At 40.1% G+C, this 576,716-nt stretch overlaps 20 protein-coding genes and 1 non-coding gene across 29 annotated transcripts in view; 4 read left to right on the top strand and 17 right to left on the bottom strand.

Annotated features, from left to right (window-relative positions):
• Positions 1-1,706: 1,706 nt before the first annotated feature.
• Positions 1,707-5,458, bottom strand: cbln4 (cerebellin 4 precursor). Its single transcript, XM_034131850.1, has 3 exons — positions 4,841-5,458; positions 3,124-3,240; positions 1,707-2,394 (listed from the first exon to the last, which is right to left on the bottom strand). The coding sequence occupies exons 1-3, from the start codon at positions 5,147-5,149 to the stop codon at positions 2,197-2,199; spliced, it is 624 nt and encodes a 207-aa protein (XP_033987741.1). The 5' UTR covers positions 5,150-5,458; the 3' UTR covers positions 1,707-2,196.
• A 5,909-nt stretch (positions 5,459-11,367) lies between these two features.
• LOC117483401 (protein diaphanous homolog 3-like) lies at positions 11,368-38,221 on the bottom strand. The gene is made up of 11 exons (XM_034131733.1): positions 37,991-38,221; positions 37,491-37,653; positions 31,361-31,472; positions 29,876-29,966; positions 27,916-28,002; positions 23,687-23,839; positions 21,545-21,674; positions 21,384-21,416; positions 20,679-20,776; positions 19,904-19,987; positions 11,368-11,768 (listed from the first exon to the last, which is right to left on the bottom strand). The coding sequence occupies exons 1-11, from the start codon at positions 38,048-38,050 to the stop codon at positions 11,667-11,669; spliced, it is 1,113 nt and encodes a 370-aa protein (XP_033987624.1). The 5' UTR covers positions 38,051-38,221; the 3' UTR covers positions 11,368-11,666.
• On the bottom strand, positions 38,120-44,388 carry LOC117483400. Its single transcript, XM_034131732.1, has 7 exons — positions 44,161-44,388; positions 43,420-43,527; positions 42,380-42,454; positions 40,870-41,043; positions 40,577-40,734; positions 39,643-39,831; positions 38,120-38,737 (listed from the first exon to the last, which is right to left on the bottom strand). The coding sequence occupies exons 1-7, from the start codon at positions 44,251-44,253 to the stop codon at positions 38,224-38,226; spliced, it is 1,311 nt and encodes a 436-aa protein (XP_033987623.1). The 5' UTR covers positions 44,254-44,388; the 3' UTR covers positions 38,120-38,223.
• A 6,408-nt stretch (positions 44,389-50,796) lies between these two features.
• On the top strand, positions 50,797-58,657 carry cd40 (CD40 molecule, TNF receptor superfamily member 5). Of its 2 annotated transcripts, none has more exons than XM_034131735.1 (9): positions 50,797-50,941; positions 51,695-51,779; positions 53,035-53,157; positions 53,260-53,406; positions 53,483-53,576; positions 54,470-54,528; positions 55,025-55,114; positions 56,194-56,219; positions 57,629-58,657. In XM_034131735.1, exons 1-9 carry the CDS (start codon positions 50,888-50,890, stop codon positions 57,923-57,925), a joined length of 975 nt encoding a protein of 324 aa, XP_033987626.1. In that variant the 5' UTR covers positions 50,797-50,887; the 3' UTR covers positions 57,926-58,657. The 2 variants fall into 2 exon arrangements, with proteins under 2 accessions (XP_033987626.1, XP_033987625.1); XM_034131734.1 differs by having other exon boundaries at positions 50,802-50,941; positions 56,194-56,225.
• A 1,739-nt stretch (positions 58,658-60,396) lies between these two features.
• On the bottom strand, positions 60,397-61,896 carry irx7 (iroquois homeobox 7). The gene is made up of 2 exons (XM_034131904.1): positions 61,697-61,896; positions 60,397-61,396 (listed from the first exon to the last, which is right to left on the bottom strand). Exons 1-2 carry the CDS (start codon positions 61,841-61,843, stop codon positions 60,653-60,655), a joined length of 891 nt encoding a protein of 296 aa, XP_033987795.1. The 5' UTR covers positions 61,844-61,896; the 3' UTR covers positions 60,397-60,652.
• A 7,299-nt stretch (positions 61,897-69,195) lies between these two features.
• Positions 69,196-94,904, bottom strand: LOC117483560 (ankyrin repeat domain-containing protein SOWAHA). 2 transcript variants are annotated; one of them, XM_034131932.1, is made up of 14 exons: positions 94,585-94,904; positions 90,251-90,312; positions 89,372-89,593; positions 88,499-88,606; positions 82,600-82,656; positions 81,538-81,639; positions 79,767-79,778; positions 79,583-79,585; positions 74,626-74,712; positions 73,425-73,427; positions 73,028-73,030; positions 72,748-72,820; positions 71,785-71,880; positions 69,196-71,318 (listed from the first exon to the last, which is right to left on the bottom strand). In XM_034131932.1, the coding sequence occupies exons 1-14, from the start codon at positions 94,715-94,717 to the stop codon at positions 71,146-71,148; spliced, it is 1,134 nt and encodes a 377-aa protein (XP_033987823.1). In that variant the 5' UTR covers positions 94,718-94,904; the 3' UTR covers positions 69,196-71,145. The 2 variants fall into 2 exon arrangements, with proteins under 2 accessions (XP_033987823.1, XP_033987824.1); XM_034131933.1 differs by having other exon boundaries at positions 88,499-88,603.
• A 9,259-nt stretch (positions 94,905-104,163) lies between these two features.
• Positions 104,164-184,313, bottom strand: plekhg5b (pleckstrin homology domain containing, family G (with RhoGef domain) member 5b). The gene is given in 21 exon segments (XM_034131896.1): positions 104,164-105,119; positions 105,664-105,799; positions 105,916-106,031; positions 106,473-106,605; positions 106,737-106,768; positions 106,771-106,855; positions 106,971-107,108; positions 107,769-107,918; positions 108,486-108,596; positions 109,636-109,836; positions 110,931-111,026; positions 112,953-113,129; positions 114,705-114,893; positions 130,976-131,142; positions 133,411-133,547; positions 133,642-133,733; positions 134,093-134,150; positions 134,360-134,459; positions 136,207-136,348; positions 163,114-163,190; positions 183,675-184,313. Coding segments are annotated over 21 exon segments (3,375 nt in total). The 5' UTR covers positions 183,757-184,313.
• Positions 184,314-186,367: 2,054 nt separating this feature from the next.
• On the bottom strand, positions 186,368-196,299 carry nol9 (nucleolar protein 9). Its single transcript, XM_034131874.1, has 13 exons — positions 196,115-196,299; positions 194,088-194,615; positions 193,795-194,005; positions 193,497-193,627; positions 193,179-193,314; positions 192,530-192,626; positions 192,297-192,394; positions 191,128-191,295; positions 190,786-191,038; positions 190,449-190,563; positions 188,626-188,800; positions 187,463-187,596; positions 186,368-187,102 (listed from the first exon to the last, which is right to left on the bottom strand). The coding sequence occupies exons 2-13, from the start codon at positions 194,556-194,558 to the stop codon at positions 186,986-186,988; spliced, it is 2,106 nt and encodes a 701-aa protein (XP_033987765.1). The 5' UTR covers positions 194,559-194,615; positions 196,115-196,299; the 3' UTR covers positions 186,368-186,985.
• Positions 196,300-196,541: 242 nt separating this feature from the next.
• On the top strand, positions 196,542-204,342 carry zbtb48 (zinc finger and BTB domain containing 48). Its single transcript, XM_034131873.1, has 12 exons — positions 196,542-196,689; positions 197,871-198,317; positions 199,647-199,945; positions 200,040-200,347; positions 200,415-200,520; positions 200,609-200,701; positions 200,790-200,876; positions 201,055-201,209; positions 201,292-201,428; positions 202,421-202,585; positions 202,681-202,769; positions 203,826-204,342. Exons 2-12 carry the CDS (start codon positions 197,900-197,902, stop codon positions 204,189-204,191), a joined length of 2,223 nt encoding a protein of 740 aa, XP_033987764.1. The 5' UTR covers positions 196,542-196,689; positions 197,871-197,899; the 3' UTR covers positions 204,192-204,342.
• Positions 202,889-202,961, bottom strand: trnar-ccu. The gene has a single exon. It is a non-coding gene; the product is annotated as a tRNA-Arg (tRNA).
• A 246-nt stretch (positions 204,343-204,588) lies between the features above and the next one.
• klhl21 (kelch-like family member 21) lies at positions 204,589-224,198 on the bottom strand. Of its 4 annotated transcripts, XM_034131878.1 has the most exons (6): positions 224,057-224,198; positions 219,163-219,281; positions 214,164-215,247; positions 208,532-208,937; positions 207,653-207,725; positions 204,589-205,862 (listed from the first exon to the last, which is right to left on the bottom strand). In XM_034131878.1, the coding sequence occupies exons 3-6, from the start codon at positions 215,188-215,190 to the stop codon at positions 205,527-205,529; spliced, it is 1,842 nt and encodes a 613-aa protein (XP_033987769.1). In that variant the 5' UTR covers positions 215,191-215,247; positions 219,163-219,281; positions 224,057-224,198; the 3' UTR covers positions 204,589-205,526. The 4 variants fall into 4 exon arrangements, with proteins under 4 accessions (XP_033987769.1, XP_033987767.1, XP_033987770.1 ...); XM_034131876.1 differs by lacking the exon at positions 219,163-219,281; XM_034131879.1 differs by lacking the exons at positions 219,163-219,281; positions 224,057-224,198 and adding an exon at positions 217,467-217,498.
• A 30,255-nt stretch (positions 224,199-254,453) lies between these two features.
• Positions 254,454-338,397, top strand: syt6a (synaptotagmin VIa). The gene is made up of 7 exons (XM_034131881.1): positions 254,454-254,610; positions 320,704-321,094; positions 322,778-323,339; positions 330,870-330,990; positions 333,944-334,115; positions 335,780-335,930; positions 338,204-338,397. Exons 1-7 carry the CDS (start codon positions 254,454-254,456, stop codon positions 338,273-338,275), a joined length of 1,626 nt encoding a protein of 541 aa, XP_033987772.1. The 3' UTR covers positions 338,276-338,397.
• Positions 338,398-341,163: 2,766 nt separating this feature from the next.
• On the bottom strand, positions 341,164-365,080 carry olfml3a (olfactomedin-like 3a). The gene is made up of 3 exons (XM_034131888.1): positions 365,065-365,080; positions 346,765-347,071; positions 341,164-343,510 (listed from the first exon to the last, which is right to left on the bottom strand). Exons 2-3 carry the CDS (start codon positions 347,063-347,065, stop codon positions 342,726-342,728), a joined length of 1,086 nt encoding a protein of 361 aa, XP_033987779.1. The 5' UTR covers positions 347,066-347,071; positions 365,065-365,080; the 3' UTR covers positions 341,164-342,725.
• Positions 365,081-376,609: 11,529 nt separating this feature from the next.
• On the bottom strand, positions 376,610-404,572 carry c1qtnf12 (C1q and TNF related 12). The gene is made up of 8 exons (XM_034131890.1): positions 403,550-404,572; positions 388,967-389,071; positions 388,690-388,801; positions 385,523-385,710; positions 382,905-383,013; positions 382,022-382,115; positions 378,662-378,740; positions 376,610-378,570 (listed from the first exon to the last, which is right to left on the bottom strand). Exons 1-8 carry the CDS (start codon positions 403,727-403,729, stop codon positions 378,472-378,474), a joined length of 966 nt encoding a protein of 321 aa, XP_033987781.1. The 5' UTR covers positions 403,730-404,572; the 3' UTR covers positions 376,610-378,471.
• A 1,598-nt stretch (positions 404,573-406,170) lies between these two features.
• On the top strand, positions 406,171-415,919 carry sdf4 (stromal cell derived factor 4). Its single transcript, XM_034131889.1, has 7 exons — positions 406,171-406,464; positions 408,735-409,051; positions 409,860-409,996; positions 410,119-410,232; positions 410,345-410,503; positions 413,037-413,212; positions 414,031-415,919. Exons 2-7 carry the CDS (start codon positions 408,741-408,743, stop codon positions 414,205-414,207), a joined length of 1,074 nt encoding a protein of 357 aa, XP_033987780.1. The 5' UTR covers positions 406,171-406,464; positions 408,735-408,740; the 3' UTR covers positions 414,208-415,919.
• A 4,236-nt stretch (positions 415,920-420,155) lies between these two features.
• Positions 420,156-439,316, bottom strand: LOC117483510 (homeodomain-interacting protein kinase 1-like). Its single transcript, XM_034131869.1, is given in 17 exon segments — positions 420,156-421,850; positions 422,216-422,346; positions 423,853-424,064; positions 424,352-424,504; positions 425,219-425,353; positions 425,506-425,651; positions 427,019-427,137; positions 428,295-428,368; positions 428,370-428,467; positions 429,336-429,486; positions 431,450-431,631; positions 431,720-431,806; positions 432,707-432,826; positions 433,722-433,845; positions 435,235-435,608; positions 437,060-437,814; positions 438,972-439,316. Coding segments are annotated over 16 exon segments (3,237 nt in total). The 5' UTR covers positions 437,813-437,814; positions 438,972-439,316; the 3' UTR covers positions 420,156-421,472.
• A 1,065-nt stretch (positions 439,317-440,381) lies between these two features.
• Positions 440,382-530,863, bottom strand: LOC117483512 (arf-GAP with coiled-coil, ANK repeat and PH domain-containing protein 3-like). 2 transcript variants are annotated; one of them, XM_034131871.1, is made up of 25 exons: positions 530,690-530,863; positions 494,091-494,148; positions 489,506-489,625; positions 488,490-488,543; positions 475,314-475,372; positions 474,813-474,996; positions 471,992-472,036; positions 471,780-471,875; positions 470,629-470,703; positions 468,012-468,023; positions 461,696-461,808; positions 461,103-461,154; positions 460,545-460,645; positions 459,561-459,672; positions 458,755-458,963; positions 456,549-456,618; positions 455,589-455,683; positions 455,281-455,498; positions 454,246-454,335; positions 452,618-452,716; positions 451,630-451,844; positions 450,560-450,669; positions 449,194-449,304; positions 448,531-448,592; positions 440,382-441,328 (listed from the first exon to the last, which is right to left on the bottom strand). In XM_034131871.1, the coding sequence occupies exons 1-25, from the start codon at positions 530,734-530,736 to the stop codon at positions 441,222-441,224; spliced, it is 2,514 nt and encodes an 837-aa protein (XP_033987762.1). In that variant the 5' UTR covers positions 530,737-530,863; the 3' UTR covers positions 440,382-441,221. The 2 variants fall into 2 exon arrangements, with proteins under 2 accessions (XP_033987762.1, XP_033987763.1); XM_034131872.1 differs by having other exon boundaries at positions 452,618-452,707.
• Positions 530,864-539,379: 8,516 nt separating this feature from the next.
• LOC117483528 (PHD and RING finger domain-containing protein 1-like) lies at positions 539,380-542,629 on the bottom strand. 2 transcript variants are annotated; one of them, XM_034131893.1, is made up of 7 exons: positions 542,168-542,629; positions 541,557-541,640; positions 541,333-541,472; positions 540,727-540,818; positions 540,242-540,435; positions 539,770-539,863; positions 539,380-539,676 (listed from the first exon to the last, which is right to left on the bottom strand). In XM_034131893.1, the coding sequence occupies exons 1-7, from the start codon at positions 542,309-542,311 to the stop codon at positions 539,639-539,641; spliced, it is 786 nt and encodes a 261-aa protein (XP_033987784.1). In that variant the 5' UTR covers positions 542,312-542,629; the 3' UTR covers positions 539,380-539,638. The 2 variants fall into 2 exon arrangements, with proteins under 2 accessions (XP_033987784.1, XP_033987785.1); XM_034131894.1 differs by having other exon boundaries at positions 539,774-539,863.
• Positions 542,630-543,141: 512 nt separating this feature from the next.
• On the bottom strand, positions 543,142-552,818 carry wasb (WASP actin nucleation promoting factor b). The gene is made up of 11 exons (XM_034131882.1): positions 552,558-552,818; positions 551,690-551,830; positions 550,245-550,331; positions 550,033-550,129; positions 549,568-549,597; positions 549,441-549,476; positions 547,942-548,128; positions 547,149-547,324; positions 545,715-546,253; positions 544,595-544,697; positions 543,142-544,504 (listed from the first exon to the last, which is right to left on the bottom strand). Exons 1-11 carry the CDS (start codon positions 552,657-552,659, stop codon positions 544,446-544,448), a joined length of 1,557 nt encoding a protein of 518 aa, XP_033987773.1. The 5' UTR covers positions 552,660-552,818; the 3' UTR covers positions 543,142-544,445.
• Positions 552,819-553,554: 736 nt separating this feature from the next.
• LOC117483520 (sodium-coupled neutral amino acid transporter 3-like) lies at positions 553,555-573,473 on the bottom strand. 2 transcript variants are annotated; one of them, XM_034131884.1, is made up of 16 exons: positions 573,335-573,473; positions 566,878-566,991; positions 565,891-565,975; positions 565,662-565,777; positions 562,748-562,821; positions 562,559-562,651; positions 562,378-562,459; positions 562,191-562,273; positions 561,975-562,033; positions 561,043-561,174; positions 560,729-560,808; positions 560,476-560,576; positions 559,417-559,541; positions 555,904-556,048; positions 555,671-555,774; positions 553,555-555,010 (listed from the first exon to the last, which is right to left on the bottom strand). In XM_034131884.1, the coding sequence occupies exons 2-16, from the start codon at positions 566,916-566,918 to the stop codon at positions 554,906-554,908; spliced, it is 1,425 nt and encodes a 474-aa protein (XP_033987775.1). In that variant the 5' UTR covers positions 566,919-566,991; positions 573,335-573,473; the 3' UTR covers positions 553,555-554,905. The 2 variants fall into 2 exon arrangements, with proteins under 2 accessions (XP_033987775.1, XP_033987774.1); XM_034131883.1 differs by lacking the exon at positions 573,335-573,473 and adding an exon at positions 570,084-570,231.
• A 971-nt stretch (positions 573,474-574,444) lies between these two features.
• Positions 574,445-576,716, bottom strand: part of apex2 (APEX nuclease (apurinic/apyrimidinic endonuclease) 2) — a 5,156-nt gene continuing 2,884 nt past the window's right edge. The window contains 4 exon segments of the mRNA XM_034131880.1: positions 574,445-575,513; positions 575,515-575,886; positions 576,255-576,324; positions 576,646-576,716. The exon segment at positions 576,646-576,716 is cut by the window's right edge and continues 73 nt beyond it. Of these exon segments, the coding sequence (XP_033987771.1) occupies positions 574,758-575,513; positions 575,515-575,886; positions 576,255-576,324; positions 576,646-576,716 (1,269 nt within the window). The 3' untranslated portion in view covers positions 574,445-574,757.

The raw sequence follows: 576,716 nt of genomic DNA, 5'->3' as shown, positions 1-576,716 counted from the left end.
TGCAGAAAGGCAGACAGTAACTCCTCTGTAGACATGAAGGGAAGTGCCGTGTAAGCACAGGTTGAGCTCCAGAGCAGCTATTAAGGAGTTTATTAATTCATCATTTATTCAGGCGGCCCAGTGGGAAGCTGTTTATGCTCACCAGCAGTGACAGGAACCTGTTTATTATCTACATGTCAACTAATTAACGTCCTTAGAGGTCCATTAAACTTTATTAACATCCATAAACCACAACTTGACTTGTGGTCTATTGTGAATACACAAGTTACACTTACTAGTTTTCAACAGCAGATACATTTTGGGGAAATGTATGATGTATTATTTTATCAATATATTGACAACATATTTGAATGAACGTATCAACGACAACATCTTCAATGGCATCCTTTTTATTTGCTTTCCCAACAATATGCGCTTTGACTGTAAAAACTAAAGCAGGATAACACTTTCTATGGTTACCATTAGGCACTCACGTTTGGTTAAGTTCAGGGAAAGATGGCGGCATTGGTTAAACAAAAAATAAAAAAGCTGTAGTACTCTGCCGAATCCTCAACCTGCAATGACCTGTTTTGGTCACACGGGGGCAGCAGAAACAAGCTCACACTGACATATTGTTGGCTTATTTGGCTAGTTTTGATAGCACACATTTGTTAGTTTGCACATCCGGCAGATACGAAGCAGTATGAAAATACGTTTGGAGTCGTGTTTGTGTCCCTCTGTTGAATTGAAGTCAAATATTTCAGTTTTGGCTTCCGCTATTGGAACATATCCCGGTCTTTTGCTGCAGAATGCCCAAGTATTTCCACCAGCTAGTTGCTAACTTTGTCTTTGTGCTTTGAGGCAGCTCCATAATCAGCGTTAAGTGAGATTATCTAATAAAGAATAAGAGCTGCCTGATGAAAATAGTGCTCATTAGAGCAGAGAGAGTGAACAAAAATTGTGAGCTGTAAAACCAAAATAATTGGCTGAAGAAATGAAGCTTTCCAAATATCTAAAGGGAACTAAAGAGTTGGTGATTATTCTCTGTGAGATCACCATGGAGCAACACATTTCACATCCATTGATCAGTTGTTCTGATGGAAATATTGATTACAGCAGCTTTTGTAGACTAAACCCTATACGTGGGATCAGGATGCTAACTCTCCAGATTTACAATCCATTACAAAAACACCAATTGAAGAAAACATTGCCACTGATAATAATCCCTCCAAAGCATCTTTGCAAAATGAAATTGATGGAATATAAATGTGATTTCTGGGCGACTGGGTTGACCAGTAAACTGAAATAAACAAACAACCTTCATTCATTATTCACCAAAAGCAAAATATCAGTATCAGCAGTGATTCTTAATAATCAGAAAAATATGAAATGTGGACTCTGATAATGGGACGGATAAGCACATTATGGGTTCCTGTGCACAGACTTTTGAATGAGCGACAACCATACTGAAATAGCAGACCAGAGGAATGAAAGAGTCATAGTCGTTTTGCCTCAAATTGTGGTGGTTTTGAGTCTCTTTGTGGTATTGTTGAGCGTCTATGTGTAATTTTGTCTTGTGTTTGTGTGATTTTAAGGTTGTTTTATGTCTCTTTGAGTGTCTTTGAAGCCTTTTTTGTGGCGCCTCGTGGTTTTGTAGTCTCTGGAGTTGTGCTTTTGACCCAGTAGGCCTTTTAAGTAATCAATGAATTCCTCTGATCACTAAACGCGCATTACAATAAGCATTGAACTCTTTTTTTAAAGCAAATAAATGTTTTCCATCAAAGTGGCACCACCATCATCTCTTGACCAGATACCCCCCAAAAATACTTACAATGTCATTATTTGATGATTCGTTACACAAGTAACACAAGCATATACAGTTTACACCCAAAAGGCAGATGTACTTGAATGCAACAGTTGCCACGTTGAACTGGGAAAAGTATTTTTTAGATTTGGAGTCTTCCTCTCTCAGGTTGCTTGATTGGCAGAAACATCTAATAGCTCACCGAGTCTCTTTCATCTGGACGTGAACTCACATCCAGAGAACTTGAATGATTTCCAAACTCTTATGTCTTCTCTCTGTTTGGATCCTTTCCCATCTACATGTATCACCTTTCAACATTTTGGCAAGATGGAGCAGCAATGTTTTGATTATACAGTGACAACACTTTATGAAGAAGTCAGGATGCTTACAATCTTCTTTCCTTTCATTTTTTCTCACAGCGGGAACACAAGAAAGCCAGAAAATGTTGAGTACTGCCATCCGCCAACTAGGTTTCCCTTCTCCAGCTTTAAGTAGACTTTGTCCTCCTTTTCTAGATAAAGCAGAACACCATTGGTGGCCGCTTCACGAGTTACATCTTTGTCACCCGCAAAGGCAGAGATGACTGGTTTCCCATTCAACATCAAGTTCACCTGGATAACAGAAATAACAGTTAGAAACCTTAAAATACTGAATAGTTTAAACTGTGTTGGCACAGTTTACATCTTATTTGTAACATCTTAACCTCTTGTGCAAAACTCACCTACACAGTCACAGCTACTCATTATAACAAATAGTATGCTTTTGTTTTTGTTTCCTTTCCTGTAGTGTGTTATATCGTTGTTTGTGTATGTACATGGTCTGCATTGGACTCCTTTGTTTACTTCAGTAACATAGTGACATCACTATGGAACACTCGCCCTAATATTGGCTAACGCTCCAACACATTGTGCGTGATAGGCTAAGGGGCGGGACAACTCTAAGCGGTGGACCGATCACAACAGAGGCAGCCAGATAACCAGTCAGAGCAGACTGGGCTCTGGTTTCAGACAGAGGGTGAAAAGAGGTGCTGCAGCACAGGCAGTATGAGAAGAGAATAAAGAGCTTTTTGAACATTAAAACATGGAGACATGTCCCAGTAGAGACACTAAATACAAATATTAACCTGAAAATGAGCAAAATATGTCCTCTTTAACGTATATCAGATTAAAAATGAGGTGTGTAGGGGTCTTTACTTTTTTTTTTAAATTGAACGTAATGTTAAACCCACACCAAAATGTCCAAACAGTACCTAAAAAATACATGTTATCCCTCTCTAATACTAAAACAGGTTAACAATGTAAACAATAACACATCTTTGTGACAAAATAATGTTTTCTTACCTGTATAGTTTGGCTCTGGTACACTTTAATAACATGGAAGTTAAAACTGTAGATTCCTGTTCTAGGGGACAGAAATACTGACTCAAATGTGAAGTAGTTTCCTATATTCACCAGAACCTATGAGAAAGAGAGAGGATGTAAAAAAACATTATCACAAAGGTGTTTATATAGCCAGCACTTCAGCAAAGGATTTTATTCAAGGAGGCTTTAGGATTATATGTGTTCATGAACACAGGTTTCACAAGGCTGCACACACACACCCTGAATGCAACACACTTCAAATTCTATTAAATTTTTCCTCTCAATGGATCAAAACCCCGCTTTCAACTTTCCTACATACTCACACAAAAAAATTCTAAATTATGCTCAATGACATTATTTAATAAAAATGTTCCAGTTTGGTGCAAGGAGAGGATTTTTCTTCTAAATCTTTTCAGTGTTGACACTGATGAGACAGAGCCTGACAATATTTAGAAGCTATTTGATTACTGCTTTTTCATCTAACCGAATGAATAGAGTGTTATAATATAATAAATAAATACATGTTTCTTACTGTTGCTTGCAAACCCACTCTGAGTATGTCACTCAGCATTAAATGCTGTCTGAGTGTCACTAAAAGGTTTTAAGCACCTATTAGATGACATAAAGGATTTAAATTAACTCCTTTGGGTCCTGATTGGTGGAGGCAGGAACTCCTCTACCTGCACATCTGAAGCACACCTGATAAAGTCACCACTGCAGCCTCCAGCTTTGACAGGTGCTGCTTTCATAGCAACAGCGTGATGTGCACCAATCAGATGACATGCACTGTGTCGACAGCACAATATATTATGAGTCTACAAATGAGAGGGCAGGGGATCAGGCAGTGATATTGTTACTAACACCTAACTCTGCCCACCGCTGTGTGACTAATCACATTCTTGTTGGTTGTGTTGATTTGATCTTTTTGGGGTGAGGGAGGGAGGAGGGAGTGTTGAAAGTGATGCTCTGTGTGTGTGTGTGTGTGTGTGTGTGTGTGTGTGTGTGTGTGTGTGTGTGTGTGTGTGTGTGTGGTGTGTGTGTGTGTGTGTGTGTGTGTGTGTGTGTGTGTGTGTGTGTGTGTGTGTGTGCGTGCGTGCGTGCGTGCGTGCGTGGTAGCGGTGCTTGAGGCAAACTAATGTGTGCAGGCTCTGCAGGATGCCAGCTCTCCAACATAATCCAGACACTTTCCAACATGCAATACAAGTATACAGCCTAAAACTAAACTCTGAGGTGCAGATATTCCACTCAAATCAGCACGAATCAAAACGGTTCTCCAGGATGAAGGTTTAGGACAAAAAACACAAGACAAGAAAAAAGGTTTTGACAGATGGTAATTTATAGGGGAGTTGGGTTTTGTTTGTTTTGCAAGTATGTGTGGGGATGTAATTTTATTTGATGACAACCATTTTCATCAAACGTGTTGTTCTTTCATTAATGGGTTTATAGTGGGGGGTTTTCTGCACATTTTGTTTGATTGCTTTGTTATTATTTATTTAGTATTCATCTTTATTTATTTGTATTATTGCATGTTTTTGTTGTTGGAGAAAGTGACATTTGGTGTCATGTTGAAATGTTTAATGCAGAGTATTCATATCCCCACTCATTCAGTAAAGAAAGGGGGGGGGGGGGGGGGGTATTAGGTGCTAAAAGCCAATTGAACCACTTTCTGACATTATAATGATAAAATCGTCCTAACCTGGTCGAAGTAGATTATTCTCGTTTTGTTGCTCATCTCCGACGGCTCGTGGTTGTTGCTCCGGACTGCAGAGAAAGCCACCTTGGAGTTGGCCGCGCGCACAGAGATGCCGAGCGGAGAGGACGAAGCCTTCCAGTCCGCGGTGGGGTTAGAGTCGCACACCACCAGACATTTCCCCTCCAGGACAATAGGCTCCGTGTCATTCTGAGCTGTGGCCACCTCAGAGAGCACAGTCCAGCTGAGCACCAGTATGAAATAGTTCACCATGGCTCCCTCTGCGCCTGATTCCGAAAAGAGAGAGCGTCTCATGTGCCACGCAAAGTTCCGAGTCCCTCCGGCTGGTTTCCCCCGCAGCAGACGCGTCTGACGCTGTGAAATGCTCTTACTGGATCCAAATGTGTGCCATATCCAAATGAGACAAAAAAATAATAACTCTAAGCCTTCTTTTGCAGAAAAAAGGGAATCAGAAATCACCGATTGTTGTCTATGCGTTTCATTTTTTAGGTATACTTTATTTTAAGCTAGTGACAAAAGTAGATAAATGTTTTGGAGAAGACTGCTCCAGTGTGAGAGGCGAATCTGTCGATAAATCGTCCATAGCCCTCAGTCCCTCTCCGAATAACGCGTCTGACAGCAGCTGTTCCCCGCAGTGATGTGATGCGTGTGTGCGCGCACAGCCATCCACTTTACGCACGCACATGTAGAAGTTGCCATTAACTGGCTATGCGTAATTCCCTAAAAGCCTATATTTATCCTAAAAAACTTCAATTTTGGTATAGACTCATTAATTGTCGGTGTTCAGACTGGATATGATACAGGGTTCAGTTCTAACTGTCTTTTTTCTCGGATGCAGCAAATCCACTAAATAATGATCTCCAGATATATTTGTCATGGTTTTCCAGACTGTAATGTAGAAGTATAGAACTGAAAATGCCCTCGAGCAAGAGTTTGAGTGTTTTCTACCACAGTTTCCTGTCCACTGTGGCTGCAGGTAGTGACTCATCATAATCTCATTGCACAGGTGGGCAGAAAATGTTTCAGATTTAATTTACAGCTGCACATTCCTGTGGTGCTCAACAGAAGTCAGTGAGGGGAAACCGTTTTCAGCCAGTACAACTGCTTTATCTTCAAATTCATTAATTTCATAATTTATTGGAGTATGATACATTTGATGTAGATTGTAATGTCATTGATTTTGGGATCTTTTAGTGGATTTATTTCACAGCATTAACCACTGTAAGCATTTGTTTCCTTATACTGAATTTACTCAAAGTGTCGTCTTTTACTTTTTATCCTTTTTTGAAGTAATTCATACCTAACTTTTCTTGTATCATCTATGTTTAAATGTTTTATGTATCTGTTAATTTATCTTGTGTTTAATGTCTGAGTAAAGCACTTTGTATTTAGTCTACTGCTGACAAATTCTGTATATGTTATATATATATATGTGTGTATGTGTGTATTTGTGTATGTTCTCTATTACGTAAATACATTTGTGAATCCTATGTGAAGTTAGATTTGTAACATTGAATAAACACACCATAACTTCCTTGTTTCTGCTTAGTGTTGTGAGCTATTCATTCAATTCAAAGGTTTATTTGTCACATAAACAAGGACCATAAGTAGTGAAATCCTATCGTGTCATGCTCTTGAGGTACTATAGCTTTGAAATAAATATAAAGAGTACAAAATGAAAGATATACAGACTTCAGAAGTTGTAATTAGGGGTATTGTGTAGTCTGCTTTGTGCTATTAAACTGAAATAAGCCTGAATCCTGAAAAGCGCATTTGGTGTTAGGGATTAATTCGCTTTCTCATTAAATCCATGTTTATGATTGCAGCTTTTTGATCTTTGTGGCTGAACAACAACAAGTCATTATAGGTTACTCCGTTGAAAGTGATAATATTGTAGAATTTTAAACAGCCACCAAAAGGGATCTGAACCCATGTCAGCTGATGATGTGAGGAAAAGTGTTTTTAAATGTTATAAACAAGTTGAGAGCATGGTGTTAACAACAGCTTGTCATTAAAACATTTCTAGGTGGTTTGCATGAATATTGGATATCAGTAAAACATCATAAGTTTGTAGGTTTTATGAAAACCATGTATTGGCTCTAAACCAGCCCTGTTTTCAGCTTTGTGACAATGTCTTTTCCAGCCAATCCAACAGGGTTTCCACATATTTTATTTAGAAGAAAGATACTTTTCTCAACCCTTTAAGGAACCCTTCATCCTTCCGTTTATCACAAACAAACAAAATCACTACATTTGGAAATGAAAGTAACTAGTAGGCTAACTGAAGCTGTGAGATAAAGTTAGTAAGGAGTACAAAAAAAAGCCCTCCAAGAACATTCCACCACTTCTGATTGGTTAGAAGGCGGAGTGAAAGTTACCTGTTGGTGGAATTACGTTAAGTCCCGCCCCCTTGTAGGGAGCATATTTGACACTGCAGGAAAAGGTACAAAGTAAACAAGAAAAGACGAGATGGATTTTAACGTGAAACCCGGCCGTGTGGAGGACAACAGACAAGAACATTGACCGAGGGGATCCAGGAAGCCTTTTACAACGTCCCGGTGAGTAAAATATGTTATCTAAACTAAGCTAGCATAACGCAGCTAACTACCGTAGCTGAAGTGTTGTTGCTAGGATACGTTAGCTGCACCTGTTCAGAAGTCGAAAGTAACTGAGTACATTTACTCAAATATTGTTTTGAGATAGGCCTACTTGTACTTGACTTGAGTATTTTCCATTGTATGCTACTTTGTACTTCTACTTCACTACATTTGTTTAACACCTTTAGTTACTTTACATATTTGGATTAATGATGTGAAATATAATCAGCACTTAAATCAGACTTTAGTTCCAACTCGAGTAAATTCACAGGCTGCAGTATACAAAGTGATTAAAACTAGCTGCACCTTTACCAGCTTTGATAGCACTTTAATGCATCACTAATTTTTTTAATTTGCTGTCTGTAATTATTTTACGTTGGAAATGATGATCAAAAGCTCTACTTGTATAGGTAATACCATAGCTGTCTTGTGTTGTCTGTAGTCAGTGTCCTTGGTGTGAAAACAAGCTGAACAAAATCTACTGGATGTTGTAAAATGTTGTTGGACATGACCTCATTGTGTTCATTGTTGGTGACGGATGTGATCTTTGGGCTCCTTGTGTTTAAATGACTTCACTTTGGTTCACAAAAAACAATTATCTCAAGCACTCGTGTGTCACGCTGAGTTAAAGTTCAATGACTAGAAAATCAGTAAAAGCCTTTCATCCATTTATGTGTGTGCTGCTATCTTTGAGGCTGCCAGGTGAGACGGCATCTCGAAAAATGCTTCAACTCGTCATCAGATAGTGAACAAATCAAATGAGTTTTTCCCTTCTTCCTCCAGCAATTATGTCCTTTGAAACTAATGGAGACTTTAGGGGGGCACAGAGCGTTTTATCACCTGAAAGGGACAAAGAAAAGAGAAAGAAACTCAGACCTCCACTGGGTGTTGATAGAAAGAACATGTCTCTAAGGATTTTAATTAGTGGTCAAAAGGAGTTGTATGTTTTCTGCATTTAACACGCTGAGCACAACAAGCCTTGTAGCATATAATGAGGGGCTTTGGTAATCTTCAAAAAGACTCATTTTTTACAAAGTCATTGTACTTTTACACTTATTAAATAGAAAAGTTGTGCATTTTCCACTTTTCAAAGCAATACAATCTGCTATGTGCTTGAGGCAATCTGAGATGTGTGTTCACTACCTGGCAGAGGAAGCTGTTTTCCTCCACAGTGATATTTGTGATTTTTATTTGGGGAGATTTACTTAGAATCAACCCTTCAGGAGTCAAATTGTCTTAATTTCTTGTCCTCCTCAGGGCATCACAATAAGCTGTAAACATTGACCTATTATCCTCACTTGAAACCGCTTGCCTATTTAAATAAGCAGCAGACATGTAGCAACATTAGCATTCATTCGGAGTCCTGTTCGTGGCGATCTGATAAATGTAAGTCCAATATTCACCGTCCTTCCTTCTCTATTAAGTCTCCACTAAATCCTGAGGAAAATATTAAAATATTAGCTGCTTAAACCACATCTATTTCCACGGGCTGGTTGCTGACTTTCTTTGGAGCAGAGCTAGTCATGAAGGGGAGTTCATCACAACTGCCTGCTCCTGCTTGTATCTGTGTTGATGGGAGAACAAAAATAGTGAATTGTAAACAAACAAAAAAGCCTTAAGATGCTAAGAACTCTAAAGCTGAGGTGAACTGCAGATAATGATAGACATTACGACAGTTACAGGATCGAGCCATTGTTCAGAAAAACATTTTGATCACAGCAGCATAACAGCATTAGGCAGGTACATTGGAGCTGTTGCTATGTGTTTATGTGAACTTGTTTTCTTCCCTCAGCTGCCAATTAGGCAAGCAGTACACTCAGAACAAACTCCAACATGAAACCAAATAATACATCTGCAGTAACTTTATGTGCCGTCCTTTAAAAGTGAAGTCTCTGGGCATTCTCAGGATTTAAAGAGGTGACCCTGTGACTACATTTTTTGGCAACAACATGAAACCAGGAGGCTAGCAATTAAGAAGAAGCTTTCCTAAATAGAAAATAGTTAATGAACTCCACCAGTTCATTCTACCAAGGAAGTATTTGAGTCCTTTACATCTTTGGTTAGCCTTGAAGCTAGCAGCCACAACAGCACATGGTTAAAAGGGAACGCATTCGGTTCATTTTCAGGTTCATATTTGTATTTAGTGTCTCTACTGTGACATGTCTCCATGCTTTAATGTTCAAAAAGCTCTTTATTTTTCTCATACTGCCTGTGCTGCAGCACCTCTTTTCACCCTCTGTCTGAGGTGCTGTTTACACGGGAACGAAACGGGTTGTCCCCGCTACTTTTCTCTTTCGTATAGCCCGTTCGTTCACACAAGGCCGTAACGGAACCGCGGAAAAGGACCCCTAAAACGATAACGGGTCCCAAGGTGGATAGATCTGCGGACGGAACGCTATGGGGGGCCAAACGGCTCAGTGTGTACGCCCTATACGATCATTTCCTGATAACGATGAAGCCATAGCCCCGCCTCTCCCCACCTCTGCTGCTCACTGCTATAGCATGGTCAGTAGCTAGCTACTGACCATGCTACAGATGTTAGTGCAAAATCTACAGCTCCTCTATCACAACCATCAGCAACAAGTGGACATGGAGAACTACATGAACTACATATTGCTAAATCCACCGCGGAGAATAAACAGAAGGGCAACCAGGCAACCATGCTTGGGGGTCTTCTTCGCTGCTTTTGGTGTATTTTGTGGCGGAAGTACAGCGCCACTTACAGGCCCGGCATATGTACTACAGCGTCTCCAGCGGGTCGAGAGGTCTCGTGTGAAGGGACACGTTTATTGAGCCGTATCCGTGTGAACGGAATACTTTTTTGATATCGAATTTGGTTCGTTTGCGTTTCGTTTGCGTTCCCGTGTAAATGGAGCCTGAAACCAGAGCGCAGTCTGCTCTGGTCAGCTGATTGGTCAGCTTCCAATTTTTTATTTTAGCCATTGCAGACCATTTACATGCAGACAAACCTAAATAAGACACTACAGGAATAGAAAGGGAAAACCCCAAAAACCGTAACAGTGCTATTTAAATACCTTATTACAGGTAAATGAATACAAACAGTATCTGGTATACTCGTGACCTGCTCTCTCCCCCAAAGATCCAACGTGTCTACCCTGTCAAACCCAACCCCACAAAAAAGGAGACAAAATGGTCTATTTGGGTCTGAAATAGTGATTGGTTTTTACATAAAGTGATTACCTAAAAACTCAAAATGAATATTAAGCAGCAAATCTTCACATGTGTGAAGCTGGAACCAGGAAATCAGGCCACTAATCTCTTTTTTATTTCGGCTACAATTTTGATATATTGGAGAGAAAAAAAATGTAATGGCAATATGTTTCATTGTAATGAATTACCACTGAAGACGCTATGTTCAATTTATGAGGAGTTTCTCCCTTTTACAAGAAAATATGCAGCTTTTTCTGCTCAGTAAGGGGTCTAGTTCATTGTATCACTACAGTTCGAAGTAAGGATCAGCGTTTTTGTTGTTAAAACAGATTAAAAAGTCACACACACACATACCTGTCCAGCACATAAATCAGTTCCAACCCGTGCTTAGAGTATCTTTCTACCTTTTTGAAGGTGAATTTAGTCTTTCTCATCATGCCACAGTGCAGATGTGTTTTTTCTAAATCAGAGGCGGCCTTGGAGCTCCTCCTGGATCGCTGGGAAAGGAAACGTCCCCGATCACTGAGCGGTTGCATGTTCAGAATAATGTCACAGCCAGAGTACACCAGCCTCAGCTGCCGTCTGAAGGGAAGTGTGTTTTGTTCTCCTGCCAGCAGACAGCTGTGGGTATTAGCAGCACGACACAGCATACACAGCGCTGGATTATCAAAATGCATTCCTGATTTGTCTGAAAGCAACTGTCGGTAAACATCCTATCAACCCAAATCAAACCAACTTCTAGCATAAATGTGATATGGATCAGTTTTATTGTTCACAGCGTTATCATCCTTTCATCCAGGTGCATTATACACATACATCTTTAAAATACATCACATCCAATGGCCTTTATAATACATCTGTACAACAACAAATAAAAATAAAAATAGCTTGAACAAATATACATAGATGCAACAGTCTACTTATATCAAACACTGCATTCAAAGTGTTTATTATTTTATCTCGCTGAAGTGTGACTAAGACCAACAGATCTCTCTTTGGTTTGTTTAATAAGTATCACTGAAGTCTCAGCGGCTACTCTAAACTCATATCATTTCAGCGTGGGCCCCCCTGAAGTCGTGGACAAACTGACAGATCAGCCCAAAGAGCTCCTGAGAGTCTTGGTCCGCTGGCTCACCGAATTTCACCTTGACAGGAGAAAAAACAGGATTAGTTGAATAGAAATTAAAAACCTTTGGTCTGACATCAAGTGGAGTTTACAATTAGCAACTGCCTTTACTTTCCTAAGTGAAATGATGCCTGAGTCAAGCTAATTCTTCTTACACATAATTACTTCACATACTGCCTCAGCATGCAGTTAATTCCTTGAGTGCTCTCATACAATGAGGCGGATATGCAGGGTTACGGTTAGGGTTGTTGAATTAATACTTTCACCTGGGTGATTAAGGTCGCAGAATTAAAAAGGAAGTCAAACTTTATCAGAAAGGGTCACAGAGGCTAAGTGTACTAATTGGCGTATTGCATGCTGTTAAATGTGCAGGTTAAAGGTCAGACTCAAGATATGCTGCTGTCACTCCTTCAAATTCTTTAATCATGTTAAACAGATTAAAAGAAAAACACAAGGCGCTATAGTTCCTTATTCTGTTTGTATGATTACTGACCAATCGCTTTCACGTCTCTTCCAATGCAACGTCTTATGTGTCATATATTTTGTATTGTAGATCCAACTTAGATTTCATGGTCATGTTTTATTTATTAAGGGGAATTTGTTCTCATGGCCGTATCCTTCTTCCTGCTTGCATTTATTTATTGAAGAACTCTCTCAAAAGCAGACACTCTTCCACCAAATCTAACTTGGTAACAACAATTGGATATAAAAGTCAAATTCCTTGGCATGCAACTAAGAATAACTTTATTAAAAGATAGAAAAATGAACCAACATCATGAATTGCAACCCAATTCCTGCAAACTAAATCCCTTAAAGGGGACCTATCATGCAAAATGCACTTTTGTACGTCTTTTATACATGAATATGTGTCCCCGGTGTTCCAGGGAACTCGCCAAGTGTCAGAAAACACAACCCTCTCTATTTTCCTCCATACCCAAATCTCTAAAAAAGGGGCTGCAACGGATCTGATAAAAACTGATCCAGATTTGAACACTGTCCTGACGTCAGGACGGTGGCGCTACGGCTATTGGGCCAACTCCACCAATCAGGAGGAGACAGCCACGGCCATTGCCGTTCGAAAGCGCTGGAGACGCTGTAGTACATATGCCAGGCCAGTAGATGGTGCTGTTGCTCACAGAATCAGCCCTTGCTAAAACAGGGATAAAAAAGTGCAAATTGAGCTAAATGAGGCATGGCTAAAATGCATGATCTGTTTGGTATTTTGAAAAAAAAAAAGTATAAATGTGCCTTATATAGGTATGGTCCTACACTATATTATTCAAATATAGCATGATAGGTCCACTTTAACTTAAGGATAGACTTCTGACATTTGTATTAATGTATTGAAAGTCAAAACACCATCATTAGAAATATATAGCGAATTATTCATAACAATACTGGGCGACTGTGGCTGCGAGGGAGTGCGGTCGTGTTTCAACCAGGAGGTTGTGGGTTCGATCCCAGCCCATGCAGTCAACATGTCGATGTATCCTTGGGCAAGATACTTAACCCAGAGTTGCTCCCGATGGCATGGCCAACGGTGTGTGAATGTGTGTGAATGGTAGGTCCTAGAGTAAGGTACACTGCTCTGAATGAATGGGTGTGAATGGGTGAATGACATGTAGTATGTAAAGCGCTTTGAGGGGTCTTAAAGACTGAATAAAGCGCTATACATGTATAAGTACAGTCCATTTACCATTTACAATAAATGACTGATTAAGTCTTTAAATAATAACCCTGGCAGAAAACACTAATATTGTCTAAAACATCCTTAAGCTCTTCCAACATCTCAAAACGTGACCTCTGACAGTGACTCTGTTTACATGCACACTAATATCCAGCTTTTTTTCAAAATGTAATAATATATGACAAATTAGTGTGATTATGCTGAAAAGTCCTTATAAGGCCAAATGTTACATTTTTCCATCAAGGGATACAATGATACTCAGCACATAGGAGCATACTTTGGACATGTATACCCTGAATTTTGAATAGGTGTCTCAATTTTACTGCAATTTTCAACACACTGCCTTTTGTCTGTGTGTGTTGTACACAGTCCAACCAATTAACAGTTTGCAAGGCTTGTGTTGAGATGTAACAAAAGTTAAGACAAAGAAAGATAGAAAAGGAGGTACATGTAAGTTATTTAAAGGGTATAGCCGTAGCAGGACGTACATCTAATCTGATCAGCTGCAGTTAAATGGAAATATAATTGTCATTAATAGCTGTGAATACAACTTAGCAGGAATTTTTAGAAGCTGAATATTGTTGCATGAAAAAAACATAGTCAGTCACTGAGTGAGCCATCTGATATTTACGCAGGTGTGAGACGACTGCTTTCAAAAAACTCTCCAATAGAGAGAGGCAGATGTCAGTCAATTAGCAACACCTGCTCTCTCTATAATGCACTCTCGCATCAGATATGCAAATTCATCTAATTGCATACTTTTATCACAATATTTTTTACTCAGTTTAGGTAAGTAATCCTCTCTTAAAAGTTGATCAGCCTCAATCATTTTTACAGACGTGCTGTGCTCAATAAAACCAACAACTCTACAGCTACACTTTAAACTTGCTTTCGGAGAATAAAGGGAGCTGTTAAATGATGATGTGATTGACTGATGGCTGCATTGATTATGTTGTGCAACCAGGTCTCAACTATTCATTAAAATCTTGTCAAAATTGCAACAATATTCCAATTGCAGGAAGCATAATGTATTTTAAAGGTTAAATAAAGAAATGTTTAAATACCATTTTGAATGATGTATTGTGGAGATGCAGAGATATCGCAGCCTGCAAATCATATTCTACAGATTCCTTTTTCATAATTGTTGTATTCTATATTGATCAATGTTAGCCCCAATCATGCAGCCATCATATTGAACTGTGGTAAATAATGTTAAACATCAAATACAAAATAATAATTTTGGAGCTCCTTCAAATGAATCATTGGTTTACTGAAACCAACAATGTCAGTAGTAGACTTTTATTTGAGTTGGCATTCATAATCATCAGTAGTTGCTAAGGCGGACTAGTCTCTCTCAATTGATAATAAAGTATAGAGGCTATGTGATGGTAAAGCATGTTACAGAAAATGTCTTCTACTTTTAAAGTCATGACTCCAGAATAACAACTGCGAAAAAACAACCCCTCCAAATTCAAACCCTCAATCATTTCCATGAGCTTCTTCTGTGATTAATACATTTGCATGTTGGTTTTTCAAGGGCATCATTATGAATTCTCCCAGTGACAAGATCTGACTAAATATGACGCCTTTCTCCAAACATGCTGCCCCTGCACACAGTACCACCCCCCCCTCCCCATCCGTCTCAATCATTTCCTCCAATGGTGCACATACAGGAGGGACCACAATAATAAAACAGAGGGTGTTTCTCAATGTCGAGGACGCTTCCTTGGTAGGACATGTCTTCCGAGTCAGGTCCTTCAGAAGCGAGGCAAGAATCCTTGCTAGCCTCGGAAAACAAAGAATGGTGGAACAGGCTAACAGGTGTGCAGGTGTGCGTCAGGCCCCGCCTTAAATGGAGCGCGATTTCCGCCAAAGATTTTGGAAATTGGTCCGTGCGCAAAGCATTGTGGGGATTTTAAGACCGCGGAAGATACACATGTGCAGCCTCGAAATTTCCCGCAACGAAGGACGCTGGCCTCGGTAGAATTCCAAGGATCCTGGACATTGGAACAGTCCTTTGGCGGGACTCGATGACGTAGCATTAGGGCTGTGCAATTAATCGTATATTAATCTCGATTACGATTTTGGCTTGCAACGATTACGAAAACAACGTAATCGAAATAAAACGATTATTATTTTTATTTAAAAAAAAAAAAAATGTAATTATTATTTTTTTTAATTATTTTTTTTATTGTTTTTTTTAGTTGAATTATACTTAAAGTTCAGGGTAATCAAATGTTCAAAACATTTTTTTCAATAAATGGATGTTTTCAAAGTAAATGGATAATCGTTTGTAATAATCGTGATATCAATTATTGACCAAAATAATCGTGATTATGATTTTTGCCATAATCGCACAGCCCTACGTAGCATCCTTGAAATAGTGGCTCTGGAGGAGCCTTCCTCGACATTGAGAAACACTCAGGGTCCCCACAGTGAAACTAGAGGCCATACTGCATACTGGGCTCAAAGTTTCGGAGCCCATGACCCTTTTTTGGCCAACCTCCCATTTTTGAACATAGCCTTTATTTTGAACTTAACTAAGCATATGTGATAATGCATTCACACACGACGCAAGGCAATTATTAGCCTCGCGTTAGTTTGACCGCAGCATCATTTGCATTTACTAGCGTCATTCAGACAAGACGTGCCATGTAGTTACCGACAACATTTGATAAGCCATGACCGAAATCAACACTTTTGCTGCCTTGATCATAGTGTAGAAGTCACAGATACGCCTGGATGCCAAAACACCATTATAAATGCATGCAGAGACGCACACAGTTCAGAGAGAGATGCATTCACCGTCTCTAGTAACAAGTCACAAAGTCAGCTGAATTAATCCTGTTAACAGACGTATGAATATATGAATAAACTGCGACGCTTATTTGCCATGCCATAGACAGTGTTTATGAATGTATGTGGTTTGTACACATTTCCTGTCATAGTTCCCGCTTCTCTTCACATTATGACAGTGACACGCACACAGACTCACAAGGTCGTGACTAATAAATATATCCTCTGGTGCAAATTTCATTTAAACATGCAGGAATAATGGTGTTTTTTGGCTCCGCAGCCAGATGATTAAAAACAACTCCTGGCCAGAAGGCAAGGGGACAGTTAAAGGTCAAATTGTTGAATTTTAAAAGGCCAATACCATTACACCACCAGACCATTTTCAATTATACATAGAGGAGTGATTTATGTTGAATAATAGGGAATAATAATGAAATATTTAGGATTTTACTGTAAGAATGCTTCACTTTCAAGAATGAGTTTGACACTTTATCCCCAAACCCACGATATGTTGTTTTCGATGGGATTTTTTAAAACATTTGTATGATTATCAGTTCAGTTGACAAAACTAACGGATACAGTAGATCCACACTAGAAACTTTTTTTCCCCTATCTCAACCTTAACACAAAGAAAAACGATTTTAAAATGTAGGTAAAACATGGACATTATCTTTACTGGCATTTGTTTGGCTCACTCTACGTGTTGCAGTACATTACTGAAAATGTTGTTGGACATCTTCTCTCGTCTTACCCCAAATTTGCTTCCTTGCCAAGAATTACATGAGAGAATCAATGTACTTATGACTAAAACAATTAGGAAACAGCCCTGCAGTGTCCAAGGCATTTCTAAAGCTCATTAAGTAGCACATTATATCTTGTTTGTCCTGTACAAACATCAACGTTTTAAAATGACGAATAAGGGTGTTGATTTGACACTCCAGGAAGTCACTTAGGTGCTGTTTACACGGGAACGAAACGGGTTGTATCTGCTACTTTTCTCTTTCGTATAGCCCGTTCGTTCACACAAGGCCGTAACAGAACCGTGGAAACGGACCCCTAAAACGATAACGGGTCCCAAGGTAGATAGATCTGCGGACGGAACGCTCTGGGGGGCCAAACGGCTCCGTGTGTACGCCCTATACGATCATTTTCCTGATAACGATGAAGCCATAGCCCCGCCTCTCCCCACCTCTGCTGCTCACTGCTGTAGCATGGTCAGTAGCTACTGCTACTGACCATGCTACAGATGTTAGTGCAAAATCTACAGCTCCTCTATCACAACCATCAGCAACAAGTGGACATGGAGAACTACATGAACTACATGTTGCTAAATCCACCGCGGAGAATAAACAGAAGGGCAACCAGGCAACCATGGCAACCATACTCGGGGGTCTTCGCTGCTTTTAGTGTATTTTGTGGCGGAAGTACAGCGCCACTTACAGGCCCGGCATATGTACTACAGCGTCTCCAGCGGGTCGAGCGGTCTCGTGCGAAGGGACACGTTTATTGAGCCGTATCCGTGTGAACGGAAGACTTTTTTTATATCGAATTCGGTTCATTTGCATTTTGTTTGCGTTCCCGTGTAAATGGGGCCTTAGGCTAGCTGTTTCACTCTTGTCACAGTCTTCATGTCAGCTATAAGCTATAAGCCAAGACATAACATGTAAAAACCATTGCATAAACCCCTTGTCATTTTTCTCGTATTAAACAGGAAGAGGTGTTGTACGTAGAGCTGCACAGTTAATAAAAAATGTTAGTGGAATCGCAATTCAAAAATCAGCAATATCGCAAAACATATCGCAATTGCTAAATCAGTTAACTATCAACATGAGTCCTTTTTTTAATAAATCGAGCTCCCTAGCTGAGTAAGATATTCTTTAGTTTTGGTTGTGAAAACGCACCCGCAAATGGGCTATCAGAGAGATATCCCTATTATTTTGTGCTCTGCTATATAGCAATAGCATCGACTGTTTTCAGTTGTCTTCCCCTTTGCTTCCTCGTGTATGCGTTATGAAAAAAGTTTGCAGTGCACATGAATCTAATTGTGGTCCTAATCTAACACAATTCTCTACCGGTCCTAAAGCCCAGAGCTCTCGTAATATCTGAGTTCTCAAACACAGAGGGAAGGGTAAGTGGACTCTGTACGATGATGGATTGTCCTCAGAGATATGGGAAAGCTGAGAAAATAGGCATTACTTTTGTATTGATTGTTTTTGGTGGGGACTCTATAAAAAGAAGACATAGCACCTGTTAAAATGTCAATGGTAGGCTGGAGCTCCATAAACCTAATCTAACCACGTTAGTGAGCAAAGAAGATGTCCTCCTTTATAGACTGTGAAAAACAATGTACCTCCATTCAATCTGATGATATGTGTGACAGAGACATTTACTTCATGACAGATCTGATGTCCACACACACGCTTAAAGGCACCTAAAGTTCTCAGACAAACTGAATAAGGAACACAATAATGGGTACCACTTTACAATAAGACTACCCTTATAAAGGTTTTACGAATAGTTTGTCATTAATTTATTAATTAGGTTGTGAACAATTTATAAATCCTTAATAAGCTTTTATAAGACATGAGATAAACAGGGCAACTGTGAGCGGTTGCTTGCCAAATAGTGAGCCCACATTTATCTGTACTGCTAAGCCTTATATTGGCTACTTAGCTTACTTCGTCTTCTTCATCAGCCAGCATCCTTGGTATCTGTTGCTCACTGACTTGATTCTCGCTAAGTAGCCAATATAAGGCTTAGTCATCTTGCCAAATAGTGAGCCTGTGTTGATGTATGAAAACGGTTAGAACTGGTTTATAAATGGTTCTTAATGATTCATAAAGTGTTTACAACCCAATTCATAACCTAATTATAAACCCTTTATGAATCCTTTATAAGGGTAGTCTTATTGTAAAGTGGTACCCAATAATGTTTTGTCTCAGAGTCCAGTCAAAATCAGAGATCATAAATAGTGCAAGTATGAATTATTGCATTGTGACATGTTACCAATATCTTATTTTATACTAAAGTGCTGCACAATATATGGCTTCAGAATGCACAAGAGTGATGCATTTGACTTTTGTAGCCTCAAAAATGTAGGGTCTGATATTTCCAATATCTTGCAGCCAAGTATACTCCAAAAAAGAACAAATTCACAAAAAGCAATACAACAAATAACTTTGTGGAATGTGTCCTTGAAGGCTTATACATTGCATTAAAAAAACAACACAAAAAAACATCAGAAACCCACCAGGAATGCTCTCTCAGCTTTTTCTTGTTTTGGACCATTCATCGCTGTGACATCGCACATTAACTCTGGTTACAACAGACAGCGGCAATTCTTCATTAATCCTGAAGAAAATATGCAAATGACTAAGTGTGGCATCTTTCAAGGCTGAAAAATCAGCGGTGCTTTCTGTTAAATGATGTGGAGGCCTCAGCTAACCCCTACATCAGAAGCATTATATCCTGCCGTGAGCCCTGAGAGACACCTAGTGAAAAATAAGAAGCCTTGGGGACGTTTTCCTTGTGATATGTGTTTTGTCCCAGTGTGTTGGGCGGGCAGGAGGTGCTGTTAGATGACAAATAATTGAGTTCGGCCATGATAACAGAGCGCTATCCGTCTGTGAGGCTGAACCAGATAGATATTGAAATAATAACTCATGGATTACCAGTATGACAGAGTAGAGTTTCTTCATTTCATCACGCGTCTTCGTCAGTGCTGAGAGACCGGTCTTGTATTTTTCAATCGCCATCTAGGGAATAGAGAAAAAGGAGAAGAAAATCCCTGTGTCAGTTAGTTCACTATTTAGCGAATTGTTAGAAAAACCTTTTCTCTTAGGGTTGAACTCTGAATAGCCCACATTTAGAGCTTGAATGAAAACCAAAATCTAAAGTCTTGGTTTTTGAAGAATGGGTGTGTGTTTAGAGAATTAATTTGCATAATATGAATACTGACAAGTAATGTAAAACATATGCATGGTTTCAGCTCGAATAGTACCAACAAAACAAGTTCATATTCATTTTTAAACACCATTATACTAATGTTTTAACTTAAGGAGAGCTGCAGCACAACATGAACATTTTATGTAGCATGAAGGATGTCATTAAGAGAAAAATATTTGGTGAGAAAAATAGATGTTTGGATGAAGGTACAAAAATGTTTTAATATTGGTCAAGTAATGATATTTGCCTTATAGTGCCTTATAACGTATTTCTATTCGTTTAAATCCCTAGTAGGGAAATGGTGCCTAACAAGCAGCAATGTGCCAAAGAAGGAGAGAGGAAGAACACTACTTTTAGATAGAAACAATGCCGATAGCAAACAATTGATTAGTACAAGAAACAATGAATATAATCAATCCCATTTTTGTTGACAAGGAGACAAAAATGACCTTTTTAAATGAATACGTAAATAAATAATAAACACAGGATTTACTGCCTCACCTTCAAGTCTTTGTAGAATTGTGGGTGTTGACCTCCAGCATTTCTCTTCTTGAACGTTTTTTCATACTGAATGACTTTCTGCATTTCATTCTTCAGCACTGTGTACACACACACACACACACACACACACACACACACACACACACACACACACACACACACCACACACACACACACACACACACACACACACACACACACACACACACACACACACACACACACACACACACACACACACACACACACACACACACACACACACACACACACACACACACACACACACACACACACACACACACACACACACACACACACACACACACACACACACACACACACACACACACACACACACACACACACACACACACACACTTTGGTTACCATCCATCATATTTCACCACTGAAGCAAATAGCTGCTTTAAATCAGATGCTGGATCCTGTCAAGTGATGTATCTGTGCTTGTGGCAAATGTTAGTCATCATAAAGGCGATATATTGCTTTCAGCACAGTGAGATTATAGTGTTTCCACAATATATACTGAAACTACAATAACAGGAAGATATAGTAAATGTTACTATCACACTTCCTTGCAAATAACTTGCGTCGGCACAAAAAAGTAGGGTCAGTATTACAGTAATCTCAGCACATTTGAGAACAACGGTCTTTGGACGCGGTACTAAAATGTGATCTACCCACCGTCAACTTCTGCGGTCAAGCCTTTAATGGAAGCTATCCAACAGAGAGACAAAAAAAAAGCAGTGACACACAGTAAATACGCATTTCACTTAACAGACCTCAATTGGAAATGTAAGACACAGAATTTGTTCAGCTTTGAGGAAATCTTGATTGGCGAATACCTCCCGGGACAGTTTCAAATTCTGCCAAGTCCTCTGTAAAAGCGGCCAGGGAAGGTTCAAGCAACATGATCTGCTCCACAAGGGCATGCAGCAAGGTGAACTTCCTGTCGTTCCCCCGGAGCTGAGAGAGCTGTGGAGGGAGGTTAGAAGAGGTCAAGGCGTGTAGTGTACAAACGTTAAGTTCCCTGCCACACAGAACAAGGACATATTGAAGAAAACGGTACATGTATGAAATATAGCATCTTCTGTGTGTTTGTTGCTACAACATTGTTACCTGAAGGTTAGAGAAAGAATAGGATGGCAGAGCATGGATTCTCTCTGTGCTACATTCACCTCCACACTAGTCTATTATGTCTTGTATTTGTATACAGCAAAGGTGTATAATGACCTTGCTAACACCTGGCTGTTGCTTCCAGATTATGCATTTAGTGCAGGAGTAGTGTTTTTTTATTTTTTTTATTATTAGTCATAGTTAGCAGGGTAGGAAGAATTACTCAGATCTTTGACTTAAGTAAAAGTAACAATACCAAATTGTAAAAATACTCTGTTACAAGTTGTGCACTTAAATCTTACTTAAGTATAAGTACAAATGTATTGACATTCAACTATACTTAAAGTACCAACGTTAAAGTAATGATCTATTTCAGAATACTATATATTTAATTACTGTTTTATGATAACATGTCGCATTAACGTGTCGATCACAGCTAGTAAAGAGCAAATATTGGCTTGTTAAATGTAATGGTTAAGAAATATAAAGGAGTTATGAATATAAATACCCAACTAAGATGATAGTACCTCAAAATTATACTTACATACAATACTTGAGTATAGCTAAACGTACTTTACAACAATCCACCACTGATAGTAGCAGCATTAGTGTTTTTTTTTTATATTAGTATGAAATGTTATTGACTAGAATTTAAGACATAATGCACCTCATGGTGAAATAAGTGAAATGCAAGATGTTCCTTTCTAACCTTGTGTAGTCTTTTTCTAGGTTATTTATTAGCAGTTTAAGGCCATGGCAAGTTTCTAAGGACAACATAAACAATAAAGAAACCATGTATTGATGCTCACAAGTTATAAGGACAAAAATGCGATCTTAGATAACCTTGATGCGTTTTTCTTGGAAACAGTTGGCTATTAATTTGTTGAGAGTCTGTCTCAAGCAGCCACAGTTTACTATTCTCAATTAGACCCGGAAACACCTCTGAGGGAACTCGAGGCCTCGGCTTCATTAAAAGGAGCGGAGGACTTTTTACTTCTGTGTCAAGAGCCCTGCCCTTAAACCTTCCCAGTTGTGAGACATGCACACAAAACAGATGCTCAAACTAAACTTTCCTTTTAAAACCGTACATCCAACAACTACTGAACCTTCATAGGAAAAGTTCAACACTTTGATAATATGCTTTTTTTGCTATTTTAAATCGCTTGATAAAAAGATTGAGACTACTCTTGTATTTGTATGGTACATTTGAAGCTACATGATCCAGCACATGGTTAGCTTAGCATATTAGCATATTAAGCTAGCATGGCTCTGTCTGAAAGTATGAAACCCCAGCGACCAGCACCTCTAAAGCTCACTAATTCATTTATTATTTATTTTTCGTTTTATTCCTAAACACGTTGGGGTTTTATTAAGATTATGTGCTGGACTTTTTTCTTGGTTGGACATTTTGATTAATGATTCTAAGGTTGCCACACTTCAGGAAGTCCCTGCTCCATGACTAAGAATAGGTGTTTTTTTTTTTACACTTTGGTTTCTGTGTGAGTGAAAAGAAACTTGGGATATAAAAACATTTTAATTGGATTACTTTAGAAACTCTGGTATGAGGATTGTGTTATCCTTTGTGTGGAAATGGGCTCAGAAATGTTGTGCTAATGAAAAGATCCACTGACTAGCTACAGTTAATGATGGTTCACTTCGAAGAGATTCAGCCCAAGTGGCCCCACTTTGTTCATAGTTTAATTTCTCCTGTGATGCCATGTAGTGACACTGTCGGAGTCCTGAGTGAACCTGAGCAAAAGAGGAAGATGATGGAAGATGTAGAGTCGCCCTGCTGTGTATATCAATGAGTAGTCTTATTAGCCTTGTGCTGCAGCTCCATCAAAGGTCAGGCAACAGCAGTAGAGTCATACTTTAGTTAAGGAGGAGAGGCGAAATCCCTTGGCCTTTTCCTTCCTTGCGTTCTCGTTGAGGTAATTGCCAACGGTGAGGAGGTACTCCAGCACGGAAACAAATGACCTGCAGTTGTTCAGCTGCGTGCACATTCTGATCTTCTGGTTAATCAGCTGAAAGACAAACGCAGACAGTTCTGTATTCTAGCCACATTCCTTTTCTTCACACAACATCTTTGTGAAATTTTAAGTGGTGTAAGCCCGGAGCTTGTTTCCGGGCTCCTTGTGCTGACTGTGTCAACAAAAATAACTTGAGGCTTTAGTATTATACATTACAAGGATAAACATCAATCTCACAACACATCATTCGACCTCATACAATGAATAATCAGAGCCTTGTTGTTTGGCGGGATCATTATTTGGTATGCAATTGTGTCAAGTACAAATATCCCTCTAGAATATCACACAATTTCCCTGCTTAACCAGCGCTGAACAGATCCTGCTGAATATGGATAGAAATTATTCTAAAAAACTGAAAAGAAATGCAGCTGGTATTTTAGGTTTTGCCAATGCTGTGTATGAAGAAAAAAAAAGCAGTCGGTGCTATGGGAATCGTAGTTGTTGACAATGAGTCCAAATAAAGTCCATGCCAGACAGCAGCTCCCACCATATGCTCCTGTTTTAAGAATAACTCCCCAGAACTATAGTGGGACACAAAGAATAACACAGGAGAGAAAATGAGTATCCAGCTTCTTCTTATCTACTGGCTTTGCGGAAAACCATCTGTACAATCGTAGCAAACTAGTTTGTTTAAAACATAAATAAGCCCATGTTATGTAGCCTGTTTTTCGAGTACAATACATCTAGTTTTAAGGTTAAATGTTTACAAAAATAAGTAAAGAAGTAAATAGTGCAATAGGGATGCTCCGATCGCCAATTTTGGGGCCGATCGCCGGAATCAGTATCGGCCGATACCGATCGCCGATCCAATCGAGTGGGTGGGGCCTATGGGGATCTTCCATTTAAAACTCAGTTAATGGGGCTCATTCACTGGCACTTCCACAAACAACAACCAACATAATTATTACATTCAAATGAAGTACATTATTCAAGTTTACATTAACTTTGGATAATAACACGGGAGCCCCTCTCTCTCCCCCTCTCTCTCTCTCCTGACAGCCTGTCAGTATCGTCTCATGCAGCTCACTGATCCAGTAATGAGTGACCCGACAGTGAAGAATAAATATATTTATAACTAGTTTAGCTTGTTCCAGAGGTAGATAAAATAGCTAAGTGTGTTAGGTCTAACTCTTAGTGTGTGTTTCGCTCCGCTCACCGGTCCGTCACAGCGGGCGGAGCTGCAGGATTTCTGCTTCACACACGTTGCATACCGCTATTTTATTGTCATTTTCGGACACCTTAAAATACTGCCAGACTGGTGAAGCCATTTTGGCGAGCTTGTTTTGCCGCGCACAGAGAAAAGTGTCATGTATTTTACGTCATGTGATCAGCTCTCACGATCGGCCTTTATAAAGAGCACCGATCGATCGGCAGAGAGTGAATATCGGCCGATAACGATCGGCGGCCGATCGATCGGAGCATCCCTAATTATTATAGAACAAATTGCCATTGTTATATTCTATGCAGGTCTTTACTTTAAAGACACAATACATAATTATTCTATACTACTGATTCCCTGCGTTTGGTTATCTCTTGTTATTTGACAAACATGTACAACTTTTACTTGAGTTCTTTATATCTATGTGCTAATGAAGTTATATTTGGTTCTACCAATCATACCTCCCTGTCCAGAGATCTCCTTGTCTAAGAATCACTCGCTTTGATTTTGTGTCTTTGCGTCTCTGAATAATATTTGGAAATACTTGCACACCAAGCACAGTTTAAAGAAGAAGCCAGATCCACAATGCAGAAGAAAACATGACATCCTGACAGTGAGGCGAAGCACCAACGAGTACATCATAGGTAAGAAATATCCCCCAGGTGGGGACTTCTCCATTTTGTCTCCTAAAGCCCTCATGTCTGTCTGCTGGCGAGTAAATCCCCCTTAATGTTAGGGCCTTAAGAAGTCTGCTGTCAGAGAATTGACGGATTTAGAAACTTCTGCAACAAAGCACCTTCACTTTTTCATGCCTGAACATTGTATTGTGATGCGGATCGTATGTCAGAAAGAAACTTTGTTCCTGCACACAATAACTATGGTTTAATTAAAAGAACAATCTTATTAAATATATATCCAAGTCACAACACAGCAGAAAGAGCAACAACATCCGAAAGAAAAAGCCATGCGTAAATTGAAACTTAATGAAAAAGCTAATCTTTCCTGTCAAGTCATCTTGCCTGCTCACAGTATGTTGTGTTTAAGACAAAGAGAAATGACTGTCACCTTCAACGGATTACAGTGCCATCATTCTCATCCTTTGTTTCTCTTATTCTCAAACTGTCAGCAGACAAGAGATTAGGACTGAAGCACTGATGCAGAAAGGAACAGAGGCTTGAGAGAATAAAAAATAAACGGCTGAGGAGGTGGGAGGTACTCTCTCTGGTCTGACTGCAATATCTTCACAGCCTGCAGTCCTCAACACCAATAAACAACAATCCTCTGTACGAGCGTTAATGATTAGTCTGACTAATGTTGAACTGGAGATGTCTGGATACACTGTGAAAGCCTTAAAGGGGCCCTATTAGGGTTTTTTGGGTTGTTCTATAGGTTTGTGTGCATGTAAATGGTCTGCAAAGGCTAAAATCCCAAAGTTCACACCATTAACCCCTGCCTAAACGCCTCCATTGGACTTCTTTGTTTACTTCACTAACAAAATGACATCACTACATAACAATTGCGCTTCTATTGGCTAGCGCTCCAACACATTGTACGTGATAGGCTAAGGGGTGGGACATCTCTAAGCGGTTGATCAATCACAACAGAGCCGGCCAGCTAACCAATCAGAGCAGACTGGGCTCTGGTTTCAGACAGAGGGTGAAAAGAAGTGCTGCAGCACAGGCAGTATGAGAAAAATAAAGAGCTTTTTGAACATTAAAGTGGACCTATCATGCTATATTTGAATAATATAGTGTGGGACCATACCTATATAAGGCATATTTATACTTTTTTTTTTCTTCAAAATACCAAACAGATCATGCATTTTAGCCATGCCTCATTTTGCTCAATTTGACACTTTCTAGCTCTGTTTTTGCAAGGGCTGATTCTGTGAGAACAGCACCATCTACTGGCCTGGCATATGTACTACAGTGTCTCCAGCGCTTTCGAACGGCAATGGCCGTGGCTGTCTCCTCCTGATTGGTGGAGTTGGCCCAATAGCCGTAGCGCCACTGTCCTGACGTCAGGACAGTGTTCAAATCTGGATCAGTTTTGATCAGATCCGTTGCAGCCCCTTTTTTAGAGATTTGGGTATGGAGGAAAATAGAGAGGGTTGTGTTTTCTGACACTTGGTGAGTTCCCTGGAACACCGGGGACACATATTCATGTATAAAAGACGTACAAAAGTGCATTTTGCATGATAGGTCCCCTTTAAAGCATGGAGACATGTCACAGTAGAGGAACAAGATACAAATATGAAACAAAAGATAAGTAGAATAGGGCCCTTTTTTAACATTGTTTCAAGTTTAAGAAATCTATTTAAATAGTAACTTGGTGTGTATTTGTTTTATCTGTACTCATGCTTGAGTGATTGTCTTTGAAGAGAGTCCAGAGGTTTGTTGAATAAAGTTAAATTAAGAAATATTTCCACAGCTCTCCCTTGGGAAAACTCCAAAGTGGATTTTTATTGTTTTTTCTGATAACGATAAAAAAAACTATGTATGATTTTACACCACCTACAGAAAAATGAAACTTGATTTGATTAAGATCCATCTGTTCTTCTCAGTCAAACGAGGAGAAGTGTCTTAAAGTGCCTGTCCTGCCTTTCTGTTTTCAAGACACTTTACCATCCAGCAAATACAGAAACCACTTCATCCACCACTTCAAACATAAATCTCAAACAGGAGGGAGAAAAGCTTTCATGTATTAATGACACTTTCCGCCCAGTTGTTTCTTTCATTTATGTCTAAAGCCACGATGTATCTGAACATTAGAATACATTAGTACTTGTTCTCCTCCAGTGCCGTGCGCTTTCACCCTATTTCAGCTTGTAGGAAACAAAGCCGACTTTAAAACAGCTCAACCTCTGATTCAACCTTTTGATTTCTCTCCGTAGGTGATGGAGTAAACTCACTGGCTGCAGGTCTTTCATGCCGATCGGAAGCTCTCTCAGAGTCAGCAGCAGGTCGAGCTGTGTGCTCAGACACGGGATGTTGCACATCTGCAGCGGGGGGGAAGAAGTGAGTGTAATGAGCTGTGTGCATACAGAACAGAGTGCAATTATCACATCATAACACAACCTATTTCCATGTGATTATTATCTAAAAAGCAGGGAGATACTGAGGGGAGATGAAGTCGCTGCAGCTTTTTCTCACAGACTCTTTGGTGAGATTACCTCGGGCTAAAGTGGAGAGCTGCAGGCCTGTCGAAAGGCTGATTTAACAGAGAAAGTGAAGGCCTGACACCTCGAAGCGATTGGCTGAGCTGCCTAGTCGACCTTTGAGTCAGCGCTAACCTCTAATAAATCATTACGCCTTGTCAGAGCATCTCGCTCAAGCTCAGGGAGCGTCTCCTAAAAGCCAAAGGGCACTTTTGATTGACATATTCTCAGGAGAGATATTAGGATGAGTGTGAGGAATCAAGTTCATGTAATCATTTGGCTATTTCCACAAAATAAAATGAAATCCCAGAATGTCATCCTGCTCAAAGCTCTTTGTCTTTAACATGTCTAATTCAGCATTAACTGTTCACATTGACTCCATGCTAAGGCAAACATGTTTCAAGTGTTCACTCATAAATCGAGTAGTTTGCATAATTTAACCTGGATCAGAGACTCCTGTTCACTAGATTTCAGATTTGAAAAGGAATACTCTTTTGTGTGATTTCTGCACATGATTGAAGTTTCCAGAGAAAGCATGACAGGCAGGATTAAAGAACAAACAAAGACCTAATATACAGTGTAGTGCAATATTCTCAGAGAAGCCTGCAAAGCATTATTAGGATTAGATTTATCTCAGGGAAAAGGTCAGTGCTTCTTTAATGTTACGCCATTTGTTCTGAGATGTTACAGTTGTGTCCTTTCTGTGAAAGTGATTACTTAGAATTAAAAAATATGTTTATTCAACTCTCTACAGCCATGCTAGCAGTGAGGATTCTTTCTTTGGCTTAACCCTGAGGTAAGCATTGTGCTTATATCCCAAAACATCCTAACATGCTTATGTTTAGCAGGTATTCTTTTTACCAGGTTCACCTTCACAATTTAGCGTGTTAGGGTTCTAACATTTGCTAAAGACTGGGCGCTATAGATAGAATACTAGACATAGGATCACCTATCAGCCTGATTCATTATCCGGGGATAATGATTTTCTGTAGAAAATGGGGATTATGATGATAAAAAATGCATGTTGGTTATATGACGCACTATCCTATGCAGTGAGAAGCTGAGAGCAGATGGACTCACTTATTCCAAGTGATAAAGATGCTAACACATGTCAATCTTTGATGATTCATACAAAAAAAATCATCTTTTTTCATTATTCATAGAGTTTTTGGGAGAAAATGTGTGGAGTAACTGACAATTACATATAATGTGGAAAGAAAACCCCCTAAAGGAGTAAGTAATCACCTAAGTTTCAAATGGTAACCATTTTTCTTGCTTTTTAGTGCAACACTTGAATACCTAAGATTATTGATTATTTTGTCTATTTGGTGTAATTCAGGTTGACTGCAGTCTAGCACCAAATCCTTTTGCCTCCGGCCTTACATGAGGTTTCTATAGGCAATGCCTTATGACAAGTGTCAAATATTCCTGAGGCACTGTGGGCTGATCCTGCTGCTCATCGACCTCCCTCCTGCAGCCTGGATCCGACCACACGGTCAGAAGGCTGCATGCTGGCAGGTGATAACACATGAACGGTAAGAGCTTGTCACGACACCCACAGAAAAAGAAGAGGCAGGTGCATTGTCGACTCAACCACTCTTTTTTTATAAGAAAGTGCTTTAGAGTCAGCCTGTTCATATCAAATCCTGATAATCCTACATTGTTAATTATGGTAATCTTGAGCCTTGTTACTATTAGGAGCTATTAACTGTACCTCCATCATGTACTGGTCCACAATATGCAGCTCTGTCACAGGTCCTTTGTGGGATTTGTACATTTCCACATCATCCAACGTGGGGACGTACCTTGAAACAAAACATTACAATTTTACTATTCTTGTTAGATTCCATACTACTCTAAATGTTTTCTCCCATCCACTTCTTACTACGAGTGTCGGCAAATATTTAATTGCTCCATTTTGTTTACCAACTAGTCTCTTGTTGTCTGTTTATCATAACTTTTAGGGAGTTGGATTTCTACAGCTTGAAAACATTTAATAGGTTGTAAATATAATAGAATATTCGTTTTTTAATAAGTACTACAACCCGTGTAAAAAATACAGGAAACCTCTCCCTAATTATTTGCTTTGCCCCCCTGATAACCTCCGGATAAAAAGTTTAGCTGTTTTAAAAATGTAGCTAATTTTATATTTATATATGAAGTTTAGTTATTTATCTGCTTGCTATTTTAGGCTGATTTTAACAGCCATTTAACCTATGTGGTTCTGAGTCCATGTGCAAGATATCGCTCCTTGTATATCCAACAGTTAAAATAAAAACCTATAGGTACATTTTAAAAATGCATGTGACAGTTGGGGAGGTTTTTATTTGTATATCACATACCTTCCCCTTTTCACCTTTTGCATCTTTCTGTCATCACATGTTCTTTACCTCCCTTCCTTAAACTGATGCCATTACATTTATTTCCAGTGGCCCAGATAGTGGGGCGTGATTAAAAGCCAAGTAGTTCTATAAAACAACAAGACGCTGGGAACGGCCATTTACTCACTCGCACTGCCTTTGAACCCCTCTTAAATTGGACTTCATCCTTACGTCATTTCTGTGCGTTCTGACCTCAAAGCAAAGGCATTCACTTTTTCATGAGCAACTGGAGTAGCAACGGCCATTAATATTGCAGCACCTGTTGGGAGTGGTTCTTTCAAAATTGTATTCCTCAGGCCTACGCCGAAGCGCATTAAAATATATATTATGTTTTTATAGAATAAATAAAGCCCCCCCACATAGTGCATTAGATCACTCTCGTCTTCCAGGAGGTCAGCACCCAGAGACGCTGCGGAAACCACAGGTTACAGTCAGGAAGCATTTACCCACTTCCAGTGATATATTCCCGCGGGCATGTCAATAGTCTCCATCTCCGCAAATAACCGGAGATAAAAAATGTATTAGTAAGATGCTTTGGTAAAAGGTTCTGGCATCTGCTCTTTAGTATTAGCACATTGTGGAGACTGCTGTGCAAACCATGAGCCTCCTCCTCACATGACCTGCAGTGGTTTCTCACTTTGTCCTGGCTGCACTCACATCCCTTGTTGAGTTGCTAAGCGGCTAGTTTTTGAAAGCTGTTGTCTCTCACACATCAACCGCCCATTAACCGTGCGGCGAAATGTCATTCACCTCTCGGCTCCAGTTGTGACAATATCAGGGATGAATACCAATCAGCGCTTTTTGGCACAAAGTCATACCTCCTCAGAGACGTGATGTGCCCATCAGACAGGCCTCCATCTTCCTCGTTAATGACGAACAGTTTGTCCTTCAGCTCTCCCGGAAGCACGGGAAAACTTTTGAGGAAAATGTCTAGAAGAACAATAGATATGGAAAAAAAAGTCAACACACTCAATAGTACATGAAAGCTTTCCTCTTGACAGATAGTCTTCTTATCCTGCGATCAAATGACTCAAAAAGCATTCTGAAGACAAAGGGGTCCTTTGCTTAATTACTTTCCCCAAAATGCCTTAGGGGAAATGCAGAAATTTGCATTCTATCAAGTCAAACCTCATTTTTGTATATTACTGAAAATGCCTCTGCATATTTCAGGAGCTGTGAGAATCGTTCATTAGGAGCCGGCTGCAGGAATTTTAGACATATATGTAAAACACATTGGTGAGTTTCACACAGCAGAGATGCTTGAGCCAGATTCAGACACTAGTCCAATTTTCTTTTAATAAGTTGTGAGCTTTGTAACTAACTAACTTTGGGTCAAAACTCTTCCTGAAGTAGAGCTTTGTATAGCTGGACTACACAAATTTGCCCCATATTTGATAAGCTTCAAATACTTTGTAAGACATATAAAAAGAATACTTAAACGATTCGTGAATATAAGAGAGTTGATGAGAAGATCAATACTGCTGTCTATGAAGCTAGCCAGTTAGCTTATGGCGCGTTTCCACTACAGCGCGGAGCACGGTTTAAGAGGGCTGTGACGTCAGCGGCCCGTCTTTGGTTGCGTTTCCACTTGGCCTAGTACCGGCCGGCGGGTCCTAATTCACAGTTTTTCTGGCCTCATAAAATCGTGAGTCTAGGGCCAGAGACAACGAGGCTGAGTCGGGCTGAGTATGCTAAACTAGAGAGAGCATCGCTGGCAAGGGGGCTACAACTACAACAAGATGGACATATTTGACCGTGATTTAATTGTAATACACGTTTCAAAATGATGCCGAAGTAACAACATACTGATACCGGTTAGTAAAAACCATGAATTAATGCTTTGTCAAGTCTGCAGACAGACGGCAGGCGAAAAACCTTTTAAAATGCTTGTTTTCTAAATGGAGATTGGCTAAGCTAACGCAGTATATGCTCCGACCGTCCACACTCACAACAACGGCCTATACAGACATAAATAAAGCAGCGACTGTATTCACCATGACACAGGCAGTCTGTGGTTTGTACTTGTTTAACTTTTGTCTAGTTTCTGAACATATATGAGGAGCTGTGAGCTCTGAGTGCTAACAGCTAACGGCTGTGTTGTTTTTCTGGGGTTCTCATTGAAGATGACGTCACGGCTCCGCCTACACTGCGTTACTATAGATACTACCCCAGTTCCTAAACTGTAATGGAAATGCGCCATAAAGTGAGCCAGTCCTAACGAGGCCTAGCCATACCGAGCGAGGCCGAGCGAGGCCGTGTAGTGGAAACGCGCCATTAGATGACTGAAAATGCTTACAGCTAGCCTGGCTCTGTCATAAATGTAACACCATTATTTTACCACCCTTTTTAAATTCAGTAATTAACATGTTACATCATGTTTTATTAATCCGCTCAAAAAACAAAATCTAAAAACAACAGTTGGTGGGTAAGCTAAGAAATCCATGTATTTCTAGATCGTAGCTCGTGTAGAACTGCAACTAGTTTGTTTCTTGTTAAGATCAAGGCAAACAAGATAGGCTATAGCCTAACACATGAGTGAGCTTCTGAGGATGCTTTTACGTAGATTTTATTACCTTCCGACACAGCTATGCTAACTGTTAACCCCTTTTTCTACTCTTCGTTAAGCTAAGCTATGCTAAGCTAAGCATAGGCTGTAACTTCAATGAACATGGTTTCCTTCTTCTTCTCTAACTTTTAACATAAAAAAGGATCGGCATATTTCCCAAACTTATACTTTTTAGGATCAGTAGTTGATGGATACATAAAACCAATCAAATAATCATATTAAGCATTTTGGATGCAGCAATCATCACGTCTCTAAATCCTTGACATTAAAGTCTGGAGACGCTAATTCCCTCACCAGGACCAACAGCAGGCTTATGTACCTTTTTTAAATGAGGTTACATTTTTAAATATCGAAAACATGCAATTTTGAGCACTACCTGTGGCCGGCCCCAAAAGCAATGGCTAGGCTTCTGTCCTCAAATAACATGTGCAAATCAAGCCCTTTGTTGATTGGCACTCAGACAAGCTGGCCATTGCTCTGGCAAATTAGAGTATGGAGATGGAGAGTGTTCCCCACCGGGCGCAGGAAGCCACAGGTGTACTTTTAATTAGGAGTGCGACATTTCCAGTCATTAAATAGGCCGTGTGCATGGGGACTCTCAGGGTAAATAACCACATTAGCTGGACATGAATTTGAAATAGGATTGCGCCACAATGGATCTCATCCAGAGGTAGAAAGATTCACTGAACTCTTTTGAACTCTTTTTCCTTTTTTACGCTGTTCTATACTTTTACTGCACAACTTTTGAGAGGAAAATATTGTTCGTTTTAATCCACTGCAATTAATTAATACATGTATATTAGTTACTTTTTAGATAAAGGGCCGCTGGATAGCTTATTGGTTCAAATTAGCTCTACGTTAACCAGCTATAACTATAAATGCCGCTGTTCACCGATGCATCGATATAAAAAATATAACAATGTAAATTAATCACCCTCTATGATACTTTAAAGTGGACCTATCATGCTATATTTGAATAATATAGTGTAGGACCATACCTATATAAGGCATATTTATACTTTTTTTTTTTCAAAATACCAAACAGATCATGCATTTTAGCCATGCCTCATTTTGCTCAATTTGACCATTTCTAGCTCTGGGCAGATTCAGTGAGAACAGCACCACCTACAGGCCTGGCATATGTACTACAGCGTCTCCAGCGCTTTCGAACGGCAATGGCCGTGGCTGTCTCCTCCTGATTGGTGGAGTTGGCCCAATAGCCGTAGCGCCACTGTCCTGACGTCAGGACAGTGTTCAAATCTGGATCAGTTTTTATCAGATCCGTTGCAGCCCCTTTTTTAGAGATTTGGGTATGGAGGAAAATAGAGAGGGTTGTGTTTTCTGACACTTGGTGAGTTCCCTGGAACACCGGGGACACATATTCATGTATAAAAGACGTACAAAAGTGCATTTTGCATGATAGGTCCCCTTTAAGTATCTTGCTTATATGTAAATGTTTTAATGCAGGATTTTTTTTTTACCTGTAATGGAGTATTTATTACATAGTATTGTTTTTTTTCTAAAATAACAGACCTAGTACTTTACTAGTCTCTGATCTCTCCAAAGAGGACCAGTGTGATTTCATCAGAATTTCATCATGACTAGAACTGAGTTGAACGTTGTGAAGAGACCGTCACGGACATTATTGTTACAGAATCCCATCTCATACTCATTCACAGGCAAACTGTATAGTACCTTCTCTCTTCTGCTCTGTAGGTATTTTTCTAAAGAAGGCATAAAAACAATCAATACAAGCAACGATCTTGTTGTCAGAAGTCCTTTGGATTCCTGTCGAGCACTTAAAATACTAAAAATAAGTTCATGAATCCTTAGAGCCATTTTCGTATGGATGCTTAACGCGATGTTGTTCTTTCTTGCCCACAAGGATCAACATGAGTACCAGAAGAAAACACTCAGTAACTCAAACACCTGCTCAAACACCTGCTCAAACTGTCACATCCAATCTACCTCAGTGTTTAATTGCAACAAACATATTGTTGTTAAAGTCGCTATGTACACAGTAAGAGGTACGGCTTTATGTCTGACGCTAATTAACAGTTCTGACTTATTTGTTTAATTATTGATCATCTGATGGAGGTGCAGCATGACTATCTGCTGAGATGTTGCTATATTTGCAACAACAACGCAGAAATGTCACATGCATACTGGCTCCCAGTGAAATGGGATCAGATGAATAAATAGTGTGGCAAAAAAATGAGATATGAGCTGAATAAACAGCACAAGTTTAGGCAGGTTTGTGGTGATAAACATGCAAACAAATGCAGGGAGGGGGGAGGGGGTGAGGGGGGATGCCAGGAGATAGAGAGAGTAGAGAAGACATATTATTTTATTTGTTGTATAAATATATGGCTTCATTTCAGATCTGAATTCTGAGGAAGTTCATCTGTTTTTATAATGGATTAAATCAGTTTACAGGGATTTCTGCCCTACTCTGGTATTACCATGTTGTGCTATGTCAAACTTTGATTTGACTGCCAGTCAGATGAAAATGTAGCTTCACCATTACCTCGTATTACTATTAGTGCATCAGTTATTCAATAATACATTGTAAAATGTATATTTATTTTATATTTCTCGGTATTATTAAAACTGTATGATAGTTTCAATTTTGCTAATAGTAATCAGGTTTGGGGGATTACATGTAACCAGATTGCGTAATCAGGATACCAAAAAAAGGTCATAGTATTCCCCATTGAGTTACATAAAAAAACATGTAATCTGATAACTGTCACATTACTAAAGAAGTGGGATTACTATCAGGATTATAATGTTACAATGAAAAAAAAAAGTATGTGTTTTTTTTAATGTTCATTAAATAGTGTGTGATATTTTAGCTCTATGCAATTAAACAGAACATTTTCTCTCAGATTGTATTCTTATTTATTTTTCTTGTATACTATAGTATGTGCTCATGTGCACTTTCATTATTCTATTGGCTACTTCCTGAATATGCCGAATAAAATCCAAGTTTACATTGCTCAGTTGCATTTGACAGGTAATCCAAAAGTAGCAGAAATAAATCAGATTACTTTTATATTGTGATGCTTAGGTTTGGCTACTTATAAAAGTGTTTACAGGTAACTATTAATTGTAATGGATTACAATTTTGAAGCAACTTTCCTGATAGTAATTAGACACTGTTATAATGCAGGACTTACTTACTTTATATTGAGTTGTCTTAACATTATACTTTTGCTCATTTCCTTTTAAAAGTGTCCATACTTCTTCCACCACTGCTGAATAGTCACTTTTTCAATCAGTTTTAATAAGACCAAAGAAGAGACAGACAGATCACCTTGTTCTTCTAAAGTCTACCTTTTTCTAAAGCTCCAGCAGAATGTGCATGGCCTCAGGTTGCCTGCAGGCTGTCATCTCTCAGCACCGGCTCCTGACACAACCAACGTTTCCAGGTCAGGCAGGAGCACACACTCTGAAAGCCTGTATTCTGAGCCAGGACAGGAAATCCCTGCCATTGTCGCTCAGATGCCCTTTCCATATTTTATGAACATGTGATTTCTAATTATATTTCCAGCCTGTACACTCGCACCGATTCCATTAAGAAGCCCACCTCCACCACCACATCTGTATCGCCACACAGAGTCTGTGAGAGGAAGCTTCTGAGATGTTCTCCCCTAACCCCCTGGCTAGGGTCTTGAAATATACAAGCCACGTACACTGAGTTAATCAAAAGTGAGATGAGATACAGAATATGTTCTACTTTACAAAAGCTCTGCAGATTGCATAGATAGTTGTGTCACTGCAGGATTGATGACACACTGCCCCCTGCAGACACAGAGGAGGAACATCCATCTATCTGCCTTACACACTGTCATTATAGTTTCATTCATCCTTTTAAAAGAGCAGATTGGCATCATTTAACGGCCCTCCCCTAATAGATCCAGGTCAGATTCCTCCTAATGGGACGTTTTAGTCTCATTTATGAAAATGAATACTGACATTAACACTGATTCTGCAGAGGTCCTGGTTACTCTTTCTATGTGGTGCTTCCCTCTGCTGGATTCAGTTCACACAACATCTTTTGATTTACTGAAAGTAAAAGGCCCTTTATGCTTATGTGGTGTCTCTTGTGTAATGTGTTGTATAGGTTTGTGCATGTAAATGGTCTGCAAAGGCTAAAATCCCAAAGTTCCCACCAGAGGGAGTTTCTCTGAACCTGAAAATTAGCATAAAAGGGCCCCTTTAAAGCTTACTGATCTGACTAGTTCCAGAAGGATTCCCTTTCATTTCAACATGAACATTGTAATTCATATAAAACACTGCAAATCAATGATTATAACAGACATTATTCACAACAAGCAACTTCACATAAACACTCAGACATTCATTATCAAGCTACTCACTGAAGTTGTGTGCAATCTTCTGGTTGAGCATTATATGCTGCGTGGTGCTCGGCTCAGACGCACAAAACGTCCCCATGTCTTTAACGGCAAATTGCTCGAATAAGCGCGATGTGTCGATTTCAATCCTCCCGGTGCTTTCTTGTTTCCAAAATGATTTTGCAATCTGCCAAGAAACAAATTGTGTGTGAGTGAGACAACTCCATTATAGGAGGAAATCAATGTTAACATTACAAAAGAGCAACGCTGGGGAAGCAATAAACGACTGATAATACAGACTATAATTCTCAACAATGATGCAATATGAGGTTCTAATGATGTGAAACCAAGCTGAAACTGACCTTTCAGTGCCACGATAATAAAAACACTTAACAATACATACAATACACATTTAAATATGAATAATTCACACTGATGAGTCACTTTGTAAGCTTTATACTTCAAATATGGTAATATATAGTCTTCTGATGGATGGAGTTTTAACTGACAAGTGACAGTGTTACCTTATCTGTGCCAACTACGTCCCAGTGGAAGGCTTTGGTGCGTGGCTTTTTGAAATTCATGAACTTGAAGGGTAAAGGTGGAGGCGGCGGGATGCTCAGGGGGGGAGGCGGCGGGATGCTCAAGGGGGGAGGCAGCGGGATGCTCAGGGGTGGAGGCGGCGGGATGCTCAGGGGTGGAGGCGGCGGGATGCTCAGGGGTGGAGGCGGCGGGGTGCTCAGGGGGGGAGGCCTTTTCACAACAGGCTCTGGGTTAGGAGACTCTGGGGCTGTGGAGGATGATGTGAGGGCAGGGGTGAGGGGTGAGGGGTGAGGGGGGGGGTCGGGGGAGATGAGGCAGAGACACCGGGGGATGTGGGTGATGATACGGGAGGCAACATATCAGGCTCTATAACAGCAAGGTTTTGACTGATGCGAGGTTTAGGAACAGGCTTTGTCCCATCAGCTGTGGGATCATCTTTACTCATGTCTTCAGCTGATAAATGATCTTCACCACAAGGAGGGGGATTTGCATTTTTATAATCAACTGGAGGATAAGTGATTATTCCACCAATCGACTGGAGATCTGTGTCCTCTGGCTCCTCTGCTATGCTGAGATGTCGTAGAGCCGGTATTCCCACAAACATGTTTTCGCACATTGACTTCCTCTTCCACCCTGAGCACAGTTTGTCGATGGCGTGAACCCAGGCGTCTCGCTCAACCTGAACACCAGCCGGGGCGGGTGTGTAATCTGGCACAGGCACCCGAAACCTGCAAAAGATCAACACAACTTCCCTTTTTATTTGACCTTTGTCTGGTAGTTAAAAGTTGAGGCCTATATTTATGACATTATAACTCAAACAAGGCTGCATCCTAATACATACTTTTTATGTTTTACATAAAACAATCCAATGTTTTTTAAATGCATGGCAGAAGAGATTAAAATATTGAGGGGCTGAAGGGAGACAGACAAATATGAGATAGCAAGTGCTATGCTAAATGAATGTCAATAAAACAGTGGCTTATCATGCATAATACATCTAAAAGTATTTATATATACTGCGTCACTTTATAATTGTAATCTCTTTCCTTCTGTAATGGCTTGTTTTACTTTAGGTGAGCAATTCCTTTAGACACTTGCAGTAAAGTCAGCAGTTGGCTGCAAACTATTCTACATCTCTTGTTGATGTTGGTTTTACCTCTCCTTTGTAAAATGTCCATGAGGGGAGACATATGAAACTTAATCCAATGGTCTTTATTTGTTTTGTTCGCTGGTTGTGAAATTATTACAGCCAGCTAAACAACAGTGCCTACCGACCATGTTTGTAAAGTTTAATTGAAAGTGTTACTTCTAATGAGCTCGCTGTGAGGTTAGTCAACAAGTTGCTGACGCTGTTATCCTTCAAAGATGGCCGACTTGCTGTTGATAGCATCTCGTTCTTATTAGGATTAAAGTAAAAGTATTGGTTTGCTCCCTCTGACTGATTTCTTAGTATATACAGTATGACATCATGAGATCAGATTTTTTTCTTTCTCTAATGTTTGATATTTAGTGAGATATATGATCATTATTGACATGTTATCATGCGAAAACTTTAGAGGGAAAAATCAATAATTAGTGGAGGTCGTAGTAAAAAAGGTTGGAATGTTTCCACATCTCAATAGTCCTTACTCACTGGTACTCATTCTTGTGTGTGATCAGGGTGAACGTGTCGGAGCCGTGAGGTTTTGGTACGCTGGTGTCTCCGTCCGACAGGTGAACCACGATGGGGACGGTCGGTGAGGACGACCCCTCACCGTCAGCGGGGCCCCGGCGCTTAAAGGGGACCATTGTAAGCTCGCCTGGGCGCAGCTGTACCATATATCTGGAACAAGGGAGAAGGTAAGAAATAGAGGAACTATACGTATACTATATAACAACTGTATTCAGTATGTATTATATACTGAACTTCACAAACTGTTTTGCAGGAAGTATACTTGCTGTCCTCTACTATTGAAGAAATAATGAAAGGGGAAATTACATTTTTACTCAATAGGTCGATATGTAAACACAGTAGGCCTACATATGAACAGGCCCTGTAAACATTAGGTTTGAAACAAACACATGCATTAACCCATTCACCTATAGGCTAGGCCTACTGGTTTCTGATGTTGGTATTTTGGATACAAAAAATAACTCTTCAAGATTCAGATTCAAATTCAGAAATTCTTGTTTCTAAATCACCAAATACCGTTTATGGCATTTGTATAGTTTTTTATTAATATATTGGTTATATATATATATATATATATATATATATATATATATATATATATATATATATATATATATATATATATATATATATATATATTGGTTATATATATATATATATATATATGTTATCTTTGGGCAGAGTCAGATTAGCTTCCCGTTTTCTGTATGCTAAACTAAACTGACCACATGGTGGGTCCACACAATGTGTAGGTTTTTTCAGGTGCGGTTTGTCAACACACGTCCTCCCGGTCTCAACTTGGGTTAGGGTGCTTCTGACATTTCTCATCACTATCATAAATGGTGTTTATCTGTTTTACTAAAGTAGCGTTACAATAACAAAGACACATCCGTACTTCACCCATCTGAATGATGCCAAGCCGCCTCTGTGCAGCAACAAGACGCCTTCACGAAGACCCTGTGAGGCTTCAGGCTGCTGAGGGGTTTCTGCATTACACTCTTCAGGGTCACTGTATATGTTCGCATAAATGATCCGATTCACAAGCTGCATTATCTGAGAAGCACCCGCCGGAAAATAGTAAAAAAACAGGAAAAGGAATTTTTAAAAATAACATGTTTCGTTCTCTCTGCATGTACACTTTTCAACACAAATGACAGGTTTTTAGAGTTCCCACAAATATACATTTACCTTGTTTTTTTCTTCACCTGAAGTGGCCTCCAATTCATAATCATGATATCCTTTAAAGGAAATGGAGAACCTGGAACCCACTCCTTCATCACAACTCTTGACAATCGAAAAGAGAAGTTGCCGCTTGATGATGCCTTTCTCGATGCTGCACAGCATTTTGGTTTTAAAATCAATCTGGGTTGGTCACAATGAAGGGGTTTGAATTCATATATTATTTTCAGTAACACAGTAAAAATGTTATCTTCTGACAGTGTTTTTAACAATGCTAGCGGGCTGATACACACTGAATGATCTCACAAACTAAGGCAGGGGTTGGCAACCCGCGGCTCTTTAAGCCCTCTGCTCTGGCTCCCTTGAGCTTAGACAAAAATAAGAAGGAAATAAAATAAAAGTATTTGTAGGACTATTTATATTTTGTTGCACGGTTGAAAATGTTTCGTATCTTGTATTTTGAGGTGATACTGTGACACATAAATAAAAAACAAAACGGTTTTAATTAGGTCAACTAAAATATGCGTCATATCCTACGACGGTCCCGCGCCAGCAGGTGAATAACCTGACCCCCGGCTCGATGAGCGAACTATGGATAAATCAAAGAAAAGAAAAGTATCGGAGGAACACAGAGGGTTTAATTCTGCGTGGACAGAGTTATCTGGCTTCACAGCAAACGATGCTGGCTTACCGGTATGTTTGATATGTGGAGAGAAGTTGTCAAAGGTGCTGCAGCCTTTACGTATTGGAGGAAAAACACGGAAGAGGAAGACAGCTGACGATCTTCAGTCATAATTCAATCAGTAAACTCTTTTTATGGTGCAGGGTGCAGCTATTTTATTTATTTATTTCAAAGTGGGTCAATTTTAATTGTATTTTTGTTCCTTCAAATGTGCAGAGGACTACCCAAGTGCTGTGTTAATTTATTTTAAAGTATGCCTGTGTATTTTTTTTTTATTCTCCTTATAAGAGTTCTTTGTTTCTTATTAGAGGTAACAGTTTTCTATAATGTAATAAATAATAAATGCAAAAAAACTGTAGTTTTTGTCTATGATATAACAATAAATACAACTTTATAAGCTATCAAGCTATCAAATATGTTTTGCGGCTCCAGACAAAACAAATTGTTGGAAAAGGGGGCAAAATGTCTCTTTTGGTCAAAAAGGTTGCAGACCCCTGAACTAAGGGATGGATTGCCAAGGAAGCTTTTTAATTCATTCATGTTCCCCTGTGGGTGATTCATACTAACTTTGTTGACTTGCTGTAAATCTTTGGTTTAGGACCAAATACCTGCAAAAGCAATGACTCCCCCGTTAGCATCAGATAGACTTTGTGTAAATTAGCAAATGCTAGCATGCTAACTTGCTAAACTAAGATGGTAAGCATGGTACACATTATACCAGCTGAACAGCATGTGGGCATTGTTAGCAGCCTTAGTGTGAGTTGCTTTGGCAAAAAGACTCACAGACTTCCCTGATAGCATACCTTTATAATCTTTGTTTTGTTAATTTTAACTCACTTGAAGAACCCGCTTCTGCCACCTGTACCGGTTGTGCTTGTGAACACTGAAGTTGTACTGTGAGGGTTGCTGTTCCTGCAACAAAAGCACAACAACTAAACATTAGAAACACGTAGACCTTAAGGAAATAACACATTTGAATGAAAAACAGAAAGTATCAAGATAACTATCTCTATTAAAAAAGGTATGATATCATCGGCTCTAAACTGTTTCCTGGTAGGTGTAGAACAAACGCTTCCACATTCCTTCACACAATACCTTTGGGCCTATCAAACTGGACATACAATGGTGTTTTGAAAAGCTAACCAGCAGGCTAAGCGGCTTATTAGCATGACCATATCTAGAGAGTAGATGATGACATGTGGGGCACCAGTCTTCCATTTTACAAGACAGTTTTAGATGAGAAGATTTAAACACATGTATGTGTTGGGGAGATGGAAAACGTTGTAAGCAAAACCTCCATGTCTCTCGTTTTTTATAGCCTGCAGCTAACTGACTTAGTTGAGTCTCTTTATAATGTGTTTTTCAGCAGCTCTTTCCATCATTATCTTCCCATGTAATGTGTTTATCATATCTTATATATTTTAAACCAACGTTTAGCCTGATGTATTAAAGGTGTTGGGAACATTTAGTAGTTTGGGAAGGATTTGTTTTAGGGTATAGGGTCTATTAGGTCTTACTATTGTTTTTATAAACTTTGAACTATTGAACTTTAAATCACAGCCAATCTAATGAGCTTGGTTTAAAGGGGCCCTATTACAGTAATTTTCATGTTCATATTTGTATTGTGTGCCACTGTGACATGTTTACATGCTTTAATGTTCAAGAAGGTCGTTATTTTTATCATACTGCCTTTGGTGCAGCACCTATTCCCCGCCCTGTCCTCTGGGGAAACATTTAGTAGTTAGATGACTTAGATTATTACTATTTATAAACTTTTCAGGGAAAACTGTACCATATACTAATTCTCAGGTCAATGTAAAAACTTCTGAAGGACAACCAATGTAATGTTGAGGAAGCTTTGTTTTAAATGCTGGTACCTCTTCAGTCGAGCTGTTCTGTTGTCTGGCTTCCTTCAGAGCATCTTCGATGGACCACTCTCCGTTCCTCACCTTGTTCATGATGCTCAGCTGATCCTCATTGCTCAACTGAAAATACAACAAGCCAGTAAAAAGTATTGTGAGGTTAATTACCCTGTGTGTATAGAAGTTATCCCTGTTGTAAACTTGTAATGTTGGTTCATATGTCCCACAATATTCATGATTGTGATTCTAAATCTAGCGTTACATTTGGTAAACTAACACATGCATCATAGTGTAGCAGCCATTTTCTCCCTCCTTTATTACTTTCATGCCCTTCTATTTACCAATCAGTATTTTAATTTGGCAATATTTGACCATAGCACTGCTGTTCAAGTTCTTATAGATAATAATAGTTGATAAGAGAGTCAGTGTCAGCTCACTGAAACTGTAAAGAGGAAGCACTGCGTGGCAAAGTTCAATCAGTATCTGCATCTGTTCATCATGAGATTTACAGGAACAAAATGATCTGTCACATTTCTGAGTAACTTGGTGTTCTTTTGTCTGAGCAGCAGGGAAGTCGGATTAAATTGAGGAAGTAAGAAATGCTCCAGGGACTTCAATAAACCAAAAAGGTTTCTCCTACTGCCCTGAAGTGACGGTAATGAAAGCAAGAGGGGGTGAGCTTCACAAGTATTGACTTTACATGTACATCATAGCACATTTGCGGTTAATAACATAGTATATTAGCTGAAATCGTACCTGTGGCAGATCCTCAGTGTGTCTGTCCATTCTGGATGGGTTGTCTTTCTTCCTTGATCCTAAATTTGGCATTACAACTTTTGTAGATGACATACAAATCCATGCAAATGCTCAGTCCATTTACTGCTAATCTCTCATAGCAACGATACGAAAGCTGTTGTTTTTTTTGTCACGCAAGTCCCAAATAGTGATCTGCTCCTTTAAACATGGGAAAGGAAAAGGCTGTGATTTGTATGACTATTTTTCTACCACCGCCCTCTTTCAGATCATATTACTGTTCTCTGTAAGGCAGGTACTTGCTGTTTGGCCACACCTACAGTAGCACACATGCTTTCTCTGCAGAACAACAGAAAATTCAAGTCGGTTTACATGTCTCCACTCGCAGCACAATGTGCATTGCTTGCTGCTCACCCTGTTTCACCTAGAAAGAGCACTAAGATACCGGCAGCTCTTTTCCCAGACCCATAGAAGTACAATTTAATACAAAAATACAACATGTATTATGGATTACTATACTATGTACTATGGATTACTACTGAGGATTTATTCTTCTATACTCATATGAAATATCACTTTTACTATATTGTTTGTATGAAAATCCAGGTTAAGTCACCTGTGAACTGAAACGCAAATGTAAATGTTTCATATGTATAATATGTATATTATTAATTCAAGAAAATGTAAAGTGAGTAGTTGAAAGTCATTTCAAAAATCTATATTTTACCCTTTCACCTACCATTTTTTCAACCCTTCCTCCAGTCAACATTAAACAGTGTGCATAGCTTTTCTGAACAGGACAAATTAACGAGGGCCTATACAAGAAAAGGCACACAATTGCCAGTACAAAAGAAGCAGAATAACACTAAATTTAGAGGTAAAATTGTGTAAATATTCCCATAAAATGCTTTCATTTTCATGAAAAGGATTATAATTATATATCCATTGGAATTTCCAGCTAGGGAAAGTTTGAGAAAATGCAGTGTGCAAGTTTTTCCGGTGCTCCCGGTCAAAGTGCAGTAATTACACGAATACACATGCAGGCAACGACATCTGAACACAGCTGGTTTACTGGCTGTTGCCTAGCAACATATGCATGAGGTGAGGGCCATAGACTGATAGGGGCAGAGATAACGTGGTGGTGTTAGACACTGTTACGCCCAGGTTTAGGGGAACCTAGGCGCATAAACAAATAACCCTGGGCATACATAAAAATTGCCTAACAAAAATAAGTAAAATAAAATACAGGCTTCTTACCTAACCTAACAAAAAAACAGGAGAAACAGGATTTGAACAAAAGAAAAGGGTGTCACACTCCTGGGCAAAGCAAAGCGTGTCTTTCAAGACAGATTCAATTAGCTCAGCATTTCTCAAAGTGTGGGGCACGCAGAGATGTGATAGGTGGGTCGCGAATGGACGCGATGAACCGGAGATTATTATTTTTTTTTTTTTTAATACATTTTTTGGACCTCAGACCGGAATCGAACCTGGGTCCTCGCGGGCGGTAGTGGACTATTACAGCCGGAGACTCGCAACGGCGGTGGACTTTCACAGCGCCGCTGCGCAGGACCCGCCAGAGCCGCCCAACGGCGGTTGTTTGCGGTGGCGGATGCGGTGGCGGATGGGGTGGCGGATGCGGTACCGGCGCAGCGGCGCTGTGAAAGTCCACGGCCCACCTATGCCAGAGCCAGCGGTCCACCGAAGGCAGCAGCCCACCAACGGCAGCGGCCCACCGGGAAAAGTCCAGAATCTCCCGATGGCCAATCCGAGACAGTGGCACCTGACCACCTCATAAGGAGTTTAACCTTGACACTTTTCAAAATCCCGTTTGTGTCCCCCCACTTTACAAATAGGCCTATGTTTATTATTATTTTTTAACGCAAGACGTCATCGCCACGGAGGAGCACACAGCCTCTGTGAGCGAGCGAGAGAGAGCGAGAGAGCTAGAGAGAGCACACCTTTATCTATTTAATATAGATCAAATAAGAAATCTACGGTGGCCCGGAAGTGCAAGACACCACAGCATTTCACAAAACACAACAGCATTTCAGAAAACACAACAGCATTTCAGAAAACACCACAGCATTTCAGAAAACACAACAGCATTTCAGAAAACACCACAGCATTTCACATTGGACGGAAAGGGTATTCCTTTAGGGAGAACACTTCTTGTTTGTGATTGGACACAGCCAGCCAGAGAAGCACTGCTGTGATTGGTTGTTTTTGCTGCCAGTCAAGAAATGACGCTTCGTGATTGGTCAGCACCCGAGCGCAACATGTCCCAACACATCAACCGTTAGCTGTTAGCACACACTCAGAGCTCACAGCTCCTCATATCTGTTCAGAAACTGGACAAAAGTTAAACAAGTACAAACCACAGACTGTCTATGTCATGGCGAATACAGTCGCTGCTTTATTTATGTCTGTATGACGCTGTTGTGAGTGTGGACGGAGCAGCTACAGGTTAGTTTAGCCTGATCGATCCGCCCCCTCTCCAGCACGTCTTGTTTGAATGACAGGAGTAAACACTGACAGCTGCGGTGAAACTCGACAACAAAATGAACATATTAACCATGATTTAATTGTAATACACGTTTCAAAGTGATGCCGAAGTAACTACATACTGATACCGGTTAGTAAAAACCATGAATTAATGCTTTGACAAGTCTGCAGACAAGACGGCAGGCGAAAAGCTTTTAAAATGCGTGTTTTCTGAATGGAATCGGATCCATCAGGCTAAACTAACCTGTAGCTGCTCCGTCCACACTCACAACAGCGTCATACAGACATAAATAAAGCAGCGACTGTATTCGCCATGACATAGACAGTCTGTGGTTTGTACTTGTTTAACTTTTGTCCAGTTTCTGAACAGATATGAGGAGCTGTGAGCTCTGAGTGTGTGCTAACAGCTAACGGTTGATGTGTTGGGACATGTTGCGCTAGGGTGCTGACCAATCACGAAGCGTCATTTCTTGACTGGCAGCAAAAACAACCAATCACAGCAGTGCTTCTCTGGCTGGCTCTGTCCAATCACAAACAAGAAGTGTTCTCCCTAAAGGAATACCCTTTCCGTCCAATGTGAAATGCTGTGGTGTTTTCTGAAATGCTGTTGTGTTTTCTGAAATGCTGTTGTGTTTTCTGAAATGCTGTTGTGTTTTGTGAAATGCTGTTGTGTTTTGTGAAATGCTGCGGCGTTTTCTGAAATGCTGTTGTGTTTTGTGAAATGCTGTGGCGTTTTGTGAAATGCTGCGGCGTTTTCTGAAATGCTGCGGCGTTTTGTGAAATGCTGTTGTGTTTTCTGAAATGCTGTGGCGTTTTCTGAAATGCTGCGGCGTTTTGTGAAATGCTGTTGTGTTTTCTGAAATGCTGTGGCGTTTTCTGAAATGCTGTGGCGTTTTCTGAAATGCTGCGGCGTTTTGTGAAATGCTGCGGCGTTTTGTGAAATGCTGTTGTGTTTTCTGAAATGCTGTAGTGTTTTCTGAAATGCTGTAGTGTTTTGTGAAATGCTGTTGTGTTTTGTGAAATGCTGTGGTGTTTTCTGAAATGCTGTTGTGTTTTGTGAAATGCTGTGGTGTTTATTGAAATGCTGTAGTGTTTTCTGAAATGCTGTAGTGTTTTCTGAAATGCTGTAGTGTTTTCTGAAATGCTGTGGTGTCTTGCACTTCCGGGCCACCGTAGAAATCATTCCAATGTGTACTATAGGACAGTAAAAAAAAAAACACAGTTTAAAAGGGGAGTGATTAGTAAAATATGCATAAATAAAAAGAAAGAATGCTAACTAGGTAACATAAGATAAGAATAAACAAGTTTAAATGATTTGTTATTGGTTGTGATCATATTCTAAAGATGTTTGGATTATTGAAAAGTATACAGCTCCCTTCCATCTGAGTGTTGAGAGCTGTTTCCATCAATTCATGCACCAGATTGATGCATTTAACTTCAACATTTAAAAAAAAAACATCTTCCCGGGGGAGCATGCCCTCGGACCCCCCTATAGGATGTGAGGTCCACCCCCAAATAAAGCAGGTTAAAATAATTAAATTGAATACATTTTCTTTTAGTAAACACTGAAAACGGGTCCCACAGACCCAAACAGCACACAAAGGTTAAAGGTCAGCATATAATAATGTTAAAATGTGCTAAATATATACACTGCAAAAAAACAAAAAAAGAGGAGTAGAAGTAGATCACGACTTGTTTTATTTTTTTTTAAAGTAGCTCTCATCCTAAAAAAGGTTGGAGACCCCTGAGCGATGAGGAACAGGTGGGGCTTGAAAAGGCCCACCTTTTCAAAGTGGGGAATGACAGGAAAAGTTTGAGAACCACTGAATTAGCTTATCTTTACAAAGATACCAAAAAGTACAAAAGGACCGGTAATCGTTAGATTTAAAGGTGGGGTAGGTAAGTTGGAGAAACCAGCTCGAGTGCGCTAGAATTTGAAAATACACAACCGGAAAAAATCTGCCACTTCTTTACAGAGCCCCTCCTCCAACACACACGAACGCGCTCATGACCAATGAGGATACGAGATAAGTTTGTGCACAGATGGAAGGCTGACAGGCAGGTAGGCCATCCAGTTATTTTAGCCGGGCTGGCTAAAATGATTGGTCGTGCTTTTTACAGTATTACGGCTTCCACAGATGACATTTTTTTATGGATTTTTTGTCAAAGCACTTAAGATATTCATTGCTATCGGGATGTTAAGAGCATTCCATGGAATATAACAAAAAGTGTATCTCGAGCCGGTTTCTCAAACTTACCTACCCCACCTTTAACCACACAGAACAATAGATCAGGTTTTCTACAACAGTCACGGAGTTGGGAGTAGGAGAGAGAGGGCAGAGGAACTGCGTGGCTGCAGCTTAAATGCTCCTGTCTCTTCAGGTGGACCAATCAGCCCACCACCTGCTCACTCACACACACGGTGGGTGTTTCTCAATGTCGAGGAGGCTTGCTTGGTAGCACATGTCTTCCGAGTCACTTCCTTCAGAACCGAGGCAAGAATCCTTCCTAGCCTCGGAAAACGAAGAATGGTGGAACCAACACATCCTCACTCCCAGGTCGGCGTATGTTGACGTTATGTCAAGGTCCCCTGTGGTCTTCACAACGGCCGGACAAAATACTTTGAGCCGCCCTATAGCCAAAGCCCGAGACACTGTTTAAAGCATAATAAAGACAATATATAGAGAGCATAATGTTTTTAATGCAATGCAGTCTCGCAACGTATGCTTCAGCAGAGAATGGCCCGCGGCGGGAAGCATTCGCTCGTGATCTCAAGTTGTCTACAACATACGTTTAGGGAGCTATATAGAAGCCTATGGACATCCCGGAAAGTTGAAAATGTACGCTAAGGGCCGCCCCCCTTGCTTTGGAAAAAGACCACAGGGGACCTTGACATAACGTCAACATACGCCGACCTGGGAGTGAGTATGTGTTGGTGGAACAGGCTAGCAGGTGTGCGTCATATGCGAGGCCCCGCCTTAAATGGAGCGCGATTTCACCCAAAGATTTAGAAATTGGTCCGTGCGCAAAGCATTGTGGGGATTTTATGACCGCGGAGGATACACATGTGCAGCCTCGACATTTCTCGCTACGAAGGACGCCGGCCTCGGTAGAATTCCAAGGAGCCTGGACATTGGAACAGTCCTTCGGTGGGACTCGATGACGTAGCATCCTTGAAATAGTGGCTCTGGAGAAGCCTTCCTTGACATTGAGAAACACCCAGGAGGAGGGAAAAATATCCGCACACAAATGACATAATGACCCAGGGTCATAACAACACACTGAGTATTCAGTCAGTGTGCATGTCTGAAAAGGAGAGAAGAGCACATTCACTCCAGTCAACCAGTTGTGGGAATCCCCCCTTCAGAGGGGAGTCTGGGGAATCCCTCAGTGTGCTGCAGTGTTCAGGCTCTACTGAGGAGCAGGTGTTGCCGAGAACTGTGAAAACAACACAACCCGTTCTCTGTCATAAAATTCTTAAGAGGCGATGTAAATTGGGAAGAGAAACTTGTGTTGCTGTGATAGAGGCCCAGTACAAGCGTATTGTCCTTTTCAAGACGTCATGGTTACAGCTGCTATAATGTGATTTAGTAAACTGACCTCAGGACTATTCATTTATTGTACTTTACTTTAGTATACCCATTTTTTTCGGATTTCTCTAGTTACTTGTACTGTACATAGTGTTTTATTTCTGCATTACACTTATTTGCAGCTATACAGTTACTGATTTCTTTGTATTTGAATATTATTTTACTAACAAAACATACATTTAGTTTTTTTTAAACAACATCAGTGAAATAATCCAATAATATAATACATAGTATATCTTACTTCTTCGCATAAGTAGCCGTTACTTTAACTTATAATAAACAACTTCAAATACAGTTTCCTTATATTTCACCAATTCTAAAATACACAAATATAATTTAAGTTGACTATTTGCCCACTCCGGTGTTTTACTTTAGTATGCAAATCAGAAATACTGTATGTGAGTACTTTTTCCAACACTGATATTTTTTTATTAAAGTTTAAAATACTTCTCTGGAAAATCACTACTCTGGATTCGCTGTGGATGCCTCTGCATTTACAGGAAATGGTCATCTAGGATAAAAAAAGAAATTCACGGAGGAAATCCCCTCTCTCAGCTCCACCCTCACAAACGGTCTAACCGTTTATAGTTAGGAGGGGAGGACAGAGCAGACACACTGTGACCGTGGAGAGAGACAACATGCTGGGAACTAAGATGCATCTACTGCTGCCGATACTGCTTCTGGGTTTCATTGTGAGTAAGATTAATGATATAGTTTATTATAAATATGAAAGATTTTGACGAGAGCTAACTGAATGTAGCTGCGGTTACACTGTATCGCCCAGTCATGTGATTGAAAGCTGTACTGTAGGCGAAATGTAGTTAGTCATAAGACTCGTCATAACTATCGTTTACTCAGAAGCACACTATAATATGATATTATGCCCTAATTGTTCATATTATTTCAATGTTTCACCATTTAGATACTGTTTAGACAGAATGGCGCACATCTTGTAAAATGTACTTTCACTTTCGTTTTCGTCGCTGCATTGGGCAGACGAGGTTTTGTTTGAGAAACACGTCTTTTTCTGAATCTTAATATGCAATTTTCTTTAATATTGATAGCAAAAACATGTTCATACATGAACAAAAGGGCATATGGCTGTCAGTGTCGGGGATACCAGCTTCTTGAATGCTTGGGACTTTCCACCCTTAACAGTATGGAGGAAGTTAACGTACAGTCAATGAAACCACACACTACAGAGGATACAAAGCATTAATAAACCTCTGAGTTATTGTATTTTACTTAATTCTATTTGTATTTGAGTTTCACATTACCATAATTCCTATGGATTGTTTATGTTGTTATGTTTTTACCCTGTTATTCGTGTTTGTTGATCTGTACAAACTGTAAAGCCCCCTGACAAACATGTGTTTTTTGTAATATTGGGCTTTATAAATAAATGTGATTTTATTTGTTTGAATCCCACCCATTTTGTTTTGCAGGTTATGAACTCTGCTCAGCAACAATGTGACCCACTGACCCAGTATGCGAATGAGATTGGTGATTGCTGCAAAATGTGTGGTCCAGGTATTGAAATCTTTATTATTCTTAATACTGTATTCATCCTCTACAGGGCAGTTAAAGCAAAGCAGGCGTACACAAACACGACATGTACATAACAAATGTCTACAAATTCAAATACGATAAAGTGTTGAAACAACATAGACAAACAAGTTTCCGCTGCTGACTTCCTCACGTGTTAATAAATAATCTAGGACGTGTTATTTCTATATTTGCAGTCACGTAGACACTCACTCACTCACGCAAAATTAACAATTGTGAGTCACTTGTATCTCAGTGTAAATGTTAAAAAACGTCCTCCAATGACTAAATGGGTTAAATGGACATTACATGTAACTAGGCTAGAAAAAAAGAAGTGAAAAAGTAGCACATGGTACGATAAAGGAGGCTGAGGTTATTTCTGCCATAAAGTTCACTGAAGCTTTTGGCACTTCCGCATTAGATTCACTTCTCTGCCCCAGAGATAGCAGCTTGTTCAAAACTGATACAAAAATAACGTTTATTTTTGCTTTCACTTAGCTTCCTTCTTATCCTCCTTGGGTGCTTTTTCTTTCACTATCCCCTCAGAAATGTTAAAGGAGAAGTTCAACTCTCTTCTTCAGTCTTCTCTACCCCTCTCTCTTTCTTTTTCTCTCTCATCTCAACCATTGTTCCCAAGTGGTTGCTGGGTTGGCTCAAGAGATCATTTCTGTATTTATTTAGTGCTATATAAATAACATTGTATGTCATTGCAAAGACTTGAGGAGAAGGTCGATACAATACTCATATCAGTAAAACTGAGAGCTGAGACAATAAGTTGACTATATTATTATTTTATTTTTTAAATGCAGGAATGGTAAAAACAAAAAAATACATTATCTGGCTCCAGCATCTCAAATGAGATGATGTGCTTATTTTCACGTGTTTAAATCATTGGGGAAATTGTGTATATATCTGGGTTTCAAACTTTTGATAAAACAATAACTTTAAGATTGGTCTTTAGGAAGTTGTAAAGGGGATTTTGTCATTAGGTTTTATCAGTTCCTTGACAAAATTGTCATGGGTTGCATTTAATAGACAGTAATAGGGGTGGATTCGCACTTTCATCTTATTCTCAGCAAACAAGCTGTAACACCTGTTACAGTATAACTAGAGCTTATTTCCTCCCACATAACTTTTCCTTTGAGCCACAGTTCCACATTAACCACATGCACTTGAGACACGTACTATAATACTGCATAGTTCTGCATGTTTCACTAAGAAGCGCCAATCTGTGTTTCAGGGTACAGAATGTCTTCCCCCAGCCCATGTCAGGATCCTCGATGTGAAGAATGTCGGGAAAATGAATATCAGGATAAATACACAAAGAATACCGCTTGTCGCCGTCAGCCCTATTGTGACCCAAGTAAGACCCTGTCAGAAATATTCAAAAAACAGTGACTATACATACTGATATACTTTAGTTTGATGGAGCACAATTTATAACGTGTCTTCATTTCTCTTTCAGATATAAACTTCCAGGTTATTGACCATGAGAGCAAGAAGGAGCGCACCACCTGCCTGTGTCAGGAGGGGTTTCACTGCTCCAGTGCTGAGTGCATCACCTGTGTGCCTCACACCACCTGTACACCTGGAGATGGGGCTCTATCCAGAGGTATGATGCACCATATTCATTTATATTGAATATATATATATCGTTTTGTACTAAATCCGTCACTTTCTGCTTTCAGGCGACCATACGCAGGACACAGTTTGTCAGAAATGCCCAGAAGGCACATTTTCCAATGACAGCTCTTGGGATGGTCCCTGTAAGCAATGGACAGAGTAAGTAAATTAACTCCAATTCCACTTTAAAAAATCTCCCAGCTTACACCTCCACTTGCTCATTCATATTTGGCTTTGTGTGTTAAGACATGCCTTTTGTTTCTTCAAGCTGATTCAGAGATAAGCATTAACAAGGAAGTTATTTTTCCTCTCTGCAGTTTTGTCTGGTTATTGGCTTCTTCAAATTAATATTTAATCTGAATATAGTTAGTTCACTATTATAGGAAATATTGGAAAGTACACTTGTTAATGAAACAAGTTATATCTCTCTAAATATGTCTGTTAAATGTGAATCTACAGAAAGTAGCAGGCCATAAAATAGACCAGGATGTAAATCTGTGTCATTATTGTTTCAACAAATGACATATAATAATATAGTAAGTAGTTTGTTTAAAAAAGGGGGATAAGTGGATTTTATTACTTTCAGAGAGAAACAGGATAGCTGTTTCCCCATATTTCCATCAGTTTTAATGCTAAGCTAACCAGCAGCTAGCCATACATTTACAGGCCATAATATGAGAGTGGCTTTTCTCTCTGTAACTCTTTGTAAGAACACACATTTCTCAAAATATCCTGCAAGTAGACACTCAATTTTGTTTACATACTACATTTGAACATTTCTGAGAAGATATCGTGGTTTTGTGGGGGATTTCCGTGATGAAGAATATTAAACACATTTGTAAACTGGGGTCATTATGTATTGAAATTTGCTGAAGATGCTGCTAGCACCTTTTATAAGTTGCTCTCACGATAGGAGTTCCCAATTCACTAAAGCTTTCAGTATGCTTGTGAAATATAGAAGTGAAAAAAGGGTACATTTGGACTAAATATCACACTTTCAGTCACAATGAGAAACCAGGAATGATCCTTTAACATTGTGACCTTCTTCACAGATGTGAGAGTGAAGACCATATTCAACAAAGCGGAACAGGCGTAACTGACAACATCTGTGGTGAGTTTTTGAGTAGGCTGATTAATTGTTAGGTTTCTCACCTTGAGCTCTCTTACCATCTGCAGCTGTGTGGTTAGCGGTGACTCGCTCAAAACGGCGCTATGTAGGCGACGAGATGTTAGATCTCATAAACCTGTGTTTGTCTGTGGTTTTATGTGTGGGATTTCACCTACACCATGGTTACACTACTTTGGTGTGAAGACGCCACTGTCATTTCATTGTTATAGAATTTAAAAAGTATGTATTGACTTCCTGAACATCTTCACAACTGCATGTGGGCTTCTTCTGATGAAATGCAAATATGTGATATACATGAAGGTAACCCATTTCCTGTTGTGGAGGAGATGTATTGACTGTATAAAAGACTATTTGTCTTCATAAATGCCCATATTTTTCTCAAATATCGAATTATCCAGTATTATATGCAATGATAAATTGTGAATTGTGTGTGAAAGGCCTGATATCTGGTTAATGGTTCTCTTGTTTTGTATTGCAGAGGCAAATCGGAAGCATCCCATTGTGATCGGTGTTGTTGTTGCTTTCGTGCTTCTTGCTGCACTTGGAGTTGCACTTTATATTTATAAAGGTACGTAAGGCACTTAGGCCTAGGCTCCACGGGAACGAAAACGGGTTGAATCCACATATTTCTCATGCGTATAGCCCTTTAAGCTAGACGACGCTGTAACGGAAACTTAGAAACAGACCCTGCAAACAACAACGGGTCCAAAGGTGGATAGATCTGGGAACGGAGCGCTCTGGGGGGTCCAACGGGGCCGTGTGGTCGCCTATACGGTCATCCGTTTCTGATAATGACGACGCAATAGCCCCGCCTCTCCCCGCCTCTGCTGCTCACCCCCGCAAAAGTACACTGCACACTGAATTCAGATTATTTATCTTTATCTCGATATGGACATAAACGCGAGTGAAGTCTAATCTGACAGGACGGAGACACGCAGCTCCTGCCGCTGTGATGCAGCGGGAGCAAAACACACACTTCAAGTCAGATCATCACCCTTAGCTATTTTAATTACCTCTCAAACTACCTAAACTAGTTATAAATATGTTTATTTTTACTGTCGGGTCACTCATTACAGGATCAGCTGCTGCATGAGACAGACACTGACGCTGTCAGAAGAGAGGAAAAAGAGAGGCTCCGTATATTTTATTATTATATATAGTTGTTATTCATTTGTTTTAAAGCTCAATAAATAACAAAGAAGACCTTTGACCGGCACTTTTATAATTTTGTCCGGAAGATTTAAACTTAAACACACGTTGACCGGCGAAAGACTCTGCCCGGATCCCTCGGCCCCCACCGCGGAGAATAAACAGAAGGGCAGCCATGACAACCATTCTTCTTCGCTGCTTTTGTGGAGGAAGTCGCTGCTTTTGTGGAGGAAGTTACAGCGCCACGTACAGGTTCGGCATATGTACTGCAGATTTTCCAGCGGTTGGATGTAAACGGAGCCGTCTCGTGGAGCTTGACACAATCCGGTGTATATTGCGTGTGGGCGGAAGGTTTTATGCGTTTGCGTTTGCGTTACTCCGATGCGTTTTGCCGTATGCGTTCCCGTGGAGCCGGGGCCTGAATGTTCTGTTGTTTAAGGAGTTCTCTGTAAGGCACTGAAGGTGCTCAAATCTCTCGTTTTGTCTCCCTTCTGTTAGGTCAACGAGGTGATGCAAGAGGAAAGGTAAAGGTAAATGTGAATTCTATCTTGCTAGTTACCGAAGAAACCAGAAATATTCTTATTGCACTCTCAAAAAGACAATTGACTGTTCAGTGTTGTCATTGTTCCCCAACATGTGTCTTGTTTTTGTATATCATGTCACTTCCACACTTTATTGTCTTTTGATTAGCTCCATTTAGGAGAAAGTTTGGCATCTTACAGTTTGCCTTCTTGAAGATGGTTGAATTGGAAGCTTAATACCACTTTAATATCTGTATGCTAAATATGAAGCTCCTCGTTGTGTTAGCTTAACAATAGTTTAGTTTAGCTTTGTTATGGTTATTATAACATCTTGGACAACAGTTGAAAATTAGCCTGCTGGCTAACACTGGCACATTTACAGCAATGTTGATCAATGTGCACTGTCCTTTAAATAAATAAACAAACAAACAAAAATACATAAAACACGGTGAACATGAACCTCACTTATTAACAATTTGTTTAATCTGAAAAAAGAAAATGCAAGTTGGGCTCTTTTTAACTTTAGACAGAGCCAGGCTATCTGTTTTACATCTTTATATTGAGCTAAGATGATTTACTACAGGGTGTCCGCGGGGTCTTAAAAAGTATTAAAAGTTGATAAATCAATTTAGCGAAAATGAAGGCTATTAAAAAGTATTAAACTGCATTTTCCAAGGTATTACATTTTGTAGCTTGTTTTCAATAAGTATATCAATTGTCCAAAGAGGTTGTATTCTACAGTCTGCCTGAATGTAATCATTGCGTAGGTGTGTAGTGTGATTCTGTGTAGTTTATTTATGGCATCCCGTTGGATTTGACGTCATCTGAACAGGACATCGCACGCTCACTGCTTGATAGCGCGCGAAGGTCCGTTTACGCCGGTTGTTAAACAACATCGTTATGGGGAAATGCAAGTTTGCGTCCAAATGGTTGGAAGATAAGGAGGAAGGACAATCAATACTGTATATAGTAAATGTGAGGTAAAGTGGGTCGCCAATGTAACCGGTTAGAACTCAAAGTAGCTATGAGGTCTTAAAATGTATGGAAAGGGTCTTAAAAGGTATTACATTTGACTTCAGGATTCCTGCATATACCCTGTACCAGCTTCATATTTTGCATACAGACATGAGTGGTATTATTCTTCTAATACAGCTCTCAAAAAGAAAGCTAATCAGTCCAAAGTAGTCAAACTATTATTTTAATTTAGGGTACACCGGGTACTGCAGAACAGATCTAGCTGGAAATGTACAGCTATTTTTTAATCAATTAACCTGAAAAAGTAAAACAGGTTTTCTATTCTTTTGAAATTGGAGTAATCTGATTATTAGGGATGATGTATACACACTGAGATATACAAACTGTTGATTGTTGATGTGTAATATCCTTAATTAAACAACATTTTACTCTTGTAGGGCTGTTTTCAATCGTGTTGGGGAGAAAAGAGGGAGCTGCTGAGCGAGACCAAAGTTGACATGACACAGCCGACTGCAGACGAAGAGCTGCTGTCCCACCCGGAGGAGGAGGGCGCTGGAGTACCCGAGGAAAACGAGGATCAACCGAGCGACGAGAATTTATCAGATGTCCTTTTCTCTGATAATGGAAACTTTGTGACTCAAGACATTGGGGTCTCGTCCAAACTCTCCCGACAGGAATCACAACCACACACATTGACAGGCGATCCGCCGCTCCTGAACTCAGATAATAGTTGATTATTTGAAGTTAGGATTGTTGAGCATTGTTGCCCCATTTGTACATAATTGAGGTGGGGGGCGTGTGGCGCAGTGGATAGAGCCTTGGTATGGGGATCAAATGGTCACAGGCTCAAACCCCACTGCAGTCAGCATGTCGTTGTGTCCCTGGGCAAGACACTTCACCCCAAATTGAGTATGTAAGTCGCTTTGGATAAAAGCGTCTAACATGTAATAATAATTCTATCCTCTTCTTAATATGTATATAGTTGCCTTTAGTGTTAGAAATAACTTGTAATGTGTTGAAATGATTACATTTTAGTGTCTAAATACTGTGTGGCACACTACAGTATTTTAATTAACAAAGTAGCCATTTTTTTAAGTTTTGTAGTCATTTCTCTGTGTTTATATTGTGATGTCATCCGCTTATTTGTAAATTCACAATTTTACATCTTTGTTTTGCTCAACTCATTATGGTAATAATTGTGCATTGAATCGGCAGCTTCATTTAAGCTTTTTACTTGCATTAAAAATGTGTAAAATGTTTGACACAATCAGAGTTTTACTTTTTGTACAGGTAAGTGTGTCTGGTCTGTCTTATGAATGGGGTCTTAAAAAAAATCCCACAATGCCTTGTGGTGATATAGCCTGTAGCCTATTCTATGTGCGACACCTTGAGCCCAATCCTTTTTGCCTAAATGTGTGTGAAGTTCGAAATAATGCTACATTAAAAGTACGCCGAATCATTTGCAAGCTGTTGTTGTAAGCACCGAATTCATTTATTTACGGTCAACTATTACCGGATTCCTTTGATACAGTATTCAACTTTAAAATGTACAGATTTTCGAGCAGGTTTTTTAGTTGTTTTCAGCGTCCATTATTTCTAACCGGATTTTGTGATGTTTATTCGTGATGGACTTGGGGAAAATGACATCCTCGGAAACTGTAAGTCACGCTGAAACTTAACATTTGTTTGTCCTCGTTTGACTTAATTATAACACTTTGGAAATATAGTTTACAAAGGCCTAGTGCGGTTGAATAAATGCTGCTGTAGTTACATCTGATGTCCTCAGGGTGGTGCTACAGCTTCACTTGATTAAAGTTGATCTCAAAGTGTGTTATTACCTTTATGACTTACCCCACTGCTCAACAGAGGTGGGAGAAGTACTCAGATCTGGTACGTAAGTAAAAGTAGGAGTGTAGGAATATTAAAGGTCTGCAGTAAAAAGGTTACTCAAGTAAAGTAGGAATGTATTGGCATCAAAATAAACCTAAAGTACTCAAAGTTAAAGTACTGATTATGCAAGTGGCCCATTTCCCAATAATATATTATATGTTTTGATAATAATTATTGATCATTAAAGTGTTATCAAAGCTGGTAAAGGTGCAGCTAGTTTTAAGGACTTTGTATACTGCAGGGTAGTTTGTGAATTTACTCCAGGTGGAACTAAAGTCTGATTATATTTCACATCATTAATCCAAATCTGCAAAGTAATTTAAGGTATTACATAAATGTAGTGGAGGAAAAGTACACGATGTTACCTCTGAATTGTAGTGGAGTAGAAGTACACAGTAGCATAACATGGACATACTCAAGTACTGTACAAGTACCTCAAAATGTTACTTAAGTACAGTACTATGTAAATGTACTTAGTTACTTTAAACCACTGCTCCTCAATGATATTTTAACTGAAGATGTAAATATAACGAGTAGAAAAGGGGTCATTAAACAGGCTAAAACTGTTAATATCACATATAAAGGGAAACGTTTCATCATTAGGCCTAACTCTTAACATGTTGAGCTTTCATTACATGATATTATATTATTCATCTGTTTCCTGGGAGAGAAGAGGCTCAAATGAGAGCTAATCTGTCCTCTGTGTGTTCCTGTTTGTAGGGATTTGCATGGAGAGGTGCAGCAGCGCTCCCAGGGGCTTTCTCATTATCCCCGGATTATTGGAGGTACAGCCCTTTGAATTTACATGAAACCCTGTGCGATTGATAGTGAAGAAGAATGCCTCTGCCAAAACTTTACAAAGACTTTAAAAGACCTGTGAACCTGCTGCTGCTGCTGCCTAATCTAAAATCAATTGTAGAATAACTGTGAATAAAATGGCTGAAATAAATACATCAAGTAGGGTAACACGATAATTTAAATAAAATGTGAGGTCTGAAAATGTGAGGTTCAAAGTGTAATGGCAGGGACTTAACCCTATTTGAGAAGATTAAAATACTTTGGTTTGATGTGCATATTAAGGCAAAAACTATTTCCGATTTACATAAATAATCCCAATCATTGTTATTTTAATTTTACATGCGAATTTAAATTGATCTTAAAGAAAATGCTACCTTCTGTGCGAAACCATTAACACAAATTACATGTAAAAAAATGTAGTTTCATATTTGATCATCACTGTTTATGTAAAAGAAGGAATGAAAGCTGCAAGGGAATTTTTCAATCATTGCAAAATCACCGGAAACACACGTCAGAATTTCACTAGAAGCTGAATTTTATTTAAGCAAAAATATTTCTTCATGAATAGACAAAGGACATTTAATTTACATGTTTGTTGTGGAAAAATACATCTACATTTATTTACAATAACATGTGTAATCTTTGGTCTCAGAGCAGATTTATTTCATTTCACTGCAAACTTCAGGAATAAGCGACCAAATCCCTGAGGTTTGAAAGTTTAAAGTGCAAAAGGAGGTGGAAAAATGTCTCTTAATGTGTGTCTAAATACTTTCTTAGACAACTTCATGAGTGTTGTAGCATGACGGAACAAACAGCCCGTTTCTTGAAGCCCACTCTGCCCACAGTTTTCCTGCCGGGTTGTAAAAACTGTCCAGGGGTTTCTTCACAGTCTCCGAGGTGGCGGTCTCAGCTAAAGACCAGATTTTGGGTTTCTGGCTGATTTCTTTACTCTCCAAAGCGGATATCGTGTGATCAGAGTCACTTTTCTCAACTTTCTTGACAAGTGCAAGTTCTCTCCTGTCTTCCTGCTCGCTGCTTGGCTCCAGACGCGCGTCCACAGAGGCCGGGCTCTCCAACTGCTTCTCCTCGGTGTCTGCAGGGTCGATCTGAGCCTCTTCCTCCTCCAGGTTCTGCATTGAACTATCCGCATCGTCGCTCTCTCCCTCCAGCTCATCATCCTCCTCCTCCTCGTCTGATTTCCCCTTATTACACGCCCAGCTCACCCGGTTCTCCTTCTTCAGGCGTCGCCGTGCGTTAGCGAACCAGGTGGAGACCTGCGTGAGGCTCATCTTGGTGATGATGGCGAGCATGATCTTCTCGCCTTTAGTGGGGTACGGGTTTTTCAAGTGCTCGTTCAGCCAGGCCTTCAGCGCCCCGGTGCTCTCTCTTGTTGCCACTTTGGCGACTCGACCGGGATCCTCGGCTGCTCCGGGGCGGTACGGAGAGTAGAAAGCCCCCCCACGAGCCAGGAGAGCGGGGTGGTATGGAGAAGCGGCCTTCAAGTCGAACCCGTTGTTCTGGAAAACAGAGAGAATGAACGTAAGGACGAGGAAAGGAGTCTTGATGCGTAATTACGCACGGATGTGGCGTCTATTGACTTTAATGAGTGACGTTTGACACCATAATATAGGGAATGCATGATCATGCGTTGAGAAAAAAAGTGTTTAAGTTCTAAAATTTCACAACAATAGAATCTTGAAGAAGCTTTTTCGGAAAAATGCTGGTTCAGCTTCTCCACATCAGATTTTACGCACGTTTTTGTTAAAACTAAGTTGTTATGACTACTTTATATATTTTTGAATGCTTTCTCAACTCACCATGTGTGTGATGTGCCTGTGGTGCGGGTAGGGGATGAAGTTGTATCCCGGTAGTCCTGAGTAAGTTAGAGGAATCCCAGCTGCCATGGCGGCCAGGTGCTGAGCCTGCTGCTGCTGCAGACCCAGGATCTGATATCCAGTCGGCATGCTGATGTTCCTCTCCAAGAAAAAGCTGCCAATTCCACTTTGCGATGCGGGCATCTTTCCTGCGTCCCTGCTATTTGAGTTTGAGTGGCAACTAGCCTCCTGGATCTATTTATATCAAGCCAGCTGCCAGCGTGTGTTTGCAGGGGGGAGGACGGGGGGAGGGAAGGGGGGAGGTCCCACTGGTAGTGACTGACAGCTCCGTTCAAAAGACCCACAGCTTTCACTGGCAACAAATCCCATCAAAGAAGCCCTCCGCTGTTCCTTTTAGCGTTTTCGCGGAGAGGCTAAACATGTGCTACTTATCGCACCACAGAGACTTTTTTAGAAGAAGTTTCAATTCAAATGCAAGCTTTACTAAGGAATAAAGAAGGGAAATTAACAACTAACTTCACGTAAAAACATCTTAAACATCTTATAGTTTTTTTTATAGAAAAGGTTTCACAGCCCACCGATAGTTAAAAGTTTAAATACTAAGCCAATCTTATGGGGACATGATGTTTTCCTATATTAAAATCCTTTTTATTCTGTTAATTACATTTGTATTTAGTTGTCGCAACACACCACTCACACCAGTTTGATGTCGTTTAAATGACAAATGTAACACTTTGGCATGTCTAGCACCAATTTGCAGAGCTAAGAAAATCACCTGAACTCAGTTAACAACATCCCGCCAGTCTGCTGCCTCTCACACTTCATCACCTACAGATCTGTAGTTATTGTGAATCAAATTAACCATCGCAATAACTATGAAGTATACGCGAATAAACACAAAAAAACAACCTTTTACGCACATTTGCGTAAAAGTGTCGCCAAACAAGTTTGTGGCAGTCTCCACAACTTCTCGAAGTTATTCCACTGAATAGTTAACACGATTAATGTAACCGTAACATCTACCATCAAGCCTGCAGCTATACCTTTTTATTTGTAAATGTCATTGAGTGAACCATAACAAGCTGCCCTTTACATGTCGGATGGTTTTGTTTTGAGTGCAGCGCAACGTTTCAATGGTCCTAATTAAAGCAGGTTAAGTGAAACAGGTGTTGACTAATGTATATGATAATTGTGAGATAACAGATGCTGATAGTGTGTGTGTGTGTGTGTGTGTGTGTGTGTGTGTGTGTGTGTGTGTGTGTGTGTGTGTGTGTGTGTGTGTGTGTGTGTGTGTGTGTGTGTGTGTGTGTGTGTGTGTGTGTGTGTGTGTGTCAGAGAGATAAGAGGAGAAGATTACACTTCTTATTCCCCCCCCTCCCCTTCAAAGAGCCTATAAGCTCAGTGTTTGGGTTCAAGGGACTCACCTCTCTTATCTTGCATAATTGTGATTATTATATTAACAGTTTCAGGAGGTGTAGAGCTGGGGGGGCTTTTAAGTGACAACAGAGAAGCATCTAAACATGCAGTAGTGATACCTAAACATACTTTACACATATTCCATTTGAAATCTTTGTGTTTTAAATACTTATGTTGCAGTTTAGCTTGTACCTTCTATGGAAGTCCCCAATCATATTCTTTAAATGCAGTGGGCTGTAACTCTCCATATGGCTGTTCTTATTTACTATAACTACTTTCGATTAGCCTCAATAAGTTGCTTTATTTCTATTATATTTGATCATTTTGAAAGCTAAACAGAATCATTACACATGCTTTTCATAACTCGTCTCGCATAACTTGCTACTCATTTTAAGAAATGTATCGGCCCTCAGTGTCAACCGTAACACATGCTTTGAGCACCAGGAAAGCGCTATATAAATGACATGTATTATTATTTGTATTATTATGTATAAGTAAATTGCATTCTTACAAACTCAAAACTATTTATATTTTTAATATTTAGGCCTCACATTAGCCTTATATACACACAACACGTATCAATTATAAATCTGAGCATGTGCATGAGTCTGACTTTATATGTGTTACACCAGCATTTTTCACAATTACTTTAAATTGTAATGAAAAAATAAGCTTGCAGATATTTAAACAGGAGAACAGTCTCGATATCTGATGTATATTGGGGCTTTTTGCAGCAGGTATTATCTCTTTGAAGTGATTTGTTTATTTGAAATCTTAGCGGCCATCAATTAGAGCCATGTAACGTCACACAATGTGATTTCTACCGGTGTGAATTCTGTCATGTACTTAAATGCAACATCAGAGACATTCAGGTGACTCTGGAGGAGTCTGCAGACTAGCAATGATTAGGCGATCATTTCATTAGGCGATCAGCAGAAATACAATATGCAACTTTTAAAATGAAATCACAACATATATTTTTTTAAGTTGATAGTAAAACACATATAAACATTATAAGGTTCAAGCTTCTACAATGGCCAGATTTTTGAAATGCATTAAATTATGATAATAATAATAATAATAATAATAATAATAATAATAATAATAATAATAATAGTAGTAGTAGTAATATAAGAATAAATAATAGTTCAATTAATTAAATAATAATAATACAATAATAATATAAATCAAGTCAAATAAATATATGTATACAAATATCTGTAGACCAAACATTTAATCATAACAAATAAAAATAGGGACAGGATAATTAAAAATGAGAATAATAGCACCATCGGAGCAGTGCAGTTTTAAGTGAGAAGAGTATGTGAGTATTAATAATAAGTAAAAACAAATGACATAATTGTATATTAGTATAAAAACATATGGCAGTATTTGTTTTTTAAATTGAACATATACAAATATTGAAGTAGCTGGTAATGTTGGAACTGGAGCATCCTCAGATAAAAAAGTGGTGGAGGGAGAGGAGGAATTTATTTGGGTGGGGTCCAAAGAACCTAAAGCAAATTTGAACAAGAGCAACAATGGAGTGCAAAGAGAAGAAGGCTTATGGCATCAGGAGTAACATCTCACAACACAAACAGCTCAGGGCAGCGGCCTTTGTCCTTCTCGCAGGACTCCTTTTCAATCTCTTCCTCTTCGGGCCGCTCGGCCACAATGCAGGTGTTGGTCCTGCTCTGACAGGTCCAGTTTGGGCTGTTTGCCGTTAGGATGTCGCTCGTTTACAGGAGAAGGGACCAAATGGAAGACGATTGTCCTCGGTGCTCACAGAGATACGAGATAGCAGAGAGGATGAAGGTATCTCTCTCTGTGATAACGCCCGGGCCATTCCTCTGTATTGAAATAGTCCTGTGAACATTCCTTTATCTACAGATCCTCTGCATATTCCACATTTGAACTCACAACACAGACAGCTTAGGGAAGCAAGACCCTAGTTTTGAAAAATACAGAACGACGAAGCAACGGGCTAATGAACAGGTCGGGACAAAAGGCTTAGGTGTGACCTCAATTACAGGCTATCCCCTACCTGCAGGCGGACAAAGGGACTGAGCATGCTGCGAGGAGGCGAGGAGGCGAGGAGGAAGGTGTGAACGGGACAACAAAAGCCTGGAGGGAATCCACAGTCTTCGACACCTATCGCTTGTTAGTTGTTGTTTTTTTTACTGCAGCAGATACTGAAGGAGGAGAAAGTTGACAGGCTCATTGAAACTGAGCCAGAGGAGGGGGGAAGAGTTAAAGTTCATAATGAAATGAGCTGAGACGTATAAAGAGTACATGAGGGGTTCATGTAAAGGGCTTTATTGTCATGTTCACAATAGCTGGAGTGTAATTGTGGCCGTTCCAGGCTTCTCAAACAATGCAGCTTACACTGAATGTAAGACGTTAAATAAATAAAAATGGTGCAAGAAGTAAAAAAAGTGCAATAGTACACATATCATATGTCTGCACGATGCATGGAAATATATTTAAGAGATCATTCATGCCAGATTTGAGCTTTAAGCGTATTTCTATTTGCAGTCATTGGGAAGGTTAATGCATATCAATCAACAGACACAAATTAAACAATAAATAGTCCACTAACAATTATAAAAGGGATCATAGTACAGATATATCAAATATAAATACCAGCACAACTATTACAATTCATTACATTTTGGAATGGTGCAAGTCAAATGCAGAGTTAAGCATTCAAAATACAGTACAATTAATAAAAGCTAAATGTAAAATGAAGTACTCTACAGTGGAATACAAATAGAAATACTAATAAAATAGTGCCACAAATCAAAATCCCACAAAGATCATTTTAAGCTAACGTTGAAGCGGTGCATTAGCATAGTGAGGAGATGACCAGTAAATCCCAGCAGAAGTCCCTAATGAGATTTCCTGGGGCACAAATGGAGAGATGTATCAGAGTGTGAATGTTATCAAGCTCTCCCACCTCCTCACTATCTGACCCCCTCTCTCCCAGACCCCCTTCCCCTCTTGGCCCTTTGTCATTACTCTTATCAGGACCACTCTATCATTCTCTCAAAACGGTAGTGGCGCTCAAACCGCTTGCAAATGTAAGTATGTCTTTGTTTAGGGCCGGAGCGGGTCCCGCCCCCCCCAGCTCCCTCCTGGGCGCAGCTTGATTGACGGCCCTCCGCTGGGTGATTGACAGGTGGCGTTGGTGAGGGCCCTGATGGCCTGTGTGACAGCTGCTGGGTGTCTCCTTGTGTTGGGCCCCGCTGGGTGGGTGCGAGGCCCCCAGGATCCCTCAGTTCAGTTAGCTGGGGCCCGGTCTGACCCCCCCCCCCCTGGTGGGCTCGTTGTTGCAGATCAGCTTGTTAGCTCGCTGCACCCTGTCCTACACATCTGCTGTGTCACACATAGAGGGCGTCACACTGAGATACTCACTCGCTTTTTAAATCACTAACATCGTTATTTGCTCCTACTCATCTGCCTTCGGCCCCTCGTGTATTTGTTGTTTTGTTTGTCTGACTGTTGTTTTGTTTTTCTGTAAAGCGACCTTGGGCCCCCTGAAAGGCGCTATATCAATTGAAGTTATTAGTATTATTGCTGTGAGGGTCCCTGCACATAGAGGGCGTCACACTGAGATACTTACTCGCTTTCTAAATCACTAACATCGTTATCGTGCCACTTCCCTTCCTACACATCTGCCTTCGGCCCCTAGTTTATTTGTTGTTTTGTCTGACTGTTTGTCTGACTGTTTGTCTGACTGTTTGTCTGACTGTTTTTCTGTAAAGCGACCTTGGGCCCCCTGAAAGGCGCTATATAAATGTAAGTTGAACTCACTCCCACAGCCCATCAGAGACTGACCTCACCACCTTCAAACAGCGTACACAAACTCACCTCTTCAAACGGGCTCTTAATGTGTGAGTGTTGTTTTATTGCTCGATTTCAATGTGACTTTTACTATATTTAATTGTTGTCCTTTTTTTACCACCTCTGTAAAGCGGCTTTGAGCACCTGTAAAAGCGCTTACAAAATACATTTATTATTATTATTATTATTGCTGTGAGGGTCCCTGCACACAGAGGGCGTCACACTGAGACACTCGCTCTCTTTCTAAATCACTAACATCGTTATCGTGCCACTTCCCCTTTCTCCTCTGAGATCGCAGGCTGTTTAAAAAAAGGCAGGTATGACATGTTTCCCCGTGTTACAAAGTGAGATGAAAAGTTCTTATAGTACTCATAGGTAATAGTTTAGTTTGGCAATAATCATCTCCTCTTTTTAAGATGAATGTTTTTTCCGCATGGGCCTTGTTTGTTCAAGACATATGAACTAACTTCTCCACCATTAGCACTTTGTTATGAGTCTGCAGTTGTAGTATTGAGACAATTAATGTATATTTCATAGCACACTATAGCATGTAGTTTTATGAAGCTCAGAAAAACAATTATAACAAACATATTTTTGTATTACTTTCAAATGTATTTAGCTTATACCCAAAGTGCAATAAACTGTAACGCTACAAAGAACAACAAGAAACATGCAGGTACCATTTAAGTGCATTAGTTTCAATGAGCGAGAGCCCTTCAAGAACGATTATTTATTTATTTTCTTTTACATTCATTTATTTAACGGCCAAGGTGCAAGTGAAACAGGAGGGTTTAGTCTGTGACGGAGGGTGTGAAGACTTTTACATTATTACAACTTAGTTTAGTTATATTGTCATTTCTATCTGTTTTAACACCTTGAGCTTTTGGATGCGCACAGGACGAGTTGTCGTTGTCGTCAAATGCATTATAAACACTTTTATCAGAACACAACTTAATTTTAGTTTGTTTTTATAAGTGTATATGCTGGTTAGGAAGTCAGAAATGGGAGAACTTAAAGTAATGTGTTGCCTTTTTATCCGATTTCTTATAGTTTGAAGCTCAGTTGAGAGTTTCCCTTGCCTTTACAGTACATCAACTCTCTAGAACCGTTAGCCTATGAACACGGTTTAATTTCCATCAAATGGATTTATGAGTCGTATCGTTATTTGAATTTGACGCAGAATCTGCATACAGTTGAACAAACTGAAGTTCATGCATCCATTATTTGGCCTCTAAAGCCTCACAGAGAGCAGCTAATGAGGTTATTGGGCATCTGTGACGTGACATCTACATTTTGGCCTATTTGTGAAACAATGGTAACAAGGAAGCCCGGGACATTGGGCTCTGTGTTTTCCAACTCAAAATAACAAAGGCGAGCAGCCGCTGGTGGGAGGCTGTGCTCTCATGGAAATGAGCAACTGAACCAACAATGTAGCGCCTAATCTCTTCAGAGAGAGGAATCAGTTACACAGCAGTATGCACCCCTCAATGCTTTTCATTAGAGTCAGCGTGCTATTGAAGCAGTCACTCCACCCCCCTGACTCGCACACACACACACACACACACACACACACACACACACACACACACAGCCCTCGTGTGTAGCCACAGGCCCTACTCATACATGCACCAGATACAAGGTAGCCCCCCAACAACAGAAGGGTTGGAATAAGTGGGGCAGAGGGTGGTATGGGGGTGCGAGGCCTCAAAGCATGGGATTAGAGTTAATGTGCCCTCCCTGGGTTATAATCTCTTCAGAGGGGGACTTTGTTTGAGGGGCTTGAGGGCAGTAAGATAAGTATCTATTACAGAAACTCCCCTCTTATCCCCCAAACATCCTCGCTTCAAAAATGAAGCACAAAAACACTTGCCTCTGTTCCCCTCTGTGTCGTCTGATATCCAAGACCCAGAAGCAAGTGCTGCCCTTTTCAGCTAATCAGGAATTAAGGTCTAAAGCCGTATGGAGAGTTAGAGGCAGCCATATTTACTCCATCTGTAGCCCGCAAAGTCAGGTAGGTAAAGTAAGATCAAAGGCAGCTTAAGAAGCCGGGGTTATTGTGTCGAGAGAAAGAAGAAAAAAGCTTTATCACAAGTTGTTCTTCTTCTCTGCTTCGTATAAGGAGAGAAGAAGAAGCCCAGTCACTCAGTATTATGGAGAGAATTCAAGTTAATCATTGAAGTTAATGCATACAAATAAAAAGGCACTGAAATAAAAATCCCCGATATAAAATACTGTTTATTTCAAAATAACTTCATCATATAAATATTGTGCAAAAGATGTAATGGAGGCAGTTTAGATTTTACAATTATGGCACCAAATTATAAACAAATACCTGTTTTTTTACAACCGATGAAAACGTGTGGAAATGCAAAAGCCCTTTAAAACCAATGAGCAGAAGAATTCAGAACACACTGATTTCCGTAGCAAAAGTTAATGCAGCACTTTAAATGCAGGAGGAGGAGGAGGGGGGGGGGGACATCAATAAAGAACAGTCCTGTGACAATCACCTCTCTGACAAAAGAGTTTATCAGATTATCAATCAGATTATCTGCTCAAACTGCAACAGGCAAAACACTCTTATCAGGGGAAAACCTCTTGAACGACGACAACAAATGGCAAGCGGCGACATGCTTCCTGCTTCACGACAAACACACAGCTTCACACTGAAGAACAGACAGAAGGTAGCTGACAACAAATCACAACTGCAGTCTGTGTTAGCGTTAGCCATAGTGATGGAAAATAGACAAACATGTCCTCTTCCTGGTAATCTGGGAGGTCTCTGATTTAAAGAAACACACTGATGGTTCTGTATGTTTAAGCCCACTAACTACTCCACATTTACTCCACATTTAAACACTAGTGCCAAACATTCTGCAAAGCAAACTGTAACCTTTGAGACTCGTGCTTCCTTCCAAGAAGCGTCTGGCTTCAGTACAGATGTTGTATTGACATTAGGGAGTGTGCTGAAATGATTAGGGAGGACTACAGGTGAAAAAACGGAGTATGTACTTTATTTTTCTTACTGTTGGCATTGACTTTCCTTTAAAGAGTAAGGCAGGATTTTACCTTACAAAAGATTCATATTTTATTAGAACCTTTCCTTGCAAATTAATTGTAGGAAAAAGTAGTTCAATAAATATAAATGGCTTATAGTGTTTCAGCCAGTTGATTTGAATACCATACTGCTGTGAGTCTAAATCAATAACTGTAAATCACTCTGGCACCTTGTAGATAGTTCTGGATGTTCAGCATAGGGTCGAGAACATAACAACGTAGTAAGCCAAACAGACAAACCACCAGTGTGCTCCTATTCAAAGGTTTATTTGAATATAGGACACCTGTCCCTTTAATTCCTCTCAGAGTGAAAGTGAGTCAGGGGCCGTTTCTCAATGTGGAGTATACCTGCTGTACCCACTATTTCAAGTATACTACGTCATCGAGTGGCGCCGAATGCTGGGCATTTAAACAGTCCTTCAGCGCCACTCGATGACGTAGTATACTTGAAATAGTGGCTCTGCAGCAGGTATACTCGACATTGAGAAACAGCCAGTATCTTTGGCTCTACTTGTTGTCTACTTGTCAAGCGACGAGCGAAAGCGATGAACATGGCCTGAGCTCATTTGAAATGTTAAGGCATAAGTAACATTAAGCAACATTCCCTCAAATGTAAAGGCTTCAAGAAATACTTTTAAGGTAGGCATAAATATTTCAAATACACATATAAGCAAAGCATCCCCTGGAACATCTCCTCTTCAATGATAAGAGTCTGTAACTTTATGAACTGTTTGTCGGTGCGTGTGTACATAACAAAAGACACATATTCACACGAGTATATACAAGTAGGTTTACAATATGTGTGTAACTGTGGAATAAGAACATTTGTAAGTTCTCTTGTGAACATTTTCTGAGAATAACTGTGTATTCTGTGCCATCAAAATGGATCTGATCTGTTGCTACGAGTTGGATTTGTAACTGCTGCCCCGGAAAAAGAAGTAACTTTGAATGGCACTTAAAAGGGGGATGTTTTGGCATCTCCAGACTTTGTGGAATATTATATATACAGAATTAAACAACGGAAAAATAAGTTTGCGATATCTCATATATGCATGTAGGTATCAGGTGACTGTGAGCGTAGGAGAGCGAGCAGAAATGGTCCCTGGGTTATCTTCCTCTCAGCGTGAGAACTTCCGGGGTCTGAAGGCAGGCAGGACGAGCTGGTGAGACGCCGTCCTCTCCTCCTCGATCGGAGCCAGCTCCTCCGCTGAGCCCCACCTCTTCTTGGACTGAAATAACGACGCCAACTTCCTGTTCCTGTTCCGTTCCCTGGCCTGAGTGACTTGAAACTCTGAGATCACAAGAAAGATAATTTCAAAGGTTAGGGAGAAGTGGCAAGCTCCAGGTGTGAAAAGTTGGAGAACGCAGAAGTGCTTCAACGTGCGTCCTCTTTTAGAGACAGCAGTGAGGTTTATAGAAGTCTATGAGAAAATGAAACTTCAAACTTGATTTATTCCCACAGTAAAGATTATCCTAACAAGTTTATGGTCTCAATCATTTCAACCCAATCAAGTTATTCAAGGAAATGAACGCTTAAACAGTGTGTTTTCGGTTCATGAAAAGTCAATTGTTTTATATTTAGATACCCAAAAATGTCTCTTCAAACCAAATTACAAGATGCTCTAGGGAAGGCCAAACAGAAATACGACAACATATTAAAAGAAATTGATAAATGCAGCTGTTCTTGTAAACCATTAGTAATATTAAAAGCTATTTTCGATCATGTAATTGTAGTAGCAAAATGACGGGGCACTCACGCAGCTCGCACTCTTCCTCCGGACCCTCGGGTTCTTTGATGTTCAGATAATGGCCGGCAAGATGGCCGCTGTAGTCCCTTAAGTTTTCTTTGGCCCCTGATCAGAGCGAACAAATAAAAAGATCTCTGCTAACCAAAGGGAATCATGGAGGCTAATTTACTGACACTTTAAGCTTTAAGAAACAACCCATGATCCACAGGTACGCACTCCCTACTGTCACTCTTAAACTGAGGAACGGCACTGATATTGTATCATGGAGTTTACTTTAAATTAGAGTTGAATAAAGATGCGTATATTTTTAAATCAGGTTCATTTAAAATATGCGACATAAGGATTGTTCATATACAAAGTAATTCAAATTATTTAAAGGGGACCTATCATGCAAAATCCACTTTTGTACGTCTTTTATACATGAATATGTGTCCCCGGTGTTCCAGGGAACTCACCAAGTGTCAGAAAACACAACCCTCTCTATTTTCCTCCATACTCAAATCTCTAAAAACGGGGCTGCAACAGAGCTGATATAGATTTGAAATTGTTCTGAAGTCAGAAACGGGGAGCTCCGCCTATATGGGCAACTCTCCACCTATCAGGGGAATGGGGGGGTTGGGCCACGGCCATTGCCGCTCGAAAGCGCTGGAGACGCTGTAGTACATATGCCAAGCCTGTAAGTGGCGCTGTAGTCTGCCAAAAAAGCAGCGAAGAAGACGTCTCACAGAATCAGCCCTTGCAAAAACAGGGCTGGAAAAGAGCAAATAGAGCGAAATGAGGCATGGCTAAAATGCATGATCTGTTTGGTATTTTGAAAAAAAAACTTCACAGACATGTTTTATATAGGTATGGCCCTACAATATATTATTCAAATATAGCATGATAGGTCCCCTTTAATTCATCTCAATTGAAGCACTGTGCAAGACTGATATTAATGGCTGTGCTAAATGAGTCAAAACGTGTTTTCTTTACCGTACGTCACGATGAGAAGGTCTAGGATGTGCCGATGACCGTGTAACGCTGCAATGTGTAAAGGTGTGTATCCCTGCAGAACAAAAACAAGAGTAAGACAATGGAAAAGCTTGCAAAATATGTATTGTAGAGTTACTCTCTTTTCTTTAAGGTAATGGTGATGAAATGATGCAAAACAAACATTGTCATTTTCACATGAAAGGGGTTTTCAAATTGACATTTTATTTGTGAGTTCAGGGGTCGTTACTGTGGCAAAGTGCTGGAAGAGTTTAGTACCTACCCCCTAGAGGTTCCCAGGCCCGAAGGCAGCCCATGAAAACAGCGTGGAAAAAAATATACAAATTAGCAAAGGTTATGGAAACATAAGATAATGATAAAAACATAATTGCTTGGTAATTCGCTGAAAATTGCAGAGTTGTGCATGCTGGCACATAGACGCACTGTTTTGGGAAACAATTAACATGACATGACATGATTTATTAGCGGAGTACTCCCCACAACACGAGCTGTGATACATTTACACAGCTGGAGCTTTTAGCATTACATCACTGAGGAGGAGGAGGAGGAGGAGGAGGAGGGACAGACAGACCAGCGGCCATGATGCTGTTGTTTTCTATTAAAACCAAACAACTTACTGTACACACCACCACCTCCTGATTCAAACCCCGGATACTCACATGCTGCAAGACAGAAGAAAGAAGGAATTCATCAGTGATAGATAGTGCACAGTGACAACATTTTACCTTTCAATTAAAGGGGCCTCTCCACTGATTTCAGTTCAGTTAAACGTAGGGTAGGTAAGTTTGAGAAACCGGCTCGAGATACACTTTTTGTTATATTCCATGGAATGCTCTTAACATCCCGATAGCAATGAATATCTTAAGTGCTTTGACAAAGAATCCATAAAAAAATGTCATCTGTGGAAGCCGTAGTACTGTAAAAAGCACGACCAATCATCTGAGCCGGCCCGGCTAAAATAACTGGATGGCCTACCTGCCTGTCAGCCTTCCATCTGTGCACAAACTTATCTCGTGCCCTCATTGGTCATGTGCGCGTTCGTGTGTGTTGGAGGAGGGGCTCTGTAAGGAAGTGGCAGATTTTTTCCGGCTGTGTATTTTCAAATTCTAGCGCACTCGAGCTGGTTTCTCCAAACTTACTTACCCCACCTTTAACTTATCACAGAGAGTGCTAAAGTTCTGAAATGTGAGATGTATAAGTAAGTGCAAAAAACGTTCGGCATAAAGTGTGAAAAATAAGCAAATCCAAAATATATTTTAATTATACAAATAATACAACGTTCTAGTTTTAGAGCTTGAAATATGTCAAGCAAGTAAAACCTTACTATTTCAGTTTTTTGCAGCATTTAATGAACTCTATTTCCCATAAGCCCTAGATGAATGTATGTTACTTGTCAATAAAATAGACACGTATATTGGCTATATGAGGAGACTGAACGCTGTAAGAGTTAAGAATTGGCAAAACAAATTAATTCAAAAGTAAATTGTTAACAGTATCTGTGCTGGTAAATCTTCATGGGATTTGTAGTTTTCTGCACGCTTACACGTTGTAGTTGATAAAATAAATGCTTAATGAGAGATTGCAGAAGCCAGTGGAACAGAGGCAGGTATGTGACCGAATGGCTCTATTTGAAAAATATCAAGTTGCATTGTGGGAAATGTAGGATATAGGTTTTTCGGAGCTTGTGACTAAATGTCTTGATATCTTGGCTTGAATTTCATCTCTCCCTAAAAAAACCTAATGTATTAAATGGCAGTAAGGTAACTCCAGTCATTGCAATTAAAATTTAAATGTATCCTTCAATGTCCAATACTACATTTCAGGAGTGCCCCTTTAAAATAAATCTCAAATTAGACTCACTGATTTGGTGTTGACGTCAGCGCCTGCGTTAGCCACCAGAGCGGCCATGTCCTGGTTGCCATGTTTGGCGGCCCAATGCAGAGCCGTCTGTGTGCAGACAGAAAAAATAATCATTTCAAAAATACACTTCTCCTACAATATTCTGCAGTATTGTCAGGCATGGTAATTGCTGTATCATCATTACAAGTTGTCTAAGCAGCGCAGCCTCCTATTGGCCGTGTGAGTGCAGAGGGCCAGCTGTGCACGGAGGGGAGTGGACGGATGGAGGGATGGGGAGAAGGAGGGATGGAGAGATGGTTTCCTGCCATCTAACAGAGCCTAATTACAAAACAACACAGCCCTGTGCCCACGGTTGGGGGGCCTGTCAGCGGGGGGAAGATTGATGATGTTAGTGTGACCTGCAGAGCGGAGACCCACCCAGACATCAGCACTACTGTCAGCACACGTCAGGAAACACGGGCCCCAACACTCAGAGATACACCCGCACGCTAAGATGTGTGTGGAAATAATAGACAGATGTATGTTAGGAACACACACTGAAAACACACGCGCAAACCACATCCACCTGTTGGAGTGGAGCTGTGATCTCCGCAGCCTCTCCGACACCCTTTGAGCTGTGTAATTATGGGCTATCAACAGGTGAAAGCCCAGCGTCGATGCAGATGTTTGAGTTACTGCCTCCAGTGTTTCTGAGTCTGACCCTTAACACAGGGAATCACACAGTAACCGTTTAGTTACACACTAACCGGGTCGATGCAAACCTTATAACCACATTTTTTGACGTCTTTAATTTTCTGATTGGAGGAGAACATGTGTTAAGATAGGGGTTTCCATCTAAATGTTATTATGAATCAAATGTATACAATTAAATAAATGTATTTATATATAAGGAACAATTCAAAAATGTATTTTTACCCATTACATTTTTTGACTTTATATCCTTACGAAAAATCTTTCTGTCTGGGTCTTTAAGTCAGAAATGTGTTAAAAACAGTCCAGGCTTTTATAGCATAGCTAGCATAGTTTGATTTAGAGAGTGCTTGCTGACACAGAATTGATGGATAGCCTTAGTTTTTGCCTGTGTTAGCATTACATCTAATTCACTCAAAACATCTGCACTGGCGATCTTTGAAACACGCAGAAAGTCATTGAACAAACTCCTACAAGTGTATCCAAAATCCTCAAAGGCTCTTCAAACTATATGTGTAGGACGATATGTTAACTTGTGCAACTTTCCCCTAACATTCAAACTAAAACGCACTTTGAAATGACCCAATAATTAATTTAGTATTAACCAGAAGTATTTTGGGGGTTTCTCTTCGGGACAGAAGGAATACTTTTTTCAACCCGAAGTTAAAAACGTCTTTAAGGAGTCTGCAAGTGCCCTCACCCCGGCTGTAAGTGTTGTTAAACGACATCAGCGTTCGTTTATTTAGCACAGAAACAGATGTTAGGCTCTGTGACTCGAATGCAACGATGCTCAAACACGAGAGGCACAACACCAGCACACAGGTCCTTTTGTGTTTAGAGGCTACGACGCTAATTGTGCTAATCGTTGCACAACAAGCCTGTCCAACAGCTGGCCAGAGGAACATGTCTGCTTGTGTCCCCTGAAGGGAGCGATGGGTAGCTCCAGCTCTGCGTGTCAGGCGTCTTGAGAGACAGATTGTGATGGATGCTGTCTGGCTGGAGTATCTCCATCTCTTTTGTCTGTCCCCCTGTCACACGTTAAGACAGATTGACCTAAGGGACGTTTGACAGGCGGCTCGGCGGGTCTCCCGGTGGGCGGGGGTGATGGACGAGGACGGACAGGATGCAGCGTCTTCCCTTCCTGCGCTGCTCGTTCCTCTTCCTGCCCGCGGGGGTGCCTCCACCTGTCCAATCACTCAGGACGTCCCACCAGTCCCCGCTGAGGGAAGTGGTGGCCAGAGAGACGCTCACTTCAACAATGGCCTGTGACACTTGATGTGGAGGAAGGCAGAGAGGAGTGATGGGAGAATGATGTACTTACAAACTGTGTGGCAGAGGAAGGGGGTCCCAGCGGGAAACGGAGGGCCACGTCACGAGGAGAAAAGGAAATAGAGAGAAAGAGTGAGAAAAGAGATAGTTGTGTTTTGTTGTTGATACGGTCATGCCAATAAAGCTCCTTTGAATTGAATTGGAGTAAGAGGTTTTTAACTTAGGTGAGATGTGGGTGTTCTAATAATAATACATCATATTTATTGAGCGCTTTTCCCACAGCTTGAAGACTCTTTACAAGAAAATACAAGAACAAATCAAGCAGTCCTGAGCTAAGTCAAAAAGGGGGGTGGGCTAGAGGACCTTAGGTTGAAAGCACGAGTGAACAGGTGAGTTTTAAGGGCTTTTTTGAAGCTTGTGAGAGTGTCTGAGGAGGCGTGTGGTGCAGTGGATTGTGCGTTGGTGTTGGGATCAGGGGGTCACAGGTTCAAACCCCACTGCAGTCAGCATGTCGTTGTGTCCCTGAGACACTTCACCCCAAATTGCTCCTGTGGGGATTGCCCACAGTATTGAGTATGTAAGTCGCTTTGGATAAAAGCGTCTAACAAGTAACATGTAATGTAATGTCTATGTTGTTAATGTATTATCTTTTTAATTTAGACACGACACCTATTACACGTCTGTCTGTCCTCTGTTGCTCTCCCAGAGGTTTCTTCCATTTTTTCCCATTTACTGAGGGGTTCCTTTGGAGGTTTTTCCTTGTCCGATGTGAGGGTCTAAAGACAGAGGGTGTCCTATTCTGTACAAACTCTAAAGCCCCCTGAGACAAATGTCAAATGTGTGATATTGGGCTGTATAAATGAACTTTGATTGATTGATGGAAACTTTGTTGGCACTTTGAATGTGATGGACTTGTTGAAGGCTTTGTAGGTGGTGAGTAATAGAGAGGTGAAGTCCCTCCCCTTCCGGTGGGACTCATGGGACCTAATTTCGGAAAAATTATGTATTGAAGTCAATGGGGAGAGAAAGCGTATCTTTTGATCCAGTTTGAATTGTGCCACGAATTACACATATGATGTTTGTCAATCTTAACAAATCATTTCCATGTCAAAAAAGTCACAGTTTGTCGTAAAACTGTTGAAATATAAGACTATGAAAAATACGCAACTAGAAAGACTACAAATCCCAGAATCCCGGTCCTCCATGCTGGCTCTTACGAACCGACTAACTCCCCTTGTGTGTATGTACAGCTCTCAACATGACCAGACTTGTAGTGATTTTCACCTCTTTTAATACTTTTCGCCTCATTCTGAAAGAAAGAAGTGAAATGTGCCAACGTGACGGCCGTCTTGATGTGGTGCGAGACGGGAGATGTAGCTCATTGAGCGGTTTCACACAAAAAAAAGTGTTACTTCACAGTTTTACGACACATTTTTATTTTTTTGACTTGTAAAATGATCTTTTAAATTGACAAACATCATATGTGTAATTCGTGGCACAATTCAAACGGGATCGAAAGATAATCTCTCTCTCTCCATTGACTTCAATACATACTTTTTCCGAAATAAGGTTCCATGGAGGTCCCCCGGAAGGGGAGGGACTTTGGCTCTCTATATCTTAAAGTCAATCTGGTGTTTGATTGGCTAGGGGGGATGTGGTCAGGTCGGGTGGAAGTGAGCGTGCAGACAGAGTTAAGGACGTATTGTAGTTTTTGGAGGATGCTTGCAGGTGAACCATAAAGAATGCTACTCCAGCAACTAAGTCTGGATGTAATGAAGGCATGGATGAGAGTTTCAGGGGGCGGTGAAGGAGAGGGAGGGCGATGTTCTTTAGGTGAAAAGGGCAGTGTTGTGATTATGGTTCTGTACTGTGTTCACTTTGAAGCAACCTTTCTAAACGGCTGTTTGAACCACCTGATCCCAACAAACATTTGGTCAGAACAGGAAACACTTAAGTCCTCCCGGGATGAAGAGTAATCCCTTCAGTCCTGGTCAAACATGTGATTTTTAGAGGCTGGTGTTTGGTACACTTAACTTCTCAAGATTCAAAGGCTTTTTTTTGTCATATGCACAGTAGCTACAGTGAATTATGGCAGTGCACATCTGAAGTCCCAGGCTCCTCTAACAACGCAACATAATATATAAGACATTAAACAATAAAACACGTTTAAAAATATAAACAAACACTGAAATAAAACCGTATAAATGCAAAGTTGGAGCGGAGCTTGGAGACACGGCAGCCATCCACGCTGCCGCACTAAGGACATGCAGTTAACAAAGTAAGGTTTTGAAGCCTTGGTTCTCATGAGTGTAGGTACGCTATCTCTGGATCTACCTCTGCAGAACAGGGAAAGGCTGAGGGCTAAAGGGAACATCAAAGACGCCTGAGGGGGACTTAGCACCTTCACAGGGACACAACCAGCATTGTTCTACAATTAATCCCAGCCTGCTCTATTACTTTCAGATTATCTTTAAGTGGGTGAAGTCTTTGTGGGGCATTAAGACTCTCCTTAATCTGCCTACACTTCAATGGCGGCCATGCTATCTTGTCCGGGTGGGGATGGCAGAGGCTTAGGGCCGCTCTTAGAAGGTGGTCTGCCTCGGCCGCAGGACAGTGTGAGAACTGTGACACAAGGGGAGGGACAACAAACATGAGCTCAAATCTCTTAAGCGCACAGGGAGACAAATAAAAGGATTTGGGTTGTCAGGGGGGCACAGGAGCTAAAAAGCTATCTTTCATAATCCTTTTGATAGTGGACCTTTGAAATGCATGATCTGGATGTTTTAACACAGGGTTCTCCAAAGCACTATGAAGGGGAAAGGTCCCGGCAGAATGAGCTTGTGAAAGTTATACAAGAAAAACACAGCGAGTATCGCATTCTGGACTACACAATCACAGATGGAGAGTTAGGAGGATAATCAGATTTAATGCAAGTTAAATTAGCTTTCCAGCTGGTTACCGTAGGTGTTTGGAGTTATTGCACATTATTGAAACTTACCCCCTGAGAAGGATGGTCATGGTAACGGAGTCGGGAGCCAGAGCGAGTCAAAGGGAGAAAATAAGAAGCTTTAAGTCAGAAAAAAGTAATGTAACACAAAGCGAATTGTGTATATATAATAACAACATCTAAACCGCTACATGCTACATGCTACATGCAGTCTTTAGCCATATTGAGTACTCACAGAGGTGAAGTCCTGGTTCAACAACCCAAAAAAAGACAAAAAAACAAACGTTAGTGACACCATTTATCCAACCACATGAAACACCTTGAGTTTTTTTTTTTTTTTTAAATAGTAATCAAATCAAATCAAATCAAAGTTTATTTATAAAGCACATTTAAAAGCGATTTTTGGTCGGGCCAAAGTGCAAGTACCTTTTATTCGTTTGTTTCCGTTTGGGTAATATTGAAGAACAATAACGGTTTATTACAACTCAGATCTTACGTGCATGGTTTTGGTTATTGTTATGACCAGTTCTGATCCAACAAAGAGATGGTTGGGATCTGTTAACACGGTGACATCACCATAAGACACTCTGGGACACAGGGCTGATTGAAAATCTGCAGAGCATCCCTTTAAAAGCCTGTTTACATAAAGATTAGGCAAATTAGAGCAATGACAAACTTTAAAAAAAAAAAAAAAAAAAAAAACGACTGTGGACAAATGTAATTTTCACACACGACTCAGCGGCGTGTTGTTCTCTATGTGCTGTTGCATGACGCTGCTGTTTGAATGGACGTAATGAAAGGATGAAAGGAGACTGAAAGCTCCTCCAACACAGTAGCAACGACCCGGTGAGGGTTTGACGTTGTTTGACTCGGTGTACCGACGCAAAATGATAAGCTTGACGTTTTTTTTTTTCCACCAGCTTGTCTTGCACTAGCCTTATCTTATCCACTGTCTAGCTTTCTCTGTCACATTCTCTATCTGGCGAGTAGTTGGGACGGCAATCCTTAACCGCGTTTTATGCCAATAAACCTCACAAAGAAGGTGATCCTGACTTTAGAGACACCCAATACTTTCATATATACGATGGATAAAGCTGTACTGTAGTTGTTTTTGACAAATCAGCGTTCAGCACTGGGAATGAAACCATGATGGTTCTTGAAGTATTTGAAAGTATAATCAATGGCACTTGAGGCAGACGTAGAAGTCAAATTATCTTTTGGTTCTTCTCTAGAATATGGCCTTAACTTGGAAAATATAGAAAAAGTGTCAGCTGGATATCTAAAACGGTTTATTCGGAGGTTCAATTTAAAGTTAACACACCTGACATGTCGGTACAAATGTCTCTTGTTGTTTAGGAGTGAACCTGTAAGTATTGGAGGGATAATCGGTAAAGGTTGAGCCATGAATTATGTTTGTGAACTGTGACGATGTTCAGGACTGTAGGGTCCAATCATGGACAGGCTGTAGATGTGGGTTTACATTGTTGTAAGTATTTTAATGGGTATATTTGAGTAGAAAAGGACTTATACAAGTTGTTTCCCCTGTTTGAAAAGGGTGCAATTCCCTTGATTACATCTAAATATTCAAAATTGTTGGAGAAGATGGAGCAAAGAAATGCACCAGGTTGATTAAAATTATTCAACAAGCAACATGTTTTTGTCTTTGCAGCAGAGTTTTACACATGTTGTCGATGACAGTCTGATGTTTTTTCCACTGCCTACCTTCTTACAATTCAATATGGCAAGCTGTCATGGTCGCTGAGAATTAGCCTCATGTCTCTGAACCTCACCATGTGGGTCACAGCGCTCCCTCGAGAGACACGGGACCATTTATTTGTGATCATTTCGTAATTGTTTTCTCCCAATAAGATGGCTAAGTCTTGGTGTTTGTTTAAAACGTTCTGATCATTTGACTGCTCCTGTTTCCTGCCCTGGCAGACTTTGTGGTATGGATGTGGATTATTATTGACAGCTGAACCATAAGATCCAATCCAGCGCGGCGTTACCTTCTTGTTTGCCAGCGAGGGGTCCTGTCTGAGCAGCTGAGAGAGGTCAGGCACTCGAGCACCTGCAGCCGAGTAGATCCACTCCTTCTCTATGGGATCCAGCTATCATAGAGAGAGTGGAGCGTGAGGTCAGACACACACACACACACACACACACACACACACACACACACACACACACACACACACACACACACACACACACACACACACACACACACACACACACACACACACACACACACACACATCCTGTTGTGTGCTCTATAGATCGTGCTGAAGCCTATAATCCATTTCCTACAAATGAGTGAGTCACAGCCAACTGACACAGAGAGGGAGACTCCCATGATGCACTGCACAGAGTCCAGCAGTTCATACTCTTACTTCTGCTGTTGGTTTAAAGCAGAGCTGGGACCACGTCATTGTTTTGCAAATCATTTGTCACTCTCAAGTCTTAGCACTCAAAACCCAAGTCAAGAGAGACAAGTCTCAAGTCGTATACTTTGAGTTTTAAATCCCAAACAAGTCATATACGTCTGTTTTTTTAAAATCGTTTTTGTACACAAACAAATGTATCTTTGGCATATATTTTTTTAACAAGCAGGCAGTAACTTAACGTTAGTTCTTATTGGTTCTCTCTGCTACTTGATAGGTTAGGATGATGATTGGATTGGTCTAAACAACGTGGATTTGAGGAGATGTGGACTCCCTGCTGGGGATGAATAGCGCTGACGTTGGTTCAAGACGTTTAAAGGTATCAAATATTTTCAAGTTGAAAGGATCAACTCCAAGTTAGGTCCCAAGTTATTAATATTATATTCCACGTCAGGTTACAAGCCTTTTTTCATTCAAATTGTTTACAATCATCCGACTTTTGACTGGAGTTTGAGTCAAATCCACAGCTCTGGTTAGAAAGGAAGGAGTAGGGACACCCCGGGAATTGTTGATTACCAGGACTAAACTTCAATGATCATCTTTAAAGTGTTTTCTTTTAACTTCTCTAACCATTTGTAATAATAAACCCATTAAAAAACCCTTAAAAGTGGAAGGAAAAGGACTCACAGCGACAGCAGCCGATCCCATACTGCCCGTACTCTCCTCGTCCTGCTCTGACTCGGACTGAAAGACAGAAAACACAGGACTGTTACTCAGGGGTGACGGGAAGTAAACTGTAACATATCAGTCATAATGCACTATATCAGACATATTGGTCACACAGCATCGTCATAGGACACAAATACACACACTCTCCATCCACTCCCAGACTGCTGTGACGTTCCTCAGCTGACGAGACGCGACCAAAGGGTGTCAGACAGATCGAGGGGTAATGAGGCAGCGAGACAAAGGTGCCGCTTTCACACATAAGGGGTAATGAATAACAATCCAATTAACAATTAACCAAAAAAACAACACGCCAACAGCCAGGCCGCGTCACCATTTAAGTATCAAGGGGCCAAGTGAAAGAGAAATATAGAAACAGCAGTGTAGTGTAGCGGTGTATAAAAGTGTCACTGGCTGATTTATGAGAGAGAGGGGGGATTTTCTTTTCCTTCTACTTGGCGTGAAATTGTTCTCAGATCTTACGGAGACACGATGTTAAAACACTCGGGCCTTTCAAGTCTCTTGCACAAACTGTCACACGTCAGCGTGCTGAACATGGAAAGTGGACGATTGTATTTATCCAGCCGACTCCACTCGGGCGCAAGAACATTTTTTGGGTTGAGAGAGACAGAAACAAAACACTGTTCAGCATGGAAAAGCACTTTGAATTTTTTTCATTAATGATATTTTAGCGCTGCAACTATTATTTTCATTGTTGATTCATCATTCCTTATTTTTAGACTATTCCTCTGGTCTTTGAATTGTCAGAAAACACTGACAAATTGCCCAATGTTCCATCGTTCAAGGTGACGCCTATATGTTCTATCAATATTGATTTTAAAAAGAGAAACCAATAAATGCAGAATTTTTGCAATAAAAATAAAACCATGAATCAATATCGATCAACTTATTGATTCATGTTGAGCCTTTGTTGTTTGTCTTGTAGTTGACATTGTGGAGCCTGAGGAGAAGTGAAGTGAAACTGTATGTATGTTTTATAGCCTAAACTAATTTGAAGAAAGTTTGTAATATATAGCCTGCCATCAGCTGACCACCAGTAGAAAGTGGTCTCTAATGACATTTCACACGGAGGATTCTTAATGGTTTTTAAACACAGTAAGATATATAACTACAGTTATAATGTTGGATATTTAAACAACAGTCTGCAGCATCTCTCGCAACTTTGTGAGGCTGGAATGAGCTGAATGCTAACATCAGCACACTAACAATGCTATGCTATGCTTTTCATCCTCCTGAGACCCAGAAAGAAAAAAGTTTCAAATTTCCTTTTTTTTTTATCACACAAGTCTTTAGGGTGGTATAAACATAATGACTAACAAAAACTAAAAAAATTAATTTGTATTTTTGTTTTATTGTGTGTTTTTTGTAGAGGACATCGGGTGTTAGTTATGCGAAGCATAGTATACAAACAACATTAACATGCAAGTACATTTAGACAACATTAGAGCACAACAACTCAATGCAACAAATATTGAGCCCTCATTTGTAGTACTCCATCCTTTTTTGAAATGCAGAGATACATCTGACACTTGAGGCACTTGATGTATGTTTTCCCACTGCATCGGTCTGCCATGAACCCTACAGAAACCTAAGGGTTAGTTTTGGCCCATAGTGGACTCCATTTGTGTTGTGTAAAATGGGGGAAATAAAAAGTTAGCAAATCCCCATGTGCTCCTCAGAGGACATTCATAAAAACATTTAGTTTTAGGTCACATAAGTATTACACTGCTCTGAAAACTCACTACACTAACTCCTAAGATGTTCCCTTACTATAATTAATTAAAATATTGAACTCACAACACTGGTAATTACAAAATTACAAACTTACCATTTCTCTTTCTACAAATAGTGCTTGTGTTGATGGACGCCATTTTGAAATACAATGAAATTATCTTTTTCAAAGCCACACCCCCACATATGTAATGTTTGAAAAGCCCAGGATGTCCTCTGTGGAGTACAATTGGACTTATAATACTGTGGCATGTATAACCTCAAAGTAATGGACCAAAACCCAATGTGCTCCACAGAGGACAAAAAATGAATGGGTGGGTCTCTGGAGGATATTGTTGTAAATCTTGCATCGTCACGCTATCGTTTTTCCTAAAGACACCAAAACATTTCTGATAAGGGAAAGTTATATATGAGCATGACACATTTTTTACTACAGAAATAGACTCTTTCTTTCTGGAGTAAAAACTATACAATGGAAAACTATTTCAAAACGTACTTTAAAATGTATTTTAAAGTACTGCAATTTATTTGTACTTAACTTACCGATATATTTACACTCTCATTTTCTCTATTCTATTTCTTGAGGGTATCTGTCCCAGAGAGTAGTCCTGCATTTTGGAGCCTGATATCATAAATCACTTTCATTAAGATTAAGAATAGTTTATAAAAACCTGCCCGGTAGCTTGTGTAACATGAAGCACCTCTCCACACTGGGTGTCCCAAATATAAACTTCAATGGTGTGACTAATACCTTAAGCAAACACACTTAATCTGAATACTGCTGCTGTATTAACACACTCCAACATATTCCGTCTGTCATCAAGGAGCGCCACATACCTTCCTCTGGGATGCATCTCAATGTCTTTAATGGGCACAAATGATTATTATCTTTATAATGAGTTCCAACATGTTGCTGGTTAACATAACAGAGAGATTCATTTAGATGCTGATTCTCCCCCAATGGGTCCTCCTCCCACTCAGCTCAACATACTGCAGGGTGCACATCTGGGTGCTTTACTTAGCTCCCCCTGGTGGCTGAAGGAGGGAAGCAAAAGAGTGAATTGATGAGATAATGTTCTGTTTTTAATGTTATATCAGTCCAGGTGGTTCTCTTCCTCTGAGCTTAATAAAACACATTTTAATGATATTTTTCGGAATTTAAATGAATTTAATGATGATAATGTTTAATTTCATTAGGTGCTAACCACTAAGATAATATAAGATGTACTTTATTGATCCTAAATTGGGAAATGTTTGCGTTGCAGCAGCATAAAAAACCAGGCATTGCACACAAGTAGAAAATAAAAGTGTAGAAATGAACAATGCTAAAATCGAAACATCTCAAAATAGAAATTTTTAAGTAGGAAATATGCAAGTTGACTGTGAAGATAAAAAAGGTATACACCTCTGACAAATACAACGCTATTGAAGGGTCAATTTTCAGTTAACACAATATAAAGCAGGATATTATTTACTTTAAGTGTGTAAGGAATGGAATATTAAATTAAATATAAATGTACAGTGTGAGTTAAAGTCCACTTAGCTTACAGTTATAGTGCTAGTTCATCTCTTTCGACACAAAAAGGTTTAAATCAAAATAAGAAATTAAAACAGTGTTAATGGTTTAGTGCACATGTGTCAAACTCAAGGCCCGGGGGCCAAATCAGGCCCTTGTTTGGTTTAATTTCGGCCCGCAGGATAATTTGTAATTACTATTAGATCTGGCCCTCTGGTATATTGCACGCACACCTTCACTCAATCCTGAGGGTTTCCTCCGCTCAGAGCCTGACCCCAAACTTTGATGAACTTGCACCCAAGATGAGATGCCAAGTATCTGGCTTGAACTAGCATCACAGAGCAGCACACTGAGTTTACATGGATGTTTCCTTTTGCACTTGTTTTCTTGAGACAACAGAGCATGTTTGGTTTGTTCTTTGAGGGGAAGTTTTTTTGAAGCTGTTGTTGGCCTGTGGAAAAATGTAATCATAAGAATTGAAGCAGCAGATAGAGCCATAAGAAATGAATGCAACTGATTATTTAATGTTTAATGTTGTTTTTATAGGCAATAATTTAAGCTTTGCTAGTTCCAGGTTTAATATGTGCAATAAGTTCATTTCAATAAGTTTTGCAATAAACATTGAACCAGTCCGGCCCTCGACTAGTACCCATTTTTTAATTTTGGCCCACTGTGTATTTGAGTTTGACACCCCTGTGTCTCCATAAACAGTTCAAACAGAGCTGTATAAAGTTATTTCCACCACAAGATTTGAGGCCTATATTTTGAAATATAAAGAGTATTATAATATATTGCATCAGGTGACTTCAACAGCTTTTCTATGTTTTAACTGAGAATGACCAGACACTAAAACAGTGTGTTATTTGTTTTGTCATTGTTCCCTAAAATGATATCTTGTTGTGTAAATGTTCCTTTTGATATGAATGTAAAGTCCAACAGCTATTTTATCTGACAGTCTATAAACTATTTCACAGATCCGCCCTGAATGAAACTGTAACTAGTTGTGAAATATGATGATTATACAAGTAGGTCAGTTTATTAACGTCCCTGTCAGATAACCTCAAATACTCCAAAAACAACTCGTCCGAATATGTTCTTTTGAATGGAATTTGAAGTGGATGTTACTCAACACTATTATATGAAACTAAAAGTTGTTAAAAAAATTATTTAACACATCAGATTAGATAATTGGGCAACTTTAAGTATTTTTTTCCCCTTCTTTTAAACTGGTTCGGTCAATTCTCTATTCGTACTGTATCGTTATGACTTTGAGTGGCAGAAGATGGACATTTAAAACATATATTTATTACTTTTATCCTTATTTTTGACTATTCTCTTGACTTGTTAACTAGTTTACGACCCCCTCCACTCCACTAGGGGTCTCTACCTTTGTGTTCTGCTTGCTGGCTCTTGTCTGTGTTTCAGGTGATCAACCTGATGAGCCACACCTGGGCCGTCGGCCAACACCACTGCCCTCTCACTCTTCTGTTGGACCGCGTGTTTGTTTCTGCACATTTTCACACACCCATACACGCAATCATTACTGATAACTGACTTCCACATTTATTAGGTTTCTTTGAAGACCTTTGGTTTTTGTGGGATTGTAAATAAATATGCTTTTGTTACACTTAACTTGTCTGGTCTCCCATCTTTGTTGCAGCCTATGAGCCGGGCCGTAACAAATGGGGGCTCGTCCAGCAGTTGTTGTTCAGGGAGGTGTATCTGTGCAGTAGGCTTTTCACAGCTCATAGTTTACTGGTTATTGTGACATTAAATATACTTAAGATCAGCCACACAGTTATTTGTAATCATATGTGTGTATAATTAGGGATATTTCTCTTTTACTAAATCATATTTGTTTGTGATTTTAAATTAACTGAGCTTCCTGTCAGTGTTTTAATAGTTTGAAGTATGGCATAAAAATGTGCAAAACTGATTCTAAAAAAGACGTCTTGAACACAGCATGCATGCAATGTAGGGCTGTGCGATTATGGCAAAAATCCTAATCACGATTATTTTGGTCAATAATTGATATCACGATTATTAAAAACGATTATCCATTTACTTTGAAAACATCCATTTATTGAAACAAAAATGTGAACAGTATGTTTTTAACAGTTGATTACCCTGAACTTTAAGTATAATTCAACTGAAAAACCAATTAAAAAAAAAATTACTTTTTTTTTTTTTTAATAAAAATAATAATCGTTTTATTTCGTTTACGTTGTTTTCGTAATCGTTGCAAGCCAAAATCGTAATCGAGATTAAAATACGATTAATTGCACAGCCCTAATGCAATGTGTATAAGGCAACTAAAACAATTAGGAAAACTCCTACCTGTTGTCTTTAAACCTGTAAATCACAATGATAGCTTTGGTGACTATTGTAGATGTGAGCGCAAAATGATGATCATTAACTTTTTGTGGATGAACAATTTGACTCATCTCTACAGCTCAGCGTCATATTTCTGCCTTTGTCCAGCTGCTTAAGTATTTCAGAGCTTCAGACTCGAACAAAATACAACATCCACTCCTACAATCATCGGTAATGTAAGCACGGATCAGCTCAATTCCAACATTGCCAAATCGTCACCTTTGACCCCGAATCTTTGTCCAGCTCATCGTCCTCGTTGGAGGGTTCCTGGATTTGGATAACAGGAAGTTGCAGAACAGCGTGCTGCATGGAGGCTGTTCCTGTCTGCTGTTCCAACACAAGAACAGACTTTATGTGCTATTAACTCTCTCAGATCCAAATGTGTGATCTGAGGACATTTAGCTGTGCAAACAGACACTTTGCCAGCACCATCTGGGTGTGGATACATGTTGATTTAATGCCTGTTTGAGCAAATAATGTGCCAGTACATTAAAACAGCTGCACAAAATACATTTAATCTTTCAAATCTATGATTAAATACTCAAGTTTACAGCAGGAACAATATGTAGAAGTACTACCAGAGGATTATGGTGCATTAAACTGCCTTTTATAGTGTTTTGTCTCACAAGTGCTTCTGTGCATTAGTTTTAAACAGCTCTGCCCTTTATGTAAAGACATAAGCCCTTTGACCTTCCCGTGCTTTCATAGTGGCTAACTTAGATATGTACCAGTGTTCCTCTGTGGACCAGACACAAGGCAGTGTAGAGGGAAGGCAGAGGACACTAACAACGATGGCCTTGTTTAGCAATAAATGCGTCTTTCACAAGAAGAGTAAACACAGTGTGCTGGGCTGATAGCAGATTTAGCTATTAGCATTTTAGCCCCAATTGGTGTTTGTGATTCAAGGTTCAAGGCTTTTATTGTCATTTGTGCATAGCTACAGCGTAGTTATGACATATATATTGATATATATAAGTTGCAAACAGATGAATGTTATGGATGTTTAACGGTCTTATGGTCGGTGGGTAAGCTGTCCCTTATCATCTCGTGTATTTAGAGATATAGAAGAATAGAAGCTGGTTTTAAAGTCACCTCTGCAGCCTCGTCCTGCTCTCCACACAGCATGGGCTCGTCCTGCTGGTCCTTCTGTTGATGAGAAGAAGTGGAGGGGTCCGAGGCGTCCCACTGAGCAGCAGCCGGAGCGCGGGCCGGACTCGAACCTCTCTGATCGTCTCTGTCCGTCCCGTGAAGTCTGGCGTCTCGATCCTGCAGCATCTGCCTGTACTTCTTCTTTAGGACAAGATACTTCTCACCCTGAGACAAACAGAGTCAATTAGGACAATTATGTATTTGAAAAGATACAAAAAGTGCAATGAAGAAACATTCATGTTGGTTTAACTGGCTTACTCAATCATATTTTGTTGTTTAGGTGTTAGTTAAACTTCAGTAATCGAACAATATCCACATATGCATATATTATGTTTAGTCGTCAATGATAGGAAAGACGTATTTTAAAGAATTTCTAAGGAGGTGATAGAACTTTCTTGGAGGAAAAACGTCATACTTTTTAAAATATAAAGAAACTGCCGTACGACACATCTGTACAGCTCTTTAAATAAAAATGTTGAGGGACCACATCCACGTCAGGGTATTTGAACTGCACATAAATTGTGGCAAGACCAGTTTCAGGGTTCAATGGAATAAACGTTTCATTGATTTGGTTAATACGTCATAAAAATAGTTTCAAGGAAACTGAAAACTGCAGCTGCACTCCCTCTGGGGAAACCAGTGGGTACAAAACTTTTTTTAAAAACAAAGATTGGACAACTCCTTGTTAAGTCATGATGGTTTAACTGGAGGCTCTTAACAGCAGCAAACATGTTTATGCCACGGTGTTGACATAGTAATACAGAATACATGGGAGCAGAGCTCTTTCCACAAAAGTTAATAGTATTGAAATAGTTCACTCACATTCTCTGACTTCACCGCAGCGATTCGGTCGATGATGAGCTTGAATTCTTCTCTGTATTTCGCTGCAGGGAAACATGTCTGAGGTTAAAACTACATTGTAAATATAGCTTTTTATTTCTCACATTCAGTCAAACACAAGTGGTTCCCACAACAAACAATGTCAAATAAGAGGGGAAATATTGCACAAACTTAGCTCAGTACTTTCTACTTCTTACATTTTGAACACAAATACCTGTACTTTCTACTTCTTACATTTTGAACACAAACACCTGTACTTTCTACTTCTTACATTTTGAACACAAATACCTGTACTTTCTACTTCTTACATTTTGAACACAAATACCTGTACTTTCTACTTCTTACATTTGAACACAAATACCTGTACTTTCTACTTCTTACATGTTGAACACAAATACCTGTACTTTCTACTTCTTACATTTTGAACACAAATACCTGTACTTTCTACTTCTTACATTTTGAACACAAATACCTGTACTTTCTACTTCTTACATTTTGAACACTAATACCTGTACTTTCTACTTCTTACATTTTGAACACAAATACCTGTACTTTCTACTTCTTACATGTTGAACACAAATACCTGTACTTTCTACTTCTTACATTTTGAACACAAATACCTGTACTTTCTACTTCTTACATGTTGAACACAAATACCTGTACTTTCTACTTCTTACATTTTGAACACAAATACCTGTACTTTCTACTTCTTACATGTTGAACACAAATACCTGTACTTTCTACTTCTTACATTTTCCAAACAGGCTGGTTCTTTTAGTTTGAATGTGTGTTTGGTGGCGTGATCATTATTATTTAGAGTCATTGCGTGCCTATTGATTTAAACACGATCCGTGTATCCATCATTTCCTGGTCTTCTCTAAAGAAGAGGGAATGGTGTCTGTTTACGATCGATCTGTGTGTGGGGAGCTACTGTCTGCAGGATGAGTTGCTGAGTTGTGTTTCTGAGAGGAAGCAGGTCAATAAACATCCAGCTGACCAAGCCAAAAGCAGCTCACATTGCAGAGAGATGTTTGTCGCAGTCAGAGCACTGCAAGGAGAACAAACATTTCCCTCCCAAAGATCCAAACAGATCACAGTGCATCCCTAAAGACTAGAACCTGAGTCCCTTAAACATACAGTAAATCTCTCCTGTGGGAACCAAACAAACTACAGCTGACAGATCCCCACAGATAACGCTATCTGCCTTTGTTTACAGCAGTAAGCAGATATGTGCACAGTGTGTGTGAAGCAGCCAGGTCGGCAACACAAGGAATGTCTCCAGGCCAAGGTATGCCATTCATGCAGAGGTGAACATGGGCATGCAGCTCGTGGACAATTGAAGTGTTTCCTTTTCCTGATGTGGACGGAAAGAACATTTGTAGTGAGACAGTTGACTCGCTTCAACAACAGGAAATCCAAAAGGAAGCGACCACTTACATCTGTCTCAACAAAATAATTCCTAGCTAACCAAAGTGAGAAACACGCTAGTTACTTATTAGCCAAAGGTCTCCACAAACAAGCACAGTTACCCCCTCCTCCACCCCCTCCTGTGCAGCTACACTGCCCCAGTTGTCCGATCTGATGAAAAAGCAACCCCATTAGAGCTCTACATCCACTCATGCATGTGGACTTAATTATGATTAAAACACTATCATCACAATTACCACATGTAAATCTGCAACCACATGCTACGACAGACTTCAAATGTCTGGGAAGCACTTTTGTAATTGGACCGAGCCGTCAGATGGCCGCTCTCTAAACCTCTGTCAACAACTGCAGTGCTGACATGGCATCTGGACAGAACATGCTGCTGCAGAAACACAAGGTCACTTTGGATAATCATTTAGGGAGGTTGGAAAACCGTCTGTATGTGCCAAAGGTAAAAGGTACAGCTAAATGGATAATGATTCAGTACATGATGGTATTTGTCTTGTTGGCTAAATATATTTTTGCCATTAAACAGCAGTCATTAATAGGTTGTGTGTGCTTTCTCTTTTAGGGGTTCATACCACTAGCTAAAACGTATGCAAGCTGATAGAACAGCACTGCAATAAATCATGTCCATCTCACAGGACTATGTCACATTTGAAGGAATAATTGACAAGATCTACCTCAAACAAAAACAAAATGTTTCATTTATAAGCGGTGAAAAAGCAATATTGCTCATGCAGCCTTACTTGTAGGGCTGTTCAATTAATCGTATTTTAATCGCAAATTACGATTTTAGCTTGCAACGATTATGAAAACAATATAATCGAAATAAAACGATTATTTATTTGATTTTATTAATTTAATTTTTTTTATTTTTTATTAAAAAAAGATTATTGTTTTTTCAGTTGAATTATATTTAAAGTTCAGGGTAATCAACTGTTTTTTTTTTTCAATAAATGGATGTTTTCAAACTAAATGGATAATCGTTTTTAATAATCGTGATATCAATTATTGACCGAAATAATCGAGGTTATGATTTTTGCCATAATCGAGCAGCCCTACTTACTTGGTCTGGTGTGACCAATAGCTTGTGGTGGCTAACATTAGCAAACGTTAGCTACTACAGTGTGTTTATGTTTTGATTTACTTTTGTGATAAAATCATTATCTGTGACATGTTTAAATATAGAGTGAGTTGGCCAGCTACTTGTATTATAGATTAATCTGATGCTTGTTCTATTAATTGATTTATTGAGATTGTAATAAAACATAAGAAAACCGTAAAATAATGTTCATCCCCTTAAAAAGTCTGGTTTTGTTTTCACCCAAATCCAAAACCAAAACGGTATTATAATGTGATAACAAGAAAATCATCAAATTCTCACATTTGAGAACATGTATCCATCAAAGTTATGTCTTTCTTGCTTTAAAAATGTCTGAATCATTGAATCAATTATCACAATAGCTGCCAATTGATTTTCTGTCCATCCATTAATTGATTAATTGACTATCCTTTGCGGCTTTTGCTTACCACCACAAGTGATACAAGTTAACTCTTACACATAGACAAACAGCTACAAAACAATGACAACAAAGACTATGTGAGTCAGTAACACAAACTCTCTCTGGTGTATTAGCTGAGCAATACTGCGTTTTATTGCTTTTTAATTCAACTTTCCATTTGTACCAGGCACATTCTGTTATTTCTTCTTTTAATAGATGGTGGGATGGACCTGATGTTCTTCCAGGGCTATTAAACTGCATTAGCTGGCTGTGTACACACAACATTTTTTGTAAGAAACCAAAAAAAAGGAAATGGTGCTGTAGGCCAAAGCAGTGATTCATAACAGTTGCATAAGCATGTGTAGACCCACACAAAGTGGTGGTGGAGAGCAGCAGAGAGCCGCTCAGTAAATATAACTGAGATCATCTCTACAATTGTGGAGAAACGTGAATTTATCATTATTAATCATTTAGCTGAGCGACAACAGCTGGGCCTTCACATGTTAAAGTGTCACATGGTGTCATAATATAGGTGATGGGTGCAGAGGTGGGAGAAGTACTCAGTCAGATCGTGTACTTAAGTAAAAGTAGAAGTATCAGAGTGTAGGAATACTCTGTTACAAGTAAAAGTCCTGCAATCAAAATGTTACTCAAGTAGAAAAGTATTAGCATCTATACTCAAAGTACCACAAGTAAAAGTAGTCATTGTGCAGATTGGTCCATTTCAGAATAATATATATGATATGTTTTATAATGATTGATCATCAAAGTGTTATCAAAGCTGGTAAAGGTGCAGCTAGTTTTAATGACTTTGTATACTGCAGGGTAGCTTGTGAATTTACTCCAGGTGGAACTAAAGTCTGATTTAACACTTGATTATATTTCAAATAATTTATCAAAATCTGCAAAGTAACTAAAGGTATTAAATACATGTAGTGGAGTAAAAGTATTTACCTCTGAATTGAAGTGGGAGAGAAGTACAAAGTGGCAACACATTGAAATACTCAAGTAAAGTACCAGTCTCTCAGTATTGAACAGTACTTGAGTAAATGTACTTAGTTACTTTCCTCCTCTGGATGGTTTTGTGTTCAGGCAGCTCAGCCCGAGGGAGGAAATGACACAATCCTGCTGAAGCTGTTAGAGGGGCTTTTAATGCAAACCAGATGTGTGCTTTACAACAGAGGAACAATGAAAAGACATACAACCAACATGTTTAAGCAGACTAATGGATGCTGCGTTTAAATAAAGGACTCATCAATGAATTAAAGTGTCATCTCTCACAGTACCGATAACACTGACACCGCGCTGCAGCACCACGTTTCCCTCTTTTTCCGGTTATTATCTAATCTTTCTGAATCCATGAGACAATAACTCGCTACTTACCTCGCAGCTGCACGTCACTGTGGCCAATAAAGGGCTTAAATGTCTTCAGAATATCTGCATTTTTCACCCTGCCTGAGATGCCTCCGGTGGAGTAGAAATAATCCAGCAGCGACTCTTCACTCACTCCACTCATCTTTACTTATCTCTGTAGCGGATGAGTTTCTGTTTTAAATGGAGTGGTTTCCTCTTTATTCTTGGGGTTTTTTCACTCCATAATGCTGAGTCCTGTTGGCTAATTTATTGTAGTACATATCTAAAGTTCACTCCACCCAAACGAGCTGACCGCTGCCTCGCCTCCTCCTGTTAACCCTTTAAAGACTCCACTTTATTCTCACACTTCACCCTCAGCGTTGGTTAAGTCTTTGTTTGTTTCCCGCTCTCAGTTTAGCTGTGCACGTTATAAGCCTACTCCTTTTTGCAGGTGATCGTGAACGTCTCATAATCATACACTATTAAAAAAAACATTATTTTGTGGTAGGCTAGTTGAGTCATTCCTAGCATTCGGTGCCATTTAGGTCCCCAACACATTATATCATACATTTTGTATTTAAAAGGTCTAATGCTTATTTTTTAAAAGCTTGGTTTTAAATGTGTATCCCCCTCTACCATAAAACAACAATGTTATTTACCCAGGATATTCAACATTTTTAGATTTTGGGCCAAATTGCTGTGTATTTTTGTAACATATATAAAAAAAGAAATCAAACAATCCAAAACAAATTCTACATTTTTGTCACTGTTGTATAACCCTTTTGCTAATATTCCTCACCAAATTTAATTTGTTTGTATTAATTCATTTTTATTGTTTAAAGTTTTTTTTAAAGTGTGTGTCCCCCTGTTTGAATGTCCCCCCTGTTACTCTGATTTGAATCCCTCCGGACACGCCCCTTTACTATTCTACTATTTGTATAACCCAGAAGAAGGAGGATACATTTTGAGTGGGAAAATCATCTTCAAGAAGCAGAGTGTATGCATTCTTCAGGGTTCTTACGGTCATTAAAAACCTGGAAAAGTCATGGAAATTCAAAATGCTAATTCCAGGCCCTGGAAAAGTTATGGAAAACAATATTTTTCCTAAAGTTTTGGAAAAGTCATGGAAATGTTGCATCAAATATAATTTATATTTTATCTAATCGCCAAAATAGTAATACTATAATGATAATAAATACTGTATCGTATAGTAATGAAACATAAAATGGAACCGCTGAGAAAGAGTAATCTTTTTGGTCATGGAAAATTAGGTAAAGGTCATGGAAAAGTCATTGAAAATCATTGGTGAGAAAGTGTATGAACCCTGATTCTTCCTTCAATGTTTTTTTTAACGTTTTTAAAGAACTTAACTGTTGCGGTAAAGCATAAATGTTCACCCTGTTATGCTCATTTTTAGTGGAAACTGATCATTTGTTTTACATTTAGATAATATGGTAAATATATCTATCAAATATGTGTTTCTGTTGTCACCAAGTGCTAGCTTGATTATCATCACACATTTAGCAATAGCCAAGTTTAGCATACAATGTCCACCCTGTTACCGTCCACCCTGTTACTATTTTTCACATTAACAGGGTGGACTCACAGTAACTGGGGATGTTAAAAAAGATTTTTTTTAAACATAATATCCTGAGCTTGACCAAAAGATTTTTCTTATACTTTAACAAGCCATCATTCAGATTAAATTAAAAAAAACATGGAAAATTATGTTTTTTATTTTTGATTAACCTAGCTGAAATGGCACCGAATGCTAGGAATGACTCAGTTAGCTACTGTACACGTATTTATACAGTTAACTTCTCAAAATGTAAGCTTAACACTAACACTAGACATATAGAAATGGTCTGATACAAGTGAAAGGACAGCTGCATACAAATAAATATAAAAGTATTTGCATTAAACTATTTAAAGCACCAATGATGGGTTTTTATTAAATATACATTTTATTGGTGATACAGGTGATAGTGAACGTCTCATAATGATACACCATTCAAAAATAGCTATTTTGTGGTAGGCTAGTTAGCGATAGTATAATACAGTTATCTTCTCAAAATGTAGGCTATGCAATGGTTGAACAATTAAGGACTACTCACATTTTATTAAGAACAACTAACACTACAGTATAGAAATGGTCTGTTACAAGTAAAAAGACAGTTGCATTCAAAAAATATATAAAAGTATTTGCTATTTAAAGTACCATTGATGGGTTTTTATTAACTATACAGTTAATGAATCTGAATGTCTAATAGTCATAGTACTTAAAGCTGTCAAATACAGTCAAATGTACAATATCTGCCTCAAAATTGTACTTAGTATAACACATTTTTCTTCTACCTATTTGTTCGTGTGTTTATTTTTCCCTTCAATGCTGATATGTTGTGGATCGATGTCACATACGATGGAAGTAATTGTTAATTGTTAAGATGTTCAGGTATTCAGGTCAGTTATATGGGAGAAACCTGTTTATAATTTGCCAGGTGTGGTCTGAAGATATTGTCCACTGTGTCAGAACATTTGACCTGACAGAGCAGGGGGACTCCTAGAAAATGTTAACATGGCTTTACAGAAGGCCAACGCTATAGGTGAAATGCATCTACAATAATATCTATTTTTCCATCACAATTCAATTAAAAAAAGGCTAAAAAACTTCATTTTCAAGATAACCGACTTCAATAACTTCATATAAATGGCAACAACAAGCATAATTGTGATTTCCCCCTGAAAACAGTTTCCTTTGCATTGTGAGCGTCAGGCATCTCTTTTCTAATAGCTGTGCATTTATCTTCAAGATGATGCTTTTGTGTACAAAAAATTGTGATGTTATTTCTGAATTTCCTTGTATTGTGTCTCTTTTGCATGCGTTTATCTCATTTGTAGTTTGTCGTACTCAGGGCCGTCGGAGATTTGAATCACAAGTCGTAAACACAGCCCCCCCCACAGAGCCCCAATTCTTGTTTCTCCCCCCCCCCTCTGTGCACACCAGGGGGTTTGAAGGCCAGTCATATCAGGTATTAAACACAAAACATATTGTCAGATTATGGATTTAAAGATCATTTATTGTCATTGTGCACGAAAGGGTTGCACAATGAAATGCATGTGTGGCTCAGTCCTCTATGCTACACACAAAAGCATTGACAACACAGAAAAAAAACAGTTGTAATGAATAACTGAAGTAACGTTTTGAATTTGCGACAACAGAAATGGAAACAAACCAAAACAAGTATGTAATATGACAGGCAACTTTAAAGTTAAACACATTTGACAACAGGGAAACATTGCCCATCATATTTATTTAATCATTTATTACTACAATAAACAGTATTTTATTTGTATTCCACTGTACAATATTGAATTTTGCATTCTGTTCTATATCTTATTTACATATAAACTCATGCATTACTTGGTCACTTACAACATTATCTGCACCATTTATCTTATTGTATCTTTTCTGACATGTATATAGTTTACTTAAAGTGGACCTGTCATGCTATATTTGAATAATATAGTGTAGGACCATACCTATATAAGGCATATTTATACTTTTTTTTTTTTAATCAGATCATGCATTTTAGCCATGCCTCATTTCACTCAATTTGAAATTTCTAGCTCTGTTTTTGCAAGGGCTGATTCTGTGAGAACAGCACCATCTACTGGCCTGGCATATGTACTACAGCGTCTCCAGCGCTTTCGAACGGCAATGGCCGTGGCTGTCTCCTCCTGATTGGTGGAGTTGGCCCAATAGCCGTAGCGCCACCGTCCTGACGTCAGGACAGTGTTCAAATCTGGATCAGTTTTTATCAGATCCGTTGCAGCCCCTTTTTTAGAGATTTGGGTATGGAGGAAAATAGAGAGGGTTGTGTTTTCTGACACTTGGTGAGTTCCCTGGAACACCGGGGACACATATTCATGTATAAAAGACGTACAAAAGTGCATTTTGCATGATAGGTCCCCTTTAATCTGCATTACTTGCACATTGGTCTGCAACATAATCTGCACTGTTTTATTCTACTTGTACTATTTTAGTTTTTAAATTAGTTTTATTGTTTTATATCTTATATATATTTATGTTGCATTGCTGGAGGAGCCTGTGACTGAAGATCTTCATTGCCTTATATACTGTAAATATGACAATAATGCCGTCAAATTTGAATCTGAATTTTACATTTTAGCATCAAAAATCATTGAAGATCGCAACCCGCCACCCCTCCCCATTAATTGGGTTTGTGCTGTAAATATTAAATGTGCCAGACTTACACGTTAATCCCTCTGTCCTCCTCTCGCTCCTCTTTGAACGAGTTTTCATTTAATTTAGAAATGGGCGATTTGTATTTCATGTTTTAGGTTACTGCTCTAAGACGACAATATTGTAATTACAGTAAGCTTCTTATAAGCTGATACAATTATTGAGGTGAGGACTTTACATTGTCCATTGAAAGTGGGACCTTATGCTCTTTCAATTTAGAAAACAACACAACTTTTACCAGGATCAAGACATTTGATCCCGGAGCATATGCCAGGTCTTTGTGGAATGAATTCATGCCAGAGAGCAGCTGGCAATACATTATCACCTTGATATTACTGTCAGGGAAAACAAACCAAACAGAGGGGGCATTAATCTGTCAGGGCGCCCAAACAGACCTGTGGTGGGAGAGGAGAACTCGGATATTTGAAATATTACTTATATTTCACGAAAACGCTCTGTTATTTAGAAAATCCTTTCCTTTCTGTACAACTACTTTTTGTAGCTACATTTGAGTATTTAAAGGGAACGTAGTCATTCTGCAGCACATTGTTGATTGTGACCGATATATTAGATTGTAAATACTCATGCATATATAGTTGACAATTGCTGATCAAAGTAGAGCTAGTTTTTGAAGTAGTTTAGTTAATGGTTTCTTAACCTAGGAAATCGGCAACATTCAAAGGGTCACAAGATAAATCTGTGGGTTGTAATATGATCAAGATGGCAGGAAAGAAGAAGAAGATATCAATATTGTTGTAATGTAATTTTAATGTGTTTATTCAAAAATTAAAATGACTATCCAAGGGTAGATACCATTACACTTCATATTTACCTTATTTTGGTCATTTCATGTTGATTTTTTTTCTTTCTATAATAATTGAATGAATACATAGTGTTTTCGTATTGGGCCATTTATATGACCCATTCCTCATCAGATTATTTAGACGTATAAAGTCAAAATGGACCAAACATCCGGCCTGTTAACCCACCATAATTTTATAATAATCATTAGAATAGCTTTATTTTTAAAGAACCTTTCCAAAATTACTTCTAAGTGCAAAAACAAATGATGAAAGTACATAAAATCCTAAAACATTAATCACCAACTACAAAAGATACGAACAAAAAAGGCCATATAAAAGTGAGTTATAAGATTTAAAATAAGAATGTGATAACATCAGGAGAATGGTGTTTAGTTTAAGTGAAAAAAAAGTTACTATTCAGGAACCTGGAGTTGACCATTAACTCAATCTTTTTGATCTGGTGATAAAACTGAGCTGTCCACCATCCCTGTGTTGCAAAGCGAGGTCTAAACATCTCATATGGATTTCTCTGTGTGTTTAATACTATTTCCAGGGTTCCATGAGAGCAGAAAGAGGGACCAGATGTTCTTGTGAAGGTCAAAGCCTCCGGTCTAATGGCGGTACACGGCTCTGATGGAGGGCAGATGTTTGCAGGGTTATCCACTCCATATGGCCGCCACTCGTCCACGGGCCTTTTCACAGCACAGCTCTTGTAAACACGCTTTAGTTCGCTGTTCTCTTTTTTCTGCCCCTGTAAAACATGTCCTAAATCCAATCACCTAGTCCCTCTAAAGGGGATGATGTTGATGAATGGGAATGTGTAGTGGTTGTAGTGACCTATAAGCCCTGCTGAGATTACAGGCAGCCAGGCCGGGGCTCCAGGAAACAGCCAGAGCTTAGAGAGGGATTGTTTGGATAGACAATGGTGTCTACCTGGTTTTAATCCCCGCTCAAAAAGAGTACAGGGGATTGTCAGAGTTTAATAAATGAAAGTGCTCGTATAATCAGGATTTGTCAAAGTGCCCCTTTGTGTTAATCGGACATTTTTTACAGCATGGTTTTTGACATCTGCCACAGCAGGTGGTGTTAACCTCATCTCTGCCCCATCTGTATGCAGTGTACATTTACACCAGACATGCAGAGAAGTGCACACAACACAAACAAACAGGGACGGTATGCATCGTCTAAATATTTAGCATTTTTTTAGAGGATGCTGACAAGTCTAAGTTTCTCCAATGTAAAGCCAAAAGAATAGTTTTGAAATCCAGAATTGCCAACTTAAAAAAAACAAACTTTAAATTCACAACATAGATAGCATTAAACCACATACCCCTGAAAGTAATATATGGGATGCAGCCATAATGCGGCCACAGCTGACTTTGGCACAACCCTATGATTTACTTACTAAAAGGCTAATAGAGCACGGATGTGTAATTACTTCAATGCTAAAACAGAAAGCTGCATTTTTATAATTAAAGTCCAGCGTATCAGCGATAAAGCATAATAAAATTGTTTTAAAATCGAGGATTACAACAGTAAATCCCGTCGGGGCCAGATGTGAGGGTGGGAGGGGCTGTTGCATTCTGGGACCAGATTAAACTGAAAATCCCACAGGACCGCGCTGTCTTTCCTCCGCAGTTTAGAGGCTTGTGTGGACTCAACATGCTGTAATCCACCGATTAGCTGATATAATCACCTGTAAATACACCTTGGCCATGATGTTGCCATCAGCCCTGCATTACGTCCCTCATGTGTGTTGGACACTTTGTTTTGGAGACGGGTCAGTTTTTAACTTTCTGGGAAGCAGAGGCAGACGCTCGGACCAGACAGACAGCTGGGCGAGAAATGTGATCTGAATGAGTTCCCAGAATCTAAACTGTACAGATGATTAATGTTCAATCTTAACTCCTACCAGCTGCAAGAGTCAATTATTATATTTCAGCAATAGCCTGTACCTTAATGTGAAATGGGCCATTCTGCTTTTCTCGACATACATTAATATGACTTTTTTCAACTTACTCTAGTGTCACTTTCTTTTAGACATACCATACATTGAAACAATTACTTTTTTGGACATATTATTTCATGACTTTTTTTGAAATATTATACCATTACCCATTTGAGACATACTGTACATTACTAGTTACTTTTTCTTTGACATTCGATACTACTTGAATATAGGAATATACTATTTTATTACCTTGTTTTACATATTTGACATGACTTTTATTCTCACTTTATTCTACATATTTATGACCTTTTTCGACACACCATACTATGATTTTTTTCCACTTTTTTCGACATACTATGACTTAGTTTTTTTTAACATTTTACATATTTTAAATGACAAGACCTGTCAACGTGTTGTAAATCCACTTCATTCTGAACACATTTGTTTGCAAACTGCTTTTAAAACATGACAGACAAGAGCAGTAGGACCAGTTCATGTTTTTTTTAATGCTTAATACAATTCAGTATGCAATTATTCCCCTAAAGTCACTCCATCACAATGGATTAAACAAAGAGGGATCAAGTATTTTAGCATTTTTATTCTGTAAGACACTTAAACACGTCATTCCTGAAAGAGAAAACGCATGATTTTGGTTCATAGCACATTCATGCCTGGCAAGAAAAAAAATATTAAGACTACATCAACACATTTCTTTTTTTTACAAATCATGGAAGCAAAACAATATAAACAATATCTTATATATAAAACATAGCAGGCATAATAAATATTACACATAAACAAAAAAAAGTCAAAGTAAACAGTTAACCTATTTGGTTTGGGCCATGTTTGGAATAAGGTTTTAAATCACTGAACTGAAAAGCTGAACGTCAGTTAAGTAAATCTCCTGGGAAAAGTTCAACTGATCACTCATTACAGAATATCCAACCCAAACTGTTTTTGTTCAATCTCATCGAATAACATACACAGGTACAGTTTTTAGTTTTTCCTATGACCACGTTGTTTCTTGTGCCCTTGTGTGTGTGGTTTTAATACCTCAAGAGTTTAATGAACACTCAATCTGATGTATTTAGTGCAGGACATTCCTCAAAACAGTTTTAGTCATCTCATATTCAGTCATTGTTTTTAGGGAAATCAACTCTCATTAGTTCAACATACCAAATGGCATTAGTATAACCAAAATTAACAATAAAGAAGGAAGCCCGCCTGCGTGTTGAAACATAATGTTTTGTACCTTTTGGGTACACTTTTCATTCATTTTTTTAGGGGCGTGTTAGCGTAATCACAGGAGATGGGAATCAGTTTTTTTTCAGTCAGGAATCAAGGACCATGTAATCATTCAAACACACTCACACACACACACACACACTCACACACTTGTACACAAACAGCTAACAATACATTCTAATCCATTGTGTGACTGTAAATTCACTCCTTAGTGATTCTTCTACTTAACATAGATAACTGTGCAATTTCTTTATTTTTTTTATTTTTTTTAAAGCAAACCAGGAGTAGTATAAATATTAGGAGGACGTCCTAGGTGCTGTTTTTTTTATTTAATTTAGCCACGTGTAGAGAGCATTTTCAAGACGTATTGTTCCTCTCTTTCACTCTGGTGACGGAGAAGATGCAGGACTCGCCCCCCCCCCTCACAGTCAGCCTTAAGGTCCCAGCCCCTATAATGCTACTTCTGTTGCAAAGTGCAAGCAGTTAATGTCTCTCCGCCTCTCCCTTCCCTTCCACTCGAGAAATTCGGGAACCAATGCAACAGCAAAGAAAGGAAAATGTTCAAATGCAACAATGGTACGGTCAGTGTCCAAAAGAAAGCAACCAGAAGGGAGAGGGCAGCAAGAGAGAGTGCATTTGTGTCTCAAGAAATTCAGTCCATCGAAGCAAGAAAAAGTGTTCCTTATCACGTCCACGTGCCACTGATCAGCTGATTGGAAGAGTGGTTATACCTCCCTAGAAAGAAAAGAAAAGAACATTAATACACATATCCACTAACGAGAATAAACTTCACTTTCTTTCAAACTAAAAAAAGAGAAGAATGATATTGATTGTTAGTGCTAGTATTTAGTTTTTATAAGAAAGGCCACCTAATCGTGACGTCTGTAGTCAAAGTACCACCAAAGTATAAAAGACTACAATTCCCACGGCGCCTCCTCTAAAGTGACAGTGATGGGCAACCTGCTGGAAAGATGCGGTCGAGGAACAGTTTTTAACCGTTCAAGTTATCAAGTTATATAAACCTTAACAAGACAGAAAGCAAGAAAGAATACCTAAATTGTTTGTTATTTTATTTGAGTTTTGCCTACTTGTTTTGACTATTGCAAAGGCCTCTTTTCTTTGTTGCTTGTGTACAAGTGTGTTATTTTATTTTGAGCAAACCCATCGCATAATATCATCCAAACCATCGGAGGCCAAGCAACTCATCAACACAAACAGATACCTTCGAATTAAAAATGTCTGTTCAAGGCGTCTAGTGGCTCGAAGGAAGCCACGACATTGATCTTATATTGAACCATTCCTTTTAATGTGGTAAATCTGTACATTGATATTGCAGAGGTAATGACTTACGATGCAGTGAGTGTGGAGTTGAGGACCAGAGTGGTGCGTATCCTATACAGCTGAGCGAGCGTCAGCTTCTTGTGCTGCTGGACCGGAGATTTCCTCTTTTTAGGCGACATCTCCCCCGAATCACTGGGGGCTGTCGTGTCCTTTATCCTTTCTACGCAGGCAGGTGGCGCCGTTTCCCCGTCTGAGCTGTTGTTTTGGGGCTCCTCACACTCACCAGGGGGCGTGGCGGGGGCCTGCCTCACCTCCGCTCTCCTCAGGGTGGCAGAGAGTTTATTTGAGGTGGCGCTCAAGCAGTCTTCAGACCGGTCGATGTCGCTGGAAAACATCTCCAGGCAGTTTTGTCCGAGCTCCGTCAGACTTCTGCTGTGAGCCAGCGGCGATGCGACCCTGCGTTCTGATTGGTCCGGCCCCTGAGAGCTGTGTGTGTCCGTTGTTTGGGTTTTACCGTAGAGGCGTTGCAGCAGATTGTCCTCGGAGCGGGAGAGAGTCAGGGTGGAGAGCCTCTGGAGGCAGTGGAGTCGGGGCTGAACGTGAGGCCGCCGGCGGGGTCTGGAGGACTGGATCACTGAAATCTGAGACCCTAAAGAGGCCGCATCCTCCTCATCCTCCTCTTCTATCTCATCTATTTCTGCCTCCTCCACCTCCTCCTCTCCTTCAGTCTGGCCGGGCTGAGGCTCTCCCAGGAGGGATTCGGGGGAGAGGGTACCGTAGGCGCTGTCCATGGAGAGGGAGCGGTTCTGGGGGTCCGTCTCCTCATCACAGTAAACACTGGAGTGAACTCTGAGAGTGGACTGCTCGACCTCAGACCTTTCAGAGAGGGGATCCACGTCCGAGTCTTTCTCACCGGACTCCTCCAGGTTCATGTTGGGGGCTGGGGGCTGTTCGCTCGGTTCATCGATGTCCATCACTGACAGGGTCTCAGTGGAGCCATCTGATTGGCTGAGAGGAGAGACTTGGTTAGTTAACTGGATCGCTACTAATGAAACTCAGAAATGTTTAATGTCACTAATACACACACACGCTCAACACGTCGTTCTCCATCCAACACACTATAAACAATACACCATTAAAAGAAGTCTCTAAAACTAAAAGGTAAAAAGAGACACATCAGAGGTCAGTATTCACGGATAATAAATATATATACACACAAACAAAAAATCAACAATCACACAATTATATGTGATCTTTGATTACTTTGATGTATGCCTATTTGTGAGTTTTAATGGGGGTTGACTTGTTCCTTGACTTGTACCTTTAGAATAATATTTAGGCCAGTAGAAAAAAAATAAGTTTGAAGTGAGTAGTATAGTTTTGTGAATACATCAAGTTATATGTATAAAGTTTTGTTTTCATTAAAAAAAAATGATAATATCTTTGGAAGATTGTAGTTATTAAATGAGTGTAATTTTTTTTCAAATGATGCAATCACATTCACATTAGCATCCATTAATTATTTAATACAGTTGATTAGTAATATGCAGTACCTTGAGCTCTGCTGGTTTTGTGCATCAGGCAGGGGGAGCTTGAGTTGCTGCTCTCATCTTCCTCCTCCTCCTCTTCCTCGCCCGTACACCTCTTCTTGCTACTCTGCTGCCGGAGTACCTCCTCCGTGCGCAGCCTCTGGAGCTGGTTCTGCGGGGGGGGAATAAAACCACATTGAGTTTGGAAACAACATCATAATGTCTCTGAATCTGATTTGCAAGCTCTGTGTCTACAACATTTAATAAGATATGGTGTGTCTCTCTCACCTGGACGTTGCAGATTGCATCGATCCAGCTTCGCCCCTGGGTGGCGCTGTTGGCTTGTAAAGTGTAAGCTGCCACTGCACTCTTAAACTCATTGAGGTAGATGAGGATGAATGAGCCTGCAGGGGCAAAAGCACAACAACACAGGATTAGATCTCCAAGGGTGTACATTGAGACACAAAGGTACACACTTGAAGTAAAAAGTCAGTCAGTGATCTCCAGAGATGGAAATGTAACTCAATTCGACTATATGTCACTTATACTTGTAATCCATTATATCTGCCTGACCGTTTTTGATTCCTAACTGAATTTCTTACATACTATGACCAATACCAACAAGATTTAAAACAGTTAGAACTAGCAAAACCCTTCACATCTACAGCAGTAAAAGTCAACATGCACAGTGATATTTATCCCCAAACATCACATATAATAGTAAAAGCACTGACAAAGAAAAATAAATATTCAAAAAATCCAACTAAAGTCATTTGAAGATTCTTATATATGTCAAAAGTGTCTGAATTAGGAAGATGATCATCGGTCTTTGTCTGAGCACTCACCAGGGTCTTTGAGCTCCTTACAGACGACGTTTTGAATGAGCAGAGGCTGACGGATGATCTTCACTTTCTCCACTCTTTTCACCGACTTGGTGATCAGCAGCAGGTCAGTGAACAGGACACAGTGGACGTCCATCTGCAGGGAGATACACTCAGGTCAGGTCGGACAGAAAGGTCATCCTTTTAATGTGAAATGTGAGGCGAGAAGCCAGATGTTGAGGATAAGCGGAGCTCGTGGTGTGTTTACAAGCTGAGAGTCAGACTTACTCGGCTGTCTTTGCCCTCTTTCATCTTCAGCGTCCCTCCAGATGCAGCTGTCGGGTCTCCTCCGGGGAAACTCCTCTCATGGGAGCCATGAGGTCGAAGCGGTTGAACTCCTTGAGGATCTGACAGGAGAAAAAAAGACAAAAAAGCATGAGGTCAATCCTTACAGAACGTCTCATATCTGACTGAGCTTTCCTGAAGAAGACGTGAGAAAGCCAGGAGGAACTAGTTTCCTACCTTCTCCACCTCCTCACTGCTGCCCTCCACAGCCTCGTAGGAGTCTATTCGGGCAGAAATGGTGGCCAGATTCTGTTGTTCCTGGCGCTGTCTCATCTTCGACTCCACGCTGTTGATGAAGCCTTCCACTGCCGCCACCTAGAGGAGGGGAAATCACAAATACTTTCAGATGTTTTTCAGTAGTTCACATTCTGTCATGTGGATGTTTGGGAAAATTGTAAGTCTTAAATATTGTTGGGTAGTTTAATCTGCAGCGATGCATCAAAAATAATCATGTTTGTAGTGTCCTTGTCCTGAGAGAACAACATTTCTCTGAAAATATCTGTTTTTAGATGTTGTGGTGCTGCATTTTCAGCCGGTCCCAGAGGGGTTTTAAATAGTTTATTTAGCTTAAGGAGTAGGACAATTTCTTCAACCCACACTTCATCCTTGCAGTTTATTACAAACATTTGAACTCTGAATCAACACATTTGAAGGTGCATGATTGTCCCTAGATAGAAAGGCTATATGAACAAATGTAATCAGTTTAGTAACTAAAACTGTCTGGCAAATGCAGAATTATAAAGTGACATAACATAGAATTAATGGAAGTATTCAGATCCTATACTTTAGTAAAAGCATCATATAATACTGTACAAATACTTAATACCAACAAGTGACCAATCCTGTATCGAAAGTGTATTTAGCTAAAAGTATGTAAGTGTAATTAGGATAACGTATCAAGTATTTAAACGTAAAAGTACTTGATGCCAATGGGTTAGTTAGTTCAACTTAGTTACATGTTAATAATGTTCTTACCATGCTGTTGACTTTGTCCCGTGTCGACGGGTCGTCCGTCTTCTTCAGGACCCTCGTCAGCAGGAGGGGGTATTTGGTCAGTCTCTGGTGAGGCTTGGCCAACATGTCGATCAGCTTCAGGCGGTTGCACTGCTTATGAGTCTCTGCCCACTGAAGAGACAACAAAGACAGGAAATCAGACATTTAATGAGGCATAAATATGTAAACAACACACCGTGTGTGTTTACCGTGAGTATCTGGGATTATTTTAAAGGTCTCCTATTATGCTATTTTTAGGCATATTCTATGGGTCTCAGATATATAAATGCTACCGTGATTAAATGCTCCAAACCACATCAAGGATTATTTCTGAAACAGTATGGAGCTCAAATGCTTTTTCTCTCTCAGGTTTACCACAAGGTGAGTTATTATTTTACACATACTCTCTCCAGTACAGGTTAGCTCTGAGTGTTAGCGACGCTCGCTAATGTAAACACCGACCATATTACTTCCAAAACAGTCGGGCATTGTTTCTGAAAGCAACGTTTCTGATAGTGGCGTGGGTCTACATTTCCGATATTACGTCATATCGGACGCAAATCTGGATCAGCTCCGTTGTACCCCCGTTTTTAGAGATTTGGGTACGGAGGAAAAGAGAGAGGGTTTTATTTTCTGACGCTGCGTGATTTCCCTGACACACCGGGGACACATGTTTATGTAGAAAAGTGGAGGACTGACCGTGACGTAGGTCCTGAACAGATCGTTGTCCCGCAGCAGCGTGCGCATGTTCTCCATGATGCCCTCCTCCTCCATGCAGTACCGGATGTACGGCTGGAACCTGGAGCCAAACTGAAACACACAAACAAAAACATGCATGAGAAATATTACTCACATCCTCCTGAGGGAAACATATTCACTTATGCATCAGTCTAACGTCAACATTGCATTATATTTTTTTAAGTAAAACTTTTATAAAACAATCCAGAAATGATCTTTAGTGTTCAAATATAATGGGTATTGGAGGTGCTGGCATATTAAAGTACTTCCTTCTTCATATCTTATTTACTCAAGTAAAAAAAATGGCTGCAATAAAAAGTGTGATAAACATCAGCTTGAATAAGCAAAAGGGAATGTGAAAAGAGATTTTCAGAAAAGTACTTCACTTTTCCCGTAACCTTCAATCAGTCGATTAAGAAAAGGGGGGATTTCCTCGGACTTGAGCAAACACTTAACTTTTCCTGAGGAATAACTATTTACTTTCACATCAAAAAGAACACAATGTCATGGATAATACATATAAAGTCCAGATATTCGTACAGTAAAAGGTCTAAAAGAATAGATACAAATCTAAATTAGCTACTAAGAGATTGATACAAAAATAACTACAATTCAATTTATCAACTGACCTGTTTCGTACCAAAATGATTGAAGGTATATGGAAACTATTAGGTTTCAATAGCACATTTTATTGATGAATTAAGTCATATTGTTGACTTGTCAGATAACCTATTTTTTGCCTTTTATTGGTTTTAAGTTATTGAGAGTTTTATCCATAATATCCAAGACACAGATCAAAACATTCTGTATATTTGATCGAGGTTCCCGGGTTTTACTAAGACCGTTAGTACAGAAATGAATCAGCTTGTTAAATGGCCCATTAACCTAATTAGCCTGAACTAATCAGTGCTGTGTGGTAAAGTCCACAGGTTCACGCTGTCCTGATAACCCTTTGTTTATGTAGATATCGGAATATATTGTTACTATATAAAGATTAAGATTCCTTTTATTGTCACTACACAGAGTACCGCGAAATTCCAAGCATTCCTGATGGTGCAATCCCACATAACAGACAGTATAAGTATAATATCACAGTGTGGTGTGTACTGACCGTCTGGAAGCCCTGGTGCAGGTCTGAGGGGTCCAGCAGCGCGCGGTTCTGCCGGGCTTTCTGCAGGACGGGCAGCATGACGGAGTTCCACAGGGCGGTGTGCAGAACCACGAGCTCCTGGATGTTGCTGAACAGCTTGGTGGGCTCCACCTCCGTCAGCAGCCCGCTGTCCTGCAGGTTCAGCAGCCCACACAGAAACAGCTGGGGAGGGCACACAGAAGATTGAGTTTTAATATAATGTTTATTGGCTTTTCCTTTTTTCTTTCATTGTTGCTGTGTCAATGCTTATGGCACATTTTTGTAGTTGTTTCTGAATCTTGGAATTTCAACCTCAGCTTCTATAGTACTGTCTATTTTTTTTAACTTTTTAATGCTATTTTATTTCAGAAATATTTTGGACTGTTTATTTCTGGTATCTTGATTTCTCTTATGTACATTGCCTTGTTTTTTATGCTGCTGCAACACAAAACATTTCCCTCTATCTATCTACCTATCTTCCTACCTACCTACCTACCTACCTACCTACCTATCTATCTATCTATCTATCTACCTATCCATCCATCTATCTATCTACCTACCTACCTATCCATCCATCCATCCATCTATCTATCTATCTATCTATCTACCTACCTACCTATCCATCCATCCATCCATCCATCCATCCATCCATCCATCTATCTATCTATCCATCCATCCATCCATCCATCCATCCATCTACATTTTGTAGGGAAATAATTAATAAAATAAAAGGAGAAATCCTCCATTACCCTAAGAAATACTCTCAGACCTTTGATGACAAATTACAGAACTGAATACTTTTAAATTGACTATTAAAAGTAAAACCAAAGTGTATGATGTTACGGCCATTGCTGAATGAATTCATGCACTTCATTCTGGTCGGCCTTTTGTTCTAGAGGATTTCAATTTGTATTTTTTATAGCTTTTCACCAGATAGCACATTTTCTTTCCATTTGGGATTTTGTCCGGGACTGAAGTTGATTAAAAATGTGACTGATGAAAGTGCCAAATAATATCATCATAAAAAACATTTTTAAAGCAGACATTTTTGTCCTATACTATAGCATAAAGCATAAAGGTTAAGCCGACAAAGTCTTCAAAGCAGAAGGTTATCACTCAACACATCACAGGATTAAGGTCTTTTTCTAAGGCTTACTGAGTGGTGATAAAGTCCGTGTTCCTAACAAGAGAATCACTGTGTGTGTTATCTCTGTGGGTACAGGAGCCCGTTGCAACACATCCATAGAGTATCAGTGGTCTGTACAGTAGTTCCTTACATCAGTGATGACTCGGAGTTTCTTTATGTAGGTGGCCTCGGTCTGCAGCAGCTCCCAGATCGCCTCCTGCTGGTGGAACTGCCGCCGGGTCAACGTCTGAAAACACAAACATCTTATTAAATATAACGGAAACATTGACAGATTCTTCATCTTATTGCATTACATTGTTATTACTAGTGATGTGCTCGTGTGCCTAGGCTTTAAATACAGGATGGTCAACGTCTATAAAAACAAACGCACATCAGATTGTTATAAATAAAATAAACATTGACATATTCTTCTTCAACTTGTCTCGTTTGCCGAGGCTTTTAAATACAGGATGTTATAAAGAGCACCCGGTGGAACAACGTCTCTTAATATTTACAACTTAATCACTCTCTCTGTGTTTGAGTAGGCAACCATTACACAACAAACCCAGTTCCTGTTACCCTTAACCTACTATACGACTATAATGATGTGTTCAAATGTGTTTAACACGTATACTTTGGCTGAAGATATGATTAAAATATGATTTTTTTATTTAGATATGATTCGATTTGAGAGGCCTAATTATGCTTTTTGGGGGTTTTCTCTGTCTTGTAGTGTATTATATAGGTTTCTGTGCATGTAAATGGTCTGCAAAGGCTAAAATCCCAAAGTTCAAAGTAGAAAGTAGAAAATTAAAGAGCTTTATCAACATTAAAGCAGGGAGATACGTCTCAGTAGAGGCACGAAATACACTTATGAACCTGAAAATTAGTATTTTAGGGCCCCTTTAATCTTTGTGCTTTCTGACGTATTACCACCTCTATGAGAAAGTAGAGTAGCCTGATCAAAAAGACAATGTTTAAACTGACAGTGAGTCATACATGATGTTTTTCGTGTGAATATATCGTGTTTGTATCGATGTATTTCATTTCCATTGTTTGTATGCAAGCTTTTCATATTTGTATGATGTCAATGAATTGTGCTGTTTAGACGCTGTTGTTGTTGAGTCATCCCCTGAAGGATTAGTCACATACATACAAGGATTCAGTCCTTCCTTCACGCTCTCAGACACCAGAGTAACTGGTTCTGATGTTTTCCAGTAAGTCATTATCTTGTCAGTGTTGTGGCTTGTGTAACTTTGGGGTGAATGTACATTATGGGAGCGAGCAGCAGCAGCAGCTGAGCGTCTTTCTGATTAAACATTAACAGGTGGACAGCGTGCGATTATATAATTGACTTTGGCATGCAGGGTTTACTGACAGCAGTGAAACCGTAAATCGCTTTGTGAGCATCATTCCGGGAAAACAGGCATCAGGTGTGAGTGAGACACACGATGAGGAAGTGAGAGTCAGGAGCATACCGGGAAACAGGAAGTCAGCATACCTGTACTGCAGGTGAGCAGCTGGCTGAATCATCATAAAGTGGTATTAAATGGCAATTACGAGGTTTTCTTTTTTTGTTAAAGTTTTCCTATGACATTTACTATAAAAAGGATCAAATGCAAAGGAGATTTAAACATTAAGGTTTAAGTATAATATTTTATTTTGAAAGCTATGCCTCTTCTTTCCACCAGATTTAGACCTTTTTCATGTTTGACCTATGGCATGCTGTTTTACTGATAGCCTGCTCAAAAGTTAAATACATTAAATTAATATCAATTAAATACATGAGAATAAAAGTGGTCCTTATCATTGAAACTCAACCAGACGAGGAAAAAAGTCCTCTAAGTATTGAAAATAATATTGTTTTGGTGTTTTGCATAACGCTTCAAAAACAGTTTTTTCTTATGAACCAGAACAGTAGCATTTGTTCAGTTCAAGGATCAAAGGATCAAATGAAAAGGAAATAGTATTGTAGCATCTTTAAGCTAAAAGCTATTTGTCCTAATTCACAATTGATGTATTGAAAAAAGGCACAAAACCTCTCAAGTTTTAAGGAATTAAAGAACATAATATTTTTTTATCTCATTTGGTTTCTAGCTCAATTCCTTTTTCATTTGACATTATATTCCAGTGTCTTTACACAAACCCCCAAACAGCCTGTGTGCGTTTTTACCTCAGAGTCGTCCAGCAGCATCTGCCAGCTGTCCTCCAGCACCAGGTTGGTCTCCTGCTCCTCCTCCTCCTCCTCCCAGGAGTCCTGGTTGAAGGAGAGCTGCTGCGGCACCTTGGGGAGCCCGAACGTCATGTAGGAGTGCAGTTTGCTCTGGAGCTGCTCCAGACGGTCCGCCTCCTGCAACCACACACAAAAAACAAGCCTAATTACATTTCAACAAGGTTAACGGCGAGACGGCGAGAATTACTGTCCACTTCTGTCCTTTGTGTCTCGATTTATTGTTACACTCAAACTGTAAGTAAAGATGAGTCCGCGCATTAGCATTCAAATCCTGTCCTTTACTGGCGCCGTAATTCTTAAATCCAACAGTGGCTGCTATTCAGCCCTTTGTTCAGCCTGGCAGGCTTTACGTAGTTATGAAAATGAGCTCTGTGCATTGAGACCACTTTAACAATGGGAGACTGAGGGGAGGGGGCAAAAGCTACAGCATGTGTGGGGGGGGGGGGGGTGGGGGTCCAGAGGTTTATAGGTCATGAAACCCTTGGAAGAAGTACTATTAATAGAGAGAAATTGTACAACAGTGATCAGTGATTAGCACTTCTTTTCAACGTTTTTTAGTGAAAGGCCGTGCTGACAGTGGTTCATCTCTACAATATGGATGGAGTGAGAGGTCCAGGTCCTGGGGAAGGGTCTCTGGTCCTGGAGGGGTGAAGGGGGGACGGGGGTGAATAGAGATGAGGCAGGCAGTGACAGGTGAGTGACAGATACTGTCTCTGCCTGACATCTGTTACTGTGCAGGACGTGACCTCAGGGCGGGGAGACAATCGGAGTGTGTGTGTGTGTGTGTGTGTGTGTGTGTGTGTGTGTGTGTGTGTGGTGTGTGTGGTGTGTGTGTGTGTGTGTGTGTGTGTGTGTGTGTGTGTGTGTGTGTGTGTGTGTGTGTGTGTGTGTGTGTGTGTGTTTTATCAGAAGGAAGGTGATGATTATTGTTTTAAACATATGATACAGAAATGTAAGGAAAGGTTTGACATTTCCACGTAGCTGTTTAAATGCTGCTACACATTTGTTAGCCATGGATGATGACTTATTTGTCCTTATTTTTATCGTGTCATTACTTATGTGTGCTTTTTTCTATATTTAACATGTTAGCTACGTCCTATTTAAAACAAATGCTGGATAGAGACAGGCTCGCTGTTTCCTCCAGTATCCAGTCTTTAAGTAAAATTCAGCTAGCTCACATTGGAAGAGAAGTATCTCGTCATCTAACTTCCTACCAAATATTCCCAAAACGTCAAACTATTGTATTTTCAAAATCGAACCATGGATGAATTGAGCGAGGCTTTTCCTCCTCCTCCTCCTCACTTCCAGAGGAAAGTGTGAGAGCCAACAACACGAGACCTCCAAGGGAAATTACCTCATCAGAAACTCAAGGGAAACGGCCTCCGACCCCCTCCCACTGCAGCTCGCTACCGTTTAATGCTTTTTCAATTTTATTCTGAGATTTGTCTGGGAAGCAATCGCGCCTCATATTAACTTATACAACAATTTCTCTTTAAAAAGGCAGAAGAAAATGCTATATTTCCCTGTGATCCTACGCTAGTATACAATAAATGTATGTAGAAATAAACCACAGCAGCCATTAAAACCGATTTATATTTCGACCGTTAGAATAACATTGTATCAGTTTGCATGAAGTGCTCTGAACTCAGGAAAGGTCAATATGATTAGTCATCTTCTCCGTCTGATCGTTACCTTTCCGAAGGCCCCCGTCCCAGCGCTGGAGCTGAAGAAGCCACTGAAGCGGCTGGCGGCTCGGTTCTTCCAGCTGTCAGGCCCGGCCCCGATGCCGGGCAGGGAGCCCAACCCCCCCAGAGCCTCGGGGATGGGAATATTCGCTTCTCCCAGGAACTCGGTCATGTTCTTTCTCCGTCGAGCCTGACCCTGCAAGAGCACAGACAGAGAGACATTTAAAACAAACAGAAAATGAAAGACTTGGCACGAGGGAACTTGTCAACGTTAAGGGGAAGGACGAACGTTTCCAGTCAGTCGGAGGGAAAGAGACAATGAAGGAAAGAGAGAAATACACAAGGACAGGATCAACAGGAAATCAGAGGGGAATTCTGTGCAAGGGATGACATCAGCGGACCGTTAGAGCTATCCTGATGATCCGACACAAACAGGAGAGGGAAGGACGGCCACTTCCTCGCCGTGAACGCTCATTACATCACAAGGAGGTTGTTCCATAAGAACAGACCGCTGAGTCTGGCCATTGTCCCCCTCCATTGTTACCCTGTCAGCGGGCCCTGCCTCGCTCAGACAATCTCTGTCCACTTTACGAGCTGCAGCAAAGCAAACAAACAGGGGCCACCGCAGTATCTGAGGAAGCAGTTGTTTTTGCCGTTAGAGAGGAATCTGCTGGTGGGGAGTCCGGCCGCTGACCCCCCCTTCAAACAGCGACAAGGAACTCGCATTCCAGGACACTGACACTGAAACTGGAGGCCATTCCTACTAAATTCTTTCACTGATCATCCCCCCCCCCTCGACGCACGCACATACAAACACAATGCAGGAAAAACACTTATGTCCAAAGTTGGTATGTCCCCAACAAAACAAGACATTCCTGCAGCAAAAACACATGACACTATTGGCTTTCCATTGCATTCAGCTGACACTGTTATCTCAGCAGAATAAATGCAATCAACCATGAGGATACCAATTCAGAACAGCACACATGTTAAACTAATAAGCTTCAATTAATTAATAACCAAACATTTTAAAGTACTACAACTTTTGTCAGGTTTGAATTGCTACAGAGCTGCGGAAACAGGTGGGTTTCCAGCGTACGGCAGAATATGTCGAGCCTTTCTTTTCAAATGAATAGTTATCGAATAAAGTATTTTGAAATGATTTCTACATGATGTATTATTAAAAGTCTAACCACATAGAATCCTGATTAAGCGTTGCACTTCTATAACATTGTAGGGGTCAAGATGGCGAGTCTTTTTTTAAATCAAGAAATCAATGAAGCTGAATTACACAGAAAACCTTTGCGAAAAACCCGGCCCCTACGTTACCTACAACAAAACTCAACTGCGGAAAGTTTGATCTGAGATCCAGGGGTGTTATGCTAATAGCAGCTATTGTAACCTTGAGCCTGAATATTGACGGTAAACAAAATGTTCCATCCCTGGAGCTCTCGGTCTACAGGTGCCATCTCCACCAATCAGAGGGCAGCCCAGTAGACTCTACAGAGCCTGGGAGGTAAAACCCAGGGCAAAATAAAGTCCGCCATCACTCGCTGCTGCTGGTAAAACGTAATGAAAATGAGTGCTGTAAGCATTTGGTTTTATGACACATTTTTATCAACTTTTCCACTGAAAAGATCTGAGTTTTGGTGGTTGGAAAGTCTCTGTTTATAGGGGGAAATCAAACTAACACTGTAACTTTAACAAAAACAAGAACGCTGACTGTCAAACTTTGACTAAATGGGTACAAACTGCATCTACAAACCGACTGGATAAAGATCTTCCGAGGTTGAGCATCCCAGTTACTCAAAGTAAACACCTTCCATTACACTTCAGATAAATAATTATCCAAGTATAAAATGTGCGGCATGTATATTCAACAAACAAAAATGTAAATATTATGAACAGCTCGAGTCAATTAATTCCATTTTAGGAAGAGCATGTCGAGCCCTTTGTTAAACCACTTAACTAGAGTAAAGGCATACAAGTGGGCCATTCAGTTGCATAACAAGATAATAAATCTGAGTGGGGGGTCTTAAAGGTTTTCAGCTTTTAGTCCTTTTATCTTTTTTTAAATGATGATGTCCAAAGAGGAGAGTGACTTAACTGCAAATAGAAATGTTGGCTTTAAAACAAAAGGTGAAAGGGGAAATGGGGCAAGTTTTAAAGTAGTTATAGCGAAAGGGAAACAAGTGATTTAAGTGAGTTTTTTTAGAGGGGAATTCTGGGCCAACTGGGCAAGGACACAGGTGTCAGGAAGTGTTCAGTCTCCATGGACAAACAGTGGGAAGAAATCTGGACCCTGTGCTCTTGACAGCGAACCAACGGACAAACTGAAACCCGGGTTTGTTTGAGTTTCGTGACGGCTCTCAGCAAAGAGCCTGCTTTCACCTCTTTAGATTTCAAAACAGAGGTGTTCAGCATATACCACGAATACAAATCTGACAAACATAGATTAAATAATTAAGTATGCAAAAAGAAAAAGCAAATATCTAGACACTAGATTCTCAAAAGGCAAGGCCAGGAAGTTGTAATTAACACAGGGATAGTTTCCCACCACATTAACAGTGCTCACCATTGAAGCCAGAGGCATGTCAAAAGTAACAAAAACCATCCTAATCCTTCAATTGGATTCATGGATCGCAGCCCATTCTGGAAGCAGCTGCTGCGCTCTCTCAACTTCTAGCCTCCTCTCTCTCCCCAAATCCACTCGAAAAGCACCCACATCCACGCCGTCCGGACCTTTGTCGCAGAAACAGTCCCAAAAGCTGAGTGACAAACGCTGGGTTAGAATTCCAGGATGAAGATAACTGTTTTGAACTTCATACGGTTTTCAAAGCGTTCCAGCTGACCGGGTCCTGGTCTGCGTCCTGCCGAGCTTCTCTTTGAACCGGGATGTGTCTCTGTCTCTGTCCTGATGTCCAAACAGTCAGCGGTTGCATTTCATACAGACTCTGGAGTGAAGTCATAGCAACAAGGAGGATCCTGCCTCATTGTGTTGGGCAGGAAAGAGTGGGAAGGGCCGGGGCAAAAAAAATACAAAAAAAAGAGCGGCTGATTTAAATATTTGGAGGTGGAGTCAGGGTGACAGCTTGTGAGGGAGTTCCCTGACACACACACACACACACACACACACACACACACACACACACACACACACACACACACACACACACACACACACACACACACACACACACACACACACACACACACACACACACACACACACACACACACACACACACACACACACACACACACACACACACACACACACATCACACACACACACACACACACACACACACACACACACACACACACACACACACACACACACACACCACACACACACACACACCACACACACACACACACACACACACACACACACACACACACACACACACACACACACACACACACACACACACACACACACACACACACACACACACACACACACACACACACACACACACACACACACACACACACACACACACACACACACACACACACACACACACACACACACACACACACACACACACACACACACACACACACACTCAAACACACGGGTCCCCTTTAGGTCAGGCTCTACAGGCACATGAAGAAATAATCCAATTTATCCAAGATTAGTGCCATACCAAGCAATTACCTTGAATAAAACCCATGCAAATTACAGGGTGACTGTAAACACTTCGTTCTTTTCTCTCATTTGAAGTTGGTCCACTATTCTTTGTGCCATCTAAAATCTGTGTTTAGCCCGGAGACCTTTGAACAATGCCAAGCTGGCTGGCCAAAACAAGGAACAAGAAATGCCCCGATAATGGCCCAACGGGAAATCCCCTTTGTTTACTTGCATGTTTGAGCACATTAAATAAGCTGCTTATCCCCAGTAGATAAGCACAAGCACACCAAATCCTTTGGGAGGTCTGAAAACTTTATAGAGGTGACACTATCGCAGCTATTCTGATAACAAAACAATGGTTTGAATTCTCTAATCTCCGTTTACAGTCTTTAAAATAAGCAGATCTGCAGTTTTTAATCTGTTAATATCTTGTTGCAGGGATCTCAATAGGATAAGTATGTGTAATAATTAATCTTGATTAGGGATTGTGGTGCTGCATAGATGTAAAGACCAACTAATTGTATTCACAAAATATATATTTGAGGTACTTATATTCTTAAAAATGATCACATTAAGAATATCTTTCAACTACTATTATGAAAGATCCTCAACCCTCACTACCGTAAATCCTATGTAAATGATTGCAGTCAGAATAATTTACATTTGTTTATTTTTTTCAAATCTTGAAGCCCTAGTGTGTTAGATAAAACAAGCAATTTGAAGAGGGCCCCTTCTTATGGGGATTTCTCACAACAATGAATCTAAAAACTAAGAGAAATGTGTTGTTGAAGCTCTAAAACACTGTAGTCATGTTACTCAGACTAGATGATATTTCTGCAGGTAATAATACTACACAACATTGACTTTAGTTAGAGCAAACACACGATCCTAGTAAACACAAAGCCGCTCATAGTAGAGTCTGGTTAACTAATTATGTTGACAAGGTTCCCCCTGAGCCTCCTGTGTAAACCTGTCAGTCAGCACCCAGGGCAGCCAGATCCAGAGCTCTCTTTGTTGAAAAGCCTCGGGCTGTGGGGACTGCACCATGTGCCGCCGTCACGTTAACGATATCAAGCTCCCCTCAGCCTTATCTTATCACCGCCGGTTTGTGGCATTAACCTTGGCCTGGAAAGGAGAAAATCTTTAAATGGGAAGGGACTGTATTAAAATCGGTGATGACAAAGAAAAAGCAAAGAGACACTTTTTTCTGCTACTGCCTTTCAACTGATAACAGCTCCCCTTGATCAGGTGGGTTGATTAACGATGGGAAAACCGCGTGACACTGACCTTCCTTGACACACACTAACACAAGGCACACACTAACACAAGGACCACACTAACACAACCAGGAAATAGAAACGTACAAAGAAAACCCCCTGTAGTTGGTGGTCAACACTTGTTTCGTGGTTCAAGGCCAGTTCAGCCCCAATAAGGAAAACCACAGACACCAACAGAAGCTCTGAGCCCCAGGGGAGAAGAGAGTTCTTCCGGACCTCCCCCATCATTTCTGCAGCAAGGGTCCCGGAAACCTTTGCACTTTGCCCAATACACAACTCCCCCTCACTACCCACGCACACACACATTTAAACTGATGTTTCAGCAGAGCAGAGGACATTGATCCAAAGGAAAAGAAAAGGGAGGATGATTAAATGTTGTTGTATTTAACATGGGTTTTCAGGTGTTAAATCCTGACCAATCTTAAAGGGCCCATGTCATGCTTTTCTGGTTGTTACCCGTCCCCTTGTGTGTTATGTAGGTTTTTATGCATGTAAAAGTCACAAACCCTCAAAGTACACCCTGTAGCGAGTAAAACTCTAACACAGAAAAGACCTGTCTATGCTGCCCCAGAACGCCTCCTTGGAGATGTATCTTTTTCCATTGTTTTCTTCCGGGAACCAAGTGACGTAACGACGACCCAATGGACCTTCCGTGGAGCTCCTCACACACACACACACTCTCTCAGCGGCAAAACTGTGACGCGCTGGGGGGGAGGGGGGGTGCTAGTGGAGCCTCGCAGCGGCGAAACTGTGGCGCGCTTACACTGTAGGTGCGCCGCGTTTGGGGGTGCGGGTGCTAGTGGAGCCTTGCAGATGGGGGTGCTGCAGCCCCCTCAGCACCCCCCCCTTCCCGCGTTCATGGTGCCCAGGCTGAGTTTCGCGATGTCTCGCTGTCTCGCAGACCCCACGCAGCAACCAGGAAACGACACCAGTAACCCAGCTCACACTGTCCCCTCCTCGCAGCAGCGAGCCGCGCAACGTCCCACCAACACGGCACCCAGACCCCACGCAGCATTCTCATCTGTTTGTCATTACTGGTGTCATTTTCTGGTTGCTAACAAACGCCACTGTAACACATAATCACTGATGTTCCGCTGTAACGGTGGTGGACCAATCAGAGCACAGTGGGCTCATAGGGAGGGGGGGGCAGGAGCTCCAACAAGCCGTTTAGGACAGAGAGTGAATACACATACTATACAGAGATGCTGTATGAGAAACCAATGTCATTTTGGAACATTGAACAATGTAAATCTATTCTAGTAGACCTCAACAATGGAATTATGATCAGTAGAAATGTCATGGGACCTTTCATCTTAAATTCAGGTCTATTTTTATTAATAATTTCTTCATTTTTTTTTTAATGCACCAACACTGCCAATCCCAAAAATGTTAGTTTACTATCATGTATGACAAACAAAGCCTCATATTCAGGATGCTAGCAACCATACAAAAACAAACACTGTATACATGTTGAGCTTTTTGTATACAACATTAAGTCAAAGGTGTTTCAATCTTAAACCACTTGGCGCGACAGAAAGCAGATATTTCATTATAGATGGAACGCTTTATTTAGTTGTCAATAGAGGAAATGTCTTCTATGATTTCCAACAACCCAACATGAGGTCTTTAAATGTATTTTTCCACTACGAACACTCAAAAAACCAAAGATATTCAGGTGATTATCTTGTATGACAAAGAATATCCTTGTATTTTCGCATTCTTGTTAGATTTAAAGAAAGACCCATCAAATTCATTCCCTTTTTCCAATGACTTATCCCTGCAGCTCTGAAAGGATTTCCACCCAACAGCAGCAGCAGGAAATGCCCCTTTATTGCATCAGTGCTAGCAGAGCAGACGTGTAAACAAGAGTCTCACCTCACAGTAAGTTAGCTTTGGTTTAACGTCATCCTCAGGGATATCAGAGTCCCCGTGCAGAAGGTCCCAGCTGTGCCAGGATGACAGACGGGCAAAACGAACCATTTCTCCACAAATGAAAAAACGAAATATCCCCTGATAATAAAGCAGTCTGAGTAAACAAAAGAAAAAGCAAAAAAAAAAGGTAATTTCCAAACTCAGGAAGAATCCATTTCCAGGAAATCACAATTCAGAAAGTGCATCGCTGCTTCTTCACTGTCACACACTGAACTCTGCGGGCCAACGGTCACACGAATAACAATCATAAAAGGTGTGTGTTCACCCTGCAGCAATCTCCACCTTCAGGCATCAGGGGAAGTTCTTTGTCTTCACACACACGCACACACACACACCTTTCCAGCCACACACAGCTCCTCAGCAGGTAGCTCCTCCCACACCATATGGGGAATACATTATAGACTCCAAGCCCCTCATATAATTGGTTTAATTAAAGAGTGGGCTAAAAAATAATGAGTCATCCTAATTCGTCACACACACACCGAGAGAGAGAGAGAGACCGGACAAACTGGTTTCAGAAATAAGTAAAAACGGTTCTATTATTAGATCTTCACAGTGAGCACGAGTGAGTTTCATTCAAAAAGAATCATAAACGTATGTGTAAAATGTACCACTGTGGCTGCAAGGGAGTGCGGTCGTCTTTCAACCAGAAGGTTGTGGGTTCGATCCCAGCCCATGCAGTCAACATGTCGATGTATCCTTGGGCAAGATACTTAACCCCGAGTTGCTCCCGATGGCCAATGGTGTGTGAATGTAAGGTACACTGCTCTGTATGAATGGGTGTGAATGGGTGAATGACATGTAGTATGTAAAGCGCTTTGAGGGGTCTTAAAGACTGGATAAAGCGCTATACAAGTACAGTCCATTTACCATTTACCAAAAAACATCTAGTTTAACTATATTGAGCGATCAAGAGATATATGGTGGAGATTTATCAGTTTATCTGTAATCTTATTTATTCTCATCAGCAAATAGTATAAATAAACAGTTTCCCAGGGTTCAAATTAAATGTCTTCCAACCTTCTCATCTGTCCATCAATCCCAAAAATAAGATATTCAGATAAAAATGAAATAGAAACATTTAGAAATGCACAAAGACCTCAGATATGAGAAGCTGAAATTGATCAATATTTTTGTGAGACAAATGACCATATATTGAACAAAAATAGTTGCAGCTCCCAACATTTCTTCTAATTCTATTACCAATATCTAAATATTTAAAAAAAAATGAAAGTATGTTGCTTTAAAACGTTTTTTTTTTGCATTATAATGATACTATATTGTCATTATTTCAGTGGCATAACATGCTCTTAAAATGACACAAATACATGCTCTAACAAAAGTAGTTATTGTGACAGGCCAGCATACTAAAATGAATCAAATGTTTTAAGCATATACATAGGATATATTGTATTATCTCAAATGCAAACCTCTTTTATTTAGATTGTCTGTCAGTTCTTACTTTACAAACTACCACTGATGTTTAGGATTCATTTAAACTGCTTGCACACTTGAAAGGAAGCTCTCCAGTCTAGTATTTATGCCAAAGACCTTATCAACCAAACGAGCGACACTTCTCACTCTATTAACAAACTATACTGTCTGTTGTACGGGACGCCTCATGTTTCAACTCAAAGAAGCCCTGTGTGACCGCCGCCGATTCAGCCATTGTTATTCAAAGTGGCTCTATGGTAATCGGCAATTGTCCGCCTATTGTGAGCCATCAGAGAGAGAGAGAGAGAGAGAGAGAGAGAGAGAGAGAGAGAGAGAGAGAGAGAGAGAGAGAGAGAGAGAGAGAGAGAGAGAGAGAGAGAGAGAGAGAGAGAAGAGGCTGCTGGGCGAGAGAGTCTGCCTGAGGAACACATTACCATCCACAGTTGTGTAATGCAGATGGGGAACATGCATTCTGTATGAGAAAGAGGAAATAAATAATGACAATTGTTCCTGCAAACGTTTTCTGTCTTCCTAAACAAACCACACTGAGGGCACTGTATGAGCTGCATGAATACAATATCACTCAAAACACACTTTAATCCCTCATCGGGGAGGACATGCATGTGTCACTGTGTTTCGTCTCAGTACACAGTGAGAGGAGTGGCACATAGTCTAGTCTTCTGTTAGTCTCAGCAGGAGTGGGTTTACTCCGTCATCACTGTGTCTTCTGCACTGAAGGCGATGGTATTTCCCAGAGTCGTGTATATTATGAAATAACACTATCTACGTCTCCTGTCTGTTACACAACAAACTCTTAGAGCCAGAGGAAAGAGAGCAGTCTACTTTTTGTCAAATACAGCAGGATTGAGGCGAATGCTGGTCTTTATTAATTATTTATATGCAGATTATGGGCGGATCAATTCATCTTTTGATATATAGCTGTGCGAAATAGGCGGGGAAACATCCTGCGTCATTGCAAATCCCTTAAACAAAAGGTCTTAAAATATCTTGCTTTGTTTCAAACCCAAAAGCATTCGTTTCACTTTCACTTAAGACAAAGAAAAGCAGCAAATCAACACATTTGAGAAACTGGAAATACAGTGGTGGGCAATAAGGATGATTATTGGCCAATCAAAATGGCAGCACATACATTTTTCAGTTGATGGACTATGAATTAATAATTTTAACAATAATTAAGCACTAAAGACAATAGTTAGTAAATAATAATTGAACATTAGTGAAGATATGACATCCGAGTTTCAGTAACATAATATACTGCTTTGTTTTTATGCCTTTCTTTCAATAAAAAACCCCCAGTGTTTTCCAGGAATTATTTTTTTAATATTTGTATTTTTTTGAAGAAGGTTCTTTTATCAAATGCAATCATTCTGCCAAAAATAAAATGTTGAACTATCTGGATAGGGAGGTAAAAAGGGATCAAAATAGGTAAACTATATAACAAATTTGATCAGACATTAACAAGGACACAAAATAATTAGGTCTCTGTAAATATTCCTGACTAAAATAATCAAACCAGCAGGCTCTCATGCAAAAACTATGTAAATCCTGACTGTGAACCCTTCTTCTCCTTGTTTTAAGTACATGCATTTGCATTTTCTCTATTAGGTTTCTTTCCCCTTGTATTATCCGAGCCACTTGATTGAAATGCAATAGCCCCCTAATCCCTGAACCTCATGTTAAATTGACCCCAACATTTAGGTCTGCTCTCTAGAACTGAGTGAGGTTCCCCCTGCTGTGATGAAGCAGTGCATTATGGGACGCCAGAGCCCTGACACACACATGGAGGATCCATTACCTGACATTAACACCCTCAAACTGTAATGTGATCCTGGTCGGTCTCTGCATCAAACCACCCTGCTGTAGTTTAAACACTGTACCCTGTGGCATTGCTTTTATGTTTTTCCTTTCATTCAGAGACAGCTCAGTGAAGTTTGCCCGCCACTTTAGTGTTTTATCAGCGTGTTATGGCAACGGAAGGTCTTGTTATATAAAAAGCTGACTGGATCAATGTACTGTACAAATCATAAGGTCGCAGACGGTTGAGTTATCTTTATGACGACTGTAAAACCTTTAGTTTCAGTTCTCAGGAAAAGGAAAGCCAATCAAGCCTGTGTGTGTGTGTGTGTGTGTGTGTGTGTGTCTGTGTCTGTGTCTGTGTGTGTCTGTGTGTGTCTGTGTGTGTCTGTGTGTGTCTGTGTGTGTCTGTGTGTCTGTGTGTGTCTGTGTGTCTGTGTGTCTGTGTGTGTGTGTGTGTGTGTGTGTGTGTGTGTGTGTGTGTTCCCAAAAACTGCAGTACTACTGTAATAGTAATGCAGTCCCCTGTGTATAAAGCTTTGTTTTTGCTCTGAGATGACGTCACATTTCTCTGCATAAGAACCAAAAACATCCTGAGCCCTGACTCTGTGGAAGAATGACTCCAACTTACCAAACAGGTCCAAAGAGTCTCAGCTACTTCAGTGTATGCAGGGGGATGCACACTTTAAAGGGGCCTTATTACGCTCACTTTCAGGTTTCTATTTGTATTCTCTGCCTCTACTGTGACATGTCTCCATGCTTTAATGTTCATAAAGCTCTTTCTTTTGCTGCAGCAAGAAATAATTAGCTGACAGATGTAAAAATGTAAAATACAGGATGTTAAATAGTTTTTGTTGTCTCAAACTGAGCCATGCAGGTTAAAAGTCAACTTGTTTTAGATCAGTTGAAAAACAGCTGATATTGAAAAGGCTTTACAGTGGCAACATCGGAATTTGCCTTCAACCAATCAGAGAGCTTGGCCGATGGCTCCCTGTTGTAAAATAATCAATCTGGATCATCAAAGCTCTCGGCAGCCTATCACACTGCTGCCAGAAGCTATAAAATGTAACGTGCACGCAATAATACACTTGAAATACCTCCATTTAAAAGGAAAGAGTAACTCTGTACAGAGAGACGGACAGGACTTGGCTGTGTTTCCTCTAAAGCGCTGGCACAAGCCACGCCATGATTCCGGTCACTAGGCAAATATCTTTGGGCAAAGTCCTCGTTTCCATAAAAAGCAGGAACGCATGAGTTTAATGGTGAGTGCCGAAGCTGCTGCCATAGAAACTCAGAGACCCGATCGCTGCCCGCATGTCCAAGTAAAGCTTTTGTCCTCCAAATAGCTTTCATAAAATATGGGCTGGCACCCAACATGGATCACAGGCTTTCTGCTGTTAAGTCTGGTCAAGACACAAGTATCCAATAGACTTCAACGAGCTTTGTTTCGTTGGCAGGAGACACTCGTCTGGGTCCAGGAGTCAAATAATTTACGAGTCATATTTACCAAATAGTTTTACAAAGACAGAGAAATGTGAAATAAGAAATATGGGGGCTTCAAATCCACTACGTTCTTTTCAGTTTTAGATTATTTACTTGATAATGAATCAAGTATTTAGTCTACAAAATATCTCACAATTTCCAAGAGGACATATTTGTATTGCTTGTTTTGCCTAACCACTTGTCAAAAACCAAAACATATTTATAGTTTAGTAGCATAAAAGAAAGACTACAAATATGTCGTGCCTATTGATCCCATCCAGCCATGTTTTAAGTTAATAACCAACTTTCTGCTTCAAATAAAAATGGTTGTCTGATAGGATTTTCGACCAAAAACATAGAAAATCTTAACTGGATTGAATATTTTTCCTTTTCCCTCATCCAGAATCTGTTAGAAAGCAAAAGTGAGCATGTCTCTAACATTACGTACCATGTTTACTCTGAAATACACTTGCCTAAGTTGCATATTGGTACATGATTAATTGTATAAAGTGAATGGCCTAGACCTGCTTTAGTGCCCTACATTTATTTCTGTTATGATTTGGAGCCCTATAAATAAATAAAATAGTATAGAATTGGTTTGCTTTCAAAGTACTGTTAATGTCACAAAATTAAATTGAATGTAAGTTCATCGAAACGTTCCCACTCTAGCAGATATGTGTGAAAACAGACTCCTAGCTTAAAACTATGTACAGTAAAACGTAGACATCCAATGAAGGTCATACTAACCAAAATATAGTTATTGTGGTTTCAAAGTCTAACAAACTATGAATGCAGATGAATCTTCTGTGGACTACAATGGACTGTCTTATCCCTACAGACAAGTCATGAGTAACTCCATACAGCCACACTGCAGGATGCTAGGTACAGACTACAGTCAAGAAGAGCTCAATGTACGTTACCAGATCTCCAACACATGAATCAGCTTTCATCAGAAGGAGCACATCACTGCCCCCCTGAGGCCTGAACTCATCACTGACATCTCTCTCTCTCCTCTTCAACATTCAAAACATTAAGTGTGGGTATATTGGGTACATGTATGCTAGACGCACTGGTAAAAACAAATCTATTCACCTTAAAACATGGTCACATTTCTGTCTTTTACATGATAGTACATTAGCGGAAATGAACAATAAAAGGTATTGATATCAGTGGTACGGGCTTTGCTTTGGATTTGTTTGATATCATGGATCTATTTTGTCAGTTTTCTCCCTATTCATGCTTGTATTGCCACCCAAAAATACTTTTAATTTGTAAGTGTTGACACTACTTCTGTGTTTTCCCAAACAGTACATTTCCACACTCTTGCTACTAGAGGGCACATGGGTGACGGCATTATGATGATTCAAATGTGAGTGATTGTTTAACATCTGGCGATAATAAACACCGGTGACAATACAGCAATAATAAAACAAGCTCATCTAAATATTTATGTGCCAAAACACAAATCACTGCTTCCACCAGAGCCAGTGTTGCTAAGCAGCCGTGTTGTTCATCTCCTCTTCAGTGACAATGCTGTCAAGCAGAGGAAGTCATTTCCATTGTAGATTTCAGTAATGTTTTCATTAAATATTCAACCGGTTGAATTATGTTACCTTTGAAGAGCCGGCCAAAACAGTGAGCCCATCAACATGAAGCTCTACGAAATATATCTGTAACAATTCCAATATATTTTAAGCCTTTAACAAAGCAACATTATAAAACATGAGTGGGTTACTCCTTCTCAAATGAGAGGATTTCTTCTCAAATGAGAGGATTTCCTACTTTTCAAATGTTTGCACTGTTGAAAATGCTCTCTGCCAAACATCGATTGTCAAATCCTATCATCACACCTATCATTAGTCTGCTTTTGTTGAAAAAAGGCCCCAATTATGACTAACAGATTAACTACACAGTATTTTTCCACTTTGTGTGAGCCAGTCCTACACGTCAGAGTTTTTGGTAAAATCATTGGTTGTGTACAGCTCTTTATTTGATGTGGGTAACTTTACACATCGGAAATTCCCCTTAACGTTAGCCATGTTTGCTATTAGCGGTGTTTGATAAAACATATTGGTGTCATTCTTTTAGCCAAATATCATGTATATAGCCATTGTGAATTGCAAGTGAATATATAACAATACTTTTTATAGACTTCGTGTTAAAGGTGGGGTAGGTAATTTTGGAGAAACCAGCTCGAGTGCGCTAGAATTTGAAAATACACAACCGGAAAAAATCTGCCACTTCCTTATAGAGCCCCTCCTCCAACACACACGAACGCGCACATGACCAATGAGGGCACGAGATAAGTTTGTGCACAGATGGAAGGCTGACAGGCAGGTAGGCCATCCAGTTATTTTAGCCGGGCCGGCTAAAATGATTGGTCGTACTTTTTACAGTACTACGGCTTCCACAGATGAAATTTTTTTAATGGATTTTTTGTCAAAGCACTTAAGATATTCATTGCTATCGGGATGTTAAGAGCATTCCATGGAATATAACAAAAAGTGTATCTCGAGCCGGTTTCTCAAACTTACCTACCCCACCTTTAAACTGAGAAAGTTTGAAGCATAAAAAAAGGATAGTGTTTTTAAACCGTGTCATGACGCTAACGTTAGCTTAATTAGCTATTAAGCTACAGCTAATAAAAAAGCAACAACAGTCAATATTTCAGCTAGCAAAATGTACAGCTGCCAACTAGAAATGAAAAACCTACTTTTGTATGAGATGTAATTGGTCAAAAATGTTTTAAAAGTTTGGATGGTAAATCAGTAAAGATAATATGCATTACACAGGAATGGAAAGCTTGACACACTTAGCAACTAAGCGGCCTGGGGTAAAGTCAATTTGTTAACTTAGCGGAAGAAAAGCCAATGTGTCTTAGTACTAAAACTAATCTAAAGTGGCACGCTGAAAGACAGCTTCATCCTCTTTAGGAGCTAAAACTGCTTCCCATGTCCCACAGACGTTATGTGCCACAACATGAACCTGGTGACCGTCTGCTCTGTTTCCATGCTCCACGTCTGGCAGCATGGCAGATCTGGACCGTGCAGGACACAGTGTGCCTCCCCGCGTCTCTCATCGGTAACAAAACGCCCACTTCCTGTAGCAGCAGGAAGTGGTACAGATTGTTCCCGAGTGAACTCGTTGTCATATCAGACTCGAGGGGTTTTCTCTGCAGCATGGACACACACACACGAGTGTTCAAACAAAAGACACACACACAGCCGATAGAGTGAGGAGGAAATCCAAAAATACATTCCCAGGGTTTTGCCACGCAGATAAAGGTAATGTAAACACGATGAGGTCATGGTGGGATTACAATGAGATACTACACTGGCACATGGGAGGGAAAGAAGAGGAGGTGAAGTTATGGAAAACCGTAAAGGGTGTGGCAAAACAGTGTGAGTCACTGGGTGTGTGTGGTTTTAAAGGAGTGGTTTATTTTGGTTTGATGAGTCTGAGAGACAGTTATTAGCTGGAGCGCCACATTAAAGGTCCCCTATTATACTGTTTTTCATCAATATATTATAGGTCTCAGATATATACAAAACATGTCTCTGAAGTGTTTGGCTCGAAACACCAAACAGATCATTGCAGCATCCCACAATCCCCTCTGAGAGATATTTGGTTAAAAAGAACACAATAGCCGCTTTCACACCGGAGTACTTTTCGGTACTTAGTTCCCGGTACTTAGTTCCCGGTACTTAGTTCCCGGTACTTAGTCTCCCCGAACTCTTTAGTCCCTGAACCTGTCCTAGTAGATCGCGTTCACACCGAAATAAGTCCCTGAGGGAAGATTACGCAAATTTGGCTGCTGACGTCGTCACTTCTTCTTTTGCTTTGGGTTTACTGGCAGGCCGCAAAGAACTTCACGGCGTATACTGCCACCCGAAGTCCCGGAGTCCCCCGGAGTTGGGGACTGACTTCAGTAGAAGCTGCCGGGTCGCGTCTTCCGAGTAAATTGCCAGAAGCGCCGACACTTCCTCATCACTCCACCGCTCCCATGTTTTCTTTTGTGTTGCCATAAGTTAGTCTCTCTCTCCGTTGGTGCGCTGGGCTAATGCTAATAATGCTAATGCGAGCAAATAAAATGGCGGCTTCACAAAACTTTTCTGAGTTTTACGGGGCGTGGTTTGCAATTCGCCCAGCCAATCAGAAATTGTTAGTGTGGCCGACACAACCACGAACCATTTCCTCCCCAGGAAAGTACCTACTCTCTAGCAGGGACTATCTGGGGGTGAAAAGGTTTGCGTGGACTAGGGACTAGTTCCAGATCTTTTTGGTGTGAAAGCAAAATCCCAAGAACTATCGGCCTAGTTCTTGGGAAAAGTACTCCGGTGTGAAAGCGCCTAATGGTGCTCTAGAAGGAGATTCAGGTGATAAGGTGGGGGTGGGGGGGGGGGGGGGGGTTTCCTTGGTTGGTGATTGGCTAATGGTTACACAATCCAAAAAATTGTTATGACATCATAAAGTGGCCAAAATCTGATCAGCTCATTTTCAGACAGGTTTTTATATAAATGGATCAGGACAAAAAGAGAGCGAATCTTTGTTCCTGAAACTTTCAGAATCTCTTTACACAGAGGGAACACATGTTGATGTAGAAGAGACATGAACAAGTGGATTTTGCATAATAGGTGACCTTTAAATATCATCAGCGTTAAGTGATACTACTTTCGTGTTCGGGAAGATGAAACTCACCAACAGATCCACGTTTTCTTTGCGTCCCAGGGAGCCGTGCTCCACCCTCTCGCTGCCCGGGGCGAGGATGTACGGGCTCTGACCTTCAGAGGGCTTCATGTTGGGCAGGCTGAGCGACCGCAAGTCCTTCACCCCCTGCTCCACCTTCAGCTCATCCCCTACACGTGCTGAAGGAAAAACAAGGAGGTTTAACGGTCTGGGGAAGAGACTCTTGTAAAATATACACAGCCCTCAGATCATTATTTTTCTCTGTTTTGTTTTGAGTCATTTTTAATTGACTCCAAAAGTATTGGACGTTAAATCCATTTATAAGCTCTTTTACATATTGTAGAATAAATAGAATGATTGTGGCCTTACATTGAACCAGTAATCAAATACATTTTGGCCACTTGAGGGTAGCAGAAACGAGGAATTGACACAAAATCGACTGATATGCCAAACTTATTATGTAACTGTTAATTCATACATCCAGCAGATACAGAGAAACCTTATATCTGGCAAAGTGAAGTTCAGTGTTCATTTGTCTGTGTAGCTGTCAATTGCTTCCCTATGTTCACCAGCTAGATGCTAACTTTGTCTGTCTGCTGTTTGCTGCTGGCCATGTACAAGGCATACTTTTTAAAGCTTTTCCCCTGAAAACAACGCTATAGGAGCAGTGACAGTGAACCAAAACATAAATGTTGCGGGGCTGAAATCAATGAAGTGAAAAATAATAAACAGCTCCATGTAGCGAAGGGAAACTGCAGATAAAAGTAACACCTTTCTGTGGCTTTACAAGTGACACATTTTCACAAAAAACTTGTTAAGTTATCCTTTGACAATACGGTACATGGCCAAATTCATATTTGTTAAAGCTTAGGGAAAATAAATAGATCGGATTGAGTGTTAACAACATAGAAAGAGCAGAACAATACAATTTCTCCGTCATAGTCTACTGAAAACCTGACCACGTGTCTAAACAGCTGTGGACAGTTTGACCTCTGTCTTTCCGACTGCATGTAACTCCAGACCGCATGTGGGAGGGTGACAATTTCAAAAGAAAACAATTAGTCATGGCATGGGATCTCTTTTATGGGCGGCTTAAATGGGCTTTTGATCCCGAAACTGCAGCAAGTGCAACTGCAGCGGTCTCAGAGCAGAGGCAGCGTTCCCACTTTCCACTGCGGCATCATGGGAAAGAAAAGCTGGCAGAGTCATCATCATGCTGCGACTGCATTATTAAGATTCATAGGGAGTCAATGACACTTCTGGAGAGGATTGAGTGGTAGTGGACGTTTTTTTTCTTCTTCTTGTAGTTCTGATATCCTTCATAGCATACAGTTCACTCCTTTTTTCTCCGAGTCAGAAATTTGGGTGTGAGAGGAAACCGTTCTCCGCCATCTGTCCTGCTCCGTCAAGGCCACAGATAAGAATGGTGCGTCTAAAATACACAGACTGAAAGGCTCCCTACTTTCTATGAACAAACGCTTTTTATAGCGGCTGTTTTGATTTATTCCACCGGGTTGAAGTGTATCTGTTTGTTGTCTGTCGTTTTACAAAAATCCAACACCTCAATGATCATCTTTAACTAATTAGAAATAAGTTAGACATGCAACAATGACTCATTTGCTTACGGCAATGTTGTTAGTCATTTACAAGAAAGAAGATCTGATTGATAGCGTGAGAACGTCACAATGAGCAACATTAAAAAAAATACTATCGAAAAGTGTTAATCCTTTGTGTGTGGCCATAAACCCCGTGTGAAAATGTCATCAACCCACTTTTATTGAAACCATTTTGTTAACTAATAGAATCATGAAATTAAAAAAAGGTTACAACCGTACAAAGGAAAAAGACATTAGGGGGCATTAAGTAAAAATATCAGTGATTGGATAGTTCAAAGTCAAACATGGGGAATCTTTTAAACTCCTTTGACTAAATGATTGTTTGACAATATAACAAATTATAATATATTATTAAATTGTTATATATTATAACAAGCCTACTTAAAGTATATAATGGCTTCTTTAAACATGGACCCACTGCGAGTCATTTAAAGTCAGAAAAACTGAGAAAATAAATCACATTGTCTTTGAATGGAGAGCTTCTGTACAGTAAGTTAATATTGCATTTTCTAATTTGCTTCAATATCCTTTACTACTGTCGCTGAAGTCTCACTGCTATGATCTGGCTCGTCTCTCTCCCTCAATGAGAGTCTAATAAAACACTGCCTTTTCTCAGAAGTTAGATTTCAGACACAGTCGTCAATCTGCAGTTATAAATCAGGCTTAGCGGCTGCATGTAAGAAACGCCTCAAAATAGATGTTGGATGAGCCCAAATACACCATTTTTAGAGCAGACAAAGGGTAAATAAGGACACATTTTATGCTTAAAGGATAGCCATAAAATATAGGGTATTATATAGGATGAAATATGATTATTGGTGAGGTTGTTACCTTTCACTTTGAGGTAATGTCCTCCGAAACGGTACGCCTCAAAGTTGAGTGACAGCGGCGTGTTGGACTGATCCAGGAACAGGTCGACCCGGCACAGCTCAATGCCGTTCCTCTCAAAAACTGGACCCAGAACCTCTCTGGTAACACAAAAAGAAAAATCAAACTGTTAATTATAGCTCATATCAAACTCACGCAATATCCTTTATGCGTCTGATCATCTTTCTCTCTTACCTCAGGGTTTTCTTTTTCATTGCCGGTACAATTTCCGTGTTTATGTCCACGTTGAGATCAAACTTGAGGCTGAAGCACTCCTTACTGGGGTCCTGCAGGGGGAACAGACTGTTAGTTTACACAGGTCGGGGGGGATGCATGTGTTCACTCAGCGAGTCCACAGGGGGGCTCCTTTTCACTACCCTACCCAAAACAGCCTGCAAATACCATTATGCTATATCAGAATAAAGGTGGCTGCGTTCTTATTGCTCACCTCTGCCTGTATTGTGCACCGTTTATGAGAAACTGTGTTAATTCTGAGTCACAAAACAAGTGACAGATACAGTTAATCCCCGATAAAGATAGTCTTTGCGGAGAATAACTGTAGACTCATTCCAGGAACAGACTGTGGTTTCATGGGGGGGGGGGGTGTTTTCATGCTGCACCCTGCTTCCTGTGTATGATTACTTACATCAGTGTGTCGTCTCCGTGGTTTCTTTTTCAACTTCATTCCCCCCGTTTTACGCTCCCTGCAAAACAGTTACACACATGTTATCATACCGTTTATACTCCCAACATCTGAGGAACTGCTTAATGTGACTTAAAAAGAAGCGATCAAACTGTCAGGAGACACACATTTCATGGCTGTGATTTATTCTCCGCTCTGAACAGACATAGCTCTACTGACAGGCAAGGCTGACATAAACACTAGCAGAACGTAACAGAGGGGGTTACCGACCCGCGGTCATTGCTCCCATCTTCCTCTTCCTCGAGGTCGGAGGGGGGGCTGGTGCGGGGGGGACAGGAGCGCGTCGACACGTTCCGAGCCAGGATGGAGGCTAAAAGTCAAGAAAACACAGCGGTCAGTCCCCTCTGTTGGAACAAAACTATGACAACATTTAAAAATCAAGCTTTAAAAGGATCAGTCCCCAGAAAAAATATACATTAACAGGTTTCCTCCAATGACTCTTGTGCTATCTAGCAAAGCAAATAGTTGTGTTTGATTTCTGCCAGACTTTGATCGGTTTGTTTCCATGGAGGATATTTGCATTTTGATTGTGGGTGTTTACATTACATTTAAAAAGTGTACTTGTTGTTCTTGTATCATGATCATTGGCTGTCCACTTAGGGTGACCAAGTGTCCCGTTTTGTCTCACAAATGTAGCCGTCGCCCACATTGACCGTTGCCTGATTAAAACTTGGCTTTTATCCAATGGCTGAAAACAATAGAGCGCTATCATCATTAGCCGTATCAGATGTCGTGTAGGGTCATTCCCTGTGTTTGTTACTTTTGAGTTCAGGCATTGAGGTGAATACGTTTTGAAGCTCACAAGAAACACTTGTTGCAGTAACATGTCTCACACAAAAATAGTCTTTGTCCCACATGTGGCTTGTTGGTACCCTAGGTCCACTGATAGTGTCCATCACAAATAAACATCCTAACATCTACTTGGAAATCTCCAAAATAACTCCAGAACTTTCCTGAGAATCACCATGTTTTTATGTTTTCTTCAGTATCAAAGTATTCCAGTGACAGATGTGCTGCACACGCATGGGTACGATACAAACGAGAACTGTTTAAACATTTAGTTGTGCCAGTTTGCCTAATGCAGATAGAAATACAAGCTTAGCACAGCGTTCAAGTTGTACACAAACTGTTCTTCTCTGAATAGTTTTCTCATGGACTTTTTCCTGGTAGAACATTTTACCAATAAAAAAACGTTCACAGTACGGTCTGTACGTTATCCGGAGTAACCAGATTACTTTTGATGTGGTGAGCACAGCTAATTAAATTAAATCAACCCTCATTATGCTGCGGTGGATGCTGAAATCTCAGGGACAAACTGTGCAAGGTCACTTAAAACTAGCCTGGTTCCAGATTTCTGATTATCTGTCCACATCTAGGATTTGAACAGCAATTCAAATGTGTCTGGGATTGAGCAAACTGAGGGCCATTTCTGTCAATTGTGGAAAAAAACAAACAGTTGACCAGCCAGAGCTTTGCAGGAAGGATTAAGAATGATGTTGTCATCTTTCTGATACATCCATGAAAAGAGTAGTTTTTTTAAGAGTTGAGTATTATCTACTAAACAGTAACACACATTCTCCTTCTCCTGGGAAATCTAAAGTAAATTGCGCACAGCGAACCCTAACTCATATTCTATTTCCACTGAAAATGACATCAACTGGATGGATATGTGAGCCACTTCTGACACAATAAATTGGCAAACATGAACACACTGTGAAAAAGTGAAACCAAATGGGACCACAGTCTCATGTTTAGGCTAAGTTAGGACCAAAGGTAAGTGAGAAAACCACGTTTCAAATAAAGCAACCCTTAAATAACAGTAAAAATACAAGTTTAACCTTAAATATTTCAGACATATATTGAATTATTACCCAAATCATACATTTACAACTCAGGTGTTTTATATATGCGGAGAACTTGATTGGTCGTTTTTGCCTTTTTTAGAAAACAATCAAATCTCAGTGTGACATTTACACAATGAGCTCCTGTGATGAGGCAATGGGCATGACATCATTGTGAGAGAGGGATTACCAAAGAAAGAAACAGTGCACGTCTACCTTGAGGTTGTAAGTCAAAGCGGGGGTGCCGGTCAAAGTGCATGTTGTCTGTGTTCTCCGAGTGGCTGCGTGAGTCACATGACTCGCACAGGTGAAGGGGGCTTTTGTTATTCAGGTCTTGGCAGTCTGGGTGGTGGCAAACCTAAAGGGAGAAAGAGAGGGGGGGGGGGGGGGGAAGAGAGGACAAGAGAAAGTCAGATCACATAACTGCCAAGCACACAAGGTCCCCGCTGTACAAACATTTTAAAAGACTGGGCCAAAGTGAAAATGGCAAAACACTCGCACACGTTCAAAATAAACATCCCCTGCCTGACTATTGTTTCTGCCACAGTTTAGATGACCGCAAAGGCTGCCACTGGCATTCCTGAGGTTTGGTGACTCCCAGCTTTACACCGTCTGCCCCCTCTGTGGGATGACGGCTAATGTAATTAAAGTTAGATTTCCACCTCGTGTGCAGATCTGGGACCAGCTTACCCCTTATGTAATCTAAAACCCTATCCCGAGCTGTGGGACAATAAAACCGACCACAGGTCAGCTTCCAGTCGGCGACGCGCAGCAGAAGGCAGCAGGATTAAGGATCACTCTGTCTAGGACCAGACAGATCAAACACCCCCCACACCCCCCCCGATGCTCTTCCCTTCACCTCAGGAGTACCACAGTACCCCCACAACTCCTCACTCCACCCCGTGTCGACATCACCCACAACGCGGCTCGGGAAGCGAGGATGTATGAGGAGATACAATGGAGGTCCAACTAATGTACTTCCTGTCATTGTCTCCATGTACGCTGGAGGAGCAGTGTGTCTGTGCATGTGTGTTTTAATGTGTGCACAACAGGGGTTCAAAGGAGTTAGGGAGTCTAGCTTTCAAGTAAACACAACAACTATAGAAATACAGGAGGTAGAGGTCATCTCCTGAGAGGACACTGTCATATTGGCTTGTCTGAGGTATAAGATTTAAGCAATTAACTAATGTTATTGCTGGCTGGTACTTTTTTTGCGCTACTTAATACTGTAAAAACACTGTTGTAAAAATACCACCATGTAATATATATACTTCTCACTATATACCACTGACTTACTGACTACATTATGACTTTATTTACATGTTTGCAGCTTTTCTATCTTGGATGTGTACTTGCTTCTTTATTTAATATGTTAATGTTTCATATTTTCTTCTATTTGAGTTAGTCTCATCTGCCCTGTCCCCTTCTCTGTAAAACTGTAAATGTCCTCACTGTGGGACAATTCAAGGATTTCTAATTCTGATTCTGCTCTAACATATGCTCTGCACTGCAACATGCTAATACCAGTGGGTAAGTGCTATCAGGTAACTCAGATTTCAATACAAAATGACCCTCTCCATCCCCGCTCCTGGTACTCTACCGTAACATTCTGCAGATCGGAGCCGGAGTCTCCCCCACTCCTGCAATTCGGCTCCATATCCATGCCAGGAGGCACCCAGCCAAGACCCCAATAAACATCCAACTCGCTGCCTCGTTGGCCGGCTAATTCCCTGTGCAGCGTGCCCCCCGTCAGACACACCGCCTTATTAATCCACTCCTCTCAATGTCTAGCCAGGTATAATCACAGATTTCAAGGAGCGGGTCGCAAGGCTTGGGGAGGACAGAAGGAGGGAGGAGGGGTAAGGTTATGGGAGGGTGAGGAGTCCCAGTGAAGATATAAACCCAAGACAGGAAGGAAGGGGGTAAAAAAAAAAAAAAAAAAGGTCCATCCAGAAGCTTTTCAGGAGTACAAAGCCCCCTAATCTTGCAGCCTGTGCTCTGTCAAAGCCATCTGACTGTCCTGCAGAGATTAAACAGCCTCACCACGAGCTCCACAGACCAGGGTCTTCTACTCTTTTCCTCTCTCTGCCTTTCTTGTCTGTCCTCTGCCACTTCTAGCCCAGACTCCTCCCTTCCTCTCAAGCACAGAGGGTCAATATACCCAGGCAGAGCCCCCAAAGAGAGAGAGGTTTTAAATAGAAAGAGCCAGAGAGGCTCAGTTTACTGTGAACATGACAGGCTCTCCTCCAATAGGCACCACTGCATTAAAGGATTATTCCAGTTTATTACAACTACAGTAATTGCTTATCTTTGGACACATTAGAACTTAGAATAGGGGGGCACCACTATCACAAAGTGGCAGACAGCAAGAAATAGAGCATTTAGACCATTCACATTGTATTATTACTGATAGGAATAACTGCCTAATCCATGCATCTAGAAACCAAGTTGTAATAAACTAGAATTACCATTAACTCCCGAGGTTAATCTACAGCTATGCTGGCGCTGTTGCTATAGACTGTACACAGACTGTACCTGGGCACATCTGGGCTATAAGCTAAATGCTAGCGTCACATGCTAACACGCTTGACATGCTGGTGTTTATCAGATATAATGTTTACAATATTCCCAATCTGAGAATAGTGTGTGTGGCATGCCAACTAGGCTTGGTTGGTATTATTATGGGAAGCATTAAATCAATACCGTCTGCTTTCTATGAAGCTGTAGTGTCCACTGAGTTAAAAAAAATGTTGAATACGAGGGTTAGGGTTCATAATAACGGTTACCTGTGAAGAACCGCATGCTACAGCGCTAAAACTCAAATGCTCGCTGCCCTTTCTTGCTTTCCCAGACCGGATTAAAGTTATTATGGATCGACCTTTAAATGGGACCAACTATTCTAATTTAATTTTAACCTACGACCCTAGTGAGATGTCAGTAAGGTATAAGGTATTGAAAAGTAGACACTCCCCAAGTCTCATGCTAACATCTGGTCATAAGAACACACCACAGAGTGCAGCTGAGACTGATGGGAATACTCTGCAGAGATTAAGTCGTAACATATTGGACACATAATGATATTGGCAAAGCATCACCATAGTCAGTCCAATTCATCCTAGACAGACCATGACTGTTTTCTAAACAATTAGAGTTCCTGTTGAGTCTTGTGCTCTCGGCATAGTTAACATGGCAGAGGAGGATAATGAGAACAAGTGTGACATTTCAGGTCATTTCTCAATCGTTGCAGATGATGACGTTGCAGCTACAGTAGAGAGTCTCACCTCTTACTGAGTCACTGACCTCGACAAACCACACTGCCAACGAGACAGCTACTTGGCAGACGCAAACAAGTCACAGGAATCTGTTACAACATCACCTCCTCAGGGCCCTCGGAAGCAAACATCAATGCATGAACGCACATTTTCGTGCAGAAGGGTCAAATGTCCCGTCGCACCGAAGTGGTATTTTTTTTCCACGAGATGTGGAGACAGACGGCCGGGCCAGAGAAATACGAGCGAATCAGATGCCATATTTAGACAATAGCCCAGATAGGTAGGCCTTCCTCGCTCTCAAGTTGGGGCGTTCACATTCCTGCTGAAAATATCTGATGCTTTAGCCAAGACAAACGAGTGCATCACAGGATGAAGAAAAGGCACCGAATGGAATAAAGACTCAAACAAACCAAGAACAGCTTGTAATCATGACAGATAAATGAAGATATAATCCTAAAATAACTTCACCCAGGACAACAAGGATTTTTGCAATACTCAACATTCCTATCAATGAGGGGGATGATTGATACTTTCATTATCCGGCTGTCTCTGGATCTGGAGTCCTGACAAAACAACTGTAAGAGAATGTGTCCGTGGAGAACAGCTGACAGGATACATGCCTCTTTTGTCATGTGAGTGTGTCGCGCGTGTGTGTGTGTCCTGTCCGCATGCCTGCTCTCAGATCTGGCTGGATTAGAGGGGAGGTTTCGGGGGGGGCAGCATGAGTAACTGTAGATGAAACACTGCAAGCCCCACCTTCGTCCCATTCCCCAACAGCTGAGATCACACAGCGACCCCTCGCCTTGGCTTAGCACGTCCAACGCCACGTGGCACCTGCTTCTGCACCCTCGTTTCCACACATCCTGCAAACACGCCAACGCACAACTTGCAAACACCGGCATGCCCGCTCGAGGAGTGTGTCATCCATGAACAGCACACCAGACGCTCAGTTGTAATAAATATCTTCTTGTTTGGAGGAAGATGGCTGCAGCCTTCAGAGGTGAATCAAGATTATTAACCAATTATTCTTGCAACACTTGCACGCAACACATGAAGGCAAGCAACACGTATTATCAGCTGTTGTAAGAGCGAAATTGTCTCCAGTTACGCTTATTTTCAGGTTTCATATTTGTATGTTGTGCTTCTACTGTCTCCATGCTTTAATGTTCAAAAAGGTCTTTATTTTCCTCATACTGCCTGGGCTGCAGATGATGCCATTTAACAAGGGAACAGGTATATTAACTTCAGGTTCAAATGTCTTAAAGATGATTGATAAGGATGGAACATTAGGGTTTAGAGCAAAAGCCTGGCAGTTCAATTTGGCTGCAACATCTTCATCAGCGCCGTCACCATTCTGTCTCCTGAGGACGATTTGTTCTAATATGTTTTGACGGCTTGCCGCATCCTCGCTGGAAAATGGAAAATGGAGGGTAATCAGTCTTGGTGTAAGGAATTAAATGACGCAAAGAAGGAAAGGATGCAGATCAATTCAAACCAAGACTTTACGTCTGGCTCAATGAGATTCTACAACACATGGTTGCTATGAGGAAAGACAAAGACCCAGTAATGATCTCTAAAACTATACTTCCTGTGGGTGTCACTGTGTTCCCCCTCACAGCCGGCCCCCCTCAGGAACACCTTGTCCTGTCAGAGCACACCTAGCGTTATGCAACAGCATGCATCACTGCGTGCATGTACGCATTTCAATAGGAAGAAATGGATACATGAGGCGTTCAAGGGATAATAGGATTGTTTGTTTTTTTGTGTAAAGCATGATAGATATGGAATTGCATTTAATCAAATCTGGGTTTTTTATCAAATCTTATTGGGTTTAATTTTCAACATCTGTAAGGAACTAAAGCTCAAAGATTTAATTTAGATCTTTATCACCGTTTCTTGGCTGCAAACCTATAAAGCCTTGGATTTTAGCACAAAAGGATGAGCAGCAAAACGTTTTGGATACTGGTTAAATGTATTGGGACACAGTGAAATAACAGCTGTATCCTAGGGACTTCTACACTTCGCACTGCGAGGGGGACACAAGTTCCCATCAGCAAAAACACGTGGGTTTGCTATCCTGGCTCCAAAATGGTGGAATGAGCTCCCCATTGACATCAGGACAGCAGAAAGCTTACACATCTTCCGGCGCAGACTGAAAACTCATCTCTTTCGACTCCACTTCGAGCGATAAAATTACTAACAAAGCACTTATATACTAACAAAGGACTGGCTTATCTAAAGCTAGTTGAGTAGCACTTGAAATGTTTTGGCTCTATGAAACCTGATGTAATTATATGATTCTGTTTTCTTCAAGTTTGTATCTTCTTGGTCGAATGCACTTATTGTAAGTCGCTTTGGATAAAAGCGTCAGCTAAATGTAATGTAATATTATTCTCGCTTAAAGGGGACCTATCATGCAAAATGCACTTTTGTACGTCTTTTATACATGAATATGTGTCCCCGGTGTTCCAGGGAACTCACCAAGTGTCAGAAAACACAACCCTCTCTATTTTCCTCCATACCCAAATCTCTAAAAAAGGGGCTGCAACGGATCTGATAAAAACTGATCCAGATTTGAACACTGTCCTGACGTCAGGACGGTGGCGCTACGGCTATTGGGCCAACTCCACCAATCAGGAGGAGACAGCCACGGCCATTGCCGTTCGAAAGCGCTGGAGTACATATGCCAGGCCTGTAGGTGGTGCTGTTCTCACAGAATCAGCCCTTGCAAAAACAGGGGTAAAAAATGTCAAATTGAGCAAAATGAGGCATGGCTAAAATGCATGATCTGTTTGGTATTTTGAAAAAAAAAAAGTATAAATATGCCTTATATAGGTATGGTCCTACACTATATTATTCAAATATAGCATGATAGGTCCACTTTAAGTTGCTCCGAATACCGGGGATGCCGATGCAAAACTGTTGAGTTGATGATCCTCAAAAACTGATATGATATAATTTCCGGATATTTACAAGATGCAGCCAATTAGATTATTTTTCAAGGGAAGAAGAACCCTTCTGTTTGTTTTTTTTAACTAAGAAAAACATACAGTTTATAATACCGGTTCATTTTCACTCACAAATGTTGGCTTATTGTAGCCCCATTCAGGCATCTGAAAGAGTCTGAATGGTTCTCATCGAAAATCTCAAAAAAGGTGACATTTAAGCTTTATTGGAGGTGATTTCGAATAATGTTTTATTCTTTTACAAGAGAAAATACTTTGAGTATGAGGAATAAATGGTCAGTTTGGCAAATGCACCTCTGGTTAACTACCCGATCTCCATTAAAGAGCAGCACAGTCGCTTTTCTGAGCTTTTCAATGGGAACCATCGGTCAAATTAGACCTCGTACAGACACTGTTTTTACATTCGGTATTTCTTATAAAACATTTTTAGGGAGTGGTGTAGTTAAGAGCATTCTGGTGTCTGAATTCAATGAGTCTGGGTAATAATTAAGCACTTTTTATTGGAGATTAAATGGATAAAGTAATGTTAGGGTTAGGACAACACAAGACAACCACTACCCAACGAGATGTCAATACTGATAGGTGGGAATTAACTGAGAGGAAATACTCTCTAGCTCAAGCTTATAATAAAAGTATGAGTGTGTGGAAGGATGGGGATGGGTTCAGTAGTGAGGAGTTAATGTACAACATGCACATTTACTGCATAAATTATTAAAGAAACGTATCTTTTATTGACCTATTGTGAAACAAGGAGTTCCCACATACGTATTACTCTATACCACAAATACATAATCACACACGCACACATAGCTGTTTGTTACTGTGGTGCCCACACCCATAGAGCAAACTCAATTCCCTGTAATTGTTCCAAGCAGCCATAATCCCCCCCCACACACACACACACACACACACTATAGAAAACACGAAATCAAAGCAAACCTGAACCAACACAATTCACAACAGTGAGATTAATGCTTCATATTGGGGACAATGGAGGATTTCTGTTTGGTTTAGTGGAGCTCAAAGCGTATTGTTTGGGCCAGCCGTCAGTCCAACGCAGCACTTCAGCCTTTGTTGAGACTGCGGGTGCCGTCCAGGTACATTGTGTTTAATTACACGGGCCAACTTTAATGCTTACTATCACTCCACTCCCACAGAAAACTGAGCTTTAAAAGGTCTTGTCTTAACACGAAAGTCATCACTGATTTGGCAACTGGTGGATAATCTCCTCAGCAGAAAGTTATGTTAGCGCTAACGTCGCTCCTCATCCGTCATGAGGGGCTGGAGACGAGGGCTGGTGATAGTCAAAGTCAAAACCAAAGTCAACTTTATTGTCAGTCTTTCAGTTTGTGTGTACAGACAGAGAGATCGAAATACCGTTTCCCACAATCCCGAATACAAGAGCGAGCAGCCATCTATCTATAGCTTAAGTCAACATCTTTCACTCCGAAAACACACCCTGGCCTCTTCATTTCGCTCCGTCCTTACAGAAAAACACATCCCAATAAACATACCAACGCACCCAAATGATGGGTTAACACCTGACGAGGCAGAGTCGTGCACGGTCATGTTCAGAAAGTCAGACTGCAGTGAAGTCAGTCAAACATCCAGACAGACTTTGGTCAGAACAGCTCACACGCAGTCTGTTACACCAAACTAATCTAAGACAACCCAAAAGTCAGACACACATGTACACATCATCAGTTCATAGTCTGCTAATTAAATAAAGACAATAGCGGTCTGATTTTCTCAGACAAATACACTCATGTGCCTGCCACACACACACACACACACACACACACACACACACACACACACACACACACACACACACACACACACACACACACACACACACACACACACACACACACACACACACACACACACACACACACACACACACACACACACACACACACACACACACACACACACACACACACACACACACACACACACACACACACACACACACACACACACACACACACACACACACACACACACACACACACACACACACACACACACACACACACACACACACACACACACACACACACACACACACACACACACACACACACACACACACACACACACACACACACACACACACACACACACACACACACACACACACACACACACACACACACACACACACACACACACACACACACACACACACACACACACACACACACGGTAGGTAGTACAATGAGTGTCATAATCCTTTGTAAAAATAGATTAAAACCAACAAAAACAGAATGGATTGATGTAATTCGTTTTAACCTCTAGATTGCAAAAATGTTTCTTAATAATATTGACAAATCTTAGAAACACTGACAAATAAATCCCTCCCTGATCCCTCATTATCTATAATAATATACAATTTTGAGGATAACTACAGGGTGTTTCCAGATATTTGCATACAAGACCTTTTTCTGAGAAATACTCATTATAGGGCGGTTAAAATGATGAGTGGTTAATCTAGGAGCTGATATTCAATAGGAAAATTCATCATGTATTTCTTTTTTTAAAGGAGCAATTATCACTGCAAACATAAAAAACCCAATGTATCATCTTTAAATTGGTTATTTAAGTATTCTATGAAATTCATTTTGTCACGATTTAAGACAAATATTTGTAAAAGTTACAAATCCTGACATTGGAGGAGCCATACAATTGTTTGGTGTTTTTTTGCAGCTGCTGGAAAACTGAAAATGTCATTTAAAGTTTAGAAATGATATATTTTTTTAGCAGCTTTTAAGATGAAGAAAGGCCAACAGCTTTCCTAAATGTAATCAGCAATGAATTGAAATATGCAACATGTTAGTATTCTCAAAACACCTCTCTCTAACCTCTCACCTTCATGCATGAATCTACTCTATCAAAGAATTGATAACTTTTTAACTGCATTAAACACTCCAATATCTGCTGCAGCAATAAGCATGAGTGATTGTCAAATAAGAAGTTAAGAGAGCAAAGTGCCTGCAGAGCGAGGTTTCTCTCTCTGCTACATGTGACTTTATTTGCTACTTTTCTCCAATTGTTATCGTCCTTTTGGGAGCAGAGCGCTCGACCTCTCTCCTCAACACTACACAGAGTTGCCATTAGCTGTGACCCAGTAGGCGGGATTGAAAACAGCACCCAGAAGATCAAAGGGGGGATTCTGGGCAGGCCTGGCCCCGGAGTCTGATTTATTTTTCAATAAATAAGCGATGCATCTGTTGAGGAGTGGCACGGCGGAGAGCTGCTGCTTTCTTCTGCTGCCATCTGTCCTCTGGCCGGGCGAGGAGTTGGGAGAGGAGAGCCAGGGCCGACTTTTTAACAGCGGCCATTATGCAACAACACTGCCTGCCTGTTCCCTATTATCCTCTCCCCTTCATTCTGGTACCGCACCGCCTTCGCACACATATGGATTTACTCAAACGGAGGCACTTGTTGCGTTTCATCCTCCCAGGAGAGAGCCAAATGTGCGTGTGTGTGTGTGTGTGTGTGGCTGTTACCTAGACACATGTTAAGTATGTTCATCAAAAGGACCCGCAGTGGTTAAATGGCGGCGACTGTTCATTCACTAACCGACATCAAATGTTGGATGAGGAGGGTTGTTAAACACGGGATGATGTCATTCAAAGCTGCTCAAAGTGAAAATAAAATAAAAAAACAGCAGGTGTATATAATGATCCCCATAAGGAATACTGTACGTTTAACCACATGTAACTGATTCTTTAAAGATCATGTCTGCTTTTAAAAAATACAGGGTTCAACAGGGCAAGAAAAGAGTCAGAAAGATTACCATTCTTTAAGCCCCGCCCCCTGGTTACCGTTGCTATGCCTGAGAAGCTCTCTCCGGTATGTCGTTTACAATGATGACTGACACATTGTCAACTCAAAATAAGTAGACATTTAAGACAGTCATCAAAAGCAGGGTTTCATTAGCTTAAACAGCGCCTTCATTAACATATGTTATTAGCTGTAATTAATAAGCTATAGTCTACACTTAAAGGAAACATACATGCGTTTCTAAAAAGCGTTATTGCCTTTCCCTGGGAATCTAAATCTGCATCTTGAATTGTTGATGATACATTTACAAGATATCAATCAATCAACAACTTTATTAATCCCGCAAGGGGCAATTGGTTATGAGCAGCAGCTTATGTCATGTACACCCGGGAGCACAGATGTGGATCATTCCAATTTACACGATAAATAGTTCATAGCATCACAATAATAAATAAATAAATAAATAATCAAGTTAAAAGCCTTTCAAGAATTTAAAAGTTTGAGTGCAGAAGGGATGAGTGATTTTGAAAAGCGATTAGTCTTCAGAGCAGGTAGAGCATATCTTCGCCCTGATGGCAACAGACGAAATTCATGTGCAAGAACATGACCTGGAGCGTTCAGAATGCTCTCTGCTTTCCGCAGAATCTGTTGGTTCCAAAAGGAGTTTAAGTCTCTCTGTTTCACGCCGATGATCTTAGAGCAGGTTTTAACAGGCTGTTCCTGTCTTTCAGTGTAAGGCTATGGAACCAGCAGATAAAAGAAAAAACAAATAAGGCTCTCAATGAATGCTTGGTAAAAACGACAAAGAATGAAAGGCCTGACAGAGAAAGAGTTCAGATATAATATAAAGCAGCATTGTGTTTGTGTTGTAGAGATAACACTGCATGTGTGGAAAAGGTTTTTAATTAGGTTCTAATAATATCAGGGTTTTGTCCAAATCTTACTTTCGGCGAGCACCCTCATATTTTTCTAGAAAAACTGTGTAATATAACCTTGTTGGGATGTTTTGGCTGTGGTAGTAATAGTAATGCTATTTACTGTAAGCCATTTAGGGGGAAATGTATGGCTTTCATTAGAGTAGACGAACACAGTTAAATTAACTTTTTGGCACTTTTTATGAAGTGATTTTTGTAGTTAGAGGGATTTCAAAACATGGAGAGAAATCCAAGTGAGGCATATTTACCTAACTGTGACAAAACTATTTGGGGATACATCTGAAAGTGAGTAGAACTGTAAGTCACAAAAAGACTGAGCGAACACTACAACAAGTACTGGAAATGAAGTCATGAATTTGTTTCTGTAAACTGTTTGGGTAACAATTGGCCTTTGTTTTATGTTGCTATGATCTCATGTGTTGCCCTTTCAGGTTTTTTTTACGTCAGTTACTTTGCAAAATTGAAACAATTGTAATATATATCAGAATTAGAATCAGAATCAGAAACGGGTTTATTGCCAGGTAGGTTCGCACATACTAGGAATTTGACTTGATGTCATGGTGCATACATAAAATATAAAAAACAAGAAATCTAATATAAAACACAAAATCTTTTTTACACCGTAATAAAATAAAATACAGTTAAATAGCAATAAAAATTAAATAAAGCAGTAATTTACATGGAAATAGAATGCTATGAATGAATTTTAGAATATAAACTATGAAATGTGAAATAAGAATATGTGCATCTAGGAGTATGAACATTGTGTGTATTAATGTAATGCATATAGTCATGATGTGGCAGAGGTAAAGTGATTATGAATTACCTATTGCTAAAAACATATCCTATCAGTCTCCAAATCAGTGTATGAATAATTTGCTTGTTTGATAGTAATCTGAACACCAGGTAGATTACATTCTGTGTAATAGTACATATCATTTCTTAATGTTATCCTCCTCTGCACAGTGACACATGATGGAAGAGCGGCGGCTTTTCCCAGATTTCATATTATAGACATTTATAAGAAATGGGTCCATCTTGTGTTATTTTCACACTGATATCATTATCTTTTTAACACCGCAGGAGTGAATTACTCCCCCGACGTCCATTAGGGAATACAATCTTTAGCATTTCCCGTTATACCAAAGAAGCAATGAACAAATATTTGTCAACTCTCCAGTGAATTACTGTCTTTAAGATACAACAATACAACCTCTGTTGTCTTTACCACGCAAACATTTTGAGGGTGAAATCAGGTCCGCCTGACAGCACTCCAGGTTTGAGCATCTGCCACAGAAAACAACAAACTCAAGAGCAAACACGCTCACAGGAAACACTGAGACTCCTTTTTGTGAAGTACACTAAGCATTCCTGTGAAAGGTATGTTTCAACATGCAGCCAGTGTTTGCCCACAAAGAATATTACCCATGATATCCCACAACTTTGCATTCTTTCAACCAAAATTAGGAAAAAATGTAAACTGCAACAACAACTGACGGGATATTGTTTTGGCATCTCTTTAAAGATTGTATTTAGAAGAATTTAAAAAGCAAATATGACATTTTCTGGAGTTGTTTGTAAATCAGCTGAAAAGACATCTGACCCCAACCCCCGCAGCAGAGTCAAATATTTACATGACACCCTAATGACACATGCCACTGTCACAATGTCGTCACTGAGAACAACAACCCACTCAAGCTGCCTGTAAATAAGATAGGAACACCCCGAAATCCTCTTAGCGCTGAAGAACTAAACACCAGGCTCAACTTAAATGTTCAGCTTAAGGTGATCAATACGACTTGTGGAGGAAAAGACACCACTCACCAGCAGCTGGTCTCTTTCTGCTCTAACAAAGTCAAGTGTACCGACTGCTGTCTGCCGGCTGGACTGTGACGCAACCTGCCTTCCTTTCCATAGCTTCAAGGCAGGAGGAGAAACAAGGAGAGATAGACAGGAGGGCGGTGAACAAGACCAAAAAAGGAGGAAGTGAGCAGGAGGGGAAAAAACTGGGTATTCCAAGATGTATGAGAATTTTGGAAACCACTTCAAATTTGGTGTATATGGAAAAGGAGGGAGCTCTGGTGGGTGCCAGGGGGTAAAACTGGTCAGTTGATATAAGAAGCAGATGTGAAATATACAGACAAAGGAGGAAAAACAGACTTACATTTGACTCAAATGCAAGGATTTGCTGCTGTTCCTTGTCTTGGAATAACAAAGAAATCACAATGTTTGGGTCCTGTCAGCTGAACAAACACAGACATTGATGAAGTCACTCTAAGATCTAGAAAAGCCACATTTTTCTGATCGTTGTTACTTACAAATCATAACTTTTTTGAGAAGATACATCAATGACCAAAACAAGTCCTACTTAAGTTCTGCTAACCTTTTCTTTTACAGAGAATGAATGAAAACTCCGACAGCACATGCTAATGCAGCAACACACTCCCAGCACTTCATATATTCTTCCATTAAAGTGCTCTCAAACTAAAAATCCATAAGAAAAGCTTGTTCTTTACATTACCCACCATAGAAAGCTCCAGTGTCTGAGGAAAGGCAGCCCCTTTGAGTTTCAGTGGAAGAATCAATCAATATCTCCGGTACACAGCAGGTGGTGAAAGTTTAAGTCCCAACCAGGATCGAAGTCGTGAGCGACAGTGAGTTTCAAGTTCTTAAAATAACCGAGTTAATCTGACAGACGTGGAGGATTGAAAGAGCGTGTTGACGGGGCTGAGAGGCTCACTCTGTTTACTACAGCGGTCTACTGGGAAGACACACACATATACACAGGGTTAAAACCATCAACCCCGCCTATCTGCTCAATCACACACCCCCACAAACACACACACTTCCTGGCAGAGTCATGTAAACTCCCACCGAATCTGAGCTCTTTTTCTCCTGAGAAACGTTTAAGTGTTTCTTTTGACGTCTGGTTCTGTGGTAATGCAGATGTAAATTAAAGTCAGTGAGCAGAAGAACATTTGTGTCTATTAATACTTGTTCTAGACCCCCCTGCTGGATTTGAACTCTGACCCTGAGGGGACAGAAGGTTAAAGGAGGGAGTTCAGCTCTTCAAAAGTGCTGACTGGAGGCAGATAGGGAAGTGAATGTGTTTAAACAACCAACACCCATACATCGGTTCAATCTGGATCCGTTTTGAAATAACTAAATCATAACAAGCAGGTTTTTTCTTTTCTGATTTCATTCTACAATCAAATGAGGATTAGTGAAATAGTACCTTGAATACTAATCTGAAATAAATGCCTGTGGTGGGGTGTGCAGTGGTAAAAGATTTAATCAATTGTAGTCGTTCGAAAATCCAAAATATTGAAGTCGATAGTTAACGTCCACCTCATTCTATGAACAGAGTTGTGTAATGTCTCCTGAGGCTATGTCATACCTGAGAGAAAATAACCCTGATTACGCCACAGTGCTGTCTTACTTTCAGATAATCCTGAAAGCATTCAGAGCTACAACGGGGATTGTGTCAGTTATGTCTTTCAAGAAACAAGGAAGTATAATTGTTCTAGCCTCGGAAACATGAGGATTTTTAGTGGGTTTCAAAATGATATAATAATAGCTAGTTTTATATTTTTAGGTTTCAGAAAGTTGCTTGGATAAACATGCCATTTATGGACATCAGTTGTCTATGTGCAATAGTCATTTCTGTTTACCACACAGGGGGGGGGGGGGGGTTCTAATGAAAAGGAGATCACGTTGAATTGTGGGAAAAAGTAGTATACAGTGTTTCTAAAGCTTGGGAACTAAAAAAAGGATATATTTTGATATGATCTTTTTGTCCTGATTCCACCAATGTAGTTTGCAAACAACATCTAAAATTCCCCCTTATATTAAACAAAAACATTCTTTGATTCTAATACGTGAGAATTTCCCGTTTTTCTGTAATCGCCATATAAATCAAAAATGAAAATAATCATCAGTTTCTCCCCTTGTGTGGTATGATATGTGTGTGTGTGTGGGGGAGTGTTTAGTGGGAGTGTGAGTGAGTTTGAGTTAGGGCCTGATGTTTCATTCTGCTGCGCTGACCGCAAACACTCAGCCCAATACTCTGTTCTTTTGTCATTCAGGTAAATCCGAGATGAACCGTGTTTAAATCCCCCGCAATTAGCTAGCTAACAAAAACAATTTGAGCCCCCCGAGGCTGGGGGCCGTGTGTTTGTAGTAAGAGAAGAGAGGGGGGGTGAAGTAAGTAATGCCCAAAGCCCACCTCTTTTTGTCTTCAAAACAAGGCAACCTGTTGAATCCATGTCTTCCCCGCCACCCCCCACTGTCAGCATTAATTAGGGGGAGGCAGCAGCAATGCAATTATCCTCGAGGATTAGACCCCACTGCCACTGCCATTGTTGGGGGCTCGAACACGAGTGGCCTTCCCTTGATGCCCGACCTTGGCATTAACCCTTAGATAACCATAATCCAAATTCTTCAAGGGAGAGGTTAAATAAAGGGGGAAAAACAAAGGGAAATGTGAGCAAGGATGAGCAAGGTGGTGTGAGAGAAGAAGAGTAGAAAAAGAGAAAGGATAGAAGCCAGATATTTCACCCGTGACGATGCCGCTGGAAGTTCCACGGTTTCGTGGCTAGCTCCAGTTAGGAGTGATTTAGAGAGCACGCTTCCACAGCCATAATAACACGTTGTGAATTGGAGATTTTTCAAAGCTTATTATCGCCTCTCTAACTAAGCAGTGCAGGCTGCTGTTCTCACAGCATTTCATTAAGCAGGGGGTTGCTTACGCTCTCAGAACACACGGGAGCAAACCAACAATTAGTGGGGTTTGCTTCGCATGCGAGGGATTTAGCGGGGTTGTTTTCTCAAATCCATCTCCTCACTGGGGGACTTCTCTTAAGTCTTTGAACCCCGGCTATATTGGTCGGTCCATACAGGGACGTTTCCATCGGAGCCTCAGTCAGGTACCCTCTTCCTGTTATTCCCCTGTCTGCCGCGACGCTGCTTCCTGACTGGGATGCTCCTGGGGGTTGAACTGGCGTCTCTGGTACAACACCCATCATAGCTTTTGTACTTCCCTCACCACACATTGTATGTATGGACAGCACATAATTCAGTGTCCTCCAGCTTGTTTGTTATTGCTGGATGCCCGTCAAAACTGGTTTTCTTTCCACTAAGGACTGATGAACAGATATGATCTTTCTTTCAACACTTCAGTGGTGAAGCAACATTATCTTTAATCATTTTGATCTTTAACCAGGTGTTCATTACTTGGTTTGTATACATAACTACCGAAAAGACAAACACTTCATGAATTGCTTTTAAAACGCTTTGAACTGTTTTGTTGCCAATTAGTTCAAGAAAATTGTATTTCTAACGGGAGGATTTGTGTAATGTTGTTGAATGTACGCAGTCTCGCTTTAAGATGTGATGCAAACGGATTTCACCAGAATCAACAAGTGTGTGATGCTCCAGATAAAAGAGAAAAATAAACCTGTAACGACGTACTCTACATGTTGTGTTTTGAATTTCCCCTGGAATCTGACATTTTGGTGTGACGGTAGCCTGATATAAAATGAGTCACTTTTTTCTTCTGGACTATCACGTCCCATAAGCATGGAAAAGTACAGCCTCCTTGATTGGTACAAGAGGGAGCTGCCAGTGTAGTGTTACATACACTTATTAAAAAAAGTTATTATCGACTGACGTGTGAAGTGCGAGGCCAGCTGGCACTCGACAGAAAAACATATCATCACGCAAAAAGACATCCAGTCTTTCCATGAAGACGTCAACCTTCCTTTTGTCTCACACTGGTTGCGGTCACAAAGATGATTACTGCATTAAAGTGTGACATGAACAAAAAAACTCTAACAATGATCTCAAACTAATCCCTTATAAAAAAAACTGGACCCTTTACAGAACGGTGATAAATGGTCAATCAGGAACAAGGTGTTAAAGTGCAAGAGAGGGCCAGACAGTCTGATCTTTTCTCCAGCAAATGAAACACTCCGAAGCAGCTGCCTAGGATCACCTTATCTGGTTGCACAGAACAAGTTTGTAATTTGAATTCATTTGAGATTGATTCGATATTTTACAGGTCCAATAAAGTCTGGTACATTGTACAACCCCCTAGCCAACTGAGCTACAACTCGTGGACTGAATCTGGCGTCTGCAACCAAATCCTTTTTTAGGCATGGATCTATGGGTGTTTGGAGATCAGTTGGTCTGGCTGTGCTTCACGTTGGTCCAGACTGAAAGATCTCATTAACTCTTATTGACACACAACTTCTGTAAAAGCATTCACGGCCACCAGGTGATGAAACTTACTGACTTTTGTGAACTCGATCCTTTTTTCCTGTGGAGATCTGTGATGTGGGCGGTTTTTTCTTAAAGCATATTCAAGTAACAAGCATCATTTACCTACATTTGATTGATTTTGCTAACTTCTAACTTAGGCAATAAACCTCACCTCTAGTGAGTGACCCAGCCCTTCGTATATTTTTCTGTATGTGGCCCTCGGTGAAAAAGGTTTGGACACCCCTGGTCTAGACTGAAATATCTCATGAACTCTTAGATTGATTGACACACAACTTCTGTAAAAGCATTCGGGTGATGAATCCTACTGACTTTTGTGAACTCAATCCTTTTTTCCTGTCCAGCACCATGAGGTCGACCATTGTGTTTCAACAACTATGGAATGGATCCCAATAATATTTGGTACAGATATCTATGTCATTCAAAGGATGATCTGTGATACCTTTGTTGATTCAGTAAATGTTTAATTTAGAGCCATAATTAGGTTAAAAAAAATGTGTCTAATACATTGGTACTAAAATAGTAAACATCAGAGTGTTAGCATTAGCATTTAGCTTCAAGAACTGCTGGGCCAAAGTACATCATCCACTAAGCCATCATTAAGCTGATAATGAAATCAAGGGAGTTTTTTACTTTACTTAATGGGATAACCATTATAATTATACTTGTGTTATATGTGTCGAGTTTGTTAACCTAGCATAAATCTGCCAATATGTAAAGATGTTGAAATGATAAGAAATGAATAGAAGACTATTTTAGTCACGGACGTCTGGATCTTAACTGGTTGACTCATCATACCTTAAGTCATGATCTAACATGTCATGATAATGCATGTTGCTTACCCTCAAATAAGGGGGTTCATCTGTGAATGAAGAAGAGAAGAACCTTTTTGTATCCAAAATAGTTCCAGATGGCAGATGTTGCTTTTCTTTTTGGAAGTAAATCTTCATTCTCGAAGGCATTGTCCTCCTGTGCCTCGCTAATTTTTTACCGGTGTTTTGATGGTCTGCAAACTAGTGGGGCGGGGCCTGCTGTGATCGGATCAAGAATGATTGTGATTGGTGGTTTGCTGTGCATGCAGAGCCTGCATGTCACTCAAGTACCCCTGACATGAGAAGTTTTCCTTTTGTAGCAAGCAGCAAAATAATTGTAACATGTCGTGTTTGAGTTAATTTACCTACTTAATATCGCACGTCCTAAAAAAGAAAAAAATGAAGAAAAAAAAGAAAATGAAAGAAAAAAGAAATATTAGTAAAAAAAAAAAAAAAAATCGCACGTCCCTGCGATGTGAATATCGCGCATGCGCATATCGCGGTTATCGCCATGACACGATATATCGTTCAGCCCTAATTTTAGTGCAGCTAAACAAATAACTAATACTGACATGCACTTCAAGTCTAACCAACCAAACTGCAGGAGTGACTTTTACCAAAAGTGGCAGGCAGCCAATAATAATATCAACTGACTGACTGGTACACAAACAAATCTCAGCATAAGGATACATTTGACACACAGTACTTGAGTGACTTTTATAACTCAAGACTGTAATGCATCCATACTTTGATTTTACAGCTGCTTCCTCTACAGAATAACCCTGCTTTCGGACATGTTAATAACGACAGAATTCAAATTTCTAGTGAGTCTTGCAGCAGAAAATCTGTGTCTCTTCTGTGTGTGAACACGTGTCTGCATTTGAGAAGGGATTGCTATGAGCATGCACGCCCCCCCCCCCCCTTAATAAACAAATTAACACCAGTATCTCAACAGCAGGCATCATGCTGAACAGTGATTATGTAACGTTTCCTCAGAGCCCCTGAAGTCTAAATGACTCCAGAGTAATCAGAGCATTGCAGACCACCGTTTCCATTAGTAGGCTTGCATTACTTCATAAAGTCAACTTTCCAAGGACTTTATAGTTATAGCTTAGGTCACTTCCTGTTAGGCTTCATTTTCCCCCAGAAAACCAATTTCAAGACTCTGTAGTCTGCAGTTACTAAAGTACAACACAAGCTGTGAGACATGCAAGTGCTTAGCAATCAAGGACATGAACATGTTGTCCTTTGCTGAATACTCTGCTACAGCTTTTGCACCAAGAGTAAAAGAAAAACAAGGAAAGGAAAATGCAAAACATGCTCTTCAAAAGCACCCCAGGAAGGATGAGGAAACTAAGAGGAAGCATGAAGCGGTTTTAAACGGTCAATACCATGCTGAGTGACTGACTGCTCTCACCTTGCAGGAGACAGGAATCCCTGCAGGCTGAAGGATGGATTACAATCAGATGAGTGGGAGGGTGTGAGTGTAACTGCAATACACCCACACTTGAATCCATGTCTTCCAGGAAATACCACCTAATACCTTGCACCCTTCAGCTCCTTGACACATCCAGAAAGTGGGCATTGAGCCCAATGTGAGTGTTTACTTAGCAGCCTTAGCAGCTCCCTGTCAGTGTCAGTTAGGTGAGAGTTTCAGCCAAGCAGGTCAGTGGGAAAGGAAAGCAAGGTCAAGTGAGAAAAGTTGGTGTCTGCATTTGTAGGAGAAGACATTTAAAAAAAAAAACATTTCATTCCACAGCTGGTAAACAAGTGCAGAGCTAAAGGTTAAATGATTCAACCGCGAGTAATAAGGTGATTCTGTGGGATGTGTATCACTTCATCTCATTCGTGCTTGTATGACTAATATATGACTTCCTTGTAAGCTTAACCAAAGGATTACTCATAATCAGAGCCTGAATGAGACAATAGAGGTGAAGAAAAAGGGAGAGAAGGAAGCCAACAGAAACACAATGGTGGAGAGAGTCGGGAGCATGTGACAGCATGAGACACACAAGCCAGGTTTCCATCAGAGTGCAGTGCAAACTTGAACAGATTTTCAGAGACGACGAGATGACGTAATTGAAAGACTGCTGATTGAATATCGACGGGAAAAAAAGAAGGACTGAAAAAGACAACTTTTGTGTGTTTCATGTATTATTTTGAGGATGTTTACAGCGGTACTGCAGTGGCTTTCTTGCACCATTGTGATGAAGAGAAAGCCAAGCCATGATGCAAAGCTCTCAGTCTACCAGTCCATCTTTGTTCCCACCCTCACCATTGGTCGTGAAGCATTGGGTCATGACTGTAAGAACCAGATTGGGAATACAAGCGGCCAAAATTGGTTTTCTCTGGAGGTAGGCTGGCATCTCCCTTTGGGATAAGGTGAGAAAGGTGTCAGTTGAGATGGTCCGGGCACCTGGTAAGGATGCCACCTGGCCGACTCCCTGTAGAGATGTTCCAGTCGCGTCAAGCTGTGAGGAGACTGAGGGCAAACCCAGGACCAGGTGGAGGGATTTAATTTCCAAGCTAGCCTGGGAGCGCCTTGGTAGCCAATTAGAGGTGGTTGATGTGGCCAGGGAAAGGGACGTTGGGGGCCCTATGTTTGAACTGCTTCCCTCCACGACCAATCTCCAGATAAGCAGTGGAAAAGGGATGGGTGGAAACAGTCCTAAAGATCAGTCAAAGGTTTAGTGTTTTTGTCTGTCGTTCTTCTGTGTCTTTTAACAGAGCAAAAGCTTGAGTGGCAATTGACAATAAGTCCTATGCTTCATTCAACTTTTCCACCTCGTAAAAGCATAAAAACATTTTTCCCATGCAGTGATTTTTCTATATCTTAAAACTGCTGCCATTTCTATTCCAGTTTTTTGATTGAAAATGTGTAGAAAGCAGAGAGAAAGTGGGGGCAGAACTGAAACTTCTCATCCTTTTGTTTTTCTGCCAAACCACAACTCTCTTCACATCATCGCTGCACCTCCAGCTGTTTGGGCAGGGAGGGGCGCGTTGTCAAAGCGACCCACTCCTTTCTGTTTGTCTTGTCTGGTCCTGTCTTTTCAAAGCCGAGCGAGGGAGGGAGGGAGGGAGGGTGAAGCAAAGAGGGAGAGAAGAGGGGGGGGGTGAAGCGATCAGGGATAATAAGCTCTTCTCTGGAGTCTAGATCCAGGGAGCAAGCTCAGACTAGCACTGAGCGCTAACCAGCGTAATCTGAAATGAATCCCACCAGCTCGGCCAAGTCCTGATTGATTGAACCTCATCTTCCAGTTGGACACCTGCAGGTTGATTTGAAATCCTAGTGACTTTTAAAAACCCACAGCAAAAGCATCCAGTAAGCCCTGTTGGAAACACATGTGTCGGGCCATCCAAAGGCCTTTCAGTAACCTTTGGAGAGCTCTTGTGTGATGTGGTGACGGCATTGAGCTCCAGCACAGATATGACACCTGGTGTGATTTCAGTGACTTATGGTGCAGGTGAACTCATGGAGTTTAAGCCAGTCATGCTTTGAGTCAAAGAGACGCAGCCCTGCCAGAAGCTGGGAATAAAACGGTTTAAATACAATGAAGTCTGAGATCCTTACGCTGTCTTTCTGTCATTGTCTGCTGCCAAGCCGCCAGCATATCAAAGAGACTATTCGTAGTATTTTATAACGATATAAACTCTTGAAGAGATATATAAAATCGTCATGATTTCTCTTTTTCTGAGTAAAAATGCCTTTTTAAATCAAATTAAGTGGGTGGCGTAGGCAAAAGTTATATTTATGTTCCAGTTTTTCCTAGAAATGTGCCTCACTACTTGTGCAGCAAATGCAAAGAGAGTGAGCTCTGCAAGGAAGAGAAACAGGAAGATCAAATCAATGCCATGACATCGCCCCCTGCTGTTTCAGGCGTGTTACAGGCAATGCTTGTATAAGTGTTGGGCAACAGCAGCCATAAGATTGAGTTATTCGAAAAATATGGTGTCAGAAACACACCGCACAATAAATTTGATTTTATTGTGCGGAAACTAACATGACTCACCTTCCAACTGCTCTTACTTCACACCTCGAAGTACTAAAAAATCACCAGAACATTTTGAATTGTGACATTATGGGATATCCCACCTTCACTAGGAGAGATACGATCATTGCGGGGTCATGCTATAACGAGTAAGTGTTGAAAATTGAAATAATGATGCAATAATTGGAGCTCTGACAGCCGACTGATTCATCTAAACACAGAATATTTTCCACGACTTTCATGATTTCCTCCAGCCAAATAAATCATGACCAAGGTATGACTGTCTGAATTCATCAGATTTTGTTTCCTAAGTTCAGCTTTTTGTTTTCATCTGAGTGTTGTTTTAATGTTTGGATTTACTGTTATCAGTGTTTTTCCGCTGAGGCAGGCCAGAGAAACCTGCTCAGCATCAACCCGCAGAAATATATACCAGCTGGTGAACACAGTGGAGCACTCAGCTACAACAACAGGGAATACTGGACAAAAGTGTATTTTTTATTATATTATAACTTTTTTTCTCTCTTTAACCCTCCTGTTGTCTTCGGGTCAAATCTGACCGATTTACTACTTTCATCAATCATAACTTTTTTGTTTTACATTCGATTGCATTAAGGCTTTATGATATCCTTCACAGTAGACATTTGAACATATACAATTGCTGATCACCACTTTCATTGGATTTTGGATGATTTAGTCAACTTTGTAACACCCATGGTGTTCCCGGTCAAACAAGACCGCCATAAAGAAAAAGACACACACACACACACACACACACACACACACACACACACACACACACACACACACACACACACACACACACACACACACACACACACACACACACACACACACACACACACACACACACACACACACACACACACACACACACACACACACACACACACACACACACACACACACACACACACAGTTTTTTTTCCCCCCCCTTATGTGCCCATCCCCCCACATGGATCACACCTGGCTCACTCAATACATGTTCAGTGTCTATTCTTTGTATATATACTGCAGTTCTTCATGTATACCAGTAGTCTGATACAATATTTACAGTTTGAAAGGGTGTTAAATGAAATGTGGTGATGATTAATGGTTTTTGTGTTAATGTAATAGCAGTTAAAACAGGACCGGTCAAATCTGACCGCGAACACCAAAGTAAGGGGGGGGGGGAAACGAAGACAATAGGAGGGTTAATGCTTTTTTATGCATGCTTCTACGTAACATTAAGTTGTCTTTGGCTCTTTTTCTGTTGTAACAACTTACATTTCCCCTCTGTGGTACTAATAAAGGTCAATCTGATTCTGATAAGGCAAGGCAAGGCAAGGCAAGGCAAGTTTATTTATATAGCACCTTTCAACACAAGGTAATTCAAAGTGCTTTACAAAAATGGAAGACATTTTAAAAATGGCATTTAAAATCAGTCATTAAAAAGGAAAGATAATAAAATAAACATTAAAAGAAAAAATACATGGATAAAAGTTAAAAGTTACAGTGCAGTTTAAGATGTGAATAGTTCAATTAAAAGCAGCGGCAAAAAGAAAAGTCTTCAGCCTGGATTTAAAAGTAGTAAGAGTTGCAGCGGACCTGCAGGTTTCTGGGAGTTTGTTCCAGATATTCGGAGCATAATAACTGAATGCTGCTTCTCCATGTTTAGTTCTGACTCTGGGGACAGAAAGCTGACCAGTCACTGAAGACCTGAGAGTTCTGGATGGTTCATAATTTAGCAGGAGGTCAGACATGTATTTTGGGCCTAAACCATTCAAAGCTTTATAAACCAGCAACAATATTTTGAAATCTATTCTTTGACACACAGGAAGCCAGTGTAAGGACTTCAGAACAGGAGTGATGTGATCCACTTTCTTAGTGTTAGTGAGGACTCGAGCAGCGGCGTTCTGAATTAGCTGCAGCTTTCTAATAGATTTTTTAGTGAGGCCTGTAAAGACACCATTACAGTAGTCCAGTCTACTGAAGATAAAAGCATGGACAAGTTTTTCCAAATCCTGCTGTGACATTAGTCTTTTAATCCTAGATATGTTCTTTAGGTGATAGTAGGCTGATTTAGTAACTGTTTTAATGTGACTGTTGAAACTCAGGTCAGAGTCCATGACTACACCTAGATTTCTGGCTTTATCTGTTGTTTTGAACATTGCAGACTGATAAGGTGGCCATAAACAAAATCCAAATGAATGATCTTTTCTTAATCTTCATCTGTTGGGTGTTTAAATAGACAAATATGAGCTGATACCAACTTTAGAGCTTGTTTTGTTGCCCTCTGACTTACATAAACAAAAATACAATGAACTCAGGTTAAATTACCTTAGTTGAAAGTGTTATTTTGTTAATAGTTCAAAAATACTTTTATCCCACCCTGTGTCTGTTAACCTATCCCCCTCCTTTTCTGTCTGTCTTTCCCTAATCTCCTTACATAATACCTCCGACCCTGACCCTGACCCAGGAGACAGGTGGCGTCAGACATGCTTTGTCCCGCACTGATTCCCCCCTGTGCCACAGCAGGCTGTATACAACACAAAAGAATACACATACTTTAATAATACAGCATGTGAACTAAGCTTCTGCCTCATTAAAAACTCTGCCACTACAAAAACTCGAAATCTTGCCAAGTATATTTGTCTAACATCTAGTCAGAAGAATATGTCTTTACACCGGATATAAGACATAATAACTTCAGAAGTAACACGGCAGTGAGATATTGGGTCTTGTTTTTAGACAATGCATCATCTTGTTAAGTCAAAAAATCTTATTTTGATTTGTATCTCAGATGAAACACACATTTCTTTACATATTTATTAGAAAATCACCAACTAACATCAGAAATTAGAAAACTTTTGAGCGTTTGTGGCTTATATTGTCACACAACATTTCCTGATTCTGGTCAAATATAGTTCAAAATTAGTTCTCCCAGCTAATTACAAGATCTGATTTATCTAAATATCCCCTCTTATTTCAAGGAATCTTACCAAGCTAATTTTCCCTTGGTCTATTGGCAGTACTTGTTTCAAGTGAAAACGGCTTGTTTTCATTATTGTTTAACTTGTTTTTGGAGCAGCATTTTTTCCAGTGTGTAAACAAATCTTTTTTTAAAGTATGGAGCTTGTCACGCTTTCATGAAAAAGTTGGGTTGGGAGACTCAATAATGTGCGGAGTAAGGAAAGGGTAGTTCAGGTTAAGCTCTTCGGCTCTCTCTTCCTCCGTACTTTATTATTCTCAGTTACCATGGAGGAGAACTATATATACCAGTCTCCTCTCTCCGCGTGCTGTCTGGATGCACTTTCCCTCTGTCATTTTCCCTTCCCATTGTTTCCACTAAGAGGACAGGAGGGGACATCATGCCCGACTAATGCCCAGCTCGACTGGCAGGTAGGCGACAAACCAAAACAGCCCAGAGGTCGTCAGAGGGACCAGACACTCTGTCGGGGTTTTCTTCTGGCCAGACACCCATTTTCAGAAACCAATGGCTTCAAAGGAATAATTAATTTCACAGTCTAGTGGGCAGACACAGAGCCCTGACACTCACGCCCATTTGAACACCTAAAAGACGAAAAAAGTAGCTTCGCCGCTGTGCTCCAACTTGCAACACAACCCAAGAGAGATGCAATAACTTCTGGGTAAATCCGAGAAGGGGTCAAGAGATTAGGAGGCCCTGGAAGACTTATGGGGACCAGGTCAGGGTGTGCGTCATTCATTTTAAAGCCGTTTCATTTTTAGTTTCTGTTCAAAAGACAATAAAAAAAACACCTTGAGTTGATCTGTTGGCTTACAGGTTTGAGGATGGCCAACATCAAGTCCTGTAAATCACTACGATGATTGTAATTGTCTTCTGACGTCTTTATTGGTAGAACCACATCATTTGTCAGAACTTCCCGAAACCATAACAAATCCATGTCTTTAAAAAAAAAATAAGCATTTTCAGGTTAAAGCTTGGTCACTTTTAAGCACAAAAACGACTTGGACAGGGTAAGGATAGATCATGGTTTGGGTTCAAATGACTACTTGGTAAAAGGTAAGAGGATGTTTGTCATCATGGTTACAGTAAGGACTGCTTGGTTCAGATTAGGGAATGATTATGGTCATGGTTACAAGGAACTAACATTGCCAGTTGGTGGGAAACAGGAACCACACGGCAGTGTTCGTGGCAAAGGCGTTGTTTTGTTAACTGATTTAAGCACCAGACATCCTCTCGGACCTTAGAGCTTCACTATTTCCTCTCTCACCCCCCGACTATAGATAATTCCTATTGACACTACATGTTGTTGCCACTTGTTTGATTCAAGAACTTTTATTGAAACAAGGGAAAACAGTCTCTAATCACAATGTGCAACGATCGTTCCAGTCCAGCCAAAGACCCTTGTCATTACCCATCATTATTTCTGTACCCTCGTTTTATACTGTCCACTCTCTAAAACAAAAAGAGGCATAAAATGGCTAACATAAACCAAGCCATCACAATTGTCATAGTTCAATAGTTTGTGTATATGTGAGTTTGTTTATTTGGCACAAAAAAAAGCTAGTAGTTTGCAAGTTAAATGACAAAATCGTTCAACTTGTATCTGTCTGTCCAATAAAAGGCTACATCAAGCTGTGGATTAGCTTAGTTTAGCATAAACAGTGGGGGAAATGTGGAAAAGGCCACATATAGCGAAGGCTTTAGATTAAGTTTTTGTAAGAATTAAACAAACAAGATATAACGTGTTAATAGTGGGTTTTTAGGGCTGATAATTGATTCCTTTGGACAGACGCAGACTGGCTGTTTTTACCTGCTTACAGTCGATGCCAAGCTAAACTAAGCTAATATGCTGCTAGCTTAATAATGAACATTCAGTCACGAGAGCAGTCTTCTCATCTATTTCTCTGCAAGTAAATGTATTTTTCCCACGAATGCGAAGCTATTCCTCTTACTGAGACTTTAAGTGAGCTGAATATGATTACACTTTCATCTCCAGACATTACGGCACTCTGAAGATCAACCTGCTGACTGCTGCTCTGACATCACGGTCCTTTTTTTAGTTGACCTGGTGGGGTTTAGGGTTTAAAGGTCTTACCTTGGAGGCCCTCCGGCGCTCGTGACACTCGGGGTGCTGGCACACCACCCAGTCCTCCTCCTGGACGGGCTTGTCATCTGAAACAGAACACACAGGTCAGTCTTTATTTATCACTTAGACACCAAACCAGCCCCCCCAGCCAGCTCCACGTCCATTAACACACCTTTCTTGGTAAAGCTGTAAAAACACATTGTAGACACGAAGACTGAAGTCACTGCCAGTGTTTATATAAGCACGGAGTGAGAGTGTGACTATGAGACACTCAAAACACTCTCACACAGTAATGGAGACCACAGTCCAAATAAGCTCTTCATTAAAAGCTCTTTCAAGGGCATTCTGATATTAAAAGGGGTCCTTTTATGCTTTGGGGTTTTCCCTTTCCTGCAGTGTGTTATATAGGTTTGAGTGCATGTAAATGGTCTGCAAAGGCTAAAATCCCTAAGTCCCCCCCCCCCCCTCCTTTGTTTACTTCCTGTAACACGATGACATTATTATGTAACACTGGCGCTTATATTGGCTAGCGCTAGGGCTGTGCGATTATGGCAAAAATCATAATTACGATTATTTTGGTCAATAATTGATATCACGATTATTACAAACGATTATCCATTTACTTTGAAAACATCCATTTATTGAAAAAAATGTTTTGAACAGTTGATTACCCTGAACTTTAAGTATAATTCAACTGAAAAACCAATAAAAAAATAAAAATAAATAAATTACATTTTATTTTATTTTTTTAAATAAAAATAATAATCGTTTTATTTCGATTACGTTGTTTTCGTAATCGTTGCAAGCCAAAATCGTAATCGAGATTAATATACGATTAATTGCACAGCCCTAGCTAGCGCTCCAACACATTGTAAGTGATAGGCTAAGGGGCGGGACATCTCTAAGTGGTTGACCAATCACAACAGAGCTGGCCAGCTAACCAATCAGAGCAGACTGGGCTCTGGTTTCAGACAGAGGGTGAAAATAGAGCACAGGCAGTATGAGAAAAGTAAAGAGCTTTTTGAACTTTAAAGCATGGACACATTTCACAATACAGAAACAACATATATATATGAAAGTTAGCATAATAGGGCCTATTTATATTATAAATTGTATCCTCCTTTTAAGACACTAGAACGACGAGATATGTTGTTGTGCAGAATTAGTGCCATTGGTTATGATACAGTAGTGGTTTTCTAGATTTTTTTTTTTTAATGGCAGGCTCAAAAACCACTACAGTAGTCTTTTTGTTTTTGTTTATCAATGTTCCTTTGTCTTTTGCCAGTATTACATAATGTATCTGATGTGCTCAATTTAAGATTTAGCATACAAAACCCTGGGAGGAATAAGCATATTTCTCAAAATGTTGTCCTGTTTCATTTGTATTTCAAGGTGTCATTTCAGCACAAACATTACAGCTAGCTATTTGTCTCAATCACATCAAGATATCAACATTATTTCTACAATGATGATTGAGGGAAGAGGGTGGGGTGTGTTGTTGTGCAGAGATCAGAGGAAGGAAGGTTTCAGGGAAGGCTTCTGGACAAAAGTGCACTCATTGCGGGGAAGCTCGCTGCTTTCCACAAAACAAATCAAGATTGTCAAATAAACTCCTAAAATCGACTTGAGTAGTTGGCCAACGCTGCATTGAGGAGATGATAAAAGGCAGTGTTTACGTCTACATGTACACACACGATAAAGACAGCATAACAGAGCAGCGATATTTATCTGTCTGGCTAATGAGAAAAACAGAGAAGACACATGTAGGAGGGAGAAAGTAAGAGCGAGGGGGGGGGGTTGGGATATGCGGTAAAACTTCTTGTTGAGAAAAGTCTCTTGTTGCTGGGAATGACAGGAAAACCCTTCACAGCCATCTCAGATAACCTGCTCATTGTAGTGTCACATCTCCCTATATGGACAAGCCAGAGGTGATATATCATTACTAAATCCTCCGTAATAGAGACGGGCTGCTGCTGCTGCTCGAAAATGAAGTCATTTAGTGGCTGGACTTTAAGGCCAACTTCAAACAATAATTTGTCATCGTGACAGAAATGGTAAAACAGCCGAGGGCTTTCTCTGGGCTGGGGCACGGAAACAAGTCACCTTGAGTCATCCACTTGGCTACAGATACACACACAGGTCAAGGGTGTGTGTGTGTGGAAGAGGGAAAAACACTGTAATTGGTGCATACCACAGAGCGCATGGATTCCCCACTGGGAACTCAATGAGAGTAAAACAAGACTCTACAGTCAGTCACTGTAGAGGTACAGCGCTGCTTTGAGCTAACAGGCTAACATGCTCACAGTGACAATGTTAAAATGCTGATGTTAAGCAGGTGTTTACCACATTACTTTAGCGTGTAAACGGGGTGAAATGTCACTACTTTTGTCAAATTCACACCGGATTTTAACAAATTCGATCATAGCTTACTTATTCCTGAACAATTGTATTTCTCACACTATTTTTATTGCAATGTCACTTCCTGTTTCTCTTAAGTATATATTTTGCATTGCACTGTGGACAGGGCCAAGGAATTAAGATTTGCATATCCAACAACTACACCGTTTCGTTTGTGCTTATTACAAAAAAACCTTTGAATCCACTATATGAAAAAAAAAAAAAAGCATTTTACTTTGCGGCCGACTTTGTAACCCTCGTCATGTCGTGCCTCTTGCATGACATACCCAGACATGATCCCTCGCCTAAACCAACATGTTCTTCTCCTGATACCCCTTCTGATGATCCATTCATTTTCACAGAATAAGTGAAAGCTAGGCCTTGCCTATAGCGCTATAAGAAATGTCAGGAGTTCACCTAAGTCTGTTTGGTTCATCCTCTGTGGAACATGAACGTCTGTACCAAACTTCACGCCAACCAACCCAACAGTCGTTGAGCTGTTAGAGTCTAGTAGATCCCCACACACACACACACACACACACACACACACACACCACAACACAGACTATAACACCCCTTGTTGTTAAATACCAACCAACTATGTGCAATATATATATATATATAACTTTAATACTTTTGTATGCATGCTTCTTAGGTAACATTAAGCTGTCTTTGGCTCTTTTCTGCTGTAACAACGTACATTCCCCTCTGTGGGACTAATAAAGGTATTCTGATTCTGATTCTCAAAGTGGAGGTCCAACCGGCCGACACTAAAGAGCCTTTTTGAACACCTTTTAAAAATTCCATGGAGGCAGAGTGTGTTTTGTCAAACTTCCACCAGTTTCAGGGAAAAGAGAAAAGAAACTCTGCGCTGTGCTGGGAGCTCGCCGAGATGCGCTCTCCGCTCGGACTGTGGCCCGCGGGCCTCCAGCTAACGGCTAACGGCTCCCTCAGGGGTTCAAACAGCCGGCTGCAGAGGAGCCTCCAGCTTTATGGAGTGTTTCCCAAAGAGGAAAAACGTCTTCTGCACCACAGCGTGACTTCACACACGACTTGCATTCACAGAGCGGACAGAAACAAATGGATGCTAATGTGCATCTGCTGGTTGTGTAAATAAGTGGAGGTTTGCTCATAAGTTAGGTAAAGGTATCTAAAGCTTGTTTAGTGGTGGAAAGTACATTTACTCAAGTTCTGTACTTGAGTGTGAGGTACTATACTGTACTTTATACTTCTACCACACTATCATTTGGAAGACAATATTGTGGTTTTTTACTGACTATTTATTTTACTGGTTAATTTCCATGGTTCATACTATTAATAAAAAGTCCACTAGCATTGATTAGGATAATGTAGCTGATCACAATTATGATCTACTGATATAATAAATATTATAAATTGTTAAAACGTAGAGACTGACATCTTGAAAACTAACTCAATCAGATCCATCCGCTATTTAACAAAAAAATAAAGTAATGTATAAATACTAAAATCTGTGTATTTTGCCAATGGATACAAAACTACTCGATGGCAATTATGGCTGTCACATTTATTTTAAAATCAAAGTATTGTCAAATGTCATTGTTAAAAAGAAACAACTTCAAACTGCAGAGTATAAGCACATCATGCCGTGCCTTGTGTTCCAGTTCGTTGATATTTGTCAAATCCACTGTCACCATCCTTGGCAGGCACATTGTACACAAGCCTTTTGGATTTGTCAAAAATAAATGCAAGAATTGTGAATTTGAGAAATGCATCTCTCTGACAGTAACAACAACATGACAACAAATCTGAAGAGTCATCTATAAGCCAGCAGTGACAACAGAAATGAACGTGATTACATTACATTTAACTTTCCTTCATTTGAACTTGATTTAAAACCTATATTAAAGCCATGACCTCAAATCTACTCCATGTTCTCTGTCCTTAACTCAAGCCTCTCATCAGCCCCTTAAATCTTAACAGTTTCTTCACTACCGGACCCTCCCCTTGTGTTGCTGAAATCCTTTTACTCTCTGCTGAAGATCCATCTGCTATCCTACTTGCTCAGATCTTGCTGACTCTTTCTGATGAACTGAAAGTCTCCACGCAACTTTGAAATGTTGAACACTTGAACATTTATTGCAGCTTCGAATCCCTACTTCCCGGTTTTGTAACCATAATGCAGCTGAATGAATGTGGTTTTGAATTGGAAATTAATCAGGGTTTTGCATTTTGTTTTAAAGGGGACCTATCATGCAAAATGCACTTTTTGATGACTTTTATACATAAATGTGTGTCCCCGGTGTGTCGGGGAACTCACGCAGCGCCCCTCTCTCTTTTCCTCCGTACCCAAATCTCTAAAAACGGGGCTACAACGGAGCTGATCCAGATTTGCGTCCGATATGACGTAATATCGGAAATGTAGGCTGGCTTTACACCCACGGGCCTATCAGAAAGTTGCTATCAGAAACAATGCCCGACTGTTTTGGACGTAATATGGTCGGTGTTTACATTAGCATCGCTAACACTCAGAGCTAACCTGTACTGGAGAGCATGTGTGTGAAGAAGCAGGAAATAAAAAGGAACTCACCTTGTGGTATAACCGGCAAGAGAGAAAGCCTTTGAGCTCCATACTGTTTCAGAAACAATCCTTGATAATCCTTGAAATGGCGTTTCATCACCGCAGTATTTAGTTTAGACAGTAGCTGCCGGGTCCCGCATGAGTTCAGTTTTTTTAAAGCTTTATTCCCAAAATCAGCACTTTTGAAACAGGAAGTGAAATAGAGGTATATGAGGCATGGCTAGAATGGGTGATCTATTTGGTATTTTGAGCAAAACACTCAATAGACATGTTTTTTATATATTTGTATATATCTGAGACCTATGCTATTGCCTAAAAATAGCATGATAGGTCCACTTTAAGGGAAGATCCTTGTTTACTGTAACATTGGTGCTAGATAAGGGGGGAAATGTAAAGGTAATTTCTATGATCTATTTCTCTGTGTGCGTGTGTGTGTGTGTGTGTGTGTGTGGTACAAACAGGGAGACTGAAATGGCATTTCTCACTGTCCCAAGAATAATAACATATATGTATAAATACAAACACTAAGTAAAACACAAAAGCATGCCAGGGATGAGACTATAGCTCACATGGTCTCCTCAAATGTGATGTGTTTTGTCCAAGTTGTATTATTTATTACAAATATTTATATTTGATTACCTTGCAGTTTGTCTGTGTCATGCAGCGTTAGCCTCAGTCTATTTACATTTCTACAGAGAAGTTACTTTTATAGCTTTAGTGGATTTGATATCATGGATAGTCATTAAAGACCCTTTTGCAAGGATCTGATTTAGCTGGAAAAGTGAAACAAGTCAGCCATGGAGAAAAGAGTTTTCAACCCACACATGGAGCTTAATTAGCGAGCTACAGTTGATTAAACCTGCCAACAAGAGTTGTGATTTCAGCCAACTGCTGACCGTCGCCAACTAGAACATGAGAGGCCTGCTGTCGTCTGAAGACAAGGAAGCATTGTTTCAATTATTGAATATATCCAGAAACTTAGTGAGCAGTGGATGCACCTGTGCATTTGTATCTGTACACACAAGATGCAGTCTGATAAAGTTCCCCAACAGGTCAACCACGTCTTTTATCACCACATCCTTCCCATCATACTTTTGTCATGCCTCCAGCACCGTTAGATCCTCTCCAGAAGGCCATATTTAGACGAGGAGAGGCCGATCCCAGCACACCTTTTTATGAGGAATGTTAAGAATGCTTCGCTCTGCCTTCTATTTGGTGAGATCTCATCATGGCACATGACGTGAGGGGGTGAGCTTGTTTCTTTTGTTTGCTAAGGCTTCAACTCCTCTCCTTATTTTCACAACATGTTTTTAAGAGCACCTGCACCCCTCCAGTCTGTATGTAATGCAACATGCACCTCTCTGCCAGGAGATCAGACTGAAAACAGACTCCTGAGAGACGAGCAGATGGCAGGCCGGCTGGAGGAAACTTGGCAAACTGATCTCATCACATGAGGAGGTGGCAGACAGACGGGAACAATACATAAATATAGTATGAGAAGACAAGAAAGTAAGGAAGCCCTGCAGGGGAGTAAGGCAGCTTGGGCTGGACAGTCTAGTTAATCAAATCAACAGAAAAAAATAGTGCCTTTCTTATGCACAAGCTACTGTAGAAAACATTCTAATAAAGTACATCTTAATTTAAGATTAATAATAATAAATTAATCCTACCACATATGTCCAAAATGTGTTTTACTAAGAAAATGCAACTAGATCAGAACAATTATGAATACATATCATTATTATTGTTATATGGCAGTACATCAGGCACATTTGAAGATCACTTACAGCATGTTTGGCAGAGTATAAATAGTTTTAATTAGATGTGAAACAACTAATAAATAACTTATTGGCTGCATCTTTTTTTTTTTAAATCACACTTTTATAGAATTATGTCGTCACTGTGCCTTTGTGCCAAAAGTTTGACACAAAAGTTTGCAGTTACATATTTCTAGCTTTTTGGTACCTAATGTGAGACACACCACTTATTTACTGTATATCTGCCGTTATATATTTCATACATAAATCATACTGGGTGGATATTAATACCTAAAAAGGCTGTGTTCAGTGTCTCTCTACTTTAACGAATATAGCCCACAGTATTCCTGTACAGGTGGATGATTCTCCGAGCCAGTGAGCAGACGTTTACACTGGAGCAGGTCGCAGCTGTTTTTAATGCCGAGGGTTCAGTGGCAGTGGGGGCAGGAACCATCCCTCCTGCTCCGTGTTGTTTTACCCCCACAGTGGTTAAATCACACACATGTGCATCACACACTCTCCCACCCCCTCCCTGCACCTCCTCTCCCTCCTCCACCACATCTGAGAAACCATAGGCCCCCATATATGAAACTGAAAAGCCACAGAACAACAAGTGTAAACTGTTCCAGAGAGGGTGGAGGAGCAGTCAACCATCTTGTAATTGACAAAGTAAACAATATCTGATGCTCACTTATTTAGAAATTATTAAAGGACACCTATTATACAAAATCCACTTATTCATGTCTCTTCTACATCTCTGTGTAGAGAGACTCTGAAAGTTTCAGGAACAAAGATTCTCTCTCTTTTTGTCCTGATCCATTTATATAAAAACCTGTCTGAAAATGGGCTGATCAGATTTTAGCCACTTTATGATGTCATAACGATTTGTTGGTTTGTGTAACCATTAGCCAATCACCAACCAAGGTAACCCCCCCACCTTATCACCTGAATCTCCTCCTAGAGCACCATTGTGTTCTTTTTAACCAAATATCTCTCAGAGGGGCGTGGGGAGGGGCTCCTTATTTTCATCTAAAGTAACAGACAGAGAATCAGCACTTTTGAAACAGGGCTGAAACAGAGGGGATTATGGGATGCTGCAATGATCCGTTTGGTGTTTGGAGCCAAACACTTAAGAGACATGTTTTGTATATATCCGAGACCTATAATATATTGATGAATAACAGCATAATAAGGACCTTTAAGTCTTGATTGAGAGAATACAGCTTCTGAAACCCTAACCCTGCGTATATACAGTTTACACGACTGTTACATAAAGGTAGAACTTAAGACCCTGTCCCCATATTTAAGAGGGGTCATGAGGGGATTACTGCATATCTTGAATTGTTAAGGGCATTAAAACTAGAAAATACAGTAATTGGTCAAGTACAAGCATATTATTATATAATAGTGTGGCCCTTTTGTGTCAGACTATTCTTTTTATGGGCTTTATTGGTGCTAAATTCTGAGAAAAAATAGTTACAGGAACCGTGGCTGAGTATGACCTGAGGAATGTCAGTGTTAGCTTTTACACTGGAGATATTTTAGACCGGCCAAATTAGGTCTCAGCAAACAACCTTATTTTGTTCAAGACTGACAATTCAACTTTTTTGATTTTTTTCACCTAAAAAAAGTTGTTAGTTGTAGTAGAGGCACAAAATATAAATATGAACCTGTAAATGAGCATAATATGGCCCCTTTAAGAAATCATTTTCCCATCATCAGCGTTTAAACAGTATGTCAAATGATCAAGGCATTGATGTTTGGGACGTTACCCTACCTATATGAAAAACTTCTTCTCATATTCATACTTCAAATATAAAAACGTAACATCTATTGCCAGTGGAGTAACTTATAGGGCAGATCTATAAATCATACATCCACTTAACTCCTAGCCCCAAGACACCTTGTGTGAGTTATGGGCTGTGTCAATTAAGTTGTGACAGACTGTCTTCCCAAATGATGCATTTCCCCAAAAAGCTGAGAAAAGTGAAGACACCTGAAGCAAAAAGATAACTGCCGTTCATGTTGAGCCCATAATTCACCAAATGTATCATTATTTTGTCTGAACTACAGTACAAAACCCATAAGATATTCAGTAAACTATCATATCTGAGACAAAAGCAGGAACAAACTTCTCATTTGAGAACCTGGTACTAGAAAATGCATATTGTAAAAGATATTTGATTGTCTATACGGATGACTTGCTGCAAAATTAAGAACGTTTCAAAAAGTGGTAACAGATTGACTTCTTGATGCACAAACAAGAGAAAGTAGAAAGAGAACCACAAACTTTTATATAAAATGTGGCCTTGTTTTTCATGTTTCACCAGAAAACAGTGACACATTTCATCTTACAGCTCTGTGGAGTTTTATGGTGTCACAAGACCGGGAAAGCAATTGTGACTCTTATAATAGGACAGAAGATTTGGTTATGGGACTGTTTCTGAGGACTGACTGTTGTGTTTTGGAGAAATGATCTTCCAGCTGAGAAGCTCCAAGGTCCAACAGAGCAAGGAAGTGTTTTCAGTAAAGAATATTAGCTTAGGGCTTAATAACAGAGATGGTGAAAAGGTAAGGATCAAAGCCTCGCTGTTCCTCTCTGTGGCATTCCTCTTCTCGGTCTCTGCCAAACGGTCTGCCTCAGCAGGCACCGGCTCTAAGCTGACCAGAGAGTCACCGGATTTCCAAGAGAGGCTGGCTGGCAGAGAGGAGAGGATGAAGAACATTCCTCCCCAGCCCTGTGTTATCACTTCCTCTTCACTAATGGCATAAATCGGGCGGCACAGCGGAAAGCAAGTGCCCCTGTGCCACGTCAAAAAAAAAGCACTGAGAAGAGACAGGGAAGCATTTCAGTTCAGCTATGCACTCCTTCGGTGGTAAATATTTCATCCGTGCAGCGGGTCTCATCCGCTCTTTCCCTCTCATGTGAGGCTGTCTTCATGCCAGGTCACTGAGTGCTCTCAACGGAAGAACAGAGCAATGGAAACTAAAAAAACCTTTCCATGATGGTGCTTGAATCCTTAGCTGCAAAGTGCAAGTGAACCACATCGTCTGTTTGTAGGAAAGTTGCATAACAACGTGAAGTAATGTCTGATCCATGGCAGATATGTGTTACATGTACATGTTAGGAATATAAGGATGAGACTGAGAGCAGCAGGCCTGAACTATAGGCAAGGTCACTATTCATTTTTACAGTATGCTGAATAATGGAAAAATAATGTTATGAATGATATCAGAAGTATAACTGAACAATTTTGTATAGCTTGTTACTCTTTTATAGCCATGTTAGCAGCTATCACTGTATTTAGGCACAGCACAGTGTTAGCATGCTAACATTTAGCAATATGCACAAGGGACTGCAGGAAACAAAGTACTGGACGAAGACGAAAAATCAACGGATCACTAAAATGATTAATACATTGAAGGAAACATGAATATATCTACCAAATTTCATGGCAATCTATACAGTTTAGAAGTCAAGACAATTGACTAAAAGCCAAAACAGTCAGGTGATCACACAAGTTGGTAGGATTCATCCTCTAGTCTAGGGACCATGAATGTATTTATGGAATGTCATGGCAGTACACCCAATAGTTGCTGAGAAATTAGGGCTGTGCAATTAATCGTATTTTAATCTCGATTACGATTTTGGCTTGCAACGATTACGAAAACAATGTAATCGAAATAAAACGATTATTATTTTTATTAAAAAAAAAAAAAAAAAATGTAATTTCTTTTTATTGGTTTTTCTGTTGAATTATACTTAAAGTTCAGGGTAATCAACTGTTAAGAACATACTGTTCACTTTTTTTTCAATATATGGATGTTTACAAAGTAAATGGATAATCGTTTTTAATAATCGTGATATCAATTATTGACCAAAATAATCGTGATTATGATTTTTGCCATAATCCCACAGCCCTATGAGAAATTTCAATTTGGATCAAATTGGTGGTTAAGTCAACTTACACTTAATGTACAATTCCATGCTATACTGTACACCCAATCACTTATTAGTCATGTTATCCCATCAAGGCCCCTAATGGTTCTTTAAAATTATACTACATCCTTTGCTGAGGCTAAGCAACCCATTTTAATCATAGTCCAAATATTTAAGGAAATTGGAAAAATAAATTCCAGCCTGACATCCATTGATTGTCTATAGGCAGATCTAAAGGGAGAGGTTGACAGCAGATATGTGTACCAAATTCAAAAATGTATAATTTTAAAACACCATATGCACCATTTGATTTAGTTGGTACTTAATCTGTTGATCACTTCCACAAACAGCTTTTAAATGTCAAATAATTGGGATCTCAAGCTTTGCAAATAATCAGAAAACTAAGATTGACAAAAGCAAACCAATCCACTGCCCAGCCTTCTGTATATCATTGTTAGAAAAAACACACACACAAACACAAATCCACCACTCAGTCAGGTGATCCTCACAGCTTACCACACAGATCATGGATGACGTCCAGCGATGAGGACCAGGAGTAGCGCTCTATCCCCCCCTGAGTGAGGGAGGGGGGCAGAGTCTCCAGCTCATACGCTCCACGCTTCTTCCAGTACATGAACATTATGAGCTCTTTAACTAGCTATATGATCATTAATATGTAATCTGTTTAAACCCTAACCCTAAATCTGACCTCATCGCATAGCCTTTGACCTCGCCAAATATAACATCTGAACTTCTGCCAACAATCAATACATCATCTAATCAACCATCTTTATATTGTTAAACTTGCCAAACCAACTTAGCGTCAAACTCTGCCAACATGTTTCTGTTCATTCCCACCTGCACCATGACCTCATCCGGCTATGAGCCACGAAACACTTTGCTTTGAACTTTCTCTCTGATTCAAGGCCGTCCAAGTGAGCAGACAAACTCGCCTCAAGTACAATCCATTACATCTCCAGGTGACCATGTTATCGATTCCAAACCTGGAATAACCTTTAGCGCTGCCATCCAGGAGTTACCAGTCACGTTTTAAGTGGATAGCAGGTGACCGGCTGGCCACACTTCTGTCTCTTCCAGTTAATTCTGTAGATTTTAAAATCTAATCATCCAATGAAAGCCACACACCAAATGCTGCCAAGCACCAAATGTTCTTCTAATCCATTTAAGAGAGCTATCCCTGCCTAAATTACAGACGTCCAACTGCTACAGGGTGTCTCCAAGTATCCACTGCTGTTGCCTTCTCTGAAGCCTCCACGTTATCCATGGCAAAGTTTCTCAAACCGTACAAAACTTGTGTGACGCGAGCTGCTCATGTTAAAGTCCTGTGTAGGATCTCCTGGCGATAGGGGGGCTTTCTGCCCACACCATCAGACAAGTGTTGTATTCATGCAGAGGTGAGTTGCATGCTGGGACGGGCAATCTGGTCCAATGGCTTTTGGACTGGGTGACACAAAGATCTCTTTTAAACCTCCTCCTACACCCAGAGCGGACTTTCTTTATGTTTTGCGCGAACTGTAAAAGTCTGACATTTTTCTGCATTCATTAGCTCCTGCCCGCGCGGCCTTAATGTCTCCCGATAGATTTATTCCTTTTTATGAATGCACCAGCTCTGTGAACACAGAGCTCAGTTATTTCTGTGGAGGTACAATGAACACATTGGCCTCTTGGAGATGAGAAACACAACATGACCATTACAAGGAGTCTAGCAATAAGATTCTTATCTGAGACGAAGTGTTTCCACTACTCTAATATCGGCAAAAAGGGGGTTAAAGCAACACGCAGTTATATCTCATGCATAATATTTTCCCCAGCCCTGCTATTATGCGTCTAAAATGGGAGAAGATATACTGTGAGAATGTGCTGCACCGGCCGGGGGAAGGGAGGGACGTTGTCACACACACACACAACGACCCACATGTCCAATTTTGGGATAAGAAATTAGAGGGTAGGATGGGAGCCGGTTTGCTGCTCAGCTCTGGGCTTTGCAGACATATGGTAATAATCTGAAGCAGCTTTGAGCACGCGGCTTCCCTTTTAATGAAGAGAGCAGTCGTGCAGCATGAGAACTGGCCTGCAAACACAAGGGCCAATTTCCACCTACTGTAGAAACAAAGGGGGAAGCAGAGGAGGTATTACACAGCCTCACTTTCATCATCTTCCATCAGATCACCTTTTAATGAAAAGAGGGGCAAGGAAAGTACCTGCCTTTATTATGGCATTGATGTATTTCGATCTGATCTCACACAAAAGATATGAACTCTAATATCTGGCAGCTGTGTTGCTAGCCCAAGGATGAATTGTATCACATGGTGAAGGTCTAGTCATCTTAGTTTAATAATCACAACCAGAATGGAGGTGAATATACTTTTCCAATACATGCTTTATATTCCAGATGTTTGATTGTTTTCTCCTCTTTGAGAGTGTGAATCCAGAAAGGTAGTATTGTCCTTTAAAGTTATGGACCTTATAAGAGGGTCAAAAGTAAATGCAGGAGAGGCAGAGATACTCTTAGACTTTCTCTCTCGTACGGTTCAAGCTCCACAAACCCTGGATCCTGTACTTCCCATAATGCAACTCAATCTTTTAATTAGACGGTTCCCTGCCTCGTAAAATAACGCCCTCATCTTTCAAAACTGTTCATTATGCAGGCCTCGTGAAATGACATCACCTGGGTAATTCTGTCATACTTTTGAAGGCACCTCCACAGCCATAAAGTACATGCATACAATATAATTACCAATGCAAATTAAACTGAAATCCACTTGGTGTAACATGGCACATTCTTATACCCATCAAGACTAGAGAAAAAACTTTAAATGGCTTAAGATTTAGCTTAATGCACCGCTGCTTTTGCCTTTGATAACACCCAGCAGCTTGGAGAAAACATCATCAAATCATGCACCCTTCAACGGCACAATCCTAAAAACAACATTTTATCTGACATTGGCTCACTAAGAAAATACATTCACTATGTTGTCAGTATCTTCCAGTGTTATTAAGATTAAAAGGAGAGCAACCCAGTGTTGTGTTATTATTATTCCCAGCAAACAAAAAAGCTCAAGGACATAAAAGGAAACATTTTGGAAATTACACATATTCCCTTATAATGAATGCTGAGAGTTTGACGAGTCTCATTTCTCGTAAATGGTCATCTACAGCCAGGAGGGTCAAATGCAGGGAGACATCCAGCATGGCTAGACACTAGTATCTAACTTGTCATTCAACTCTTGGCAAAAAAGGTAAATTAACTTATTTTCCAGAATATCAGAGACTTTTTTAAGTTGGCCAGTAAACACATGTAAAATAAAAAATGGTTTTCCTTTACTGGGCATCATTATAACAAAAACTAAAAAGTCACCTATAATTGAGTCTAAGTGTGAGACAGGAATAGCATGCCGCGCCTGAATGAACTTGCCGCGCCTGAATGAACTTGCCTCTCCGGAGAATCACACTAAAGTATTAATGGTGTGTTGAGAAATGAGCATGAGAGCGAGTGCAGTACAACAAGACTGTAAATGAGCCTGTTGGAGGGAGTGCGCTGTGGGGAGAAAAGTGTGTGAGGCAGAGTGTTGACAGAGGGAGTGCAGCTGAAGGCTTGTGCATGCCCATGTGGAGGAGGTTTTGGGTTATATTTAGCAAGGTAGGCCCATCAAACAGGCCGAGGTTAACCCTTCACCGGCAGCTAAAACACTAGGGGAAGATTTCTCTGTGTGAAAGACAAAATGCAAATGGTTCATTTCAGTTTAATGGAAGAGACACTGTAAAAACTCCTTCCAGCCAGACTGTCTGCAGCTCTATCTTTCAGATGTAATAAGTACAGCCTGTGCCCGGTCATTAATTCATCTGAATAACTACCATCTTGCTGCTGAAAAAACTCAGTCTAGCCATGCTAGCAGTTCTGTGATGGCTACTTTGCTCTGAGCTAAATGCTAATGTCTACATGCTAACATGCTCACATTAGTTGATCAAGATTAGATTAATCTGTATTCATTATGATAATATTTTATACATTTAAGACTATTTTTGAAGGAAAATGGCAAACATTAGTTTGCTCAAGCTGCTCAGAAGTGACAATCTGCTAGCTACTTTAAAGTTTAGCACCGTTAGTTCAACATAACAAGGAATTTGAAGATGCTGCCTTGAGCTTAAGGGTAAGGTAAGGGTCACTGTTAAACATTATCTATACATCTATAAGAACAATTGCTAGTTGCAGCAAAGGTATAATAATTAACACAATGTTTATATCTATAGCAAGTTTCTTCGTTTTTTGTGAAATGTCTGTATGTGTATTAGCATGCGGTGATTAGCACAAAACACAAAGTTAAAGGGGACCTATCATGCAAAATGCACTTTTGTACGTCTTTTCTACATGAATATGTGTCCCCGGTGTTCCAGGGAACTCACCAAGTGTCAGAAAACACAACCCTCTCTATTTTCCTCCATACCCAAATCTCTAAAAAAGGGGCTGCAACGGATCTGATAAAAACTGATCCAGATTTGAACACTGTCCTGACGTCAGGACAGTGGCGCTACGGCTATTGGGCCAACTCCACCAATCAGGAGGAGACAGCCACGGCCATTGCCGTTCGAAAGCGCTGGAGACGATGTAGTACATATGCCAGGCCTGTAGGTGGTGCTGTTCTCACAGAATCAGCCCTTGCAAAAACAGAGCTAAGAAATGTCAAATTGAGCGAAATGAGGCATGGCTAAAATGCATGATCTGTTGGTATTTTGAAAAAAAAAAAAGTATAAATATGCCTTATATAGGTATGGTCCTACACTATATTATTCAAATATAGCATGATAGGTCCACTTTAAGCTAAACATGATTAGCATTAGATTCGAGTGTAACTGGTATTCGATTAAAGTATTGGACAAGTTAAAATAATGACCAGAACATGGAAGGGTTACTATAGTTCATCCCGAGGGGGATATTAACGTCTGCTCCACATTTCATAAAAATTCCTCCACAAGTTGAGATATTTCAGTTTGACTGACAATGAACCAGCAACACCGTTTAATACAGTGCTACAACTACCAAACTTTGACACATCAACCATCAAATAAGTGCTGCATGAAGAAGCCAGTCTGCAGGAGCATCCCCATCCAAGTGAATTACTGTGAAGCATCGTGTAATTTAAATATCCATCCTTAAACCAGATCAACAACCACTCTTCAACTTGTTGATATGAATAATCCCATAAGTGAAACAATCTGGTTAAAATTGCAGTGGGGGCTGACATTGAGAAGCCAATAACAGAGTCAACAGGAATCAAAAACACTTATTCCCTAAAAGTACAGTTATTGTCATGTGGAGGGCTGCAATACATATAAACAGCCATTTAGCCAGGGTGGAGGTTAGGAGTGTGGAAGGACACATTTAGATATAAACATCTGCGTTTTTTAAGAAGGTGTGTGTGACCTTAGCATAGCCCCTCTAATTATGAGCTGCACAGTATAGAAGCAGCTCACTGTTCATCCATTTAAACACAAGTCTGACAGCCAATGCGATTATATGTGTTAGATTTGAGTCCAAATGTAAAGATTAACTCTGCACAATGACAAGATAAACAAGCACTGTATTAGGTTGAAGTATTTCTGTACGCAAATGAAAAGAAAATGCAAAGCACAGCCCAACAGTTTCCTCCTTGTTTGTTGATGCAAAACAGCAAAGTAGGACGAGGAGAGAGAATAATATCCCTCGGGGAAAACAGCACACAATCAGACATTTGAACCCAAGAAAAATGTATTGTTAAGCAATGTCCCTCAAAACTGAGGAGACAAGCTATAGAAACTGCTGCAAATGAGGGTAATACGAGCCCCAAAGTTAAGAGTAGAAGAATAGTCTCGTCTCCTGTTCACTAAAAGGCCATTTCTAAGTATTCTAGGAGTCCTTTGTAAGGCAAGGCAAGGCAAGGCAAGGCAAGGCAAGGCAAGGCAAGGCAAGGCAAGGCAAGGCAAGGCAAGGCAAGGCAAGTTTATTTATATAGCACTTTTCAACACAAGGCAATTCAAAGTGCTTTACAAAAAATGAAAGACATTAAGAAAATGGCATTTAAAATCAGTCATTAAAAAGACTTGTAAGAGAGAAAGGGATGACCGGAAAAGTTACTGCGAGGGAGAAGAGAGGGGAAATCGGACTCCAGCTGTGACCAAAAACTGCAAAACATACTGAAGTGACGCCTAGAAGACCACTAACCTGTGTGTTGTAATTGTCACCTGTGCTTAGTTAGCCAAACTCCTCTCAAAGGAAGAGTTTGAAATAATAGGAAATATGTTTACTTGCTTTATGGTTCAGTAGTTGCTGCTCTAGACGATATTCTGACACATCTTTGCACTGATAAATTAGGTAAAACTCTAAATATTTGCAAGTGTTTGTGAATTAAACACTTGTAAAAACAAAGATGGACTGTATTTGAGCCTAAGATCTTGTTTCTTAACAAAAAGATTGAGATTTTGTCTCAAAATGGACTCTTCAATTAAACAATAATAAATAAATTGTTGCAGAATAACTGATTTATTAGATTTAGCCCCAATTTACAATTCAGTATACCTAGATGCTCATTGATCAAAATACTCATAGCTCAGAATTGTGACATCTAGAGAGAAAAAGTAATGAAAAAAACGATCATAGAATATATTAACATATAAAAGGAACAAGAACAATGGTGTTTAGATAACAAGGGTTCAATGCTTGCTTATTTTTTTTTATCCAAATGCACTTTATATGTTGCGTCTACTTGTGCATGAAATGAAAACAGGATTTTTTGTTATGTCACATGACCTTTTGTACTTCTTGCTGGAGTGAAATCCAAATAGAGGAAGTACATTACATAGATGAAGAGATTCAAGGACGGAAATTATCTTTCAGACCCAAGGACGAGGATCAGAGAGTCCCTGCATCAGTGCTTCATTTGTTTTCCTATTACAGTCTGTAACACATTCAACCAGAGAAAGAACGAGCTGTATTGCAATGTACACCAGTATGGACAAATCTCTGTTTTGAAGACTAAGAGTACAGTTAAATAACCACTAGAGCCAGGAAAAAGTGAAACAGCGACATCAAATGCTGTGCAGGGCCTTTATAAACCAACTGATGGTTGTCATGCAATTTTAAATAAGTTGCAACATTGCACATGAAGCTGGGATAGTCAGTCCTGAGCAGTTGTAGCGAAAGAGAGAAAAAACAAAAAGCAGAACAAAAACTGTGACCCAGGGCGCCACCAGGAAAAGGCAGAAATGCAAAGAGTGGAAAAGAGAAAAGGAAATTACTGTCGGGGAAACAAAAGTGGAACAATGGAGAGACAGTCAGAAGAAGGAAGTTTGAACTGTAACAAGCCACGAGCCAAGGGAAAATCACACACACACACACACAGCATGGCCTATGAACTCAAATGTTGTCTAGTCAGGCTCCAATTTGGAAGGAGAAAGACTAAACACTGCAAATGTTACCTCCGAGCGCTGCAGCTTTTACAGATAAAACCTGCACAAATCTACAAACTATTTGTCATGACTTTCATTATCAGATGGGAGTTTTTCCATGAAATTATAGACTCCATGAGGTTCAATGTGATGTTCTATAAAAACCCCAGAGCAGTTACTCAATGGACCCAATGGTGAGACTTTACCAACATTCATTTCATCTACAAAGGCAACATGGTTTTCGAAGTTGTTGAGGTGCAAAGACAGAGGCAGATCATGTGATATATTGAAAGCAGTCACTAAAGGGACCGTGATGTTTGACCGTTTCCTCAAATTCTGTTCAATAATGACCTCTGAACTGCTTCTTAGGAGCCAACGTGTTTGGGAAGCACAAAGGAAATGGACATTTAACACAATCGCTCCACAACAGCAAAATGAAGAGACATTGGGTGTCGAGGAAAGCTGCTCCAGAGCCACTATTTCAAGGATACTACGTCATCGAGTGCCACCGAAGGACTGTTCCCATGTCCAGCATACTTGGAATTCTACCGAGGCCGGCGTACTTCGTTGCGGGAAATTTCGAGGCTGCACATGTGTAGACTCCGCGGTCTTAAAATCCCCACAATGCTTTGCGCACGGACCAATTTTCAAATCTTTGGCGGAAATCGCGCTCCATTTAAGGCGGGGCCTCGCATATGATGCACACCTGCAAACCCGTTAGCCTGTTCCACCATTCTTCGTTTTCCAAGGCTGGGAAGGATTCTTGCATCGCTTCTGAAGCATCTGACTCGGAGGTACATGTGCTACCAAGCAAGTCTCCTCGACATTGAGAAACACCCATTGAGAAACACCCATTGTCTGTTCAAGAATCAACATGGAAGTGTGCACAAAATGGAAATCTAGATATCTGGTCCAAGCAAACTTCCTCTGCTCGTGAAGATCCCGAGATAAGATGGAAAAGACCAGAAAAGCGGACTTTGTGATTAAAATAGTTTGACAAATTAAGTAGGAATGGAAGATTTGGATTTTAAATTCATTTTTCTGATAAAAATTGGACCAATTTCTTGGCAAAAAACCTGTAGATTTTTCAGAACAGCTGACAAAATTGGCCTTGCTCAGAGACCTTTTTGTCTTACCTACGGTTTCCAAGGTCAAGAACAAATATTGAACCTTAGTTTTAAAGCAAACATGGGAAAGACAAGTGCTGGGAAACATCTAAAAATCCCATGCATGGCAAACTCCATCTGCTGATGAAGCTCATGGGATATTATAGAAAGCTCCAGAACAGCTACTAGGCTAAACTATTGGATACATAGACAATTTGACAGCAGTATTAACCTCCACCAATAGATTATAGCAAAAAGAACTCAATAAAAACATCTCTGAGCATCCAATTATGAAAATAAAGGCTCAGATACTAAACTAACCAAACCACATTCATGAAATCACTAATTTAAGCCAGAGCTTCGTGTAGACTTTCTAACAGATGTCCTCTTTTATGATGGCCGACACTATAACATCCTAATAGTAAATCAAAAGAGAAACAGCCGAGGTTTCTAGACTGTTTTTGTTTTTTCGGAGGGTGGACAGAGACCAGACAAGACATCTGGTCCCAGATTAGACCAGTGTGTTTAAGACAGGCTTAAGACTCCGGTGGCCTGGAACATTGAAGGTTTCCAGACCCAACCAATTAAGGCTGCTAAACTTTAACTCCATGCTTACTTCACTTACTGTATGTATCCGTGCCAGCAATGCATGCATCACACATGTAAACGCCTGAAAGAGAGGGCTACACATGTGAGGGTGCTGCGAGTAAAGCTGAAAGAGATTAGTAGACTAAGAGAATACTAATTTGCAATTATTTGGATCAGTCTATAAATCTTTCAGGACACTTTTTAAAGCACAAAAATGCCAGAAAGGTCACTGGGTCGAACTTTCTTAAGTGTTCATTTAGGTCTTTCTCTAGGTTTTTGGAAATAAAAAACATTTTAAGCGCTACTTGGGAAAATAGTTGTTAGTTGCAGCCCTAAGAAAGCCTAAAATACCAAATTGTTCACTTTGATGTGAGTTATGAGCTGGGAAAGCGAGAAGAGAGCACAGACGGCAAGCCTGGGGAGGAAAAATACAATAAATAGTGGAGATTTACAAGATGTAATATCTATCATCTGAGCTGTACCTAGACCCTTCATCATGAGGGGAAGTTCAGATCAGAGTGCACTGTCCTCCTCTGACTAACATATCTCCAGCTGGGATAATTGCTCAGGTCACTTGCCAAATCCAGTCTGTAACTATGATGAAGGGGGGGAGGGGGGGGGGGGTATTAAACAAAGATCTGGGATCAAAGTAATTCCCCTTCCTATCCATGAGCAACTCAGAGTGCCCTACAGAAGGTGCTTCTAAGAACAAAGCACTCAGGTGACTCATTGAGGCTGAGTTATCCAAAAGCTTGACATTAATAATGATGTTTACTTACTGATTCGTAGTCTGAGTCCAAGCCAGCTCCTTGGTGGTGATTTGTGCAGAACTGAATTCATGGTCCACTTGTTTGGCACCATCTATGCATGCAGGAAGAAAAAAAAAATCCCCTGCACCAACAGCAGCTGTGTTGCAGATCTGTGTGTCTGTGTGTGGCAGGATCAATGCTAATCACCCCAGCGATGTTTAATTAGCTCTATTAGCTTATCTATGGCATCCTCCTTTCTGTGGTCGCCCTCCTTTTAAAGCCTGCTGCTCAGCCTTGTTAGGATCTGTGGTCGGCACACATCGCTTTGAATGCACGGAAAAGAGTGAAACAACAGCATCCACGAAAAGTTAACACTGATCTAACAACCACTGGGTTAAAGCTGCACGTTGGAGTGTGTGCTAAACTGTAAATAACCTGTTGCTGCTGCACACATGAGGAAAAAAAAAATCTCCTCGACGTCCGACGTGTGTTGCTGAAGCCCCCTCGGTGTAGAAATGGAAATACGAGGAGAAAAACACCTTGTTCAGGGTGTTTAAATCAGCACATCCATGGATAGGCTTCCGTATATGAACTTTACACACTGTGCCGGGGAAGTTGAACACATTTTGTCCGCTGCTTCGTCTCGTCGTCCTCTCTGATCAACCATCGGCTCTCCATTCATTCACACAACCTGGATCCACAAAGACCCGATGCAGTTCCCCTTTTTGTGCGCCGGGTGGCCTCTAGGGGCGCCATAGAGACATAGACAACACACACACACACACACACACACACACACACACACACACACACACACACACACACACACACACACACACACACACACACACACACACACACACACACACACACACACACACACACACACACACACACACACACACACACACACACACACACACACACACACACACACACACACTAGGGTCCATTCATTTTTTCTGAGGGATTTTATCCAAAGAATATCCAGATGTCTGGCAACCAAGTTATCTTAAAAAGGTCAAAAACATAAACATACATTATTAATTATTATTGAGTGATTGAAAGCAAAGTGTTGGAAGTATCTCAAATCCTTTACTTATATAAAAGTACAAATACTATAGTCTTAAAATACTCCACAAGTAAAAGTCCTGAGTTCAAAATGGTATTTAACTGAAAGTACATAGGCTATTAGCATTAGCATCAAAATGTACTTAAAGTATAAAAAGTAAAAGTACTTGTTATTGAGTTGATCTTTTCACACTAGTAAATTATTATGGTCATTATATACATGTATATGGTTATGTATATACTGTATAAGTTGTATTTACAGTTCGTTTTATTTTTACAAGATGTAAGGAGTTAGATAAGTAATAACCAATACATTTGACACATGCTAAGCTAACTATGGCCTTCATGTGGCTTCTACTTTGTTGCCTGATGTAACTGAGGATCTTTATTAAAGTAAATAAACTGAATACACATAAAGTGGTGGAAATGGGGGTTAAATGGTTAACAGCAGATTATTTGGAGACTAATGGCATTGCACTATTGTTGTGTGGTTTCAGAGAATCAAAGCAATTCATGAAACAGTGGGCTGAATCCGGGGAGTTTCTCTCCTCACATGTTCTTTTGAACTGAACAGAGGGATTTGAGTTATAATGGCACGCTGCCTCTGCATTGTTACTTTACTCAGCACAATTGTGTTTGCAGGCAACATACGCACTGTTTGTTTGGGAGGGGGGACGTTGCATAAGTGAGGCACAGAGCAGTTGATACACAAGGTTTATTGTTCAAAACAGAGCTGCACAACAGATGCCTGCATGACTGAGTGTGTTTATACTTTTTAGGGCTTTAAAAAGATAACTGATTCTGCCACCAATCCTGTTTTGGGAACAATTCCACTATTTAGATCTTGGAAACATTTGGTTTCTTTGCTTAAAATAGAAATTGAATAGTTTTTATTTGCATACATGCTTTCTCATTCAAGCTTTACCCCCAGATAAGCAGTTAAGTAACTACTAAATTAAGAAAAGTGTGAAGTAACAACATATTTCACTCAAAACAGTATTAGGTTTATACTAGCCTTTCATAACATTCATAATTTGAATTTGTATTCAAAGCCTTTTCACAGATGTGTGTTGTTATTTCTGCTTATTCATGTTCGTGCCGGCCGTCTCGTGTCACCCCCACAGAGGGATTTCTCTTTGGTTTGCATGAGGTCTGCATGGGAAAACATCTGACCTGACAAAGCCAAAACAATGACGCTGCCAAATTGTAGCTGTGTTGTGTTTGTGTGCTCCCCAGCCTCCATAAAGAGGCGGGGAACAGCAGACAAAGAAGAGCGAGGGGGCAGACAGAGAGGGGATGTTAAAACAGCCCACTTAACAAATTAGCAATTCTTCACTGTGTGAGTGGATGTTTACGACCCAGTACTCCTTCTAATTTTCAAGTAAGATAATTTGAGGCCAGTTTAGGTAGTTACAAGACATGGGGTTTGTTATTTCTTTAATTAGAATTTCTTCAATTTGAATATGAAAGAAGTTATTCTGTTTTACAGGCTAATATGTTTTAATTACTGCCCTAAAACGTATTGTACGTGAACATCTGCTGTTGTTCAAAATCTCAAAATACATTTGCTGCCCCCTTGAGGTACAACATGTAGAACCATTAGTCTTTGATGAATCTTTTACATCCCACATAGGCTTACAAATGTAAACAAGTTGCATTCACAAAACACTTTTAATGACCCACCAGTGCAAGAACACGTTATCGTTAAGACAAGACCAAATGTACAGCAGTTAAAGCAGTAAGGCAAAAAAAAAAAGAGCGATATCTGTAAAACAATTCACTGGTATTTAAGCACAATACTGACAAAATAGGCTTCAGATTCACAGTAATTATCCTAATCCATTAAATGGTTGAAGTCTACATGGATCTATGACTATATGACACTTGAAATCAATAAAACCACAAAGTCTGAGCAGAAGGTGTTTTTTGTTTAATATCCGGCAGGCATTTGTATTGATTTGCCACTCTGGAATGCCAACTACACAATAAAGAGCTTTAAATACAAAGTGTGATATTATTGTCCAGAAAACAAACTCCTTCACCGTTCCTTCAGATGTTCGTACAGTAAGAGGTTGTACGTCCACCAACAGGAAGGCAGCCATCTCTTCCTGCAGAGTCTGTGACGCTGGCTGCTCTGTCTCTCTGAATCTTGAAGTAAAAAACTGTCCATCTCAACCTCAGGTCTGTTCAGAGAAAGGCCCATCCTTACTGGTTTGGGTGGGAAACAGCAGGTAAGAAGGGTACAGAGAAATTATGTATAAGAAATGTCACTAATTCCCCATTTGACTGGGTCTGGTCAGTCCCTTGAAGACTCGCAGCTTTCCTGCACCGGTGAGATCAAAACTGTAGTCTTTAGTGATGTAGGGCATCTCTCCATCAAAGCCAGGCTGGAACAAGGACAAAAGGTACCATACGTCATGAGAAAAGTTTCACATTGTCATGTGTGTACATAGCTACAGTGTAGTTATGACAATGAAAATCTTAGGTCACAGGCTCCTCCAACAGTGCAACACAATAAAACAGATACAATAGTACAAGTCAATCAAATTAAATTGATATAATAGAAACAGAATATGATAGAAACTGTGCAGAATAGTCTATATATAGTAATTGGAATATTGATATATAGGCTATGATATATGTGAGTTGCAAACAGATGAATGTTATGTATGTTAAGCACATATTTAATGATATTTGACATGCCAAAGATAGGAAATGAAAGAGATGGACCAGAGAAGTGTTCTGACCTGTGTTGTGAGGATACAGGAAGGCAGGGATATCGCTCCCAGGAGGAGACAGTTGACGTTACGAAGGATGGAGGGATCTACAGGCGTCAGTAAAAAGTACAGACCTCGCGCCATGTCGATACCTCGAAGCACACCTGGAACACATTAGCATGTAAATATATACTGAATTTAACAATTTGATCACTAATGGGGCATTTCCACTACAGCGCGGAGCTCGCTTTAAGCGTGCCGAGCCGTGCGGGGCCCGTTTTTGGTTGCGTTTCCACTTGGCGTAGTTCCGGCTAGCGGGTACTATTTCACAGTTTTTCTGGCCCCATGAAATCGAGGTTCTTTCCGGGCCAACAACCAGGCTGAGTCGAGCTGAGTATGCTAAACTAGTGAGAGAATCTCTGGCAAAGGGGCTACAACTACAACAAGATGGACATATTTGACCGTGATTTAATTGTAATACACGTTTCAAAATGATGCCGAAGTAACAACATACTGATACCGGTTAGTGAAAACCATGAATTAATGCTTTGTCAAGTCTGCAGACAGACGGCAGGCAAAAAACCTTTTAAAATGTGTGTTGTCTAAATGGAGATCGGCTAAGCTAACGCAGTATATGCTCCGACCGTCCACACTCACAACAACGGCCTATACAGACATAAATAAAGCAGCGACTGTATTCGCCATGACACAGACAGTCTGTGGTGTGTACTTGTTTAACTTTTGTCTAGTTTCTGAACATATATGAGGAGCTGTGAGCTCTGAGTGCTAACAGCTAACGGCTGATGTTGGTTTTCTGGGGCTCTCATTGAAGATGACGTCACGGCTCCGCCTACACTGCGTTACTATAGATACTACCCCAGTTCCTAAACTGTAATGTAAATGCGCCATAAAGTGAGCCAGTCCTAACAAGGCCTAACAAGGCCTAACCATACCGAGCGAGGCCGTGTAGTGGAAATGCGCCACTAGAGGCTAATTTGAATTTAAAGGTCTCCTATTATACTATTTTTAGGCATATATTATAGGTCTCAGATATATAAAAAACATGTATATCTAGTGTTTTGCTAACTAAATGTGACTATTGAATGTGAGGTTTGACTGAAGATAGATTATTCCTTCCTGATCATGAGACATTGTTTGCCCCTCTGAGCTCACAGAGTTGAAGGGTCACCTACCGAAGCCCACGCAGGGGCAGATGGGAGCCTGACTCAGCAGCACGGGGCCTCCCTTGCTGCTCACTTTCTCTCCCAGGCAGCAGAGGGCCACCAGACTGGCGTTAGCAGCGTAAAACATGTGAGAGGGCACCACCTCGCAGTGGATCACACCCAGAGCCACCGCTGATTGGGGTACCTGCGGGCAGGAGGGAGAATGGTTAGGCACTTATTCATGTTGATGGTTAATTTGTACACACACTGAAATATGAAAATTAGAGTCATAAATAAATGGGAGAAGACCAAATACACCTGCATCAAATCCTACAGTCCCAGAGGTTGTATAACCTGATCATGTAAGATTAAACCCATTGTTAAACTGTTACATGTGTACTATGAAGCTCAGCATTTAAACTTGTTACAATAGCATGCCAACCATGGAAAATCCAACCTACATTTTCTACAAAGTACTACAGACTTAAAGCCACCTTCAGCGTGTAAAGTTGATTGTGTATTCAATTAAAAACAAAGATGAATGAAGGCAAATATTTGTGTGTAAGGTTTGAACGAGAAACATTGGACCATGCATAAAAAAGCATAGATAGGGGTGATTTATGCCAAATGAAGCCATTATCTTATTTCCATCAACAGTCCCTGCTGGGCATTTACACTCATACCAATTAAATAACACTTTCAATATTTGATAGTCTAGATGAGTACCACTCTTGTGTGTAGAGTTGAGAGCGTATTCAAGTAAAAAAATATATAAATTAATACAAATATTTGTGTGCAAGGTTTGAACGAGAATTATTGTCAACAAATATACTGTATTTTAGTTCAGTGGTTCTCAACTGGTCAGGCCTCGGGACCCACTTTTTTCCTTTGTCAATAAATCGCGACCCAAAATCGTGCTGTAATATATAAACGCTTTTCAGCATACAATATTAATTAAAGTGAAGTACAGTGCTTATATCCCTTCACAGAACTAAAGTATGCTTTTAAATAAGGTTTAATGAGATGATGGAATCAAAGCTGAACTACATAAAAAGGCACACATGCTGAAAACCCAACTGCAGAAGGGGGTCTGGGGGGATTCTCCCCCAAGAGATTTTTAGAAATACTAACATATAAACTACGCATTCTGGTACACTCCGAGAAGAAAATAAATAAATCTATTACTACCCGACATATTAATAATATTTGATGCCATTGTTTGTTTTTCACTTTGTTCTGACAGCTGAACTTGCTGCTCCTCACAGAGAGAAGAGCAAAGAGGAGATAGTTTGTGTGAATTACTTTAAATTGTGGGTAGGGTAGATAGACCCCATTATTCTGTGACCTGTCAATAATCAAACCGGGGGTCATATTTCATTATGTGTTCATTTGTATCTGAAGTCGTACCCATGGATGTATAAAGAATAGTTCTACCGCAAAGTTATTCTCCGTGGGGACTTCCGGCAACAATCTTGATTCTGATTGGCCAGAAGACTCGAAAAAACATCAGCAAAGATGTTTTATTGAGAAGATGATCACTACGTGACAGAAGTTTTCAAAACCGTTCATGGTCTCCGGTACTTCCAGTCCAACGCCTACTGCATGCACAGCGTTAGAAAATCGGGCCTTCAAAATAAAAGTTTGACTTTTTTTCTTCACTCACACATCTGCGACCCACTCGAAACGGGTCCGCAACCCACTTTTGAGAACCACTGTTTTAGTTTATTCGTCCCCGGTGTGAGAGGCCGTAAACCTTTCAAACATTTTGGATACTTATGCCACGATGCAAAACTCAGACAAGGTAAAATTCTAACAAAAGAATATCTGTGTGTACAATCATGGCTCTCACATACCTGGTAGGGGGTTAGGGTGTGCAGAGGTCTGATTGGTCCGGGGTCAGGTGACTGCAGCTGACTCAGGTAGGCCAACAGAGAAAGCTCTCTCAGCTCATTGGTGCGCTGGTGCTTCCTGTCAAATACAAAGGACACGCATATATAATAAATAACATTTTCAAGGTTAATGAATTGTCATCTTAAGAGGATGAGGGTTGCACAGCAAGGTTCAAGGCTTTATTGTCATGTGCACATTAGCTACAGCATAGATATGGCAATGAAAAACTTGCTTAAAATGCAAGTTGTTTTTATTCACTTTTACCTTTATATGTCAATGTGCTGACTGAGGTGTACTTACGCTGTTCCTTGCCGCCCGGCTCCCTGGAACTCTGATTGTACGACAACGTGAGTGTAACTTTTGGGGGGGCTGTGGCTCTCGGAGAACTCGTCCAGAGCGGTCACAGCAGGGGGGTGCGTCTGATGGCCGTGCGCCGTCCTCAGAAACTCTGGAGTCATGGAGGGACACTGAGTGACCCCGCTGTGACTGAGCTGGACCACATGTGAGACGGGGAAGAAGCGGATCATGTCCACCAGCAACTGAAACCCAAATCCTGTGGACAGTCCCCAAACAAGCACATGTTCAGACACTGTGTACAGAGAGAATACTTATATTTAGTCCCAGAGAGGAGCCTGAGCTGACCTTTGACCCAGCCCATGGTGTTGATGACGACGGTGGTCTCTCTGCTCGGGGAGCGTCTGCGCCACAGGGTCTTCAGAGACTCCAGGTACCGCTCCAAGTCCGTCTCACATGACGTGTGACCGAAGTGGACCATGTGCTCTGGGTGGGTCTGATGTGTGAAAGGAGGACCTGGAAGATAATTCAATATAAATCCACTAATCACGTTTTAAACAAATAGTGGAGGAAAAACAGAAGTGGGGGGACTTTTCAGATAAAACATTAAAAGGAATAGTTTGACATTTTGTGGAAAAGATTTGAAAGATTATTATTATTATGTCTTTATTAGGAGAAGAGGTGATTTATGGCAAATTAAGCCATTATCTTATTTCCATCAACAGTCCCTGGGCAGGTACACACGTCACAATTAAATAACACAATATTTCACAGTCTAGATGAGTATCACTCTTATGTCTGTACGATTAATATGAAGTTGCAGCACAAAAAACAGTCTAGTACATAACCCCTTACATATTATATTTTCCATTTGACCTAGTATCATTTGTACACACACATAAAACCAACATACAACTTATTGAGCTTTATTGGTGCTGGTCGACAGAAAAATAAATATTTCCTCTTGTTTCTTTGCAAGAGAGCAAATCAAAGATTTTACCAGGAAATGTGACAACTATTCCCTTAAAGGTGGGGTAGGTAAGTTTGAGAAACCGGCTCGAGATACACTTTTTGTTATATTCCATGGAATGCTCTTAACATCCCGATAGCAATGAATATCTTAAGTGCTTTGACAATAAATCCATAAAATAAATTCATCTGTGGAAGCCGTAATACTGTAAAAAGCACGACCAATCATCTGAGCCGGCCCGGCTAAAATAACTGGATGGCCTACCTGCCTGTCAGCCTTCCATCGGGGCACAAACTTATCTCGTGCCCTCATTGGTCATGTGCGCGTTCGTGTGTGTTGGAGGAGGGGCTCTGTAAGGAAGTGGCAGATTTTTTCCGGCTGTGTATTTTCAAATTCTAGCGCACTCGAGCTGGTTTCTCCAAAATGACCTACCCCACCTTTAACACTTACAAACCATATTATTTCTTACTATAAAAGGAAGATGTCAACTATGCATGTTTTATACAGCATTGTAAAGGCTTCAGAGTGGGAGGATGATCAAACTTACCCAGAAGTGGTTCTGTGACATTCGCCAAACAAAGGCATCCAGCCGGAGTGAACTCTGTCTGACCGAGGTCACCTTCCAGGTAATCTACACTACCAGTGCTGCAAACACACACACACACACACACACACACACACACACACACACACACAACAAAATGATATCTTTATTAAGTTTCATTTCGAAGCACTTCAATGTTTAAAAAATATGAGCAAATGTATTAGAATGGAACTTACTGGTTCAGTAAGGTGTTGATGAGGGTGCGGATGAACGTTGACTTGCCAACATTTTTGGATCCACATACGAGGATGACTGCACAACCATCCAGGTCCCCTGTGAAAGACAGACATGTGTTCAGATATGCTTACATCAGGGGTGTCCAAACTGTTTTCACTGAGGGCCACATACAGAACAATATACGAAGGGCTGTGCCGCTCACTAGAGGTATATTGCCATATCAGTTCAGTTATAAGTTGGCGAAATCAATCAAATAAATTATGCTTGATACTTGAAAATGCTTTAAGAAACACAACGGCCTACATCACAGCTTACCACAGGGTTTCATTTATTTGGTTGGCAGCTCATTTTTTTAACTTCAATTGACATATTAACACATGAATACTGTGTAATATATTGTTGTGTTACATATATATTTAAGAAGTACTATATATTACAAGCACAAGTTTCATTTGTGGGCCATATTTCATTATACTTTTTGAATTAGCTGACGGCCGTTTCAAAATGTGCCGCATTTGGCCCCTGGGCCGTAGTTTGGACACCCCTGGCTTCCATGCTTTTACAGTGATCTTGAACATGAATCAAACATGAGACCAAGACAACCTCAGTGTTCAATAACCTTTAGTGGCATATCTAAGAGGAGCTTACCTCTGCAGGCACCGACCACCATGTTGAGAGCCTCTCTGTAGGTCTTTGACATTTTCAGGCCCTCGATGGCTCCCACTAAGGGAATCATCCCCAGACCATTGAGTGGCGTGTCAAGAACAGCGGATATGAGTTCACTCTGCAAACAAACAGGGGAGAAAAGATTCTGTTTAACACGTGCAAGAATTTAGAAAAATACCTAAAACATTAACCTATTCATGAATTCTGCTAATATTCTCATCGTCTCCCAGTTCCAGCTCTATTCCACATTCAGTTTTGATTAATTTCCTGTGATCAGGTGAACACTGTCAGTAAACTCACCACTGGGGGGCTGAACAGTTCACTGAGATCTGTGAAGCTCGACAGGAACCGCGTCAGAGGCGTCTCCATGGGCTCCAGGAGGATGATGGAGGAGTTTGATGTAACATTTTTTAGCAATTTCTTCCGTGATGCTGCAACATTTAAATTCAAACAGTAAGTACGGATAGAAAACAATGTGTTTCTAAAACACAGCTTTGAACGTGTCACCAACTGAGAAATCCTAATCTGAAATAGGCAAAATTAATAGAATATGCATTAAATTGACCCCTCCCTTATAACATGGTTCGAGCTGATTTACCTGATTTCAGGTACTTTTTGAGGATGGATGAAGCCTCTGTTTTGTCATCTCTGGTCTGATCAGAGCTTTCCAGTGCTCTAATGGTCAGAGGACAATGTGATGCTGGGGAGAAGAGAGGATATGACTGCTGGCCTTCTTCAATGGTGAACCCCATCACCTCCACCCGGCCGTACAGACAGGTCAGGTGGCACTTCCCACGGAAACACAGGGTCTGAGGGAGAGGAAATGTAATGCTTAGTAAAAAAAAAAAAAATCTTAGTTGTCAGATCTTTACTTAATTTTCCAAAGCATACCTGATTCTTCTGCATGACGAGCACTGCGTGGTTTCGTCGATCATCTCTCTCTGCACAGTTATGGAGAGACCCTCCCTCCAGTCTAACTGGGATTATATTTTCCATTTCACCTGAGGTCTTAACACCATTCCCATGAATAGACTGGGAATACTTCTTCCATTCCATGGAGTCATTTGAATCATTGTCCATTTTAAACACTGAGCTTCCATTAGCCTGTGTGGGAGGTTTCTGAACTACAGACTGAGGGGTGTTTGTCTTGGCGTCAGAGACAGGCTTTGCTTTATTCTTTAATCTCTTGACGGAGGGCTTTTTCTTCTGAGACACTTTGTGCACCACCGCTATTCTGGCCACGACAGGACTGGAGTTGAGCTCAGAGGAAGTGATGGGAGGCCGGCTCCGTTTGCCCCTCACATCCTTCCACTTCTGAGATTTAGCATGGCCCTTCACCTGTGCGGGTTTATGTGCCTTCATGATTCTGTGATCAACAACTACTCTTGTGGGTGCTGATTAAAACAAAAAGGGGGCAGGCTGCAAAAAGAGAGAGAGATAGAGAGAGAGAGAGAGAGAGAGAGAGAGAGAGAGAGGAGAGAGAGAGAGAGAGAGAGAGAGAGAGAGAGAGAGAGAGAGAGAGAGAGAGAGAGAGGAGAGAGAGAGAGATGGAGAATGAGAAAGAACGAGAGTAGAAAGAGAGAGAGCAAAATGAGAGGTAAATAATCTCGAATTAGAGATGCATGTAGAGACCATTAGCATCTGAAAGGACAGGTGTCACCACTATATTGACTAGGGTCAAAATGAATAGCTGAAAATTAGCCTTCACAAACTCAGCAATAACCAATTGTGGAAGATGTTAGATCTTACACTTAAATAAAGGTAGTACTATTAAAGTGTAGAAATAATGTAAAGTACTGCAAAAAAATAAAAAAAATATCAAAGAAACATTTTACAGAATGGTCCGTTTCACAATAAATGTTATGTTATCTGATCAAAATTGTTGACGCAATAACGTGTATGTCACATTATTATATATACTGCAGGGTAGAGTGTGAATATACTGCGATGATCATTAATCAGAGGTGGAAGAAGTACTCAGATCGTGTACTTAAGTAAAAGTAAAAGTAGAAGTACCAGAGTGAAGGAATACTCGGCCACGAGTAAAAGTCCTGCAATCAAAATGTTACTCAAGTAAAAGTAATAGCATCGAAATATACTTGGAGTACCAAAAGTAAAAGTACTCATTATGCAGATTGGCCATGTTCACAATCATTAATATTATATGTTTTGATTATAATGACTGATTAATGTGTTTATCAAGGTGGAAAAGGTGGAACTAGCTTCGATTACTTGATTTACTGCTCGGTAGAATGTGAATTTAGCACAGGTAAATCTAAAGTCTTTTTAAAGTGTTTGTTTATCTATATAATCTACATCAATGTAACTAAAAAAGTACTACATAAATGTAGTGGAGTAAAAACACACTATTAACATCTGAATTGTAAAGAAGTAGAAGTACACAGTAACAACAAATGTAAATACTCAAGTAAAGTACAAGTACCTCAAAATTGTGCTTAACTACAGTACTTAGTTACTTACACCACTGTCATTAATGTCTTATCTCATCCCACAATAAAATAGCATACTTTATTTGTTATTTAAAATTAAAAAGTGGCTAGTAACCATTTTCCTTTCAAATGTAGTAGAGTATAAAGTAAAAGAAAAATATTTAAAAACCTTAATTCAACACATATTAGTTTGATTTTGCAGCAGTTCGATAGCAATTGAATGCTAAGCTAACCACAGTAAGACGTAAAACGAGGTAGCAACATACGTATTATAATGTACTTTAGTATATCAACATGTGGAGCAATATTAAAAAAAACACACATACAACATACGACAGTATAACTCGCTGTTATACAATATATTTTACAAACATTTATATATTTCGTCTACCCATCACAGAACTGAAACAACTGACAGTTATGCTAACTGCTATCTGATCTTAATGCATTCAGGAGGAGAAAACTTACCCCCCAATTGTGTAAAGACAACGTAGAAATATGAAGCCGTAGTGATTTTTACTAAATAGATACCGTTCTTATTTAGGAAAAGTGAAGCCAAGGAAATGGCCAACTGTGCTGCAGCAGTGCTAACAAGCTAACTAACATGTGTGAGCCACAAACAGACGCCGCTTCCAAATGGTCGACTAAAGGCTAGCCCGGAGTTTCATTATTTACATTTAACTACGCAGAACTATTACATTTGATCTGAAATATGAATAAACTCAACAAAAAGAACGAAATGAATGTAGGCACAGATAATAATTATATGTGAGGCTAGTACATTGTTACTTATGTGCTTGTAGATGTTTAATCATGGACAACAAGCATTTTTCCCGGAGTTCGGTCGCATAAAAAGCGTCACATCCTCTTCCTTCTGCAGCTTTTTAGGGGCCTACAAGAAACGAAAACAAGGTGCATGAAGCGGCTTTGCTACGTTTTGCAAACTATTTGCTGGGCAACACGAATCGGCTGCAACTTCTCAGCAATATAGGAAATAAATCACAATTTTTTCATCCATACTGCAGAGGTGATGCAGCTGTCGGGTGCGTACCATGCTAAGGGAGCGTCTTTAAAAATGTGCTCGGAAATAAACGTCGAGCTGCGTAGGTAGCTAGGGGCTTGCAATCATTTTATGTTAGGCAGCCTCTAAAGCAGGCATAGGATTATTCAAGGAAAGTATACGTGAGCAGTTTAAATTATATTTAAAAAATGTATATGCTATGTAGCTATCACTGAAATAAATGTAATTCAGTTCGCTTCATTTGTTAAAGTAGATAATTTAACATGATGCATGCAAGTGATTTCAATCTGTCTTAAATATGTAACACTTAAATGATGTTCTTTGTTTATGTAGATGCAATTGTAAGTATTTGCAACATCATGGCTGTTAATTTATCCGAATCAGTATTGTCAACCTAATGGTGTTTTTTATTTGCATTCTGTGTATTTTGGATTTGCACCTTTGATATTTTTTAGTACTTTTTACTTCAACATTGTATAATGATTTCCACCAATATAAATAATGTTATACCTTATTTTATAGTATTAAAGATCTGGAGGATCTACAGTTATATCAACACATCTAGTTTTATCTGACAGTTTAGTCCAAGAACACCCAAAGCCATTCAGTTTGTCTCACATAAGGCAAATAAAAGTAGCAAATCCTCACATTTGGAAACTGCATTTCATGCCTTGTTGGTTTAAAAAAAATATATATATATTGGTTCAGTTGATTGACTGAATGATAAATCAAGTCATTTTCAAAGATAAAACACATGCATTTACAACACAACAATCATCAAATAGAGATAGGTAGAAATACAGCTTATATTTACAGTCAAGTAGACGAGAAATATATATATTTACACATGTACAACAACATACAACTTCTATATTAGATTTCAAATAATTAGTAATTTAAAAGAAACTTAATATGCAACTAAGTCAATGTTACCAAATGTCTTTTAATCCAAAACACACATTTAAAAACGGCTTTGATTTGAAATATGTGCCAGCAAAGTGAATATCTTTGGGTTTTAAATTGGTAGCAAGATAAAATAAGGGATTTAAAGGCCATTGGTTTGACTCACTATTTTCCCCTTAAGCACAGATTAATAAACTAACGAGATGAATAACCCTGTTTAACTGAAATGTATGTTCAATGCTACACATACTACAATGCTAAGTTACTAATAACATGCAGTATGATGTCCCTGTCTCTCAGTCAGCGGTATCCCACAGTGAAACAGAGGGATGCCTCCAGCAGAGAGCAGCCATGCCCAGCGCGTCCTCTCCTCCCTGAACCAGCAGAGAGCGGTGGGCAGGTTCTGTGATGCAGTGTTGAATGTGGGAGGGGGGGTGGTCTACCTAGCCCACCGCAGCATCCTGGCCTGCTTCAGTGACCTCTTCCAGCAGTCCAACATGGCCTCTGCACCCTGCATGGAGTTCTGCCTGCAGGAGTGCCCCAAAGACGGCCTGGAGCTGCTGCTGAACTTCCTCTACACCGGGGAGCTGAAGCTGGAGGCTGACAACCTGGAGAAGGTTCAGCATGCAGCCGCCAGCCTGGGCGTTCCTGAAGCTCTCTCCCTGTGTCAGCAGTTCAAGGAGAACCCTGCTGATTCCCAGCCTTTCAAACGTAAAAGAGGCCGACCCAGGAAGTCCACATCCGGAGGTGGGAAGGAACTAAGTACATTTACTCAATCAGAATCAAAGCTTTTATTGTCATATGTACATAGCTACAGTGTAGTTATGACAATGAAAATCTTAAGTCGCAGGCTCCTCCAACAGTTCAACACAATAAAACAGATAATAGTGCAAGTACATAAAATAAAATAGAATATCATAGAAATTGTGCAGAATAGTCTATGTACAAGTAATTGGAATATTGATATATATCAGAAACAGAAACAGGTTTATTGCCTAGTAGGTTTACGCATACGAGGATGTTTCCTTGGTGTATATGGTGCATACAGGAACACAGTTAAAGAAGATACAAAGTAAGAAAGAAAAAACGTAAAAAAAAAATGACATTAAAGCCTTTGAATCTTGAATCTTTAAATCTTGCATCTTTAGTATTTACATTTTCAGAATCCGAATCAGTATTCATCTTCTGTTCCCGCAGCAGGGAACTTTAAAGTGTTACAGCAAAAGTGGCATAGCAGGTAAAAAAAGGCATGCAATTATAAAGAGTAAGCCAACTTATTAAATATACAGTACAATTGCAAAGAAAAACGTCTGTATTGTATGCTTCTTTATACTTCTACTCCACTACATTTAAAAGGGAAATCATGTCATTTCACTCCACTACATTTATTCAAAAGCTTTAGATACTTTTAACCGATTGTATCTCTAAAAATTTAAATAGTGGAGTAACAACTTAAAGGTGGGGTAGGTAATTCACTTCAGAAACACTTTTTGTTATATTCCATGGAATGCTCTTAACATCCCGATAGCAATGAATATCTTAAGTGCTTTGACAATAAATACATAAAAAATGTCATCTGTGGAAGCCGTGGCGCTGTAAAAAGCACGACCAATCATCTGAGCCGGCCCGGCTAAAATAACTGGATGGCCTACCTGCCTGTCAGCCTTCCATCTGTGCACAAACTTATCTCGTGCCCTCATTGGTCATGTGCGCGTTCGTGTGTGTTGGAGGAGGAGCTCTGTAAGGAAGTCTGAAGGAAGGGGCAGATTTTTTTTCGGCTGCGTAGTTTCAAATTCTAGCGCACTCGAGCTGGTTTCTCCATTCTTACCTACCCTACCTTTAAAAGAGTCAAATTATTTAAATATTTAACACAAAGTCAATCAGAACTGTGAAGCCTACACCAGTAAAATGCTACTTGATGCACCAATATTATCTAGAAATGTCACATGTATAAATATAATTATACACACATAAAAGGCAATTTTTCCGCAGAATGATTACTTTCACTTTTTATACTTTAAGTACATTTTGCTGAAGATTCTTGTGTACTTCTTCTTCTACCTCTGTCCACATCAGATACGACCCCCAATGTTCCAGTCAAAGAAGAGAACCTGCTCACAATCACAAAAGTTGAGTCCAGCTTTGATGCTACCACGGCTGATTTAAGCATGACCTCTGGAGCTGCTACCACCACCACTCGCTCTGGTCGTGTGGTGAAGGGCCCCCGGCGACTTGTGACCGATGACAGCCAAACCACTGATTTCACAGACCAGGAAAAAGGCGATAAAATGGCTCCACTTGGCCCCAACGAGGCAGAAAGTGGTGTCGATGCCGTGGAGAGCCAAAACCCAGATCAGCTGACTGGTGAAACTGAGGTAGAAGACATAAGTGTTGGGAATAAGTGCAAATAATGATGATTTTTAAGCAAATACGGTGGGTATTATCTCCTTCGTCTTGTGCTATTTGCAGGTATCTGACTTGCAGATTGACTTAAATGACAACATTGTTAACCAGGGGATGGAGGAAGTAGAAGAAGAAGATGATGTGGGGGATTTTGAGGCGATCACTGAAGACACAGATGAAGAGTATGTTCCCGTCGAAGAGCCCGGTTCCTTATCCCCGTCCACTTCAACGGCACAGAAGCGCAAGGCTCAGAGTAAAACGGACAAAAGTGAGAATGGAGAGGCCGTGGAGGAAGACTCCAAAAAGGACTGTGTGCTGTGTCCCATCTGTAACAAATCCTTCAGGAGCAAATACTACCTTAAAGTCCACAACAGGTACACACCTTCAGTTTTACTTCGAAATATCGTTATAGATTAGCGACTAATGGGTCTTTTTCTGTAGGCGACACACAGGCGAGCGACCCTTTGGTTGCGCTAAATGTGGAAAGAGATACTTCAGGAAGGAGAATCTGTCGCTTCATGAGATGAAAGACTGTGCTAAAGTGCAGGTGAGTGTCTCTACATCTGGCCTAAATATAAAATAAGAATATAAAGAGTGTAACAGTAATCAGTGTTTGTGCTGTGTTTACATTACAGACGTACACGTGCGTGACATGCTCCTCCACGTTCAACGGGAAAGTAGAGCTGCGTTTGCACGTTGTGTCCCACACGGGGAATATGCCCCACAAGGTACAGCCTGACACAACAAAAATAGCATTTAAATAAAAATATATCACATTTGAAATGAGCTTCAGTGATATGGTGTCATTTCTTCCAGTGTTCATCGTGTCCTGAACAGTTTATGCACAAGAAAAACTTGACGATTCACATGATGAAGGTCCATGGTCATCCCAAACCACATGCAGTGAGTCCTCTAATGTTTATTTGACTAACTGGTGATGTATCTACAGTAATAGTGTTTTTTTTAGCTAAACAAAGGTTGCACACAGTTTGCCATATATTGTCAATGCAAAAAAACACTTATGATCTCAAGGTTTAAGGTTGTAGTTTCATTCTGTTTTAACAATATTTTTACTCTTCAGTGTTCCCAGTGCCCCAAAACCTTCCTAACTCGGACGGAGCTGCGTGTGCACGAAGCAGCCAAACATCGAGGGGAGAAGCCGTTTGTGTGTGAGGAGTGTGGCCATCGAGCGTCCAGTCGAAACGGCCTGCAGATGCATATCAAAGCCATTCACAGGTCGCTATTTCCTGATTTGATAATACTAAAATGTGGTTGCATTTGTGCAGATTGTCTGATTCTTTTTTGTCTTGCTCTACAGGAATGAGCGGCCTTTTGTATGTACCCTGTGTGGCCATGCATTCTCCCAGAAGAACAATCTGAACATGCATCTGCGTATACACAGCGGTGAGAGGCCTTACCAGTGTCATCTCTGTGGGAAAACCTTCAGGACTCAAGGTAAAGACCATCCTCCTCCTCTGTCTGCTGCCGTCTCCACTGTGAACACAACCAGACCGAATAAATAGGTTCTCAAACCAACAGACAACAAATGGAGGGAAATCACGGTATTTGAACCATAATGCTGCAACTTGAGTCACAATTGAAATACATATATTTTTGGATTCATTGTGACTAACACTTAAGCAGACTATTATATCTCTGATGTGTTTTTTGAATAAACATCCACAAATCTGCTTAAGTCATAGTAAAAAGACACTCTGTATAACCCCAGAACTTGCCTGAGATTCATCACGTTTTTAGGTTGTTTTCAGTTTTAAAGTAATCCAATGATAGTTCTCTGTACATCCATGAGCACACTGCAAACAACAATATGTAATAGCTAATTCAGCATACTTTCAATTATGCTATTTAAATAGGCCATCTGAATTTACTCTGACTGAGAACAATCTATATTGATTCTGACACTTCTACATCCAACTCACAGATGTAGCCTTGCTTTGATAAAAGAAATTATTCATATAACCCTTTTAGAAGTGAAGTTGTAGTCATTTGTTTTGGGCATGTCATTTTCGAGCCTGAAACCTGAAAAACAGGCTCGGGGCTTAACAGGTTAAGTACAAGGCCCCAGTGTAACTCACTGAAACCCCTGCATCATCATACTTCCTGTTTACCTCCCCTTAGCCAAAGAACGATGAGACTTGTAGTTCAAACATTGTGAGCATGATTGTCCTTTTAAAAACTATTATGTGTGTCATAGGTTTGACAAAATCTGTTCACATTAAAAAAAAAATTATGTTGCAATCATTGTTATTTCTTCAGATTACGGAGATTTAGAGAAATTAAAGATTGGGAGTAATGCATTTAAAAACCACTGAATTAGATTAAAATAGAGATATTAATAATTAGAAAGCAGTCTTCTTGAACACACTACAATCATTTATTTAAATAGATTTTTTGTTTCATGTTTGAATCTGTCTTTCTAATCCCAGCCAGTCTAGATAAACACCAGCGGACACACACTGGTGAGCGTCCGTTCAGCTGTGATGTGTGTGAGCAGCGATTCACAGAGAAAGGCGCGCTCGTCCGTCACAAGGCCAGCAAACACGAGGAGGGTCGACCCCACTGCTGTCAAATCTGTGGCAAGACCTTCAAAGGTGCCATAAAAAAAACCTATAAATCAATAAACCCTGTACCCTGAGGAGAAAAGCCTTGAAATGTCACTTAATGTTATTTATGGCCTTTTACACAGCGAGGGAGCAGCTGCGTGTTCACCTGCGTCGCCACAAGGGCATGAGGAAATTTGAGTGCATTGACTGCGGCTACAAGTTCACTCGACAGGTGAGCTGACGTCCTGATTATTGATTTAGTTTCACCATAAATGATTAGCAGAGGATGGTTTCGATCCATCGACCTCTGGGTTATGGGCCCAGCACGCTTCCGCTGCGCCACTCTGCTGCCACCTCAGATGGGACTCGAACCCACAATCCCTGGCTTAGGAGGCCAGTGCCTTATCCATTGGGCCACTGAGGCTTATGCTGCTGTCATGGAGCCAGTGTGGATAGATTGTCCCCGGTGGTATTCACATGGTAATCTTTTCTGAAAGACTCTTCTATAGAAAGGGACGGTTGCCTTTGTGTTAAATTAGGGAGTGTTCCTGAATGTGTTAAAAGGAAGTGTGGTGTTGTTCATTGTGCAGGATAAGTGTTTGGTCTTTAAAGTAAAAAAAAACAAATACTCTAATCTATATTGCTCTAATTTTGCTTTAAGAATTTTTAGTTAATGGAATGACAGTTGTGAAAAAAGTATGATGTTTGTCTGAATCAAAGAAAATCCCTTGATTTATTAACAATTGGTAAACAAATACAGCATCTCTGCCGTGGAGAGAAATTAAATATTATTTTAGAACAGACGACCTGTCAACAATTTCTAATGAACTCAAATCTATCCATTCAACTTAGTTTTATGTCATATTTTTCCGTTTTTGCAATTTTTATTAATTAATTCAGATATTTTTCTAACAAAAACATGCTATCTGGATGTCTGGTAAAAGCAGTTTGAAACTGTTTTAATGTACAATGCTATTATAATTTGATATATGTATTTATTAATTAAAAAAAGTGAACATTTTTGTTAGTTTACTTTCTAAGAAAAACAAAAACTTTAATACAAATAATGTTTAAATGGCTTATTTTGTACATCTAACAGTCTAATACCCCCTGTTTATAAAATGTTCTGTTTACAAAGGACAGGGAAGTAGCAAATTGTTTAATAAAAAATAAGCCAAAAGAAAAATTCAAAATAAAGTATTAAAAAAGAAAAGAAAAAACTAGGGGGTCTTTGGTGATCTTATTGAATTGTTGACACATTTTGACCTTTACACGTTTGCCCTTCCAGGCACACTTGCGACGGCACACTCAAATCCACAAACGCACTGAGAACTACAACCCCCGGCAGAGGAAGCTGAGGAACCTGGTGGTGCAGGACGTGGAGGGAAGTCCTGATGAGGACTCTCTGATGGCCGGGAAGACCAATTACATCCCAGAGGCAACCGCTGACGTCCAGGAACCCACAAACCCAGAGCCAGGAGCTCTCGTAGTGGGGGTGGTGATGGAGTCGAGCGTCCCTGTGATGGAGGAGGCGTCCAATCAGAACCTGGGACATGTCGGGGTGGCGGAGAGCTTCTCTGTGCCAGAAGTGTTGCAGCAAACACAGCTGGACACAGAGGCGTTCGAGTCCACGATAAATACAGAGAACGTTTGAGAACATACCCCTCAGAGTTTGTTTGTTTGTAGCCTTTATTTAACCAGGTTAAAAAATCCCATTGAGATCAACGATCTCTTTTTCAAGGGAGACCTGCAGAGTTGAAGTCACTGTGAAGACCATTTCCTAATGAGAAGCACTTACTGTACATTAAATGTGATTTAAGGACATTTACCGATCCAAAGATGGAACTGGAACATGGTCAGCTACTTCTGAGCTCTTCTGAAGAGCATTACTAATTATCATGATTTTATTTTTGCTTAAAGGCTGCTTGAATGTGAAATGATATTGCTTCCTTCCATCTATGTGCCTACTGCAGCTAAAATCAGTAATAAATGCTCTTCAGTGGCGCTCTGTTTCGATATCAACATTATTTGGAATTAAGACACTACACAGGTTATTGTTTTATGTTAAAATACACAGCTTTATAAGTGAATGCATTTTATAAAAATATTGTCCCACTCAGCTGCAACTACTATCCACTGTTTATAAGAAATATATTAGCAACATGCTAACAGCTAATCGAATGTGACTGGGCTAATGAACTCTCCTGTCTGCAGTTCAATTTATGCTAACCACATTGTAAACATTTTACAAACACAGTACGCTAGGTTAGGAATATACTGTATTTACAAAAGTGATTCACAAACTTGTGTGAAAACAAAACCATAAAAACATGAAACTAAACTGCATGAGAACAAATTGAGATTCTTTTGCACTTCCAGTTACCGACCACCCATCACTAACGCGTTACTTTTCTTGTTGCAACTGATAGGCGGGGACATCTAAGCAACCACAGCACAAATATATCCATGAATACAAAACCACAAAAAAATACAAATCTTAAATAAAATTCTTCATGCACATTCTACTTCTGGTTATAAAGCTTAGTTCAAGGGTCAGGAGGAGATGTCTAAATATCACTCAATGGTATATCAACCCGATACAATTCATTCAAACAATGCAGCCGTCCTGAAATCCTACAATAGTGACAAAAGATGTCTGAGTACAATATATCTCAACCCTTCATTTGAAGCCATAAGGCTGTTTAGTAATACGTATCAATTGTGATTGTCGTTTTTGGAATGTAAACTGATCGTTGCTGTTTCTGAACAAATATTTGGCTCTTGCTCCGGGCCAATTGTAAAAGGAGAACATTGGTTTAGCATTGAAGATTTCCTTCTACCCTCAAATGTGTTGCCTACATTCCCCACAATGCAACTGCCAACAGTACTTTTGTATCAACGTAGTGAGACAAAACAAGTCTAAGAAACCCCACAGCGCTGCTACATGAGGGGGGATCAGTCTTTAAATGTAACAGGGGTCTGGGTCCGATCAGTGCGCTGGGTTCACGTCCTGGATCTGGTTCTGGTTGAGATTGTTGTTGAGGTTTTGGAGCGCTAGGTGCCGGTGGTGCCGGTGCAGGTGGATGGCGTTCGACTCGGGGATTTCGGCGGGTGCGAACGCGCTGCTGACCTGCGGCATGAACTGTCGGAAGATGCTGACGCTGCCGTGCCAGAAGGTGGGCTGCGGCAGGCGCCCGGCCGGGGTCCAGCAGCGCGTCGTCGGGTCGAACGTCTCCACCACGTCCGACAGCTCGAACGTGTTGTCGTAACCCCCGGAGACGTACAGTTTACCGCCCAGCGCCGACACACTGCCTCCTACATGGACCTGGATGAAAGACACAAGATTGAGAAAAATAAAATGGGCCTCATGTTGAATTAAACGGAGCCCCAACAAATATGCTAGATTTAGTCATTTAATTCATAAATATATAATACATGTATTTCTTTATATATGGAGCCCCAAAATGAAGCTTTATCATTTTCCATTAAAACACACACAAGCTGTCTAATAATCACTGTACAGGACATGAATAGACACATCTCATTATCATATGGAAATGTTATAATACATGTATAATTCAAATACAATCTAAAACTAAAAAGTTGAAATGTAAAAAAGAAAAAAGTCTAAATAAATTAAGATTTTAACAAATGATTTGTGGTAGGAAAATATTTCTTTCAATATCTTTAAAAAAATTCATTATTATTTTCTCCATTTTAATAATTCAACTACAAGTATCATTTGTCTATTTATTGAGCATATGTGACCTGCTCCATCGAAATCAGTCGCATTGACCCGAAGACACATTTTGAGTTGTATACATTGTTGGAAAGAGGAGATTCCTAGCTTTCTAATGATATCAGGATTGTTGTTGTACTTCAAATATTAAGCAAAATATGTCACATTATATAATGACTGTCACCGAGTCATCATTTTGAGAAAAAGGCCTTCAAAGTTTCCTCTTCTCTGGAATCCATCGATCTGATTGATTATTAGCGGAGCAAATGATCAAAATACTACGGAGGGAAGATATTTTCGTTTGGATTACTGGTCTGGGGGAAGCTCGCGAGTGTGTGTGTGTGTGTATATGTGTGTGTGTGTGTGTGTGTAATTTTGCATTTGTGTGTATTGTGTTTGTTTCCCGGGGAAAACACTCACGAGAAACACCGGCTGTTGTTACGCCTGCTGTGACGTTAAGTTACTCCGTTCTCCGCTTGTAATTATGCCGTTACAAGCTTCAAAGTTGTATTTATCATCTGAATTTGCCGAAACAAGTTTCATATTCTGAAAGCCAAGACTTTGTTTAATTGAAATCAGATGAAAACAAACTGTAACGGACCCTGCCGTGTTATCTAGGATTACTATACGCCTTACATTCATAATTTCAGCCGGAGGGAGGGGGGGCTGCGCTGAGGAACAGCAGATTGCGAGCGAGAGGTGCCTGTCATCTTCCCTTCACAAGCTTCAAAAATGTATTTATCGTGTGATTTTGGAAATAAAAGTTTCATATTCTGAAAGCCAAGACTTTGTTTATTTAAAATCAAACAAAACACCCGAACCCCGAAAAACTAGTTTTGTACGCAAATCCACGTTTATTTTGAATCCGACTGATTTCAATAGAGCGGGTCACATATTCAGAATCAGAATCAGAAACAGGTTTATTACCAGGTAGGTTTACACGTACGAGGAATTTGACTTGGTGTCATGGTGCATACATAAAAAATAACATTGAAGAATATAAAGAATATAGTAAAATATAGCAGTATCTACATAGAAATAGAATGGAATAAAATTGAATAAAATTCCATTGAATCATATGATCACATTTGACTGCCTTGTGTCAACTTTGGGGCTAATAGGTTCATGTTATATTGTAAGGGGCAGTTATAAGTCATATTTTACATTAACAAAGCTTCGAAGTAATAATAGAGATTCAGAAGGCCGTACTGTATTTAGAAAGCTAAATAAAACCGTGACAAACTGCAGTCGTTCATGTATTTATGATCATATTTGAATTGACTGCAGTGTTGTTGACCCCTGATTATGGGTCAGAGCTATTAGAGAGCTAACTGGTTAGTTTTAAAGCATGCTAGGGTCGAATGTGAAATACAAACCTGGGTCATCGGACTAATTTTGTCCCACTCGTTCTTTTGAGGATTATAAACATCCACCTCGGCCGAGTCATCCCTGCAAATAGAAACACACCATGGTCAGAGCAGTCATTACTCAGATGTAGACACACGCTAACTTCACTGAGGATCGCAACAACTATTTATTATGAGCCAATGTTTCTTTCTGGACTTTTACATTATGTCCCCTATTCTCAAAATAGTATACTTCATGTTAGTGAGATGGAGTAATAATTTAACAGTTTTTTTACTCAGAGCCTTTGAATTGTCACTTCTATAACATGAGTAGGATATTTTGTACGGTCATTTTGTATTTAACAAATCACCACATCTTCTATTTTAATAAGCTTTTTTTTTGTCATTTCTCACAGCGCGAAACTGGGCAGTTAGCGCACCCATGTGGTAGAACACCAGAATGAGTGTTTAATAGTTAATATAGTCCACATGCCTTTATTATAAAGCATTTACGAGAAGTGAAAGTACTCAGAGCCTTAACGTAACTAAAGTGCGAATATAATAATGTTAAAAGGAAACAATTTAAATCAACAAACAACTATTTTCATCTTTAGCAGTTTCACACTTAGCTGATTTATTAGTTTATGGATGTTGTTTTTGTTTAATCTTCTTGGTAATAAAGTGACTGGTAACAAAAGTAATCAAATTGATCGGTGAAGAAGAAGCAGCACAAATGTATTTAGATCTGTCCTGGAATAAATAAACTTCGATCATTCGTGATTATCAATATCTGGTCTACAGTTTTAAAGAGGAGACAACGCATGTATCCTCCCATGAACACTTCAAATAACAATAGGTTACTCTGAACCTACTGAGTTTAAACGTGTAACTGAACACTTCTCTCCTCACCTGATGAAGTAGATGAGGCTTTTGAGCGTCACAGTTTTGGGAGTGAAGGACCAGGGGGGCATCTGTCCGCAGCTGACCAGATTCCATCGGTTGGACTCAGCGTCGTAGCTCTGGATGGCCATGGACTCGTCCCCGGTGAGCGAGCCGATGGCGTACAGCCGCCCGCTGCAGGTGGTGGTGGAGCAGTTGTCCATGGGGTGCAGCATGGGGGGCAGGGCCTCCCAGCAGTCCAGAGCGTGGTCGTAGCGCTCCGTGCTGTCGGACGCCACCACGTACAGCTGGCCCTTCACCACCACCGAGCTGTGGTACTCCCTCGGCTTCAGCATGGGCGCCGCCTCCGTCCACTCGTTCACGCTCGACTTGTAGCGCCACACGCCGTCGTAGAGGCGCGAGCCATCAGAGCCGCCTGGAGGACACGGACATGGTTAATATGCGCCGGGGATTCCTCATTTTCTGCTGCGTCATGGTGCATAAAAGATTCTAATAATAATAATACATTGGATTTTTATAGCGCTTTTCCTAATGCTCAAAGATGCTTTACATCAAATCAGAAACAGTACAAAGAAAACATAAACAGTAGTCCTAATCCAAGTGCGAGTAAAGTGTGGGGTGGGGGGGGGTTGTTGATCAGAGTCTGACAGCTAGAGTAGTATAATATTATACGGCAAAGGAAAGAAGCAGATTATTCCAAATCCTACAATTTATATTTCAAAGGTTCATTATTACAGTTTTATTTTATATGTTATGTGAAGCACAACGTACCATGCTGTTATAATAACGCTCTTTATCAGTCTTTGAAACTGAAACCATTTTGGGAGAAAAAAAAAAAAATATGTATAATCATAATGTATCATAAACGTGCGACGATTAGTCGACTAATCGCCTTATTTGACGACTAGAAAAATCTTTAGACGAGGGTAGCCCTAAAGTTCTCAAATATAACGAACATTACACATACATAAAACGGTCGGTCGAGGTGGCAGATACAGTGTACAATCAAATGAATAGGCATGTAAATAAACACAGGTCATCATACAGATGATACAGGGATAACAAAGTACAGAAATAATCAAGAAATATGAAAGAATATGACGTGGGCTACCCCCCCCCCCCCGGTCTTTGGTTTTATTGATCATTACCAACTGTTTCAAAAACTGCATGAAAACTGCCAGCTTTCCTTTAGTAATGTATTCTAGGTTTTCTAAAGCAACACATGCTAACGGATCCTTAATGTGGGGGACACTTCTGAAGCAATTGGAGTCAGGACTCAACGAGAGACACGATGGAGAGCTGGAGCTTTGATGGCAAACATTTATTTGGAGCTTCGGCCGGAGAATTCACAAGACATGTCACGGGCCACGAGTTGACCACACGGTTGAGATGCCACAATCAATTCTGAAGAACCCTCCTGTTGCTCCAGGTTTGAACTAGTTCAGAGTGTAATAAATCAACATTCTTCATCAGCGAGACCCTGAATCTAACTAGAGCTCTCGTCCATAGAAAAGAATGTGCGCCAGCGAACCTACGTTCCAGATAAAAGAAGGGCCTCTAGATGTCCCTGAACAATAAACTATCTCATGTCAGCTTGTGCTCGGTCATAAGCTGGCAACAACAATGCGCCCAAGCCTTAAGAGAGATAGCAGCAATACCCAAGGCCGTACCCCTATGCCAAGAGAAAGGAGAAAATGATGAACTGTGTCAAAGGTTGAATACCTAAGCAAATTATTCCCCAACACTTAATATATTTATTCATATTTGGTTTGTTCACATTTTACGGACATGGTTAATATGCACCAGGGGATTTATCACTTGTGTCACTTTTCATGGTGCATCAAAGATGCAAATGATATAATACGGCAAAGGGAAAAGCAGATTATTCCCATTCCCCCAGGTAATAGGATGCAAGGCTGTGTCTGCTTTCCTCTGGGCATTTGAATACAAATTAAATCCCCTCAACAGGAAATGTAAGACCCTTCTACTCCTTCTGAATAAACATTAGGGTTGGGCGACATGTTTGAAATCACAATATTATTATGGATATTTTTTACAATATTTGTATAAATCTCCATATTATACATATAATAGCAAATGTAAAATCCCCAGAAATGATCGAAATGTTAAGTCCAATAAGCGGTGTCCCACTATTTGCCTGCATGCATTAAATGAAACCAAAAAAACCTGTTTAATACAAACTTAAATGAAATAAACTCCTCAAAAAAAGTTTGGAAACGTTATTTCGGTCGATTATTCCTCCCGTTTAATAATACCAATTGGTATTGTATTGTATATCGTTGCAAAGCCTGATAAGTCACCTTTACAACGAGGTACAACTTGTAAGGATCGTGCATTCGTGGAATGCTATATTGCAATATTCTTCTGTTGGTATTCACTCTCGTTTTGAGCTTCAAGTGCTGGCAGGTGTATGCCAGTCACAGGTGTGTGACTGACACCTGATTACAGGCAAGATTTGCACAACGGTACCACAGACAGATCTCTGATCAGACGGTGAGGAACAGACTGCACATGGCCGGTCTTCGTGCTTATAAGGCTACCAGGAAGCCTGCAATGACTGCCCTTCACCATCAGGCCCGTTTGCGCTGGTGTCGACAGCACCGACAGTGGAACCTAAGAATGTGGGGGAACGTCATCTCACATCTCTCTCACAGGCAAAACAGAACGTGTCATCATTGAAGGCAATCTCAATGCAGTGAGATATCGGAATGACATTCTGGAGCCAGTGGCGATCCCATATCTCCAGAATCTGGGACCTAACTCCATCCTCCAGGATGACAACGCTCGCCCCCACAGAGCCAGGATCATCACAGAGTACCTCCAGAATTTGGGAGTGGAGAGGACGGAATGGCCTGCCGTGATTCCAGACCTCAACCCAATTGAACACTTGTGGGATCAGCTTGGGCGTGCTGTACGTGCCAGAGTGACCAACGCAACCATGTTGGCTGACTTGCGACAAATCCTGGTTGAGGAATGGGATGCCAGTGTGTGACCAGCATGAGGAGGAGGTGCCAAGCTGTTGTGGCTGCGTATGGATCTTCTACACCAGGCATGGGCAAACAAAGGCCCGCGGGCCATATACGGCCCGTTGGGCTTTTGAATCCGGCCCGCCGAATATTGGTACAAAATTGTGCAAATTATAGTAAAGACCGCATTCATTTTGCCTTTTTCCTGCAATACCCGGCATTTCAGTTGATCCCACTAGATGGCGCACTCTAGACACAATTTACCTTTGCTGGAGTCTGGTCTATTCTCTCAGCTGGCCCCACTCGGCAACCGGGCAAGATCCAAGAACCAAATACGTCACGCTTACATTGGAGGGGGTCGAGATTAACCTGAGCAATAACAGTTCATGGCGAGTACGGCGAATACACGTTGTAACAAGCAGTAGCGCTGAGCAAAGTGACTAGAACGCGACCACACACTTATAAAAACACTTATATAAAGTCAGGCAACACTAACCAGGCTTAGTGTGATTCTGTTTATTTTACCTTACTTTAATAACCATCCGTTCACTGTTATTGACCATTGTGAAGAGGCAGACGTTTTCCTGTTGTTTTGTATTATTGCAGCTATCGGATGGAATCAATACATGGGCTACATGTGGCCATCACAAGTAAAATCATAACGAAAACTACGCCGGTAAAATATGCGTGTAGAAAACGGCTTATGCCACAATATGACAGCAACAAGTAGTCAAGACTCAAGATAGTCTGATTAGCTACCATCACCTGTAGAATGCCAGAGAAACGTTCATAACAGCGTTGTGATGCCAAACAGCGTTCAGACTAAAACACATTCACTGATGGGGATGGGGGATATTTATCAGCTGCTTGTGTGACAGTCAGACAATGAAAACTTTACAGCGGCCGCTGCCGCGAGTTAACGGGAGAATAAACTCCGGTAGACGAGCAGCACTGCAGCGGGCAGTAATGCAGCTGAACCACATTAATAAACAATGCACCACGGCACTCTGGAGAAAGGTACAAGGTTGGAGAAGTAGTTCTTTAATTTAATCTGGCTTCGTATAATTAAAAACTACCCGACGCAGTCCTCTATTGATGTTGTTGTGAGCGGTGTTGCGAGAAAATCAGCGACGTAAAACGCCGTGTGGGTCATAAGAAGGCACGTAAACGGTTACGCAATGACACAAACAATGACGCAATGACGCAATAATTCACCTTTGAACCTGCATCTGTAACAATGAGTGGACCAAAGAAAAGAAAAGTCAACATTGAGTGCCGAGTGTATAATGAGGAGTGGACAGCTAAATATTTTTTTACCGATCTGCTACTGGCCCGGCCCGTCTATCAAATTTTAAAACTCATAGTGGCCCCCGAGCCAAAAAGTTTGCCCACCCCTGTTCTACACGCTACTGAGGTCCCTGACAGTGTAAAATGAATCAAGTGTAAAAATGGCCAATATGTGTTGTTTTGTCCTTATTACTGTGGGAGAGTGCAATCATCCAATCCAACAAGCATCTCAAAACCAGAGTGAATACCAACAGAAGAATATTGCAGGGGATTTTGGCAAATTATATTTGGGCCGCTACCCACACGGTTAGATGTGTTGCTCATTCCACGAATGCACGATCCTTACAAGTTGTACCTCGTTGTAAAGGTGACTAATCAGGCTTTCCAACGATATAAAATACAATACCAATTGGTATTATTAAAGGGGAGGAATAATCGACCGAAATAACGTTTCCAAACTTTTTTTTGAGGAGTTCCTTAATTTATCAAATGTTAAAGTAATATGCAATTCAACGACTCAAAGTCAAGTTCAATGACTGAAAACAGAAATATCCAAGTACAGTAAATGGGCATCTACTCTAGGTATCATCTCAAAACTTGAAACCTAAAAAAAAAGCCTGATGTACCTTCATATTTGACATATAAACCTATTATATATAATACAATAGAATAGAATAATGCTATGCAACCATGTGTGGTGTTATCAAAGAACTGAGCTTACAGTGTTATCTTAGTTTTAAACAGGAGACATATCCCTGATTGAAAGTCTAGGGTTATCCCTCAACGATGAAGATGATGAAGATATTAACCGTACTGCTGTCCTGGCAGCTCACCGTGTCCTGCTGCCTTACCTTTACTTTGTTCACACAGACGCAGAGACCCACTAGCCAAAGAGCCTGCAGTTTATTTATAAGCCCAACGGCCATTTCATGAGATGAAGGAGCGGAGATGGAAATCTACAGCGTTCACGCTACAGCGACTCTGACACACACACTCTGTTTCCACTGCAGGCTGTCTGTGGACTGTTCTTTTGGAATTGGGACACCAGATAAAGAAATCTAAGTAAAAGATGGAGTACATTATCATCTGTGCTACTGTACATATACAGTCTGTAGATTCTCTGTAATCTATATGGATTTCCTCAATAAGGATATGTACCAAACAAATGTGTTTTCTTAAGTCTGTAGAAAATGAAAGACTTGTCGGGCGGCATATCTCTGCAGCTCCATTCAAAATTGTATTTTTACACACATTTAACCTTTAACATATATATTGTGCTCCCTCGGATTTGAGTATTGCACTTGTTCATAATGGGATTACGATAATGGTGAATGCAGTCCTAAAAGAAAGGTGTTTGGATGACTCACCTGTGACATACATATCGTTTCCGAGGGCTGCTATGCTGTAGCCTCCTCCCAGGTGGTCGGGGAACTCCGCCAGGTACCTCCACTGTCCGGTCTGAGGGTTGTAGCAGTCCACCGTGACCAGCTCGTCACAGTCCTGGTCGCACCCCCCCACCACCACCAGGATCTCTGCGAGCCCCGTGGACGCCCGCGGTCGCATCCTGTGGCAGGGCCGGTCGTGGCGGTCGTACTCGCAGGACTGGAAGCTGCGAGCCTCGTTCACCATGCGCAGGCAGGTGGGCGACAGGTAGACCAGCGGGTCGCTCTCCACGTGGGCCAGCAGGAAGAACCTCCGGACGAAGGGCAGGCGGATCTGCTGGAGCAGCTCGGGCCAGTAGTGCAGCCTCCGCTTCATGTCGGCCTTCACCCAGTGCACCGCGATCTGATACACCGCCTCCTCCTTGTTCACGCAAAGCTCATCATCCGACATAAACTCCAGGAGGCGCTTCCAAGGCAACCGCTCAAAGTCCAGCCCTTTGGCCAGCTCCATTATGTTTTTGAGGCCAAAGCGGCGAGCGCTGGTGGCCAACTCTCTGCAGGCGAACGCCTCGGCAAAGTCCTGGATGTCTAAGCAGTTGGTGACGTCCAGCCGCTGCTCCAGGAACGCACAGCAGGCGTCTTTGACCGAGGGGAACTGAAACAGGTCGGCCGTCTTCAGCAGGACGTCCACGTTATCCTGAGTGACGGTGACCCTCCCCGTGTAGCAGAAGTCCACCAGAAGACCTAAGAGCTCCGCTGACACCTCGTGAAGAACGACTCGGTCCATAGCGCTCTCCTTCAGAGTTCCTGCGAACATCGCTCTGAAGTAAGTGCTGGCGGCGGCCAACACTGTGCGGTGGCAGTGGAACTCGCGGCCCTCAGCACACAAAGTCACATCGAAAAACTTTCGCTCTGCACGGAGTTCATGGATCCCCCGCAGCAGGTTGAAGGCGTGGGACGTGTCGAAAAAAGGAAGGGTGGACGGTTGGGTCTGCAACGCTGGCTTCTCCATCGCTCCTCTCTCTGGTGTCTCAGTCTCTGGTGGTTGTGGTCAGAATGATGATTTAATCTAAAAACAGATAAACACCAGATACAGTACATCAAATTGCAGCCCAACAAATGACATACCACTCTATGTTACACACCATGTAGGACAATACTTTCTGTATCGATAAATATGCTGATGATTCGTCTACGTAATATCAAAACATTTGGGAAAAAAACGCATCATTTTCGAAAAGGACGAGTTCTCAAATTACTTGTTATTACAAGAAAACGTCAAAAACCCAAACTTAAGACCAAGAAAAACAGCAAATCCTCACAATTGAGGAACTGGAAGTCTGGATTTTTGTCATTGTTACTTAAAAATAATGTACAAAGGATTTAAGGATTATCAAAGCAGTTGACGATTACTTTTCCGACCCTTGACGATTGACTTAACTGTCAGATAGTGGCAGCACTTACACCATGTAAGCTATACAAGTCAAACACAAATGTATACACAGTGGTCTTTAATGGTAAGGGAATAGAGAAATAGTTATTATAATGTTCAACAACTAATCATTAAGTATCAGTATAAAAAACAAAGATCAAAAACAGAGAATTTACATTTCTACAACCTCATTTCCTTCAGTGGTTACTTTAAGAATGTATACAACCAAACATGTGGTAGGCAACGTAACAGCCTACTGACTGAAACACATTAAGAACTTCTGAATAAATAAACCCTAAATCGGGTTATTTCCCCTACCTGATGAGCCCCTCCAGGCACGTTTGGTACACCAGTCTAGAAACTACGACAGCGAAGCTCAGCGCGACTCTGGATCTGAATCTCACCGTGTTTTAGATACAGAGCTCGCTTGTGCTCAGGGGCTATAAATACACCGGCAGTGTCCATTTCTAGGCAGGAGTGGGAGGTGATTTGGGGAGAACACCTAACATGCTGGAGGCTGTGAGTGTAACCCCCCCCCCCCCCCCCCACTGGTATGTCTCTGTGGTCACTTAAGTAAGTGAGAGGAGCCAGCTGAGCAACGCAACAAAACAAAAAGCTTCGTGTCACAATATTCCGTCAGGTTACCCAAGAACACTCAGTGGAGAGGAGCTGCTCCGACCACAGCTGACAAACACGGTTACAACTGGACTCTGATTCGGCCCCTAGTTTATTTGTTGTTTTGTTTGTCTGACTGTTTTTTGTTTACTGCTGTTTTTCTGTAAAGCGAACTTGTGTCCCCTGAAAGCCACTATATAAATCTAAGTTATTATTATTAAGATAAGGTGTTTAGAAACTATTCAAATTAAGTCATATATTTACATTAAAGGGGACCTATCATGCAAAATGCACTTTTGTACGTCTTTTATACATGAATATGTGTCCCCGGTGTTCCAGGGAACTCACCAAGTGTCAGAAAACACAACCCTCTCTATTTTCCTCCATACCCAAATCTCTAAAAAAGGGTCTGCAACGGATCTGATAAAAACTGATCCAGATTTGAACACTGTCCTGACGTCAGGACGGTGGCGCTACGGCTATTGGGCCAACTCCACCAATCAGGAGGAGACAGCCACGGCCATTGCCGTTCGAAAGCGCTGGAGACGCTGTAGTACATATGCCAGGCCTGTAGATGGTGCTGTTCTCACAGAATCAGCCCTTGCAAAAACAGAGCTAAACATTTTCAAATTGAGCAAAATGAGGCATGGCTAAAATGCATGATCTGTTTGGTATTTTGAAAAAAAAAAAGTATAAATATGCCTTATATAGGTATGGTCCTACACTATATTATTCAAATATAGGTCCACTTTAAGTTGGCTACATGCTTCTGGGTTGAATTCACAAAAGGATGGCTTTTGTGGAAGCTAAACTTTAAACAATAAGACAAAAACTAACTACGTAATTAGAGTTGGGTAATATGGAGAAAATCGAATATAAAAATCACTTTTATCAAATAAGTCAATATTGATATTGTGACGATGTTGTAGGGTTAACCATTGATGCTTTCACATATATCACTACAATTTTTGAAAATGTTAAGAAATAATCATAGCTAATATGGATATAATGACTACAACAGTTCAGAAAATGACATTACTTAAAGGTGGGGTATGTAATTTATTTCAGAAACACTTTTTGTTATATTCCATGGAATGCTCTTAACATCCCGATAGCAATGAATAAATTAAATGCTTTGACAATAAATACATTAAAAAAAAATCATCTGTGGAAGCCGTAGCGCTGTAAAAAGCACGACCAATCATTTTAGCCGGCCCGGCTAAAATAACTGGATGGCCTACCTGCCTGTCAGCCTTCCATCTGTGCACAAACTTATCTCGTGCCCTCATTGGTCATGTGCGCGTTCGTGTGTGTTGGAGGAGGGGCTCTGTAAGGAAGAGGCAGATTTGTTCTGGTTGTGTACTTTCAAATTCTAGCGCACTCAAGCTGGTTTCTCCCAAATGACATACATTACATACATACACACATTAACTGTTATATCGTCTTAAAAACCAGGGAAAGACAACAATCATGCCATATTATGATATCTAGCCTCAGATCACAATATTGATTTAATATCAATTTACTGCTCATCCCTCCAAGTAATTGTCAAAGCACCGAGCAAGATTGAAATGAAACACTTACGGCCCGTCCACACAGCAGCGTTAAAAAAATCTTGGAGGTGGGCGTATCTGAAGCTTGGGGATTTTTTGCGAGCAAGGCACCAACAACCAATCACATGAATCTCCCGCCCCCGACATACGAAGCAAAAAAGCCCGAAGTAAACTGGATATAAACTCCCCAAACAGGCGAAAACCTACCACTGTCTCTGCCACCTCCCTCCATGCCTGGCTCCTCCGGTTTGTATCCCGGTAGGTAAATAGGGACTGGTCATAAAGCACCGGGTGATTCCCTACCGCTAATTTCTCCTCCATTTTTTGGAATATGAGGAAATGACCTGCGGTATGTCTCTCCCAGCATACACGCGGTTTGATTGGCTAGCGCTTGAACTGTCAGATTTGCATACACGGGATTTGATTGGCTGACGCTTCCACCTCAGCTTCAAAAGTTGAACATTGCTCAACTTTGAATCCTGAAAATCCTGAAAATCTCCGCTCTGCTTCCCACAATGCAGTTCGGCGAAAAGTGAGGCAAAGTGACGTCACCCCATTCAAAGTGAATGGGCAGAAGCGTTGGAAGATTTTTTAACGCTGCTGTGTGGACGGGCCGTAACTGCGCAGCCAAGCAAATAGTGGTTCCTGCCATATTTGCACATATTTAAATCCAGTAAGATATGTATATTTAAGGCAAAAGACTTGCAAATGAGCCTAAATGCAAGTAAATACAGTATACACACCATAATGACAAACACACTGACTCACAAGCTGAAAAGAATAGCAGACACACGCTGTCGCAGATGGTAAATATAACATACAGTAGAAGAATCAACAAAAACACTTGAACAAACAAGACACAAGTTCCCACTGCCTTAGTATCAACCTGCATCAAAGGCTCATCTTGGATTATTATTGGAGATGATCATTCTTTTCCTAAAATACACAGGTATCTCCTTACAGAGATTAGTTTAAAGGTTGTAATAAAGCTCCTGTCCTCTGCCCAAAGAACTCAGCACACATTGCTCACATGGGTTCAACAATGCAGCAGTGTACAGTGCAGATACCGCAGCTCTGTGAGGGATATTTCTGCTCTCCTGAAGGGCAGACAGGCCTCACAACCCTGGGAAAACAACTAACTTCTGTGTAAGTGATTGCTTTAAACGTACGTGGGAGGGGGTAATGACATTTCCCTACATAGTACCCTTTCATTCAGTCATGTATTCAATGTCTTACTCCCACTGGCCTCTGTAACAAAGACTGAACGAGTGGAGCAATAATTATAACATCTGGTCTCCATCTTCATGTTTAAGCAGTTATCTTTTCCAGCACATTATCACCCAGATGTAAACGCTCCAACAGTCGCAAGTATTGAGCAACTTACAATCGATGTGTTGACCAGCCAGACACAAGAATAGCGTGCAGAGATTTATGCTCTTGGATGAAGAAGAGAGGGGAGATGAGAGGGAGGGAAATAGTCGAGGTGTGGAAACAATCTCCCTGCTATGAGAGACGAGGACAGAGAGATCAGTGTGACAGACAGCATATGACATACACAGCTATAAGGGGAAAAGGGACCCTTTGGCCCGTTTCATCTTGACTATATCAGTATAAACTGGGATAAACTCATGACCAGCAGGTATATGTTCAGGACAAAAAGACTCAGGGGAATAAAATGCTGTTAGTCAGAGGACTTTAGTAACATCCTGAAGGGAGGGAGGGAGGTGATGTTATTTTATATTCCCTGAAATGGTCTATTCCTGTATTTAGGAGCCATGTTACTATTTATTGGTAGACAAGCAAATTATGAGAAGTGCTGTTACAGGGTATATTCAGGAATCCTGAAGTCAAATGTAATACCTTTAAAGACCTTTTTAAGACCCTTTCCATACATTTTAAGACCTCATCGCCACTTGGAGTTTTAACCGGTTACATTGGCGACACACTTGACCTCACATTGACTATATACAGTATTGATTGTCCTTCCTCCTTATCTTCCAACCATTTGGACGCAGACTTGCATTTCCCCATAACGATGTTGTTTAACAACCGGCGTAAACGGACCTTCGCGCGCTATCAAGCAGTGAGCGTGCGATGTCCTGTTCAGGTGACGTCAAATCCAACGGGATGCCATAAATAAACTACACAGAATCACACTACACACCTACGCAATGATTACATTCAGGCAGACTGTAGAATACAACCTCTTTGGACAATTTATATACTTATTGAAAACAAGCTACCAAATGTAATACCTTGGAAAATGCCGTTTAATACTTTTTAATAGCCTTCATTTTCGCTAAATTGATTGATCAACTTGTAATACTTTTTAAGACCCCGCGGACACCCTGTGTTAATAGAAACTGTGACTAATTTCACCTACTAAAGCAGAGTTAAAACATCCAGGAGATAAGTGAAATGCTAGCGTCTTGGTTAAGTAAGCATGCTAGCATTTGCATTCAGAACCAAACACAAATTACAGCTGAGACTGATGCGAATGTCATTTACCTTATTTTAGTCATCAGGTGAACTATTTGGGTTTAAACCAAAGTGTTGGTCAAAAATATTGAACTGAGTATTTCCCTAGATTAAAATGTATGGGGGTCTGCAAAATATTTTTAAATCCTTTGGGGGAAATGAATGTAAAAACCAAAATGTATGGCAATCCATCTGATGGATATTTCACACAAAAAACATTAACCTCATGGTGGCACTTGATCAGGGGATCTCTTAAAGGTCACCTATTACGCAAAATCCACTTCTTCATGTCTTTTATACATCAACATGTGTCCCCTCTGTGTAAAGAGATTCTGAAAGTTTCAGGAAAAAAGATTCTCTCACTTTTTGTCCTGATCCATTTATATAAAAAAACCTGTCTGAAAATGAGCTGATCAGATTTTGGCCACTTTATGATGTCATAACGATGTTTTGGCTTGTGTAACCATTAGCCAATCAGCAACCAAGGTAACACCCCCCCACCTTATCACCTGAATCTCCTCCGAGAGCACCATAGTGTTCTTTTTAACCAAATATCTCTCAGAGGGGCGTGGGGAGGGGCTCCTTATTTTCATCTAAAGTAACAGACAGAGAATCAGCACTTTTGAAACAGGGCTGAAACAGAGGGGATTATGGGACGCTGCAATGATCCGTTTGGTGTTTGGAGCCAAACACTTCAGAGACATGTTTTGTATATATCTGAGACCTATAATATATTGATGAAAAACAGTACAATAGGGGACCTTTAATACAAAAGGGTTCATCCTCTGGGGGCCTCATAATAAACCATTGGGTATTTGCTGATATATTTGAGTCTAGACCCACGAAGATTTCCAAAGATAATGTAGAAATCCAAGCATCATCTACTAAAATACATCTTGATTTATTCTCTGCAATGAGCCACAGCTCCATAAAACCATGTAGCTTCCAGAAGAGTCTGAGTATTCAGGGAGTAAAACATGTTTGTTCAGGAGCTGCTCTGAGCATGTGAGGAGGGTAAATCAAAAACAAGCTCAGTTTACAGGAAGCTGTTTACAGTGAGTTCTCCATCTCCTGGTTATATACTAGCATTGCCACATACTGGTGTGACAGTGCTACTACCACCAAAGACAATTTGCATACAGGCTCCAATTCTGTTTTGCATTTTGTCAAGTCAATATCAGTCATCATAAGAGTTGAATAGCTCTACTGTGTACAGCATTACCATGACTTTTCATATTGAATATCTTAGTTTGCAAATGTTAGGATAAAGCCACCTATACATGACAGAAAATATCAAAAGAAGCACATCTGTATAAAGTATTATGTACATCCACCTGTTCAGAGTTAAACTCGTGTTATTTTTGTTATTTCTATTCATACTGTTACTCCATGTTTATTTTTCTTTTTGAAATCTTATTAACCTTGTGTGTATTGTATTCTCATTTTGACTATCTCTCTTATTCTGTTGCTGCTATAACATCTGCATTTCCCTAGCATTGCAAGAAAATTTGCATACAGGCTCCAATTCTGTTTTGCATTTTTGTCAAGTCAATATCAGTCATCATAAGAGTTGAATAGCTCCACTGTGTAAAGAAATACCCTGGCTTCTCATATTGAATATCTTAGTTTGCAAATGTTAGGCCACCTATACATGACAGAAAATATGAAAAGTAGCACATAATCTAGATGATGTTTTCTTCAACAGTGCTCAGATTATTGCGTTGTAGGGGCAGAACGTGGTGGGCTATCCCCCTCAGATCCCCCTCAGTGGGGCAGCTGCTCTGCCTGCTGTCGCTCCGGGCCGCTGGGTTGGAGCAGCCATCGGAGGGACATGAAGTTTCTGGTTCTCCACAGCCTGGCCATAAAAATGCAAACACCCCACATCACACTCATCTCACCCCCCACACCACACTCATCTCACCCCAGGGGCCAGCATGAGGCTACCAGCAGCAACAATACTCAGATAAGAGGACAGTATGAGAATTGTCTCAGAATTGAACAGTGTCTCACTCTATATAGTGCATTTTGTATCTGGAACTTATGGAAAGACACTACACAAGAGGCGCTATCGCATAAAAGTTGGTATACCTGTCGTTCAAAACCTACAACCCATATTCAAGCAGAGCTCCTTCTAATTACATTTACTCAAGTTAAGTTCAATTGTGAGGTACTGGTGTTATCTATGCATTTGAATTTGATGATAACCTGCTATATTTGAGAGAGAAATGTTGTGCTGACTCCACTTGTACTGTAGTGACTCCAATACATTTTAGGTCAACTTGTAACACAAATGATTTCCTAAGAAGATATAATGCACTGGTAAAGATGTAACTATCGAACACTTGTATGAAGTTGTCTAAGCTCCCATTTGACATGATTAAACTCTGCTTACATGAAAATGCATCAGTATAATCAACTTGTGTAGAATAGTAACTGTTCAATAATATAATGTAAATAAAATGAACTGAGAGGAGCATTTAGCATGAGTACTTATTTTTGCAGCTACTAGTAGTTTCACTTGAATACATACAAATGTATACGGTCTTATAGTTGCAATAGAGTATGTGAATACTGATGTTTAGCTATTTATACTATAGCCAAATATGTATTTTCTACTTCTTCCACTACTGTGCCCTGCTCAATCTCCATGAAGTCAGTGAACCCCCCGTCAGGTCATGTATATCTTTTTGAGACGGAGCTACAGTCTGTCCCGCTGCCATGGGAATGAAGCAGCACGTTACTTTTTAATCTGGCATTGGGAATGCAGTCAAGAGAACATTTTAGTGCCACACTGAAGGCTTGTTTCAAGTCATAAAACCACCAGGGATAATTTCAAATACCAAGATATGTGCTCCTTCATCTGACCCTTCATCTGACCCTGCATTCTTCTCATTCCTGTACCAAGACTTACAGATTTAAGTTATAATCAGTGGTTAGAAAATGACTCAAACCTTATTTTTTTCAAATAAAATTAGTTATGTTACAAGTATAAGACTAGCATCCACACTTTTACTTAAGCAACAACACTAGTGGACGAGAAGCAGAGGTGGGAGAAGTACTCAGATTGTGTACTTGAGTAAAAGTAGAAGTACTCAGATCGTGTACTTGAGTAAAAGTAGAAGTACCAGAGTGTAGGAATACTCTGTTACAAGTAAAAGTCCTGCATTCAAAATTGTACTCAAGTAAAAGTACAAAAGTACGAGCATCAAAATAAACTTAAAGTACCAAAAATAAAAGTAGTCATTGTGCAGATTGGTCCATTTCAGAATAATATATATGATATGTTTTGATTGTAATTATTGATGCATTAAATTATGGAGTAGAAGTACAATTTTACAGTACTTGAGTACATGTACTGAGTTGTAAAAACATGGAAAAACTGATGTAAAAGTGCCTCAAAAGTGTGCTTGTTTACAGTATTTGAGTAAAGGTACTGACTGAGTAACATTCCACCTCTCGTAATAATAAACATATGCATCCTCAGTATGCTCCATACAAGTCCATATACTGACACTGAGGCTCCAGAGAGGAGACATGTGTCTCTTCAATGCCATGTTTGGCCTGTGATAATATAGATGCTAATGCTAAAGCTTAGCACAGATACAAAGCCACAGATGAAGCGTCACTAAACGCTAATAACAACAAGAACAACAATAACAACAACACAGCTCAAGAACGGAAAGTGCTGCAACTTCTGTGCACGTTATTTTGCGGTCGGACATGATGTAACGCGCTACTGTCTGTCTTTCCTCCACTTGGACGAGAATAACCTTAAAAATAAGCAGATTAAGTAAACTCACCAGTGTTTGCCTCCAAAGATGTTGATTATTTTAGAGAGAATAGCGGGTTAATACCGTACAAGTCGAGGTGTAATTAAAGTTTGAATGCGGGGATGTCTCATGATATCTTCGGCCTCTGCTGCGCCATGATACCGTCACTGTACAATATGGTGCTTTCACGGGCTGTCGGAAATATGAAAGTTAACACGCAGACCATTCTTGGTCGGCAGGGGAAGTGGCTAAATCATGCAAGACTGATTTAAAAGAGAGGTTAGGCTGTTAAGTTGAACTGCGAACTGTATGCAATACATTAATCCTGGTGTATGAGGTTCATTTCAAAATTTGTTTTGTTGGTGTTTGGCATAGAGTGACTCAAAAGCCTATAATTATCCTAAAAATGTTCAACCTTTTTATACAACATTGCTGTTTAATGGTAAATTCAAGCACAGCTAGTCTACAAACCACAACCATGACTACTATTTCAATACCACTAGCACCATAACTACTACTATTAATATACAAATGATAATGAAAACGAGTTGATAATAACAATAACAGTGATAATGGTAGCTAGCTACTAATGGTAAACAAAAAGAAAAAAGGAAAAATAGAGCAGCAGGTAAAAAAGTTGGGGACATATAACGTGAAAAAATAGTATTTATGTTTTAGGACATTGACACTAAATAAACGTCATTAGTTGGAAGCAGAAGCTGAGAGTACTTGAACGCAGCATTTCAAACTCAGTTTAAACAGTTAATATACATGCAAGAATGAATTTAACATGGTTCTTAAAAATGTTAGTATTAGTATTTTCAATTTGGTTCGCAAAAATACACTCCGACTTGCACAAACAAACCCTTATTTAGAGCACAACAATCATCAAGGGGGTTTTGTTGTGTAGTTAGAAATGTCTATAATGAAAAAACCAATGAAATGAAAACCAAGCACAAAATCATTTTCAAGACAAGTTATATTGGTATCAATACGCAGTTGTTCATTAGGCTGACGCATTGCTTTGTTCAATTATTTATTAATTTTGGTGTAACAAGGTGGAATTTTCCTTCAGGCTTTTAAAAAAGAATGGATATCTTTTATTTCTTAAGAGAATACAAAAAGTACATGAATACGTTTAATTTAAAAGTTCAACATTTGACTGAAGGCTTGTGAGTAAAGTTTCTCCTCTGTGAAACTTCAAAAGGGAAGACCTTGACTGAACTTGACCAAGTTTCAGCGGGAGGCTAATTAAAGCTGAATATGGAGGAACTGATTTTACAAGGACGGCCAAATATTTTCACGCCAAGGTTCTCCACATCAGGGATCTCATTGGCCATCCAGTGTTTTATTATTTAAAGTGTTATGTCGAAGTTGTATACTTAGAATAAAAAACATCAAAATATCTGTTTGGTTCTTTTTTAATCTGCTGACTGTTTTCTCAATTACATTTATTCAACTCTTGTTCTACAAAATCAAAAAAAATCGGTAGAAATATCCATCCCAGTTTCTCAAAGTCCAATGATTGTCTTGTTTTGTTAGTTGTAAATCAAAAGATATTCAGTTGAATATGATGTAAAACTCAGAAAACCAGTAAATCCCAATATTTTTGGTTCTGAAAACAGCATTTCCTGCCATTTTTGCATTAAAAATAACTTGGAAAATTAATTGATTATCAAAATATATGTATTTTGATCAATACTAAACAATTAGTTGACCTGCAGCTTCAGTTCTGGTGTAAATAAATTAGTGACATGTGATGTTGTGCATCAAATAATTTTTTTTCAATGTTTTTGGGGATTGTTTTTCAATTCATAACAGTCAGGAGTGATCATTACATCCCATTTAATCCAATGAGATCAGATCAGGAAGTTGCAGATGAGAAGAAGCTGCAGTGGCAACGATACACTCTTATTTGCTGACTCTGCGAAAGCTCTTATGTTTCCTTAATGGCAGGTTAATTATCACCACTGAGCTTTTATTTAATTTCTTTTTCTTAGACTTGCATAAACATCTAATGCATTTGGGCGTTAAGATTGAATTGAAGTCATCTTTTTGACAACGCTGTGTTTGCAAAATGTGCAAATTCATCATTTAAAGCTTGAAATGATGAAACCCCAGCAGTCTCTCTCATCTTCTAATTAAAAGTGTCATTCATGTTTCCTTTTGTCTACTCCCCACATTAAGAAAATAAATCTAAGCTTGAAGGATAAATTAATTAATAATCCATCAGGTGTTCTAAGCCTCTTTTAACCAAAACCCCCTAAGGCTAACGTGATTGTTTTATTCAATAAAAATGCTTAACATTCAGTCCATGGAGGACACATGTGCTTCCATCTACCTTTGAGCTCTCGTCCCTCAGAGGGGGATAATGAGAAGGCAAGGAAGAGATGAAGGTCTGGAATATAAAATGTAAAATAAAGAGGGATATAGTCTTTGCAGTGCAAATTGTGAACTGCTGTTGAACTTTCTCCGGCCTCATCGTGTCCCTCGGGCAGGAGTGGATGTGTGAACCGCTGACAGACATCTTCCACAGGGGTCGATCTGACATTGCACAAAATTGCTGCCAATTGAGGTTCTCAGAGAGACAGAGGGTCCTCTTTTATTTAGTAATTCAATCTTGACTATGACACTAGGTTAGCTTCTCTACAGGGGACAGGGATTTATAAGAGCCTGAAGCCCAGCCACCCACATATAGTCTTAAAGTCATAGGGTGAGCTTTTCTGGGAATAACCTTTTTTATGACAGTAAGATGACAAGATACCCTCTTTATATCTGTAGGGTGATTATTCAAATGAAAGGGCAAGCAGAGGTTCTTCTTAGCTGAGCATAAAAGGCTGAAAACAGAGGGTCTGTCCAACAGTAACACAACTCACATACCACCACCTTTAATGTTAATTAACAATTCATATTTTTGTTTGTTAACAAAATGTGCAGGGAAAACCATAAGACGTGAGTCGAGGCGTGTGGGAGAGAAACTCCTTCTGGGGACCATTAACATGCACAAAAACCTATATAACACACTACAGGAAAGGGAAACCCCCCCAAAAGCATAATGGGCCACTCTAAAAATGCTGTAAACACAACACTGACATATCATTCATCTTATTAAGTTTACATAGGAAACTTGTTAGAGGCAATTTACATTAATTCTAACTCATGTTTCAGGGCCATCTGGTGATAGTTAGTCCAATCTTCATTCTAATTTTAGCTCCGATTTTGGTCGAATCCTGGGGGAAATATCTGGCTCATCAGCTGCTAAATGCTCCATGTTCACCAGCTAGCTGCTAACTTTGAGAGCTTTGTGTGAAGTCTCGCTGAGCAGGTATTTGTGCAGGGAGATTTGCAAAAACAGCTGTCTGACGGGAACCAAACAGAAAAGTTAACTTTCGTACAGATGTAGTTAACTGAAGAGTCGAGTGGATAATTATTTGTGGGTTCACAACTACACGTGACACATCACTTATACACATAGTCATTTACTGTAAGCATCATTAAATATTGATTATACCAGCTTAAAACCTTTAATTGTACATTTTTTACAGCAGATAAAATGTCAGTATATGTGTGATCCTTTAGTCAGTAAAAATACCTTCTCTGTACCGTGAATCAAAAAAACATTGGAAAAATAATCTACCATTAGCCGAAGAGTTAATTGTTTATTTTACTGATCCATTTTCCTCCAAGAGCATCCAAGTGTAAGATAACATAATGAATGTAAGGCAGTAAAAACAGTGTTAACACCAGTTCAGTCACTAGATGGAGACATTACATCATATAGTGTTTATGTTATCCCCACACTTACATTTATTGACCCAATATCTCCCAGGACAAAAATAATACCTGCCTCATTAATGATTAAACATAAAGAAGATCTTGGCGCTATAATGCTTCTGTGTATCCCAGACTTAATTGTGTAGGTGTAAACACAATTAGAGGGGATATTCTTTAGTAGTTCCAAGGCTGTCTGTTTACATGACTGTAGACTCTTTTAATTTAAAATATCCATGCTGTGCTGCAGGATTGTGGTGCACCAGTTACTCGTAAATCCATTATTTAACAATATGCTCAAGTACTTTATACACACACTTTAATAATGTAAGATATACAATAATTTCCAACTGTTCTTGGCTGTTCATTAATACATGTGGATGTAGATACATGGAGAAATAAGTATGTTCCACATGTACTCATGCAGGTTAAAGAGGCAAACATGTGATCGTGCTAACATATTGATATTAAGTCTCAAGGGAAGCGTTTTTTCTCAGGTTCCTGTAATGCCTAGCTCCATATCCGGTAAAGGTCCCATGTCATGCTTTTCCGGTTATTACCCGTCCCCTTGTGTGTTATGAAGGTTTTTATGCATGTAAACGGTCTGCAAAGTCACAAACCCTCAAAGTACACCCTGTAGCGAGTAAAACTCTAACACAGAAAAGACCTGTCTATGCTGCCCCAAAACGCCTCGGTGGAGATTTCTCTTTTTCCATTTGTTTCAACCAAAATGGACCAATCCGCGGAGCTCCTCACACACCAGGACCTTTAGCGTACATTTTCAACTAACAGGGAGTCCCATTGACTTGCATAGAGCTCCCTGGTTGGTAATAGACGAGTTGGGATCGCGGAGAAATGCTCTCTGCAGACCCATTCTCACAGCGTTTATAAACCTTTTTCTTACTCAATATCAAGCCACACTTATTGTTTTTACTTCGGCTGTGAGTGTTTGTGTGTGCTCAGGATGGAGGGGCAGGAGCTCCAACCAGCCGTTTAGGACAGAGAGTGAATACCGGTGAATACACATACTTTACAGAGATGCTGTATGAGAAACCAATGTGAGTTTGGAAAATTGCACAATATAAATCTATTTTAGTAGACCTCAACAATGGAATTATGATCAGTAGAAATGGCCATGACATGGGACCTTTAATATGACCCATTTTACACAGTCTATGAATATGACTCATCAAGGAGACCTTTAAGGTGATGTTCTCAGCAAGTCTTATTTCTTGAGGTCAAATGTTTAATGTATGATTCACAGGGTCAATAGTTGAAACCACCTACAGCGTATAGCCTTCTGATGTTATACTCATTGAAACCTATGCCCTTAAATGTGTGGATGGACATGTACAATATTGAATTTAGACGTTTATATCTCCACATTGGCAGAATGGAGCTGTTACCAATCCCAAGGATCATGTGAAGTTAAAAAAGAAAGTAGAAAGAAAGTGAGGTCATAGAAAACAATTTATGCTAAAAAGTAATCAATGATAGAGTCAGACCTAAACATTTCAGATGTGTGTATCTCACGCTGCACTGTAACTTTAATTCATGTACCTTTTGATATTCATGTTTTATTATCTTTGCTTTTAAAGTGTTTAGGGTGCATTCACACCAGCCTTTTATAGTCCGGTTGAATCGAACCCTGGTGCGTTTAGCTGCTTGGTGCGGTTCATTTGGGTCGCTGTGAACACAGTCCGAAACCTCTTAAGTGAACTAAACAACCGGACTCTGGTCCGCTAAAACAGGTGGTCTCGGAACGCTTGCTTGCGAACTCTGGAGCGGTTCATTGCTGGTGTGAACGCAGTCCGCACCAAAACATAGGAAGCGTAGTATTTACGTGTCACAAAGAACGCGGATGTCTTCAAAAATCTTTAGCGAAAGAGTCTTTCAAGACATCCGCGGTTGTTTAGTTAAAGGGGACCTATCATGCAAAATGCACTTTTGTACGTCTTTTATACATGAATATGTGTCCCCGGTGTTCCAGGGAACTCACCAAGTGTCAGAAAACACAACCCTCTCTATTTTCCTCCATACCCAAATCTCTAAAAACGGGGCTGCAACGAATCTGATAAAAACTGATCCAGATTTGAACACTGTTACTGACGTCAGGACGGATGGCGCTACGGCTATTGGGCCAACTCTCCACCTATCAGGGGAATGTGGGGTTGGGCCACGGCCGGCCATTGCCGCTCGAAAGCGCTGGAGACGCTGTAGTACATATGCCAGGCCTGTAAGTGGCGCTGTAGTCTGCCACAAAGCAGCGAAGAAGAACTTCCCGCGCATGGTTGCCATGGTTACCCTTCTGTTTATTCTCCGCTGTGGCTCTTTTTCTCCCTCCACGAGGCAAGCGTTTGCTCCTGCTGCTGTAATTCAATGCAATCCCTCCCCGTCGAGGCAAGCACTGTAATTCTCTCCGGTTAGTCCACCAGCAGATGACAAACACCCACCTCTCCGCCTCTTCCAAGGAACGAGGGGACCGTGCGGCAGAGTTTCAGTTAGGTTTTTTTTCGCCGGTCAAGATGTCCGTTAAAGTTTCAATCTTCTGGACAAAATTAGAAAAGTGCCGGTCAAAGGTCTTCTTTGTTATTTATTGAGCTTTAAAACAAATGAATAACGACTCTATATAATAATATAATAAAACACGGAGGACGGAGATCCCCCCCTCTTCTGACAGCCCAGCAGCTGATCAGAGCACACTCCCCTCTCCTGCAGGGGGGCGTGGTCCGCTGCAGCTCACAGAATCAGCCCCCTGCAAAAACAGGGCTGGAAAGAGCAAAACGGAGCGAAATGAGGCATGGCTAAAATGCAGGATCTGTTTGGTATTTTGAAAAAAAAAACTATATTTATATACTTTATATAGGTATGGCCCTACAATATATTGTTCAAATATAGCATGATAGGTGTCCTTTAAAGAGTGAAGCAGAATTAAGTGTTGAACAGTGTCGTGTAAAGTAAAAATGCTCCGTCAACTACATAAAATGAAGAACACCTGTCGTCTGTGAAACGCCCCTCCTTACTGCAGAACGTCTCATTATGTGTTATAATGTTTTTTAACGGACGTTGTCTGATTATATAATCATATGCGCGGGCCGCTAGAGTCTGTTGATATGCTCTCCAGATTAACAACAGCATGAGAATAACCTGCCGAAAGTGCCGATGCTTCATGGCGGAGGCTCCGGTAGAAATTGCCGGGATTTACCCCCTTAAAGGTGGGGTAGGTAAGTTTGAGAAACCGGCTCGAGATACACTTTTTGTTATATTCCATGGAATGCTCTTAACATCCCGATAGCAATGAATATCTTAAGTGCTTTGACAAAAAAATCCATAAAAAAATGTCTTCTGTGGAAGCTGTAGTACTGTAAAAAGCACGACCAATCATTTTAGCCGGCCCGGCTAAAATAACTGGATGGCCTACCTGCCTGTCAGCCTTCCATCTGTGCACAAACTTATCTCGTGCCCTCATTGGTCATGTGCGCGTTCGTGTGTGTTGGAGGAGGGGCTCTGTAAGGAAGTGGCAGATTTTTTCCGGATGTGTATTTTCAAATTTTAGCGCACTCAAGCTGGTTTCTCCAAAATGACCTACCCCACCTTTAATGTCTGACCAATGGTTTAACAGCATTTCTGTGCATGACTTGTGTTTAAAGTGTATAGTCCGTTTGAGTTTTGCCCGTGCGAACCTTCTGGAAAATGAAACAATGTAACAAACTGTGGTCTGGTGCGCATCAGAGAAGCGGACTATTAGATGTGAATGCACTTAATGTTTTTCATTTTTGTAAAGCACTTTGAATTGCCTTGTGTTGAAAGGTGCTATATAAATAAACTTGCCTTGCCTGTGAGATTACTGAAATATTGTTTTGTGATTTGAAGTGTGTTTATTTTGTAAAACATAATTAAAATAGGGAATGTCTCGGACTTAACAAAAACAATGTAAGTTAGCGTCATAAGTTAGCGTCATAAATTAGCATCATAAGTTAGCATTTGTACCGTTAGCTATGCAACACCTGGCCATTAATAATGGGGGAAAAAAAGTCTAATCCTATTTCATATTTCCTTTCTTTCACTTTTCAGTCTTTGTCTTAATGTTAGCAATGTGCGTTAGCTTAATCAGTTAGCGTTAGCACGGTAAGCTATGCAACACCTTGCCATTAATGGGGCGAAGCCTGCGAGCTAGTTCAGGCAGTCAACTCGAGCACTTATGCTGCATTCATGCATAACGCCCTTGCCACTCTCCAACCAACCAAACAGAGTCTCCTTAATATGCCGCTCTATTTAACCTGCCAGATATCTCTCTATGCTTTGCCTGCTGCTGCTATTGCTGCAGCTACTTCCACGTCGCTGCTGCTTGCCTGCCCCACCACCACCCCAGCTTCCACCTGTAGGCTCGGGGGGTTAGTTATTTAATCATCACTCATCGTGCTATGTATATCTGTGGAGTGATGATGCCCGAGCCTAGACGCCAAACTCAACTATATGCTGCTTATAATAAATATGTTAAAGAAACACGTGAGTTGTCTGACTGAAATAAATATATTGAGTAACACCTAATAACTTTACAGGAAATTGTATAACGTGATTTGAGGCATATTCTGTTTTATAGTAGAAAATAATGGAAATAGGGAAAATAACAACTTATATCTGTAAAATAATTGGACTATGTGGCTTCTGTTTTGATTTATGAATGTGTAAATTAGCCACTGAGTTTGATTTTGGAACAGCTGGTACAACATTCTATCTATATAAATAAGATATCGCTGGGTTTGTAAATGTAAAGTGCTTTTTATGTGTATTTATTATTAATGCACTGCTGTATCTGTACACCAGCATAAGTGATAAGATGCACTCCCATGCAAAAATATTTGCAACAGCAGTAATACTCTAAACAGTGTCTGGTTTTAAATATCACAATTAATCAAGCTGTTTGACCTCATGGCGAGCAAAGAGACGTTTGGAATATGAAAGATTTATGAATTAGCATGTGGTTTGATGTCAATAATTGAAAAGGAGATTACACAGGGAGACCACTGCTTCTCCCAGCTCAATATTTGAGGTGCTGGAATAATCAATGAGTATAAGAGATAAGCTGCGATGAAGGTCTCTTACACTGAAAACTAAAAAGTAAAGTCTGCATAGATCAAAGGTTGTGGATATCTTTTTATCAATAATTCAAATGGAACATAGTCACCTACTCAAGTCAAGGTACTGTATGAAGTTGATTTAAAAAGAGTAATTCATCAAGACTTCACTCACTCGGTCAATCCACTAATCAGTTTTTTGCTATAGGCGTTAAGTCATACAAACATTCACATTATAAAACCCTGTCATTGTGCAGCAGTAAATCCACTGGACAGTATACAGGTACATCTATAATATTGATACACAATACATACGCGATGCTCTGTTGCATATTTCAGGGCAACAGCAGAGTGGCAGTGTAAATTATTGATGTGACAAACTGCAGCTTTGAATGTCAATACATGTCCATGGAGAAGCAAAGTGAAAGAAACACTCGATCGAGACGTTTTATCGATAGTGACGGGGGGGCAAAGTCTGAGAGAAATGAAGCAGTAACACAGCAGACCAGTCATAAACACGGTGGAGCTGATGAAAACACTGGCCAGCACAAAGTACTTTTGCGTGTAGGACACAGAGGTGGGAAAAGTGCTAAGATGTATTACTTCATTAAAAGTAACAATACAGTGTATACAACACTCGGTTAAAGTCCTGCATTCAAGATTGTAGTCAACTAAAAGAACATATAATAAGCATCAAAATATTCTTGAAGTACGAAAAGTACTCATTATGCAGTATGACCCACTTCACAATCATATATATATAAGTGTATTATAAATATTGCTGCTTTAAAGACTTCTTCACTGTAATGTTGCAGCTGGGAAAGTGGGCGATTCTTTTAATACCTTTTGACACTGTTTAGCTGAAAAGAATAAGTCATAATCTATTATTTAATTTATAATTTGTATTAAAGAGGCCGTAGTACACTCTCAACCCCTGCCTGAAACGCCTCCACTGGACTCCTTGCTTTCTTACTTACTATACTGTAACATGTTGACATCACTATGTAACAATCACACTTCTATTGGCTAGCGCTCAAACACATTGTGCACAGGCAGTATGAGAAAAATAAAGAGCTTTTTGAACATTAAAGCATGGAGACATGTCCCAGCAGAGGAACACAACACTAATATGAACCAGGGTTTCCGCTAGGATTTTTTCTTGCCGGTCAAATAATTTATTTTACCGGACAAATTTGAAACTTACCGGTCATGTTTCAAGGTTCAAGGTTCAAGGTTCAAGGTTCAAGGTTCTTTATTGTCAAACTGACATAGCTACAGAGTAATTATGTTGTTGAAAATCTTATGTCACAGGCTTCTCCAACAATGCAACATAATAACAATACAGATAGCAAGAGCAATACAAAAAGAAAAATAGTTATAAAATAAAGTGAGCATGTGGAATAGTGCAGTACGAGTCTATATACAAGTTATTGGAATGATATATATTAGATATTAGATACATATTACTGAGTAGCAGATTAATGTTTTTGAAGTTGTTTCAGCAGTTCAATTGTTTAACAGTCTCACTGCCCGATTTCAATAATAATAATAAGAATTGTGTAGCAGAGTAGCGGACTATGACCGGATATGCTGATGTTTAAAACTCAGTTAATGGGGCTCATTTTTATATTGCTTCAGTTTATAATCGTAACAGATTGAAAGTTCAGATTCATTTTTCAATAAATGATTCCACAAACAACATAATTATTACATTCAAACAAACTACTACATAAAGTACATTATTCAAAAGTTTACATTAACTTTGGATAATAACACAGGAAATGAAAATGAGCAGAATAGGGGCCTTAAATAATCTTTATCTGTAAAGTAGCTCCTAAAGCTGTAACATAACTACTTGAGTAAATGTACATTGTCTCTTTCCACCCCTGGACACAGTTATACAACGCATGACAATAACCATCTTCTTATGTTTTGCTATCAAAGGTCAAGATTTGCTTAATTGAATTCCAGATTTCTTGTTGCACAGCGGTGCCTCTCCATGTGGTGACAGCTTTGAAGAGCTCGATAATAACCCCCCTCCTCTTCCTCGGCCTTGTTGAATAAGCATGTGTATTATTTGAGGAGCTTGGTGTCGGGTAAAAGCAAAACACTCGCTAGCGGCGGCGGCTGCATAAAATATAAACAAAATCATCTTTATTGTGCTTTAACACACTGTGAGGCTTGGTCAGCAAACCTTTCCCTGGATACAATTTATTTTTATATGCATTATTATCTTTATTTGCATGGTTTATTTATGAGCGCTTGCAAAATACACCTGGGCGGATTTATTCCAGCTCAGATGGTGAATATTTGTGCTCAGCATTCAGCGGTAGCTTACGAGGTTATTTTACTTATTCAGTTATAATTAGATTGATTCATTTTGAGGTGTATCCTAGAATTACATGATGTTTCTAAGGCAACATCCAAATATCAAAAGGGGAGCTATTTAGGCTTTTTGGGGTGTTCTCTTTCCTGTACTGTTACATAGGTTTATGTGCATGTCAATGGTCTGCAAAGTAGTGATGTGTCGGTCGCGAACGAGCCGATTCTTTTGAACGGCTCTTTGGTACGAACGAGGGGAACCGAGTCCTACTTGGTGAGAGCCGTTCTTGTTATCGTTCAATCGTTGGTCCGCACTCACTGCCTGCCAAAATCCACTCGCCTTTTAAAAAGCTTGATTTTGTTCCCCAAACGTATTCTGGGAAGACCCGTCCCTACTCTGATTGGTAGGTTTCAGCACGAGGAGTGAGATGGGGTTAGTCTTAACGGAATACGCGAGAGAGAGAAGTCATAACAAGTGGTACGGGACAGGTAGACCACGTGTTTTTCGGATGGAAAATGAGCCAAACGCGAAAACGCAGCAGCATTTGGATGCACTTCAACCAAAACCCAGGCAGTGATAAAACGCACCATTTGTAAAGGCAAAATATCCTTTAAAGCAGGGTCAACAAATAATCTCCATCGCCACTTAAAAACACAGTATCTAATATTAAGAGTTGCATGAATTTCATTCAAGGCAAGGCAACTTTATTTACTTAACACATACAGAGGGTAAATTCAAAGTACATTCACTGACATGATGACATGGATATGGCGCCACCTTGTGTCATGTTTACAATGCCGATTATTGACATTAGGTCTGGCAATACAGTCAATCATTATCCTGGTGATTATTTTGCAGATAAACCTAGTAACCTTAAAAAAACGGCTCTTTTGAACGGCTCTTTGAAAGGAACGGAGCCATAAGATCCGGCTCCCTTCAAAGAGCCATAATTCCCATCACTACTGCAAAGCCTAAAATCACAAAGTTCCTCCAGAGGGAGTTTCTCTCCCACACACTCCCCCCCCCTGCTTGAAACGCCTCCATTGGACTCATTGTTATAATTCTGTATCATAGTGATATGTCTATGTAACATTCACGCTACTAATGGCTAGCGCTCCAACACATTGTAAGTGGTAGGCTAAGGGGTGGGACATCTCTACGTGGTTGACCAATCACAACAGAGCCAGCCAGCTAACCAATCAGAGCAGACTGGGCTCTGGTTTCAAACAGAGAGTGAAAAATAAAGAGCTTTTTGAACATTAAAGCATGAAAACATGTCACAGTATGAACCTGAAAATGAGCATTATAAGTCTTATTTAACTTTTTGGTTTGACTGTTGCTTCATGCCTCTCGCTGCACTGTTTATTTAGCAAATGTCTCCAACTACACAGATTAGGCGTCTTGCAGCTGCCATAATGTTTATCATGCAGTGAAGGACATCAGTGTAATGGGCTCTCCCTGCGCTCCAAGGTGATCCACATCGTATTTGTTGTTCCATGTCGGCTACAACTCCTCATGTGCTGACAGCCATGTGATAAAGAGCATCTCTCACTCAGGCATCGCCCTGTGTGTGCGATCTATAATCCCCGCACAAATCTCCTGTCAAGCGTTTGTCGTCCACTATTATTACCATGACTCACATTTAAAACACGCTTAATGCCCAATTACACACAGAGGCCGTGTTCTTAAAGCACTCTCTTCTTTAAACCCAGCCTGTGCTGACGTGCCCTCGGTGAGATTAACAACAAAATTGGAAAATTACACCATCACATTCGCGGTCACTCGTCTGTGAGTCTTCATCATTATCGAATGTCATCTTTTGTGGTTGCCGAGCAAATTCTGCCCAGTGAATTGCGGAACAAAAACAAAATTGCAAGGCGTAACCATAAAACCTGTCAGCATGTCAGGGATAAGATTGAAACGCAGATGATTGAAATGTCTTTTTATTGTTGTGTAGTAAAAGAAATCCTCACATGTTCTGCACTCAGTCATCAGTCTTGGCTGCTCGCAGTTGCATAATAAAGTTTATCTTATATGTAAGGCAGTTTTTTTCTGATGCTGATGCATTCACAGTAGGGGAAAAAACACTTTAGCGTTGGTTTATTGTGATTAATAATTTCTGAAGGCACGGTTATCTGCTTGCCTGGCACTCACAGCCTACGTGATAATCCGCAGTCGTATCCAATCATATGCTTCTGAAGAGCGGCACACTGTGGTTATTACCTCTGTTGGCATTTGCTGAGTGCACACTAAGAGACATATATTTGGACTTTGCAAAAATATTACGTTTTTCCTTTGCATTTGCGGTTCAATTCCCCACATGCTCTCCTCAGTCTTTCAAACACCATCTGACAGTGATAGTTTATGCTGCTATTACCGAGGGGCTAAATAGAAGATTAGACTGCATTTATCCTTCTGGAAAATATATTGTTTAGAGATTCGTAGACAGCAGTTTTTTTTAAGACATCAGCAAAATGTTTTCTGTAGTTTCATTTATCATTATACCAGTGTGCGCTTTCCCACAAGGAATACACAGTTACTAGCCTACTCCCAAAACTGCCAAGGACTCCTCCGATATCCATCTGCTGGTTTATTTAGCCTCCAAACACGAAACCATGCATCACGCTGTCACACAATCCCTCGATGCATGAGTGCTACATGGCCCATGGGTTACAAGAGTGACAACACAGAGGATGTTAAATACTCACTTATGTGCAAAATAACAGATTTTTGTAATCACTGTTGCCAAGTACGAGAGTGTTAAAGTAGGCGTTAGTCATCTGGCCTTACATAATTACTTTGTACACTCAACGTCCACTTCAATAAGTCACTCAGCTGTCCTCAAAGATGGCATGCCCTTTCTGTCGGCCAAGTTAAAATAAATTGAAAGGAAGTAAAAATTCAGACATGAATCACCCACCCTAGCTGTGCTCATTACATGCAGTTAATCAGGTCTACAGTGTCACGATCTGTCTATGTTTTATTTTGTCCTTTCTTTGTTTTCATGTTTTAGTTTGAACCCCCGCCCCCATCTTGTCTGTTGCTTCCTTTCTCTGGCCGTTTCTCAATCGCGAGTACGCTTGCTTGGTAGCACATGTCTGCCGAGCGTCTTGCTTCAGAAGCGAGTCAAGAATACTTCCTGGCATTCGGAAAACGAAGAGTGGAACAGGCTAGCAAGTGTGCAGGTGTGCGTCATATGAGAGGCCCCGCCTTACATCTTCCGCCACAGATTTGGGGAAATTGGTCCGTGCGCAAAGCATTGTGGGGATTTTAAGGCCGCGAAGTCTACTCATGTGCAGACTCGATATTTCTCCAAACGGAGTACGCCGGGCTCGGTAGATTTCCAAGTATACTGGAGATTGGAACAGTACTTCGGCGGCACTCGATGACGTAGTATGCTTGAAATAGTGGCTCGGAAGCAGCTTTACTCGAGATTGAGAAACACCCCCTGTGTTCCCTCCTGCCTGATTACCCGATTGTTGTACCCTGATTGTGTTCACCTTGTGCCCCTGTGTTTTCTCCTCCATCCTCACCTGTGTCATGTTTGTTTGATTAGTCCTGCATGCATTTAGGTTCTGCCTTTTCTGTAAGTCTTTGTGAGATTCTTGATGTTGCTGGAAGGATTTTGTTCTGAGGGATTTGCCTTGCCTTATTTTACTTTGTTGCCTGGCCTAGTTCCGCAATAAAAGTATTTTGGATTTCAACCAATCTTCTGCATGAAAGGATGAGACAAGCAGTGGCCGGAAGTTTTGCCGGATATAAATAGGCGTGGCCATGCTCCTGAACCTATGTTAACAATTTAACCTCATGTATAGTTCAAATAAACCAAGCGTCTTATGCTTACTCTGTTAGATCAAAACAGAAATAACTTACTGTAAATATAGTTATAATGACAGGAACATAAAGGGGCTGAGACAACCACTGAAATAAATATTCAGATTTAATTTATAGCTATATTTAATTCTCCATAAGTACGTGACTGATTTCTCTCTATCACCCTCACAAATGATCTTTTGATATAAGCAAAACAAATGAATATAAATAATGATAATAATAATAATCAATTAAATATAAAATAAAATACATATTTAAAAGGTAATAATAATAAAATAATATAAATAAAAAAATAATATAACAATATTTTTTATAATTTATAAAAATAATAAGTAAAAATGTAAATACAAATAATTAAAACAAATTACAATAACATAATAATAATGAATAATAAAAGTGATTTGTTAAAGAATAAAATGATAAAGCAACTTTCTCCAATTTCCCCCATTTCTCAGCGTGCTAGCCGCCTTAATGTGTAAACAGGAAGTGACACAAACACACTCAGCGTCCTTGATGAAAAACGGTTCATTTTGGGACTGAGAGTGGGAAATAATAAGACATTAAACCCTAGGAGGGCCTTCTGCTGCTCGCAGCCTATCTTCAGAGCAGCTTTGCCTCCTCCTCACTAGGCGCTTAGATTCGGGGGATCCTGCCTCCTGCCACAGTTCTGCTGCAGCTGTGTTATTATGGATGAGATTACTGAGAGTTGGTGGGAAGGAGACGACCTCAACTGATAATTAGGGAAACAAAGAGCCCTGCCTGATGAGGGCGGCCTCCTGCATGCAGCTTGATCACATTAATCCTGCAGTCTTAAACGTTCAAGCAGAAGTCTCAGGGTTCAATCAAAGAAACACAAAAGGGATTAGAATCGTACAGAAAAAGTTATATTTCATGTTTAAGCGGGATTTTGACTTGCCTGCTTCAAAGTAGGAGCTGTGGTTTATTCCAGAAGTCATACAACCTCATTTAAATGCCCTCTGTCATTTGTAATTATACAAATCCAGCCTACAGATAACCTAAAGCTTTTCAAGAGTACTGTGTGTGGGAAACGGCTTATATAAATGTAATTATGGTTACTTATTGAACACGAATAACCGATGACTGTAGGCCTCCATCAACCACTGAAAATGGCAAACTATTAAAAATACATATACACAAGTACAATAAGAATAGGAAAATGTACTCTGAGAATGAAATATGTGCAGTGTATCAGAATTTAAAGTGGCAGAGCTGTGCAATGATTTAAGAGGTAGACTCATATCATATCTACTGTATTTGGTAAAGGCCTTGAAGGGAATGTGTTTTGTCAATAAGTGTATGCATTATTGAGTTATGGCCAAGATTGTAAAGTCCCATTGACCTTTAATCTTTGACCACCAAATTCAAATCAATTCATCTTTGATTCCAAGTGGACGTTTGTGCCAAATTAGAAGGACATTTTCTTGATCAAAGATCGATATAATGATGTTACTTAATCAATATATTAGGTTGGTCAACAATACATTTTAGCCATATGGGTTATTTCTCATTAAACTAATGTACAAGTGATGCTTAAAGTTTTTAAAGGGGACATATTATGCTTTTTGGGGTTTCCCCTTTTCCCCACCCCGCCTCCATTGGACTCCTTTGTTTACTTCCTGAACAAAGTGACATCACTATGTAACACTTGAGGTAGATAGTACCTAATAGAGTTGCTACAGCAAAGGCAGTGTGAGAAAACTAAAGAGCTTTTTGAACATCAAAGCATGGAGACATGACACAGTAGAGACAAAAAATACAAATATGAACCTGAAAATAAGTAGAATATGTCCCCTTTAAAGGGGACCTATCGTGCAAAATGCACTTTTGTACGTCTTGTATACATGAATATGTGTCCCCGGTGTTCCAGGGAACTCACCAAGTGTCAGAAAACACAACCCTCTCTATTTTCCTCCATACCCAAATCTCTAAAAAAGGGGCTGCAACGGATCTGATAAAAACTGATCCAGATTTGAACACTGTCCTGACGTCAGGACAGTGGCGCTACGGCTATTGGGCCAACTCCACCAATCAGGAGGAGACAGCCACGGCCATTGCCGTTCGAAAGCGCTGGAGACGCTGTAGTACATATGCCAGGCCTGTAGATGGTGCTGTTCTCACTGAATCAGCCCTTACAAAAACAGAGCTAACATTTTTCAAATTGAGCAAAATGAGGCATGGCTAAAATGCATGATCTGTTTGGTATTTTGAAAAAAAAAAAAGTATAAATATGCCTTATATAGGTATGGTCCTACACTATATTATTAAAATATAGCATGATAGGTCCACTTTAAGTAATTTGTTTTGGCAATGCTGGTTAAAAACAAACAAGTTGTGAAGTTGAAGTCTAATTCTTACATCTACAAAGACATAGCTTCATAGCAAGACGTTGACAACAGCTGTTGCTCAATCTCTATATATAGTTTGAGCCTTTACGACTTTGCGTTGTTTTGGTGTTTCTTTCTTTATTTCCTCCCCTTTAGTGATTTTGACAGTAATCTTTTAAAACAGTATACTTTGTTTGTGATGGCAGAGCTTTAGCAAAACAAAAATATTATCTAATTTCTTGAGGAGTGACACCGATTAGGTGGATAGCTGAACTTATTTTGTTCTTTGTGCGATTATTTTCTGCCTTGTACACTTTGAAAATTGAAATAGAAAAGTGTTCTCAATTGCTGAGACAACAGTCAGCGCTGTGTTTATCTGTACAGAAACAAATCTCTCTCTCCACCGCTCGCAGCCAAACATCCTATCATTCTGCCCGGATGATTTCATGCTTGAGGAAGCTGAGGTTAGGGAGAATATATCAGGTACGAAGCACGGGAGTGAGACCTCTGTGGAGTGGAGGCATCTTCTAAATATAGACAAACAGAATTGCCTTTTGCCACATTTAGCAAAGGCATATTGTCCCTTTATTGCTAAGAGGGCTGCTAAAAAAACTCAGAATTGTTCTTAGGGCACTTCAATATGCTTGAAAGGATACACAAGCTGTTAGATTCACTCACTTACACACACATTTAATGGACAAAAATACATGTGGATGGATCACATATTTGGCAGAATTTAATTTTTTTACACTGCAGTGAGAATTCTCTGTTCATATTTTTCATTTAAACAATGCATTGTAAAAGATGCTTGAAGTATGTCAGGGTTTCTGACAAAATGCTAATCAAAACATTGAACCCCTTGACTTTATTTTGTGAAACCTGGGTGTGCATCCCTGGGTTCAGTTGCCATGGTGACTAGATCACATATCCTGCTGTATAATGAAAACAGGCTAATTGACTTTATCATGTCCGGGCTCCATGTTCCTGCACCTGCTCAATACCAGGCAATAAATGTCTTAAAGGGGCAGGTCGCTCTGCTGTGAGGTGGTACTTGTCTTTTACTTTCAAAAACGCATTACTGTTTTAGATTTAGATATCATGAACGCAGTAGAAGAGGTGAATTAGCACCATCTATAGTCAATTAGTAATCAATAAGGGAATGGTGTAAGGTTAAGCAACACCTGTGACTATATAAAGAGATTGGATTGGATGGTATTCTTGCAATTAAACACCTGAAATCGTAACATCCTGCGTCCAGTATTTTTCTTGAGATATCTAGAAAATATACAATTACTAGCTTTACCATGTCTTTTACTACATTTCCGAAAAAGTGATCCTCACGGAGGCACTGGAGGAAGGTCGAGTGATACCCAAAGTCAGTTAACTTTTTACTCTGGGTAACACAAATCATATAAAATGTCATCCAATAGTTGAGGTATTTCAGTCTGGATTTGATTGGGTAACCAAACGGACGGCCAACAGACCAACATTGCCAACCCTCGAGCAATGCCAATAGAGAAATCAAACAACTACATCCATCATCAATCCATCCACATATCCATTCATCCACTCAGCCATTAATGCATCCATTTGAGTTGAAATAAAGCCAGCAATTCTCCACAAGGCATTTTTCTACACAATGTGTCTGGCAGCCGCCCCATGTGATGAAAACTCACCACCCGCTGGGAAACAGTCCATCAGAAAATCACCTGCCGGCAGCAGACAATGACGATTCAGTCATTTCTCCCATACTAAGTAGTTTTCTGGATGACTCGGGGTGTTTTGCAAACATACATTTGGCAAAGCAGAACATCTCTCAAGCCTCAGATCCAAAGGGTAAACCTGAACAAGCATGATTATGTCCAATTGAAATATGTTTCCAAACTCACAGACATATTGTTTGTTTGAGTTATCCTATAGTCAATCCAAGCCCACTGCAAAGTATTGAAATGAAATAACATGGCCTTCATATCACAACAGTGGAAACAGCAGAGGTAATAGAAAATGTGAAATATCGATGTTGAGCAGCTTGTATGTTTTATCATGTTTGCTCTCGTCTTAGTTCAGCCTGTTAGCGTTTTGTAATTGGCAAGGACACAAAGTAAAGCTGAGGTTGATAGGACATATTTGACAGGTTTTTGGCCATAAACCGCTGTAATAAAGATGTTAAATGTTGACCTAATGATGGTGCAAGAAAAAGAAGTATGGATCTATGATAAGTCATTCTAAGAGGGACATCATTTTATGTTTTTCCTGAAAATCCACTCAATAGTTGCAGGGAATCAGAGGGGAAATGACTTAATGTCGTGCCATCCATCTAGTAAAGGGGAAGTATTTGACTAGATAAGTTCAAACTTTAATCAGCATGCGTATAGATACATCAGGGGAATCCACAAAAATCTGTGGATTCATCTACTGGGCAAATTAATAATCTGTACAAACTTCAATGGCAATCCATCCAATACGTGTCAAGACATTAACCTCAAAGCGTACAATGTCAATCTGATGTTTTAAACAATATCTTGCTTTTCATTATAATACTGTCAGTACTGCACATCCCTCTGAAATATACCATTTTATTCCAATTTTATTTCTACAGGTATATTCCAACCATATTCGCTGTAAATATTGCTATATTTTTAATGTTATTATACTTTTCTTTAAATCGTTTTTTATCACGGTTCCAATTTTTGTTTTATTTGTATGTAAGTATATATATGCACCATAACACCTGATTCGGATTCTTTCTGATTTCTGATTCAAGCACTTGTAGAAAAGTAACATTGCTGGGATTGTGAATGTCTTTGCAAAGTTTCTTGGCAATCCATCCAATATTTGCAGAGTTATTTCAGTATGGACCAAAGTGGTGAACCTCTAGAGTCAGGCTGCATGGGTAAAAAATATATAAAATATACATGAAACTGCTCTCCTATGAACTGCATGGCATTATTATATAGGTATATATCCCAGTGTTTCTTTGGCAAACCATTGCACTGTAGGTCCAGTTCACTTTATTAACTCAACATTACATTGCATTTAGCTGACGCTTTTATCCAAAGCGACTTACAATAGGTGCATTCGACCAAGAAGATACAAACTAGAAGAAAACAGAATCATATAAGTACATCAGGTTTCATAGAGCCAAAACATTTCAAGTGCTACTCAACTGGCTTTAGATAAGCCAGTCCTTTGTTAGTATATAAGTGCTTTGTTAGTCATTTTATTGCTCGAAGTGGAGTTGAAAGAGATGAGTTTTCAGTCTGCGCCGGAAGATGTGTAGGCTTTCTGCTGTCCTGATGTCAATGGGGAGCTCATTCCACCATTTTGGAGCCAGGATAGCAAACCGACGTGTTTTTGCTGATGGGAACTTGGGTCCCCCTCGCAGTGCGGGTGCAGCGAGCCGTTTGGCCGATGCAGAGCGGAGTGCACGTGCTGGGGTGTATGGTTTAACCATGTCCTGGATGTAGGAAGGGCCAGATCCATTCACAGCATGGTACGCTAGTACCAGTGTCTTGAAGTGGGTTCTAGCAGTTACTGGAAGCCAGTGAAGGGAGCGGAGGAGCGGCGTGGTGTGGGAAAATGTTGGAAGGTTGAAGACCAGACGAGCCGCTGCATTCTGGATGAGCTGCAGAGGTCGGATGGCACATGCAGGTAGACCAGCCAGGAGGGAGTTGCAGTAGTCTAGGCGTCAGATGACGAGAGCCTGGGCCAGAAGCTGCGTCGCTTTCTGGGTCAGGAGGGGACGTATCCTCCTGATGTTGTAAAACATAAGTTTGGCATATTGTCTGTTGCCATCTGGGTTTTTGGCCGTTGCTAATAATGTTATTATAAGAACGAAAATCAAGTTCATGAGGATGCATATGAGCAGTTCATGAAATCTGGAGAGGTTTCAAATATAAAAGAAGACTCCAGACAGTTTTACATAATGCATTACAATCATCAAAAAGGAAGGTGACATGAAACATCAAAATGCTTCTTAGACACTGAAAGGTCTGTTAGGACCAACTCTCAAAGCAGATCCTTTCTTGTGTTTCTCTCGCTCTCTAAAACCCAGAGAATAGATCATAGACATCATTGATCCTCTCCGCCTTCATTTGCCATCAGATCTGAAGGGAAGCTCTCCTCCATTATGCGCTGCTGCTGCTCTTACTGGGATCAATCTCCTCAGGGTTTGTTTGTTTTGCTTTTAATAAAGGTCTACACTGACTGATGGCCACCTTACCAACAGGTTTGTTATGATGTTGGATAGGCTAATGATTTAACTTAACTTGTTGTCTTTGTAGAACTTCATCAAATAAGGAAAAACCCTAATGTCCAAAGTTACACTGATGAACATTTCCATTACCCTTCAGGGCTGGCAGGTTAAATGCAACCATGGCTGACTTTGTTTATAGAGAAAAATGACAATAATGCTGACTTTTCACTTTACGTTCCTGTCTATGAGGAAAAACATATGTAGTTTTAGTAAAATTACAGACGTTAAAATGTATTTATTTTGTTTTTTAAGCCTGGCAAGTTTGGACCTTGTCCTTTAAATAATCTCATTATCAACGTCTCATTAACAACTTTTCTTGTTTTGTTTATTACATACATACGGCACTTTGTACTGAAAACATAACTTTTGCAGAACTGTATAATATGTATTTACCAGATTACGCTAGCTAATCTCAGTCCCTGGGCAGGTAGACAATTTAAATGAGATTCAGTTCTGCCTGTAGACAGTGAAGTTACTTATAAACTCATTTTGTATAGGATTTCGACCAGTCAGGAGACTCTATAAACCAATTATCATTTAAAATTGGTTAATAAATGTATCTTTTTTCTGCTGCTGCCATCCAGGATAATTGTTTAATATTATAAGAAATCTTATTAACCACACCACCTCAACCGGTTTTTAATCAGACATTCATGCACACTGGTATAATTGCAAGAGAGGTACTAAATGGGTTTCTTTGTGGTGTTAAAAAGGTCTTTAAAAGTCTTGAATTGAAATTTAGTAGACCCGGCAGAAAGACCCCACCAATCTGAGCCATTTGCCAGTCTTCTCATCTCAAATTGAGTAAGTGAGTAATTGGGTGCAGCCCTCTCTAACTCTCTTATTTTTGAGGTTTGCATTGTGCTGACATGCAAAGGAAATATGAAGAATAGTGAGCAGGAAAAAGTTGATCACATTGACATGCCTTGGGATTGATTTGCATGATAGAGAGAATCAACTCTTTTGGACTCCATCGCTCTTCTACTGCGTGCTGACAGGAGCTCAATTAAACACCTCATCTCAATGACATCCAGGATATGTTGGGATGAGAAACCGCTGTGCAAACATTTCACCTGGACAGAGAGCAATTATGCAGATCTTATATCCATACCACAGGTAATGCACTCTGTTGTGTGCACAGCCTCATTGAAAAACATTGTCGAAAGTATTTCAATCCCCCCTTTGAAGGCCTCACTGAAATAGCATATGTGGTTCATTGTAAATCCTACATAAGGCTCTTGTGTAATATTCATTGGCAGATCTATTTGTTCGCAGATCTTCGCTTCATCTGTTGTATCGTAGCTTCGGAGCACATCCGTCAAATCCCGCGTATACACAATTTAAGACTGTTACTAATGAGCTTATGAGTGAAAATAGACAATTCCTCACGTTGCCTCACAGCTGAAATCTTTTGATTAACACATCGTGACAATGACACACACACACTCACACACACTGGGCTATATACTGTAGTAATCCCGCCTCTCTGGCCCTCAGGAGGAGTTTGCTGGAGTGCTGATGTTCATTAGCATAGCTTTGAGTGAGCCGACCCTTTGTCATGCATTTGCCACGATGAATCAAGTTCAACATCTGCAGCCACCGGCTTGTCACCACTGAAAGATTTGCCACGGATGATTTGCATATCAAACCGAGGGTCCGCATGATTCTCCACCCCCTTATTTGATGTGAACAAATATGCCCGCACCTGCTTCAAACCCATCAATAAGACCATCAGAACCATCCTCGTTTATTGATACCTTATAGGCTGAATCTCTAATGGCAGCAGACTGTTGTATTATCATCACCGTCTGGAACGAGCCCTGTCAGCAGTCGTCTTCATTATCGCATTGATTCAACATTAGCGTTAAACAAAAAGGGGCTTTATTTGTTTTTCTTTAAATCACTTTTGTGGCTGCGGAGGTTTAAATTATTAAAAGATGAAAACACATTCATACGAGAGACAGCGTAGGGTTCTTTCTTACTGTGCATCTCATGAAATATGAACACAGAAAGCATTATGTACTTTGCAGTTAAAACTGATTCATTTTGTTTAACTTATAAGAGAATAAATGCAAGTGTGGATGATATTTCTTTTGAATTGACTGCTACTTTTATTTGTTCAACCTCTACCTCAATGTCCACTATGTCACCTTAAGGCCCGGACACACCAAGCTGACACCAAAGAACTGACACAGACGGACCCCCGACTGTTGCGTCGCCTCACGTCTCCTGCGTCTTGGCCATGTGTCGCACTGGAACACACCGCAAAGACTTCAGCCGACGGCCAAGAAGCACGTACTCACATGAGGCAATAACTCTCCTTACCAGCAGGCGGTGGTAGTGTGTATTCGTCATTCAAAAGAGGCAACAACCGGAAGACAGACTGCGTGATAACCGAGAGAAGAAGAACAGACTGCGTGATATAAACAAACAACAAATAGCGTGTGCGTTCCATTTTCACTCTACAGCGAGAAGCTCATGGGGCTTTCCCGAACCTGTGTCGAGAGCTGGAGTTAAAGGAAATCTCAGATTTGCCTTCTTAATAGTTTGTTTGGGTCCCTCACTTCCGTTTTGCTTCTCATGCACTGATTCGCTAGCTGAACAGCCAATCAGAGTGATTTCTTTTGCCGAGTGCCTTTGGCCGACTGCCAACATGTCGAATCGGTGGGTTTTCGGCCGAAAAGGTGTCGGCACGGCTGAAAAGACACGACGGTGCGGGACACACCAATCTGAGTAGGGCGTGTCGACGCTCATCGTCGGCCTGACGCCCACCGACGGCCAAAATCGGCTTGGTGTGTCCGGGCCTTTAAATGTCTGACTGACATATTGTATTTCTAGATAAGTTTTGTTTGCATTGCTCTACTGAAGAGGGAAGAATTCTGTCCACGCCTGAAATCAGACATTTTAATAATCCCGGTAAAGCTAGGTTGGGTTATCAATTCTAACAAGCAAATGCAGACACATATCAATAGGAAAACAACACTGTCTTTAATACAACACCGCCCAAAAAAGATACTACTTGTAAGTATATAGTGAGAGATTGCATTAGCATTGTGAAAGTTTAGAAAGTAAAAATTTTTGAGTGTGCAGTTTTTGGAATATAAACTTCCTTAATGTATCTACCAAAAAAATCTGACTAGATATCATTGTATGCGCTAGTGGAAGATTTTAGATCATGTACTTGAGGAAAAGTACCAATCCATTAACGTTAAAGTACTCAATTACAACTAAAAAACCTACATTCAAATGTCCACTTAAAGGTGGGGTAGGTCATTTTGGAGAAACCAGCTCGAGTGCGCTAGAATTTGAAAATACACAACTGGAAAAAATCTGCCACTTCCTTACAGAGGCCCTCCTCCAACACACACGAACGTGACCAATGAGGGCACGAGATAAGTTTGTGCACAGATGGAAGGCTGACAGGCAGGTAGGCCATCCAGTTATTTTAGCCGGGCCGGCTACAATGATTGGTCGTGCTTTTTACAGTACTACGGCTTCCACAGAAGACATTATTTTAATGTATTTATTGTCAAAGCATTTAATATATTCATTGCTATCGGGATGTTAAGAGCATTCCATGGAATATAACAAAAAGTGTTTCTGAAATAAATTACCTACCCCACCTTTAAGTAAAGGAACCGAAGTATAATCAGCAAGATGTATGTAAAGTCTCAAAAGTAATAGTACTCATTCTGCAAAAACCGTACCTTCATATGTGGATTTATTATTATATATGTGACATTATTAGATTGTTGATATTGTGTTGTGTCTCGTCAAGTGTGACGTGTTAGTTTTGTTTATGTATTATGTCTGTCATTCCAAGTCTAGTCAGGTTTTCATGTTATTTCACGTCATGTCATGTCTGTTATTTATGTCATTTATCTCTGGTCAAATCCCCGTGTTTCTTGTCATGTCTCGTTTTCCATTTCCTGTTTTATTTTGTACTTACCTCTTGTCTCATTTCAGGCCCTGTTACTTCCTCCCTTTGTGTGTTTTCCCGCCATCGTCAGCGTCTGCCCCGCCCCTGATTGTTTCCACCTGTTCCCACTCACCTCTTGTTTAAATAGTCCTGTCTTCCCCTGTCTTGTGTCAGTTCGTCTTGTTTGTTTCCATGGATGGTCGTGCCAAGCTTCTACTAAGAGAGGATCTTTTCCAGTTTAGTCAGGTTTTGTTATTTTGTTATTCTTTTTACAAATTTAAGTTAATCTTAAGTTCTCCTTTTGTTACGCTTGTTTTTTCCTCCTTGAGAGCGCTTTATGTTAAATCCAGTACCTACTCTGTTAAGAGGGATTTTCTGTTTTATTGGAAATTAAAAATACATTTTTGCAACATTCAAGACTGTCTCTGGGTCGTGCATTTGGGTTCTCCAGTTTGTGTTAAGGTCGTGACATATTGTTGCATCATGCAGCACGCTACTGTTGAAGACAGACACAATTCTGTTCACAAATGTACGGCTTTCTTTTCTTAATTTATATGATATATTGGATCATTTAAACCTTTTTTCTTTACCTAAAACTGTTATTCCACTGGTTTAATCTTTTGAGATGAATTATGTTAAAAGTTTGTTGCACATTTTTTAATGCAAAACCTTGTAAAATACACGATTTCCCCTTTAAAATGTAGTGGAGTAGAAGTATAACGTAGCAAAATGAAAATACTGCAAGTATCTTAAAAGTGAAAGTAAAAACCTTTCATGTTTTACATCCACTAACGCTGTATTAGCCACTGCCAGTGACAAGCTCTGAAGCAAAGAATAACAAATAAGAGATTCTAACTGCACCTACCGTTATAATACATCTACTTCTCACTTCTCCTGTGAGAACTGCATATCTCAAATATTCCACTTTTTATGAGCTCAGAAAAACAATTCAATCAACAGCTTTGTGATGATGCATTTTCCAGCTGATCCAAACGAGGATTTTAAATGGTTTATTGAGCGAGAATTTGCAAAAGGAACAATTTATCCTTCAGTTTATCACAAACAAAATCTGAATCACCAAATCTAGAGCAATGATCTTTTCACTGTGCATGAAGGGTAAGTCAAAACTCATCTGAAAAGTAAATATACAGTAGACAAATGTAGGGAAGTACAATGTGTGTCTCTGAGATGTAGTGGCGTAGTATGAAGTGGCATAAAAGGGAAATTTGTAAATAAATGCACTTTCATTCTACCACTGGCTTCTGTTGATACCATTCAGTGTGTTTTATCTTTCTGCTTCCTTATATGGGAAGTTTCCCTCGAACTGTAAAGTGCAGATAGCATTATTATTAATGTGGAAAAGAGGGAGGCTTTTCATGGTAATGGTGCATTATCTTTTCATGGCAGGTTATTTTCTCAGCTGCCTCAAAATGATGGAATATGCATAAACAAGAAAACCAGAAGCATTATCTCTCCTGACATACCGGACACTCTCCTGGGACCTATGAAAAATGTAGGAGGAAGAACTGCATCCTGGGTCTATTTTCTTACACAAACTGGAAGTGTTTGGAAGGAAATCATTGAGTGGTTTAAGTAATGTTTTGACATCCAAGCAAGCCTTTTGAAAGTGAATACAGGTAGGCAGTGAACCTGTATTCGTTAACATGACCGCGGGGCAAATGAAGGGGGCGAGTCAGTATCAGCTGCAGCAGATGCACGGAGGAAATTGACTCGTTTGAAAACCCGCAGCCAGAAACAATTTCTTATTTCCCTGTTAATCAGGATTGGCGCTAGAAGAGCAGATCCAATCTTCAGTAACAGGAAGCGCGGTAGACCCCCCAGACCCAACCTTTGAAGGGAAACATGGGGCGGGGGCTTCAATAATCTCCCAATTATCTGATCTATCTCCGAACAATATCCCAGCAATGTAGACAGTGCAGTATTTAGACCCCGCTTTAACGAAATTAAGGCAGGGAGTCAACGGAAATCTGGTTAAGCTCAATATCACTTTGTAATTAGAAAGGCATGAAATCTCTTTTTCTGATGCCTTATCCGTCGCAGGGATGATTGGATTAATTTATGGTTAAGAACATAATTAAAGGATGAGGTCAAGCGAGTTCACGTACAGTAAAGTTCATTATAATAAAGCAGGACAAGTCAAGTCAATCAGGCTTTATTCCCCTCATTTTACTTAAAAAGCTTAAGTAGGAAATAAACACATTTGAGCGTTCATTTATTCTAATTATCAGATATGAGAAATTAATTTGAATTGAATCCTCAGAGATTCATGGCGGAGATGTGTTTGCTTTTATTGAGCTTCATTAGCTTCCGTGTCCCAACAGATACATTAAGCAATTCTCACATCCCAATTCACACACATGGTTAAATCTACAAAAGCAGTTGCTGCAGGGTTATAAATGGTGTTTAACATAAACACATAACCAGAGGTAAAATGAAATATTCATAATTTATGTTGAAATAATCTATTACATGTAAAAGTCCTACATTCAAATTTTTATATGACTATTATCAACAAAATGTTCTGAAGGGGCCCGTGGCTTATCTTCAGGTTCATATCAGTATGTAGTGTCTCTCCTGTGACGTGTCTCCATGCTTTGATGTTCAAAAAGCTCTATATTTTCCTCATACTGCCTGTGCTGCAGCACCTCTTTTCACCCTCTGTCTGAAACCAGAGCCCAGTCTGCTCAGCTGGCCGGCTCTGTTGTGATTGGTCAACAGCTTAGAGATGTCCCGCCCCTTAGTCTATCATGTACAATGTGTTGGAGAGAAACTCCCTATGGAGGGAACACAGGGGGTGTTTCTCAATCGCGAGTACGCTTGCTTGGTAGCACATGTCTGCCGAGCATCTTGCTTCAGAAGCGAGTCAAGAATACTTCCTGGCATTCGGAAAACGAAGAGTGGAACAGGCTAGCAAGTGTGCAGGTGTGCGTCATATGAGAGGCCCCGCCTTGCATCTTCCGCCACAGATTTTGGGAAATTGGTCTGTGCGCAAAGCATTGTGGGGATTTTAAGACCGCGGAGTCTACTCATGTGCAGCCTCAAAATTTCTCCAAATGGAGTACGCCGGGCTCCGTAGAATTCCAAGTATACTGGAGATTGGAACAGTACTTCGGCGGCACTCGATGACGTAGTATGATTGAAATCGTGGCTCTGAAGCAGCTTTACTCGCGATTGAGAAACACCCCGGGATTTTAGTCTTTTTTTTTTTATAGAATTGGGAGAGATGAACCCCTCTTTAATGGTCACACATGCAGAGCACACAGCACACAGTGACATGTGTTCTCTGCTTTTAACCCATCCTAGTACCAGGAGTCTAGTACTAGGAGCAGTGGGCAGCTATTGTACAGCGCCCGGGGAGCAATGGGAGTGAGGGGGGGAAGGTGGGTGTCCGGTGCCTTGCTCAAGGGCACCACGGCAGGGCAGGAGGTGAACTGGGACCTCTCCAAGTAGCAGTCCACACTCCACATTTAGGTCTGGTCAGGGACTTGAACCGGCGACCCTACAGCTCACAGTCCAAGCCCCTACTGACTGAGCCACTGCCGGACAGACCATTTACATGCATACAAACCTATGTAACAAGAAGGAAAGAATAAGCCCCCCAAAAGCATAATAAGGCACCTTTAATGCTTGTAATGTTTTTATTGCATTTTTTCATTCATTTGTTGTAAAGCACGTCGAATTGCCTCGTCTTGCCTTGCCTGTAGAGCATATTCATGAAAAGTATTGCAAATGTTATTTCTCCTGGGAAAATGTTATATAACCACCTAGAAAACAAGTCGTGCCAACTCATTTGCACTTTGAATTTACATTAGGTGAGGGTATCTAACTGGTTTTTATTTGAATAATGTGTTTTTGCCTCTTTAGTTAATGTTCTTCTACTGTTTTTATTTTTCCCCTTCATCTGCACTGTACATTTGTTGTTATGACGGTGTAAATGTCCCCGCTGTAGGACGAATAAAGGGTTTCTGATTCTGAAAAAACACTTATATATATACGTAAGTAGTACTTTCACTTGTCATAGAGTGTATTTACAGTGTGGTATTAGTAGTAAGGCAAGGCAAGTTTATTTATATAGCACCTTTCAACACAAGGCAGTTGTAGTAGTAGTAAAAGATATGAATACTTCTTCCACCACTGCACATACTGTATACCAAGTTTGTTTTCACCTACAGCCTCACAACTGTCTCCCCCCTCTCTCTGTGGTTGTTTCTCTCGTTCACACACACGGTTAAACCCCCATCATTACAGGGTGTAAACACTCGGAGCGATGAGGGATCGTCGGTGGGAGTGGCAAAGACCTGGCAAGTCACAGGTGGTTCAGCTCGGGGGAAGACTTGATCACAGGAGACATGTTGACCTGCAGGGACCAGCTGAGTCAGTCAAACTATGAGAAAAACAAGCCCAGTGGTTGTTGGGTTTTTTTCTGTTTGTTTGTGCACACTCAGAGAAGATGTGGGGGAGGTATTATAGTCAGGAGGGGGGGGTTGTTTTGGGAGGTGAAGGAGGGGCTTGTTAGACTCTGGTTAGCAATTACATGTGACTTAGTTTTCGAGCATATGTGATGCAATGATCACCTGAGGGACTGAATGTGATTCATTAAGTCCTGGCACATAATACAACATGTTCATGCACTCCAACAATGTTGGCCCTGCTTACACACAAACAGCAACACTCACTCACACACACACACACACACACACATAGATAGTAGTCTGTAAAACACACATGAGAGACAGAGGAGGATAGAATCAGCCTCGGACGGAGACCATCATCTTCTGCATACTCGGCTGCTGCTGCTGCCGCCGCTGCTGATGTGTGTGTGTGTGGGTGTGTTAGTTCCCTTGGATGAGCACACACACGGCTGAGGATGCAGCTGGGAGCATGAGTTCTGACCGAGAGGAGTATGACATGGTCTGTCAGAAAGCTGTGACCCTAATTGTTGACCTTTGCCTGCACAACAGCTCGCTGCTGGACCCGGACACCTGTCAGGATTACCTCTTCCTGCTGTCCAGCCACAGCTCTGACCGCAAACAACTGGGTAAGGACTATAATTAACTCCTGATCTATATCGGGTGAGGGGCGGCTGCTCCCCTGTTGTGCTTTGTTCATCTCTGTTCTTTAGGTTTTCCTTAAAAAAAAAAGCTAATTTCCGAAGGGTTGCTTTACTTAAACAGGACTGCTAAGGCATCATCCCTGTGTGGTCAAAGAAGACGTTGCTCAGACGGAGCTTCCACTGAACCATTAACACATCTGTAATGAGTTTTCGTGACCCCGGGGCACCAGGGAGCAATAGGTGTATAATACAAACTCACATTGACTCCCCCAGTTTGCTCCAGAGAGCTTCTACCGTGAATAGATAAGCCTTCGGGCTGACTAATGCCAGCTGATGCTGTCCCGACCACTCAGCCTTACAAAGAGAATAAGAGACAAACCTTTGCAGAAGATGTACGCTGTTGCTTCAGAGTGAACAACACAGAGCGGTAATGAGAGTTTAATCTGCTCTGCAAAGTTTCAACATCCTGAATTGAATTATATATTTATTCATGAAGTGTGATTTACACATCTGTTGCAGACTCTTGCATCTGTTGCTCTGGCACTTGAAATGGGCTTCACCCTCTTTAAAGGAATAATCCCTCTCTTGTTAATGGAGCAGCTCCTGCAGGCGCATGTGCTTTCATTCGTCACTGTGTGTATTGTAGTTGGGGGAAGATGTGCCGTTAAATCTGGCAAATATTGTTTCGAAGCGGAGTACTCTGGAGAATTTAGTGTTATTGCAAAAAACATTTAGCAAGATATAACCGAAGGGGATGTGGATTTTAGAGAGAAGACTTTTAGATAACTGAGCTCATTCAATTTGGATTTAAAAACTGGATTTAGAATACATATGATTTCACACTAATAACCTGATCTTATGCATATTAGATATCCTTCACTTTTAGCGTTTCCTCATCCAGCACATTTTGTATTTCTCCCCCTAACATACGAGTTTGACTGAGAAATTGTTTTTTTTAGCTTTGAGAGCAGGTGCACAAGAAATAATAGATAATATTTGTGGCTGCTTTTTCATGGATGGGTCCCTGTTCAGAGTGCATGTCACACCAATCCCCACCAAATCCACTGTCAGCTCACATCACTCTCAGCGGAGGAATTGAACGTACTTCACAGAGCCACTGGCATCCACCACAGAGCTGTGGGGACATTAAATGCCATTGCATGTTATGCATCTGTTGAAGTTAATTAATTCTGTCACATGGAAGCTAAAGACAAGCTGCTTCTTATAATGTTGGAGGATGTGTAGGTTGGGGTGGGGTGGGGAGGGGGGGATGTATGAAATGTTGTTGTTCCCTGTATATGCTTTTCTTTTCTATAATTCATGGTTCCACAGAGAGCAATGTGTGGTTATAAAGAGTGCTTTTCAGACTAAAAAGGTTTTGGCTGAGGTAAGAATGTATATTTATCTTTACTAAGATGTCTTCAAAACACTCACACTAACCAAAAGTTATAATATCCCGACTACTGTAAAGCACAAATGCCTGTTGTGATGATACATTGTTGACGTTGGTGGAGTCTGCCAGAAGATTTATGTTTTCATCTGAATCTTTGGTGATAGTGTCCGTACTGGTAATTGGATTGGATAAAGATCTATGAGTGCAGGCACACACATTGTTCATAGTATCGCTTCAATATAGAGAAAAAAGTTGTTCTTTACCATTAATCTAAGATCAATTAAAAATAATACTTTTTTGAAAATGTTTCAAATTTGAGCGAAACATTTGCACCTATTCCTGTGGTTTATGTATCTTCATGAAGATAGACAAGAGGAGAAAGGACTGAAGGGAATTACATCTTTACAAGCATATACTTTTAATTTGCTTTAATGCACAACATTTTGTTTATGCAGATGTAGCTGTTGTTTTCATGAGAGAGCAATTCCCTCAAAAATGCCCCAGAGTGCTGCGCTCGAAGTTCAAATTATTTCTACTTTGACCTCAATTGCCACTGACCTTTCAAACCGCAACACTAAGAGAACAACTGTATGAAGCAGCAAAGGCAAGAAGTGGAGGTAAACTAACTTACCTTAGCAAAGAGCAAATCTCTTATCAAGTGAAGGCAGCTGCAGAGTGTTAGCTTAGCGTACTAGCCTTCAATATCCGAGTGCAATACAAGATGAGTAGCAGGATCTTTTGTATTTATGTATTAATTTGATTGTTTATGCTTGTTCTAGGTTTGTAAATGTGATGGAGCATGGGGTGCTTTTTTAATGATGTGCTTTTTGTCTGAGTCATCTTATAACGTGCGTCACCAATGGATAAAATGGTATTTCAACTGTCAAACAAATCTACGTGTACTAAAAAATAACATGAACCTGGAGCAGACGGCTAAAATCGTAAACAGTCGATAGCCAAAAAGACAAAGAATTCAAATATTATTAGATATCATTTTCATAAATTTGAACTTTCAAAATTGCATGATTTCAAAATCTCATCACTCCACTTTTCACAATTGACGTGTTTGCGACAAACCCACTCTCCATTCCCATTACGTTACTATTTGTTTTGCTTCATTTGGTCAGTGAAGTGCTTTTTAATGGCTAAGTATAAGTGAACTTGTTGCTCTTAAATATAGAGCATGCACAGTCTTCAATCAAATTGTCATTTTCTCGCTACCTCATTAGCGCTGATAGCTTTGCCACATTTGATCCCCCTGTGACAGCTTTAAAGAGCACATTAGGTTTGCAAACATACAGCTGTTTGAATATATCTGCAGCTATCAGACACACAGAAGCAGAGTCATGTTTCTGTCTGTACTCCCCAGTGTTGTTTGAGCGTCCCCTTGCTGGCTTCAAATCGATTACGATAAAATAGGATTGACTAATTAGAGAGTCTTCTGTCCTGATGCGGCCGGGAGATGATAATCTATTCTCTTTATTGAGCAATTTGTTGAAGTTGGCTGATTGTATTCCAATCAAAGCGGCGCCGGACACACCTGCTGTGCGTGTGAACGGCAACACTTTTTCAGAGAGCTAAATAAGAGCTTGGATCAGCATCTCACACTCTGCTGAGCGAACATTTCTCACTGATCAACTGCCTGCCTCGGGTATTGATATTCACTCCCGGTGTATCACCTGAAAAGGCTGCATGCACTTATAACCCGTGCACCTACCACCCTCTCTTGCAAACAAACACAGCACTCATTACAAATTCCTCTTTCATTATCAGCGGCAGCTTCAGGTGTGTGGGCTTTGAATTTGCGCACGCCCATCTCATCTTGAGGTTTATTAAGCAAGACCTTGGCTCGCAGAGGACATTAGCATCAGCAGATCATTCATTTTAGTTCCCACTGGTATCCAATACGTGTCCGTGGTATTTGCAGAAACGGGATGGTGCATTGCAGGTTGCATCCAAAACATAAAAACAAGAACATTAAATTAACTGCACTGTGGAGATTAGAAAACCTAGGCCGAAAAACCACTGTGCCTTTCAATAATTAATACCGTCTACCGTCTTCTGTGTTTTATTGATACAACATTTCACTGTAGACCACAAAGGAACAGTGTCCGTTGCTGTTGTGGAAGATAACACTCTGTCTGTCATGAAAATACCAAATGCCAATTCTCAAAGGACTATTATTGTATTCATTAGATTAAAAAAGACACAGCATGGGTATTTTTCTTATGGCACCCACTCAAGCAAGGAAACAGAATTAGGTGGGTTTCTGTATTCATCTAGCCTTAATCCTTTCTTTACACCCTTGCACAGGAGTGAAGGTAAACCGTTTTCTTATGTAAGAGTGCTTTCATGACACTGTGGGCCCAAATCAAACAGCGGGTCAGCGAGTCAGCGAGTCAGCGAGTCGTTTCAGATGGGAAGAGGATAGGCAAAGTGGAACACATTTTTCATTAAAGTTAATGCGCTAACGACAAAAGTCAAACAGTGGCTTGAATACCAATCAGCTGAAAGCAGTTTTATAAAGAGAAACGCCTTCATCTCTCTGTCTAAGGACCCTCTGGTGGGCAACCTCCCCCCCCCCCCACCTACATCTTCAATTTTGAAGCTCAATAGCAACTGGGATGTCCCCGAAGGTGCCAATTTCCAGCGATATAATCTGCTCCCCAGTCGAACAGCTGTGGAACTATTGTAAATGTGAACCCATGAATAAATAATAACAATCCTTCTTCCTGTACTCAATAGTGCAGACAACATCACACTGTGTTGTAAGCTCGGTGTTGGTTATTCACAGGAAAAGTGCGCTCCCTGCATCTGTCTCTCCTCCAAAATGCACCAGTGTCATAAATGACAAAAGTGTAAGGAAGGATGGGTAATGCAGAAACCTGCTGTGTGTTATAAGGGCCAGCGCACAGGGCAGGGCCTCTGCTGAGCTATTGAGCAGAAACAACGGATTATTGATTAAAGAATCAGGCCCCAAGCGAGCAGAGCGCTGAGAGCCTCTCACGGCAACGAGAGAGAAAAAACAGAGCATGAGAATTCTTTCTTTACCTTCTGCCCCACTGGAGCGCAAGAATATTCAACAATTTGATGCTATACTGTAACACAAGAATCAACAACTTGATACACACCATACTGCTTGTTTAGTTTCGCTATGAGTGTCGAGCTACAAGTACAACACATATGCCAACCCAGTCTCACGGCATTTCGTGTTATAGTCACAACATTTAATCTATTGATTCGTGTTCACCAACACGATTTTCTCCTTTTTTTCGTGTCACACAGGACGATTTTAAAAGCAATGTATTTCTATTGGTAGTATGTTTCGTGCCTGCAACACGTCTTTTTGTCCGGTCGGGTCTTGGAAGACCGGAAGCTGTGTGGTTCATAAAAACATGTTCTTATTCAATATCAAGCCACGATTATTGTTTTTATTTTAAATCGTATAATGTCAGACTTTTTTTGCCGTCCGTGATGAAAAGAAATGGGGCTCAGAGCCTCAGAATACTGAAATCTGTATTTTTTTTAATCTTTTTTTCCTTCTAATTTGTTATTCTTTTCTAAATAACACACTGTTATTTACTCGACAATAACACACAATTATCCTTGCTTTTATTTATTTGTTTATTTCTATAATCTCTGGCTTTTTTGGCGTCCGTCAGGAACTGAATTTCAAAATAAAATAACCGGAAACAGACGTAGGCCTATATGCATGGGCGTAATTTCCACTGGGGACAGGGGGGACATGTCCCCCCCACTTTTCAAAATCCCATTTGTGTCCCCCCCACTTTTACATTTTTTATTTTTTTATTTTTTTTAATTTCTTTTTTTACGCAAGCGGTCATCGTCACGGAGGAGCGTCTGTGTGTGTGTGGCACGAGCGCATCTTGTGAGAGAGAGATAGAAAGAGAGAGAGACAGAGAGAGAGACATAGGCCCTTTCTCATGTCATCAAATGTCCCATCCTCGACTCCTCGACTCCTCGACTCCTCGGTCCTCCGGTAGTGACCCGGAAATGAATTTTAGCGCGCCATGTTGAAGGACATCTCATTTCTCGAAATGCACATCGAGGACCGAGCATCGAGCGTCGAGGAGGCTCTCTGGAGGAGCTATAACCGAGGATACACTGATGGGTCCTCCACGGTCCTCCACGGCTCCTTCGTGGATGCATTTCCGGCAACAGTGATGTTTCAAAGAGTCGAGACGCACGGCCGGACTTATCTCAGCCAATGACAGCTCTGCATGCATCCCCTGGATATTATTTTATTAACTGCTTTCATCGCGACGCGATGTTTACAGTGAGAACAGCTGTGAGGTCCGTGCAGAAAGCAGAGCAGTGTGTATAATATATATCATATCACTCAGTATAACAGGCCTACTCTCTTTATTTGCTTTAGTTTAGTAGATATCTACAAACAAAGTCGATATTTTTCTAAAACCATTTAGTGCTTCACATAATAAAATACACAACGGCTGTAGCCTGATTATGCTTTAGGAGCTGTAGGTGTGTGTAGTGTAGGTGTGTGTGGTACAGTGTGTGCGTAGATGCAGCGGACAGACAGGTCTCAGTTGGTTTGGTGTCTTCTGCTTACTTGTAATACTTGTAAATAAAACTTTTGGCCCGTCATTTATTTCCCTCATTGTAGCGACCAGAGAGGGGGGGGGGGGGGGGGGGGGGATATATCCAGTCTCTGATAGTGTTACGTTATTATGAGAGTGCTCTGTTTGATTCTGAAATTGTATATATTTATTAGGGCTGTCAAGTTAACGCGTTAATAACGCGTTAACGCAAAAAAACTAATTATTTTAACGCGATTAACGCATGTGTATTTTTTGTCCTCGGCCGCCGTAGTTTCAGAGCGCATCGAGTGTAAAATACCATCGACAAGCTGATGCTGACAGCCCCGCTCCTGCCGCCCGCTTGTGGCAGACCACACTTCCACGCTCACTGGCAGGCCCGGACTGGCCATCGGGAGGACCGGGAGGGTATGTGTGGCGCGACTCGCGCGGGCGAGGCACACCTTACGTGTTGTTGTTGTTAGCATCTGGTGCTAGCTAGCTGCGCTAACGGATATAAGGAGCTGTTTCAATGACATTTCGCCGACAACTGCGCCGAGCACTTGACTTTATGCAGGTAGCCAGACAGTGTGACATTGTACGAAAAGTCAGCACACTCAGCACGGATAGTACGCGCAACATGATTGCAGCGTCCAGGCAGCTCCCATTCGAGCATATATGCCTTGAGCTGCACATAGCTCAACGATCCATCTCCGTGTCCACACACACACACACACACACACACACACACACACACACACACACACACACACACACACACACACACACACACACACACACACACACACACACACACACACACACACACACACACACACACACACACACACACACACACACACACACACACACCACACACACACACACACACACACACACACACACACACACACACACACACACACACACACACAGTATTATTGTATGAGAGAGGTTCCAGGTTGAATTGAGGCGAATATTTGTAATGTTCAGAGGTTGTTGTGTTTAATATTCATGAGAATATTTGTCATTGTTCAAATGATAATAAACAAACATATAAAGCATATTTGTCCACTCATATGTTGATAAGAGTATTAAAAACTTGAAAGATATCGCTCTAAGGTACATTTAGAACAGATAAAAAATGTGCGATTAATTTGCGATTAATCGCGATTAACTATGGACAATCATGCGATTAATCGCGATTAAATATTTTAATCGACTGACAGCCCTAATATTTATATAAATATATACATATATGTGTGTGTGTGTGTGTGTGTCTGTGTGTATGTCCGCATCTGTAGCCTGTTATTGTCTCATTATACCGCACTGTGAATGAATTAAAAGTAAATATATAAGTCGTCATGAACACATCTGTCCATCAGACAGAGTGCTGCTGTGCCTCCTGTCATCATTAATGGACGTCTCTTTAAAATGACCGCTCAGAGGAGAGGAGTTCTCATTTCTCTAACCGCCTGCTGCTTCCCCTCTTCTCTCCTCGGTTCCCCTCCTCGGCTCCTCCGCTCGCATCTCCTGTGGGCGGGACTAAGTCTCGAGGATAGGAGTCGAGGAGGGGAGTCGAGGAGGAACATTTGAAGACATGAGAAAGGGCCATAGAGAGTTACGGGGGTTGTTGTTAGCATTTGGTGCTAGCTCGGAGCTAATGGAGATTAGTAGCTGTTTCAACAATAAGGAGGGGGAGAGCTCTTTCCTGTCGGACTTTGAGAGACTGAGAGAGAGAGAAATAGAGAGAGAGAGACAGAGAGAGAGACAGAGAGAGAGAGAGACTGAGAGAGTTACGTGGGTTGTTGTTAGCATCTGGTGCTAGCTCGGAGCTAACGGAGATTAGAAGCTGTTTCAACAATAAGGAGAGGGAGAGTCCTCTCCTGTCGGACTGAGAGAGATAACGTCAGCTCAGGGAGGTAAAGGACTCTCTGAGTGATTAGGTTGTAAACTTTAGTCTAGTTATCTCAGTGGGTCTCAAACGGTTTGGTCATCTATGTAAACAAATATTTCCATCTATGTAATATATAGTTGTATATAAAATAAGTTAAGAAATCCTTCCAATGTGTACTATAGGTCAGTACAAAAATAAAAAACACAGTTTGAAAGGGGAGTGATTAGTCAAATATGCATAAATAAAAAGAAAAAATGCAGACTAGGTAAGATAAAGATAGGAGAGAGGAGTTTATCAATGATTTGTTATTGGTTGTGAGCATATTCTAATGGCTTTTTGATTATTGAAATATATACAGTTCTGTTTCATATGAGTGTCGAGAACTGTATCCATACATCTCTTAATGTTGCCCTCAAAGTGCACCAGATTGATGCATTCAACTTCAATTTAAAGAAACAAATCTTCCCGGGGTGCATGCCCCCGGACCCCCCTAGAGGATGTCAGGTAATCACCAATAAAACAGGTTCACATGGATAGGATACTAGATAAGTGTGCACACTCATTATATACACTACACATTTTTCTTGGATTTTTTAACACTATAGTCCCTAATATATTTGTAGAAAGACAGGAAATGGAATTAAATTGAGAAAATATTTCATTGCGGAGGACCCCCTGTTTTGTGTCCCCCCCACTTCTCAAACCAAAGTTACACCCTTGCCTATATGGGACATTTCGAGCATCATTGCGATACACACCCACTGAACTGATTACCCAAGATCCTCAGCTATGGTTTAAGCTCAGTGATTGGATGTTTTAGCCGCAATGCACGTTGGGATATGGTGTTATTGCGATATGAAATCTGAAAAGCTTTTCGGAGTTTAGGATGGCCGAAGACACTACACTACCCATAATCCTCAGCTATCGTTTGGGACTACAGTCCCCGTGATTAATCTTCAAGCTCTGGGATTGGATGTTGGAGTGGCAGTGCACCAAGGTTACGCCGAGCGTCAAACAGCACTTTGAAATGGAACGAAACCACGGCAGACTATCCAAAACTGGACTCAAGATTTCAAGATTTTCAAAGGTTTATTGACACATCATATACACAACTACGGTGTAGTTATGCAATGAATGAAAAATGTGGGTCGCAGGTTCCTCAACAGTGCATTACAAGACATCTATCAATATGTGTGTATACCTCCACCATTAAACTGTCATATTCTGCACATTTCTAGATATACTATCTACATACGAGTATAATTCATATGTATAATATCAGTTAAAATAAGTGCTTCAACATAGTTAACATAGCAGGAAAACAATATATTAGACGTTAAGTACTTTGTCAGGCTTAATATTTATCTGTAGATACCCCCAAAGCTTTTTTCTTATTTAAAATAAGACCTTAATCTAAAGTATTCTTTAATGTTTAAAGGTCCCATGTCATGGCCATTTCTACTGATCATAATTCCATTGTTGAGGTCTACTAAAATAGATTTATATTGTGCAATTTTCCAAAATCACATTGGTTTCTCATACAGCATCTCTGTATAGTATGTGTATTCACTCTCTGTCCTAAACGGCTTGTTGGAGCTCCTGCCCCCCACTCCCTGTGAGCCCAGTGGCCGTCTGCGAGACAGCGAGACACAGCGAAACCCAGCCCCACACCGCCACACACGGTTGCCAAGCAGTGCTTATTGTTGTTTAGGCTGGCCACTCATGTGTCGCGAGTGTTGACAGGGAGCGGGGGAGCACGCTCATGAACTGTTAGCGCCGGAACCTCCCAACGGCTGCGGAGCGCATTTGCGCCGCATTTGGGCATAAGATGAGGTTTGAGTCTGCGTGATTTGCGTGTAGGCAGGGGCAGCAGCCATATCATTAGCTAGATCTGATGGATTTGGACATAAACGCGAGTGAATTACCGGACGCGAGAGAGAGAGATCAGCACCTGCAGCTCTGCCCGCTGTGAGGGACCGGTGAGCAGAGCAAAACACACCTTTAGACGTCACCTAACACATTTAGCTATGGCACTGTCGTATACATTGAATTATTCAATTTGATAATATGTAATCAATTTAGGCATCCCTCCCAAAAAAGAAAAAAAAAAAAAAATTAATAAAAATATTCACAACTCATATTCGAATACCTGAATAATTATTCGAATACCTGAATAATTTCGAATATTCGAATATTCGATTAATCGTTCCCATCCCTAGTATGGGCACGTCACTGTACCCAGGAAGAAAAAGAGAAATCTCCAACGAGGCGTTCTGGGGCAGCATCGACAGGTATTTTCTGTGTTAGAGTTTTACTCGCTACAGGGTGTACTTTGAGGGTTTGTGACTTTGCAGACCTTTTATATGCAGAAAAACCTTCATAACACACAAGGGGACGGGTAATAACCAGAAAAGCATGACATGGGACCTTTAAATAAAGGTTAATTTGTTTTTCTGTTTTGCACATCCTCCTATTAATATCTTTGTACATCCAGCACTAAACTGTTTTATTGTAGAGATCACTTACAGTATCTTCTTGATTTTTTATATTCTATATATTTCTATGTACTCTTAATATTTTTTTCATCAAATATAACATATTAAAAAAGGTATTCAATAACGTGCTTTAACCACTAGGCGGTGCACACAAGGTACACACAGCATACTAATAATAACTTTGTATTATTAGTGTAGGACACTTATGTATGTATAACATCTGAAGATGTGTAGTTTTATTCATGTTTTCACATAATTGTACATGATATTGCTATACTATTTCTCATGTTTTACTTCTACACATTAATATCTGATTTGTAAAACATCACAGACAGAAAGGTATATCCGTAATTTAATGGTAAGCTATTGAAATTCTGATTCCATAGATGTGTCTCCCATCACCCAAAACCCCTGACTATTCTCTCAACTCAGTATTTACATTCTTATATTCAAAGAAAATCAGTAATATCTTTAAAAACTACAAGTCCTTTTCTATCAGCTGTGCGCCGTTATGGTGTAAATATAACCTATCTACCAATTGGATCAAATATAAAAGTCAGCCGAATTAGTATTGATACTGCAAGGAGACGTATTGTGTGAAGAGAAATTGAAGATGTTGTTTAACAGCTGATATATTTATGATCCACATCACGTATTCAGTTTCGGTAGCAGTTCTTCCAGTTTGTCCAAAGGTCTTCTAATCAGGGCTCTATAAATAAAGAACTACGGCAGATGTGTAATATTTAATGCAGCCGAACCGTGTATTACAATGCCGTTATGTGATGACTTCCAAAGAGAAAAGCAAGCACACTCGGAATAAAGTATTATTTTCTTTTTCTTTTAATGTTTTTCGGATTTCATATAGTATAAACACCATATCCCAACGTGCATTGCGGCTAAACAATCCAATCACTGAGCTTCAACCATAGCTGAGGATCTTGGGTAATCAGTTCAGTGGGTGTGTATCTGTTTCCGGTTATTTTATTTTGAAATTCAGTTCCTGACGGACGGCAAAAAAGCCAGAGATTATAGAATTAACAAATAAATAAAAACAAGGATAATTGTGTGTTATTGTTGAGTAAATAACAGTGTGTTATTTAGAAAAGAATAACAAATTAGAAGGAAAAAAAGATAAAAAAAAATACAGATTTCAGTATTCTGAAGCTCTGAGCCCCATTTATTTTCCTCACGGACGGCAAAAAAAGTCCGACATTATACGATTTAAAATTAAAAACAATAATCGTGGCTTGATATTGAGTAAGAACATGTTTTTATGAACCACACAGCTTCCAGTCTTCCAAGACCCGACCGGACAAAAATACGTGTTGCAGGCACGAAACATACTACCAATATAAATACATTGCTTTTAAAATCGTTCTGTGTGACACGAAAAAAAGGGGAAAATCGTGTTGGTGAACACGAATCAATAGATTAAATGTCGTGACTATAACACGAAATGCCGTGAGACTGGGCAGTTTACAAGAAAACAAGGCCATATGAAACACTTAAAATTACAATTTAAAGAAGATCCTTGATTTCAGATAAAAGCAGTCTTCTCTTTTCTAGACAGCGACTGGCTTACATGAAAAGTGTCACTAGCAGGTTTTGACTTCTGTCGCTAGCTTATTAGGCTAACATTAGCTCCATGATTTTGGTGTAAACTAAGCTCAACTGGATGACTTTAAATGTATCAAAGTTACCAAAAAAAAGGTACAAGTACCCTCTGCCCTATTAAAACATTTACAGTCAAGCAGTGAACATATTCACCAGTTTATCCATGTTAAGGAACAGCAAGTAAACGTAAAAAAGAGCGGGAAAGAGCCGCTTACGTTAGCTTAAAACTATCACATAGTAGTACCAAGGATGAGCTTTTACACGCTGTAAAAACTCTTCACTGTAGATGTGCTAGTCCATAGAGCGCTTGTTAACACAACAAAACAAAAAAAACGTATTAATACAGTTTTAGTTTTTAATGTTTTTAATTTAGCTTTAAAGGTAATGCTAGGTAGGCTAGAACTGTAAGCTAGTTAGCCGGACATGCTAACATTTTCATCTTATTTTAGAACACTTAGACACACTGTTTTATCCTGGTTTGCACTTTGACTCAAGTTGTTGGCTTTCAAATGGCTTTATATTCCAAGTATCACTCTCGTTCCCTCTACAGCGCCCTACATGGTGTAATATTTGGGTAGAATTGAAGGAGAGAATAAAATCTAACTAAAAAGTCTTTAGTTTTGCCTCATTTGACTTGCTCATGTCACCGATGTCAACTGTCAAGCTACTCTAATTTCTCTAACGAAGCCTCGTGTACTTCTTCCGTTTCAGAGTTTCACTTGCTGGTTTCGGTTCATGTACTGTAGCTGTTTTGTCATAATGGCTGTTGAGCTGTCTGTCACGGTGAGAGCTTTCGGGCGTCTGGGGGCCGACGCTCCTGTCTCGCTCACAGGGTTGATGGTGCAGTGTCAGACTTGGGGCCTGCTATACTTCATCATACAAATTAATGCCAGTCTATTGCTAAATGGAGGAACACTAAAAATACACTGGATTTTTCATGCTAAGATCAAAATCAGAGCTGAAGACATAACTAGCATCGGCCTGGACCTGCAAACCAATGGAGGCATTTAAGGCAGGGGGGGAGTGTGTGTGAGAGAAACTCCTTTTGGTGTGAACTTTGGGATTTGAGCCTTTGCAGACCATTTACATGCACACAAATCTATACTACACTACAGCAAAGGGAACAATCTATTAGCATAATAAGGCCTCATTAACATATCTACAAAAAAATCTAAATAGCTATTATTGTATGCAGTAGTGGAATATTTCAGAGCCTCTACTTGAGGAAAAGTACTGATACATTAATGCCAAAAAAGGCATAATAGGGCGTCTTTAAGACTAACTGCTACTACATCATCATGCAGTACTCTTGTTGTAAACAATAGGAGAGTGCAATGTAGTTTGAAAAAAACTTTCTTTATTTTTATTGGGAAAACAAAAAGACAATGGGTAACAAGGGAGTAGCAGTTGATTAACAACACTGTTATAATGTGAAACCTATATTAACATATTTCTAGGATATGCAAACAACTGCAGGGATTAAGTTAGGTAACAAAAGGGGTTTATGGAAAGTCTCTGAAAGGTTATGTGTTATTAAAGAATGCAATAATGTTGGGTTCAGGGGAACTTTGTGGTAGTTTTGGGTTTGGAAGCTAACTTGTCAGTCATTTATGGAGGATGGTAACGCATTATATACAATATATACAATACAATGGGGGACTATAGGATAAACACTAGCATACTGCATAGACAGTTTAGCCAACCGTGTTATGGTCCTTAGATTGACTGCAGTGCAGTAAAAACAAATGCTTTTGCTCAATAGCAAATGAAGTGACTATCAAGCGTTATGGTTCTCATAAAGACATGTGTGAGGAATAACACACATGGGGTCCAGCCAACAGAAGGGTGTGAGGTGCCTTATCTGTTGCCTCTGGGTGAAGGATGTGAGATATTTTCTTACAACTATAACTGTATCTACCCGAAGGATATGACAAGATAATGAGGAGGAGGTCTACTAAATTAAAACTGTATGCACTAATTAAATAGAGACGTTGCACGCATGAAAGGCTAAATTAAATACAAATACCAACGCTTAAGGGGCAAACCAAGGGTGTAATATGTATGCAGCGTGGCATAGTTTTATACTATGATGCCAAGAGGGTGCTGGATTCTGCTGCCATGTGTCATGACAGTGATTGAAGATGTTTTTGTTCTTTAAAAATATAGGGAGTTGAGCCAAAGGGGAAGAGCAACACATATAAAACAATCCCTTATATATTGTGTAGGATGCCTTTTTCTTGGGTTTAAGAGAGTATGCTTTGTATCGGCCTATAAAACCTGTGTTCATACGCTGCCAGAAACTGTTTTAGTCACAGTGCACCTAGAACATATGGTGCCTCGGGCCTTCGTTCCGTTAAGACTATAACATTCCCATTTCCTGGAATCTCTGCTGCTTCCTATATTTTGTGTTTTCACTTATACTGCCATTAACAATCCCCTGAGGAAACATGACCCGCCACAAGAAGTACAATCAGGGTAGATGGGAGATGGGGCAAGGACAAACTGAATAACAGCCTCATGAAAAAACACTAGGAGGCAAAGGGAAGTGTGTCCAGCATGTCAATGTGTGTAAAGGTGTGATTTCCGTATGCGGTTGGCAGAACAAAAGGCTTTTGAACACTGTGGTGCTCATGTAGCTTTACAACTAAATGCAGAGTTGAATTTTTTTCCCCCTTTTTCTTTTAACACAACAGAGAAATAGAGGCTTGCAGTTTGAGGTTTGTTGTGACATTTTATCCTCTGATTATATTAGCGCCCTCTGCAAAGCAGCTGCAGCCTGCACTGTCTGAAATTATGTTACCTAAGCTGACAGGAATTGATGGACTGACCTTACAGCTTGTCCACCGGCGGAAAATTGCTCAGAGGTTTCTCCGCGAAACGAAAACAGTCGTGTATCTGTGTTGCATTTGTCTAATATCACATCAGTGGGGCATTAGACTGTGGAGATAAGAGGAGTAAAGAGTTATTGGTAGGTGCAACTTAAAGAAGCTTAAGATTTGAAAAAGTAAACATACAAAAAAGTATCTCATATACAATAAAATATACACTTTATTTTTAAATCCACCCAGAAAAAAAGTAGTTATAATCACCGCATACCCACACCCACTCTGGGAGCCATGTTCCATTATTCATCAACAGATTTGTCTGTGACATTTGCATATTTAAATTATGTGTTAGATGCAGTAAATACATATCCAGATATAGATTCATTTCTAACGTAATTACTTGGAATTCATTAATTCTGAGGCAGCGGCTATGGGAGATTTTCCAAGAAAACAATTGCAAAATATATAGAAGTATAACCTTTTTTGAAACATATGAATTATTCTAACAGATTCGAAAACAGGTGGATTACAACTTTTGAGATACATTTTTTTCTTGAAATTGCTGCTAGATGCAAAGAAAGTTAACTGGATTAAATATATTAAAGAAAGTTGTAGAAAAGTGGTCAAAAGAGGACATCAAATGCACATTTTCAAGCTCATATTTGTATGTAGTGTCTCTACTGTGACATGTCTCCATGCTTTAATGTTCAAAAAGCTCTTTTATTTTTCTCATACTGCCTGTGCTGCAGCACCTCTTTTCACCCTCTGTCTGAAACCAGAGCCCAGTCTGCTCTGATTGGTTAGCTGGCCGGCTCTGTTGTGATTGGTCAACAGTTAGAGATGTCCCGCCCCTTAGCCTATCATGTACAATGTGTTGGAGCGCTAGCAAATAGAAATGCGAGTGTTACATAATGATGTCACTATGTTACAGAAGGAAAAAAGGAGTCCAATGGAGGTGTTTCAGGTGTGTGGGGGAGAATAGTGAGGGACACATTTTCTCTCTTGCTAATGTAAAGAAACGGAGAAATTCAATACAGGTGCATAGTGGCGTCCCAGGGGCCTCATTTATAAAAGGGATATACGCTCAAAAAATGGCGTACGCCAGTTTCTACGCAATGTTTGCGATTTATAAAATACTAACTTGACGGGAAAATGTGCGGTCCTCCACGCAAACTCTAACCCATGCGTACGCACTAAGCACAACAACGGGAGAGACGAGAAACTGCGACACCGTTGGCAGAAGGAAGAATGGAGAGAAATATGTGGAAATAATACCATAAATAAAATGTTACCTCTCATTTATCAAATATGAAGAATTCATTTTCAAACATTGATTAAAGCCAATCTTAAAATGATTAAACAAACGCCTGTTTGAGACTCCTCAGTGCACACAAAAACATAACTTGGAGAAATAAATAAATACGGATGTTATTTAAAACCACCTCGAATATGTTGTGTTAATGTTATGAAATGTTTTCTCATAAATGATGCGGTAAGCAGGAGGACAGAATTACGTCTAAACTGACGCCGTTTTGCATTTCTATAGGTTGTAGATACGAGCGTGGTTTTATATACTATCACGTTTAATCGTGTTTTATGCCGTTTGCCAAGACTTGATAAGTCGCTCGTAAAACACAGGAGGTATGGAAACTAAGAACACCATATGTGGTAAATTGTACAGCTAATATAACACAACACATTAGTTGTATTTCCTTTAACTGGTGGATTATGGATATATAGTTGCTGATCGACAGCTGGAACACAAACCACCAAATACAACAAAATAATTCAGATCCAGTCGTCATGACTCCACTCCGGAGGGATTCCCCGATCATTTCTTACAGTTTCTCATCAAGGGGGTGTCTCCTGTCCCCGGGACAAACACACTGCCTGAGGAAGGTTAGGTTATGTGTATTCTTTTTGTCATTAACTTTTTTCGGACCACTTATTTCTTTATTTTGGTGACGATCCGACCTCCATGCTGCTACTCTGGTTCAAACTGCATCCACCAAACAATATGATTTATCTCGACCTCCCCAAAATAACCAAAATCTGACACGGTGTGAGATGTCTTTTTTAGCTGTTCGGTCATAATTTCCTGCGATCTTCTTCATGCAGTCAGTCAAAATGAATGAATGAATGGGCGTTTCTTTGACTATTTATAGGCAAATATGGGCGTTACGTGAAGCCCGCAAAAGCTGCGCCGCATTTCGAGTCGATTGTGATTTATCAAGGGAAACAGGCGTAGGAAGTGCCGGTACGCACTTCCCTCGCCGGTACGCAATGTTTTGTGAATCGGAAAATGTCGGAAAATGTCTGTACCTATTTTTGTGCTTTGTACTACGTAAGCAACCTTCTCACGTGAATCCTACGCAAGGCGTTATAAATGAGGCCCCTGTTCTTGGAAGTAAAAGGTCAATTTTTCCTATAGAAAACCTTAAGTGTTTCACAGTTGGAGTAATCCTATAGCTTGGATTGACACAAACACTCTCCTTGTTAAATCATTAGTACAAAAATATAAATGAAAACATTAAGATCTTTGTTAAAAAGCTAAAAGTGCAAGCCTGTGTTCATCAATATTTCCAGGGAGAAGTCAACCACAACTTTAAAAGTCACCAGCAATAATAAAGCATTATCACTCCAACTATTTTCTCAAATCTAAGGTCCAAATTACAACGTTATTTCCTAGAAAACTTTCAAAAACAAACAATTAACAAACTTGTAAAATAAGATTGTTACTGATCAGCATTATACTGCAGACTTTTAATTGTTTTCACATCTAGAAAACTAGCTGATCAGCACATGTTCCAGGCGGTAGATTAGGATTTTAATATTAATCATTTCCACTTACACGACAATCTGTTTGGTTATCAGTGTTGTAAATGTCTCCGTGTGCCATTAATAATACAACAGGTGAAATGTGTTGGGAATGAGTCACCCTAATTTACAAGTAATAACCTGGGGGTCACTTATGGAAACCTCTCCATATGAATACGTTTTTACAGATGCTAATTTCTCCGCTGGTAGATCATACCTTCCCCCCCCCCCCCCCCCCCATCTTTTTTTTGACAAGCTAATCCCCAGCCATGCGTGTAATTAAGAACACAGTCGTGAAAACTGTGGGCCGCGATGCATGCGAGTGACATGACAGAGAAGCGGAGCACTCAGTGTGGACACTAATCACCTGTCAGCTGCTACTGACCAAACACAGGCACTAATGCATCCCATGAGGCACCTCTGCATGAAGACAGAGAAGACGAGCACGACTGAGTAATGAGCGGAGCATCATTATCAAATGATGGAAATGTTCACTGCGACAAAACGTGGATGTGTGTTTTAAAACGTTGCATCAAAGTCGTGGGGAATAGGTTTGTAGCCTTAGGCGTCGCTTTACAGTGGTGCATAGGTGTCATATCACTGCATTACCATAATAATATAATAATCACTTCATTGCAGTGGAAATGGTGCAGGTACCTGAGGGTTTGTTACTGAGAGTATATCTGCAGAAGTACTGTGGTTGATAGATGAAACCACAGCCGTGAATAAATAAGGTTGAATAAATACATTTTTACTTACTTTATTACATTTGTTTAGGTGAATCATACATAAATAAATATGTTCTGTATGTCATGTGTGTGTTTCTGGTCTTGGGTGCATCGGATTGTTGACCTAGTTATTTGAAAAGTAGAAAGGATCCTGTTAACCCTTTTGTATTCTGTGTGTGAGCTGGTATTGTCATCTCATCATGTACAGTATGTGCTTTATCTCTTGCCTGCTAAAATATAAAATAACAAAAGCACAACATATTGTCTATAAAGTGGCTACAATTTATATATATAAAACACCAAATCACAATTTTAAATTAAGAAAGAGATTGCATTTGTTGCTGAATTTATAGAGAATTAGGAGCCAAATCTTCCACTACTCTTGGTAAGTTCTTATTTGACTGTCTTGATTCACTTTGAACGCTCCAATACGTCCTGTATCTGGTTTAGTTTTAGAGTTTCTTAAGGATAAAAAGCAGCTTTCTCCTGCTAGAAAAAGACGTTAACGAGAGTGGAGCAAGTTAAAGGACAAAGCAAAAAAAGCGGACTTTACATCCAAAACAATGGGCTGAAAGGTACTACAAGCTTTAATAAAACAAGCATTAATTTGACTGAATGGTTTCAAGTCAAACCTTTTGTTGTTTTTTGGTTAAGAGTATAGGATTTAGATTCACATGTATTCTCATCAATATCTACCCAAGATCTTCCTCCACGTTAGCGTTTCATTTGACTAATGAAATCTTAAAGGGGACCTATCATGCAAAATGCACTTTGGTACGTCTTTTATACATGAATATGTGTCCCCGGTGTTCCAGGGAACTCACCAAGTGTCAGAAAACACAACCCTCTGTATTTTCCTCCATACCCAAATCTCTAAAAAAGGGGCTGCAACGGATCTGATAAAAACTGATCCAGATTTGAACACTGTCCTGACGTCAGGATGGTGGCGCTACGGCTATTGGGCCAACTCCACCAATCAGGAGGAGACAGCCACGGCCATTGCCGTTCGAAAGCGCTGGAGACGCTGTAGTACATATGCCAGGCCTGTAAGTGGCGCTGTAGTCTGCCACAAAAACAGCGAAGAAGACTTCCCGCCCATAGTTACCATGGTTACCCTTCTGTTTATTCTCCGCTGTGGCTTTTTTTCTCCCTCCCCGAGGCAAGCGTTTGCTCCCGCTGCTTTAATTCAATGCAATCCCTCCCCGTCGAGGCAAGCACTGTAATTCTCTCCGGTTAGTCCACCAGCAGATGACAAACACCCACCTCTCCGCCTCTTCCAAGGAACGAGGGGACCGTGCGGCAGAGTTTCAGTTTCAGTTTGTTTCGCCGGTCAAGATGTCCGTTAAAGTTTAAATCTTCCGGACAAAATTAGAAAAGTGCCGGTCAAAGGTCTTCTTTGTTATTTATTGAGCTTTAAAACAAATGAATAACGACTCTATATAATAAAACACGGAGATCTCTTTTTCTCCCCCTCTTCTGACAGCCCAGCAGCTGATCAGAGCACGTCTCCCCTCTCCTGCAGGGGGGCGTGGTCAGCAGAATCAGACCCGTAGACAGCAAACAGCACATAGGGCGAAATGAGGCATGGCTAAAATGCATGATCTGTTTGGTATTTTGAAAACAGAAACGTATAAATATACCTTATATAGGTATGGCCCTACAATATATCATTTAAATATAGCATGATAGGTCCACTTTAAGTAAAGGCGGTAAAACATAAGGTGTAGTGTTTCCATCTTTTTCAACCTGTTGCCATGTGCAAGTCCCTTCATCATTTCAAGTGTTAATTGCACTCAAAAATATATACGTGTAGCTTTAAATAGCTACGCTTCAGTGCTCTGCAGCCTATATGAGCCACGTGGACTGTCCTTGGCTGGTTTTTCACAAGTGTTTTTCTTCTGGTTATTATAGAGCTGACAATGATTGAATCCCCTTTTGAGGATACCCTTCACGTAGTTTCGCTGTGGACCCACTCCCACATGGTGAGTGGCCTCTGCATACCAACAGGATCCAGACCTAATGACTCTTTACAATGCAAAGATAACACTTTAAGGGAGGCGCTCTTAAAGCCACAGCCCGGTGGCATGTGATCACGAGTGAAGTGAGACTGTGTCAGAGAGCCGCCCTGAATACAGAGTGCAGGATCTGAGAGGAAACACTCGAAGGAGGTCCCGTAATATCTGAACTCTGACTGACCTGATCTGATATATCTCTACTGAGAGCTTCTGGGATTCAGCTTTATCAGGATTACTGCTGAAAAATACACATCAATAGCCAGGTTTACCAACCCAGTCTCACATCTAAACGTGTAATAACTACGTTGGTCCACAACTTGGGACGTAGTATTTCTACAAAAACGCCTCTGAAATTGTAGGATCCCTACGTTTTTTTTCACCATTCATTTCCAATGGCTATGTCACGTGTTCTTCATCTTTCTCTCCGCAGAAATAAAAAAACATGGCCGACCTTCGTTTTATTCTCGGTAGAAAATGCCTATTTTAAGGTTAGTTTGGCCATTAAAATGCGTTTTGATGTCATTTGATGCGAGAAATATGAGTTGTTATTTCAGATTATGTGTGCAGTGGATGTACATGATCTTTAGTTTGCTAGTTATTACGAAGAATACTTGAATACAGGAAATTGTGTAAATACAACGTTTTCATTGTTACCAAGGTGGTTGCTAGGGACGCTGCTATCGATATTATGTCTGTTATGTTGTGTAACTGTTTAATGGTGTTATCTTTATTGCTACCCCCTTCCCCGTCAATTTATAGTGTTGGTCCACAGCGCAAACGTATTAGTTTAACAAAATCCGCATCTAAAATTGTGGCATAGATACGTTATTTTCCCCTGTGCAATTCTTCAACCCAGTCTCACATCTCACATCTCACATCGTCATAAACACCGGAAACAGACGTATGCAAGATCCTCAGCTCGGTGATTGGACGGTTTAGCCGCAATGCACGTTGGGAAATGGTGTTTATTATCTGAAAACAGGAAGAACTGCCGCCAAAACTGAAAACGTGGCGTGGATCATAAATATATCAGCTGTTAAACAACATCTTACATTTCTTTTCACACAATACGTCTCCTTGCAGTATCAACACTAATTCGGCTGACTTTTATATTTGATCCAATTGGTAGATAGGCTGTATTTACGCCATAACGGTGCACAGCTGATAGAAAGGGACACCTACTGGTTAAAGCACGTTATTGAATTTGATTATTTTATTATTAGATATTAATAGGATCCCTATAAAGTATATTCTTTACTCGTCGTTATTCTCTACTAATAGTTAATTAAAGACTGTATATATGACTATTTTGCACATCCCTTTCAAGATTTCAAGATTTTCTAAGGTTTATTGACATATCATATTATACACAACTACGGTGTAGTTATGCAATGAATGAAAAACTTGGGTCGCAGGTTCCTCAACAGTGCATTACAAGACATCTATCAATACGCCAGCCATTGGAAATGAATGGTGAAAAAAAACGTAGGGATCCAACAATTTCAGAGGCGTTTTTGTAGAAATACTACGTCCCAAGTTGTGGACCAACGTAGTTATTACACGTTTAGATGTGAGACTGGGTTGGGTTTACAGCCAAATGTAACGCATGTCTTAAAGGAGCCCTATTGGGGTTTCCTGGAGTTTTCCTTTTTGTGTCTTCCTCCAGAGGGATTTTCATAAAATACTTCATTACAAGTAAAAGTCTGGAATTGAAAAGGTTGCTTGTATTGAAGTACAGAAATATTATCAGGGAGATGTCCTGAAAGTAAGAAAATAATAATAAATTAAAAGTTATTACAGTCAAATAATTTACATTATTATAATGTCGAAAGTTCTGCAAATTGAGAACTGCACTTCCTATACTCATATGTGTACTTTTTCTTGAGTACATTTTTAATGAAGGTCTTTTACATGTCAAAAGTGTTTCAACTGGTATTGCTTCTTGTTCCTCTCATGAACATTTAAGACTGTGTTCGAACAGTTTGTCTGTGTCGATGCACATGGCATAGATTTAAGCAGTGGTTCAAGTTTTTGTTTTTAGTTTCTAAAGTTCAACCTCAGCCACAATCACAAGTCTATTATAAACTGTGTTGCCAAAAATACTCAGACCCTTAAGGAGAAAACTGTCAACTCAAACCAAAATGAATGATCCCACAGCTGTACCAGCCTGAAGTCGTTCATTTCTGTTTGAACAGACCCTCAATCTAGAGCACTGCATTTCAAATGTGCAGTTTTTTTACTATTTTCCACCAGATTGAGACATTTTCTCATGTTTGCACCAGGGAGCTCTGCAGGCCAATGTAACAGATGTAGGTTGTGTGTGTGTGTGTGTGTGTGTGTGTGTGTGTGTGTGTGTGTGTGTGTGTGTGTGTGTGTGTGGCTAGAGAGACATAAACTATATTGTGATTCAGGTCATAATACCCTTATCACTGACACACACACACACTTAAATGCATGCGTCGCTGTGGGGATGTCCTTCTGTGATTACATGTGATTGCATTACCTTGAGAGTCGATATTGAGTGTTTCTCATCACGTTGTTGCTCATCTCTCTGATGGATAAGTCTTTGACACAGAGCTTGACTTTCTCCATCTCTGATTATTTATTATGTTAAATTTCCTTTATTTGTAAAAAAAGAATCTTGTTAAAAACAGTTTTTAAATATTTTTTCTAGAGAACAATCAAGTATTAGAAGGAATAAACAGCAGACTATAATTTCAGCAGTTGAGATTGTTTAGTCTAATACTGCAAAGAATAATGCATCAAAATTAATGTTGTTAAATTGCTAATCAAATAACTTTCTTTGGGAAAGTGCAAAAATAGAGCGACCTCCCAAGTATACAGAAATAAATATGCAATGATTATTAACTGTGGCATCGTGTTATAAAATTGGAATACAGAGGTTACAGGGTACTGAAAAAGGATGATCCGAACTGAAGTTGGTTAAAATATTCATCTTTGTGAGAGTGGAACGTAATATTTATATATTGAATATTTATGGCATATTTCTCTTTAAGTACAAGGAAACTTTTTAAAGTGAGGCCCTTGGTGAAGTGAAGTACCCTTTCCATCACTTTTCATTTGCCTTTAAATGTTTGTTACAACTCCTCTACTGTATCATCACAGAAAACCATTCAGAGAGATGTTGTATACGAGTCATCTATATTCTTTTCAAATTATTAGTTTAATAATTATGTAGGCTTTTTTGTGTGTATGTGGGTTGTAGGTGTATGTATAATTATATATGTGCTTTTACTTAATTTAAATTTTTCACATATATTTTATGAGTTTTTTTCTTCTTTCTTTCACGTATAAAAAAAAAAGCCAGACATGTATCTTTGTTTGGTTTAAAGTGGACCTATCATGCTATATTTAAATGATATATTGTAGGGCCATACCTATATAAGGTATATTTATACGTTTCAAAATACCAAACAGATCATGCATTTTAGCCATGCCTCATTTCGCTCTATGTGCCGTTTGCTGTCTACGGGGCTGATTCTGCTGACCACGCCCCCCTGCAGGAGAGGGGAGACGTGCTCTGATCAGCTGCTGGGCTGTCAGAAGAGGGGGAGAAAAAGAGATCTCCGTCCTCCGTGTTTTATTATCTTATTATATAGAGTCGTTATTCATTTGTTTTAAAGCTCAATAAATAACAAAGAAGACCTTTGACCGACACTTTTTTAATTTTGTCCGGAAGATTTAAACTTTAACGGACATCTTGACCGGCGAAAGAAACTGAAACTGAAACTGAAACTCTGCCGCACGGTCCCCTCGTTCCTTGGAAGAGGCGGAGAGGTGGGTGTTTGTCATCTGCTGGTGGACTAACCGGAGAGAATCACAGTGCTTGCCTCGACGGGGAGGGATTGCATTGAATTAAAGCAGCGGGAGCAAACGCTTGCCTCGGGGAGGGAGAAAGAAACCCACAGCGGAGAATAAACAGAAGGGTAACCATGGTAACTATGGGCGGGAAGTCTTCTTCGCTGCTTTTGTGGCAGACTACAGCGCCACTTACAGGCCTGGCATATGTACTACAGCGTCTCCAGCGCTTTCGAGCGGCAATGGCCGGCCGTGGCCCAACCCCACATTCCCCTGATAGGTGGAGAGTTGGCCCAATAGCCGTAGCGCCACTTCTGTGACGACATAGAAGTGTTCAAATCTGGATCAGTCTGTATCAGATCCGTTGCAGCCCCTTTTTTAGAGATTTGGGTATGGAGGAAAATAGAGGGTTGTGTTTTCTGACACTTGGTGAGTTCCCTGGAACACCGGGGACACATATTCATGTATAAAAGACGTACAAAAGTGCATTTTGCATGATAGGTCCCCTTTAACTTGAACTGGCTTTAAATAAATTAGTTCTGTATTGTGAGCAAGAACAGGTATGGATAAATCGAGTCAGTAAATAAAAAGTAGAAAAATACATTAAAATAATAAATAAATGCTGCTTTACCACCATGTATGAAACTGGAGTAATTAAAAAAAAAAATAGAGCCTGTAGCCACTTCTGATCCTTCCATAAAGCAGCAGAAGACTTCCTGATGCTCTCCCCCACCAGCCCTCCCCCCCCTGAGTCCAGCTTTACTAAAGTCTCTCCTTTAACCTCCTTCCCAAGTTTCCACACAGTTCCAGTTCAGCCCTGCTGCTGCTTGGGAGGATTTCAGAGGGTTGTATTAAATCTCCTCCGGCGAATACCTGAGCGGATTCTGATTTTAGATTTTTATTCTCCCAGCATCCGTTGCTGTGGAGCACATTCCTCCAGCCTGAGCTCAGTTCCCTTTGAACTCTACTTACATTATCTCGGTGGGTCACCCGCCATAAGCAGATCCAATGTGTTGTCGAGGCCTTGGAGGACAGCAGGCTCCTGATGGATGCTTCATTAGAAAGATGAATTGTGCTGAATGCAGCCCGGTGAGGATTGACCCTGAGGAGGTGTGTTTGTATTCAGACCGCTGAGCCTTCACTGGCTGCAAGACAACATGTCAGGCAGCCTGGGAGAATACAATGTTTACCCAGATATGTCATGAACCAAGTCTCTGAGACTCAAAGGATGCGAGATTTAGTAAAAACAACAAAAGCGACTACTGCAAATAATCATGGTGTTAAGAGGATCTCTATCAAACAAATGTGTTTTGGTAAATGAGAAGAATAGGATTTGTAGGTTGGGATATCTCTGCAGCTCTACAATACTTCATTTCAAATGGTATTTCACACATACTGTATTAAGCCCTTAAGAAATATTGTGCTTCCTGCAATTTGAATATTGCACCAGTCAATATCACGATTTCGACAACATTTAAATGAATTGTTTACCGTGGTCAACAGGGACAAGCACGTAACAACGGCCAAACACAGAAGAGAAACGCGCTGCACTTTCAAAAACTATGCAAATGAAAATACGCAAATGTTCCAAAACATATGCAAATAAAGAAACATCTTCACCGACTTGACAACCCATGCACAACATTTACTAAAAATGCTGCAAGAAGCTCAACGGGGACACTAAAATTGATTCACAGCTGGGAGCGGAGCACTTGTTGACGTTCGGAGGTTATACATTTGGCCAACTGTCACTGGAAACCTTCCTCAAAAGGAAGATTTATTGGCTTACTTTAACAATTTCATCCTTTAAGAGATTATTGCAGATCTGCTGTAAGCCTTCAGGTTTTGTCAAAATCTCACAACAGGTGCTAAATGAATGTTCAAATCAAGCCAATCTAGGTTTATCTGTACAACACTTAACGAGGGATCTGCATACAAGGAGTGTGTTTATGAACAAGGATTAAAGGCTCTAATTTCAATTCCACATGGCACCAAACACAGAAAAGGCTGCGCAGATTTATACAATCATTTTGGGAGAAAAGCTGAAACTCAGTTGAAATAGGGATATATTTTAGGGTATGTGAGGTAAGCCCAATCAGAGCTATTATTTTTCCTTCCAAAGCACAGTCTGACATGACACACATGACATTATCACCATGAAAAGAGGGATAAGGAGCGGCGGAGCAACAAAAGCTCTCTCCCAAGAGTATATTTAGGCTCCTAAGTGTCTCCTTGTGTGAGAGGTAAGGAACTGCAGTGAGGTAATCTGAAATGAAACCCAGCATGGAAGAAGAAAATAATGCTTCTGTTTCAGACGAAAATGTTGCCGGTGCAAGAAATGTAAATTGTTTTGATGGTTAAAAAATGAGATAAGAAATATAGAAAAGATTAAAGCCTCTGTGTAGGAAGGAACACAAATGCAGTTTAACTGAAGCCTACAGCGAGCAGCAGGAGATCGCTGAATATTTAGTAGAGGTGAATTCAGAAGAATAAATTGTTCCGGAAAGATGTTGTTAGTGGCTACAACTGTGTTAAACATTTTGGAGGTAGGAAGAAAGTTTAGATGGATTGTTTTTTGGATCCCTGGAGTATAAATGAATCTGTAAATATGGTAAATGTTTGGTTCCCTAGAGGTGGACAACATTCTTTGCAAGTAGGGCGTGTAGGTTTTAGTTTCCTGTAGTGTGTTATATAGATTTGTGTGCATGTAAATGGTCTGCAAATGCTAAAATCCCAGTGTTCCCTGAAGAGGGAGTTTCTCTCCCACACTCCTTTGTTTACTTCTGTAACAAAGTGACATCACTATTTAAAACTCGCGCTTCTATTTGCTAGCGCTTCAACACATTGTACGTGATAGGCTAAGATAGACATCTCTAAGCGGTTGAGCAATCACAACAGAGCCGGCCAGCTGACCAATCAGAGCAGACTGGGCTCTGGTTTCAGACAGAGGGTGAAAAGAGGTGCTGCAGCACAGGCAGTATGAGAACAATAAAGAGCTTTTTGAACATTAAAGCATGGAGACACGTCACAGTAGACACTACATACTGATATGAACATGAAAATGATAATAATATGGCCCCTTTAAAGGTAGGGTATGTAAGTTTGAGAAACCGGCTCGAGATCGCTAGAATTTGAAAATACACAGCCGGAAAAAATCTGCCACTTCCTTACAGAGCCCCTCCTCCAACACACACGAACGCGCACATGACCAATGAGGGCACGAGATAAGTTTGTGCACAGATGGAAGGCTGACAGGCAGGTAGGCCATCCAGTTATTTTAGCTGGGCCGGCTAAAATGATTGGTCGTACTTTTTACAGTATTACAGCTTCCACAGATGACATCTTTTTATGGATTTTTTGTCAAAGCATTTAAGATATTCATTGCTATCAGGATGTTAAGAGCATTCCATGGAATATAACAAAAAGTGTATCTCGAGCCGGTTTCTCAAACTTACCTACCCCACCTTTAAGAGTTACATCCTGACCTAGGAAGAGTGTCATGGGAAGCAAACATCATGGGAGTAAATATGGGTAAACTACAGATTGAATGACAGTAGAGCCAGCAGAGATTTAGCTACCCAGAAAGAGACAAAACTCCCCCAAAAGAAAGACAATTTCGAGGGCATTTGTAATGTTTAACTCAGACAGAATATGTGTAGCCAGTTCTCCCTGTAATGAAAACAATTGTTGCAAAACTTTCTGAGAATAGAAAAGTTTCTAACTTTCTTGAAACACGTTGAATAAACCATTGGTAGTGAAGCGATGCACCCCCTTCTCTTGCCCGATAGCTTGAGGCAGCATTTAATATTAGATAAGGTCCACTTACACATGCAAAGGTCAAGTTTTTTTTCCCAGCAGTCTCCAACAGACTGACATGACCCGGGCGGGTATCTCTTCATCTTTTAATCTGTATGTTCTCATAGCTAGTTTCATACAATATCAAACGAGTAAATTCACAACTTTTCGTAACAAATCTGGACAGAGGTGGAAGAAGGAATCCTTGATGGAATAAAAGTTCAAATGCAGATTGTCAAAGTGAATGTGCGTTGATGCTTGGTGGGTTTAAGCAGCATTTCACTGTTTTAGCTATTCGAGGTGGAGTTAGTGGTAACCAATTTAAGAATTGTGCCCTTTAATGGAGAAACAAGACACATCTGAGAGGTTTTGAGATGCTTAATACTCAAACAAGGACAACAAAATACAAATTAAAACGATAATACTTAAAGGGCCCATGTCATGGCCATGTCCACTGATCATAATTCCATTGTTGAGGTCTACTAGAATAGATTTATATTGTGCACTTTTCCAAACTCACATTGGTTTCTCATACAGCATCTCTGTAAACTACGTGTATTCACTGAATTTCACTCTCTGCCTTTAACGGCTCGTTGTAGCTCCAATAGCTCCAGCCCCCACCCTCCCTGTGAGCACAGTGTGCTCTGATTGGTCGGGACGTTGTGAATCGCGCTGAGCTCCGTGGAGGTGTTGTTTCCTTGTTTAGGATACATAGCGAAACACAGCCAAACTCATTCTGAGCACACACAAACTCACATCCGAAGTAAAAACAATAAGTGTGGCTTGATATTGAGTAAGAAAAAGGTTGATAAACGCTGTGAGAATGGGTCTGCAGAGAGAATGGGTCTGCAGAGAGAATGGGTCTGCAGAGAGAATTTCGCCGCGATCCCAACTGTCTGTTATCAGCCTGCAGCCAGGGAGGAGAAATTAGCAGAGCTGCCTGCTCCCTGCACACAGATGTGTGTGTGAGGAAGTCCGTGGATTGGTCAATTTGGACCAATCAGTGGGGGCTTAACGTAACGGCTCCACGGATTGGTCCATTTCGTTCCGGGTACGGCTTGACATCATGCCGTACCCGGAACGAAATGGAAGAATCAAATGGACAATGACGTATCTCCAACGAGGCGTTTTGGGGAGGTATTTTCTGTGTTAGAGTTTTACTCGCTACAGGGTGTACTTTGAGGGTTTGTGACTCTGCACACCGTTTACATGCATTAAAACCTTCATAACACACAAAGGGACAGGTATTAACCGGAAAAGCATGACATGGGACCTTTAAGTAAACTAAAGTAACTCAGACTACAATTAGTCCTTTGTGGCAGTGGGGGGCAAAGTATGGAGGTATTTTACTTAATTGACGCAATAACCTCAATCCTTCATTCACACTATACTAAAATAAACAAATGTATGAGCATTAAAATATATTAAAAGTATCAAGAGTAAAAGTATTCATTATGCAGAGTGCTCCATTTTAGAATCAAACATGTTACATTATGGATGTTGAGATATGTTCATCTGTTTATTATTGCAGCTAACTTTATTGGTTACCTGAACTATCGAGACAATATTGGAATTGGTGATTAATAAAAGTGTTTAAACTTTATTCATAAACTTTTATATGAATGGTTGATGAGAAATAATACTCGACAGGTTTGGGTTCAGTCCAATCATAATGTAGAGAAGTACAAGTATAAAGTAGCATAAAAGGGACACAAGTACATAGAAACTGTACTTGTACTTGAGTAAAAGTACTTCTCACGTCTGCTTTGTGAGCGGTACTTCAGCACTGCAGTGACAGCCCTGTTTTCTCCTTGCTTCATTGAAAACTGCTACAGCTACTTCTCTGTTTGGCCCCCTGGGTAGACATTTAGCCTGAGTGCCCCCCTAATCAGTCTTAATCCACTTATGTTAGTCAGCTACAGATGCTCGGGTTACTGCTCCGGAGGGATTACTTTTATCCACCTATCCAGAGGTGACTCACCAGATTGCGTGATCTGCGACACAGACATCAGCTTTCATCGAGTGCTTTTTGTTGGTTGCCCAGTTTCCTCAGGCATTCGAACCACCTGGGCTGACTTTCAATTGTGTTTGCTGCTGTTTCTCAGCTATTATACCTTTTTTAGTTGCTACGCTGTGCTCCATTCTGCAGCAACAAGCATGTCAAATGGCACCATGGTGACCATATTCTCTTCAAAAGAAGCCATAGTCAAAGAACAACCGCTCACTGTGGCCCCTTGATGCCACCTTCAACATCGTCATCGTCAAACAAGAAGACAATTTGCTGCCTGCGGGTTGCAATCAATTAACTGAGGAATAGAGAAAGAAAAGGAGAAAGCACAACCTCCCCTTTATTCTTCTATTGTTCTCCTCACATGCTGAGTGCAGGTTTAGCCGTAAACAAAACGCCCGCTGAATGTGTAACTCCGCTATATGACTTCATTGGAGATTTGCACAAGTACTGGTGGAATATGTGGTGGAAATTCCACACGTAATCACCTTCTGGTAAGAAAAGAACAAATATACAAGCTTAAACCAAAGTTGTGTTATTTAATAAAGAGTAATAGCATTTAACAGAATCCTTATCTTATTTCCAGCTGGAAGGCCAGATAACCTGCACCAATGTGTGCTAAAGAAATCTCAAGTCAAAGTCAACTTTATTGTCAATCTGAAAATATGTTTGTACACACAGAAAGATCGAAATACTGTTTCCCACATTACATTACATTGCATTTAGCTGACCAAGAAGATACAAACTTGAAGAAAACAGAATCATATAAGTACATCAGGTTTCATAGAGCCAAAACATTTCAAGTGCTACTCAACTGGCTTTAGATAAGCCAGACCTTTGTTAGTATATAAGTGCTTTGTGAGTCATTTTATTGCTCGAAGTGGAGTCGAAAGAGATGAGTTTTCAGTCTGCGCCGGAAGATGTGGAAGCTTTCTGCTGTCCTGATGTCAATGGGGAGCTCATTCCACCATTTTGGAGCCAGGATAGCAAACCCACGTGTTTTTGCTGATGGGAACTTGGGTCCCCCTCGCAGTGCGGGTGCAGCGAGCCGTTTGGCCGATGCAGAGCGGAGTGCACGTGCTGGGGTGTACAGTTTAACCATGTCCTGGATGTAGGAAGGGCCAGATCCATTCACAGCATGGTACGCTAGTACCAGTGTCTTGAAGTGGGTTCTAGCAGTTACTGGAAGCCAGTGAAGGGAGCGGAGGAGCGGTGTGGTGTGGGAGAATGTAGGAAGGTTGAAGACCAGACGAGCCGCTGCAAAGTCCCGAGGTATAAAAAAACTCACACATTAAAATGCAAGAACACTCAATAATTTAAAAAAAGAAAACACAAAATAACCGTTTACTTCAAGTAAGCAGGATATATATAAAAAAGATGATGTACATAGTGCAAATGGGAGTAGATCTGATCCTCGATCAAACAAATGACAAGATTCTTTAAGGGAAGAGAACAACAGATGGGAAGGGGAACAGCCAATGAAATTCTACATTACAGGGTAATGAAGATTGGTGGCGAGACAGGGGTTAGGCATGTTAAGTATAATCGATGCTAATTCGTCTGTTGAATGCTGGAGAACAAAAGGAAGCCAGTCTATGTATTGAAGGTGTGAAGAAGACAGGGGATGACAGCCGTAGTTTACATTAGAACTGAAGTTACAGTGACATATAATTAAATGAGACTTTTCTACGATAGAATACAACTAGAATGATGAAACACTATCTGGCCCTACAACATGCTCAGAGCCTTTGGGTGCTTTGCTTCCAGCCGCAGAGAAGTCATCATGACCCTCATTACTCCGTCTCTTATCTCATGTTTGCCTCAATAACGGTAGAGTACCCAAGAGCTTTACTCAGTTTCTTTTGAGTGTTTTCTGAACATATGTGTGCTCAATACAACTGGCTCTCAACGGTGTAAGACGATAACAAGGAAACACTTTACATTAAGGAAAGAGATCGTTCAAATCACGCTTAGTTGTTCACCATTATCCTGAAGTTTTAAGTTAAAGGAGTAGTAAAGTGTACTTTCAGGGAGTTTGTTCCAGATAGTCGGGGCATAATAGCTAAACGCTGCTTCTCCATGTTTAGTTCTTACTCTTGGAACAGAGCTTTATGCTCCCAGAAATCGTTGTCTATTGAACGACGTTTCGGGGAACACTGTGCCTGAAAGAAATGAAGGCATATCAGTCATTATTGGGGAGAAAATGTAAAATCAGACATTCAGCTCCCCCATAACCCCTGAATGGAATGATCCATTGTTTCATAACTGCTTTTTATGACAGTATCAGTCAATGATGTATCGATTTTTCCAGACACATTTTGAGTCGGATTTGGAGTTTCGTATCAATATAGCTGTATCTAAGACGCTTATATTTATTTCCCACAACATATCTGTTAATATTTAACCTCCTACCAGATGTGTGTACCCTCAGGAGTTTGTGAAGGCCATGAAGGAGATCAAAGAGATTGAATATTGGAATTACATTTGTCATGTGTCCAGAAACACGGCTCCAGATGAATGCTAATGTTGTTGTGTATTTTCCAGACGTGTCAAAAGGCCAATTGTTTGCCAACATACGTTTTCTGCTTCTCTCTATGTGGCCATGAAAATCTATTAATCACGCTTTACGAAGGCTAAAATGGAGATGTTGACCTTTGATTACCCCGCTGTAATTAAGTCAGATTAATGTAATTTGCAAGGATACAGTAACTTGGCATGTAAAGCACGTTTTGTGTGCATCAGCTGCATTTAAACAGCTATTTGTGTTTTAATTACTATGCTCCAAACTCACATTCAAAGTGTTCACGGTTTAGCAAAATGATGTCTACATGTAAGGGTTGGAGCTATGTATCGCTTTATATTATTTAATAGTTAAACATTTATTTTCTTGCTGTTTTTGTTTACAGTAAATGCATTCTTAGTTAGTGTCGTTATTCAAGTGAGTTAAAGTCATTTTTATGCTTTTGTTTTGAAGGCATGTTTGGGCACTGGGTGATTACACTTGTGATGTTTTGGTGTTTCTTTGTTTTGTTTCTTTCCGTTAAAGGTGGGGTAGGTACGTTTGAGAAACCGGCTCGAGATACACTTTTTGTTATATTCCATGGAATGCTCTTAACAACCCGATAGCAATGAATATCTGAAGTGCTTTGACAAAAAATCCATAAAAAAATGTCATCTGTGGAAGCTGTAGTACTGTAAAAAGCACAACCAATCATTTTATCCGGCCCGGCTAAAATAACTGGATGGCCTACCTGCCTGTCAGCCTTCCATCTGTGCACAAACTTATCTCGTGCCCTCATTGGTCATGTGCGCGTTCGTGTGTGTTGGAGGAGGGGCTCTATAAGGAAGTGGCAAATTTTCTCCGGTTGTGTATTTTCAAATTCTAGCGATCTCGAGCCGGTTTCTCAAACTTACCTACCCTACCTTTAAGTTGTGCATACCATGAACGGAACAAATACAAATTAAATTAAATTAGAGCACCTGGTGTAATTGTATATATTGGAGACAGGTGGTGGAGGAAGTAGAGCACTAGTAGGCACATGTTTTTTTTTTACCAGGGAGTTTCAAGCCACAAGAAGGGAAGCCATAGGAAAGGCTAAAGGAAAGAAATATAGGAAATCTGTTCTTTGTAAATGACATTTGATCATGGAATAAAATGCACAAACGGAGATTCTTGTCTGGACTTGGATCTGCGTAAGATTCGCTAACTGGTGCCTCAGCGGCAGTGTTATTTTAAAGGGGACCTATCATGCAAAATGCACTTTTTGATAAATATGTGTCCCTGGTGTGTCGGGGAACTCACGCAGCGTCAGAAAATAAAACCCTCTCTCTTTTCCTCCGTACCCAAATCTCTAAAAACGGGGGTACAACGGAGCTGATCCAGATTTGCATCCGATATGACGTAATATCGGAAATGTGGACCCACGGCCCTATCAGAAAGTTGCTATCAGAAACACTGCCCGACTGTTGTGGACGTAATATGGTCGGTGTTTACATTAGCATCGCTAACACTCAGAGCTAACCTGTAATGCACAGAGCATGTGTGTGAAGAAGCAGGAAATAAAAAGGAACTCACCTTGTGGTATAACCGGCAAGAGAGAAAGCCTTTGAGCTCCATACTGTTTCAGAAACAATCCTTGATAATCCATGATATGGCGTTTCATCACGGCAGAATCTGCCGGTAGAATCTCCCACATGAGCTCAGCCCCCTCCTTTTTTTAAAGCTTTTTACCCAAAATCAGCACTTTTGAAACAGGAAATGAAATAGAGGGATATGAGGCATGGCTAGAATGGGTGATCTGTTTGGTATTTTGAGCAAAACACTTCATAGACATGTTTTTTATATTGCTATTGCCTAAAAATAGCATGGTAGGTGACCTTTAAAGTGGACCTATCATACTATATTATAATAAGGCATATTTATACTTTTTTTTCTTCAAAATACCAAACAGATCATGCATTTTAGCCATGCCTCATTTCGCTCAATTTGCACTTTCTTAGCCCTGTTTTTGCAAGGGCAGATTCAGTGAGAACAGCACCACCTACAGGCCTGGCATATGTACTACAGCGTCTCCAGCGCTTTCGAACGGCAATGGCCGTGGCTGTCTCCTCCTGATTGGTGGAGTTGGCCCAATAGCCGTAGCGCCACCGTCCTGACGTCAGGACAGTGTTCAAATCTGGATCAGTTTTTATCAGATCCGTTGCAGCCCCTTTTTTAGAGATTTGGGTATGGAGGAAAATAGAGAGGGTTGTGTTTTCTGACACTTGGTGAGTTCCCTGGAACACCGGGGACACATATTCATGTATAAAAGACGTACAAAAGTGCATTTTGCATGATAGGTCCCCTTTAAGTTAATTATCTGTTTTATTTCTATATTTCATTGAATTTCTATTTGTTCCGTTCATGGTAAACACAACTTAATGTATAACAATTGTTTACAAAACATGTCTCATTAAACACACCATTGACCGAAAAGGAGCAGGGAGAAGAAAATAATCTTATATGACCTGCCCCTTTCTAAAGAAAACAAAATAAATAGAAATAGATGGTCTGTCCTTCATATTTTCTTATTCACAGCCACACATAACAGTATCGTAGGATAATAAGAGAAACACAAAAACTGACTACAAAATTACGTAGTTCCCGCTTGACAGTTAACGGAAAGAAACAAAACAAAAAAACATCACAAGTACAAGGAAGAGTGCAACGCCCTCATCTGAGTCCTACTGGAGTAGAAGGGGGAAAAGCTATATACACGATTTTGTCCGCTACACTAAGATTTCATGTCCAAGCTGACCATGCATACCATCCAGTTCTTTACATCTCTCAATACAAGTTGAATCACATGTAGGACAGCAGTTTTTTTTTTCTTCCGGCTCATGGGTATTGTGTCGGCTACATACTGGCATTTGTTTGGCTAACACTCATCAGCAGTCTACCTTTCGCTGAGGCATCACGATCCCTCCGCTCACACCCATCAATGACCCATCAAGAGGCTGTCCGGCCGCTGTCAGCCCGTTGTCATGCTGCTCGCTTCTTATAACCCAATCTGTCATGCATTGTTAATGTCGGAGGAATATTGTTGTGTTTGCTGTTTGCAGCAGCTACATCATAAGAAGCTGAGGAATGTGACTCCACTGCAGGATTATGGGTGCATCTGTTTTCTTTTGGTTTTGGAGTTTTTGGAAGAGGGGGGATGGTTAGCTTACACATGGTTGATTCGATTTGATATTTTTTAAAGAATGAAAGAGCGGCGCTGTAAGTCAAAATCACATTAAGCTTCTTAGCGGGAGGTGCAGTGTGCTGAAGCTGCTGGTGATGAAATCCCTAACTTGATCCAGTGTTGGTATCACACTGACGAAACTGTCTACTGATGCAGGTTTTACTGGAGATTTGAACCTATACTACAGCACATGGATGCATGTACACATTCACTTCAAATAATACATGAAACCTCCAACAAGTACTCCATATTCGACAAGCAAATACATTATTTATTAAAGGTGTTTTCTGATTTATCATTTATACGCGACTCCAAAACCACCAATCCGTTTTATCATCGACTTGGTTAGGTTGATGGAAAGTTCATGGTTTGAACTTAGATCGTATAATAGAAGTGGACTTATTGTGTTTTAGGTAGTGGCGAACCGTGTCTATCACAACTGGACCTTCTGTAGACACACACACATCCCCCGCCGCCGCGATATACGATTTTTTGTTTGTTTTATCGGAGTGTTTCAGGGTATTCTCTGAATACCTTGAAGGCCCTGACGGTTCACCACTGATGTAGATAAGTCATGTGTTCATATGTTAATGTCTCTATTGTGTACTATGTAGTATGTATGATTTTTATCTTGGAACTGCAGGAAGGAGTCTAGAAGAAATTGCCTTACGGGGAAAATAAAGTATATTGAATCGCATGGTAATTAGTTACTGTGACGTCAACACGATTTTGAAGCATCAAGTTTGGCACTTGGCCATCGCCATCTTTTTTTTAGAACCAGAACGGTTGGAGCTATGCACAAATGACAACATTTAGGTGGCCTTAATGCAACTATTAACTATCTTGAACTAAAACCACATTGTGAAAGGGTTAAAGATGGAAAAGAAAAACACAGAAAACACTCAAATGGCGCATTTCCATTGCAGGGCATCGCTCGGCGTACGGTATAGTTAGGCCTAGTTAGGCCTTGTTAGGACTGGCTCACTTTATGCTGCATTTCCATTACAGTTTAGTAGCTGGGGCAGTAACTATAGTAACGCAGTGTAGGCGGAGCCGTGACGTCATCTTCAATGAGAACCACAGAAAACCAACATCAGCCGTTAGCCGTTAGCCCTCAGAGCTCACAGCTCCTCATATATGTTCAGAAACTAGACAAAAGTTAAACAAGTACAAACCACAGACTGCCTGTGTCATGGTGAATACAGTCGCTGCTTTATTTATGTCTGTAGGCCGTTGTTGTGAGTGTGGACGGTCGGAGCATATACTGCGTTAGCTTAGTTTCAGACATTCAGACAACACGCATTTTAAAAGGTTTTTCGCCTGCCGTCTGTCTGCAGACTTGTCAAAGCATTAATTCATGGTTTTTACTAACCGGTATCAGTATGTTGTTACTTCGGCATCATTTTGAAACGTGTATTACAATTAAATCACGGTCAAATATGTTCATCTTGTTGTAGTTGTAGCCCCCTTGCCAGCGATTCTCTCTCTAGTTTAGCATATTCAGCTCGACTCAGCCTGGTGGTTGGCCCGGAAAGAACCTCGATTTTATGGGGCCAGAAAAACTGTGAAATAGTACCCGCTAGCCGGAACTACGCCAAGTGGAAACGCAACCAAAAACGGGACGCTTAAACCGCGCTGTAGTGGAAATGCGCCAAAAGTGAACATCACAGTGGTAGCGACTTGTCAATCACAAACCATGAACTGAAGCATACCGTGCTTTATTGTCTGTTTCACTCAAAAATGGGAACATCATTTACTAAATCAACATCATGCTGTATTGAAGAAGACTTCAAACTAACAATTAAGACCATAAACTTGTAAACAAAAAGATAAGCTCAAGTAATACATCAAGGGAGAACTAGAGTGATTTTCTCATAGACTTCTATACAATAACTTTGCAACAAGTGAAGTCGCCCTCTGCTGGCTTTTTGAGAGAATACAGGTCAAGGCACTTCTGCGTTGGTTTGACCTTTTAAAGCCAGAAGTTGACGCTTGGGTTTGAAATTAGAAAAAGGACTAAGTTAGAGAAACATTGTGGTTTGGGTTAAAAAGACTACTTTGTTGTAAACAGGAGACGAAATCTTGTGCAAAAGACTGATATCTTAAAGACTCAATACACCTCGACCTGCTTCAACTTTGTCGCTTTAAGAGAACCTGACTTCATCCTTCCCTGTCATCATAGTCATAAATCACACAGCACTATAGGGCTTTGTTGTTGAGGGTAAACATAAGTCGTTTCTGTGCACTTGCTCAACACACTGCAGCTGGTATTCTTCTTGGGGAAAGACTCTTGCAACCTCAACATACTCCTCCTGATTACTTGCAATATAAAATATGAATCAAGGGCAAGCCAACATATTGCACTAGTTTTTAAAACATTCTGCCGGAGTATTTCGGAGCGATACATTATGCATCAGCGGCTGTAAGAACAGAGTAACCCTCTCAGCTGATAGAGCCTTGCTGTTTCGAATTATCCAGAACACACTTTCTAAGATCTCAATTTTGAACGCTTGCTAACTGCACCATTTCAAACATGTGTGCAGCTCTCCAGATGTAATTATTTTCTATCCATTTTGTCAGGGTTGCTCGTACAAATTGATTTCAAGGCGCTCCTGCAGTGGGAGCCTCTGGTCAGAGAAGCATCCTCTGCGGACCACAGGCTGTTTGGAAACTGATGCTAATGTAGATAAAGGGGAAGACTTGGGGCTGCACTTTCTTTCCCCTCCCCTCCTTCTCCCTCTCTGGTGAAGATAGCACTGATTGTGCTGCAATATGTCGCATGAATCTGGTCAGGACTGCAGACTGAGGCGCAGTCTCCAAAGCTTATGAAATCAATGGTGTGTGAGCAGTGTGAGGATGTACATGTGTTCATCACAGCAGCTTACCGCAAGCCGTCTTGACACAGAACTAAACAAAGGCTTGCATGTGTTGCACATAGAAAAAAAAAAGACTCCCTTTTGATCCTTCATGACGCATTTGCCTAATGTCATTCTGTGTAGAAATAAAACAACTCTTTGAATGTGTAATCTGGACATCTATTCAAAGAAAAGCTTTGATATTTATGAGGACATCCTTATACATATTCATGCTGCTGAACCTATACATGTCTCTCTTTTGCTGCATTGCCTGTGTTTTTAGGAAAGCAAATAAACATTTCCCCAGTTTTCTCTCCTTCCCTACATGTGAAGCCTCCTGGAACAGAAGTTGGAGTTGCTTAAGGGTGTTTTACCCCCAACATGATTGAAGTGAGAAGCTATTGAGCTTGTTTGACTGTGTGCGCTGGGCTGAGAGAGGGATCTGCCCCTAGACATTTGCACTACAGTATCCTGCTGACTTGCTTGCTTGCTCACACTGCCATAGAAACTGGTTCCTGAGTGCAGTGGAGGCTCATTCTGCTCAGGAGCAAGCAAGGGAGAGCATCGGGAGTGAAGGGGAGAGAGAAAGGACAAGATACACAGAGAGAAAAAGAGGAATAGAGGGAGGGAGAAGTAAGAGAGTGAGAGGGAAAAGTGAGAGACACGCTGCTACTGGTGAGTACAGAGCTGTCATAGCAGATTTAATCAGAGTGTAAAAATCGGGTGCTTTGAGCGTCTTTTTTTGCTTCTTTGTTCTCTCTTTGTACGATTGATTTCCCTGGCTTGGTTTCACGGCTGTGCTGAGGTGTTGCGAGCGGGTTGCAGGTTGTCAGTGTGTTGGGGGATGTGTGAGGGGGAGACGCACGGCCACTCGCTCTCAGATGCAGAGCAGTAGCGCAGCGAAGGCTTTTCATTTGTTACTCACTCATTAGAATACAATGGGAAATACTTTGTTGTCTACTTTGTCTGCAAAAGGGAGCAATTTGTCTTTTTTTGCATGGGAAAAACCTGCTTTTAAGTGACTATTAATACAGTTATAATGCCGCAATTGGTCATTTTTGACCAATATGAGAGATAAATCCACTTCTCTTCTTTTGGCAGCCTTCCCAACTATATCATACTCTTCTGTATCATTCATGAAGCACCGCGTTAATATTTGATAAGTCTGCAGCCGCACTTTCCATCTCTATTTAACACACCTCAACCCATTATTCTGCTGTCTGAACCAGGGTTACATTTGGCACTGACTTATCCTTTCCACAGCTTTTTATTAATTATTGAGCAACTGATCTGAAACTACACCTGTAGGGCGGAGGTGAGGAGACTTACTCAGCTGTGAAGTTGGCTCACTGCTTTGTGCATGTTTTCTATCTGTCTGTTTCTGTTCGCACATCTCACTTTGTGTCTCCTCCTCCTATCCCTTGCTGGTTTTGATCAGCGTGCCTCATGACACTTTGATGGGGAGCTGTGGGACTAATAGAGGGGGTTGAGATACAGCAGGATTCCCTATGCCTCGTGTCAGCGGGGGGAAAATGTGTTATTCTGATCATCGTGTCACTGAGAACTCAGATGAATCAGAATACATCCCACAGAGGGGAAATGTACATTGTTACAAGTGAAGAGACAAACATAGCAATTTTATTCAAGAATATTAATGAGATGTTTGTATGCATAAAATATTAAAGATAAAAATAGCACACATTACCATTCACAAAAAGTACAGTATCTAAAAAAAAGTGTAGCATGTTAGTAGTTTGATAGCAGCAGTAGTAAAAGTGTAAAAGTATATATTGCACACTGAATTGTCTAACTACGAGATAGCAGCCAGTAAAACGGTTAATTATAAAGCAGTTTATAAAGATATACATGATGGATACATGTATCGTTAACGTGTTAAGTGTTTTATACATTTTTTATTATGTTGTTGGAACACCTTGAACAACATGCTTCGGCAATACTATGTTTTTGATATGCCAATAAAGCTCCTTTGGGTTTGAATTTGATATATATTGCACATAAGTGAAATTGCACAACAGATCTTTGTTGTTGAAGGCAATGATCCGTGCTTTAAATGATGGCATAAATTACAAAGTGTAGTGTGGAGTAAACCCTGTCGGTGTTTATGTTTATCTCTGCGGTGCACTGGATCCCTGCCTCCCTTCACCTGTTCCTACAGAGGAGCAGGTTTATTCCTGTTCCTCTCCCTCCAGCACGCAGCAGCTCTGGGAGAAGGCTGAATTAAATAAATCCAGTCCGCCTTATCAGTTTTCTGCTGCCTCCTGCCATGACTGGACCCCGGTGGCCCTTCCCAGCAAGGCTGTGTGTGTGTGGGGTGTGTGTGGGGTGCGTGTGCGTGTGTGTGTGTGTGTAGATGGATGTGTAACAGTGCGCATGTGACCGAGTGCATGCATGCGTGTGAGTGTGTGAGCAGCATTGACATGATTGTGTGTGATCAGATAGCCGCTGGGCTCATTTTCCTTTTCTTTGTGAGGGATTCTGGCATTTGTAGTCTTCCCCTCTCCCCAGTGACATGCTTTATGACTTCTCGTTGAAATGTCACTCAGTAAGGCTGGACTTTAAAGTGTCCCTGTGCGGAGGCTTATAGCGTGTGAACAATGGTGCACAGTGGTGTTATAAAACCCGTAAAGCACACAGCTGGGAATGCATGGATGCAGGCTGGGATGAGATAATGCTGAGCTCCCTGACAGCCCCCTCAAGGCACAATTTGTTTCAATACAATATCAAATTGGGCTGGATTTTGACAGCCGCGTGGCCTGGATCAATACCCTGGTTGTCCATGAGAGGAAACAAAATTGCTCTTGTAAACAAGGGGATATACTGACAATGAGTGCCTTGTTTAGTGGCAGTGTGAGAAGCTAATGTAAGATAAATCACCTGTGATGAGGATCCTGTTTATGAGAAGCTAAATGTTGCATCTCTGGATTGTTAGTGAGAGAAAAGGCTCTGCAGGGCAGCTGCTGCTGAGATGCAGATGGCTGTGTGGCAAGTAGGGCTGGCCGCCTGCCTTCACTTAATTCCAAAGTCTAGATACGCTTCAGCAAAGGACACTAACAACAAACTGGGGATCAACAAGTCCCTTTAATACAAAAAATGCATCTACTGTCCATCATGTTGAAGAAAGAAGTTGTGGAATATTCTGCAACCAATCAGATTCTGTGACCGGTAGCAGTGCAACAACAAAACTGCCATCATCCCTCGAGGGTGCGAGGATGGACAGTTGGGTCAAAGCAAACTGAAATTGCAAGAACTACTATATATATATTTCTCCTTTGAAAGGAAAGGGAGCCTAAATGTGTCTCAAAATGCAATTCTTTTGGCAAAACATTCACATTGGGAAACATTTTCAGAAAATACGTATTTCTTTGGTTTACATCTGGAGGAAAGCGCTAAAAAAGTAGCTAAACCTAGCAAGAAATGTACGGAGTTTGCGCCTCTGACAGCCTCTCCCTTCAAGCCGCTATCCAAAGCCACAACCCCAAAATGATTGTTATGAGACAAAAGATATCATGATGAGCGTGAACATCAAACACGGCTGTTGTTAGTAAGGAAGAATCCAACGACGCACAGTTAACAAAATGATTGGAACGGCTTATTACATTAATATATTTTAGTCAGAGTATTGGTTTCATTGATTGCCCTCGGTGTGTAAAGACCATTTCAACAAATATAACAAAAACAGTTTCTTAAATACACCACCCACCCTGGATTCGGTGGATTTATCTTTAAGCTTTTAAGATGTCTTCATTTCCCATCAAGTGACCAACCTGAAAAATATTGATAAGGGATTCACATTCTGTAACGTATTCTCATTATCCCTATTAGTACTGTAGGTAACATTTTGACATCTCAACAAATCCTTGATGAAAATCCACGTTCTATTTAAACGTGCATGAAAAAGAATACATGAATACACTGGCTATGAAATCCAGGACAGTCGTGAGTGGCATTTTATTAAGCTCCAGGCATTGCTTCTTACTGTAAGTCACGTTGCAGCTTCAACGCCTTTCTTTCATCATACCCGGATGTTGTTGAACGCTGTGATCTCTTCCCAAAAACACCGCCAACAAATATAAAACCACAACAGCCTGAAGGCAAGCTTTCACTCTGTTTTTGTCCGGTGTATAGAAGAGTATACATTTAGGTTTCCTCAGCACAATAAGTCAATAAGGACAGTTTCAGCGTTGGATGATGTATCCCATAATGCTTTACAGGAGAGGGAAACAAAGGGATTCAATGGGTTTTTTGTTAGATCTGAACATATAAAAGAGGGCTCAAAGATACAAAATGGGGATCAAGATGAATCAATGTTTAATTAATTGCTTCTCTGTAATTGAAGAATAGCACATTTGGTTCAGTATTAAACAATAACACTTACCAGATACAATGTAGAGAGCTTCTCAGTCGAATCTCTACGATCAATAACAATGTATCAAGATGTGATGGATAAAATCAGCGTCGCTACATAGAGGAGACACGAGTGGATTTAGCTGCCAAAGCCCCTGCAGGTTGTCCACAGTGCTGCGGTTGGTTTGATAACACGCTCCTCATGATAAAACGCTCACTGCTTGCCATTTTTCATGTTATCAGCTGAGCTATAATGTCTCATGAGGCGACGGGCTTCCAAACACGTGGGTCCCAAATGTCAGGCCTCGGTTAATTCGACAGAGTTGGAGTGATGGATGCATCATTGCCTCGGACTGACTTGTTGTTTGCGGCCATCGTTCGAGGCCCAAAGGCTGAAGGTCAGGTCGAGCCAGTTCCCGCATACACATGGAATATGATGGGGCGGTTTTTCCCACCCCACAGTATGAGGAGTTCACAGAGCATGCTTCAAAGTGTTGTTGAGAATTAAGCTATTTGAGTCAATCAAATATGTAGACGAGTAGCAAAGAAGATATGGTTTTACGGTATAAGTAGGCGTGTACATTTATTTAAATATAAAAAAAAAAACTTTTATTGTCATTACATATAATAGTACAAGTAGTAACGAAACGGTTTCTCTGCGTTTGACCCATCCTAGTGTTAGGAGCAGTGGGCTGCCATTATTATGTACGCCCAGGGAGCAGTGAATTGTGGTGCCTTGCTCAGGGACACCTCAGTAGCACTTGGTCTTGCCGGGACTTGAACTGGTGACCTTCCAGTTGCCAAGCCAAGTCCCTATGGACTTCGCCACCACCGCCCGTCTAATTGGGTTAATCACAAATAATACTCTTTAGAATACAATAATACATTTAAATAATCTTTACTTGTATTTTGTGGTAGATAAACAAACATTAGGGTTTGTACTGTAGTAAAGTAATGACAAACTGCTGAGAGAAATCAGTCGATTTTTACTTTTTTAAAACAGGAATTGTGAATAAGCGGCATGAAGTCTGACAATTTACGACAAGAAGCTTAAGGACCGTCAAACCCGAATGTGTAAGGTTTCCAGATTTTTTTGCAAACGTTAGCGCGTTAATGTTGACAGCCTTAGATATGAGCTTTTTTGCTTTCTAGCCAAGATTTAGCTGAGAGAAGAGTTTACAAAGCATGCTTCAAAGTGTTGTTGAGAATTAAGCTTGGGATAGATGAGGACATTAAATATGTAGTCGAGTATCAAAGAATATATGGTTTTAAGATATGTACAGTAGGAGTGTAAATTGATTTAAAAATGTAATTAGGTTAATCACAAATAATTGTATTCCAATTGTCCTTAGACTTTAGAATACAATTATACAGTTAAATACTATTTACTTGTATTTTGTGGTAGATAAACAAACATTAGGGTTTGTAGTAAAGTCATGACAAACTGCTGAGAGAAATCAGTCGATTTTTACTTTTTTAAAACAGGAATTGCGAATAAGCGGCAAGAAGTCTGACAATTTACGACAATAAGCTTAAGGACCGTCAAACTGTTTGTTGACAGCCTTAAGAATTAAGCTTGGGATAGATGAGGACATTAAATATGTAGTCGAGTATCAAAGACGATATGGTTTTAAGATACGAGTGTAAATTGATTTAAAAATGTAATTAGGTTAATCACAAATAATTGTATTCCAATTGTCCTTAGACTTTAGAATACAATTATACAGTTAAATACTATTTACTTGTATTTTGTGGTAGATAAACAAACATTAGGATTTGTAGTAAAGTAATGACAAACTGCTGAGAGAAATCAGTCGATTTTTACTTTTTTAAAACAGGAATTGTGAATAGGCGGCAAGGACTGACAATTTACGACAATAAGCTTAAGGACCCTGAATTTGTATGGTAATAATACAAATAATACATTTTATTTAAGGTGCCTTTCATGACACCCAAGGACACCGTACAATGTGTTAAATATTCTAAGAGGTCAAGGCAACAGAACATGATACAAACACAAACATACCATCATGGAGAAGACAATTGGTTTCCGTTTTCTTTGCAAACGTTAGCGCGTTAACGTTGACAGTTTAGATATGAGCTTTTTTGCTTTCTAGCAAATACCTAGCTACGAGGATATCACTTGGGTCTGTATGGTAAATATGAAACTACAGCTGGCAGCAGATAAGCGCAGCTTAGCATTAAGAGCCTGGCCCTGTCAAAAAATAAAAAGATCAGCATTTCTCTAAAAAAAAAAAAGACGGCAATTTTCTGTTTTATCTGGACGATTATGGTCCAGGATCTGTTGTGAAGTAACCGGAAAAAACAGCAAGAATTGATTCCAAGAAATAGTCCATATAACCTCCCGGAAAACCAAAAACAGTTGTTATTTGACCTCTTTGCTTCATCTACATATATATCGTCTATTTATCTAACTCTCAGCTCAAATGCAAAGAAGTGTTTTCCCGTTGATGTTGAGTTTTCTCTTTACAGTAAATAAGAAGCTACGGTTTATTAGCTTAGCTTATCATAAAGACCACCTTTGCATAAATCATTGAAGAGAGCCAGCCAACATGCGTTTCACTTCTACTAGCTAAACACCAACACAAATTATTACTATTATGTTATGTTTACTTATTTATTGCCTAATTCTGGCTTCTAAACAAACTCTATTAAATATCCATTTCCTTGACAGCCTCTGGTAAACAATCTCACATTTTAATAGGCTCTTAGGAATGTGCCAACACTTATTACCATTTCAATTATGTTTCTCCCACATATTTTTCCAAAACATAATCAGAGACATTAAAAAGCTATAGCGTCTTCCCCCCCCCCCCAAACATCACTCACACCCTCGCTAAGCACATGACAGGGTGGTCGTGTTTATTCCTCATGATTAACAATGCAATATTTCAGCGCACAGAAGCAGTTTAAGTGGAGCAAAAGCTTTCATCGAGCATTACTGGGCGGTTATGACTTCTGTCTGTAATGGATGTTGCACAGCCATTTAAAATCCCCGGTGATGAAAGTTACTCAGACTGAAAATGAGCTTAAGCTATTTTTACAAGGGGCCAGATTTCTGCCCGTTAGTTTTATTGGCATGCCTCTGTGAATTAAAACATCCATATAGTGGCACGCCGGAAGCATGGGCTCGATCCATAAAAGGTTCTCCACCCTTTTAAAGCCGTACATTCCCAGCTTTTATTATTTGAAAGCATCATGCAGTCCCATGAGTTCTTGTTATAGAGATTCAAACGCCAGCTGCTTTGTGATATTTCTTTCTTCCAAATCTCATATTAGGCAAATAAAACAAAGTCAAATTGGCTTATAGTTGTATGGCTTTCTGTACGGGGGAAACGTTGTTAGTTACAGAATGATGGGGTGACTCAGATGATGGATCAGGCAGGAAGCAGACGCACCATATGTCAGCTGGCTGGGGGACGACAGAGTTCGCTAGCGGACTGCTGAGTCGGGCGTGGACAATGAGTGTCTCAATGTCAGCGACTCAAAACAACTGAGCTACACAGAGGGACGTCCACTCTGTGTTTGGATAGAGCAGTGACTGGTAGATGTAATGCTTGTGGGTAAGGCTGGGCGGTATTACCTGTAAATATTATCACCATATTTTGAGGTTGTATCGCAATACATTATACATCTTCTTGATATTTCTTGATTCTAGTAGTCCCTGCAACGGCATTAAAACATCACTGTTTGTATTCATTACTGGATTGTAGTGGATTTTTTTTTTAATTGCATGCAAACAATGTTCTATTTTTCAATCAAGGGCTTTTCATGTTGCCCAAGCCTTACAACACCACTCCTGTGTCACATATGAGAATTAGAGAATATATTTACTTCTCTAGATTTGATCCACATCTTACAACATTTTTCTAAATATCCAAACCTTTCCATGACTTTTAATGGCTTGTTTAATCACCATCTGAAGAAAAATGAAAAACAAAGCAAACTCCAAAGCAAGTTTCGTTCTGGAAGATTAAAAACGTTACAAGAGAATTTCTACTTTGCGATGTAGTCATTTGTTACATCCTACGCAGAACCAGCCTTGCCCTACTTGTGGGAACCATGACGCTCAACAGGTGTGTTTGTCTCAGACCAGAATACCTTAGGATTTAATGTCCATATGTCAATTGCTCTTTTTACTGCACTGTTAGTGTACAGTTTTACTATATGCTGCTGTGTTTATTGTATTTTTGTAACTCTGGCACAACCATTTCCTTCGGGATGAATAAAGTCTTATCTTTAATTCTGCATCTCATTATATAAAGTGTAAGAGTTTGGAGGATTGGATTATGGATCAACGAGTAGTACACAAGTTTGGATAACCAACCGCACAAAGCAACTAACAATGTTCGACTGAAGCCCCCTCTGTACTGTAGTGTTTCTGTCCTGGAGATTTGGACGACTCGTGTGCATAAATGTTTTCTAACCAAAGATGAGCTTAATAAAGTAACCACCATAGGAGCCAACATCTAATTATCACCCCGAGGCTCCCGAACACCCAGGTGCATTAAAGAAGATACGATTCGGACCGTTTGCAGAGCACTGACTGCAGAGTGAATCTTTTACTGTCTACACCTGCAGAGTGAATCTTTTCTACACCTGCAGAGTGAATCTTTTCTACACCTGCAGAGTGAATCTTTTCTACACCTGCAGAGTGAATCTTTTCTACACCTGCAGAGTGAATCTTTTCTGCAGGTGTAGAAAACCTTTTCTACACCTGCAGAGCAGAGATGGTGTCGGCTGGTGAGTCACAGACAAACTGAGCATGGACTTCATTTTGGGTTTGTGTGTGACTGTTTCTTTGGTTTTTGGACCGTAATAGAACGTGAAACTTCAACGTGTTCACCAAGTTGGAGTAATATTGGAAAGTTCATATCTACAACAGGGATTTAAAGGAGAGGTGTCATGGCCATTTCCACTGATCATAATTCCATTGTTGAGGTCTACTAAAATAGATTTATACTGTGCATTTTTCCAAACTCACATTGGTTTCTCATACAGCATCTCTGTAAACTACGTGTATTCACTGAATTTCACTCTCTGCCTTTAACGGCTCGTTGTAGCTCCCAAAGCTCCAGCCCCCACCCTCCCTGTGAGCACAGTGTGCTCTGATTGGTCGGGACGTTGTGAATCGCGCTGAGCTCCGTGGAGGTGTTGTTTCCTTGTTTAGGATACATAGCGAAACACAGCCAAACTCATTCTGAGCACACACAAACTCACATCCGAAGTAAAAACAATAAGTGTGGCTTGATATTGAGTAAGAAAAAGGTTGATAAACGCTGTGAGAATGGGTCTGCAGAGAGAATTTCGCCGCGATCCCAACTGTCTGTTATCAGCCTGCAGCTAGGGAGGAGAAATCAGCTGAGCTGCCTGCTCCCTGCACACAGATGTGTGTGTGAGGAAGTCCGTGGATTGGTCAATTTGGACCAATCAGCGGGGGCTTAACGTAACGGCTCCGCGGACGTAACGTAACGGCTCCACGGATTGGTCCATTTTGTTCCGGGTACGGCTTGACATCATGCCGTACCCGGAACGAAATGGAAGAATCAAATGGACAATGACGTATCTCCAACGAGGCGTTTTGGGGAGGTATTTTCTGTGTTAGAGTTTTACTCGCTACAGGGTGTACTTTGAGGGTTTTGACTCTGCACACCGTTTACATGCATAAAAACCTTCATAACACACAAGGGGACGGGTAATAACCGGAAAAGCATGACACCTCTCCTTTAAAGAGGTTTCTTTAAAGTAATCATACACATTAAGGCTATTCTATGTGACTTTTTTTCAATAAGTAATGTAATATCTCTTTCAATTAATTCACTGAACTCCTTGAAACTTCTGCCTATTATTGCACACGGCTCTTTCTGTAAATGTCAGGTAATGTCTGCACATAAAGTGATCAGGAACATTGCACCTACAGAATGTTAAAAGGCGTGAAAAAGCAATTACTTAAGAAGCCGATGCAAAGTGCTCATCAATGTCAAAGACAATGGAATAACAGAGGGGGAAAATCTGACTGCTTCCATATATTTGTTCTTCTTATATATACACATACTTATGTTTCATATATGGTGGCTTGTGCTATATTTGAAAAGATAAGGATCAGTCCATATTGTTATTAAAAAAAAAAATCTCATGACTTGATCCGACTGAAGATCTTTAAAAACAGCTAGTTTCATTTAGTTTTACTTCAAAAACATAAAGTAACATTTTTAGTTTGACAGTTTTTTTTATGGCTAACATTACTAATGTATTATTCTAGTGGACTATTGTAATTTGCTGATTTCATACAGTATGTGGGATAGAGCAACATTGTCCTATGAGCTCATTGTAATGCAGGTCACCTTGTGCAACAGCGTGCCGTATTGATTTGTTAATAATAGTCACACAAGACTAAGATTAATCAGGCTCTAGCTTCAAAGACAATACTTGTTAATAGAACCAATCATTACTGGTTTTAGTCTTTTCATGGTATATGGCGACAGTAAGAGAAATGTAGAATATACCCAGACGTATCCTGGAGAGATGTTTTCTCACTGCCGCTGGGGAGGTGATTTCTTTTTTATTTATACATCCAGAGCATGAAGGATAAGATTTCCCAACAGTCACATAGCAGCTTTTTGATTTGGGTAAACAAGACATTTCTACAGTCTCATGGGCGATGGCGTGTTTTAGTACTAACATCTGACTCGGTAGCACAGCTGGAAAAACACATTGATCCTTAATATAAATTGCATTCGTGCTTTCAAATTAAAATGTACTTCTTTGTCTGTCTGAATAAAATCATACTTCTTACGCATTTTCCAATTTTCGCTACATATATTACTGATCCAAAGGAATAACTTGTTTTTTGAAATGTTAGTTTTAGTTTGTGTTCGGCCTAGTGTGCTGCATTTACTTATTTATTTATTTTCTCTTTTCTTTTGTGCTTGACATGTTAGTGAACATGTAATAACATTTGGTGGAGTCCAATATTCTAAGGATTTGTAATGACTAAACTATATTATAGAATAGGAGGGATGAACCCCTCTTTAATGGTCACACATGCAGAGCACACAGTGACATTTGTTCTCTGCTTTTAACCCATCCTAGTACCAGGAGCAGTGGGCAGCTATTGTACAGCGCCCGGGGAGCAATGGGAGTGGGGGTTGTCCGGTGCCTTGCTCAAGGGCACCACGGCAGGGTAGGAGGTGAACTGGGACCTCTCCAAATAGCAGTCCACACTCCATATTTAGGTCTGTTCGGGGACTTGAACCGGCGACCCTACGGCTCACAGTCCAAGCCCCTACTGACTGAGCCACTGCCGGACATATTTGCAAGTGTGTGAGTTTGGAAGTATGAAATACATTCACCATTAAAAGGTAATACATATATTTATTCATTTATTAATCAAAACGTTCCTCAATCAGAAGGTGCTGCAAATGATTTATTTGTAGGTGCTGTTACGGTTATCAGTGCATCTTAAAACTAATAGAATAAAACATTAAGTTGAAGGTTTAATTTATCACCGTAATGTATTGAATGTTCAATTTCAGGATTGCTTCAGAAAAATCATCGTGTATTTTAGGGCTAATGAGTAATGGATAGATTTAGCAGCATCTCTCTCATTAGAGATGGAAACTGCAACTGAAAAGCAAAAGCGTGAACGTCTACGGCTATAAACCTTTCTATTTTTAATGTTTATTTTCTCTTGAACGGACCTCTGAAGCTCTGCAATCTATTTCAACATTTGCTCTCTGCAAACAGACCCCATGAGTAACGGCAGGCTGGCAGGCTGAGAGCTGTGCGACAGAGATAGGGGCGCCTGGTCAACAAGCAGGTTAATTGTGTGATAGCACCAGATGCTAATTCTGGCCTGAACTCAACGCTCACAGCTCAGCGGGACGCTCCCTCGTGGCTTCTGATTGGCTGCAGAACACAGAAATTTAATCATATTCGACACTATGGGAAATCTGCTCCGGCCAGAATGTGTTGAATTCTCAAATGAATTCAATATTCTAGGTTTTTCTGGAAAGATTGCATTGTATTTTGATTTAGCTTACGTTTTACATTTTCTACAAAGGAACTTGCAATAAGTGCATTCAAATCACGAAGAAAACAAACTCAATAAATCAAGAATCCTGAACAAACATTAGCTTTTAATCAGCCGAACCATGAAGATGGAGGAACAAACCCCCCCAAAAGTATTTTTTTTCATTATACCCCTACCTGAGTAAGAACAAAGCACAACTGTGTTTTTTCACTACTTGAATATGTCTAGCTTTTTAAATGCATGGTTGTGTACAAATATTTTACTGCAAAATACGTTTTTTGGGGCAATGGTTGGATCCTTCTCCAACATGTATCTTTGATGTCACCATCTTTGGACTAGATGTTCACAGAGTCAGAGCATACAATAAAGCAAATATTTCATCAATACCTGGGTCCATCTTTGTAATATATATATAGACTTTAAACACAGGAATTAAAGGCGTTAATAAAATAGGAAATCAAAAATCCAAAAAGGTACGTTTATACTTTTCTGTCATTACCCAAGTAAGGAGGCTCGTTACCATAATGTATACATATAAGTGTAATTTAAAGACTTATCTTCTCTTAAAAGCAAGTTATTTCACTTCCCAGTTCTTACGTTCTTTGTATATATATTTATTTTAATCGCCACGGTGCAGTAGAAACAGGTGGGTTTTCAGTCTGCGATGGAAGATGTGTTATGATATCAATGGGGAGTTCAATCCACCATTTCCGAGCCAGAATAGCAAACAGGCAGTGTGTTTTTGTTGAGGGTTTACCTGGAGAAAACCACAATGTTTGAACCTTTGGAAGGATTATATCACACGCAGGGGAAGAGACGCTGCACTTTGATTAACTTCACACTTGTGGGGGAGAACAGCTTTGAGAGAGTCTCTCTTGGGTGGATTATTGAGTGTAAGAGCTGTTACATTGTTTGAACCCTCTGAAGTCCATTAGCAAACTCAAGTGATTGTGTAGTAGGAGAGTGGGAACAAGAAGCACAGTGTGAACCTTTTGGGTGACAGAGAAATATTTCAAACGAGTCGATTTCTAACAAATGAAGACGCTATTGTAGGCCAGCCAGACAATTATTAGATTATATTCTGGTTAGTTCATAACTGTAAGGACTGATGGTGAAGTTAATGACGTCCTTTATTAGGAATATTAACTTTTACGCAGTTGTGAGAGAACTACTCAGATCACTTTATTTAAAAAGATTACAGTCCAAAAGTACTTCACTAAAGGACTTCATTTCAGAATGTAAAGAGGTTACAACCTTGGGTAAAATGTTGAAATACAGACGCTAACCCTAACCCTAATGAACACCTATACAATGATAATACTTTACAAGACCATAGCCCAGTGAAAGATGGGGGATAAAGTAAGAGAACATTAATTTCTCTGGATTAGCCAAATGCTAAAATACAAATACTGTATATGTCTTAAGATTTGGTTTAAAGGGGTGTTTACAGGTTGTGATGCCGTCAGCTCTTCTTGCTTCTGGCTATTCCAGAGAGGACAATTGACACTAAACGCTGCCTCTCCGCATGTCTCTGTTCTCGCCCTGGGAATAATTAAAAGGCCTGAGTCAGAGGACCTGAGGGATGTTGGGGGAGATTACATCAAGAACATGTGTGACAGGTATATGGGCACTGGTCTATTGAATGTTATGAACACTTGATAAAGGACCTTAAAATCTGTTTTTCTGCAATTGGCAAGCAACTAAAGCGGTGACTAGGAAAGGATAGTTGTGAGGTTTCTTTCTGGTTTTGTTCAGTACAAAGCTGCTGCATTTTGCACAATCTGTAGCTAGTTAAAAGCTTTTATTATTAATTCAGAAAGTAGAGCATAGAAGTAATCACGCCTGCTGGTAATGCAAATCATCACACATTTACACACTGAAAATTAGACTCTGTATAGAATGCATTCTAGTATAAGATAAGAGTGCAGCTACTATATCGTAAAATGTGGACTGCATTCAACCCATCTTGGTATAAGAGCAGTGGACATCTGCTTTACAGCGCCTGGGGAGCAGTATGGGGGTCAGGTGCCTTGCTCAAGGGCCCCTCGACAACACCCAAGAGGCAAACTGGCACCTCTCCAGATACCAGTCCAAACACAGTAATTGGTCCATTCTGGGACTTGAAAAAAAGTCCCCTACTGTATATTCCCAAGACTGAGCCCTCCAACCCCTAAGGTGGTAATAAAGCCATGCTTAAGTCTCACAATCTGCCTCGGAGAGAAACGGTTGCACTTTAGCAACATTTCTAAAAGGTGGTACAAAAAAACACAACATTATGTTACATTACTCACTAGAGATTCAAAATATCAGTTTCCAGGAGCATGACAATATTTTTTGCTAGGAGCTGAGCATTTGGTATTTTAAGTTAGTACACAAAATCTCTCTCTGGACCTTTTCTGTCACAATGAGAACCTCGGGTCTTGTTTTTGTTAATTTGCAAGAAATTATGTGAAATCCACAAGTTGACATGATCAATGCATTGAACCGGTTTATCTTTAGGGCTGATAGCAGTTGTGTATCATCAGCATAAATAGGAAATGTATTCCTATCTTCTGTGCTGATATTTCCAAGTTGTAACATATTGAAACTGAACAACACAGGTCCCAGAATGCAGCCTTGAGGAATCCCATAATTAATGCTAGTGTTAGCAAAGGAGAAGTAACCAAGGAAAACAGTCTCTGTGCAGACGCATTATCCTCGAAATGTACAAAAATACCTGGAGAAGTTGCATAAAAAGAAAATAATCAAGAACAAGTATGCCAAAATTGTTTTTAGGTACAGCATTTGAGTGAATGTACAAAGTTACGTCCCGCAATTGATTTAAGACTGAAAAAGTATTCTGTAAAGAAATAGAACATGAGAACTCAATACTTTGGATATTCTACATTTCTCGGCCGTTTAAATGTCTTTGTCAACAGTCAGAAATTGGGATTCAAGTTGGCAATATTTCACAGACTTGTATTTATAGATTAGAGTGCAGCGACGTGCAGTCAGGGGAGGCAGAGCCTCACCTGTCATACTCCAATGTAACGGAAAAACAACTAAAGAAAAACTAAATAGTAATAATAATAAAATGTCTCCACTGATCTGTGTTGTAAGTATGATTTATGTATAATTCCAATCGCTTTTTATAGTTAAAATCAGCAAATTTGCCGAGCTCCCAGCTCCGCTACGGGAGCGATGAGAAGTGAGGCAGGGACGAGCTCTGCCTCACGTAAGCCCACAGTAACTTGCTGGAGCACGGGCACTAATTTAGCGCGGGCACTTATTTTGTGAGCGCGCTCAAGCCATTTACTGTGGGGTAAGGTGAGGCACAGATGAGCTCTGCCTCACCTCAGAATGCGTCACCCCACAGAAACTGGCTGGAAAGCGGGCCCTAAGCGCATGCCTGTTACCATCTCACTGTAGGTCACCAATGTAATGTTTGTAGATCCCTTTATTACATTTATCCTCGCCATCCATAGTCTCTAAATAACTTATTTCACGTATATATGATATTTAGGCTCGCTGGTCTCATCATACAACGGCAATGAAAAAAGCACCAGGGGAGGCAGCCATAACCTCTGCCGCACTGAAGGGGGCGCACGTGAGCCCACAGGTTCTTGTTGCTACTGTTATTCTACCGCAAACAACAAACTAGACTTTTGAAACTACAGGAAGATAAGGAGGACTTTTACAAAAAAGTAATAGAGATTGTTGTCCAGAAGGATAGCATGGACTTCATCTTCAAGTCAAGGTAAGACCACATTTGTAATGAAAATGGGATCTTACTAAGAAAGAACAATCCAATATTTAGATTTTGGGTATCCTTTTGTTGAACGGTCTGTTTAAAATGAATCGAAGCATCAGACTAAAAAAGCTTTTGAAAATAACCGAATATTTCGATTAAGGTCAAAATATAATATTTGTAAATCTGACTCAGTGAGTCAGTGCCTCACCAGCCATGAACCTCACCGCACGTCACTGTTAGAGTGGTATCTATCTTCTCTATCCATCTCTCCACCTGAAAGCTATTCTAAAATGTCAAACTTCTTCTTCAAAGGGAACAAACAGTGACATATTTCTCGTCTACAACAAACAAGTTGCTACCAAGCCAATTTGGAATTTGACAACGCTTTGAACTCCAGATCAAAGGGGATAAGTATAGTTGAATAATGTTATTTTGCAATTCTGCGTCAAACTCCGTCTTTCTGAGTGTCTCTTTTTCTTCAGCTGTCACTGAGTTTGACCATTTTAACCGTGACAGTTCTCTGGACCAAACTTCTCTGTTGCACATTTTGGCAAAACGGAAACAGAAAAAAAACCAAGCCTGCTCTAAAAAGACAGCCATAAGTTATTTAAACATTTTTCCACTTGACGGTATATCTTGGCCTTGCAGGGTGGAGCTGTCAAGCAGACTGAGTGATGGAGCTGATAAACAAGAGTAAGAGAAAGTGCATCCTCCAAATCCTTTGCCTGCATCGTTGCGTTTGACGTAGTACCCAATACTCCGTTTTTTAGCTTAAGGCAGCTGAGTTCACATAATGGAAAAAGGTTATCTATTGTGTCTTTAAAAGGTCCAGTCTCTTTCATCTTTATTGCAAACAAGCCAGGAGTGAAATACATTTTTTAGTAAGCTGGATGAAACATCCTTTATCTTCCTTGCTACTTTAAGTGTTTACTCGCCATCTCAATCATTAAAACTTGTTAGAAAACCCCATTTCTACACAGGGATTTACTCAAAACTAAGCAATCAGTAAGCATAACCACTCAAACATGCTTGTTCTAAGAGCCTAATTTAAAATAAATCATCTGTTTTCCCACTTTGGCATGGTGTGTATTTTTCTTCCACGGCCCCAAATTCCTCTCCACACCTCCGGCCGATGTGCTGCCGTCTCAACTCCTCTTCACATTAGTGGGGCTTTAGGATTTGGGGGATCTGGGGGATTATGGGATTTCCTGATTGCTCTGAAAAAGACACCGTGAGATAGAGAAATACAAACTGAGGTACCCACATCAAGATTAAAGCGCATTATATCCCTCCTTAGGGAAAGAAAACAGGAAAACCACGACTGATAGCTTTGACACAAGTTTGTTTGGGAAACATTTACAATTTAAGGAGATTGTAGTCAGCACAAAGCCTTATTTGTGCTGAAAGCAGTTGAGAAAAGTAGAGGCACTTTTCCAATTTCACGATATGTCATTGCTCGTCTTTTAAAGTGTGCTTTTCCTTAACCACTTTAATTTTCTCTGGGAATTGCAACCATTAATAACGAGTCAACTGCACATGATCCGCTTATACTTAAATGTTAGAGCTGAAATTACTTTTACACTTGCGGCAATTTATACATTATGGGTTGTAGGGAAAAAAATAGGTATTTGTGGTTGCTGGAGGGGGATAAACGGTCTTTGGGAAGAACGATTTAATCCGTGCAAAAATTAAAATCATAAGATATGCAGTTATTTTTTCCCCCGATGGAAATATCAGATATCATTTGTGACAGGAATAGAGAGAGCATGAGTAATTGTGAGCTATAGGGCACAGAAAGCACCAGCACACACAACGATCCTTAGACAATGGCCTTTAGGGGAATGTGTATGCCACAGCAGTCATTTTAATCCTATAAATGGTAGGTAGTAAGGGATTACATGGAAATGATTGTGGGGCTGAATTTGATCACTCTTTTAAAGGGGCCCTATTCTGCTCATTCTCAGGTTCATATTTGTATTTAGTCCCTCTACTGGGACATGTCTCCATGCTCTAATGTTCAAAAGGGTCTTTATTTGTCTCATACTGCCTGTGCTGCAGCACCTCTTTTCACCCTCTGTCTGAAACCAGAGCCCAGTCTGCTCTGATTGGTTAGCTGGCCGGCTCTGTTGTGATTGGTCAACCGCTTAGAGATGTCTCGCTTCTTAGCCTATCACGAACAATGTGTTGGAGCGCTAGCCAATAGAAGCGCAAGTGTTGCATAGTGATGACACTATGTTCGGAAAGTAAACAAAGGAGTCCAATGGAGGCGTTTCAGGCGGGGGGGGGGGGGAGTGTGTGAGAGAAACTGGAGGGAACTTTGGGATTTAAGCATTTGCAGACCATTTATATACTCAAAAACTTATATAAAATACTCAAGGAAAGGGAAAACCCTAAAAAGCATAATAGGTCTCTTTAAAAGTAATTTGTTTTTCTTTGTATCAGAACAAAAAAACTGTAAAATGTAACAAAATATAACATTATTGATTTGATTCAAGTCATCATCACAATAGTTGGTGATTTCTAAAGATGGAGGTTGGGGGTTAACAGAGGGACAGGACTCAGAGGAGAAAGACGCAATTACTACTCCATCTGCTCCTTCAGCACCACGGACAGCGCTATGGATTTATCAATACAGCACAGTTAGGTGTCTGTTATTCCAGAGCCATGTTCGGAGCCATCGATCCTTCCATGCACAAACGATAGTCATTTGAAGGATCAATAATCAGGCAGACTAGACTAACATATTATAGTAAAGTAAGTAAACAACTCCTCTCCCTCTGCACTCTCTCTGCTACAGAGGATGGCAGGTAATAAAGGGCATGTATCTGCTAACAAGGGGGCGTCGCATCCTCTTTCTGCTCGCCTAATAATTATAAATAAAAGCACAACGTTTTTCAAGCAGCAATCAACATACCTTTAGCCATCAGATAGTGTTGCTATGTCAAGTGATTTGAACATTGAAGCATTGTAACATGTTCTAGAAGAAACCCAGAAATATGAGTATGCACCTGAAAGTGAGCATACTTTTCCCCCTTAAATAATGAAAATGTGAGTGCTTCACATTTCTCAGCTCACTCTGGACAATAATGAGTTTTGCACCAACAACATCCACAAACACTGACAACAAAGAGTCTCTGCCATCCACAAACCAAAAGCACTTTGTGTTGCCCCCCCCACCTTCAGCTGCTGCTCTACAAAAGTACATTCGACCCGTTACCTCTATTGTATCCTGTTTCTTTACCATAACTGTCTCCATTGGGAAGCAACTCAAACACATCGCACACAACCGCTCCAAATGATTGGCCTTTCCACCCACAATCTCTCAGACCTCAACAGCAAAGCCATTATGGTTAGGAACATGACCCCAAACACCCCCTCCCACATTTCTTCACAATGCTTCCATCGCCTGGCCTGGAGACAAAACAGATTTTGTCAGCTGATAAAACAACTGTCTGTAACTGTCTGAGGCTAGTGTGCAAAAAGGTATGGTAACAATGAAAGTTTGCTGATTCATTGTAGCATTGTAAAACGGTCTGACATATACGCATGATAGCTATATTTAAGATATTGTGTGAAAAAGATTGAGGCTTAAAGGGGACCTATCATGCAAAATGCACTTTTGTACATCTTTTATACATGAATATGTGTCCCCGGTGTTCCAGGGAACTCACCAAGTGTCAGAAAACACAACCCTCTCTATTTTCCTCCATACCCAAATCTCTAAAAAAGGGGCTGCAACGGATCTGATACAGACTGATCCAGATTTGAACACTTCTATGTCGTCACAGAAGTGGCGCTACGGCTATTGGGCAAAGTCTCCACCTATCAGGGGAATGTGGGGTTGGGCCACGGCTGGCCATTGCCGCTCGAAAGCGCTGGAGACGCTGTAGTACATATGCCAGGCCTGTAAGTGGCGCTGTAGTCTGCGAAAAGCAGCGAAGAAGACTTCCCGCCCATAGTTACCATGGTTACCCTTCTGTTTATTCTCCGCTGTGGCTTTTTTTCTCCCTCCCCAAGGCAAGCGTTTGCTCCCGCTACTTTAATTCAATGCAATCCCTCCCCGTCGAGGCAAGCACTGTAATTCTCTCCGGTTAGTCCACCAGCAGATGACAAACACCCACCTCTCCGCCTCTTCCAAGGAACGAGGGGACCGTTCCGGTAGAAAAGTGCCGGTCAAAGGTCTTCTTTGTTATTTATTGAGCTTTAAAACAAATGAATAACGACTCTATATAATAAAACACGGAGGACGGAGATCTCTTTTTCTCCCCCTCTTCTGACAGCCCAGCAGCTGATCAGAGCACGTCTCCCCTCTCCTGCAGGGGGGCGTGGTCAGCAGAATCAGACCCGTAGACAGCAAACAGCACATAGAGCGAAATGAGGCATGGCTAAAATGCATGATCTGTTTGGTATTTTGAAAACAGAAACGTATAAATATACCTTATATAGGTATGGCCCTACAATATATCATTTAAATATAGCATGATAGGTCCACTTTAAGTGACCCAGGCAAAAATAATGTAAATAAAGCAGTGTTATTTTACACAAAAATGTTAGCTCATACCTAGCCCAGTACCGTAAGAAAAAATGCATAGATACGTAAAATGCTATAAGGCATGCTAATGTTTGTAGCTTACGTTAAAACAGATAAACACTTTTTAATTGATTATGCACATTTTTGCTCTTGTGTTTTTGTATTGGAAAGGTCCTAAAAGAATATCACTACTGTAGGAGTTTAGCAGACATAACATGTATGTAAATGATATATCACATGATGAATATTCTAGTCTTTCATCTGCACCTTGGCCAATAAAACACAAAACAAAAACAATAAAAGTGTACGCAGCACAAGGTTTGGCTTTAAGGGAAGCTAATGCAGCAGCAATTCATCTTATAGATAGGAAATGTATCTCCAGGAGTCTTGATTTTAAGTTTGTTTCTTCGTTGTTGAATGTACTTATTGTAACTCACATTGGATAAAAGCGCCAGCTAAATGAAATGTCATGTAAATGAAATGTAGGAACAACAAGTAATTAGTCAAATCCATAAAAAATGAATGTATTCAGGTTTTGTCAAAACTTACAAATCGGCTATTTGATTCTTGATTTGTGAATCACACAACATATCCTATAAGGAAAATGACAACTCCCATAACCCTCCCCTCTAATCATTGTAATAGAGTCCCTTTAAGACAATAACAGCCCTGCCTTCACCGTAGCAAACACACTGTCTCCATCACACCTCAGACTGCAGTAAAGCACCATACAATCCGCATTTCTATGCCTCTATGACCTGTGTGTGCCATCTTCAGTGGCCGAAGATGAGTAAATTCAGACTTGCAAACGGACGGTGAGCATATTCTCTATAATGACTAGGGTTACTATGGAAACCAGGTTAGAAAAACCCCCGGGCTTCACTTTGCTCTTCGACTTCCAAAAACAGAAACCTTGATTAGATTTGTGCACAGAAACAGATCATGTTTATCCCGGCTCTGTTAGGGTGGGACTATAGCATCCACCTCATGACCAAATTAGACGGTTATTTTAATAAAAACATGTAACATGCAGCGGGGAAGAGTAAAGCCACCGCTTGCTTGCTGCAGAACTCCATGCTTTTCAGCCTGTGGGAAAGGGTAAGCATGCCACAACATTTTTAAAACACTGGAGCTGTCACCCTATCCACGCAAGTCCCCCACCTATAAGGTTAATACCTGAACGTTTTTATTAAGAAAGATTTCCCATATTGCACACAGCGGTGACTTACTCTCTTCTAACACCTGGCCCTTAAACCCCACCTGGAGGGGCTTTACGTTGAGATTGAGTCTGAAGTATTGATTGCAAAAAGGATTTGAAAAAATAAAATAAAAGAAAATACCCTTGTGATTGACCGCAGGATAGTGATAGTCCACTCCTTCGTGGCAAGGTGTGGGTGGGATCATTAATAGTGTGCTAAACCCTGAGGTCAGTCAAGTCCCACGCTGTCAGGTCCAGAGGAAGTAATAGTTCACACGGCTCTGCTCCATTACCCATCCGTCTAGAGGGGAAGAACAATGGCTTTTAAATCACACTGCGCCTCTCTCTTCCCGTCTCACTGTATCTGCATCATTAGCTCTCTGCGTACAGTACGTCTCGCCTACTCAATACTAGAGGAAATAGGAGAGGAAATCAACACGTCTATTTCTGCAGTCATTACGGGAGAAATTACTCATATTACTGCAGCTGTCGCAGAGCTGTGGTTCTCTCATTAACCTTATCAAACTCTACTGGATGCATGACAGCTGTCGTTATCATTATAGGGTAGAAATACTTGAAAAGACATCAAGGTTTGTACGTCATTATACGGCCCCCGTCAGACAAAGTGCAAAAGTTATGAAAAGTAATCCTGCAGCTGTAATGTGACTCATTTATGCGAGTCTACTCTCACACGTCATCTCAATTTGACGTACTTTGTGCAGATCTTTTCACACTGTGAGGTTTTCATGCAGAGATACTAAAGACACTAAAGGTGAAAAAGACACAGTTGAAGACCAATGTTTTAAAGATTCAAGGAATATGGCAACTGAAGTTTGGCATTTAAAGCTGCAGCAGAAGCTGTGAGACACAGAGCATGGAGGCTATCGATTTAGGCTGCTTTAAAATCATTAGAGCCAGTTTGCAACACACTACAAAAGTCGCATTCCTCCTCAGAATCATAACTCAGTCAACTCTGAACACACAGACATGATACATATATTTAGAGTCAATGTAACATTGTTCTTTTGTAGGATACTAGCATTTATTTATGTTGATTGCAAAATAGATCTGCTAATTCGGCATTGGCATTCGGCAAAATACAAGCCAATATAAACCAAACCAAAGTGTCTCAAAGCTTAAGTCTCCGCATTTGTATACTTTCGGTTTCAAACACCCAAATCAATCGGGTTCCAAAGGTTATAGCTTAATAATCAAATGATTAAAGAGGCCTTATTATGCTATTTATGCATGTACGGTGATCAGATTGTGAAACTTGTGCCTCCATAGAGTGCCACAGTGACGCGTCCTAAAACCCGGAAGTAAACTTCTTCCGGTTCCTTCGACAAAAACGCAATGACATTTCTCCATAGGATTTTGGAAAATAGCTGGAAATAAGGTACTGATGGTTGACACACATTTAAGAGACGGATCACGTTTTGTTCAGCCGGATAATCTCCACATGTCTACCCTACTTTTATAATTTTCTAATCATAAATCTAGTCGCCAGAAGCAAAATGCTAACGTTATGCTATAAACTAACTACAGCAGGGTCGCTGCTTCAACATCACGCCAGCTTAAGATCCATATTCAAAAATACAGATTCTAAATGGTGCGAGTTGAAGCGTTTGTTTGAACAGTTTGCAGGAGGCAGGTACTTGCTTTCAAGCAGAACACGGGGAAAAACAAACTTAGAGGGAGTGTTTACGTGTTCGGCGTAATGACGTACAACGTCCTCAACTTCTGTAGTCCTATTCAGCCACTTGGTAACAACCATCGTTTTTCAGACACGTAAACTCTTCAGAAATCACCAGCGGGGTCACTGCTGATGTATTTAATGTCGTAGAACAAAACGGGATCCGTCTCTTAAATGCGTCTCAAACACAGACCTTATTTACAGATATTTTCCAAAATCCTATGGAGAAATCCCATTGCTTTTTGTCGAAGGAACCAGAAGTGGTAAAATGCTAACTTACTTCCGGGTTTTAGGACGCGTCACTGTGGCGCTCTATTGGCTAGCGCTCCAACACATTGTACGTGATGGGCTAAGGGGCGGGACATCTCTAAGCTGTTGACGAATCACAACAGAGCCGGCCAGCTAACCAATCAGAGCAGACTGGGCTCTGGTTTCAGACATAGGGTGAAAAGAAGTGCTGCAGCACAGGCAGTATGAGAAAAATAAAGACCTTTCTGAACATTAAAGCATGGAGACATGTCACAGTCGAGGCACTACATATATGCGCAGAATATGTCTTCTTTAGGTAAGACAATGACGGTTTTGTCTTTGTCTTTTGTTTATCTATATTGTCAAACACATTTGTTGTGAATACTGGATTTTGAAGGGTTCTGCTGCAGTGAAAAAAACTAAAACAATCCAGATTCACATTCTCAAATACACATCTCTGACCTGTCAAAGCATGTTGTAGCGAGAGGTTGTCCCCGCGGGTGTTCGTATTTCAGTACCACACCGCAAGATCTCCTTTAATTTGCCGTGACGGCGGATGAAGACTCTGCGAGCGACAGTCCAGTTGAGAGGAAGCTTTGTGGGGAGCTGTGTGAAATCTCAGAGACATGAAGAGGCCAGAGCTGTGGACAGCTGAGAAATCCTTCCAGAGGCGTAAATCCCCCAGATTTTAATCCTGTCCACCGCTTGGCAAGCTATAAATTCTTTTTAGCGGGCACTTCATTTAGTGAGAGTTCTTTGGAAGGAATGCTGGTAAATGTTTTGATGAAGATGTGGTCAACTACAGATAAGTAGGATGTTAAGTTAACTACAAGACTTGAGAAAATGTACTTGGCTACATCATACTTTGATGCAGAACTTTGCTATTTTATACTTTTTAATAAGGTAAGATTGCAAATGCTTTTATTTGAGTATTATACCAATGCTTTTGCTTCAGTAAAGGATACTTTTTCCACAACTGTTCTCATCTCATTTTCCATATAAATAATAAATCACATCTATTCTCTTCAAACTTAACCCCAAAGGCAGATTTCCGAACTTGTCAATGCTCACATTTTGCTGAAGTGTGGAAAGGTGGAGTCTAAATATTAAAAAATAGCTAATTTAATGTAATTCCTTGAAGCTCGCCCTGCTCTCTCTGAAATGTTATGTGGGGACACGAGTTCAGGGACCCTCTAAGACAGGGGTGTCAAACTCAATTTCATCACGGGCCACATTAGCATTATGGTTGCACTCAAAGGGCCGGTTTTAACTTCAAGACTATAAAAATACATATATAAATATTTAATATATATAAAATAATGTATTATATATTACATTATTGCCTCTTCATTGGATTATTATCGGATAGGGTAATAACTTTATAATTAACTACGTCTGAAAGCAGAAGTCTAGGGCAAATAATTGCAAGTCTCTTCAGTGAGAAGTAACATTTTGAAAAAAAAGTAACATTTTGAAAGAAAGTCAAATTCTGAGAAAAAAAAGTCATATTTTGAAAAAAAAGTCACATTTGAGATGCATTGTGGGACATGTAGTTTATGGGCAACGTGCTTCTGTAAATCGGCATGTACTGTAACCGTATAAACAACATATTATATTCTTTCAGAGCTCTTGTGGGCCACATAAAATGAAGTCACAGGCCACGGGTCTTGAGTTTGACACCTCTGCTCTAAGAGGACGCAGACATGCTCCTCAGCGTGAGTTATTGTAGCTAAATCAAACCAATCAGGGCACATGGAAAAGACACACTCCAGCAAAAATGTAGAGAATTGAATTTGATACCAAACACAAAGCGTGGAAAACATTCCCAGCATCAGAAGGAGAAATGTAATTACTTTAGAACGAGAAAACAGAGCGACTCTGGCACTTGTCCCCAAAGACAAAATCCAGAGATACAGTCCTGTACGTTTTCAGCTTCAGTTCTTTTCCCCTTCGGTCGCTGTGAATCCCTGCACAGCTTGTCAGCATTCTCGATATGTCCCCAGGTCTTTGCATGCAGCTTGTTCCCCAGGAATAATTCAAAAAGCTGGAAAATAAATTAGTTTGACTATGCCCTGCTTCTTTTATCTGTTTCATGGTTTCGAAAAATCCACCAGGCAGGCGTCTGAGACCTATGGTTCTATTCCCATATGTATTTTCTCAGTCAAATAGATAATCATTTTTTTTAAATCATTTGTCAAACATAATTGCTTCTACTACCTCTCATATGACAGAAAACCATTAGTAGAGGAACAAATACCCAAAATACCCCTTCCCGAGGTACATTTCTTATTACTTCAATATGTCTCGATTTTGACAAGGATGGCGGTATAAAAATATTTCACTGCAAAATTACTTTTTTATGGTGACGTTGGATCCTCCCAAATACATCGCTGTATATGAGAGATGCATAGTCATATTTGATTTTGTTTACATTAATATCCTTTCCTTTTTCCCCTCAGCTGAGCTCAGAGGTTTCTTTAATATGTATGAATGTCCCTCATGGTTCGCTGTCCTTATACTGAAAACACTAATATAGCACCAGATTCGTGTCTTAATACAGTCATTTTCAAACACGTAAGAGATCGCCAGGGGTGCCGTGGGGAAAGTGTCCAATTTCACATAATCGGTCCAAAAAAACATGAATTAGTTGATGCAAATTAAATCAAACAGTGCCATGTTCCCAAGCAAGCTCAAATGTCCTCTCCAAATGAAACAGCGTCACTTCAAAACAAGAACATGGAGTTTTTTCGTTCGCCTGCGTAAACAAAACTGAGAAACGGGCAGAGATGGCAAAAGTACACACATCCTTTACTCAAGTAGAAGTACAGATACTCGTGTTTAAAAATACTCTGTACTGACTAAACTTCTTCACTCAAGTAAAAGTAAAGAAGTATGGGCTTTGAGATGTACTTAAGTAAAAAGTACCCATAACTAGCAGCTGTTTTAAAGAGTACCTGACCTCCCTTTATATTAATAGAACAATAATGTCATTGTTAGCTAATGAATGTTTCCAAGCTGAACAACGGCAACATGACAACGTTTTCATTGGTCCCTCTTCTTTAGAGAAGACCAGGAAATGATGGATACACGGATCGTGTTCAAATCAATAGGCACGCAATGACTCTAAATAATAATGATCACGCCACCAAACACACATTCAAACTAAAGGAACCAGCCTGTTTGGGAAATGTAAGAAGTAGAAAGTACAGGTATTTGTGTTCAAAATGTAAGAAGTAGAAAGTACAGGTATTAGTGTTCAACATGTAAGAAGTAGAAAGTACAGGTATTTGTGTTCAAAATGTAAGAAGTCAAAGTAAAAAGTCGTCAGAAAAATAAGTCGTGGAGTAAAGTACTGATACCAGAGAAATGTACTTAAGTGCAGTAACGAAGTATTTGCACTCCACTACTTCCCACCTCTGGAAACGGGTAACTTTTATGAGAAAAACCACAAAGAGAAAGCTTTCAAAGTTACGAACTGAACTTACGAGCCAAACTGCGAGACTTATGATAGAATGATCATTATACTGTACGCATATATGCTGGATTAATATACAATGTGTCAACTTTATTGGTTGTGTAAAAAATGTACCGTGGCTCAAAAAAGGTTGAAAACACTGTCCTAACAGACTGTCTTTTTCTCTCTTTCTCTCCTCTCCTCCCTTGCGATCACCATCTGTCCCTCCATATTGTGTGCTGCTCCACCTCCCCCCCCCCACCAGGCTCTTCATTCGGCCTCCTGCTCGGCGTCTTTCTGTTCTGCGGCCTGGCTCTTCTGGGCCTTCTTACATTCGTCTCCTGGAAGCTGTGTCGTGTGCCTCTGCGGACGAAGGCCCATCTCTCCAGCCCCACCCTCACGCTGACCTGCGACCCCGAGATCTGCCCGCTTCAGCCGACCATCCTGCTGCCCAGCCCCCTGCAGTCACCGGTCACCATGGCGACAGAGAAGGTGAAGGACCCCATGGGCTCGATGGGTTTCCTGGAGGCGGCGGTGAAGATCAGCCACACGTCGCCCGACATCCCCGCCGAGGTGCAGCTCTCCATGAGGGAGCACTTCCTGCGCCGCACCACGCGCATGCAGAGGCAGGCCACCGAGCCCGCCTCCTCCACTCGGTCAGTCACAAACACGCACCTCATTTGACGGACTGTCCTTTATTTTATTTATTTTTTATTCAATATGCTCCTTAGATAACTTTTAATTGTATTTGTTTTATTAATTTCTCCTTATAGCATTGTGAAGCACCTTGAGATGACGTTGTTTTTAAAGTGTGCTATAAAAATGAAATGTATTATTAATGTTATTGTTAGGAAAAATATCACTCGTCACCGGCTTGATCTTCAATATCAGGATACATGTATTTATTATCCTCTCAAGAATGGAAGTAGTCATCACATACAGAGCATCAACTAGTTCCTGAACAGTGTCCTTCACATGCTGATATACAAGAGTATCACAGTCACAAGATACATGTATACTGGTTCAAAGCAGTATTCAATGTTTAGTTCAGATTAGCTCCACGTCAGAAATGATCATGCTTGTCATATGTCTATCTCCATAGAGGCTGAATCATCATGTTAATCACATAGCTATCATATGCCTAAAACAGTCCTGATGCTCTTCGAGGTAATCATACATCCCGTTACGTACACAGCTACGTAGGGCCTTTGTTATCATGTGCTACTCTGATATTGGAAGAGTACATTCAGTATTTTCCCAACAATCATTATTATGTGTGAACATACTTCGGGATACATACGAGCACGCATGCCTGCACGCACGGACAGCGTTTAAGAGATACAGTAGAATCGTGTGGCAAAAAAAGGTTCATTAACCTAACAAGAATAAAAATGTAAATCTGAAAATTCAAAGTGACTTGGCACTACTTCAGTTAATGAAGCGCTAATGAGGGAAGAAATGTCCATCCAAGCAATTTAGTTTGCACTATTTTATGTAGATTCAACAGTAACTTATTAGAGATAATGTAGATTGTGTTGCCTTAGAGGCATTTCTGAGAGCAGTAATGGAAAGTATGGTTCGTTAAAATGATTGCAATAAGAAGGGAAAACATTTTGCTGAAGTACGAACAGCAGAACTCAAACATTTTTTACCATTTTATTAAGTGCACATCAGTCCTTTCTGCTTATTATGCAACTAACGCATTAAAAAAAGCACATCTATTTTTAAATAGGCTTAAGCAGCAAACATGTCCTTTTAGGGTCCTGACAAAGCAAACCGTCGTTCACCCCCCCCCCCCCCTCCAGGACCTCATTTGGTGCACTTTGGGCTGTCATAGGCTTTTTAGTTGTTGTTGCTGTTATTATTTTATACATTTAGGGCATCATTTTGAATTTACTTTGAACTTTTTATATAACACAAACACAATTCAAGTATTTTGCATTCCTACCACAACACAGCAGACAATTCCTCACAAAACTAAACGGGGTATCAATGCAAAGCAGACTGACTCTTAATCGGTATTGCAAGCAGATAAGACTGATAGTGGATTGAGAACAGCAGGCAATCTTCCTCGAATAATTGTTTTCATGCATTTGTAAAAACAATAAAAATGCAAGCGATTATCCTTTAACTCAGGAAACAACTTACTTAGCTTATTGGGTTTTGAATACCAGAAGTAAGGTGATATAAGGAGACACTGTAGGTAGTCAGCTTGGTACATTTAAAAGCTTCCTCTCCTGAATTCAACCTCCCCTTTTTGATATTCCCTGCTCGTCTTCACTGCTCTTCAAAAGCCATTGAACACATTGTCATTCACTCTCTTTCCTTCTCCCCTGCAGGCACAATTCATTCAAAAGACACCTTCCCAGGCAGATGCAGGTAGGCAGTCTAGACCTGGGGTACGACTACACGCCGGACAATGACGATAGGCCCACAAGCATCGGTCGCATCCAGCCAGAACTCTACCAACAGAAGACCCCGGAGTCGGAGGATTCGTCCAAGAACGGCAGCAGCAAAAACTGTGGCAGGATTAACTTCTCTCTCAAGTACGACTACGAAAACGAGGCGCTCATAGTCAACATCATCAAGGCGTCAGACCTCCCTGCCAAGGACTTATGTGGGACGTCTGACCCTTATGTGAAGGTGTACCTGCTGCCCGACCGCAAGAAGTTCCAGACTCGCGTCCACCGGAAGATGCTCAACCCCATATTCAACGAGAGCTTCCAGTTTCCTGTGCCTTACGACGAGCTGGCGATCAGGAAGCTCCACATGAGCGTCTTTGACTTTGACCGCTTTTCACGGCACGATATGATCGGCGAGGTGGAGCTGGACAACTTGTTTGAGACATCAGACCTCTCCAGGGAAACGAACATATGGAGGGACATCCAATACGCCAGCACGGTAAGAATCTATTGGCTTTCTTTTCTTATAGATTCAGTATCGAATGACTGACTGGTGATTCCACATATGAATTACAATCAATGTTAGTTATTTGTTTTAACCATGGGGTCAATAGCTTACTGGAAATGTACTGGAGGGACAGTAAAGCCAAGCCTTTGGACTGGTGTTTTTGGCTGAATGTCGGCCTGTTGGACAAGCAGATGGATATATCTGGCATGTCAGAAGTTTTGGTCGTCCGTCTTACAGCAGTTCCTTGGCCTGATTTCCCACATGGCTGCTGTCAAAAGTTAATGATATACTGTAGTGAGCTAGATTTATTATTAGTGGAGTAGCATTTTACATGTTGTGGCAAAAGAAAAAGCAGACGCAGTGAAGTTGATGTGCTAATTCTCTGACTTTTAGACTAAACGGTTTATTTGGTGTCACACAATGACCAGTTCAAGCAGCGCTAGTTTTGCGCCAGGTAGTTATTTTTTCTTATTGAAATTCTCTATGTGGTACTTTGGTTACGGTTGAAGGTTTAAAGTACATTAAGTGCAGCAGAGAAAAGACATCTCAGATAGTGGTCTGTTTCTGGCACAAAGTCGTTTGGTTGTGTATAGAGACTGGTAATTGTTTCTGTAATTATGTTTAGGTTCTGTTCGCTTTCTAACATTAAGGAAAGAAATGGCTGGCTTAGAGTGGATTGTTTTTGGGCTTACCTTGAGTTGGCATTAGTGGCTAACACAAGCAGTGTTCGTCAGTCGGCTTGACAGTTCTCAGCAAAGAGGAGCAGGCTCTTAATCCAACAGCAGATCAACACAACTCCCAGAAGGCCTAAAGAACAAAGTGACAATCTTAGCCTAATGTCATTTGTTGAGCTGCTTTTTCTGTTTTTTGTCCAGAGTAAAGCGGCCATAGATGTGACTGGCTGAGAGATTTTTAACCACCACATCCTTAGATCTTCATTCAACTACAACTAGCCTTTTGTACCTTGCGCACATTCATGAACAAATTTAGAGTTACACTTTGAGAGGCTTAAATGCTGAGTGTTATTAAAATAGCGTCACCTTTTCACCACTTGTAGGCCAAACATAACAGTATATAAAGCATTCAGGGTTCCTCCACCATCATTTTCTTCGCGTCAGTAAGCAGCATTTTATGTATGCAATTGAAATATCAGGAAAATACAATAGTAAACTGATTAAAAAACAATTAATTAAAAAAGTAAGATTTAGAGACCTTCCTCGTGTGTCTAATTAACATTTTCTTATGGGGGAAAGGGGTACGTTTAGAGGATTAAAACGCTGCCCTATAATGTGAATCCAATTACTACATTTGAATTATCATTAAAAGCATTATCAATAATCAGACACAGTTCTTTTTTTTCCTCATCGAAAAACGAAATTGTCACTCATTAAAATCATTCAAATGACTGGCTGGAGACGCAAAGGTGTTCTCAAACATAAAAGCCTTTTTCTGACTCACAGCTCTCTAACACAATTATTCTCCTGCTGGCTTTGTGACTCGTTGACGATGTCCAGAGACTGTTTTCTGGAACAAATTGTTCTTCGTCCAGGCACCATGTTAGCACCTTAGAGCCCTGATCACTCCTCATCCCTTTCATCCCTGAATTTCCTCACCTCCAGTTGTTAAACTTGAACTTCCTCAAGGGTTGCTCAATAATCTCCACGTTATTGCTCAGGAGGCAGAAAAGCAGAAGGCCCTCTCCTTGGCACACAAACTTTATTGAACCACCCTAACGATTTTTACGACAACATTCCTTGCTCACATTAGATTTAGGATAGGCAAAGATGGTGGGGTTCAGCAGAAACGAAAAACAAACAAGAAGTGGAGTGTAATGACTCGGGTAAGATAAAGACGCCGATTTATAAACACTGTTAACTCTTAATGAGTGGAAACCTATAGTGAGCAGACGAACGAGGAGAGAAAGAAAAGAGCCAGCTGCCTCCCTCAGTTCATAGATCAAGGAGCGATAATCATCAATAACACCAACTTATAGATAAAGAATCTGGAGGAGTGTAGAAAAACCCACTTATTGACTTCAGATCCCTCATGTGTTCAAACTCTTTTGGGAAGGTTTGCATGCTAATAAGGGGAATGAATGGAGGAGACAATTTATCAAGAGCAGGAAAACCAAGACACAATCATTCTTTGTAAAAAAGGCCTCCATAGAGTATAATAAATAAGGCAATGAATGAAATGTACAGTTAATGACTTACTAAGCGGATCTTTTTACCTAGAGTGTAGAGCCAACTAGACACTAACTGTTTTAATCAACAAGATAACATGTTCCATCTTAGCTGCTAATATTTGCAAGCTAGCGCTAAACACGGAGTCCAGTTTCAGAAGTTAATAAAAGATACTAGAAGTTAGGGCTGTGCAATTAATCGTTTTTTTAATCGCAATTACGATTTTGGCCTGCCACAATTACAAAAACAACATAAAAAAAAACGATTATTTTGCTTTGCTAGGTTGTGACAGTGCACTGCAACATATTTCATCTCATTTATATATGTTTAGTAGCTTGTTGAAGTGCGCTCCAAAATATTTGTTGATCTTTTTTATTGGTATTTATTATTTTGATATTATTTATTTAACTGTAAATATAAATGTATCATTTATTTAATTTATTGGTTTTTCAGTTGAATTATACGTTCAGGGTAATCAACAGTTAAACAGATACTGTTCAAATTATTATTTTAATTTGAAAACGTCCATTTATTGAACTTTAAAACAAAGTCAATGAATAATCGTATTTAATAATCGTGATATCAATCATTGACCAAAATAATCGTGATTATGATTTTTGCCATAATCGCACAGCTCTACTAGAAGTTATGAAAGATTATCCTGATGGGGAACGATAATATCTGTACAAAATGTTGTGACAATCCATATAGCCTACTGCCTTCACATTTCCGTTAACACTTAAATTGAGCAATGTCTTAGTTTAGCGTTTTAGCATGCTAACATTGGCTAATTAGCACATAGCAAAAACTATAGCTGAAGCTGATGCGAGGTCCTTTTCGATCAATTCATAAATAAAAACATTTTTTCAAGTATATCTCCAAGTAATTCATCAAGTATATGTCCTTAGGGTCTGATTGAGGCCATTTTGTATGTGTGTGCTAAAATGAGAATCTTGTATTTACACAGTATTTTATATTGTTAGCTTTTTGGCTCTTGCGATTGCATTTATGCTTCCTTATTCCTAAAAGTAGAGTTCATGATTTTTTTGCTGATCAAAACTTGACAGTACGATAACATTTTAGTTTGCCACAGAACTTATTTTCTCCAATAATCCAAAATCCAATGAAATATTGCCTTAGCTTTTTGTCGAGGGGAAAGAGTGAGACTGATAGCTGTCATACAAAAACATGTCATCCCTGCATCACTACATTTCACTGGACATGTGAGGTGCTAGAGTAATATTAAAGGGGTCAAAATCAGCTTGTTCATCCTGTACAAAATGTCATTTTATGATATATAATTACAGATATGGATGTTTCAATCTGGTCCAAAGTGTCTGACTGAGCGGACAGCCGATGGACAGACTGACTTTGTATGATTAATGCCGTGCAGATTACACTGACTGGCACCAAAACAGCTTGTGTTTCTACAAGGACAATCAAAGTGTCACTTCATGCTTTTACAACACTTGACATTTCTGCTGTGCTCACACATTATGGCTGAACCTTCACACCCTTCAAACTAAATCCCTCACTTCCTCGGCAGAGAAAGTCAAATCGCATGTGGTGTGTGTGAAAGGACGTTAACACTGCAGCGCTCGGACAGACGTGTTGGAGGAGGCCAACAGTGGGTTTAAGTGATTATGTGATCTTAAAATGGTTTATAGAGAGAGAAAAAGGGCTCTCAATAGCTCAGTAGGGACCACAACAGGAGTGTAAAAGCTTATAGTTAATTAGGCAGGTTGTACTTTTCCTCAAAATGGATTTAAAGTATAGAAAACCTTCCAACACACGAGATCTCGGGAGTAGAATTGTCTTAGAAAATATTTTTTCCAAGACTCATTCAGTAATTGATAAAGTCAGATATTTGGTTGTGGTGAAGAACTGAATTAGATATCCTCTCTGAAATGTTATTTAATTTGCTCTCCTGATGATGATTAACCGGAAACATTATCAGAATATATGATTTGTTTTTTTACTCTAAAACTGCAATGGAAATAATGAAAGTTGGCAAAAGACTTGATCGGGAGGTCGGCCATGACTTCCAAACTAACCTAAATTGTCTCAAGGAGATACTGACAGCCAAATAACTGCAAGGACTTGAAGTGGAGCCCAGTTTTCCGACTTAATTAGCTTTAATGTATGTGGGGACACATGTGGCACCTTCAACTGTTCTGGCATGACTCCTTCCAAAACTTAAGTGCAACAGAAGTCAAATAGTCTAAGTCATGTTCTGTTCTGTCATTGAAGAAAAAAGGGTAATAAATTCCTCGATTTGTCTGCCCGAATTGTGGATTTGGTGTCATTTAACCCCTTAATATCAATACAGACAGTCAAATGTTTAATAAAGCAGTAAAATCAGCGTTCTTTAATACGCAAAAAATACTTTTCACACTTACCATGCAGCATCCGCTCAACACAAACGCCACACACTTTGATCAACAACCCACTTTTCTGCTAAAAAAAAGTACCTTACTTACCAACATGAAGACTCGTCCATGATTGTTGAACGAGCGACCAAACAAACATTCACCGGAGAAAAGTGCAGCGCTAACACCAGTGTGCAAGCTTGACAGCTAATTAGCCGCTCTGCTGCATCTCACAATAACCAGCATGTAAACACACCTGCAAATGTCAATCCGGCCCATTTAAATGCTGGTTCGGCCCTTACTCTTAAATACCACTAACGACATGCTGTCTCACCGTGACACGTCCCCTGTGGTGTTAGACTGTCTCTCTGATAGCTGTGGTCAATCAAATGCTCGCACGCCCCATTACACCGGCTGAGGAGAGAAAACTTTTCTGACATATTCCCTCAACTCCTTTTGTCTTTGAATAACATAACTACGGGTTTATTACCAGGTAGGTTGACACGTACGAGGAATTTGACTTGGTGTCGTGGTGCATACATACAAGTAAAACAAAATTCTGGAAACACAGATAGAGAACTATTTTAAGAACATAACAATAGTAAAATATATAGTAAAATAAAAAATAAAATAAAGCAGTATTTACATTGAAATAGAATGGAATAACATAAAATATGTGCAGTAAAAAAAACAAAACAGATATTGACATGAATCCAAGAAAAAAAAGCTGACGTTACTTTTGACTCCAAAAAGGATTAACAAAATGTGATGTCAGCACTGCTAAAAGTCACTGTTTATCAAATTAAATCTCGTCTGTTTAATCTGTACTCAAACAGAAACTTAAAAGTGTGTTCCACCATCTGCTTTAATTAAAACCTCCTCTGTTGAAATAAGAATAACTGCACAAAGGAGGAATTGTTATCAGAGAGTTATGAGACATGCTTTTTGTTACAAATATGGTACTTCTTGTGAATGAACTGAGTGACCTTATTAGCTCATTACCCTCTGAGCTAATGACAGAAAGCTTGTTAGCTCAGACAGCATTTCCCCTCTTCAATAAAACCCTTTAATCAAATCAAATGATGCAGAATCCCCTGCTGCTGTGGCCTTTAGATGTGCTGGTGTATTGCACTTTAAACCGAACCAAGCCAGTCATTTCACACCATGCTTTTACTCTTTATGCTAAGCTAAGCTAAGCTCGACATTTCCATAGGTAAAGAAACAATTAATGCAATTTTAAGGGTATATCAAAGCTTCCACATTTTCCCCAACAAGGTTAACGGTGCAAGTCAAAAGGGGGTAGGCCAACCTTAGATTCAATTCTTTTTAGAAATCAGCTTTACCTGCTCAGCTTCTTACCTCGCTATATTTGTGTTTTCACAAAGGCTGACACCACAAAATGTCCCCAAAAAAGCGAAATGATAAAAGGGAGGGAAGGAGTCTCTGCAGATGTCAACACACCACACATTTCTTGTGGCTCATGGATTGACGATTTAAAAAGGGATACTTTTTTTTTAGCTTATAAGCTGTTTTTCATTGTCTTACTAATTGTGCCTTTAAAAATAGGCCCTATTATGCCTTTTGGGGTTTTCCCTTTCCTGTAGTGTGTTATATACAGTAGGTTTGTGTGCATGTAAATGGTCTGCAAAGGATACAATCGCAAAGTTTCTCTCTCACACACTTACCCCTGCCTGAAATGCCTCGATTGGACTCCTTTGTTTACTTCCATAACATAGTGACATCAATATGGCTTCTATTGGCTAGCACTCAAACACATTGTACGGAAATTAGGGCAGTTGACCAATCACAACAGAGCTGGTCAGATAACCAATCAGAGCAGACTGGGCTCTGGTTCCAGACAGAGAATTGGCATAATAGGGCCCCTTTAAACAACGTTTTTCATGTCAAACTATTCCTTTAAAAAGTTATTTGTATTGTCCTGTGTTACAAACTGACAACAAACAACATGTTTCCTCAGCTGCATTGTGCTCTACAACACATGTTATCCATTTATCTTTCAACAACACTCACAATACACCCGCAGCCCTCCTGAGGCTGAGCTGTAGAAACCAAACAACAGAATCACAATGCGGCTCTTTTTCAAGCCAAAAATGCAAAATAGCAAAGTTGAATTAGTTTGCATCATATTACCCTTTGTATACACTTCTGGGTGTAGTCTTTGCCCTAATTAGCTGGTTTACTGTGAGGAACATTTTACATTTTATTTCCTCTGGCAACAAGAGGCCATCATAAAGCTGAATGTTTTTGCAATTTAATGATAGAGGAATAACAGGAGAATATCACATTTAGTTATTTTTGTGTTAGTCTTCCCTGACTGAAAAACAAAAAGCAGACTATAAACAAATATAGTATTGATCCTTTCGTAAAGTAAATAAGTTCTACATTAATCACGTGCATCATTTTGAGGTACCTGTACTTTATTAAGATCATAAATCCCAAATTGAAGCTAGTAAATTATGATACACACTATGGCTCTTCAAACTAGCAAGTGGTGTATACAGTAATTAAAATAAGCTCCACTTTCTCCAGCTGCAACATGAAAGTGATTAACACATTAATGCAACACTCATTATAATCCAGTCATATAATATATACGATTTTAAAATGGGTGTTTGCATACCGATTAGTTTTACTTTTGGCGCTTAAAGTACTGTTTATGTTACTTCTAATATCTGACCATTTTTACTTAAGTAGACTTTTTGAATGCAGGTATTTCTACAAGGTCGTCTTACTACTTTTACTAAAGATCTGAGAGCTCTTTCAATCACTGGTATTCACTTTCTGCTTCACTGACCTTTGACTATATCAGACAAAATGAAGTGTAATCATCCCAGAATCAGACCTTGAGGGAAAGAAGACACCTGTTCATGACTCTGGTTTAAAGTGTTGAATATAAATGTGGAACTAAAAGAGATTTCTTTTTTGCTTGTGTGCACTTTTCTCCACAGGAAAGTGTTGACCTTGGGGAGGTCATGTTCTCCCTCTGCTACCTTCCCACTGCAGGCAGACTCACCCTCACTGTCATCAAGTGCAGGAACCTGAAGGCCATGGACATCACCGGATACTCAGGTGTGTGTGTGTGTGTGTGTGTGTGTGTGTGTGTGTGTGTGTGTGTGTGTGTGTGTGGGTGTGTTCTTTTGCTGTAGCGGCTCCCACACTGTGGAATGATCTGCAAAACAGACAGGTCTCCACACTGTCTGTTTTTAAATAAATCTTAAAAGCCACGCTCTCCTTAGCGTATTGACATCTTTTAGATTGTTGCTTTTAAATTGTCTATTGTTTTTACTTGTACTTGTTTTATGGTGTGTGATTTGTTGTATGTTTATTATTTGACTGTACAGTACCTGGGTCTGGCGGCTTTGAAGTGCTAAAGCTGTATTGTTGTGTGTGTGTGTGTGTGTGTGTGTGTGTGTGTGTGTGTGTGTGTGTGTGTGTCTTTGAATATCCAATTGCAAACATGTCATGTTAAGTAAACAGCGGGGAGTTGCCTCTCCGGCTGCGTTCTGTTCATTCAGCACTTATTAATATTCAACAACTGCAAAATTAAGACATTGTCAGCAAATAGTTGCAGGCAATCAGTTAATTGTGTTAGACCGCTTTTCTCTGTTCCACTTTTCCCTCCATTACTGACATCACTTCTAATATGTGCTGTTTACTTTACATCAAATGCCAGGGTAAAGAAAGTTCGTTTTTTTCAATTTCTGTCTTTTTTTCTGAACTACAATAATCCAAAATCCATGGAAAATTAGATTTGGCTTTTAGACGATGGAGCTAATATTGCTCACTTCAGGAGTGGAATCAAAAACGATACATCCCTGCCCTCTATTTTAGGACATCGGAGTCATCTCTGCAGCGGCTTCCTGTTTATTTCAGTAGTTATACATTTTCAACACTTGTGAAAAACACATAGTCAGCAAGAAGATGCTGGCGGTCTCTTTATTGTAGTAGACTATCGTTCCTCCATTCTTATTTTCCCTTTGATACTGATAAATATGTGACATTTACTTGACATTAAATGCCAGGGTTCAGGTGAATTTGCCCTTTTTGTCCTTCAATTTCCTTCAATAATCCAATATCAAATGGCAAATTGAATCAGGTTTTATCGAGGGAACCACCGCAATGCTAACTTCTGGTTTAGCAAAAAGGTCATCGCTGCAGCACTGCTTTTTACTTGTTAGGCACTAGAACATGTCATATTAAGTGAACAAACAGCGTTGTCTCTGCAGCTGTTTGTTTCAGCAGATATTAATATTCAACACTTCGTGATATCAACATATTGTCAGCAAATAGTTATGGGCATGCTAGATTGTTTCTCCATTCCACTTTTTACCTCCAATACTGATTAACATTGCAATAAGTGATATTTACTTCGCATGAAATGCCAGGGTTCAGGGGATTTGCCCTTTTTTCCTGCAATGTTCTTTGCAATAACAAAAATCCAATTGCATTTGGCTTTTTGTCGAGGTTTGGCCTACAGAAATATGCCATCGCTGCAGAAATCTATTTCACTGGACATGTGATGTGCCAGAAGATGTCATATTCAGTGAACAAACAGTGGAGAGTTGTCTCTGCAGCTGCCTTCTGTTTGTTTCAGCAGATATTAATATTCAACACTTGTGATATTAAGACATTGTCAGCAAATAGTCGCAGGCGGTGTGCTTGTTTTTGCTTTCCCATTCCACTTTTCCATCTAATACAGATATCATTTGTTGACATTTTGTTTGCATTAAATGCCAAGGTTTAGGTGAATATAGCATTATTACCTCCCTATATGATGACGTTGTAATGAGAGTCCCATTTTAATTCCCCTGAGTTTTAAGGGGTTTAGCTGCCTGCCATTGTTTCAATATGTGCATCGTAAAACAATAGCTATCAAAATGTGCCTTTGAGCACATTACTCGGCAAAGCAAGCGCTCTTGTTTGTTGTTTATAGATTGAGGGCAGCTTACATCTGACTGAAACACAGCATAATGGATCATACGCTGCGATCTGCTCCTGACGGCTGAAGATTGAACACAGCATTCATCAGGAAGCTTTCTCAGTCATGCTGTTTAAGCTATCTATGTCCTATCATCCTCTGTGGTTACACAAGCTGTTGACTCATGCACTTTCATGCACATTTCCGACAGCCAGGTCCTCCAGGGTTGCTTTTAAAAAAACAAACAAACACTCTGGGCGAGGAAATGTGATCTGTATCCGATTTCCTTTTAAAAAAAAGAGGCCCTATTATGCTGTTTGGGTTTTCTCTTTTCTGTAGCGTGTTATATAAGTTTTAGTGCATGTAAATGGTCTGAAAAGGCTCAAATCCCTGTGTTGCCTCCAGGGGGAATTTCTTTTTGAACATCAAAGCATGAAAACATGTCACAGTAGAGGCACAGAATACCTGAAAATGGGCATTATAGTGCCCTTTTAATACAAAGAGCCATGGCGAGGCGTCTTTTTATTATTATTATGGACCACGACAGCCTGCCCCCAGATGCAAGTGTAACATAAATATGTAAAGACACAAAGCTTTGACACACTGAATAGCTACTCCGGAGATTTCTTAAATGTTTTCCCTATTAATTGAGTGTCTTGGGGATTTCCCTTGTTCACTGAAAGGGTCTAAGGACAGAGGGAGTTGTATGCTGAGACAAATGTGTTATTTGTGATATTGGGCTGTATAAATACAATATCATCGATTGATAAAACCTGAGGGGAGAAGAAAGCGTTCACTAAAGACCCACCCTGTTCATTTGGCTTTCAATTGAACTGTATTTATTCTTGTTTTATTCAGTCGTGTGTTCTGTCTGATATTTGTGTTAGCTTTTGTGTATGACAAGTGCTATATAAATAAAGTTTGATCAATGGATCCCATACCCCCAAACTCCAATAAGCCTGACTTTCATTCTAATTATCGCAGTTTAAAAAAATAAATAAGAAATGGATAACTTGGAAATGATATGTATCTTTTAGCAGTTCCTGTTTATATGAAGTCACTTATGTTCTGTCCTCCTTCCTCTCTTTCACACCTTGCCTTTAGATCCCTACGTCAAAGTGTCGCTCATATGTGACGGGAGGCGTTTGAAAAAGAAGAAGACGAGCATAAAGAAGAACACTCTGAATCCCACCTACAACGAGGCCATCATCTTTGACATCCCGCCGGACAGCATGGACCACGTCAGCCTGCACATCTCCGTCATGGACTACGACTTGTACGTACCACAAACAACAACAGGACAGGACAATAAATAACAAGTTAAAGAATGAACCCCCCTCCATGTTTCACCTGCAGAAAAGTCTTCTCTGTGCTCACCTTAAATCTGATTTTTAAGACGTGTATACATAAGAGATGATTTTTGGTGCATCAAAACTAGTTTAGAGCCAGGTCATGGACCAATGTGCAACTTACACAGGTGTGACATTTGAAATCTACAGTGCACACACACTGGGAATGGACTTTTCTGAAAGAAGTTGCTTTTTTACAACCACAAAGAAAAACATTTGATTTATTTTGGGATTTTTCAAGGAATTTTATGGAATTTCTGGGGTGTTTTATTAAAAGCTTTTTTCATTTTTTATTATTTTCCTATTATTATCATTATCATTATTACTTTTATTATTATTAGTAGTAGTAGTAGTAGTAGTAGTGGTAGTGGTAGTGGTAGTGGTAGTGGTAGTGGTGGTAGTAGTAGTAGTAGTAGTAGTAGTAGTAGTGGTAGTGGTAGTGGTAGTAGTAGTGGTAGTAGTAGTATTGGTAGTAGTAGTAGTGGTAGTGGTAGTGGTAGTGGTAGTAGTAGTGGTAGTAGTAGTGGTAGTAGTAGTGGTAGTAGTAGTAGTAGTAGTAGTGGTAGTGGTAGTGGTAGTGGTAGTAGTAGTGGTAGTAGTAGTGGTAGTGGTAGTGGTAGTAGTAGTGGTAGTAGTAGTAGTAGTGGTAGTAGTAGTGGTAGTAGTAGTAGTGGTAGTAGTAGTAGTGGTAGTGGTAGTGGTAGTGGTAGTAGTAGTGGTAGTAGTAGTAGTAGTGGTGGTAGTGGTAGTAGTAGTGGTAGTAGTAGTGGTAGTAGTAGTGGTAGTAGTAGTAGTAGTAGTAGTAGTAGTAGTAGTGGTAGTAGTAGTAGTGGTAGTGGTAGTAGTAGTGGTAGTAGTAGTAGTAGTAGTAGTAGTAGTAGTAGTAGTAGTAGTAGTGGTAGTGGTAGTGGTAGTGGTAGTGGTAGTGGTAGTGGTAGTGGTAGTGGTGGTAGTGGTAGTGGTAGTGGTAGTGGTGGTAGTAGTAGTAGTAGTAGTAGTATATTTATCATTATTATTATTATTATGTCTGAAGGGGATCTATAATACTGTTTTTAAATTATTATTAATTTCTTTCAATATATATATTGGAGTCAGTCAAATTCCAGGTATTTAGAGGAATAGTGTACAACGCTACCTTTACGGTATGTGAAGCTATAACAGGATATGGGTGGAGGGGTTGCAGGGCAGACAGCTGACAGAATGAGAACATGCATGTTAAAGGTCAGGATGTTGTTGTTTTGTCTCCTGTGTGTAGTATAGACAGAAGCGGCAATATTTAGAAACCTAGCCTCTTGTGTTTTCTCTCATGTCTGATCTGTAAGATTACATCAAGTTGTGCTAATAATAGTGGAGAGATCTTCAAAGAGCAAACATTTTCTTCCTGAAATAATGAAATTCTAGTTGCACAGATAGAATCTGCAGCATATTTTTACTGAATCAATCACTCGGACATCCATATGCAGACTTGAGTCTCATTTCATTTCAAATGTCCTTCTTGCAATAATAAAAAAAAACATGTTGATGTATGGTATGTCTTGTCACATTAAGTCTGATGTGTTCATGCAGTCATATGTGTGTGTGTGCCCCACAGGGTAGGTCATAATGAGATCATTGGTGTGATGAGGCTTGGATGCCATGCTGAGGGTCTTGGAAGGGACCACTGGAACGAGATGCTGGCGTATCCACGGAAGCCCATTGCACACTGGCACCCCCTGCTGGAGTCCAAGAAGTCTGAGAAAGAGGTCGGTCTGGGGTCTGTTTGTTAAAGGAGTGATCTGTATGTTGTCATTATATGAAACATGTCTTATTTGACATCTAATGTGTCTAGAGACAGGTAGCGTAAACTAACATCCAATGTCAATCCTATGGGGCTTTCATCGGATAGCAGAGGTGGGAGAAGTACTCAGATCTTGTACTTGAGTAAAAGAAGAAGTACAAGAGTGTAGGAATACTCTGTTACAGTAAAAGTCCTGCATTCAAAATGTTACTCAAGTTAATGTGTTTATCAAAGCTGGTAAAGGTGCAGCTAGTTTTAATGACTTTGTATACTGCAGGGTAGCTTTTGAATTTACTCCTCACATCCTTCTACGATGTGAGGGTCTAAGGACAGAGGGTGTCGTATTGTCATACTGATATTCTGTACAAACTGTGAAGTCCACTGAGACAAATGTAACATTTGTGATATTGGGCTATATAAATAAACATTGATTGATTGATTGACTCCAGGTGGAACTAAAGTCTGATTTAGGTGTTGATTATGTTTCACATCATTAATCCAAATCTATAAAGTAACTAAAGGTATTAAATAAATGTAGTGGAGTAAAAGTGCACGATTTAAAAATTGTACTTAAGTACAGTACTTGAGTAAATGTACTTAGTTACTTCCCACCTCTATTGGATAGCTGTTTCAAAGTTGTCTATTTATATATAACCACATTTGTTGAACTAGTAGTCACATTGAGATAAAAACTACTTCAACATGTGAGACCTAGCCATGATAGACCATCAAATGATCAGATCAAGACAGCAACAGTAGGTAGAGGTAGAGCCTGTATAAACTGCATCTGTCCTTCAAATACACCATTCATAAATAAATAATAATAATTCCCATCAATAGCCATTTCAAACATGGCCAAATAGACTTTCACTACCTTTTTCAAAATTGTTTGTGATTTAATGTTATTTTATGTCAGTTTTTCATGTTGTATGTTTTGATATTGTTTGTGAGCCCCTAACCTAACCAAGACAAATAGCCTGCGTCACTTTAAATATTGAATTATTTAGGATAAGAAATCGGTGGATGTTTTCATAAAACTTTGAGGGACTTTTGAGGGCCCAGATGGTGAAACAAGAAGCAACGCAAATATAGTCAATCAGCAGCAATGGCTGATGAACAGCTCAACGAGGCAATTTGCGTCAAAACCCAGACTTTCTCCACCTCATAACTCAGTCAAGCCTAAACACACAGACATAAATCCCCTTTTATTAAAGTGATAATGACTTACCCTTTCTGAATGTCAATATATCTGATGTCCTTGGCGAGTAAACGTCCATTAATCTGCGTTGAAATCATAGGAAAAAGACGCTCTCCATGAATGCGGAAGCTGCCTTAAAATCATCGCATTTTTAAGTTTTCTTCAGTATTAAAGTAGTCCAGTGATAGTTGTCTGTATATGAATGAGCTAACTGAGAACAGTAACTCATAAGTTATTCGGCATACTTTAGATGGTACCAATTTACCACAATGTTAAGAAATACCTACAGTATGCCAGAAGAAAACGTGGCCCAACCATAGCTCACTGATTTAGGCTACGTTCCTGTTTACATCCCTCAAAGCATTATGGGAAATCAATTAAGTTTAAAAAAAAAACAGTAAGTTCCCAAAAAATACAAGTTAAGCATGAAGAGAAGTGACAAAATAAATCAATAGTTACTTACTTCGTAGGCTTATTTTATTTGTATTTTATAACTATGGCTCAGCATTATCAATCAACATTGTTCTTATATTTTATAGTATTGTTTTTTTTGTAAGTATTTTTACATATATGTATTTTGAAAAACAAATTTTTCCCTGCCATCTATTTTATTTCTGTACATATGTATTGTTTATGTTATGAAGCTTTATATAGATAGCAGTAAGAAAGGGGTATAAATAGCCAATGTGGCTATATTCACCCCGGGTGCAAATAGCATCTGCCTATATTTTTGTTGTTGCTTTTGTCTAAAGTTCTTAAAGACAGAGATGTTGATATTGTGTCTGTGGTGAGATCATATTAAATATTGAGTCTAAGTTAATTGATTAACTGCTTTCAGTCTCTTTTTGTGTTTCTACTGTACCTCCCCAAATTGGTCAATCTAATTGAAACCCTTCTTCTATACTCCTGGAACAATGCCACCTTTATACAGGTTGTACCCTGTGCTGAGAGTGACCTGAGAGTGACAGTGCTGTGTAAAAAAATAAAAATAAGCAGCATGTGTGTTATGAATCACTTCCTTGTGTCTGTGTGTCCTGCAGTGGAAGGCGAGGACAGCCAGCTTCGACAGCCAAGGCTCCTGCCCCTCCCCCCGGCCCCCTGCTAGCCCCTGAGCAGAGCCACCTGTGACCCAGAAGGGGGTTTCCTCCCTCCTGCTGATCCACTTCCTGTCTGTCTGATGGAGGAGAAACACAACCCCACTGTCTCTCCCTCTCTCTCCCTGTCTCACTGTCCCTCCCTCCCTCAAGTATAGAACCCTCCCGAGAACTGATATCGGGTAAGATAGTTGTGTGAAGCGCAGTCTTTAAGGGGTTTGAAATGTGGGTGTTGTGATGAGTTCCCCCTCAATGGCTGGACATCCGGTCTGCAGACATTTCATATCTGAGCTGAGGTGAACAAATCTCGGTGTCCTCACACGGAGACTCTCCAGGCGCTGAAGATTCAGTTATGTGGTGCAGAGACTCTTGGATAGAGAAGTCAGAGATCGGATATTGCTCCACGAGAGCAGTTTCAGGACACGGTAGAAAAAGAGACTTCAAACCGGATCTGAAGCAATTTCCGAACCATTCGTCTCTCATTGAATTCACAGTGCTGCATAGCATATAGATGACTGTAGCATTTTTGGCACTATTAGATGTAAAAACCATTAAGCTCCATTCATCGTTATGGTTTGTGAATAGCAAAACTGACAGTAATTTCAAAGCCCCTGCTGAGTTCTTCCAGTTTCAATAATGACATAAGCAATTTCCTGATCCGTAGTTCGTTAGGGAGAGATGGGATCAGGCTGCAACTAAAATATTCTCAATTTGCAAATTTAGTGTGTTTTCATTAGCAGAAAAGACGAGAAGTTGTATGTAACAAAAGAATAACTGGATTTTTTTCCCTCACACAACAGCAAATTGGCACACAAATTGGCTGCAGTGTTATATAACTGATTTCTATTCTGATTATCATTGTTTTTCTAAGCAAAAAGCAGGTTTAAATGACCTGATAAAGGCACAAATAACTACATTCAGACACTGAATACCAAAAAAAACTATAAAAAATTTACCAAAAACTGGATTTTTTCAACTGACGCTAATCACAAAAATCCCCTGTTGAGTTCTTCCAGTTTCAATAATGACATAAGCAATTTCCTGATCCGCAGTCGTTTAGGAAAGATGGGATCAGGCTTCACCTAAAATATTCTAAATGTGCACATTTTGTGTGTTTTCATTAGTCAAGAAGATGTATCTAAAAAATAAGAAATGACTGGATAATCTTTACCTTATGTCAAATTGGCTGCAGTGTTATGACCTATTTCAATTCTGAAACAACTTTTTCAATCTTTTTTCAATTTTAGAAACAAAACGCAGGTCTAAATTACCTCTCAAAGGCACAACTAGCTTCATTAACACACTAAAAACCCAAAAATTAAATAAAAAGGTAAACTGAAACACAGATTTTTGTTGATGGAGGTTTCTGTAAACAGGAAGTGAGCACACTTTACACTCCCTTACCTTCTTCTCTGTTCGATGTTTGCTTTTGAGCGATCTCACCTTCTTCTTCTTCCAGATGAAAACTCAAACGCTCATGTGTTCCTTCAGACACTCACTGTTCAAAAGCACTTCTTCGTCTCCTCCTGTTCTTTTTTTCTGAACAGGTTTTGGTGATTGTGTATATTTTCATGTACAGCCGTCCGCCGTTTCCTGTATGTATGTTTTGTTATTCTAAGCAGCAAAACCAGAGAAGATATAAATATACGTAAAGCGTATTTAAAAATAACATTTGAATATATGTAGCTTTGTTGGTTGTGATGATTGAGAAAACATAACAAATTGTGAACATATTCGTCTTTTGAACTTAGAAACATGCAACTTTCTTGATGTATTTCCTGCCATTAATCATACTGTTGTTCAAGGAGAACGTGTGTTTGAATTCGACATCCAGATGCTTGATCTGCAGCATGTGGTAAATAGATTATTTTTGAAGATATTTGATCTGATTTAGGAAAGATTACTGCAGCACCGCTGTCATATCAGGTGGCTGCACCAGTTTATTCCTTTAATAAATCCCTAGATATTATTTGTTCTCTTTAATATGACGGGCAACCATCTTACAACGGCTCAAAACACTTCAATAAGGAAAAACGTGCTGCATTTTCAAAAGCGATGCAAATAAAAAGACACATAAGTGCCAAAACACATGCAAATGAAGAAACATCTTCACCAACACATGCACAACATTAAGAAAGCATTCACCAACTTAACAAACATGCGCATTAACTTAGCGCTGCAACCAACAAAATGCTGCAAGAAGCTCAAAACAAAACAGAAACAGAGACACTAAAAAGTGACGCTCATACAGTAGCTGGGACCGGAGCGTTTTTTGATATTTGGCGATTATGAAGTTAGCCAACTGTGACCGTTGTTGGAAAATAACCTTAAATGTACATTTTATCAGCAAATTTTAACAATGTGATCGGATTAGCCCTTCCGATATTATTGCAGATCTGCAACTAGCTAGCTAATGTAGCTAATCTAGTCATTTCAAATGATATTATGACAAAACACCTGAGATTATGAAACAGACTAACTCCACCATCAGTGACAGTTGACCAACTTTATAATCCCCGAAGGTCAACAAGTGCTCTGGTCCCAGCTGTGTGCGTCACTTTTTAGTGTCCCCGTTTCCGTAATTCTTTTAGCTTCTTGCATGTTTCTGTAACTGGAGCGTGTTTTTGGCCATTGTAACGTGTTTGCCCTTGTCAGCCACCATACTTTACAATAACTATAGTTTGAGTCAGATTGTAGTATTGTAACGGAAATACATCTATTGCTTTAAATTAAAAAGATTGCATCATGGATAGATTTATATCCTCATAACACAATCATTGGGTATATTTTAGTCCTCCAGTTTACCTCCTAGTAGTTGTTCTGTATTGCTGTTATTGGTAAGCACAGATAGCATCAGTACAATCAGGGTGAGAAACGTTAAGCCACGGAGTCGGTGTGATACAGATTGCATTTTGTACGGTCTGTACAGAACATGTCTTTCCGAATAGGTGACTATATACTGAATAGCATCCATATTATCTCATAAGCAGCAGACAGGACCTTAAATCTGAAACGTACTGTAACGGGGTTCCTGGCTGTGGCTGAGACCGAGTCTGGTGTCTCGTTTAGCAAACTGACGACAAGTGAGACTATTGCTTAAACTCCTGTACATTGAACACGCTATATATCACAGAGTTTGCTAAACTCGGGGGGCCAGACATGAAGACACGAGCAGATGCACCCAGCAGACAGATCTGGTTTAGCCATTTCCTTCATGGGTACCCGGAGAGAGCCGTTTTGTAGCTCGCTGTGTGTGTGTGTGTTTGTGTGTGTGTGTTTGAGTGAGGAAAGCGCGGGGGCAGCTGATTGGCGGACAGGTCAGTGTTTACAGAGCAGTGGCATTTCTCTAATTGGCACTTGTTACAGCGAGAATGAGTCGGTTCATTATTGTCCGTGCTTGACGTGATCCATCATAGCATCGACACCCCTCCACTAATGTGACAGTTTGCTCTCAAGTCGTTTTAAAGGTGAAATTCCCCCTCTAATGGCATTATTCATAGATTTCTAATATCTTATTTCAGTGTTGAAACAAGTGGTTGAATAAACATTTTTTTCTTTTAAAAACATGTGCTTTATGATGGTCATATATTTCTCTGAGAATGTGGTGTGTTTTTCATAGTAGAAACCTGTTAAATCAATTGCCTCAGTTTCAAGACCCTCTAGCTTTGCCTCATATTGTAGTGTTTCTTGATATGATCTTGTAATCCCATCCAACTATTATGATAGAACTGAATTTCCAATTTTTTATTGAACATTTTGTATTTGTAATAATAGAAATGTTTGAGAAAATGTTCTAGGGATCGACATGAAGAGTTGGTAGTTGAGACAAAAGTCTAAAATGAGCATCTTGATTACAATCAAGACTCTTAATATGAGTGACCAAGGGTGTAATGAAGTAAAAATGAAATAGCAGACAGTCTTTCAGCCACAAATTGTCCTTATTTTGTTTCAATAAGTATGGAAATCAACAGCAGAAAAAGAGTGTTTTGTTATGTTTCTTCCATGGGGTGTGATGTGTTATCAGTTCTGTGATATTACTTTCTTTTCTTTGATTAAAATACTTATGCAAAAACAGGCTGCGTGCTGTGAATTGTGTGGAAATAAGACACGGCATGAATCGACAACATAGCCAGTGGCTTAACAAGCAGGAATGGGTTCAAATGAAATGAGATTTGGTCAAATTAATTGAGGGGAGGACACAAAACATCACAGAGTAGAAAGACTTGCCATCCTCTAATAAACTGAATGGCATTTCCATGTTTGTTTGAGACGAGAAGAAAGACTCAAATTAATAAATAATAGTTCAAAGGCTAGCTTGAAATTGTGTGATGTTAAGGGTGTAATAAATCCACCGTGAATGAAGAGTCTGCAGGCTATACTGAAAGACTTTTTCCATATAGCGTGTTTCAATTTACTGCTGCTTCTCTTTATCGTAGCCTTTGAGAACACGACACCCCCTCCCCCGCCGTCACACCAGGAGCTTCCTCTTCATGGTCAGTCTGTAAATGATTTGGTAGCCGTCGTCCCAGCCGTAGAGCTGCTTCTCCTCGGGGTTGTATTTCAAACTGGCGTGGGCTCCGTATCTCCTGGGGAAGTATATAAGGGGAGCCTCCTCGCTGACCACCATGTCGTTGACGTCAAACAGGCACTGGATTCTCGACCGGCTCGCCACACGAGTGTTGTAAACGACGTAGACGGTCCCACAGACGACAAACGCCGCCTCTGCGTTCTCCCGTGGGCACCGGGTGTCCCAGATCTGTTCTATGTCGAGCGTGGTGGGGTCCATCTTCGCGAGGTTGATGTTAGGTTCACTGTCACTCATGGCGTACAGAAGCCAGAGGCCTTCGTCGTCTGCTGCGAGGTCCGCTACGATCTCAGGGTTGAGGCTGTAAACACTAGCTTGGCTCTCGAAGGGGAACATGGCGATATCTGTCACCGAGCCGCTCATCAGGTCATATTTGACCACCTGAACGTCCATATCCTCCTCCTGCTCTACGTAGTACAGATATCCGTTATATACAGCGCTGCCAGGGCTGGTCCAATCAGAGGGAAGACGTATCTGTCGGCTGCCGATGGCGTCAGGGGAGCGGGAGAAATCTCGAACAGAGTCGAACTGATGGATGGTGTCTCCCGATGTCCCGTTGAAGACGTAGACTTTGGACGACCTTGGGTCTCTGGTCCACATGCCCTTGGGACTGCCCACTCTCTTTAGGATCTTCACTGATCTGATGCCAGAGATGATCTCCACACAGTCTGCCGTGGGAGGAAACACAAAGAGAGGGGTCATGTTTCTGTACTGTGGTTCGCCTGCCAAGCTTTCCTTGTTAAACAATATCCCCTAATGATACTTTACAATAGTTAACCCAATAGTCAGAAAAAGGACAGAAAGCCCATTTGTCCAAAAGTCCATTATCTGGAAAACAAATGGCCATTAAACTGAAGGATCATTGTCAAAAAACACACTCTTTCTGCAACAAACTGAAGCGTATATCGCTAATTATTTTTGTCCCACTCTAATCTGCATTTTGATTGGCTTACCCTGATATTCTTACCTTCACCATAACCAATCTAACTCCTTATCCTTAAACCTAACCAATGCAATCAACAGGTACTAACCAAAAAAGCAAAGTAGGGCGTGTTAACCCTACGCCGTAGTCGAAATGTAGCCTTGATTCTGAATAATAGTCAGCCATGTATTTTCTTTGTTTGTTTGTACGAGAGAGAGTGGGTATTTTCAGAGCATTTGTTTTGAAATAACAGGCTTTTGGAGAAATAGGTGATATGGGACATAATTCCCACTGTTGGGCCGTGCATTATACACTTGACTCTCCTTGATTAATAACAATCCCATGTGGTATGGTTTGAGAAATTATGTTTCATCCGTCCTTTTGGCATCAATGTGCTGCAATACCCATGAGCCTTCCCTGCCAAGGCCAATTTATAATGTTTTTTGTTGCTGCAGAAAATTAATTCATAGGAACAAACAAACAGTAGCTAAATTCATCTGAAATTCCCAAAAGCCCAACATTGCAACAGCTAAAAACCAATATGGCACCAACACGATGGTGAGAGTCGACAAACCAATCGGGGACGCCACAGTGACTATGTCAACTTCTTATATACAGTCTTTAACCTGTTAAGCCCCAAAGCCCCCCTCGGCGATACAGGGTACTTATTATATGTTATAGTTTGGATTCCTAAAGCTTTTAGTCTACTAACCCATCATCCAAGGGTGGTTTTCACTATAAGTAATGTTTTTTCTTTAGGCGGAGGTAAGAATTTACCTTTTTTTACTATGTTCCATCTGAATTTACTCTGACTGAGAAAAATCTATATTGATTCTGACACTTCTACATCCAACTCACAGATGTAACCTTGCTTTGATAAAAGAAATTATTCATATAACCCTTTTAGAAGTGAAGTTGTAGTCATTTGTTTTGGGCATGTCATTTTCGAGCCTGAAACCTGAAAAACAGGCTCGGGGCTTAACAGGTTAATAATAGATGGTGTTTATACATTCATGACTATTTTTATATTATAGAAACATTACAGGCTTTAAAGCTTCTTAAGAGGAAATAACTTTAGACAGCACCAGATGCTGCTCCTCAGATTACACGTCTATCTACAATGAAAACTACACAATCCTAATTAAAAATGTTTCACAGGTGTGACATTAACGTGATTATAATAATTTAATTCAGATTTTTTTTAATTGTATTTCCCAGCTGGCACAATTAGTTCCATTACAGGGTATATGCAGGAATCCTGAAGTAAGACCTTTTACGACCTTTTTTAAGACCCTTTCCATACATTTTAAGACCTCATCGCCACTTTGAGTTCTAACCGGTTACATTGGCGACACACTTTACCTCACATTGACTATATTCAGTATTGATTGTCCTTCCTCCTTATCTTCCAACCAGTTGGACGCAGACTTGCATTTCCCCATAACGATGTTGTTTAACAAACGGGGTAAACGGACCTTCGCGCGCTATCAAGCAGTGAGCGTGCGATGTCCTGTTCAGATGACGTCAAATCCAACGGGATGCCATAAATAAACTACACAGAATCACACTACACACCTACGCAATGATTACATTCAGGCAGACTGTAGAATACAACCTCTTTGGACAATTTATATACTTATTGAAAACAAGCTACAAAATGATATACCTTGGAAAATACAGTTTCATACTTTTTAATACTTTTTAATAGCTAAATTGATTTATCAACTTTCAATACTTTTTAAGACCCCGCGGACACCCTGCATTAGCAGTTTTCCGCCAAGTGCCACATCTCCGCTGAAATGTGTATTTGTGCAACGTAACATTTAGAAAACATCAAACAGCCTGCAGCAGTCAATATCCGGCTCTCCAAATTAAGACAAATCCGAAGCAGTCAGGGGGAAATTTGACAAATAATGAGAGGAAACATGAGTGAAGCACACATGAAGATGTTCTCGAGAGGATGCCCCCCATTATGTGTCCTGGAGCTAAATTAGCATTGTGCTCACAAATCTAAAATGGGTTCCTACAATGCGGTGAGGTTCATTTTGGGTCACTTTTACAATGGCTCACTGTGTGCAGAGCGAACATGAGCTCGGAGAGTCGAGCAGCTGACCTCGGGGCAGCTTCCTGTCTGCGGAGATTTTGCACAGAGAAACTCATACAGCAGCCATTTCTCTGCATCATCCACTTTGTATTTAAACATCTAGATGAGAGAAAGCTCTTTTAATAAGTAGGGCATGATCGGCATTATAATTGAGGGCAGAGCATGTTAATAATAAATAATTCTTGAATTGATGTGTAATCGATTGTCTTAGTAAGGCAGCGTGACTAATAAAGAAATCAATATTTGTTCTCACTTGAGTGTTTTAATGGTACCAAAGAAATCTTATGAACCTTCCTCAGGGATTTAGCTTTTGGATCCATTTGAAAAATATGGATCTTTTGCTTAATGTGCCCATTCAGTGTACTCTTCAGATATAAAGTCTGATGTGTTTCATCGATTTAAAAGTGGGGTTCCACAATTTCACAAAAGGGGTTTTAAGTCCCTGTATTATTCTGAGTAAATGAGTCATTGCAGCAGTTATATCTCAGCACTGTTCATGGCAGCACGCCTCGGGTTCAGGAGATTATGAAGACGAATGCTGTGCCCGAAACAGCGCAAGGCAGGGGAGTAGCTCTGCAGAAATAAATGAGTTGCATCAAGCCATATGTCTGCTGGAAAACATGACTCCAAGCCCTCCGTTAAATGACTTGTAACAGCACTGTGTTTGTTTCTCGTTTTCCAGAGGCTTTTCCAAGACACTTTCTCTGCACAAGGGGTGGTTTTGATCATGGTGTGATGTGCAATGCTAAAATTAAGCATAGAACAAACAACCTGTGTATATTCCTTAAGGTTCTAACTGTGCCGGGGCTCCGTCATGAATGAAAATGAAACATCAAACGCAGCCGCCCTGCAGAGAACGCTTGTCTGAAGTGAGCATGTACTTCCCTGCCGCTCACCAGAGACTCTGGACTGCAGCTCCTCCCAGTCTTCCCCCTCCTCCTCTCTACTCTCCTGCAGCCCCCAGGCTTCCTGCTCCACCACCTTGTCTGCTTTATTCGCACAGGCCCGAGGGGAAGTCTGGGTTTCTACGAAGTCCATCTCTCGTTCCACCCGGTCTACTCGGACTCCAGCTCCTGTCAGATCCTCCAAAATGGTGCCGTGATCGTTCCTCAGCCCATCCATGGCTTCAGCGGTTAGCTTTTTAAAATCCAGCAGCTCTGTGTGGTAACGGCGGGACTGGTCATGCCATAACTGCATATGATCCTATTCAGACATAGGCAGAAGAAACAAGCGTTAGAATAAATGTAGGTTTTTATTTGGTCCTTTTTATAACCCAACAATTGACCAACAACAAAACAAAAAGCTTACGGGATGCTAACTCTGTGAGGTTGTTCGGTAGTGCTTTGATCTAAATGCTAATGTCAGCATGCTAACATAGTCACAATAACAATGCTAACATGGTGAGGTTAAACAGGTTTTGGGTACCATGTTCACTATCTTTGATTAGCGTGCTAGCATGCTAACATTTGCAATTTAACGCTTAACACAAAGTACAGCTGAAGTTGATTAGTATATGTCAAAGGTTTTGCAAGTATTTGGTTATTATTCAAAGGATGAAACCAAATAGGGCGAACAATTTAAACATCATAATTCCACGATATGTAAAGTCCGGAGAACACTTAAGTTATTTCAAGTCCTCATGAGTCCATTCTTAAGTGTGAGTACATTTCGTTAAGTCTTTATCGAGATAATTCAGTAAACATCATGGTGGTGCTACAGGAAAAGTTAGAGGAACATGTAGCTTAGCTAAGACAGCCCATGTACCAAAGCTAGCAGATATATCCCTTAAAGGTCCCCTATTATACTGTTTTTCATCAATATATTACAGGTCTCAGATATATACAAAACATGTCTCTGAAGTGTTTGGCTCCAAACACCAAACAGATCATTGCAGCATCCCATAATCCCCTCTGTTTCAGCCCTGTTTCAAAAGTGCTGATTCTCTGTCTGTTACTTTAGATGAAAATAAGGAGCCCCTCCCCACGCCCCTCTGAGAGATATTTGGTTAAAAAGAACACAATGGTGCTCTAGGAGGAGATTCAGGTGATAAGGTGGGGGGGGGTTACCTTGGTTGGTGATTGGCTAATGGTTACACAATCCAACAAATCGTCATGACGTCATAAAGTGGCCAAAATCTGATCAGCTCATTTTCAGACAGGTTTTTATATACAGTAAATGGATCAGGACAAAAAGTGAGAGAATCTTTTTTCCTGAAACTTCCAGAAAACTTCCACATGTTGATGTATAAAAGACAGGAAAAAGTGGATTTTGCATAATAGGTCCCCTTTAAGAGTTGGGGGGGGGACCAAATTAAAGCTAAAAGTGGACTCAAATACACCAGGTAGACAATAAAATCACTACATTAGCATTTAGCTCATAGTTAAGCCTCAAAGAGCTGCTATTCCCGCATTTCAAAATACTAATTTAAAATGCTTTTAAAAACGTTTTATACTGCACCTGCATTTACAAGGTTAATAATGTTGTTCATAATTCAAAATGTGACTGGATGCAGGAGGACATTCTAATATGTGTTACATGCTGTATTCCTCATATTGGGATATACTACTTATTTTTCTACAGTAACATACTTAACACTATAGTATGGGTATTGGAACACACAGTCTTTCTGCACACCAGAACGTATCTTGGGAATTACAATGTTCCCATTTCAATCAAAGCAATCTTACATCACCAACACGAATACAGTTTCTCGGTGCAGTGATTGACACGGTCAGAGTGACAGGCGTATCATTCAGAGCGAGATACAATAACTGACGGCTTCTCCACCGTCTCCTCTGCCACAGTTTCATTTTCTGCCTTGCTTACTGTGAGCCTGAGGTCAAATGGAAATGGGAATTCAATAAAAAATAGCTTGATGAATTGCTGTGTTCATATCCATGCAGAAGTTGAAGCAGCATATTGGAATTGAGACTGGAGGAAAGCCACAGGAGGGCGAAGACAGCAGTAGTTAGCTGTAAATACACTTCATTTCACGCAGATTACAGATTCAACTTTGTCATTTTCTTTGGAGCCAGACAGAGGATGAAAATAAGACTCAGACTCTAAAAATATACTCCAAGAGAATACATTAAAACAATTATTTAAATGAGAAATAAACTCAAGTTACTCACAGAGGCAAGCACAAATGTAATACTCAAATGCATTTTATTTCACAAGCCAACAAGAATCTTCCCTTTGCAAACATTGCTGTCTCACAACCTGCTTTTGAAACACAATTCTAGTAATTTGATTCCTTCCCAGCGGCACTTCCTTCGACCTTTGCAGAACACTTCCTTTCTATTAGGATAGTGGGATGTTGCCCAGCATGGCAGCAAAACCTGAGTGTGTACTCATTACTGATGTGTCATTGTGTTAAGATGCTAAAGAAATTGTAACGTTGTTGGACAGAAACTGCATGTTGCATCCACTGATACTGCTTCAGTGGCCCCTGCAGAGTCAATGAACTGTGCAGGGATTGCATTAATTGGGTTTCAAGACATTCAATTTACATAAAAGTGAGAAAGCAAAACGATCCATTTGTATTTCAATTTGATACCTAAGGCATTGCAATGGCCCTTCAATAGTGTTTTATTGTTAGAGTTTATAGATTGTTGTATCTTCACAGCCAACTTGTATATTTTCTATACTTTTTAATGCTGTTTTATTTCTATTTTGAGATGTTTAAAGTTAAGAATTGTTTATTTTTCTACTTTTGTACAATGGCAACGCAAACATTTCCCAATTTGGTATCAATAAAGTACATCTCATCTTATTTTATCACTATTTAACATCTCTGCACATAGCTCATATTTTCATACTTAATATCTCTGTGACTCCCATAGTCAATATTTTTGCAGGACATTCTCATTTTTAAAACATATATACTTGTTTTTGATTTTTTTAATTTCGTTTTTTTATATTTTATTTTGTACATACAGTATAGCATTTCCCTTATCTTCTTTCTGACGTTGGGGGAATACCAAGGGGGAAATCTATGTATGTGAAAACCTACTTGGCAGTCAAGACGATTCATGCGGTCAACTGATGGAAAACAACAGAACATTGATCAATTATCATTTACATTGGAATTGCTTCTTACCTCAATAGCCAACAACCTGTTATCCAGGTAATCCATCAGGCCCTGGTAGTAATACTGAGCTCCGGTTAAAGTCCAGAAAGTGGAAACAAGGAGGAGAAACACCGGCTTCATTGTGAACCGATCAATGGGGACAGATTACTTTCTTTGTCCTTCAATATTTTAGATGCTTCTTCAAGTTGTCCTCCTCCCAGATTCAGAGATTTACACAACCTGCAACCTCTTTGTATACAGAGCAACTACTGTACATGTGCAAAGAGGTGAGGAGGATACAGAGAAAGTGAGAGGCCGCTCTGAGAGTTTCCAATTCTTTGACCGCTCTCACTTTGCTGGAATGTTTTCACAAACTCTCAGGGAGGAGCCTTGTGCCTCTAACCACTCTGTCCATGGGAAAGTGAATGTGCTGCACACAACTCTGTCAGTGTTTGTTGCACATGTTGTACACACTGTCTCAGACATGTGAGACGGGATTAAAGTGCAGACAGAAGACAATTAGAAAGCTCTGTTGAGTTTATATTTCATTTAGTTAATAACGGCAGGCTATTAGTCATCTGGGAAATGGGTAGAACGGAGCAACAGAGCAGATACTGTAAGGAAATTAATACGCCGCCTGTTTTATAAACTGTATAAAAGATGAAGCCACAATGATGTCACCCATTGGTTTGTGGAGTAACGCTTTGAAGCCTGTACTTTGGCATTTCAGCCAACGCCATCTTCGTTTTTTGGAACCAGAAGGCACATGAGAGGATTACACCAAATGATTAACAAAAAATCTTTAGGAGACCAACTTATTACTACCAAATAAGTTTCATGAGCTGAAAACACTTTGTAAGAGTTTTAAATATGAAAAATAAGGAAAGCATCCACACAGAACAATACGCCTAGAAACTCACAAAGCCACTCACTGTTGTTTATCGTCTATTTGTACTCGATGATTTTCAAAGTGAACATCAAGCTGTGTTGAAAAAGACTTGAAACTAAGGATTAAGACCACAAACTCATCAAGGGAATGTTTTCTGAGGTAAAGAATTAAGTTGGAAAATGTATAATGTTCTCATAGTCTTCAACACAATCAGAGTTATCAGTGCAACCAGTGTCACCGCCTGCTGGCCATTTGAAAGAATACCAGTTTAAGCCACTTCCCAATGGCTTAAAGGTCACCTATTATGCTCAATCAACTTTTTCATGTCTTTTATACATAAACGTGTGTCCCCTCTGTGTAAAGAGATTCAGGAAAAATGATTCTCTCTCTTTTTGTCCTGATCCATTTATATAAAAACCTGTCTGAAAATGAGCTGATCAGACTTTAGCTACTTTATGATGTCATAACGATGTGTTGGCTTGTGTAACCATTAGCCAATCACCAACCAAGGTAACCGCCCCCCCCCCCCCCCCCCCCCCCCCCACCTTATCAACTGAATCTCCTCCTAGAGCACCACTAGGCGCTTTCACACCGGAGTACTTTTCCCGTTTAGTTCCGATAGTTCCTGGGATTTTGCGTTCACACCAAAAAGAGAACTTAGTTCATGAGAACTTTCCCCCCCTTTTTAGTGCCTGCTAGAGAGGTGGTACTATCCTGGGGAGAAAAAAGTTCCAATTTCTGATTGGCTGGGCGAATTGCAAACCACCCCCCGTAAAACTCTGAAAAGTTTCGTGAAGCCGCCATTGTATTTGCTGGCATTAGCATTATTAGCATTAGCCCCGCGCACCAACGGAGAGAGAATAACTTATGGCAACACAAAAGAAAACATGGGAGCGGTGGAGTGATGAGGAGGTGTCGGCGTTCTGGCGATTTACTCGGGAGTTCGGGTGGCAGTATACGCCGTGAAGTTGTTTGCGGCCTGCCAGTAAACCCAAAGCAGAAGAAGAAGAAGTGACGTCAGCGGCTTCATTTTGCGAACTTATTCCGGTGTGATAGCGATCTGCTCTTAGTTCCATGGGGGTACTAAGTGCTGGGAACTAAGTACGGCAAAGTACTTGGTGTGAAAGCGGCTATTGAGTTATTTTTAACCAAATATCTCTCAGAGGGGCGTGGGGAGTGGCTCCTTATTTTCATCTAAAGTAACAGACAGAGAATCAGCACTTTTGAAACAGAGCTGAAACAGAGGGGATTATGGGATGCTACAATGATCTGTTTGGTATTTCAAGCCTAACACTTCAGAGACATGTTTTGTATATATCTGAGACCTATAATATATTGATGGAAAAACAGTATAATAGTGGACCTTTAAATGTTCAGACTTGGAGGGAAAAAGACATTTAACACAGACAATCGAGCAGGCAGGAACAGATCAGGGTTTTACCGACGGTTTGTAATAAATAGTAATGAGTCCATCGCACGTATGGGGAGTCGTGAAGTTATGACACGCAAGTCCAACTCCAGGGAACAGTTTGCAGATATTGTAGCAACATTTAAACTTTGACGATCTGGCTGTGAATGGACAAAAATAGGGCAGACATATACTGGGTGTTTCTCAATCGCGAGTACACTTGCTTGGTAGCACATGTCTGCCGAGCATCTTGCTTCAGAAGCGAGTCAAGAATACTTCCTGGCATTCGGAAAACGAAGAGTGGAACAGGCTAGCAAGTGTGCAGGTGTGCGTCATATGAGAGGCCCCGCCTTACATCTTCCGCCACAGATTTGGGGAAATTGGTCCGTGCGCAAAGCATTGTGGGGATTTTAAGACCGCGGAGTCTACTCATGTGCAGCCTCGATATTTCTCCAAACGGAGTACGCCGGGCTCGGTAGATTTCCAAGTATGCTGGAGATTGGAACAGTACTTCGGCGGCACTCGATGACGTAGTATGCTTGAAATAGTGGCTCTGAAGCAGCTTTACTCGCGATTGAGAAACACTCACTGAAGGGCTAACGAGGGGAAGTGGAAACAGTTGAGCTGATTGTTGGGGAGTAAAGAAAAGTCTGAGGACATCTAGTGGACAGGTAAAGAATGAACAGGTGGGGGCAAGTAGGAACAATTATGGATGGAGGAGAGACAGAATGTGCCATTTATGTTTAAAGTATGATATTGCAGTGGAGAAAATGTTAAAAGCAGGTTATAGCTGCAGAGAAAGCTGCAATTTGAAAGAGGTTTACATCACTTTTCGCTCCTGACTTATCATTATATAATAAGCAACTTTGTTATGTTTTATATGGACAACATAAAGAGTCAAGTTTCACAAACCCAAGGTCAAATAGTGCAAGTGTGTGTGCATACAGTAGGTGTGTATAATGTGCTTTCACCCCCATCTAGCTCTCTCTGGTGAGCCTTTTCCGGTGGCTCTGTGTAATTGGCTGCAGGGATCCTCACTAATCGAAAGTCTCTCATTTTCTTCCAGAGCTTCCTGCCCTTTGTTTGGAAGTAAAAAGTCAACAGAGTCAGAGAGCCTTCTTTGTCACTAAAAAGGTCAATACAACACACACACAAAACAAAGATCATCATGATGATAATAGAACAAAACCACAGGGAGTAATAAAAGGCGAAACAAATCCAGAAAAGTCTTTCAACAAAAGTCGTTTTTCAGGTGATAACATCAAGATATGAAATAAAACTTTACCAAACTGCAGGTAAAACATTTGCAGGCTTCACTCTCGGTTGATCTGCTTTACTGGTTTCCAACATATAGCCCCTCTCTCACAGTGACAGCTAGAATTAGTCAATAACGCTTCGTTACAGCCTGGAAGGAGATTGGTTTCTGTGATGTGAGCAAACACGGTGTACTGTAGATTATCCTCGCTGCGTGAGCGTTTGATTACACAGGCATCATCACACTGACTGACCTTTCACACCGGGGCGGTTTAGAGACGTCTGAGTAACTCCATTCATTTCTCCTAGTTAGTCTACTCATTTCTCCTAGTTAGTCTACTCATTTCTCCTAGTTAGCCTACTCATTTCTCCTAGTTAGTCTACTCATTTCTACTAGTTAGCCTACTCATTTCTCCTAGTTAGTCTACTCATTTCTCCTAGTTAGCCTACTCATTTCTCCTAGTTAGTCTACTCATTTCTCCTAGTTAGCCTACTCATTTCTCCTAGTTAGCCTACTCATTTCTCCTAGTTAGTCTACTCATTTCTCCTAGTTAGCCTACTCATTTCTCCTAGTTAGCCTACTCATTTCTCCTAGTTAGCCTACTCATTTCTCCTAGTTAGTCTACTCATTTCTCCTAGTTAGCCTACTCATTTCTCCTAGTTAGTCTACTCATTTCTCCTAGTTAGCCTACTCATTTCTCCTAGTTAGTCTACTCATTTCTCCTAGTTAGCCTACTCATTTCTCCTAGTTAGTCTACTCATTTCTCCTAGTTAGTCTACTCATTTCTCCTAGTTAGCCTACTCATTTCTCCTAGTTAGTCTACTCATTTCTCCTAGTTAGTCTACTCATTTCTCCTAGTTAGCCTACTCATTTCTCCTAGTTAGTCTACTCATTTCTCCTAGTTAGTCTACTCATTTCTCCTAGTTAGTCTACTCATTTCTCCTAGTTAGCCTACTCATTTCTCCTAGTTAGCCTACTCATTTCTCCTAGTTAGTCTACTCATTTCTCCTAGTTAGTCTACTCATTTCTCCTAGTTAGTCTACTCATTTCTCCTAGTTAGCCTACTCATTTCTCCTAGTTAGCCTACTCATTTCTCCTAGTTAGCCTACTCATTTCTCCTAGTTAGCCTACTCATTTCTCCTAGTTAGTCTACTCATTTCTCCTAGTTAGTCTACTCATTTCTCCTAGTTAGTCTACTCATTTCTCCTAGTTAGCCTACTCATTTCTCCTAGTTAGCCTACTCATTTCTCCTAGTTAGTCTACTCATTTCTCCTAGTTAGCCTACTCATTTCTCCTAGTTAGCCTACTCATTTCTCCTAGTTAGCCTACTCATTTCTCCTAGTTAGTCTACTCATTTCTCCTAGTTAGCCTACTCATTTCTCCTAGTTAGTCTACTCATTTCTCCTAGTTAGTCTACTCATTTCTCCTAGTTAGCCTACTCATTTCTCCTAGTTAGCCTACTCATTTCTCCTAGTTAGCCTACTCATTTCTCCTAGTTAGCCTACTCATTTCTCCTAGTTAGCCTACTCATTTCTCCTAGTTAGCCTACTCATTTCTCCTAGTTAGCCTACTCATTTCTCCTAGTTAGTCTACTCATTTCTCCTAGTTAGTCTACTCATTTCTCCTAGTTAGCCTACTCATTTCTCCTAGTTAGTCTACTCATTTCTACTCATTACTAATTTCTCCTCTTTTTCAAGCACATTGGTTACACATAAAAAACAACAGAAAACAAAAGGGACATCATACAACACAATTACAGGGGTACAAATTACAACCTATTCACAATGACAGATATCTAATAACATTTCATCTATCCGAGCTTTAAAATGATGCAGGGGAACCAAAATGCTCAGTTTCAAATACAATTGCATAGTGTACCAAGCTAGAGGAGCTGCACACATAAAAGCTTTTGTACCTAAAACAGTCCTAGCACTTGGCACATGTAATAAAAACACATCCTGGGATCTCAGGCAATAGCTACTTGGCTTGTGAGATCAGAGAGCATATCAGTTGGGAGTTTACCCAACATGGCTTTATAGATAAACATGTACCAATGACTGAGCCTCCGTACAGTTAGTGAAGGCAAACCTGCCCTGGCATACAGGGTACAGTGATGAGTAAGTACTTTACAGTTAGTAACAAATCTCAGCGCACTGTGATAGGCGGCATCTAACTTGATCAGGTAATGGGCAGGTGCATTCATATATATCAGATCACCATAGTCCAGCTCAGGTAAAAAGGTCACAGAGACTTTTCCTGGCCTCAAGTGAGAAACAGGACTTGTTTTTGAAAAAGAAACCTAGCTTCAACCTCAGCTTTTTAAGCAGATTATTGACCTGAAGTTTAAAAGAGAGGCAATCATCAAGCCAGATACCAAGGTATTTATAACAGGAAACCACTTCAAGTACTTTTCCTTGCGCAGTAACAATATCCAAAGTGGTCTCCGGTGTCTTTTTGGCTTTTGAAAATAGCATTACCTTAGTTTTATCAACATTTAAAAGAAGATTAAGCTCAGAGAGCTGCGTCTGAATAATATTAAAAACAGCCTGTAATTTAACAACCGCCTCCTTAATGGAGGGACCTGCACAGTACATCACGGTGTCATCCGCATAAAAATGTAAAGTTGCTTCATCCACATTTTGACCTAAACTGTTGATATCGATGGAGAATAATAGTGGACCTAAAACAGAACCTTGTGGTACACCATTTGTAATGTTTAACCACTCAGAAGACAGCCCATCAAATTGAACACATTGGGACCTTTCTGAGAGGTAGTTCACAAACCACCCCACTGCATGGCTGGATAAGCCAATACTGGCCAGCCTCTGCTTCAGGATATGATGATCGACGGTATCGACGGTAATTTCTCCTAGTTAGTCTACTCATTTCTCCTAGTTAAATACATTTTAACGTTTCCATTCAGTCATTTTTGTGTCTTGGTGGTCATTTTTGTACTTGTGTTGTGTCTCTTTTAGGTAATTTGTATCTTTTGTGGTCAATAGCAGTAGTGTTTCTTTGTGTTCATTTTACATCTCCTTGAGGTAACTGTGCTAAACAAATTAAAAGGGACAAAATGACCAATGACCATGACAAATGGTGACGCTTTTGGTTATCTCCCTGTGTCTTTTGGGGACATTTAGCATCTCTTTAGTGGTTTGGCCTGTCTTTTTGCACCTCTTCGTGGTTGTTTCGCATCAATTTCTATTTGTTTTGTTTATTTTTTTACTTTTAACATCTTATTAAAGTTGTTTAGCTTGTCTTCTTTCCAGTTTTGTAGCTCTTCGTGGGTTGTTTTGTCTTGGTTGTGATTTTTGTTCTTGTTTTGTGTCTTTTTGTGTCTTTTGTGGTCACTAGCAGAAATGTTTCTTTGAGTTAAGTTCACATCTCTTTGAGGTAGTTATGCCAAAAAAATGAAAGAGACACAATGACCACACATGACGATGCTTTAGTGTCTCTTTTTCGTTCTTTTCTGGCGTCTGTTTTTGTCTAATTTTGTGTATTTGTATACAACTTTCCAGTTGATAATACTGTATCTCTTTGTTTGGTTGTTTTGCATCTCCTTGTGTCTTTTATATTGGTTTAGCATCTCTTTTGAGTTGTTATGCTGTGTTTTAATGGGTTTGTATTAATGTGCTTTTAATTGTCCATATGTGCTTTAATACGTGCTGTAATTGTGCTTTAATTGTGCATGTGTTTTTCTGTGCTTGTATTTTTCTTTTCTCAACCTGCCAGGGACTGCATTATGTAAATCAGCCTTTATGACAAAATCTGTTTCCCATTAATTGTTGGGTTTCTTGGGAGTTATTCCTTGCGCACCTTAAGGGGTTTAAAGATGGATATTGTGTATCCTGTACACACTGTAAAGCACCCTGAAACTAATGTGTCATTTGCAGGGTACAAGGAAGTATTCAGACCCCTCACTTGAGTAAAAGTACAAATACCATGCTCTTTAAATACTGTATGTAACTTAAGTAAAAGTACAAAAGTATAAGAATCTAAATATAGAAAAAGTACAAGAATATAAATTACTCGTTCTGCACAATGGTACATTTCAGAACAATATAAAGTAAATATAGTGAAAAAAAGTACGATGTTTGCCTCTGAAATGTAGCAGAGAGAGAAGTATAAAGTAGTTTTTAAATGGAAATACTCAAGTAAAGCACAAATATGTCAAAAAAAGTACTTAAGTACAATACTTGAGTAGATGTTTCCATCATTGGTAATTAGTGATATTGGGCTATATAAATACATTTGGATTGAATTTGCCTTACTCAATGAATAAAGACAGATCAAAGGTAAAGTTATAGCTATGAATCATTTTACAATTCAGTACACAAACCACAGAGTCAGAGTAGTTCATGTCCTCGTGTGTTTCTGTTTCATCATAGTTTGATTACGAGCCTCTGCAGCCGCCTAATGGCCGACGTCTCTAACGACGCTCTTCTTCTCTGATTGTCCGCTGCCCACCATCATCTACCGAGACCTGAACTGAACCCCGACCCAACCCTGAGTCTATTAATACGGCCACAGACGGCAGGCCAGACGGTGAGTGTCGTCATGGTAACAAAGTGCCACACAGCTGCTTTTAGAAATCGAAATGGTGCGACCTGGAGTTTGATCTAATCTGGAACACATTGCCTGTCTGGAGCATTGACAGGCCTACAGCTGTAGAAGTGTGTGTGAGTGTGAGTGTGTGTGTGTGTGTGTGTGTGTGTGTGTGTGTGTGTGTGTGTGTGTGTGTGTGTGTGTGTGTGTGTGATGCCCTAGAGGCTTTTGTTTCAATCATAGTCTCAGATTGATGTGAGTAATTACAGTTTTATTCCTTTTTACTGCTCCATGTTTTTGCTGAATTGATTTGAAGCATGCGTCTCAAACTGCCTGCCAGTCAGTGCAGATTTTGTAATCTATTGTTAATTATGGGTTTAATTGCCCAATTGAGTAGTGTGATGTGATCAAAGGGCAACACATCACTCAGGATCCATTATGCTCTTCTAAACATCGGCATATTGCAGTCTCATAACCTTTGAGCTCGAGGCAATGAAAGGTGTAACTGTAGCTCCGACATTTGTTTAAGGGTGGGACGCATTGATTGGATTTAATCAGGGGAGAGAAGACAGAAATGTCCTGTGGCAAGATCAGAAAACACACGATTGTTCATCAAGTGTCTGCAAAGTTATCCACAAGATGGCAGCATCTCTCTTTTTGTGAAATAGTCAGTAGAGAGTTGTGGCTGAAGTGCTCATATGTGCTCCATAAAGTAAACAATACTGTATAACACGTTTTCTATTTAGAGTCCTATTTAAATAAATAGTTTTTTCACATGTAAAAATACTGGTTTTACCAAAAGAATTCACTTAATACTTGTTTAATCAACTATTCTTTATATACGTATTCATGTGTATCTACTGTAGATGTGCAGCTGGTGAGGTTGAGCTTTGAATATGAGATGGTTCCCAACAGGGTCACAAAATACATCTGATGGCGGTGATGTGATTAATGGGAGAGGAAAGAAGAAAGTTAAACAGTTCTGCTACAAAACTCACCAAATAATAGGATTTGTATTTCTTATCTTTGCTATTTTTTTTGAAATATTGAATACTTTAACCTCTTTGGACCTTCAACAGTTATTTACATTTAAATTAAATAACTGTTTAAATGTTGCGACCTACTAAAAACTCATATACTTAAACATGAGAAGGGACGCCAACTATGTGGTAACAATCCAAGAATATTGGGAACTATTCGTTTCATTTTAAACATTGTTTTACATTTTTGAAACTTATCATAGCAATAGTAATTTAATAAGTAGCCACAGTCAATAAAGCTGTAAAATAAAAGTGTTTTTATGAGGTAAAAAGTACAATATTTCCCTTTTAAAATTGTAATGGAGTCAAGTATGAAGTACGATGAAATGGAAATAGTCAACTATTACCTATAGTAACAATTTTACTTAGGACTTAATTGATATGCAAGTATAATTGAAATGGCTCAAGCACACATTCAAATCTATAGATTACGCCACAAAATGCAAAATCAACATATACATTATTTCATAAGCTTGTGTGCCACTGGTTGGGGAGACACAAGGGGGCAACAAGAGTCCCTAAAAGACCACGGTCAAATTCCCACAACTGTCAAATAAAGGTTGTAGGTAATAGGTATAGCCTCAGTGGGATATCGGCGTGTGGCGCAGTGGGTTGTGCGTATATGTGTTCGGATCAGGGGGTCACAGGTTCAAACCCCACTGCAGTCAGCATGTCGTTGTGTCCCTGAGACACTTCACCCCAAATTGCTCCTGTGGGGATTGTCCACAGTATTGAGTATGTAAGTCGCTTTGGATAAAAGCGTCTAACAAGTGACATGTAATGTAATGTGATGTAATATCACCAATATATGGTGAATTCCTTGGTAGACATCTAATGCTCAAACTCAAATAACACATTTCCAAATAGACGTATTTGAGATTTTTGAGGGGAAAAGTATTAAAAGTGATAAAGTATCAAGCCAATAAAAGAAAGTTAAGTATGTTTTTTGATTTTTTGAAGAAGGCCAGAGAGCATTAGGAGTAAAAAACTACCTCAATAAAAAATAATTGAGTCTCCTTGAAAAAAGAGAGCACTCGTTTAGAGAATCCATTCTCAGAAATGGATTATCTTAAGACGTGTGAAAAAACTGAAGTGATTTGAGACTACCACACAATGTTACATAAGGTTAATAAATGGCCTTATTTCTATAGCATGTATTACCACACACTATAATGAAGTTATGCACAGTTTTGAATAGTTATTGACAACAATTATAACTTGTTTGATGAAGAAATACTTTAGGTTGTTACAACTGTTTTCTAGATTGTTATTCATTACAGCAGCCTTCACCTCCTCACAGGAGGTCCTTATACCTGCCTGTGTGTGTGTGTGTGTGTGTGTGTGTGTGTGTGTGTGTGTGTGTGTGTGTGTGTGTGTGTGTGTGTGTGTGTGTGTGTGTGTGTGTGTGTGTGTGTGTGTGTGTGTGTGTGTGTGTGTGTGTGTGTGTGTGTGTGTGTGTGTGTGTGTGTGTGTGTGTGTGTGAGACAGAGTGCAGAGGATCTCTATAATCTCACGCGCTGCCTTCACACCAGGCGTCAGGAGCGGCCCGTAAAAACCTCCTTTCCCCCTGCAAAGTGAACAAAAAGCCAAACGGGGCGTTAAAGGCAACATTCTTTATTACCCTTTCGTATTGATTGAGAGAAAACTTAGCAGCCCGGTGCCAGGTCGTATAAAAGCGCAGGCCGAATGGGTGAAGCAACGTAAATCCTTTAGTCCCTTGTAAATAGCTTTAATACACCCGAGGCGCCAAATCACTTGACCTGCGTTAGCCCTGCCGTTTGGGGCTTTCTGGCTGAGTGAGCAGAGTGGAGCCAGCCCTTCTCCTCCCATTCTCTGGCTGTCACTCCAGGTAATAGTCAAGGCCTTATTAGAGACACACTTGCTCTGCCTGGCTTCATTGCATCTCCTGTATTTAATCAGCCTCTTAGAGCCAGGTTTGTCTGCCTCCACAGCTCTGTTAACCTATCAGTGGTGGAAGAAGCACTCAGATTGATTAAAAGGTACCATTACTACATTGTAAACAAGTAAAAGTCCTGCTTTCAAACTCCTTCTCAAAGAGGCCGTATTATGCTGAAACGCCTCCATTAGACTCCTTTGTTTACTTCTGTAAAATAGTGACATCACTATGTAACACTTGCACTTCTATTGGCTAGTGCTCCAACACATTGTACCTGATAGGCTAAGGGGCGGGACATCTCTAAGTGGTTGATCAAGCACAACAGAGCCGGCCAGCTAACCAATCAGAGCAGACTGGGCTCTGGTTTCAGACAGAGGGTGAAAAGAGGTGCTGTAGCACAGGCAGTATGAGAAAAATAAAGAGCTTTTTGAACATTAAAGCATGGAGACATGTCACAGTAGAGACACTACATACTGATATGAACATGAAAATGAGCAGAATATGTTTTCTTTAAGTAAAAGTACAAAAGAAAATTGAGCTGTTTAATATTGGCTTCCAAAATGAAGAAGTGTGGAAGTATAAAGCAGCATGATAGGAAAATACTCAGTTAAAGTACCGCGTAATTGTATATATACAGTTTGATAGTTGAGTAAATATACTTAATTTCATCCCATCACTGTAACCTTTGTAGCCCATTTATTCTCTTTACTGCAATCGTTTTCTGAGATAAATCTTTTTTTTTTCCATGCAAGTTTATTCTACTTGAGCTCTGGATCTCTGTTTGATTGTTGGCCACATCATCTTGGAAAGTTAACAGCTTAATGTGACTACAAACCACATTTTTGGAACATCCTCGGCGCATCAGAGTGAGTCATGATACTACCAGGAATTGTGAAATGGTTTGAGGTGTGAGGTGTATCCAAGCCAGATCTCAATGAAGTATGTATTATGTACACACATCAAGTATGCACAGTACACAGGTGTGTCCCGTTTCAATTTGTTTCATACAGGGTCTTCTTGAGAGAATATTCTTTCCAACATGATATCTAAAGTTGGCTGTGCGCTGTAATGAAAACTGTCTCTCAGCTTGAATGCTCTTTTTCTCGCTGCCCTGACAGCCGAAACGCACTTGCTCTAGTTTTTGAGTGCAGTCCTGCCTGAGGGGCTGGGGACAGCTGCTCAGAGGGGTAACAACTCTTCACAAAAGCAGCATTTATCCATGGTGGGCGCTGCAATGGGAGCTTGACCACTGGAAATAAAGACACAGTATGTGAGAGAAAATCCAAGGAAATGCCGTCACAGCTATTTGTCGCGGGACAGGAGCACACAGATGTTAGCCACACCGCTCCCCGTCTAGACGCTGCTCTCTGCAGCAAAATGTTGTGTACACATGCTTCTGAGCATCCACAAACACACTCATATCAAGTGGTTTAACAGATAGGTGCACACTTTTTCAAGTCTGTCTTAAACCAGGACTCGCATGCCTATCCAAAGCAGTTCATCAGAAATCTACAGTCGTCGTTATTTGCAATAAAAGTATACCAAAGTTTTTCTTAAAGGTCCCATGTCATGGCCATTTCTACTGATCATAATTCCATTGTTGAGGTCTACTAGAATAGATTTACATTGTGCAATTTTCCAAACTCACATTGGTTTCTCATACAGCATCTCTGGATAGTATGTGTATTCACTCTCTGTCCTAAACGGCTTGTTGGAGCTCCTGCCCCCCCCTCCCTGTGAGCCCAGTGGCCGTCTGCGAGACAGCGAGACACAGCAAAACCCAGCCCGAAACCAGCCCGAACGCACACACACACCCGCAGCCTGGCTGGGAGTTTGTGTGTGTGCTCACACACCGACTCACAGCCTCGCCGCGTCCCGCCGTCTCAGGGAGGAGAAATCGGTGGAGCTGCAGCTGAGAAAATATTGAGTGTGTGTGTGTGTGAGGAAGTCCATGGATTGGTCCATTTGGACCTAACGGCTCCGCGGACGTAATGTAACGGCTCCACGGATTGGTCCATCTGGGTATGGGCACGTCACTGTACCCTGGAAGAAAACAATGGAAAAAGAGAAATCTCCAACGAGGCGTTCTGGGGCAGCATAGACAGGTCTTTTCTGTGTTAGAGTTTTACTCGCTACAGGGTGTACTTTGAGGGTTTGTGACTTTGCAGACCGTTTACATGCAGAAAAACCTTCATAACACACAAGGGGACGGGTAATAACCAGAAAAGCATGACATGGGACCTTTAAAGCAGCAATTATCTACATTTTGTGGGTTAATCGTAACAATGAACATACAGATAATTATCAACAGAATCTGCACTTCCTTCTCGGCTAACGAAGCTTTATCGTGGGTTTTACAGTAGCTCATAGTTTCGCTATCTGACCCAGAACTTCAAGCTTTTGGTACACTCTCTGCTCTAGTGTCGTTTTCAGCTAAAGCAGGGAAGGAAAAAGCTCTAAAAACCTTCTGTTCACTATCTTCCTAGCACCAAATTGAACTGTGATCACCAGCAGAACAAAAAGAAGCATTTAGAAACTAAAGAGCAACATATTCCGCATAAGGAGTTGGAGGAGACCAAAAACTGAGCAAAAATGTAACTTCTAGCTCACTTTCTATTTGGCTGCAAATATATAAAAATGTTTCTCTGTAACTGCTAAATGGGTAAATAATCACCTATTTGCCAACAATTTGTCCATGGGAACCTAAAAGGTGATATGTCAATGCTGTGTCACAAGCTATATTCGCTAGCTAGCACAAGCGGCAAAAAATCAGTTGCGTTCATTTGTAGCAAAGACAGTATGGTACTCTAACAAAAAGAGAATTTGGTGCTGAAACAGGGGTGACTTTGGAAGATACTCACTTGATTTTCCCAGATTGATGAAGGCTTTTAGAAAATGCTTAAAAAAAACGTTATTTTTGCAAATCATTTGGGTTTTAGATGGCAAATATGAACATGATGACGGATGCACAAATATTGGATCCAGCCTTTAACATATATAAGAGACCCAGTGAGATGTCTTATTTGGATCAGATTTAGAGTTGTACTTAAGTTTGATCTAATGCAACTAAATCACCTGCCATGTGTAAATCAAATTATATTTCTCAACGCGCTCCACCCCCCCGACTCGAGCTCGTCTCCATGACATGTTTCGGCATTGTTCCTCCGGCTGTTGCTGCCTGTGGAGCCGTGTGAGGGAACATAGCAGGAGGCGGGCTCGTGCATACCATTATCTCACAAAGCACTCATTACAGGAGTATCTCACATATCCTCTGTACCAGCAGAACATGTCACCTCACGCTCTCCGCCTCATTCTGAACACTCAAACCCAACACCTCCTTGGCACGGGGCTCCACTCCAACCATGACTCACTTGAGTGAAATGCATCAAACACTACAGTTGCCAAATTATGAAGTGCACAGCAATGTATGCAATATGGGCTTGGTCGCTTTTTCCTGTAAGCATAGGGAGGAGGGGACTTTGCAACCCACCTGCAAGCCCCCTTTTCATCAAAACATGTCATATTTCGCCACCATACATCATGAGTACACATATTTGTATTCAGTGTCAACACCATAGCAGTAAAGGTGAGGTAACAGTCTGCAGACGGGAACATTAAATTACTGTTATAATTGCTGGAGTTCATTATACAGGCTCTTCACAACATGCTTCAACACTGATTAGTGCGTAAACACCTGATCCCAGTAGTTATCTTGGTGAAAATCACCACATTATCTGCCCTTACATTTTGTTGAGTGCATGTAAATTGGGCATACTTCTTTTATAAGGTAATTACATGTTTAGCGGCTCCATGTCTGGATTAGTGAAAGTATGAATGCATCCTACCCTGAGATTTATCCATAATTGCTCGGTAATTACCGTTAGAGAAAAAATAAAAATTCGATACATCAACCCTGACATCCATTGCATCATGTTAAGGTTAGAACCTGTGATCACCAGATAAGAGTACAGTGCTGCGAGATGGAAACAATTTAGCAGTGCCTGGATCTTGGGGAAAATTGAATCAAATGTAGGAAAAGCCATTATGTATTTTGTTTATCGGGCTGTCATCTTTAGGTATGTCCTGAGAGTACCTTATCCGAAAACCGGTGTCACAATCAGAGCATGGCAGCAGACCGCAGCGGGCCGGGGGAGATGGGCCTGTCAGCAGCTGTTTCAGTCCGTCGCACGGTGTGGAAAAGCTCTGTCATGGCCCACCTAATGGTGATTGTTTGGGGCGGTGAGAGCCCAGCGTCTTGTCTGCATGCTGGTATCTGAGGGGTGAGTGGAAAGAGAAGAAGGGGGGGGTGTAAGAGGGGAGATATTTCTCTTAGATTTAAAATGCTCCATGAAATCCTCAGTTTATAAAAGCAGGTTTAGTCTGTGTCATAAGACAAGGGGATGCACATTTGTATGATCATCATTAAAGGGGAACAGGGGTTATTATGTATATGTTAGACAGTGTAAAAAATACTGATACAAGTAAAATATTTTATCATCAAAATGGATGGATGGATGGATGGATGGATAGATGGATAGATGGATGGATGGATGGATGGATGGATGGATGGATGGATGGATGGATGGATGGATGGATGGATGGATGGATGGATGGATGGATGGATGGATGGATGGATGGATGGATGGATGGATGGATGGATGGATAGATAGATAGATAGATCGATGGCTGGCTGGATGGCTGGATGGCTAGCTGGCTGGCTGGATGGATGGATGGCTGGCTGGTGGCTGGCTGGCTGGCTGGCTCGCTGGCTCGCTGGCTGCTGGCTGGCTGGCTGGCTGGCTGGCTGGCTCGCTGGCTGGCTGGCTGGCTGGCTGGCTGGCTGGCTGCTGGCTGCTGGCTGGCGGCTTGGCTCATGGCTCGCTGGCTGGCTGGCTGCTGCTGGCTGGCTGGCTGTCTGGCTCGCTCGCTCGCATAGATAGATGCACAAAAACCTATGTGACACACTACAGGAAAGTAGTGTAATAATTTATAATTAATTAGAAACACTGTAGTTTCAGAAGCACAACCACACCCTAACCATTTACACACAGTCCTAAGATAGCAGGAAAGGTGAGGAAAAAGGAAAAAGTGGGAGATGGGCAGAAAGGGAGGGGGGAAGAAGTGTCGGTAAGAGAGAGAGAGAGAGAGAGAGAGAGAGAGAGAGAGAGGAGGAGAGAGAGAGGAGGAGAGGAGAGGAGATGAGGAGAGAGGAGAAGGAGAGAGAGAGAGAGAGAGAGAGAGAGAGAGAGAGACTCAGACAGACTGTCTGGCTGCAGCAGGATCCCCAGCACTCAGCGTCATATGATTCTGGGGTCAGAGGTTATCCCCACTGATGAATATCGGGCCGAGCCTCGTCTCCCTCACAAAAGAAAGGGAGTTGTTTTCACTCCCTGTGTCTGGAAAGTTGATTTCAGGAATCCATCCTGCCAGCACGAGACTGTAAACCTGTCTCAGGGTAAAAGAGTTACGTCCACAAATATTACTTTCTCTCTTTTATTGGCCTGCCAAAACATATCGAGATGCTCTTTCTCATTCAGATGCAGTCGCGTCGCAGTGGGAGAAAGGAGGAACGTACAGAGACTGTGTATATTTGCTAGTGAAACATACATCCCTGGGATTTTGACAGGATTTGGAAGATTATAGTGTGCAGTCTGTGAACTGTGTGAAAGTACACTGGTGTTTTGTGTTTAATCCTTTTCATACTGAGCGCCTCATCCCACGAGCCATCTCATTATATCCCTGCGTCTTAAGGAGGTAATACACCATGCAGGCAACCGTCTGAACAACAGTGGGAAAAAAAGGATTCCCTTGTAAGAACTGATACAAGTTATTTTTGTCCTTACAGTTATTAAGCGTACCTCCATCTTTTCAACAAATATGTGTAAACTCTATTATGAATAATCACAGGGCATTTCAAATAACACTGTCAGCGGGATTTCTACTAAAAGCTTCTGGGAGATTATAGCTGCCCCGGGAGTGACAAGTGTGATAAATGAGATCACACATGAACAAATGGATGGACGCCTGGGCATTTATGAGCCTACTGGATCAGCCTCCGCCGGGATATTCACAACCGTTTGACTGTCGTGATCTGAGTAATGAAAAAACCACACGGGCTCTCCCTGCAGAGCGAGGACGATCTCTGACACCGACCGAGGTGTTTCAGAGAGTCAAGCTGCAAAGGAAGGAGGTTTAAAGCCTCTCTTCTCAAGCCTGCAAGGACCGAAGCACCATCTTTACTGAAGAGTGGGTTCACTTAAACTTGAGGAGAATTGATGGCACTGTGGAGGATGGAACATCTCCACAAAATACTGTTTCTTGCTCACATGCTGCTTTCTCATCAATCACAGAAACTAAATCAGAGGCAGCAATGACACATTTTTGCTGCTTGTTTGAGGTATGATTCCCTCGCTTTAGGAAGTTATTCCTCCCCAAGTTCACATTTAATGACTTAACTTAATAATAACCTAACAAGAATGATTTTCAGACGTGCTCAAGTTCTTTAATAAACCGTGTTGGAGAAGTACATTTACTCCAGTATACTTAAATACAAGTTTGATGTATTTTTTGTCACATTTTACCTCTACTTGACTCCATTTCAGAGGAAAATATACTACTCTTGTCTAAACTACTATTTTTTGACAGCTTCAGTTACTCCAAAAATATATATTATTGCCTTTAAAAGGTTTTATGGAAGATCAGTTGTGAAAATAGTAGGGCTGTCAAGTTAACGCGTTAATAACGCGTTAACGCAAAAAAAAATTAACGCCACTAATTATTTTAACGCGATTAACGCATGTGTATTTTTTGTCCTCGCCGCCCCGTAGTTTCAGAGCGCATCGAGTTTTAAAACACCATCTACAAGCTGATGCTGACAGCCCCGCTCCTGCTGCCCGCTTGTGGCAGACCACACTTCCACGCTCACCGGCAGGCCCGGACTGGCCATCGGGAGGGAGTGTGTATGTGTGGCGCGACTCGCGCGAGCGAGGCACACCTTACGTGTTGTTGTTGTTAGCATCTGGTGCTAGCTAGCTGCGCTAATGGATATAAGGAGCTGTTTCAAGGACATTTCGCCGACAACTGCGCCGAGCACTTGACTTTATGCAGGTAGCCAGACAGTGGGACATTGTACGAAAAGTCAGCTCACTCAGCACGGATAGTACGCGCTACATGATTGCAGCGTCCAGGCAGCACATGTTCGAGCTCCAACGATCCATCACAGTGTCCACACACACACACACACACACACACACACACACACACACACACACACACACACACACACACACACACACACACACACACACACACACACACACACACACACACACACACACACACACACACACACACACACACACACACACACACACACACACACACACACACACACACACACACACACACACACACACACACACACACACACACACACACACACACACACACACACACACACACACACACACACACACACACACACACACACACACACACCCACACACACACACACACACACACACACACACACACACACACACACACACACACACACACACACACACACACAATTATTGTATGAGAGAGGTTCCAGGTTGAATTGAGGCGAATATTTGTAATGTTCAGAGGTTGTTGTGTTTAATATTCATGAGAATATTTGTCATTGTTCAAATGATAATAAACAAACATATAAAGCATATTTGTCCACTCATATGTTGATAAGAGTATTAAAAACTTGAAAAATATCCCTCTAAGGTACATTTAGAACAGATAAAAAATGTGCGATTAATTTGCGATTAATCGCGATTAACTATGGACTATCATGCGATTAATCGCGATTAAATATTTTAATCGACTGACAGCCCTAGAAAATAGTGAAAAATAGCGACCAATTCATACTTGGGGGAGGCTTTTCGCAAAGTTACCTAATTGGATTTAATTGGTATTTAAAGGTGGGGTAGGTAATTCACTTCAGAAACACTTTTTGTTATATTCCATGGAATGCTCTTAACATCCCGATAGCAATGAATACATTAAATGCTTTGATAATAAATACATAAAAAAATGTCATCTGTGGAAGCCGTGGCGCTGTAAAAAGCACGACCAATCATCTGAGCCGGCCCGGCTAAAATAACTGGATGGCCTACCTGCCTGTCAGCCTTCCATCTGTGCACAAACTTATCTCGTGGCCTCATTGGTCATGTGCGCGTTCGTGTGTGTTGGAGGAGGGGCTCTGTAAGGAAGTGGCAGATTTTTTCCGGTTGTGTATTTTCAAATTCTAGCGATCTCGAGCTGGTTTCTCATTCTTACCTACCCTACCTTTAATAGAAGAGACTGATTTTGTTATTAAAACTTAAAATCAACTAAACTAATAAAGTAAAGCGGATCAAGATATGCCAGATGTATCTGTAAGAAGATAATGTTGAGCTTTAGTTAAATCAAGACATATAGCACCTGTCAGGTCTCCTCTAATAGTACGTCATAAGAGCTGTAGTTTATAGTTTGTAGTAATTGGTCCAAACCCATGTTTTTCCCAGGTAGCAGTTACTCTAATCATGTCCTCCCTGCCTCATCACTCTGAGGCCCCTCAGCCCTCTAAACTCTGGAGCCTTATCGCTGCGGGGCCTTATCTTATCCCCATCATCGACCTCAGACTCGACACACCCTCAGACATGAGCTACCGGCCCTGGACATCACCAGATCTGCTGTTTTTATTCCCATGGGTCGTCCCGTCTCCTCCCCCCAATCCCCCCCCCCCCAACCCACCACGCCTGAGTAGCCTCTGCTATCACTTGTGGAAAACATAATGAGGGATATTTGCCCTTATTAGTGTCAATAGTGGCTATTTAAGGCCTAATCATCTGTCATATGGGGAGGAGTATTACTCTGGATGTCTGACATGTTCTCCATAATAACTGAGCTTAGTGCTGCTGTTGCATAAGCAGTGGGTGAAAAAGGATTCAGATTCTTAAGTAAAAGTACTAATAGTACACTGTAGAAATACTCAAGTAAAAGTACTGCATTGAGAATAGTACTTAAGTAAAAGTATTTACTTGTGTTTAGGAAAATGTACTTAAAGTAAGGTGTAAAAGTAATCATTGCAGAAAAAAAGCCAATTAATTTGCTGGTAGCCCACTCATGGTTTTAGTTAGTTAAATATAATGTTGGATGGTTTAATCTTTACAAAATAATCATATTTTAAAAGTTTTATCTTAGTATTGTTGGTCAAAATCTGAATGTATACAGTAACTAGTAAATCAATCTTTAAAATAAATGTAGTGGATTAAAAAAAATCAGAATTGGCTTCCGAAATTAATTAGAGTTGAAGTATAAAGTATAGTATAAAATGAAAATACACACCTCAAACCTCAAATGTACTTGAGTAAAGGTACTTAGTTACTTTCCACCACTGTGCATTAGGAACCCTGAGAACATGGTACTGCTGTATAGCAATACCATGTTTAAATCGATAGAAATTAGCCAGTGCAGAAAATACTTAATGTGTTTGAAGGGACAGGTGTTCTTCTAAAAAACTGATGTAAAAAAGCAGACTCCTTCTCGGTCTTATAACTCAGTAAAATCTAAACACACATACATCATTCACATATTTATAAAGTAATTGGGACTTACTCTTTCGGAAGATCTTGTTATATTCGATGTCCATTGCGAAATAACACCCTTAAATCCGCTTTAAAATATTTTTTTAAAAGGCGCTCCAAGTCCAGAGATGGCCTAAAAATCAGCTGTTTTTAAAAGATTTGTAGTATCAAAGTGGTCCAGTGATAGTTGTCTAAATGAGTATAGTTAAATTGCAAACTGGAACTGCTAATAGATAATTCGGCATACATTTGATGTTGCCTTGTAAAGAAAGAAAGGCCAAACAAAAGGGCCTAAATGTATTGCCCATATTGAGTTCAATGCCATATTATCCTACTTCCTGTTTACGTTCCCCAAAGCATGATGGGAAGTGTCGTTCCTAAACTCAGAAATGTATTTAAAAGTGATGCAGGTGTTTCAGCTTTGTTCAGATTTCGCTGAAAAATATTTTTATGATTTGTGTCAAAATGTGAAGACCCCTGGTTTAATTAGTAGCCTACAAGAATCCAAGTGATGATTTAACACGTACAAAACACTATGTTCATATTTATGTCATTGTATTGCTGGCTACAGTAAATGTTTGTTCTTGGCTTTTCTGTGGCCATATAGTGGTTATGTTCAGATTCGTAATTTCTAATTTGTGTGTTGGTTGTATGACTTAATTTTTTTTTTTTCGTTTTTTTTTATAGTTTTGCTTTTTGTAGTATGTTAGGACCCCCTTGAAAACGAGATGGTTCACCTCAAGGGGTTTATACTAAATAAATACAATTCAGTAAAGTTTAAAAATGAAAAGATACCCCCTTTTTCCAGTATTTTTGCTCATCTAAGCTAACTGTCACTGGGTTTAGCCTCAAAACAAACACGCACGCATGATAGTGGTACTCATCATATCATTTAACTTACTCTCTGCAAAAAAATCTAACATACGCATTTCCCAAAAATGTTAAATTATTATTGTAACACACACAGACATAAGCAGTCTAGTGAGGCATGAGAGGAGTCACCACAAGGAGCAAAATAGGTCTCGGGTCTGCGTGTGCAATTGTCCCTAATTATGACAATGATTCAAGAGAGCTGCACATTCCAGTGCCTCTTATGGTTTTGCTGCTATGTGTCTTGGAGCCTGTGGAGCCATTAACACGATACCAATCTCACCAATGGCTCCAGTTTGGGCCTCCCACGGGCTCCTGAATGCAACCTGTCCAGCACGAGGGGATCCAAACATCCACCTCAACCCTCCCTCCCCTCTACACTCACACACTTTTCTCCCCCTGAGGAGGTGGGCATCAGGACAAACAATCAATGCCAATGACAGATCCACGTCAGACAGAGCGTAATTATGGGAACAGCGTTCTGAGAGATACTGTGTCATTAAAACCCACCGTCTCCACTCCAACTCCACCAGACTCTTTCCTGCTGCCTGCTGTGAGGAGTGTGTGTGTGTGTGTGTGTGTTTGTGTGTGTGTGTGTGAATGTCAAGCTGGACCAGTGTTTCTAACGTCTACCTTGTCCTCATTTAACTTTTTGTGTAATTGCGCCCGAGGTTGCTGAGTGAACCTGTATACGTGCAGAGATGTGGACATGACGGAGACACGAGACAAAAACCTTTTTAGGAGCCATGCCTGACTGAGGGAAGCCACAATTGCACTTGACAGCTGCAATTTGAGAACTAAATTGCTGAAAATACTTACATGGCTGCTGTCTGATTTTAAAACCGCCCTGACAACATTGATGCAAGTTCGCTCAGATGATGATGTGACACATTCAGTTTGCGTGGGCAATGGAAAAGTGGTTTTGGCATTTAATGTGCAGGTAAATAAGGGTTATATCCTGCAGGCATTGTATAAAAACATGATCTGTGTTTGTGGTGCTGTTTTTCTCTCGCGCAATAATTAAGCTGCTGAGCCAAACATGTAGAGGGCGAAACAACAACCAGAAAGCAATACATGTGATTCAAATCTGTCTCTTTTCATTTAAAACACACTGACAAATCATTGTGATGACAGCAAAACAATAAAATGCAGCGTGGATCACCAGCAATGGAAGAGATAAGAAAGTAATTGTAGAAATACTAAAGTGTAGACACACTGTTACCCTTATAAAAGGGGCCATACAGTATAGAGGTTCAGGCCTTGTGGAAGTAAATGGATTTTGAAAGGTATGTTGGTCAGAAGCCTGAAATAAGATCTGTGGTTAACACATGCTTAAAGGTGGGGTAGGTAAGTTTGAGAAACCGGCTCGAGATACACTTTTTGTTATATTCCATGGAATGTTCTTAACATCCCGATAGCAATGAATATCTTAAGTACTTTAACAAAAAATCCATAAAAAAATGTCATCTGTGGAAGCCGTAATACTGTAAAAAGTACGACCAATCATTTTAGCCGGCCCGGCTAAAATAACTGGATGGCCTACCTGCCTGTCAGCCTTCCATCGGGGCACAAACTTATCTCGTGCCCTCATTGGTCATGTGCGCGTTCGTGTGTGTTGGAGGAGGGTCTCTGTAAGGAAGTGGCAGATTTTCTCCGGTTGTGTATTTTCAAATTCTAGCGATCTCGAGCCGGTTTCTCAAACTTACCTACCCCACCTTTAAGAGATTTTAATGTTTTGTTTCATGACATAAAATATGTCAGTAAATACCCCACTATTGAATGTCCAAAGCATCTATGTTTTATAGAAACGGTGGCTGCTAACAGGTGACTAAATCAGACTATTTCATCACTCCGAACATGAGTTTATGAACATTACCTTAGTGGTAGTGATAAGCTTAGTGGTGAATATTAGCTTAGCGGTGGCGATGCTCAGCCATGCCCTGTGATGTGGTTTGTTTATAGCCTAACGTTAGCTTTTTACTTCTGGCTATTGCATTTACATTTTAAGGCATATCATATAAACAATGTAAACAATGTGGAGATAATCCTGCTGAACAAAACCTGTAAGTATCACAAACACGTGTTTTTGCCACAGAGCAAATTTTCTGCAATATTTCAAAATCCAATGGAAAAACCCCATTGCTTTTTCTGTTAAGGGACCCCTTGCTGCCAGGTCTGCCTTCAAATCACTGCACCACAGTTATAATATTAGTGTGAAAAACAGCAAGTAATGAGCTTCACTGCTTTGCATTCATCTTTCATCTTCTGCTCCACTTGGGACGGTATCATAGCAACAGGTTTGTTTAGGGCCGCCGTGCTATCAGCAGGACTTGGACTGCTCGGCTCTGTTTGGAGTAACTTAGGCTGCTGTGAAAAAATCCAAGGCATGCTAAAAACATAATATACAGGAGCCTGGCATCCCTAAGAGAGAGTCTCCCTGTCTGTTCCCTCCGCAGGTAGCCATGTTTGGAAGTGCTGACAAACAGAGAAGAAAGACAGAATGCATGGGGTCCGGGACGGAGGCTGGCCCCTCTCCAAAACGTCCCCTCCTCCTCATATTTGTGCTCCAACTATGGTCGCCTCTCATAACCAAGATTGATAGTGAGTTATAGCAAACTGTAGCACTTTTAATAATAAAAAGAAGTGATTTAGATTGAGTTCCCTTGGGTTTTTTGTTTGTTTGTTAACAACAGGTGTCACGTGCAGTAGTGTGAACATGGGTGTGAAGTAACAAAGAAGATTTACTTAAGTACCATTTTGAGGTAGTTGTACCTTACTTGAGTATTTACATTGTTTGCTACTTTGTACTACTTTGTACTTCTACACTACTTCAATTTAAAGGTAAATAGTGTACTTTTACTTCACAGTAATATATTTAATACCTTTAGTTATGATGCAGATTTGGATCCCACACTTCCCCCCTGCCTGAAACTTCTCCATTGGACTCCATTGTTTACTTCTGTAACAAAGTGACGTCACTATGTACGACTTCTATTGTCTAGCACTCCAACACATGATAGGCTAAGGGACGGGACATCTCTTAGCAGTTGACCAATCACAACAGAGCCGACCAGCTAACCAATCAGAGCAGACTGGGCTCTGGTTTCAGACAGAGGGTGAAAAGGCAGTATGAGGAAAATAAAGAGCTTTTGGAAGATTAAAGCATGTAAACAGTAGAAGCATAATATTAAAATATGAACCTGAACATCTTGCAAAATAGTACCTTTAAAGGTGGAGTAGGTAATTTTGGAGAAACCGGCTCGAGATCGCTAGAATTTGAAAATACACAGCCGGAAGAAATCTGCCACTTCCTTACAGAGCCCCTCCTCCAACACACACGAACGCGCACATGACCAATGAGGGCATGAGATAAGTTTGTGCACAGATGGAAGGCTGACAGGCAGGTAGGCCATCCAGTTATTTTAGCCGGGCCGGCTCAGATGATTGGTCGTACTTTTTACAGTACTACGGCTTCCACAGATGAATTTATTTTATGGATTTTTTGTCAAAGCACTTAAGATATTCATTGCTATCGGGATGTTAAGAGCATTCCATGGAATATAACAAAAAGTGTATCTCAAGCCGGTTTCTCAAACTTACCTACCCCACCTTTAAATACTAGATCTGAGTACTTCTACCACTGGTCACACGTGTGTCAAATGAGTGACATTTAGCGCTTCTCTCCCTTTGTTTTAGCGACGCTGCTACACAGGATTCTTTGCTAAAACCCATCTCCCAATGACTCACTAAGGTAGAGGAATCTCATAATTAAGGCCTCATTAAAGCTACACAGCACGTTGCACTATGTTGGTTTACAGGGCAGACAGAACCTCAAAGATTCACAATGGGGCTATTCATAATACCTCACTTCTCCGAAAGGAAAAGAGAAAAGCAAGTTGCTCTTAGCATTTCGGCAGATGTAATTGCAATCACTCAGCTTGTCTGATGCTGATAATGGGGCGATGGGAAATTCCTGTCAGAGTCGTGGCGCAGGGTGGTTTCGCAACCACTTTTGGCAGGCTTTATGTTCCACTGCAGGGCAGCGAATGCGTTACGGCATGCTCACATAGCTGTCATTAAACACATTTTGGAAGAAAAAAAAAACATAAGACAATCAAAACTCACAAGTGTGTGCCATTCTCTTGCTTCAATGAAAAGGCAAATATTATGTAAACGTATATCGTCTGTCATCCCTGCGCTGTTAAACACGTTGAAAGACTGCAGCTCATGGGGATAGAAGGAAAGTGAATATGCTTTAGTCTTATGTACACTATAAATTCTGGCTGAGCTATTTTCAATGTCTTTATTTTCAAAACATTTCTCATGACTGGTTTATGTGAAGCTTTGGGGAAATTAGAACACATAATAACTGGTACCTAAAAATGTTGGCAGCTCATTTAAAAATAAAAACAAGTAATGTTTGTTTTCCAAATGTTGGCTTTTCAGCAAGCAGCCCCCTTCCCTTCTGAAATGTGTGCTACAGTAGGTTGCTGAAATAGCACGTGGGTGCAACGTTCTTGTGGTGGGTTTTTGGGTACAGTATGTGACAGTTGGCATCCCAGCAATGCTTCCATGAGAAGCTTCTATTATAAGGCATTCATGCAATGATGCTAACAAGCTCATTTTACTGGCTGGACAAGCATTTATGTAATAAAATCCTCCTTATTACTGCTGTAGAGACCACCCAGGAAACAATATTAAAATCTCCAAAGAGGAGCATTTAAAGTGCCATTCACTGGACTTCGCTGTGTTGTGATGGACAACAGCTATATTCCGTTTTTAATTAAAATAGAAACCTGAGAAATACTTGGAAAAATGGTCTGGATAAAAGGTAATTGCTATTTGATTTGATTCCCTGGATACATGACATGCAGTTTTCATTACAAATACCAAGATGTTTTAGTAATATTTTACAGATAGTCATGAATTCCCGTGGCAGTCTGCCAGTGTTTGCAAAGGAATTTCAGGTATTTCACAATTCAAATGATGCCACGGAGAGCATTTTGTTCAACTCCAGGGGATGTTTTCATAAATAAATCAAAGCTACTAAAAGAAAAACAATTAAATGAAGGTTAATTACTTCCCCAGAGATAGTGATAATATTAGAACAGGCAGTTTCACATATTAAAGAGACCAACATTTTACATTTTAAAAAGTTTAATCTTCAAATTACAGCATAGTATGGGTAATAAAAAAATAGCAAAAAGATATAATTTTATTTTTACAATAATCTGGTTTTTCAGGAGTCCACGAGAGTTTCAATCAACAAGTGATTCATACATTTCCTTAGAATATAAATACCATATCAAATGTCACTGCTTTCAATGATACCTGTGTATTAGTTATTATAAATTACAAACATCTATATGACAAGAATTGGATAAAATACAAAAAATAAAACAGATGATAAATGATAGCAAAGAATACTGTAAAAATAATCTTAAAGTAAAAAAAGATGTTCTCTTACAGCTCTCTCAGTAAATGTAACTTGATTTGTCGGACACATTTAAACAAAACCAAAGCCATACTCAGATTATAGCGGAAAAACTGTTGCATGTGCCACCGCCATGAAAGGCTCCTGTATGTTGTGTGAGCTTTTTGAGGATGTTCATAGTGTGCAGAGCAGGAAAGGGCGGAAAGTTCAAATTTGGTGAACGCCAATTGCCGCTTACCTACTTCAACCTTTTCAGAAGTGTCAAATTACAATAGATATCACCTCATGGAGATAAGACAAAACAGATATTTGCTTGGTGAAATATAAGCATTCACACAAATCATTGTTTGAGTCTATGAAACACAGCAATCTAGTGCTAACAACACCAGCATTGTTTAGTAAAGCGAGACTTGGACTTCTGGACTTTGTCAGAACACATTAATACACACTAATGTACTGCATACCACATGCTGAATACCCATTATTAATGTACTGCATACTGCCATCATTACAATCTACCACATGGACGCCATTGCAAAGTCTAAAGGGCCAGTTGAGTATTTCCAGTAAGCTCAGATCTCATTATCAGAAGATGCACCACACATTACGCAATACCTTTGTTTTTCCGTTGTAATGTGAATACGCCATAATCGCCTACAGTCATGCTAGCATCTCTATGAGTCATTATTTGGTCACAATCGTTTTCAATGTTTTGCTTGGATAATGTTAACCATCTCAGTCTTTTAGCAAGCCTTAACCCTTATTCTTCCTGAGCAGGACATGAATGTCGGTACCAAAATGTGTGGCCTACTATAGTTCTAGTGAAGACGGTAGGATTCATCCTCTTGTGATCATGAATGTCAGGCTTACAAAATGTCATTGCGATACATGCACAAGCTGTGAGATACTTTGGTGTGAACGACTGACATTGCCACGGTGTTAGCATGGCTACAAATTAAGGTATAGTTATATTAAAAATATGTAATAATTACATTTGTGGGACAACATCTCATTGAGCCGTGTTTTCTCTGTTGAGCATGTTTCCATTGTCCAGTGTACTCACAGTCTATGTACCAGATAACATCTATAAATGTGAGATTTAATCCATGATTAAAAAGAACATGAATGTGTACATAGATCATGTAGACAAAAAGCATTAACATGTCCACTATACATTAAACACAAATGTACTTTCTAGTGTTCCCCAGCTCTTCCTACATCTACTCAGGGAACATTAATAACATTGATAGTTGGCTTACTGCAAAGGTCTTCAACAAGCACGATAACACACACTGTTACAGACATATTCACGGCTTATTTTCAGGTTACTTTATTGGTGACGTAACAGTCCTCAGGGGAGTGGCAGTGTCGCACTGTGAAAAACCAACTCAGTCCTTGAGTTCTTCACACTGTCCTCTCACCATCTGACAAGCAGTCAAGTCCATGTCAGCCTCGCTTCCTTCCTTCAAACCTCCCCTGTGGTTTGGTACTGTGTGATGGTGCTCTTAAGCAGTCCGTTGAAATACAAATATAAAAAGACAAAAATAAATTGGCAGCAGTGGAATGGCTTGGATTAGCCACTGTTCATTTTACCGGGCTATACACCAAGCAGCATGCCCATAAAATCTGAACCGTTCTGTATTGTGATTGAAGCGCCGGCTGCGTTGTCCACAAATATGGAGGTGTACTGCCCGGCCTGCAGAGGAAATAAAACACAACAGTGATGAAGAAAAGATTACACAAACACAGATATTTCATGTTGATGTGTTGTTAAGTGTGCTGCTCACCTGAAGCTCCAGCAGCCCCTGAACGCTGACAGTAAATATCTTGCTGTTACTTTCTAAGCCAACAATCATCTCCAAGGAGCTGCAATCACAAAAAGAAGGACATTTAGATGTTAATTTCGTGTTTTACAAAAAATCTGAGTCCCATTTTCAATCGTCAAGAACTTGCTTTGTCTCTATTCAGATACTTCCCTTGAACAAAGTCAAATCACACGCGCCTGCTGTACCCTTAACGGAAATGACGACCGCTAGCTAGTGAGCTACAGCAAACTGTACCAAATCATTATAGACAGCTCAATTAACACTATACAAATGACAATAGGTTCTTATCAACACCAGTATAGTCAACCCAGTCTCACGGCATTTCGTGTTATAGTCACGAAATTAATTTAATCTATTGATTCGTGTTCACCAACACGATTTTCGCATTTTTTTCGTGTCACACAGAACGATGTTTCGTGCCTGCACCACGTCATTTTGTCCGGTCGAGTCTTGGAAGGCCGGAAGCTGTGTGGTTCATAAAAACATGTTCTTACTCAATATCTTACCCTAAGCCTAACCCTTTTATTTTAAATTGTATAATGTCGGAGTTTTCTTGCCGTCAGTGAGGAAAAGAAATGGGGCTCAGAGCCTCAGAATACTGAAATCTGTATTTTTGGTCATCTTTTTTTCCTTCTAATGTGTCATTATTTGGTGCAGGCACGAAACATACTACCAATAGAAATACATTGCTTCTAAAATCGTTCTGTGCCAGAATACTGAAATCTGTATTTATTAAAATCTCTTTTTCCTTCTAATTTGTTATTATTTACATTGCTTTTAAAATCGTTCTGTGTGACACGAAAAAAATGGCGAAATCGTGTTGGTGAACACGAATCAATAGATTAATTTTGTGACTATAACACTAAATGCCGTGAGACTGTGTTGGTATAGTGGTACATAACTCAAATAGTGAAGAAAATATAAATATAACCCATATATATATATCTTATATTCGTATAGTGCTGTGTTTACCGAAGCAACTGCAATTGTGAATGGTTGTGTAACTTCTGTTAGGCAGCCAAGATATTGATAGTGTCCAGCTTTTCAGAATCAACTTTTTCACCATTATGAGTGCACCATCAGGGTCATGCAATACATTTCGCTATATTTTCGCGTTTGGATGCACCGATGCCCTCAAAACAGCAACTATTAGTAAAGAAGTACGCAATGTGAGACCCAGAACTTGTTTAATTGCTCATTTTAAAGACATCTTCCGACATAAGAAATATGCTTCATTCCTTTCTTACTCAGAATTGAATGAGAAACATATTTTTCACATAAGATTGACTGTCATGTCTTTATAAATAAAAAGCTACTACAAGCAGCTCACCAAATTAGCTTAGCACAAAGACATGAAATGGGAAATAAAGCTAGCCTGCCTTATTGTGTAGACGAATCCGCAGTGAAACCTCACCAAATAAACGTTGTATCTCTTTGTGTAAACTTTGGGCGGTACACATAACACTGTGTAATTGTGTTATCTTTGGACAGAGCGGTGCTAGCTGCTTACTGCTGTTCCAGTCCTTATGCTAAGCTAAGTTAACCAGCTCCAGTTTGTAGCTTCATATTGAGCGTATAAACATCACAGTGGTCTTTTTCTCTAACTCTCAGCAAGAAAGCCTCCCAAATGCTACTTTTCTTGAACAACCCACTGCCCTCAGAGCCTGTATGGATGGTTGTAACATTTCAACAGGCTTTAACCACACAGGGAGAGCCCTGGCTCCTGTTAAGTGGAAAATGGTACATTTTTATGGCAAATCAATCACGTTGGTCTTCACTCCAACTGCCATCACAATGAGCCTCATTTCACATTCTCTGCATTTTCATGTGTGGGAGGGCGAGACTTTCTGGGGCTTTGGCTCGAAATAAGTAAAAGCCAAGGACTCTTTTGGGTTAGGTAAGCCATCATAAGAATATTATTTATATGTTCCCTTAATTGTACCAAGCTAGGAGAGAGGCTGTGGAGCTCTGCAGAGTCCGGGGGAGACTTTAGGGAGCAATTCATTTTTGCAGTTTTCACTGACTTTATGTAAATAGAAATATTGGAAAGAACTCAAAACCTTCCTCCACTGGATTTGCACAAGTAGAAATGCTGTATTAGATACCTCATTATCTCCCTCTCACATCCCAATAAGGGCATTTTACTGCGCTGCTGCCGAATAAAACAGGCTGCCTGAAGAGTCAAAGGTGAGTCTGTAAAGATTAGTTAGGCGACAGGGACGAAGGCTCCGAGTGAGAGGACATTTCCTTTAAAGCCCTGCTCTGCTTTTATACAGGAAATGCCAAACTGGTTCCACACAAACTGTTACAAACAACACCTTTAACAGCTCATAAATACTGGAGACGGTCAAGGCAGCATTGAACACCAATCAAGTATGTGTAACACAGGGAAAGTAAACAATTTGTCAGAATAAAAATGTCAAGAAAGTGTAGTTGTTGGGGTCAGATGATTGTTCTCCAAGATCAGTTGTATTAACTTGTAGTGGTAAAAGGTTAAATGACTGAGCGGCTAAAGCCATGATCAATGAAAAGCACATGGTTACAAACTATTCAGGAAATAGTGTTAGTTAAAGTATGCATAAGCCTATTTACAGTGGTTATCTACTTTCATTGTCAACTAAGGTTTTATTTACATGAGGCTATATGCATGTTCACATATAAATGCGACGTTTGGCGCATCGTTTGTCGCACAAAATCATCGGAAAATATGCCAGAATGGAGAGCTACAATGAAAACTTTAAAAAAATATAAAAGAAGAAAGCAACACTTTTGCTGTAAACTAAGATAGTTACTCATATTAAAGAGCTCTATATGATGCATCACATTTTCAAAGTATTCATTCAAGAATTGCATTAGCTATAGCACTGTCCCATAAGTAAGGATACATAGGAATAAGTTCAGCTGTTTATTTTAATGGCGCAATTTACCAAAAGGATGGTGATGAGCGAAAGGTGTTTCTTAAAGCCAATTTCAATCAAAAACCCTAAGCATAAACTTGTCATAACAAGATTAAAACTGTAGCAATATTAACCGTGGCAATCTACGGTTTAACAGTGTCACCACCGTAACATTGCTCAACTCATTTTGTAGTACACCCATCTGGATAACTACAACAGAAACCAGGATCATTTGGCCGTTGGTACAGAACATAGGGGCTAATGCACACAGATAATCAACACCTGATACTGTTAACATCATGTGTTTGCATGGAGAAGAATAGCCAGGTATATCATGTAATCATGTATCATCATGTACCCAAATAAGATCCAAACTCAGGTTGTAGTGTGCATGTTAAGACACTGAATGGTACAAAATACCTACGTGTATCTATGGCAGAGTGATTCAATGCAGATCAGCACCCGAACATTATCCCTGGCCTTCAGCTGACTCTTGCTCCTCTTCACCTCGTTGTGGTCTGTCAGGAGAGAAACATATTCACAATCACATGGAGATAATGTCTCAAGCGTTGCTCACACACAAATATATCCCATTTAAGTGGCCGCAACTGAAACCCTACAGCTGAACAGTCCAATCTCAGTAACTTGACACAACAGGCCTGTCAAACGTTACTTTTCTCTGTGTCCTGATCTGTATATTTATATTTTTCAGTTTTTCCAAATCCAATAAAGTCAAATTATAAGGCGTGGATTAAACTGTGATAGTTTACTCAAATGTAAGCCGCAGTTGTACAGTATACAGTATACAGCTAACTAGCGTCTTCGTTGTAGTAACCTTATTTAAATGTTTGGACATCATAACATTTGCCTCCTTGAATGGTCTTCTTCTTTCAATAAAAGCAAATATTTTCTTCATTGTTCCTCATCATAATTTTAAAATAGGAATAACTCGCTTTACACGCAAAACAAGAACAATGCAGTTTCTTTATTTACATATCTACTAAATCAACGTTCAATTGGTGAAGATGTTTAACTTTTTGCATGGGACATGTAGCTTTAACCCCAGTTGTTATGCATGTTTCATGTATGTAGCTGTCAAGCACATATTTAAGATCCTTTAAAAGGGTTGTCATTTTAAACCGGGTCAGATGGAAATGTTAAAAGTCAGACATAGACAGCGTAAAAACACTGTTTGCCTATGATGCACAAATTACGCCAATTAAGGACTGTTTCTTTACATTTTTAGACTCTTATTTCCTTTGTATATGTACTGTAATACTCCATATAAGACAGTGACTGTGACTTACCAATGTGGACGTTAGCAGAGAACTGGTAGATCCCAGTGATGGGAGCCGTGAATCTCCCGGTGGACTGGTCCATCCCCGACCCTCTGAGGAACGCTCCTTTAGCCGGAGGCTGAAAGCACAGAGATATGAAGTTAATATGTTTACATTTCAGAGTGTTAATTCATTATCTGAGAGCTAATATGGCGGCCTGGCTCACTACCTCGTCAGCTACAGTTCACCAAGTAAGCTTAAACCATTTCCTCATTTACCCTGAATCAGAATCAGAATCAGAAACAGGTTTATTACCAGGTAAGTTTACACGTACGAGGAATTTGACTTGATGTCATGGTGCATACATAAAAATGTCATTAACCCTTAGATGCACGAGTGACTGGACCCTACACTCTTCCATAAGTGGGTCTAAATTAAGGACCCGTATTAGAATAATATGTGTTTTTATGCTATTTTTGTCATTTTGGTTAAGAAAATCTCTTGTATAATATTTAGTATTATATTTTGGTTCACACTAGAAATATTTTATATTTAATTTTTCACTATTTATAATTTTAGAAATGTCTTTTACATTTTGAAAAAAAACGTTTTCCCATAGGATTCCATAGAAAATGCATGCGGGTCAGTTTTGACCCACTTATGGAAGCTTGGGGTACTAATACAAAAACTACAATTTCTTAAAATGTAAATTAAAAATGTGAATGGCATGATATCCAAAACATGTTTTTTGAGGAATAGCTGGAATATGAAATGATACATTTTTTTCATTCCAAAGATACTTCAAGAAAACCACCTCACCGGGTCCAAAAAGACCCACTTATGGAAGCTTGGGGTAGTAATACAAAAACCACAATTTCTTAAAATGTATAAAATATAAATTTAAAATTAGAATGGCATGATATCCAAAACATGTTTTTTGAGGAATAGCTGGAATATGAAATGATAAAAAAATGTAATTACAAAGATACTTCAAGAAAACCACCTCACCGGGTCCAAAAAGACCCACTTATGCATCTAAGGGTTAAAACATATTAAGAAATAATACAAATTATAGTAAAATATATCAGTATTTACATAGAAATAGAATGGAATAAAATATGGAATAAAAATCGGCAGTAATAAAAAAAGAAAACAGATATTTTGTACATTGTGTGCATTAATGTAATGCATAGAATGGTTTAGTTTGATCCAAATCAAGTGTTGGTACCAAGAAAAACCAGAAAAGACTGAGTCAAGTGTAGTGAAATATCATACAGTGGAAATTCTGCAAATGTCACCAAGCTTATGGAACCGATTTGGTGAAGATGTACGTCCTTAATTGACTTTCTTTTTCTTTAAATATGACTCTGCAAAAACATGTACGTATCCCTTCCAAAGCCATATGTAACACGCTTGTACGAACAAAGTGCTGTGTTAGCATGTTAAACAGTTCGGAAAAGCCTAATCCTCCCTCCTGAAACCATGACAGCCCATCCCAACGGGGCATAGTTCTTCCACTACAGCATGCCGTTTCAAACAGTGTCTATTTCTGTCCTCTCCACACTTTATTCCAAGTCAGAGACAGAGTGCCTTTTGTACGCTGCCCAGAAAGTGATGTGTATAATTGAAAAAGTAGATATTTGTATCCAGAGAGCCAGTCTGGGTCTCGGGGAGGCAGTGCACGCTTTGCCAGTGCCAGTTACCAGAGAGGGGATGATCCTCTCGTAATTCCGCCACATGCAAACTAAGCGATGATTACCAAACACTCGCTCTTTCAAACACAGTTAGGAAAGAGAAGCAAATGGGTCAGAAACAAAGCGTGAAACCATGCTGAAGCAGGATTAGCCAAAACCTTTCTTTTCCTACCAAAGCTGAACTGGTTCTTAAAGAATAGAATATAATAGAATAGAATATATCTTTATTGTCATCACACAAAGTAAAACGACATTTCTTTGGCAACTCTCACTGCAGTAAAAAATAGACACAAATAAATATATTAATAAATAAGAGTGGTAAAAGCAGAGGTAGTAGCGATGAAAGTGCAACGACATAAAATGCAATGTCATTGTGCATATTTACAATTTCTAACTGTGTGTTGTTCACAAAGGGTTATACTGTAGTAACCAAAGGATGCAAGTCAAATAACCATAAATATGTCTAAATAGTAGTGGTTGCAGTCTTTGAGGGGCGGAGGTGTGTTTGTGAATGTTCACAGTTTTAATGTGCTCTGAGGTTAAACATTGACTTGGTGGTTTCAATTCAAACGTACTGTCTGAAAGTTCTGCAGCTCCACCAGAGTGAACATAAGGAGCCCCTCCCCACGCCCCTCTGAGAGATATTTGGTTAAAAAGAACACAATGGTGCTCTAGGAGGAGATTCAGGTGATCAGGTGGTGGGGGGGGTTACCTTGGTTGGTGATTGGCTAATGGTTACACAAGCCAAAAAATCGTTATGACATCATAAAGTGGCCACAATCTGATCAGCTCATTTTCAGACAGGTTTTTATATAAATGGATCAGGACAAAAAGAGAGAGAATCTTTTTTCCTGAAACTTTCAGAGTCTCTTTCCACAGAGGGGACACATGTTGATGTAGAAGAGACATGAACAATTTGATTTTGCATAATAGGTGACCTTTAAACAAACGTACTGTCTGAAAGTTCTGCAGCTCCACCAGAGTCTTCTTGTCGACCACCACAGGTCCTTTGAGCTTGCAGTGGAAAGCCTCCTCGATCCTCCGGTACGAGGTCATCCCCTCCAGGGTGAGCAGGGCTGTGGGGAGCTGGCTGGGGCTCGCCTGCCTCTCCAGAGATGCTGCTGCTCGCCTCTCTGTGGCCTCTGACAGAAACACATCCACGTTATTCTACACTCAATGAGTTAATGTTGGGAAAATACTGAATGTACTCTTCCAATATCAGAGTACACATGAAGCCCTACGTAGCTGTGTACATGACAGGATGTATGATTACCAGAGGTGGGACCAAGTCATTGTTTTGCAAGTCCGAGTCAAGTCTCAAGTCTTTGCGCTCAAGTCCGAGTCAAGCCTCAAGTCTTTGCGCTCAAGTCCAAGTCAAGTCTCAAGTCAGGATGGGCAAGTTCAAGTCAAGTCCAAGTCCTAAACTTTGACAAAACGAGTCTTAAACAAGTCCTTATATGCTTTTCAACAAATGTAATGACATCGATCAACAGAATAATACTTAATAATCAAACTGCTCTTTATTAGTCACATTAATCATTTAATAATCCATTTTCTCTCTGCTGGTAAAGTAACGTGTTTTTTTCTATTTTAAGAGGGATCAGTAAGGTTAGGCTACCGTGACGGTTTGATTCAGAAGGAGTTCAATGCTTAAGAGCGCTGATGTTGAGGTAACCAGAATGTTTATTTCCACTGTGTACAACATGTTATAAGGGACCCACAATCTATCTTTATGCAAGGGATAATGTGCAGCGAGGCGTCTCTATGGGGAAAAGAACACCTGAATCTAGATCCCTCTGCAGGTGGTACTTTAACTATATTTTGATGATAATACTTTTCTACTTTTACTTGAGTAACATTTTGAATGCAGGACTTTTTATTGTAACCGAGTATTCCTACACTCAGGTACTTTTACTCAAGTACAAGATCTGAACTTCTCCCACCTCTGACAATAAATCCTGAGTGGTTACCAAAACAAAACCCTGCTCTGAAGGTTATTTTCATTTGACAAATCCTGCACTCAGCTTTGCTTTCTCCAATATCGTTGAAATGCAGCCAGATGCTGCTTCTTTTTTCGGTTTTCGCTCATTTCTTGACTTTTTCCGACGCGCTTGCATTTAAATCCGTCGCTCTGTGTAGCTGGCCTGTACCACTACACTTGCTGTCTTTGGAGCGTCTGCCCCCCACCCTTCTTTCACATAATGGTATGATCCTAGTGTGTCCTCGCATGATTGGCCGCATGGTGGCTCAGCAAAATAAAGTCCCGCCCCTGCCTGCATGGATTCACAGCAAGAGTTGGAGCGGCTGAAGATTCTGCTCTCCCCGACGGGAGTCTGCTCTTCTGAACGGCAGCTCGCGATCGGCGTGTTGGAGACCTCTGAATTAAATTATCAAGTCACCTCAAGTCAGAAGGCTCAAGTCCAAGTCAAGTCCCGAGTCATTGGTGTTCAAGTCCAAGTCGAGTCGCAAGTGTTTTGTGATTTTGTCAAGTCGAGTCCAAAGTCATCAAATTGGTGACTCGAGTCTGACTCGAGTCCAAGTCATGTGACTCGAGTCCACACCTCTGATGATTACCTAGAAGAGCATCAGGACTGTTTTAGGCATATGATAGCTATGTGATTAACATGATGATTCAGCCTCTATGGAGATAGACATATGACAAGCATGATCATTTCTGACGTGGAGCTAATCTGAAGTAAACATTGAATACTGCTTTATATTCCTCCATCTTGTGACGGTGTAACTCCCTCTCTTGTATATCAGCATGTGAAGGACACTGCTCAGGAACTAGTTGTACCAAATGCTCTGTATGTGATGACTACTAATATTGTTGAGAGGATAATAAATGCATGTATCCTGATATTGAAGCTCAAGCTGTTGATGAGTGATATTTTCCTGACAGTTAACATCGATTTTATTCGATAATATGGTCAAATGTAGATTCGATTAGACTTTATACCAATTGAGTTCTGGGACAATGAAATACAGTAACCAGAAGTGCGTGAGAAGCTTTAAAGTGCAGTGCAATGTACAGTATAGGTATAATGGCCCGTCCACACAGCAGCGTTAAAAAATCTTGGAACGCTTCTGCCCATTCACTTTGAATGGGGTGACGTCACTTTGCCTCACTTTTCGCCGAACTGCATTGTGGGAAGCAGAGCGGAGATTTTCAGGATTTTCAGGATTCAAAGTTGAGCAATGTTCAACTTTTGAAGCTGAGGTGGAAGCGTCAGCCAATCAAATCCCGTGTATGCAAATCTGACAGTTCAAGCGCTAGCCAATCAAACGGCGTGTATGCTGGGAGAGACATACCGCAGGTCATTTCCTCATATTCCAAAAAATGGAGGAGAAATTAGCGGTAGGGAATCACCCGGTGCTTTATGACCAGTCCCTATTTACCTACCGGGATATAAACCGGAGGAGCCAGGCATGGAGGGAGGTGGCAGAGACAGTAGTAGGTTTTCGCCTGTTTGGGGAGTTTATATCCAGTTTACTTCGGGCTTTTTTGCTTCGTATGTCGGGGGCGGGAGATTCATGTGATTGGTTGTTGGTCGCCTTGCTCGCAAAAAATCCCCAAGCTTCAGATACGCCCACCTCCAAGATTTTTTTAACGCTGCTGTGTGGACGGGCCGTAAGTGTCTAAATACGAGATGTATACAAAAGTATATACAGAATGAGTGTAAAATGTATAATATAGACAATTAAAAGGTGAGTTAAATGACTAACATGTCAACATCTAATGTGGTGGACCTATATGTGGTAATATTTAACTGACGGATTTACATGTGTTAGCATTTAACATGCTAACACAGCACTATGCTAGTGTTGGCGTGTTAAATAGGGCTTTGGAAATTATATTTACATGTCGTTGTTGTTGTTGTTAAGTCAGAAGTAAAGAGAAAGTAGGAAGGAGGACACAAGAAGGCAAAGGATGCAAATCTTCATGAAATATGTTGACACTTTTATAAATAATGTGAAAGAATATAAGTGAATATTAATAAGTGTCAAACTATAATGTGGCAGACATACATATGTGCACGTCCATATGTTTAAAACTGAAGGTTATAAATGAATGAATGAGCCGACTTGTGTCTAGGTTGGAAAAATGAACACATTTTTACCTTTAATCATGTCTTTGAACTCCTGCAGAAGGACTTCCTGGGTCACCTCAGCTCCAGGAGATCCAGGAGGTCCCTGAGGGCCGGGAGGACCAGGAGGACCAGGGGGGCCGGGCTAATGGAGGGAAAACATTCAAAACATTGTCATGCATCCAACTCAATCTCAAAATCACGATGTCTTATTTACCAATCACTGCAAAGTACCAAAGTACCAACGATCATTAATCATGTACACTTGTTTGAAAAACTGCAAGACACACAATCAATCTCTTGGGTTTACCAGGGGTCGTTTGCGTTTGCGACACTTTCCAGGAAAGTTGCCAACAGGTCTTTTAACAAAGTCCATCCATGATCCCAGTGGATCCACTCGCTGGTTGTCAGAAACCTGCAGCAGAGAGAGAAAAACCCCAGAGTTAATCATAGAATGAAGGAAAATATGAGCATAAATCGATTTCAAGGACATTCACAGTATAACCAATAATGAAGGCATTTATTTTAATCATACTTTTTATGGCTGTAATAAAATAAATAAGACCCTATAAAAGAAAAAAGGCATGTCCCGTTATTGGAAGGCAAGATTTTAATAACCAGGATGTGGACTTTGCTACAGCCATCACACTGTGTTCTCATTCAATAATTACAGCTTTTAAAATACAGATCCATTATGAGTTTTATTTCTTAATAACTTTGCCCAACTGAGGCATGATGCAAAGGAACTTATTTACAAAACTGAATCAAATCCAGAGTCATTTCTTCCTTCTTCCAACTATCATTGGAAAAGTCTTGCCTTAAGATACAATTAACTGGTGCCAGACTCTGAAGAAGGTCACACAAGGAAACCTCTCTGTCTCTCCGACTGCAATTCCTGAAAAGAAGCTTTTTCAATTCACCCTCTAAGTGTAGCCACCATTCTTCCCCGAAAGCTTCACTCTGTGCTTATTTCTTCATCCCAGATAACTCACTCAGGTGCCACGTCAGGTCTTATTTGCCCAAAAAGCTCGGATGAATGTAAACAAACCCGCAATTTCTTTTCGGCACATGCATGCATGAACATTTCCATGAGCTCTCTGGTGAAAAATGAGTCTACTACTTATACGTGTGATGTCGATTCTGTGTGTGGACGTCAATTACTGTAGTTTATAACAACATGTCAGAATAGTCAACACTTTCTCCGTCATCGAAAGACATGACAAGTGTTTTATTGTATTAACTGTGCTTATTTAAGTAATGTAATGATGGAAAAATGTCATAAACAAGATAACAAATGTATATACAGCATGTAAACCAGGGTGGGTTTTGATTTAAGATTGTTAGTCTGTTTCCTAATACGCCATCTTCTTATCTCAAATGACTCCTTAATAATAAATTACTGTATAGGAGACTGGGATCTGGTTTGGAGATAAGAAAAGGCAGTCCATGAAAAACCCACTGGAAGAAGCATTTTTATGCAACAACTGGCATGTTTTCATTTTGGTCAAATGTGAAGTTGAAAGAATTCCAGCTTGAATCTTACCCTTCCCTAAAAATGTCAAGTGCCTTCAGTGAAGATAGAAGAGGAGATAAAGACGAGGTGAGCTGCCTGAAATGGAATTTGTTTAGGGTTGGCAGCGGGACACGGATCACTTATCTTCAAAACCAACATGACCCTTTCTTCACTGTTTAAGACTTGCCTCTTGTTCCGCCACAACAAAGTTACTCCTTGTTTGTCTTTTCAATTTACTGGAATAAAAGCTGTTTTTTTTTTATATTCAGCCTCTCTCTCTTTCTCCCCCGCTCCCTCCCTCTCTGTGACTTTCTCTTCTCTCTGACAGCAGACAAAATAAACAACTTAACAGGCGCTGAGCCGGCTGTGCGTTGGATCGCTCTGTATTTTTGTTGTGATTTTGAGGTTTGGAAACGGATAAAAGCCAGGCTGATTTGGTCAAGACTAGAAATACTTTGACACTACTCAATAATGTTTCCATAAGCCGGGGAGCCTGTTGAATACACCGCTTTTTCCTCTGACATTTCAATTTCGCATATTCATTTACATACCAGCTCTGGAAGCTTTACAAGAAGAGTTTGACATTGTGGGAAATAATTAAACCTGCAATTACTGAGTTATTGGGCGACATGTGAACACCACATTGGTGTGTATCATCACCTCTAAAGCTAATATGGCTAACTCATTAACAGTCGATATTCACACATCCAGCGGTCACATAGCTATATAGTATTCTTCACCAGTTGTGTTTCAGTCCATCTGATGCATGTAGGTCCAATTTTCACTATTATTTATTTCTGTTTTTTTATGTTGAGTGTTGGGTGACCTTTTATCGAAATGCACAGTTAATATAAGTTGGGCTTTTATTCTGAAAGGTAACATCAGAGTGAAACTGTAAGAGGCTGCTGTTGACAATGTGGTAAATAAGGAGTTGTTGCTGTTTTGGTGTACACTCGTTCGACTATGAAGCCTCCATTATTTTTATTTTATTACCCTAATGTGCAAAATTGCGACACTATGTTTTAGCTTGAAGTCAATGGCTCTTGTGCAATGTATCCTGGTACATGTAGGGACTGACAGCATGGCTCCACGAGTGCAGGAACTAATCTTTCTTGGTCAATATACCAGTAGCTTTCACCACAAACAATGATTGGACATCAACATAAAAGCAATTGTATTGTGAGAAATGCTAAGCTTAGCTAACTGGCTGCTGTTTGTTGCTTCATATTTCCAGCACATCGCATTTCCCAAACTGTTGAACTACTTCTTTAAATTGGTCGCTATAACGCTTTTTATTACACTATTGGCTAGCGCTCCAACACATTATAGGTGATAGGCTTAGGGGCGAGACATCTCTAAGCGCCAATCACCACAGAGCCGGCCAGCTAACCAATCAGAGCAGACTGGGCTCTGGTTTCAGACAGAGGGTGAAAAGAGGTGCTGCAGCACAGGCAGTATGAGAAAGATAAAGAGCTTTCTGAAATCATGTAAACATGTCACAGTAGAGACACAACATACAAACATGAACCTGAAAACGAGCAGAATAGGGCCCCTTTAACATACCAGACTTGTAAGCTTGAACAAATATTAACGTGTTGACGAGTGATGGCAGGGGGTTGCGGTGGTGCTGGAGTCGTACTACTGTAGTATTCCCCGCCTGTGGCAGTTGGAGTACATTTCCACTGGGATTGATTGTAAAACTGTGAATCATCACCTCAGACAGCTCAGTACGATATAAAGACACCCACCTAATTATGAGAGCCAGTGGGCGCTGATTCTTTCAAAAAAAAAGTTGAAGCTCCACATATTTGTTTTTATATCAGTGTCATAGATCATCGCGTTGCTGTTCCAGAGATATGAAACATGTTGGCCCACACATGTGACTGATAATTATACATCTTAGCCATACCCTACATAATAATAAAACAGCATATAATTTCCAGGAAATCAGCCATACTCTGAGCTTGTTATCCTCTTTAAAACACGCCATTGTAATTAAACCATTAAAACCTTGCCCTCAAGGATTTTCTGTGCTCAGGGAAGACAGGCTATGAGCAAGGTAATTATTACCTTCATTTCTGAGCTGAAAAATAACAGCAAATCATTGTATAAATAATCCAATCATCAGCTTAAGGAATGCTCAGCTTTTTCCATGTTCTGTTTTAAGCACTGTCAGAGTGCGCTATATAGTGACAGCTGGGATGGCTCCCACAACATGCCAAAAAGAAATTCTGATTCATTGTATGCAGGTGAGTCTCCGTCTCGACTGAAAACATCAAAGACTGCACACATGCAGACATGAAAACCATATTGCTTGATGACACAGAAAAAACCTGTCAGGAGCATTCAATCTCTCACTTGCTGCTATTGACCGTGGCGTAGAAAGTAAACGTCGGATTCCCTCCCAGAGCTCTGTATCAGCACGTACAAATGGTGAACAAAGTGGGGAGGGAATCAGACCCAGGTATCAGTCTGAGAGCTGATGAAGAACACCAGGGCTCTGGCTTTGATCAGCGCTGATGTACGAGTGCCTCAAAGTGGCCTCGTCTGTCAGCAGGTGTGAGCGCACGCCTCTCCAGCACGGACCGAGGGAATGTGTCGGGGCGTTCTGTCTGAAGGTGAGAAACTGTAAGTCTTCGAGACAGTGTTTATCTTCGTTGACGGAGATTTAAATCATGACACATTACTGAGGCTTCAGATCTTAAGAATGGGGCGCATTGTGTCCAGGGTCTGAGTATAAGCACTAACACAACAATGTAGAGATACTCCATCACAAGGAAAAGCCTTGCATTCAATGTTTTACAGTCAGAGAACAGTGTGTGTGTATGAGCAGGAAGAATTCATAATACTGAACCAAACCCATCCTGCAAAGCTGGCCTGAAATGCATCCAAACCCCAACAGATCACGCCCTGCCATTATTTCTTCTCTGCCTCTCGCTTTTCTTTTTACCTTCTCCTTCATTTTTTAATGAACTTATTAAATATGAGGCCTTTTAATGTTTTTTTTAAATCAATAACATGTATTTATTACTATAATTTAGCATTTGTACTTATGAGTTAATCCAAATTGTCTAAATTAGTATACACAAATTAGTGTTAATGAAAGCAATAGATTCTTAACAATTATGAATCAGATTTAAGCACACTTTTACTTTTTGATTAAGGACTTAAAGAGGACATATACCGCTCTTTCTCAGGTTCATATCAGTATGTAGTGTCTCTACTGGGACATGTCTCCATGCTTTAATGTTCAAAAATGTCTTTATTTTTCTCATACTGCCTGTGCTGCAGCACCTCTTTTCACCCTCTGTCTGAAACCAGAGCCCAGTCTGCTCTCAATTGGCGCTTTCACACCGGAGTACTTTTCCCCGTACTTTTCCCTTTTAGTTCCGATAGTTCCTGGGATTTTGCGTTCACACCAAAAAGATCTGGAACTAGAACTTAGTTCATGAGAACTTGTTCCCCCCTTCTTAGTCCCTGCTAGAGAGCAGGGACTTTCCTGGCGAGAAAAAGGTTAATATTTCTGATTGGCTGGGCGAATTGCAAACCGCGCCCCGTAAAACTCGGAAAGGTTTTGTGAAGCCGCCATTTTATTTGCTGGCATTAGCATTATTAGCATTAGCCCCGCGCACCAACGGAGAGAGACTAACTTATGGCAACACAAAAAAAAACATGGGAGCGGTGGAGATGAGGAAGTGTCGGAAGAGTTCTGATGAACTAAGTACTGGGAACTAAGTATGGCAAAGTACTTGGTGTGAAAGCGCTATTGGTTAGCTGGCCGGCTCTGCTGTGATTGGTCAATCGCTTAGAGATGTCCCGCCCCTTAGCACAGCCCCACCTAGTGTCAGCAGAAAGTATTACACATAATGATTACAAAAAATGCAAAGAGATGCAAAAAAAGAAATACAAAAATATATAAAATATATTTTAAGGTCATGTTTAATCATCTGATTCGTCTGTACATTGCTGTTTTAGTCTGTGTTCTTCTAATTAGTGTCTACAGTGCCGTTTTGACCCATGTGGGACAAAACCTGATCATGCCCCACCCTTTCACTGTCAAAGTGAACGGTGACTGTAAAAACTACACTGCGCATGCTCAGAGTATTTTTCAATGTAATGTGTGTGGCAAAAAAAAAAAGACCAAAGGGGCACAGAGCTGCCATCCCCACCATACGTCATCTCACATCATTCAGAGCTGATTGGCTGTAAGTACGTGTACCGCGAAAAGTGTGCTGTGTGAAGAGGAGACGAGAGAGCTGCAGTGACGCGTCCTAAAACCAGGAAGTAAGCTGCAAAAAAGCAATGAGGTTTCTACATACTGTAGGATTTTAGAAAATAGCTCGAAATAAGATCTGTGGGAAACGTACCTGTTAGATAAATGCACGTTTTGTTCAGCCGGATAACATCCACATGTCTACCCTACTTTTATAATTTTTTTATCATAAATCTATCGATTAGATTTATGATAGACTTTTGAAACTACAAGAAGATAAGGAGGACTTTTACAAAAAAGTAATAGAAATGTTTGTCCAGAAGGATAGGCAAATGGACTTCATCTTCAAGTCAAGGTAAGACCGCAATTTTATTGAAAATGGGATCTTACTAAGAGAGAACAATTCAATATTTAAATGATAAAATTACATTTTTTGGGTATCCTTTTGTTGAACTGTCTGTTTAAAATTAATCGAAGCATCAGACAAAAAAAGCTTTTGAAAATAATATTATATTTTGGTTTAGGTCAAAATATAATATTTGTAAACCTGAAGAGTCAGTGCCAGTGCCTCACCAGCCATGAACCTCACTGCACGTCACTGCAGAAGCTTATATATAGACATCTAAGTTTTTTGTGCCCCACCACTTTTGTACTTATAAAAACGCCACTGGTTACATACAGTAGCGATGTCACTATGTTACAGAAATAAACAAAGGAATCGAATGGAGGCGTGTTTGGAAGAGAAATTCCCTACTTTCAGATTTTAGCCTTCAGCCTGACCATTTGCACATGCACAAAAACTTATATAACACACTAAAGGAAAGGGAAACCCCAAAAAGCACAATAGGGCCTCTTTAAAGGGATAAGTAAACAATTTGGGAAATACACTTCTGGCAGAGAAATTCACAAGAAAAGTTGATACCAGTGGTTTGTTAGCTGGAAACAGGTCGAGCCTCAAAGCGAGCCTGGTTCTATCCAACAGTTACACAACCTTAGAGTAGTTGCCAGTGAACAAGCAGAGACCCCAGGAAGTTACTGTGCCCAGCCAAGAAATAGTCCATCACACAACCCCCTCGTTAAATGACGTGTTAATTAGTGACTTTAGCGGTGTTGGCAGGCTGATTTGTTACCGTTGGATAAAGCCAGGCTAGCTGTTTCCCCCTGTTCACAGTCTTTATGCTAAGCTAAGCTAACCACGAGCTGGAGTCTTACATTGAACAGATCATTATTGGAGAGGTATATTAACTTTCTGGCACAAAGCAAATAAGCCTTCTCCTCAAAATGTCTAACTATTGCTTTATCATTATTCATTTTTATCGATAGTTTATTGCAGTGGTTTCCAACTTGGGGAATTGAACAACTATTCAAATGAAACCATAAGCCAAGATCTGTAAAAATGTGTTGTATTATATAAGCATTTTATATGTATTTGATGTAACAAAGAAAGTAACTTACAAACATGCAAGATAAACTTTGTTGAGTAATAAGGTACTCACAAATGTAGAGTCCTTAAAGTATAACGTAGCATATAATATAAATACTCAAGTACAAATACCACAAAATGGTACTTAACCACAGTATTTATTTGACTAAATACACGGAGTTGCTCTCACCACTTTTCTTGTGTACCCATGGCACACAATAAAAGTCAACAGAGTTTGTTTTATTAGTCGAAAGCAAAGCGGGGTTTCGAGTTTGCTTTGGATCAATTACTGAATTAATAATGGTTGATGATTCACATGATGAGTTTTTTATTACCTTAAAAAAATCATTTAATTCTGCATGGTTTATTTCTTTTTACACGCACGACTTAAAGTGTATTTGTCATGTCGTTTGGAGAAAATTGCGTTGAATTTATTTAAAGCAATAAAAGAGGAAATATTTCCCTGGGGCTGCATGCCACCAAAAACACAAACACCACTGTTAAAACATGTTCTGGAGCCGACACCAGACGCTGAAACTCTACTCCATCGAGGCAGCTCCTGAATTCCTCCTTGTGTACATACCTTCATCTATTTTCTGTGTCATCTGCTTGTCTACCTGTTTGCACACCAGCGGTGGGAAGTAACTAAGTACATTTACTCAAGAAATGTGCTTAAGTACAATTTTGAGATACTTACTTGAGTATTTCCATTTTTTGCTATTTTTTACAACTCAAGGGGTAAATCATGTGCTGTACATTTACTCCACTAAATGTTTTTGTAGTTACTTTGCAGGTTTGCATTAATGATGTGAAATATAGACAACACATAAATCAGACATTAGTTAGTAAATTCACAAACTACCCTGCAGTATACAAAGTCATTAAAACTAGCTGCACCTTTACCAGCTTTGAAAACACTTTAATGATCAATAATTATAATCATAACATATATCATTCTGAAATGGATCTGCTTGATGAGTACTTTCACTTTTTTTACTCTAAGTATATTTTGTACGTTCCTACACTCTGGTACGTTTAATTTTACTCAAGTATAAGATCTGAGTACTTCTACTTTTACTCAAGTACAAGATCTCAGTACTCCTCCCTCTGTCACACACACAGGATGACATGAAACTTTTTTTTGCTACAAATATAAAAAGCTGCACGGGCAGGTTTCAGACGTTGGACAGGATGATGGAGAGCCTTCTTTAATCCCTTGTTTTTACATCTCCGCACTGCTCCCTGTGCAGTCATCCATGCATGGTTGGGATCAGGCAGGGATCCCCAGGCAGGACGAGGGGATCCTGCTAACCTGCGTGCATCCCAGTCGTCATGCACCACCCCCCATGTTCCCCCCCACTGCACTTCACACACACAGATTGCCTTGAGGATTTATCGCCGACGAGCTAAATACAGTTAGGCATGCAATGTTGACTCTGTACTCCTCTCACACTGTGTTATTACTCAATTGGCAAGCACCGTGTGCAAAACATAATTACTCTATCAGACTATGAGGATGCTGTTATTAGTGCAACACATGCTGTAGAAACACTACTTGGAAGTGTAAATGAAATATAGTTATTATATAATAATACAGTAGAACATGCTTCTTATAACATGGTGGATGTTGTCCCAACAGAAGGTGTGTATACATTTATGATGTGTGAGAGAAAGTGAATACATTTGTGTTTATGCTCAAGAGATCACCCAAGAAAATCTTGGCTTCCTCTAGACATAAAAAAGCAATAGACGCTGAAAGAGACTTTGAACGATGTGTGACATCTGTTTTGTGTACGAATTATAGCTTTGAGATTGAAGTGAGTGCTCATTTTCCCTGTGGTAGGTAGAGCGAGCTGATGAAAAGCTCCAGTGATCCGGATCCAGACCAGGTTTGCCCTGTGGCTCGACTGTGGGCAACATGTCAGGTAAGAAGTCATTAGACCCGCCTCCTTTTATATAAATCATCATGATACATATAGTTTCTTTTCTAACATTTGTAATGCAGCCAATTTGCCCTATGTTGTGTTGGATTACAACTTTTAATTAGTTGGTGTAATGTGATTGGTGGTTACACAAACTCAGAAACCATAAGTCATATACCGCAAATAAAAAGATATAGATGCCAAAAACAAAGACCTCCATTTTTAAAGGAATTGTCCAGTGTTTTAGGAAATACAGTTATATACAATCTTGCCTTGAACAGGATGTAAAGATCAGTACCATTATCAGGTTTTTTGGTAAATATGAAGTTAGCCGCAGACACTTAGCTTAGCATAATAATAATAATAATAATAATAATAACTTGGATTTTTATAGCGCCTTTCATGAGACCCAAGGTCGCTTTACAAGGAAGAACAGGAGTATAAACAAACATAACAAACATAACAAAAACAAAAGGCAGTCAGACGAACAGTTAGACAGACAAAACAACAAATAGATTTTGGGCCAAAGTCCTTGGCAGACAGATGGGACTTGAGGGCCCTTTTGAAGGCGTCAAGCGTGGGGATGTTGTGGATCTCCGCAGGGAGAGCGTTCCAGAGAGTGGGGGCTGCCATACTGGAGGCTCTATCCCGAAGGTTCACAGGTTGGTGCGGGGGGCCAGAGTCTGAAGACCGCAGGTTCCGGGGTGGGGCATGTGGGAAAAACAGCGAGCCAGCTAGCAGCTAGCACCATTAGCTTGCATAAAAACTGCAAATGGCGGCAAACAGCTAGCCTTGTTCTGTTAGAAGGAACCAATATCTGTCTAAAAGTGTGATTCTAAATTGTTTTTATAAAGTGTACAAAAAACAGAGCTTTTAACAGAGTGCAAGCGAATGGTATAAACCCCCAAATGTTGTTAGCATTGGATATAACTAGACTAGATGTTTACTACGTTTCCAGTATTTATGCTAAAGCTAAGCTAACCATCCGCTGGATGTTGCTTCATATTCCCTGTACAGACAATAAAGTTGATATATTTTTTGTTCTCTTCTAGAAAACGAGTCAGCGTTTTTCCCAAAATGTAATTTCAATATCATGTTTTTGGAATCTATTATATTTTTCATAGAGAATCGCAACACTAAATATTTAACAGTGTCAACACAATTTTCTTTGTTTCTTCATCCATTGTTAATTAAACAGCCATTGTTGACTAATGCATTGTTACGTGTTGCAATAATTATGAAATCATGGTTTCAGAAACAGGACCGGCGCATGATAAGAATCAGGCAAGATTAGAGGGATTGCTATAAATCTGGAATCAATCTGAAGCTATTTATAAATCAAAATTAATCCAAATAAAACAGTTGCTCTATGTCTGTGTAAGGGAAACATAACACTGTGTGTGGTTTGTGTTACTTGTAGATTTCAGAAAAGACTTTGCTTTCTCTCTCATGATTTCATTGGGTAATTTAAAATGTGAAAGGACCTTTTTAGTCGTCGGACATGTTGAAAGCAGAGGTCACTGACTGAAGGTAGTTCACACCATCAGTAGTGTTTGAGAGGAGTGTGCTCTCACAGTGGCGCTGTTTCCTGTGGGACTCGGCCTTGTCTCTTATGTGTGGGTTTATCCAAAAGGTCCCACACACTGCTGCATTAATCATCACTGGGGATGAGAGAGAGGAAACAAAAACCCTCGCCTGGGGCTTAACCCAGCCATTACTCAACGCGCCAGGCGTGATGTTTGACTTGACTCCTTCAATTACAGCCATCACAGATCCCTCACAGATCCCTCGCCGCTCCACAATGACAGATTCCTCTCATCTTTTGGAGAGCAGAGCAATAAGGCTTTACACACATGCACCTTTGACATATTGCTCTTTAAAAAAAAAAAAGTACAACTTGACGGGTCACAGAGATTGTTTGAAAGTGTACTTCACTTATCATCTCATTAAAAACATTCCACTGGCGGCACAACTCCACACCTCGGTATTGTGATCACTTTCAAATGGGAAAATCTGCAGAGGAATGCGGTGAACACGCTGCCAGAAGCCCACACACAGGATTGGTCAGATATAAAGCGTATGCCATCATAAGAAACTGTTTCCACTGGGCACAAGGGGGAAACATGTAAATGTGGAGCGTAAATGTTTGGCTTGTTTGAGAACACACATTTCTCGCCAATGGACGTGTTGTTTTCTCTGGGATCTAACAGATGTGTAATAGGATAAACGTATTATTTAACCAAAGAAAGCAAGTTTACCGCTTTTTACCATACGTGCAGAGGTGGGAGGAGTACTCAGATCTTGTACTTGAGTAAAAGTAGAAGTAAGTGTAGGAATACTCTGTAGTCCTGCATTCAAAATGTTATTAGCATCAAAATATACTTTAAGTACCAAAAGTAAAATCCTCATTGTGCAGATTGGCCCATTTCAGAATTATATATATGATATGTTTTATAATGATTGATCATTAAAGTGTTATCAAAGCTGGTAAAGGTGCAGCTAGTTTTAATCACTTTGTATGCTGCAGGGTAGCTTGTGAATTTACTCCAGGTGGAACTAAAGTCTGATTTAAGTGGTGATTATATTTCACATCATTAATCCAAATCTGTAAAGTAACTAAAGGTATTAAACAAATGTAGTGGAGTAAAAGTACAATTGTCGTGCGATAGAAGTACAAAGTAGCAAAAAATGGAAATACTCAAGTAAAGTCCCTCAAAATTGTACTTAAGTACAGTACTCTTAAGTAAATCTTCTTAGTTACTTTACACCACTGCCTGTGTGGCATGCTTCTTCTTCTTCTTCTTTTTTTTAAGGGGGTTGCACCATCAACAAATACAGTCTTAAATACAACCACTTCCACCGATGTCAAGCTCAGGTTCTCATCAGAGGTGACAATGTTTGGCAGAGACACTATCTGGCATAACACTGCGTCTTAAGTGTGATTATGTCATTACCCTCTGATTGTGGGAGATGAGATGAAAGGAATGTTAGAGAGGGAGGCGCGGGGGGCTAATCCTCGCCGAGGTGTTCCCTTTCAGGACCCTTTCTATGGGGCTTTGTGAGGGGCTTATAGGCATGCTGCCCCAGTTTTTCGGGGCCGCACCGCCCCTATCGGATGTCCCAGACACAGCGGAGTCAGACCGGGGCTTGTGAATGACAGAATCAATGGGCTGGGAAACAACATCGTCTTCTGCCCACCTATAACTTTCCCAGGAGTTACATCATGGCAGAGGGACCCCAGGGGGAATAGTCAGAGGTGGGAGACATACTCAGATCTTGTAAAGTAAAAGTAGAAGTACCAAAGTGTAGGAATACTCTGTTTCAAGTCAAAAGTACAGCATTCAAAATGTTACTCAAGTTAAAGTAGGAAAGTATTAGCATCAAAATATACTTAAAGTACCAAAAGTAAAAGTGGTCGTTGTGCAGATTGGTCCATTTCAGAATAATTGTATATGATATGTTTTATAATGATTGATCATGAAAGTGTTCTCAAAGCTGGTAAAGGTGCATCTAGTTTGAATGACTTTGTATACTGCAGGGTAGCTTGTGAATTTACTCCAGGTGGAACTAAAGTCTGATTCAGAATCAGAAACGGGTTTACACAAACGAAGAATTTGCCTTGGTGTGTATATGGTGCACACATAAACACAGTTAAAGAAGAAAAACAACCACAAAGAAAATGTTAAATAAATAAAGTTAAGTGCAGTATTGTTATGAAAAGTGTTGTTTATTTCACATCATCTAGGCAAATCTCCAAAGTAACTAAAGGTATCAAATAAATGTAATGGAGTAAAAGTACAATGTTTACCTCTGAATTGTAGTGGAGTAGAAGTAAAAAGAGTAGCAAATACTTGAAATACTCAAGTAAAGTACAAGTCCCTCAAAATGGTACTTAAGGACAGTACTTGAGTAAATCTACTTAGTTACTTTAAACCACTGCTTTGTATTAAGGTAAGTGTAACAATACTTCTTCCATCACTGTTGCTTTTGAATTTTTCTACCTTTTGTTTTATAAAAGAATTCCCACTTTTCCGTTCCTCGCCATTAATATGAATAGGCTTGACAGAAATTGAAATACTCAACAAAGGCACAAGTCCCTAAAAATTGTACTTTGGTACAGTACTTGAGTTAAAGGTTCCCTATTATACTGTTTTTCATCAATATATTATAGGTCTCAGATATATACAAAACATGTCTCTGAAGAGTTTGGCTCCAAACACCAAACAGATCATTGCAGCATCCCATAATCCTCTCTGTTTCAGCCCTGTTTCAAAAGTGCTGATTCTCTGTCTGTTACTTTAGATGAAAATAAGGATCCACTCCCCACGCCCCTTTGAGAGATATTTGGTTAAAAAGAACACAATGGTGCTCTAGGAGGAGATTCAGGTGATAAGGTGGGGGGGGGGGGTTACGTTGGTTGGTGATTGGCTAATGGTTACACAAGCCAAAAAATCGTTATGACATCATAAAGTGGCCAAAATCTGATCAGCTCATTTTCAGACAGGTTTTTATATAAATGGATCAGGACAAAAAGAGAGAGAATCTTTGTTCCTGAAACTTTCAGAATCTCTTTCCACAGAGGGGACACACATGTTTATGTATAAAAGACAGGAACAAGTTGCATAATAGGTCCCCTTTAATATAGTTTGTTACATTACACCACTGGAAATAGTGTTAGTGAAGACACCCCCGGCCCCCCGTCAGTGGGGTGCGTCTCCATCAGACTTGAGGGTTGACACAAGGTCATCCTTCATAGCCTCTGCTTTAACAGGGCCAAACCAAGTCAAATAAACACCGGCAGCCACAACCACCTACAATGTGTTCATACAGATACAAAGGAGACCTCACCGCGTGGTTTTGAGGCGGGGAAGGTTACGGTTGGAGGCCGGCGGCTGGTCGGAGCTGAGCGCTGGTATATAGGGCAGCGAAAAGTTATATGAGAATGCCAACATAATGGGTGGGCTGGAAGCTAAACAAATAGCCTGTTGGAAAACCCTCGCAAATATGCAACACCAGCAAGAAACCAATAAATAACAGGGGCCAACTGTTGCTGCTTAAAAAAATGAATTTTACCACTGTGATTCAGTTTTGCTGGAGGTTATTTTAAGGAAAACAACATTGGTTTTTACCTAGAGATTACTTTTTTCCATTTTTCTCTCTGGAAAATAGCAACTTCTAGACTGAAAACCTTAGACATTTAATTCATTATGTCAACACATTTCACAAAACTGTATTCGGTTAGTTGAAAGCAATAATATTAAGTTGAACCTAATATGTTTTATTTAAACTTAATAGTATTGCTTTCAACTAACCTTATGTGAAATCTGTTGACATAATACATTTGATGAAAGTCAACGTAACAGGTTTTTTCAGTGTAATTAATGATCTTACCTTATTGTATCTAATCTTATCTCCCTCTGCCTGATACTTGGAACTTTCCTACATCCTGATTTGTTCACTTAAGCCGGGAAATTGGTGTGAGACACCCGCGGCGCGCACTAATTGATGCATTGATCAGCCTTTAGATGTCCACATTCCTGGCATACCTCGGAAGTCATCCATTTGGCGTTTCACACATTTTGCTCCGTCTAACTGTCTGAAGCTTGACCCGGCAGGGCACACCTGTCTGTCCAAAGCTTTCTACCTTTGCCATCATTAATTTGCCTTGCATATTGCCTGTGCTGACAAGAAATCTGCACATATCTCACATTTCTGCAGCTTGACTCCAAACATTTGTGTGTGCAATTTCATCATAATGAATAAATGCATAAATGTAATAGATATGCAACACGCTTACATATCAGATTAATATTGAGATTTACCTTGACGCTTCCACCGACCTCCTCGCTGTTGGACATGGTAGCGTTGAAGGTCTCTGTCTGTTGTGGTGTGACCTCCTTTGGCCTTTTTCTCTCCTTCTTGGCATCCACCCCATGCAGAAGAAAACACTGAGTCCAAAACACTGCAGCCACCACGGCCAGAGGCCCAGCCCCACACCACATCTTCACACTCTGTCAAATCAGCACCAGAATCCCTGCAGAAACCGCCCGGATCTCCTGCAAAAGGACAAGCTGAGGATGCCCACAAGGCTCACAAACTCAGAGGGGACTGTTGGAATGCAGCTTCAGGGACTCCCCGTCCAAAAGACTGTCAGACTGACTGCTGCCGCCGCCGCTATCCCTCTTGATGAGCGCTCAGCCAGCGTTGCAGGGGCACTGTGTTATAACTCTAGCCAGAAAGCTAGGAGGCTTACTCAACTATGAAATGTGTCAAGCAGAATGGTCCAAGGGAATGACAGATCGGCGCAGATCTGACAGCAAATAAACCCATTAGTGAGATTTTTCACGCTTTCTGCTCTGTTGGGGGGTGAGGTGTAGAAGGAGGGAGGGAGGGATGGAGGGAGTGGGGGGGGGTACAGGGGGCAAAAGAAGAGGCAGAGAGGAGGGGTTGTCCAACAGCTGAGGGTGGGCTGGAGATGGATGGCAATATTCCCCCCTTTCCTGCTGTTTCTCACACTGAGCAGTGGATCCAGTCTCCAGTAAAGTTGTGTGGGAAAGCTTCATAAAAAAGTTGGCAATGTTTACCAGAAGATGCAGATGAGTGTCCGAAAACCATGCACCCTGCGGGGGATGCAGAGTGAAGAAAAAGCCCAAGAGGAGATGATAAGGTCAAGTTTTGATCTTCTTCTGGACTCCTCACTGCAATCACAAGACTTTACAGGTAGCTCTTCTCAAATAACTCGTGCTAAATCTCCCACAATGCATCAAGCCATGTGCAAGTTTCACGTCAGAAAGCAGTGATTTGTTGTCTGGTAGCTCTCTGTTTCCTAGTCCCTCTGGTCTCAGTTGCTCCTCTGCTCCGACTGAGCTTACAGGAGGGCTCACAGTGGAGTTTTATCATCACCCTTTCTCCCTCCCGCTTCTCTTTCTCCCCCTTCTCCCACTCCCTCTCTCTGTTTCTCTCCCTGTTGGCAACCTCACTGGCTTATTCAGCTCTGCTTTATCTCATAGGTGAAATGTTCACGCAGAAGAGGTTCTTTGGCAGACAAGTTGTGTGTGTGTAAAAGTTGTGTATCTGCCTGAGAGTGTCTGTCATTTGGGCTTCATATTTACCAAAGTCCTGTGTTTACATCCAGGCAAGAAAAAGAAATGCACTTTTTTATGACCTCGAGGCATTATCTTGTGAAATCTGCTGCTTCAAAACCGTGCCAAAAAACTCTGATCCTGCCAAATACAACAGTGTAAACATGTTTTGTTCTGTGTTGATGTTCAGCAAAGTCTCACTTTCTAAATGCTCTGTTAGGAGAAAAGGATTTGAGGTAAGTACTAATATTTGAAGCACTGTAAATTGCAGGTTATTAGTAAATAATACATGACTGATGTGGACAAATTATTGGTCTGGGTGTTCCTGCAATCAGCTCATTTGTCCAAAAGGAATTCAGCCCTCTCATACTCTTATTAGAATAAATAACATGTTAGCTACCAGGGTTTTTTTTTCACTTCACATCTTGCATGTTTAGACTGCGTTTTCCTGCACTTGATATTATTAGATTTGAACACAGTGCCACCCAGAGGCAGCAGCCTGCAGTGCAAATAAACAGTACCTTTCCAGTATGGCTCCATTCTCCATACTGCTGCAACCCTAGTTCCTGTTTCCGCTGGCACGTCAGTCCAAATGCCTGAAGCTAACCCCAGTCAAGTCTTCCACAGGTAAACAGAACATTGCCGGAAATTATGAATATTTTCCTTCAAAATAAAATACATTCAGGTTGTTTATGTTGAAATTGAAGTTCTGTAATGTTTCCAACTATTGCATGTTTTCTATTACAGCTCATGTGTTGTGCTATTTACACCATGTATCCAAGTTTTTACTTTGTTAAGCATTTACCATAACTGTTAGGCCTACCTATATTTTCAACATGTGGGCTATTTATAACCGTAACATTTATTTTAAACATGTATCTATTTGATTTAGCAGTTTGGCCTTTAGCCTTCAGCCTAAGCTAACTATTTCATCTGTTTATCCATCACTTAAGCCTGTCATTAGCTATTTCAACCAGGTATCCATTGCATTTTAGCTAAATATTGTAAACATTTGTTTTTAGCAAGTCACCTTTGTGTGCATTGTGTTTGCCATTATCTCACCAATGATCTATTAGCCAACATTTAGGCTATGTTTACGGCTATGTCAACCATCTAACTTTACTTTTTAACCATGCTTTACTTACCATTTCAACATTTAGCATTGCAAATGTAAGCTTTGTTGCACTTTAATTCATACTTTCTGAGCTTCTCCAAAATATTCCCACATACAACTTGGATGCACAACTTCTTGACTACATTGGTCAGCATTGGTTTTATTTTGAAAGTGCCACCCGGAAGTGAAACATGTAAATATGGTCACCTTACCAAAACAAATATAGCTACAATAGCATCTAGCCAGGAACCGGTTCAACTGACAGCTTGTTTGAGTTAACGCCAACTGGAATATCTCAGAGGACTTTTTTACCTCGCGTCTCTTCATTGGATTATTTAGACCCGACCCACATTTAGGTGTGGGAGTGTTTGTGGGGGGGGGGAGAGCCACGTGTACAGGAACTGTTTCTGACAGCTGACTGGAAATTGCAGGTCTGTGACTGGGGAAGTACAGCGAACATTAGCCAGCTAGCTACCTCTAAACATACAGAGTCCTTCCAACTTTACTCACAGTATCGTTTGTTGGTCTTCCTTCTTGACAGGTTGGTCTCATTTTCTCTTTGTATACTATTCACATAATCCAGGTAGTGTTAATTTACCTTGTTTTGTTAGCTTGTGTTAGCATCTTTAGCTTAGATTCACCTGCACTGCAAAAATCATTCGTATGACGTCACGAAGCTAATCGTTGTTTACGTTAATTTACAGTTAATTGACTCAAGAGCACGCGACTAGCTGCTGGTATATAAGGATTTAAGGTTGTAAAAAATTACGTGAACTAAAGAAGTCAAGGTTTGACAGCTAAGTTGTGTTGCGTTCAAAGTACACGTCAGGTTTCCGTACAACATCAAACGGACGCGTTCAAGTTTGTTGTTTACCTATTAAACTGAGTTATTTACAGTGAGAATTCAGATTCTTTATTTGAGGAAAAGTATTACTGTAATACCACACTGTAAATATACTCAATTTCATGTGAAAGTACTGCATTAAGAATGATACTTGAGTTAAATTGAGTTTAAGTACGGTTAGGTAAGAGTATTAGGGGTAAAATAACTCATTCAAAATATCTAAATATTGTAAAATATGTTAGAGCAAAAGCAACAAATCTTCACATTTAAGAAGTTTGATCTGTGAAATATGTTTGAACATAAAAACGTCTGTTAACCCACTAACGGTTTGAGTGACTTTAATATAACGTTATCTATTCCAAATAATCATATTTAAAAAAAGTTTTTCCTAAGTATTGTGTGTCAAAACCTGCATTTCTAAAGTAACCATTAACTACATCTGTAAAAATACTTAAGTATAGTACTTGAGTAAATGTACTCAGTTACTTCCTACCACTGGTTATTTATGTTGTCATATGTCCTATAAGGCTGCCTCATTCTGCTTATCATACCAGCATAATTTTAGTTGCGGGTTTAAATGCAGTACTTTTACATGTAGTGGACTATTGTCACAGTGTGGTACAGTATGAGTACTTTTACTTCATTTAAGGATAACAACACTTCTTCCATCAATACAAGCCAGTATTACCCAAATGCCTGTCCTACTAAATGTGACTTTGCATATAAGATATAACAGTAGGCTCCTTGGCTCCTTTGTATATTCCTGGGTAATGAAAATATTTTTGCTACCTTTGTTTTACAACACAATTCCCACTTTCCCAGTCCTCCAGATAACATGCATAGAAAGGTTGAGTGAACGGGATTTTCCATTGGGCGGGATGCAATTCGGGGAAAATCCCATGTGACAGGAAAGCAGCAATAAAGTCAGTTCAGGGTGTGTGAGGATATTGCATCATTATCTTTTATCATAGGGGGGGGGGGCGTGTTGTGCAGTGGGTTGTGTGTAGGTGTTCGCATCAGGGGGTCACAGGTTCAAACCCCACTGCAGTCAGCATGTCGTTGTGTCCCTGAGACACTTCACCCCAAATTGCTCCTGTGGGGATTGCCCACAGTATTGAGTATGTAAGTCGCTTCTAACAAGTGACATGTAATGTAATGTAATGTAATAATGTCATAGCTGACTTTGATATATACACAGTGTATGGTTGATACGAGTGTTGAGAAGACAACGCTTTATAAAGTTGTAGGGCTTCCTCTCCGTTTGTCCAGAAAAATACAAGAAGATTTGGGGCCTCAAATTCAGCGAATAATTAGATCTGTTGGTTTGTAAAACGTTCAAAACTGGCCAAAACATCACAACACCTTGCTCAAAACAAAAGCCAACATTATCACTTCTGTCAAATGTAGATGGTACTTTCTAGTGAAACATGTCTCACTCAAATAATGCATCATTGAAAAATCCTACATGTAAAAGCCTTACAGTATGTAACATTGGTGTAATTTAGACCAAATGTCCACTGTATGTAATTTTTCTTAAAGGTTTATATACGTTACATTTCATATTAGTCATGTTGTGATGGAAGAAAATTGTTTATTAAATTAGTGTATTTTTCTTTTTTAACATGATTCGGTAACAGATAGACATGTTCTCATAGATTTGCTTATGATAAATGAATGTCTTTCAACTATATGCCGCTATAATTCTCATAAGTGTCCTCTTTTCTTATCCTGAAAAATGTAAGATCACTCAGGCCAGCTGTAATACTTTTAAAATTGTCAAACTGAGAGAAGCGCTTCCTGAAGCATGAGACATCACGTTGTATTTCCTCTTTAACATAAGCACCAACACAATGTAGCAGAACTGTTTGTTTAAAGGGAGTGACTCTTTGGTATCATCTTCCCTTCACTAGTTGATAGCTTTATTTAAAGTCTTGGCTCACGTAACTAAACACTTGTTCCATCTTCAGGCAACTATGGCTGTCTGGAGGAAACTGTGGTGCAGGAACCTGCTGTCGGTGTCCCTGCTGCTCTGCGTGCTGCTCCTCACCGGAGACGTTCACGCACGGCCTGCCAACATGTCGGCGGCTAAAGAAAAGTCTCCGGCAAGCAAGGACGACAACGAGATTCTCCCCCCGGACCACCTGAACGGGGTGAAGATGGAGATGGACGGCCACCTCAACAAGGACTTCCACCAGGAGGTTTTCCTGGGGAAAGAGATCGAGGAATTCGAGGAGGACTCTGAGCCGAGGAGGAACAGGAAGAAGCTGATTGAGATTTTCACAAAGTAAGACATTCTGTCACAGTCAGGTCGTACAGCATTCCTGAACGAGACGCTTGTGCTGCAGAACGAGCAAGAGAAGGGAGTATTGTGGAAGTTTCACTTCAGAAAAAACACGAGGCAGTACAACAGAGTCGCTGTATTTAAATGAAGAATTCACTTCAGCTGAAAAAAACAAGCTTTGCAAACATTCAGTGTCGTTTTACAGGTTGTTACAGCCAAGATGAGATGAGTGAAAAGGCCTCTTCATATTTCTGTATCTAATATAGAGTGGCTAAACCAAAAAGCAACTCAATATTCAAAGGACTTCTGAGTCACCAGGTAGAGAATCTTACGCAGTGATAAATCCAATGTCCAGGCAAGTAAATAGTGCAGGTTTCAAACGATCGTTTTGGTAAATAAACATGTGGCTTTCCCAATTATCCCTTCAACATCTACAAATATATGCTCAAATTCACGGTGCCCAAAGCTGCCTTCAGAAAAACCCATAAACAAAGTAACTGAAATAATGATCAAATTGTACAAACAGCAATAATAAAACAAGCAAAGGTTTAACTATAAAGTATTCCAAATCAATAAATAGCTTCATCGTAATTCTTCGGTATGACTTAAAAAGCTTCCCCTCCCCCTCCTTATTCCCTTTATTTGACCTTAAATGGTAAAGAAATGTTCAAGTATTAGAGCCTGACCAGTTCAAACAGAAGAACACAAGTCCGTAAAGCATATTGGTCATTACAGCTGATTTAAGTGTTAATGTTCAAGAACTTAAAGCTACACTTAGAGTTAATGTTTCTTTGTTAATCGATCTTCTCAGAGTTGATTCGAACAAGGACAAGAGCGTCAGTGCCAAAGAGATGCAGCGGTGGATCATGGAGAAGACGGAGGAGCACTTCAAGGAGGCCATGGTGGAGAACAAGAACAGTTTCCGTGGTGTGGACCCCGATGCTAACGGTGAGAGAGAAAACCCTCTTATCATTTAATGCACGCTCACTGTGATCAAATCAGGAAGTCAGGCTTTCCCCGACTGAATGAATGTTTTTCTGTTGAGTCAGAATTCATGCTTTTGTCTTTAGGCCAAGTGACATGGGACGAGTACAGAGTCAAATTCCTGGCCAGCAAAGGTTTCAACGAGAAGGAAATTGCTGAGAAAGTGAAGAATAATGAAGATCTGAAACTGGATGAGGAAAGTAAGTATTCAATGATGTCAAATGTCGTGCATTTTTTCAAGGATGTCCCAGAATATGTGCTGCAGATAGATCTCCAGGGAATACTTTAAGATGCTTTTCCTTGCCGTTGCAGCTCAGGAGGTTTTGGAGAGCCTGAAGGACCGCTGGTTCCAGGCCGACAACAGCCCCAACGACCAGCTGCTGAACGAGCAGGAGTTCCTGTCCTTCCTGCACCCTGAGCACAGCAAGGGCATGCTGCAGTACATGGTCAAGGAGATTGTGCGCGACCTAGGTACGTTTTTACTTCATGTCCTAGACTAAATCATTTTTTCTGTGTGCCGTTTGTTGGCAGCGGAAACCAACTGTTAAAAAGGGCGCTATTATGCTTTTGGAGATTTCCCTTTCCTGTTATATAGGTTTTTTTACGCCTTCGTTTGACACCTTTGTTTACTTCCCGAACATAGTGACATCCAAGGGTGTAACTTTGGTTTGAGAAGTGGGGGGGACACAAAACAGGGGGTTCTCCGCAATGAAACATTTTCTCGATTTAATTCCATTTCCTGCCTTTCTACAAATATATTAGGGACTATAGTGTTAACAAATCCAAGAAAAATGTGTAGTGTATATAATGAGTGTGCACACTTATCTAGTATCCTATCCATGTGAACCTGTTTTACGACAGGAGAGAGCTCTCCCTCTCCTTATTGTTGAAACAGCTTCTAATCTCCGTTAGCTCCGGGCTAGCACCAGATGCTAACAACAACCCACGTAACTCTCTCAGTCTCTCTCTCAGTCTCTCTCTCTGTCTCTCTATATATTTGTCTGTCTCTCTCTCACTCTCTCAAAGTCCGACAGGAAAGAGCTCTCCCTCTCCTTATTGTTGAAACAGCTAATAATCTCCGTTAGCTCCGAGCTAGCACCAAATGCTAACAACAACCCCCTCTCTCTCTCTTTCTATCTCTCTCTCACAAGATGCGCTCGTGCCACACACACACAGACGCTCCTCCTTGACGATGACCGCTTGCGTAAAAAAATAATAATAAACACATTTAAAAAGTGGGGGGGACACAAATGGGATTTTGAAAAGTGGGGGGGACATGTCCCCCCTGTCCCCAGTGGAAATGACGCCCATGGTGACATCACTACTGTATGTAATACTCGCACTTCTATTAGCTCGCGCTCCAACACATTGTCTCTTAGCGGTTGACCAATCACAACAGAGCCGTCCAGCTAACCAATCAGAGCAGACTGGGCTCTGGTTTCAGACAGAGGGTGAAAAGAGGTGCTGCAGCACAGGCAGTATGAGAAAAATAAAGAGCTTTTTGAACATTAAAGCATGGAGACATGTCACAGTAGAGACACTACATACAAATACATGTCTCCTTTAAGGTTGACATGGGGAAGTTGTTGGCTTATTTACACTCAGCAGATACAAAGGGCTATAAAGCTTTATTCAAATGCTGCACAGTTCCCTTTTTGTACTTGTGTAGTCACCCTGTTTAAACATGGCTGATCATCAGAGGTGCAGAAAAAGATAAGGCTTCACCAATTTAATTAGTAGTATCGTATTTATAGAATTGAACTCCAGTCAAGCCATGGTTGTCTGAAGTCGGCTGCTAAGCAGGTGTTACTGTGGGTTTTGAAGCTTGTTCACTGAAAGCAGTAAATGTGTACTTAAACAAACTGTTCTACAAGACAACCACCGAGTTATATGGTCCATTGGAAACATACACACACACACACACACACACACATTTACACACAAACACACTCACAGGGAGGCTGCACATCTGCTCAGAAGTAAACTCAGCTTGACAACTTCCACAGGGCCGAGGTATAAAACAATCTTTGAGAGGTTGCAACAACTCGCGCACGTCAGCGTAGACTCGCTCAGTTATTTATTCACTCCGTTCTTAACCTCTTCTCTGGTTCTAATGAGGAGCTCCTGGGAAGCCTGTTCATGTGCATGAAAGCTTTTCGGAAAGAGGCACACACAAAGATTAGATGCCTACTGTGTTTACATGCAGAGACATTTCTATCCTCATAAGGTGGCCTGTTTCCGTGTCAGTGCAGGCAGTTTGCGTTACCCAGTTTAGGTTACACTCGTACTACAGTGTGACGGGCACATACAACTTGTTCAGCTGGTTTTTAACAAGGAATTTGAATATGTATCTTTCTTCTCATGGTTTGGTCATGCTTTTTGCACAAAGAACACGCCATACTAATACAACGTGGCAATTTGGCCTCAGAAAGGACAGCCTGAAGTGGCGGGAACATTAGTTATGTGGTATGTGAGCGGCAACTAATGATTGTTTTTTATTGACATTTATTCCTCAGAGCAATTTCATTTGTTGATGAATTATAAAATGTCCATCAGGAGTTCCCAGAGTTTAAAGGGACATTTAAAAGTCCTTGTTATTGTCTGAATAACAGTTTTAAACACAAAGCCTACAAGTTTTTTATCATATGTAACAAAAAAAATCTAAAATATCTTCACATTTTAGAGCCTGAAACATATTTGATTCTTTTTGAATTATTATCAGAATTAGTGCTGATGAATGTTCTGGTGATGATCCACTTTCATTCAAAGAAAAACCGCCCGTTATTGGAGCATTTCCATTCAAACATGGTGATAAGCAGTAGTAGATAATGTCACTATGTGCAGATGTGTTTGTTATAATATAATAGTGGATCTGTATATTTGAATGTACCTTACTTGATGTGTATTTGGATAAGCAATCCTCTATGATTGGGCCCATTTATGAATGCATTTGTAGGGTTAATAAAAGGTCAGATATCAAATGTGTATTGTTTTCTGCGTGCAGACCAGGACGGAGATAAGAAGCTGACGCTCTCAGAGTTCATCTCGCTGCCTGTGGGCACCGTGGAGAACCAGCAGGCGCAGGACATCGATGACGACTGGGTGCGGGAGAGGAAGAAGGAGTTCCAGGACGTCATCGACTCAGACCAGAACGGAATCGTAACCATGGCCGAACTGGAGGTGAGGGATGAAGAGGAGAAAAGTCTAACACTAATAACACAGCTCACTGGAGTTTATGATGATTGTGGAACTGGTAGTAAAAACACTGTGTCACTCCAAATAAAGAATTACAAGGAAATTAAATGTCAACTTCCCAGAACAAAGAAAGGGACTGTTTTTAAGTACACTTCTGCTCTAAGACTAATATTTGCTTACATGCTGTCAGTGAAGCAGGGGAAGTAGGCATTCAAATGCAATGGTGCGTCTGTTTAAAACCAGCAAACATAAGATAAATAAATAAGATCAAACAAAATAAATGAAATTAAAAAAGCAGAAGTCTCTGTTAGTTTGAGCCTGAGAGGGAAAGTGCTTCTATTGGCTAGCGCTCCAACACACTGTACGTGATAGGCTAAGGACATCTCTAAGCAGTTGAGCATTCACAACAGAGCCGGCCAGCTAACCAATCAGAGCAGACTGGGCTCTGGTTTCAGACAGAGGGTGAAAAGAGGTGCTGCAGTATGAGGAAAATAAAGAGCTTTTTGAACATTAAAGCATGGAGACATGTCCCAGTAGAGACACTACATACTGATATGAGCATTATAGGGCCCCTTTAAGATGTTCATTACTGTAGCTATTGAAGCCTTTGAATCTTGAATCACTTTTTCATTATAATTATTGTTTTTACATTTTGTCTGAAGTTTCAAAACACTGTCTTTTATTATTAAGTTGATCAGCAAGCACTCGTAAAACTCCATAATCAACTTATAATTGCCATTTAATTTCAGATGTAATTGAAATAGTTCTGGATTACTTACTTTTCCCTTCCTTCCCCCGTACAGGAGTACATGGACCCGATGAACGAGCACAACGCTCTGAACGAGGCCAAGCAGATGATTGCGGTCGCAGACGAAAACCAGAATCACAACTTGGAGCTGGACGAGATTCTCAAGTACAGCGAATACTTCACGGGCAGCAAGCTCATGGATTACGCCAGAAATGTTCACGAGGAGTTTTAGAGACAGTGAATCCCCTCTCTAACGGCTTCAGAGACACGCCAGATGGGGCAGAAGTAGCAAACTAATCATGGGATGTTTTAGTGTGCAGCCCCTGTTAGATCCAATAGAGTGGTGCAGGGGTGATGGATTTGTTTAGGCTGACCTGTGAGTTAGCATCTTCAAAAAGCAACACGTTTTTTCCATTGGATTTAGGAATATCGCCTAAAATAAGATCTTTGGCAAACACACGTTAATGATACTTTCTTCAGCAGGATAATCTCCACACATCTCCACCACTTTGATGATTTTTTTTTTAAGCGTAAATGCAATCGCTGTAAGTAAAACGCTAACATTAGGATATAAACAAACTACATCAAGGTCTCATGACTGCATATTAGCCCCGCTAAGCTAACCGTGGCTAATGTGTGTTGTGATAATGTTAAGTAGTCGTTTTAATCACTTTCTAGCACATTTTTCTGACATAGTGGTTCCTAAGTTGGCTATTTATTTAATGTATTGGAGCAAAACCTGAACATCTCTTATGCTTTTTTAAAATCACAAACGTTATTTCTAACCAAAATAAAGTTTGAAAAAACGTTGAGTCAGAGATGAGGGAACCAGAAGGGGTCAAATAAATTAAACTAATAACCTAGAACTCATTCCTGCACCACTCTATGAAAACATCCATCCATCAGCCCTGGACTGCCAGCCAATAAAGTTAATATGGTCTGTGAGACTTTTTTCTTTTAAATGTTAGGCCCTAAATCTAACTGTATTTGTGTGATATTGTGAAATGTGTGTATATGAGAGATCGTAACCCCTAATAGACGCTTCCGTTCCTGATGCAGTGGGGAGACTTCGCAGCGACACCATGTTTATTCTGCAGGATCTGCCCTTTTTTTTTTTTTTTTTTTTTTTTATCTGGCGAGTCTGTACACAGTGTAAATATGTAATTGTAGCAACGCCTCTGTCGCAGAGAGAAGCTGAGTAAATATATTATTAATGCTGCTAAGAGGACAAACATTATAGAGATGCTATGAAAAACAAACTGTTTAGTGTTGACGCTCAGTTCTAATCCCCCAAAATAAAAGGTGATTTTTTTTTTTTTTTTGTACCACTCTGCTAGTTTTCATTGTAGATAATATCCGTCCTACTTATAAACAGGGTAAAAGTACAGATGTATAGCTTTTAAAAGTTATAAAAGCCTCAATGATGTACAGTGATCCTGCTCAGCACATGTTTTCATCAACAGTTTGCGTTCAGAGTAATATATGAGAGCAGTGTGCCTTTTTCCCAGCAGACATTTTGACTTCTTGCCGTGTGTGAAAGGTCAAAATGTCCCCTGTGTGTAAAGGCCTATTGTTTTGTTCTTCATTACAAATCTTAATTCATGCTTGTGTTAAGATGTAGATAAAGAGGAATGTATTTATTTGGAGAGCTACATCTTTGAGTATCATAAGTGTTTTGTTGGGTCTCGTGTTGGTTTACAAAGAACGGGTGCTCCTTCTTCATCATATTTGATCTGTTGACTAACATTTGAAGTCTTTTGGTTAATTCACTTGTTTCAAATGCATGGACAATGTTATCACATGTCTAATCAATTCAGCTCGGATCACACTGTCCTCGGCCCTGTTTGGATTGTAAAATAAGATTTATGAAAACAGAATGTGACACAGCTTTATAAAAATGTATTGCAATTACTGGTTAACAATAAATATTTCTTATTAATTAAATGAAGCTCAGCGCAAGTTCTTTCAGGGAGACTGTTTCCCACGCTCTCATTCACAATTCTCTCTCACTCACTCGCCCTTCCTTCAATAAGCAAGGGAGACCAATCAGTCCCGTTAAATCTGCTCTTCTCTCCCTCGCCAGCATCATTCAGAGAATTGATGCAACCCACCTCCACCTCCTTCACCTCCAGTCATCAGATCCAGAAGAACCCTCATCATTAAGGACCTGAATTCCCCTTCAGCACTTCACCACCACCAGTGTCTACTCTAGACCCCGGGGGGGTCCTAGTCGGCTTCTCCTCCCCCCTAAATCCATCACAGTATGATGGGGTCTAATCTCCAAAATGTATATTACCCCTCGGGCAATAAATATGCTATCAAACTCACGGAATAAGTCTCTCGTGATTGAAATAGCACCTGGTGTTTGTTTTCTGTTTTAGCCGCAAGTAATGATCGCTTTCATCACAGATTGTTTGGTCAACTAAATGTCATCGTGCAAAAGGTTATTACATGTACATATATTGGTAGAAAAAGTACTTTTTATTTTATTTTTTATTATTTATTCTACTATTTCAACAATTCAGACAGTTTATACATCTACAAAACAAATAAAATTAGTATAATGTACTTAGTGGTGTTGATACTTTTAGTAGTACTTTTAGTAGCAACACCACAGTATAAAAATACTCTTACTTATTATAAGTAATCAAAATATACCTAAGAGGACCAAAAGTAAAATAAGTTATGTATAATCGTCCATTTTAAAATGACCAGATTATAATTATTGATACATTAATATGTTTAATCACTTAAAATGGACCTATCATGCTATATTATAATAATATAGTGTAGGACCATACCTTATTTTTCAAAATACCAAACAGATCATGCATTTTAGCCATGCCTCATTTCACTCAATTTGCACTTATTTAGCCCTGTTTTAGCAAGGGCTGATTCAGTGAGAACAGCACCATCTACTGGCCTGGCATATGTACTACAGCGTCTCCAGCGCTTTCGAACGGCAATGGCCGTGGCTGTCTCCTCCTGATTGGTGGAGTTGGCCCAATAGCCGTAGCGCCACCGTCCTGACGTCAGGACAGTGTTCAAATCTGGATCAGTTTTTATCAGATCCGTTGCAGCCCCTTTTTTAGAGATTTGGGTATGGAGGAAAATAGAGAGGGTTGTGTTTTCTGACACTTGGTGAGTTCCCTGGAACACCGGGGACACATATTCATGTATAAAAGACGTACAAAAGTGCATTTTGCATGATAGGTCCCCTTTAAGTAAAAAGTACCCATAACTACCAGCTGTTTTAAAGAGTACCTGACCTCCCTTTATATTAATAGAACAATAATGTCATTATTAGCTAATGAATGTTTCCACGCTGAACAACGGCAACATGACAACGTTTTCATTGGTCCCTCTTCTTTAGAGAAGACCAGGAAATGATGGATACACGGATCGTGTTCAAATCAAAAGGCACGCAATGACTCTAAATAATAATGATCACGCCACCAGACACACATTCAAACTAAAGGAACCAGCCTGTTTGGAAAATGTAAGAAGTAGAAAGTACAGGTATTAGTGTTTAAAATGTAAGAAGTCAAAGTAAAAAGTTGTCAGAAAGATAGGTAGTGGAGTAAAGTACTGATACCATAGAAAAGTACTTAAGTACCGTAACGAAGTATTTGTACTCCACTACTTCCCACGTCAAGCTCATGTCAAAGTTGAAGTTGGGGGCTTTTATTTTGAAAACGGATTGTGGGCGTGGCTATACCAACTTGCCAAGCCAAACCTCCTTATCAAATATCTATTTTTCGCCACTCCCCACATGTGCAGTCTTTCATGAGTTTTCAGATATCTTAGGCCCTTCAAAAGTGCCCCTAAAGAATTACAATAATACCACCAGTTTTAGACGGTCCTCGTCCCCATTTTTGTTGGTGCTCGGGCCCATAGCAAATAATACAAATTGTAAATACTAAACTACACAAAAATATCAAATCAAGTACAACACTTGAGATTAACTAAGTTGCTTTCCACGGATAAAAAAAGGACTTAAAAAATGACTGCCCGACTGCTGCGGTGGCTAAAATTGAGAATAATCGCTGAGCAGAAGCCATTTAATTTTCTGTGGATAATAGATTAGATCACTCATTATTTCCGCTGTGGACATTTCAGTGGGATACAGTCAAATTAAAAAGCATCCAATGAAGACAAGGAAGTCTTCAGCTACATCCAAGACGGTTTTATTTAAGCCTACACTTCCAACTACTGCCACCATGTTTACTTTATTTACAACACTTATTTCAAAAGGCTTTCTTTCTGTTCTCCTCCATGCATCCTTCCTTTGTGGTTCCCCCTCCCCCAGCTCACAGGTGTGTCTCATGTATCTCCTCACTTTCCCCACTTTCTCTTCATGTTAAGCTAAAAGAAGGGCCATTACATAATTTATCTTCTCCCCCTTTCAGCTTTACACCCAAATATGTATAAAATAATGTCACGTGTATAGATACTAATAAAGCAGCACGTTGCCATGCCTTTCTTTCAAGAACAGCATGTTAAAAAATGTTTTCCAAAAGTTGATTCTGTGAGTTATGGCGCGTCTCCACTACAGCGCGGAGCACGGTTTAAGAGGGCTGTGACGTCAGCGGCCCGTCTTTGGTTGCGTTTCCACTTGGCCTAGTACCGGCCGGCGGGTCCTAATTCACAGTTTTTCTGGCCTCATAAAATCGTGGTTCTAGGGCCAGAGACAACGAGGCTGAGTCGGGCTGAGTATGCTAAACTAGAGAGAGAATCGCTGGCAAGGGGGCTACAACTACAACAAGATGGACATATTTGACCGTGATTTAATTGTAATACACGTTTCAAAATGATGCCGAAGTAACAACATACTGATACCGGTTAGTAAAAACCATGAATTAATGCTTTGACAAGTCTGCAGACAGACGGCAGGCGAAAAATCTTTTAAAATGCGTGTCTTCTAAATGGAGATCGGCTAAGCTAACGCAGTATATGCTCCGACCGTCCACACTCACAACAACGGCCTATACAGACATAAATAAACCAGCGACTGTATTCGCCATGACACAGGCAGTCTGTGGTTTGTACTTGTTTAACTTTTGTCTAGTTTCTGAACAGATATGAGGAGCTGTGAGCTTGAGTGCTAACAGCTAACGGCTGATGTTGGTTTTGTGGTTCTCATTGAAGATGACGTCACGGCTCCGCCTACACTGCGTTACTATAGATACTACCCCAGTTCCTAAACTGTAATGGAAATGCGCCATAAAGTGAGCCAGTCCTAACGAGGCCTAGCCATACCGAGCGAGGCCGAGCGAGGCCGAGCGAGGCCGTGTAGTGGAAATGCGCCATAAGATATGTATGGCTGAGGGTTAGGGACAATTTTTTTTTGAAAAATTCAGAACTCTATGATTTTCGGAATCTGAGAATTCTGACATTTTTATCGAACAGAATTTTTTCAGAGCTCTGATTTTTTTCCGATTCTGCCTTTTTTTTTAATAATCCTGACCTTTTTTTATTATGATTTTTTTTTGTTAAATTCTGACTGTTTCATATTCTTACTTTTTTCGTATTCTTACTTTTTACGAATCCTCACTTTTTTTTGTTAAATTCTGAAAAAAAATTATTCTGACCTTTTTCGAATTATGACTTTTTTTTATAATCTCATATATTTCAGAATTCTGATTTTCTTTCAGACTTTTTTTTCGAATTCTGACTCTTTTTTGTTAAATTCTGCCTTTTTTTGTTAAATTCGGACTTTCTTTTTTATTCTGTGAGTTAGAGATTATATGGCTGATGGTTAGGGACACGTTTTTGTCCCTAAAAAAATGCATTCCGATACTGACTTTTTTTCTTCTTTTGAATTCTGACTTTTTTTTGTTAAATTCTGACCTTTTTCGAATTCTTACGTTTTTACAGAATTCCTACTTTTCTTTTGAATTTTGTCTGTTTTTTAGATTCTGACTTTTGTTTTCTTAACTTTTGACTTATTTCAAAATTCTGACTCTTTTTTTCGGAGTATTCTCAGATCTAAAAACAAATACACTTTTGGTCAGATCTCAAATGAAAATGTCACGTGGCCCTAACCCTCTTCCGTAGTGATGCAAGGGTAGGATAAGACTATTATTCTCTGTTGGATTCTGTATTTCATTAGGATGTACAGTATATGAGTTTGTGTAATTTGAAAACAATCCTTCAGTTTAATCATCAAAGAGTCTCAAATTCTGTTTTGAGAAGATTTTATTGCGTATATACGGGTTAAGGTCCATTGAGTGTTTTTTGTAACGTAGCACTCCACAACACAGCAAAAGCCACCATTTCACCAAACCAATGATTTGTTTATAAGCAGTTACACATTGAACATCAATTTGTATTTTTATATATCATCTTTTTCTCAGATTTTTTTCACAATTTTAAACGCATTAGCTTTGATGTGATAGTGTGATGCCCGATCAGATTTTGATGCAGACATTTTAATATCACAGACATCACTTCACAAGACACGGGTTTAACAATGTACCAATATCCTTAATGTGTTTGTCCCACAAATTAAATATAACATATATATGCGATGCAGTTTGTACGCATCTCTCCTGAATGCTACTCCATGTCAGACCCATGCAACCTTAAGAATACATTTAAAACTGTAAAAAAAACACGACAATCCCCTCTTACTGTAATACCACACCCTATATAATGTTATGTCCTACACATATACATATAATCAAGTATATAGCCAACACTAAAACATAATTAACATGGAAAACATTTGAAGAACATTATCAGACACAGCTTACTTCCTCCAGATACAGATAAAACACACACACACAAACGTTCATAAAGGAAACTTTAAAACGCCTAACGTACTGTATCACAATCTGCTGACATTAAAGTATAAAAACAATCAAGAAACGGATTAACAGGTAAGGCGATTGGGTTTGTGACTTAATATAGATTACAATAGAGATACAAAATAATAATAACATTTTTGGACAGCACAGCATGTAGTCAAGTTCCAGTTTCTCCTCAACACTTCTCTCTCAAATAAAGTTAAAAAAAATGGGGCTCAACATGTTAGCAAACTATCAGGAATAGTAGAATTGCAGCTGTATGATTAGTCCCTTAACATTTAGGGACTTTGTACAAAAAAGGGCTACAATTCCTACTTGCTTCATCTGGTCTGTGTGTAGACAACCTTAAATTAAAGCCAGACGTCAGCACTTTATACTTATTGTTTAATTGTAAAATCGAATGTATTGGAGTGCAGAGCCAACACAACAATACATCTGTAAATAAGTAGATACTTGCCGACTGCACTGTTACTGTTAACTGGCTGTATATGTATGCAACACAAAAACACGAAAACGCTGGAAAAGATTTTAAAACAGACCATGATTAAAATATAAATAAATTAAATGTTTAACGAAGTTTCAACACATTTTAAGATAATACGATGGGTTAAAAAAAAAAAAACAGAAAATGTCAAATAAGCCGCTTGTGATGAGCTTGTGCTCGTCTCTAGTCTCGGTCATTTGGTGTTTACAGGTAGGGGAACTGGTTGAGTTTTCTCTGGTAAGTAGCACTGGCGTGGTGAAAAGGCAGCACCCCCTGCTGGAGGTTTTGGTTACCGTACTGTGCCGGAGAGACCCCCAGGCTGCCGGTCTTCTGCAGCAGCGCCAGGGAGGAGAAGGCCCCCCCGACCCGGCCCCCCTGCATCTGGTCCACAGCCTGCGAGACGGAGGCCAGGGCGGCAGAAGCGGGGTAGGCGTACAGGTTGGGGGCGGAGCTGAAGAGGGGGTTCTCGTGGAGCAGGAAGGACGAGTGGGAGGAGACGGGAGGAGGGTAGGTGGGCTGCCTCCTCAGGATGATACTGCTTCCTGTTGGGTCGAGGGAAGATGACATCACAGACTGCTGTACCTGAAACCACAGAGAGACGGTTTGGTGTTCTGTTTTTAAATTGTAAAATAAGATGTTCTTCTCCCTGCTCCTTTCCACCATGCGCTATAACATTTTTAAAAAACAGTATAAGTGTACATGTTTTGTAAAGTGTACATGTTTTGTTTTAAAATAACTGCCATGTGTGGAATAAACAAACAAATACATTTAAAAAAGGGTCAGAAATACTCCCACTTCAAGTCACAAAGCTACTGGTGTGATGTACTTCAGGTGACTGCAAGAAGGCTGAAAGCATGTGGAAGGTTCTCAGAGCATTTCGTTTTAGCATGTTCATTTCTGTTGGCTAATGTCAGTCCCCTGTCAAATGAATAAATAAAAGCAGTTACCTGACTGAGGTTGAGAGGCTGAGATCTGCTGGATGTGTTTCGTTGATGGCGGTCAGTGTTGGAGTCTCCGGTCCGACTCGACTGCTGAGTCGACGCTTTCTTGGATTTTCCAGAGCCACTTGTAGCTTGATCTACGAGTGGAAAAACAAAAACAAAAGTTCCAAGAAGGATTAGCTTACATGTGCTTCAGGTAAAGAGGATCTAACTTGCTAATAGAGCTGAGCTGATTATTAATGCACCTTAAATTGATCCATTGAGGCTACTTAATGCAATAACACCTGGTTAAATAAAATAAGAATGAATAGATATACTGTATTGTACTGTATTTCCAAAAATCTTTCACTAGATGTGACAGTGATGAAATTAACGACTATTTAACAAGTTACATCTTCTCCACAAAAAGGCACCAAATTAAAAAGGACCTCCTGCTCCTAATCTCACTCAAATAAATCTCGAAATAAAAATGTTCTAGGTTATTGGAGAAATACAATTTGAGCTGTGTCTTCTTTTATTCACACTGAAGAACCTCCACAATGTCAATATGATACGTTTTTGTGTGTGTGTGGCTCAGTCAGTAGGGGCTTGGACTGTGAGCCGTAGGGTCGCCGGTTCAAGTCCCCGACCAGACCTAAAATATGGAGTGTGGACTGCTACTTGGAGAGGTCCCAGTTCACCTCCTGCCCTGCCGTGGTGCCCTTGAGCAAGGCACCGGACACCCCCCTTCCCCCCTCACTCCCATTGCTCCCCGGGTGCTGTACAATAGCTGCCCACTGCTCCTAGTACTAGACTCCTGGTACTAGGATGGGTTAAAAGCAGAGAACACATTTCACTGTGTGGGGGGTCTCATCCCTCCCAATTCTATCATGCAGCTAGTATCTCAATCTCACCAGCAAAACATTTGATATACGAGACCAATCAGGTCATCTATACTGCATAAAGAATAACGTGCAATTACGTATCTGCCACATTTGACCGTCTATGTTTCCTGTAGTTATTAAATTGCTCTTTTTACACACTGTTAGTGTACAGTTTTATTATTATTATGCTGCTGTGTTTATTGTATTCTTTAGGGCTGTACCCGAATATCCGAATATCCGTTCGTTGGAGTACTTTGCGGGTTTCAATTTCGTTATTTGTTTGTTTTTTTTGGCAGCTGCAAAATTGAATTTATTGAAAACTCCAATATCAACGTAAGAGCTTGTGCCTCTTCGGGGGGTGCTAACACTTAACCATAAACGTTATCGTTTACTTTCTCCGTCTTTATATGTAGATATTAATTTTTCTCCGTTAATCTTCGTCACGTTGTTTCCATAGCAACAACAACTTCCTGTCAACAGCGCTAACTCTCCTTCAAAATAAAAGCATGTCCATACAAAATAGGAAGCCAAGCCAAATTACACTTAAGACGTATACAACTGCAACGAAAGTAACAAACACAATGCAATATCCTTTTCAATTTCAAAGAACACAAATTGGGTTATTTACATTAACAAATAACTATAAAACAACAATACTGTAGAATAACAAAATGAATGCCGTGAATAAACCGAAATACACGTGTTGAAGCGGTTCGCTGCTGATTACTACGCACCCCCCCCTCCCCCGCGCGGGCCGAATATTCGCTGCTGATTACTGACCCGAGCTCTCCCCCGGCTGGCTCTTCACAGACGGCACGATGACGGCCAGAGGCTGGGCGGGCTGCGGGGGCGTCTTGGTGCTCAGAGGGGGGGTCTTTGTGCTCAGAGGGGGGGTCTTGGTACTCAGAGGGCTGCTGGTGGAGGAGTCCGAGTCATGAGAGTCGTGCACCGTCACACAGCTGATCACGTTGGTCCGCTGGCTCGTTCCAGAGCTGCAGGAGAGGGAAATAACGATAATACGATAATACTTTATTGGTCAGATCAAGTCTGAAATTTGACTCATCACAGCAGCTCCATGTGTAACATCAACATAGACGAATATCAAGACACAATACATGAAAAACAAACAGCAAACATTCAACATAACAGCACAATCACTTGACTGATGCACAAAGGATGCTTCAGTCTGACTTTATTGAATCGTTAATTACAAATAAATGTGTAAAAATAACAATTTCAGCTAAATGAAAAACCTCTCAGAGACAGGAAGTGAGCTCACCAGCCAGCGGGGAACTTCCTGTCGTCCTCGTCCTCCGAGTCGCTGTGGATGGTGATGATGCTGACGGCGGGGCTGGGGGTGTCGGAGATGATGATTGGCTGAGACTGATCACCAGCAGGAGGGTTCTGGAGCACAGTGGCCGACGACACAGGCCTGCACGGAAGAGGATTTTTTAATAAATATGTTTCGTAGATAACTTTTTTTTTGTGAAGCACCTTGAGATGACGTTGTTTTTGAAGTGTGCTATACAAATAAAATGTACTATTATTATTATTAAGATGCTCCATCACTGTTTTATTGCAAATATTTATCTTAGGTGACCTGCCACCTATTTACGTTGCTTCAATCTACTGTTATATTATATTACCATTGTTATAAATACATATAAATAATAAATATAAATACTCAAACATGAGTTAAAAGAGACTTTTCGGGACTATTTTCAGAGGCAGATTAATCTAGTAAGTACTTGGGGCATCAGTATAGTGTATGTGGGGTTATTTCTAAATGAACTACCCTTTGTGTGCTCATGGTAGTGAAACAACATTTCACCCAGATCAACAAAGTGGTTTTTGAACGACAATGGAGCTCTATGTCTCAGAGGAATGTTAAATATATGGCTTTGATACACGGACACAATTGTTAGTAGGAGTTAGTTGTATCAGTTAACTGTTGGTTTTGGTATTACTATTGGAAACTTCAATTCTTCACAATTTGCTGACTGTAGGATAAAGGTTTAATGGATATCACTGCAGCCCATTACCAAGTAGATATGAAGCCAGGTAACAGACCACCACCACTACAATTTATGGACACCCCCCCCCCCCCATGCAGATAATGTGGATGCAAGGCAGTGTGACAGGAGACCTGGCTCTGCTCTCTGCGTGTCGAGCCTTTGCCCTCTTGCCCTGTTGGGGTCTGGAGGCAGCGTGGCTTTGGGAGGCAGCGTGGCTTTGGGAGGCAGCGTGACCGACGCCATCGAACTGGCTGCCATGGCGACCCCTGAGAGAAGGAAGGACACACTTTATTTATTTTAAACTGCATCTATGACTGACTGACCTCACAGAGATACATTTTCTTTTAAGTTTTAATAATACAATGACCTGAAGGTGTGTTTTAACATGCAGAATGAAGTCCTATGGGATTCAACTCACCTCCAGCCAGAGCCTTGTTGACTGTCGGAGGCCCCCATGGGGGGGTCCGGCACCACGTTCTGCCCCGGGTTGTGTAGGGCCATGCCGGGCATCTGCTGCCAGGTGGAGGGGATGAGGATCTGCTGAGTGCCAGCTGGCCAGCCCTGCTACACACACACACACACACACACACACACACACACACACACACACACACACACACACACACACACACACACACACACACACACACACACACACACACACACACACACACACACACACACACACACACACACACACACACACACACACACACACACACACACACACACACAACACACACACACACACACACACACACACACAAATATTACAAGAACCCTAAGTTCAGGATGGAAACTTTAGGAAATAAAGTAAATACATGTTCAGGTTTAGGTTCTTATGCCAAGCCGTAAAGATAAGGTCCAGAAAGAACAGAGCCCCCCTGAAAGTTAAAGGATGTGTTAGTCTGGGACGAGGAGAGGAAGAAAGTGAGTTGTCTCTTGGCATGAGTTCAACCTTTTTGAAAAACAAAACAAAAATAGAGAAAGCTTCTACAGCATTAAAACGCAACAGTATTTTTTTTACATTGCAGTTTTAAAAACATCTTTCGCTAGATGTGACTGATGAAAGGAATCTTTTAATTTAAAGGAATAGTATACAATTTTTGGAAATAGGTTTATTTGTTTATAGCGGAGAAAGCCTAATACCAACTCTGAAAATAGAGTTTTATGCTTCTACCACCTGAAGCAGAAAGCAAAAGCATGAAATCACATTGTGCGCATGCGTCCATCGTCCAGCTGCAGTCTAGACATACATTAGGAGGGAACAGGAAGAAATAAGAGATGTGATCCAGTCGTGATGATGGTGTTTTACCAGCACGGAGGCATTCTGATCCAGTAAGCCGGCAAAACTCGCACATCTGCAACCTAAAGACGGCAACTCAGCCAGAGAGGCGTACAGACTGCCCACCAGCAGGGGGTCGAGTGAGGCCTGGGGGGAGCAGTGGGGGGTGTTTAGACATGGTGGGTACAGACCTGCTGCATATTCTGCTGAAACCTGATGAAGGTCGATTAAGAAGGTCCACAGCAACGACAACATGAAACACCCTTTAATTTACTGCAACGACATGTCGGGAAACTCCCTCAAGGGGGCCCCATGCATAGCGCGCCGTAAGAAACTGCTTCTTAATTTCAGTTTCGTTGCTCCGCTCCGGGGGGGACTTTACTGGCATTGATCCGGACCAGTGACCTTGTATAAAATTCACAAGTGAACCTTTAATAAAAAAAGTTTGAGTACCCCTGTTCTGGGGGGTTTGATTTGTGAAGAGAGTGGAGAGTTGAAAATACATTTCCTTCTGAAAGGTGTTAACAGTAACATAACATGGAAATACACAAGTACAGGTACCTTACACTTTTACTTGGGTAAATGTACTCAGTTAAATGTCATCCCTGCTGGTGCTTATGGATACTGGAAGAAGAGTGTGTCCCACCTGAGCCAGCATGCCGGGCTGGATGTGCAGAGACTGGGAGTTCTGGTTCTGAGGACCTAAGGGGACGGAGCTGTCCATCCTCACTGGAAAACCAGAGGGCTTACTGGATGTCTGGAGACCTGGAGGGAGAAGAAGAAGGCAGGTGATATTGGTTCATTCAATGTATATACAAAAATAAACTAAATATAGAGTCTATATAGGGATTATGTAGCAAGTTGCATAACATATACATTAAGCATAGAGTGCCACAGTGACGCGTCCTAAAACCCGGAAGTAAACTCCTTCCGGTTTCTTCGACAAAAACGCAATGCAATTTCTCCATAGGATTTTGGAAAATAGCTGGAAATAAGGTACTGATGGTTGACACACATTTAAGAGACGGATCACGTTTTGTTCAGCCGGATAATATCCACATGTCTACCCTACTTTTATAATTTTCTAATCATAAATCTAGTCGCCAGAAGCAAAATGCTAACGTTATGCTATAAACGAACTACAGCAGGGTCGCTGCTTCAACGTCACGCCAACTTAAGATCCATATTCAAACATACAGATTCTAAATGGTGAAGCGTTTGTTTGAACAGTTTGCAGGAGGCAGGTACTTGCTTTCAAGCAGAACAGGACAAACAAACTTAGAGGAGTGTTTACGTGTTCGGTGTAATGACGTAAAACGGCCTCAACTTCTGTAGTCCTATTCAGCCACTTGGTAACAACCATCGTTTTTCAGACACGTAAACTCTTCAGAAATCACCAGTGAGGTCACTGCTGATGTATTTAATGTCGTAGAACAAAACGTGATCCGTCTCTTCAATGTGTTTCAACCACAGACCTTATTTACAGATATTTCCCAAAATCCTATGGAGAAATCCCATTGCTTTTTGTCGAAGGAACCAGAAGTGGTAAAATTATAACTTACTTCTGGGTTTTAGGACGCGTCACTTTGGCACTCTATTAAGACAAACACTTTATGAAAAGTCATTTCATTCAGTACATTTAAAAAACAGTAAAGAGAGAATACAGAACTAGAAGAAAAATAAGCTAAAATAGAATAAGGTAAAAAATCGTAATCAAATTGCAATGTGAGATATGAAAAGTTATTTGATTAAATAAATGGCAGTTGCAAAAAGAAATAAATTATGCCTGGATTTAAAAGTTTCAATGTATTTTACATTTTTGGGAAATATAAAAATGTAGTTATTTCAACATTTTCTAGGTGACTATGAAATGATATTTATTTTCATTGACGCAACATGACACTAACATGTGGCCCTCTCACCCTGGATGGTGGGGGGGCAGACGATGAGGGTCTGCTGGAAGGGCTCGGTCTGGGTGCAGAGCTGGGGGGGGGCGGGGGATGTTGATGGTGGCCTGCTGGTAGAGGCCGGGCTGGTAGTTGAGCAGCGGGACGTTACTGCTGAGGGACAGAGACTGGGCTCCTGCTGAGGACATCTGGAGACACAGCGAGCAGAGATATTCAGATCAAAGCCGCGAAATATGAGTCCAGTTCAGCAAGAACGTCTACGGTAAATGGACTCGCTTTTCCAGTCTGTTTGACGCCTCAAGACACTTTTACATATACAAGTCAGAACACACCCATACATACAGAACATGCAACGGGCCAATTTGCTTAAAGAGACGTATGCAGAATGAAATACAAATACATCTCAAATGTTCAATACATTTAAACAAATTTAACTGGTATTTAATTATACAAGTTAGTGATTAAGTAACATTTTTGTACATTTCCTGAATTTAAAATAGAAATTCAATTGTATGTTTAAAATAAATTGACTGTTTAATAATGAATGTTTTCTCTAAAAAACTACAACAATGAAGAGGACCTTCTACCTACCTCTCACTCAAAAAAAAAATCCTCCATTGCAAAAAATATAACTCCAGATGAATTGCACAATATTCCAGTTTATTACATGGCTTAGTTGAATACTCGATTCTGATTGGTCAATTCAGAACACGTGACACGTTGTTAATCCAGAACAGACAGACCGCTGTCAAGGACTTATTGACCGTTGTTAAGGACGCTCACATCTGCAGAAAGAAGTCCGGTCGATTGAACTGTATACAGTTTGGCTGAAAAGCAAACTGCATGCTTCGCGTCAGGATCCTGATCTGCCTGTCGGGTGTGCTTTTACCCATAATGACCGCCTCGCTGCACATTATCCCTTACTCATCTAACAGGTTTTACTCTTAAAAGAAGGCAGGTTCAACAATGGTTTGAGAACTTAATTGAAAAGGCTGCTTTATAACCTTCAGCAGGTGAACCCCCCACCCCCCCTGAGGCAGACGCAGGACTCCTCACCTGGCTGTGCTGGTTGAGCTGGCTGCTGAAGGTCACGGTGAGGTTGGCGGCTGCACTCGACGTGGTGTTGCTGGAGAACATGTTCTTCCCGTTCTCAAAGGCGCTGCATCTGCGTTTGCATATGTCCATATTTTGGAAGCAGGATTTCATGCTGTAAAATGACATTATTAAAAATGGTGAACATGTGGGCTCGAAGTTGTTACGTACCTTGTCACACTAGGGCAGGGGTCGGCAATTCAGTTTGGCCTTGAGCCAATTTTTTTGTGAGCCACTAGATGGCGGGCCGGAACATAATCAAAGGCTTATTTAAGTCATTGATTGTTAAAACATGTGACACGTTCGAATGCTTGGGGGGCGGGGTGCTAGTGAACTGTCAACGGGGGGGGGGGGGGGAGCCTCGCTGCGGTGCCGTTCTGTGATTCTTCAGATTCTACAGATGGCCAGTCCGCCCCTGCTCACAAGCTTATTAAGATCCAAAGCTTTAGTGCGTTTTGAATCAATGCTGAGCACAGCCAAACATGACAGTCTCTTCTCTGTCATTGTAGATGGAATGCTTCTCGTTTTGCGCCGTCCCGTTCAAATGACAATCACATTTCCATGCTCGCGCCAGGGCCGGGGGATGGGGTTACAAGGCTCGCGTCTTGTGCTGCATTCACTTGCACTCGGACATTAGGGATTTTCTCTCATAAATGTCCGATGAGCCAAAACTTTTCTTTCAAAACAAAGGTGCCAACTGGGGTGGCAGCATATGCACCACCACCCCTCGCCCTCCATGATCAAGCGGCTTCTCCGATTTTGTTGTCAATGTTTTGACTGAACTTTGTTACTGTTCACATATAAGTAAGCATTACGTTTGAATGATTTAGTGAGCTGGTGTTATTTTTTTTCAAACCACAAACCACATGTTGGCTATTTCAGCACCACGCGCTGTCCACCTACTTATTGATCCACTATCAGCGTCAGTGCACCCCGCTGCCAGATTGTGCCTGTGCTGTGTGTCATTCACTCTCAACATGGATAAAAGTACAATAAGCATTCTTCAGGTGTAGGTAGATTCTCTATTCGGACATTATAGCCTATATGTGCGACTGTCGGTCCGATATTGTAAAAAAAAAAAGATCTCCAAATAATCTTTTATTTTTATTCTCAAAATAATTTTCCGGGCCAAATATTATTGCTGGCGGGCCGCCTATTGCCGACCCATGCACTAGGGGTTTAGAAGGCTGGCAATAAGAATAGCATAAACTAAAATGTTTTGTTTGGGTTATGTGCGTGATGTTTTATTATATCTGAGTATTTACTTGTATACTGTATCATTATTATTTTGTTCAGGGTTCATACACTTTTTCACCAATGATTTTCAATGACTTCTCCATGACCTTTACCTCATTTTTCATGACCAAAAAAATTACTCTTTCTCAGCGGTACCACTGAAAATTTTTTATTTTAACATGTTAAGCTGGAAAATAAGGTCTGCATATGAAACATGTTGTGCCTATCTAAAACAAATCAAATAGTAGGCTTACTAGCTCCTACAGACTAAAGCCACTGTAGACTAGGGCATGATTGTAAAACTCTCTCCAGCTAAATACTTCGACAGTTAAATGCCATTTTACGTTTCATTACTATACGATACAGTATTTATTATCATTATAGTATTACTATTTCGGCGATAAGATAAAATATAAATTATATTTGATGCAACTTTGGTTACATTTCCATGACTTTTCCAAAACTTTGGGAAAAATATTGTTTTCCATAACTTTTCCAGGGCCTGGAATTTGCATTTTGAATTTCCATGACTTTTCCAGGTTTTTAATGACCGTATGAACCCTGTTTGTTGTATGTAATTATTTTTGGTCTATTCCTTATTTTATTGATTTGTTTTATTTATTTTTTACTTGTATTTATATATATTTGTATGATCTTTCTGTCGTATGTTTGTCTACTCATTGGGGAATACCACCTGGAGGGGGAGGGGGGAGGGGGGGAGGGGGGGAGGGGGGTGGGGTTTATAAATATTGGACATACTGTATTTGTGAAAAACTGAAAAAAATGGTGAACAAAGATGGAACCTAACTTCAGTCTTGATCCTCAGCGAGTCCTGCACTTACTGTGAGCTGTGAGGGAAGTGCAGCAGGTGCGTCATGGTAACGAAGGGGTGGTTCAGCGTCTTCATGGGCGTGATGCGTTTGTCTGCGTCCAGCGTCAGCATCTTCTTCAGCAGGTCGATGAACTCCCGCCGGTCCGCCTTCTCTGCCAAGATGTCCGTCCCCTCCAGGTTCGTCATGTTCACCTGCAGAGCCACAGGAAGTGAGTTTGTCAAACGGCTTCCTGGAGCACCCTAAACTGTGAGAAGTGTATAGGAAAGGAAAGAAGCTCACCTGCATCATATCATCCAAACAGTTGAAGATGTATTTCCTCGCCTCCTTGGACTTGATGCCCATCTCCGCCTCGTGCTCAGAGGACGTCTGCAGAGAGAAATAACCATAGCAACACTTCAGTATATGTACTGCTAATATGCTTAATGATAGACTCTTTAACTTAAAACAGCATTGTGTTTCCAATCTTTAAACAATACAAATATAAATGTGAGGGCTGATGTTGTGGAACGAACTGGAGGAAGGAATTAAAACATGACATCAGACAGTTTGAAAGGTGTACAAGAGGTTGATTGTGAATGATGCAGAGGAACATAGTGGTTACATTGTGGGGATGGACTCTGTGGCAGATTGTATCAAACAAAGTTACAAAGTGCTCTCACATAAAAACAGAAACATTTACATACAGAAAATAAACTAAACTAAAACCAGCAACTAAACACATTTTAATACAAATAGAGGAAAACAAACTGAAAGTAACACACACAAAAATTAGTTTTTCAAAGTGATTCGATACAGGGATAGGAATAGAAAACCATGTTGCTTCATTCTACTACATTTTTTACATGAAGTATCAGTTTATGTCGCCTATAAAAAAAATGCGTTGTACTGTACAGTATATGGAAACTGCTATTTATTGGTTACTTTTGTTTTGTTTTCCTGGTGCTGCATTGTTGTAGGTGACTTTGTTGGATTCCTACTTTGAGAATTGAAATAATTGTTCAATGTTTTTGTACGTTTTGGAGCCTGTTTATAACAAAGCTGTCATGTCCTTACTCTTTATATTTGAGGTCTTTGACCAGGGGCAATGTAATTGGATAACTCAGACAATAATGTATTTGTGTTTATAGTCTATGTTTCCTGCCCTCCTGCTTCAACTCACTTTATTTTCTTGTACTCTGTCTTGAGAACTTGTCCGTGTTAATGTTGAACTTGTTGAACATGTTTTAATTCAGGCTCAGTAATCCCCATCTGTGCAGAGAAACTCACTTTGAGTCTCCAGAGGGGGTAGCTGGAGTCGGGGCCTCTGTTGAAGAAGCGGCTGGTCTTGGTCCCTGCGCTCAGCAGATACTCTGCAGGGAGGCCCTGCGTCTGGGAGATGTAACGGATCTGAGGGAGACAACAGGAGAAAACATTCAGTTGCCTTTTGTTTAAACAGTTAACATCACCTGAGGGCTGGTTCTCTGAATGCGGTATTGTGGGTTTGGATAAATACATGCAATGCGTGTGAAAATCTGCCACGTGTCGACAAACCTGCTTTAAGAAGGTTCCGGTCTTTATGCCAAGCAACCTGGCAGTTGGCTAAAGCTTCATAAAACGTATGCAAAACGTATGCAAAACGTATGCAAAACGTGTGAAAAACTTGTGAAAAACTTGTGAAAAACGTATGAAAAACGTATGCAAAACGTATGAAAAACTTATGCAAAGCGTCTGAAACTGCCACGCGTCCACAAACATCCTTTAAGAGTGTTACATTTTTTTTAAACTGATAAGAGTAATTCAATCAACAAACATGTTTGACATTTTAACAAAGTAATTACAGTTTTTTCATACTTTGTACAAGTTCATAGTCACAGAGAAAGGGCTAAAATGCAAGTTTGTGTGCATGTGTCTGTGTAACTGTCTAAAGTTAGATGGGTTAATCCACATATTGATTTAACATGATATAACAATATAAAAATATGCAACAAAGAAGAGTTATAGTCCTGCACATTATCCACTGTAAAATCAAGCTTGACACATCAGTAATTCTACACAAACAAGATATAAATGTTAATGTGTTTAGATGTGCTGGTCAGAATACTTTAAGCTGTTTACCCTCTGGTTTCTAGTCTTTATGCTAAGCTAAGCTAAGCGGCTGTTGACTGTAGCTTCAAACAGAAAGTGGTATCAATCTTCCAATCTAACTCTTGTAAACTATAATAAAATGAGAAAATTCTACAATGTCCAACTCTTTATGACTCTCTCCTAATATATTAGTGTGTGTGAGAGCGCTGCAGCTGACCTGATCATACTCCGAGGCCCCCGGATAAAGCGGCCATCCCAAAAACAGCTCAGCGATGACACATCCCAACGACCACATGTCGATCGCCTCACAGAAAGGAAGGCCCAGAATAATCTCCGGAGCTCTGCAAGCACAACACAACTGTATGTTAAAAAGACAAAAGAGCAGGTCATTTACATAATATTCAAGAAAAGGCACGTTTTTTTTATATAGTGCTTTGTAGAGGGGGGAGTGTGGGCGAGAAACTCAGGGATTGTAGTCTTTGCAGACCATTTACATGCAGAAAAATATATACAACACACTACAGGAAATGGAAATTGCCCAAAAGCCAAATAGGACCCCTTTAAGTGCCTTTTAAACCAGCAGAAGTCATTTAACACCGATTATTTGACTCACAGGAAACCACTTTAAAGACCTCAGAACCGTGTTGATGTGATCATCTTCCAAAGCTCTAACGCAGAGGTGTCCAAACTGTTTTCACCGAGGGCCACATACAGAAAAATATACGAAGGGCTGGGCCCACTCGCTAGAGATATTTTGACTCATAAGTTCAGTTATTATAATTTGGAAAAATCAATCCATTGTAGGTCAATTATTCTTGATACTTGAAACTGCCTACATCACAGCTCTCCAGAGCTCATTCCTTGAAACAGAAGCTTCAGATTGCTTACAATAAGGGGAAATGTGAACAGTAGATTTCAAGCTTGATATGTAATTAAGTTATTGGGCTTTTTTCTTATCAACAGGGTATATGCAGGAATCCTGAAGTCAAATGTAAGACCTTTTAAGACCTTTTTTAAGACCCTTCCCATACATTTTAAGACCTCATCGCCACTTGGAGTTTTAACTGGTTACATTGGCGACACACTTTACCTCACATTGACTATATACAGTATTGATTGTCCTTCCTCCTTATCTTCCAACCATTTGGACGCAGACTTGCATTTCCCCATAACGATGTTGTTTAACAACCGGCGTAAACGGACCTTCGCGCGCTATCAAGCAGTGAGCGTGCGATGTCCTGTTCAGATGACGTCAAATCCAACGGGATGCCATAAATAAACTACACAGAATCACACTGCACACCTACGCAATGATTACATTCAGGCAGACTGTAGAATACAACCTCTTTGGACAATTGATATACTTTTTGAAAACAAGCTACAACATGTAATACCTTGGAAAATGCCGTTTAATACTTTTTAATTTTCGCTAAATTGATTGATCAACTTTTAATACTTTTTAAGACCCCCGGACACCCTGATCAAGTTAGATTTGTTAGAACATGTTTTCAACTTTAATTGACTGAATTTATTAGAAAATTGGGCTTATTAACACATGAATACTGTGTAATATATTTGAACATATATACAAGCTGAAGTTTATCATACTCAAGTCATTATACTTTTTTAATTAGCTGAGGGCCAATTCAAAATGGTCCGCGGGCCGCATTTGGCCCCCGGGCCGTAGTCTGGACACCCCTGCTCTAACGGTACAGTCCAGGCTGACTCACCTGTAGTATCGAGACTGCAGGTAGGTGGAGCAAACTGCTTTGGACACGTGGCTGGCGGAGCCGAAGTCGATGACCTTGACTCGGTACGGCTGCCTCAGAGGGTCCACCAGCATGATGTTCTCCGGCTTCAGGTCGGCGTGGATCAGCCCCAGGCTCTTCAGCTTCATCAGGGCCGTGGCCACCTGCTGCAGGATGGGCCGGATGCACTTCAGCAGCAGCGGGCTGAACTTGCTGTGCTTCAGGAAGTCGTAGAGGTTCTGCTCCAGCATCTCAAACACCAGGCACGTGTGGTTCTTGTGCTGGAAACACTCGTAGGAGCGGACGAAATTGAACTCGTCGGCGTTCTCTGTGCTCAGTCTGCTCAGGATGCTCACCTGCAGGAGAGAGGGGGAGGGAAATGGAAATTGTATAGTGCTTAAAGGGGACCTATCATGCAAAATGCACTTTTGTACGTCTTTTCTACATGAATATGTGTCCCCGGTGTTCCAGGGAACTCACCAAGTGTCAGAAAACACAACCCTCTCTATTTTCCTCCATACCCAAATCTCTAAAAAAGGGGCTGCAACGGATCTGATAAAAACTGATCCAGATTTGAACACTGTCCTGACGTCAGGACAGTGGCGCTACGGCTATTGGGCCAACTCCACCAATCAGGAGGAGACAGCCACGGCCATTGCCGTTCGAAAGCGCTGGAGACGCTGTAGTACATATGCCAGGCCTGTAGATGGTGCTGTTCTCACAGAATCAGCCCTTGCAAAAACAGAGCTAACATTTTTCAAATAGAGCGAAATGAGGCATGGCTAAAATGCATGATCTGTTTGGTATTTTGAAAAAAAAAAAAAGTATAAATATGCCTTATATAGATATGGTCCTACACTATATTATTCAAATATAGCATGATAGGTCCACTTTAAGAGATAATGATATGGATGGAATGTCTTGAAATGGCAATTCTTTCCATGTGAGTTGTTCCTAACTTTATCTTGTGGTAAAGTGGTTTGAAAAAGGCTTTTTTCTGTACATCTACAGGTTTGAAAAACAAGCTAGATATCCGGTTTATAACTGGATAGAAGGGAGTGTCGGAGCTCCGTGTGAATAACAACCATGTTTACCGGATACTCGGAGGCGTTGTACTGTCAAATTAAAAATACATTAATTATGCAGAGGGAAAAACGTTCACCTGAATGGATTTGGGCTTCTTATTGTTTTTATCTAACTGCTATTTGGTATAATTATTTTATGTGACACAAATATTTTAGGGACTATAGTTTCCATGAAACCATTGGGGGAAACACGCCTCTTGGCTTCTTGTTTACTTTACATTGTGTGCCTAGGTTGGCAATAGTCCCCTGTCTGCTTTTGTGTGAGCAGGCCCTAAACTAGCATTCATGTCTTATTGGAGCCGTCATTACAACAAGAACACTCAGATTTTCCTGTGTCTGAAAACAAAGCAGATATGAACCCCTTATATGTATGTTATATCGTCGCTGCACAGCATGGAGATCTATAGCTGTCATGGACTCAGTAAGTCAGCTTTCAAACCACATTTTTTAGCCTTTATTTGTGTGCATTTTGGCTGTTTGGCACCATTAAGTCATATTGAATTAGATTAGAGCAGTTCCTGTTTGCACTGTATTCATGGATGTATAGATAACCATTGCTGAATTACTTTTAAAATGAAATGCTTTTTCTCTTGGATTTCTAAGCATATTTGGGATGTTTATCAGCTTCTAAGAGTTTCATAATGAGAATAACGTTCTGTCTTTCCTAGAGTTAATCATAGTTCATTCTAGAGAGTTTATTATTTTCAGAACCACACACTCACTTCAATTTGACCCTGCCGAGCGTAAGACGGGTGGTTCTTCAAGATCTTGATCGCCACGATCTCGTTTGTGCCTCGCTTCCAGCATTTGGCCACCTGTCCGAAGGTGCCTCGCCCCAGGAACTCCAGCACCTCGTAGCTGTTGGCCATGGAGCACAGGATCTCGTGCTGCACCAGCTGGTAGTCGCCCTCGCTGTGGGAGGAGCTGCTCTTGGTGGTGGAGGTGGAGTGAGCTATGGACTGCGCTGTGGTCGTCCCCCCTCCCCCTCCTCCTCCACCTCCACCTCCACCCGTTCGGTTTGACACCACGGGGGCCGAGAGCTCCTCCAGGATCTGAACGCTGTCGCTGCTGTCCACCTCCTCGCTCTTCCTCTTCAGGCTGTGCTGCTTGTGGTAGAGGGAGGAGGACTCTGCATCCTTTATACGACGGCTGGAGGAAGAGGAGGAGGAAGAGGAGGAGGGAGGTTCGCGTACGCTACCTGTGCTGTCGGCCGCTCGGACCACCGTCTGCTCCCGGGAGCCAGATGAAGGCGGGGGGGGTCCCTGGTTGGAGTTGTACACCGGGTTGAAGTTTGATCCGGAGCTGGAGGTGGAGGGGGCGGCTCCCTGGGAGGGGCTCTGCTGGAGGTAACCATTGTCCCCCGGCTGGCTGGAGGCTTCCCAGGTGGGGGGGTTCTCCACTTTCAGCCTCTTGGAGCGGGAGTGGGCCGTGGAGGAGACGGAGGGAGAGGAGAACACCTGCAGCTGAGACGCCATGTCTGCAGGTTGAAGATCAGCAGAAACCATCAGAAGTGTGTCAAGAACACTTTATATTGTGTAGATAGATAGATGGATAGATGGATAGATGGATAGATGGATAGATGGATAGATGGATAGATGGATGGATGGATAGATGGATAGATGGATGGATGGATAGATGGATAGATGGATAGATGGATAGATGGATAGATGGATGGATGGATGGATAGATGGATAGATGGATGGATGGATGGATAGATGGATAGATGGATTGATGGATTGATGGATTGATGGATGGATAGATGGATGGATAGATAGATAAGTACTTTATTGATCCCAATTTGGGAAATGTTTGCGTTGCAGCAGCATAAAGGTCCCCAAGCTGAAAGTTCAGGTTCAGCCTCAATATATTTGGGGAGAATTAAAATTAGCCGTCTTTATTTGTAGACAGCCAAGCCCCCTCCTGTGTTCGGTGAAGCATTATATGCTTACAAATCTAATGTAGGATATAAACACAACTAAACGGCAATGATAGCAAAACTGTGGCTTGTGTTTGTGGGGTAATAAAGTCCAAATTATCGTTGGGAGTGACGTCTGATGAAGATGAAAAATGTAAATTAAACATTGATGAGAAAATGCTGCATCTCTTGCATTTGTTGAGGTAGAGGAGCCTTATTTCTGACCTTTTTAATATAATTCTTTGTAAGTTTCAATTGCTTGGTTTTCGTGAAATTAGCCTGTTTTCCTCTTAAAGTGTAACAGATTGATGCATCTCCACAGATCATCTTAGACTTAAAGGCTTCGGAATCCCACCATTGTAGTTTGAAAAAAACTAGGGCCCCCAAACAGCATCTTGCATAAGGCCTCCTAAAAGCTAGAAACGGCCCTGAGCGTAATAACATGTAACTGCTGTCTGATAATAATAATAAAAAAGTCCCAACAGTCTTATTTTTATAAGGTCTCAATACTTTAATCTGTTATTTATGTCACTAAGTTCTTTTAAACAGCTGCCAATCGTTTTTTTCGTCATGGTTGTGTACTTATTTGTCTTTTTTATTTCTTTATTACTAATGTGTCTTTCCCTTTTTATCATTGCTTGCCTTTTTTACCTGCTATGCCACTTTTGCTGTGGGACTAATAACAGAATTTCTGGATACACATTAACGAGTGACAATACCTGTATTTGATGACTGAACACACCGATCTGATATTTAAGGCCTCATCATCATCATCATCTTCATCCTCTCCTCTTCAGAAGAACACCGAGCTGTGTGTTGCTGCTGCAGCCGATCAGAGGGAGCTGCTGGCCAGCTGCTGCTCGAGCTCTCTCTCGCTGTAGCAGGATGGATGGATGAGCGCTAAGCTAACAGGCTAACGTTAGCTAGCTACGCACATCCCAGTCATAAGGGACTGACAGCCGCAGTCACATCGTGTATGAAGCGAGCAGAATGTGCACAATGTCAGAGGAAATGTCAGATACTATCATAATGAGCACTGTCGACTAGACAGAGCTCCATCATCATCATCCTCATCATCACCACTGTACGTACGCTTTCTACTGAGTGGACGTAACGGAGCGTACGTAACATGCGTCAACGGTCGCAGGGATAGAGCAAAAAATCGTACAATTTCACAGAATGTCATCAGTATAAATACATACAGTATACACACACCAGAGGTGGGAGAAGTACCATAGACTGTATATATAAAGAGAAGTACACAGATCTTGTATTTGAATAAAATACGTAGAAGTACCAGAGTGTAGGAATACTCTGTAACAAGTAAAAGTCCTGCATTCAAAATGTTACTAAAGTAAAAGTACAAAAGTATCAGCTTCAAAAATATACTTAAAGTACCAAAAGTAAAAGTCCTCATTAGCCTATGCAGATTGGTCTATTTCAGAATAATATGATATGTTTTGATTATAATTATTGGTAATTAAAGTGTTATCAAAGCTGGTAAAGGTGCAGCTAGTTTTAAAGACTTTGTATACTGCAGGGTGAATTTACTCCAGGTGTAAGTAACTAAAGTCTGATTTAAGACTTGATTATATTTCACATCATTAATCCAAATCTGCACAGTAACTAAAGGTTTGTAGTTGAGTAAAAGTACACGATTTACCTCTTAATTGTAGTGGAGTAAAAGTAAAATGTAGCTATTGAAATAGTCAAGTAAAGTAAAAGTATCTCAAAATTGTACTTAAGTACAGTAGGCCTACTTGAGTAAATGTACTCAGTTACTTCCCACCTCTGACACACAAACTGTACAGTAGGGTGAGCACTTTTAAGCAGTTTAATTGTTATAATTCCAACTGTTTCCAGTATTTCCTTGTTCCTTTTCAATATTCTTATTTCTCTCTTCCCGTATGATAAACGCAGTGGGACGTATAGATATAATAGTAAAACAGTGTATATAAAAGAAATCAGGGATATTCAAAGCCAACTAAAACATAAAAAAAGGTTATACCTCTAATGCAGAATGACAGGTTTCTAGCAGATTTCTTATTTCAACACAAGGGGTCGCTGCTGTTCAGCTACAGTGAGATGTTAAACATTTTTGTGGCCAAACCATAGACAAGTTCCCTTAATGCATTTTGTGTAAACACAGACCAAGTTTATTTTTCATCCATCTTTCATGTACATTCCTGTTCATACAGATATATTATCAAGTGTGCTACTACAACACATATACAGTAACATAAGCACTGCATTTCATAGTGGTACTGCAAATTACACAAAGTAATACAAAGACTACACCAGCATAGTCAATGCAAAAAAAACACAACATTTCATAACAAAACAAATGGAAAGTAATACTGCGACTTCATGGTTGTTGATGATAGCTGATGAAATGACACTCTTTATCCATACAACATAGCTGAATTCAAGTTTAAGTATGAAATATAATGGGAGTAAATGCATGCATTACACACACACAAATGTATATGTAAAATAAATCCTTCAATGAATCAGAATAATGAAACTGATACAGCAAAGAAATGGCAACGATTAAAGAAAATAACAAAACAAGTGCTTGACATTTTATCCAAACAATTGTATCTAACACTGTACAAAAGCAATGCTATATTTATTTGTAAAAGCATTTAAGAGGACAAGACCAGCAAAATCCTCATTTCAATATAAAACGTTGATCCAAGAACAGCACAAGACTCTTGCGGATATAATGCTACTGTATGATATTGATATGAAATTGAAGGATGATGATGACCAGCGAACAGCATCCAAAAATGCACGAGTTCACACTTAAAAGGATTGAAATGTGAATTTTTCTGCTGAATAAACAGACTGGGTAACTTGTAACACGTTATGCTTTTTCTTTAAGGTTTGTGATAGTAACTGTGAGAATATGGAAAGTGGCTATTGCACTTTTCCAAGTACATCATTGTGTTCCTCTGCTTATTTACCGACTACCTGAAGGAGTGCCTGAAGTGAACACTCCTTCGTTTCAGCTTCTCCGGGTTGTGGGATGCCATGTGGGAAAATTCTCGGAAGATGTCGAGGTATGTGGCGTCTCCTGATGAAGAAAACAACGGAAATAATGTTAAAAATGATGCCACTTCAGCACTTTGAACAGTCAAAACATCTAAATACTTAAAAGTAGAAGTACCAGAGTGTAGGAATACTCTGTTACAAGTAAAAGTCCTGCAATCAAAATATTACTCAAGTAAAAGTACAAAACTTTAAGCATCAAAATATACTTAAAAGTCCCAAAAGTAAAAGTACTCATTGTGCAGATTGGTCCATTTCAGAATTATATATATGATATGTTTTGATTAAATTATTGATTAATTAAAGTGTTCTCAAAGCTGGTAAAGGTGCAGCTAGTTTGAATGACTTTGTATATATACTGCAGGGTAGCTTGTGAATTTACTCCAGGTGGAACTAAAGTCTGATTTAAGAGTTGATTATATTATTAAACAAAATCTGCAAAGTAACTAAAGGTATTAAATACATTTAGTGGAGTAAAACCATTTACCTCTGAATTGTAGTTGGACAGAAGAAAACATTGAAATACTCAAGTAAAGTGCAAATAACTCTAAATGGTACTTCAGTACAGTGCTTGGGTAAATCGACTTAGTTACTTTACACCACTGCTTTTATATAAACACAAGCGATGAGGGGAAACAGAAAGCATAAGGAGCGCTGTGTAAGAAGAAGTCTAGTGAATAGAAACAGGCCGAGGCACCGTGAAGCTTTCTGCTTTCAACTTTACAAATTCTGAGCTTTTACTTTACTCGTGGCCATGGTAACCGCTCAATCCACAGGCGTAACAAAGGCAGTCAAACTCTTTGTGTCTCATGAGAGCTCCCAGGCTCGGCTAATTAAAAAAAGGAGGAATGAACATTCCTGGCTTTCCCTGTTTATGTGATGTGTGAGAAAGAGAAGCAGGGATCACCGAGTGCATCCTTAGATATGGCTTCATGGTAAAAACCCTGCAATAAGTACTTCAAAGTACACATCGTGGTTTATAAGACATACAGGAGGGAGATTTGAGTTTCAATATAATATGTACTTAGGAGCACTGTGCTGTACAGAAATTAAGGAATGGTTTATATTAGAACATTTTAACTTAAGTATTACATTTCATATATTTGTCGACACTTAATATACACTTGTAATGTGCACACGTGCTTCAATTGCATATTATTAATAACATTGTGTTTACAGTGATATTTTTGGAACAACATTATACATTATAAAGCAGTAACAATGGTCCAGTTTATCTACCTCAAAAAAGAGCCCAAGCCAGGAGAAAATGCAATTATAATGCGTTATAGTTTATATTTTTAAATTAAACCTTTATTTTTATATTTAAAGGGTCAAGGGCAACGTTTTTATATTTGAGCAACAGTCTACACAAAATTGTGGCTATATAATAGTGTCTAAGTAGAGCTTATATACATATTGAATGGTATATCCTATCCTACATTTTTGGGTTGAATCTTTCCAATATAACATTCTTTAAGAGGAATAGTACATGAATTAGTCTTTTGCTAATTTTGTGGGCATTTTTAATGCAGCAAGGGTACATTTTTGGCCACATTTTCTTGCTACAGTTTGTTTGCTGTTCCAAACTCCCTCTGGAAGGAACTTTGGGATTCTAGCCTTTGCAGACCATTGACATGCACAAAAAACTTTATAACACTCTCCAGGAAAGGGAAAACCCTAAAAGCATAATAGGGCCCCTTTAAGCGTTGACAAATACGTTAATTTAAAGTGGACCTATCATGCTATATTTGAATAATATAGTATAGGACCATACCTATATAAGGCATATTTATACTTTTTTTTTTTCAAAATACCAAACAGATCATGCATTTTAGCCATGCCTCATTTTGCTCAATTTGACATTTTTTAGCTCTGTTTTTGCAAGGGCTGATTCTGTGACAACAGCACCATCTACAGGCCTGGCATATGTACTACAGCGTCTCCAGCGCTTTCGAACGACAATGGCCGTGGCTGTCTCCTCCTGATTGGTGGAGTTGGCCCAATAGCCGTAGCGCCACTGTCCTGACGTCAGGACAGTGTTCAAATCTGGATCAGTTTTTATCAGATCCGTTGTAGCCCCTTTTTTAGAGATTTGGGTATGGAGGAAAATAGAGAGGGTTGTGTTTTCTGACACTTGGTGAGTTCCCTGGAACACCGGGGACACATATTCATGTATAAAAGACGTACAAAAGTGCATTTTGCATGATAGGTCCCCTTTAAAGAACATTTTCTTATATTTTATTGCAACTATATAGAGTTATATACACCGTTGTATAATTGCTATACAGTGCTCATACTGTAAATACAAAAAAAAATACTTTCTAACTCAAATGTTAATCTCTCTGCATAATGCACATTCTAATTGACTGAATAAATATGTTATAATTTCATGCTGTGGAAACCATATATATTGATTCATTGTTAGTGCAGCAGCTGTTCATGATGTTAGGAGTGTGTTAGTGCTGTTACATGTAGTGAAAGGTTGTTGAAGAAAAGAAGAAAGAAGCAAGGAAGCAAAAGGAGAGGACAGATTTTAGTCACATCTTCCATTTATTTTACTTTTAGAAGACACTGGGAGGGGTTATTGAACAACGAGGAGGAGTCAAAACCAAACATAAGTAGCAGTTAGTGTTAATATGCACAGGAACGTTCTTACAATATTCAAAGAAATGAACAGTTAACAGTCAGAGACAGAAAAGATACAAGAAAGTTGCATGTTAGAAGCAAGCAGTTAAAGTGTTAATAGTTTTTTTTGTTTATATACACAACAGTCAGCAGACACATCGTACTGTACAACACATAATCCTTCAATGGCTTGATGCAAATCATCGTCCGGTCAGTGACATCGTCTGTAAGCTACCACATCGAGTACTGCACAAAATAAGAGAAGGCTGGATTTTCAAAGTGCTTTCATTTGTTCACTGACAAGCAAGAAAGGGGAGTGAGCTGCTCTATTTGTCAGCGCTACGTCTCTGCTACACGGCTAAGACCTGTGTGTGTCTTAGCAAACTTAAGTTAGGGACTGTATGACATTATTAGGGGGGTAGGAGTCAGAAAAGTCGTTTTTCCCTTTCAAATTCAACACAAAATGTACATTAGTTTCAATGGAATCAATGCGTTTTAGTGGGTTCATTTGTGAGACAGGAGTGCACTGAGTTCAACTTTGGTGAACTAGCAAAATGATGTTCTCTATTAAGAGAACAGGGCTCATACTGAAGCTTATTAGACATGTTGCACCATCAACTCTGATTTAAACTCCTTTGTTGGAGTAAAAAGACTGCCTTAAAAATAATTGGTTGCACACAGTAATGAGACAGGAAACTGTGTGATCTTATTCTCCTATTAGCGACTGAGCTAACGAGCCGCTAAGTGAGAGATGGCAAGTGATGTTTTTTTTCTTCCGATCTGGTCTTTTATTGAATGAAATAATATAAAATTGTGGTAAAGAAAAATGTCAGCAGTTAGCTCTCCCTTGCCATGTACTATTGTAACTGTGCCTTTATTTAATCATTTTCTTGCAGGATTCAGTATAAACCAATATGTTATACTCTTAAAGGTGGGGTAGGTAAGTTTGAGAAACCGGCTCGAGATACACTTTTTGTTATATTCCATGGAATGCTCTTAACATCCCGATAGCAATGAATATCTGAAGTGCTTTGACAAAAAATCCATAAAAAAATGTCATCTGTGGAAGCCGTAGTACTGTAAAAAGCACGACCAATCATTTTAGCCGGCCCGGCTAAAATAACTGGATGGCCTACCTGCCTGTCAGCCTTCCATCTGTGCACAAACTTATCTCGTGCCCTCATTGGTCATGTGCGCGTTCGTGTGTGTTGGAGGAGGGGCTCTGTAAGGAAGTGGCAGATTTTCTCCGGTTGTGTATTTTCAAATTCTAGCGATCTCGAGCCGGTTTCTCAAACTTACCTACCCCACCTTTAAGCAGTGACTCTGATCATACTTAGATTCATGGTTTGATTAAAAAGCGAAATAAAAGGTTCAGCCAACCACCCAATTATTTGTCATACAGTCCCTTTGGATTCATGGCCTACCATAAGAAAGAAAATGGTCATATCAAAGAAGAAAACACTTGCTGGCACTCTGAAAAACTGTCTGTGGTCTTTGGTTAACCAAACCTCAACAGTCCATAGCATCTGTCAAAGACGAGCAACATCTTTGGGGACAATATTTGTCTTTAGGCTAATTTAAACTCAGAAAACACGTTCTGGATCACTGCTACTAACTGTAGGTTATCAAAAGAGTGAAACAAAGGGTAATCGACAGACTTTGCTTCATTTCAGAGCGTAAACGAGATGATTAAATAACGTTGTAGGCAGCGGCCAATGGTCATTGTCAGCTTTTTGCACTATCCAGCCAACGTAAGAGAGGGGCGTTCAGTCCGTTTGCATCTATTTCTGTCATGAATGTCATTCCATGCACTGTTGTCATGATTTGGCAGTATATAATATGGACATCAACATTATCCAACAATATTAAAATGTCAAATATTCACATACACTGGGCACACAAGTAAAGAAAAGCAACAGGAAGATCTGGGCAACAGCCACCCATGCATTATAAACAAAGAACACATCTAATGTATGCTTAATCGTGATACTTTAGAACACAATGATCAGACATTTTAACATATACATACTGTTTATAAACAGTAATACTTGTTAGTTTAATGTGATTCATAAAAAAAAGTCCATCTTACACTGCAGTTTGTACTCCAAGAGATGATATATTATCGAGTGTTGGCTCTCCTTCTCACCATGAGAATATAATACTTGAGCTGTGTGTGTGTGTGTGTGTGTGTGTGTGTGTGTGTGTGTGTGTGTGTGTGTGTGTGTGTGTGTGTGTGTGTGTGTGTGTGTGTGTGTGTGTGTGTGTGTGTGCACGCTCAGCAAAATAAGATCTACCAAAATATATCCAGCTTAAAAAAATACTTTGATTATCTGTACTGAAATCATCATTGCACTATTGCTCTGGACGCTTTGTCATGATTAAAAGCATTATAACTTATTCCTAAGGAGAACAAAAAACTAGATTGAAATCACTGTTGGTAAGAAAAAGTGCATAATTCTGCTTTTAATAAATCATAAAAGCTTTGTAAGAGGAATGATCTTTCTGCAGTGATCTTCTACTCTCAGTCACAGTTATCTCAGCCTCACAGTTTCCCCTCATAATGCAAACACAACACTACCTTTCACCATGAACACACAAACTACTGATCCTCAGGTTATTAAGGCCCCGGCCACACGAGGACGATAACGCTCATATCCGCTACAGTTCTCTATCATATAGACGGTTAGGGCACACAAGGCCGACATGGAAACGCATAAAACGATAACAGAAGGGTAACCATGGCAACCATGCACGGGAAGTCTTCTTCGCTGCTTTTGTGGTAGGAGTACAGCGCCACTTACAGGCCCGGCATATGTACTACAGCGTCTCCAGCGCTTTCGAGCGGTCTCGTGTGAACGGACACGTTTCTGGTGCCTGTTGCGTGTGGACGGAAGACTTTTTTGATATCGATTTCGGTCCGTTTGCGTTATCGTCCTCGTGTGGCTCCAGCCTAAAACTGAACAGATCTCAGATTGAATCGCTCATGAACAGGCAGTGGTGGATAGTAACCAAGTACATTTACTCGAGTACTTTACTAAAGTATAATTTTACCTGAGTATTCCCAGTTTATGCTACTTTATACTTAGTACATTTTAGAAGCCAATATTGTACTTTTTACTCCACTAAATGTATCTAACAGCTTTCAGATACTAGTGACCTTTAAGATTATTAGCTATCACAAAATATAAATGAGTTATCAAATAAGCTTTGACATATATTTATAGATCAAGATATCCAGCAGAAGTGTATAATTCCCAATTACCAGCTGTGGTAAACAAACAAACACATCAATAATCATAATCCAGTTACTTAATACAACTCAACGGGCGAATACGCATAGGGAGTACTTTTACTTTGGTATTTTAAGTATATTTAGATGCCGATAGTTTTGTACTTCTACTTGTAACGGATTTTTTTAACAATTTGATATTGCTGTTTTTTAAGTAAAACATCGGAGTAGTTTTTCCACCACTGTGAATTGATTGTTCTTTCCTCTATGAGACACATTTTAGATTATTCCTCTAATTAATCAGCGCTACTCATAATGTGTAGTTACCACGGGGTCAAGCCGCTGATTCCTGAAGTAATTTCTCCCATTCTGTATTCCCATTTTATTTCCTTTTTACACAATATCCCCTAAAGATCTAAGCCATGACCATCAGTTTGAATTATCTCTGTTTCCTTTCTGATAAATCCTGTGTTGTCCGTCCTTTTTGTCAATCAAACAGCTCTTAATACTACAATACCCATGAGCCTCAGCCACCAATACCGGGCTAAAGAGACAAAAGAGAGCGATAGTGAATTTGAAATGGAAACAAATGATGGGTCCATAGCGGCTGAAATCTTCTAAAAGGGATTCCAAAAATAAAAAGCGAGCTAAAAGCAAATCTGAGTTTAAGCTCTGTGATTGGATGTTTCTTGCGTAGTTAACTTTGACCCAAAAGTTGTATATTTTTTCAACGTTTTACATAAGAACTGTACTGATGATTTAAGCAGGATTTTAGTGCTGATTGACGCGTCAGAAGTCGTCCCTTTTGATTGCCTTTTAGTCAGAACAAAAGCGCCCCAAATATCTGAAATCTGATGAAATAAACTTGTTTGTAGAAGCAAACCGTGGCAGGTCTTTGGTTCAGAGCACACTGTAGCATTGAACAACTCAAAATAAAGGGCAAAGTTGTTTCTAAATACACCGTTGATGTGGTTTGTTGACAGTAGTGCTGCTGGACGTCTCTAACCCTTCCCTGGCAGTGACTTCTCCACCATGTTGTGTTAATGCTGTGTTCATGTCGGCAGCTGAATCAAATCTGACATCATTAGAGGAGGTTAATACTGAGTTAGTGGGTGATCCTAAGTGATAATCTGACTGCGATTGTTTAAAGTCAGTTGTGTATGGTTCTGATGTAGAGAGGAAGGTAATCTAGTGAGGAAACAAGTGAAGGAAACACCTGCTTGTTTTTGTGTGTTTACTGGCACCCCCTGCACTGCTTTTACTGTAGTTTGAACCTGAGTTCTGATCCTAGCACTCGGCTATAGTGAGACAGATAAACTCCTGAATGCACTTCTTATACTGCTGCTCAGTGGGGCTGCTGATGGGGTAATGACCTGGCTGTCCAAAGGGTCCCTCCGACTCCCGCATCTCCTCGTTCATCCGGGCCAGACGCAGCCTGGAGATACAGAGGAAAGGGTGTTAAAACTATCAAAGCTGGAGAGTGAAAATGGTACGGTCTGCTTTGTACACCTTTTTTGAGTTACATATAAAGAAACAAACGCAAACAATAAAACAGCACTGCTCCTATCTCAACTGGGTATACATGTTTTCAATATTTCACTGAAAACACAGCCTGAAGTTAAGAAAGAAAGTGTGTTAAAATCCATCATAGCTGGAGTGTAAAGCAATAAAAAGTGTTTTTATATAAATTATTATAAAATGGTGTGTAATTGAAAGGTTTGTGTACACCCATCTTACTGTACATGTTTAATTTACTTTTTGAGGGGGAAATAAAGAAAGAAATTATATTTGGACGCATTTTTGGAATACAGTTTTTGCCACACTTTTCCAAAAAGTTATCTGTTAAACGCGTGTTTAAATTGTTCGAATATTTCACTGTAAACACAGCCTGAAGATCTATTTGTTTATTCCACACATGGCAATTATTATAAAACAAACCGTGTACACTTTTTTTGTAGTAGAAGAAAAGTCTTGGATAAGAAGGAAGGGCTGTTACATCCATCAAAGATGAAGGGGTTAAAAGAAAATGAACATACAGTGTGACTATATCCGCGTTGGCTTGTTGCACAGCTATACTCAAAGGGTCCTGGCCATCTTCATCTTCATCGTTCTGTGTCGCACCTCTTTTCAGGAATAAACACACCTGCCTGGAAAAACCAGAGAAACAGAGATCATTACAGCAAACACACATTCAGACGGATCGATTGACATTAAGAAATATAAATAAGATATTGCAAAAGACAAGTGACAATTTGTGAATGTAAAATGCAGATATACCTTCAGGAGATTAGCAGATGTTATTTATGTTATGTTAAGTAGGTAAGAGTAAGTCAATGATGTAATGTGTTACAGGTCTTTTCTGATTTGAGTGAAAAAGCCAAATATTGTCATATAGCGGGACCCTACTATGAACCTCGTCGCCTTGCCAAAGAGGCACACACACACTGGGAAACTGGACTATGTATTCCTTAAAGGTCACCTATTATGCAAAATCCACTTTTTCATGTCTTTTATAATAATAATAATAATAATAAATGGAATTTATAAAGCGCCTGTTTTCTACATCAACATGTGTCCCCTCTGTGGAAAGAGATTCTGAAAGTTTCAGGAAAAAAGATTCTCTCACTTTTTGTCCTGATCCATTTATATAAAAACCTGTCTGAAAATGAGCTGATCAGATTTTGGCCACTTTATGATGTCATAATGATTTTTTTGGCTTGTGTAACCATTAGCCAATCACCAACCAAGGTAACCCCCCCCCCCCCCCCCCCCCCCCCACCTTATCACCTGAATCTCTTCCTAGAGCACCATTAGGCGCGTTCACACCGGAGTACTTTAACCCGTACTTTTCCTGTATTCTAGGGACTTTAATAATAATAATACATTTAATTTCCAAGCGCTTTTTCAGGTGCGCAAAGACGCTTTTCAGTGGTGATAAAACGAGATATAATAGAATAAAGATATTAAAACAGCAACACAACATAATTCACATATTAAAAGCCAGTCTGAAGATTTAAAAGACTACATTTCCCATGGCGCCAGCAATTTAAGAGACACAGATATGGGCAACCTGTGTAGAAGACACTGTCGAGACACAGGTTTTTTAACAGTTAGCGTACATTACACAACGTAAAAGAAAGAAAGACGATCTAAGTTGGTTTATTATTTTATTTGAATTTTGCAGCTTGTGTTTTGATTGATATAATGTTGGATCCTAAAAAATGAATTCATAAAACAAAGGGAGGCTTTAAAAAGGATGTGAGAGTGATTGAGATATTATTATGTCCTATAGTAGGTACGCTCAAACTGTCAATGCAACAGAGTATGATGCTGGGCGTGCCTTCAATAAAGCAACATGATCAATATTATTCTGAAGTGGGTCATTTTGCCACTCTGACTCACCCCGTGTGTCCCAGATACGTGGCGTGGTGCAGCGGGCCCCTCCCCCTCGCGTCCCGCTGGTTGACGTCAGCAGCGTTCTGCAGCAGGAACTCACAGGCGATCAGTGAACCCTGAAATAACATCACAACACCCGTTAGCTTCAAGCTGACAACCAGGTATTGACCTGGGGGGGGTAGAAGAAAAACAGATATGCAACACACTCCCAGCTGCTGGTGGGAGTTTCTCGCACCGGAGCAATTTTTGACCATTTTGAAGGGGATTTCACTTTAAATAGTTAATCATAACTCTCCTCTTGGTTTTAGTAATAATAACAATGTTGTATTGTACCAAGATATATGGGTATTTATAACTTCATCACAGTTGGAAGTGAGGTACAAGTCTCATCACAATCAAACTTTCCCTTTTTGTTGTCATATTCACGTTTTAATGTTCAATAATGATTTTGTTGTCATTTGTTGGATTATTTATTTCTTTAAATTACCTAGAATTAATTATGTATGTTATAATTATGAGTTAAATGCATCTATTAGACATACAACGGAATAGCCCTCCATTTGAAATATTTTCCGTATTGTCAAAAGCTCTTTTTTTAGATTTTGCCTATCTTACTTTGTTTAACATCTGGAGGTCAATGTGGATCTGTTTTGACCGACTCTCTACACTCAGGCCCGTTTCTCAATGTCGAGTATACCTGCTGCAGAGCCACTATTTCAAGTATACTACGTCATCGAGTGGCGCCGAATGCTGGGCATTTAACATGCATTTAAACAGTCAAATAATGGTCAACAGAGTTTGAGATATCCTGACTGGTATTCTCTATTAAAGGTCAAGCTAAAAAAAATAATGCATCCTACATTTCCCACAATGCAACCTTACTTTAGACTACAAAATGTACATTGCATTTCACCATATCCAACTGGTCAAAGCCAACCAACTTGTAGCAGGTTGAGAACCGCTCATGACTGACCTTCATGTGCGTAAGAGCTTTAAGATTCTTATTCTGTCACTGAACATTTACTATATCACAGCCGGACGTCTCCTGTGTGACTCATTCAGCTCATCTGACTCACCCCGATGACGGCCTGGATGAGGGGCGTCTTCCCTTCGTCTTCGTCGTTCACCAGGTTGACGTCGGCCCCGTGAGCGAGCGCTTCAGCCATGATGGGCAGGTTTCGGGCTTTGGAGGCTTTGCAGAGCAGCGCCCCGGGGGGCAGCTCCCTGAGGTCCTCGGGGTCCGACGTCTCAGGCTCCGCCTCCCCGCTCGAGTCCTCCGACACCTCGCATTCTGAGGAGAGAGGGAGGGGAGTGTGTACTTATTTCATATTCTAATATCCAAAATACCATCTGATACCTCTCCCTTTATCAAGATTTCTTACAATTATACAAAATAAACAGAAATATTTAGAATGAACCAGAGGAACAGGAAACTATATGAAAGTAAATGACAGGATAAACTTTAAATATAGTAAAACTAAGTCAAATTAAATATCCCATGCTTATTTATTGTCTTATAGAATAATTAGGGAGGTCTTACTTAATCAGATTTACATTAATGAAGGTAAAACTATGCAAAAATGAAAAATACCTTCACTAATAAATATCGTGTTTAAAATAAAAATATATATTTTGAAAACTATTATCTTTTTGAAGTTCAAAATTAGATAATATTATTCAAAATAAATCCCAAAATGTCCTGTAGTTTTCAGGTATGTTTTCATAAAAGATGGTTTTACTGGAATAACAAGAAGCAGTGTAAATACATTTTGAAATTTAACAAAGAAAAAAATAACCGGGTAGCATTTATGAATGACTTTAAATTATACTTCTTTTACCATATTTACAAAAAGTAAGTCGAAACTTTTTTCCAGCATAAATGATTATTCCAAAAAGCTATTCCAGGTAAAACAGAAACAATATTCCTTTGAGAAAGAGCACAGATCTTACAATAAGTGTTAAGGCACTTTTTCTGCTCTGCCACATCAGTTGAAGGAAAATTAAAACTTCAAAATTCAAAACCCTTTATAGACATCAGAAAGTGATTCCTCTCCGTGGACTCACCCTCGGTGACGCTGCCCACCACCGATCCGAACACCAGGATGTCCGAGCTGCCGTCGGTGCTTCCTCCCAAACCGCTGTCACTGCTGAGGCCTGCGGGACCAGGAGGCGCCACAACACGGACACATTACTTCCTCTGTCTCTTTCTCACTCATCAATACAGTTTAAAGGTCACCTATTATGCAAAATCCACTTGTTCATGTATACATCAACATGTGTCCCCTCTGTGTAAAGAGATTCAGAACGTTTCAGTTTTCACTTTTTGTCCTGATCCATTTATATAAAAACCTGTCTGAAAATGAGCTGATCAGATTTTGGCCACTTTATGATGTAATCACGATGTTTTGTCTTGTGTAACCATTAGCCAATCACCAACCAAGGTAACCCCCCCCCCACCTTATCACCTGAATCTCCTCTTATGCCCCTTTCACACCGGCGCTTTTCCAGCTCCTGCTGGGAGCTAGAGCCTGAAAAGCGCCGGTTTTTCCTGTTCACACCGCAGCGGCGGCGCGTCATAGCTCCGGAATGCGGTTCACTTCCAGCTCCAAAAAATTGTCGGTCCAGAGGCAAGAGCTTCGGAGCTATGACGCGGCGTCGCTTACGTCTCTTACGTCGAGGCGTGCAGGAAACCTTACTTTGACCATCCGTTCGCTGTTATTGATCATTGTGGAGATACATGGGCTGTACAGGTTGTCATGTCCGACTATCAGAAGTAGAATCATAATGAAAAATACGCCGGTAAAATGTGCCTGTAGAAAACGGCTTAGCAAGTAGTCAGTTTAGCTTCGGTTGCTATGCTAACATCACCCATGTTATACCAGAGAAACTTTCATAACAGCGTTGTGATGCCAAACAGCGTCAATTCAGACTGACACACATTCACTTAAGGGGAACTGGGGATATGTATCAGCTGCTTGTGTGACAGTCAGACAGTGAATACTTTAGAGCCGTGTGAGCTAACCCGGAGCTAACGGGAGAATAAACTCCCGTGGAAGTGCAGCCAGCACTGCAGCGGTCGGTAAATGCCGCTGAAACACATTAATAAACAATGAACCACGGCACTCTGGAGAAAAGTATAAGGTTGGAGAAGTCGTTATTTAATTTAATCTGGCTTCGTATGATTAAAAGCAACACGACCCGACGCAGTCCCCGGCCCGTTGTTGTTGTGGGAGAAAATCAGCGACGTAAACTGTGACGTCATGACGCAGCAGCGGCAGCTCTGGGCAGTGTGAACAGAGCGGGAGCTGAAAAGGGAAACGGGAGCTGAACCAGAAAAGCTCTCGCGAGGAGCTAGAAAGTGAAAAGCGCCGGTGTGAAAGCCGCACTAGAGCACCATTGTGTTCTTTTTAACCAAATATCTCTCAGAGGGGCGTGGGGAGGGGCTCCTTATTTTCATCCAAAGTAACAGACAGAGAATCAGCACTTTTGAAACAGGGCTGAAACAGAGGGGATTATGGGATGCTGCAATGATCTGTCTGGTGTTTGGAGCCAAACACTTCAGAGACATGTTTTGTATTTATCTGAGACCTATAATAAAGTAATGACAAACAGTATAATAGGGCACCTTTAAATGAATACAGTTTCTGGATGCTACTGTTCATGGTAAAGAGATTGCATAGTGACTGGCTTACTTCGAGGCCCAGATCCCGTGTCAAAGTATGAGAAGAGAGAGTCGAGCTCATCGGGACAAAACAGAGATTCTCTTCTGAACTTAGCAGCGGCTGAAAGACAAACACAGGCAACTTGTAAGAACAAAGAAGAAAATGTATCAGACAAACTTAAAACAGCTTGAGCCACATTTTTAAAGCTTCTGTATGTCACCATTTAGGGAGAACTGGCACCATTACAAGTATGCAAAATAGCTATTAGCTGCTACTGTTTTGAATACATTCATGTCTTTGTGTTTGACCAAATTATGACACAGAGAAGGAGTGTGTTTTTGATGAAAATTGAGGCAATTAGCTGCTGAGGGTGTTGAAGTACGTTAATTGCCTTCATATTGCCGTGTGACACAGCAGCTGCTGCAAATCCAACTGATCGTGTTGATGAATCGACTAATCAGCGGACGGAGCTACAATAATGGCGTAAAGAAGTGGAATTCTTTGCCGAATTATTTAAAGGGCTGTAAGACCTTTTTTTATGTTTAAGAAAATGTATAAAGAAAGCGTAATTAGACAGTATGAAGTTGACTTCTGATTGTGTTTGGTTTTATGTTTCAGTATTTGTAAGCAACCACTTTTTTTAATGGTTATTTCCTTTATTTAAGGGGCAGGTAAAATAAAATGTTCTTCTCCCTGTGCCTTTCCACCATGCGCTATAAAAAAATAGCAACCAGTATAAGTGTACATGTTTTGTTTTAAAATAACTGCCATGTGTGGAATGAACAAATAAATAAACAACTCACTTCCTGTTGTTTTAAAACACTAAATTATTGAGTGTTCTTGCATTTTAATGTGTGAGTTTTTGTTATACCTCGGGACTGTGGGAACATTTTGAGATTGACAATAAAGTTGACTTTAACTTGACTTTGACTATCATGATCCTGTCTCTATCACCACATGGGGTATTTTTGCAAAACCCCTATTCCACTGGTTGCCATGTTTCAGCGTGCCATGTTTTTTTTGACCATCCAGTGATGCTCCAGAGACAGAGACCCTCTGAAGTACCTGAGGAGAGGGTGGACGGGGAGATGCTTCCTATGTCGTGTCGGTATCTCCGCCGTGTTTTAGGAACCGTGGTGGCGCTGTTGTGCCTCCGACACTTCTTCACGCTCCACCTCCGCTCAGACTTCCTCTCTCCGTTGATGAGGATCTCTGTGGAGCACAGCTTCTTCAGGAATTTCCTCTCCACGTACTTTGATTTGATCCAAGTCTCCTTCTCCTGCCTGCAACGGACCAAACACCAAAATTAGAGACTTACAGCACTAAAACAAGTCAGAATACATTTGATTAAGCTTTATTTGATGAATTCCTACCTTGAACTGGACGGTAATGGTTTCTTTAGACCTTGTTCTTGGTATGAGCCTTCGTAGATGTGGTTGATGACACTGTTCCCAAGCTCACACATTAACTACAAACCAAAGACAAAGAGACATTAATGGTGTCCTTATTAAGACTGATTGTTTAGAGCAGTTCGACATTTTAGGAAATTAGTTTATTTGCTTTCCTGAGTAAAACGAGAGGATTGATAATCTCTACAACTAGAGCTACAGCTACAAGATGTTTAGCTTAGTTTAGCATGCATATTGGTATATGAACGCATTATATCCCCTTTGTTTCATTGGTGTGGTTGTTTTTAACTTGTATGAACCCAGGCTAGCTGTTTCAACCTTTTAAAAGGCTTTTATGCTAGGCTAAACTGTCTTAGAGTCTTAGTATATTAAAGGTAGGGTAGGTAAGAATGGAGAAAGCAGCTCGAGTGCGCTAGAATTTGAAAGTGCACAACTGGAAAAGATCTGCCCCTTCCTTCAGACTTCCTTACAGAGCCCCTCCTCCAACACACACGAACGCGCACATGACCAATGAGGGCACGAGATAAGTTTGTGCACAGATGGAAGGCTGACAGGCAGGTAGGCCATCCAGTTATTTTAGCCGGGCCGGCTCAGATGATTGGTTGTGCTTTTTACAGTACTACGGCTTCCACAGATGATTTTTTTTATGTATTTTTTGTCAAAGCATTTAAGATATTCATTGCTATCAGGATGTTAAGAGCATTCCATGGAATATAACAAGTGTTTCTGAAGTGAATTACCTACCCCACCTTTAATGTCTTTAAAGCTAAACTAAGCTAGGCTAAGCAAACAGTCTCCTTGCTGTAGCTTCAAAATCAAATAATCATTTTCCCCAAAAGGTTTGACTATTCATTAAGGAATTTGGGAATAGTTAAGAACAACAACTACCTAATTCTTGCACGACACTGCTAAGACAAACTGTACCTTTAATAATTCTGGTTCCCATGAGTCCAGTGTGAGAGAGCGAACCTTCGAACAGTGAACTCCCAGACTCCTGCAACAACAACAAAAGTTTATGTTTAAAAAAATTTGTTTAAACGTAATTATGTTCTCTAGTCAAAGAATTTAGAGGAGAAAGTGCAGTAATTTAACTAGTTTGTGACTTAAGGGAAGAGGTTGCGGCTAACACAGGAAAACAAGAGAATATAAATATAGATTATAAGAACATTTAAATAAAAATAGGAAAAAGTAGCATGGAAAATTAATCATATATTAAACATACTTTTATATTGTACTTTACATTTATCCTATCATTTTAGCTTTCAATACGTGTACAACCCTACCATCCGCAAAGATTATAAAACACCAAAACATTTAAGACAAAACAATAATACATAGAAAAGACAAAGAAAAGAAAATAATAATACATGCTTTTAGTTTTAAATGTAATTCACTCTGACATTATGCACCAATACATACAAGTAAACTCTTTCTGTGTATAAAACTACTTTGTAAACCACATTTTATTATAATTTTCCTAACAGATGAATCATACACTTTGTTGACGGTCTCTGAATAGCTGCGAGGATCTAACATCAGAAGAGTTTTATCCGGAGGGAAATGAGAGAAGCTAATGTCATGCAAATCACAGAGTTCCACACATGAAGCTGTTTGGTATCCAGGCAACAGTGGCACAGTCAGAACAAAAACAAGAAGACTGACACTGTGTTTCTCCCTCTGCATTGTAACAAGACGTCTGATCTCACTGAGAGACGAACATGAATATTCAACAGGTGGGATTACATCAGCGGTGATCATTTCAAAATATATAACGCACACACAACTCCAGAGGGATTTCTATTCAAGCCAGGAGTGTGACGTAACAGAACATGAGATCTGTGTGAGGGTCTGACAGGAAATTACTCAATTAAATAATAATTTGGCTCTTTTTCACTGAAACTAGTCTTTATCTTCTCACTTTACCTCCCTCAATAAAAACTCTCAATCTTATCCTGTTCCTATAGGCAACGTATCACACTGTAACCCCTTCAACAGTGTGTGTGTGTGTGTGTGTGTGTGTGTGTGTGTGTGTGTGTGTGTGTGTGTGTGTGTGTGTGTGTGTGTGTGTGTGTGTGTGTGTGTGTGTGTGTCCTAGCATTACTATACTTGTGGGGACCTACATCTGTTTACAGTCACGTGTGGGGACTCACCTCCCTTATGGGGACAAAATGGAGGTCCCCATGAGGGAATAATTAATTTTAGGGTGAAGACTTGGTTAGGTTAGGGTAAGGGTTAGGCATGTGTTGGTTATGGTTAAGGTTAGGATAAGGCTCCAGGAAATGCATGTAAGTCAATGTAATGTCCCCTGAAGTGATATATACATGGTATGTGTGTGTGTGTGTGTCTGTGTCTGTGTCTGTGTCTGTGTGTGTGTGTGTGTGTGTGTGTGTGTGTGTGTGTGTGTGTGTGTGTGTGTGTGTGTGTGTGTGTTTTTGGCAGGAAGTTCTAAGTGTCTTTCACGGCACAATTTAGGGTCAAAGTAACAGACAGTTGGCATCACTTCCTGTTTTCAGTGCCATCGCCCTCACAGCAACACTGGCAGCGGCAGAAGGCGTATTCAGATATTTTATTATTTATATTTTTACGCTTTATGGAACCTTTTCTGTGCAAAATGATGCATGTTTGACGACTAGAAGACACCTTTTTGTAATTGTACGAGCATTAGTTGGTGACATCACATATATTTTTGTTGCCAATAAAAAAAATGAAATGCTTGATTTTTAGACTAACACAAGTTGATATTATCTCACCACAACTGAAAAATTAAGACTCTTAGGAAAATTATTAATTTCGGGAAAATGTTTATCTACAAAGTCAATGTAGCAATCAGTTTGAAGTTAGTAGATGTCTAAAAGAGCCGGAAAAGTTAATACTCAAGTGAGATATACTATAGGAACCTAAAAAAGTGTACTAAGGTGCAGTGATAATAATACTTCTTATTTTTACTTGGAAGCACCTTTCAGGACACTGTTGTGGATTACTTCTAAAATAGCATTTAAACAATACTCAAACAGATAATAACATCAAAACAAGACAAAAACATAATAAAAGACACATTTTTAAACAGACTGGAAGTACTTTAGCCAATAATCTTGGGATCATTTGCCAAAGTATTTTTAGATTCGTCTACCTGTGGATGCCGGAGCACTCGATGCACAGCAGGATGCCCAGGTTGATGGAGGCCCAGCGGGGGTCCGCCTGGCCGCAGTCGCAGCACTGCTCGTTGCCGGGCAGCAGCTGGATCCTCTGCAGGATGCTCTCCCCGCGGACGCTGCGCTCCCGAGGCTCGCTGGCCGAATCGATGCTGCTGGTGGACGGAGAGGCCGTTCTGTCCAGGTGCTAGGACAAAATAACAAAGTCATTAGGATCACAGAATATGCTCAGGTTATCAGCAATACTACACTATCAAAGACATTTATTACAAATACATTTTGACGCATATTTTGAACTGGTTAAAAAGGTATACAGTCAATTGTTAGTCAAGGTATACGAGTCTTTTAAACATGACAATAAGTGAGCTTCAGACATGCTGATAGATTACTAAGCTAACCATCTGCTGGTAGTAGACGCCCTACTGTACGCTACTTATTTATCATTTCATTTAAACATCACATGCATGCAGACCACATGCTTAAAATGCAGAAATTAACCTAAATACTCCTTTAAGGTCCTGCTACTATTTACATGCCCCCCCCCCCCAGGATACATGACTATTATACTGTTATTCATATAATTGTAATTTTGTCATTTATTCCTCTCTTTTTGTCTAATCCCTTCAACGCACACACAAAGACTGTTTTTGTTTTCTTCTTTGTCTCCATGTATAACATTTGTTATTTTTCTTTACTTGTAAATTCACCTTACCGTCTTCTGTGTATCTGTGACACTGTACTTGTAAAAAAAAGAAATGAACCTAAATGTATATCTGAGGCTCACCTCTATGTAGTAAGAGTCTGGGCTCTCTCTGTAGGCCGAGGCGATGCTGGCCTGAACCGCCTGAATCCACGACTGTCTCAACTTCTCAGACTCTGCCTGAAGCATGCAGCTCCTGCAAAACACACAGAAGTTACCATAATCATAATTTTCCGTCTGTACACATCTGCATAATGTGACATACAGTATGACATGCTTAATGGGGCTGACACAAACAATTATGTTCATTATTGTTAGTTTATAGAAGTTTGATCTATAGAATAAAATAGTGAAAAGGGTCCATCCAGTTTTTAGCCCCATGGTTTGGACCAAAAGATCTTTAGTTTGATATGACATCAAACAGAAATAGGAAATGGATACCATATACATCCATATTTTCAAATGGCCAAATTACTTTAACAATTAATACTTTTTCTGTTTATTGAATATTTTAATAAACAAATTGACAGTAATAACAAAAAGGTTGTGGGTGACAGTGGTCATGTTTCAGATCTTACAGAAAACATAAAAACCTCACCCTTTAGATCAGAATGATAATACTGAAAGTACATGTTCTTTGCATAGGTGAAGAAGGGCCACATAATTTTTTTTAACTTCCTCGAAAAGAGCCTTTCAATGTTCATGGAATAAACAAAAATGACAATAACTGAACAAGAGAAGATGCAAAGATTAACTTGGGCACGATAACATATACAATGTATAACTGGGCTGATGAAGGCGCTACATAAAAGGGTAGATATTACAATTCACCCTCTGAGGAGCATGAATGTGTGTATCAGATTGCATTCAAGATGAATTCAAGGCTTTCATTGTCATTCGTACATAGCTACAGTGTAGTTATGTCGATGAAAATCTTAGGTCCCAGGCTCCTCCAACAGTGCAACACAATAAGTAGATAAAATAGTGCAAGTAAATACAATAAAATAGAATAGAAGTAGTGCCATAAGAGTCTATTGCATGTTAATCCATCCAATACTGAGGCCTTACTTGGAGGGGGAGACGACCTCGAAGCAGAACCTCCTCTCGATGTCCTCACACGGTTTCACGGAGCACAGCCGGAGGTCCTCCACCACCACCGTGAGAGAGTCCTGAAAACACACAAAAATAACTTCAAATGGGGCTGCCGTGTCACTCACTTGGTCGTTTGGTAGCGCTGGGCGCAGGTTCAAATCCATCCAAGACATTCATGTGGCTTGCTAGTTTTAGAATATAGAATAGAATAGAACGTAGAATAACTCTGCTTACCAATAAGGCCGCCTAAAGACAACACAAAGACAGCTGTTCCTACTTCATGATATATATTTTCTTCCTGGCAGTTAGAGTACGTGACCATTACATATTCACACACACTGATGTCAAGCAGAGAAGACTGACCTGACAGCCACACTCAGATATCTCTTGACTGAGATGATGGATTTCACTAAAGGTCACCATAACGCTAAAAAACATCCAACCCCCCCCCCCCCTCCCCCCCCTCCATTAAAGTTGCACTTAACCTACTTTACCCCCGGGGAAAGCTGATAGCTGCCAGATATACGGACTCACCTTGAGCTTCTTCTGATAGACCAGCTGACTGTTCTGTATGGAGAACCACCGCCTGCAGAGAGAGGGATAAATAACTTATTATAGAAAGGATACGCTTCCAATCTTTAAGGGTCAGCGTGCAAAGGGGAAAAACATTGTGTCCATGTGAGAGGAATTCCTCACATGGCTTCACATCACACACCCTTTAACCCCTGAATCGCCTCATGTGTGACAGAAACATGCTGAAACATCATGAGGAGATAGAAGTACATTCTTTTCAATATTATATTACATAGCATTTAATACTATATTTTAACATATTGTACTCACACTACCTCACTGCATTTACCTTTTAATGTGTGTGTGAGAGAAGGATTGTAGCCTTTGCAGACCATTTACATGCACAAGAACATATATGACACACTACAGGAAAGGGAAAACCCCTAAAAAGCAGTATTTAAAGAAAAATAATAATGAATTGCACACTTTAAAGCCATGAATGCCAAACATTTGCTGGTTGCAGCTCCTCTGATGTGAAATGGTTCATCATCAATTCACTGTGTATACTAATGTGATACTCTACAGTAAATACAGATGTGTGCCCTATTAGTTACCTGTTCCAGGTCTTAAAGGCGTTGCTGGCCCTCTTGAACAGGTAGCCCTCCATCACCACACCGTTGGGGGCATCCACGTTGAACTCCACCTTAGAGTCGTCATAGGAGAAGTCCTGAAAGAGAAGAAGAAGATGGGACACATAAGACTCCAACACACAACAGATCTAAAACAGCAGATGATTGAAGGCAGGTTGAGCCTTTACATCGTCGAACAGGAAACATTCTGCAGAGAAGAGCCGTGTGCTGTTCCTGAAATACCAGCAGCATTGGATGTGCGATGTAGTGTACATACAGTCCATTAACCGACCGAATCAGCATACACTGTGCGGCCGTGTGGAAGAAGTCACGTGCTTTAGTCCATGTATGCGTTGGAAATGCATGCCATGTTCCTGCCTGGCACACTGGGGCATTTCGTAACTCAACAGATGTGAATGTGACGTAAATCATTACATAAACAACATATGATTCATGAGAATTAGCCTCCAACCTTTTCATGACTTAGACCATGACATGTAGCACTTTAAAGCTAGCCAGCAGAGAGGGACACAGGTATTTAAAGCTTAGCTCACTCCTTTGTTTTTAGAAAGCACAAAAACATCAGTGTTTTGATGTAGGAGTATGACACAGCATGTCCTGAGAATGCTAACAAGCTATATTTAAGAGGTAATATACAGGAGGAACAGAACATTCACTTATCCATAATCTGATTTAAACATCACATGCATGCAGACATGAGAAACAACCAGATGGTGTTTTTCAAATAGGGTCAATTTAGGCGGCACGCTAAAAATGGAGTGATTTACCAGACATAAAATATAAAAAAGTACCTGAGTATGTGTGAGTGTAACTGCAAGAGTGCCCCATTCACTCACTGTTTCATAACAGGGTGTGTGTACACCATCCACTACTTATTTGGTGTTTAAATGATAGATTAGCTGGTTGCTCTCCACCATGTAATCATACAAATGTTGTCAACATGTTGAAGAAAATCGGGCTGGATTCCAAAACACATGAGAGAAATATAGTTTTAGTCATGGCTCTTCATCAGGAATCACATTTACAATGAGAAACAAGATGTGTACTACATAGACTCAAGTGAGTAAACAATTATAAAGGAAAGAGAGACCAAATCGAGGACAACACATGTCAGAAAAGGCTGAATACAACTGAAAGTAAAAAAAAAAGATATTTAAAGCTAGAAAATACTAGACGGGCAATACAACGAAACGCATTGTTTCAACATAAATATGGTTTGAAAAACGGCACTGGCGGCCTAAAAAGTTAAATATAGCTAAAATAAAAACATATAGACAAAATGGGGATTTCTTCATACTATGGATTCAACACATCAACATCTATTTCCTTTAAGAAAAGCATAATGGAATCCATTAATAAGAAAGTATGAGGTAAAAAGTTCAACACTACACAAATTATGCAGGAATCAAACATGATTGCATTTTCCTGTGCAACTATCTTCCAGTGTGAACACCTATTTAAAAATGTGCATGTACGTCATTGAGCATTACACCTGGGAACCCCAAACATTTTTAGATTTTAATGAGAGCAACTGTGCTGACAGAGAGAGTTAAGCAGGAGAAAGAAAGATAGATACTTTAACAGTGAGATAGAGAAGTAAAACTACTCCAACACCAACACACACAGATGTCTCTTTAAAAAAACAGAGATAAATACTCCAGATACAACAACAAATATCATGATAATAACCAGTTTACAATCTGAACCAAAGTAACAACCAGCCAAAGTAAAGCAAATCTACCCACCAAACTGCGGTCCCAGCGGCCGAGGATCTTCATTTTCAATCGTTTAGTGTGTTTCAACAACATTTCAGAGCACAACAAGGCAACAAAAAGGGTTTAAAATAGACTCCTTTAACGCAGATCCCTCAGAGCAGCAGCATGACTCTCCTCTCTCTCTCTCTCAGCGGAGGTTAACCCATCGTGTCGCTGCGTAATTCCAACAGTGCGCTCTCCACTACAGCCACCTGCCAGCCTCAGGATTAGCACTGATTAGCATACAGCTGCTAACGTGGAGCAACAGTGGAAACACCTCCCAGTACTGTAGCCGCTCCCGACTCAAACAGGCTGCTTTTTTGACACTTCAGTGCTTCAGTTTTACAACTCCCTAAACACACCTCACTCTCTGGGGAGGGTCCTCTGTTGACCCAGAGGGAATCTATCTGGCAGGGGCCCAGATCCCCAAACAAACAACCTCTCAGGGCGTGATTTACCATTACTGTAACAATCTTTTTAGAAGTGGATACAAGCCTATTGCTTAAAAAAGCCCGTTAGCCACTGGAGTTTTATAAAATAGCGACCATTTTCCAGCAGATGAAACATCATTTTACCACAGAGTTTTAACCACTAGATCAATTTGGGGGTTTTTTGGTAGTGAATTACATGAATTTTCACTATGGGGAAGTCAAATATACAATTTAGAAACTTTTGGGTGTCATTTTAAACACAACATGTTTAATTATGGGGCTTATTAGACAGAATCTGGGGCAATTAACCTAACTAAGACTAGTTGTCTATGTTAGCAGAATAAGTTACCCGTCATTGAACACCTTGATGTAACAGTACTACAATCCTACACCCCAAAATACAACCACAACCTCCACTACCATGCATGTTAGGCTTTCCATTGGCATGTTATTTTGGTTTTGGCTCAGACACGGTAAAATAAAGCTTCTGAACAACTCCTGACGTCTGAATTTGGTTTCTACGTGGTCAAAAATTGATGATTTAACAACAAGAGCATTTATATAGGTCAAGTGGAAGTGATGTTATTGCAGAAAAATATATTTGCAAGCCATCATTGGAAGTCATCTTGAAAATGCATCTTGGATTGTTTGAGTGGCTAACTCTTTTTTTAAAGAGTAACCTCCAAGGAGTTTAAGTTCCGATTTTAGTACTTCTCCTGGTATATTCAATTATCCGAAGCACTACAACCAACCACAGCCAACTATTAAATATAAGAAGTCAAACAGCTTACCTTCAGATTCCTCCCTTTCCCTGAACACAACATCCCATGCAACACTGAAACAAGATGTGCACTGTGTGCTACTCTGAAATCTCTCAAGCTTACAACAAAGATCATCTATTTTTAATGATGCAACGTCACACAGGCAGAAACTGAACATGAGTGAATTATTGAAGCAGCAGGGAAACAGAGACTTTCCAAACGATGGGAAGCAAGGAAGCAAAGTGTGGAGAGGATGCAGACAAAATGTCCTGATGTTTCCTCCACCTGCTGCTGAGCGTACTGACGTTACACCTGGAGAGCCAACGCCAAATAGTGACCCTCGGACTGATTATTCATGATGTGTTTGCTTATTGTCCGCAGCTGTGTCTCAATATCAGTGTTCCTCTGTTACACACCGGCTTTGCGCCGACTTGCTGAAAATACCTGACTAACTTAACCATCATCAACTATTCTTCAACAAACCTGAATGACTTCCCTAGATAAGTCACAAAGCCCCCAAAAGTCTTGAAAATACTGAACACTGATGATAATAGAAATGGAAGAAGCCACAGTCTTACATATTATGTATTTGTGCAAATGTAAAGGAAAGCTGCCATGACAAGTACAGTAAGTAAGACAGTTAACGACATGCAGCCAAATTATTGTTCAATTGCAAAAAAGGCTTTTATGCCCCCTTAGGGAGGCGTGTGGCGCAGTGGGTTGTGCGTTGGTGTTAGGATCAGGGGGTCACAGCCACAGGTTCAAACCCCACTGCAGTCAGCATGTCGTTGTGTCCCTGAGACACTTCACCCCAAATTGCTCCTGTGGGGATTGCCCACAGTATTGAGTATGTAAGTCGCTTTGGATAAAAGCGTCTAACAAGTGACATGTAATGTAATGTAATGTTTTTCATTTTTGTAAAGCACTTTGAATTAACTTGTATGGAAAGGTGCTATATAAATAAACGTGCCTTTCCTATAATGAGCTGTGTTGGAATACAATAGGGATGTTGAAGATAAGGAGATTAAATGAGTGATGGTTTTTCTACTTTTATCTAACGAAGGCCTCAGGGCTATGTGTACACGAATAAATGTGCCAAATGTCTACAGTAAATAGCAAGTGTTGCATTTCCTTTGCCTATTCTGAAAGCTGAGGATATTTGAACCGAGGAAGAACAAAACACTATTAAGACAGATTTTGAGTTTCCACTGAGAGTTTCATGGTAATTCTTTGATAAAATGGCAGCAAAAATATACTTTTTCTGACTTGTATGATATAGTGGGCACTGATTAGTCAAATGACAACCATTTTACCCAGTTAGTTTTTTGATAATTAAGATTTTTTTATGCCAAGAATGTGCTTGTCTCAGCTCCTCTAATGTGAGACTGTTGGCTAAATAAAACTTAAAATATAGGAAATAAATTATCATCACTATTTGACATGCAAATGATGATTGGCAGACCGATCATCAAGGACATTACATGAAGTAGCAGAAACTATTTGACTATACATTGTATTACATTATGTATATACATGTATGTATGTACTGCATATGCTTCCTATATCTCGTGCATTTTAACATCTATGCTGAGATGTAGAGTGTTGTTGTCATTCATAAAAAGCACCATACAACAAAAACATGTCATCATTATTTTACGACAACGTCCATCTGGAGTTTAAAGCAGTACAAATAAAAGCAATGATGCACATGTGGGGCATCATGTAGCGCTGCTCTGGTGATGTAAACACAGAAATATAGAATAGCAGGAGGAGCGACAGCAGGAACAGGACTTCTCCATTAAATCCTCCGTTAAAAATGAATGGCTGTGGCATTTATTTTCGCTGCACAGCGACAGCACTTTAACTCCCTTTCTGCTCTCCTGATTTGTACTTGTATACCGAGAAGGAGCTGCCCCTTTGACCTGTGTAAGTTTACACAAGGAGTATTGCACAGAAGAAACAAGAAGAGAAGAAACAAGAAGGAGGGAATAACAAAGTAGGCCATGCTGTTCTGAAGGCAGCGGGGAATGAGGAATACACATTAAAGCGACATGCTGCAGTTTCCTGAATGGATATCTCTTAAGATACAAGATTCTGAAAGATGTTCATTTTGATGCATATTGAGCTACTAAACATGTAGGTAATAAGATAATATAATATATTTATGAGGGAACTGCTAATTCAGGACACTGTAGTCGTGTAAAAAAGCGACTCTATACACAATTTACACTACTACAAATCTACACTTTAAATAAATATTACAGTAAACAGACTGACGAAAGAAGACATGTATTAACCTTTTGCACTAGTCAGAGGTCATCAGACTTAAAAGTTACAATACCGCAGTGTAAATGTCCTGCATACAACAAATTCCTTAATAAAACTGCAGTATTTAGAATCAAATATATACTTTAAAACAGAAAATATGCTACTTAAATGAAGTAAAAAGTAGGATAAAATCCAAATACTCATTTTAAGTACAAGTATAAATCAGGATTAAATGGAAATACTTAATTAAAGTACAAGTATGAAGTAGGATAAAAAGGAAATATTCAATGAAAGAAAGTAGTATGGGTATAGTAGCTTAAAGGGGACCTATCTACGTCTTTTATACATGAATATGTGTCCCCGGTGTTCCAGGGAACTCACCAAGTGTCAGAAAACACAACCCTCTCTATTTTCCTCCATACCCAAATCTCTAAAAAAGGGGCTGCAACGGATCTGATAAAAACTGATCCAGATTTGAACACTGTCCTGACGTCAGGACAGTGGCGCTACGGCTATTGGGCCAACTCCACCAATCAGGAGGAGACAGCCACGGCCATTGCCGTTCGAAAGCGCTGGAGACGCTGTAGTACATATGCCAGGCCTGTAGGTGGTGCTGTTCTCACTGAATCAGCCCTTGCAAAAACAGGGCCAAATTGAGCGAAATGAGGCATGGCTAAAATGCATGATCGGTTTAGTATTTTGAAAAAAAAAAGTATAAATATGCCTTATATTGGTCCTACACTATATTATTCAAACATAGCATGATAGGTCCACTTTAAGTAAATGTACTTTCCAACACTGGTAAATGGTGATATAACACGGTTTCCATACAGGCTGTGTATTCTAATTGTTGTGAATAAATGATTCAGGATGCACTTCAGTTTGCCCTCAAGGCATCTGGAGTCTGACTACAGCTCACAGAGAAAACTTCAAAGGGGTTTGTTAATGTTCTGTACGATCACTGGGGGTCAAACTGCCCCCCCCCCTCCCCTCCCGAAAACACACTAACCCAAAGATGTGTTTCAAGCTAAAATTCAGATGGGAAAATGAATGGAGGATCACTCACCTGCATGAGAGTCTGAGAGGAGATGGTGTCATCGGGAGGAGGAAGAAAAGAAAATACAGCGTTAGAACAAACAGAGCAGTTTAATTTGAGATAATACAATAATCTCTCAGCCTCAATGCACCTCTGATTATCCTCCTTACTGCTCTTCAAGGAATACAAGCTGCCCACAGAAAGAAAACTACCCTTCAGGGCTGCACGATTAATCGCAATTATATCCAAATTGCAATATGGACTAGTGCTATATCTAAATCGCAGTAAGCGGGATTGTGGGAAACGGTATTTCGATCTCTCTGTCTGTACACACAAACTGGAAGATTGACAATAAAGTTGACTTTGATAATATGTATAAAGCTGATGATGCAGAGAAGCCCAGTCCTACACATGGGACAGATGAGAGTTTAATTGCATAAGCATTTCATCCATGTTGTTTATAGTATGTCTGCAAGAAAGAAAAAACAAGTTAAAAAAACTAAAATAATCGCAATTATGAATTATATCTAAATTGTGCCGCCCTACATCCCGTCAGAAAGATATTTCCATACCATGCAGATCTTTTTCATGTAGCTTCATCTCCCTGACCTTGATTATCTCCCACTACAGTCCAGTCCCTCTGATGGACGGTGCATTAAAGCTCAGTGTCTCACAGCTCTGGTAAAAAACAGATCAATAATGCTCCACACATGTGACCCGGCTGCAGGCTGTAGGCTGACAGATGGTCCCTGATCCTGGGGTTCACAGGAGCCAGACACCGGCCCCTAAAAATCAGGCTTTCTGAATTATTCAATAACAAGATATCAGAAGAGGAATACACCCTCGAGAGGAAATGTACTCATAGCAGGGTTCCCTCTTTTTAAAGGATAACATTTCCAAGTCCATTCGTTGTAGGGAATACTGTTTGCAACTTAAATATATCATATTCCAATTACTTGTATATCGACTATTCTTGCACTATTTCTATTTTACTTTATTTACTTGCACTATTTTATCTGTTTTATTGTGTTGCACTGTTGGAGGAGCCTGTGACCTAAATATGTACATTGACATATCCCCACAAAGCAAAACTTTACACCTCAAAAAACGTCTACGGATTTAACTTATTCCAGGACTTTACCAGGCCTTGAAAAGTTAGGTTTTCCATGATTGTAGGAACCCTTCTGTAGAGCCTTATTATTTTACTAAAAATGTAAAAAGTACTATCTTATCTCAACTAGCATGGTTAGAAATACTCAAACATCACAGTCAGCTCTTTAGAGGACAGCGAGGCTCCAGGAGATAATGTGCTTATTATCTACAGCAGACAACAGTGGGATTAATATCTGGTCAAATCACTTAATACCTCCTGATTTTAATGCTTAAATCAATGCCTGGACTTTGTTAGGGGGATTAATCAAACACTTCCCAGCTGCCCAACTCTAATCCCACCCCCAGTCACAACAGACGGCACCTAGTGGCCGATCGGACTTTAGAGGTGAGATGTGATATTAACGCAGCGTTAAATAAGCTCTATTTCACCCTGTGTCTCTACTGGGACATGTCTCCATGCTTTAATGTTCAAAAAGCTCTTTATTTCTCTCATACTGCCTGTGCTGCAGCACCTCTTTTCACCCTCTGTCTGAAACCAGAGCCCAGTCTGCTCTGATTGGTTAGCTGGCCGGCTCTGTTGTGTATGGTCAACCGCTAAGAGATGTCCCGCCCCTTAGCCTATCACGAACAATGTGTTGGAGCGCTAGCCAATAGAAGCTCAAGTTTTACATAGGGGTGTCAGTATGTTACGGAAGTAAACAAAAGGACTTATTTGGTCCTTGTTGCCTATGACAGTGATTCTCAAATGGGGGTACGCGGACCCCTAGGGGTACGTTGGGGTACTGCAGGGGGTACGTGAGATAAAATAAATAAAAAGGTTAATTAAAAAAAAATATATTTTTTAATAATAATACAAAAATAATCTTAGTACAATAAATTAAATAGAAAACACAATTTTATATAAAATATTCCGAGAACCACTAAGGGGGTCCTCATATAAACATGTTACATTTGTGTATTGTATTTATAGTTTTTCATAATATATAATTTTGTTCATTGGTTTGTTAAACATATATTACTTCAATTGAAAAACTCCTTGGAAAAAATACAAATATCCTAAGTTTGTTGTAATTCATGCATGAAGGAGTTAATAAATCAAACATCACTATATTGTAATTATTTATATAGGCTTTTTCTGTCAAAAATGTCCGGGGTCGGTCAGGGGGTACTTGGCTGAGAAAATGTTTCAAAGGGGGTACATTACTGAAAAAAGTTTGAGAAGCACTGGCCTATGAGATAACATGTTGAAGCGATTTGCGTATTTCCGTCAATATAAATGCTACTTTTGATGGCATTTTTTTTTACTTCTCTAAATTTCATGCACGTTCTTCCTATGAGAAAAAACACTAAAGCAATCTCAATGTTTGCTGATATCTTTACATTTATATTTAAGCATTTGAAAACCTTTTTTACATTAAAGAATTCAATTAAACACCTGTCTCAAACTGGCCAAAGTGTGACCGTATAATGGAAAAACTTTTGGAACAACATGGTCTAAAATTAAGTAAATAAAAACTATAAAAAAGGAACTCACCCTCTGCTGAATGGTCGCATGTTTATGCTCCATTTCCCTCTTCTCCATGGCTGAATCAATCACCAGCTGATCCAGCTTTAAGCCCGTCAACATAAACACAAAAATAAATAAAAGTTCAGTGTTTCTGCAGAGACATTCAGTCGAGAGGGCTTCCTGTGAAACTCTCCATTCTGCAGAGATGACTCTAACATGGCAGTAAAGGTAAAAAGAGGTGAAGAGAGATCAGAGAGCAGCACTGACACGGGGTCAGCGTTTGGTAATGAAGCATCGATTGTCCTGCAGCAGAAACAACATGCTGCTATGTTGGTCCAGGAACACAGCACTAAACATAGCATGCTGTGTTATGTAAGATGTCTATAAAAGCTGCACAATTAATCAAAGTTTAATCAATATAGGCTATTGCAATAATCAAATGGCATGAAGCAGAATATTTGTTAAAGGCTAAATATGAGTTATCATTTGGAATGAAGTATTCACATTTTGACTTTTTTTTCTGGCTTTGTTGACAGTTTTCTTGTGGTGTTGTTATTCCTCTTGTGTTTTCTTGTGGCTAAATCACAAATAGTCAATGTATGTTTTGTTTTGATGCTATTTTAAATGTAAAAGTGCAAAGATATCCCGGACTACAGTACAGATCATATTCTACAGACTTAACGAAATATCAGATGCTCCTAAAAATATCACACCATGATCATTTTAACACGTTTTTCATTGATAATGAGAATATTAATGATCAATCTCTCCAATATCATGAATCATATCTCCATTGCAATGTCAAAATAATGTCAACAAGTCAATGTTTTTTTCAAATTGTGCCGCTATAATTTATGTACATACTGTACAAGCTATGGAGCCCTTATTGCACGCCAAGACGAATACTTTTTTTTAATCATTACACCCTGAATTTCATCCAACATATTGAATTAAAAAGCAGAAATGCACAATATATATTACACACATGTCTCTTGTCAATAGTTCAAATGAGGATCAACCTGTTAAAATCAAGACACAGAGCACCTAGAATCTTAAATCCCTTTTAGTAGCTGCAGACACAGAGGGAACCTTGATTTGTGGGGAGGTTAAAATGTTGTTATGAATCATAGTAGAGATACAGCGAGTAACAACATTCAAAGAGCGCCTGTTTCTCTCACCTCAGCAGCCAGCTTCTTCATGTACGGGTTGATCTCATCCAGCAGGTTGTAGCCTTGTTGGAACAGCGAGTACTGCGCGTGCATGAAGGACAGCATCTGGATGGGACAGCGACGGGTGTTATTACTACCATTATAAAGTGTTTTAACTCAAATGACACTCTTTAAGAATGTGGAATATATGATAACGATACAGGTTTATTGTTTTGACTTACAGCGTCCAGGATCTCAAACTTCTTCTTGGCCTGGAGGACATTGATCTGCAGAGAAGAAGACAGACACGTGTTACTCAATGTAAATAATGACCTCCTGGAGTATTGATTATGGTGTTGATGATATCCACTACAAAACACCACATTTGACACCTACTGTACAGGCTAATGAGATAACTCCATCTAGTGGACAGTCATTTCCTTTCTCTCACTGTAACACCATCAACCGACCAATAAGAGTTAACTCGGAAATAAACAAACCACCATCCATCAAATGTAACCAAGTACTTTCACTCTACTGAATTTGAAGTACTGATGTCTCCTCCTCCACTATGTCTTAGACTCTAAGACTGTTGTAAATTCCGCTTGTTTTCCTTGATCTGCATTATATCGTTCGTGTTTTAGTCAGGCACATTTAGGGACAGCTAAAGTAGTGCAGCTACAAGTCCTCGAGCTGGTTGCACATGTGCGTTCATGACAGGACATTATTGCGGTCGCATCGTCACATACATAATTACCATCGTCACAGAGAGAATGCGTTCGTGAAGAATAAATAATTCATTCATTCTCTACTCTACGTTATCATACTCATCAACCCATTCAACATCCTGTATGTGATTCCACATCAAGCATGATGTATTCTGTGTTGATGATCAGAACCAAGCTAATATAAAGTCCAACGACTGTACTTCCTGTCTCCGTGTCAACTCTCTAACCGGAGTGCTGTTTTGGATAAAGCGGCTCCAGCACAAACATCACAAAACACATAAGATTCCCCAATAAAGACATAGAGGGAAAATATAGAATTGTTTCTTAACTACAGACTCTATATTTGAAGGCTTTTATAACCTTGCAAAGTGAGATTTCTGCATGAATAACATACAAAGAGCATATCAAATAATATATATTTTAATAGAGTTTTGGAATGCTAAAAACGGGCCGGCTCAGATAATTGGTCGAGCTTTTTACAGCGCCACAGCTTTTTTTAATGTATTTATTGTCAAAGCATTTAAGATATTCATTGCTATCGGGATGTTAAGAGCATTCCATGGAATATAACAAAAAGTGTTTCTGAAGTGAATTACCTACCCCACCTTTAAGTATTCTGTACTTAAATCATTATTTTTACTCAACAAGAGGATCTGAACACTTCCTCCACCGCTTTAAACCACCAGTAGAAGTGGAAAAAACCCTCTGCACGTTTTCCCCTATGGCATTTCCTGAGTTAAAGCCTCTCCATTGTACATATTAACCGATGCAAGGCTAAATAACATTTTGTGCCACATTTAAGAGGTCACTCATACATATAGCACATCTCCCTGCAGCTTTGACCTTCTCTGCCTTGAGACACTTTCAATTAAGACTCAAAAGGGTAACGTGTCTGAGAGCAGTGAGAGGAAGCTTTAAAGAAAGGAAAGAGGGCACGGCGTGGCAGAGATCGCACTGAATCAGTTTCTTTGTCGCCCCGCGGGCAGCCATAGCGCTCACAACTTGTGGGCAAAATAAACCGCCTGCTGCATATATGAAGAGAGGAGGATGTGTCACACGGAAAGAATGACGGACGCAGACATCGCCGCGGGCTGAAAGAGCCACGTCACGGTCATTCTCTGATCGTACGGGAGAAATGTAAGTGCGTCTGGTGGGATTTTAATAATTATAAGATAACCACTGAACAGATTTAACCACATTTTTAACGGTAATATTCAGACTTCAACCGATTGTCACCAGATGTGTTTTGCTGTGTGTGTTGAAGCCCAGCTTCTGTTAACACGTGTTATTTTTCATCTCATGGTCTGAATTAAAGGTGGGGTAGGTCATTTTGGAGAAACCAGCTCGAGTGCGCTAGAATTTGAAAATACACAACCGGAGAAAATCTGCCACTTCCTTACAGAGCCCCTCCTCCAACACACACGAACGCACACATGACCAATGAGGGCACAAGATAAGTTTGTGCACAGATGGAAGGCTGACAGGCAGATAGGCCATCCAGTTATTTTAGCCGGGCTGGCTAAAATGATTGGTCGTGCTTTTTACAGTACTACGGCTTCCACAGATGACATTTTTTTATGGATTTTTTGTCAAAGCACTTCAGATATTCATTGCTATCGGGATGTTAAGAGCATTCCATGGAATATAACAAAAAGTGTATCTCGAGCCGGTTTCTCAAACTTACCTACCCCACCTTTAAGGAGAGTTTGCGAAAAACTAAGTTAAAGCTGGGGACTGTCTCAATCATTGTATGAAAAACAATGACTTACTTCTGTTTGACTTGGTTGGTAGTATTCTCTTGTTTTTTTAATGACTGTTTATAAGTAAACTCATTTAATTATCATAAAATAATCAGAGTATAGGGTAAAACATATTTAGGCGGAGGCGTGTGGTGCAGTGGGTTGTGGGTTGTGCGTTGGTGTTCGGATCAGGGGGTCACAGGTTCAAACCCCACTGCTGTCAGCATGTCGTTGTGTCCCTGAGACACTTCACCCCCAATTGCTCCTGTGGGGATTGCCCACAGTATTGAGTATGTAAGTCGCTTTGGATAAAAGCGCCTAACAAGTAACATGTCATGTAATTTAGCAATTTGGTATATACAGTACATTGCAAGCTAAAAGAGCTCCTATACAGTAAGTGGAGAAGTATAAATGGCATTTTAAAACCGTTTAGCACAAACAATAAGGGGGTCGCTAAAATACTTATAAGTATATGTAGGTCAGATAGAGAGTATCTTTACACGACTGTTGTGTAGACGTTGATGTTTCTGTCAGGAAGGTGCAATCTCCTGAAATATCTAAGAGGACCACATTGTATATCCTGACATGTTTCTAACCTGCAGCACGTAGTCCAGCGCGAGGTGTCTGAAGCACTTCCTGGTGATGCTGAGCGTTCCGGCAGCTTCCTCCACCTCGTGAGGTTTGTTCCTCGGCGCCTGAGCGTTCTTCACCTGAGCGATCTCCAGATCCTCACGCACGCGGTCAAAGTGCTTCTTCGTGTCCTTGAATTTACGAACATCCCTGTCAGAATAGCGGATTTTAAAGCGAGACATTAGCAAACTCAAACTGGAACTCAAAACAAACGGGATTACAGGTTTTGGGGTATTTTGAGACACCACAAAGTCAACGTGAGGTCACGCTGCAGTGTTCATGATTCGGCTTTAGGAGACCTGGTGTGCAAAAGGCTGTACCCTTTAATATTTAAAGACACCAAAAAGGTTTTCGGGGGTAACAAGGGTACATGTGCTCTTCTAAGGTTGCTGGTTCTTCTGTTCAATCTTTCATACATCCCAAGGTACAGCAGGGATCTGAAGAAAGTGAAATGTAGGTTTACTCACTCTTTGACAAAGTTATGCAGCTGCTGCTTCACAGACCTCTGAGCCTGATCGAACAGGACCTGAAACAGAGGCAACAGAAGACATTAGCATGTTTTTATTTCACTTTGTACAACTGGAGTTGAAAGACATGGCAAAAATGTTGTTACTTTTTAAGTGCTTTGACTTTGTTACTAAGGATAAACAGTTTAGGTTTGTAGATTTATATATTCATATAACCAACAGCTGAAACGATAAGTCGCTCAAGGGATCAATTATTCTCAAATATATTGTGAATAAGTTAATATAACGTTTTTATATGTTTTATATGACCTAGTGCCAGCTTCTTAAATATGAGGATTTTCTACATTTCGTTATCTTATGTGGTAATGAACTAAATCACTATAGCCTTTGGACTGTTTGTAAAAAAAACAAGCAATTGAGTACACCATATTTGGCTTTAGGAAATGGTTTTGATGAGTTTTTTTTACATTTCCTGACATTTGATAGAGAAAATAATTGATGGATTAATAACAAAAATAATTCCACATCAAGCAACTATAAAAAAAATCATATTATAAACAAAGTCAAAAGCATTACAGTCTTAATTTAGAGTTTAGACTCTTTGGAGAGGCATAACTGCAGTATTTTTACATGAATATCCTTGTACGTTTAGCACTCAAGTAAAATATCTAAAAAAGGTTTTCCATCTCTGACCAAGAACAGGAATCCTGAAGTCAAATGTAATACATTTTAAGACCTCATCGCCACTTCGAGTTTTAACCGGTCACATTGGCGACACACTTTACCTCACATTTACTATATACAGTATTGATTGTCCTTCCTCCTTATCTTCCAACCATTTGGACGCAAACGTGCATTTCCCCATAACGGCGTAAACGGAGCTTCGCGCGCTATCAAGCAGTGAGCGTGCGATGTCCTGTTCAGATGACGTCAAATCCAACGGGATGCCATAAATAAACTACACAGAATCACACTACACACCTCCGCAATGATTACATTCAGGCAGACTGTAGAATACAACCTCTTTGGACAATTTATATACTTATTGAAAACAAGCTACAAAATGTAATACCTTGGAAAATGCCGTTTAATACTTTTTAAAAGCCTTCATTTTCGCTAAATTGATTTATCAACTTTTAATACTTTTTAAGACCCCGCGGACACCCTGAAGAAGTAGAGTATATATAAAAAGAATTGGAAAATTCTTGTGTGACAAATCAAGACGTCGGACCCTAACTGTTGTTTGATTATTTGCTTACTACTATTAAAACCGATACAGCGTGAAATACATTTAAAAGAATATATATTTTCTGCACAATCTCACACAATATGCCATTTCTCATCCAAAGTGATGAGACTTTTGGAGGGAAAACCACCTTCCCACCGTGTATTTCTGACCAACAGAGGGCGCCAAAGCACACATTGTTTCCCATAATGCTTGCATACGTTATAAATCAGCATGTAATGCCTGTTAGAATGAATGCTGCAGGAATGTCTCTCTGACTAACTACACCGGCTGAGACACAAAACAACAACAGTCTGCCTAGGTGTTTCACATTCAAGGTCCTTCTCCTCTTGTTTCACCCTCTGAACACATCCTCTGATCGCTGCTGCCGCTAAATAGGTCACTCGGGCAGAGAGGGAGGGAGGAAGTGGGAGAGAGAGAGGAGAGGAGAGGAGAGGAGAGGAGAGGAGAGGAGAGGAGAGGAGAGGAGGCTTTTGGTCCAATGTGACACTGCAGAGTCAATGCAGGGTTCAGAAATACTGCCACAGATCATGTGCTTTCAACTCAAACTGAGCAGCCTGATTGGTTAAAGAGGTTTGAGTCCTCATCCTGTCTGAATGATTGGATATACAACACTGTGTGTGGATTAGGAGATTTGCAAGGCTCTTTAAAACTAGGCTTATGGGTGTTTTAACTCTGGGATTACAAGCACTGATGATGAGTAAGACCCTTTTCTTTAGTTGACTATGTAGGCGATGTGCCAGCATAATAAAATGTTTAAATGACTTTGAGTTCAAAAATAAAAAGTGGCTGAGATTAAGTGGTCATCGTGTTCCTGACTATAAGAGACGCGGTTGTTTTAATTTGGGGTTAAGGCTTTATTTTTACTGCTCTATAAACTCCAAATAAAAGTAAGTGTGAGAATAACGAAGCAGCCCTCCCATCCGGTCTGTTGATTCATCAGAGCACCACTTCACTGCCTGTGAGAAACAACCAAAGGAACTCCTTCAGTGCTGCGTCACACTTTGCAAGTTGCATGTAACTAGCAGGTGATTAAAACTTTTGAGTGAAGTTAATGGAGTGCTTTTAACTACTTCCTGTCAGATTCTAAAGCCACATACTTGACTGCAAAGGGGTTGATGGTTCATGTTGGGTCAACAGTTTCTCCTGGCTGCACGATGTGGAAGAAAATCACTAAGAGCAATTTTCTTTTCACCAATATTGCAATTGCGATTAGATTAGCGTATAAGGGGATGATCATTTTTCAAACATTATTCACATTACCATTGAAAAACATAATAAAATGATCCTAAATGTGATATTTTTAAGGATGATCTGTGCAAAACAAGTATTTCTGTGTGAAACACGTTGCTTCTCTGCGGCACCGTAACACTTCTTTCAGAGATTTTTTCTAATATTTTGACTTTACCAAATATTGCGCTTTCTGCAATTTGGACATTACACTATTGGCAGTTTTTTTAATTGTTGATTTGTTGTGCAGCTCTAATGCAGTTTAAGAAGTGAGAAGTGGAGTCTTGTGCCATCAAGTATTTCCACGATGTGCAGAGGCCATAAACACTCGGGTGTAAGATCAGATTGGGCACCGTACAGAAAGGACTGAAGTGTACGAGTCCATATTGCAATTTTGATAACATTTGGATTAATTGGTCAGCCCTAATGCAGTTTAAAAATCACGAGTGAGAAGTGGAGTCTTGTGCCATCGAGGATTCCCACCAACATTCGAGGAGAACAGAGTCAACCACAACCTTTAAGAGCAGTCGAGTCAACAAGCACACATCCATCTTGGTGAGTGTGGGTGAGTGTCTGAGTGTCTGAGTGTCTGAGTGTGCGTGTGCGTGTGCGTGTGCGTGTGCGTGTGCGTGTGCGTGAGCGTGAGCGTGAGCGTGAGTGTGTGTGTGTGTGTGTGTGTGTGTGTGTGTGTGAGTGGTGGCAGGGAGAACTGCTGAGAGACTTCCTGGCTCGGGGGGGAAGTGCAGCTTGAAGCATTCCTGAGCTGCTTTGAGGGAAGTTGACACCGTAGTTTCGTTTGACAAGATGCCAGAGGTCGTCTCTGATGGGAACTCGCCGGACTCCAGGACCAACAACACACCATCCAAAGGAATATTAATGGATCTGATGGTACAATCGTGTGTGAAATATCTAGGCTAATGTTGGAGGTATGGCAAAGAAATTAGGATATTCGTGGTCCCCAGAGGTTGCTTCCCATTTACTTAAATTATCATCATCAACAAACAGCATAACGTATCAGACACAGTTGTTAACAGGATACGTCCAAACTGAAGCTCTACTATAAGCTAATACAAACTTTCTGTTGCACCCATTACACTAATTATGTTGGAAGTGGTGGAAGTGATTGAGGCCGTGAAGAGCACCGTGTAGCCATGCACTCACTGTTTCTGGTTATAAATAAATGGTATTGCAAGTAAATAATGTTGTAATCACGACACTTTCCACTTTCCTTTGAGTGGGTCCGTGTTTTGACTTTCTTTCTTTTCTACGCCAAGAGGAACCACACAATGAAACACACGTTATTGTCAATGGTTTGACACGCTAACAGACAGTTGGTGGTGGAAACGTTCCTTTAAAAATGGACAAAACCAATCAACGTTTAAGAATATTTAAGGCTAAATGTCTGCACAAGATTACTAGCATTCACAGATACACACATGCGGTATGTTATGACAACTCCACGAGTACAACTGAAGCTAGCATAGCATTCATGTCTCTAGCTTCTGAAATGTGATGCACGAGTGAAACAGAATGTGATCCAACCTTGTCTAATGAGAAAAAGGGAACAACCTAAACCATGATATTTTGGAAACAACTTTTTTTCCAGATGAGATCCATACAGACCCCTCGACCCATAGCCAATGGTAGAGGGCGGTTTTATTTGATGGCCGTTAAGCTTGGCGCCCCAAATTAAGTTTGACTGGATAAAGATAACAGTATAATCTTTTACAAGAACATACTTTTTATTTCAATAAATACAGATATTTAAGAGACAGGATTAGGCACATTGAATTATATCTTATACATTATAAACCAAATAGTAGTGAAGGCTTAATGTTATGAATGAGATTCCTATTTGTTTTGATTTGAAATGTTCTCAAAAGCTGACACAACATTATTTTTCTCATACTCAATAAAGAGGTCAACATTCACAGTGTTTCTGGAATGTGGTGGAACAAAGAAAACTCTGTCCAACATGTGAGTGAGTAAGTGAGGAATATCTGTCTCATCTTCTGTGACCTGATATCAGAGCTGAGGAATGACACGGCAACAAACTCCCTCACAAAGCTCCACTGTACCGAAACCAGCTTCTGCTCCCATTCCTCAGACATGTCGGGACACACACTGATCTAATCCAACCAGGAGAGCAAATTATCTTCAGCCAAATCAGTGATCCATGCGCAAGAGTAAAGAACACAACTGTTAAATCTGAGAGAGATGTGGCAAGAAAAACTGTTCCCGTTGTTGTTGTTAGACTTTATACAGGAAGGTTGATTGTATCTAAACAACCCTGCTTCATTCAGTCAGATAGGTTTCTAATGTTGCACCTTCAGAGCATCTCAACTAGCTGCACAATTCATCAAGCAGATGTGGTGCAAGCTTCAAATAGCAGAAAGCACCATTTTTTTCAAAGACTACATTTCTATTAAAAACCCGTTTCGAGAAAAGGTATTGGCCTACAAATTGTTTAGTATACGGACTTAACCAAACCATTGTTTCCCGTTACATTTCCTCTTAAGTCCAAAAAAAGTTTCCAATGAGAATGAGAATGTTGATACTAAAGAGATATTCAATCGTAAGGCTTTACAGAGGGTGGTGAAAACTGCACAGCACATCACAGGACGGAGCTGCCATCCATGGAGGACCTTTAGTCCCAGCGGCTCAGGAAGGAAGCCCTCAGGATTATAAAAGACCCCCATCACCCCAGCCACAAACTGTTCAGTCTGCTGCCGTCTGGCAGGCGGTACCGCAGCATCCGGACTAAAACCACCAGACTCAGGGACAGCTTCATCCCACAGGCGATAAGACTATTAAACACCTGAACTGTTGAAACAACATCCATAACATTCATCTGCTACTTAGTAATTATTTAACTATTTATCTAATTTATCATTCCAATAGCTTGCATATAGACTCTTATTTCACTTTTTTAAAACTATTTTTATTTTTGTATTTACTTTTTAATATTTACTTGCACTATATTTTTCTGTTTATCTGTATTATTGTGTTGCACTGTTGGAGAAGCCTGTGACCTAAGACATAGATACTCTGTAGCTATGTTCGTATGACAAAGAAAGAACCTTGAACCTCCAATACCCTGAATTATATCGCTGTTGCAATGTGAGTCAAAATAATTGCAATTTGTTTCTGTTTGCCAAATTGTGAAGCCATCATCTGAAGATCTTCAACACTTTTCTAATCTTAAATCAAATCAAAGTATTTGCTTAAATATATACTTGGGAGCCATTTCTAAAAAGGATGTATTTTTCTACCAGCACCGTGTATTTTGCACCATTTGCTCCATCTTAAGATCTGATTCATTAAAAGTTGTTGCAATAATGATATCGCCGCTCAAACATGCCCATTACATATTGATGCTCAGTGCCGTTCGCCCTTTTTTTGTGTCTACAGTATTTTGCAACTATTTGTAATGAAGTAACTATCGTTGCAATCTGTTACTTCATCCCAAAAATACATGCATTTCAGTTTAGACTGACTCTCTGCAGATGTTCATATCATTTCAAAGTAACTGTGTGAGGCCTTCATTGGTTTTTGTTGTTGCAATGAGGCTAATTTGTATTGAAAGAAGCCGAATTTTAATGGCTTTAATTATCCATTAAATGGGTGCAACTAAAGCAGGACAAGGAGGACAGTCCCATTATCGATTTTGAATGTCAGGGCTATAGAATAATAATAGGCCAATGAACGCTAGAATAACATGGATCAAGTAATCCCTTTCATGTCATTCAGCAAATGTGTCTATATAAGAATCAGTGGATATTTGGGGCCACTGTGCTCCTTTTGAAGACATTTTTTAATTTCACTTTTCGGGACAAAGAGTTGTCTTCTGTGAGGAATGAGAAGGATTGCAGACAGGATCGACTTCCTGCTGTGTCTTTCTTTGTTTTTCTAGTTTCCAAATATAACCCAGAGACTTTGGATCCCACACGGGAATAAACTCAGAGTGTACAGTCTACTGCGTGAGACACTTATTGTATTCAAATGAAGTAAATCTGTATGCAACTGAAAATAATATGCAATTAAAACATAAATTCCTCAATCTATACTTAACTTCTCTCCGTCTAACCCTACACATAATCCTTTCGCAGCTGGGATGTTTGTCTCTTTACATACATGTGCTCATGTCTAATGGATGATCAGCGTCAAACACAAGTCAATAATTTATTGAGTATACATATAGAGTTTCACGCTTGAATTGAACAGAAAGCGTCAAAATGTTGGCCTGATTCTGTTGATGCAATGAGCTAAAGCAGGTGTCGGCAACCCGCGGGTCTTTAAGCCCTCTGCTCTGGCTCCCTTGAGCTTAGACAAAAATAAGAAGGAAATGAAATAAAAGTATTTGTAGGACTATTTATATTTTGTTGCACGGTTGAAAATGTTTCGTATCTTGTATTTTGAGGTGATACTGTGACACATAAATAAAAAACAAAACGGTTTTAATTAGCTCAACTAAAATATGCGTCATATCCTGCGACGGTCCCGCGCCAGCAGGTGAATAACCTGACCCCCGGCTCGATGAGCGAACTATGGATAAATCAAAGAAAAGAAAAGTATTGGAGGAACACAGAGGGTTTAATTCTGCGTGGACAGAGTTATCTGGTTTCACAGCAAACGATGCTGGCTTACCGGGATGTTTGATATGTGGAGAGAAGTTGTCAAAGGTGCTGCAGCCTTTACGTATTGGAGGAAAAACACGGAAGAGGAAGACAGCTGACGATCTTCAGTCATAATTCAATCCGTTAACTCTTTTTAGGGTGCAGGGTGCAGCTATTTTATTTATTTATTTCAAAGTGGGTCAATTTTAATTGTATTTTTGTTCCTTCAAATGTGCAGAGGACTACCCAAGTGCTGTGTGGATTTATTTTAAAGTAGGCCTGTGTATTTTTTTTTATTCTCCTTATAAGAGTTATTTGTTTCTTATTAGAGGTAACAGTTTTCTATAATGTATTAAATAATAAATGCAAAAAACCTGTAGTTTTTGTCTATGATGTAACAATATATACAACTTTATAAGCTATCAAGCTATCAAATATGTTTTGCGGCTCCAGACAAAAAGAATGGGTGGAAAAGGGGGCAAAATGGCTAGATACTGTAGATAGATAGATAGATAGATAGATATATAGATAGATAGATAGATAGATAGACAGACTCAGTAAAAAAGGACATATAAAATATACAGAATAATTGAGAATACTCTCTTACCACTCTACTCAACATATATCCCGTTGTTTTGTACAGAAATGGGGGGGGGGGGGGGGGGGGAGTGAGTCTAACAGGAAATGGATGGAAATAAGGGCCAATACTCTTTTATACTTTTCTTGGATGTGTATGAGCTCACGTCTCTGTATATACGTCAAACATAATGTGTTCATTCGATGCATTTTAAAGGCATCCGAGCATGGCGGCAACAAGGCCAGTTGGCCCTCAGCGGTCCCATTCGTACGGGGACATTTCTTATTCCTAAGCGTCCGTCACCAGCAGCAGATTTAACCATCGTCATGTTTTATTCATCGCAGCACTGCCGGAGTCCCTCGGCTGCAGCAGCGGCGTTCAGTCAAATGCACACGCTGTCTTTCCTGGTGAAAATAGTAACGTGTAAAAGATGGCCACATCAAATGTGAATGTGAGTCGTGAAAATCAGCAGATCTCGAGGCCGCGTAAAGGTCACATCGTTGGAAATATGTCAATTCCTTTGAGATGTTTTGTCTCAGGGGGGGATCGTTCTTATCGCTTCAGTCTCACACTTTTCAAACCCCCCCCCTTTTTTGTTCTGATTGTACATCATAATAACAGGGAAAATATTTGACAGCCAATCATAACAATGTCCGGTTAGATTCTTGGCTTTGATGGGAGGGGAAATCAGGAGGCAGCGCTCTTATGAATACGCTTACAAAAGGCCAATCAAATCTAAATATCGCCTATAAAACAGATACAAAAAGCAGCTTTTTGTACCATTATTGCATTATAATGTAATGATATATATATATAGAGTAAGAAGGAATCAGTAGTTCTTGGATATTTTGATAAGATAGTTTTCCAATAAACTATTCAGGGATGTTTTTAGTATTTTCTTGTATTTAACATGCATTATAGAGTGTGTTGCTTGTAAGGGTATTAGGGTAAATGTACACTCTAGTCGAAACAAATAGTCTGATTAAGTCCTGTAATAAATCACGCTATTACAAAGTATTCAAAATAGTTTGTATGACTTATCTTCTGCAGGACGGGGTCCAAAACTAATTTCCTTACAGAGATAATAAAGTATATTCATCTACATTCCTGCTCTGATTTGTTTTATAGCCTCTGAAGCAGAAGAGAATAACATATAACATTTTTCTTTGCTCTGATAACAACCTTTGCTTCATTGGCGGATATTGTTGTCCCTGATACGACTACATATTCTTCATAAGAAAATTCATCGTACGTGTAAACCTACTTGGTAATAAAACCGATTCTGATTCTGACAAAACAACATTAAAACATTTGTGGCTGAGGTTGTGACCTACGACATCAATTTGAGACGCCAACGCCGAGAGACTGTTATAATAACATTCCAATAAAACTAAATGAAACTATGCAATCCTGGAGGATACGCCAAGAAGAACAAAACGATGGAGGTCACACCAGGGACCGTAGGAACCAGATCTTCCTCTACTTAAAGTAAAAGGCAAATGGAAAAACTAAAACTAAAAAAACAGCAAAAACTGGACAACCAGATCCTCCATCCTCAAAAGAAGCAACAAAGGAAATAAGGGCAACATGAAGATTTAAAGGTCCCCTATTATACTGTTTTTCATCAATATATTACAGGTCTCAGATAAATACAAAACATGTCTCTGAAGAGTTTGGCTCCAAACACCAAACAGATCATTGCAGCATCCCATAATCCCCTCTGTTTCAGCCCTGTTTCAAAAGTGCTGATTCTCTGTCTGTTACTTTAGATGAAAATAAGGAGCCCCTCCCCACGCCCCTCTGAGAGATATTTGGTTAAAAAGAACACAATGGTGCTCTAGGAGGAGATTCAGGTGATAAGGGGGGGGGGGGGGGGGGGGTACCTTGGTTGGTGATTGGCTAATAGTTACACAAGCCAAAAAATCGTTATGACATCATAAAGTGGCTAAAATCTGATCAGCTCATTTTCAGACAGGTTTTTATATAAATGGATCAGGACAAAAAGTGAGAGAATCTTTGTTCCTGAAACTTTCAGAATCTCTTTACACAGAGGGGACACATGGTGATGTAGAAAAGACATAGTAGGTGACCTTTAAAAGCTCACATAAAGAATAAGGACTGATGTGTCTGGTAGCAAAACAAGAGTTTGACACGAACACATCAGGTTAGAGGACACTATTGTCTGACTACATGTCACAGTCACACACACACATACTGTACACATGCCAGACCATATATAACACACTCAAGGTTAACCAAGGTCACTTTTGTCCAGCGGCTGAAGCTAATCCTCGCCTGGCTGAGCATCGCGGCTCTATTGACCCTCACTCTGTCCGCTGACCCCCCTGTCTCTCTGAGAGGGAATGAGGTGAAGGGAGTGGCTAATTTGCGGCGACACATCTTTGTTGCTCTTGTTCTTCAGAAAGGAATGTGATCCACACACACACACACACACACACACACACACACACACACACACACACACACACACACACACACACACACACACACACACACACACACACACACACACACACACACACACACACACACACACACACACACACACACACACACACACACACACACACACACACACACACACACACACACACACACACACACACACACACACACACACACACACACACACACACACACACACACACACACACACACACACACACACACACACACACACACACACACACACACACACACACACACACACACTGTATAGCATGCAAAGGGTCCCAGCTAATGGACTTCAAAGGGTCTCAGGGGTCAAGAGGTCAGGAGCCTCGGAGGGGAAACCCCACAGCTGTAAAGCTATTAAAAATATGACCTAATTGTTATTGTTATTCAAGGTTCTGATTCTGAGGAATGTTATTGCCGTTAGATGAGTGGAAATGACTTAGAAACTTGAACATAACTGCCTTGTTGAACAGATAATGTAAAACAAAACAAGGCTTTACTGTAATGGTCTCTAAAGCATTGTTTATAACAGGTTTTTAAGATGTTACTAATGCCGTTTGCCAATGCTTTATAGACAAGTTGTAAGGAAAACTACTAGGGCGGCACGGTTAATTCAAATATTTTATCAATTTATCATCAAATTGCAGATAGCACAATATATGTTTAAGACTTAATATTCGTTTAAATTGAATTTTTTTATGAAGTATTGTGAAGCTGCAGCGATATCCGGGCCAATCAATCATATTCTAGAGACTTCACAAATACAGACCCTCTGAAAAAATGTAATAATTTAAATATATTTTTCAATGAAAATGTATTATACAGTAATACTGTGATTCTCATTTACAATATGAGTCAAAATAATCAAAATGTGTATTTTTTTTACAAAACATGCAGCTTTATCAACTAATTAATATATTTTAACAGAACATGTTTGCATTTATAAGCAGAATATAAACATTTAACAAGTAGTTTACAATGCATTTAATGTATATGCATGTAGGGAGGGAAAGGTTTTAAAGGTCACCTATCCTGCTATTTTTAGGCAATAGCATAGGTCTCAGATATATAAAAATATATAAAAAACATGTCTATGAAGTGTTTTGCTCAAAATACCAAACAGATCACCCATTCTAGCCATGCCTCATATCCCTCTATTTCACTTCCTGTTTAAAAAGTGCTGATTTTGGGTCAGAATAATTGATAATAAATAAAAAAGGAGGGGGCTGAGCTCATGCGGGACCCGGCAGCTACTGTCTAAACTAAATACTGCCGTGATGAAACGCCATATCATGGATTATCAAGGATTATTTCTGAAACAGTATGGAGCTCAAAGGCTTTCTCTCTTGCCGGTTATACCACAAGGTGAGTTCCTTTTTATTTCCTGCTTCTTCACACACATGCTCTCCAGTACAGGTTAGCTCTGAGTGTTAGCGATGCTAATGTAAACACCGACCATATTACGTCCAAAACAGTCGGGCATTGTTTCTGATAGTAACTTTCTGATAGGGCCGTGGGTCCACATTTCAGATATTACGTCATATCGGACGCAAATCTGGATCAGCTCCGTTGTAGCCCCGTTTTTAGAGATTTGGGTACGGAGGAAAAGAGAGAGGGTTTTATTTTCTGACGCTGCGTGAGTTCCCTGACACACCGGGGACACATGTTTATGTATAAAAGACATAAAAAAGTGCATTTTGCATGATAGGTCCCCTTTAATATCCAGATCCATTTTTCTAGTTCCTGTTCGGCAAAATCCCCAAAACTGCTGCACCAACAAATCTTTTATCTCTCCCCACACTTCTTATTATCGAAGATCAGTGTTCAAAACATCGAGTTAGATACTTCTTATTTTCAGTCGGTGCTGATCATTGGTTTCAACGGTTAATATAACCAGTGGTAGATTTGGATCAGCTGAGGCTAATGATCGTTAATTTCAACTCTGTAAAGCCGTTTGCATTTACAGTTCATATATTAGGATGCTCATCTAGTTTTGAAGTTGTGCTTTATCAGCAAAACAAATGATGATAAGACTTCTTTGAGTTCAGATTCAACAAATTAAAGTGTGCACATTTGTGTTTGTTTTCTTTCATTTAATGTCGAGTAAAGTGTATCGCGAATCTCTGAGTGAGGAAGACACATACACTGGGATGAGGCTTATCAAAAATGTATGATAAACTATATATATATACTGTATATACGGCCTATAAATGATAAATAGGGATGGGTCACTATTCCTGGAAATGGGCTGACGACAATCGGCACATTTTTCAGCAACTTATAAATAGTTAAATCATCAAAATGCATGATTTAAATGATTCCATTTAATATTTTAACACTTGTATCTCCAGAAGGGATTTCTTATTGGAAGGTACTGTAAGCGTGCATTTTGTCCGGCAGTGGCTCAGTCAGTAGGGGCTTGGACTGTGAGCTGTAGGGTCGCCGGTTCAAGTCCCCGACCAGACCTAAAATATGGAGTGTGGACTGCTACTTGGAGAGGTCCCAGTTCACCTCCTGCCCTGCCGTGGTGCCCTTGAGCAAGGCACCGGACACAGACAGATTTCACAACCCTGAATGTAAGCACTTTGAATTGCCTTGTGTTGAAAGGTGCTATATAAATAAACTTGCCTTGCCTTGAATGTGTTCTAAAGATGGCTTAAAACTGATATTAAAGGCATTTATTTTCAATGTTTAAGGGTTGCCTTATTAGTTAGTAATTCACTTAACCCTATTGCATACTTTTCTTATATAAAACCCACTTTTGTGTGTTTTTCGGGCCGTTTTGCTCTCTGTGGGACCATCTGAGATGTGATACAGCGTTGACTGACAGTCCTGACAGCTTCACAGCGACGGACAGATTTAATGATGTGGGAAAGAAGAAGTCCATGTGGAATCAGTTCAAACACAGCCGGAGCTTGACCCTCAGTGTAGTCGGGGATAAAGGAGCCTTGTGAGGCCTGTAAAGCTCAGCTAATGTTGGATGAAATCATTGCATCTCAATATGTGGAGCATGTGCAGAGCGGAAGACTCACCATGTGGTAGTTGATGATTTCCTGGAGGCTCTCGCCGCACTTTTCCAGGCACTCCTGCACAGAAGAAAATGACATAATTCTTTAAGTAGATAGTACATGAGGATATGTTCTCCTCAGAACAGCTGCTATAGTTGCATCTGGAAGTAAAAGAGAGAAATAAATACAGCCAAAAACTAAAAACCATAATAGAAAATGAGATGATCTGCAAAGCTAAAATTAAGCTGGTTAACTTGAGGTACTCTGGAGGATTGAATTAACTGTAATTGTATGGTTGCTTCAGTGTTTTTTTACAATGGAAACTACAAATACTTTAATAAGGAACTCTCACTTAGGTTGAAGCCAAGAAGGCTTTTAATAGCACTTAATGTCAGCAGCAATAAAAAAGCATTAGGTGCTGCGAGACGAGACAGAAGTACGTTTCCAGATCGGATCTGATGCTCACTTCCTGTTCTGTTAGTAATCAGGTTAACTCACACACACGAGACACAAGTCATAATCACAGGAGACTTTCACTATCATACATTTTACATTACATGTTACATGTTAGATGCTTTTATACATACTCGATACTGTGGGCAATCCCCACAGGAGCAATTTGGGGTGAAGTGTCTCAGGGACACAACGACATGCTGACTGCAGTGGGGTTTGAACCTGTGCTCCCCCGATCCGAACACCATCACACAACCCACTGCGCCACACGCCCCCTCCTTGTTATCATACATTTTACCTCCTTGTGTCTATCTGATAAAATGTTATATTTAGCTGCATGCACCTTTTAAAGTTCTTAACAAATAATCTGAGGGGAATTTCTTGTTGTGTATTTTTAACTTGTGATGTGTCATTTTGGAAAGCACTTTGAGCTGCATGTGTTGTATGAAAAGCGCTATATAAATAAAGCTTTATTATTATTATTATTATTATTACTATAACTGTTGTGGCTCTGATCCTAGCCACTAAACATGGCTAAATATGTAATAAAGGCTCCAATGCCACTAGATGAAATGGCCTGTCCTCACCGATATCGACTCATCCTTCTTGCACTGTTGAGATAAATCCCGGACGCCGTTAACGAAGAGTTTGTTGGCGCTGACGTACGCCTTCCCGGCTTCGATCATCCCACTGCATAGCTTCACCAGCTGTGGAGCACAGAGACACATCAAATGAAAATATATCACTTTAAGGAGTGGAACAAATAAACATGACAATTACTGCAGAAGTCCATATCTTTGGACGAAAGATTGGAAAAGTAGGTTCGGTATTAGGTATCATGTTAGGGTATTTGGAGAGTGTTCAGTGTTTTTTTAGCTTGTGATTGTTCTGTATAATATAATATTAAAACGTTTTAATAGCATTAACAGCAAACCAGGTGATGCAAAGTGTGGCTCCCTACATGTTCTACCATGAAGCAGGATGAATATCCTTGTCACAGGAATCATGTTACTGGTTGGCTGCTGGTTTTCTTTGGTAGTTAAACTATCCCTTACTGTTAGCTTAGCACTTCGCCACAGAATTAAAATGGCTGAGCATGGATGGCACCCTGCAGATTTCACTTAACATTGCATGATAATTCGCTGAAGGCCATATTTCCCCACTAATCTGGTGTGTTTTCGTCATAAGACTTACAAAGGAAACACAATTGTAGTAGAGAAACATCAAATCTGTTTTAAGTTTTTTAGCTGTTTAAGCAAAAATAATTACAAACATTAAGGGAATTTCTCTGACAAAATTATATTCCAAGCATTGAGGCGGTGGGAGACAATATTCACCAAATATATATTTTGTTTTGTTAAAGGTGGGGTAGGTAATTTTGGAGAAACCGGCTCGAGATCGCTAGAATTTGAAAATACACAGCCGGAAAAATTCTGCCACTTCCTTACAGAGCCCCTCCTCCAACACACACGAACGCGCACATGACCAATGAGGGCACGAGATAAGTTTGTGCACAGATGGAAGGCTGACAGGCAGGTAGGCCATCCAGTTACTTTAGCCGGGCCGATTGGTCGTGCTTTTTACAGTACTACGGCTTCCACAGATGACATTTTTTTATGTATTTATTGTCAAAGCATTTAAGATATTCATTGCTATCGGGATGTTAAGAGCATTCCATGGAATATAACAAATAGGGTATCTCGAGCCGGTTTCTCAAACTTACCTACCCCACCTTTAAACAAATATAAAAAAGGGGGTTGTACTGCATGGGGCAATTTGGTATCATTGCCGAAGTTTGTCTAAAATCCTACAGCCCTGAATTTCTGTTATCTAATATTGTCTCGTCATACACAACAAGGCTCTGTGAATTAGAAATCTGTATAAGCTGAGCCACAACACTAACATGTTTGTTTTAAAATCAAAACACCACATTTTCTCCTCTGTTTTCATCATCATGTTTTCAGCACATTACCACACACAGACCAGGAAGTGTCCCACAGTTAGTGTATTATCCCTGTGGTAACAGACGGTGGTGGGTGACTCTCAGGTGCGCTCCATATGTTCTCCCCCTGATAGCATGTCGCTCCACACAGATCGGTAACACTGTGAAATGTTTGTTTTCTCTGTGGCTGTCAGCAGAATGTGTGATATGATATCTATCGGCCACAGAGCGTGTTTTGTTTTGCTTTTATGTTCATCAGAGGATTTCTTTGGTGTGATCTAATGCCAGGTTTTTCAGCACCAAAGTCAAACAGCTGCTAACCAGACATGAGACTGATTTCTATTAGTTTAAAGACCAATTATTCCTTGAGTTAAAGATGAAATCGATACCGCTTTCATGTCTGACATTTAAAGTTTTAGCAAGACGCAAATTAGCTTAGCATTAGCACCTCTAAAGCTATCTAGTAAACACATTGTATCTTGTTTGTTGTATATTCATATATTATGAAGGTCTTGCAATCAACCTTTATCTACATTTTTTTTTCATTTTATATTATATATAATATTATTATTATTAATATGATTATTATTTGTATGATTTTTAATTTATTTGTAACTTTTTCTAATTTAAATAATTAATTAGGCTTTTTTTTTTTTTATTAAAAAATATGTGTATTTATTTATTTAGGCTATTTGTGTTTTTGTATATTGGTGAGTAGATACTTGTATATACAGTAAATGTATACATACTTTTATTTTTTTATTTAATGCAAATTAGCTTAGCATAAGGGATGTAAATGAGAGGAAACTGCTAGCCTCACAATAAAAAAAAATTAACACTTCTAAAGTTAGTAAACACATTATATATTGTCTGTATATAAAATATATCTTTCAGTGTCATAAAATCACAATATACTACAAACATGGAAATAGAATACAACACAATACACTTTGTTAAATTACAATACATTTGCACACAAAAAAGGCTGAAGCTCTGGTTTGCTTTTAGTCAGCACTTCCTGTAATCTTTGTGGAAAGGATTTTACATCTGAAATACATTTTAATTTAATGCTAACATGGTGACGTTTAGCAGGACTAATAATTCCTGACTGGAGTTCATGAACTATGATGGAGGATTCCTACCCTGATGGCAGAAAGAGAAGAAACCGACTAATCCCGGCTCTCTCAGACACGTTCTGTAATTTAATGTCAAATGGAGCAGATGGACCGGTGGCACGAGCATCACCGGCAAAACATCTGCCTCTTTATTACTTGAGCCACGTCATGTTTAAAAAATAATAAATATGGCCAAAAACTAAAACCATGATAGCAAATAAGAAGATCTGTAATGCTATATTTAAGCTGGTTAACTCGTGCTACACTGGAGGATTTATTGTCTTGTACAGAGAAATGAACTATACTTGTATGGTGGTTTCGGTGTTTTTTTACAATGGAAACTACAAACACAAACACTTTAAAGTGCACCTATCATGCTATTTTTAGGCAATAGCAAAGGTCCCAGATATATAAAAATATATAAAAAACATGTCTATGAAGTGTTTTGCTCAAAATACCAAACAGATCACCCATTCTAGCCATGCCTCATATCCCTCTATTTCACTTCCTGTTTCAAAAGTGCTGATTTTGGGTAAAAAGCTTTAAAAAAAAGGGGGCTGAACTCATGCGGGACCCGGCAGCTACTGTCTAAACTAAATACTGCGGTGATGAAACGCCATATCAAGGATTATCAAGGATTATTTCTGAAACAGTATGGAGCTCAAAGGCTTTCTCTCTTGCCGGTTATACCACAAGGTGAGTTCCTTTTTATTTCCTGCTTCTTCACACACATGCTCTCCAGTACAGGTTAGCTCTGAGTGTTAGCGATGCTAATGTGAACACCGACCATATTACGTCCAAAACAGTCGGGCATTGTTTCTGATAGCAACGTTTATGATAGTGCCCGTGGGTGTAAAGCCAGCATACATTTCAGATATTACGTCATATAGGACGCAAATCTGGATCAGCTCCGTTGTACCCCCGTTTTTAGAGATTTGGGTACGGAGGAAAAGAGAGAGGGTTTTATTTTCTGACGCTGCGTGAGTTCCCTGACACACCAGGGACACATATTGATGTATAAAAGACATAAAAAAGTGCATTTTGCATGATAGGTCCCCTTTAATAAGGCACTCTCGATTAGTCTTACGTGAAGTGAACCTCAGTTGAACGAGCAACATTCTGCAGTCCTTTTTCAGTCACTAGAAGCTAGCAATGTTAGCCCTTTGGCATTAGCTAGTGAGTATCATGCTGTGAGTGAACAGCTTGAGGTGATGGGCAAGCTGTGTCTACAGTCTGTTGCAACGAGAAGCTGTGACATAATATGGAAAAAATCATAACAACGTTCCTCCTTCTTTAGGCATTTTTTTTTTATCCCAATATATATACATTATAGGCCTGGGATTAGTGTGTGAAATACCCTCTGAAGATCAAGAGAGTCCAATATTGGTATAATGTCAAAGTCTGTTTACGAGAACCAAAAGATAACGTGCAATTATCTCCAAGACATCAAATATACAACGCTAATACATGGAGATGACAGGGGCTCCTCCATGTTTTCAATCAATACTTTTCCATCTGCAGGCTCTATACATTTTAAGATGCATTTAAATGCTAAAACCATGCTGGTAGCTGATGTATAATTCCAACACAGAAAAGAAAAGCAGATGGCATGATTTCAATTTACGTTTTTTAAGAGCAAGAACACAAGCGTATTATACATGGCAAAGTTGTTGGACTGACTTTAAACGTTGACCTGATGACTTCTGTATATGTTACCCTATTTGACTTGATCTTTATTAGAAGAAAAACACTAAAAACCAAAAAAGGCACAAAAATCAGGAGAAAGCCAAAGGAAACAAACTTGTTTTATGATGCTCTGATTTGGCTTTTAAGAGATGGTATACTAAAAAACGGATAGGAATTCAGTTTAATGTCAGCTGCCTCTTTTTACTTTAGTTAGTATGCAACATGTGGCCTTGGAGAGATGCTGCAAACATCCGCTATAATATCAATGATTGGAGAGAAGCGACATGCTTGGAAGTTTAACCCCAAGAGAGAAAAGTGTACCAATAATTTTGTATCCTGTAATGCAATTGGTTAAGCATTAGTAACTAGTAAGCATGTGCCGAGTTGGACAGTATCAAATAAATGTGGGTGTAATACAACATGTCTTACCTTATCTAGTTTTGCCTCGATCTCCACAACCTCCGTCTCCACCTCAGCGATATTTGCCCTGAAAAATACAAAGACAGAGAAACCGTTAAAGCAACACATGTTGAAGAACACATGTTAAAGCATGTGTTGTAATGTGTCACAGTATAACTGAAAGAAACTCCATTGAGTTTAGAAAAACAGCCGTTCAACAATCTGCGTGAGATTTCCCACGTTTCTCAGAGAGCATGAAGCGCCTCCATAAATCTGAGAGGGACAGATGGAGATTTTGCACGGGGCCAAACGCAGACGTGTTCGTGCAGAAACGGGCCAGAGTTTTGGGCTTTAAGTGTGGAGAAGGCGTCTTGGGAGCGGTTCAGCTCTGTCAAAACAAAGTGACAGACGGGGTCTCGACACAGTGAGGGAAAACATGGCTGTTTTGGACCCCCACCCACTCATTTTCACTGTCAGCACAACCACCACTATTACCACCCCCAACCGCACCACTGAGAGGTGTGATTTACAACCAGAGGCTCACAGCTGCATGGTGGAGACCCTAAATCCACTGCTTTCCCACTTCTTAAAGGTCCCCTATTATACTGTTTTTCATCAATATATTATAGGTCTCAGATATATACAAAACATGTCTCTGAAGTGTTTGGCTCCAAACACCAAACAGATCATTGCAGCATCCCATAATCCCCTCTGTTTCAGCCCTGTTTCCAAAGTGCTGATTCTCTGTCTGTTACTTTAGATGAAAATAAAGAGCCCCTCCCCACGCCCCTCTGAGAGAGAATTGGTTAAAAAGAACACAGTGGTGCTCTAGGAGGAGATTCAGGTGATAAGGTGGGGGGGGGTTACCTTGGTTGGTGATTGGCTAATGGTTACACAAGCCAAAACATCGTTATGACATCATAAAGTGGCCAAAATCTGATCAGCTCATTTTCAGACAGGTTTTTATATAAATGGATCAGGACAAAAAGTGAGAGAATCTTTTTTCCTGAAACTTTCAGACTCTCTTTACCCAGAGGGGACACATGTTGATGTAGAAGAGACATGAAGAAGAGGGGACACATGTTGATGTAGAAGAGACATGAAGAAGAGGGGACACATGTTGATGTAGAAGAGACATGAAGAAGAGGGGACACATGTTGATGTAGAAGAGACATGAAGAAGAGGGGACACATGTTGATGTAGAAGAGACATGAAGAAGAGGGGACACATGTTGATGTAGAAGAGACATGAAGAAGAGGGGACACATGTTGATGTAGAAGAGACATGAAGAAGAGGGGACACATGTTGATGTAGAAAAGACATGAAGAAGTGGATTTTGCATAATAGGTGACCTTTAACATACTGATATAGAGTAGTGCAGTGATGACGTTTTCTTTACATAACATTTGGGATTATTGCAGGAGACAAGATAAGTGGCAAAAACTAAATGATGTTACTCTTCAGCAGGGTAAACTCCACATTTTAACTCCACCTTTTTTAAAGCGTAAGTGCAATTGCAAGAAGTATAAAGCTACAGTAATGATCTACATCACGGTACCATTGCTGCACGTCACAACCGCTAAGCTAAAGGTGGCACATCTTTGGCGGGAAGAGATTTAGTAGTCTTATTCAGTCACTCGTTAGCAACCGCCGACACACAGAAGCTAAACACTTTCACTGGTGGGGTATTTACTAATACTGACTTAGAGACGATTGAACCAGAAGTTGTAAAATGCCAACTTATATCCAGGTTTTAGGTCTCATTTCTGCACCGCTCAATAAGGAGTGAGTTTATAATGAACACACATGTATGAACACTTTTCTTTTCAATTAAATTCTTGTTTTTGTCATGCATTGTTAAACGTTATGTCATCTAAGTATTTTGGGACTACTTTCTTGTATAGTTATGTGTTACTTTCTTACACTTCAAGGAGCTATAGGCTACTTTGTCTAATGCTGCAGAAACATGCAGGTGGTTGAACAAGATATTGCCTTAAATAGTGAATGTTTCCACATTTTTATCCATAGACAAAAATGTAAAAAATGGTGTGACTGCTCTGATTTTCAATTGCTAGTTTTTAATCTTGTTGAACTCTTGCTTTCCTCTTGAAAAATAGGTCATCAGAATGATTTTCGTCATCGTTTTCGGCGGAAAAAAACAACATTTGACAAGCACTTTGGAAGAATCATACTGGCAGGCAGCTTCTCCATTCAATATGAGGAAGAAACGAATCACACACACACACACTGCTTTGTGATGAGAGTATCTGTGGCAGAAATCGGCCACGGCTGGCAGGATATAAAACTTGTATCTCTGTCTCTTTGGCCTTGGGTGGATTAGCCTGCTCAGGGGAGGATGGCTCTTACACTCCCCTCCACCCCCACAGCTTTTCCCTCTCACCATCTCCTTTTATAAAAGATCTGAGGAAGTAAAGAGGGGGGGGGAGAGAAATACTCCAGAGAGGAAATATCTGTCAAAAGCTTCGACTCGTGCAAAATGGAAACATACATTACTAAAATAATCAATGGCATATTATTCCACATGTGGACGTGTGTTATTGTAACCTCGGATGATCTCCTTCAGCTCACCACACCCCGGGATTATGTTGCTGTGAGCAAAGCTGTTTTCATTGCTGATGTCATTTTTTGAAACTTCCCTTTTTACTGTGATAATGCAGAGCTTAAGCTTTTCAGGACGCTCGACCCCCTCACGCCTCCCAGCAGCAACTCTGATCTGGAAACGACTGCAGATTCCCAACATGAATGACCTATTTAAATTAGGCTAGAGCAGATGGATACATATTTTGTGAAATAGGCTTGGGGTTTTCTGTAGTGTGTTATATAGGTTTTAGTGCATGTAAATGGTCTGCAAAGGCTAAAATCCCTGTGTTCCCTACTTCCGGAACAAAGTGAAATCACTATGTTACACTCACACTTCTATTGGCTAGTGCTCCAACACATTGTACGTGATAGGCTAAGGGCTGGGACATCTCTAAGCGGTTGACGAATCACATCAGAGCCGGCCAGCTAACCAATCAGAGCAGACTGGGCTCTGGTTTCAGACAGAGGGTGAAAAGAGGTGCTGCAGTACAGGCAGTATGAGAAAAATAAAGAGCTTTTTGAACATTAAAGCATGGAGACATGTCACAGTAGAGACACTACATACTGATATACACCTGAACATCAGCAGGAGAGGACTCTTTAAAGTAGAGACACTACATACTGATATACACCTGAACATCAGCAGGAGAGGACTCTTTAAAGTAGAGACACTAAATACTGATATACACCTGAACATCAACAGGAGAGGACTCTTTAAAGTAGAGACACTACATACTGATATACACCTGAACATCAGCAGGAGAGGACTCTTTAAAGTAGAGACACTACATACTGATATACACCTGAACATCAGCAGGAGAGGACTCTTTAAAGTAGAGACACTACATACTGATATACACCTGAACATCAGCAGGAGAGGACTCTTTAAAGTAGAGACACTACATACTGATATACACCTGAACATCAGCAGGAGAGGACTCTTTAAAGTAGAGACACTACATACTGATATACACCTGAACATCAGCAGGAGAGGACTCTTTAAAGTAGAGACACTACATACTGATATACACCTGAACATCAGCAGGAGAGGACTCTTTAAAGTAGAGACACTACATACTGATATACACCTGAACATCAGCAGGAGAGGACTCTTTAAAGTAGAGACACTACATACTGATATACACCTGAACATCAGCAGGAGAGGACTCTTTAAAGTAGAGACACTACATACTGATATACACCTGAACATCAGCAGGAGAGGACTCTTTAAAGTAGAGACACTACATACTGATATACACCTGAACATCAGCAGGAGAGGACTCTTTAAAGTAGAGACACTACATACTGATATACACCTGAACATCAGCAGGAGAGGACTCTTTAAAGTAGAGACACTACATACTGATATGAACCTGGAAATGAGCAGAATAGGGTCTCACATTTAGCAATAACAACTTTATTAATAGACCACACTGGTGGCTTTGGATGTTTTAGCCCCTTAATCAAATACAGTATGCGGCCTTATTGCCAGCACATTTTTCAAAGCATATCATCAGCATTTGATCCGTTCTCCCTGCTTTTAATTAACTTCACTGTGGTATAAATATCAATGAGCGGAGACATGATTAAAATGGGGATTCAAATTCAAACTCTTCTTCTAAGGGACTGTATCAGAGTTCAATGGGTTCAGAAAAGGTCAAGGATAGAAAGTGAACCCCTACAGACTTCTGACGAGGAAACGACTCTTTCAATACATTTCTCACAGTTTTGTAAGCAGTGTCTTGGAGATTTAAAAACCCAGATTCAAACCCCCGAAAGAGAGCCTTATATGTGGGTGAAGTCAAAAACATAATTGTGTAAATTTAGTTCCAACAGCATTGAATCACGCCAAATACAGAGATGTGGGACAATCACTGAATACGATACGGTGAACTTTACTATGACGTGAAGGACATTTGTTTTGGACTCCACATACTACAAAGCAACCGATCACACACACACACACACACACACACACACACACACACACACACACACACACACACACACACACACACACACACACACACACACACACACACACACACACACACACACACACACCACACACACACACACACACACACACACACACACACACACACACACACACACACACACACCACACACACACACACACACCACACACACACACACACACACACACACACACACACACACACCACACACACACACACACACACACACACCACACACCACACACACACACACACACACACACACACACACACACACACACACACACACACACACACACACACACACACACACAGTATTTTTGAACGCCACTTTTTGCTGTGACACGGTAAATAAATAAAAGGACTAATAAAGGAACTCTGATTCTATATTACATTTACTAGGGTATATTTCAAAGCCCCTCTCCACACAGGGCTGCTCTATATCTCCTTATTTAACCAGGTAAAAGTCTCATTGCGATTAAAACCTCTTTTTCAAGAGCGACCTGGCCAAGAGGGCAGCATGAACAAAGTTACAACAAATGAACACAAAACAATACAGGCAGATGAACACAGCGGTCGTGTCTGAATGAAACTGAACTCAACACAGCGACATCTCAGCTCCCTGATCCAGATGTGTGGACCAGCTGAGCCCCCCCTCCAGGCTGAAACCCCCCCTCACTGCACATGCCTCTCATAATGGATGCACACGGTTCCCCCCGGGTCCCGTAGCCACAGCAACCGTCTCCTAAGTGGGCCGGAGAGGTCCCCGATGGGCTTGTGGATCGACCCTTATTCACACCATGGGGAACGCAGAAGCTAAGTAGACAATAACACGACTTCATGACAGGAGATGACCATCCTCACACCATTAACAGCTCATCAGGAGACCCTTAAACTGCACTAAAGCAACAGTGCCTTTATTACCTGTCAGTGCAGATTGAGGTTAAGTGCCCCTGTTTGTGTGCAGGATTTAAGCCTCAGTGTAAAAAAAAAAACAATTAACAGTGGGATTGTGCTGAGCGAGCGGTATAGCTCTTGTGGTTTCTACATGCTGACGGAGCGTTCAGAGGAACGTCTGAGGTACTTTTACTGGTGCACAGCAGCAGAACACCTCGACTTTTGTTTAATTTATGAACAACCGCGCTTCTTAATCCCATGATGCAGTATAAACAGCAACTAAATGTTTTCCAAGCTGGCTTTCTTTTTTCGTGTGCAAACTTTTAGAGCTTTTGCAAGCATCATCATGTTTACATTATTCCAGAAATAATTTATGGGAGAAAAGTGTTTATCTTGTTAGCTGCGAAAATATTATAAGCAAAATAAGCTTTAAAGGTGGGGTAGGTAAGTTTGAGAAACCGGCTCGAGATACACTTTTTGTTATATTCCATGGAATGCTCTTAACATCCCGATAGCAATGAATATCTTCCATAAAAAAAATCCATAAAAAACTGTCATCTGTGGAAGCCGTGGCGCTGTAAAAAGCACGACCAATCATTTGAGCCGGCCCGGCTAAAATAACTGGATGGCCTACCTGCCTGTCAGCCTTCCATCTGTGCACAAACTTATCTCGTGCCCTCATTGGTCATGTGCGCGTTCGTGTGTGTTGGAGGAGGGGCTCTGTAAGGAAGTGGCAGATTTTCTCCGGTTGTGTATTTTCAAATTCTAGCGATCTCGAGACGGTTTCTCAAACTTACATACCCCAGCTTTAAAGTAAAAAAGTACTAGTAATACCAAACAATGGTCAGGTTGTAGTTTTCATACTGAAGTACTTTTGATTATTAAATAGACTGTTTAGTGGTTTGTAAAAATGCATCTTAGTTTCTAAACTCTTCATAAATGTTGCATGTTAAATCTGTTTTAAGCTATTAAATACATACTGTAGTAGAAATTGTTGTGTTCCTGCCATTTGAATATTGCACTTCAATATTGCGATTTTAATACAATTTAGATTAAGGGTGCAGATTATAAGAATCTCAAATCTGTACCCGAGTATCGCTCTTGTGGCCTGGCTGCTGTTTGAGAGGATGCAGCTGGGCTCAGACGCCCCAGAGGGTTGTGTGTTTTGGAGGGTGAATCATCCTGGTGGTCTGGATGGAGAGCGAGCAGGTGGGGCGCTGAGGAGAGAGCCAGCACTTGGTCCAGGTAGTGACCCCTAAAATACAGCCGTGTACCCCATCCCAAAAAAGCAAGCCTCCAGCTGGGGCACAGAGACTAAAACCTACTGCAGTCGTCCCTCTGGGAGAGTGAAGCACACACTGAGTGATGTCTCTCTGCCAGAATACAAATGAGAACAGCTGTAGCGCAGACTGCAAGTGATCCTCAGTCTGATGTCAGTCTGCAGCATCTTTCATTCACACACTGCCACAGAGCTACCTCTTTTAATATCTGCACAGCTTTCCAAACAATACAGCACATATTTAATCTTTATTCTACTTTATTTTATGAGTATTTTGTCATATGACACTGAACATTGTTCAGTTGTTGGTATCAATCAAACTTCATTTATATAGCCCTTTTCTTTCACAAAAGGTAACACAAACCAAAAATACAAATAAAACGACACCCTTCCCAAGCGATAAATACTAAGCAACACATAACTTAAGATAACTCAAACAGAAGTCAATAAACACAGGACTGAATAAACAAGTATTACATGATTTAAAATAGATCATTCAATTACAAAATTTGAATAAAATAGAAATACAAAATAAATACATGTTAGCTTTTTATAATTGTTTTATTTTTTTGTAATTTTCTCACAATGTATCTTCTTTGAATGTGTTTATGTATGCAACATATTAGGGCTGTGCGATTATGGCAAAAATCATAATCACGATTATTTTGGTCAATAATTGATATCACGATTATTAAAAACGATTATCCATTTACTTTGAAAACATCCATATATTGAAAAAAAAATTTGAACAGTATGTTTTTAACAGTTGATTACCCTGAACTTTAAGTATAATTCAACTGAAAAACCAATAAAAAAAATTTTAAAATTAAATTTTTTTTTTTTTTTTAATAAAAATAATAATCGTTTTATTTCGATTACATTGTTTTCGTAATCGTTGCAAGCCAAAATCGTAATCGAGATTAAAATACGATTAATTGCACAGCCCTACAACATATACACCAAGGCCAATTCCTCACATGTGTAAACCAAACTTGGCAATAAACCTGTTTCTGATGGATCAGGATGGAGTATTAGGGAGTGTGGAGGAGGGGGAACCAAAGGGTCTGGAGAGGGGGGGCGGCCTCGTCTGTCTGAGGGCCCCATTGTGAAGAAGCCACTTCCTGTCTGGAGAAATGGCAGCATTTTTGTCCTATTATTGATTGCTTTAGTGTCCTAATTGAGGCTGTAGTGCAGGGCTGAATGGCTGACTGGAGGGGGGGGGGGGGGATCAGGAGTGTTTTCCCTTCAGCAACAGAAGCTCGGGTTATTCTTAGCTCCCTGCCCTCCTCTTCCAGACGTGAACTAATGCAGGATACAGGAGACACCGCTGGCTATGCAATGCCAAGCCCTTACACAAATACTACCAAGTGTATTTTCAGAGTCACTTAAAAAGGTCCAGTACAACGACTGTCCTAATAACAGATGAACGACCGTAACCAGGCACTTCAGGTCGGTCAGGCCTTGAATTGTTTAATATTTGGAGCGATACTTAACATTAAAAGCATTTGTATGGTGGTGTTTTTTTCCCAATATATACTTACTTACTTAATTATACTACTACATAAACTAATGCAGGCTCGAGGAGACATCGCTGGCTATGCAATGCCACGCACTTACACAAATACAAGCCAGAGCATTTTCAGACACTGTAAATATCTTCCACAAAACGTTACGGTCATTTAAACTCGCCCGCGGTACAGCAACTGTCCCAATAACAGATGAACAACCGTAACCAGGCTCTACAGGCCAATCAAGCCTTAAATGTAGTAATATTTGGAGCAATACTTGGCATCGAAAGAGTCTGGGTGGCGGTGTTTCATTTCCTAAATATAATTTAACCATATACACAAGAACAAAACTGTAAGGATTATGAAATATTTGTGTTTATCTGCATGTCCTTCTAACTACAGTAGCTTACCTCCAGGAGTAACATTATTTCCAAGGACAAGATGCACATAAGTACTAGTTTGTGTTACTGCATGTTAATTAAAAAACTAGCACACTCTTTAACTATTTCCATTGTGGATGCCAACCTTGAATGCTCTATCAGAGTTTAAGCTAACGTTAGTGGTTGTGTCTTTTGCTTTATTGGACTTAGAGTAATGTATACTCTAGAAACCGCTGCTAATGTAACCCAATATATGTTTCCATGTCTTCTACATGATCAGTGGCTGGTGAAGAGGTCAGAATATACCCCTTATTATACCATATAAGTCAGACATTTTCACTTACTCATGAAGCTAAGTGGCAGTTATTTCAGCCATTAGAAGACATTAGAAGTCTGCTTTTGGTTACGATATGAAATCAAGGACCAAATATAAAAAAAAACCTACTAAGAATTAGGGATGTCCCGATCACCTTTTTTTGCTCCCGATCCGATTCCGATCATTTGATTTTGACAATCTGCCGATACCGATTTTTCCCGATCCGATCTTTATGCAATGCATTAAGAGAAAAAAAAGGAGAAAAGCATTCAAGTTGTCCCTTAAACCTCACGTTCTCCACCACAGATAACGGCTGGTCATCCAACGCGATGAATTCAGCTATCTTGGCTGTTATGTTTTTGGCCTTTTCACTGTTCTGGGGCAGTTTCTCTTTCCTTTTAAAAGTCTCTGAAAGTGTCGGTTGTTTCAGTACCGTTACCTGAGTGGCCGCTGTGTACTCGTCGTGTTGTTGTTGGTGTTTGTTTCTCAGGTGGCGTATTAGATTGGTCGTGTTGAACGTAGCTCTGTTCTTTCCACCACGCAGAACCTCCGCCTTGCAAACATTGCATCTGGCTGTTACACTGCCTTCGCTTTCAATTTTATAATACTTCCAAACTCCTGACATTTTCTCTGTCCCGACTCCCGAGTCACCAGCTGAACGTAGCCTCTCGTTAGCTTACTGCTACTATTAGACACTGCGCCCTGCCCACTCTGTTGCCAGATTTGAGAGAAATAAGCAACCAGGTCTATGAAAACAAGCCCAAAAGAAGCAACACATACATGATGTTGTGTAATTTTAAACCAAAACTAAGGCCTCAGGATGACTTTAAGACGTGAACATGGTCATTTTTGTTTTGTAACATTAAATAAAATAAAAATATTTTATAAATTTTTTTTTAAAAAAATTTAAAAAAAATCCCGATTTTTTCTCCCGATTCCGATCTTTTGAAAATCACGTGATCGGCTCCGATCCCCGATCACGTGATCGGATCGGGACATCTCTACTAAGAATTGAAAGTACTCTTGCCTCGTCTATCATTGTAAACTGCATACCAACCTTATGACCCCAGAAGAAATTCTGAACATTGTCGTCCTAATAATTTCAGAAAAGCCCCGCCCAATAATCTCTTGTAACTCAATCCTAATGCATTTAAGGTGCAGAGGGAGTTCAAATGTCTCCAGTAATACCCTCCCCTGCATGTGCTCAAATCCCTGACTATTGTTTCATAAGCCCAGGATTGTATTTCCACTTGAGAGCTTAGGTGTGTTCCTCATTCTTAAACGGGTCTGTTCTAAAAGAGGAGAGAGCTTGGTCTATAAACACCGCTCACATTTCTGCAGCAGACTGTAGAGAGTGTGCTGCTGTCTCTGCACTAACCACCAACCATCTTCAACAACGTACATCTAAACTAATGGCTTCACAGAAGTGACATGTCTGCTGCTGCAATAATTATTCATTTATGCTTCGATGACAACATGAAGGTCGGAGCATGAAGTCATATAGATTCAGCTGCATGTACTGGATGGGTGGTATCCATCACAAGGTTAACTTTTATGTCTCTGGACAGGTGCTGTCAGTATGTATATTAAAGCCTGGTCGCTCTTCTACAAGAAGCCCCAACAACCTCCCCCTACCCATTTCTACATCATCAGCATCCACATTAAGTGCCGTTTCCGAACCATCTTGTAGGAGTGGGTTATTCAGCCATCCAACACAATGAGTTATTCAGAATACCTTTTAAACCCTCTTAACACTAAATCTGCCTCGGTTTTGAGTAACCAGATGTTTGTGTTTTGAGCGACCGACTCAAAACCTTGGTTACGAATAGCTAGGATAGTTCCTGTTTCTGCCAAAAGGAGTAATGGGCAATTCCAGCAAAAGGTCCCTGGACTAAAAGCAATGAGATTTTTTCATTGGCTTTTGGAATTTTGCAGAAGATAAGCTTTGTGTCCAACACACGTTTGTGATATACAGGTTTTGTTCAGCAGGATAACCTCCACATATGAACCCCACTTTATTATTTTTGAAGCGTAAATTCAACCGCCAGAAGTAAAAAGCTAACATTAGGCTATACAGGAAGTACATCACGGTCCCATGAATTCACATTACTACTGCTAAGCTAAGGGCGGCCTATATTAAGCGTGAAGGCGTTTAGTGGGTCCGGTATTTACTGACGTGTTTTCTGTTGCAGAAGAAAATCTCTTCTGCTTGTGTTAACAATTTCAGGCATCTGACCAAAACCATGTTCAAAAACCAGTTGATATTACGAGCAAGACAAAGTAACCGGAAATGATAACTCATTTCCAGATTGTAGGACTCATTCCTACACCAGTCTATTGGTTGTAGTTTAGTGGTTTAGTACTCACCACCCCCCCTCCCCTCTTTCCTACTGTGCCAAGAGGCAGCCATTCACCAGGACACGTTTCTACGGCAACATTCATCTGCCCTCACAGACAGGCGGACCCTCCCGGCCCACCCACCCATTCTCCCAGTGGACTCAAAACAGAGACCACCAACACTCCCCAATAAACTGTTTCCACCCAGAGGCCTCGTGTGTCTGATCTCTGCCAGGTCTGTGAACGCACCGTCTGGTGTTGAGTTCAGGGGAGGATGTGAACCTTCTGAGGTCACATAGTTTCACATGTTAGTGCTGAAATAAATCAGTCTTCAGAAAATCCATTGATTGAAAAGTTGATGAGTGGTCATTATATCAGGAATAAATGCCAACCATTCATTGGTTTCGGCTGCTTAATTGTGATTTATTTTTTTACAGAAAAAAGGATTTTGAAGATGTGAATATTGGCTGTTGGAACTTTTGCCGACCAGCTAACCAATCAGAGCAGACTGGGCTCTGGTTTCAGACAGAGGGTGAAAAGAGGTGCTGCAGCACAGGCAGTATGATAAAAAATAAAGAGCTTTTTGAACATTAAAGCATGGAGACATGTCAAAATACAAATATGAAACCTGAAAATGAGCATTTAAGACCTCTTAAATAATAAATTGATTAATCCAATATATAATTGCAGCCTTATTTTACAAGCAAATAGAAGTTTTTAAGTATGCAATTACCTCATGGATCAATGCTTTGGTCTATAAAACATTGACCATCACAAACGTCTACAAAAAACAGTAATATATCATGATTGAGAAGATTTTCTAAACAGTAGCGACAAATCAGATTTGTAGGAGTACAAAAAAAACATAATTATTTCACCGTCCATTTGAATCCGACCAAAATAAAATCTGCTTTACATCACTGCTTTGAATACTACAGCGTGCCATCTAAATCTGCCAGGATGAAAGCCAACCCCTCACCGCCCTCCGTGAAGCAGCAACTACATCAACAGTGACTCGCACAACTGCCAGCTCGTCCACGTGAAAGAGCCCAAAAAAACTCAGTCTATTTTAGCAGGAGAGCACATGAACTCCCTCTCACGACAATGAAAACCCTCATAAATCACTGACAAGGACACAAACTCATGGACATCTATGTCTATCTGCAGGAAAAGTTACCCAACAGCACTCCAATTATACGAGACTCAGACATACTGAATAACCACAAAGGCATTCAAATAGAATAATGCAGGGGTGTTAAAATTAACTCCATTAAACAAATTCTGCAGTTTTGTTTTTGGATGCGACGAGAAGCCTCTGAAATGCAAATTAGATTAGAGGCGGTGTCTCAAAATAGATACATGTGCATGCTTAATATTTTCAGCAGCAATTTTCTTAGGCACTTGTGTTTTTGACTTGTTCAGCGTCTCCTCTGGAGTAAATTCAGGTTAGAGCAGCAGACGTTCACTGTATCATAAGGTGATTTTGGAAATTGGAAATTGAAGCTGCACATCAGAGTTCATGTTTTCATAGTAAGGTAATAAATGTGCCCAGAGCTAGATAGGAAAACACAGATTTAGCCATAGATAACTTTACTAGAGCAAGAATGAAATGTGTTTTTGAGAACAGCCACCATCATCACTCAGTTTGAGTAAAATGGATGGTCATATATTGTTTTTCCTCCTATTCTCAGAGTGTGAAGGCAAGTGTCAAACTGCTGCTGTTATTCCTGGTCAGCCACGTTTACCCTTAGGGCAGCCAAGTCTCTCCAGTAATGGGACCACAGACATTCTTCACAAAGATAGCCACAACAAAGTGTCAGTCCATCAAACATGAAAGCATTGTGTTTCTAGACCACCAACAGATCAATATGGACTATGGACCACTGTTTTGCCATAACACTTCTTATGTGCAATATTTTACTATTGCTATTACTGGCTGCTACTTTTTTATGCATTACTTAATACTGTAAAACCCTGTGCATAAGTAATAGTGTGCAATACATCATTTTGACTATTTTACTACTTCATTACTTTTAAAAGTGTACTTACTTTTATAATGCTGCTACTTATTTTTCTATCTGTGGACTGATTTTATATGTATTTCTTTATTATGTGCTTGCCTCTTTATTTAATATGTTAGTCTACTCTTTTATTTTGTCTTCATCTGTACTATACCCTTTACTGTAACAATGTAAACTTCCCTGTTGAGGGACGAATAAAGGATTTCGGATTACTATGCAATTGTGAAAACATCAGGCTGCCATGTTTTCTCTGTAAGGAATTTTCCAGAGCTTTAAGTGGGATCGGATGATGAAACGTACAGAATCGGCACGACTGCAACCTCAGAACATAGAGATGTCTGGACTGGAAAGAACGAAAGGGAAAACATAGCCAGAGATTGACAGAAGAGGAAAAGGGGAACTTGGCTGACGATACATATTCCTCTCCAGACTGCACGACGTCTCCCAAAATCAACACTCCTGATGTTTCTCTAACTGAAGGAGCTATCTGGTCTGGCGGCAGGTTGAGCTGCATATGACCAGTCTGCCGTCTGTGGGTGAACTTTTGCCTGTCTGATCCTTCCCCTTCATCATCCTCTTCCTCCATCCCTCCCTTTCCTACTCTGGTTGGCTGTGTTTTGCTTCTTTGCACGATGAAAACCACAGCACATAAATCCTGACAGAAAAAGCAGCAGCCCGTCCTCTCAGAAAGCAAACACCAAAACTCTAAAAACAACCTTTGGTGTTGGCGTAATCCAACAAAGCCACAAACATAATTCAAATGTTTAAAGTAAAGGCTTAACTAATGAGTTTTTAAAGACCAAAGCTTATACCAACATGACTTATTGATTAATACCAGTGTTGAGTATATTTGTATACTGTGTATGTGACCAGTCCTATGCCAGAAATTACAAATCCCCCCATCATTTTCTAATTTGAAATATAACTCATAATACTTAGATTCTAGACACTTTAACCGCCTAAAGAACCAATATGAATTAAAACGTCAACACAGAAATCAAAAATACAATTTAGTGCTGGTTTTCCTGATTGGTGTTATGTAGCTGTGGTCAGAGAAGGCCTAAATCATATCATAGGAGGACCATATGACTTGAAAAAAAACATATGATATATAATAACAGGGCCACAATAGAGTGGTGCAGTGATGATGTATTTTTGGAGGCCGACCCAGAAGTAAGCTGCGCATGGGTTCCCTCGACAAAAAAGCAATGGGATTTCTCCATAGGATTTTGGAATATTGTAAAAAATAAGATCTGTGGAAAACGAACCTGTTTGATAAATGCACGTTTTGTTCAGCCGGATTTTCGAATCATAAATCTAATCGCCAGAAGCTAAATGCTAACGTTATGCTATAAATGAACTACAGCCGAGTACAGCAGAGTCGCACGATTCAAAAATACAGATTGAAAATTGTACAAGTTGAAGCGTTTGTTTTAACAGCTTGCAAGAGCGCAGGTACTTGCTTTCAAGCAGAACAGGGGCAAACAAACTTAGCGGGAGTGTTTACGTGTTCGGCGTAATGACATACGACGTATTTAATGTCGTAGAACAAAACGTGATCCGTCTCTTAAATTTGTGTCAACCACAGACTTTATTTCGAGCTATTTTCAAAAAAACCTGTCCAAAAAAAACGTTGACTCTGAGACGAGGGAACCGGAAGTGGTAAAATGCTAACTCACTTCCAGGTTTCAGGACTCGTTCCTGCACCACTCTATTGGTCTGAGATATTGACAAATCATATTTTTCAGCACTTTAATCCTCTGGAAAAGTGAATGCACTAGCAGCGCTTTCACACCTCGTGCACACATACAGTAGATCCTGACTCCTGACCCCTCAGAGACACTGTGAGCGACCTGACCCTGCAGGGAGGAGCAGCTGCCCTCCACTCCCCTCATCTCCCCCTAAACTCCCCCTCATCACACTACAGGCTCAGCAGCTCAGAAGTGGGTTAGCGTGCCAAAAGAAAAACACACTCAGCATGTCTCATCCGGTTCCCTTCAGAGAGACAGGCTGCTGCTGACCAACTGCAACAGCTGAATACGCTTTTCCCGCTCTTTTTCAAATATTGTCAGTTGACATTCAAATTTGAATCAGTTAGTGCCAACAGATCTGCTAAAACACCATACATATATTATATGGCACTTTCTACTTCTACTCCACTACTGCTCAGGGAGAGTACACAAAACAAACTTAGAAGTTATAAAATATGATGTACAGGTATACAAATTAAAACTACCCTAACACTTTTTACTTATACAAGTAAAACAAAAACGATTTGTTGATTATTTTTGTGATATTTTGATAAATATAATGCTATACAATTCATGTTTCCAGCTACTCCAATGTAAACATTTGCAGCATTTCCTTTCAGTTATTTAATAGTTTGCAATAAAGGTTTGACAAAACAAACACTTTGGGACCCTATTTAAAGTAAATTTCTCCCTTAACATAATTGAAAATAATAACTAGTTGCAGTTTAAATCAAAAATGGATAGTTAAAAACTAACTTCAACCAACTATAGCAGTCAAATCCTGCTTTGACATTAATGCAATAATGACCTTTTGATGTAATCAATAATTTTATAACAGCCAGAGGGGACATTTTTCTACACAGAGCACTTGTACATTTAATATTTCATACTTAAAAACATGTAGTTAAACACCATTAGCACTGCAGGACATTTACGTAAAGGAGCATTTACAGTGGGGTATTAGTACTTTAATTTAATACGTCTAAATACTTCCTCAACCACTGACAAGACATCCACATGTGATTTAAAATGCTATTTAAAGCACAGAATATGCCATCATGACAAACACTGATGCTCATTGAAGTCGTCCAAAGAAGTTTTTTTGATGTCTAAAATAAGGAAAGTGATGTTATTTCCATTTATAACTCTGTCTGGCTCAGGGATTTTGCGCAGCAGACAAATGGCAAAACATCTGGATTATCTAATTTTAGCTTCGACTCAGACAGCCTGGTTTAAGGGTACGCGACCCGAGTGAAGTCGGAGTTATAAGCTTGAAAGTTAAAGTGGAATTATTTCTGCTTTGCACATGCTTGAAGTCTACAATTAAAAGCCTTGATGCCCGTAATGTGGAAGAACGTTTCCGTCCTGGATCTGTGAGCGTTTTCTTTTCCTGTGTCAGCCTTTCCACTAATATTTCAAAGCTTTAACTACAGGTCAGCTGTGGAACAGACGTCTTCTGCACAATATCGCCTTTCACTGTGTAGTCAAGCTGCTGGATGGATTTCAATACCGAAGACAGTCGTATGAAAGTGTCTGAAAAGCAACATATCCCTCACTTAACTGGCTGCTGATGTTTCTCTTTTTCCTTTATAACACGCAGCTTTTAGAGCGCATTTGATTGGTGGTACATCCTGGGTATCACAACATTTAGACATAGAGAGACATTGACACATTTCATGACATCTCGTCTCTGTCAGGTGTCATGTTAATAAGTATGACTGACAATAAACTGAAGATTATAGGTTGCACAATTGTGGAAAAAAATACTAATTTGGTTTATTTGACTGATAGAGCAAGTGCGATATGTTTGAAATATTAGGGGAATGATCATTTTTGAAACTCTATTTGCACTGAAAGACATATTAAAATGATCATGACATGATTTTTTAAGAAGATCTGTACCAAACAAGGAATGTTTGAAACATAGGGATTTTAGCCTTTGCAGACCATTTACATGCACTAAAACCTAATTAAATTGTGTCTTGAAGGATAAAATAATGAATGTGGTTGCTTCCTTGAGTTTTCATCAGACCGTCTATGTCCTAAAAGCCTCTCTGGATTTTGTGGTTGAATCGCTATTAGTTATTTATATATCCTTATTCTGTGATGAACCAAACAACCATGGATCCAGGAGACTGTAGAGATGACAAGTGATGACAATCAGTCCAGACAAAGAGCTACATAAACTGTGTATAAAAGACAATAAACACGGACAGGACAGACGTTTCTATAAATGCAACTGTCAATTTCAGCCTAAAGTATTTACAGTGAATTGGCAGCATGTGCTTCTCTACTCCTGAACTTCCTGCTGTCAGCTCAGTTCTTGGAAGCTGAACTGGAATGCAGCCGGGGAAAAAAAGAAAAATGAATGGGAATTTGGCCAGCGGCGACCTTGAGTTGTTGTGGGGTCAGCGGTGAAGTCATTCTGGAAATCCCATAAACAACCACTCCCTCTTTGATATCAACACAGGAGGAAACCACAATCCCTGCTTTCACTCTTACTCCTAAAACATCCGTGTGAACTCAGAGCACTGCAGGTGTGATGCAACAGTCTGTCACCTGACATGACCAAATATCACATCCAAATTCAATATTCTGCAGGATATTTCAGCTTAAAGCTTCTCAAATTTGAGATGTTGGTGGCCTTTTTTTAATTTGTATATCTTTGCCAAATTAACATATTTATTGATGGTGGCGTAAAACAATAATAAAAGGTCACATTTGGTTTTGGTGATAATGTTACATTTCCTGAAGGCGCCATATCACCAAAGTTATTTCGATTCATCCTCTGGGGACTATTTCACGGTATTTTACATGGTTGTTGTTGAGACATTTTATCATAAAACAATATAGTCAAATCCAGAGTGCCAGGCACGAGATGAAAAATCAGGTGGGATTCATTGATTGGAGGACAAGAAAGTCCTTGCATCCAATAGTTACCGAGATAACTAACCCTACTTAACTTGGATTCTAGCCGGGCTAAGAACATCATTACCAATTCAACTAACCCTAAACTCCTATGGGTCTTTCAAAAGCAAATAAGATCTTTGGTTGAAGTGCCATATCATTTCTTATTTGCAATTGGAGCTTTGAATCAATCCAAACTGAGATGACCCCAGGTTAAAAAGTCTGATCACTGCACGATTGTTAAATCTGGCAAACAGCAGGGAGAAGGTCTTTAATATCGGCCGCAGTTGGGCTTTTTGACAAACCAGCTGGGTGTAGTCGCCATGCATAATGCAATGCCAACTCCATCCATCCCCCATTAGCTATAGTGGAAGAGTTGGGGGGCGCTGCACAATTAGGCCACCACAGCCCATGGGGAAATGGCACTTCAGTCAGAGAGCCTACAAAGATGGTCATGTAGAGGAAATGTGACATAGATTAACCCTTTCAGCACAACAATAACGGCGTTAACTAGGGATGGGTATTGTTTGAAATTTATCGATTCCGATTCCGATTCCGATTCCGGTTCTGCTTATCGATTCCGGTTCTTATGGATTCCCCGTTTCGATTCCAAAATTGTAAAAGAAAGAGGTCAAATGTTTAGATAACAAAAATATCTTTATTCTTTTAAGCTTTAACTGACATTTTTACAAATAAAAAATATACATGCAATACAAATGTATTGCACAATAGCTGTGCTTTATTTTAACTGAGCTATGCCTGTGGCAAGCTACACTGTGCCTTGTCTTTTTATTTTTTAGTGTAGTGGAGCCTCACTTTAGAGCGTTTACCGCGATCCATCTTTGGTGTTATGAAGTGACTGAGCTCGTGAACTGTCTACGGGAGGGCGGGGGGAGCCTCTCTGCGGGGCAACTGTGGACTTACATGATGCCGTTTAAAAAAATTAAGGGCGGTGCCGGTCGTCAGCGGGACGCATCTGTGTGATTCTCCAGAACAAACAGATGGCCAGTCCGCCCTTACCCTGTATTCCACCGGTCACCGCGGCGCAGTGGAATACAGGGTCTACCGCGTTTAGGAACCGTTAAGCAGAACCAAAATTGTGTATTTTGTATGGGTACCCGGTACCCGGCATTTTCTTATCGGTTCTCATCTGGAACAGAGTTTCGGTTCCCAACCCTAGCGTTAACACCAATCCTCGGCCAATAATTGGATGAGTGTTACTTTGGAGCTTCCTGTGCTCAAGGGAAACAGACTTGAATGGATAGTCTCAAATCTTGTGTTTATTATTACTCTGGATGCTAGAGGATGTGTTGGATACACAATAGTATTGTAAGAGTCGGGATGCTGTTTATCGGTGGGGGTAAACGGGAGAAAAAGGCCGGAGAAAGGTCAGGATATGAGAGGTCTCGGCTGGCGGCGCAGGTTTATATTAACCCAGGGTGGTCCGACATGACTGCAACACGCAGAAATGTCAAAGAAGATATTTGGGCTGTAAGAGGGAACACACACAGGGACGATCCAGAGGAGGCCTGGGCTGTGAGAACCGGCCTGGACAATGTATTTCATTGACGGGAGGAAGACAATAAAGCCTACAGACGTGAAGCTCCTCGCTGCCTTTTTCTTGGCAGAATACCCAGAAAGAAACCAGCAAATAGAACAAAACTCTCATCCCAATAAACTAATCCAGTGTAACATCCTGACATTTTAGTGAAATAGCTAAATTCCCTCTGTAAAAATCCCTACAAACACAGGCGTGATGTGGTGGGGCTGAGCTGGGAGTCTTCCCGGCATTTTTGTGGGCTAAACATGCAGCTTGGCTTGCACTAGAAAGACATACCAGACGTGTGAAGCATTCAGCGCTTTCCTGTCTGAAAGCTCCAGAGATGGCTAGCAAGAAAATACAACAGCTCAAGCTGCTTCCACATGAAGTGCTGTAGTATATTGGTCTTTTGTAGAACAGTTTAACTTAACTATAACATTTTATATTGAGTATTGTTTGTGGTTGATGTCCTTTCTTCTGTAGATATGTATATATATGTATGTCACTCCCCAAGCCTGATTATGATTATGTTTGGAAACGCTACAGATTTACGGTTGATGTAAGCATGTGGAGATGGTGCTTATTCGGACATCATGCCAACGTCATAGGGTCAAATCAGCTAACTCAGTGACAGTCAAAGACAACAGGAGAGATGTTACTTCCTGCTCGGTTTCCCCCAGGTGTTTCCTCTGGTCTGAGGTCAGAAACACACCGCTGACGACACCCTTTGGCTTCTGTGACCTGCAACCCCTCCCCATCCCTCTTTGGACCTGAAAGCTAAACAAGCTAACCCTGACACTATCAGTGAGGAAGCAGAGGATACTGGAAACTATGGGACATCAAAATTGTTATTGCTTCACCTGTAATGGGACTGGAAATGAAGTTACGAAGACGATCCGGGCCAATTTCTTGCTACTTTTTTCTCGAACTGCGTGAGAGAAATACAAACCCAGGAACACTTCATGGGCAAAACACAATGGAGGAGAAGTGAAGCTTGGGATAGCTGCCTGAACCTCAGTTAACAATGCGGAAACATGGCAGTGAAAATGACTCTCTGGAGAGTAACAGCTCAGCAGTTCTGCCAGACTCAGTGAGAAAAGAAAAGAGAGGAATTATACAGAAAAATTGAATCCAGTCACGGCTCATTGGTATCTTTCGCCCCAAAACCACACTATCCAGGGACAAACACAACAAAGAAACAGTGAGAAAGCTAAACAAAAAATGAGGAATTCAGGCTGATGTGTATGTTTAGTTAATGCTTACAAGGTCCAACGAATATGGCTCACATCTGGGGAGACTAACCATTATTTTCCTAACAATAAATCAACTTTTCAGTTAATCATTAAATTAATAAACAACATGTCTGTCACGATTTTATCCAGAGAAAACTGTGCCAGAGACGACGTCTTCAAATCAAAACCCTGAATCCAAAGATATTAAGATAAAAATCTATTTAAAACTGAGAAAAAGTAGCATATCCTCACATTTTATAACTACCAATTACTGCTTGAAATGTAACCAGTTTGATTTGATTTAACAAAATTGTTTTATAGCAACATTTTCTGTCAATACATTTTTTTTCACTTATACAACTTTTTAATACAGAAATATCCAACTAAATAATCCTCTTTTGTGCCGCATTGTGTCGTCCTTTTACGTTTTATTGACGCTTGAAGTAGTTTTTAGAGATGAATGTCGTGACTCAGGGTGTCAGAACACAGTCAGCAGCACACATCACCTCCTCTGGGTTTTCCCCTTTCCTCTGAACCTGCTTTTCATTTTTTTCGAGGTGGACTGACGCATTTCCTGCCCTGTGCCTTAGACCCGGTTCTGGCCCAGCCCCGACCAGAAGTCTGCCCCCGCACACAGGGGAAGGGAGGACGGAAAAGGGGGAGAGAAAGAAGGGAGAGTATGAGGCAGCGAGTGAGTGAGAGGGATGGAACAAATGAAAAGCAGATGCTTGTCCACGTGTGATTCAGCATTTCAAAAACGTAGCTATGAGAGCATGTGGAGAGCATGGATTCCTCCCTTTATCTCATCTTCATTTCCAATATTTGTACAGGGACACAGAGTCATTTCTTTATTCCCCAGATGACGACAAACGCACAGCTGTGTGGTTGAAATCTTTTCTCCCATTTCCTGATCCATGGGGTGATAAACATGCAGCTGATGTTGATACACCTGGAAACTACCCAACCAATCCCCCCCACCTCCTAGCAGACTCATCATCAGGGGAGAAATTTCATAGAGACATGACATTAAACAGTGAAATCCGTAAGTCATAACTCTCTTTTTTCCACTTGTGTCAGGCTATTTTTCAAGAGTGTGGTGGTAAGAGCAAGTATAGGTCATTGTGTCTGTGGATCTGCTGACAAATGACGCACAGACACACAGTCGCTGTCACACTGAGAGACACTGGAGGGCAAATCTCCTCCAGCGAAGTCGTAAAAACACAGCTGAGAGATAGAGAGGCCGAGAGTCGCTGAGGAAATTGCGTATTTTCCAATTAGTCCTCTATCTCGAATGTCAAGCGGTCAGTGAAATACAGTCCAGGCCAAACACTGTGCACCGCTAACAAGAACATCTGATTGTGATAAATCAGATTTTAGAAGCTTGAGCGTCTGTGAAATGTTTCTTGGTCATGCTCTCGTTAACAAGGACACATTTCAAACAATGCAGCCTCTTAAAGCAACAGTTTTCTGGAAAGGAGCTTATTGGCCTTTTTTACAGCATTAGATGAGACTGTGTGTTAGGCTAAATGGGCTTCAGCAGTTGGTTTAGATGCAGCAAATGTACTTAATGTGGAGACATATAGGCTGTTAGCTGTTTGTGTTGAGCTCAGCCTTTGAATGAGAAAAAAAACCCTGGTTGTTTCTGTTATTTCCTCTCAACTCTCTCCTTTTTCCTTTCCTTACATTCATGATTCGTAGCAGACACGTAAGGAAATGTGCTCCTTATTGAGTCTTTCCATTTACTTTCTGTGCAATAGTGATGCAGAAACGACACAGATCTGTGGTTAACACAAGCCTAAGAGATGTCCACGTTATGTTGTACAACATAAAATACATCAGTAAATACGCAGGTGGTGAATGTCCGAAGCTTCTGTCCGAAAAACATTGGCTGCTAACAAGTGACTAAATGTCATCACGCGGAACATTAGCCACCTTTAGCTTAGCGGTGGTGATGCGCAGCCATGTAACCGTGATGTAGTTACTTTATAGCGTAGCATTAGCTTTTTACTTCTGCCGATTGGTGAACAAAATGTGTGGAGTGTTATAAATGTGTGTTTTTCAAAGATCTTATTTTCTGGAATTTTCCAAAATGCAACAGGAAAATTCCAATGCTTTTTGTCGAGGGAGTCTTTTGCAATGCTTACTTCCGGGTAGGCCTATTACAATAAATCATCACTGCACCACTTCTGAAATTCCCTTTGCATTCTGCCACGTTACAGCAAGAAAACGGTTAGCTTAGCCTAGCATAACAACATGGGAAAACTGGCCTTTACTGCAGTACAGCTCTACCTAACAGTATGGATAACCCACCAGGAACATTAGTCAGACTATTAATATCAACTCAGAATTATCGCGCATTTAATAACCGGATGCCCTCTGTGCACTCAGGTTGCAGCTGAAGATTAACTCCCTACCAGAGATGGGGTCGTTACTAAAAAAAAAGTAATATATTACATATTACTTTAAAAAAAAAAGTAATATATTACACTACTTCGTTACTCTCTACATAAAGTAACTCGTTACTTTACTCGTTACTTTACTCGTTACTTTACTCGTTACTTTACTCGCAGGGCCGGCCCGCCCCTCCCTACAGGCAGATCACGCAGACTGCTAAAGTTTCAAATGTTCTCTTTAGTTCAGTTTCCATTGTCGCATAAGACTGATTCAGATAGCTCTGACCATGGCTGTCCTCTGTCTCCTGCTATCTGTATTTTGCGCAGTATATCTCTGAACGATGCGATGGTGATTCCACTGTGCAAATGGGCAACATTACCTCTACTATGAAGGATGCTACAAGCCTGTCCATCTCTGCTTTGGTTACCGGTCCTCCAAATTCTAATTTGTGCTGCTTCAGGGGTCGGCGGCGACTCACAACATCCTCACTCTGGGTTCGGGGGTCCTTAGCTATTAGCTTCACCTTAGCATGTGTTCTTTGCAGGTGTTTGTTGAGGTTTGACGTGGTGTTTGCAACAGCTTCTGAATTCCTGTCTATTCTTCGGACGAACTCAAAATAATGGGCATACCTCCACCCCTCGAAAGTTATCGCTGACTCAGCCATGTTTATGCAGCACTGCACGTGGAGATGTGGACGCGCAAGTCGCGCAGATTACGTACATATAAACCTGCGGCGGAAACCCCTCTTGTCTGTCAGTGTGATTATGACTGATTTTATAAAAGTAACGAAGTAACGTGTGTCGGGGCAATGTTAGTAACTGTAGTGTGATTACTGAATTATAAAGGTAACACGTTACACTACTCCGTTACCGACAAAAGTAATATTATTACAGTAACGCGTTACACCCAACTCTGCTCCCTACGTTAGGGGTCAGAAAAGGTTGAAAGAGCACAGATGATACTAATCCTAATGTGATTGATTCCTACCACCTGTTGTTGCTCTGAAACACACATTTCCAACATTTTTCTCATGTTTCAAGATGTTCTCTGCCGTGACAAAACATATGATCAGGTTTGTCTCTGGGGCAAACTGGCAGTCCTTCTCTTACATATTAACGTGGAAAAGTGGATTTTTTTTCTCCAAACAGCAACAGACATCGGATATCCACGGCCGTGCAGAATTGAGATCAGATGTTCCCTCTCCATTACCATAATCCAATCTGCTAGGGAAAACAAATGCCGAGTAGTGAGCGATTTTGTTCGCCCCGCGATGTGAACCAAGACCAAAAGGCTTGAATTATCAGCGTTAAAAATCTGCTCTGTGTGTTTCCAGTGTGTGTGTGAGACTGGCTCTTGTTTTCGGACTCCCCTGCCTCGCATTAGTCATTGCTGGGCTCATTCAATGTGGTTTGTGATAGGAATACTAATGCAAATTCAGTACAACACGTTCATCATTTCAGGGGCTCAGGATGTTGCCATAGTGCTGATTCAATGTCTGCAACCTGTGGCAACACCGGATGGCTTATTTGGAAAAAACAGACGAAAGCAATTGAGCTAAGTCTGGCTATGAGATTTTTATCCCACTTAATAAACTGTTCACACACATGCCGGTTGCACGCTGACGGATTGAGGTCTTTGTCAGCTCTCAGGATGTCCGACAGAAGCAGATTAGCAGCGTTCAGCATGCGGCTCCATGCTTTATAAAGCTCTTTGTGTGTGCAGTGTGTGAAACGTCTTGCTATTCACAAAAATTAAATGAGAGGGACAGCCAGGGCTCATGTGGCGATCCCCTCTCCTCCTTCAGCACAAAAGACTCAGGGGTGACATCATCTCTGCACCCCAAAGCAATTCACCAGGAAATAATCTGCATTTACACAAATCATCTATTAACTTCCTGGATATAGAATAAAAAGGCACAATACAAAACCATGCATTAATACAAATGTTCAGGGACCTCGTGTTCTGCTAGGTCTTTAACCGAAGATATATGTATTTTTGATAACAACAATTTAGAGTAAACTACTGAATGTGTATTATTTAGGGAGTTAACAATGGAGTAATGTAGGTCGGGGGGGGCTCTACTTTCTGCATGTGCACAAATATGAGTGTTTTCCAGGAGAAACTGTCAGCAATGTGTGCCAGCTTTTCACTCAGCCTTCATATGTGGTTGCTTGGAACAGCTTTACACATTTGATTTCCAAATATAACAATCTGGAGGGGATCAAATTCACTTTGATGGAGGGTCCTAGAACTGCCAGATGTACTGCTCAACATGGAAAACATACAGTATATTATCTGCACCACATGTACAAATGCCGTCTGTTGCACATTGCACTATAGTGTATCAGGTATATCTGGCTAAAAGTACTACAGTCTGATACAAGTCATGTCTTGCAGAAAGTCTCACCTTGGTGAAGGTTATAACGTTCTGCATTGCCGTCTCTGAGGCTGCACAGTTCATCTAAATGTATTGAACATCTAATAAACAATAAATATGGGCTAATGCAATATTCAAATCGCATGAAATTACCAGGAAAAAGTGTGTAAATGTTAATTCTGAGGTAAGGAATATGGTGATGTATAGATATCCTGGCCTAGAGATCATATTCTATGGACTTTCTTTGGTACAGGTCGTCTTGAAGAGGCCCTTTTATGCCTTTGGGGGTTGTTCCCTTTCCTGTAGTGTCTTAAATACGTTTTTGTGCATGTAAATGGTCTACTAACATAGTGACATCACTCTGTAACACTTCTATTGACTAACACATTGTACGTGATAGGCTAAGGGGCGGGACAATTGACTAATCACAACAGAACCGGAGAATAATTATGCAAAAAGTGATCAAAACCATCCGACATCTTGAGTCTAATCACCATTGTAATATCAGCCAAAAATAATCGCAATTAGTTGTTTTTTCCAAATCGAGCAGCCCTAGCTGTTTCTATTCAAGGTTCAAGGCTTTTATTAGTCATAAGTACATCGACAGTGTAGTTATGAACATCTTAGGTCACAGGCTCCTCCAACAGTGTTTTGTCCACCCCATTTTTACCAATGAGGATAGTCTGAAAACAGCTCTGTGTAAAATGCGATACAGTTCAACAGCGCCTTAAGCAACATCCCCTAAAATAATCATGAAGTTGAATCAACAGCAGTTAAAAGGGGGGGTTTATTGCAGCACTGTTGCAGTAGACTGCATTAGCTTTAGCGTGGTGTATTAATAAACTAAGTAGTAATATATATCCTTCAAACACTAATAATATATGTGCAGCTGCTCTCCACAGTACAGTACATGCTTGGAGCCTGGTGAGCTTCGAGGCTTCAACTGGCAAAAGCCCTTCATCTGGTCTCATTTAAAATAAAAAGATTAAAGGCTTTCCAACTAATGGTGCTGTGCCTTCTCAGTGGGAGGGCAACAGCGCCGTGATGAAGATGCCGTGTGCATCATTGGATCTGTTTGCAGTCCGTCACATCGGTATCAAACCTGGACGTTAAACCTCCAGGTGCGACACCTTGCCGTTTCCAAAGGGATTGAGCGGGAGAATGTGGGCCAATCCCCGATTAAAAGACGCGCCGCATGACTGTCAAACTCCACACCGCGGATGTAATCCCCGTCACTTTCATTACCTGCAGGCGTTAGCTCGGGGCACAGAGCTCACTGACGGCCTCAAACGAGATAGAAGGGGTAGAAATGCCCACTGAGCCGCTCTCGCTCATTAAATCAAGCACATGGGTGAAGATTAAAATAGCAGAACAAACACTAAAGGGTGGGGGTGAAGGTAGGAGAGTTCAATAGGTCGAAACAGGAAGTAGGCTTAAGCGAAAATATTTGTAGCTAGATATTCAGTAAATCTAAATAACGTTCAGTAATATTCAATAAATTCAAGTACATTTCATTCAGATATTCAGGAAATATTAAGCAATTTCCCACAGATATTTAGTAGATGTTAATCCATTTCAACTAGAGAATTATAAATCAAACTACAGCAGATATTTTGAAAGTCCAACCCATTTTAACTGTTGATTTCATTAACATGTCATTATTTTTTTATTTAGTCGATTTATTCAATATCTTTTAATCAAGTTGTTTGTTCTTAAGACTCAATTATACTGTATAACGTGTCACTTTGTTGCCACCATTTTTGGAAGTAACCAATGGTCACATTTTTCTAGGGTGTAAATATTAGGTCTCCACAATAATAAATGATATACAAATCGCAAAATGGACGAATACGATGTTCAGATTGCAGGAAGAACAACATTTGAAAAAAGGTTAAATATGTGTGAAAATAACATTTATGAATGAACTATTGTGGAGATATCCCGGCCTACAAACAGAACAGACTTATTAAACCCATATTTGTCTGGAACAGATGTCCGGCAGTGGCTCAGTCAGTAGGGGCTTGGACTGGGAGCTGTAGGGTTGCCGGTTCAAGTCCCCGACCAGACCTAAAATATGGAGTGTGGACTGCTACTTGGAGAGGTCCCAGTTCACCTCCTGCCCTGCCGTGGTGCCCTTGAGCAAAGCACCGGACAAATTGTGCAGCCAGATATAAAACTGAACAATCTTGTCTATAAATGATTAAAATATCAGCTGCATGAGAAGATGGATGCAAAAGGAGACCAGCTAGATGTCTGCAAATTGTTGCTTTATTATAATATGGCTGCGTCCCCTCACCCATAACTGGCCGAAGTCACAGCCTGGTTGTGAGGATCACCGCCGGCTGAACAGAAGGACCACTGACACACATTCAAGATGGAAGGAGGTCAGTCTGAAATAGAGCAGAAGCAACAACACCTCGCAGAATAAATCCCTTCCAGCTCCATGCAGCTGGAGAAGCAGATCTTCCAGAAACCAGAGAAACGACCTCCAGCTAGAGCCGCTCCATGTGAGGGGAATACGCGATAACACTGTTGAATATCGCTATAATGATACATCCTGCATGCACAGAAAACCAGAACTTAAAATCATTCGGGTTGTGTTTATAAAGTAACTAAAGCAGGCACAGCTAGTCGTCCACCACAACCTGAACCATACTTGCCAACCTTGAGACCTCAGAAATCGGGAGAAATTAAAAACCACCGCGCCGGGGCTGTTAGAACTGTTAGCGCCAGAGCCTCGCAGCGGGGAAACTGACTTTTAAAGATGAAAAGAACATCTACACATGCTTGTAGTTGTAAGTGCAATGCCTTGCTGCCTGTAGCACCATCCTTGATGGAGCATGTGTGTGGGCTGGACCTGTATTTTACAGGAAAGGAGTGAGCAGAGTTGTCCATTCTTGTTCTGTGACTATCTTCCTCACCATGCTGAACACCCTCTCAGATTTTCAGTTGCGCGCGCTACTAAAGAGATGCGCTACCATGGAAACCAAACAATGGTGTAGCTGTATTAAAGTCCGAGTGGAAACAGTCGTGAGTAAATCTGATTTTGTCAGAAATCGGGAGAAATGCGGGAGAAATATGACCCCGGGAGGAAACCGGGAGAGGGCAGTGAAATCAGGAGACTCCCGCGAAAATCGGGAGGGTTGGCAAGTATGAGCTGAACATGAGCAACAAACCGAAGAAAAGGAGGACTTGGTTGGAGAAAGAAACTGGATGGAAATGTGTCAGCTCCATAAAGGATGATGTGGATACAATCATGTATTTTATAAACAGGCATATACACCACAAAAAAGCAATATATTAAAACAAAGAATATTACATTTGTATTGAAGAAAAGAGGCCCACTGACACAAATTCAAGATGGAAGGAGGTCAGTCTGAAATAAATCAGAAGATGCTGAAGATGTTGAATATTGCGATTACTAGCTTGTTGAAGTAGTTTGTTTCCAGCATCCTTTAATTGAACATTGAACTGAACACAAAAGGCACCAATAACAAGATCAAAAAGGGCGGTTTTCTATGTAATGACTCTCTTTAAACTAGCAAATAAAACATTCTTTGGTGATGCGTTTGTTGACAACAGATGAAATTGTTTTCTCCTGCAGCCTTTCTCCCAACCTCCCAAAAGTCTCTCCTGAACTGAGATGAACCCGGATCTTTAAAATTGAACTCCAGATTTACCTGCACCACTTTGGATGTTGTGGTGCCATTATGAATTCAACATGCCTCGTTGTTGTGTGTAGATTCTTATTTATGAACAGCAACAGACTCCGATATGAAATCTGGGCCTTCCTCTCGGTAACATGTATTAAATATGAAGCCATGAAGCCAATGTAATCCTTCTATAAATTAATTTCCTTTTCCCACAGAGAGAGAACCAGGCGGAAATGCATCTTGAATATATATTTAAACTAATATAGAGGCAAATTACTTTCCAGGTCACTCAAGGATGCACAGGATGCAGAAATGAACTCAACTTACAAGCAGTGGGATGAAATTAAATTGGGTAAAAACAGCAATCAGAGCTTTTGTTTTTTACATTTTCATACTGAACATGGAAACTCGTTGTTTAACGCAATAAAAAATAGCAATTATGACAAAACTAAAATACAGTCTTCGTGTTTAAAATGTTGTTACTTACAAAAGTATTTTAATGTAAGAATAACTAGCAAATAACGTACTTAAATGATCTCATTCAAGCTGCATTTGTTTGGCTGATGTGGTGATAAACTGAATATTTGGGGTATTGGAAGGTCTGTCGTACAATGAAAGATATTGAAGTTATCTTTTCTGTCTTTTGTTTTTTAAAACAAATGGTTTACCAATAACATTTTGTTGCAGACCTAGTGTTATCATCTATTTACATTTTGTGGAATCATCCATTTTTGGAGCTGCAAATGCAACTTAAGACTTATTTCATATAGATTAATTAACATGCCAATTGTTTCCTTAACCAATTGATGAATTGTGTTGTTTACGTGTTTAAAAAAAAAAGCGAATTCATAAGGACTTTTTTGTGATTAAAAATGGATTCAGCTCCCGTGCATTTAATATCAATTTCACCATTTCATACATCCATTTTACTATGGACTATACCAATATCAGAATATCTGCATTTTGTTGTCTCTAAACTTGTACTGTAATAAAGCTCAACTAACCCATTTTGTTTTACTATACATCATCCAACCTTAACGTAGTTATCCTTTGCATTCATTTATGCTTTACATTCAATTAATCGACTATAAATAAAAAGTATTATTAGTGTCTTCTATTCCGACTAATCAGGCATATTTAATTAATCTCTCACAGAGCTAGAAATGACCCTAAGATACTTTGCATTCCTTCACAGCTCGTGGAATTTGACATACACCCCCTCCCTCACCCTGTCATCTGACTTTGTGTCATGAATCCATCCATCCATCCCGTCACTCTCTCACAAACGCTGCCGACAGGTCATTGAACTTGGATTCCCAGACTCTGCTCCGTGACTTAATGACAAACCTCGGTCCTCCCCCCCCAGCTGTTCACAGGGAGAGGGAAGGATCATGGACGCCCCGGGCCTTTTCAGAGCCAGAGAAAAGAGTCTGTCTCTCAGCGGAAGCAGCAGAAGCTCTCTGGACAATAGTTATATTCTGCTGGAGGACTGTGTGGACGCCTGAAGGGACCGGCAGAGATGCTGAATACCCCGCCAAAAAGCAAAAAAGGGCGGTAATGAAATATCCCCTCAAGTTAAGCATCAACAGAAGAAGCATTCATAGTGGTTCAGGATCCGTAGTCATAAAACATCCTCATCCTAAAGCCCAAAATTGCTTTTTGATGCCTGAATTAGCAGAGACAATTTGAAAATTAAGTAATAAAAGTCCTAACTTTAAAGAGTGTGTATGATAAGTGCTTATGATATTTTAAGTACATTTTGCTGATACTGTAATACTATTTCCTAAGCCTCCAAGCACGTTATATGGTATAATGTTTGGTTAAAAATGTTTTTTCTTACCTTAAAAAGTCTTTAAAAGATGTCTGAAAATCGACTCTTTCTCCCATTCTGCAAATTTCCAGGTTCATATTAGTATTGTGTTTCTCTACTGTGACATGTTTCCATGCTTTAATGTTCAAAAAGCTCTTTATTTTTCTCATACTGCCTGTGCTGCAGCACCTCTTTTCACCCTCTGTCTGAAACCAGAGCCCAGTCTGCTCTGATGGATTAGCTCTGTTGTGATTGGTCAACCCGGATGTCCCACGATCACGTACAATGTGTTGGAGCGCTAGCCAATAGAAGCGCACGCTTTACTTAGTGATGTCACTTTTTTAATGAAGTAGACTAAAGGAGTCCAATGTTCAACACACTACAGTGTAAACCCCAAAAAGCATAATAGAAGTTGACTTGACTTGATGCGCATTTCCACTGCAGGGCCTCACACGGCTTAGTACGGTATAGTTAAGCCTTGGTAGCCAGGCTCACTTTATGCTGCGTTTCCATTACAGTTTAGTAGCTGGGGCAGTAACTATAGTAACACAGTGTAGGCGGAGCCGTGACATCATCTTCAATGTGAAATACAAAACCAACATCAACCGTTAGCACTCAAGCTCACAGCTCCTCATATCTGTTCAGAAACTAGAGAAAAGTTAAACAAGTACAAACCACAGACTGTCTGTGTCATGGCGAATACAGTCGCTAGAGATGTCCCGATCCGATCACGTGATCGGAGCCGATCACGTGATTTTCAAAAGATCGGAATCGGGAGAAAAAAATCGGGGATCGGGAATTTTTTTTTTTTTTAATAAAATATTTTTATTATTTTATTTATTTTATTTAATGTTACAAAACAAAAATGACCATGTTCACGTCTTAAAGTCATCCTGAGGCCTTAGTTTTGGTTTAAAATTACACAACATCATGTATGTGTTGCTTCTTTTGGGCTTGTTTTCATAGACCTGGTTGCTTATTTCTCTCAAATCTGGCAACAGAGTGGGCGCAGTGTCTAATAGTAGCAGTAAGCTAACAAGAGGCTACGTTCAGCTGGTGAGTCTGGACAGAGGAAATGTCAGGAGTTTGGAAGTATTATAAAATTGAAAGCGAAGGCAGTGTAACAGCCAGATGCAATGTTTGCAAGGCGGAGGTTCCGCGTGGTGGAAAGAACAGAGCTACGTTCAACACGACCAATCTAATACGCCACCTGAGAAACAAACACCAACAACAACACGACGAGTACACAGCGGCCACTCGGGTAACGGCACTGAAACAACCAACACTTTCAGAGACTTTTAAAAGGAAAGAGAAACTGCCCCAGAACAGTGAAAAGGCCAAAAAAATAACAGCCAAGATAGCTGAATTCATCGCGTTGGATGACCAGCCGTTATCTGTGGTGGAGAACGTGGGGTTTAAGGGACAACTTGAATGCTTTTTTCCTTTTTTTTCTCTTAATGCATTGCATAAAGATCGGATCGGGAAAAATCGGTATCGGCAGATTGTCAAAATCAAATGATCGGAATCGGATCGGGAGCAAAAAAAGGTGATCGGGACATCCCTAACAGTCGCTGGTTTATTTATGTCTGTATAGGCCGTTGTTGTGAGTGTGGACGGTCGGAGCATATACTGCGTTAGCTTAGCCGGTCTCCATTCAGAAAACACGCATTTTAAAAGGTTTTTCGCCTGCCGTCTGTCTGCAGACTTGTCAAAGCATTAATTCATGGTTTTTACTAACCGGTATCAGTATGTTGTTACTTCGGCATCATTTTGAAACGTGTATTACAATTTAATCACGGTCAAATATGTTCATTTTGTTGTAGTTGCTAGCGATTCTCTCACTAGTTTAGCATACTCAGCCCGGTTGTTGGCCCGGAAAGAACCTCGATTTTGGAGAGCCAGAAAAACTGTGAAAAAGTACCCACTAGCCGGAACTACGCATGGTGGAAACGCAACCAAAAACGGGCCGGGCACGGCACGCTTAAACCGCGCTGTAGTGGAAATGCACCACTAGAAGGCCTAGATCGCTAGCTGTAGCATAAGTGTTAGCCAGTTGGCTAGCAAGGTAGCTAGTTTCAGTAATGCAGGCGATCAGGAGAGAACTAGGCTACTAAACTCAGCTGCTTTATTTCAGAAAGACAAGGTGGAGGCAGGCTGGGAGAACTTGGTGGGTGGTAGTGAGTCAGGAGCGGCTGTTTAGCTCAGATCTCCACAGAAACAACGGAGAAAATGTCAATATGAAACAAAAATGTGTACATTATGTTTAGCCAAATTACTATTTCTAGAACTGCCCAGCGAGGGAAGCAACATTTATACAACTAGTCCACTTATCGCGCATATCCCTAATTGCTATGCCTCAACATTATCCTGCAGCAGTGTGTGAGTGCGACCTCAAATTAACATGTCAGTGGGGAGAAAACAGCTCAAACGTTGCGTGTTGCCACTGTTGAGCCGGAGCAAACACAAACACTTGAGTTCCTGCGGCCGTGTAATCATCACAGACCACTTTCTCAAAAACAGATGTGGAGCGCATCAGTGCCTGCAATCTCACATCTGTCTGGGACGTAGTATCCATAGAGAGTAAACACAGAATACACACAGTTTGGTCAAGAGATCTGAACATGACTGGTTATTTATCAAGTGCTTAAACATCCGAGTTAAAGGGAGAGAAGAAGAACCTTACTGTCAACTTTTTAGCTCTGTCCTGGTCAGAGTAACTGCTAAATGATTGAAACTGGAGCCAACGAATGGATACGCCTGAAACATGTGAGAGATAATAGTACAAAAATGTGCAGGAAATCAGTTCATGTATGATTTCACACGTGTGGGAAGCAGAGTGTCATGCCAATTGTCAAAGAGAAAGTCAACATTTTTCCTGTAATCTGGGCCTGCCGCTTCCTTCCAGTCATCCACCTCCAGGGACGTTACATAACGCAACACAGCGCTGCTTTTAGCCACACAAAGGAAAGCATTTGAATGCTCCATGAAAATACACAGTTACAGGCTTCAGTGGCTGCAAGAACATGCGTTTACTTAATCTCTTTCAGCGCCTCTTCTAGTCATTTAAACATCCTGGGCAGCAGATAAAAGAAACATAAAGTGCAGAACAGCTGAACACGGAGCGTATAAAAAGCATCTCTGAAGCCAGGGAGAAAGGGTACAGTTGTTTCATTCCACATGCACAGCTTCAGAGTGATAAGAGATAACTTTATCGACCCATTCAGGGGGAAAAAAGGAAACAGTGAGGCGCCTCAGAGCTTTAAATAATGAGGTGGGTTATTCTGCAGCCTGTAGCCTGGCTGCTTAGCATATGAAACACAGGAGAAGGTTAGCACTTCCTGAGATGGGCCTTTCTGCAGCCCAGATGGCCGTCATTAAGGTGCTGCTGCCCAGTCTGGAAGTCTTTGATTTATTTGGGAGCAGAGATTGGGAAAACACACACACACACACACACACACACACACACACACACACACACACACACACACACACACACACACACACACACACACACACACCACACACACACACACACACACACACACACACACACACACACACACACACACACACACAAACACACACACACACACACACACACACACACACACACACACACACACACACACACACACACACACACACACACACACACACACACACACACACACACACACACCACACACACCACACACACACACACACACACACACACACACACACACACACACACACACAACACACACACACCACACACACACACACACACACACACACACACACACACACACCACACACACACACACACACACACACACACACACACACACACACACACACACACACACACACACACACACACACACACACACACACACACACACACACACACACACACACACACACACACACAAATGTTCTACTTGAGTATCATTTTTGGGTATACTTACTCTATTTTATGCCATACTTCTTCTCCTCAAAATGTCTGGCGCACATGTTGAACTCCACTGTTTTCATTTGACAGGTGTAGTTACTTTTCAGATTTACGATAAAGACATAACATGAGGTTATAAAATAAAACGCATAGTTGAATGTATTGTAAGCCCCTTACTATAAAACATTGTCTAGATGAGGCTGCTTGTCATGTTTCAGATGAGTTGTTGGTTTCCTTTGTTAACTCAAAACCCAATGTCACATGAGAGTACTGTTTTCTCTTCTTTCATTCCCCATTAATCATCTCATGACCCCTCAGACTAACCTTATGACCCTTTATTTGGGGCTCAACTACTACATAAAACTACCTATTCTATAAAGTAGTTGAAACTTGCTCTGGCTCAACTAGCTTGAAGGACCCCTATTATGCTTTTTGGGGTTTTCCCTTTCCTGTAGTGTGTTATATAGGTTTTAGTGTATGTAAATGGTCTGCAAAGGCTAAAATCCCTGTGTTACATCCCGCGCACTCCCCGCCTGAAACACCTCCATTGGACTCCTTTGTTTTCTCCTCCTATACTTAACAAAACATAGTGACATTGTAAGTGATAAGGGGCGGCACATCTCTAAGGACTTTCTACTGGTTTTCTCATATAAATAAAGCGAATATGTTTACATTGTGGTGTTCCTGCTCACTTCATACTTCAGTAAAGTCACTTCTTCAGACTCTGAGGTCTCCCCTCTTGACTCGGTGGGAGCAGAGGACCAGGTTTAGATGTGGGTGTAGAAAATTCCTGCCTTATTTATGTAACATTTGCTGCACAGCGGTCAGGGCTTTGGTGCAGGCTGTGTGGGATAACCTTCAGTTTCCTCTGATCCAATGATTAGTTTAAACCAGAGCTGATACATCAATTAATTAGTCGATGACAGGAAAGTGATTGCCAATTTATCGTTTAGGTGATCTCATAGGCACAAATCCTTGAGTCACCTTAGTTTCAGCTTCTACATATATACTTTTCTTGTTTTATGTGCAATTAAACAGGATATTTTGGAGGGTTAAAACTGTATTTAATAGACAAGATAATTACCTGATTAATCAATAATGGAGAAAAAAATCATTACTTGCAGCTCTAGTAGTTTGAACTGCATCCTTTGGTCAGGAGATCTTTTATAAGGAGAAAACAATACAGAGAGACATCTCCATCCATAGCTTTAATTATGCTGGATTGGGTCTATGTTTTTTGAAGTAGGCTGCAATGATATAACCTACTTGACACTATCCTGTCAAATGCACAGGGATCAACAAAAGCTATCGCAGCACAAGAGGAAAAGCAAAGAAAACTCAACACAATGTGAGACTGAACAGACTCTGATTTCATGCTGTCCCCATGTGACAAGCATTGCTCATCATCATGCAAGCAATGACTGACATGGAGGCTGAGAAATAACTCACAAATCCTTCTGACTGTTCCAAAATTGTGATCCAGACACCATTTATTGGATCAATGTATACAAATCCCGCTGAGATTTTAAATCCAAAATGCAACATAAGAGAGAAGACGCATGCAAAACAAAGAAAATGCACTTGCTTGAAATGTCTCGGATAAATAATGTGAATAAACCCCCAAGAAATACTAGAAAATCGCACCACAGTCTTGCATGGGAATCACTGGTTGCGTCCAACAGTTAAAACGTGGATTCAGAGTTTTGCTCTTACCTAAACCGGGGAGAATCCTTAATGCATTCTTCAAAATCCACCGTCATCTTGGGCTGGATGGTGAGGTTTTAACACGGTTAAAATGTGGGATTCATGTCCCGGGTGTTGAGGAAAGTAGAGATGTTTAGTATCCGATACAGCGATGCGATCCTCCCGCCTGTTAGTGCTCCTGCAGCGGATCAGTCTCTCTCTGAAGAGCCGGAGCTACAGCACCAGCACTGGACCCTGTGCTGCCTTCATGGACTTCTTCTAACCTCGGATTTATAAGCTGCCACATCCGAGTTGTAGTTGTTGCCTGTAAAATGAAATGTCAAGGTTCAAGGAGGTTCAAGGCTTTTATTGTCATTTGTGCATAGCTACAGTGTGTAGACAATGAACATCTTAGGTCACAGGCTCCTCCAACAGTGCAACACAATAAAACAGATAATAGTGCAATTAGATAAAATAAATAGAATAAAATAGAAATTGTGCAGAATAGTCTATATACAAGTAATTGGAATATTGACATATATTTGTATATTTTTGCTTTTATTTATTGTTTATAAGGGCACTATTATGCTTTTTGTCGTTGTCCCTTTCCTGTAGTATGTTATACAGGTTTTTGTGCATGTAAATGGTCTGCAAAGACTTAAATGTTAACTTACTTACTTAAATATTTGGACATATTGGACACTAGTTCAACATCTGATGACATATGTTTGTAGGAGTACTGTGTTTTTCTTCTTTCCTTCCCAATGAATCATCTCATGACCCCTCACCTTGGGGTCTCAACTAATACATAAAACTACTTTACTGTATGTTAAGTAATTAAAGGGGACTTATAAAGCCTGTCCTGTCGTGTGTTATATAGGTTTTTGTGTATGTAAATGGTCTGCAAAGGCAAAAATCCCTGCGTTCCCTCCAGACGGAGTTTCCCTCCCACACACTTGAGTTTATTTCTATAAAATATAAAAAATCTCAAATTTCCCTTAAAATGTGAACCTGAAAATGAGCTTAATAGGGCTCCTTTAAAGTGGGTTCCAACTAAAGGCGAAACGTTACACATACTCAAGTCAATTCCTAAGTATAATTGTAAGGTACTTGTACTTTACCTGAGTATTTCAATTTCATGCTACTTTAAAGGCCACTTTTACAATTTTAAATATGATTTATTATGTATTATTCATAATAAAACGGTTTTGATCCATGGCTTAAATTCACAAGGTACTCCAGCTGCAACATTAAAGTTATGAACACATTGATGCATCGACAAATATAATTAAACTATAATACATTTGCATACATTGACTTTTTGTACGGATGTAAAATAATGCTTTACCTGAGGGAGTACTGAACTTTTACTTGAAAGTATACTAAACATATCTTAGCACTTCATCCACCACTGATACATAATATAACACAATAAAAGCAGGCCTTCACTATTTGGAAATACACTATTTACAAATACATGCATTTCACAATAATGTTTATAATTATATTGTATATATAATGACGCATTCATGCATCACTATCATGTTGTAGCTGGAAACAATACGGCTCTATTTACTTCCTTTATACATATACTTTGATATGATTTGTGCTAATGTAATGATGTAAACAGCATTTTATGTTGTAGAAGATTGAGGTAAAAGGGTAATTTAAGTAGTTTGACAACATTTCATTATATAATCTTTGAAGTACAGATGTAAAATACATTTAGTAGAAAAATCAAACATTTAGTGGTATAAAGTACATTTAAAGCAACATGTTTTCAATGAAATAGAGTAGAAGTAGCTCACGATTGTATGTCTTTGTTACTTTTCACCATTGATCACAGCAAAAATCGTGCTGTTTTGCATTCAATTCGTTGAAGTTGTAACATTTCCGACAGTACTTCAACGCACCAGGTGCTCAACCCTCTGCATGAGAATGAGTAGAACGCCGACGTCACGTTCCGTCTCATTTGAATGAATACAACGTGTTCAATAATCTCATATCTTTAGAGCCTGTTATGACATTCATCACTAATTTGTCCTTTGTCTTTGTATTGTAACAGCATCAAATAACCCTTTAAATGTACAGGTAAAAGCAGAAAGTAAACCACAGGGTCCGTTTTTTTTGTTGCGCAGATATTCAGGTCACTTTTATTCTGTAATTATTTGCAATTTTGATCATAAAAGACACAAAATAATGTGAATTTTTTTAGGCAACATATTCATTAGGGGAAGTGTGATTTGGTATTTCACACTCTCTGGTGTGTTAAAGGGGACCTATCATGCAAAATGCACTTTGTGATGTCTTTTATACATAAATATGTGTCCCCGGTGCATCGGGGAACTCACGCAGCGTCAGAAAATAAAACCCTCTCTCTTTTCCTCCGTACCCAAATCTTTTTAAAACAGGGGTACAACGAGCGGATACAGATTGCAGATTGCTGCCGATCTGACGTCAAATCGGCAGCGGACCCACAGAAAATTGCTATCAGAAACAATGCCTGACGTGTTTTGGACGTAATCTCGTCTTTGTTTACATTAGCAAGCCTCGCTAACACTCAGAGCTAACCTGTACTGTAGAGCACATGTGTTTAAAAAGCAGGAAATAAAGAAAGGAACTCACCTTGTGATAAACCCGCAAGAGAAAAAGCATTTGAGCTCCATACTGTTTCAGAAATAATCTTTGATGTGGTTTATGGAGTGTCCACACAGCAGCGTTAAAAAAATCTTGGAGGTGGGCGTATCTGAAGCTTGGGGATTTTTTGCGAGCAACGCGACCAACAACCAATCACATGAATCTCCCGCCCCCGACATACGAAGCAAAAAAGCCCGAAGTAAACTGGATATAAACTCCCCAAACAGGCAAAAACCTACCACTGTCTCTGCCACCTCCCTCCATGCCTGGCTCCTCCGGTTTGTATCTCGGTAGGTAAATAGGGACTGGTCATAAAGCACCGGGTGATTCCCTACCGCTAATTTCTCCTCCATTTTTTGGAATATGAGGAAATGACCTGCGGTATGTCTCTCCCAGTATACACGCGGTTTGATTGGCTAGCGCTTGAACTGTCAGATTTGCATAAACGGGATTTGATTGGCTGACGCTTCCACCTCAGCTTCAAAAATTGAACATTGCTCAACTTTTGAATCCTGAAAATCCTGAAAATCTCCGCTCTGCTTCCCACAATGCAGTTCGGCGAAAAGTGAGGCAAAGTGACGTCACCCCATTCAAAGTGAATGGGCAGAAGCGTTGGAAGATTTTTTTAACGCTGCTGTGTGGACGGGCCGTTAGAACAGGATGGCGTTTTATCACAGCAGAATTTAACTTTATCTCCGGTAGAATTCTGATCAGGCATTAGCTCCGCCTCCTCTTTTTTTTTTTTTCAAGCTAAGGACCCAAAATCCGCGTTTCTCTAAAACAGGGCTGCAAAAGAGGGGTTTGAGCAGTATGAGGCATGGCTACAATGGGTGAACTGTTTGGTATTTTAAGCAAAAAACTTCACAGACATGTTTTGTATAGGTATGGCCCGACAATATATTTTTCCAATATAGCATAATAGTTCCACTTTAAGCAATGAATAAGCAAACACCCACAATGGCTTCAGTTTCTTCTTTTCAGAGATGCTCCCTACAGTCAGATTCACACCTCTAATACACTATGGTGTCAGATCTGCTTGTTTTTACTGCTTTGCAAGCTGTGAAAATCTATTTAATGTCAATATCTGACTCAGTGAAACTAATTCTGAAACACTTAAAAGAGACCTCTAACACATCAGAGTGTTGCTATACCTATCTACTTTCCCATGCTGCTGTTAAATGAGGGTATCTTAAGTGCATCCACTTCCCCAGCAAGGCTATTATTAATTTACAGGAAATGGGAAAGCATCGAGTAATACGCCTGCTTGGGATTTCACTGCATGTTTTCATAGAGCACCATTGTTCCTTCAGATCCTGGCTTTAAATAGGCTGCGGATCAGGCCATGAATAGAAATGATTTCACTCTTTTTCAGTGGAGGTGTCTTGACTTAATCACCATTGGACAATGACACAAATACATTTTCAGCCATGCAACAGATGGCAACGGTTGTTGGTTGGTCCACCACTTTCACCGTCTATTGGATGGATTGCCATACAATGTTCCCAGAGGATGTATCGACTTTGGTGATCCCTTTATTTTCCTCTTGCATCATCAAAAGGTGGCCATTTGTAGTTTTCAAAAATGTCACAACACATATTAAATAGATTGCCATGAAATTAGTACGTACCAAATGTATTTTGCCTTCTGGATGAATCTTAATAACTTAGATGATCTGATCGACGATCCAGACGTCTTCAACATAAAAAAGGCAGTGATGTGCACCTCACATTTTCAACCTGCAAAACATGCTTGCACACACAAAAAAAACATGGTGCTCCAATACAGCAGCTCTATTTCTCTTCCCTGCATTTGGGACTTCAACAACACTAGGACCATTTTTAGACTCCACTAACCATCCCCCCTTTTCCTCATTGCCTCACTCCCAGTTCCTTTCACTAATCTGAGATCAAAGCACCCACTGCTTCTTTGTGAAGGTGTTGAGTCAGCAGTTGGCTGATCTGAAATGCACACTAATGAAACTTCAGAGCAAACTTAGTGGAGTCAATATAATCTATAAGGTTGTGCATTTTATTAAAGCAGGAGCAGCAGCCCATTAACATATAGATACAGATATAAAATGGTACCTGTATTCATCGAGCGAGTATGTTGATTACATTTCCATGCAACTGGCATGAAACAGGATGAAAACAAATGAATAAACAACTGAAGAGAAAACAATATTCGGGAGTTTTTTGATAGAAAACGACTCCAAAATCGTCAGACAAATAAAAGGGAAACCAACATTGTGTTACTGATTGTGTTCCTTGCAGACAGTCAGGCTTCTTGTTTCCAGTCTTTTTGCTAAGCTAAACTAGCCTGTTGCTAAAAATAGACAGATATTGTGGTATCAACTTACTGGGCTGAATATCAGCCAGGCAGACACAAGTGTATTTCTCAAGATTTCTTTAAGATTTGGGAATCTGGGGGTTTTGAGGCAGATTCTTCATCGTATTATGTACATATTTAAGGTACTTGACAGCAAGATGATTTACAGTGGAGACTGCCTATAGCTATCATATTAGTAATGGACCGTTCAACTCCTGCTGCTTTTGTGTAATTTAATAGGAGCAGGGATGATTCTCTTCTGCCTTTGTGCAGGAAAAAGAGTGGACTGGAGCTGTCGACTCTCATTTTTGAGGCCCTCTGATGGCAGACACATGCATTGCTGCAGTGTGAAATCACTGGGAGAGATGTGTGGGTCTCTGGGAGGGTGACCTACTTTTTCTCCCCTCTTTGGTCTGCTGGAGAGAGAGCTGCGAGTCGCACTGCTGAGCACACAGCTTGTAATGTTATCCCTTCTGACTGCAGGTGCAAGGCTCTACAAGACACCACCAATGAGGCATGTACAGATGCTGCATGAATGTTCTATTTTATGCAAGCATAAGACTTCTCAGCACCGACCTATTCCAAGTGTTATGTATTCCCATTTCTATTTTTAAATCATTTGAATCTTACTAAAGGACTGCTGCACTGTGTGTGTGTGTGTGTGTGTGTGTGTGTGTGTGTGTGTGTGTGTGTGTGTGTGTGTGTGTGTGTGTGTGTGTGTGTGTGTGTGTGTGTGTGTGTGTGTGTGTGTGTGTGTGTGTGTGTGTGTGTGTGTGTGTGTGTGTGTGTATGCCATACAGTATGTACTAAGAAGACATTCTGGCATTGTTATAGTTGTATTTACATAATAATATGTAGCTATGCATTTGACAATTCTTAAGATTTTTAAAGAAATTGTCTGACAAAGAAACGTGCTTATTTGCTTTCTTGCTGAGAATTTTGTTCACACAACAATTTGCGCTTTTTTGGAGGGGTTATGTTGAATTATATATATTGGCTCGTACCTTTACACTTTGGCTTTAGTACGTATTAGACTAGAGGGATATAATGTGTATATTAATGTTGCCTTAGTGGTTCCCAGTTTGAGGACCAGGGACCCAACACAGAGTGTCACAAGATGATGAGTAAAAAGGAAAGCAGAGAATAACTATTCTGTGCAAAAAAAAAGGCTAATTATTTGCAGGGTTTTCATCACATCCTTTTTTTATGTGCGTTATTGTACAATGAGAATAAAAGTAAAACAAGGCCTGGTACCTGCTCATACCCGGAAGACTATTGCAACCAGTTACAGGGGTTACCAGTAGACGCTTGTTTCCCAAGCAAATACTGTGGGAACCACTGAAGTAAAGGATACTGCATGTCGTGAAAATAGAGCTCATTTTAATAAATAATATTCTCAATTTGCATACTGGGTCATATTCAAAAGCCACTGACACATGACCTTTGTGAGTTTGAAACCCCTGTTACCAGAAGCTGTTTGCAGTCATGCTAACATCAATGCTGACTTATTTAGCATCCCCGCCAATGCACATTAGCCTGTGTCGCTAATGTGTCAGGCAAAGTGCTTCTGTGCCGCTCTAAGCAGCACTGGTGGTAAAACAACTTCAGCATCAGTTCACCTGCATCAGCAAAATAACTTGAAGGTGGAAGGGAAGGGTTTCATGCTTTGAATACAGCTATATGTTTTCAAGGTTCTCTAATAAGTAGATGATCAAACCAAAGCAAGACTTCTACAGGATATTTAAGGAAATATTAAAATTCCCTTTCTCTCTAAAAGATGGGGAAGAATTGTACCATTGTTCATACAATGAACTAGAACCAGTAGGTAGTTAGCGTAGCTTAGCAGAAAGACTGGAAGCAGGGGGAAACAGCTAGCCTGGTGAGGCTGGTGCTTTTACGCTGTATCGCCAAAAGAAACAAAACTGTTAAATACAAAAAAAAAAGTTGAATTTCAATTAAATCATTTTAAAGTATTATACTTTTGAACAGAGCTAAACTGTTCCCCTCTAAGCTAAGTGGCTAATGACTTTAGCATCACTTTGAGCATACAGAAATGAGTGGTACTTATCTTCTTCCCGTATTTCCCAAAAAGGAAAAATACCTCTTTAAAGTGTGGTTTTAAATAAGTGCAGGTAATACATTTAAAGCCTTCACATGTGGAATTAATACACAACAAATTATGTTTTTCTGAACCACTCGTTAGCACATTATCAGGTCACTTAGCATGTCAATCTTTAAAAACACACTGTGCTAAACAGTCTCTTGAGCAGCGAGTCATTAGGAGTTTTGACCTTGGCTCCATTGTGTGTTAATGGTGTTAGGGTAAGCTTAATTGCTTAAGGAATTGCAGGATTTACGGCCCAGAGCCTGTCAGCGTTGGCCCAGCTCCATATCCACTCTGCAGTATGTTGTTCCTGTCAGTGATTCCTTTGAGGAAACTGTGACAGGATCCCATTCAGAGTGGATGGGGTGAGTCCTGGGTCAAAGCTGGAACAGAGACATGGGAACTTAATTTTGAGGAAGTCTGTTTCACTGTGTCAGCTAGTATCAAATATTCAGATGCCCAAAGGCAATCCGAATCCTTGCCACCAGGTGTAGTAAAAGTAAGGCAGCTGACCTACTCAAACATATAATTATTTGGTTGAAAACATCACAAAATAATAATGTGGCCTGTTCAAATCTGGCAATAACAAAAAATTGCCTTTTAGAAAAAGTGTTGCTTTATTGTGCTGATTTACTTTTGAATTATAGGCTACAAGAAGATTTATACAACTCTCATGTCTGTCATTTAATATAAAACCACAGCCAGGAGACGATAAGCTTAGTTTAGCATAATGACTAAACATTGCTCTACGCTGTTCAAAGGTTAAAGTGTAGTGGCTAAGCTAGGCTAACAATCCCCCTTCTTCAAATGTAAAAGTATCTCTAACCCTTAGCCTGTTATATATTCACACAAAAATAAAAAGGACAAAAATCACGCTTTATATATTGATGACTAAATCAAACCAAGCGTTTCTATCATCTGGATGTTAAGTAAACAGAGGAACAAGCTAAGCTAAGCAGTTAGCCTGCACCCCTCCACCCTTTGTCTTTAAAACTGTGTCGTAGCATCACAGATCTTTTAACAATTTAGTAGTTTTTAATAGTGCAAATAACTCCAGTGATCCTAAGTTGTGGTTGTCTAAGTAAAGATCAACCAGCAGCAAACAAGGAACTGTGAGTGCTTTATTGTGTCCACTTGGTTTTACACACAATTCAGTGTCATTTTTGTTCATTTCAGAAATGTTCTGGCAGATTAAGGTGAACATTGTTTGTATCCTGTGCATTTTTAAGGGGGGAAAGTAGGGCAAGATGAGCTGGAGGCTTGTCAAGTACCCGCCCACTGAATCATAACACATGCTGATAGTATTACAATCAAACCCAAATTGATAAGCAGAGAAAAAAATTTGCTTTATTTACTGTATTATCAGGGATCACATGAATATATTGTAGTTTTTGTTGCATTTTCTCATTTTTCTTGCATCTCTTAGAATCTAGTTATGATTAAAAGACGTCCAATCCAACACATGATTGATTTTGAACATGAAAGGATGGATTTAGATGACCAGAAACATCAGATGTGAGTGTCTGACTGAAGCTCCTCTCTCGGGTTCGGCCGGACGAGATCCTGAGAGAAATTAGACGGAGGATGCTGTTGCTAGGCGACGGCTGTGGGAGGCGGGATGAGGAGGAATTTAAAGGAGTCTCAGACATCTGTGTTGCCTCAAATGCTTTATTTGGTCGAGGTTCACCTACTGTCTACTACTGTATCTCCACCCACACCATGTCATATGTAACAAAGCAGCTGTGAACAGTGATTTTCTATGCCTTAAAAACCAAAGCAAACATCATCCCTGATAAAAGAAACAAAAAAAAGCACAAGACGTGAGGTTTTGGTCAGTTTATGTTTGGGACACAATGCTGCCATCATGTGGTCATTTCTGACAGTCCAAGTCAACCCTTCTTGATGTCAGGAGCTCAAGTTGCACGCTTCTTTCTTTTTCTTGTGTTTAACTCTGTAAAATAGACAAAAAGCAGATATTTCAGCTATAAAAGAATGCATCGACTCTTAAATCAATGGGTCATTTAACTCAAAGTTGATGACTTACTGACTGAAGCACTGCTGGTTTCACTGTGAAGAGCAGCTTCTTCCTCTGTTGTGACGGCAGCCTTTGATGCCCGTAACAGGTATTTAGGTACATGCTGAGAAAAAAGAAGAAAAAAAGATAGAATGTGTAATTAAAATTAAATGTATGTAAGGTTGCCTCTGACAGATGATAAGCAAATGTATAAATCAACCCCTATTTCATCAACTGAATTGTGTTTAGGGTTTCAGGTTACAGGAAATGATGATAAACTTCAGTTAAACAATTCAATTTGAACAATGAACTGCCTCTATGCAATGAATCTCTATTTTTATGGTTGTGCTTTTTTTTTCACCAAGCCCTCAGTCTTTGAGAATCATATGACTGCCTGAGAAAAGGCTCTCGAGATATTCAGAGTTGAGAGCCTCTATGTTTTGAGCTCATGCTGTCTGATACAGATGTTTCTCTCTTGCTCTCTGTGTAATGTTGTACTGACCCAGGAGGTTTGTTGCAGAGGAAGAGGATCGGCTCTGCTCTGGATCCTGTCGCTGTGTCGTCGTTCAGTGGAGCTGCTGGGGAGATTTATGGTGGACGGCCGAAGACGACTGCTGGTCGATTCAGATTCATCTGCTTCAGCTAGGAGGTCTGTTAGCTCTCCATCACTGATCTCCCCCTCCACCACAGAGCCCTCTGCACAGGGACAATTTCACAAAAGACAAAACAAAATGTATTGTGCAAATCTTTGAAATACTATATTTCCCGTAAAACTTCCTTTTTTTTAGCACTATGTCATGTGGATTCACTAATCCACCACTACCATTATTATTATTATTATTATTATTTATAACACCCTAAATGCTTGGTGTAAAGACAAAACTGGCTTTGATTGTATCATTATTTCAATATTTACACATATTTCAGCTTTGTCTGAACATTTCAATCTCCTGGAAATCATATGCGAATTTAAGTCACAGCTTGTACCTGTATGTTGAGGAGTGACCGCACACTCAGCACAAATCCAGTCGCCTGCATGAACTGTGTTTAAACGTGGCGTCAAGCAGTCCATATGATACCTGGAACAATAAGTACAACCACAGAGGACTGGATTAGCATCTCATGTGTAGCAACAAAGCTTTGAATAAATGAAGTCGCTAAGCCTCATTACTTTGACTAATTTCAAAGAAAAGAGTCCATGCTAAAATGGAGGTCTGTGATATTTAATAAAGAAAATAAAAAATCTCTCTCTGTACCACCATTTGCCCTCTAGCAGCAAAACAGGTGGACTAAATACCATTTAACCATGCCCAAGTGACAATTGCTGGAAGTGCCCAAAACAAGTGTGAAGTGTTAACAAATAATGATAAGAGTAAAAGAATAAACTGGTGCTAAATTAGCATGTTGGCTCTTACAACATGTATTTAAAGTTTGTGGGTGTTTTGATGGTAAAACTTCAACAACAACAAAATTCAAGTGCAACTCACTATAATGCTTCTGCTTTGACAAAACAACTGATATGTACCAACAAATAAAGATCAAAATAACACTCGATAAAGCTGTGTTAAGCTCCCAAGCACTCAAATGCCATACCCTGAGTCACAGTGAATGCACACCAGCAGCTGGTGCCTGCGGTCGCTGCGTCCACATTCCTCACAGATAACAGCAGGGCTCTCCTCCTCTTCATCATCATCATCTTCTTCTTCTCTCTTTTTCTTTGTCCTCACTTTTATCTGCAGAAGCGGCACCACAAAACAGTTTAGCTCCAACATATTTCCATGCATTTCCAAATACTTCAGGACACTGTAAATACTCACCTTCTTTTGAACGTCCCCTCCAGGACACAGTCTCTGGTAGATAAAACCAAAACTGATCCGATCCACGGGGCAGGTGTTGGCTGTCTGAGATTTGAGACGAAGCAAAAATACATGAAACTTAGCTTATACATAATAGTGTTTTACACTTTGATTCACATCGTGTACAGAGGCAATCCATCAAACATCATGTCAGAGCCCCTGGTGAAATTTTTTAAAGAATTTGATGGTATTGTGCTGCAAAAAGCTTATAACACTGCAACCCTAATTTCCCAATTATACAGACATACAGACATACAGACAGACAGACAGACAGACAGACAGACAGACAGACAGACAGACAGACAGACAGACAGATAGATAGATAGATAGATAGATAGAAAGAGTAGGCTATCTATGAATAGACACTATCAAATATACAGAATTATTTTAAGTTATTAAAGCATAAACATGTCTACTGACACTACTTTTCAAACACAACTTGTGTCAATATTTGTATATATCTTGCCAATTTGGGATTGTTGCACGTTGGAGTATTATACTGATAAGATAGTAGCCTATTCATGGCTGACACATTTAGCAGGACAGGGGTGACAGGTGAAGTGTGTGTTTACCTGGGACCATTGCAGAATACATTTAAGGCAAAATACATGCTGGCATTTCTCCAGAGAAGCCACTGTTTGCTTTCCAAAGGGGCTGAGGCAGATATAGCATTTATCTGCTCCACCTGCTCTGTTTATCACGGAGGAATCGTCCATTTTTACAATATTGCTGGACCAAACAAGTTTCTATAGACGACTTTTTAACGGCTTGTGAGACGTTTGTGACGAACTCGAACTCAACCGTTAGCGTAATGACAACAACAGCAACACAACAACCAAGCTAACGTCTGTTTAACGTCCGTTACTAAATTAGAAAAATACTAACAAGAATCTTCTTCTGAAAAAAAGGGTTGTATAGTCACATCCTTAACACCTTTTCTGCCTTGTTATAGAATATATTACCTAAAATAATTAGCTCTTTGTTAGTTATTTAGGACATTTAAAAAGCTGACTGCTAAACTTATAAGATCTCCTTTTTAGTTTTCTTCTTCTTTTGATGGCGGTTGGCAAACAGCTTTTAGGTGCATTTACCGCCACCTTCTGGAATGGAGTCAGTGTGGATCAGCAACCTCAAATCTAAAAATAGTCCTTGTCCTTTTTAAAAAACCTAAATACTGCCCTGTATGCTACATCCTGAACCCCTCTCTATTCTCTCCAATCTCTATTAAATGTAGTTCTGTTTGGTTTCTGGTTTCAAAGATTCCTTTAGTGATAAACGGTCTGAGATTTACACATAGACTGAACAAAAAGACATGTTTGAAACTTACAGTTGTTGCAAATCTTTAAAATTGACTGTTTATTTTGAATGGCTCATGAATGTCATAATTGAAGCTGGCAGAACACTTAAAAAATATGCAAAGTCATTATCATAATTGGCTCTCAATTGCAATTTTATTGGCAAATCATATCTATCTGGAACCAACAAAGCTTGTATTTATTGAATGATGACAATTTTAGGCAGAAAAAAATATTGTTTTCCAGTCAAATCATTTTTTATATATTTTATTAATAGATCACAAATTACACATTTGTCTCAGGGGTCTTTACAGACCGTACAGCATACAGCACCCTCTGTCCTTAGACCATTGCAATGCAAAATAAAAAAACTCCTCAAAAGGAAACCCACAATAACGGCAGAGAAATGGAAGAGATTTCAGAAAAAGGAAAAGAGGAGGGGTCCCTCTCCCAGAACGGACAGATTTGCAATGGATTTTGTTTTTTTCCAAATGAAAAAACATAGTAAAATGACAAAATAGACACTCCATATGACACAAATGATATAGTAAACAGTTGGATCCATGCAGGAGGATGTGAAAAAGCTTCCGGTTTCCGCAAAAAATAATAATGTGGTCATCAGGTATGACCACAGAAACAAGAGAAAAACGATGCAAATTACACCGTCCATGCCATTAGTGCTGCTTGTTAATAAAATGTTGATAGTTTAGCACTCACTTTGCGTAACACGTCAACAACAACAAAATACCATAAGCTTCATAATAAGTGTCATCTCGAATGAAATACCATAATAAAGCCGTTTCTTTCAAGTTTTCTTTAATCCATTTAAGATGATTATGTTTGTTTTCACAAGATTGTCCCTTGTCGGAATATCTTTTCAGCTTGATACATTCTTGAGTCTTAACGCCCCGTTGGGAATTAAATTAAGAAGTACAAATATGTGTTGTCATGAATACTGTTATGCTCATCTAACAGAGCATGATAAAATACAATGAACAGATGATGCAGGTCGACATATCAAGTTGACAGCGCTGAAGCACTTAAATGCCTGCTGTACCAACTCCTCTCTTCGTGCCAAGTAATTTTTCTCTGTGTGTGTGTGTGTGTGTGTGTGTGTGTGTGTGTGTGTGTGGGTGTATGTTGAATCAAACTAGAACACAACAGAGGACGACAGAAAGACATGGTAAACGAACAGGGATGCAACGACTTGTTCTCCACAACTTTATATACCTGCAAAAGGCTTTCTGTTGTCCCAGTATCTGTATTTGAAAACCTGGGAATGAGAAAAAGCAGCACACGTTTTTTTTACCTAGAAATATCCCAAAAAAAAAAGAACAGAGATAATACAGGCAGAGGGCAGCAGAGTCAAACACTGCCACAAACTGCTAGTTTGACATAAGAGAGGATTGAGAGGGGTCATTTTTATTTTTAGAATATACGTGTTTTCTTTTTATATGAAAATACTGCATATTATACCTTTAACCAATCATAACTTAACAACAAACATGTACCAGTATTGTAATTCAAATGTTTACATAAGTTCAAAATCCTGAAACTAGTCATCCCACTCATCGTCATCCTCGTCTTCATCTCCTCCCTCATCTTCACTTTCATCTGAAAAAAAGGACATATGTTAATATATATAATGAGACCTTTTTTTATGGCCCTCTTGGCTCCATGTAGTGATGATATTGTGATATTTACCAGAGGAATGGATGGCTTTACTCCTCTTCTGCATGACCATCATGAGAGCACCAACGATGCCCTCATTGGAGTCCGCTGGAGCTGCCTCAGGACTGTCTATCACCTGCAACAAGACAAGAGGACAGCGTTTGAACATCTGTTATGTAGAGGCACTAGGGCAGAACAATTAATTGAAACTAAGTAAAAATCCAAATATTGGTGCCTTAAGGGAAAAAATCGAATCGCAGGAGGCAGATTATTTGTTACATGCTTTGTCGTGCAGCCCTACCAAGCACAGTTTTAAAGGGGCCCTATATACTGTAACGGCCCGTACACACAGCGGCGTGCGTTGAAGCTTCAACGCTTCTGCCCATTCACTTTGAATGGGGTGACGTCACGTTTCGCCGAACTGCATTGTGGAAGCGAAGCGTAGCTTCAAAAGCGTCGCTCGCTGCAAAAGTTGAGCAATGTTCAACTTTTGAAGCTTCGGTGGAAGCGTCAGCCAATCGAATCATATGCCAGTACAAGCTCTAGCCAATCAAACCGCGTGCTTGTGTGTCCGGGGCGGGAGATTCATGTGAGTGGTTGTTGGTCGAGTTTCAGCCCCCCCCGCCGGCAAGCTTCAACGCACGCTGCCGTGTGGACGCTGGGTAAGGGGTTATATAGGTTTTTGTGCATGTAAATGGTCTGCAAAGGCTAAAATCCCTTTGTTCACTTTCTCATCCCACCCCCGCTGCCTGAAAGGCCTCCATTGGACTCCTTTGTTTACAGGAACCTAGGGACATCACTGTTACACTCACGCTTCTATTGGCTATCCCTCCAAAACTTTGTGATAGACTAAGGGGACGGGACATCTCTTAGCAGTTGACCAATTACAACAGAGCCGGTCAGCTAACCAATCAGAGCAGACTGGGCTCTGGTTTCAGACAGAGGGTGAAAAGAGGTGCTGCAGCACAGGCAGTATGAGAAAAATAAAGAGCTTTTTGAACATTAAAGCATGGAGACACGTCACAGTAGAGACACTACATACTGATATGAACCTGAACATCAGCAGAATAGGGCCCCTTCAAATATCCCTCATTCAAATCAAGAATTGTGTATTATAGCAAAAATATTTTTGAGAGAAATAAGTTTGTTTTACATTTTTGAGCTTCTTCCCCAGTCGGATCTGATCCAGCAAAGCTCCTCGGGGCTCTTCTCCTCCTCCTCCTCCTCCTCCACCGGAAGAAGCTGGTGTTGATGGTTTTACACTGGAAAGAGGAGGAGGAGGAGGGCCATTTGAAGAGGGAGGTGGAGGTGGTGGAGGAGGAGGAGGAGGAGGCCCTCCACCTCCCCCTCTGTTGGGTGTAGATGGGACAGGAGGAGGTGGCATGGAGCGATGTGGGCCGGATGGTGGAGGAGGAGGCAGGCTGTGAGAGGGGATTGATGGGGGGCCATGAGAGGGAGGAGGTGAGGGGAAGTGAGAGGGAGCAGAGTGTAAGGGTGGAGGAGGTGGAGGTCCGCCTCTGTTTGATGCAGGAGGTGGGGGTGGTAGGGCTCCACGTCCAGGGTGGGGTGAGTGTCCTGGGACAGGAGGCAGGGCGCCGGGGCGGCTCCGAGCAGGTGGAGGCGCCGGGGCCCCGAGGCCCGGGACCGGAGGGAGGGGGCCCTGCCTGCCAGGCGGAGCGGGGGGGGGTCCACCTGGAGGGCAACAAGATATGAGTCACTATTTAGCTTAAGTTTTAGAAAATAAATGATATTAGCAAGTGGTGACAGTAAGATTAATAATGAGGAACATTACATTTCCCTTTGTTGAGTTAAACAACATCTAAAAGTTAGACATTTACCACTTCTGGTTCCCCATTCTTAAAGTCAACGTTTTTTTTGTATGTGTTCTTGGTTAGACGCCTGAAATAAAGTCTGTGTTTAACACAAGATATGTTCACATTTTGTTCTACGACATAAAATAGGTCAGAAAATGATCTACTGGCTAATCTCCAACCAGTGACTAAATAAACGCCATCACGCCGAACATTAGCCGGTGGTGACATGAAGTCGAGTGACTGTGATGTTCCTTTATCGCCTAATGTTTTTAGAAATGAATGAAGGTGGTGGGAACATGTGGAGATGATCTTGCTGAGCAAAACATGTAAGTATCAAAAACGTGTGTTCATGAAAGATCGTACTTTTTGCAAAATTCCTGAGGGAGATCTTTCAATAACCTAGAAATACAAGTCATGTGATGGACACACTTCTAAGCCTGCAAATTACTCTCAACATAACTCCTTTTCACCTTTGCCTTTGTCACAGGATGAATGAGTGATTATCAGTGTTGACTGTCTTTATATACGCACCATTTTCACCAAGGCAAATTCCTGTTTTGTTTAAACTTACTTGGAAATAAACGTGTTTCTGATTCTGATGGACCCCTTACAGTTTTCACCATTAACAGATTTTACCGCTAACAAGTTTTACAACAGACAGAACGTTTTTTTATATACTCAATGAATTCCTTTGCAGTCTGACATCTATAGAAGTTTCAGTGTAATCTGAGTGAGTCTCAAACTGAAATGAAATGATTGAGAGTGAGTCTTACCTTTGTTCATCTCCCTTTTGACGGCCTCCATGCCTCCGGACTGCTCGATGACGTTGAGAACCATCTGCGACGTCTGTTCGTCGTTCATCGCGTCTGCACTGATCCCGGCCTGAGAGAGCAGCTTCCACATATCAGGGTCGATGTTGTTCGGATCCCAGCCCACATGACCAACATGCCTGACAGGAGGGGAACAAACAGAGAAGAGACACCATTTTACAAATATTGTAAAATGATCTCCTTTCTAGATATTTACCAAACTTCCCTGCCTGACATCCAGTGGAAGGTGAGATGCTTTCTCTTGAATAAAATGTGTATTTCCAAAGTGTGTCTATCAGTGTCAATAAAACCCCCTTCTGTATAACAGCCCATGAAAATAACAAAAGGCTTTTATTATAATAAGCTTGATTATTGATGCATTTAAGTGGTTGCACCCGTTAAAGAAGAACCTTAGATGCTTATTAATTGTATTTTTTTAACAGCTATTACTGGGTAGCTTGTGAATTTCACCAAGGGATCAGTTAGGTTTATCATAACCCATAAGAATAATATAGATGATAAATAATCTGTTATATTTTTGTATAAAGTAACTAAAGTTATTGAATACATTAAGTAGAGTAAAAAGAAAAACGTTTGCCCTGGGGTTGTAGTGGAGTAGAAATGTAGAGAAGCAGGGAATGGAAATATTAATGTAAATTACAAACACCTTAAAATTGTTCTCAAGTTCAGCACATGAGTAAACACACTTAGTCCCTTTCGACATTAAGGCAACACATCCATCTGCTAAAACACTCACTTAAATCCACTGGGGGCCCCGATGTCTGCTTTGGAGAGTTTGGGGCCCTTCTTTCCTTTCTTCTTGTCCTTCTTCAGGCCTAAGGAAACAGCAGGAGGAGGCATCGCGCGGTACCGAGAGGAATGGATGTCCGGGTTCTGGATGTCCACTGTGGCCATGTGGAGAGCACCATGGCCGCCTGGGGACGCTTCAGGAGGAGAGACAGACGTTAAGGATGGTGTAGGCTTATTATTCTTTAGATGTTTTACTTTAAAGGTCCCCTATCATACTGTTTTTCATCAATATATTATAGGTCTCAGATATATACAAAACATGTCTCTGAAGTGTTTGGCTCGAAACACCAAACAGATCATTGCAGCATCCCATAATCCCCTCTGTTTCAGCCCCGTTTCAAAAGTGCTGATTCTCTGTCTGTTACTTTAGATCAAATCAAATCAAATCAAGTTTTATTTATATAGCACATTTTTTAAACGATTTTTGGTCGAGCCAAAGTGCTGTACATACAGTAAAAATACTTTACAATAAAGACACTTTACAGCTAATACAACAGCACAGTTTGTGCAGAATATCAGTATGAGAAAACTACACCCTCTGTCCTTAGACCCTCACATCGTACAAGGAAAAACTTCCAGAGAAAAACCCACAGTTTAAAGGGGAACATGGGAGAAACCTCAGGGAGAGCAACAGAGGAGGGATCCCTCTCCCAGGACGGACAGACGTGCAATAGATGCCGTGTGTAAATTGAAGAGATAATAAATGTTACAGCATAGGTAGATGAAAATAAGGAGCCACTCCCAACGCCCCTCTGAGAGATATTTGGTTAAAAAGAACACCATAGCCGCTTTCACACCGAGTACTTTGCCGTACGTAGTTCCCAGCACTTAGTTCCCCCATTGAACTAAAGAGCAGAAAAAGGCTTCACAAAACCTTTCAGAGTTTTACGGGGCGTGGTTTTCAATTCGCCCAGCCAATCAGAAATTGGAACTTTTTTCTCCCCAGGAAAGTACCTGACAGAAAAATCATTATGACATCATAAAGTGGCCAAAATCTGATCAGCTCATTTTCAGACAGGTTTGTATATAAATGGATCAGGACAAAAAGTGAGGGAATCTTTTTTCCTGAAACTTTCAGAATCTCTTTACACAGAGGGGACATATGTATGTATCTATCTTATCTATAAAAGACATGAAAAAGTGGATTTTGCACAATAGGTGACCTTTAAGGATGGTGTATTCTTATTATTTTTAAGATGTTTTACTTGAAGGGGCCCTATTATGCTCATTTTCAGGTTAATATTTGTATTTTGTGTCTCTACTGTGACATGTTTACCTGCTTTAATGTTCAAAAAAGGTCTTTATTTTTTAACATGGAGTAAAAGTATAAAGTAGCATAATATGAACATAAATTACATAAGTATCTCAACATTTAGTAAATGCACTTAGCTACTCTCCACCACTGATTGTTGGTGGTAGTAAAAGTTACAGATGTGTTTAACGCACCTTTTTCAATGGGGACTCGAGGCAGGTTACCTCTATCTGCAGAGACAGGAAACAGGAAGGAAACCGTTTATTGTTTGCTACATATGTAAATGAAATTGTGCAGATGTGAAATGTAGTGTTGTCTTACCACTTGGCGGCGGGGGGCGCTGTTTCTTAACTGTCAATAACAAGCAGGTGAGAGAAACCATTTTGGGACACATTAAAACACCATAACAATGTTTTTCATTCTTCTAAAACATTCTAAAAAACGTTTGTTAAATAAGAATGTTTATTAATTTTAATTCGCAATTATGAATCAACAATTATATATCGACTCATCAGCATTTCCTATATTTTTCCATAATAATATGAGAATATTTAAAAATGTCTGTTTAATTTAAGTCTCTGCAGGAGGCTTCTTGATAAGGACTCACTTGTAAAATGTGTCAGATCTTTGCAAAAATTAGCCTCATTAAAATTGATTAAAGCTTTTATTTTCCAGGATCATATTGCAATGAGCCCAATAACGAATAAACACATATTGCATATTGACTTGTTGTATTCATTTCATGCTTAAAATAGACATGAAAGTGGTCTCTGTGACCTCACTGACCTTGACGAGTGTTTCTCTGGTTGATTTTGTCTTCCACAGCGTGTCGGAAGTCTTCTGCTTCCTGTTGCATCGCAAAGTTCAGTCCCACTTGACAGTCCTGCGTCGAGCAAGGAACAAACAACAAATATGTTAAGTAATTGTGACGGTACTTATGGTTTAAAAGACAAAAGTAGCAGTGCAGTGCACCTGGTGGAAAATGAGGGTTTGCTTACATCTGATTCGAAGGTGTGAAAGAACGGTTGTGGATAGGAGTAAACTATCTGGTTGTAGATCTCCTGCTCCCAAACCATCCTCCCCATCTGTGGAAAAAAAACATGTTGAATATTTAAGTCATATAATAATAATACTCAGGAAAGATTTGAGCGATTTGGTGCCATAGTTCTTATTTTAATAAAGCCTTTAGCTAGGGCTGGTTTCAGGCTTCTCCATACAGAGCGTCCTCCTCGGTTCAACATTTTATGGTATTTTATTTATTTGTTATTTTTTTGTATATTTATTGGGTTTTTTTATGCCTTTTATTTTGTTTCATTTTATTTATTATTATTTGTATTTCACATTTCATCTTGTTATTTTATTATTTCTTTTTTTTATTGTCAGTCATGGTTTTTTTTATCTGTAAAGCCCACTGACACAAATGTGTTTTGTGACATTGGGTTATATAAATAAAATTTAATTTAATTTGATTTGATAGTTTTGTAACTCACTTTGATTAAATTAGTTTGAAAAGGGCCAACATACTTTAGTGCAATCATACAACAAGCTCTTGGTACAAAGGCAGTGAAGTCTGAGATCACTTTGTTTAGAACAAGGATGGGGACACTTTTCAGATAAACAAAACAAACTATAGTGAGTCCCCCACACGCAGTATCATAGGCTATTTTCTGATATTAACACCTAAAGACGTCTGCAGACATGACTTTGCTTTTCAATGCTGTAAACCCAACTCAACAGCTTATACAAATAAAAGCATAATGTTAAACTTAGACTAAAATAACTGTGTCAATCATTTGTAACATTATTTAATTTTGTTGGCAACTAGTTTAGCGCCTGGGCCCTGCTGCTGCAAAGCGGAAGCCATGTTTGCTCTTTCTATTTTCTATTTAAAGTTCACTGATGTTAACTGTGTCACACTGGGTCTCCGGAAATACACCAACAAGTTTGAACAGTAGAAACAATTTGTCATTTGTCTGTTTTTGAATATTTTCTAAAAAGAAAAACGGGACAAACTATACAACTTCACGATGAGGACTTTTTAATAAACTTTTAAGGTGATGGATTTGATAAAAAAATGTTTAATACAACTAAATGTATACATTTCCCGTGAAGAAATGGACTGACTCTTAACCACATTTTTACACATATTTACTTAGAATTACAACAACGATTAGAAATGTAAAAAATGTTGAATTTGATAAATATTTAGCCTAATCATTCACTTTTGTTTACTTCCTTACTATTTTCTTTATATTTTTTTATATTTATTTATTTTACACTTTATTTGTATCTGTATGTGTACACCAATGTCAATGTTTGGTGTGTATTATAGTGCATTTATACTTTCTTGAATAAAAAACATTGTTTGGGACTATATTGGCCATTTAAAAAAGTGTTTTCCCCAGCTTCCCCAGCTTAAATGACATCTGTGTCAGTGAGGTACCTTCATATCAAACATCCGTATGAAGTAGGAGCGCTGAGGGTTGTCTTTGACGAAGCACACGACTCCAGTATGCTGCAGGCTCCACACCGAGGGGCTGTGAGGCAGAGCCATGAACAGCTGGGCGACTGCAGTGGCCATGGACTGAACACACAAAAGAGATAAAACATGCATTACAAAACAAATCAGATCTGATAGGACACTTTTATTGCAGCTCATGTAAATGTGTGGTGAGGATCCACTTCCTTGCGTGCATTCACTTGTTCAAACAACAACTTTTTTAAAGTGCTGTGCTGCTCTTAATTTGCATGCACAGATAGCATACGAGAGAAATATGCAGCTCGAGTCAATGTGTTGCGGCTCACTGACAGTGCTTACTTCAGTGGCTTAAACAAAGTCAGGAACAAAGCCAACTTCTGCTCTACTGTAAGACTAAACAACACTATAGTCTAATTCTGACACCAGAGGAGGAAATGGTTCAGCCACCATTTCCTGCTACAGCTACCTCCTCTTTTCTGATGACCTAATGTCAGCAATACATTTTAAACTGCATGTACACAGTCTTGTGACGGAAACATATGTCAAAGTAAGACTGGAATTCAAATAAATGTCATTAAATAAATCGACTGGAATTCAAATAAACTTAATTACATAAATCAACAGCGCACGTTCAAACTCAGGATATCCAAGAGCCTTAAGGGCTGAGACAACATTACTATATGGAACAACCAGAATAACCTGTATTATCTTGGACGGCCACTCCTTTCCACTTCCACGACAAATTATGTATCAGGTAGTACACAAGTCAAGACAAATACAGCAGGTGGGGGGACCCCCCCCCCCCCCCCTTCCTCAGTTTGCGTTAACTTACAGCACATCTTCTGCCCATTAGCTCCTCACACTTCTCATTCTCCTGTTGGCTCAGCAGAGAGCTCCTGGCACCCTCCGATTTAGTTTTAGATCCACGGCTCATGATGATAAATCTCCCAGCTTGTCTCAAGTGAATGTGTACAGCATTTAAAGAAACAAAAAAAAAGACAGTCGTCCTCTGTTCAGAATACTGAGCTCTACAGTCAAGGAAGTTTCTCTTCTCTGTTCTGCGCACACATCAACTGAAAGCAGGAAACGGACAACCGCACTTCTCTAACCCCCACTTTTCTTCTTTCTCTCAGACGCAGGAGCACGAATGAATGTGTGACTTCCATTTTCAGAGAGAGGCAGTGCACTATGGCTCCTAATGCTGTGACTGCATTCATTTTACAACCACTTTAGTGAATTATTACACAAAGCAGTTGTAGTAGTGTCACACAGGTGTAATGCCTATTTATATATTACCTTTGTGTATTGCTCATGTTTGTATTAGTGGGTTTTAAATGTTTTTTGATAGATAGATAGATAAATAGACAGATAAAGACTTTATTTAAATAATTTTGTCACAGCAGCAGTGTTGTCAAAACTGTTACGGTACTGGATGTGTATTTTGTAAATTGTAAATTGTAAATAGTAATAATTTTTTACTTTTATCTTTAAAATGTTCATGCATGCTCCTGAATTAATACTAAGCTATCTTTGTTCTTTACTTGCTGAAACAAATGTACATTTCCCCTCTGTGGGACGAATAAAGGTATTCTAAATATGCCTTTATTCTTAGAATGTGCCCTTTTTTTAAATGTCACTTCCTTTTTTCAAAATGTCACCTTCTTTTTTTTTACTTGCTTTTCTTTTCAAATCATTTTGTGACATTCTCACTGAAGAGACTTGCAAGATCCTTTGTCTTTTATCTGCAAACCAAATCTACCTACGGGTCCAAATAAAGAATAACCTGAACCTGAGATAAAGCTGTGGATTAAAAAGCTACTTTGTACAAATGAGAGACACATTTTATTGACAGATATCAACATTCAAATTAATTAAAAAAGGTACAGGATGAGTAACAAAGTCAAAACATGTTTGTAAGTCAAATTTTAAACAGAAGTTTAAAACTTAAAAACCCATAGGTCATTATTCACCATACTGAACAGTTTCTGGGGCGGCTATTACAGACACGTCTTCATTAACACTGACATTATTTCATGTACACTTTTTAAATGGCTTTTTCCCCCCCTATTATTATTTTTTAAAAGTGTGATACACCCTCTTTCAATTTGACACAAAAGTATAATCTCTGGGTTTTAACAACGTTTTTTGTTTTTTTCAGGAATACATTACACTACATTACATTTCATTTAGCTGACGCTTTTATCCAAAAGCAATGACCAATTACAGGGACATTCTCCCTGGAGTAACTGAGGGCTAAGTGCCTTACTCAAGGGCACACTAGTGGTGGTGTTCCAGGCGGGATTTGAACTCACGACCTTCCGATCTTCAGCCCAACACTACCCCACATACATACAAAACTGTACAAACTACCTCTGTTGATTCACATGTGATTGTCTTTAACAATGTGTTTGACCTTCATTGATAGCAGCTGAACACCACACATTGCACCATTCCTGTTGTATTATTTATAAAAGACCACCTCAGGCTCAGCTTTGGAGATGATCACTTCCACATGAGTCATGTTAAGTGTCAGTATAGATTAAAAAAGTCACATTAAGAAAATGTTAAACTCCATGTACAAGTCATTGAAAAGTGTATTTAGAGTGGAATGGTTTGTGTGGCCTCAGCCTCACTGCTCGTATTTTGCAGCTTTTTTGAAAGTTTGGGGTAATTTGGACACAAAGCACCAGCATTTTTTACAGTCCTAAATGTATATTGAAACAGCAACTGACGGATTGAGAACTGAAATGTTCATTTATGTATGCAAACTCCCGGGAAAAGCAAGTGAGTTCCATACGACACAAATTTCTGCGTGGGGAAGTGTGTTGAAAGGATTTTGGCAGTGACTGAGCTATTCCAAGGAACTTTACACATCCATACTCTAAATGGGATTTCCATTTGAGTCATGTTGTTCCCATTCATCCTTTGGCTGCATTTCTACACATGCCTCCAAACATCCTTATAGCGAGGCATGACTTTGTATTCAGTTAGAACACATTTCTTTGTATTCTCATTTATCTCCATTATTATTTTTTCTGTTGTATAGGAGAACTTCACATATCCTTCATCTTGTGCTGCCAAACTTTTGTTTTCCTGTTTGGCTTTAAAAAAGAGGAGGGGTTTAATAACAGGGAGAGTTTGGGATGGCATTGTGTTCGTTTAGTTTCTCTGTTGAGACGGTTAGTGTCCGCCTCCGCTCCGAGACACCCCGGTCACCCAGTCGATGATGATAAACGACAAACTCATGACCATGAAGACGACTCCCAGCGCAGCAAAGCATGCAGCCTGCAGGAGGGGAAAGGAATAAATGGACATTGGTATCAACAACACACTTAAACTAATTCAAATGTACGTTTAGTATAACGTATCCTGGGTGGACACACAATTCCTAATTAAAATGGTTAAAAGAATAACCATTAACTAAGTCTTTGTTAACGTAAAAATAATGTATGCATTTTTTGCATTAAACCATCAGCTCATTAGGAACTAAGGTGCACAAACAATCATAACACAACTAAATCTAATTACTGGAAATGATACATGTAGAAGATTCTTATTCAGTATTTTGAGACACCCCATATTTGAAGTTAGTAAAACATTTGTTTTACTTCAAAATGAGAGGATGGTTAGGGCAGAAGTCAAACCATAGTCATATATTTTGGTCATCTAAGGCTTAGCGGTTTCTGGGAAATGGCTAGGAGAGTAATGTCAGCTACTTTTGGTATTTCTCTAAATACAATACCACATATACTATTACCTGGAAAAACACCAGAAGAAATTCCTTGTGATAAGAGTAGCCATTATTAAACAAATGACAAGAAACTGGTAAAAAAAAATGGTATCTTGATAAATGGAAAAATGGAAGAATCTGGTAAATAAATGTTATGGTAGCGATCTGTTACTATATTTAAGGTATTTGAAATAGCTAAAGGAGCCGAGTTGTACCTGAATCTTAGGTCTGGACTTCAAAGGCTCCTGGTCTTCAGGAATGATACGGATGTAGAAGATTGCAGGAAGGATGAAGATGAGGCAGGGGGCAGATGTGGCTCCTGAAGTTAAAGGAGGAGAAGAAGTGAGTTTTCTTAAAGCCAAACACAGTACATGATAACACAGTTTAGGCATGATGATAATAATGGAAGCCCAGACCGTACAGCCACTCTTTCCTGTATAAAACATACCAATGAGTCCAAAGATGTCGCGGATGGAGGGCACGAAGATAACCAACAGGTTGACCACAAACAGGAGACAAAATGTAATGCCGATGTGCACCGGCCAGTTGAAAGGCTTGTCAGGGAAGAACATCTGCAGCAAGGCCCTGCGGATCTACAGGGGGAAGGTTGGAAAAGAGGGACAATGTCATGACTTTCTTTACTTTACAACAAGATGCATCAGGATTCATAAATAAAACTATATAAAAGCTGTTGAGAAACTGTTTCATAAAGCCATGTGGAAGATAAACTCAATACAGGCAGCAACTTGACTACATCCCCTCCCAGCAGGTTAGCAGGTATTTTCCATTAAAATGCCTGCTTATTGTATATTAGTTAAGACTAGAAGTGCAACACACTTGAAGAATACTTAGGGTGTGTGCTTATTTGCTTTCTTGGATAGAGTGGGATGAGAAGATAGATATAATCATATTCATCAGTTCAATATGAAGCTGGAACTAGCTGCAGGTTAGCTTAGCGATTAGCTTAGACATAGCTTGTCTGGCTTTGTTATAAAAGCTTCCAGCAGAGAGTGGAGAGAATACAAAATTGAATACCCTGTTGTAAAACCCAAACGTGACACCTTAAAAATATCTATGAGGGTTTAAAAATGAGATACAATGTGTATAACATATTTTGACTTTTGGAGAGAACCAGGCTAGCTATTTCACAGCTAGCATTCTTAGCTATGCTATCTGTCTATTGGGAGCGTGTCTATGTTTCCCACAGCCCGATGGTCCCACAGCCACATTGGGCTGTGGGAACATAGGGATGACCCCTGTCTATTGGCACCAGTTTTATACTGAAAAGATGGACATAAACTAGGTGACACTTCCCAAAATGTCAAACACTATCTTATGGGCTCAGAACAGTCTCATAATACACACATGCACACAGGATTCACACTTGTATTTCATGATCCGCAAAAGGATTCACACTTGTATTTCCGGATCCACACTTGTGTTTTTCAATGCACACACAAATGTGTTCCGTTTCATATACATGTAAATAAAATCCAAATACAGAAAAAAGTTTTACGTATTTTTGATCCTCACATATTTGTTTTCCGTTTAAAACCGCTGCACCTACAAACACAAACCGCTTTCTGTGCATGGATCGCTGTGCATTCGTGTGTGGGTTTTTTGAGACTCCCCTGACGGTCACCCGATTCGTACTTGTAATTTTTTCTATCTATAGCCAATCAGATGTCTCCTCAATTCTAAGCCAATCACATGAGCGCGCCCCCACGAGGGTAGATTTCTTGCGTTCATGACGTAGCGCTTCATGTACGCATTTTGCGCTGTCCGGAGCTGACAGGTCCATGGAGCCTGCCTGCAGGCGCTAATCTCAGGACACCTCCACTCTCAGTACATTGCCACTTTCCGAGCAGGAAATGCACGCAAATACAAGCCTTTATATTATTAAGGTACAGTGCCACTTTCCGAACCATTAATGAATGCTTGTGTACACAAAAACGGCAGGCAAAACTGTTTTAAATGTGTGTTTCCTGTATGGCGATCAGCTGCTTTATTTATGTCTGTATGAAGTTGTTGTGAGTGTGGAGGGAGCAGCTACAGGTTAGCTTAGCCTAATCGATCAGTGCACTACGAAGCCAGTGCTAGACAGTGAACTGTCAACGGGGGAGCCCCGCCGGTCATTATCGGCCGATATTCACTATTAATAGTTTGATCGGTGCTCTCTATAAAGGCCGATCAGGAGAGCTGGATCTGATCGATATGGACATAAACGCGAGTGAAGTTTTAGCGAGCTGCATGAGAAACTGACGGGCTGTCAGGAGAGAGGGAGGGAGAGAGGAAAAGAGATGATCCTTACTCCCGTGTTATTATCCGGTCATAGTCCGGTAATTACCTAACGGAAACGCTGCTACACAATTCTTATTATTATTATTATTGAAACATGACCGGTAAACATTGAAATTCTGTCCGCGGAAACCCTGCTCCGGACAGCGCAAAATGCGTATATGAAGTGACATGAACGCAAGAAATCTACCCTCGTGGGGGCGCGCTCATGTGATTGGCTTAGAATTGAGGAGACATCTGATTGGCTATAGATAGAAAAAATTACAAGTACGAATCGGGTGACCGTCAGGGGAGTCTCAAAAAAACCCACACACGAATGCACAGCGATCCATGCACAGAAAGCGGTTTGTGTTTGCAGGTTCAGGGGATTTAAACGGAAAACAAATATGTGAGGATCAAAAATACATATGTAAAACTTTTTTCTGTATTTGGATTTTATTTACATGTATATGAAACGGAACACATTTGTGTGTGCATTGAAAAACACAAGTGTGGATCCGGAAATACAAGTGTGAATCCTTTTGCGGATCATGAAATACAAGTGTGAATCCTTCTGTGTGCATGTGTGTATTATGAGACTGTTCTGAGCCCATACTATCTATCTGACATTTAAAGGTTTGTGACTACAGTTTGTGTTTGCTGATCTGCTCTGTATCTTTACCATTCATTTTTTATTTGGATGTTTTCCACCCATTTTAAAAACCTGCTTACATTTTGAATGGTCATATTTATCAACTACTGTATATTCAGAAGTTATGTTAAGTTGTGTTTAGTCCATACAGTCAACACACCATTAAGGTATAAATAGCTGTGTTCATAAGTTACACACTGACGGACACAGAACTGAAACAGTACAGTTACAGTGTATTTATTTATAAAACTAGTCATGTTCTTTGAGTCAGACATAATTTTTCGGCAGGATCAGCAATGTGGTTAAGATGCTGCATCAACATTTTTTCCAAGTTTATTCTGGGTACAACTGTTACGTCTCTACAACTTACTACCACTAGGGGTCATTGTCATTTCATATAATTGTGGCACATATTTCCATGATGACATTCGCATTGCAAACATAGAATTACGGATGGACTATTTGTTTAGGTCAGATCTTTTCCTAAGAGAAACTGATTATTTTGTTGTATAAAGGTTTTTGCTTTGTTGCAAGGTTCTTTATCTACAGCATTTTATAAGTATTTTGTATACATAGAAATAGAAATAATAAATATAATATCATATAACATTTTAAATAAATAATAAATGTTATACTGTATAGAAAATCCTATTCAAGTATTTTGTATATGGCAATTTTTATATATATTGTATAAAGTTCTATAAGGCTGCAACTATGGATTACTGTTCGTAATTGATATTTGTATTATTTGGGATATAAAATTCCGGCAAATTGAATGTCTAATTGTGGTCCAAAAGCAACAAAGAAAAACTGAAATGTTCACAATTTAGAAGATGAAACCATTTTGGCAGAAACATTATTTTAAGCAAATCAATTATTCAGCAGATGGTATCATACTCTTTTAACCTCTCTTTTGTGTCACTTCGTTTCATCTATTTTATATCAATCTACTTTTGTTATTATGTAAAGTGTGTTGAATTTGTGGAAAGAGTAAGGAAATCATAACCTAAATATAGTTGACAGATGTCTTACCGGGAAAAGAACGACGGGGACGGTCAGAGTGACGGCCACCAGCACGGCCAGACGTACACAAAGCATCAGGCCATCCAGGGCGTTCACCTGACTGTAGGTGTGTAACAGCTCTGACTCCACAGCACCTGAACACACACACACACAGACACACATAAACACACGTGGTCTATCCCCTCATTCACAACACTGGAAAGTACACATGGGCTCTGGATACAAGTGGCTCATTCATTTAAAAATATCCCCATTCACAACTTCTGAACCTTTGACCGACAAAGCCAGCTCTTTGAGTCAGCATATGGAAAAAAAAAACGTTACTCTCATTTTAGAAAATGGAAATATAAATGAAAGATTTAAATGAAATATTCTCTTAATTGTCACGCACATGTAAACAGAGCTGCACACAGAGGGACATTTAGACTGTGAATACAACCCATCCTTGTACAGCGCCCATGTAACAGTGTGGGAGTTATTAACACAATAATGCATCAATAGTTAAGTAATGTGATATATATATGATTATAAAATGTGCTATTACTGTATGTCCATTAAGTACTTGTGCTTTCAGTTAAATTTGATGCCAATACTTTTGTACTTTTACATGTAGCAGAGTATTTTTACATTTATTATTGATGCTTTTACTTAAAGGTAGGGTAGGTAAGAATGGAGAAACCAGCTCGAGTGCACTAGAATTTGAAAAGTACACAACCGGAAAAAACTGCCCCTTCTTTCAGACTTCCTTACAGAGCCCCTCCTCCAACACACGCGAACGCGCACATGAGCAATGAGGGCACGAGATACGTTTGTGCACAGATGGAAGGCTGACAGGCAGATAGGCCATCCAGTTATTTTAGCTGGGCCGGCTCAGATGATTGGTCGTGCTTTTTACAGCGCTACGGTTTCCACAGATGAATTTTTTGTATGTATTTATTGTCAAAGCATTTCATATATTCATTGCTATCGGGATGTTAAGAGCATTCCATGGAATATAACAAAAAGTGTTTCTGAAGTGAATTACCTACCCCACCTTTAAGTAAAAAGACTTATTTTACCACTGCTTACCAAAGAAAGTGAGGTAACCAAAAAGAGCCGTTATGAGGTACATGATGAACATCGCCAGGATGGAGACGTTAGCGACGTTCTGCATTCGTCTCTTGGTGGCGCTGTGGTAAAGAAAAGCAGAAAATGTATTTTAATTAAATGTTAGGAAAAAACTATGTTAATTTTTCCCTTAACCTTTTAGCACATCTCTCTGTGTTCCAATAAGATAATTATTTTGAGATTTTGTGAAATGCATGACGGCATTCTGACTTACTCTCGTAGCTCGGTGTAGATTGGCAGCACCTCGGGGTGGCAGACGAAAGCAAAGGCCAGAATTGGGATGGTGTACGCTGTCTAAAAGCAAGACATATCAAATGTCAGTGAATAACCCACCGAACAAACATTCGGGAACACATCCATATTGTATACCAAACACTACTGTTGACATAACAACCTCTACCGTTAGCCATACTAACACATGACAGTGAATCTGGCATGCTAACCATATACAGTCTATGGTGCTAACCAAGGAAGAAATTAAAGATTCAGGGACTTAGGCGCAGGGATAGTAAAAATGTTTCCTCTGACCTGTGAGTTAGTGGTAAACATTTTGGGCTCACAGAAGTCGTCTGTCACATTCATGTGTTTGTTAACACTTGTAAAGTTGTTATGATGTTCATCAACCAGGGGACACGGGATGTTGAATTTCTTGAAGATAACCTGGGAAAACCAAAGATAAATAATGATTATAAAAACATCATAATCAGAAACAGAAACAGGGTTTTGCAAAGTAGGTTTAAACATACAAGGGATTGACTGTGAATTATTATAAAAACTAACTAACTTAGTAACTAAATAACTAGCTGACTGACTAAATAAGTAACTAAGTAACAAACAAACAAACTTTCCAACTTTTTAACTAACTAATGACGGACTGGCTAGCTTACTAACTAACTAAATAACTCACTTACTAACTACCCTAGCTAAGTAATTAACTAACTAACTAACTAACCAACTAACTAACTGAATGACTGATTAGCTTACCAAGTAACTACCTAACTAACTAACTAACTATGTAACAAACTGACTGACTGGCTAAATAGCCAACTAACTTATTAACTAAATGACTGACTAACTTAATAACTAAAAAATTACCAAACTAAGTGACGAAGTAACTAACTTACTAGATAACTAAATAACTAAGTGACTAACTAACTGACTGACTAACTAAGTAACTAACTGACTAACTAACTTACTAGTTAACTAAATCAATAATTAGATGACTGACTGACTGACTGACTGACTACCTAACTCACTAACAAGCTAGCAAGCCAATTAACTAAATGACTAATTAACAGACTGACTGACTCAAAAGAAAATATTTATAATAAATATAAATATATTAAAAATATACACACAATTAAGTAAACCCAGGAGTGTGTAAAACACACAGGGAATGTGGTCAGGTGGTTTTGTTGTGAAATACTGTGTATATCTTTCCTGAATATTTGTACACTCACCGAAATGACGAAGAACACCATGCAGCAGAGGGAGAAGCCACTCGTGTAGCCCAGGTAACCTGTGGGCAATGATAACACCATATTAAGAACTGTATTAAGTAGTGATGGTACTTTTTCAGAAAAGCACATAAAGGTACAGTACATGTAAAAAAGGGAAAGTATGAGGAATAAAAAGTTAAATGAAAGAGAAATGTGACAACAGAATGAAAAACATACCAAGTTGTTTCATGAGTGCTAGAGGAAGGATGATGGCAACACTAACTATTATTATCAAGTAGTTTCCATTCAAGAACCACTCTCTAAGAAACAACCAGACAAACAGGTGAAAAAAGAAAAAAATCATTACAAAAACACACAACAAACAGAAACTGTGAATAAATCTGAATGTGACTCTGACACTCACCCTGTGTTTTCGTATTTACTGAGGAAGGCTTGAATAACCAAAGGGAGCTCAGATTTGACGATAAAGAGGTAGCTGGACATCGCTAAAAGGAAATGAAATCAGTCAGTAATATCTTGTGAAATGCATTTGCTTAAATATATTAAAAAATAATCTTTAAAGGTAGGAAAGAACAAGACATTACCTCCAATGTTGTGTACTGAAATGATGCACCCTGCCAGTATTTTTCCCGGGGTGCCAAAAGCCCGATTTCCCAGCTGTTCATAAGCACGGATACCTGAGGAACATTAGAAATGAGTGCGAGGAGTTATGAATGAAGGATCAACTAAATGGCTTTGTTTGCTAAGTTGTGTGTGTGTTGAATCCAGCTTACCGACAACTCCAGCACTTTTCAACAGGAGATGAATTGAATATGCAGACAGAAGGGCGATGGACACCAGCAGCATCCTGAAACACACAAGAGCAGAGATCTCTCAGTTTTAAAGATTTAACGGCTTTATTGTCATTTGCACAATAGCTAGAGCAGGGGTCGGCAACCTTTTTGATATGAAGTGCCATTCTAAAAAAAATGTTTTATCAGCGTGCCGACGATCGTGAATTATCAACGGGGGGGGGGGGGGGGTGGTGGGTTTGAAGAGCTCGACGAAAACACTCGTGAAAAGTGATGTTTAAAACTCAGTTAATGGGGCTCATTCACTGGCGCTTCCACAAACAACAACCAACATAATTGTTACATTCAAATGAAGTAGCCTACATTATTCAAGTTTACATTAACTTTGGATAATAACATGGGAGAAATGAGCGGAAGCGCTCTCTTTTCCTCTCTCCCTCTCTCTCTCTCCTGACAGCCTGTCAGTATCGTCTCATGCAGCTCACTGATCCAGTAATGAGTGACAGTGAAGAATAAATATATGTATAACTAGTTCCAGAGGTAGATAAAATAGCTAAGTGTGTTAGGTCTAACTCTTCGTGTGTGTTCTGCTCCGCTCACCGGTCCGTCACAGCGGGTGGAGCTGCAGGATTTCTGCTTCACACACACGTTGCAAACCGCTATTTTATTGTCATTTTCGGACACCTTAAAATACTGCCAGACTGGTGTGAAGCCATTTTTTTGCGAGCTTGTTTTGCCGCGCACAGAGAAAAGTGTCATGTATGTTACGCCTCGCGATCAGCCTTTTTAGAGAGCACCGATCGATCGGCAGAGAGTGAGTATCGGCCGATATCGATCGCCACGCAAAAACTGGGGCATTTTTACAGCTCCTTATGAGTACTGCAATTTGTGAAGTGCTTTCCTCTGTGGTGAAACTATCAGCACTGCATTACGGAGGAAAGCGGCAGAAAGTCGCCTGGAGTTAAAGAGAGCGGGGCTGCGTTGCGTGCATGGCTTCCTTCTGCAGGTAACGGGGAGACGCGCTCTGGCGGCGGTCTCGTTCAGGATCCGAAAATGAAATAAATATTTTGTACACTTATTCCACTTATTCCTAGTGTGCCACTGGTTACGGTGCCGCGTGCCATTGGTGGCACGCGTGCCAGGGGTTGCCGACGCCTGAGCTAGAGCTTAGTTATCGGCAATGAAAATCTAAAGTCCAACGCTCTTCAAACAGTGACGCATACAATATACTTTAAACAAAAGTTTAAAAAAAATACATAAATAGTGCAAGAGTAAGTAAACTATGTACATGTGAACTAGAACAAGATAAAACAGGATGTTAAATTAAATACTTAAGTAAAGTACAGTGGAATACTTTGTTTTCATATTTAAATATAAGTATAAAACCCTTGAGATGCACCATTTTATTTTTAAGGGGTTACTAACACACAACATATTTTGTGCATATATATACATCAATATACAAAAACAGTATATTTCATACTTTTTAAGGCTGCAACTATAGATTATTTTCTCTATTAATCCATTAAATACATGGTAAATAAATGTCAGCATATTGTGAAACCCCCTTGAGATCCACCGTATTGATGAGAGACACTTTATGGCTCTCCATCATTATAAAAACCACATCATTATAACATAAAAATGCATTCACAAAATAAAAAAAAGATTATTATAATGGCAATTTTTAAAAACAGTAAATAGTAGGTGTGGAAGTTACGGTAAAAAGTAATTGATCCGAGGAAGTTAGGAAGAATATTATGGAAGTTTAAAGCTAAAAGCAAATATGTATCAAAGCTCCTTCAAATCTGGAGATTAATATAGAGTTAAAACTGAGCTCATTAATTACAAATAAATACAGACAGAAAGAAAGAGAGAAAAACGATGTTATTCTCTCTAGAAACGAGAAGCTCAATCCGAACAAGCCATTCTTGTAATTGTTGTTTTTTCTTCTCCGCCCACACAAGTTTGTCTTCCAGAGAGAGCAGCTCTCCAGTCCAGATCTCCTCCTCCTCCTGCCTTACCTCTCCTCTCCTCTCCTCCCCCCTTCCTCCCTCTCCTCCCCCCTTCCTCCCTCTCCTCCCCCCTTCCTCCCTCTCCTCCCCCCTGCCACATAGCACAGGACTGATCCAGCAGGCGTTTCTTGGATCTGATCACTACGGGCTATTTTTAAACACTTAAATCTGATTTAGGGAAGCTGCGTGTGTATGAGCCCTGATACACACACACACACACACACACACACACACACACACAACACACACACACACACACCCACACACACACACACACACACCACACACACACCACACACACACACACACACACACACCACACCACACACACACAGATAGGAATATACATAAATTAGGTCTGTAAAAGCTGTGGAGACATCTGTAGAGTTGCCTCATTGTAGGAAAATGTAGTAAATGCAGTTTCCATGGGTTTTTATGCTTCTGTATGTCATTTATTCTACGATTTTACTTGTGTTCTATCTGGACCTCAAGTCTGTAATAACGTTTTGATTTAATGATTGATAAAAGCTTCTTTTTTTAAAAAAAATATAAAGGAATAAAAGTATTAGTTTTTTTAAATAAGGCCTTGGAAAAACGTATATAGTAGGTCAGGAGCAGCAAAAATTACTTTAAAATCTCCACTGTATCATTTTCTAAAACTCATACCTAAACTCTAACACATACGACAAACAGCCTTGTGTGAACATTGGCTTTACAAAAACCTGAAATCAAGATACTACTACTCAATTGGGGATCATATTACAACTTACTACTGTGCGTTGAGCAAATAGGAGGCTGGAAAAATACACAAACACACAGAGAAAAACAGCCAGGCACGATGTTCAACCAAAATGAGGATTGTGTTTGGCTTGCATACTCACAGAAAAAGAATAATTCCGGTGTTGGACATCGCAAAAGCCAATCCCAGAATCCCGCTGCCCATAATAGCGTTACTGAGGTTAAAGATGGACATGCCAAAAGAAGTCTTCCCCTCGAACTGCAGGAGAGGATTAAACACAGAGATACCGTTTTAAAAGTCTTTATTCATCTGAATCAACTACAGAAACCAAAAATATGTTTTCTAACATATTGCTGAGCAGAAGCACTCACATCTGTGAAGTGGTTTTCCTTCTTGACTCCAGCTTTGTGGGGGAGAAAGTCGTCGTGTTCAGCCAAGCCATCCAGACCGTCAAACCTTCAATGGAATAAAAGTCATTGGTTTAAGAGAGCCACAGAAATACTCCAGCTTTTTTAAATACACGTTTGAAGACACCTTTAAATCAGAATCTTAATAGCTTAAAGAGGCCCTATTATGCTTTTTGGGGTTTTCCCTTTCGTTATTTAGGTTTGTGTGCATGTAAATGGTCTGCAAAGGCTACAATCCCAAAGTTCCCTCCAGAGGGTTGGGGATTTTTTACTTGCGCTTCTATTGGCTAGCGCTCCAACACATTGCACGTGATAGACTAAGGGGCGGGACATCTCTAAGCGGTTGACCAATCACAACAGAGCAGGCCAGCTAACCATCAGAGCAGACTGGGCTCTGGTTTCAGACAGAGGGTGAAAAGAGGTGCTGCAGCACAGGCAGTATGAGAAAAATAAAGAGCTTTTTGAACATTAAAGGTAGGGTAGGTAAGAATGGAGAAACCAGCTCGAGTGCGCTAGAATTTGAAAGTACGCAGCCGAAAAAAATCTGCCCCTTCTTTCAGACTTCCTTACAGAGCCCCTCCTCCAACACACGAACGCGCACATGACCAATGAGGGCACGAGATAAGTTTGTGCACAGATGGAAGGCTGACAGGCAGGTAGGCCATCCAGTTATTTTAGCCGGGCCGGCTCAGATGATTGGTCGTGCTCTTCACAGCGCCACGGCTTCCACAGATGACATTTTTTTATGTATTTATTGTCAAAGCATTCAATGTATTCATTGCTATCGGGATGTTAAGAGCATTCCATGGAATATAACAACAAGTGTTTCTGAAGTGAATTACCTACCCCACCTTTAAAGCATGGAGACATGTCACAGTAGGCAGAAAATACTGATATGAACCTGAAAATGAGTTTAATATGGCCCCTTGAAGTTGAAGTTGTGGCTCTTACCCATTGTCCTTGCTGTGTCCGTTCATCTTCTGAAGCTCCATGCTGGTTGCAGAGGTTGTGAGTTTTTTTAGATTTACTTCTGCTGGACTGAAAGAATCCTCTTCAAAGTGTCACCTGGATAGAGGTTAAGAGAAAAAGGCTTTTTATTTTTTGTTATACATTTTTGCTATTACTCATGTACAGAGAGTTCAATGTCAGCTTGGATTGTTTTTCCACAGCAAACACGCTTCATGCATCGATCTTGCCAACTTTCCATCATTTGTTTAATGTGTGAAGACTGCAAGTAGCTTGTGACTTCTCCTTTCAGGAATCAGAAAGAGGACAGATGAAGAGAGCAAAGTACTTCATTAAATAAAGAGGAAAGCACACGTTAAAAAAAAAGTAGTAGCATATAAAAAGTAAGTGGAACATATAGTAATAAAGTAGGAGCCAGATATCAGTAGTCTATAATTTAAAGTGACAACCAGCTCCGTATGCACTTGCAAACAGACATTCATACATGTTTTTACATTATTAATGATATATATTTGTAAATATGTAAACAGCTTCACGTCTTTCTACTGATGATTTTATATTTGATATACTGTTTGTGTGAACTCTTACCTGTGCTATCATGTGTTTCAATCTTATTCCTGTCTCTGCTTTAACAACTAAATGTCCTTACTGGAATCAATCAAGGTTCATCATATCCTTAAATAGTAAATGGATATATTGCAATGATATTCCGAACAGTGTTATTCAATCAAAGCAATAACAAAAGACAGAGTTAGGTGGTTTTATAAAGTAACATTGGTTGTTGCCATCATTGCAGTTAGTTAGCGGTCTCTTCCTCTCCAAAACGTATGGATAAGGGGATTTAACCCGGTAAAGACACTGAATACACAGTTTCACGTTTAAAATGAGTGCTACTCCATGCTGCTTGGCGGAGAACAGAGAAGTGAAATTGCCACTGATGTTTGCTCAGCTTGTTTCTCCGTCAACTTCAGATCCAGACATTGGTTAGGAAGTTAAACACAGAAGTCTGCGCCTCTTCCTGACATGATGAGTAAAGAAAATAAATCTGTGTCTTTGATGAAGTTTGCTCATCTAATTTCTGATGATTTAAATCCTTCATCCTCCAAAAGTTATGCCTTAAAACTGGATATGAAGTCATATTAAAACAGCTTCTGCCTGACAACAAGGGGGATAAACTATTTAAGGCGACTACATGAAATGGACAATTACGTTAATTAAAATTAGAGAATTTTAAAGTTTTTAAATTGTAGCAAACTTTTGGGATAAAGTACCGGTAAGTACAAAAGTCAACAAAATATACAGCAAAGGTTGAGCCAGTTTAGCCAGCTAGTGTGTAAACTTAGATACTCTTCTGTCTGTCTGTGTGTGTGTGTGTGTGTCTGTGTGTGTGTGTGTGTGTGTGTGTGTGTGTGTGTGTGTGTGTGTCTGTCTGTCTGTCTGTGTGTCTGTCTGTGTGTCTGCCTGTCTGTCTGTCTGTGTGTCTGTCTGTGTGTCTGTCTGTGTGTCTGTCTGTGTGTGTGTCTGTCTGTGTGTCTGTCTGTGTGTCTGTCTGTGTGTCTGTCTGTGTGTCTGTGTGTGTGTCTGTCTGTCTGTGTGTCTGTCTGTCTGTCTGTCTGTCTGTGTGTCTGTGTGTGTGTCTGCCTGTCTGTCTGTCTGTGTGTTTGTGAGTCTGTCTGTGTGTCTGTCTGTCTGTGTGTGTGTCTGTGTGTGTGTCTGCCTGTCTGTCTGTATGTCTGTCTGTCTGTCTGTGTGTCTGTGTGTGTGTCTGCCTGTCTGTCTGCCGAGATAGGTGTGGATATGGCTCTGTTCTACCACATATTTGATATAAAGGTGTGTCACAGTGGCAGACGTCAGCTGTCTTTAAATAAACTCCGCCTTTTAAAAAGGTAACCATACCTGCTATTTGCACTTGAACAGACGGATGCCACTGCACACAGGAAACACTGAATCAGATTGTTGTAACACGATCGGAAAATGTGGCGTATAAAGGGCAGACCTATTTCTAAAGTCTTGAGAGTCGCACGACTGTCATTTTTCCTGCAGGGGGAGATAGTTGATTTTTCAGAAATCATTAAACTCATATATCAGGATACTAAAACCCTCACACAAGTAGTTCACAAAATACAAAAGGGGACACTTAAGTCCAATTAGAGCTTGTGTGACATGAAAGGCTTTAAATAACAAATGTTGTCAGAGGACTTATGTTGCTCTAATCTGTTGTGGCCCACAGAAAGCTGGCATGGACGGACTCTGGGAACGAGCGTAGGTCTGCTGCTGCCCCGGGGTCATGGGATACTTCACTCCTACTGCCCTCAGGATTTTCACATTTGACCCCTAAAGGACACACTCACACTACATTGTGCCATTCCTTAAGAGTTTCACACAAAACCAGAGTTTCTTATAGTCCTACGCTCATCAATGCGCTGGCCTGTGGACGCACAATAATCCTCACAGTTTGATATAGCCACAGAGATAGACAAAGGGTGGCTGTGTAAAACGTGCTATTTCGTCTAAATACAGAGTAGCCTTTTCCCTGCATACTTGCCTCAGGTCAAGTGTGGTTACAGGAACCTTCTTCCACTACATACCCCAAGACTTTCCCATGGCCTGCAGCCAACACACACACAACCGACAGGGTTAAGGGTAAATGCCAGGAATATTTAGTCATTTAACTTCCACAAATAGTCAAGGGTTAGTTAGTCCCACATCTTTTATATGTACCATACTTTGCATTTTCATGTGAGAGAGACACTAGACAAACCTGGTTAACTAGAAACATTTCCATAAAACTGCTTCACAAAGGCAGCCTGGAAACAGTCACATACAAACAAACAGAGACAAATGTAAAATGTGTGATATTGGGCTATATAAATACACATTGATTGATTGTGATAGTTGGAATAAAGTAGATAAAACAACTAAACAAGCACTTTCCATCCATCTAACAAAAGCTTTATTTCAAACAACCCATCTCAAGCCCTTGACAAACTCTCACAATTAGAATAATAAGCTAAATATGACAATCTTTACCGTGACTTCTTAATTTAAACCCAGTAGTTATTAATGTATCCTCACTCTGTGGCTCAACACACCACATGGCTTTCGTCTGATGCAAGAGCAGCTCACTATTGATAGATAGCCCTTCCTTTCTCTTCCTCAACACATACACACATTTTATTTCAGAAACTTACCCTGGTGGTCAAGAACAAATCTACTTTTCTTTTAAATATTGACAGAATAACTCCTGGTGCGAGCTCTCTCAATTTTTCCGAGTCTTCCAATGTTTATGTTTGGCCTTGTGTTCCCAGGAGCTCCTCTCCAAAGCTGGTAGTGAAGAGAGGAGAGAGTGAGAGAGATTACAGGCAGGGAGGAGTGAGCGGGAAATGGGAACACCCATACTTAACCCTTTGTTTAACCTTGTGCAGGTAGAAAGAGACTGAAGGGGTCCGCTCACCAGGTGTCTGCACTGAAAAGGTGTCAACACAAGGGTTTGAACAAATGGAAAAAGAAATCTCCTGTAGTTTTGAGGGTCGGTTTGCAAGTACAATGCTACAGGTAATCTCATTAATTCAACAGGGTTCACAATGGACACCAATGACCATGTCGTTACAGAGCATGCAAATACAAAAGGAGGGGCAACATGGGAGTGAGCTGAGGGGGGCTTTGTTTTACGGCGTGGGTGGAAACCATAGACTGTATGGTGGAAACTCAGTGACAGTTGGCCTCCTGCTGGAAGTCTCAGTGATGGTAATTAGCTTAGGAGATCTTTTTTAAGATAGCCCACATGTGATAAGAGTGGGAACATTGTGTATGTTTACAAGTTACTGGAGCTTGTTCCTAAACAAACGGATGTGGGACATTTAAAGGGGCCTTATCATCAAAGTCAAAGTCAAAGTTAATATGCTTTGTTTGTGTGTTCCCTTTCATGTAGTCCAGAGGTGTCAAACTCAAATACACAGTGGGCCAAAATAAAAAAATCGGTGCTAGTCGAGGGCCGGACTGGTTCAATGTTTATTGCAAAACTTATTGGAATTAACTTATTGCACATATTAAACCTGGAACTAACAAAGCTTAAATGATTGCCTATAAAAACAACATTAAACATTAAATAATCAGTTGCATTCATTTCTTATGGCTCTATCTGCAGCTTTTCCAGAGTCATTTCTTATGCTGCGTTCACACCGGACGCGATGCGACTATTCGCTTCGCTCTAATCGCTGGAGTTTCACCGCGGCTGCCAGCTGTGTTTACTCGCATCATTCAAACAAGATGCGCTGGCTCGGGAGCTACAACTACAACAAATGAACATATTTTACCGTGATTAAATTGTAATACACGTTTCTAAATGATGCCGAAGTAACAACATACTGATACCGGTTAGTAACAACCATGAATTAATGCTTTGACAAGTCTGCAGACAAGACGGCAGGCGAGACACCTTTTAAAATGCGTGTTTTCTGAATGAAGATCGGGTCGACCAGGCTAAGCTAACGTTGTATATGCTCATTCCACACTCATAACAACGGCCTACAGACATAAATAAAGCAGCGACTGTATTCGCCATGACACAGGCAGTCTGTGGTTTGTACTTGTTTAACTTTTGTCCAGTTTCTGAACAGATATGAGGAGCTGTGAGCTCTGTGTGCTAACTGCTAACAGCTAACGGCTGATGTTGTGTGGTTGAACGTCAGTGACGGCGGCTGAGATCCTCACCGCTGATTGGCTTCCGCGAGAACGCGTCACGTGAATTTGACGCTCGAGTTGAACAAATTGAACTCTCGCGTTTAACGCGGCACCGTTCAATTGCCTCAATCGCGTGATTCGCGCCGCATCCACCGCTTCATGCGCGCCGTCGGAGCGAATTTGCGTCTGTCCGCGTCTCTGCATTGACTTTACATGTAATCGCGCCGCCCCCCAAACATCGCATCGCGTCCGGTGTGAACGCAGCATTATGATTACATTTTTCCACCGGCCAACAACAGCTTCAAAAAAACAATTTCCCTCAAAGAAAAAACCAAACATGCCCTGTTGTCGTGAGAGAAAAAGTGCAGAAGGAAACATCCATGTAAACTCAGTGTGCTGCTCTGTGATGCTAGTTCAAGCAGATACTTGGCATCTCATCTTGGGTGCAAGCTCATCAATGTTTGGGGTCAGGCTCTGAGCGGAGGAAACCCTCAGGATTGAGTGAAGGTGTGCGTGCAATATACCGGCGGGCCAGATCTAATAGTAATTAAAAATTATCCGGCGGGCCGAAATGAAACCAACCAAGGGCCTGATTTTGTGTTATATAGGTTTTTGTTGCATGTAAAGCTCTGACTAAAATCCCAAAGTTTACCTGAAACGCATCCATTGGACTCTACTTTACTACCAGGGCATAGTGACATCACTACGTAACACTTATGCTTCTATTGGCTAGCGCTCCAACACATTGTACATGATAGGCTAAGGGGCTGGACAACTCTAAGCGTTTGACCAATCACAACAGAGCCGGCCAGCTAACCAATCAGAGCAGACTGGGCTCTGGTTTCAGACAGAGGGTGAAAAGAGGTGCTGCAGCACAGGCAGTATGAGAAAAATAAAGAGCTTTTGAACATTAAAGCATGGAGACATGTCACAGCAGAAGCACTACATACTGATATGAACCTGAAAAATGAGCATAATAGGCGGTTTTATGACTATTTTATCTCTTAACAAACAAAACCGACACCCTCAACCTGTTACTCATTTCCTGAAGATTAAAAGGTCATACAATTCTCACGAACAATATTTCAGTTGGTTGATAAATTCAACTTCACTTCAAAGAGCTTTGCCTTTACACCCCACACACACGTGCTCTTTATCTCAGCATAACACAAATACTTCTACAGCAAAATGTTTCCTCTGAAGTCATGGCAGATTCTTGTCATACCTTTTAAAATGTGTTTAATTTCTAGAAAGCTTGACATCATAATAAAAGAAGAATCAAATGTCCATGTTTTAAAGATTTGGCAAAATATCAGGTTCAAGGTCTGTACTTAACATCATGGCTGCCTACGTCACCTTAAATTACCCAGTGATTCGTAAAAATACAGGACAAAGCATCTAACATATAATTACATACTTTGATAGCTAAAACATGGCTTAAAGGAAACATTTATCAAATGTTATTTTTGTACCAAACAGTGTTACGAGTATTTACTTTCATGATGGTCTCATATGTGTCAGTGCGTCTTTGCGCTTAACAACTGCCAGCATGTCACCAAAAGGACAGTATCACTACATCCTTTGCTTAGAAATGAAAGAAACGGGTTGAAAATAATGGTATCTCTATACTGTCAATATACAGTACACTGGAGTAAACATCATATTTTATCTTGAGTATCTTTCCACATGTATGAATGGGAACTTGTCTCGTGGCTTTTTATTAGAGCAGCTGTAGTCTGCCGGCCTTGAAGGTACTCACTTCTCCAGTAGCAGTCAGACAGATGGATGTCCTCCGTCTTCACAGAAGTAGAGGAGAGTTAAAACATGTGGCCTGGTCCACGTCAGAAAAACTGTCTTCTCTCTCACAGACACATGCAGCTGTGAGAGGAGAGAAAAAAATGGGGGAGAGGTAGTAATTTGCGCGCGGGAAGAAATGTCATAAGTCAAGCCACTCCCTGTTCCTGACCAAAAAAAAACGACAAATGAAATGGGAACATATGTGCAAAAGCTCCCACCATATCTCTTCATAGGAACATACACATTATAACTTTTAACTTTTCATATTAATTATACGTCTCTCTGCATCTCTTTGTAGTTGTTTAAGCCTGTTTTTAGTCTTTTGGTTTCTCCTTCTTGTAGTTTAATGTCACTGTGTTTATTTGGAGTCTATCACTAGATGCTATGCATCTCTTTGAGTGACATTTGTAGGTGAATGCCTGAGTCTGTGCCCAGTAGGCCAGCTCAGTAATCCATCTATGATACTAGCCTACATACTTCTTATGTGTCCTTATGTGACCTCTTGCCTATTCACTTCTGTGTTAGAATCGTATACTTGTTGTTGCTTTAACATCTGATTTTCTTACGGGAATCAATAAAGGTTCATCTTATCTTTAATAATCTTGTCTAAAATTACATTGCATTTCAGTGGTTGCAAGTGGTGATCTCAGCATAAAGACTTGCTGTGGAAACTTTTCATTTCTTCTCTGAGCTGTATTTTTGTCCGTCTACCATCATTGCCATCTACTGGCTACCACAGAAAGTCACTGATGCAAATTAGACAAAAGTAGGAGGAGAGAAACTCACTCTGGAGGGAACACAGGGATTTGAGCTTTTGCAGACCATTTACTTTGAACTCAGTCTGTCCTACAGATGACAGTTTAATATACATTATACACTATCTGGTATGATAACAAGCAGGACTGCAACAAGTCTTTTTATGCAATTATTTGTTGTCATACTAGATTCATTATTAAAGGATCGTTTCCAAGGTGACATCTCAAATTTGCTTGATTTGTGCAACCACTGGTCAATAAAAATCAAAGATATTTTATGTACAATGCCATGAGAGAGAGAGAAATGTTGCAAATCCTCACATTTCAGAAGCTGGAACAAGATTTTATTTTTATTGAAAAATTATTATTACATTTGTTGCAGACACATTTTCTGTTAATAGACAATTAATGTATTATTTGCCTAATTGTTTCAGCTCCAAAAACAAATGTAACTAATTACATTTAATAGAAAAAAACAACAATCTTTTAATACTATTATAATAAAAAAAACATAGAAATATACCGTCAACAATTTAAATGTGTGAAATGCTGAGACATTTGAGTGGTTTTATTACAGTACTTGGTGAAGCTAGCTGGGAGAAACACCTTGCGGTCCGCACAGTAACATTTTTACTTTCCCTTCTCCACCCACGCAAAGAAACTACACCGAGCCTCGGGGTTGGACGCGTGTCCCTGAGGACGGGCGCAAACAAAGAACTGTTTCCCCATGTTCGGCCCCTCCTTCTTCACCGTACGCAGCACACAGGGTTCCCTATGAACCTTACAGGAGGGCGGTGGAGGTGGACCATGAAGCACGGACTTCCAGAACCCCAACGAAGCCCCTTTTTTGGCACCGGACTGTCCCACATTGGGCGCTGGGGTTAAATGTTTTAGATTCATCGGTTTGTCACTTTCCATTGAGGTGCAGAGCTTTGGTGAAGCATCATCGAGGAGCTCAGGGACAGTTTCGCTGCTTGTGACTGAGGATGTGTCTTTGCTGGTTGTGCACGCTTTTTGGGAGTTTTGCGAAGAGGTTACTTTGTCCGTGCCGAGTGTTTTCTTTTCAGGGGCTTCGGTAGAGGGAGCAGCCGTTGGAAGTTTGGGTTTGAAAAAGGAGAGGAGGCTGCCCTGTGGCTTTGGACAAGTCTTAGCCTTTTTCCCCTTTGGGACAACAGAGTCTGATGTTAATAACCGTTTTTTACCAGAGGCGTTTCCAGCTCCGGATGGCTTTAAATTCTCCCTTCTTTCCTCCTCTTCCTGAGATCCAGGTAATGCCTCCCTGTGCTCGGACTGAATCGATTTCTGGTCCACTTTAACAAAGAAGCGGGACAGTTTCTGCTGCTTGCCTGCAAACTCTGGCAGGTAGCATGTACAGAAGGGGGGGGGTCTTGGAGCTGGGCAGCAGGGAGCAGCTCAGCTTCCCCCACACAGGGCAGTGGTCCGACCCCTCCACCTCCGGCATGATGTCCGCCGCCACAAACTGCTCTTTGGCCAGCTGGCAGTCGGCGAAGATGTAGTCAATGCGCGTGCCGTAGTTGGTCTGCCGCGCTCCAGTCATGGTGGACCAGCACGTGAAGGCGCTGGTGCGAGTCGGATGGAAGTGGCGAAATGTATCCACAAATTTCCCACCGTGGACGGGATCTGAGGAAGTTACCTCAGGTTCTTCGTTGGGTTCCTCCTCATTCGTTTCCTCTGTTTGTCTGCCACTGTGCAAGAAGCCATTCAGCCATTTCCTCCCAGGGTTTTCAACAAAATCCTCCTAAGTAATGAGAAATGTAGAGTTTTGTTCTTGTTCAAAATAAGCCTGATATATTAACACCACCACATGCTTCCTTGATGCGATAGATAACACCCCGGGAAACGTTGAACAGCTGAGCAGTAGACAGTGCAGGTTATACACATGAAATATGAGATAGAAAGCTGCCAGTGAGCGGATCGTTTTACATTTGATCAGCTGTTTAGTGTTTCAGCTGTTTTAGTCAGAAATAAGCTAATCTAACTGCTGGCTGTAATTTAAGATGCAGACATGAGATTGGTATCAAAAATATTCTCTGACTCTTGGCAAGATATTGGAGAATCACATTTCCAAAAAGACGAGCAAATATGAATGTATTCAAATGTACTTACAATATCGCTGGGGTCACAGTGGTCTATTTGCCGGTGAGACGTGTTTACATCTCCTAAAACAATCACGTGGCTGAAAATAGAACAGGAAAAACATTAGTTTGGAAGTTTGAAAAAAGAGAGAGGATAACAGAGTGAGTAGCAAAAACTCTCATGGTACATTTTCCAAAATAAGTCATAGATTAGCTGTTTCTTTTACCACATTGTAAATTACTCTAAGTGTTTATCCACTCATGACAGCAAGATACATGTGTGATGTTCAAGCTCAAACGTGCAACAGCTGTAAACTGGTCAAATGTAGCAGATTTAAAAAATAACAACAGATTGAAAGTTGAAAATATTTGTGTAAAGATTGAAACTAAAATCTTTATTTTCAGTCTTTGAAAACTCTCACCTGCCATCTTTCAGTATAGCTTCAGCCCGACTCTGAAGCAGTTTGTAGAACTGAAGCTTGAACTGCTTTCG

Source organism: Trematomus bernacchii, unplaced genomic scaffold, assembly GCF_902827165.1.
Source record: "Trematomus bernacchii unplaced genomic scaffold, fTreBer1.1, whole genome shotgun sequence".
Lineage (NCBI taxonomy): Eukaryota > Metazoa > Chordata > Actinopteri > Perciformes > Nototheniidae > Trematomus > Trematomus bernacchii.
This window is presented reverse-complemented; position numbering and strand designations above follow the sequence as displayed.

Coding starts and splice junctions, on each gene's coding strand:
- cbln4 (XM_034131850.1), bottom strand. CDS start 5,149: ATGAGACGCTCTCTCTTTTCGGAATCAGGCGCAGAGGGAGCCATGGTG. Junction 3,241..4,840: donor GAATAATCTACTTCGACCAG/GTTAGGACGATT, acceptor TCTTTCTCATAG/GTTCTGGTGAATATAGGAAA. Junction 2,395..3,123: donor ACCAGAGCCAAACTATACAG/GTAAGAAAACAT, acceptor TCTGTTATCCAG/GTGAACTTGATGTTGAATGG.
- LOC117483401 (XM_034131733.1), bottom strand. CDS start 38,050: ATGAATTTCAAAAAGCCACGCACCAAAGCCTTCCACTGGGACGTAGTT. Junction 29,967..31,360: donor CACATCACGTCTCTGAGGAG/GTATGACTTTGT, acceptor TTTTGTTTCAAG/GTACGTCCCCACGTTGGATG. Junction 20,777..21,383: donor CTTGACCGCAGAAGTTGACG/GTGGGTAGATCA, acceptor GTGTGTACACAG/TGCTGAAGAATGAAATGCAG.
- LOC117483400 (XM_034131732.1), bottom strand. CDS start 44,253: ATGTCATCTACAAAAGTTGTAATGCCAAATTTAGGATCAAGGAAGAAA. Junction 42,455..43,419: donor AGAACAGCTCGACTGAAGAG/GTACCAGCATTT, acceptor CTTTTGTTGCAG/GAACAGCAACCCTCACAGTA. Junction 38,738..39,642: donor ACACACAAGAATGAGTACCA/GTGAGTAAGGAC, acceptor GATCTTTTGCAG/GTTTCGGGTGCCTGTGCCAG.
- cd40 (XM_034131734.1), top strand. CDS start 50,888: ATGCTGGGAACTAAGATGCATCTACTGCTGCCGATACTGCTTCTGGGT. Junction 51,780..53,034: donor CTGCAAAATGTGTGGTCCAG/GTATTGAAATCT, acceptor TCTGTGTTTCAG/GGTACAGAATGTCTTCCCCC. Junction 56,226..57,628: donor ATGCAAGAGGAAAGGTAAAG/GTAAATGTGAAT, acceptor TTACTCTTGTAG/GGCTGTTTTCAATCGTGTTG.
- irx7 (XM_034131904.1), bottom strand. CDS start 61,843: ATGCCGACTGGATATCAGATCCTGGGTCTGCAGCAGCAGCAGGCTCAG. Junction 61,397..61,696: donor ACAGGCACATCACACACATG/GTGAGTTGAGAA, acceptor TCTGTTTTCCAG/AACAACGGGTTCGACTTGAA.
- LOC117483560 (XM_034131932.1), bottom strand. CDS start 94,717: ATGAGTGGAGTGAGTGAAGAGTCGCTGCTGGATTATTTCTACTCCACC. Junction 82,657..88,498: donor ACAAAGATTCGGGGTCAAAG/GTGACGATTTGG, acceptor TCTGTCTTTCAG/TCCGAGTCAGAGCAGGACGA. Junction 71,881..72,747: donor CCTTCTCATCGTGACGTACG/GTAAAGAAAACA, acceptor CGCTCTGATCAG/GGGCCAAAGAAAACTTAAGG.
- nol9 (XM_034131874.1), bottom strand. CDS start 194,558: ATGAAGGCACATAAACCCGCACAGGTGAAGGGCCATGCTAAATCTCAG. Junction 192,395..192,529: donor ATCAACACCTTACTGAACCA/GTAAGTTCCATT, acceptor GTGTGTTTGCAG/CACTGGTAGTGTAGATTACC. Junction 187,103..187,462: donor CCTGTATCCTCACAACACAG/GTCAGAACACTT, acceptor TCCTTGTTCCAG/CCTGGCTTTGATGGAGAGAT.
- zbtb48 (XM_034131873.1), top strand. CDS start 197,900: ATGCCTCCAGCAGAGAGCAGCCATGCCCAGCGCGTCCTCTCCTCCCTG. Junction 200,348..200,414: donor TACCTTAAAGTCCACAACAG/GTACACACCTTC, acceptor CTTTTTCTGTAG/GCGACACACAGGCGAGCGAC. Junction 201,429..202,420: donor GAAAACCTTCAGGACTCAAG/GTAAAGACCATC, acceptor TTCTAATCCCAG/CCAGTCTAGATAAACACCAG.
- klhl21 (XM_034131878.1), bottom strand. CDS start 215,190: ATGGAGAAGCCAGCGTTGCAGACCCAACCGTCCACCCTTCCTTTTTTC. Junction 207,726..208,531: donor AGCCTCATCTACTTCATCAG/GTGAGGAGAGAA, acceptor TTCTATTTGCAG/GGATGACTCGGCCGAGGTGG. Junction 205,863..207,652: donor AAATTAGTCCGATGACCCAG/GTTTGTATTTCA, acceptor TCTTTCATCCAG/GTCCATGTAGGAGGCAGTGT.
- syt6a (XM_034131881.1), top strand. CDS start 254,454: ATGAGTTCTGACCGAGAGGAGTATGACATGGTCTGTCAGAAAGCTGTG. Junction 334,116..335,779: donor TCCGTCATGGACTACGACTT/GTACGTACCACA, acceptor TGTGCCCCACAG/GGTAGGTCATAATGAGATCA. Junction 335,931..338,203: donor CCAAGAAGTCTGAGAAAGAG/GTCGGTCTGGGG, acceptor TGTGTCCTGCAG/TGGAAGGCGAGGACAGCCAG.
- olfml3a (XM_034131888.1), bottom strand. CDS start 347,065: ATGCAGTTATGGCATGACCAGTCCCGCCGTTACCACACAGAGCTGCTG. Junction 343,511..346,764: donor GCTGCAGTCCAGAGTCTCTG/GTGAGCGGCAGG, acceptor CTCCCACGGCAG/ACTGTGTGGAGATCATCTCT.
- c1qtnf12 (XM_034131890.1), bottom strand. CDS start 403,729: ATGTGGTGTGGGGCTGGGCCTCTGGCCGTGGTGGCTGCAGTGTTTTGG. Junction 382,116..382,904: donor CTCTGCTAACGTCCACATTG/GTAAGTCACAGT, acceptor CTCTCCTGACAG/ACCACAACGAGGTGAAGAGG. Junction 378,571..378,661: donor AGGGGCTGCTGGAGCTTCAG/GTGAGCAGCACA, acceptor TTTCCTCTGCAG/GCCGGGCAGTACACCTCCAT.
- sdf4 (XM_034131889.1), top strand. CDS start 408,741: ATGGCTGTCTGGAGGAAACTGTGGTGCAGGAACCTGCTGTCGGTGTCC. Junction 409,052..409,859: donor CTGATTGAGATTTTCACAAA/GTAAGACATTCT, acceptor CGATCTTCTCAG/AGTTGATTCGAACAAGGACA. Junction 410,504..413,036: donor GGAGATTGTGCGCGACCTAG/GTACGTTTTTAC, acceptor TTCTGCGTGCAG/ACCAGGACGGAGATAAGAAG.
- LOC117483512 (XM_034131871.1), bottom strand. CDS start 530,736: ATGACGGTGGATTTTGAAGAATGCATTAAGGATTCTCCCCGGTTTAG. Junction 494,149..530,689: donor AAGGATTCTCCCCGGTTTAG/GTAAGAGCAAAA, acceptor TGTATTTTTCAG/GGCAAATATCGCTGAGGTGG. Junction 475,373..488,489: donor AAATCATCAACTACCACATG/GTGAGTCTTCCG, acceptor CCTCTGTTTCAG/GTCCTGTTCGATCAGGCTCA.
- LOC117483528 (XM_034131893.1), bottom strand. CDS start 542,311: ATGGACGATTCCTCCGTGATAAACAGAGCAGGTGGAGCAGATAAATGC. Junction 541,641..542,167: donor GTATTCTGCAATGGTCCCAG/GTAAACACACAC, acceptor CTCAAATCTCAG/ACAGCCAACACCTGCCCCGT. Junction 540,436..540,726: donor GGTCACTCCTCAACATACAG/GTACAAGCTGTG, acceptor GTCCCTGTGCAG/AGGGCTCTGTGGTGGAGGGG.
- wasb (XM_034131882.1), bottom strand. CDS start 552,659: ATGAGCCGTGGATCTAAAACTAAATCGGAGGGTGCCAGGAGCTCTCTG. Junction 551,831..552,557: donor TAATGGGCAGAAGATGTGCT/GTAAGTTAACGC, acceptor TTGTGTGTTCAG/TCCATGGCCACTGCAGTCGC. Junction 544,505..544,594: donor TAAAGCCATCCATTCCTCTG/GTAAATATCACA, acceptor CCTTTTTTTCAG/ATGAAAGTGAAGATGAGGGA.
- LOC117483520 (XM_034131884.1), bottom strand. CDS start 566,918: ATGGAGCTTCAGAAGATGAACGGACACAGCAAGGACAATGG. Junction 565,976..566,877: donor GGACACAGCAAGGACAATGG/GTAAGAGCCACA, acceptor ATTCCATTGAAG/GTTTGACGGTCTGGATGGCT. Junction 560,809..561,042: donor TGTTTACCACTAACTCACAG/GTCAGAGGAAAC, acceptor TCTTGCTTTTAG/ACAGCGTACACCATCCCAAT.